The sequence below is a fragment of the Schistocerca nitens genome, chromosome 10, assembly GCF_023898315.1.
Source record: "Schistocerca nitens isolate TAMUIC-IGC-003100 chromosome 10, iqSchNite1.1, whole genome shotgun sequence".
Lineage (NCBI taxonomy): Eukaryota > Metazoa > Arthropoda > Insecta > Orthoptera > Acrididae > Schistocerca > Schistocerca nitens.
This window is the reverse complement of record NC_064623.1, coordinates 210169879-210746594: the sequence shown is the minus strand read 5'-3', so window position 1 is coordinate 210746594 and position 576716 is coordinate 210169879. Positions and strand designations below refer to the sequence as shown.

The following is a 576716-nucleotide window of genomic DNA, read 5'->3' as shown; positions in this document are numbered from 1 at the left end:
GGGCATGGGTGTGTGTGTTGTCCATAGCGTAAGTTAGTTTGAGTTAGATTAAGTAGTATGTAGGCTTAGGGACGATGACCTAAGTAGTTTGGTCCCATAAGACCTTACCACGAATGTTTTTAATAGTATCCTGACACCCCCAAAAACATACTTTTTCATGTTAGGGGCATTGTGCTGCCACCTACTGCCAGGTACTCCACATCAGCCACCTCAGTAGTCATTAGACACTGTGAGAGAACAAAACCGGAACTCACGGACTTCGATCGCGGTCAGGTGTATGGGAGTCACTTGTGTCATACGTCTGTATGCGAGATTTCCGCAATCCTAAACATCGATAGAGCCATTGTTTCCGATGTGATAGTGAAGTGGAAACGTGAAGGGACTTGTATAGCACAAAAGCGTAGAGGCTGACCTCGTCTGTTGACTGACAGAGACCGCCGACTGTTGAAGAGGGTCGTAATGTGTCATAGGCAGACATCTATCCAGACCGTCAAACAGGAATTCCAAACTGTATCAGGATCCACTGCAAGTACTATGACAGTTAGGTGGGAGTTCTAGCGGACTGATGGCCTCAGATGTTAAGTCCCATAGTGCTCAGAGCCATTTGAGCCATTTATTCGAAGAAGGAAATTTGATGATGATAAAGTGAAAGCTGCTGTAATGAGACATTTTGCCGATACAGTATAAGATTATTTTTTGAAAGTCATAGAGGTGTGAAAAGTATATTGACATAAAGAGTGGTTACGTTGAAAAGTAGTACCATTACATGTAGTCAGGCAAGAGAGTTGTGGGACCTACCCCGTATAAACAAACACCGTCGAAATAGTTTTTGATTAACTACTGCTCATTTGGTATAGAGTTCCATTCGTAATCCATCTCTGTTTATGCATAAAGAATACGTTATTCCGAAACATGAGATACTTTGTCTCTGTTGTGGCTATTCCGAGTATGTAGAGACGCGCAGGGCGTGGAACAATGAGTACAACGCAATATCATGTACGTCTCCGAAAAAATGTTTCGTGTTGAATGCAGGGTGAAAGATTGACAAGGGTGAGAAATTTCATTTAAATCTGGTTAACGTCACCCATAGCAAACTAACAAAACATGGTAACATACGTGTACGTAACTATGTGTTAGTGAGAATGAAGCCGTGTTCAAAATACAGTTTCGATTATCGAACGTTTTTCCTTCATAAGTGGCGGAACGACGGTAACTGGAAAAAACTGGAGGACCATTTCTCTAAATATACTGGATAAGGACGTAGTTGTTTTCAAATCGGTAGTCCACTTATTTATTGTCTGTCTTATTTCTGATTATGATATAATCATACGAATTTAAAATATATATATATATATATATATATATAATCGATGCAGACGACTGACAGCAAACATTTAATGGCCTTCGCTACAAGATTATTTTTTCCGCCACGAGTTATTTACTATTCTCTGATGTTTTGTTGCAACACAGTAGCTCCACAGGCAGACCAAGATAAACACCCCCTAACTTCGAGAAATTAATGTTTGCTTTTGATTGTATTTCTGCTTAACTAAGACATGAATGATCGTGAAATAAATGTAAAAAGAGCCAAATCTCACTGATCCAGTGAACAGCTTATTCAGTGAAGAAATACTTTCGTATACGGAATAACTGTAGCTTACTCCGCTGAAAGCAATATAACGTAAACACAGTGTTTCATGCATAAGAAGCATGTAGGTACTTATGCTGCTGCCTGTTCTTACTATGATTGCCATTTTTCTTGACACGTCTAATAATTAGCACTGTCGTACACGTCACTCGACTTTCTAATACGCGGATATTACGTAAATGTAATTAATTTTTCTTCAAAAGACGACTGTGCTGAAGATTATTGCTTTTTTTAGCAAAAACTGCAGCATTCGTTTCTTCTGTGTCGGGAAACTGTTTTATAGCTTTTGACGTTTTATTATCACGTCTGTGTGGTGTCCTCTTCAGGCAAAGTTGTTGTGTTGGCTTATTTGGTACGTTAAATAGGGCAGATATTGCATTCCATGTAAGTTTCCTGTGTTCTGCGTTCACTTATATGGCTGGAAGTGTAACGAATAAAACTTCACGTAGTTGGGTAGTTACACGAGATCCTTCTGCAAAACGTCAGGTCTCTCACTGTTTACCAGTCACTTTTTGTTCTTAAAGGAAAGCGACATTCTTCAGTAAATATCTACAAAAAAAAATTATTTAAAGTTCATATGGAAGTACTGGCGGGGATTGGGGATTTTCCGCTGCCTGGTGCAGTTTTCCTTAGTTGCCGCCACTTCGGTGACGAAATGATGATGAGGACAACACACACGCCCAGTCCCGAGCGGAGAAATTGTCCTGAGTAGTCTTTCAGTCTCTTGTAAGTTACTCATCGTAGTAGAAGATGAGCTTCTTCACGAAGAACTTCGAAATAACTTCTTCATGTACATGAATAAAATAACCTCTTCATTGAAAGAAAAATAAACAAATCTGCTCTAGGAAAATTTAATAATTTCATTATGGGAAGAAGAGACGTTATGTCAAATTAGTCTGGAAGACACTGAAAAGAAAACGCTTCTAAAAGAACCAGTGGCCACTCCCCTTAAAGAAACAACTGAAACATGTTGGGAAGAAACACAGCGCAAAGACTCTCTATGGGAGATGGTGGAAATTTTTCTTGAGAGAAAACAATAAGGCTTTCCTCGAAGAGTAAGAGAAAATCCCTTGTATAAACCCTCAATCTACTTGAGAGAGTTGTAAAAAATGGCAGATAAATTCTTTATGTTCTGTTGTGACTGCTTTTTTAATAGCTTTGCAGTCGTTTAGCAGTGCCAGTCTGGTTGTAATAAATTTTTATTGGTATTGATAAAGGTGCTGTGCAGGCAATATGGGCCATTGTTTTGCAAACCCAGGCCCACATTTTCTTTTGATTGACGCACACGGAACAGTGTTCCAGGATGTGTTATAGAGCACACTTAGTGAAAAATGGAGCCGGCGCTACTCCAACTCGGAACAGTTTCCCTCGTGTAACCACTTTGTCGACAACATCACACTTCCATGACTGATGTTTGCGGGGAGAACGCTGGGAGTATCACTGATGTTGGTGAGGAATTTTCTCTTTTCTAGTGACAATTGAAGTCCTACCTCGGCAGCCTGGAGTCTGAGCATACTGAGCTGCTTTACTGCTACTTCCACTGAGCTTGCTATAAGTGCCAGATCATCTGTGAAAGCTAAACAGTCTACTACCAGTCCCTTCCGTTTGTGTTCAGGTAAATACCGATCGCTATATCAATCCACACTTGCATCCAGTCTTGTATGTGTGGGAAGTGATTCAAAAACTCTCCTACATGACACTGCCATGGATAGGTGTAAGTTGTTCTCACCAATACATTTGACATATGGAAATGGGGGCTCTGAGCTAGGCATGTGTATTGGGGGTGACATATCTACTGGTCTATGGCGAAGTGAAAAAGTTTTATGATGGAATTTCTTCTCACATCAAGGATGCGATATGTGTCCGTAGGGAACATCACAAGACCACGAGAGTAGTGGATCAAAGCCAGCACCAGTGCATTTTGTTAGTGCCAGTTGCCTACATCAGGGGCAGATATGCACTCAGGGGCAAACCTATTGTTCTCCTTTGATTGAAAGGTCATTAACCTATTATTCTCCTTTGATTTCCAGGTCCTTAACCTACTGTTCTGCTAAAAGGACCCTTTCTTTTGATCGACAGGTCCTTAACTTATTGTTCCCCCGCCCCCCCCTCCCTCCCTCAGGAAACCTCCCCCCTCCCTGCTACCGGTACACTTTCAGGTCTGAGTTATTGTAAGATGGGCATTTCTTATTATAGATGTTCTTGGTTGATCGATATGCTAATTGTAACTTATTAATCCGAATTGTTAGTGCTGTTCCTTCTGATAGATCATGTTCCAACCATTCTCCTAGATGCTTGAATCTGTCAACTTTCTCAATTTGACCTTGTTCCAACTGTAGAACACTGGGAGTATCATTGATGTTGGTGAGGAATTTTGTCTTTTCTAGTGACAATTGAAGTCCTACCTTGGCAGCCTGGAGTTTGAGCATATAGAGCTGCTTTACTGCTACTTCCACTCAGCTTGCTATAAGTGCCACATTATCTGTGAAAGCTAAACAGTCTGCTACCAGTCCCTTCCGTTTGTGTTCAGGTAAATACCGCTCGGTATATTTTGTTCTTCCATTTCTTTTCGCCACTCTATGTTCCATAGGATCTCGGTCAACTTGCTAATAGCTTTGTCTCCAGCCTGATTCCACAGCTCTGCAACTACAGCGTCTTCTCCTGTAGCTTTGTTATTCTTCACGGACTGAATGATGTTTTTCACTTCTTCTTGTGTTGGAGGGCGAGAGTTTGGTTGTCTGGGACTATCTCGATAGATAAAGGAGATTTTAGGGGACTCACAGTTGAGGAGATTCTCAAAATATTTGACGAAATATGTGGCCAATGTGTGGCAGTTGTCTTTCTCGTAGGTTATGTTTCCATCTGGTCCTCTTAAGTGTAAGCTGGGTGGGGCATAGCTTCTAATGTTTTGCTTGAAAGTTTGGTAAAAGTTGCTAGAGTTATTCTCCTTGATATCTTCATGTAATGGAGTCAATTGGTCCTGAGTGTACTGATGTTTAACCTGCCTGGTGGTTTTGGCAGTTAGCCAGGGCTGTTCTATGAACTTCTCCATATTTGTTTCGGACTTCTGTGAGCTCCATCTTAGCCAAGCAGCTTGTCTCTTTGTGATCGCTTGGTCGCAGGTAATTGGTCCCTTCATTGGTCCCAGTTGTTGCATTCATGATCTAGTGTTTGCATTGTCTCCGTAAGCATATCGCAGGTTTTCGGTTTTTCCAAGTCAAACTTGGTGAGTTTGGGAGTTTGAGACTTTCTTGTATTCCTAGACAGAAATTGGAGAGGTAGTGGTGTGACTCCAAGTTAAGCTATCTTAACACTCTCACATTCTGGACTTCTCTACAGGACTTCCTTGAAATGGCCACATGAACTATTTGAAACTCTCCTAGAAGTTTATTGGGTGAAGTCCATGTCTTCTGCTTTCTTGGTACATGCTTAAGGGCTGTTATTTCATTACTAGGTTAAATGGTTTACAGAGTCTCACAAGCTATTCTCCATTTCTGTTAGTGCGCATGTGAGCTGGGTATTCCCCCACTATACGAGGTGCGGCTAGAAAAAAACCGGACTGATGCTGGAAAAAACATTTATTTACAATTATTTACAATTTCATGTTATCTCCTTCAATGTACTCTCCTCCTCGGTCTCTACACCGCTCCATACGAATTTTCCACTGTTCATAGCAATGCTGCAGATCATTTTCGGTAAGTCCATACATTACTTCCGTCGCTTTTTCTTTTACTGCTTCAACAGTCTCAAATCTTGTTCATGTTGAAACTTTCATGAAGAATCTGCCTAACACTTTCCTTGTCAACTCCTGTTAACTCAGACACTGCTCTGATTGTTAAACGGCGATCTTGTCGAACAAGTTTACCGATTTTTTCAATGTTTGCATCAGTTTTTGCTGACAATGGTCTGCCAGTGCGAGTGTCATCACTGGTGTCTTCGCGGCCATCTTTAAATCGTTTAAACCACTCAAACACTTGTGTTCGCGATAAACAATCATCGCCGTACGTTTCACTTGCAGATTTTCCTAGTTTGAAACAAAATTTGATGTTAACACGCTGTTCTTTCTGTACACTCAACATTTTCCGATGCACAGACAAAACGTCAACTACTTAAAACAGACGCCACGGGCAGACTGAGTGCAGGAGGCAGATGAAACTCGAGCAGTAGGCGGAGCGAGAGTCACGTGACAGGCCACGCGACTTTCAGCCTTATTGCATTCGTTTTATTGTTTCACCAGTACTAGTCCGGTTTTTTTCTAGCCACACCTCGTATACTTATACTTCCGCTCTTTCCCTAAGTGGTCGTTAAAATCATGCAATAATATGACTGTGTTCCTCTCTGGGAACTTGCCAATAGTGTCCTCTAGTTTATTTATTTTTTATTATTATTAAAAAGTTTATTTATTTACTTAAAGAGTTTTTCGGGAAATCGATCACCACCCCCGCCACCCCATCACCGCCCCTCTCGCCCCCTTCACTCTCTCCCTTCCCTCTGCTACCTGGAAATTAGCGGCTCTGCAGTGGAGAGGAAGGATCTCACGAAGGGAAATTCAAGGGTATATTGTTTTTTATAAAACAAAAGATATTTGTGGGGCTTGGATTTCACTCGCTCATCATTCTCTGCTGTTTCGAAAGATGCAGGTCTTGTGAGAAGTAATTATATCGATCTCATTTCTTTTTCTATTCCGATTGCGCGAGGAATACCGTCATGAAACACCCATCACACGTAATTACACACAGTTAAAAATCCATCGATCGTGAAGCACGCACTGCCCACCGTACCCCGTCCACTGGACCGGACAGGACGCTACCGCACATGCTCCTAGGAGTCGGGATGCACCGCAAAGTGTCGATGTGGCCATCAGCTGCTGAACCACACGCAGGTGTCAGTTCGGGTCCCGCAAGGATGAGATGGTGGCATCCCTTTGATACATGATAGCTGAGAAATACTTGTCGCAATATGTGCTCACCTAGACATCGTTGCTGGCGCAATGATGCAGAGCTGTGGGTCTAGCGCTTTAGAAATCTGTTCCAATGATCTACCTGCAAGATCATTTTCTAGTTATTCGGTAGTTTACAGCAAGCTCCACCTCATTAAGGTTTAAAGTTTCTAGATAAATAATTTCCAGTCTATATCTTCGAAATTATACTGCACAAGCGATACTGCTAAGCATGCATTATTGCTATGTACTAGATATCGAGAAGTATCGCGAAAATGGTATGATTTCTGGCAAGCCATGTGAAATTACATTTGATCTTGTAATCCCAGAGTCTGGAGACTGGTGTAGAAAACAAGCAAAGCAAGCAGGTCGGGACCATGAACAGTGACTCCTTTGTGCCAAGGGGAACCGACCCAGCCTTTGTACAACGGTCTTCACGGTATATGTACGAGTGTCTGATGGTTGATAGATGTATGAATGATGCGAAAGGGGCGATTTTGTATGGCGCAGGATATGCTCTTATGTTCAAGCTTTCGTCCTCATTGGCAGAGCAGTGTAATTGAGTAAGAGTCTTTCCATACTTGACGATCTGTAGGTCATTTTTGCAGGGCTTAACTGTCAGTGCACTATAGCGATCTGTAGAAAATAGTTTCGGGACTGAAAGTCTTGTCTGCAGAAAGAAAAAGGCAGACAGTGCTTCTATACTGACATCATCAGTAATTTGGCAGGTAAATTCAGTAAGTGCTGATCATAATGCTCCATTGACTCACAAGACATCCTGTGTGCCAGTACATAGGAGCCCCTGTACAGGGTGGTCCATTGATAGTGACCGGGCCAAATATCTCACGAAATAAGCATCAAACGAAAAAACTACAAAGAATGAAACTCGTCTAGCTTGAAGGGGGAAACCAGATGGCACTATGGTTGGCCCGCTAGATGGCACTGCCATAGGTCAAATGGATATCAACTGCGTTTTTTTTTAATAGGAACCCCCATTTTTATTACGTATTCGTGTAGTACGTAAAGAAATATGAACGTTTTAGTTGGACTACTTTCTTCGCTTTGTGACAGATGGCACTGTAATAGTCATTACGGGACAATGACAGATTTTTTGCATGCGTTCTATTTAGTGACGAAGCGTCATTCACCAACAGTGGTAACGTAAACTGGCATAATATGCGCTATTGGGCAACGGAAAATCCACGATGGCTGCGAGAAGTGTAACATTAGCGACCTTGGCGGGTTAATGTATGGTGCGTCATTATGGGAGGAAGGATAATTGGCCCCCATTTTATCTGTGGCAATCTAAATGGTGGAATGTATGCTGATTTCCTACGTAATGTTCTACCGATGTTCACTGCATGACAGAATGGCGATGTACTTCCATCATGATGGATGTCCGGCACATAGCTCGCGTGCGGTTGAAGCGGTATTGAATAGCATATTTCCTGACAGGTGGATTGGTCATCAAAGCACCATACCATGGCCCACTCATTCACCGGATCTGACGTCCCCGTATTTCTTTCTGTGTGGTAAGTTGAAGGATATTTGCTATAGTGATCCACTGACAACGCCTGACAACATGATCAGCGCACTGTCAATGCATGTGCGAACATTACAGAAGGTGAACTACTTGCTCTTGAGAGGAATGTTGTTACACGTATTGCCAAATGCATTGAGGTTGACGGACATCATTTTGAGCAATTATTGCGTTAATGTGGTATTTACAGGTAATCACGCTGTAACAGCATGTTCACAAAGGTACATGTATCACGTTGGAACAACCGAAATAAACTGTTCAAATGTACCTACGTTCTGTATTTTAATTTAAAAAACATACCTGTTACCAACTGTTCATCTAAAATTGTGAGCCATTTGTTTGGGACTATTACAGCGCCATCTATCACAAAGTGAAAAAAGTGGTCCAACTAAAACATTCATACTTCTATACGCATTACACGAATATGCAATAAGATGTGGGGGTTCCTATTTAAAAAACGCAATTGATATCCATTTGACCTATGGCAGTGCCATCTAGCGGGCCAACCATAGCGCCATCTGGTTTCCCCCTTCAAGCTAGACGAGTTTCGTTCTTTGTAGTTTTTTCGTTTGACGCCTATTTCGTGAGATATTTGGTCCGGTCACGATCACTGGACCACCCTGTATAGCAGTGAGAACATTTGTGTTTCAGAGATGTTTGTTGAAAGCAGGACTTAACGATTTCCAGGAAGGGTGCGACGTTAGGAGCATCAGGAGGAATATATTCAGCGTTATTCTAGCCTATATTCATAAACACGTTCTGTCAGGACAGGAACTTCCGTGCGGACAAGCTGACACATCATGAATGCTCCTAAAAAAGCGACCGTTAACTATTTCTGTGACACTTTACAATTTCCGAGAGGCTATTTACATAGCCATGTGACGTCAGTACAACATTGAGAACTTTTAGATGGTGAGTCACTACGCTAACATTTTGCAGTGATGCATCAGCCACGTTGGGCAGGTAAACACACTTGCACAGCTAGCCACAGCTTGCATTTCCCATTAGGATCACTAGGAACATTGCACCCTGAGCTATTCTGGTAAGCATTGGAACAGATTTCTAAAGCACTAGACCTGCAGCTTTGCATCATCGTGCCGGCATAAGTGCCTAGGTGAACACGCATTTTGACATGTATTTCTCAGGTGTCATGTATCACAGGGATGCAACCACATCATCCTTGCAGGACCCGAACTGACACCTGCGCTCGGTTTGGCTGCTGACAGCCACGTTGTCACTTTGTGGGGGCCACCGGTGCATCCCGACTCCCGGGAGCATGTGCGGTAGCGTCCTGTGCAGTCCAGTGGACAGGGCACGGTGGGCGCTGCATGCTTCGCGATCGAAAGATTTTTAACTATGTGTAATTACGTGTGACGTGTGTTTCATGACGGTATTCCTCGCGCAATCGGAATAAAAAAAGAAATGTGATCGATGTAATTACTTCTCACAAGACCTGCATCTTTCCAAACAGCAGAGAATGATGAGAAAGTGAAATCCAAGCCTGGCAAACTGATTTTTTTTATAAATAGAACAATGTACCCTTGAATTTCCCTTCGTGACATCCTTCCTCTCCACTGCAGAGCCGCCAGTTTCCAGGTAGAGGAGGGGAAGGGGAAGTGGGGACGGGGTGAGGGAGGTAAGGGTGGGGCGGCAGTGGTGGTGATCATTTTCCTGAAAAATTCTTTAAATAAATAAATAAACTATATTCCATACACTGCCATGAATCCCCTAAATTGTTTAAATAAAAATATTCCACACATTGTCTAATTTGTTTAAACAATATTCCATACACAGCCATCTATTTCCAGACATATTCTTTAACTGAATAAATAAACTATATTCCATACACTGCCATAAATAACTAAACAATATTCTATACAGAGTTTAAATTGTTTAAACAATATTCCATCCACTACAATCGATTTCCCTCCAAATGACAGACCAACTGAGTCTGAGGGTGGGAAGAGAGGTGGTTTACCAGAGGGGGAGAGGTTAATTAATTGATCAATTTAATTAAGTAGTCAATCGAATTGATAAGAGTGAGTGGGGCTATTACAATAACTCAGACCTGAAAGTCTACCTGTAGCAGCGAGGGGGGAGCTTTCCTGAGAGGTGGGGGGGGGGGAGGAGGCGAGGAACAATAAGGAAGGATCCTTTTAGCAGAACAATAGGTTAAGGGACTGTCAGTCAAAGGAGAACGATAGGTTAATGACCTGTCAAAGGAGAACAATAGATTTGCCTCTGAGTGCATACCTGTGCCTTATGTAGGGAACTGGCACTAGCAAAATGCGCTGGTGGCTGCTTTGTCCCACTACTCACAAGCTGCTAAGTGAGCGTTACAAGAGAATCGTAAATAATCTATCCTATGACTTACCAGTTGACAGCAATAGAAAAGCTGAATCGCAAGTAACTAGTTTTGTTTTAAGGAGATCAGTAACACAAAATTTGAATTTCTTATTTCAGTGTGGTCGAGGAAGTTTCCTTGGCATAAAGGTTAGAATCTATTACCAGTAAGAGAGTGTGAACAGCTGTGATTGTGGTTTTTTTTTTTTTGTTATGGTTTTAGGGCGCAAAACTGCTACGGTCATTAGCGCCCGGTCTGTGACTTAGGAAAAGGTCAAAAGCGAAACTGGAAACCAGCAGCAATGGGAACGAAACTCAAAAAATTGGAGAAACTAAAAACAGAAGGAAAGCTTAAAAAACCACTATAGTAGGGGGTTGGTTGTCCCCAAAAAGAGCTTCAAGTGACTGACGTCATCTCACTGGCACCAATAAACTCGAGAACGCGATCGGCTGAGCGCGTGTCATCTGCTAAAATGGAAGATATATCGTGCAACAGCTGTAGACGGGCGCGTAACGGAGTAAAATAGGGGCACTCAAGTAAAAGGTGTCTTACCGTCCACAGCTGAGAGCAGTGGGGACAGAGTGGGGGAGGATCGCCACTTAAAAGATGTCGATGGTTAAAAAGACAGTGCCCTATCCGGAGTCTAGTTAAAATTACCTCCTCCTGACGACGAGTTCGGGAGGAAGAGGTCCAAGCACAGGGAAGACCTTTCACGTCCCGCAATTTATTATTGGGGAGTGTCGACCAATGTGCGTGCCATAAACGAGCAACACGACGACATAAAGCACTCCGTAGATCGGCGAAGGGAATCGTGCGAATAGCAGGCCGAAGAAGAGGGACTGCAGCCTTGGCCGCTATATCGGCCGCCTCATTCCCACAGATACCAACGTGTCCTGGGATACAGAGGAACGCCACAGAGACGCCCACCAAGTGGAGCGAGTGGAGGCAGTCCTGAATCCAGTGGACCAGAGGGTGGACAGGGTAGAGAGCTTGGAGACCGAGGAGAGAGCTGAGAGAATCTGAGCAGATAACATACTGTATCCGCTGATGGCGACGGATGTATTGGACAGCCTGGAGAACAGCGTAAAGCTCCGCAGTATAAACCGAACACTGGTCGGGAAGCCGAAATCGATTTGGGGTGTCGACAACAATATAGGCACTCCCTACACCAAACGATGTTTTTGAGCCATCAGTGTAAATAAATGTGGCTTCCTTCATTTGTGCACATAGAGCAGCAAATGCCCGACGATAAACAAGTGAAGGGGTACCATCCTTGGGAAACTGACAAAGGTCACGGGGCAGGCAGGTCCGGGGACGGAGCCAAGGCGGTGCTGTACCCCAAGTTGCCAAGAAGGTTTTAGGAAAGCGGAAGGAAAGAGAATGGAGCAGTTGACGGAAGCGGACTCCCGGCCCAGTAAGAACTGCAGGTGTTTGAGATGTGTGTTACTTCCATCCAGATGAGCTACACTCCTGGAAATTGAAATAAGAACACCGTGAATTCATTGTCCCAGGAAGGGGAAACTTTATTGACACATTCCTGGGGTCAGATACATCACATGATCACACTGACAGAACCACAGGCACATAGACACAGGCAACAGAGCATGCACAATGTCGGCACTAGTACAGTGTATATCCACCTTTCGCAGCAATGCAGGCTGCTATTCTCCCATGGAGACGATCGTAGAGATGCTGGATGTAGTCCTGTGGAACGGCTTGCCATGCCATTTCCACCTGGCGCCTCAGTTGGACCAGCGTTCGTGCTGGACGTGCAGACCGCGTGAGACGACGCTTCATCCAGTCCCAAACATGCTCAATGTGGGACAGATCCGGAGATCTTGCTGGCCAGGGTAGTTGACTTACACCTTCTAGAGCACGTTGGGTGGCACGGGATACATGCGGACGTGCATTGTCCTGTTGGAACAGCAAGTTCCCTTGCCGGTCTAGGAATGGTAGAACGATGGGTTCGATGACGGTTTGGATGTACCGTGCACTATTCAGTGTCCCCTCGACGATCACCAGTGGTGTACGGCCAGTGTAGGAGATCGCTCCCCACACCATGATGCCGGGTGTTGGCCCTGTGTGCCTCGGTCGTATGCAGTCCTGATTGTGGCGCTCACCTGCACGGCGCCAAACACGCATACGACCATCATTGGCACCAAGGCAGAAGCGACTCTCATCGCTGAAGACGACACGTCTCCATTCGTCCCTCCATTCACGCCTGTCGCGACACCACTGGAGGCGGGCTGCACGATGTTGGGGCGTGAGCGGAAGACGGCCTAACGGTGTGCGGGACCGTAGCCCAGCTTCATGGAAACGGTTGCGAATGGTCCTCGCCGATACCCCAGGAGCAACAGTGTCCCTAATTTGCTGGGAAGTGGCGGTGCGGTCCCCTACGGCACTGCGTAGGATCCTACGGTCTTGGCGTGCATCCGTGCGTCGCTGCGGTCCGGTCCCAGGTCGACGGGCACGTGCACCTTCCGCCGACCACTGACGACAACATCGATGTACTTTGGAGACCTCACGCCCCACGTGTTGAGCAATTCGGCGGTACGTCCACCCGGCCTCCCGCATGCCCACTATACGCCCTCGCTCAAAGTCCGTCAACTGCACATACGGTTCACGTCCACGCTGTCGCGGCATGCTACCAATGTTAAAGACTGCGATGGAGCTCCGTATGCCACGGAAAACTGGCTGACACTGACGGCGGCGGTGCACAAATGCTGCGCAGCTAGCGCCATTCGACGGCCAACACCGCGGTTCCTGGTGTGTCCGCTGTGCCGTGCGTGTGATCATTGCTTGTACAGCCCTCTCGCAGTGTCCGGAGCAAGTATGGTGGGTCTGACACACCGGTGTCAATGTGTTCTTCTTTCCATTTCCAGGAGTGTACGATATGTGATGAAATTCTCGCATGTAGTCTGTGTAACATGTATGAGTCACACATATACTCGAAATGCTGACATTTCAAGAGTTCTCGCTCTTTCACGGCAGTCGTTATCCATCACGTTAACCCAAGGGGCAAAACCTATATAGTAAGTGAAATTGCTTTTCTATTTATTGATTGTGGGTCGGAACAGGTAAAAAAATTATTGTTGTTGTTAATGACGTAACAGCATTCCGTTACAGTCATTTCGAATATTTCTTGTCGCTTCCGTTCTTCCGATGTGAGAATCAGGAAATACACGGCACGAATCTGATGACGTCTATTTTGACGCAGACGACAGTTTTATGTTCATCTTATGGTACATTGTGTGACACGTTAATGATCTGCATTCGAAAACGCTATGGTGAACGAAATGACCACTTTGAAGTCGTGTCGGTGACGCCCACTTGGTGCAATAATACCGTACAGTATATTCCACAGCGTGAACTGACTCCGTCAGGTTGTTGTTTACGTTGGAACTTTACACCAGAATATATCTGACATACGCAGGTGTGCAGTCGAGTGAAATTAATGATCCGTGATCGTAATCATCCCTGTAGTTCCAGTTCTTTTAGTGTGTTGCATGCACTGGCATCCTCTTATAAAATCCAAATCTCGTCATTGGAGCTCATGTGTGCACTCGGCCATGTTTGAGCAAACCAGCCGAAATCATGGCAAAATCCTTTTCCCCAACATATCTCCCGTCCAATGGAATTTCGGTTAAAATAGCCTGAATAAATTTTGTAGATGGTAAAACTTACGACAAAGTTTTATTCCTTGCATGTTTCTAGATATCACGCCTTAAAAATGCGTATGAGTTTGCCAAAACACGTATTTTGCACTAATAGGTTTGATTTGTCTTGAGTACTTCGTTCCCAGGGCAATTTTGAGAAAAATTAACTGTCAAAAATGTAGCACAGCATAAAAGTTGTTATTAGCAGTACCGAGGTAATCCTGCGCCCTTCATAGATCTGCCAAAACTGTGCCCAAAGAAGGTTGGAGGAGGAGGGGAAAGGGGAGGGGGGAAGAGTTGGCAACAGGAAGGGGCATCGTGCTCCCTGTACCACTAACAAATTAACACAGTGGCCCCGTGAAGATACGGGATACAGGCTAGGAAAAATAAGAAGATGAGAAGATAATTTAATTCTGAACACCATCTTAGTTGATGTGTTACGGTTTCCAACCGGAAAGTCAAACCTATGAAACTGGTGGTTTCCCTATAAATTTGATTTTCACAACATCTACTTTTCTCAAAACTTTGTGTATGTTATTCGGGCCATTATGGTTGTCAATGCCTCAATTACGGTCAGAGTTTACGTGAGTAGTCGTGAAAGAACCATATACGATATTTACAGTTCACTACAATATTACGCATAGTAAACACGTAATGTTATGGAATAGTGGTACTTCTCAGTAATAGGTATTGAATCTAACGGGATTAACGTGGGAAGGTGGGGGTTTTGGGCGGGGGCAACTAACATCTAACACAACACCTGCAAAACAGAAAATATACAGAAAACGTAACAAGGACACAAGCAGGAAATAAGGAGAAAAAAATACTGAATTCCGTAGAGTAAGGACACTACACAGGTATAGAAAATACGCAAACAAATCTTGGAATCGATAACTAGAATGGAGCTATATAGGACAGTTCTACTTATCGATTGCAACATTCATTATTTTCAGCGTTGTTTTCCTAGTAGGTGTGTGCAGTTCTTTGCTACAGGATTTCTGTTTCTGGTGTCGCTTTCTGTACTACCGTGATAAATAAAATATCTAGGAACCAGTAACTATATTTGACCTACACAGGTCAATTCCAGTCGTCGATTCCATGGTTTGCTATTTATAGCGTTTTTGCAGTAGTACAGGAAGCAATATCATAGGTTGAATCCTAAAGGAATTAGCAAACCTCACGTAAAGAAAATGACGTAATAAAGGAACGTAGAATCGGCCATTAGAGCGGTAACACATACGAAAACTCTAAAAGAATGCACTGTAGATTGTGCTGTCTTGGTGTTGCTTTCTGTACTGCTGTTGTTACAGTAGGTGTGTATTGTGCATTCTTTGAGAATTGTCATCCATGCTATCACTCTAATTGTTGATTCCACATTCCGTTATTCTTCATTTTTACTGGCTTTTAATTATTTCGTTAAGAATTTGACTTGTTCGTATCGCTCACTAAGCTACTGGTAAAACGCTAAAAATAACAAATGTTGGAATCGACAACTAGACTCGTATAGAGACACAAAAAAAGTCGCAGCAGAAATAAACACACTCTATGAAAAATCGCGACTTGACTCGTATAGAGACACCAAAAAAAACGTAGCAGAAATAAACATAAACACTATGAAAAATAACGAAAAATAATGAACCGTGAAATGGAGAACTGAAATTAAGCTATGTAGCTAACCTCTTAGGTTGCTGCCTAACCATACGCTCGGCGATAGTACGACATTCTAAATAAAAGAAAAACAGCCAAATTTTTGTGAGAACCAAGATTATAAATATAGCTCCAAATCGTTTCACATGTAGCAATTTAAGCTTTGCTCTTAGGTTCTTACTTAAAGTCACCTTCGGAAATCGTGCCATATTCGGAAAAATGTAGGCATATATATTAAGGAGAACCAAGATTATAAATACGATTGCTACTTGATTCACTGACAGCAATTCGGGCTGTTCACTTAGGTTCCCGCCTAGCCACACCCTCGAAAATAGCGACATATTTGCAAAAAACAGTATATTTTACGTCAGTTACCAAGAGAACCACAGATAACATTTAATAACAACGCCAGTACATCATGCAGTACATTCTTCACATCGTGAACTCATGGCGTCACACAGGATGTGACAGGTAAAAGCTGACAGTTGGAATCACAAATAGCACTTAGTACCTGAAATTCATCTACAATCCGTTATAAATTCTTTTAAAAGTATATTATTTCTTACGATAGGACCCTAGAAAACGTCTGTTTCAAGACAGCTTGGCAATGTACCAAACTTGTCGAACGTTATTTAAACGAGAGAATACGACTAGCACTTGGCACGGGCAGCTCCATATGAGCATTTATTATTTGCAGTATTCCGATCTCACTCTAATTACAAGATATATATAAAATTAATTTGTCTCCAATACAAACTGCTTTAGACTAACCGCGATAAACAGTCTGGACGATTGGTTTGCAGAATTAAATCACCCTGAATATAATTGCTGTGTCGAAGGTCTCCATATTCATTAAACATATATGACGTGAGAATTTGTGCTATGCGTCCGCAGAAAGGTACAATTGATTCGAAGCCTCTAGTTTTGGCTGCTAAGGATTCGCAGAAGTAAGTTTATGGTTCATGACTTACCATACACCGCCATTGTTGCCCGTGCCCCTACTGCATTTCACGAATTTTGAAGGTTTTGCTGAATGCGGTCAGGAACACTCGTGTTGCTCGCCATTCGAATCGTCTCAGACTGTTGCTAAGATACGGCCCGGGCCGCTAAAGAGACCGCAGTATTGTTGAAAACTGCGTCACATCGCTATTTATGTTGTTTACTCTAAGAGGGTATGCGGACAGTTATCACCGTACAATTAAAGAAACTGCAAGCGATAATGACAGGGGCACGAATAGTTGTGGCGTCTGGGGCAATGCCGCCGAGAATGAGGTCTGCCTGGTGCCCGAACGAAGGAAAGAAAGAAAACATATAATGAAACATTAAAACAGGAGGGAAAGATGGATAAAAATGGTAAAATGAATCAGCCAAAACAAATTTTTCGCTACGTTAACGTAATCAAAATAATTTATTGAAACTTCTCGGCAGATTAAAAATTGTTGTCGGGATCGAAAACCGAAATCGCAGCCTTTGCATTTCACTGACAAGTGCACTACCACCAGAGCTACCCAAGCGCGACTTACAGCCGCTTCTCACAGCTGTACTTCCGCTAGTATCTCATCTAATACTCCCAAACTTCACAGAAGCTCTCCTGCGAAACATACAACACTCACACGCCTGGAAGCAAGAATATTGCGGAGACACGGCTTAGCCCCAGGCTATGGATAATCCGTGCCACCACAATATCCTTTATCCCAGGAGTGCTAATTTTGCCTAATGAGGCATTGAAGGGAGTGAAGCTGTGAGGACGTGCTTGGGATAGCTGACTAGCGCATTTGGCCCCGGCGACTGTGGCGAGAGAAGCGGGTTGTGCTTACGTCTCCGCTGCTGGTAGCCGTGTGGTGTTCAAAAATGGTTCAAATGGCTCTGAGCTCTATGGGACTTAACACCTGAGGTCATCAGTCTCCTAGAACTTAGAACTACTTAAACCTAACTAACCTAAGGACATCACACACATCCATGCCCGAGGCAGGATTCAAACCTGCGACCGTAGCGGTCGCGCGGTTCCAGACTGAAGCGCCTAGAACGGCTCGGCCACGCCAGCTGGCCGTGTGGTGTTGTCAGTGAGTTTAACGCCGTTGAACTTTCGTAACTTATTGCCACAGATCAGACAGCATTTTTGATGGCAGAACCTGTAAGGAAGGACGCTTTGAAGTTTATGTTTGACAATAACTATGCTCGACCTAAGCCGTTTGTGGTAGAGGACTTTATGGAAGAAGCAGTTAACTGAGGATATAACTGGAATCCTTCCTTCGACCAGTAGTAGACTGTCTATCTTAAGCTAAAGAATCCCGAAAAATGTGATCTAATTGTGGAATTATACACCATGTGATCAAAAGTATCCGGACACCTGGCTGAAAATGACTTACACGTTTTTGGCGCACTTCATCGGTAATGCTGAAATTTAGTATGGTGTTGGCCTACCCTTAGCCTTGATGACAGCTTCCACTCTCGCAGGTATACGTTCAGTCAGGTGCTGAAAGGTTTCTTGAGGAATGGCTGCCCATTCTTCACAGAGTGCTGCACTGAGGAGAGGTATAGATATCGGTCGGTGAGGCTTGGCACGAAGTCGGTGTTCCAAAACATCCCAAAGCTGTTCTATAGGATTCAGGTGAGGACTCTGTGCAGGCCAGTCCATTACAGGGATGTTATTGTCGTGTAACCACTCCGCCACAGGCCGTGCATTATGAACAGGTGCTCGATTGTGTTGAAAGATGCAATCGCCATCCGCGAATTGCTCTTCAATAGTGAGAAGCAAGAAGTTGCTTAGAACAACAATGTAGGCCTGTGCTGTGATAGTGCCACGCAAAACAAGAAGAGGTACTAGCCCTCTCCATGAAAAATACGACCATACCATAACACTACCCCCTCCGAATTTTACTAATTTCACTACAAACGTTGGCAGATGACGGTCACCGGGCATTCGCCATAACCACAGTCTGCCATCGGATCGCCACATTGTTTACTCTGATTTATCACTCCACACAATGTTTTTCCACTGTTCAATCGTCCAATGTTTACGCTCCTAGCACCAAGGGAGGCTGTCGTTTGGCATTTACTGGCGTGGTGTGTGTCTTATGAGCAGCCGCTCGACCATGAAATTCATGTTTTCTCACCTCCCGCCTAACTGTCATAGTGCTTGCAGTGGATCCTGATGCAGTTTGGAACTCCTGTGGATAGATGCCTGCCTATTACACATTACGACGCTCTTCAACTGTTGGCGGTCTCTGTCAGTCAACAGACGACGTCGGCCTGTACGCTTTTGTGCTGTGCGTGCCCCTTCACGTTTCCATATTACTATCACATTGGAAACAGTGACCTAGTGTGGAAATTTAGCGTACAGGCGTATGACATAAGTGACACCCAATCACCCGACCACGTTCGAAGTCCGTGAGTTCAGCGGAGCGACCCACTCTCGTCTCTCACGATGTCTAATGACTACCGAGGTCACTTACATGGAGTACCTGGCAGTAGGTGGCAGCACAATGAACCTAATATGAAAAACGTATGTTTTTGGTGGTGTCAGGATACTTTTGATCATATAGAGTTGCTGAAATTCATCCGTCGACCAGTAGTAGTCCGTCTATCTTAAGTTAAAGAATCTCGAAAAATGTGACCTACTTGTGGATTATACTGAACATTCTGTCGGCAATGTCAGTGATGTAACTGTTATGAAAACGAGACTTGGAATGTTCCCTCACCTATAATCGTCTGTGGATATAGGGCTATTGATATTTATGAGGGGCAGCCTACAGCATGCACTGGATGTGGTTCCACGCGGCATGTGCCCTTTCAGTGTCCGGAGCGCCGAGTGACACAACTACGGACGAGGGAGGCAGCTGTCCCACCCACTATGTCGCAACGTCCCAGCAGTTCCTGGAACCCTGGCTAAGACATCAGAGGAAGTTACTGATGACCCTGCGGGCCACGTCGAAGAGGAAGCACGAATGGAAAAGACCAAAGCAGAAAACGCAGACATGCGACCCCACGACAATGAACGAGGCAGTGGTGCAGATATTGCGCACAACAGCGCAAGCGACGACGACATGACCGCAGCTCCAAATACTCAACTGAAGTCCGCACCTGAGACTGTATCACAGTTGACAAACGACGAAACGACAGAAAGCTCCACCACAGAAAACAAAAAACGGAGGATTGCCCATCACGGAATTGAAAAAACTGCGGCCACCTGAGAGGAAAAGCGAAGCAAGCACTACAGAAACTACATGACACACCACCGGAAAGCCAATAAGATCATCAATAAATGGCGAAGAAATCGTGGGTGGCAGAACTGTCAGACCGTGAAATAGGAAAATTAGAAGAATACAAAAACACCATAGAAAATTTAAAAAAAAGTTTAGCAAATATGAACAACCAACCTACGGAGGCACGAAATGAGAAAAAAGGAACACGGAAAGCCAACCATCCACAGGCATCGGAAGACGATAAGGAAGAAGGTGTTCAAAACTAAGCAATGGTGGCGACTCTAGAAGACGACGCTCGAAGAATCGGAAAAAATTTCTGAAGAAAGGATTCATAATAAATCCCAAAGCAAAGAATGCCAGATGGCTCGCGTAGAACACAGGGACGTATCGAAAATCTTACTCCGTACAGCAAGGACTTGTCTGCAACATTACACGACAACACACCTAGGCAACACACGGCGGCGGACGCGATAGAGGGACGCTTGGTGGCATCGATGCAGACATGGAAGACAACTTCTATTAACGCACAGCTGTGAATCGAGGACTGACCGAAATGAGTACTGGCACTGATTTAGAATCATATAGAACAGCTTATAAGACATGAGTTTCTCCTGGCGTATACAATTTTCGTATAACTTCCGGGATTTCAGCCAGGTAGCACATTCAGTGACCGTCGACATTTCGGCGGGAGAACACCCCGCCATTTTCAAGGCAAACTGCAACGGACAGGCGACGTACATGCAAATTATGTTATATAATAACACAGAGATATTGACATGCACGTCCAGCTATTGGGACAGTGTTATTAAGGAGGCAGTTGAGATTAAATTAGCGAGCAGCCTCGGTAACAGGGATGGAGGTTTTTGTTTAAACTCTGTTTGGAATCCGGCTCTCTCCCTTGTCAAAAAACAGAGGGACAGAGTTAATGCTACCTCACCTGCGAGTTCGTAGTCTCACTATCGACAACTCTGACTTTGATCATCTTTGGTGGCACCAGTGTTCAGTGTGTATGTTATCTTTCCTGCATCAGACCGAGAACCGAGGTTTTAAATTTGCATGTACGTCGCCTGTCCGTTGCAGTTTGCCTTGAAAATGGCGGGGTGTTCTCCCGCCGAAATATCGGCGGTCGCTGAAAGTGTTACGTGGATGAATTCCCGGAAGTTATTTGAAATATAGAAAAGCTACCGTTAACATTAACAGAATCTCTAATCTGACTAAAATAGAGTGAATACGAGATTTTATATATACTTTCGGTAAGACAGTCATGTTGCACGAAGTGTGAGTAAACAGGGTGGGACATATCGCGATATACAATGCTATCCTCAATAGAGGACCTAAAAGCGGTACCCCCACGTTATTCAAGGATGGAACTATACCTAGACGTGTTAAAAAGTTAGGAAGTGGACGAGGAATTTCTGCCGAAACAGACACAGCTCGGTTCGCAAGCCACACTGGCTAAAACTATCTTCTTTCAGGAAAGCATAGTTCAATTAATCAATCCTGCGAAACAAAACTCCAACCTTGCTGGAGATTTCAACTGTGTTCTTTCCGCCGCCGACAAATCACCCGATCCCAACATAGGATTAGAATGGTTCAAATGGCTCTGAGCACTATGGGACTTAACATCTGAGGTCATCAGTCCCCTAGAACTCAGAACTACTTAAACCTAACTAACCTAAGGACATCACACACATCCATGCCCGAAGCAGGATTCGAACCTGCGACCGCAGCGGTCGCGCGGTTCCAGACTGTAGCGCCTAGAACCGCTCGGCCAACAGACCGGCTAGGATTAGATCTGGGAGACTTAGTGAAGGGATTGCACCTCGTTGACATCTTGCACAGCTAGCCAAGAGGGAACCCAGGGTTCACCTATATTACTAGCCACTCTATGAGCAGAATAGACCAAATCTACGCCTCTAGAACCCTGAAAGTGTATTCAACGCAGAAACTTGTCCTGTCAGTTTTTCTGCTCATTTGGCAGTTGTGTCCAATATTAACATGCCAAGGCAAAGGACATTTATGGGTAGGAGTGTGTGGAAATTCAATATCTCACACCTGATGGACACAGCTTGAGCAAGAGTTAAATTGAGGTTGGTAAATGTGCTTAAGGAACATACGGCGCTGCAGAACTAAGCTGGAATGGTGGGTAACACACACAAAACCTAATATACGAAATTTACTAAAAAGTTATGCTTTTGAAAAGAAATGATGGGAAACACACACAATGGAATTCTACTTCCGGTGTCTAAGAGAATTACATGGAGATGCTGCAAATATGCCACGTCACATCATGAAAATAAAACGGGTCAAAGCCAAATTTACGCTGTGAAACGTCAACAAATATAGGGAGTTAAAATAAGATCGAGAGACAAAAGCGACGTCGAGCACGAAATGGTGATTGATGACAACTTATCCATCAAAACTTTTGTCCAACGAGACTGTATTCTGCAGAAAACACTGACGACAACGACAATTTTGAGGGTTTTTTAAACTGCACTGAACCGACTATAACGGAAGCAGAAAATGCAGATCTGGACTCTCAGATTACTGAAGAGAACTGTACGAAGCGTTGAAAGGAACCCCGGGAAACAAACATGCTCAACCTGATGGATTACGGGTAGGGTTTTACTTAAAGTACTGGAATTTGATCGGCAGGATGTTGACTGCAGTGCTCAACGAAAAATGTACGTCTGCCGCCGGCCGTAGTGGCCGAGCGGTTCTAGGCGCTACAGTCTGGAACCGCGCGACCGCTACGGTCGCAGGTTCGAATCCTGCCTCGGGCATGGATGTGTGTGATGTCCTTAGGTTAGCTGGGTTTCATTAGTTCTAAGTTCTAGGGGCTGATGACCTCAGAAGTTAAGTCCCATAGTGCTCAGAGTCATTTTGTACGTCTGCCACACTTCCTCGTGAGTTTTTAGAAGAGCTCATAATGTTGATCCCTAAAGAGAACTGCGCTAATGATTTCCAAAACACTCGTCCTAAATCGCTTCTAAACGCTGACTACGAAACTAGCTGTTATCGTATTGCTTCATCGACTGAACACCATTGTTGGTCTCCTCATAGGTTAGTATCAGACGCGTACCGTCCCTAGGAGGACAATACAGCAAGCGCTATAGGAATACCGTGATCTAACGGCTGCCGCCTCGGCATCCAACTGCAGAGTGACCATCATGTTGTTAGACATAGATAAAGCGTTTGACAGGGTCCATCACAACTACCTTCTACGTGTCATGTCGAAAATAAGATTGAAGCCATTTTTTGTAAATCAGGAGATTATACATTCATGTAACTTCAAGAATTCTTGTAAATGGACAATTAACATAAAGAATTCCCATTCTAGCATCGATACGACAGGGCTGCCCCCTCTCGATGCTACCGTTCTCAACATCAATCGAGCAAGTTCTACGACCACTATCTGAGAAGCTTAATGGAAATGAAAATGGAGGCAACAAATATGTTTGTAGATGTTACAGTGATGACCTGGACGTGTACATGTCTGATCCAACCGATGTTATGAAGATACAAGACGTGATTCAAATATGTAGTTACTATTCTGGAGCTAAAGTCAATGTAAGGAAATCCAGCATTTTGCAGTTAGGTCGAGGGATATGATTCATTGAAACCGGACCAGTAGAAAAGCAGATAGCATCAAACTTCTAGGGATGTGGTTCAGCGAATGCCCTACCAATAGCCGGATCTGGTAGGCGCACGGTCTGCGGCGTCTTGTCACGGTCCGCGAGGCTCTCCCCGTCGGAAATTCGAGTCCTCCCTCCGGCATGGGCGTGTGTTGTCCTTAGTGTAAGTTAGATTAAGCAGTGCGTAAGCTTAGGGACCGATGACCTCAGCAGTTTGGTCCCATAAAACCTTACCACAAATTTCCAATTTCCTACCAAGACAACAGCCTTGAATTTGAAAATGAAGCTCAGTAACATCTGAGCGATATTAAGAAAGAATTCCACTCGTCTTCTAGTAATAACAGAAAAAAATCACGCTGATAAATCATGCTATGCTACCTAAGGTGTACTCCCTCGCAAGTATTTTCCCCTTGCCTCCAACAATACAGAAAAGCAATGAATCAGTTCCGGCGTAGTTCATATGGACATGGTGTGTCCTTATGGTTAATTACCAAACCATGAATCTACCTGAAACAAATGGTGGCTTAAGGCTAACCAACGTTAGAGATAAATGCAGAGCTCTGTTGATATTTAGGACAGCAAATGTCCTAGCAACAGGTGACGAAAATCCCACAGCAGACGTTGTGAATGTTGCGTCCCCTCCAGATAGCAGGTTTCCAGCTATGGTCGGCCATATTAGTTATAGGTTGTTGCATATTAAAACATATATTATAGATAATAGCTACGTCAGATAAAGGGTAAGGAACTGAACAAGCAAGGAAGTCTATAAAGTGCTGGCAGAAGATAAGTGTATAAGCAAATTAGCAAAGAACTTCCCCACAATCACTTGGAGTAAAGTTTGGCAAAACATTCATGTTACAACCTTACTGTCGCATGTATGAGCTACGTGATTCAAATGGTTCTAAGCACTATGGGACTTAACATCTGAAGTCATCAGTCCCATAGACTTAGAACTACTTAAACCATCACACACATCCAAGCCCGAGGCATAATTCGAACCTGCAAGCATAGCAGCAGTGTGGTTCCAGGCTGAAGTGCCTAGAACCGCTCGACCACAATGGCCGGCAGCTACATGGTATTGCGCTTTATACAACACCACAAGCACAAATGAGCGTCTATTCAGGATCGGCTTGTCCAATACTGGACTGTCAGAACACTGATACACTCCTCCACCGTTTTATTTGCAGTGCTGCTAACGAGATATGGAAATGGACATGACATAAACTTGCCATTATGATCTGTACGACTGACAATAATATATGTGCTGGCTTAAGCTGTCGCTAGCGCACCAAGTGGCAAACAGGTTGCGAGAAGATCGATAGTAGGCACAAGCAATGCACCTATGAAAAGAGAGGCCAAAAACAGACTCGCAGGCGACGCGCCGCCAACGGCCTCTCGGCCGCCAGTATTTACAGGGTGTTTCAAAAATGACCGGTATATTTGAAACGGCAATAAAAACTAAACGAGCAGCGATAGAAATACACCGTTTGTTGCAATATGCTTGGGACAACAGTACATTTTCAGGCGGACAAACTTTCGAAATTACAGTAGTTACAATTTTCAACAACAGATGGCGCTGCAAGTGATGTGAAAGATATAGAAGACAACGCAGTCTCTGGGTGCGCCATTCTGTACGTCGTCTTTCTGCTGTAAGCGTGTGCTGTTCACAACGTGCAAGTGTGCTGTGGACAACATGGTTTATTCCTTAGAACAGAGGATTTTTCTGGTGTTGGAATTCCACCGCCTAGAACACAGTGTTGTTGCAACAAGACAAAGTTTTCAACGGAGGTTTAATGTAACCAAAGGACCGAAAAGCGATACAATAAAGGATCTGTTTGAAAAATTTCAGCGGACTGGGAACATGACGGATGAACGTGCTGGAAAGGTAGGGCGACCGCGTACGGCAACCACAGAGGGCAATGCGCAGCTAGTGCAGCAGGTGATCCGACAGCGGCCTCGGGTTTCCATTCGCCGTGTTGCAGCTGCGGTCCAAATGATGCCAACGTCCACGTATCGTCTCATGCGCCAGAGTTTACACCTCTATCCATACAAAATTCAAACGCGGCAACCCCTCAGCGCCGCTACCATTGCTGCACGAGAGACATTCGCTAACGATATAGTGCACAGGATTGATGACGGCGATATGCATGTGGGCAGCATTTGGTTTACTGACGAAGCTTATTTTTACCTGGACGGCTTCGTCAATAAACAGAACTGGCGCATATGGGGAACCGAAAAGCCCCATGTTGCAGTCCCATCGTCCCTGCATCCTCAAAAAGTACTGGTCTGGGCCGCCATTTCTTCCAAAGGAATCATTGGCCCATTTTTCAGATCCGAAACGATTACTGCATCACGCTATCTGGACATTGTTCGTGAATTTGTGGCGGTACAAACTGCCTTAGACGACACTGCGAACACCTCGTGGTTTATGCAAGATGGTGCCCGGCCACATCGCACGGCCGACGTCTTTAATTTCCTGAACGAATATTTCGATGATCGTGTGATTGCTTTGGGCTATCCGAAACATAGAGGAGGCGGCGTGGATTGGCCTCCCTATTCGCCAGACATGAACCCCTGTGACTTCTTTCTGTGGGGACACTTGAAAGACCAGGTGTACCGCCAGAATCCAGAAACAATTGAACAGCTGAAGCAGTACATCTCATCTGCATGTGAAGTCATTCCGCCAGACACGTTGTCAAAGGTTTCGGGTAATTTCATTCAGAGACTACGCCATATTATTGCTACGCATGGTGGATATGTGGAAAATATCGTACTATAGAGTTTCCCAGACCGCAGCGCCATCTGTTGTTGACAATTGTAACTACTGTAATTTCGAAAGTTTGTCTGCCTGAAAATGTACTGTTGTCCCAAGCATATTGCAACAAACGGTGTATTTCTATCGCTGCTCGTTTAGTTTTTATCACCGTTGCAAATATACCGGTCATTTTTGAAACACCCTGTAGATAGCCGCTGTAGACCAGAGGGCCTGGTCTATCCTGGGCAGTCATCCAGTGAGTCAACGAGTCGAGTAATCAGTCGCAGCCCAAAGGGAATTGCACTCGCAGTTAGCTCAACCTCTAACTCAGAGTCAGTCAGTACCTAGCGACCAGGGTAGTGTGCGTAGCGGGACGTGTACTTCACCAGCAGTGAGGCTAACGTGGACTATTACACAAGAACTGGTACCACAACACCTGGACTGTCTTAAGTGACTTCTTGTTCTTATGAATAAAGAACCTTGTTAATACAAGCGTGCAGTTTGTGTTATAGAAGGAGACACCGGCCACCAAACAACATTGTCTCCTTGCTTCCCAGGGTACAAGCCTACAGTGACAATGAGTCGACACAAAAACTGGCGTCGAGTATAATTCAGTGCAGATTTACTTGCTTTTCTTGTGTTTTTACTTGTAGGACTGCTCGTATTCAAGTATTGCTAATCTCTTATTGTATTCTTACATGTATTCCAGGAGGGGAGCCGCAGAAGTAATCAAATCTCTCTTTTCAGAGGCTTTGATTGCTTTTTTGGTATAACATATTTGTGTAAGCCATGGCTACCCCACCCCCTCTACCACAGCCCCAGCGCCTCAGCCGCAGACGGCCAGTACGATGGATCTAACACAAGCTTTTCAGTTTCAGAACCAACAAATCGCTGCTTTGATGACGACAGCACAACAACTTGTGGCTGCACAAGCCACGTCGGCCACACAGCAGCAACCGACCGATTGACTAGCGCAACAAGTGCCGCTGCCCAGCATACCGGCGTTCCGGCAACTTAACGACACGGAAGAGGAATGGCTCGAATACCTGATACAGTTCCAAGCACATTATCAATTTCATAGTGTAGAAGGTGCTGTATAGCTACCTACGATACTTTCTTCTGATTGAGGGGTCCCCATTGGTCAGGTTAATACAAAAACTATTCTCAACTGTATCTCCCTCTAGCACAGGCTCATCCAAGAATTGCGCCCGGCAGTGTAGTTCAGCGCCCCGGCCGCGACCGTGTGTCGCCATAGGAGCGAGAGAGAGAGAGAGCTGCTGAGCGAGTGAGACTGCACAGCACTGCTCTGCGTTGGACTGTCCCGCGGTCAGATCCAAAGAAAACAAAATAACAGAGGAAGCGCACCTCTGTAAAAGAGGCCGATGAGCAGTAAAACAAGCAAACCATTTACTGGCAGAAGTAAAGCTGTGGGTACCGGGCGTGAGTCGTGCTTCGGTAGCTCAGATGGTAGAGCACTTGCCCGCGAAAGGCAAAGGTCCCGAGTTCGAGTCTCGGTCGGGCACACAGTTTTAATCTCCCAGGAAGTTTCATATCAGCGCACACTCCGCTGCAGAGTGAAAATCTCATTCTGAAACCATTTACCGTTTAGGTAACAACTAGTGATCGTGTGGCACAGTTACTACGCAAAGCTTTAGAAAACAATATGCAAAACAACAATCTAAGAACAGCTTTGTTGTTTTCTGACCCTCAGGATCATTCTATTAGTACTGCACATGTACACTCGTCATATGTACAATAGGCCTCTTGTGAAAAGTTTATCAGTGTCTTAAATGAACTAGAGTCATAAATATTCTATTTTAGAAATAATTTTACGTAAGGGATATAGTCTTATTCTTACTGTTAGCAGTTACAAGTAAATATTTTTTATTATACTTCGAGCTACATCTTTTTGTATCCCTTTTCAGAGTTTAGAAATCGGATCCTTAATTTGCTGTTTCCTACGAAATAATTTTAGCCGACCTAGTTTGAAAACTTATTAAAAAATAGGATTAAGTTTATAAAGCTCTTTAATTCTTACAGTCAACATTGTTAAAGAAGACAATTAACGTTTTACACTTTTTTCTTTATCGAGGAAACGATTTTGTCTATGTTTGGTACAATATTCCGTGAGACTGATGACGTCAAGTCAAATTTTTATCGCCAAGTAATGAACGGTTCTTAGTTTTAGCAAGTTTTAAAAGAGGGAAAAAGCGCTCACAGATATATGTGGAACCAAACATTGGGAGAACTTCGGCCGCGTGCTTCTGCAAAAGAGGATATTTCTCTGCTGGAAGACAATTGTAAAAGTCATCCAAAGTTTGACACATAAGAAAGCGGTCCTTCAGGCGAATATCGCACTGCAGGTCAATCAGCTCTAGTTCAAGCACTTGTGAGACGTCGTCAGCCCGAAGGGAAATTGGGCGAATAAATACACTCCTGGAAATGGAAAAAAGAACACATTGACACCGGTGTGTCAGACCCACCATACTTGCTCCGGACACTGCGAGAGGGCTGTACAAGCAATGATCACACGCACGGCACAGCGGACACACCAGGAACCGCGGTGTTGGCCGTCGAATGGCGCTAGCTGCGCAGCATTTGTGCACCGCCGCCGTCAGTGTCAGCCAGTTTGCCGTGGCATACGGAGCTCCATCGCAGTCTTTAACACTGGTAGCATGCCGCGACAGCGTGGACGTGAACCGTATGTGCAGTTGACGGACTTTGAGCGAGGGCGTATAGTGGGCATGCGGGAGGCCGGGTGGACGTACCGCCGAATTGCTCAACACGTGGGGCGTGAGGTCTCCACAGTACATCGATGTTGTCGCCAGTGGTCGGCGGAAGGTGCACGTGCCCGTCGACCTGGGACCGGACCGCAGCGACGCACGGATGCACGCCAAGACCGTAGGATCCTACGCAGTGCCGTAGGGGACCGCACCGCCACTTCCCAGCAAATTAGGGACACTGTTGCTCCTGGGGTATCGGCGAGGACCATTCGCAACCGTCTCCATGAAGCTGGGCTACGGTCCCGCACACCGTTAGGCCGTCTTCCGCTCACGCCCCAACATCGTGCAGCCCACCTCCAGTGGTGTCGCGACAGGCGTGAATGGAGGGACGAATGGAGACGTGTCGTCTTCAGCGATGAGAGTCGCTTCTGCCTTGGTGCCAATGATGGTCGTATGCGTGTTTGGCGCCGTGCAGGTGAGCGCCACAATCAGGACCGCATACGACCGAGGCACACAGGGCCAACACCCGCCATCATGGTGTGGGGAGCGATCTCCTACACTGGCCGTACACCACTGGTGATCGTCGAGGGGACACTGAATAGTGCACGGTACATCCAAACCGTCATCGAACCCATCGTTCTACCATTCCTAGACCGGCAAGGGAACTTGCTGTTCCAACAGGACAATGCACGTCCGCATGTATCCCGTGCCACCCAACGTGCTCTAGAAGGTGTAAGTCAACTACCCTGGCCAGCAAGATCTCCGGATCTGTCCCACATTGAGCATGTTTGGGACTGGATGAAGCGTCGTCTCACGCGGTCTGCACGTCCAGCACGAACGCTGGTCCAACTGAGGCGCCAGGTGGAAATGGCATGGCAAGCCGTTCCACAGGACTACATCCAGCATCTCTACGATCGTCTCCATGGGAGAATAGCAGCCTGCATTGCTGCGGAAGGTGGATATACACTGTACTAGTGCCGACATTGTGCATGTTCTGTTGCCTGTGTCTATGTGCCTGTGGTTCTGTCAGTGTGATCATGTGATGTATCTGACCCCAGGAATGTGTCAATAAAGTTTCCCCTTCCTGGGACAATGAATTCACGGTGTTCTTATTTCAATTTCCAGGAGTGTATATCTAAGGCCGGTTGATGCTCACCTATCTCAAAAAATCTGTTTTCAAACTGTTCTTGTAATTCGCAAATGATTTGAACATAATCTGAAAAATTCACATCTTCTTTAACGCTGTCTAGTGCACGAAAGTGTCCACAATTCTCGCGCATTTGTTTTTCCCACAAAATAAGTTTTTTGTCTGAAATGCTTGACTCGTCTGCACTAAACTTTTTTAAACACATCAGGTTCCGATGACTTACTAAACATTTGGCACGATTTTCGACAGCAGTATACAGGAAATTAATTTCCCTCTCAGGTTTAAATAGTGTGGATGCGCCGCTCCTTTTTCTTTTTGTCTGCTGGTGTGGACTATTCATCTCGATCCACTGTAGCCTTGCGTCTGTTGACTAACGGCTTTGTGTCGCTGTTGACGGCTGCTGGTGCAGCGGTTCGTCGTCTGCACGAAGCGCGCGTACGGCGGCATGGCGAGGCTCGGCGGGCGGCCCGCACAGCCAGCTAAGCGGCACGACTCGGCCACTGCGACAACATACGAATTCGCCCGGGGCGCTGGCCGCGGGCGCCCCAGGGGCACAGTTTGGACGAGCCTGCTCTAGCACTACAGAAGAAATTTCATTTAATACGAGCATTCTTATCTTAAAAGAAAGATATGAATCCTTAATATTGTATTGTATGTTAACCGGGGATCTAGAAACGACGGAGCCGCAGTGGTCCACAACAGGCCCCCACAACCGCACGAGTGGTCGACTGTGAAGAGCGGACAAATTGAATAGCAGGGCGGCGGCCATTAGAGTGGTAAACTGACGCGCGGAGTTCGAATGTTTATACATCGCTTTTGGTTATAAAATGCCTTCCCTTGAGTTAGGTCACAAACATAATGCCCCATTTAAATACGTTACTACAATATACTTTTTAATTTATGAACAAACAGCAACTAGTAACAGTTTATGAATTTATCTTACGTACTACATGGAATCTGCCGTAGATAAAAGTTATGTACTGGACCCCTAGCATTTTTCGTAGTTCATTTACGACAGATGTACGCAAAATGCATCAAAATACTCGAATATTTGCCCACTATATTAATAGATTTTATATTAATAGATGTTTTCTGACTCTACCTTGCTTTAGATTTTATGACGAGAAGTGCGTTATATATGGCATAGTGCTTTGGCAACTCACGACCAAATTATCAAGTTTCACCGTAACCTAGACCATGAAAACACTACCGATCAGCCAACTTTCTTCAAAATGATCAGAACATATAAAAAGTTATTCTGTCGGTCGGAAATCTTGCCTCCTGACAGCGTGTAACCATTTTTGTAACAGCTATGGTTTTGAGAAAGGAAACCTGCAAATAGATGCACAGACATTATGCTAATAGCGTGTTACAAAAACATTTATTAAGCAAGTACACTGACATACAAAACAACTTAAAATATCCACATACCTCTGAAATGTAATATTCGTTCCTTTCTCGAATTCATTTGTACAATTAATCGCTGCACAACTCTTCACCATTGTACTTCTTTTGATTGGAACGTACAGACAGTAGAATTACGAGTAACAAATACTGTATGTACGCCCCAACAAATATACAATGTTGTATCAGGGTCTTCATAAACAACAATGCTATACAACACATCAGACTACAACCACTATAATGGCGTCCAGCCGAAGGTTCAAATTATCCCGCGACTGCAGCGCCATAAGTGAGTCTAGTTATTTTTTACAAGGTCTTTGGGTCCACAACCCCACAACGACCACTGCAGTCCACGCCCCACACCGAACCACTCTTTCAGGGTTACTGTGCGGTTCGGCCCCCGGTGGACCCCCCCCCCCCTCCCCCCATTGAACGTCTCACATCAGACGAGTGTGTAACCCCTATGTTTGGGTGGTAGAGTAATGGTGGTGTATGCGTATGTGGAGAACTTGTTTGCACAGCGATTGCAGACATAGTGTAACTGAGATGGAATAAGGGGAACCAGCCTGCATTCGCCGAGACATGGGAATCCGCCTAAAAACCGTCCACAGACTGGCCAGCTCACCGGACCTCGACACAAGTCTGCCAGGCGGATTTGTGCCGGGGACCAGACACTCCTTCCCAGTCTGGAAAGCCGTGGGGTCTACCGACGCACGATAACCGGGCGTGCATCCTTAGCATTCTTTTATATACACATAAGGAATATGTTTAAATTTTCAGGAAGTCCGTTCATTTATGGGTGCATAACTCACTGTAAGTGTACTTAGAACATGTTTTATTTTTCGAGGAATGTAAGAATGCATTTCAGCTCTAAGGCAACAGAGATACCTGAAACCACCATTTCTGTTTGATTGTTGTAGTATCATCTGAGTTTATTTCTCTGTCGAAGACCACATATGAAAAAAAAAAAAGTTCTAGCAGAGATCTTCATCATTATCAGCGCCAACGAAGATGGAAATGTGCAACTCCTGGCGAGAGGCGCGCTCCATGTTAGGAGAAGTGGAATTAGTAAACAAAGAAAGAATAGTCCTTCACGCATGTCAATTAATTGTACTTCAAAACAAGTGCATTGAAGCCAGGTGTGTGTGTGTGTGTGTGTGTGTGTGTGTGTGTGTGTGTGTGTGTGTGTGTGTGTGTGTGCGTGCGTGTGTGTGTGTATAAAGTATGGTATAATGGTTGGCACTCTGAATCCAAAGGAAACAAAAGTCGGTAGAGCACATGCCTGCAAAAGGCAACGGTTCCGATTCGATTATCAGTCCGGCATACAGTTTTAACCTGCCAAGAAGTTCCATATCAGCGTACACTCCGATGCTGTATGAAAATTTCATCTTGGAAACATCCTACAAGCTATGGTTAAGCTATAACTCCGCAGTATTCTTTTTTCCACGATGCTAGTCATGCATGTTTCGCAGTAGAGCTTCTATGAACTTTGGAAAGTAGGAAATGAGGTATCTCCGCAAGCAAAGCTGTGAGAAGGGGTCGTGAGTTGGGTAGCTCAACTCCAAGAAAACAAGACTAGATCCCTCAACTGCTTCCAAAGAGTGCAGTTTATAAATATGTATGTTCTTAGTAGAAAGTGTTACCGAAATCCACTGACACTGCTCACAAGCTTCTTGTTGCTATATTTATACACTCCTGGAAATTGAAATAAGAACACCGTGAATTCATTGTCCCAGGAAGGGGAAACTTTATTGACACATTCCTGGGGTCAGATACATCACATGATCACACTGACAGAACCACAGGCACATAGACACAGGCAACAGAGCATGCACAATGTCGGCACTAGTACAGTGCATATCCACCTTTAGCAGCAATGCAGGCTGCTATTCTCCCATGGAGACGATCGTAGAGATGCTGGATGTAGTCCTGTGGAACGGCTTGCCATGCCATTTCCACCTGCCGCCTCAGTTGGACCAGCGTTCGTGCTGGACGTGCAGACCGCGTGAGACGACGCTTCATCCAGTCCCAAACATGCTCAATGGGGGACGGATCCGGAGATCTTGCTGGCCAGGGTAGTTGACTTACACCTTCTAGAGCACGTTGGGTGGCACGGGATACATGCGGACGTGCATTGTCCTGTTGGAACAGCAAGTTCCCTTGCCGGTCTAGGAATGGTAGAACGATGGGTTCGATGACGGTTTGGATGTACCGTGCACTATTCAGTGTCCCCTCGACGATCACCAGTGGTGTACGGCCAGTGTAGGAGATCGCTCCCCACACCATGATGCCGGGTGTTGGCCCTGTGTGCCTCGGTCGTATGCAGTCCTGATTGTGGCGCTCACCTGCACGGCGCCAAATACGCATACGACCATCATTGGCCCCAAGGCAGAAGCGACTCATCGCTGAAGACGACACGTCTCCATTCGTCCCTCCATTCACGCCTGTCGCGACACCACTGGAGGCGGGCTGCACGATGTTGGGGCGTGAGCGGAAGACGGCCTAACGGTGTGCGGGACCGTAGCCCAGCTTCATGGAGACGGTTGCGAATGGTCCTCGCCGATACCCCAGGAGCAACAGTGTCCCTAATTTGCTGGGAAGTGGCGGTGCGGTCCCCTACGGCACTGCGTAGGATCCTACGGTCTTGGCGTGCATCCGTGCGTCGCTGCGGTCCGGTCCCAGGTCGACGGGCACGTGCACCCTCCGCCGACCACTGGCGACAACATCGATGTACTGTGGAGACCTCACGCCCTACGTGTTGAGCAATTCGGCGGTACGTCCACCCGGCCTCCCGCATGCCCACTATACGCCCTCGCTCAAAGTCCGTCAACTGCACATACGGTTCACGTCCACGCTGTCGCGGCATGCTACCAGTGTTAAAGAGTGCGATGGAGCTCCGTATGCCACGGCAAACTGGCTGACACTGACGGCGGCGGTGCACAAATGCTGCGCAGCTAGCGCCATTCGACGGCCAACACCGCGGTTCCTGGTGTGTCCGCTGTGCCGTGCGTGTGATCATTGCTTGTACAGCCCTCTCGCAGTGTCCGGAGCAAGTATGGTGGGTCTGACACACCGGTGTCAATGTGTTCTTTTTTCCATTTCCAGGAGTATATATATATATATATATATATATATATATATATATATATATATATATATATATATATATTGGAGAAAAAATATCTTCAAAACACTACGATTTTTACCCTCCACGCTGCCCTCCAATGCTAAATCTGTGATCCCTTGATGCCTCAAAACATGTCCTACCAACCGATCCCTTCTTCTAGTCAAGTTGTGCCACAAACTTCTCTTCTCCCCAATCCTATTCAATACCTCCCCATTAGTTACGTGATCTACCCACCTTATCTTCAGCATTCTTCTGTAGCACCATATTTCGAAATCTTCTATTCTCTTCTTGTCCAAACTGGTTATCGTCCATGTTTCACTTCCATACATGGCTACACTCCATACAAATACTTTCAGAAACGACTTCCTGACACTTAAATCTATACTAGATGTTAACAAATTTCTCTTCTTCAGAAACGCTTTCCTTGCCATTGCCAGTCTACATTTTATATCCTCTCTACTTCGACCATCATCAGTTATTTTACTCCCTAAATAGCAAAACTCCTTTACTACTTTAAGTGTCTCACTTCCTAATCTTATCCCCTCAGCATCACCCGATTTAATTTGACTACATTCTATTATCCTCGTTTTGTTTATGTTGATGTTCATCTTATATCCTCCTTTCAAGACACTGTCCATTCCGTTCAACTGCTCTTCCAAGTCCTTTGCTGTCTCTGACAGAATTGCAATGTCATCGGCGAACCTCAAAGTTTTTACTTCTTCTCCATGAATTTTAATACCTACTCCGAATTTTTCTTTTGTTTCCTTTACTGCTTGCTCAATATACAGATTGAATAACATCGGGGATAGGCTACAACCCTGTCTCACTCCTTTCCCAACCACTGCTTCCCTTTCATGCCCCTCGACTCTTATAACTGCCATCTGGTTTTTGTACAAATTGTAAATAGCCTTTCGCTCCTTGTATTTTACCCCTGCCACCTTCAGAATTTGAAAGAGAGTATTCCAGTTAACGTTGTCAAAAGCTTTCTCTAAGTCTACAAATGCTAGAAACGTAGGTTTGCCTTTTCTTAATCTTTCTTCTAAGATAAGTCGTAAGGTTAGTATTGCCTCACGTGTTCCAACATTTCTACGGAATCCAAACTGATCTTCCCCGAGGTCCGCTTCTACCAGTTTTTCCATTCGTCTGTAAAGAAATCGCGTTAGTATTTTGCAGCTGTGACTTATTAAACTGATAGTTCGGTAATTTTCACATCTGTCAACACCTGCTTTCTTTGGGATTGGAATTATTATATTCTTCTTGAAGTCTGTGGGTATTTCGCCTGTCTCATACATCTTGCTCACCAGATGGTAGAGTTTTGTCATGACTGGCTCTCCCAAGGCCATCAGTAGTTCTAATGGAATGTTGTCTACTCCCGGGGCCTTGTTTCGACTCAGGTCTTTCAGTGCTCTGTCAAACTCTTCACGCAGTATCTTATCTCCCATTTCATCTTCATCTACATCCTCTTCCATTTCCATAATATTGTCCTCAAGTACATCGCCCTTGTATAAACCCTCTATATACTCCTTCCACCTTTCTGCCTTCCCTTCTTTGCTTAGAATGCGAAGTAAATTTCATTTCCAAATGGTGAGAAGCTACCACCACAGGAGAAGCAACTTTCCTTCCGTTTCTTTAAGTTTATTTGTTGTGAATAGCATTCATCCACAACATTCATTTGGATATTAAGAGAAGAAACCCATTACATGAACGTGATACCCTCCTCATATTCTGATGCGCCCAAGCTGGGAGAAAGGATCTTTCAGAGTGTGACGCTGAGAGTTCAGAGGAGATAAGCAGAGAAATCCAAACTCGGGAAACCAGAGTGTGGATACATACCTGCCACGAAATGGAAAACCGAGAAACTACCCTTCGAGAAGACCAACTTGAAGCAGTCACTGAGCTGGGATTTCTCGTGCAGTGAAGGCGAGCGTGGACGGCTGCGGCTACACTCCACGCGGATACAACATTCACCAGTCCGCCACAAAAAAAAAAAAAAAAAAAAAAACTGAGTGAACGGATCAACGAACAACCTGAACGGGAGTCATGAGACGTCCGCCCTGAACGTATACAACGAACAAACAGAACAAAATGAGATCAACAAAAGAAAAAAAAAAGTGGTCAGCACGATACAATGTCAATCCTAAGGGCCCGGGTTCGATTCCCGGCTGGGTCGGTCATTTTCTCCGCTCAGGGACTGGGTGTTGTGTTGTCCTAATTATAATAATTTCATCCCCATCGACGCGTAAGTCGCCGAAGTGGCGTCAATTCGAAAGACTTGCACCCGGCGAACGGTCTACCCGACGGGAGGCCCCAGCCACACTTATTTAACACCCACCTGGTCGACGGCTGTCCTTGGTAAGAAGAAGCCTGAAGCTGTACGTCTCCTGCAGCGATATTACAATGAAATAATGAAATGAATGCTGAATGTCATGTACGTCTTTAAAAGTGTAGTCAGTCTGCTGTTAGTGCTAGTATCCAGTATAGAGTGCTCTAATGGAAAGCAACTTTCAAACACCATGAGAAATATGTTGAGGAAAGTATTATATTTACTTGTTGCCGATGTTATCAGTTCTATAAACGTCCTGCCACTTTTGTTCTTTAATTAATTTAGAAAAAGTCTCTGTTGCCGCTTGATTAACTTTTCTAAATGCTTTGCGATTATATTTAACATTTGTGTATGCACAAATATTATCTGTGGTTGTGCTACCGTAGCCTGCACTCTGGTCAGAAAGAACATAATCAACGTCAGATGACATGAATTTAGCAGATCTTTCAACGTTGTTTTTATTGCACAGTGACGTAAAATTGATATTAAAGTCACCACATAAACTAATTTTTGGTACTTTCTATAAAGTGAGCTCGAACGGAAATTTCCTGAAATCCGAATTAGGGGACCTATAAATAATTAAAGTTTAACGTTAAGTTTCAATAAATTCAGCTACTCCTGCACAACAGTCGAAGACCTATACAGTGCAGTGCTTTGCTCCGTCAGTAGATTCAAATGGAATATCGTTTTTCATGTACATAGCCACTCCCCCACTCCGAAAAGAGCTCCTTGAAAAACAGACGGGTAACCTGTATCGTGGTAAAGGTAGCCTCTGAAATGTCACATAGCCGGCCATTGTGGCGGAGCGGTTCTAGGCGCTTCAGTCCGGAACCGCGCTGCTGCTACGGTCGCAGGTTCGAATCCTGCCTCGGGCATGGATGAGTGTGCTGTCCTTAGGTTAGTCAGGTTTAAGTAGTTCTGAGTTCTAGGGGACTGATGACTTCAGATGTCAAGTCCGATAGAGCTCAGAGCCAATTGTAGTGCCCTGATATACCAACAATGTCTGAATCAACATTTATAAGCAGCTCACTCACTATGTTTACATGAGCCTCTCAAATCCGGATTTCGTAGACCGATTTCACAATTCCGTTTCAGGCTGGTCATAAAAACACTTCAAAATTTAGTTTTCAGAGGAGAAAACAAGTGTGATGGGCAGAGTAAAGCTTGGGCAGCTTTGTTCGGTCCAGGTGCCTGCGCATTGCTTTCTGGCAGTGTGTGAAGACATCGTTATTTTGCGATAGATACACATTTTTATCTTGTTTTTTTCCGTCTGTTCATATATCTTTGATGTTGTAGAGCATTTTTTTTTCTTTTGTCGTGTAATATAGAGATAAAAGTTGTTTTCTAGATGTAATAAGTAACTGGAAATTATTTCTTTTTTGTAAGTAGATAAATATGTTTAGAGTTTATTGATTGTGGAAAGCTTTAATTTTTTTGTGTTTATCGTTTACTGTAATAAGTTTGGTAGAAAATAGTTGTGTGAAGATATATGTAATTTACTTTGATGTTGTATAAACTGTGGGCGAGAGTATTGAGAAAGAGAGAGAGAGTGCAATATCGATAGTCGATTCAACAAAGGGTGTGTGTGTGTGTGTGTGTGTGTGTGTGTGTAGAAAGGCGGACACATGTTTTACTGTGGGAGTTGTGACTTTTACGAACTGGTGAAGATTGAGTTTAGTGACAAGCGATGTACGTTTTGAATGACTGTTTTATACCAGGACGTAATATGATAATAGTGAGTGTAGAAACTGGGCGAAGTAAATACTGAGACTGTGCCGTGAGACGAAGTAACTATGACAATGCAACCGTGAATGGGCGGTATTGTAGCTCTGTGTCTGTGAATTGAACCGCACTTGTATTTTGACTGTATTTTCGTACACTGAAGTACTGTGAACTTACATATTTTCGTTTCGATGAACTGTCGAACGCCTATAATCAGTAACAGAACAGTCGTTCTGAACTTAATACTAACTGTCTATTGTGTGTGAGTACATTCCCGCCCAGGACGGTTTTTCGCGATCGTGGCAGTCATAATACGAATTGACTTTCTATAGAATTCGCCATCGGCAAGTTTTATAAACTGTGTGTGGCATAAGTAAACTTAAATTGTGTGTGCCAGAAACAATACTGTGCACATACGGACATCTGTAACAACAATTACATCGACCAACCTGTGGCCTGCAAAACGCCACTGTAATCAGATTTGCAGCTTAATGAATACCACCGCCCGCCCGATTATGAGGAAAAATCATCAGCTGCAATCACACGACCGTGGGAGCAGATCTCAGCGTTTCACCAGGACCAGCCAGCTGCCGTCGATATCGCGACCATCGTCACAACACACAAGATAAGATTTGAAAGCAGCGCTCTCCTCTCAAAGACTCAAAATTATTGCAAACAATTTTAATTTCCTTTTGGCTGACATACACGTAACATTTGTCTTCTTTAGAATAAAAGTGTTCCCCACGAAGTGGTGTGTTGTATGTAGACATTGTTGACTTTCATTAGTAGTAGCCATTTCCCTTTTAATTATTTCCATTTTAATTTTTTTTTTACATTTTAAATCTGCTGCCTCTGCATGTGTATTTTTTAATATCTTTTTCAGGGTATGTGTCTAAATTCGTGTGCCGTAGCATTTACCAGAAGTATTGTAATGCTTTGCTACTTGGACAAGGGCGCCCGCCATTAATTTCGTAAACGTCGACCAATGACAGTGTAGCTCGCTTGCTATTGGTGCTAACATTCTATAGTAGGTAATTCAAAGGTGGGTAGCTGTCAAACCACACGGGTTGTGATTACTTTGAATGAGAGTCGTGTAAAATTGTGGGTTCATCACACAACTTTGGTATTCTTTTGTTTATTGATGTTAGAAACAATTTTTTTGTCAGTGTCCTTAAATCTTATTTAATATGGTTATTCTATGCTAAACTGGGATAAATGAACGGTCAGATATTGTGTTGGGAAGTAAAATTTGGAGAAACGTTTATTTAGATACGGCTTGATTTGGACTGCATTAGTTAACACGGGACTTTTCGGGTATTTTGGCGATACTTAGTGACAGGGTAGAACCGCAGTCGTCACAAGTGATACACATAACATAACACTGCACACTATGGGGACCGGGCCTAGATTCACAAAAGTCGTATATAGCAGCGTGATGAGCTCCTTTGTTCGTGTAGTCTTGATTTTACGAGGGCTATTCCGAAAGTAAGGTCCGATCGGTCACGAAATGGAAACGACTATGAAAATCCGATAAAGCTTTGCACAGATGTGTTGGGTAGTGTCTCTAGTATAACCCCAGTTAGCATCACGTCGCTCTTCTCATTTCTGAGCTCGCAGTGAGTGCGTAAAGATGTCTAGAAAATAGTGTCTGCCGCCAAGTACGGGGGCCTGGTGAGAAATTTCCCCTGAAGCTATGCAGCTAACATTACATAACTGTCGTGCTGTTTCGTCTTCAAGACAATTCTCAGCCGCATTCTGCAGGGGCAATGAAGATGCTCCTGCATCGTTTTCAAATGTAAATGTGAGATTACCCACAATACAGCCCGTAATTGTCTCCCTCTGAGTTTCAGCTCAGGTCACATGAACCGCTGGTTATGAAGACAACATTTCGGCACAAGACAACGAGCCGTAGGCCAGCGTAGAGAATTGGCGGAGAGCACTGGCGGCTGCCTTCTATAGCGAGGGTATGGGAAAGTTGGTACAACGCTACGATACACGTCTAAGTCGGGTCGGCGACTATGGAGATAAGTAGCTGCAAGGTGTATCTAACTGTTGCAAATAAAACATTTTTGATTTTTACCGTGGTTTCCATTTCGCGACCTATCGGACCTTACTTTCGGAATAGCCCTCGTACAAGCAGTGCCATCCGGGCAAAACATTTCAAAAGAACTGTGATTTCTGCCGACGGTTCACCTTCTGATAATGCTGTGCAGGGCGAAGTCAGTAACAGACGGAGATTTCTGTGTTCCTTGGAAAGCGACTTAGCTGCATTGTGTTCAGGAATTCTTTTTCCTTTGGGAACTGTTAGGCCAAATTTTCTGCGCCGGTTAACATGTGAGCACACTCCTGTCTATAAAGTTTTAAGAGAGCTCCTCTCTGGTTAATCTTAACAAAACAGTAGAGAAGGGGAAATCAGGACGCCAATTTCCGCGAAATGTGAACGTGGACACTAGCGTATCGGCTGAGGTGGAAAACTTAGGTGAAGAGTTGGAATTGTGTAAGAGCTGAGCAATTGATACTGAAAAGATTGGTTTGCATTGTAAAACCTTTTGCTATGCGGGGGGATAGTTGTGTTCTTAAAAAAATTACATTGGTTGCATTTAGCAGAGCCTTTTCCATTGGCATGTTGCAATTGCGCAGACTTGTGGATTGGAAAGAGAAGTCTGTAGAGAATACGTTCTACGGCAAAAGACAAACGACGCGCCACAAAGGAATTATCTGAATGGGACGGAAATCGGTAGACACGATGTACAGTTGTGCTCAAAAGTATCCGAACGATCTGAATTGCATTTCGCCTGATTCGCATACAACCCTCATAACGCAGCTGTCTAGCAGGTCCTCTAATCGCTCCTCGGTACAGTCGTTTGACTATTGCAAATGGTTCCAACAAATCACCACTAGCAAACACTGCTCTGTATCGCAATAACTCAAGATGTAAAGTAATACCACGATATTACAAATATCAGGGAACACCTTATCACAGGTGAGACTGTCCTTAAGGCTTGTAAGTTCACATTTATTACAATAAATGACATGCCTGAAATGTTGCCACTCTCATTATTACGTCAGATAGGTAATGCACACAGTAAGTTCGTCGTATTCATGATTTCCTCTTAAAAGAAACACACCGTACTTATTATTTAACACAAAATGACATTAAAATTTAACGTTTTTCTTGAGCTGCTAGTTGAGAATACGTATGAAGTTCAAATGACAAGACGAACGGTCTCGTTATGCATATGGATTCAAACCCAGGTCATGCAGACTAGCAGAGATTTCGTGACTGACGGAAACTAACAGTCATTCCTGACTAGGCATACAGAGAGTGATATACCTCGATTTTAGGTAGTATCAGTTAGGAAATATCAACTTTAAATTACATAACGTAAACATTTTTAACGGACGCGAATTCCTACCCAGCATCTATTGTCCCTGTCAACGGACTACGAGACATGTTAAATATTGCTTCTTCAGAAGTAACTTACTTGAAATGCCGTGAGGTAAAGCTTTGTGTTGGACAGGGATTCGAACCCAGAACCTAATCGGATTGTTACCGAAGCACAATCAACTGTGACATATCGCATTTTCTCGGCAGTAGCAAGATGTTTTAACTACAAATGAAGAGACGAAACATTAGTTTTTTCCTTCCCAGAACTCCAACCCGGCACCTATCGCTGTTATATTCTAGAGAAAACTAACGTTAAATATGGGTTTGTTACACCAGCAGCGACATGTCAGCATGTTTGAACTAGAAATAACATGACGAAGAGTTCAGTGCTGACTGGTAATCGAACCCCACACATATCGTTGTTGACTACTCACAAAGAGACGTCAGCTACCGAATTTTTCTCCACTAGCAGCTCGGAATAACATCCTTGAACTTACAGTGATCTCGCAAATAGTTCTGTGTCTCACTGGGAGTCAAAAACGTCAGGTATCGTTAGTGTTGACAACGAATGAAAATACGTTAAAAATCAAAATTATTATCCACCAGCAGATAGGTGTTCTCACGCTAGATCTTGATAACACATAATGAAAACTTTAGTGCCGGGCCGGGATTGGAAATTCACGCCCAATATGTGGAGATGTTGAGGAATCTGCAGTTTTGAACAAACAACAAATTGTAGTCGAGCTGTATTGTCACGAAGGGATCAAATTCCGCGTTAAGGGCGGTCTGAGTTGCTTTCCCAGTTCAGAACCAATTTTATCGACATACTGAAGCTCAAATAAAAGATGGAATAAGTGTCCTGTGACCCTACATAGAGTTTGTTTCGTCACTAGAAATAAATAACTACTATAAGGAAGGTTACTAGTGATAGAGTTTCTACATGTCGCCACTCCTGACTTTATTGTAGTTCAACCTAATGTCTACTTGGTAGAGAAGGAATATCATTTTTAATGTAAATTTCAGACCACAGTGTCATTATACCTTCTTCACCTGGCGTAGCCAGAAGAGAATAGAATCTGTATCTCCCTATCAAAACCCATTGGCAGAAGTTGGAATCAAACGCTAGCAACACGTATATGAATCTATCAGCAATCCAACAGACCACCAAATCCTCTTCTCTGTGACTCATTTTTCTATTGTAACGTCGTTGCGCCACACTGGATGAGAATCCTGACACACAGGCTTCCTGTACTGGTTTGCAGCATGTTCAGTACATTCATTTACTTGGTTGACCGAATCGCCATGAACTAGCTGCCTCGGGTACCCAGTGCATACATTCGGCTCTATTTTGTAATCACCGAAATAAAATCACGTAACTGCCACCTACACAGAACTGCCAACAGAGTAGGATGCAGAAATTTAAATAGGAAGTGTTCCTTTCCACTTGAGCTATTCTATTACACGATCTGTTTGTTGAAAACGCCATGCAGTGCAAAAGAAAATCTGTAACTGTCTCTCGGAAGACTACATCCGGCCATATGCATTGTCTCACAACACTGTGGAATGCGGAAGTTCATGAGGTGCTGTAGCTACAGTTCAGCTGGTAGTGTAATGGTAAGTGTAATGCACTGTAGACGAAACGTCGCGAGTTCAAATACCTTTTTTAAAACGCAGTTGTGCTATCTGCTGAAGTTATCAATCTAATGGAACTTTGAACATAATTCACTTCACTTCTCAACCCAAAATAGTCGCATGTGGAAAAAGGGCCAGCTACTGCGACATTTTGTTCTTTTCAGGTTTAATAGACGGCCAGGCAGCAGATGCACCTCGAAACTTTTGTATTATGTATGGGGAGAGCACATCGTGCCAAAATACGTCAGAAAAGTATTTTCTACATTAGCTGTCGTGTGGTAGTGGCATATTATTTTTCTTCAAACCTTGTTTGACAGCATTAACTCAGAACAAGTTTTCAACGTGCATGTAGCCCTAATCAATAAACTGCATGTGCATTGTCAGACTGTTATAGATAACATCAGAGAATTCGCATATATCGTTGATGATTAATTTCTCTCTCATGTTTACTATTTTTCAAACAACACTAAAAGAAACCCTACGAAAATTGTGCACTGTATTATAAGAAATGAAATAAAACTACCCACGATAATGTTACAACGAAAATCTGTTTTAATAAAGCTGAGTATCCGTACACAAGCATGCCTCTATCGAGCCGAATTAGTAAAATACTACTCACTTAGATTTAGATTGTGTCTGTGTTTAATTGGTATGCTGTGTCATATTCAAGAGGTATGCAAGTGTAGCATTTCATAAATAAAGTTATGTATTCCTAGAAATCCAAAATCTGCTTCTCAGCAACGGAAAGAGGCATTACCTGTTGTGCATCATTGTAAGTTTTTCACCATTGGACTATGAACCGAAAGTATTTTCTTGCGTTTTCCTTATCGATGATTCATCTGACTGCTTGTAGCTCTTTCACAGAAGGGATAAAAACGTCAGATCTAGCGAGACTGAAGCCGCGAACCAGAACAGGCGCTTTTTACATGTGTGCATATTACCACACAGCTAGCGAAAAAGTGTGTATCCACGATTCCTATTACGAGCCAATAGGGACTAGAACTCGTGAATCGCTATTTAAAGGACAAGATTAGTTGCAATTTCCACGTGCAACGACTTTCCTGGGCTGAAAACGATAAATTTACAATCTTTTGTTACACCTCAAGCGATAACAACTCAGATTATTCAATGGAGCTGACAGGAAAAATCAAGTGAGCTTTGAGGCTTAATTCCATGCACACCAGGAAGTAACTCGTCGATCACAGAGTTGCCTTGTTGCCAAATCTCAGTTACAGAACCAGCAGGAAGAAGACGAACCGATGTGTTCCTACAGAGGGCTGGGAAGTGACCATAGCCGGCATCTCAAAGACGCGGCTGGCACGGCCTGGAATACGTAATGCGTCTGATTCACATTTCTGTAACTAGGTTTAGGGATTGGAGCGTAGCTACTAATAATACTCAGAAATGATTGTAAACTAAGCATCATAAATCAGTAACTCTCATGTCTCATGGTTGTTTTTATATTTCTTTCGTAAGTGTACTCAAAACTAAGAAACTCATTCATGGACGTTTTCGTGCCTGGCCGATAGTCGAGCACAACATTTGCTTGTTTTGAGGTCCATACATTAATTAATGGAGAAGTGAACGCTGTTCAAAAGTGATATTTAAAATATTCAATTGGATTGGTTCAAATGGCTCTGAGCACTATGGGACTCAACTGCTGAGGTCATTAGTCCCCTAGAACTTAGAACTAGTTAAACCTAACTAACCTAAGGACATCACAAACATCCATGCCCGAGGCAGGATTCGAACCTGCGACCGTAGCGGTCTTGCGGTTCCAGACTGCAGCGCCTTTAACCGCACGGCCACTTCGGCCGGCTTCAATTGGATTGAAGCCGACAAAATTGCCCGTATTTGAAGCTACCCAGAGAAAAAGTAAGTTGCTAGAGCCACTGTTACCAAATGTCTGCAGAGAGTTCCTAATTGCTAATGTGGAAATTTATCATAGATGACCTATAGTAATCAAGAGGTTCATTTCCTTTATACTTATCACACTGGCATGTGAGTCTTAAGTGAAGAACAATATTGAAACTCGTATCATTGACGCTCGATTTGAATTTCTTCAGAGCCGCTTGTATTGTGAAGCAGTTTGGCGGTCAGAAATCGAGATCTATGAATATTAACACAACTTGCTGTGTCGAGCTACCAAGGACTTGATGTGTAAAACTTTTCTTCCAATTTCTTTACAGATTTTCTTCTGGAAATTCGCAGCTCCATAAAATAAATCAGAAAAAAAGCTTGCACAAGCTGATCCCTGCCACGGTTAGAACTGACGACTCATTTAGCCGTTGCGACACGAGATACGGGCGGGGGCACGGGGCTACGGACACACTGCTGCCAGCACGTCACTCTCGTCATGGTATTAGTCGCTCAGCCTTATAATGAATCGTGAACGACTATAGAAGTTGTCACTTACGTGAAGAATAGTATTTCTTTAGCCAAAAAATTGAATCTTCTGTGTCAGTGTCTGGGGGTTATACAGCAAGAGGCATTCGGATGGAAAGGGAATATCAAGCGAATTTAGCGAGTCAGTTCAGTACCATACGTGGAAGTGATTGCACTGTCACAGTGTCACCAAATTTTTGTGACTATGTTGCTAATTCTCAGTTGTGCTAGGAACAGCTCTGTAGCGGAATGCGAGGAGAATCCCGTGCTCGTGTCATTGGAGGATATGGAGAAGAGGCGCGTTTTCTCCTACCAGTTGTGTCAAACATTCAGGTGCATAAACTTCCATCACGATTACAGTTTCCCACAAAATATATACGAATAAAACACTTACCCTGTTACTTTGTGACAAAAGATTATTTCAGTACAATAAAAAGTCTTTGGAAATCAACTTTTTCCACCTATCACGAAAAGTAAGATAACAAACACTTTGCACCTTGAAATCGGTTGCATCTACGTGCAGTCTTGTGATCATACTAGTAGCATTTCATGAATTGCACGAGAATGTAGAAAAATGCTGGTGGGAATGGAAGCTATAAGAAACACAGTTAACTAATTATTCTGTGCAACGTAATAATCAACACATTTGAAAATTCAGAAGAGTTGTTGTTGTTGTGGTCTTCAGTCCTGAGACTGGTTTGATGCAGCTCTCCATGCTACTCTATCCTGTGTAAGCTTCTTCATCTCCCAGTACCTACTGCAACCTACATCCTACTGAATCTGCTTAGTGTATTCATCTCTTGGTCTCCCTGTACGATTTTTACCCTCCACGCTGCCCTCCAATGCTAAATTTGTGATCCCTTGATGCCTCAAAACATGTCCTACCAACCGATCCCTTCTAGTCAAGTTGTGCCATAAACTTCTCTTCTCCCCAATCCTGTTCAATACCTCCTCATTAGTTACGTGATCTACCCACCTTATCTTCAGCATTCTTCTGTAGCACCACATTTAGAAAGCTTCTATTCTCTTCTTGTCCAAACTATTTATCGTCCATGTTTCACTTCCATACATGGCTACACTCGATACAAATGCTTTCAGAAACGACTTCCTGATACTTAAATCTATACTCGATGTTAACAAATTTCTCTTCTTCAGAAACGATATCCTTGCCATTGCCAGTCTACATTTTATATCCTCTGTACTTCGGCCATCATCAGTTATTTTACTCCCTAAATAGCAAAACTCCTTTACTACTTTAAGTATCTCATTTCCTAATCTAATTCCCTCAGCATCACCCGATTTAATTTGACTACATTCCATTATCCTCGTTTTGCTTTTGTTGATGTTCATCTTATATCCTCCTTTCAAGACACTGTCCATTCCGTTCAACTGCTCTTCCAAGTCCTTTGCTGTCTCTGACAGAATTACAATGTCATCAGCTAACCGCAAAGTTTTTACTTCTTCTCCATGAATTTTAATACCTACTCCAAATTTTTCTTTTGTTTTCTTTACTGCTTACTCTATGTACAGATTGAATAACATCGGGGAGTGGCTACAACCCTGTCTCACTCCTTTCCCAACCACTGCTTCCCTTTCATGCCCCTCGACTCTTATAACTGCCATCTGGTTTCTGTACAAATTGTAAATTGCCTTTCGCTCCCTGTATTTTACCTCTACCACCTTCAGAATTTTAAAGAGAGTATTCCAGTTAACATTGTCAAAAGCTTTCTCTAAGTCTACAAATGCTAGAAACGTAGGTTTGCCTTTTCTTAATCTTTCTTCTAAGATAAGTCGTAAGGTTAGTATTGCCTCACGTGTTCCAACATGTCTACGGAATCCAAACTGATCTTCCCCGAGGTCCGCTTTTACCAGTTTTTCCATTCGTCTGTAAAGAATTTGCGTTAGTATTTTGCAGCTGTGACTTATTAAACTGATAGTTCGGTAATTTTCACATCTGTCAACACCTGCTTTCTTTGGGATTGGAATTATTATATTCTTCTTGAAGTCTGAGGGTATTTCGCCTGTGTCATACATCTTGCTCACCAGATGGTAGAGTTTTGTCATGACTGGCTCTCCCAAGGCCATCAGTAGTTCTAATGGAATGTTGTCTACTCCCGGGGCCTTGTTTCGACTCAGGTCTTTCAGTGCTCTGTCAAACTCTTCATGCAGTATCTTATCTCGCATTTCGTCTTCATTTACATCCTCTTCCATTTCCATAATATTGTCCTCAAGAACATCGCCCCTGTATAGACCCTCTATATACTCCTTCCACCTTTCTGCTTTCCCTTCTTTGCTTGGAACTGGGTTTCCATCTGAGCTCTTGATATTCAGAAGAGAAGGAACTAAAAATTATGCCCATTAAGACAGTAACTTAAGTGCAGATGCGGGCACTGTGCAGATCTGCACTTTTTCATCTTCAGATCTATACAAATAATGTATACTAACCAGCGTATTCATTGATCTTTTTAGCTTTTTAATGATGAACTGCATCCACACCCATGAGTCTGATTGTCTCTTTGTATCCTTCCATCTACTATCTTTTTGTGTTATTGCTCGGTGTTCAAAAACCAAAATGCTATGCCTGCTTCCACGAGGTATTAGAACGAGGGTGCAACAAGGCAAACGAAGTATTATCAAGATACATTCAGACGCCAATTTCTCTGTCGTCATGGTGTTAAGTCGACAGAAATAGTTGGGTATTATTGCCTGCATCACCGGCATCCTATTGTTGTCTTCTCTTACTGAGATTTTCACGTTACCCTGAACACAAGACGCCGAGAGAAATGTGTATATTCTCCGTGACGAAACATCCGATATTCCTTTCATCCTTATCCATTCGTTACGTGCATCGGCAGCAATGAGTGATAGGAAAGGTGTTGTGAGGTGACGAATAACAATAACAAAGGTAGTAGTAACAAATCAGTAATCAAGGTTGTTTACTGCATTACAGACAAGTGTTTATGTTTTCTCTCTCTTTCTCTCTTTTTATTTTTCTTTCAGTTTTTTGAGAAAAGCATCAAGAAGCGCGGTAGGCATATAATCTATTTACAGTTATTTTCATCGGGTTATGTAATGCAAAAAAACGCCTTTTAAGTGTATTACTGCGTAATTCCAATTGTTGATAGTCTATTCGTGAGCTTGCGCACATTCAGTGAGGTGAAACCTATTGCAGAAGCAAGCAAAACACAAATATTTCTTGCACCATGTGCAACACACAAACGAAACCTCACTGCACTGACATATTTTCTGATATATTGCTCGGAAAACGTATCTGATTCATGTTGCTAAATACAGCACTATCAGATATCAATGTGGATGCATACCTAGTGTATAAAAGTATATCTTGAAATACACAGAAAGGCACAAAGTGGTAGTCGACTGAAACATAGCCATGAACAAGATTGTAGCTGGGGTCGACAGCATCGTCGTCTCCCACCTTGACAGCTCGAACGGTGACAGTGCTCGGCCGGTTACTTACGTTTACTGATATCAAAGATACACCATGAAAACACAAAAATGTTAATAACCTGAAGATCATTAACTTTGGAACCCATAGTAAAGTAAAGCAGTCATCAGTCAGAAGATTGGTTTGAACACCACAGTGCTTTAATAGGCACGGTCCTGTTGGAGGTGCTATGTCGTTGCTTTCCTCTGACCATTGAGTTGACGTGCCTAGACAGTTAATAGGGGAACCTACAGTTTAACGTGGCTTTCGGACCACAGTGCAACTCGGCATTTTTCACATCAACAAACACTGCCCAAATGGAAATAAGTGTAAAACGGGAGATAAAATTCGTGGGGCTGATCAAGGATCGAAGCCGAGACCTTCATACTCATAGTCTTGCTATTTATCCCTTTTCGGCCATGTAGCCACCTCTGTAGCTTCTGCTTGGCATTAAAATTAAGGATCTCTCGTTTGTGCCTACGTTGGCACTTGCGCGTCCGTGCACCAAAATAAAGAGAACTAAATTGAATGTAGTGCCTTCAAGTTGGCATAAACAGAAAAGGAGAAAAATTAAACAACATAAATGGTCTCTCTTTGATGCCTCAACCTTCATTGCCATTATGCGTCTTATGAGAATAAACGTACACTGGAAGCTCATGTTGTTTATTTAAATGATTACAAAATCAGGTAAAACGAACAGTGAGGTTGTCAGTAAAAGCACATTACTGTTGTCATTATGATGTTGCCTGTAATGATAAAGGGCCCGTTTGATCAGGCGTATTGTAGACAGAATTGGAAGAGAGAGCACTACTAAATTCTACCATCCGTATGTGTTGCATACACACAGAAATTACTGTTACAGTTTACTTATGGAGCCCAGTGGGTTAATTGCGTATTTTCTGGTGAGAAAGAGCACAGGCAAATAGTCTTCGCTACATTAGGTTACTTAAACTGATGTCACTCTGAGCTAGAATTTATGGTCAGCGATTAAGTGTAAGGCCAATGGGTCGGATGCGGGTTTTGCAACTGTGAAATACTTTCCCACATTACAGAAGCGAATATTAAATTTGAACTAATGTTGCGAAAAATTTGAACTTGGATAGCTTAGAATAAAAATCTTTCTGTTTATTGCAAAGGAAAACAATTTACTTTCTAAAACATTCTCTGTCATACACAACTTGAAACAGGTCACGTCGACCAAATCATATGGAAGAACTGACAATGACATATATCGGAAGGCAGTAAGATCCACTGATTTTTGGTTTGGCAGTATTCGACAGCCATTTCTAGGCGCAAGTAAATGAAGAAAGACAGCGCGTTTTTGTTATCAAGTGACGTCTTCATCAGTTACTTCAGTTTTAATGTAATCTACGTGTTATTGCTGTTGTTTGATATTAACATGAAAAGAATTCCGTAGACAGGGAAAGAAACTGTTCTTGGGCAACTACCTCTATAATGACCAAAAGGCATTACATGTTGTTCAAGCACATGTGTTCCAGCAGCGGTATGAAGAAAATGATAATAATAATGATGGTAATAATCGAATTATCCAGTAACTTCACACTTCAAAGTGGATTTTCTCAACCAAAAAAATTTGCTGAATTAGTGAAAATTTCAAAATGCTTCACATCGAGGCTATGATGCCTAGAAGAGTCTTTACATCCTGCTGACATGAGAATAGCATAATCTCCTTGTCAGAAGCTTGCTTCTACTTAATCATTTAATAGACTCGCATATTTTCCACCGTGACTAATGTTGTAAGCTAAGCATATGATCTGTTACAGCACACTCCTGGGGCTGGGAAATGTGGCCACAATGGTTTGGTGGAACGCACTATCACAGGTGAAATGTGTGGGTTCAGGCATTTACTTTTAAAAGGCACAAACAGATTTACTTTACCTCTGGTAACCTCAAGAAAAAGAAGTTATAATTCAGAATCCGCATTAAACATCACGTTCCTTCATTACCAATTGGCCAGAGCCGGTTTACGCTGGGAAATGACATAGGCGGAACTCATGGTAAACAGAAATGCTATCGCCAGTAAACTCACTTTTATTAAAAAAATTTATTTTATTTGATGAACCGACAGCCATTTAAAGGAACAGGGCTCTTATTTTACTTTTACTTGTCTCACTCCCTTCCCAACCACTGCTTCCCTTTCATGCTCCTCGACTCTTATAACTGCCATCTGGTTTCTGTACAACATGTAAATAGCGTTTCGCTCCCTGTATTTCACCCCTGCCACCTTTAGAATTTGAAAGAGAGTATTACAGTCAACATTGTCAAAAGCTTTTTCTAATTCTACAAATGCTAGAAACGTAGGTTTGCCTTTCCTTAATCTATTTTCTAAGATAAGTCGTAGGGTCAGTATTGCCTCACGTGTTCCAACATTTCTACGGAATCCAAACCGATCTTCCCCAAGGTTGGCTTCTACCAGTTTTTCCACTCGTCTATAAAGAATTCGTGTTGGTATTTTTCAGCCGTGGGTTATTAAACTTCGGTAATTTTCATATCTGTCAACACCTGCTTTCTTTGGGATTGGAATTATTACATTATTCTTGAAATCTGAGGGTATTTCGCCTGTCTCATAAATCTTGCTCACCAGATGGTAGAGCTGTTTAAGGGCTGGCTCTCCCAAGGCTATCAGTAGTTCTAATGGAATGTTGTCTCCTCCAGGGGCCTTGTTTCAACTCAGGTCTTCCAGTGCTCTGTCAAACTCTTCACGCAGTATCATATCTCCCATTCCATCTTCATCTACATCCTCTTCCATTTACATAATATTGTCCTCAGGAACATATCCCTTGTATAGACCCTGTATATACTCCTTCCACCTTTCTTCTTTCCCTCCTTTGCTTAGAATTGGGTTTTCATCTGAGCTCTTGTTATTCATGGAAGTGGTTCTCTTTTCTCCAAAGATCTCTCTAATTTTCCTGTAGGCAGTATCTATCTTACCACTAGTGAAATATGCCTCTACATTGTTACATTTGTCCTCTAGCTATCCCTGCTTAGCCATTTTGCACTTCCTGTCGATCTCATTTTTGAGATGTTTGTATTCCTTTTTGCCTGCTTCATTTAATGCATTTTTGTATTTTCTCCTTTCATCACTGAAATTCAATATCTCTTCTGTTACTCAAGGATTTATATTAGCCCTCATCTTTTTTACCTACTTGATCCTCTGCTGCCTTCACTATTTCATCTCACAAAGCTACCTATTCTTCTTCTACTGTATTTCTTTCCCCGATTCTTCTCAGTTGTTCCCTAATGCTCTCCCTGAAACTCTCTACAACCTCTGGTTCTGTCAGATTATCCAGGTCCCATCTCCTTAAATTCCCACCATTTTACAGTTTCTTCAGTTTTAATCTACAGTTCATAACCAACAGATTGTCGTCAGAGTCCACATCTGCTCCTGGAAATGTCTTACAATTTAAAACCTGGCTCCTAAATCTCTACCTTACCATTATATAATCGATCTGAGACCTTCCAGTATCTCCAGGCTTCTTCCAGGTATACAACCTTCTTTCATGATTCTTGAACCAAGTGTTAGCTATGATTAAGTTATGCTCTGTGCAAAATTCTACCAGGCGGCTTCCTCTTTCATTTCTTACCCCCATTCCATGTTTACCTACTACGTTTCCTTCTCTTCCTTTTCCTACTATCGAATTCCAGGCACCCATGACTATTAAATTTTTGTCTCCCTTCACTATCTGAATAATTTCTCTCATCTCATCAATCTCTTCGTCATCTTGTGGAGCTAGTTGGCATATAAATTTGCACTAATGTGGCAGGCATGGGTTTTGTGTCTATTTTGGCTACAATAATGCATTCACTATGCTGTTTGTAGTAGCTTAACCGTTTACCCCTACAACTTTGTATTTATAACCCTGTATAATCCTGTATTCACGTGACCAGAAGTCTTGTTCCATCTGCCACCGAACTTCACTAATTCCCACTATATCTAACTTTAACCTATCCATTTCCCTTTTTAAATTTTCTATCCTACCTGCCCTATTAAGGGATCTGACATTCCTTGCTCTGATCCGTAGAATGCCAGTTTTGTTTCTCCTGATAACGACGTCCTCCTGGGTAGTCCCCCGTCCAGAGAGCCGAGTGGGGGACTATTTTACCTCTGGAATATTTTACCCAAGAGGACACAATCATCATTTAATCACACAGTAAAGCTACATGTCCTCAGGAATAATTATGGCTGTAGCTTCCCTTTGCTTCCAGCCATTTGCAGTACTAGCATAGCAAGGACGTTTTGGTTAATGTTACAAGGCCAGATTAGTCAATCATCCAGACTGTTGCCCCTGCAACTACTGAAAAGCTGCTGCCCCTCTTTAGGAACCACACATTTGTCTGACCTCTCAACAGATACCCCTCCATTGTGGTTGCACCTACGGTACGGCTATCTGTTTCGCTGAGGTACACAAGCCTCCTCACCAATTGTCAGGTCCATCGTTCAAAGGGGGTGGGGGGTTGTGAGATTATTAGTCTTCAATATTAACATATAACCTTTTAAAGTTTTTAGCATTGTCCTTAGTTGTTCAAGTAATCTTTAATGTGAAATATTTTCTTAATGAGCTATTCAGTTGCTGTTCAAGAACAACTAGATGCCTGGAACTTTCATGAGTATACTAACAACTGATGAAGGAACGAAAATACTTGAAGCTGTGTCATGTAAGGTTATACACAACGAATTTGCTTTTCTGCAGCACGATAATTTACAGAATTAGTGGTGAACAAATGCAAACCACTGTGAAGTGCATGCAAGAGGAAACCTTATGCCGTAACACATGTTAGGGTTTTCTAAAATTCCGATTACACCTGGGGCATGAGAAAAATTACTATTTAAATATCTCTGAGCACTCTGTACTTAGTTTAATCTTGTCTTCACGGTTTCTGTGGGAGTGATACACAGAGAGCTAAACATTGTCTCTATAGATTTTTCACATAATACTGTTTCCGGAAACATCACAGCTCAGTTTCTCAGAGTATATGGCATCTATCTTCAAGAGTCTGCCAATTCAGATTTTTTAACGTTTTTGTGGCATGCTGCTTTGAGTCAAAAACCTGTGACAATTTATGCTGCCCTTATCTGTATACATTCAGGATCCCCTTTTAGCCTTTATTTTGTACTTGAGCAATATTCCGGGATGGGTCACGTGAGAGTTTTGTGAGAAATCTCATTTATACACATATTGCATCTTTCACCAATATTCTACCAGTGAACAGATGTCTGCCAAACGCTTTACCTATGACAGAACCCATGTGATCATTCAATTTCATACCCTTAGAAATTGTTACACCCTGGTGTTTGCATAAGATCACTGCTTCCATCTCTGACTCACTGATGTTGTAGTCATAGAATATCACTTTTTTGGTTTGTTTAGTGAAATGCACAATTTTACAGTTCCGAACACTGAAAACAAGTTGCCAATCTTAACACCACTTTGAGCTCTGATTTTCTAGCTCTACATATAAGGGCAACTTATAAAAAATCTACATATTATAAAAAAATATGTAGACAGAAAAATGATTTGAATAAACTTAAACTTCGTCAAGTACAGACTGAATCTGTGTGTGTATGTGAAACAAGGTTTCAACAATTGGTTTAATTGTCAACTCCCATGCAATAGCTGTCCACGTTTTGAAGCTCCAGTCAAACAAAATAAAAGATTTGGAACTAGTCACCAACTTTTTTGTAGTGCATGGTTTACCTGCTGTTAGTTATTTGTGGTTTGTTTTGTGTTAATTTTTTTTTAATTTTTTTCTCCCAGGAGATGGAAGCAGAACAACATCAAAGCTTTGTTTGTGGTGTGACTACCATCAAACAAGAGTCAGTAAGTAATGTTAATATGAGCAATTATGTTTTTGTTTTTTGTTTTTTAAGATTGTAGCAGTATCTCAAAAATAAAACCAGAGATAGGGAAACAAATAAGCCTTTTTATAGTGGGTTATTGTCCAGCACAATCACACAAAATTTCAAAGGGAAATTACTGGTTTCTGCAATCATTGACCAAGTTCGGATCTTTTGTTACCCAATTGTTTTCACAGCTGTGAGCCACCTTCAGTGGGTCTTGCTTTTCTGGAAATTTAGTACAAGTTTGGGAGGCTTTCTGTATTGTTATTTTTATGTCTAAAACCGTAATAAGTGCATCAATCTTTGAAGTGATATCACATTACTTATGACTCAGATTCAACTATTTGGCATGTTGTACATTTATGGACTGTCAGCTTGTAATATTTTTTGCCTTATGATGCTTTCTTATTTAGAGAATGTATTTACTTTATTTTTTGCAGCATCCCAGCAATCTTATTTTGTATGATTGCAACAACAAATCAGCAGACTGGTTCTACCTGTCAACACATTTCTTTTTTTTATTATTTCGCACCCCCAGAAATCTTTGACACGTAGAAGTGTCAGAGCTGCTGATGTTAGTCAGATGTTCTGGTTACATCTGGAACAAGACAGTACACAAAATTACACAAAATAAACAGTTTTTTTAAAGGTGTATAATAATTTAAGAAGTGCTAGTGATCATCAAAACAAGAAAACAGATCGTATAAAGGAGCTCATGGAATCACATACTTTCTTAGATCTCAATTCTTGTTTACAGGAGGGGCTCAGTGTTATTACTAACCACAACAGTGTGTCCCTTTGTTCTCCAGGATTAGGAATCACACTCCTTTGAAACTAAATCCATTATTTCTTCAGTTGCTGCCATAAGTGAAAGTATTGATGATTGAGGTGTGGGGTACCAGGAGAGTGGGGCCCTCCCAACCAAACCAGTGGTGGTCCTGAAATGTCAGTGCTAGATATTCTACAACACTGCTGCAAGAATGCGCTGGTGTGCCGTTGTACATCAACCTTATCTGTAGTCTTCACTGACACGACTCGTCCTTTATCAGCATTAATGAGAAATTCTGATAATGAGCACTGTTTAATCTCTGGGCCGTATTAATCTTTGCCCAAAAACACCTGCCTTTTTGTTGTTTGAGAAACAGTGCTTATCCTGTCTTAGTGCAGGTGGATGAGGTTTTCATCAGCCCACACAGGCTCATATTGGAAATTTATGACACAAATTGATGTAAGCTGTGCACCTTATCTGTAAGTCAAATGTTAGATACAAACAAAGGATCTGCACTACACACTTACTTGCGCCATTGATAGAACTGCAAGTTGCCAGTTGTGATCTTGTTGCCTTGATGTCTGGTTGTGCTGGTATGGATACAGAAATTGTGTATGAAGTACTGTCTATAAAAGGGTAGGAACCACACAGCCCACTAATTGTCACACATTTTATAGAATTTTTGTCTCTTAAGGATGGCATGTTCCATCCGTAACAGGTATATGGAGTGGACAAGGCTATCGACTGTTTACCCTTTGGGTTGCCAAAGAACCTGTGTGACTAGGACTGTGGAAATGTTTGGCAAACAGTTTATTAGGTGCTACTCTGAGGTGCAGATATTTTTCAACATGAAGTTCACATACTTGAAAGTTATTTACATTTGCTAAACTGCAACATAAAATCGTATTTGCCATATCATTTGTGGAGTAGTAGGTTTACATTGTTGGAGAGAAAAGAAAATGCACTGGACCATTTGTACTTAAAAACAGTATGAAAGTAATCTGTATAAGTAGCTAAGACACCACAATAAACACCAAGGGTTGTGAGTAATTTACTGTACAGTTACATAGACTAACAAAACAAGCTATGCTACAACACAACTCTAGCCACATAACTGACTACTGACCACATCAGAGTGATGTGTACTGTTGACACACTTCATGAAGCACCAAGTGGTGACTGTGCTCACATCAGCAACCAATAGTCTTTCAGCCCCTCATGCAGATTTCAGACAGTATGCCTCTCTTGGCACATATTAATTGGACTTGTTTTACTTGTTTTGATGACTAACATCACTTCTCAATCTATTTGGCACTTTGTTTGTAATGCTCTGTAAATATCAATACACAGGATACAAATGCCAAAAGGTACAGCAATCATACCAGAAAATATTAGTAATAAACTTGACAAGGTATCTCCAACTTCATTCTTTATTTATGTCCTTTGATTGAAATAAATGTTGTCACACATGACTATCAGTGGAGATGATGCAGTATTATCTTAAGAATTATGTAAAATAAGGAAACAAGGAAAAGGAATGTGGATGTAGATAGTGGCATCTCGATAAACAGGCCTGTCTATGGAGGATATAGGAAAGGGTACATCCATTAATTGTGTGAGGGTTTTTTAAGAAAATTTGGACCCACCTTCCTCCCTAGATGAGATGTGGTGAAACCCCTCCCTTTCCCTCACTTGAAGTTTACCCTATAATTTTTAAATAATTAAATTTATTTGATATGTTCATGTTTTTGCTTTATACCACTAAAAATACCTAATGCAATGCTCAGAATTATTTTTATAAGACTTAATGTCATGTATTATGATAACAGATATTCTCCGAATATTCTCCACCATTTGGCAGCTTTCAAGAAAGTTAAATCAATTAAAATTGTTGTTTTCCATTGTAAATTGTAAATTTTGCAGAAAAAATATAGTACATACATTTAGAAAGTGTATTAAATAGTATCTTTAACTCGTGATTAAAAACATTTTAAAATACTTATTTTAAACATTCCAGCTCTGAGGAGTATCCAGATGGACAGACAAGAGTCAGACAGATGAAAAGGCTCTGCAAATATAGTATTCATAGTTTTGATGAATAGGTAAAAAACTAGTATTGTATTGATATATTTTATACAATACATTAAATCTCATTGAACCTTTACTTACTCTGCGAATGAAAGACGACATTGTTTGTACATTCCTTTGAACTGTATGATTACTTAGCTTTTCTCTCACTTCATTTGTATGATCACTAGAGATGTCACGTTGGTGCACTTCATCTTAGCAGCCGCCCGTGAATGCTTAACGTCTTGCTGGCATGATAGCATTGAATTCAGAGGTTGATGGACACTTTAATATTGTTATACAGGAGAGTACCGGTAATTTTGTAAATTAAAATGTTATCCACTATAATAATGTATATTCTTTCCATTAACAAACTGATGTGAGGTTTCATTGCCCTCCCCTCCACCATTAAATGAGATTTGGTGAGGTTTTGAGTTCAGCTAGTTAATGGACATCCCAAAGCATGTATACTGTTAAGACAGGTACCTCAGTGTCCAGAATGTGATAAGGTGGAAAAATAGTCCTGTACATAAAACCTTTCTGATATTCACACATTAATTCCTGATCCAGGATGTAATGGAGCTTGCATTTGAAGTTGCATTTCTGGCTCAGATAGTTTTGAAAATGCAAGTTTTACTGAAGGTGAAGGCTCAAAATTTGAACTTGAAACTTCCAAAAGCAAAATTATCAAGTAGTGACATCGGTATTATCAGCTCTGTACTGTGGACAGTTGAGCGCCATTGTGAGCTTGGCCCTCCACAGAGGAATGCTGCGGTATACAAATTGCCATCATTAATTACATAAGTAATTTACAATAAAACCAATATTATCAGGTAAATGAGTAAATTAACAGTCTTAGACCATTTCAGAAATGATAATGAAGTTAATACCACCTTCAACTTGAGTTATGAGAAAACCAACTCCATTACATCCGTAGTGAGTGTAGTCCCCAGAAAATAATTGCCTAACTTGTGATTGGCCATGGTGATAATGAAAGGATGGAATTGTTAGTTTGAATATTTTCAATGTTACGAGACATATGTGGGTATTATTGGACTTTAAAAATAATGTAGTTGTACTGTAAAGTACTGTTACATATGGTTTCATATGTTTTAGTTGAAAGTAGTTCCCTCCATTAATGCTATAAAACTGTGGTCCTTCGTGGTGAAACTTGAGGTACTCTTATAAGGCACTGAGATGGAATTTCAGTACAAGTGCCACTCCAAAATGAAAGATTCTTCCAGGAATCAACTTGCAGTCTTCGGATGAGCTAATCCCCGTAATATTGTTTCACCTAGGAGTGCTAATTCAATAGAGGGTTAGAGGAGAACCTGTACACAGTCTTGGAAAACTGGAAGCAACTGCCAAGTTGAAGTTGGGTGTTGTGTTCAGACACGCAAAGTCTGGGATTGGCTCCAGATTGAGCACAAGTATTCTCATAGTCACAAAGGTCACCTCAGTATGGTTTGAGTAAATGGGAGGCAGACCACAGTGGTGCCCCGGTGTGAATGGTCTACTCTTCTTTTGTTGTACAGCCGTACAGTATCTCTGTAAGCCAACTCCCTGCAACCTGCGCACAACCTGATTCCAGACATTCAACCTGCAGCTGCACAGTGAGGTGCCTAATACAGCAGGTACTGAACACTTCTTATGCTTGTGTTGCAGGAGCTGTGTGTATATTATGTAACTGAAATGAGTTAAAAGAGCAGAAATGAGTGGAGAGATCGGTACGGATGGAATTGGTGTAGACAGAGTAACATGAATTATGCCAGTGAAAACTTTCAGGATATGCTGAACCTACAATGTGAAATATGTCGAAGGTATGTGAGTTTGTTTTGATGGGTAACAGTCTGTGGTGTGCGTACTGTAAGACCTTCGGTACACACTCCATCAGATTATTTGACTTGTCGCTCTAACAAAGTAGGCGAGTGTCAGCAATATGTCTCGTGGTCTTATCGTGGCGTGTTCATCTTCTGCCGTTAGGTCAGACGATAGAAATGCCACTTGCACGCTTAGAGTAGCAGATTGACGATGACAAACTTTAAACAGAACTTGATTAATTTTCACACACATTTATTAAAATAATAAAAATCATAGAAATTACTTAATTTGATTCTGGATGCTGTTTACAATTGACAATCTGAAGTTCCTTTGGTCTTGGTACATTAATCTTATTCTCACATATCTCGTATACTTGACAAAGTGTCTATTCATTTATCTTCATGGCTGTGTACAGGAATATGATAATCTTATTAGGCACAGACTGAAACTTGACTATAGACTAATGCAGACTGACTAATCGGAGGTCTCTACACTCGTTATAATACCTCGAGCGTTCAGGTATCACTGTGCGAGTGTGATCCGTGAAGAGAAAAGGTTCTATGTTAGCAGCGATCTCATTGGCTGCGAGACATATTAATACGTGGATCGACGGAAGCAGAATTTGGTCCATCTCTAAGACAGCGCCATCTCGTAGTGTGGCGACGGACGAGCACTGTGCCTGCGCTGTTGTGCTTAGTGGGGCGCACTCTAGTGGGAAAGTTGTGTACGCGCTGACTACACAGAACTACAGGGTGTTTCAAAAATGACTGGTATATTTGAAACGGCAATAAAAACTAAACGAGCAGCGATAGAAATACACCGTTTGTTGCAATATGCTTGGGACAACAGTACATTTTCAGGTGGACAAACTTTCGAAATTACAGTAGTTACAATTTTCAACAACAGATGGCGCTGCAAGTGATGTGAAAGATATAGAACACAGTGTTGTTGCAACAAGACAAAGTTTTCAACGGAGGTTTAATGTAACCAAAGGACCGAAAAACGATACAATAAAGGATCTGTTTGACAAATTTCAACGGACTGGGAACGTGACGGATGAACGTGCTGGAAAGGTAGGGCGACCGCGTACAGCAACCACAGAGGGCCACGCGCAGCTAGTGCAGCAGGTGATCCGACAGCGGCCTCGGGTTTCCGTTCGCCGTGTTGCATCTGCGGTCCAAATGACGCCAACGTCCACGTATCGTCTCATGCGCCAGAGTTTACACCTCTATCCATACAAAATTCAAACGCGGCAACCCCTCAGCGCCGCTACCATTGCTGCACGAGAGACATTCGCTAACGATATAGTGCACAGGATTGATGACGGCGATATGCATGTGGGCAGCATTTGGTTTACTGACGAAGCTTATTTTTACCTGGACGGCTTCGTCAATAAACAGAACTGGCGCATATGGGGAACCGAAAAGCCCCATGTTGCAGTCCCATCGTCCCTGCATCCTCAAAAAGTACTGGTCTGGGCCGCCATTTCTTCCAAAGGAATCATTGGCCCATTTTTCAGATCTGAAACGATTACTGCATCACGCTATCTGGACATTCTTCGTGAATTTGTGGCGGTACAAACTGCCTTAGACGACACTGCGAACACCTCGTGGTTTATGCAAGATGGTGCCCGGCCACATCGCACGGCCGACGTCTTTAATTTCCTGAATGAATATTTGGATGATCGTGTGATTGCTTTGGGCTATCCTAAACATACAGGAGGTGGCGTGGATTGGCCTCCCTATTCACCAGACATGAACCCCTGTGACTTCTTTCTGTGGGGACACTTGAAAGACCAGGTGTACCGCCAGAATCCAGAAACAATTGAACAGCTGAAGCAGTACATCTCATCTGCATGTTGTCAAAGGTTTCGGGTAATTTCATTCAGAGACTAGGCCATATTGTTGCTACGCATAGTGGATATGTGGAAAATATCGTACTATAGAGTTTCTCAGACCGCAGCGCCATCTGTTGTTGACAATTGTAACTACTGTAATTTCGAAAGTTTGTCTGCCTGAAAATGTACTGTTGTCCCAAGCATATTGCAACAAACGGTGTGTTTCTATCGCTGCTCGTTTAGTTTGTATTGCCGTTTCAAATATACCGGTCTTTTTTGAAACACCCTGTATGTACACAACAGTCTCTTCAGTTTATGTCACTGTATGGTATTGATAAGTTTAATTTGTCATTTTCGTACTAAAAAAATCCAGACAAAACCATTACAGATTTACTTTTATTGTATGGATTATGGAAATAGTAGCTATGTGGGTGATCGTATCACATGCAAAAAGCAGTTACAGCAAAATCATATTTCCTTTTTCTAATTACAGTATAGAATAAAAAAAAGATTCCAAAATAATAGTTTCACTTCACAGAATTAGCTTTCAGAACCTTAAATTATTGCCAAGATTAGCACAATGATGGACTAATGACCACAGATGTTAAGTCCCATAGTGCTCAGAGCCATTTGAGTCAAAGCACAATGACTACTTGTTAACTTATGTAAGAATTTATACTGTTACATATGGTTTTTACTCTGTGTTTTGGAATGAGATGTTGTTACATTATGGTTGTTGTTCTTTGGGTAGCAGGCATGATGGTAATAGTATGGCCAGCAGTATGTGAAGTGGTAACTTGAGTAGAGTGGAAACACATTCCGAGTGGTAGAGTGGAAACACATTCTGAATGGTATGTCTTCAAGAAAATATAAACAAACCCAAGAATGAGTAAAATTGCATATTGGATTTAACTCAGAAATCACCAATTCCACATTTGATGCATACAAAATAGCAAAATCCAGTGCTTTAAGTAAATAATGAAATGACTAAAATCAACAATAGATGAGAACATTGATCCGTAAAGATGAGTAAAGCAAAGGATATGCTTTCTGCTCTTGAATAATTTTAAATTTGTTGTAAATTTTTTGTTGAGTAAACTGTATGTACAGCTAAATTCAACATATATACAATCTCATTGATTTCATCTGTAATGACCCAGTTATTTAATATCGCAGCATTTAACTAACTTCTTGTACATCCTTTGTGTGAGGCTAAGCCACAGTGGTCCACCGACTCTGTTCCCCTAGAGTTGCTGTTGTGTTCTGTACCACACATGTCGTGGTTGCAGAACCTCAGGAAAAAGGATTGTGAAATTGTAGGAGGGAACATCAGTGACAAATGAAAGTTTGAATCAGGCTAGGACGGTTTGTCAGACAATCTGACTATTGTGGCAATTTTGTCTAGGTTCAAGTCCCAGTCTGTCACAGACTTTCAGTTGTCATGAAATATTCATTTATGTTGTTTAGACCCATTTTTTCTGTATTTTTGTAGCCTGTATTGCACCTGTACCTCTCATTTATTTTCATTCAGATTGAAACTGACCCATCCACATCTCCAAATCAAGAGATTGAAGACATATTCATAAAGGAAGAAACTCTGGTAAGTATCAAAATTCATCTGTCTTTACATTGTCTGCAAACCAATGTGCACAGCATGACGGAAGGTGACTTGTGTGGATATTAACTCCTCGTCTTGTTATTTCACTCGTAGGTGATCCGCAAGGAATGTTACCGGCCCCCACACGCATCTCAGTCTTGTACCTTATTTGTAAGCTTCTGGTGTGTCTTGTGTGATAGAGATACAGGAATTGGGTTTCAGTCTATCTGAACTGCTGGTTTCTGAACTGGATTGAGTGAGGTAGAACACTGGTTAAGACACTAGAGGACAGGAGTTGAGAGTCCTGTATGACCACCCATATTTAAATTTTTTGGAGTTTCCCTGATTTGGATAGGCCAAATGCAGGACAGTTCCTTTGAAAAGGTTGCATCTGATTTTCTTTCCCATCCTTTCCCTGTAAAGGTCTTGACACCTGCAAGATGTTGAGCCCTAATCTGTCTCGCTTCCTTCCCTCGATCTCCTTCAGTCTGGCATGCTGAGGTAAAAGGAACTGTAAATCAAATATCCAGAAGTATTATTGATTATTTGTCAGTAAATGGTATATTGCTTGACGTACTCTTTATGAATCACAGTTCATCCTGTACAGTGCGAGGCAAATAGGTCACTATCAATATAAGGACATCACAGGAGAAAGGAAAGATGTAAAACTGACTGTTCAGTGTTCCTGGGTAGCAAAGTGCATCAGAATTTTTATTGAATATGATATATCTTCTGAAACCCTTGGGTTCAGTGTTGTCCACTGTACATGACATTTGGTACTGGAAAGCATTGCAAAATTAGCTTACTTTACATGCTTCCATCCATTGATGTCAAATGGAGTAACATTCTGGGTCATTTCTGGATGTACACATAAAGTATCCATCATACAGAAAAGAACTGTGAAAGTACGTGCCCATCCTCAAACTTCATGTACACATATGTTTAAAAAATTATGCATAGTAACAACAGCGTCATGTATGTTTAGTATTTTATGACCTTTTGTTGTGAAGAGTTAGTCACATTATTTGAAAATAGCAGCACCCTTAAATAGGCACAAAAATGTCCTCCACTATCTCCAATATTACCTTAACTCTTGCACAGAAAGTTGCAAAGTGTGCTACAACAAAAATATTTGATCACCTTTATGAATTAAAGTTGCTGGTAAATAATGAAAGTTTTAAAAACCAATTGAAAGCCTTTCCATTTGAAAACTATGAATTTCTGAATGTGCTTGGGTTACATTTGTCAAATTTTGTTGTATATTAAGATAAAAAATCTGGATACATAAATGGTCATAATGTAGCAGTGTTTCAACACAGAAAATGTATCTTATTTGGAAACTATTGATGCTTTCCAGATCACAGTTGAGTTGTTGTGAATGTGATTCATAGATCACGCAGAAAGTAAAGTAAACTACAAAGGATGTTCTGAAAACACGTTCTGTTTGAAAAACAATGATGAAACTTGATTGCCAAAATCAAATACACCATGGCATCAAAAACTATTGGAAACTATTGATGCTTTCCAGATCACAGTTGAGTTGTTGTGAATGTGATTCATAGATCACGCAGAAAGTAAAGTAAACTACAAAGGATGTTCTGAAAACACGTTCTGTTTGAAAAAGAATGATGAAACTTGATTGCCAAAATCAAATACACCATGGCATCAAAAACTATACATCTTGCACTATTTTTCGACATAGTCACCGCCAATATTAAGACATTTGTCATAGCGTGCAATCAGTTTGAAGAAACCACTCTGGTAAAACTTGGTGCCTCGGGATGCAAGAAAATTTTGCACAGCCTGCTGCACTTCATCATTGGTTTAGAAGTGACATCCCGAGACTAGATGGGGTAGTCTGTAGGCATTCACACACTAGTTCCATATACCCATTCGCACCAGGTAACAGCACACGTTTCCATTGGTGACCACATTGTCAGTGCACATCTGTCTGCCATCGTGGTAGGTGCTCTAATAACCTTAGTTACGCCAGTTTACTGCTATTCTCTCTTTTCTGGTGCTCTGTGCATACTCATTCTTCTTCCACTGGCACCCCTTCTCTTTCTAAACTAGAAATGGATGTCAATTCGTATGGCACTTGTTTGTGTCACCTGGTGTACCACGTTCTCTTTCAAAAACAATGACAAAATTTGCTTTTGCAGTGTCCCTTGTATATCTATATACTAAGATGGCAAGGTATTTTGTAGGCGGTTCTTTAACAGTTCCACTCATAGATGAAGCTTGCAAGAATGATTACTTGCATGCCTTTCTCCATGCCCTGCTGTAAGTTTTTATTTCTGCAGTCTCTTCAGCAGATATATATGGTGTTCAAAAGGTATGTGAAGATTTTGTCCTGATAACTGAGTCTTATATTTTTGTAAATATGTTTCATGGGATTTTGTTATCTTATCAGTATACTTTACCCGTAATTTCCATTACCATCTTCCACAGAACAGACAGGTGTGTAACCATTTCTGCTATCCCTTTCTTTTGCACAAGTTTAATGGTCCCTGTTAGTCCAACCAGTTTTGGATTAAGCTGTACTCTAATATATGGCATAAGCAGTCTCCTTCACAGCCAAACTGAAACTCCCTGGTGGCCAATCGATGGATTAAATCTTGCCATTTGTTTTACCTAAGACTAAGATTATCTAGTAGTTCAACTTCTTATCTCTACAATTTGTTTACGCTCAGACACTGGTAGGACAGGTCTGACTTTTGATGTGACTCATTAACCCCGTAGTGCAACATTACTGCATTTGTTTGTTTGAAAACCAGCTGGACATTCCTACAATTCTTTATTGAATGACTGTTTGTCATAGATACATCATTTGCTAAAAGCTGAGCCTGCAACTAATACTATCTGCTAAGCAATTAATGTATAACATGAACAGTAATGATCCTATTACACATCCATGAGGATACCAGGTATGAAATTCAGTAACTGTAGATGCTTCTTTATCCATTCATGACATATTATGACTGTCACATTCATGACTAGGTCTCCAAAAAAACATACTGAGTCAAAAACTTCTGAAAAGTGTCGTAATACCAAATCCAAGTCATATCCATAACTCTCACAAGGAAAGTAACCCAGCTGACATGGCTTAACCAAAATAAAAATAGTTTTTAAGTTCTCTGCCACTCGTCAGTGTCATTTATCTGTGAAACTGTGCATTTGTGCACAATCAATGATCAAAGGTTAACAAATTTGAATACTGCAAAAGCAAAAGTCACAGAAGGTTCATAAGAATCATAAGTGATTTGGCAAAAAAATTGGCACCACATATATACTAAATGGGGCAAATATAAATTTCTCTCCATCAGCAAAGAGTGTAGATGGTATAAACACATGCAATATTTAATATTATATTTCTCAAAATAGAACTTCCATTTTGGGGTATTTCAATCATCTCCTTGAATCTTCACAGTCACATTTCAGTTACTAATAGGGGAAGATTGTATAGAAACCCAGCAGCATCTATTTTGGGGAATATGAGTCTTCAGGTAGTGCATGCTTTTTCAAGCAAACATTTAGCTTTTTCGATATGATATCTAATTTATGAAACGTATGCTTCTGTAGTCATTGATTCGTTAACCTTTGAACATTGGTAGTGTTAAAATATTAAGGTTTATGGATAAATAACCTTTATGGGTGATAGACCATACATATCTCCTTATTTTAAACTAATTTTTATTCAGTGTTACTCATCCAAGCTACTGTGGTTCCATTGTAGGAGTATCACGTATGAAGAGTACAGGATAGGTTTCACATTGCTCACTGTTTAGGGAACTCAGACTCATTGCTGTAGAGAAGGTCACTTTGTCTTGAATAGGCCATTTGTAGAAATTCTATGGATCAGTTCTGCTGCTTATTTATTTATTTATTCATTTATTACAATTGGTGTGAACTATGTTCAACAAATAATGGTTGGTAGTAATTCACTTGTGGATTTTATGTAGGACCCAACAGGGATTAATCAATAAGTTTTCACGACTGCAAATGTTTCATTTATAAAATTATCTCATCTATTATGTTGAGGTGGAATGTATTTTCTGGTCTTTGGAGAATGTTCGGGAGCTGTGGCCCTTTCAGTTTACGAACCACTGTGGCTCAGTGCTGACTCATTTGGTGTACATCTGCACTCTAGTGTAGTATCACATGTTTGTCATTATAATGCAGTGGACAGTGCAGTTGAAATAATAAAGAATGCGAGTAAGAGTGTGAGAGGAGAGTGGAAGGGCTGGTTGATTAAGTGGTTTATACTTAACAACCTTTATTAAAACAAATTAATTAGAACTAAACTTAATCATCTCCATGGGTTCAATTAAAACACACATTGAAGGTAGTTTAGGAGCTATGGCTGCTTAAGAAAACAGGAAAAATAGCAGTTGTCCTGAACTATCAAAATTATAACAAAAACCTTTAAGAATTTGGCACAACAATACTGAAATTAAAAACTTACATTAAAACTGCCGTTGGCACCAATATAAAACAGAGAAACAATTTAACATTCAAATTTGATCAGTCATTTTACAGATATGCAAATTGAGAGATTGCCTTCACCACCACATTCTACAGAAACTCTTCAGATATCCTCTCGAGTAGCTGGGAGTTAAATTAGGATGCCTGTTGACATGTCGACATAGGTCGGTCCCATCACATTCGGCAAGACTTCCAAAATCATCCAGGGTAAAGCTTTTGCTCTTTATCAGCAGTCCGGTTGCTTGTCCAGTGTCAGTGTCCCATCAGTTCAGCCACAGCAATCATTCTGTCTGCCAGTCAAGTGCTCTCATGGCCGGATGTCACTCCGTGTGGCCACTGCAAAATTAAAAACTTGTGCAGCTGGCAGCTACAGAATGGTTCTTGTGTCCATCACAGCACATACTTCCATCCCCAGAATGTCTACATGAGGAAGGAGCTTCCTAGTGAGGGAACTCGAGAAGACAATATTAGTGCCACCACTGCACGGGATACTACAGTTAAATTAAATTGCTAAAGGTCATTTTCTTTAGTGTTGTTACATCTCCAATTAAGGATAAATTGGAAGATAGCAGGAGTAGAGGTAGTGAAGATCTACCCACACCTTGCTTAAAAGTACAGTTTGTAATGTACATACATAATATACATAGGAGATGATGATTTGCTCACAGCTGCACCAGTTCATTGAACACTATTACTGAACATTGGTTATCAAAACAGTTGCTCCCCTTCTTTATACAGGCTTAAATTCATACATATCACTTATTATGTTTTCTTACATCATTAGTATTGGGTTTAACTTGGGATAAATATACCCAAAAAAATTCAATTACAATGTGGGTTTTTGATGTGAAGGGTGACTGGAGTTGCAAACAGGAAGAGTTGTACCATCACCTTCAATCTGGGCAACAACTTCATCATTATTTTATCTTTCGCTTTACTGACTGCCTGAAAGCTCTGCGCTCAGACTCTGTCACCCTGTTTGAGGTGAGTAGGACATCTCCCCTTGTTATAATTCTGGGCTTCTTGCTCTTCAAATTAACTCTTGTCCTCTTCCAGTAGTCTCAGATCAGCATTGTATCACTTTTCTCAGTTAACAGTGGGTTGATTTATCACACATTTTCTAGTGGCATGTTGGGCTTACATGTGAACATAAGCCTAGCGGGATCTGTTTCTGAGACTCCTGTACCATCATGTTGAAGGCAAAAGCTAACCGTTGAAGTGAATAGACCCAACAGGAAAGGTCTTCATATTAGTGTGCTATGTGGGCAGAACACAAATTGCGGTTGACTCATTCCTCAAATGATGGGTTAGGACAGTAAGGCATTGTAGCAGTATGTGCAGTCCCCCTTTCGAAACAGGAACCCTGAAACAGTCTCGACTTGAACGATGCAGCATTATCAGAGACTAAATATTGCAATTGCCCAAGGGTACCAAACAAGGACTTTAAGCAATTTATAGTGCCATGTGCAGTCATATCACAGCTCGGAAATAACCAGCAAAAGCTACCCACCCCGTAATTCCCTTGTCTGTGATCTGCCATATAAAATTTTCCTGAATTTTCAGTTGTTTTAAATATTCCTAAATGGCTACTGAGTAACAACTCTCAGTAATATTTACATAGTAAAGATACTACTCAAGGAGTGACAGATGAAGCTATTTTGTCCTGTTTACTTCCCCTGACTGGACAGCTCAAAACATTTACAGTTAAACAGTAGGGCTTAACCTTTTCTCCTCCCTTTATCATCTCTTTAATTTCTTGTAACCTAACATTGGAATCCTGATGTTCTGCACTGTCTATAAACAACCGCAGGAGATAGGTGAGGATAGCCACAAAGAAGTCTGCTTTGTGCTTACTGCCTCCTTGAAAGGTCCACTCACTGTATGATTCAATATCCCCTTTCCTGAACATAAAATTATGTTTGTCAGCAACAGCTTTATACCCTCCACCTATATGACACACTCTAAACTGGAGGCAGAGATCCAAATTGCTTCTCTTGCAATATATCCCATCCACCTCGGTAGTCCCCGTACTGAATAAGGGCACTGTTATCACTTTCAACAACGAATGGACGGTGCTCCCGGGATGTACGGATTTTCTGCAAAACAAACAATACAGCCAACCTTTCCAGTCTGTAAACTGAATATAAAATTTCTAATCTTGGAAAACTGAGAGAGGTGTACCCTATCGGTCTTCTCCTTGACTAGTGTTCTAATAAAAGAAGAGGTGCTACACCTGATATAGAAGCATCCAGGGGATAATCCACCCTGAGAAAACCCTGACCATTCCCCCTCCTCTTCTCTTGACCGTTTGTCCTGCTAACTGATTTATGACACCTCCTGGAGATAATCCACTCTTCTGAGAAATCCCCACCCTTCCCCCTCCCCCTCCTCCACTCCTCTGTGGACCCATTCAAATTTCCTTCCTTCCTTTCTCATTTAACTCAGTGGACTAGCGATCTGGGCAAAGTTAAGTGTGAATTTCTGGAAAAAATTAATCATGCCAATGAACCTTGCCATAGCCTTGGGACTCTTAGGTGTCAAACAGTTGTGCACAGTCTTAAAGCAGCTTTGGTCAACAATAATACCCTGGGGAGAAACTGTGTGTGCCAAAAATGACATCTGTGATTGTGCAAACTTTACCTTAGAAGGTTTGACTGTGAACCACTGTCTTATTACACACTGAGGGTCTACTCCTTAACCTCACTCCTATTAATGGGCTCTAACCAGTCAGAATTCTCACTTTTCTTTCGCTGGATGCCTGGACAGTCTCATTTGAAATGGTCAGGACTACAAAATGTGTACATGGCATCCTGTTATGTGTAAGGCAGCCCTTTTTGCCTCCTAAAGGCACCTCTGAATCCTGTATCCCTGTGTCAGCCTTTAGATTATAAATGAGATTAGATTAATTATTCATTCCATAGACCCATAAAAGAGGGAATCCTCCTGGGTGTGGAACATGTCAGATAAACACATTACAAAAATGGAATTAGAAAATCTTGAGTTTCATTAATTTTAATGATCCTCAGTCAATAAACAGTAAAATTATGTACATGAATTAAATTTAAACTTCTAATATTGACAGGTTTAATACTTACATCTGCTTTCATTAAATCCATAATTCTGAGTTTTTCTAGTTTCTTGGCTATTACAACCAAGTATTGTCAAAAATTAAAGTATAATAAATTTTCATTAAAATGGTCTACTGCACTTGTTGAGAAACTCATGGATGGAATAGAAGGAGTTGGCCACCAAAAATTCTTTTGAATTATGTTTAAATTGTGCCTTGTCTGAAACTAAACTCTTAATGGTTGCTGGTAACTAATTAAAAATATGCCTTGCTGAACACTGGTCTCCTTTCTGGGCAAGAGTAAGTGATTTTAAATCTTTATGTATATTGTTCTTATTCCTAGTATTGATACTGTGTACTAAGCAGTTAGTTGGAAAAAGAGATGTATTATTTACAAAAAACTTCATTAAGGAATAAATATACTGAGAAGCTGTGGTTAATATGTCCAATTCTTTGAATAGGTTTTGACGTGATGTTCTTGGATTTACACTACTCATTACTCTTACTATACGCTTCTGTACTCTAAAAATTTTTTCTCTGTTTGTGGAGTTACCCCAAGATACCATATGACATAATGGAGCGAAAATAAGCAAAATATGCCAGTTTTTTTTTTATATTTATATCTCCTATGTCTGACATCATTCACATTGCAAACACAGACTTGTTTAGGCACTTTAGCAGTTCATTAGTATGTTGCTCCCAACTGAATTTATTATCAAGTTGTAATCCCAAGAATTTTACACTCTCAACTTCTCCTATTTCCATGTCATCATATTTTATACACACACCAGAAGGAAATCTGTTGGAAGTTCTGAACTCCATATAGTGGGTCTTTTCAACGTTTAATGACAGTGAATTGGCTATGAACCACTTATTAATGTCAGTAAAAATTTGATTAGCTGCCCTTTATAAATTTATATTTGATTTACTATTTATTGCAATGTTTGTATCATCTGCAAATAAGGCAAACTTGGCATCTGGTAATGTAATAGATGACAGGTCATTAATATACACAAGAAACAGTAGTGGACCTAGTACGGGACCTTGGGGAACACCACATGTAATTTCTTCCCAGTCAGTTGATGTCTGATTTTCTACTGCTGAAGTGTTACGTAATGACACCTTTTGTTTTCTATTAGTAATATATGGCTGAAACCACTTTGCAGTACTACCAGTGATGCCATAATATTTTAATTTACTTAAAGAATGCTGTGATTCACACAGTCAAATGCCTTTGACAGGTCACTGAATATGCCAGTTGCCTCTAATTTTTCGTCCAATGAATTAAGGACATTTTCGCTGTAAGTGTAAATAGCTTTCTCAATATCAGAACCCTTAAGAAACCCAAATTGTGACTTTGACAGTATGTTATTTTCACTAAGGTGCTTAAGTAGATGCTTGAAAATAACCTTTTCAAAGATTTTTGAAAAAGTTGGCAAAAGTGAGATCGGTTGGTAATTTGATGTCATTTCTTCGTCCCCTTTCTTGTGGAGAGCTATAACTTCAGCATATTTAAGCCAGTCCGGGAATGTTCCTGTGACAAGTGATTGATTACACAAATAACTTAAGATATGACTAAGCTCACATGAACACTCTTTTATTAACCTTGTTTATATGTTATCATAACCACTAGAATGATTTGATTTCAAGGACTTTATGATGGATTCTATTTCTTTGGGTGAAGTAAGTGTCAATTCCATTTTACTGAGATTGCTTGTGTGCACTGGTCTCAGATATTCCACTGCATTATTTACTGAACCTGACAACCCCATGCTATCAACAACAGAGACAAAATACTTGTTTAAATGGTTTGCAACACAACATGCGTTTGTTACCAGGATTTCATTTATTTTTAGAGCTATTTGTTCCTCCTCATTTCTGGTCCTACCTGTCTCTGACTTAACTATATCCCATATTGTTTTTATTTTATTTCTGTATATATTTAATTTCTTCTCATAATGCAGGTGTTTAGATTTCTGGATGACCTTCTTCAGTATTTTGCTTTAATTCTTGTAATGAGCTGTAATGCTAGTATCGAAGGTGTCCCTACGTATCAGATGAAGTTTACTTTTTGTCTCTCATGATATCTTTCAGATTCATATCTGTGTGATGGATCGTGTACACACATGTCTGCCTTGTAAATCCATGAATGAGTTGGCCTTTCCACAAACAATAACCTACTCCTATCCTCTGGACTTATCCCTTCAACCTCTGCTTCACTCTGTGGTAAATATAATGCCTTTACTACGCGACTAATATCCCACATGTACCGTGCTAACATCTCCCTGTTTTCTTATACCCACCAGTAGTCCCTTTGCACTAATTCCTACAGCATCTACAGAGAAAGTATCAGTTTCATACACAAATGGCCCCAAAATTCACTAAGGCTACACTGTGCTATTCTAGCTGTATTATCAGAACACATTAACTGCCCTGCATGCTTTGGATATAGCAACTTATAAAAGTGTTGTCCTGTCAATCCACAGTTTTCACCTTGTTCTGTAACTCATCTAGCGACCACAATAGGTGCTGAATTTGGCCTAAAGTGTTGACTGACAATTTTCTACACTTGTAACAACCCAAGTGAAAAATTAGGTAAATTACCAAAAAAATTAAGGCACCATCAGTCTGCTGTATTGTCTCGATATATACTGCAGAATAAGGGATGTGGCTGGAGTTACATGTGATAATCACTGATGGTCCTTGTCAAAGATAAAACTTATTTATTAATTGTCATCTTGAAACTGCCTGGCAGATTAAAACTATGTGCCGGACCGAGTCTCGAATTCGGGATCTTTGCCTTTCGCGGGCAAGTGCTCTACCAACTGAGCTACCCCAGCACGTCTCACGCCCGTCCTCACAGCTTTACTTCTGCCAGTACCTCGTCTCCTACCTTCCAAAGTTTGCAGAAGCTCTCCTGCGAACCTTGGAGAACCAGCACTCCTGAAAGAAAGGATATTGCGGAGACAGTTGGTAGAGCACTTGCCCGCGAAAGGCAAAGGTCCCAAGTTCGAGTCTCGGTCCGGCACACAGTTTTAATCTGCCAGGCAGTTCCATATCAGTGCACACTCCATTGCAGAGTGAAAATCTCTTTCTGGAACATCCCCCAGGCTGTGGCTAAGCCATATCTCCGCAATATCCTTTCTTTCAGGAGTGCTAGTTCTGCAAGTTTCGCAGGAGAGCTTCTGCAAAGTTTGGAAGGTAGGAGATGAGGTACTGGCAGAAGTAAAGCTGTGAGGGTGGGTGTGAGTCATGCTTGGGTCACTCAGTTGGGTAGGGCACTTGTCCGCGAAAGGCAAAGGTCCCGAGTTCGAGTCTCGATCTGGCACACAGTTTTAATCTGCCAGGCAGTTTCATATCAGCGCACGCTCTGCTGCAGAGTGAAAATCTCATTCTGGGATTGTCATCTTGTCAAAGACAAAAACTGTTTGGCGATTGTGCAGAGTTACTGTCCAAATGTTGCCAAGTTTCATGGTCTCTGCTTTCCTATTACAATTTTGCCTATGTTTATGTATTTCAATGGCTTCTCTACATAGCTGTGGATAATAGTTCATTGTTGTAGATAAAATGTTTGTTTCAGAAAACTTCACTTTGTGACTTCCTGGCTGAAGAGCATGTCCTGCTAAAGCCAATTTGACTATTTTCTCTAATTGGCAAAGACTTTTGGGTTCCTTTACCCATGTATTCACACTTCTCTTGGTTGCTCCAATATAAATTTTACCACATGTACACAAAATTTTATACATGCCACATGCCAATAGAGGAGGGTGTTTACCCACAGATCAGAGTGCTTGACCTATTTTCTTTGTTGGTGTAAAAACCAGTCTGATGTCCTGTTTCTGTAAAATCTTTTCGATCTGATCTATTAATTTTTTAACAAAAGGCAGAGAAACTGTATTTTTCCATGCTTGTCCTTCGACCTTCCATTATTTAGTCATAGAATTCTGGTTACTTCTTTCCCTGAGTAGACTTTTTTCTTGAAAGCCTGCTGTAGATGTTTTAATTTAGTGTACAGGCATTCCAGTGTGCAGATCCTTTTGGCTGCATTGGCTGCTGCCAGTTTTCACATAAACCATGTGCCAAACAACATGTAACCCACCATGTGGTCCATGGTGGTGTCAGTCTCTTGAACATGTTGATATGATTGTCCACATTCATCTCATCAGATCTTAGTACACACTGCTTCTATGCTTCTCTTAAATTTTATCTTGCTTTCTCATTAGGTGCAGTGCATCAGTCCAAATGCCAGGATGATAGCAGATAGACGACTGTACATTGTGTTGGTACCTTTACTGCCTCCATATTTGGTATTAATATTAATAATTTATTCATCTAAGAATCATTTTACTCTGTTGATTTGCTGCTGTTCTGCTGCTCCCCTTTTTTTCATAATCAGATCTATGAAACTGTTACTAAAATAAATGGTGAGACATCATAATTGTTGTATTACTTGATCTCGGAGCACTGAACTTCTCCATGTCTGACATCTCCATCACGTGTCACACTGCAGTTAAGCAAACAGTTTCAGTTGGTCTGTATGTGGTTAGAGTGTATTTACCTATTTCTGTTTATTAATGTTGTCCCTAACTGTGAAAGAACTGTAAGTAACATACATAACAGATCAACATAAATACATAGCGATATTTCGTCAGTTGACTGCCTCATAACCAGAATAATTCTGTTGTGACTCGCCGATCTTTCAAAGTGCCACCAGGCAGTTATGCGTGTCCTCTACATGCGGCGCTGTCTGCCAGCGATGCAACAGGCACGCCACCTAAGCGGCCAGCGAGCCAGCGGCCGCTAGACTTGGACTCAGTGCTGATTTGACTGTTACAGTGTACACACGTCTTACTTTATTTACTTGATCTGTGACTTACATGTATTGTGTCATCCTAGAAATATATTTGTTCAACTTGACGTTATAACAATTGATGATGAGGTAGTGAATTTTTCTTTTTTTTCATCGTTGACCCACAGGTTTCCATGGCTACTTTAGAGCAACTATTGCAAGGTCTCATTGAACTGCAAATGCTTCTCACATCTGCGATTCGTGATTTTGTTGCGGTATCCAATGCGGGGCGTCTCTCATCGTTGTCTCTACCTCCTTTTCCTCCTCACGACGAGATGGCGGAAGAATGGTCTGATTACGAAAAACATCTTCGACAGCACTTCTTGGCATTTCATGTCGCGGATGACCAAACATGTAAGTCTCTGTTCCTTTCATGGATTTCACCTCAAATGTATCGGTTGTTGTCTCAATTGGCTCCTTTGAAAGATCCTGTGTCTTTGTCCTTCGCTGAAATGTGCTCTCTTCTGGCCGTCTGTTTTCAAAAGCATACGCATGTGGTAGCCTCTCGTGTTGCCTTTTATCGTTGTCAAAAATAACCGAATCAATCCTATCGCACTTGGGCTGCTGAGCTTCATGGCCTCAGTCGAAAGCGTCAATTTGTTACTGACATTCACAAAGAATCCTATGCCGACTGGATGGTATGGGATGCTATTATCTGGTCAGCACCCGACAAAGAAGTTAGGCAACGTGCCCTTCAGTTGGCAAATCCAACTCTAGATGAAGTCCTATCCATCGCTCAGTCTTTTGAAATTTCTCACGCCGCTGGAGCGCAAATAGAGGCAGCACAAATAGAGGCATGGGGTGACGTCGGGGAAGTACAACCTCTGTGCGCTGTTGACGAAGCATGCGGCATGTCCCCGCCGGCCAAAGTGGCCGCAGTACGCTCCCAAGCGCAGCTTTGGCCTAACGATAAACAAACCTCTAAGAAACTGCAGCAAAACCCACCACAACTTCCTTCATGTCTGCGGTGTTTTACAAAACATTCATGGGAGGATTGTCCACAACATTGGGCCGTGTGTTACACATGCAAAAAGAAGGGTCATGTGTCATCCGTTTGCAAATCTGACCGCATACCTGACGTTCATGAATGTGACACTGATTCTGCTTCTGTGTTGTCTGTCAATGGTACTTCTTCCCTTTCAGGGAAGTTATTCCTCGCTGTCCAAATCCTTGATCGGGATGTTGGCATGCAGGTGGATACTGGTTCTGCTGCCACTATCATCAATTCTCAGACGTATCTACAGTTGGGTTCTCCAATCCTATCACCTGTCACTAGGCAGTTACGGACGTACAATAAACAGAAGATTTGTCTCTTGGGACAATTTAATGCTGAGGAATCTTACAAATCCGTTGTTCGCACTGTTCCCATATTTGTGGTCGACCATAGTAATGTGGAGAATCTTTTTGGTTTCGATGCCTTTTGTGCTTTTGTGTTCTTCATAAATGACTCTGTCAATATTGTCTCTGATGCTACTCCTTATGCTCAATTGGATTCCTTGTCGACGACATTTTCATCCCTTTTTTCTCCTGGGTTAGGCTGTGCAAATGACTTTGAAGCTCATATCACGCTCAAACCCACTGTTCAGCCTAAGTTTTTTCAGGCTTGGCCCATTCCTGTGGCCCTTCGTGATCAGGTCAAACGGGAGCTGGATCGTCTCACTGCTTCAGGGGTCTTGCTTCCTGTCACTTCCAGTGAGTGGTCCTCTCCTGTCCTTGTCGTTGCTAAGCCCAATGGTGATATTCATCTCTGTGGCGATTTCAAAGCCACTGTAAATGCTCAATGCCTCATCGACATTTACCCTATGCCCCGACTTGCTGGAGGCCAGTATTTTTCTAAACTTGACCTGTCAGAAGCTTATCATCAACTTCCTCTCGACTCTGCTTCCCAGCAATTCCTGGTCCTTAACACTCCTTTCGGCCTCTATCAATACCAACGATTGCCATTCGGGGTTGTCAGCGCCCCTGCTCTCTTTCAGCGATTCTTGGAACAATTATTGCTCCCTGTCCCTGTATGTATCAATTACATGGACTACATTGTTGTCACTGGCTCCACCACTGAAGAACATCTTCAGAATCTCCGCACACTTTTTCATGTCTTACAGACTGCTGGTCAGGCATCTATCACGTACTTGGGGTTTCAACTCTCTTGGGGTGGTATTGGTCCGCTTCAGCAAGCTGTCGCTGCGATCGATGCTCTTCCTCGCCCTACATCTGTTAAGGAACTGCAGGCCTTCTTGGGGACAATAGCATACTATCACAGGTTTTTACTGTCTGCGGCTTCGGTGGCTCAGCCGTTAAATCGCCTGTTGCATAAAAACGTGCCCTTTCACTGGTCCACGTCATGCGATGCGGCTTTCCAGAAATTGAAGACTATGCTGAAACAGGCCCCGTGCCTGGCTACTTATCGACCTGGCTAACATCTTGTTCTTGCCACAGACGCCTCTCAATATGGTGTTGGTGCAGTCCTTGTGTACCGTTTTTCTGACGGTTCTGAACAACCCATTGCTTATGCCTCCAAAACGCTCATGGATGCCCAACAAAAATATTCTCAAATTGAAAAAGAAGCTTTGGCCATTATTTATGCCCTTCATTAGTTTGGTGTTTTTCTCTATGGATCCAAATTTCATCGTGTTATGGACCACAAACCACTTGTTTCCTTGTTTCATCCATCAACGTCGCTTCCCGACAAGGCTGCACACCGCCTCCAGCATTGGGCTCTTTACTTGTCTCATTTAAATTATGAGATTCATTTCTGGCCAACCGCTCAACATGCGAATGCTGATGCACTGTTTTGCCTTCCCATGGGTCCTGATCTGGCATTCGATAGGGACGAACTTTTGTGTTTCCACCTGGATGTTGCCGAGCAGCGGGTTGTGGATGGGTTCCCCATCACTGGGGACCGGCTGGTGGCTGCTACGGGTTCTGACCCTACCCTCTCCTGTGTTTTACACTGTGTTCAGAAGGGTTGGCCAGATCGTCTGTCCGCTAAGACTTTTGATCCATTGCAGAACTACTACGCTTTGCGTTACCGCCTCATGGCTATGGATGGTGTTATCCTCCTTTCCACTGACAATGCTTCGCCACGTGTTGTTGTACCTGCATCTTTGCATGCTTCGGTTTTGCGCCTCCTTCACCAAGGGCACTAGAGTGTCTCTTGCACAAAATCTCTGGCGTGCCGTCATGTGTACTGGCCCGGCATCGACTCTCAAATCGCACACATGGTCGCTGCCTGCGGCCCTTGTGTGTCACAGGCCGCCGCCCTGTAGTCATCTTCATCACCGTGGCCTTCGCCTGAGAAGCCCTAGGAGCGTATTCATGCTGACTTTGTGGGACCTTTTTTAGGTACTTATTGGCTTCTCATTATTGAAGCCAATTCTAACTTTCCTTTCATTGTCCGTTGCGCGTCACCTACCACCGTGGCAACCACCAATGCTCTAGCTCATATTTTCTCTTTGGAAGGCCTTCCCTCTACTCTTGTTACTGATAATGGTCAGGACCAAACAGCCAATTGAGGTTAAGTTTGGTGTCGAGTTAACAAATCTGTTTCGACATGTGCTGACTTCCACTTACTTTTTATTCAATGGTCAGTACTACGAACAGACTGATGGAGTTGCAATGGGAAGCCCGTTGTCACCTAATGTGGCCATTTTGTTTATGGAGGACTTTAAGGAACGTGCATTGGAGTCAGCGACTTTGAAGCCTGTGTGTTTTTTCAGATATGTGGACGATACTTTTGTTGTTTGGCCTCATGGTAGTGAGATTTTAAATCGGTTTTTGGAACACCTGAATTCAATCCACCCTAATATTCAGTTCACTATGGAGGTGGAAAAGAATGAATGCCTTCCCTTCTTTGATGTGTTGGTCAAAAGGAAGACTGATGGTACATTGGGACATTCTGTTTATAGGAAGCCTACTCATACTGACTTGTATCTGCGTGCTGATAGTTGTCACCGTCCTGCTCAGCACGAAGGAATACTTCATACCTTGGTTCACAGGGCCCACGTTATCTCAGACCCTGAAAGTTTGGCAGCTGAGCTATCACATCTTGAAGTCACCTTCCGTCAGAGTGGTTATCGTGAGAGGCAGATCAAACGTGCATTGCGCTATCAGCCTTCTGTGCAACGGGTGAGTGATGATAGCAACGAAGTGCCACCTAAGTCTACGGCCTTTTGCCTTACACAGGAATCATTTCCAACAGGATTGGTCATATTTTGTGGAAACATGATGTGAAATGTGTTTTTTGACCACCTTCCAAGATTAAGGCCCTGTTGGCGTCTGTAAAAGATGATCTCAGTTTGCGTAAGGCTGGGGTCTATCGTATTCCTTGCAGTTGTGGCATGTCATATATTGGTCAGACAATCAGGACTGTGGAAGACCGGTGTATTGAACATAAGCGTCACACACGCTTACAAGAGCCGAGCAAATCCGCTATTGCAGAACATTGCCTTGACACCGGTCATCCTACGGAATACAACAACACGGAGATTCTGGCTTGCACGTCCAGCTATTGGGATAGTGTTATTAAGGAAGCTGTTGAAATCAAACTATCAGGCAACCTTATTAACAGAGATGGTGGATTTTGTTTAAATGCTGCTTGGAATCCGGCTCTGTCTCTCATCAAAAAACAGAGGGACAGAATTAGTGCTACCTCACCTGTCGATTAGTCACTATCGATATTTCTGGTGTTGGTCATCTTTGTTTGTGTTGACACTTGTTCTGTGTGTGGCATCTTCCTCGTTTCTCCTCTGTGAACTGAGGTATTAAATTTCCTTGCACATTTCTTCCTCCTTACATTTGTGCCTTGAGAACGGCAGGGTGTGCTCCTGTCAAAATATCAGCGGTGGTCGACGTCGTCACCCGGCAGCAAACCCGTAAGTTGTTCGAATATTTTCTTTTTGCTTTAGTCACACTTTGTTGTCTTACAACAACATGGCAGAGACTAAGTAAGAGTATTTTTTGCTGGAACACTCAGACAGCTACAGCTTGATGTCCAGTTAAGGTAGAGTCGATTATATGGCTCTGGAAGAAACATTACACTAAAACTTAGTTTTTTCAGTGGGAATACCAAGTATACTAATTGCCGAGGGCACGAGATTATGTAGAGCCAACTCTGCATTTGTAATTTGGTGCAAATTATAGATAAAACATTTTGATGGTGGTCTTGACATGACTTGTACATGAATGCACACTTGGGAGTAACTCCTATTCAATTTCTAAACAAATGGGAGTTTCCTGACAGTCTCAGTAGTGCACAGGACCTCTGAAGCATCAAGAAAGAGATGAGTGTGTCACATTGAAACTAAGAGTTTACCTCGGTTTCAGTTGTAACTTGCCAGTTAATATGATTGCTCTAGGGTTCTTCCTGGTGCACCTAGATCACATGCTTGCTCGTTTATTGTGTGATGTGTGTTGACTTGAGATGGCAATATAACAGCAGCAGAGGGTGTTTTGCGTTCTTCATCTCAACAGATACAGTTTAGTGCAACTGTGACATAAGGTTCTCACGTTGTGCCTCTGACTTCCAAGATCTCCTGATTGCACAGTATAATATTTATTTTTGTGGGGGTTTTTGTAAGACTCCAACTATGTACCTTTGCTTCCAATGACTTTGGATGAACTGCGACACTGTGTAGCAACAGCATTGAATGCTGGAACTCCAGACTTGCTTGCAAAACTGTGGGACAAGTACGACTATTATCTTGATGTTTGTCATGCTTCTGCTGGAGGGCATATGGAATATTTGTGGTAATAATGAAAAGTTTCATAAATAAACTTAATTTTAAAAAGTATTTGGAGATTTTATGCACACACATGTAGAAGACAAAACCTTGCAAAATTATAAATTGGTCTGAAAACAAAACTTTTGTAACCTGATGCAAGTTAAAATTCACCGTAAGTTTCCACCTTCATTCATGTAGAAGATATGGTCTTGTGAAATCTGATGACTCTTTTGAAATGTTAACATATTTTTATTTTTCAGGAGTGATTTTGCTGCTATTATATGTCTGCACTTTATATCCTCTCATCTTCTTTTGTTATCAGTTATTATGCTGCTCAAATAGCAAAAGTTATCTACTACTTTTTGCTTTTTGGTCCTGTTTCACATATGTTGATGTTCATCTTATAAAATCTTTTCTAGATGTTATCTTCTCTGGTAATTTAATCTTCCAAACTCTTTGATATCTCATACAAAATTGCAACATCATCAGCGAACTTTCATGTTTTTAGTTCTGGTCACTTAATTTTAATTTATTGAATTTATCCCTTGTTTTATCCAAAAATTAAATTTCTCGTTGGCTTCCTTTACTACTTGCTTAGTGTAAGATGGAATAACTTGGAGTACGGCGTACATCCCAGTCTCACTACATATTCAGTTGCTGGCCTCCTTTCATGTCTGGTTTTTGTTCAAGTTGTAGATATAATGTGGCTTCCAGAATTTTATTCGTGATAAGTTCAGAATTCCAAAGAGTGTATTCGAGACAATATTGGCAAAAGCTTTTTCTTAACCTAAATGTGCCTTTCTTACCTCTACCTTCAAGGACAAGTCACAGAGCCAGCGTTGCCCGTCATATTCCTACATTTCTCCAGAACTCAAATTCATCCGCTCCAGTATAGTCTCCTACCAGTTGTTCCATTCTTGTGTGCATAAAATGTGTTACCATGAGTTACAGGTTTTATGATTCAGTAATTCTCACACATGTTAGCAACTGCCAAAGTCAGCATTTAACATAATGTGCTCATCAAATGTAACATAAGATGACCCAGTAATTTTTCTTAGCCCTGTCACAGGTATCACCCAACTTAACATACAACTGGTAGACAAAAATTATAAAACACCAAAAACACAACACACTACCATGCCAAATACGGTGTAGGAAAACAGTTGCATTCAAAACAGCTTCCATTTGTCTCAGTATGGATAAATCCAGGTTCTGTAAGGTTTTTACGGGAATCTTATACCATTTTTTGTGCAACTAGTTTTACTAATTTAGGCAGTGACAATGTGGATGGATAGTGATCATAAAGGCTCAATAATATTGAGATATGATGACCTTGGTGGCCAGGGGAGATGCAACAATTCATCTTTGTGTTCTCAAAACGAGTCCTGGACGATGTGAGCTCTGTGAACAAGGGCCCTGTTGTCTTGTAACACAGTGTCACCACTGGGGAACATTGTACCACGATATGGACCTGGTCAGCCAAAATGATCACATAATCCGTGGCAGGAACACAACATTGCAGAGTCAGCATGGGGCCCATGGAGTACTGTTTTATGGCTGCCCAAATCATCATCGAACCCCCTCCGTGTTTCAGACTTGGGGCATAAACTTGGCCAGAAATTGGAAACCTATGAAACAAGAGTCATCCAACTGGGTCAGAGAGGTTACTTCTTTCGAAGAGAGTAGCAATGTGTGTTGGACAATCTGACTATGTACTTGGTTTGAAAAGGGTGGAAGCTGGCCTGCCATATAGTGGAGGCAGAATTATTTAAAAAGGATTTTGTAGTTATATGTCTTGAGAAAAAATTTTGGGGAAATGAGATGATTCAAAATGCAGGAATGACAAAGCCAATTTTTAAGGTAATCCATTTTTTTAATTATTTGTGACTATAGTTTTTTATTGTTAGGATGCTGTATATGGTTAAAGTTTGCTGTAGAAATTTTATAGTGGATCACATGGACTTGTCTGATAGTTGAACAATCAATTGTACACAAGAGAGTTATTAAGAAATACTTTTGCTGCTTAAAGTGTGAGAATTTTATAAAACAGGTGTATTGCTGTTATGGTTTAATGAAGCATAGTTTTACTTTCAATCTTTGTTCTCATTTATAAGTTGTTCAAGTTTATTTCCTTATTTTTTATTCTTTACTTTCATGACTGTTTGCATACTTGCATTGCACTTCGTCAGTTCTGTACTGAGAAGCATTTTATGACAGATGGTGAGATACCATCTCACAATGCACATCACATGTATGGAAAATTAAATTTGATTTTTGACAGTCTCGATATATTCCTAATAGGAATGTGTTTCAGAGCAGATGAGTGTTCCGTGCACACAGGTATGCCAGTAAATTTAATTATCATCTAAGTTCGTGTCCACTGTAAGGTATAGTGAGTGTTAGAGTGATTTGTTAAAATAATGTATCAGTTCCCAGGCTTAATACCAGTAGAAGATTTCCGTAAAATGCTATCTTGTGAATTTTCAAGCAGTTTGACCAGAAAGTCAGAGGCATTAATTTTATGTTCATTTGCTCAGTAATTACAGTAACAGTTCTGATACACTTATTGTTTGCAAGACTAAGTATAAAGATTAGGAATGTTCAGGTCGAACATTTTAATCTGAATCATTTTGTTTTTGCAGTCAGATGGCACGTGCAAATTTCATTGGAAATGAATTGTTTCCTTGCAGATGAACTGTTTGATGCACCGGCAAGTCTGGATTTCCCATGGTGTAATGTGAACTCCCAACATTTCTGTTCAGAATTAAATTTTCTCGTAGTTATGTTGCCCAGCATCAAAATTTATACATTTTGATATCAAAATAAATTGTATAAATCTCTCAGATACCAACTAGACGCTTACAAAGACAAGTTCAGAATTATTACAAGAAGCTTTCAGTCTCATTACACCATTTTCCCCCCAGCTGGTTCTCATCTCGCAGTACTGTGAAGTGGTTTAGAATCTCTCTTTTCCTGTTGGTGTGAATGCTTAATTATTCCTCTCCCACACCACAAGTTTTCTGCTTCTATATAACAATGTAATATAACAATGTAATGCAGGAGCATGAAGCAGATGAGAAAGCTGGTTACAGCTGCAATAATGTATACAGAATGAGAGAGCCATTATGTGAAATTCATCAGAGGGACACTCATTTGCTGATGCACTGTTTACCCACTATATAGTATCACTGCTCTGGTTCATAGACTGTTAGTCACATGATTAGGCTGATGGTTGATGTCCTGTACAAGCAGAGGGGAAAAGTCTCCAATCTCGTCAATGCATATTGTTTTGCTGAATTTACTCTTAGTCTCCAAAAGTCTGTCATGACAGTTACAGAGTAGGTAGTTTATGGCCTTAGATAAGAACACTATTGAGAATTTGCAAATGAATATGTAGACATTTATGCAACTCAATTATTAATTCGAAGAAGAAAATCACTAACATTATTAATAATTATTCTTGCTATCAGTAAACAGTTATCACTGTCAGTTGTGACATCCCTGTTCTTAATGATATTGCGAGAATAAATTAAATAATATTCATTATTTCCAGCCTACGATTACCGTGTGCTAATGGAAAAAGTGAAGAGCTCGATCTGCATCTCCTCGTTGATGATACTCTATCCACTTTGGTATCATCCTCGGTACCTTCTCGGCTATCGACTGTACAGTCTTTTCTCCCTGTCTTGTGGCTCTACGTCAGTGGTTACTGCATGGAGATCTTTGTGACTTTTTGAGGATATTGTCACTTCCTCGTCATCACTTAATGGACCAGTTATTACAGTGGTCTCTTCAAAGAGCCAACTGGCAGTTATATACTTCTGCTGTGCTTTCACCACCCCTCCGTCAAATTGCCCTGAAGAGGTTGCAGGATATGTCTCCAGTGTGATCATCTGCACTGCAAGATCTGCTTTCCCCCTTTATTTGAGCCAACCCCATGCTGGTCGGTGCCATTGCATACTAAAAACATTCCAAGAACTATTCAGGCTCATCAAAGGAGCATACAGTATCTCGAGCTACATCCTTCACGGGCCACCCTCTATCTATATTACCCTTTAAGTGACAAGAGGTTTTTCCCAGCCTAACAATTCAATACATATCGGTGTGTACTCTGGTAATGCCAATGAATACACCTACACAGTTTTATACTTATTCTTAAGTGTAGCACGAGTTAGCGGTAGTAAATATTCGTACCAATAAATCAGGAAAAAAATTATACATTGTAATTCTAGTCGTTTACCAGTGGTATATATACTTACCAGTGTCATTGAAAGAGTTAAGCACAGTAAGAGGGAATGTTGGGATCATTATGTCCCCTTAGGAATATATGCCTCTTTATCCCACAAGTATCTCAAGCTGCATAGTCTACTGTCCAGGGTTTCCTCGTTAATGGTGGTATTTCTACCATACATTGATTCTTGCTGAACACCGCATGGCCCACATTGTGACAGCATCAGCATGGTCTTCTTACCTGCCTGCCACTCGAATGGCATAAAAGCAAGTTGAGGACATCCCCATGCCCTTTAACTCTCATCATGCCAAATTATGCAATGAACATTTCACTGACTGAAGCTGCTTCAGGCTGTTGACTCACCATACGCTGTGGCCCCAGACCCTGACTTGGTTCATAATCAGCTGATCCAACATCCAAATGTTACTCAAAGGACTCTACCTACTCAAGGTCTTTGACTGTATTTGGCTAGAAGATGCCTTCCCTTTGCAATGGCAAGATGTATCATCATTCCAATCCTCGAACCAGTCAAAAAACCGTCATCCATCTGTAGCTAGTGACCGATTAGCATCACCAACATGCTCTGCAAACTGCTTGAAAGGGTGGTAACCTAGTTATATGCTGTGTTCTCAAATTACAGGACCTTCTTTCCCCCTATCAGTGTGTTTTCTGGGAAGGACAATCCACAACCAACCATCTAGTTAGGTTGGAAAAAATAATCTGCCAGGATTTTTCAAAATGCCAACTCCTCTTTCCAGTGTGCCTACACTTACATAAGAAATATGACACCACTGTGCTTCATTACATTTTACTTATCCTCCACGACTAGGGCTTTGGAGGCTCCCTATTACTTTTTATTCATCAATTTTTATCATGTCAGTTGTTTCAGGACTGTACTGATAATTCACTGAGCTCTCCTTGGGTCCAGGAGAACAATGTTCTTTGGGTCTCTGCACTGAGCAGTACGCTCTTCCACATCACCAACACTAGGCTTGTGACCTCTGCCAGGCCACTGGTCACTTCTGCACTGTATGTTGTCATGTGCCCATTGCTTTTGGGGAGATGCCAAACCTACAAGTTACATATGTCCTCCCAGAGTATCACACACTTTTTGTAGATTTGATTTGTTTGCTGATATCTTCTGGATACTACAGTCGTCTATAAATGGTCTTGCTGTTCAGTCTCAGCTAATAATTTTCTTCACAATGCTCAGATCCTCTTCCCTGAACATTTAATGAATTGACTGGGATGAGAGCTCATTTCTCTCCTCAAATAACATGAAGCATTCATAACCAGAGTTCTACCATTTCAACGATATATTGTCAAATTAACCATTAATACAATGTACTCTACAATGAGGACGAGGCTGCTCCTTCTCTCTGGTCTGTATACAATGTTATTGTTGTGGTCTTAAGTCCGAAGACTGGTTTGATGCAGCTCTCGATGCTACTCTATTCTGTGCAAGCCTCTTCATCTTCGAGTAACTTCTGCAACCTATATGCTTCTGAATCGGCTTACTGTATTCATCTCTTGGTCTCCCACTACAGTTTGTGTCCCCCACACTTCCTGCCATTACCAAATTGATGTGTCAGAACGTGTCCTACCAACCGATCCACTCTTTTAGCCAAGTTGTACCACAGATTTCTCCTCTCCACAATTATATTTAGTACCACATCATTAGTTACGTGATACTCATTTAATCTTCAACGTTCTTCTGTAGGACCATTTTTCAAAAGCTTCTGTTCTCTTCTTGTCTAAATTGTGTATCATCCGTGTTTCACTTCCAAATGTGGCAACACTCCATACAAATACTTTCAGAAAAGACATCCTTACACTTAAATTTGAACTCGATGTTAGCAAATTGCTCTGTTTCAGAAAAGCTTTCATTGCCATTGCCAGTGTACATTTTATATCCTCTGTACTTCAGCCATCATCAGTCATATTGCTACCCAAATAGCAACACTCATCTGTTACTTTCAGTGTGTCATTTCCTAATCTAATTCCCTCAGCATCACCTGATTTAATTTGACTACATTCATTATCCTTGTTTTGCTTTTGTTGATGTTCATCGTATATCATCCTTGCAGGACACTGTCCATGCTGTTCAACTGCTCTTCCAAGACCTTTGCTGTCTCTTAACAGAAATACAGTGTCAATGGCAAACCTCAGAGTTTTTATTTCTTCTCCCTTGCTTTTAATTCCTGCTCCAAATTTTTCTTTTGTTTCCTTTACTGCTTGCTCAATGTAAGGATTAAATAACAGTGTAGATTGGCTACAACCCTGTCTCACTCCATTCTCAACCACTGCTTCCCTTTCATTCCTCTCTACTTTTATATCTACCACCTGGTTTCTGTACAAGTTGTAAATAGCCTTTTGCTCCCCGCATTTTATCCCTGCTACTTTCAGAATTTCAAAGAGAGTATTCCTGTCAACATTGTCAAAAGCTTTTTCTAATTCTACAAATGCTATAAATGTAGGTTTTGTTTCCTCAACCCATCTTCTATCAGAAGTCATAGAGTCAGTATTGCCCACATTTCTTCAGAATCCAAACTGACTTTCCCTAGGTTGGCTTCTACCAGTTTCTCCATTCTTGTGTAAAGAATTCGTGTTTGTATTTGACAGCCATGACTTATTAAATTCATAGTTCGTTAATTTTCACATCTGTCAGCACCTGCTTTCTTTGAAATTGGAATTATTATATTCTTCTTGAAGTCGGAGAGCATTTAGCCAGTCTCATACATCTTGCTCACCAGATGAAAGAGTTTTGTCATGGCTGGCTCTCCCAAGGCTGTTGGTAGTTCTAATAGAATGTTGTCTATTCCTGGGGCCTTGTTTCAACTTAGGTCTTTCAGTGCTCTGTCTAATTTTTCACACAGTATCTTATCTCCTATATCATCTTCATCTATGTCCTCTTCCATTTCTATAATACTGCTCTAAAGTACATCTCCCTTGTATAGACCTCTATATACTCCAGCCACCTTCCAGCTTTTCCTTCTTTGCTTAGGGCCAGTTTTCCATCTGAGCTCTTGGTATTCGTGCAAGTGGTTCTCTTTTCTCCAGAGGTCTCTCTAATTTCCCATAGTGACAGGGTATGTCAAATCATTAGGTTTTACACAACATTAATTGGTAATACAGGCTCTTTGGTTATTGTTTGGCGAGCCACCATAACACCTTCCATCAGCAGCTGCACAAAATAACTATCCACAACAGCAAGTGAAGACATCTATGCACCACTCATGCCCAATGGAGAGGCAACTGCTTATATTGTTGGCTCTAGGTAAACAGAAGCCTAGCAAAAATGTTTTGCTTCACTCTAGCTCGGTTAACGTAAAGTAACAGTTCTTCTGCATATTCACGTATAGTCTTCCATTTCTCAAAGGGCCTAAGAGTGTACCATGGCATTTCCTAATGAAATGTCATGGTATACAACAATCTCAAAGAATTTTGCTTGTAGTGTAGCTCGCAGTCTGTAAACTTGGCTGAATCCCTGGTAGCTGAACGGTCAGTGTGACGGAATGTCATACCTAATGATCTGCGTTAGATTCCCAGCTGGGTCTGAGATTTTCTCCACTCAGGGACTTGGTGTTGCGTTGTCTGTATTGTCATCATTTCATCCCCATCGACATGCAAGTTGCTGAAGTGGCATCAACTCGAAAGACTTGCACCAGGCGATCAGTCTACCCGATGGGAAGCCCTAACCACACAGAATTTCCATTTACCTTGGTTGAATGCTAGCTCCAACATGCCATCCAAATGGCTCCTGCTCAGATCCTTTCCAATGGGTTGTAATTCTGTCTGGTGAAATCACAAGTCATGCCTTTCTGTTGTCATGCAACAGTCCATTTAACTTAGAGCTATACTTGGGTGTCTACTGTTGGGGTGTTGTCACACAGTCCTAATTTTTAAAACCCTTCTTTGATGAAAAGTGGATATGCTGTCCAATATTCAACTAAAAGCTAGCTTCATGGGAAAGATTAATGAGCTCTGCATCTTTACCCATAACTCTTTGGGTGCAAATCACACCACTCTACTCTCTATTTATCGGGCTCTGGTCTCATTACGATTGGGCTACAGTTGCTGGACTTACGGCTCAGCTGCAACTTCAGTTTTGAGTTTGTGGGAGTCAGTTCATCATCATGAAGTGAGTGGCTATTGGTGCTTTCTGGACAAGTCTGTTAAAAAGTCTCTTTGCCACAATGGAAATTTTCCGTCTTCAATTGATTGCTAGCAGCCCTTGCTCACTTCTGCAATCACCATCCAAAAACTTCCCAGTTATGCAAATTCTTAAAGTCTTCTTGCATAGAAGGGGTGTTGACCCCAAGACATTGACTCTCGGGTGGCATTACCAGTGGAAATGTGGTTCAAAGCCATTTCTGCAATTCCTCTCCTTTCGCCCCCCTCCTTCCACTCTTCCTTGGTTAGTATCCAGACAATGAATTGGAACTGATCTATTTTCAGTTCCGTAAGTTTGTTGCCCCCATGACCCTTCAGTGCCTGTTCCTCTTGTTGCTTCAGGAGTAGTAGGGTCCTACCATCATTTACTCTGACAGCTGTGAAGCCATGGATACATCTCCAAGTGGTCAGGAACAACATTTGTTTGCTGGATCAGATAGTCTTTATTATGACAGAGCTGATGGTCATTGACAGAACCCTACATTCTATTAAACAGATCTCCCTTGAATGTCTTTTAACTTGTATTGTCTCAGTGAGCAATCTCGAGGCTATTGATCGATGTTACTCTTGTCACCCAGTGATATCTGCTGTTGCTGGCTTTCTCTTGGGCCTCAGTCATACTGCCTGCTAAGTTGTTTTTCTCTGGATCCCAGGTCATATGGGTATCCCAGAGACTGAACTGGCTTTCCATTTGACAAGATTCAATTATATTTGCTTTGATGATTGCAGGAACACAGTTGCATATGCAGATAAGACCTGTCCTCACTTGAAGTTGGAACATCTGGTGGATTGCTGCCTCTTTTAATAAACTCTGCACCATCAAGGAGACTACTGCAGCATGACGCTCATACTCCTATTCCTTGTCCTATGTTTTCACCACATTGATACTTTTATTTTATTTAACAAAGCACCACCACATTATGGTTGCAGAACCTTACAGACAGTAGCTCACATCCTCATGGTATGACTCCTCCTTCTCACTCTCTGTGCCAAGCATTGTCTTCCAGATCCTTTGCCACTAACATTGTGAGACAATTCATGGAAAGCTGATCCGTTTCTGTGTTTTCTACATGAAAGTGGTTTTTATTCTCTGATATAACATTTTAAACTACTGCTGGGGTGGGGACAGTGTGAATGGGATTGGGTCATCTCCCAATGCTTGCTGGGCCTGGGGACCCTCAACCCTGTGTCCTTTACCATCTACCTTTGTCATTCCTCTTTTACTCAATTTTAATCATATTTCAATGGGGTTAGCTCTTTTCACTGCTGCATCCCATGTAACTTTATAAGGGTAGCACTCTGACGAACACAGCGTGTTAAGGATTTCTTATTCTTGATGTTATTTTATGAGGAAAGACAGTTGAGCTGGTTTTTATGTTCCCTTCAGAATAGTTGTTATTATTCGTGTCTTTAACACTTTTGCTATAACATAGCTGGGGTAGGACAACTATGGGTGGGATGGGCCCCATTATATGCTTAGTGCCAGGAAACATTCACCTGGCCCCATCCACATACTGACCTGAATATTTCCCTCACCTTATTTTATCATTGTCCAACTGATGTTCTGTGCAGGTTTAGACGTTCACTTGTATTATTATGAATTTCCATGCTAGAATGCATTCCTTACTCCATAACTGTTATAGCCCTTAATTGATTGGTGGAGGTCGGGTGCAAGTGAGGTTTCTCTAACCACAGATGAATGCTGGAGCCATCCTCATCTACTCGTTGAGCTGCATATTGGCCTTACAAATTTACATGTCTTTAAATTACATCTTAGCTCAAGCCTCAATATTGTTTCAGTGACTCGATTTTACCATTCCTACATACTTTCATAATTCAGTCAAATTTCTGTCCGCTGTTACAACTCTAGATGACCTGTCTCTTTACTGTAGGGCTGATTTCCATGTAATTGGATCCACCATATAAGCAAACAACACAAAGAAATTCCATTCCAAAGAAGAGGTACACCACTTGGTGAACAATTGGTTGCTAGAATCTCAAATAATTTTTTTCCACAGGCTGTGAACAGAAACAACATTAGTAGGTTTAGAAAAAACTTATGGCAGTGTTGTCTGTGTACACTCAATGGAGTTATAATGTCATCTGGGATAAACTGCGGGGAGTAAAAGGTTGTCTACAACATATTTGACAACCGTACTGCAGCCCTGAATCAAAACACGTGAATGGGAAGCAGTAGTTGAGAAAGGCGTGAGACAGGGTTGTAGCATGTCTTCCAGGTTATTTGATATGACTTGGAGCAAGCAATAAAGGAAACCAGGGAGAAATACGGAAAAGAAATTAAATTTGTGGGTTTGGGATTTGTCACTGACATTGCAATTCTGTCAAAGACAGTGGAGAACTTTGAAGATCAGTAGTTAAATTAAATCAGTTGATATTGACGGAATGAAATTAGGAAATGAAATGCTAAAAGTTGTTGCATTGCAGAAAGATATGCTGGGTGAATGTATAATTTTTTAAAAGTTTTTTGCAGCCAGCACTGATCCAGGCCAAGACAGGCTTGAGCTCAGTATCACAACAGGAATGTCAGGAATATCAAACAGGCAGGAGAACCAGAACTGCAAATATTGTGACTCACAGCCGAGGTCATCGCCACACATCGGTCGAACAAGATGTCAGAATTGGCAGTTCGGCAGTATGACTTTGCTTTGGAGGTAACATAATGTCATTCTGACAGAACTTCAAGGTGCAGTAACTATATGTAAATCTTACACAGAAATGCCTTTCAACCTGCTGACATTGGAGAAGGTGCCAAGCTGAAGCGCTGCAAGCCACAGTTGAGACTTAGAAGCGTGGTTAAGAATGCTGACGAGCCCAGAAAACTGTGCCACATTCGGTCATCCTTGCCGACGGATAATGTCATTACCTCTGACAGCCACTTATACTTGGTCTCCCGAGCCTCTCTCTATTCCAGTTGCAGTGAGCCAGCACAGAGGCAGGACCAGTGACTCTCATGCTGACACCATTTGCAACTACTACCATCGAGACTGCAGCCGGCCCCGTCTGTCGAACTTAACTGTTATGAACTGCTCACCTCTTCTCTGCTGATGTGAAGACTTGTAGTCTTCTACCACCAGCTTGCTAGGGGGCAAACTGACAGTGTTTGGCACACTGTCAAACTGTCACTGCATTGGTGAGGCGTGATAGCTGCTGCTACCCCCACTCGCATTTGTAAGTGGACGCTGGCATCACTGCCTTCCCCCGGTGAATCGACACTACCACCACCGTCATACCGCACAGAGCTACTAGAAGCTTTCTAGAACGCTCATTAGCTATCCACGAGTGAGCCCTAGTAAACTGTGTCATCGAGCTGTAGGGCACCACTACCGGACAAAGGATGCCTGCTGCCAGTTAGAAAAGTGGCCTGCGTGACATCACTTCTGCTGTGCTAGCAGCCTTGACCTCACTGACCGCCTCAAGGCTGCTGATATGGATGCATCAGTGCATTCCAATCCTGCATGCCACCTCCACTGACCTCGCCGGTGTCGAGGAGATGATTATTCGATTGTAAATAACAACTGTCTAAACTGCTAATGCTCTCTCGTTAGCAGTCAGTGTGCGTGACAGGTGCTCACTACTGTGCTCCACACTTCATCGTCCAACATCTGTAAAGGTGACAACCCACCGACTCTTACAGAGTTATAGATGAGTTTTCCTACTTGGGCAGCAAAATGAATGACAGAAAAGAGGACATAAAATACAGATTTGCAGTAGCCAGAAAAGCGTTCTTGAAAAAGAAAAAACTGCTAATATCTAATATATATTAGTGTTATAAAGTCTTTTCTGAATGTATTAGTCAAGAGTGCAATATTATATGGAGGTGAAATGTGGAAAATAAACAGCATATTTAAGAAGAGAACAGAAGCTTATTAAATGAGATATTACAGAAGAATGTTTAAGATTGGGTGGATAGATAAAGTAAGTATTGTTGAGGTACTGCATAGATTCGGGGAGAGTAAAAGTTTGTGGTGTAGCTTGACTAGAAGAACATATTGGTTGTTAGGACGTGTCCAAAGGCATGAAGCAAAAGTTAATTTGTATGTGACAGCTATGAATTTTAGACAAATTCTGAGGTTTGACAGTAGTTAGTGAATTCAGATGGATGTAGGTTTCAATAGATATACTGATTTAGAGAGTCATGCAGAGGGTAGGCTAACATAGAGCTGCTGCTTCTTTATTATTTTATTTGTTTGTTTATTTCATACAATTTTATGTTTTTGCTATGATTGTTCTCTCATAATAACCACACTACCTGAAAGCAAAGAATTATTTTGCCACTTCTGTGAGTTGTAGCAATCCTATAGTTAATGCAGGTGGAGGTTGAGCCGTTACAACAGTGCACATGTAATATTAGTTTGTTTTACTATTTTCCGTGATTTCCGTAAATTGTTCCAGGCAAATGCTAGGATGGTTGGTTTGAAAGGGCACGGCCGACTTCCTTCCCCATCCTTCCCTAATCCAATGAGACCGATGACCTCACTGTTTGTTCCCCTCTCCCATATCGACCAACTAACTTAGATGCATTAGGTGTTGACTTGAATGACAATATATGTTTGTAGTTGGTGCAGAGTACAAAAAGAACTGTTTATATATGACTGCTATACACTGACTATAGTCTGATTTAAAGTAGTTGTCACTTGAAGTTTGCGCTGCGAAGTTGCGGCGTTGTCACGTCAAGCATTGGCTGGAGGTAGCCGTCTCAGCGCATCGCTACCCCTGGCGATAGAATATCGTTTAAAGCCTGTATCTTCTACAAAAAGTAAGTAAAAAATTTCAAACCCACATATGATGTATATCTCTACAATATCTCTCAAACTGTCAAATATCTATTCTTAATTTTAATTAGGACAAGAGTTACGTTAATTTGTTTGATACCATTTAAATTCTCGATTTTCGCAAACAGCTTCTACCTTATCACATCATTACTGAAAAACTATTGACATCACAGCAAAATATTTTTTTCCATTCATTACCAAAATAATGCACTCGGCAAGTTTTCGTAGAGCATTACGTTTCCCGTATATAAATTTCTGAAGACAGCGTTTTTAAGCAACCCTATCAGTACTGAACTCAAAACAAGTATGACGTTTAAAATCTCTATCTCCTATAAATATTGTGTAAATATTTTGAAATTTACATACAGTATCGGTCTCAGTAGTATCTATAAGCATATCAAATATCTTCTCTTAGTTTTAATTAGGGCCATTGTTACATTAACTATTGAAGTGTGAGAAATTTTTGCGTCCGGAAAAAGTTTTCTTCTTTAGATTGTAAATCTCAAAAACTATTACACACATTGAATAACATCTTGGTGTGTATACAAAACGAAATAGAATTAAAATTCAGTCTAACGTACTGTAAGGAGATGACAAGAGCTGGTCAAACAGTATTTCTTATTCTCACAACAAGAATAAGAATTAATCAAAATAAATTCACAAACACAATATTTGATGGCAGTAAGTACACTACACACTAATCAGACAATGTGAAAACACCGCTTAATTCAGAGTCAGAGTCAGTGGAACTATCTATGTCAATGCTCGTATTGACAGATATAATCAAGTCTTCGACACTTTGTTGTCAGATACCTTCATTGTCCCATGCGTCCTGTATCACTCCTTTCACGTGATGCACTACCTTCTGCCAGTCTTCCAATGTCACAATTTCAACTGCCTCCTTCAAAAGGCGTTCCACTTCGGTTAATGTGAATTTCTTATTTTCTGCAGCAATATGCCATTTAACCTGAGCCCAAATCAGCTCTATTGCGTTGAAATGGCAATGGTAAGGAGGCAATCTGAGCACTTTATGCCCGTATTTTTTTGCTACTTCATCCACAACGTAAGTCGGGTTCTTTGGCTTGTGTTGGGATACAAGTTCTAATAATTCTTCCCTTGTCAAATTACTGTCGAACTGTACCTTATGTTTCTGTAACCAGCTAACAATGTCATTTTTCTTCGTTGCCTTTGTGGGTAATTTATCTTGTATTACTGAGTGATAAGGACCAGTATCCATAACAATGATAGAAGTTTTTTGTTATGTTCTGGAGCACACAGTCTTCAAACCATTTCACAAAGGTATTGTGGTTCATCTCTTTGTGGTAGTCGGAGGTCTTATTTGAACTGAATAGCAGCAGACATTTTGGAATGAAACCTTTTGAATTTCCGGCATGTGCTACAATTATCCTTTTTCCTCTGCCGATCGGAGCTGCCATACTACCGCTGATGGTACCGTCTGTCCAGCCTGTTTTTAAACTGTGTCCTGCATTCACCCACGTTTTATCAAGCCAAACGATATCACCAAAATTTGTCCCCACTAATTCTCTGAGAAAGCGGCATCGCCAGGCTGCAATATCTTTGCATTCCATTAATAACTTTCTGCCAGAGATGGATTTATATCGGAATCCTAACATTTTCACGACTCGTAACAAAGACGATTTACTACCCTGAAACAGATCAGCCGCTGTAAGGGTAGCATGTAGTTTTTTGAGTGTCGGATACTCCTTCCTCGAATAAAATGCGTATATTTGATGACGAATGGCATCTTCCTGAAAAGAGTCAAGTTTTGTGACCCTCTTCTCTAGTCGCCTCTTTTTCCCAGGTGTCTCCAATTTAGATGATTCACTTGAGCCTTCTTTCGTGAATTTCTCCTTGCAGATTCTTACTACTGTTCATTCGCTAACTTGCAGAGCAGCTGCAGTTCGCTTATCCAAAGGAACGAGAGGCCCTCCTGCATCCCTCTCTCTGTCTCAAAATGCTCCCTTAAGGAACACACGTATTCACGCGCCTGACTGCGTATAACGACGCCATGCCCGCCACTTTTTGGAGGTTTCTGAGGAGTGTGCAGCCTCGGTCTCCCTCTCTTGCGACTGCTTCCATCAGACGTCGTAAACACGCGAAGCTATAAGTCACTCAAATCTCTCAACCGCACGTCTACAATGGCTCGCTGAGGACTGGCTGGCTGGCACAATGCCTTGCCTTAGTCAGCTCAGCAGAGCGAAGTGGCAATGCAGTGGCTGCCGACAGCGCCGGCTGCCATTGGTTTATTGGTGGCGGGAGCCCTGCAGCCCGTTGCCTGTCAAGTGACAACTACTTTAAATCAGACTATAATGATACTGGCACAGCTGTAAGAAAACTGTGTTATTGTGGGGACTTTCTATTTCTTTACTTATAATGCTGTATTGACTGATGCCATGATATGGTCAAAACTTGGAAATTGTAAAACAATGTCCAGTATCCATTCCAGTAAAACATTTGCGTAAGTGGGATGTTATTGAATGTGACATTGAAAATTGTTTTTCAAATTTCAAAGTTTTGACCTGACGAGAGCAGTAACCAAAATTAAATTAAAATAATGAAATATGATAAGCGATCTAAACGAGTTTATTCTCAAAACAGTTTTCCTTGACCATTAAACTGTGTCATCATTGCCAGTTCCTAAACGTTGATACTACATTCCAACTATTTATAAGACAGGCTACCCATTGTATGCTCAGTTTCCCTGTTGAGTGTCATGCTGAGTGATGGGGTGCACATTCATATTCTTTCTAGTGTGGGTATAGCACCATTTGACATTCCATTGACGTCCAGGCGATTTGCCATTGACGTCCAGGCGATTTGGTGATAATCCAACGTTAATGGCTTATCTTTAATGTGTTTGAACAGCTGTGTTATCTGACTGTATTGTACTTATGACACAGTATAAATTTTGTGTGTGATACTTGTGTGGTACCACATTCGTAGCTATGATCACTTCCACAAACACATTTATTAAAAGAAAACAAAATGAAGTGAGCTGATCATTTCTTTGTACTTTTGCTGGAAAGTTTGTTATTTCCTGTCCCTCTGCTTATGTATCATTTTCTAACTGTTTCAGGAATATCCACCTTCAGATGATTTTCCAGGGCCTAGCACTCAGGATAGTGGGAAAATGGAGGATGAGGAATGTGAGGAGGATATGGAGGATGCGATGAGTGAGGGCGATGGTGAGGTGAGTTATGTTCCGTGTGACCTGTCCACTGTTGGTGTGTTGGTGGCAGCCGTGTGATACTAGTAAGGTCAAATTGCTGCCTGTGGAATGTTGGATTTGCTTGTGAATGTTATGGACAAAAGTGATTTGATGGGGAGGAAAAGATTTTACAGCCAATGCTGTTTAGTTCTTATATTGATGTGTACAGAGTGTCTAGAAAGGACAACTTTTCTCACAGGAGGTAGTGCTGGGTATAACTATAAAAACAGTTCTGTTAACAGGTGTGCAAAAGCAGAAACTTGTGTAGGTATGGGCCATCTCACTCCTGCTGAGAAAGTCAGTACTTAGTGGTGTAGGAAATCCTCCAGTTGACGTACAGTGCTCATTCTGTATTGGTTGTGTTTGTTTCTATACGTAATGCTGTCAGACAATCCGTTCTATATTAGTCAGTTTGATGTTATGCTAGCATCAGAACAGTATTACTGAACCTGTGAAGTGTGAACAAGATAAAGAGTGACATGGAATCCTATTATTGCATGGCAGACATGATATTCTGCTGCAGTTTAACCAGTGGCATTAATTGACAAGCAATTGTTACATAGAGTGAACATCGTACTTGGTGCCCTATTCTGTTTAGAAAATGTTCAGCAGACTTCCAGAAATGGGTGCATTCACAATAAGAATGAGGGACTGTAGTAGACCTCATGCAGTTTGCATACCCTTTATGGAGCATTGCAATGGCTGATTTTTGTAGGATAAGTATGCAAAAATTGGCGCTACTGAACACATAAACCACACTTTCATGTGGTCAGTGCTGTGCAAGTGCAACTTGCGTTTTATTTAAGGTTGAGACAAGATTCATACTGAGATAATAGCACAATAACCACATGTAAATAGAAGAAAATTATCAAGCAATCGTGGAAGCAAGGGATCAAGTTCACTTTAGTGTCAATATGTAGTCAGGAATTGTAGGTGACAGACTCATAGCACCATAAACTTTACCAGACAAATTACAAATTAACAGGTGCTGTGTATCACCAATTTGTGTGTACCGAATACCCATACTATTGGAAAATGTTATTTATCCTGTAGATAAGAATAACTATTTCTCTTTTATGACTGAGTTTCGGTTATTTTTCCAACAAAACACATTTCACCTAGTTGTAGCAGGCACCTTCAGTGATTTACAAACATATAAAAGAGGTACTTATTTAACACAATTTATTGCCTTCTTTTGTCTCTACTATTATCTTCATCCATTTGCTGTTGTATTAGAACTTCCTGGCTTGAATCTGATTGATAAGTTTTAAAGCACGAACGCATAACGAGCTTACAGTTCATAATCGGCAGTTTGAAAACGGACGTTTCGAAAATACAACAAGAAAATAGTGAACTGAACACGCTAAAACTTGTGCGAGATAGTTCGTCCGTTACGGAAAAGTGGTCTAATGTAAAGTGCAAGAACAGTAAGTCCAAAGTGCAAATTCGGAAAACCTGCGAAAGTTACGCAAGCTTTGTGCACGAAAACACATTTCAAGTACTTTCGATCGCCGATAGTGAAAATGCAACTTTCAGTTCGCATGAACGATGGGAAAAGCAAAAAGGCACTTTGGGGAATAAGGTAAGAGAAGAAAATTTACTGAAGCAAACAACTGTGAAGGAGGTCAATATAAATGTGCCGACCAAAAATTGTGTCGAAGTGTGTAGTAAAACAATACATAACGATTCGCAAATTGTGAACTCCAATAACAGGAAACTGTTTGTGTTTTCTGACAGCCATGGTCGTGGACTTCCGAGTAAACTAAAAGAAACAACTAAAACATTTTCGTGTGGTATAGTGAAACCGGGAGCCCCACTTAGCGAAATTAAAAAAATGACCGAATCCGCAGAGGCAAAAAATCTGCATGATAAAGACTTCGTTGTACTTATGGGAGGCGCAAACGATGTCTACAAAAATGAGACAGCGAGTGCAACGCGCGATCTTAAACAGTGTCTGAGGAACCTCACTCACACTAACGTAATACTTGTCAATATTCCGCATCGCTATGATCTTGTAAGATGGTCATGTGTTAACAGAGAAATAGAAAGTGCCAACAGTCAGTTTGCAAAAATCTGCAGACATTTTAAAAACGTGGAATGCGTTGATATAAGCAGTATTGGACGTAGATTCCACACCCAACACGGACTTCACCTGAATGGCTTGGGGAAAGAATATCTGACAAGCCTGATAACCAGGGTAATAAAAAACCATCAAAATAAATTCAAAACCAAAACGATAATTGCATTGCCATCGCCTGACTCCACAACGAAGACGCCTCAAAAAAATTCATTAGAAACTTCATCAGCAGCAGCAAAACATGTAAAAAAAGATCAAATTTTAACAGAAATAACAGTGGACATCGATTTCAACAACAAAGGAACTACTGTTCCTCATCAGCCAAGTATTATTTTAGACGAAAATAACAAAAACGAGAAGACTCCAAGTTCACAAGGAAACACAGCAGCAGTGGTAGAACCAACATTTGAAGTGTCAGAAACAGCACCACCATCAACAACAACAAATAGAAGGCTGTTGGACAGAAGAAATGCTGAGCCTCCTTCTCATCTCAACGATTTTTTATGTGTGGGCCTGAAGAAAAAGAAGGGACAACAGTAGGTAGTGTCAGGTGTCTCCTCTCTCCTGTCTCAAGGCAGACTCCAATGGATTCTCAGTCAGGTAACAGCACTAATAGAATAAAAAAGCAAGAGGAAGGCATCTCTTTCTTTCATCAAAACATAAGGGGCCTCTTAAACAAAACAGACCAACTCCTTATTAACATTAGTGAAAAGGACAGTATAAATAATGCCCAGATTTTGTGCTTAACTGAGCACCATGTTACTGATAAATGTGCCTTGCCATCTATAGTAAGTTATACTTTAGTAACATACTATTGTAGGGAAAGTAAAGATAAAGGTGGAGTAGCAATTTATGTTAAGGATAGTGTAGCATACAAAGCTATAGATATTAAGGAATATTGTGTGGAACAACAATTTGAGGCATGTGCCACAGAAATAACAACTAAATTCTACCCAATAATAGTGTTGGCTGTCTACAGGGCTCCTTCAGGTGACATAAAAACTTTTCTGCATTCAATGGAACTACTACTGTCATGGTTACATTCAAAAGCGAAGGATATTGTAGTATTAGGTGATTTCAATATAAACTTTTTGACAGAAAATAAGAATAAAATAGACTTTGAGATTGTGATGACCTTACACAATCTGACATCAGTAATAAACTTCCCAACAAGAATTACATCCGAGTGCCAAACTATGATAGACAACATATTTTTAGATGTAAATAGACAGCAGAATTATATTGTCAGGCAGGTTATAAGTGGGTTTTCAGATCATGATGGACAAATTCTCACTATTTATGACGTTAATCTGTTCAAAAAAGAATTTCCTCGATGGAAATTCATAAGAGTAATTAATGAAGAGGCGAAAGAAACTTTCAACCACAGGTTGCAGCAAATGGATTGGTCTTTAGTATATAGCCATGATGATGTTGATACTAAATTTAACTGTTTTATAAATGAATTCTGTGCTCTTTTTGAAGAAATATTTCCCAAGAAATGGGTCAGAAACAGGGCCTCCAATTCTGTAAGCAAGCCTTGGATTACAAAAGGTATAAAACAGTCATGTAAAACCAAAAGGGAAACTTATGCTGCAATAAGATTCTGTAAAGATGTAGAAAAATGGGAACACTATAGAATATACTGTAAAATTTTGAAGAAACTAATACAGAAATCAAAAGCCCTTTATTATGAGAAGAAAATAGATAATTCTAATAATAAAATAAAAGCAATTTGGAACATTGTAAAAAAAGAGACAGGAAGAGATACAACAAGTAAAGAAGATATAAATAATATCAGATATGAAGGTATCCTAGTAGATAACCCCAAAACGGTGGCTGAGATTTTTAATAAACACTTCCTATCAGTAACTCAACAGATTGGTTGCAAGCCCGATGTTGACGAAGCTGTAACTCTTTGTCAAGCCGTATATTCAAACAAAATTTCAGAAATGCACCTTAATCCTGTTACTGTAGAAGAAATTCAAAAAATCATCATGTCTCTAAAAAGTACGAATTCTGCAGGGGTTGATAATATATCTAGTAATTTATTGAAATATTCTTGTGTGTGGATAAGGGACATTCTCTGTCATATTTTCAATGCTTCCCTTCAGAAAGGTGTTGTTCCCATTAGACTTAAGTATGCCATTGTGAAGCCCCTGTACAAAAAGGGTGATAAAGCTGAACTAACTAACTATCGACCTATCTCTTTGCTGACAGCTTTCTCCAAAATTCTAGAAAAGCTAATACATGTAAGAATTACTGTTCATCTCATGAAGAACGAAGTTCTCAGTAAGAGCCAGTTTGGCTTTCAAAAGGGCCGTTCAACAGAAGATGCAGTCTACGCACTTGCAAATGAAGTCCTAGAAACTCTTAATGAAAAAATGCTAGCACTTGGTGTCTTCTGTGATTTATCCAAAGCGTTTGACTGTGTTGATCACCAGATTCTCTTGCAAAAAGCAAAATTAGTAGGAATAAGTGGTGTTGCAGGCAATTGGCTACAATCGTACCTCCAAGACAGGAAACAAAAAGTTGTGTTGAATAGCTTGGGTGGAGTATGTGACACTTCCTCAGATTCTGAATGGAGTTCCATTACATGTGGAGTGCCCCAGGGCTCAATTCTTGGGCCACTATTATTCCTGATTTTTATAAATGATCTACCATCATGTACAAGCCTGCCGTGTAAATTTACATTATTTGCTGATGATACCACAATTTTTATGAGCAGTAGAACAGACAACAATCTTGAGGAACTCATTAATCACATACTCTCAGATATAGTTAATTGGTTCAAGGTGAATGGTCTCTCATTAAATTCCAGTAAGACCAGCTTTATTCAATTCTGTACAAAAACAGAAAAAGAGAGAGAGATAAGTGTGACATGTGGTAATCAACCAATAGTTAGAATGGAAACAACAAAATTTCTTGGAGTGCACATTGACAAGAAAATGAACTGGTCTTCACATATTATTGACCTCTGTAAGAGGCTTAGCTCTGCTACCTATGCTTTACGGGTTGTCACTACATGTGTTGAACCTAACACTGCAAAAGTGGCATATTATGGCTATTTTCATTGTCTCATTGAGTACGGAATTATTTTTTGGGGCAACCAGCCATTAGCAAGGAAAGTGTTCATTGCACAGAAGCGAGCTTTAAGAATTATATGTGGATTGCGCCCAAGAGACTCTTGTAGAAATAGTTTTCGTAATCTTAAAATATACACAACTACATGCCAATATATTTTTTCTCTCATGTGTTTTGTTTGTAAAAATATAGAGATATTTCAACCAAACAGTAATTATCACGAGCATAATACACGGAGGAAGAATGACATACACAGTGAACTCAGAAATTTGAGCTTGGCACAAAAGGGTGTCCACTACACTGGAGCAAAACTCTTCAATGCTCTTCCTCCCAAAATAAAGACAGAGATTCATAACAAGAGTGAGTTTAAGAAAGCACTAAAAACATTTTTGCTAGAAAAAGCTTTTTACAGTCTAGATGAATTTTTAACTAAATAAATTGTAATATTTTAATATTATATAATACAAGTTGACATAATGCCACTATGAATTTTATTTAACCTGAGCTCTGTAACTGTGTGTTCTCCGTATCTGTGTTCTGTAGTGTTTTAATGATTCTAAGAAAATATGTATTTTCTTTTTCTGTATTGCTGCCCAAAGAATTTACTGTATAAATTTTTATATAATTATGTACTCAAATTTCTGTATATGCTATTAGATTATCAGATTGTATTTGTAAAAAACTGACTCGTTCCACGTCCTTGTGTATCCAACACAGTTGGACCTATGGAACACGAAATAAATCAAATCAAATCAAATCAAATCAGCAATTGCATTTCACAACTGTGCTGTTGACTGCATTTAACCTTGCTGCTGCAGCTACAGATAGGCATGAAATACCTGTGGTTTAACAGCTCCTGCACACCACAGGCCTCAATATGGTATTGAGCACAACGTGAGCAGTAACATGAAATTTGACTTACACTGAATGAGCATATACGATGGATGGCAAGTCAACAAGCACCCACAGCAACAGGCTATTGCTCTGTTTAAAATTTCACAATTTCATGGAATATGGGAGAATATAGTATTAAATCTTCCCACTGACTTACACAGTCAGCAAACTCATTGCATTTGAATGAACTTGTGGTAAGGATTCTTATGTGGTATGTGTTCAGTGATGTTCCTTCTTTTCTCTTCCTGGTGTATGCAGAACAGTAAATTAATTGTAGTAATATAGATAATGGATTATGAGTTGTGCCATCTGGGATTATTTTATTTCACAATCTGATAATGCTTCTTTTATCTAATAAATAATTTCCTCCATTGTTGTATTCATGTCATTTAACTGTAATGTTAATACCAGATATTTTATAATGTGTGAAATTGAAGGATGTATACAATTCAGTTCTTGATAGCAAACAAATAGACTTACTTTGTTAGTTTTGTACAAGCAAAATATTATTTCCAAAGACTGGAAAAGCAGTGGAAGAGTCTATATCGAACTGTTGCTGGCAATATAGTATTCTTGAACACTAATAATGCCCAAGATTTGTGCCTAAAATTTGATTTTTTATTCCCTTGTGTTTGACATCTATTTGTTTCTCTTTCTGTTATTGAAAAATTGTCTGCTGAAATTTACACTCAACATACAAGTGACAGTTCAGATGCTTCCTGATGACAACATATATTTATGTTGTTTGATTAATATTTTTATTTTAGAATTTCTAATTATGATGAAATACATTTCATTTGAAGGTCATAGTTTTCAGCATTCACTGTTAGCTTTATTTCCAATCACTCACTATGACTGTACCAACAATGACAGGGTTATTTCAAAATGGAAGATTTTTGTGTAACTACGTGCCAAAAAAAATTAACCATTCTATCACATATATGAACCATGGACCTTGCTGTTGGTGGGGAGGCTTGGGTGCCTCAGTGATACAGATAGCTGTACTGTAGGTGCAACAACAACGGAGGGGTATCTGTTGAGAGGCCAGACAAACGTGTGGTTCCTGAAGCGGGTCAGCAGCCTTTTCAGTAATTGTGGGGTCATCAGTCTGGATGATTGACTGATTTGGCCTTGTAACACTAACCAAAACGGCCTTGCTGTGCTGGTACTGCAAATGGCTGAAAGCAAGGGGAAACTACAGCCGTAATTTTTCCCGAGGGCATGCGGCTTTACTGTATGGTTAAATGATGATGGCTTCCTCTTGGGTAAAATATTCCGGAGATAAAATAGTCCCCCATTCGGATCTCTGGGGAGGGACTACTCAGGAGGACGTTGTTATCAGGAGAAAGAAAACTGATATTCTACGGGTCGGAGTGTGGAATATCAGATCCCTTAATCAGGTAGGTAGGTTAGAACATTTAAAAAGGGAAATGGATGGGTCAAAGTTAGATATAGTGGGAATTAGTGAAGTTTGGTGGCAGGTGGAACAATACTTCTGGTCAGGTGAATAAAGGGTTATAAATACAAAATCAAATAGGGGTAATGCAGAAATAGGTTTAATAATGAATAAAAAATTAGGAATGCAGGTGAGCTACTACAAACATGAATGCATTATTGTGGCCAAGATAGATACAAAACCCACACCTACCACAGTAGTACAAGTTTATATGCCAACTAGCTCCACAAGATGATGAAGAGATTGATGAAATGTATGATGAGATAAGAGAAATTATTCAGATAGTGAAGGGAGACAAAAATTTAATAGTCATGGGAGCCTGGAATTCGATAGTAGGAAAAGGAAGAGAAGGAAACTTAGTAGGTGAATATGGAATGGGGGTAAGAAATGAAAGAGGAAGCCGCCTGGTAGAATTTTGCACAGAGCATAACTTAATCATAGCTAACACTTGGTTCAAGAATCATGAAAGAAAGTTGTATACATGGAAGAAGCCTGGAGATACTGGAAGGTCTCAGATCGATTATATAATGGTAACACAGAGATTTAGGAACCAGGTTTTAAATTGTAAGACATTTCCAGGGGCAGATGTGGACTCTGATGACAATCTATTGGTTATGAACTGTAGATTAAAACTGAAGAAACTGTAAAATGGTGGGAATTTAAGGAGATGGGACCTGGATAATCTGACAGAACCAGAGGTTGTAGAGAGTTTCAGGGAGAGCATTAGGGAACAATTGACAAGAATGGGGGAAAGAAATACAGTAGAAGGAGAATGGGTAGCTTTGTGAGATGAAATAGTGAAGGCAGCAGAGGATCAAGTAGGTAAAAAAGACAAGGGCTAACAGAAATCCTTGAGTAATGGAAGAGATACTCAATTTAATTGATGAAAGGAGAAAATACAAAAATGCAGTAAATGAAGCAGGCAAAAAGGAATACAAACGTCTCAAAAATGAGATTGACAGGAAGTGCAAAATGGCTAAGCAGGGATGGCTAGAGGATAAATGTAATGATGTATAGGCATATATCACTAGGGGTAAGATAGATACTGCCTACAAGGAAATTAGAGAGACTTTTGGAGAAAAGAGAACCAATTGCATGAATATCAAGAGCTCAGATGGAAACCCAGTTCTAAGCAAAGAAGAGAAAGCAGAAAAGTGGAAGGAGTATAGAGGCTCTATACAAGAGAGATGTTCTTGAGGACAATATTAAGGAAATGGAAGAGGATGTAGATGAAAATGGAATGGGAGATATGATACTGCGTGAAGAGTTTGACAGAGCACTGAAAGACCTAAGTCGAAACAAGGCCCCAGGAGTAGACAACATTCCATTAGAACTACTGAAAGCCTTGGGAGTCAGCCCTTACACAACTCTACCATCTGGTGAGCAAGATTTATGAGACAGGCAAAATACCCTCAGACTTCAAGAATAATATAATAATACCAAATCCCTAAGAAAGCAGGTGTTGACAGATATGAAAATTATCGAACTATCAGTTTAATAACCCACGGCTGCAAAATACTAACACGAATTCTTTACAGACGAATGGAAAAACTGGTAGAAGCCAACCTTGGGGAAGATCGGTTTGGATTCAGTAGAAATGTTGGAACACGTGAGGCAATACTGACCCTACGACTTATCTTAGAAAATAGATTAAGGAAAGGCAAACCTACATTTCTAGCATTTGTAGACTTAGAAAAAGCTTTTGACAATGTTGACTTGAATACTCTCTTTCAAATTCTGAAGGTGGCAGGGGTAAAATACAGGGAGTGAAATGCTATTTACAAGTTGTACAGAACCAGATGGCAGTTATAAGAGTCGAGGGGCATGAAAGGGAAGCAGTGGTTGGGAAGGGAGTGAGACTGGGTTGTAGCATCTCCCTGATGTTATTCAATCTGTATATTGAGCAAGCAGTAAAGGAAACAAAAGAAAAATTTGGAGTAGGAATTAAAATCCACAGAGAAGAAATAAAAACTTTGAGACAGCAAAGGACCTGGCAGAGCAGCCGAACGGAATGGACAGTGTCTTGATTGGAGGATATAAGATGAACGTCAACAAAAGCAAAATGAGGATAATGGAATGTAGTTGAATTAAATTGGGTGATGCAGAGAGAATTAGATTTAGAAATGAGACACTTAAAGTAGTAACTGAGTTTTGCTATGACGGTCAATGTAGAGAGGATATAAAATGTAGACTGGCAGTGGCAAGGAAAGCGTTTCTGAAGAAGAGGAATTTGTTAACATTGAGTATATATTTAAGTGTCAGGAAGTCATTTCTGAAAGTATTTGTATGTAGCCATGTATGGAAGTGAAACATGGACAATAAATAGTTTAGACAAGAAGAGAATAGAAGCTTTCGAAATGTGATGCTACAGAAGAATGCTGAACATTAGATGGGTAGATCACATAACTAATGAAGAGGTAGTGAATAGAATTGGGGAGAAGAGAAATTTGTGGCACAACTTGATTAGAAGAAGAGATCGGTTGGTAGGACATATTCTGAGGCATCAAGGGATCACCAATTTAGTATTGGAGGGCAGAGTGGAAGGTAAAAATCATAGAGGGAGACCAAGAGATGAATACACTAAACAGATTCAGAAGGATGTAGGTTGCAGTAGGTACTGGGAGATGAAGAAGCTTGTACAGGATAGAGTAACATGGAGAGCTGCATCAAACCAGTCTCTGGACTGATGACCACAACAGCAACATCACATATATAAATATTCATGGAGAGATTCACATAAAGCAGACATTCAGAGACAAAAGTGTTGCCCTAAAAAATGTATTATGTGAGTCTGAACTCAGTACAAGTAGAAATAATATTTTATTTGATTAATAGCAAGCATCCAGTATATGTTCCAGTGCCGCTCACAGGAAGAAAGTGTTTGTCTCTAAATTCTGCTATTCTAGTGCTTTTGGGGATATGGTATTCTTTGTTTTTCCATCTGCTGCATACACAAATAAATCAAAATGTTTACCAGTGTGTCAGCAGATCACATTCAGCTGTCCATATGAGAAACATGCATTTGCCAAATTTGGTCCACACACTTCTAGCAGTTGTCCCTGTGCTTTGTGGACAGTCATTACAAATGTCTTAATGGAAACTGCAAACTGTTGAAGACAAATGTCCCTAAGCCATCACATTGATTCTTTAATTGTTCTAATAGGTTAGCATTACTGCTGTCAAATTGAACCTTAAGATAAGTTTTTAATTCGTCACACAGAGCTTTTAAATCTGCCTGTAAATCTGCTTTTCATTCAGAATTTAACTCCTCACCATGAACCTTCATATCCACCTTTAAGGGGCTACGGAAAGGCTCAAAATCATGAAAAGTTCAATTTTTACTTTTTTGCATTTTCTGAATCTGAAGACTATTACCTTTTAATAGATATATAATTTATTCAATTCTGAAGACTACAACTATTTTTAAATTTTTTTTGAAATGTGTTCTACATGGGCGTGACCCACTGTGGCGCTGTTAAACTGCTGTCAAATGGTGTTATTATTAACGTCCGTGTTCATCAGGTACATTTTAGTGACGTGAGATAAAGTATGTGTTGTGGCTAACCTGTGATGGTTCAATATATATCGCTGGTGTGATTGTCGATTGTTTCATGTTTATTTACTCTGTCGTTATCTCGAAAATATTCGTAATTAATTCTGTTTCTTGAGTCTCTGTTTTGTTTAAGTATAATAATGAGTAAAAGTAAAGTTATTAGAAATCCTCTGAAGGCTTTTAAGAAAAGGAGAAATGTTGGAAAGCCAAAGGTATTTAGAAATATGGGAATGAAGATAGGTTCCAACATGGTACTGGCGATGCTTGATGTAGACAAGGAACGCCTTCGGGCTGCAGACAGGGCTGTAAAGAGTCTAGAAATACAAGCAAGAGTAAACAGGAGGAGGAACAAGAGGAAGCTGGAGGAGGAGTTTGCAGAGGATGAAGATAATCCATCCTATGGACCTGGAATGCACTAAAAAGTTAATCCAATCTTTGTCACTCGATTCCCAAAACTTTTAGTTTCTCATACTGATTACATGTTTTCTAAGGATCTTCCAAACATATTTGTTTCAAACTTTCAGTAAATGTTACACAATACCTTCTGCATAATTTAACACAGCCTTTTTCCAAAATAAAAAATTGCAAAAAAATGTTGTGAATTTTCATTACAATTGAAAAAAAATCATCTTTAATAACTGAACTAAAATTTTGTAAAATCCCTGTGTTAAGTTGTAGCCCATATTCCAATAAATAATCTGTAAAAAGTTCAACTTCCTACCTCAAATACTTTGTGAGGAAAGATGTAATTTATAAGCGTTATTTTAACATTGCAAGTATAGGGCGTTCCGGAGCCCCTTAAGTCTGCAGTTATTTACGCACTAAGGAAGCAAACAAATCCTTTAATTTCTCCTTTGTGCTTTTTGTTAAGTTACCACTGGTGTACAGTATTTAAGATGATACGTTTGTAAGTAATTTTCTCCCACCAGTAACTGTTTAAAGGGTGGGTGACATTGTTACAGACTTTTTTGAATAACAAAATCAATTTCATCTGTACAAAACACACTCCATCACAAAATGAAATTAAAAAATAATAACAACTTGGCTTCAATGCAGCTCATCAAACTAAGTTGCACAGCCCGTCATGTTGTGATATTAGCTGGAACCACATCACAGCAACTCAGTGAGGCTGGATGGTCATGGTTGTCTATATGTACAGCGATACTCCCCAGTCCACCTTATGGCAAATACCAGAGGCTACCCTGTACCAATACTAGTAACTTACTTTCCTATTCTGCTTGCAAATAGAGTGAGGGAAAAATGACTGTCTATATGCCTCTGTATGAGCCCTAGTTTCTTGTATCTTATTTACGTAGTTCTTATGCACAGTGTATGGTGGAGGCAACAGAATGGTTTGGCAATCAGCTTCAAACACTGGTTCTATACATTTTCTCACTAGTGCCCCTTGAAAAGAATGTCGCCTTCCCTCCAGGGATTTCTATTTGAATTCCCAAGGCATCTCCGTAATACTTGTGTGTTGTTTGAACCTACCAGTAACATATCTAGCAGCCCACCTCTGAATTTCCTTGATGTGTTCTTTTAATCCAGCCTGGTACGGATTCGAAACACTTGAGCAGTATTCAAAAGTAGCTCACACTAATGTCCTTTATGCAGTCTCCTTTACAGATGAACCACACTCTCCTAGAACTCTCCTAATAAACTGAAGTCAACCACTCACCTTTCCTGTCACAATATTCACATGCTCATTCTATTTCATATCACTTTGCAGTGTTACATCCAGATATTTAAATGATGTGACCGTGTCAAGCAGTACACTACTAATGCTATATCCAAACATTGTGGGTTTGGTTTTTCCTATTCATCTCTATTAACATACATTCTTCTACATTTAGGGCCAACCACTATTCACTACACCAACTAAAACTTTTGTCTAAGTCATCTTGTGTCCTCCTACCGTCACTCAACTTTGACACCTTACCGTACATCACAGTGCCGTCAGCAAACAACCACAAATTGCTTCCCGCCCTTTCTGCCAAATCATTTATGTATATAGAGAGTATTAGTGGTCCTGTCACATTTCCCTAAGGCACTCACGATGATACCCTTGCCTCCGATGAACATTCGCCGTCAAGGACAACATACTGGGTTCTATAACATAAGAAGTGTTTGAGCCACTCATGTATCTGTGAACCTATTCCATATGCTTGTGCTTGCAGTGGAGCACTGTGTCAGACGCTTTGTGGCAATCTAGAAATATGGAATCTGCCTGTTGCCCTTAATCTAAAGTTCACAGTATGTTGTGAGAAAATGGCGAGCTGAGTTTCACATGAATGATGCTTTCTAAAACCATGCTGATTTGTAGACATAAGCTTCTCAGTCTCAAGAAAATTTAGTAATCTGAACTGAGAATATGTTCAGCTGTTAAGTGGCTACTGCATAGTCGATGAATACTGTTGTTGCACTCAATAGTTGTTGATCACCACTCTTCCATCTCACGATGTGACTTTTGCCAGTTACTGTGACCGTTACTTACTGGCAAAATTATTCCTTTTTAATGTTTAATGTTCAGTGAACATGTTGTTAGCTATGCATTTCTCCTTGAATTTTGTTAGTTGTCAAGGACAACAGCAACAACTTTCCACTCGATCTCAGATTAAAATTTAAACAATGGAAAATCCAGGATAGAATGTAACAATATTATGAGAAGCTAACTTGCTGCTCACCATATAGCGCAGATGTTGAGTTGCAGATAGCCACAACAAAAAGACTCTCACAATTAAAGCTTTTGGCCATTGGCTTTTGTCAACACTGGATGCGCACACGCACATGCACGCGTGCACCCACCCACCCACCCACACACACACACAAACACAAACACACACACACACACACACACACACACAACTCAAGCATACGACTGCAGTCACACACTCTCATGCAAACACAACTCAAACACATGACTGCAGTCGTGTGTGTGTGTGTGTGTGTGTGTGTGTGTGTGTGTGTGTGTGTGTGTGTGTGTGTGTGTCTATTGTTGATGAAAACCAATGACCGAAAGCTTAAATTGTGAGGGTCTTTTCGTTGTGCTCATTTGTGACTCAGCATCTCCGCTATATGGTGAGTAGCTGCTTTCCTTATGATAATATTGTACGATTAAAATTTTATTTCTTCTTGATTAATTCCCATGTTTTAGTTAGTATTAACATTCTTTATCAGTTTGATCCAGTTACAGCATTAATTTTTATGGGGACTTTCACCAGGGTGTCAGAATCCAATGTTCCCATATGTATGTGAGAACGATTTTTGAGTTTGTTGACTCGCAGTTATCAATCTATGCACCTGAAATATGTTTATGTGAGACAATTATGCTGCTGGTCTTCAAACTTTGTCACCATTGCACTCTTAAGTGTGCTAGAAATTAAATGTTTCAGCTCTCAGAAATAGACATGAAGAATCCTTCGGCAATGATTTCTTACATTGTTTCACAAAATACAGACACTTCTTTTATCAACAACTTCACAATGTAGATAACAAGACTGTGTCTGTCGTTTTGGCAACTTGAAACTTTACAATAGAATTAATACATATTTCAAAATTGACCTTTTGTTTGCGTGTATAGATTTTTTTCCTATTGTCATCTGTGGCCAGTGTTCCAGTGCTTATGCACTAGTACGACATGGGGTGGTGATACATGGATTGCGCACAAATGACCCCATTGGCACTGCCACTTGCTTAGTTAATGATACATCAAGTGGGCACAGGTGCCCCTGCAGATACTGCTACTTGCATAGTTCATGCCATTGTTGTTCCAGCTTGAAGACATGCGTCACCCCTCCAGATTACTTGCCACGTACAAATACACATAAAATACTGTGCGCAGCAGTTGCACTCTCCTGTTTATTAGATAATTAGCTGCATACCTGGTAGTGCCCAGATATGCATTTATTCTAATTCTGTTAGTCCATCTCTTCCTTTCCCATCTCTCTGTCTGTCTCCTCCACCCCTTTCCTTCCATCTCTTTCTCCTCCTCTCTGTTCCCCTCTTTCACCCTCACACTCTTACCCATCTCCCCCTCCCCCTCTCTCAGCCCATTTTCTATCTCTTTTCTCTGTCCAATTCCTCTTCCCCAGCTCCATCTCATCCTCCACCCTCTCTGTATCCGTCTCCTCCCTCCCCCAAATCTGTATCCGCATCGTCCATGCCCTCTCCCTCTGTCAATCTCTTCCTCCCTTCATTCTCTGTCCATGTATCAACCCTATTCCTTCTCCCTCCCATCCTCCCCTGCATAGGAGGTGTGTACCAAGTTTGATTGAAATCAGTCCAGAGGTTTTGGGAGTAGATTTTTACTCATGACTTTCCCCACAAACCTACATCACATATATTGCACATATGTCTAACATACACTCCTGGAAATTGAAATAAGAACACCGTGAATTCATTGTCCCAGGAAGGGGAAACTTTATCGACACATTCCTGGGGTCAGATACAGCACATGATCACACTGACAGAACCACAGGCACATAGACACAGGCAACAGAGCACGCACAATGTCGGCACTAGTACAGTGTATATCCACCTTTCGCAGCAATGCAGGCTGCTATTCTCCCATGGAGACGATCGTAGAGATGCTGGATGTAGTCCTGTGGAACGGCTTGCCATGCCATTTCCACCTGGCACCTCAGTTGGACCAGCGTTCGTGCTGGACGTGCAGACCGCGTGAGACGACGCTTCATCCAGTCCCAAACATGCTCAATGGGGGACAGATCCGGAGATCTTGCTGGCCAGGGTAGTTGACTTACACCTTCTAGAGCACGTTGGGTGGCACGGGATACATGCGGACGTGCATTGTCCTGTTGGAACAGCACGTTCCCTTGCTGGTCTAGGAATGGTAGAACGATGGGCTCGATGACGGTTTGGATGTACCGTGCACTATTCAGTGTCCCCTCGACGATCACCAGTGGTGTACAGCCAGTGTAGGAGATCGCTCCCCACACCATGATGCCGGGTGTTGGCCTTGTGTGCCTCGGTCGTATGCAGTCCTGATTGTGGCGCTCACCTGCACGGCGCCAAACACGCATACGACCATCATTGGCACCAAGGCAGAAGCGACTCTCATCGCTGAAGACGACACGTCTCCATTCGTCCCTCCATTCACGCCTGTCGCGACACCACTGGAGGCGGGCTGCACGATGTTGGGGCGTGAGCGGAAGACGGCCTAACGGTGTGCGGGACCGTAGCCCAGCTTCATGGAGACGGTTGCGAATGGTCCTCGCCGATACCCCAGGAGCAACAGTGTCCCTAATTTGCTGGGAAGTGGCGGTGCGGTCCCCTACGGCACTGCGTAGGATCCTACGGTCTTGGCGTGCATCCGTGCGTCGCTGCGGTCCTGTCCCAGGTCGACGGGCACGTGCACCTTCCGCCGACCACTGGCGACAACATCGATGTACTGTGGAGACCTCATGCCCCACGTGTTGAGCAATTCGGCGGTACGTCCACCCGGCCTCCCGCATGCCCACTATATGCCCTCGCTCAAAGTCCATCAACTGCACATACGGTTCACGTCCACGCTGTCGCGGCATGCTACTAGTGTTAAAGACTGCGATGGAGCTCCATATGCCACGGCAAACTGGCTGACACTGACGGCGGCGGTGCACAAATGCTGCGCAGCTAGCGCCATTCGACGGCCAACACCATGGTTCCTGGTGTGTCCGCTGTGCCGTGCGTGTGATCATTGCTTGTACAGCCCTCTCGCAGTGTCCGGAGCAAGTATGGTGGGTCTGACACACCGGTGTCAATGTGTTCTTTTTTCCATTTCCAGGAGTGTATTTCACACATATCTGTACACATATTTTACCTGTATCTCTAGCAGACTTTGCTCTGCAGCTTCATTTCCATGCAGCCCAGTGTCATATTCCCTGAACTGTGTGTCATACGTTGACATAATTTTGTAGGTACTTTCAGTAATGTAATTCAATACTGTCTGTGAAATGTGCTGTGAATAGCATTAGTTGCAAAAAAGAAATAAATGCAGCAGTTTTTCACACATTTCAGTGTTTATGACCTAATATCACTTGAATTATCTGTCATAGAATGACATAATTTTGCGAGTACAATCAGTGGTATATGTTAATAATGTCTGCAAAGTGCGTCACCAATACATTTTGAAGTAAAGAAGTAATAAATTAAAATGTTGTGCCTCATGTGGCTGTTTTACTGAATGAAAAGTGAAAATGTACAAGGTGTACAACTTTGCTTCCACTGTTTGCCGATAGGTGGTGACAACGGTAAATAGCGGTCGAATGAAATAGATCGCAGACATCAGGCAGTTAGCTTGGACCTCAGTCAACATAACCTCATTCAAACATTAGTCGATTTGTGTCTGCATCATAAGTGGTTTCAACACTTCAAGAATAGTGGTTTTAACGTCGTAGACTGGCATAGTGGTGGAAGAGAGAATGTTTTCAAAGATGCAGAATTGGAGACATTGCGTCAAACTCAAGAAGAATTGGCATGATTAGTGGGAGTGACACAGCAAGCCATTTCAAAATGTCTCAAGGCTATGGGCATGATTCAGAAAGAAGAAACTTGGGTTCCACGTGAGCTGAAACCAAGAGATGTTGAATGGCGTTTGTGTGTTTGTGAACAGTTGCTTCAAAGGCAAAAATGGAAGGGATGTATGCATTGTATTGCGACTGGGGTCAAAAAAAGGGTTCATTGCAATAACCCTATATGCAAAAAAATCATGGGGATATCCTGGCCTTGCTTCCACGTCGACGGCCAAACCGAATATTCATGGCTCCAAGATCATGCTCTGCATTTGGTGGGACCAGCTTGGCATTGTGTACTATGAGGTGTTAAAACCAAGTGACACAATCACAGGTGCTCATTATCGAAAGCAATTAATGCATTTGAGCTGAGGATTAAAAGACAAATGCCCACAGTACAGTGAGAGACACCATAAAGTGATTTTGCAGCATGACAATGTTTGACCCCACGTTGCAAAAGAGGTCAAAACATACTTGGAAATGTTAAAATGGGAAGTCTTACCCCACCCTACCTCCTACATATGGACATTGCTCCCTCTGACTATCACCTGTTTAGATCAATAGCACATGGCCTGGCTGACCAACACTTCCGATCTCATGAAGAAGTCACAAATTGGATCAATTCATGGATCGCTTCAAAAGATGAACAATTCTTTCGACGCAGGATTTGTACACTGCCCGAAAGGTGGGAGAAAGTAATGGCCAGCGATGGAAAATATTTTGAATGATACATGTGTAACCAATCAGTTTTATTAAAGCCCGTCATGCTTGGGTAGCTCAGTTGGTAGAGTACTTGCCCGAGAAAGGCAAAGGTCCCGAGTTCAAGTCTCGGTCCGGCACACAGATTTAATCTGCCAGGAAGTTTCATATCATCGCACACTCCACTGCAGAGTGAAAATCTCTTTCAAGAAAAGTTATGCCTGTGCCTCTGAGTGCATCAAGGAAATTCAGTTCACTCCTTTGCTTGTAATTGCATTCATAATTCTGTCATATGCTAAGTGTTGGTTTCTAACCAATTTTGGAAGATTCGTTGAACAAACGTGCGCAGGTGCGAGGAGGTTGCGTGGTTGCCCATGTGTGTCTCTATCGCCAGGTCCTTGGCCAAGGCAGCAGAAGGCACTAGGAGGTGGCACAGTGGCCAATGTGAGCCACTATTGCCTGCACTCAGAGCCAAGATGGCAGCAAGCACAACGAGGACCAGCGTGGCTGATGTGAGCGTCTACTGTCAGGATCTGGGCCAGGGTTGCACCAAGCGTGACGAGCTCTAGTGGTATCACACGTGAGTTTCTATAGCCAGGACCTGGGCCAGGGTGGCAGCAGGCACAAAGAGGTTGCGTGGTTGCCGATGTGTGTGTCTATTGCCAGGTCCTTTTCCAGGGTGGGAGGAGGTGGTGCGGTGGATGATGGTAGTGTTTATTGCTAGGACCTAGGCCTGGATGGAAGCAAATGTGGGGAGGTGGCGTGGTGGCAGTAGTGAGCGTCAATTGCCAGGGGCCTGCGCCAGGGTGGCAGCAGGTGTGGGGAGGTGGAGCGGTGGCCAATGTGAGCATCTATTGCGAGGACCTGGGTTAGAGTTGCAGAAGGCGCAGGGAGGTGGCGAGATGGCTGATGTGAGTGTCTATTGCCAGGTCCTGGGCCAGTTAGCAGCAGGCGTGAGGAATTAAAAACCATCGTACAATATGCGTTAGATGAGTATGTGCCAAGCAAGATCGTAAGAGATGGAAAAGGGCCACTGTGGTACAACAACTGAGTTAGGAAACTGCTGCAGAAGCGAAGGGAACTTCACAGCAAACATAAACATAGCGAAAGCCTTGCAGACATACAAAAATTATGCGAAGCGAAATGTAGTGTGAGGAGGGCTATGCCAGAGGCATTCAGTGAATTCGAAAGTAAAGTTCTATGTACTGACTTGGCAGAAAATCCTAAGATATTTTGTTCTTATGTCAAAGCGGTAGGTGGATCAAAACAAAATGTCCAGACACTCTGTGACCAAAATGGTACTGAAACAGAGGATGACAGACTAAAGGCCCAAATACTAAATGTCTTTTTCCAAAGCTGTTTCACAGAGGAAGACTGCACTGTAGTTCCTTCTCTAGATTTTCGCACAGATGACAAAATGGTAGACATAGAAATAGACGACAGAGGGATAGAGAAACAATTAAATTCGCTCAAAAGAGGAAAGGCCGCTGGACCTGATGGGATAGCAGTTTGATTTTACACAGAGTACATGAAGGAACTTGCCCCCTTCTTGCAGCGGTGTACCGTAGGTCTCTAGAAGAGTGTAGTGTTCCAAAGGATTGGAAAAGGGCACAAGTCATCCCCGTTTTCAAGAAGGGACGTCGAACCGATGTGCAGAACTATAGACCTATATCTCTAACGTCGATCAGTTGTGGAATTTTGGAACACGTATTATGTTCGAGTACAATGACTTTTCTGGAGACTAGAAATCTACTCTGTAGGAATCAGCATGGGTTTTGAAAAAGACGATCGTGTGAAACCCAGCTCGCGCTATTCGTCCACGAGACTCAGAGGGCCATAGACACGGGTTCCCAGGTAGATGCCGTGTTTCCTAACTTCCGCAAGGCATCCGATACAGTTCCCCACATCATTTAATGAAAAAAGTAAGAGCATATGGACTATCAGACCAATTGTGTGATTGGATTGAAGAGTTCCTAGCTAACAGAATGCAGCATGTCATTCTCAATGGGAGAAGTCTTCTGAAGTAAGAGTGATTTCAGGTGTGCCACAGGGGAGTGTCGTAGGACCATTGCTATTCATAATATACATAAATGACCCTGTGGATGACATCGGAAGTTCTCTGAGGCTTTCTGCGGATGATGCCGTGGTATATCGAGAGGATGTAACAATGGAAAATTGTACTGAAATGCAAGAGGATCTGCAACGAATTGACACATGGTGCAGGGAACGGCAATTGAATCTCAATGTAGACAAGTGTAATGTGCTGCAAATACATAGAAAGAAAGATCCCTTATCATTTAGCTACAATATAGCAGGTCTGCAAATGGAAGCAGTTAATTCCATAAATTATCTGGGAGTACACATTAGGAGTGATTTAAAATGGAATGATCATATAAAGTTGATCGTCGGTAAATCAGATGCCAGACTGAGATTCATTGGAAGAATCCTAAGGAAATGCAATCCGAAAACAAAGGAAGTAGGTTACAGTATGCTTGTTCGCCCACTGCTTGAATACTGCTCAGTAGTGTGGGATCCATACCAGATAGGGTTGATAGAAGAGATAGAGAAGATCCAATGGAGAGCAGCGCGCTTTGTTACATGATCGTTTAGTAATCGCGAAAGCGTTATGGAGATGATAGATCAACTCCAGTGGAAGACTCTGTAGGAGAGATGCTCAGTCGCTTGGTACGGGCTTCTGTTGAAGTTTCGAGAACATACCTTCACCGAGGAGTCAAGCAGTGTATTGCTCAGTCCTACGTATATCTCGCAAAGAGACCATGAGGATAAAATCTGAGAGATTAGAGCCCACAGAGAGGTATACCGACAATCCTTCTTGCCACAAACAATATGAGACTGGAATAGAAGGGAGAACCGATAGAGGTACTCAAGGTACCCTCCGCCACACACCGTCAGGTGGCTTGCGGAGTATGGATGTAGATGTAGATGTGAGTATCTATTGCCAGGACCTGGGTTGGGGTGGCAGCCTTCACTTGCAGGTGGAGTAGTAGCCAATGTGAGCGTCTATTGCGAGGACCTCGGCAGGGTGGCAGCAGTTGTGTGGAAATGGCACGGGTTCTGATGTGAGCGTCTATTGCCAGGACTCGGGGCCATGTTGGCAGCAGGCACGACGAGGTGGAGTGGTGTCAGATTCACATCTGACACATTATTTGATTTTCAAACAGCTGAGCAAAATTTAACGTACTCAGTTATTACTCTCTTTACTTATTCTGATCAACACTAAACTGACACACAATATTTTTAGCGCAACGCATTCTGGCTTTCAAAAATCCCTACAAAAGAATGGCCCTTACTAACAATAACCCATACCTTTCATGAATCACTTACCTCACAAAAATCTTCGTTACTTGAACTACTGCAATACAGCGAGTGCCACTACTGCCAGCTAAATAAAGGATTCCAGCTACTGAAGGCACTAACTACTGATAGGCATAGTCAGCAAATGAAAGATTTTGATAGAGAACAATCAATGTATTTACCTTAATAACGTTCATAAGTCATAATAAATCAGTTCATGATATCCAGCATTACAAATTTACTCTCAGTGGCGGACACATGTCCAGATCGTCCGCTGTTAAAATTCTGCTATCTCTCTCCTCACATCCACCACTGCTGGTGGCTCAATTCCAACAATACAAACCAGCCACAGGCTGCACACAGCACAGTCAGTGATTTTCATACAGAGCGTTACGTGGCGTTACCAACATAAAAACCTAAATGGCCTTCTTACATATCCCCCTTGCTCCCCACAAAAAATTTTACAGATGGTTTTGAGCAGTGGCCAATAATGATTTGATAACATTTTTCATAATTACAATAACAAAGATATCAAATGCACACACTCATTAATGCAATGTTGGTCAAAAGCAAAAATTGTTATCATAAAGACAGTCCTGATCATTCATACAATAGTAATTACAGTTATTTTTTCACAAAGTCTGAGCAGTAAAAGAAAATGCACATGGAAGTAGTGGATTTCCATGCAGTATTGAAGAAGTAGAGTTGTCCTTCCAAAAGAAAGAAACTGCTGACTCTTGACATGCAGACAGGTAATGGGCCACAACAGAGCAAACCCACAACAGAGTCATTCGAATTTTTGAAGAATATTGGTAGGTAGGTCATCACAGAGTAGGCCCACTGTAGTCCTGGTAGAGAGTATTTTACTTGTGGGCCATCAAAGGTGCAGACCCACTGCAGTCCTTGTAGAGATGGCCAGCAGCCATCTGTTGCGACTGTGCAGGTGCACAATCACCATCGAAGGGTCTTGCGGACAATATAGCAAGTCCATAAACCACTACTTATGCACTCACAAAGTTTTTAGAATTGTTCTTAGAACCAGCAATGCTGTTAACCAGTCCCTTGCTGCGTTATTAACACACGTGCAAACACTAACAGTCCCAACTTCTCACATATTGTGCATATACTATGACCAACAGAAATGTGTGCCCTGAAATGAATGCTTACAAGTTACTTCATTTGATGAACTGGTGTCAATTACAATTTTATAACATGAGAATACAATTACAAAGGTACAGAAAAATCATTAAAAACATAATAAAACATATAACATTTGTATAATACAGGCTTTACAAAAGAATAGAAATAAACATACACATCACTGTTACAGGAATTATGACATAAGTAAATACATAAAATATCAGAATAGTTTTTGAAAATAATGTCTAACCATCTTTACAAAGTAAATAACTTAATATTTATTGCAAATTATATTAGAGGATAACAGTATTTCTCATCATTGTGAATGTAGCTTATTATTAGAAAAATTCTACAACATAAATCTTGTTAGCTATACACATAAATACAGGAAAAACACAAATACACAAGGGTACACAAACACATAGCGGAATAACACAAAAGGAAAGGACAAGGTTTGTTTTCAGTGTAACATTTGGTACTGCAGTCCAAACCACAACTTCATTCTATAGACCTTTCCTCTTATTTCAACATTTGTTCACACACAAAAAAATTCTATTAAAGCATGGTTTCTGTATTTATATGTTCACATATTTCTAACCCCATAATTTATTTTCCATTATCTTACCTCATCATTTATTTCCAAGAAAATCCTACCTAAGCCTGGCAATAGATATTCACATCAGCCATTGCTCCACCTCCTCACGCATTCTGCTGCCCTGGCCCAGGTCCTGACAATAGACACTCACATTGGCCACCACTACACCTCCTCACACCTGCTTCCAACCTAACCCTCATGCTGGCAATAGATCTGACAAGGGCCACCGCTCCACCTCCGCACAACTGCTGTCTCCCTGGCCAGGCTCTGGCAATAGCCACTTACATCTTCCACCGCGCCACCTCCCCACACCAGCTGTGACCCAGGCCCAAGTCCTGGCAATAAACACTCACATCGGCCACCACATCACCTCCTCCCACCTACTGCCACCCTGGCCAAGGACCTGGTGATAGACACACACATATGCAACCACGCAACCTCCTCGCACGTGCTGCCACCCTGGCCCAGATCCTGGCAGGAGACGCCCACTACAGCCACTGCACCACCTCTTCATGCCTGCTGCCACCCTGGCCCAGGACCTGGCGACAGACACTCACATCGCCAACCACACAACCTCCTCGCGCCTGCTGCTACCCTGGCCCAGGTCTATATCTACATCTACATCTACACACATACTCCGCAATACACCATACAGTGCATGGCAGAGGGTACCTCATACCACAACTAGCATCTTCTCTCCCTGTTCCACTCACAAACAGAACGAGGGAAAAGTTGATGAGTTGGCAGAAGAGCCAACATCGTGTTGCTAGAGGAGGCCGAAATGCACGCATTTAAGCTCACGCAGACTGGCGTAAGGTCTGGAACAATTAAAGGAGCTGAGTCTACTAAATAAAGTACGGAGTTGCTTGAATACTTAACTTTAATCCATAATTGGAGAACATCGCTCCTGTTGTTACATTAATAACAATCTCAATATAAACTGGTAATGGCGCCTTGCTAGGTCGTAGCAAATGACGTAGCTGAAGGCTATGCTAACTATTGTCTCGGCAAATGAGAGCGTATTTGTCAGTGAACCCTTCCTAGCAAAGTCGGCGGTACAACTGGGGCGAGTGCTAGGACGTCTCTCTAGACCTGCCGTGTGGTGGAGCTCGGTCTGCAATCACTGACAGTGGCGACACGCGGGTCCGACGTATACTAATGGACCGCGGCCGATTTAAAGGCTACCACCTAGCAAGTGTGGTGTCTGGCAGTGACACCACAAAAGTGACTGCCTATATGCCTCTGTACGAGCCCTAATCTCTCTTATCTTCTCTTTTTGGTCTTTCCGTGAAATATAAGTTGGCAACAGTAAAATTGTAATGCAGTCAGCCTCAAGTGCTGGTTCTCTATATTTCCTCAGTAGCGATTCACAAATAGAACGCCTCCTTTCCTCCAGAGACTCCCACCCGAGTTCCTGAAGCATATCTGTAACACTCGCATGTCCTACCTCAATCTGACCTGATAGGGATCCCAAATGCTTGAGCAGTACTCAGGAATAGGTCGTATAGACCCAGTTCTTGGCATTAAACTCTAACATCGGAGACCGCGCCACCTACTCCAGCCTGCTGCCACCCTGGCCAAGGACGTGATGATACACACACACACACACACACACACATCAGCAACCACGCAACCTCCTTGCACCTGCTGCTACCCCGGGCCAGGTCCTGGCTATAGAGACTCACATGAGCCACCGCTACACCTCCTTACGCCTACTGCTACCCTGGCCCAGGTCCTGGCAATAGATGCTCACATTGGCCACCACTCCACCTCCCCACACCTGCTTCCACCCTGGCCCAGGTCCTGGCAATATTCACTCACATCGGTCACCGATCCACTGTGTCGCCCCTGGTTCCACACTGGCACAGGCCCTGGCAATAGATACTCACATCAGCCTCCACTCTACCTCCTCGCTCCTGCTGCCACTCTGGCCCAGATCCTGGCAGTAGAAGTTTATCAGCACAGTAATTCATTAATTTTTCAAACGGTATGTTTCATGTTGTGTGGAGATGGCACGGCGGCCAATGTGAGCGGCTATTGCCAGGACTCGAGACCAGGATGGCAGCAGACACAACGAGATGGAGCGGTGGCTGATGTGAGCGTCTAGTGCCAGGATCTGGGCCAGGGCAGCAGTAGGCATGAGGAGGTGTAGCGGCTGCTGATGTGAATGTCAATTGCCAGGATCTGGGCCAGGGCGATAGCTAGAGCAAGGAGGTGGTACGAAGGCCGATGTGCGTTTCTATTGCCCTGACCTGGGCCAGGATGGCAGCCGGTGTATGGAGGTGGCATAATAGCTAATGTGAACGCCTATTCTGAGGACCTGGGCCAGGGTGGCAGCAGGTGTGTGGAGGTGGAGCGGTGGCCAATGTGAACGTCTATTGTCAGGACCTGGGCCAGGGCAGCAGAATGCGTGAGGAGGTGGAGCAATGGCTGATGTGAATGTCTATTGCCAGGCTTAGGTAGGATTTTCTTGGAAATAAATGATGAGGTAAGATAATGGAAAATAAATTATGGGGTTAGAAATATGTGAATATATAAATACAGAAAGCATGCTTTAATAGAATTTTTTTGTGTGTGAACAAATGTTGAAATAAGAGGAAAGGTCTATGGAATGAACTTGTGGTTTGGACTGCAGTACCAAATGTTACACTGAAAACAAACCTTGTCCTTTCCTTTTGTGTTATTCCGCTATGTGTTTGTGTACCCTTGTGTATTTGTTTTTCCTGTATTTATGTGTTTAGCTAACAAGATTTATGTTATAGAATTTTTCTAATAATAAGCTACATTCACAATGATGAGAAATACTGTTATTCTCTAATATAATTTGCATTAATAATAAGTTATTTACTTTGTAAAGATGGTTAGACATTATATTCAAAAACTATTCTGATATTTTATGTATTTACTTATGTCATAATTCCTGTAACACTGATGTGTATGTTTATTTCTATTCTTTTGTAAAGCCTGTATTACTACAAATGTTATCTGCATTATTATGTTTTTAATGATTTTTCTGTACCTTTGTAATTGTATTCTCATGTTATAAAATTGTAATTGACACCAGTTCATCAAATTAAGTAACTTGTAAGGATTCATTTCAGGGCACACATTTCTGTTGGTCATAGTATATGCACAATATGTGAGAAGTTGGGACTGTTAGTGTTTGCACGTGTGTTAATAATGCAGCAAGGGACTGGTTAACAGCATTGCTGGTTGTAAGGACAATTCTAAAAACTTTGTGAGTGCATAAGTAGTGGTTTATGGGCTTGCTATATTGTCCGCAAGACTCGTCGATGGTGATTGTGCACCTGCACAGCCGCAACAGATGGCTGCTGGCCATCTCTACAAGGACTGCAGTGGGTCTGCACCTTTGATGACCCACCAATACCATACTCTCCACCAGGACTACAGTGGGTCTGCTCTGTGATGACCTACCTACCAATATTCTTCAAAAATTCGAATGACTCTGTTATGGGTTTGCTCTGTTGTGACCAATTACCCGTCTGCATGTCAAGAGTCAGCACTTTCTTTCTGTTGGAAGGACAACACCACTTCTTCAAGACTGCATGGAAATCCACTACTTCTGTGTGCATTTTCTTTTGCTGCTCGGACTTTGAGAATAAAATAACTGTAATTACTATTGTATGAATGATCAGGACTGTCTTTATCAGCACAATTTGCATGCATTTTGTTTTACTGCCCAGACTTTGAGAAAAAACTAACTGTAATTGTTATTGTATGAATGATTTTTACTTTTGACCAACATTGCATCAATAAGTGTGTGCATTTGATATCTTTGTTATTACAATTATGAAATATGTTATCAAATCATTATTGCCCACTGACCAAAACAATTTGTAAAATTGCTAGGACCTGGACAGGGTGGCAGCAGTTGTGTGGAGGTGGCACAGTGGCCGATGTGAGCATCGATTGACAGCACCAGGTCCAGATTGGCAGTAGGCACGACAAGGTGGAGCAGTGGCCGATGTGAGTGTTTACTGACTGGACCTGGACCAGGTTGGCAGCTTCTGCGAGGAGGTTTCGTGGTTGCTGATGTGAGCGTCTTATCGCCTGGTGCTGGGCCAGGGTGGCAGCATGGGTGACAAAGTCTAGCGTGGCTGATGTAAGTGTCTATTGCCATGGCCTGGACCAGGGTGGCAGCCGTTTTGGGGGGTGGTGTGGTGGCAGATTTGAGCGTCAATTGCCAGGACCTGCACCAGGGTGGTAGCAGGTGTGGGGAGGTGGAGGAGTGGCCAATGCGAGCGTCTATTGCCAGGACCTGGCCCAGGTTAGAGGGAGTCGCAAGGAGGTGGAGCAATGGCTGATGTGAGCAAGACCTGGACCAGTGTGGCAGTAGGGGCGACACATTGGAGCGGTGGCCTATGGGAGTGTTTATTGCCAGGACCTGGGCCAGGGTGGCAGCAGGCACGAGGAAGTTGCGTTGTTGCCGATGTGTGTATTCTAGTATGATAAAAAAAATTATTAGGTTAAATATATTTCAATTCTTTCAATTTAAATCTGTATTTCATACTAGAATGCCGTGTTCCCAGTTTGGCACAGCTTTGCCACAGGAGACACGAAAGCGGTCGAAGACGTCCGTCTTCTGGTCGGCTCCTGATCGTTGTCAGGAGGCTAGTTTTTGATTACGCAAAGACTTATTATTTGGAAAAGAACAACCCGGATTTCTTCACGTAATCAGTATGAATTTTATAATTACCTAAGGGGCCTTTAACAATGAATAGTAAAAAAATTGCATTTGCAAATGAAATCAATAATAAATGGGGCAGCTATGAGTTGTATAGAAGACATGGGGCGGCCTTCTGTCTACGACCAGGATGCCGCAGTATTCTCTGCTGTAGTAAAGGCTGTTTGACATTTATAAAAATAATATGGCATGGAGGATAAAAAAGTATAAAGGAAAAGAACAGAATAAGAAGTCTGGTAAACACTAAATATATTCAAACAATTCTCACTAGCAAATTAGGGCTTATTTATAAACAATATAACTTACATAAGTACTTTTCTAACTGTATGGTGCGATCAGATTTCAGCCTGTCCTCTGCTGTCTCCTTGGTTCACGTTTAAGTCACAAATTACAGTCATTACTTTTCTCCTTCGTTAAAGACAATTCTTGCACTGTCCAACACCTTCATAACAATAACTTGCCGATTTACAGTTTCGAACATAAATTATTTGAATTTTATTAATTAATAATGTTGTCTGCACGCTGGCAAGACTGCTCACTTTTCTAGCTTAAAGTCGACCACCTTTACGTTTTCACATAACAAGCAGAAGTACATTAAAATCTGAAGATCTACAAAATTTTTTAATTAATTAATTAATTTATTTATTTTTTACTGTCATCTTTTATTTAGATCGAAGCGGAACGTCAGTTCAGCTTCTGTTAAAATGTTTCTTTGACTGCGCAATCGATGTATTAGCATCCGCGCTAGATGCGCATCTTTACAGTTACGTAAATTATATAAAACAAACAGTCATAAGCTATGGGATAATTTTCTAGGGAAATAATGTACTCAACTTACAAACAGTTTTTAAAGTGCAGAAGAGAGCAGTGAGAATTATAACTAAAAGCAGTAAGTGGGCTCACTGCAGAGAACTATTCAAAATACTTAGTATTCTAACTGTTCCCTGTTTATTTATGTTCCACACTATAGTATATATAAAGAAAAATATAGTGAATTATAGTACAAACAGCATTTTACACAGCTATAGCACAAGAACAAGCCACTGCCTTCATCTAGATAGGAGAAACAAGCATAAGACCCAAAAAAGTTTCTTGTATCAGGGTGTAAAATTGTATAACAAGCTGCCACAGGAAATCAAAGAAATTAACAGCATGTACTGTTTCAGAAAAACTCTTAAACTGTATTTTCAGGAACACTGTTTTTACACAGTAAGTGAATATCTAAATGTTTGAATGTAATTTAAGTGACATAATGACATTGTATTGTATATTCTGTAAATGTATAACAAGCTGCACAGGACATCAAAGAAATTAACAACATGTACTGTTACAGAAAACCCTTAAACTATATTTTCAGGAACACTGTTTCTAAACAATAAGTGAATATTTAATTGTTTGAATGTAATTTAAGTGATAAATGTCATTGTATTCGTATACTCTGTAAATGCATATAAAAGTGTCAATGTATCTGCAAAAATCACTGTATCCAAACTGACAACATCCATACATTGCAAAATGTCTACGGATGGCTAATCAAATAAATAAATAAATAAATAAATAAAATGTCTTTCAAAGAATAGATCTCATCTCATAAGTTGATCATTTAATATACAGATAGGTGAATGCCTTTCCAAGGGTACTCACAGCTTTCATACGACGGAAATCCCAATAATATTACATCACTTCCCGCGTGAGGAGTAATGATTCTGAAAGATCGTTGCGACTCACGCGCAGTCGTAATATTATTGGATTTACGTACTTAGTGAATGAAGTATTTAAGGATCTCTCCTTGTAGAGAGCAAAACAAACATAACGTAAGGCATATAGAATTATATACGTTTCACACTAAGTCGTCAAAGCTACTCACAGTTGCTTGATCATTAACAAACTTGGTTATGATGCCATCATAAGTGTTCAAGGATTTAACATAGGTTCCTTTTTTAGCGTGTTCTCTAGAATTACTCTCATTCATTCAATAGAAACATTGAAATACTAACATAGATACAAGTACAAATCAAATACACATACAGATACTTATATACATAAATATTCACAAGAAGAAAAAAATTCGATTACAGTATTGGTGCATTTCCACCAATTTTGAACAGAACATAAAAATTTATCAGTCTTTCTCGTAGCGACGTCACTCTTCACTTTGTAGTTGGGAGTATTTCCCATGAACTCGGGTCATTTTCACAGGGGAATTCTTTCATCACTTTTCACTGCACTAAAACTGGGGATCACCTTTTGACATTCTGGTGGAAAACACTGGGAATTTCACTATGTGAAGGGGGAAGTGATATTTCTTGACTCGACGATCCATCGGGTCATGTCAGGAATCAGGAAAGTTGATGACTGGTTCAATGGCGAATGAGTCAGTTTGGTGGCTGTCTTAATCTCATTCCAATTCATGTTTCAGCACATAAAAATACAGAAAAAAATCTGTATTAGGACTTGCTCATTAACTAGCATCTTAATCTAAGGGAATATAGAGTAAGAATTTAAGACAATAAAAATTACTACATAGACTATGTACATATACATTATATATTATTCATATTTTGTGTCTAGGTTTTATATTCTTTCGTTAGCAAATATTAGCAAAACACGTTTCGTCTTGTACAGGTCTTTCTTAAGCAATGTATTTAGCAATATTGCCGTACCAATTGTCATAGTTAAGGAAAAGTCATCATTAGTGTCCTTTTAATGTAAATATAGTAAAATCGTGCGGAGTTTATCAACGTTTTATTATTTTTATGTCCATTTTCATCTCAAATCTGGAGCACGCTCGTGCCCATTATGGAGAGGAATGCTTATTGTTGAGTACGGGCCGGCGAGCGGTCATTGAATGTTGCCACAGTGCTTCACAGTCACGTGGTAACGAACTGGCGGTTTAACAGCGTTGGCAGTCCGCGTCCTGCACGAGGCAGATAGTTCAGTGGCTACCAATCGTTTTATAACTTGTGCATTTTGTTGAATCATGGGTACTGGAGCAGCTCATCAAGTTGACATGGTCAACCTGGACGGTAAATTGACTGCACCAGCGACGAAGAACAGTCATTGATGAAAATGACTACTGTCATCTATTGCAGTGAGTACCACGGGAGTGTAAATGCGACCTCCCACTCCTTTATCCGCCATGATGAATCTCGAGCTGTGACATCACCTGGCAGCTACTGCAGTTTGTTTACAACGGTGTCGCTCAGTGTTTCTATCGAAGGCGTGCATGCGAGTTCGTGTTACACGTTAGTTTGTGTGTAATTCTTGTCCTGCCGAGTGTTCAGTTGGAAAGGAATTGTTCCGTGAGTCTTGTAGCTTCGTTCTTGGAATTATGTCTACAAATACGTCATATTGTGCAGTTGCTGAATGTAGTAATAGTGGACGTAAGACTGAAGGCGTAATTTATCATCGTTTTCCAAAAAATGTTGAACTACAGCATAAGTGGATTGCTCCTTGTAAACGAGAGGACAAAATTAATGTTAATAATGCAAGAGTTTGTTCTGAACATTTTTGTGAAAGAGATTACAAACGAGACTTGCAGAATGAATTGTTAGGTCTACCTACACGGAAACTGCTACAGGATAATGCTGTTCCGTCTCTAAAAATACCAAACTGGCACGGAAATGTATTCGAAGTTCCAGGTCTCAGCACCACGAATGTTACCAGCAGTGTTCTAACAGAGAGAGAACGTCACTGTGACACTAGAACAGTAGAAAAAGAGCTCTCTCAACGTTGAAAACTTCATCTCCCAAGAAAAGTAAGCTGGACAAATCCAGCAACACAGACGTTTTTACTGATCCGCTAATTTCACTTAAAGACCAGGAAATTCAAGCACTGAAGAAGGAATTGGTTAGTTTGAAGATTAAAAATGTTCGACTGGAACAAAGAATTAAGTCCATGAAAGAAGTTATAAAGCAAGCTACATCTATAAAACCTCATGTGTCTCACACTAAGAAGCACAAATGTGTATGCTCGGATGTGAGAAGTACACTTTCTCAGTGTTTCACACCAGGACTAATTCATTGTCTGTTAAAGAAGAGGAAGCAAGTAAAGTGGTGCTCAGAGGACATTGAAAATGCTCTCACATTGAGAGCTTTGTCTCCTAAAGCATATGCCTACCTGAGGAGGAAGAATTATCCTTTTCCCTGCAGGTCAACACTCCAGACATGGACGAAACAGTTCAAGTGCCGACCAGGTATTTTGAAACCAGTTTTGGAGTTAATTAAAAGTAGGTCAGAAATGTTCACATCATTGGAGGCGATTGGTGTCCTAAGCTTCGCCGAAATGAGCATTGACAGTCGTGTGACTTACGATTTGTCCGACGATGTAGTACTCGGACCACACAACAATGTCCAAGTCGTCATGGTTCGCAGCTTGTTTTCGAAATGGAAGCAGCCAGTGTATTATGACTTTGATGTTGCAATGTCTAGTGATTTGTTGCAGAATGTCATAAAAGAAGTTGAAACAGCAGGAATCTGTATCGTAGCTGTTACGTGTGACATGGGACCAAAAAATATGAATGTGTGGAAGCAACTTGGTGTGTCTACATCCAAGACATTCTTTTCAAACCCTGTTGATCACAGCAGAAAAGTTTGGGTTATTTTTGATGTTCCACATTTGCTTAAGTTATTAAGAAATCATTTTCTTGATGACGGAATCACTTTGCCTGATGGTACTGTGATTACAAAAATGGTTATAGAAGATCTTCTTCGACATCAGAAAGGCGATCTTTCGATCAATCACCACATATCGGAGGTTCATCTTAACGTTAGTGGACGTGATCGTCAGAATGTCCGAAGGGCTGCACAGATATTTTCACGTCGCACTGCCCAAGCTGTGAGATATGTTCTGCATAAAGATCGCGAAGGAAGCTTCATTGAGCTCGTGAATGATGTTTTCGATGTGCTGAATTCGAGATACCCTCAAGATGAGAAAGCTCCCCTTAGAAGTGGTTACGGGTTTCATATCAGAAGTCAGGAAAACTCTCTAAAAAGATTTCTTGAAATGTGCTCTAGTATGCGAGTAGGAAAAAGAAACAGTCTTCTCCCATTTCAGAAGGGATTCATTATATCAATAAATTCACTTTTTGGACTTTACAATGATATGAAAAATTCCGGAGCGACTTATATATTGACAGCCAGACTTAATCAAGATTGTCTGGAAAATTTCTTTTCCAGAATCCATGGCCTTGGTGTCTTCTACAACAATCCCACTCCTTTCGAGGTGAAAAACAGAATTCGTTTATTGATACTGACTGGAAGTGCAAGCGAAATACCTTTGTCTTCTGGTGCTTCGACTTCAGAGGACAGAAATGAGAATTCTGCTTCTGAAAACTACCCGACACCAGCTGATGAAACTGAGGAAAATTTTGCACGTTTTCTCTCGAGTGAATTATGTATAAGAGTAACTGATAAATCATTTGACGTCGCTACAGATGACGAAAACTTGCTCTTAGATTTCGAGCTCAGTGATTCAGTGTGTGCCAGTGAAGACGTGAATGACGATGCTCAAAAATATCTGGCAGGATATATACACTCCTGGAAATGGAAAAAAGAACACATTGACACCGGTGTGTCAGACCCACCATACTTGCTCCGGACACTGCGAGAGGGCTGTACAAGCAATGATCACACGCACGGCACAGCGGACACACCAGGAACCGCGGTGTTGGCCATCGAATGGCGCTAGCTGCGCAGCATTTGTGCACCGCCGCCGTCAGTGTCAGCCAGTTTGCCGTGGCATACGGAGCTCCATCGCAGTCTCTAACACTGGTAGCATGCCGTGACAGCGTGGACGTGAACCGTATGTGCAGTTGACGGACTTTGAGCGAGGGCGTATAGTGGACATGCAGGAGGCCGGGTGGACGTACCGCCGAATTGCTCAACACGTGGGGCGTGAGGTCTCCACAGTACATCGATGTTGTCGCCAGTGGTCGGCGGAAGGTGCACGTGCCACTCGACCTGGGACCGGACCGCAGCGACGCACGGATGCACGCCAAGACCGTAGGATCCTACGCAGTGCCGTAGGGGACCGCACCGCCACTTCCCAGCAAATTAGGGACACTGTTGCTCCTGGGGTATCGGCGAGGACCATTCGCAACCATCTCCATGAAGCTGGGCTACGGTCCCGCACACCGTTAGGCCATCATCCGCTCACGCCCCAACATCGTGCAGCCCGCCTCCAGTGGTGTCGCGACAGGCGTGAATGGAGGGACGAATGGAGACTTGTCATCTTCAGCGATGAGAGTCGCTTCTGCCTTGGTGCCAGCGATGGTCGTATGCGTGTTTGGCGCCGTGCAGGTGAGTGCCACAATCAGGACTGCATACGACCGAGGCACACAGGGCCAACACCCGGCACCATGGTGTGGGGAGCGATCTCCTACACTGGCCGTACACCACTGGTGATCGTCGAGGGGACACTGAATAGTGCACGGTACATCCAAACCGTCATCGAACCCATCGTTCTACCATTCCTAGACCGGCAAGGGAACTTGCTGTTCCAACAGGACAATGCACGTCCACATGTATCCCGTGCCACCCAACGTGCTCTAGAAGGTGTAAGTCAACTACCCTGGCCAGCAAGATCTCCGGATCTGTCCCCCATTGAGCATGTTTGGGACTGGATGAAGCGTCGTCTCACGCGGTCTGCACGTCCAGCACGAACGCTGGTCCAACTGAGGCGCCAGGTGGAAATGGCATGGCAAGCCGTTCCACAGGACTACATCCAGCATCTCTACGATCGTCTCCATGGGAGAATAGCAGCCTGCATTGCTGCGAAAGGTGGATATACACTGTACTAGTGCCGACATTGTTCATGCTCTGTTGCCTGTGTCTATGTGCCTGTGGTTCTGTCAGTGTGATCATGTGATGTATCTGACCCCAGGAATGTGTCAATAAAGTTTCCCCTTCCTGGGACAATGAATTCACGGTGTTCTTATTTCAATTTCCAGGAGTGTAGCATTCAAGTGCAAAAACGTTGACAGTTCTTTGGGAAATACAGCAGGGTATTGTGTTGTTGATACAGAATTAAGTCTGAAGCAAGACTGGATTACCATTATTTCAAAAGGGGGCCTCATTTCTCCCTCTTCTGATTGGTTTGCTAAAATACGTGAGTTAGAAATTATATTTGCTGCTTTTCATGGATCAAATATTTCTCATTGTAATAGAGTGACGGCAACCTTAGCAGATCATATAAGTGCGAAATTTCCCGAACTTAATAGCAAAATAGTTCAGTTATATGTCAGAACAAGAACTTTTATACGGATTAGACATTTAAACAAAAGAGCCAAAATTGATGCAATGAAACGGAATTCGGCAAGGAAGAATCGGCTCTGGTCAGCGTCGCCTTCAGCATCTTCGACATAGCTTCTGCATCAGCTTTGTAAGGTAAGTTCGAAGATTACTATCTTTTTATTTACAAAAAAGTGTAAAATCGGCAGTACCCAACTGTAAAACATTTACCGTAGCCAGATGCCTAAAACACGAGCATGAATGCGGATGCGAACATCGGTCACTAGTTTTGCGTGGCAATATATCATCATTGCTACTAATATTTAACGCATTTCTTTCGGAAACCTTGTATATAATATTAACATGAAGTGTGTTCAACCCTGTGAGTGCGAAACTTTATGTTATATGAGAAGAGAAGAGACGTGAAAACAGTTATTTTGCAATCTCTCATATTCTACAAACGGAGACTGCTGCCATCTGGCTGCCGGGTGACATAACAAGTTGCTGACCAATGAGAGCGCACTAAGCCAATCTGGCATACCTTTTTTATTCTATGTTCCTTGGTGAGTACAATAGCTTGTCAATCCTTTGACTGATAGTCACTGTATCGTCGTTGCAACGTGAGAATACTCGTAATGCTACTTCACACGTGGAACATCACTCGTGTCCATAAGTTTATTACAGTTTTGATTCACACAAGAGATAACTAGTTGTTCGTGTCCATACATGTGTCAAATTACTATTTTACACACGTGTCCATCATTTTGTCACTGAGTCACACGCATCAATCCATACATGTCCATTTAGGTGTCTTTATACTACAGAGTAGTACAGGTAATGCTAAAATTACTTATCATGACAGGATCATTTACAAAATATACATAGTTTTTTTTTATTATTATTATTGCCCAAGACCTAACGAGAAAACGTGTTTGCTATTCTGAATGGTGCTTCTGAAGCACATTAGATTTTATATGTAATTTAAATCTGATTCTTTTCCTTTTCTTATTGTCCTGTAACAGCCTTTTTTTTGTTTCTTTGTTCATTTATTCGGTTACATCAATAATCAGTAAAATATACCCACTTTGGCGTGCCAAACAGTTCACGTTCAAAACTTCATCTAACAGAAATCGGGAAAATTATTCCTATTTCCTAGGATGCTTTTGCTCACAGCAAATGAGATTTACATCATGTTTCGATAAGTAACTGCAGATACGCATTAACCAACGAGCCATGATCGTCAATACACACAATATACACACGTCAAGTCTTTTGAACCAATTTCCAAATTTCTTCACCTACCGGGTAGGGTAGAAAGGTAAGAATGCTAAAGAAGAAAACTACAATAGGATAGTCAAAGGAAATGAAAGATACGAAGATCGATAATAGGTGAAATAATCAGTTGAGCAAATTCATTCTTTGGCTCCACCGTTTTTAGTGTCATCCACGCGACATAACTTGACTTCAGTATTAAAATGTCGCACAAATCCGCTTCCAAAGCATCTTCAAATGTATCTCAAAATCACGGCATGCGGACATAGCAGAAGAATATAAGCAGATTATCTCAGTCCTCAACTAGGTATCTTAGTATCGAAGGTTTCTGTATAATACTCGTGACATAGGATTAGTCTCTCTCAATTTCTCCAATACAGGACATAATTATTATTATAAATGCATATTTCTTAACTGGTTGACTCATAGTAATAAATAAATTAAAGTTGCTCTCCAGTTGCGAGTACCGTTATTCATTTCTTTGTACACTAACTACAGGGTTATTACAAATGATTGAAGCGATTTCACAGCTCTACAATAACTTTATTGTTTGAGATATTTTCACAATGCTTTGCACACACATACAAAAACTCAAAAAGTTTTTTTAGGCATTCACAAATGTTCGATATGTGCCCCTTTAGTGATTCGGCAGACATCAAGCCGATAATCAAGTTCCCCCCACACTCGGCGCAGCATGTCCCCATCAATTAGTTCAAAAGCATCGTTGATGCGAGCTCGCAGTTCTGGCACGTTTCTTGGTAGAGGAGGTTTAAACACTGAATCTTTCACATAACCCCACAGAAAGAAATCGCATGGGGTTAAGTCGGGAGAGCGTCGAGGCCATGACACGAATTGCTGATCATGATCTCCACCATGACCGATCCATCGGTTTTCCAATCTCCTGTTTAAGAAATGCCAAACATCATGATGGAAGTGCGGTGGAGCACCATCCTGTTGAAAGATGAAGTCGGCGCTGTCGGTCTCCAGTTGTGGCATGAGCCAATTTTCCAGCATTTCCAGATACACGTGTCCTGTAACATTTTTTTTGCAGAAGAAAAAGGGGCCGTAAACTTTAAACCGTGAGATTGCACAAAACACGTTAACTTTTGGTGAATTGCGAATTTGCTGCACGAATGCGTGAGGATTCTCTACCGCCCAGACTCGCACATTGTGTCTGTTCACTTCACCATTAAGAAAAAATGTTGCTTCATCACTGAAAACAAGTTTCGCACTGAACGCATCCTCTTCCATGAGCTGTTGCAACCGCGCCGAAAATTCAAAGCGTTTGACTTTGTCATCGGGTGTGAAGGCTTGTAGCAATTGTAAATGGTAAGGCTTCTGCTTTAGCCTTTTCCATAAGATTTTTCAAACCGTCGGCTTTGGTACGTTTAGTTCCCTGCTTGCTTTATTCGTCGACTTCCGCGGGCTACGTGTGAAACTTGCCCACACGCGTTCAACCGTTTCTTCGCTCACTGCAGGCCGACCCATTAATTTCCCCTTACAGGGGCATCCAGAAGCTTTAAACTGCGCATACCATCGCCGAATGGAGTTAACAGTTGGTGGATCTTTGTTGAACTTCGTCCTGATGTGTCGTTGCACTGTTATGACTGACTGATGTGAGTGCATTTCAAGCACGACATATGCTTTCTCAGCTCCTGTCGCCATTTTGTCTCACTGCACTCTCGAGCGCTCTGGCGGCAGAAACCTGAAGTGCGGCTTCAGCCGAACAAAACTTTATGAGTTTTTCTACGTATCTGTAGTGTGTCGTGACAATATGTCAATGAATGGAGCTACAGTGAATTTATGAAATCGCTTCAATCATTTGTAATAGCCCTGTATATGTTGCTGCTTATACTCGGTGTAATCTACAGATTACAATGTATCAGTTTTGCATCGTACATAGTTCTAGCACTTAAAATATCAATCCTTTGAAAGCTTAACTTAGGTTAATACTTCACATATACGGACATTCTAGTCTGAATGAGGGATTTAAAGAAAACCTTTAGTACTTGGTAAAAAAAAGAAGATTTGCCGTAACTTAAAACTAAAGCAGCAGGTGGCACTTTGGCACATCCCTTACTCAATTCAATGACTGCAGTCTTCTATTGCTCAAGAAACTTAAAACTACCTTAAAACTAAAGCAAATCTTATTTTCCAAATACGTAGAGTATCTTCTTCAATCAGTTCATATCTTTCAAGGTCCATCATTACTTTGTGTCTACCTCACTCAAATGATTACGTGACCTGCAGAACACATGTACATGCTGTTGATTCACATACTTTCTAAACAGATCACACTCTTGTTTCAAGCTGCAGCTTAACATAATAAATGATATTTTTTTTAATGTTTTTCATGGTACTTCTTTAGGTCTACATGGTGGTAAAGTCCTTTTATTCGTCCACTAACTGGATCTGCCAACTCGTAGCAACAAATATGTGGCTTCCTGACTATAACAAATGGTCCTTCGTATAGGTGTTGTCACTTACGATTTTTACGTAAGGTGAGAGATGTTTTGAAGTGTGTCCTCAGAAGAACACGCTCTTTCAGGCGATACGACAGAACTTTATTGGCATGCTTGTCAAATGCCTTTTTTCTTAAATTGGCATGAGTTGTGAGAGAGATCAGGGCTTGTCTTAACTTATTATCTAGGTTGACTTCTGGAACTGGTATCTTGGGGATAGGATCAGTCCATTCATTGCTTTCCTTTTGGCTGGAGATTAGTTCTGAAGGTGTGAAATTAGTCGAAGTGTGTTTTTAGTTTTCCGCATGTTCATTAGATTGAATTTCGCTCACAGTTACTTTTGAAGTACCGGGCGGTACGCTCGGTACGAAGTTTGCTTCCGTATTCCACCTAAGTTGTGGGCTATTTGCCGGAATTTCAGTCGAGATGGTGTGTGTTGGCGCGTTTGCTCGTGCATAATAGATGCGAGAATTTTGAGGTTCATGATTTTGAACTTGATTGTTAGTAAAAGGTGGAGGACTATTCCTAAACTTTGGAGCATACTGTTGTTTGTATTGCTTGGAAGGATCTGGAGCATTTCTCCCTTGAGAACAGTGCTGGAATCTAGGCCGGTTATCATACTGCTGTTGACTGTTGGTGTTAATCCAACGTCCTTTTCCATTGAAATTATTATTATTTTGGCGATCGTTATTGTAGTGATAGCGATCATTGTAATTAACTGGTGAATTACCGTTTTGCTGTTGTGTTGTCTGGTATATGGGATGGTACCTGTTTTGATCCTGGAATTTATGTTTCTGCTTTCCGTTACGGCGATAGTAGTTGTTATTATCACACGGAATGTCGTGTCCTTTACTGTTGTTGGGTTGGTATGACATACCTGAGTCTGCGCCTACACCGTGCGGCTGTGTAGTGTACGGGCCTAGATTACAATTACTCCGCGCACTAGCACGCACGTCTTCTTGAATCATGTCAAGGTTGTCAAGTACTGACAGAAAAGCCTCCGTGTCGTCGTCACTGACATTTGCTAACTTCTCCCTGATTGATACCAGTAGCTTTGACTTAAGGATCATAATTACGTCCTTCGTGGAAATGGGCGTGTCCCAATATTGTATTTTTCGAAGGTATTTCTCAAAGTACCTACGGAGACCAGCACTTCTCGTGTTAAACGGTTCAGCATTATATACTTCCTTTCTAAAGCGTTGTTGTATACCTGAACTCCAGAATTTGTTCAGAAATTGCTTTTCGAAGTCAGCGTAATTATTACATCTGTCAATTACTTCTGTTCCCCAGACAGAACCCTCTCCTTGAATGTAACCTACTATAAAGCGCATACGTTGCTTGTCATCCCAGCTCTCAGGAAAAACACCATTAAATGACTTCAGAAAAACCATTGGGTGGATGTTGCGTTTCTCTGGCAGAAAAGGCTGGAATACGTGGTGCTTGAGAACGCTTTCTTCTTTCATGAGCTCGACAAGAGTTACTTGATCATTCTGGTTGTGTACTGACGGATTCTTACTGCTGTGACCATGTACAAGTGGAGAGAATTTTACACGAGACACGGGATTACTATTGGATTCATGTTCTGAAGAAAGCAAGTGTGAATACTCACTTCTATTGTCATTAGAAAAATCATTGACTTGTTGTTTCAACTGCTCGATTTCCTCAGTGAGGTGTCGTTTCCACTCGGGAAGATCTCGGTGAAAAACTCTACGAATCTCTCCTAATTCAGTGAGAATCGTATCTCCTGATGTACCTGGAGCAGCTCATGGAGATCTCGGTGAAAAACTCTACAAATCTCTCCTAATTAAGTGAGAATCGTATCTCCTGATGTACCTGGAGCAGCTAAAACTTCAACTGTGGCTGACTTAATGGCTTCCTTTAAGTCGTGTTGAACCTTGTTTTCTATGCACTGTTCCTTAGTCTCGACCCATTCTTCAAATTCTTTTCCTATCGTGGAATGTACTTTTGCTGCAGCATCATTCACCCTCTTTTCAATGTTAATTTCTGATAGCGCCTGTGTCAGGTCATTGACTTGGCCTTGCAGAGTGATGACATTGTCTGCAAGCTTGTTTACTTTAGCTCCGACCTAAGCGGACTTTTTTGAAACTTCCGTTGTAACTGCCTGGCAACTTTCGATTTGTACTTTGATGTCTTTGTGCACGTTACCTACTGTGCTCTCACATGCATCTACCTTCTGCAGAATACCTTCTATCCTTTCATTAACTTTAGTACTTACTTCCGAGATATATTCCACCGTGACTGTCCTTATTCTTGCCTCTAAGTTGGCATCAATATTATCTAACCTATTTTTCATTGTACCAATCATGGTATTTAGGTCAAACCATTTTTGCTCTGTCTCCTGTTCCTTTTCCCTTTCTTTTTGTTCCCTTTCTTGTCTATCTCGTTGTTTTTGTAATTTATAAGCTTCCCTTTCGCGTTTCTCCTGTTCTCTATCATATTGTTCTTGTAATTTATAAGCTTCCCTTTCCAGTTTCTCCTGTTCTCTTTCTTGAAAAAAAATTCTCATAATTTCAACCATCGAATTTTCTCCCGCTTGCTGTGACGATGATTGCTGTGATGATACGTCACGCACATCATCATCGTCTGCCATTCTCTCCATTCGTGAATCGGGTCTGCCTGTTCCCGTTCGCGAACGTAGTGGGTATGACTTGACAACAGTGTCATCAACATCATCCACACTGTTTGTCGGCTTGCCTCTGTCATCTGACATGTTTATTTTCAAGTTTGTGACGTAACTACTCAAAGAAATCTTTCGCAGCACGCCGATCGTCAACTCTCCGATGCGCACGCTGCGACGCTTCCTGATAGTCAAACGTCACACCGCGGTAGGTGACAATTGCAGAGCTATACCGGGTAGAAGACAAGATGGCACCTAACTTTGAAAATAAGTGACAAACACCTACTAGACACTGAATCCTGCTATTATGGCATCCATCTTGTGTTCTTAACCGTAGCAGCAATGAAGATGCTCATAATACTAACAAATAAACTTTGCATGAAGAGATGATCAGAAATGAATTCTAACTACGTAAATAAGCAACTCTGCAAGGAAATAACAGCGATAGGATAAAATGAAGCAGTAAGGAAAGAAATTCCGGAAATCAGTTTTTTTTTATACAAGACGTGAGATTTCATGGGTAATGAAAACCGTACCTACATCAGTCGTTTTGCGCACTGCTGTTATTTTTTGAAAAAAAATTTTTTTTAATACTTCCACGGTTTCGTTCAGTACTTCCTTTACGGCTTCCCGATGTCCACTGGATGATGTCATGAAACAATAACAGAACAGATTAAAATTTTTTTATCAGGTCTCTGTTTGGGCGCCACATCTAGTATGATAAAATAAATTATTAGGTTAAATATATTTCAATTCTTTCAATTTAAATCTGTATTTCATACTAGAATGCCGTGTTCCCAGTTTGGCACAGCTTTGCCACAGGAGACACGAAAGCGGTCGAAGACGTGCGTCTTCTGGTCGGCTCCTGATTGTTTTACCTAAGGGACTTTTAACAATGAATAGTAAAAAAATTGCATTTGCAAATGAAATCATTAATAAATGGGGCAGCTATGAGTTGTATAGAAGACAAGGAGCGGCCTTCTGTCTACGACCAGGATGCCGCAGTATTCTCTGCTGTGGTAAAGGCTGTTTGACATTTATAAAAATAATATGGCATGGAGGATAAAAAAGTATAAAGGAAAAGAACAGAATAAGAAGTCTGGTGAACACTAAATATATTCAAACAATTCTCACTAGCAAATTAGGGCTTATTTATAAACAATATAACTTACATAAGTACTTTTCTAACTGTATGGTGCGATCAGATTTCAGCCTGTCCTCTGCTGTCTCCTTGGTTCACGTTTAAGTCACAAATTACAGTCATTACTTTTCTCCTTCGTTAAAGACAATTCTTGCACTGTCCAACACCTTCATAACAATAACTTGCCGATTTACAGTTTCGAACATAAATTACTTGAATTTTACTAATTAATAATGTTGTCTGCACGCTGGCAAGACTGCTCACTTTTCTAGCTTAAAGTCGACCACTTTTACGTTTTCACATAACAAGCAGAAGTACATTAAAATCTGAAGATCTACAATTTTATTTATTTTTTACTGTCATCTTTTATTTAGATCGAAGCGGAACGTCAGTTCAGCTTCTGTTAAAATGTTTCTTTGACAGCGCAATTGATGTATTAGCGTCCGCGCTAGATGCGCATCTTTACAGTTACGTAAATTGTATAAAACAAATGTCTTTCAAAAAATAGATCTCATCTCATAAGTTGATCATTTAATATACAGATAGGTGAATGCCTTTCCAAGGGTACTCACAGCTTTCATACGACGGAAATGCCAATAATATTACGGTATCTATCATCAGGTCCTCGACCAGGGTGGCAGAAGGCGGGGAGGAAGTGGCACAGTGGCCAATGTGAGCGTCTATTGCCTGGACTCGGGGCCAGGGTAGCAGCAGGCGCGAGGAGGTGTAGCGGTCGCTGATGTGAATGTCTATTGCCAGGACCTGGGTCTGTGTGGAACCAGTTGTGGGGAGGCGGTGTGCTGGCATATGTGAGTGTCTATTGCCAGGACCCGGGCCGGGGTGTCTGCAGGAACGTGGAGGTGGCACGATGGTCGATGTGAGTTTCTGTTGCAATGACCTGGGTCAGGGTGGCACCCAGTGTGGGGATGTGGTGCAGTAGCTGATAGGAACCCCTACACCGAGGACCTGTGCCAGAATGGCAGCAGGCAAGATAAAGTGGAGTGGTGGCTGATGTGAGTGAATATTGCCAAGACTCGGGGCCAGGATGGCAGCAGGCACAACGAGATGGAGCGGTACCTGCTGTGAGCTTCTACTGCCAGGTACTGGGCTACTGTGGCAGCAGGCGTGAGGAGTTAGAGTAAAGCCCGATGTGAGCATCTATTGCCAGGACACGGGCCAGTGTGGCAGCACGGGGACACGGTGGAGTGGTGGCTGACGGAGTGTTAATTGCCGGGACCTGGGCCAGGTTGGCAGCAGGTGTGGGGAGGTGGCACGGTGACAGATATGAGTGTCTATTGCCCGGACCTGGGTCAGGGTGTCTGCAGGAACAAGGAGGTGGCGCGGTAGCCGATGTGAGCGCCTATTCCGAGGACCTGGGTCAGGGCGGCAGCAGGTAAGATGAGGTGGAGTTCTGGCTGATATGAGTGATACTGCCAAGACTCGGGGCCAGTGTAGCAACAGGCACAACAAGATGGAGTGGTGGCTGATGTGAGCGTCTACTGTCAGGATCTGGGCCCGGGTGGCAACAGTCACAAGGAAGTTGCGTGGTTGCCGATGTGAGCGTCTACCGCCAGGTCCCGGGCAAGGGTGGCAGCTGTAGCGAGGAGGCGGATCTGTGACCGATGTGACTGTCTCTTGCCAGGACCTGGGCCAAGATGGCATCAGGCGCTAGGAGGGGGCACTGTTGCCGATGTGAGCTGTTGCCACGACCTGGGGCAGGGTGGCAGCAGGTGCGACGAAGTTGCGTGGTTGCCGACGTGAGCATCTGTAGCGAGGTCCTGAACCAGGATGGCAGCAGGCGCTAGGAGGTGGAGCAGTTGCCAATGTCAGCATCTATTGCCAGGGTAGGAACAGGCACGAGGTGGTGGAGCAGTGGCTAATGTGAATCTCTATCACCAGGACCTGGGTCAGGGTGATAACAAGCTCGAAGAGATGACGCAGTGAGCGATGTGAGCATTCGTTGCGAGGACCTGGGCAGGATTGCAGCAGTCGTGCGGAGGTGGCACGGTGGCCGATGTGAGCGTCTATTTCCAGGACCGGGGCCAGTGTGGCAGCACGGGTGTTGTGGTGGAGCGTGGCCGACGTGAGTGTTTTTGCCGTGACCTGGGCCAGGGCCAGGGTGGCAGCGGATGTGGAGAGGTGGAGCTGTGGTTAATGGGAGCGTCTATTGCGAGGACCTGGGGAAGGGTGGCAGCAGGTGGGAGGAGTTGGCACAGATGCAGATGTGAGTGTCTATTGCCAGGACTCGTTGCCAGGATGGCAGCAGCAGAACGAGGTTGTGCGGTAACTGATGTGAGTGTCTACTGCCAGGATCTGGGACAGGGTGGCAGCATTCACGAGGATGTAGAGTGGAGGGCGATGTGAGCATCTATTCCCAGGACCTGGGGCAGTGTGGCCGCAGGGCCAACGTGGTGGAGCAGTGGCCGATGTAACTGTTTATTGCCAGGGTGGCAGCAGGTGTGAGGAGGTAATTGGTTGCCGATGTGAGCGTCTATCGCCAGGTTCTGTGCCCGGGTAGCAGCAGACGGGAGGAAGTGGTGCGGTGGCCAATGTGAGCATCTTTTGCCAGGACCTGGGTTAGGGTGGCAGACGGCACAAGCAGGTGGAGCAGTGGCCGATGTGAGCGTCTATTGTGAGGGCCTGGGCAGGGTGGTGGCACCTGTGTGGAGGTGGCATTGTGGCCGATGTGAGCGTCTATTGACAGTGTGGTGTCACCGCCAGACACCACACTTGCTAGGTGGTAGCCTTTAAATCAGCCGCGGTCCGGTAGTATACGTCGGACCCGCGTGTCACCACTATCAGTGATTGCAGACCGAGCGCCGCCACACGGCAGGTCTAGAGAGACGTCCTAGCACTCGCCCCAGTTGTACAGCCGACTTTGCTAGCGATGGTTCACTGACAAATTACGCTCTCATTTGCCGATACGATAGTTAGCATAGCCTTCAGCTACGTCATTTGCTACGACCTAGCAAGGTGCCATTATCATTTGCTATTTATCTTGTGATGCATGTTCCGTCAGACCGATGTTCACCAATTATGGATTAAAGTTAAGTATTCCAGAAGCTACGTACCTTTTTTGCTAGTCTCTATTCCTTTAACTGTTCCAGACCTCACGCCAGCCTGCATGAGCTTAAACACGTGCCTTTCGGCTTCCTCAGAGTGGCTTGGTTGTCTTGCCAAGTCACAACAGTGTGGCGCCGAGGATTGGCGATGAGCCAATTCGCGTTTGTAACTATACAGACTGATTTACTTGTGTAATGGCTTCGACACAATCTCCAGATGTACTGTCCGCATTTTATCGCTTACAGAACCACCAGCAGATGCAGGCCTTACTGGATGCCCTTGGACAGCTCGTCCATGGTCAACGTGGAATGCAAAACGATGCGGCGACCGCCGCTCCACCGCTACCGCATCCACAACACGCAGTTGCACCCCCTTTTCGTCCTTTTGATGCGGCACTGGAAAGCTGGACGGAGTCGTCACGCCAATTTGGATTCCATCTCGCCGCCTACAGAATTCAAGGTAACGAGAGGCAGCCTTTCTTATTATCGTGCGTCGGCGTGTCCACGTACCGTGTGATAGTCAAATTGTTTCCCCGACGCGACGTAGCAACTCTGTCCTACGAAGACATTTTGTCTGCATTAGATGCATATTTCAAAGAATCAGTCAATGTAGTTGCCAAATGGTATACGTTCTTTCATACAAAACGTACGGCCGGTCAGACTAATCGGGAGCGGGTTGCAACCCTGCAAGGCCTTACTAGGGATTGTGCTTTTGAGTGTGAATGTAGACTCCCTTATTCAGATACTATGGTACGTGATGCTATTGCACAGAACATTTTTGATGTTCATATAAGGGAACAGATTTTAAAACTAGTCAATCCCTCCCTTCAACAAGTGATGGACATATTGGATCAGCAGGACACACTTGACTTTGCTCAGGAATCATTTGCAACTTCGCCACCCGTGTGTCAGGTTAACCGGCCCGCCGGGCGAGCTGCACGGAACAGTAAACAGTCCTCGCGCCTGGCTGTGCCAAAGTCACCTAGCTCTCAGCCACGTGTCCCGCGCCTGCAAGCAAATGCAATGAAATCATGCCCACGGTGTGCTACTACACATTTACGTGAGAATTGCCCGTCACGCCAGGCTATTTGCTTTCTCTGTAATAAAAAAGGACATGTTCAAAGTGTTTGCCAGAAAAAGCTCTGATCGGGAGCTCGAAACCATTCCAGGCCCTTTGCTTTGCACCGGAATCGGAATCGAACCAAGAATACTCAGGCTCATGAACCTTCGCCCATGGAAATTCATGCAGTTAATTCCACTCCGCCCCGTGCCACTCTCTCTAACAGTGACTGTGTTCGTCCCACAAATAGTGTGTGTCGACATTGCTGGAAATCCCGTCAAGTCGCAGGTGATTCTGTACCAGTGTTACTTCACGGTGCACGAGACAGTCGCTCGTGTCGTCAGCAGGACAATAAACTTTTTGTAGACTTGGACATTAATGGCAACGTGATACCATTCCAGCTCGATACTGGAGCTGCAGTTTCCTTGATCAATCAAGACACGTACAAACAGCTGGGCACCCCTCCGTTGCGTGCCACAAATGTTAAGTTAAGTAGTTATTCAGGACAAGCTATCCCTGTGTTAGGACAGTGCAGCCTTCTTGCAACATACAAGGGACAAACAAAACTTGTCTCATTGTACGTCCGTCATTCTTCTTCTGCAGTGAACTTGTTTGGTTTAGATTTGTTTCAGTTGTTTAACTTGTCTATAGTAAATCAGGTCCTAGCAGTGAACCGGACTGTGCCTTCAGCCAGTGTTTCTCGTCTATGTGAAGAATTTGCAGACATTTTTTCACCGGGCCTTGGTTGCGCTAAGAACTATGAAGCTCATTTGGAACTGAAAGTAAACGCGCAACCGAAATTTTTCAGAGCGCGCAATGTTCCCCACGCATTGCGTAATGAGGTCACAAGAACATTACACAATTTGGAATCACAAGGTGTAATTGAACGTGTGCAGGCTTCTCTCTGGGCATCACCCTTAGTAATTTTGCCAAAACCTTCGGGAAAATTGAGACTTTGTGTGGACTTCAAGGCAACAGTGAATCCACAACTAGTAATTGCAACTTTTCCTTTACCCCGCCTGGAAGATCTTTTTGACAAACTGTGCCCGGGTAAATATTTTTCGAAGTTGGACATAACAGATGCGTACTTGCAAATACCGGTGGACAAAGAATCCCAGCGCGTTTTCATGGTTAACACGCATCTTGGTTTGTATCGATTCAAACGATTGCCATTCGGGTGTGCATCCGCCCCTGCATTGTTTCAACAATATTTACAAACTGTTTGTGCGTCAGTCCCTTCTGCAGCAAACTATCTGGACGATATTGTGATCTCCCGAAAGACGGAAGAAGAACATTTAGCCAATCTCAGAACATTATTTCAGGTCTTGCGACAAAATGTTCTTCGCTTGCGGAAGGACAAATGTGTGTTTTTTGCTCATGACTTACCATACCTGGGACATGTAATCAATGCACAAGGCATACATCCCAGTCCCGAGCACCTCCGTGCCATACAAGACTTGCCTTCGCCGCAGACTTTGAAGCAGCTACAGAGTGTGCTGGGAAAAATTAATTATTATCATCGCTATGTGCGCCACGCCTCTTCCATTTCAGCTCCGCTTCATCGCTTACGCCGTAAGGGTGTTCCATTCGTCTGGATGACGGAATGAGAACGTGCCTTTCGCCAGTTGAAATCGGCGTTGCTTTCCAATATTGCCTTACGCCATTCGATCCCCAGAAACCCCTTTTGTTGATGGTGGATGCATCAGATTTCGGGATCGGTGCTGTGCTTGTGCACAAAGATGGATCGCACGATCGCCATATTGCCTTTGCGTCCAAATTGCTCTCGTCTGCGCAAAGAAATTATTCACAGATCGAGAAAGAAGCATTGGCTCTCGTATTTGGTGTTACTAAGTTTCATGATTTCTTGTATGGTCGTCACTTTACCATCATCACAGACCACAAACCTCTGACATCGCTTTTTCATCCGAACAAGCCTGTACCTCCACGTACAGCGCAGAAATTAATTCGCTGGTCAATTTTCCTCTTGCAGTACCACTATGATATCTTGTATCGGTCCACTGCTAAGCACAGAAACGCCGATGCGTTGTCCCGTTTGCCTGTTGTTGAGGATAGAGCATTCGATTCTTCCGGACTTGCTTGCATGTTCATTGATGCGGAAACCGATGACGTGGTCGAATCGTTTCCGATTGATTTTCGTCGTGTAGCTACAGCCACAGCTACAGACCCTGTCCTTGCTACCGTTCTGCGTTTTGTTGCTACGCAATGGCCCTTGTCAAAGTAACGGATTGGGGATCCGTTGGTTCGCAGATTTTTTGCTCACAAGGAGAGACTTTTTGTACGATGTGGTGTTTTGCTGTTGCGTTCTGATAATGATCCGTCCAGGGTCGTGGTCCCACGTTCGTTACAGTCCTCTGTCTTACAGCTTCGCCACCAAGGACATTGGGGTATAGTGCGAACGAAACAACTTGCTCGTCAGCACTGTACTTGGTTCGGAATCGATGCTGCGATTACACAAATGTGCTCTTCTTGCATAGCGTGTGCCGAACAACAATCAGCACCACCGCGGAAATTCTTTGCGTGGCCAAAAGCCACTTCCCCTTCGCAATGCTTACACATCGATTTTGCTGGTCCATTCTGGAATGCTCGATGGTTGGTTGTGGTAGATTCATTCAGTAATTTTCCTTTTGTTGTCCGGATGGCTTCCACGACGTCATCTGCCACCATCCAAGGATTATCCGCTATCTTTTGCATTGAAGGTCTTCCACAGACTATTGTTTCCGACAATGGTCCAGTTTATGTCCGCAGAATTTCAGTCATTCTGCAAGACCAATAGTATTCAACATCTGACATCCGCACCGTTTTCGCCTCAGTCAAACGGTGCCGCTGAACGATTGGTCCGGACTTTCAAGTCACAGATGTTGAAGTTGAAAGAGTCGCATTCTCGGGAGGATGTGTTATTGCTCTTTTTGTCCTCGTATCGCTCTCAGCTCCGAGATGGTCACTCGCCGGCTGAGTTGCTCCACGGTCGTCCTCATCGAACCTTGATGTCTTTGCTGCATCCGCCGCATCAGGTTCCTGTGCAGCGGCAGACGCCTGCTTTTGTTCCAGGCGCCGTTATCTCCTATCGTAACTATCGAGGTTCATGGCGTTGGCTTGAAGGGCGCATTCTTCGCTGCCTCGGCCGCGCTATGTATCTGGTTTTGGGGGCCTCTGGTGAGGAGCGTCAGCATCTCAATCAGCTGCGCCTCTGTCGTTGCACGGGTTCTGCCGCTCCCCGTCTGCTTTCAGCGACGGTGCCATCCGGTCAGCGCCCTGGGGACCCATCTACTGGCTCGCCTCAGCCCCAGGTGTTACCAACGCTGCCTTCCATTTTGCCCCATGGTGACGCGCTGCCGCCGCCTGTTCTCCCGCCGGCGACGTCCGCAGTGGACACTTCGCTGCAGCCGCCGGGCGCCTCCCTGGGTCACGCGCCGCCGTTCGCTTCCCATGACCAGCTGTCCTCCGACATGGAACTCTTGCCCGCTGCAGACCATATGTCGTCTTCGGCCGTCGGGTGCCCCGACCCGATAGAGGTCGACCCTTCGGCCCCTCCTGTCTCTCTACGGGCGCATACACCGCATGTTAGCGTGCACCCTGGAGTAGGTTTTCAGGCGTTTCCTAGCTCCCCTCGGACCGAATGGCAGGGTGCGGGTGGCACAGCCTCGCCTGGCCTGTTGTTAGGCTCCCCACCTCATCGCATACGTCAGCATGGGGTCCTCCCCACGGCAGGCGGAAGCATTATAACACAACCGTACGCCGATTTGCGGGGGAGGAATGTGGTGTCACCGCCAGACACCACACTTGCTAGGTGGTGGGCTTTAAATCGGCCGTGGTCCGGTAGTATACATAGGACCCGCATGTCACCACTATCAGTGATTGCAGACCGAGCGCCGCCACACGGCAGGTCTAGAGAGACGTCCTAGCACTCGCCCCAGTCGTACAGCTGACTTTGCTAGCGATGGTTCACTGACAAATTACGCTCTCATTTGCCGAGACGATAGTCAGCATAGCCTTCAGCTACGTCATTTGCTATGACCTAGCAAGGTGCCATTATCATTTGCTATTTATCTTGTGATGCATGTACCGTCAGACCGATGTTCACCAAGTATGGATTAAAGTTAAGTATTCCAGAAGCTACGTACCTTTTTTGCTAGTCTCTATTCCTTTAACTGTTCCAGATCTCACGCCAGCCTGCGTGAGCTTAAACACGTGCCTTTCGGCTTCCTCAGAGTGGCTTGGTTGTCTTGCCAAGTCACAACAGACAGTATTTTGGGCCAGTGTGGCAGCTGGTACGAGGAGGTATTGTGTAGACTGATGTAAGCGTCGATTGTCAGGAACTGGGCCAGGGTGGAAGCAGGCATGAAGAGTTGGAGTGGAGGCTAATTTGAGCGTCTATTGCCAGGACGTGGGCCAGGGCGGAAGAAGGTGAGAGGAGGTGGAACGGAGGCTGATTAAGTGTCTACTGCCAAGACATGGGAAAAGGGGTTAGCATGTGTGAGGAGGTGGCGATATGTCCGATGTGTCCTGGGTCCAGGGAGACAGCAGTCATGATTAGTTGGAGCGGTGGCTGATGTCAGCATCTATTTCCTGGACCTGGGTGAGGGAGGCAGCGGGTATGGGTAGGTGGTGAGGTGGCAGATGCGACCATCTATTGCTAGGGCCTCATCCAGATTGGCAGCAGGAGTGGGGAGGTGGAGTGGTGGCCAATGTCAGCGTCTATTGCCAGGACCTGGGCGAGGGTAGCAGTAGGCGTGATGAGGTGTAGCTGTGGCTGATGAGATTGTCTATTGCCAGGACCTGTGCGAGGGCAATAGCAAGCTCCAAGAGGTGGTGCAGGGCCTATGTGAGCGTCTGCTGCGAATACCTGGACAGAGTGGCAGCAGTTATGTGGCGGTGGCAGGGTGGCCAATGTGAGCGTCAATTTCCAGGGCCTGGGTCAGGGTGGCAGCAGGTGTGGGGAGGTGGAGCACTGGCCAATGTCAGGGTCTAGTGACAGGACCTGGGCTAGGGTAGCAGAAGGCGGGAGAAGGTGGCACGGAACCAGAAGTGAGTATCTATTGCCAGGACTCATTGCCGGTATGGCAGCAGGCACAACGAGGTCGTGCAGTAGCTGATGTGAGCATCTACTGGCAGGATCTGGGCCAGGGTAGCAGCAGGCTCAAGGAGGTAGAGTGGAAGGCGATTTGTGCATCTATTGCCAGGACCTGGGGCAGTGTGGCCACAGGAGCGACGTAGTGGAGCGGTGACCGATGAGAGTGTTTATTGGCAGGACCTGGGCCAGAGTGGCGGCAGGTGTGGGGAGAAGGAGCGGTGGCCAATGTGAGCATCTATTGCCAGGACCTGGGCCAGGGTTGCAGCAGGCGCTAGGAGGTGGAGCAGTGGCCAATGTCAGCGTCTATTGCCAGGACCTGGTCCAGGGTAGGAACAGGTGCGATGCAGTGGAGTGGTGGCCGATACGAGTGTCTATTGCCAGGACCTGGGTCTGCACGGAAGCAGGTGTGGGGAGGTGGCGTGTGGCAGATGTGAGCATCCATTGTCAGGACCTGGGCCGGGGTGACAGCAGACGTGAGGAGATGGCGCGGTGGCCGATGTGAGTCACGACCTGGGCCAGGGTGGCAGCCGGTGGTGGGAGATGGCACGGTAGCCGATGTGAACGCCTATTCCGAGGACCTGTCCCAGGGAGGCATCAGGCAAGATGAGGTTGAATGGTGGCTGATGTGACTGCCTACTGCCAGGATCTGGGCCACGGTGGCAGCAGGCACGAGGAGTTAGTGCGGTGGCTGATGTGAGCATCTATTGCCGGGACCTGGGCCAGTGTGGCAGCAGGGGGACTCAGTGGAGCGGTGGCCGATGGAGTGTTTTTTCCCAGGACCTGGCCCAGGGTGGCAGCAGGTGTGGGGAGGTGGCTTTGTGGCAGATGTGAGGGGAGAGTGCCAGGGCATGGGCCAGGGTGGCAGCAGGTGTGGGGAGGATTAGCAGTGGCCAATGTCAGCATCTATTGCCAGGACCTGGGCCGGGGTAGCAGAAGGCGCGCGGAAGTGGAGTGGTTGCTGATATGAGTGCCTATTGCCAGGACCTCGGTCAGGGCGATCAGTCATTAGTGTCTCTTTAACACCTGTCCTTGGCAACAGAGCATTATAGTGAAAATTTATTTTTAGTTTAATAAAACAGTGGTTTAGCTTGTACTATGTAAGTTTATTTTCTCGTTGTTTAAATAAACTGAGATTAAACTGTGATTTTGATCTTACACATTTATCTTAGTAACATAAAGGCAGCTATACTACACACATGTACAAAGCGCGCCGCACTTCCACTCGTGTCATGACAAATGGCGCATCTGCAGGAGGGTTAATATTCTGACCAGCAAAGAAGTGAAAAAGATTACCTGTTGGAATAGCCGTCCTTCTTCTATGAAAAGGGGTCATCTTCGTGACAACATGTTTCGGAAGTGTTTGATCCTGTGGTCAATGCTCAGAAGGACATAACTGCACGCTATCACAATTACGACCCAAATTTTCACTTGGGATTGATTGCTGGGGTTGATATTGTGCAAGTGTGCTTTTTCCTCCTTAAAATATGAAGTTAAGTTGGTGGCTTTTCCTTGCCATATATAGAGTCCATTTGAAATGTACCAAAGTGGAAAGTATATACTTGCAATAATTCAACTACTTAATTTTTTTTCTTACCACTTTTCCTTTGTACAACTAATGCAAACAACATGAACAATTGAAACTGCTAAATTCTTATCCACACATTATTTCATGCAACTTCACTGTTTTCATTATTTCTCTTTCCCATCTCAGACGTTATGTCTGGTGAAAAATGGAAAGTGACGGGGACCTTGATCAAGCGTGACTTCCTTTTAACTGTACGGTATATGTTACATTGCATTTAGGAACTTTCGGGTAATTGAAGATGTATCAATAATTATAGATTTCTGTAGTTGTATATATAAGTTTGGATGTAGCTGTATTGCGTTGATGTACTGGTGGATATTGTGTGGTATGACTCCTGTAGTTGATAGTATAATTGGTATAATGTCAACTTTATCCTGATGCCACATGTCCTTGACTTCCTCAGCCAGTTGGATGTATTTTTCAATTTTTTCTCCTGTTTTCTTTTGCATATTTGTTGTATTGGGTATGGATATTTCGATTAGTTGTGTTAATTTCTTCTTTTTATTGGTGAGTATGATGTCAGGTTTGTTATGTGGTGTTGTTTTATCTGTTATAATGGTTCTGTTCCAGTATAATTTGTATTCATCATTCTCCAGTATATTTTGTGGTGCATACTTGTACGTGGGAACGTGTTGTTTTATAAGTGTATGTTGTAAGGCAAGCTGTTGATGTATTATTTTTGCTACATTGTCATGTCTTCTGGGGTATTCTGTATTTGCTAGTATTGTACATCCGCTTGTGATGTGATCTACTGTTTCTATTTGTTGTTTGCAAAGTCTGCATTTATCTGTTGTGGTATTGGGATATTTAATAATATGCTTGCTGTAATATCTGGTGTATATTGTTTGATCCTGTATTGAAATCATGAATCCTTCCGTCTCACTGTATATATTGCCTTTTCTTAGCCATGTGTTGGATGCGTCTTGATCGATGTGTGGCTGTGTTAGATGATACGGGTGCTTGCCATGTAGTGTTTTCTTTTTCCAATTTACTTTCTTCATATCTGTTGATGTTATTGGATCTAAAGGGTTGTAGAAGTGGTTATAAAATTGCAGTGGTGTAGCCGATGTATTTATATGAGTGATTTCTTTGTGTATTTTGCTAGTTTCTGCTCGTTCTAGAAAGAATTTTCTTAAATTGTCTACCTGTCCATAATGTAGTTTTTTTATGTCGATAAATCCCCTTCCTCCTTCCTTTCTGCTTAATGTGAATCTTTCTGTTGCTGAATGTATGTGATGTATTCTATATTTGTGACATTGTGATCATGTAAGTGTATTGAGTGCTTCTAGGTCTGTGTTACTCAATTTCACTACTCCAAATGAGTAGGTCAATATTGGTATAGCATAAGTATTTATAGCTTTTGTCTTGTTTCTTGCTGTCATTATTATTATTATTATTATTATTATTATTATTATTATTATTGTTGTTGTTATCCCCTTTGTACCTATATTACTTGCACTACATTAACAATGGTCTTTTTTGCACTCATCACATGAAGTGGTTCTAGCCTTCTTGTGTTTTTCTGCGAGAACCGTCTACCAGGTCGTGAATTTTCTGCCTAAATATTTTCCTGTTTTCTTTTTCAAACTGTGTTATTCCTGTTTCTTATACGGCACTGATCAATTTTATTCTTTCAGTTTTTGTTTATTGTAAATTTTATAGAAACCCACAACCTATCTTGTTAATCTGGTTGGTTACATTCTTTTAATTTGCCCATAGAATTTTATTCTGCATTTTTTTTCATGTTAGAATACATGCTGGTACACTTTTCAGTTTGGTTCTACATCTACATCTATACTCTGAAGACTACTGTGAAGTGCATGGCAGAGGGTACGTCCCACTGTACCAGTTATTAGAGTTTCTCGCCATTACATTCTTGTATGGTGTACGGGAAGAATGATTTTTTGAGAGCCTCTGTGTTTGCTGTAAGTAATCTAACCTTGTCCTCATGATCCCTATTTCAACAATAAGTAGTGGGTTGTAGTATATTCCTACTGTCATCATTTAAAGCCATTTCTCGAAACTTTGTAAGTAGGCTTTCACATGATAGTTTATAATTGCCTTCAGGAGTGTACCAGTTCAGTTTACTAAGCAGACCAATCTGTGACCATTTGTGCTGCCCTTCTCTGTATATGTTCAATATCCTCTGTTAGTCCTATTTGGTATGGATTCCCCATACCTGAACAATACTGCAGAATGGGTTGCATGAGTGATTTGTAAGCAATTTGCTTTGTACAGTGACAGCATTTTCATAGTATTCTACCAATAAACTGAAGTGTACCACCTCTTTAGTCAAGATTGAGCCAATGAGTTTGTTCCCTACAAAATGTTACATCAGGATTTGTAGGAATTGGCTGATTCCAGCTGTGACTCAGTGATATTATAGTCACAAGATACTATGTTTCTTCATTTTGAGAAGTGTACAGTTTTATATTTCTGAACATTTAAAAGCAAGCTGCCAATCTTTCCACCACTTTGAAATCTTATCAAGATCTGGCTGAATATTTATGCAGCTTCTTACAGACTGTAGTTCATTATAGATAACTGCATCATCTACAAAAAGTCTGAGCTTACCATTTTATCGTCTGCAAGGTCATTAATATAAAACATGAATAGCAAGGGTCCCAACACACTTCCCTGGAGCACACCCAAAGTTACGTCTACATCTGATAATGACTCTCCACCAAGATAATGTGCTGTGTCCTCCACACCAAAAATTCCTCAGTCAAACCCATAAATTTTGCTTCATACTCTGTATTATCAGACTTTTGACAATAAGTGTAGGTGTGATACTGAGTCAAATGCTTTTCAGAAATCTAAGAAATACAGCATCTGCCTGATTGCCTTGATCCAAAGCTTTCAGTATGTCAAGTGAGGAAAGTGTAAGTTGGGTTTCACACAGTCGATATTTTCAAAATCCATGCTGGCTGGCACTGAGAAGGTCATTCTGTTCAAGATACCTCATTATATTTGAGCTCAGAATGTAAGATTCTACAACAAATCGATGTCAAGTATATTGAATTGTAGTTTTGTGGATCACTTCTACTGCTCTTCTTGTAAACAGGTGTGAGCTGTGCTTTCTGCCAACTACTGGGCAAGGTTTTTTGGTTGAGGGCTCTACAGTAGATTATAGTTAGAAGAGAGGCTAACTCAGCAACAAATTCAGTATAGAATGTGATAGGGATTCCATCAGGCTCTGGAGTTTTGTTCAATCTTAACAATTTCAGCTTTTCCCAACAATGCTGATGCTAACACTCATTTCACTCCTTTTTTCAGTGGTATGGGAATTAAATTGGGGCATTTCTCCCATGTTTTCCTTTATAAAGTGACATTTCAAAACAGATGTAAGCATTTCAGCTTTTCTTAGCTGTCCTCAATTTGAGTTCCTGTCTCATTCACTAAGGACTGGACACTAACTTTGGTGCCACTTACATATGACCAATTTCTTTGGGTTTTGTGTCAGGTCATTTGACAATATTCTGATATGGTAGTCACTGAAGGCTTCATGCATTTCTCTCTTGACATCCAAATACATTTTATTCAGCATATCCCTATCTATAGCCCTATGCTTTCTTTACAGTGCCTGTATACCATGGAGGCTCCCTTACATTATGAACTGTTCTACTCGGTACATATCTATCCAGTGTATGGTCAACTATTCTTTTAAACTTGAGCCATAGTTTGCCTATGTGCCCCTCTCTTGTGTTGAAAGTTTCAAGTTCCCCATTGAGATACTGCTTGTTTATTTACTTTACTGAGCATATCTATCTTTCTAGTGGTTTTAGCATCCATTGTGCTTTGGCAATCGTTGTTACCACACCCTCATCTTGGTCACCGATATCAGTTTCCATGTGGGCATCCTTAAAGTGGTAAGGTCTATTGGCTCTTAGTCCACATGTTCCTTTTTCATTATGGTTTGAAATTAAAATTTTCCTGGCAGCTTTTCCTTCTCTCTTTTGGATTTCTTCAGTGTCTCTTTTTCTGTTTAAAATGAGTCTCTTAGAGTTATTAAGGTACTCCAATTTGATGACAGCATTGTTGTGTCTTAGTTTGGTATATTTGGAGATGCATTTTTTGTTGTATATTTCCCTTGTAAGCCAGAAAGCTGTTTTAATTTTGTGAGAATGAGTTGCATAACCAATCTTTTCCAGGCTAGTTCCCTGAAAGGTTTTGCCTAAATATCTGAAGTGGGAACCACTCTCAGTTACCCACACATTTAGTTTTTAAATTTTTTGGTTTACAGTTTTTACTGGACAAGTATGCAAAGTCTTACCCTTCGTGCTGTTTCTTTGAGAAATTCTATTTGTTTTTGTCATAGGTCATCTGCAAAAGCTAAACAGTCTATCCTAATATTAGTTCACCAATTTTTAGCTCTGATTTTGCCACTCTTGCATTAATTTTTCTGGGACACAGTTGAAAAGAAATGGAGAGAGACTATCAGCTTGTCTCACTCCTATTTTAATTTCAATAACTTCCAGGACTTCTCCCCTTATTTTACTTCATGCTAGGACCCCTATCTAGTGAGTCCCTAATAATTTCAATAGTTTTGGGATTCAGACCTTGTTCTTTCAGAATATGGAATGGAGAAATAAGGTCCACTGAGTCGTAAGTCTATTAAAATCTAGGGAGGCACAATCTACTTTCTTACTGAAAATTTTTGATGCTTGAGAATTAGTTTCAGAACTAAAATTTGTTCTTGGCATGATCTATTTTGTCTGAAATGTGCTTGATACTTGCTGATTTTAAATTCAAGTTGTTGTTGATCTGGATCCAACAGACACCAACACAGAAAACACAGAATGTTATTTTGAAAAAAAAAAAAAATCCCTCTGTAATTATTAACCCGTGAGGGGTTGCTGGTCCCCCATTGGGTGGCTTCCCAGGTGGCGGATAGGCGAATGCTCATCAGAAATGGTGGGTACCGGGGAAATAAAATACCCAGGGTGGGCCAAAACCAGTGAAGGGGAAATCAACAGCTCAGATGCTGGAAGAGGATGTTTTTATAGCATTCCAATGGTAGAAGAGCTGGAAGGCATCTCTACAGGGCAGGCAGAGCTCAGAGCCTGGGAAAGGCAATCTGCCTAGGAAATGGTATTCCAAATTATTACTCAGCAAGCTTGGAAGCTGTGAGGTGGTAGCTCCATCACCAAGCTTAACCTGTGCAGCACTCGTAATGCGGCCAGGGGATTCTATACCTACTGGCTCACATCAACGATTTGCCTCAGATAATGGATTCAAAGGAAACAGACATAGGCTATGGAACAGGAATTTGCAAGATAGAAACAAGAAACACTGCTTCACATTTGGGACATGGAGCGTTCGTAGTCTTAATAAACCATCTGCAGCAGCGACTTTGATATCTGAACTAAAACCTTACAAGACATATATTGTAGCTCTACAGGAAGTTAGGTGGCTTGGTGAAGGGATACACACGGAGGATAATTGTGTCATTTTTTATGGGGGAGATGAAAAACATCATGAATTTGGTACCAGTTTTGCTGTTAAGAACAGGATTGTTAATCGGGTTAAGGAATTCCATCCCATTAACAAAAGAATGTCTTACATAACAATCAAACACCAATGGTATGATATAACATTCATAAATGTCCATGCACCGACTAAAGATTCCACTGAGGATGAGAAAGATGAGTACTATGAAGAATTAGAGTATTCAAACAAGAAATATGGGAATTATCTTAGGGGACTTTAATGGAAAAATAGGTAAAGAGGAAATGTTCATCCCCACAATAGGAAAACATAGCAAGCACTTTCCCACAAACGAAAATGGATTAAAAATGATCAACTTTGCACTGTCAAAGAATATGAGAATTTGCTCAACAATGTTCCTCACAAAGATATACACAAAGGTACATGGTGCTCTCCAGATGGCAAAACAGTAAATCAGATTGACCATGTTATGACAGATCAATGTCTCACTTCATTTATAAGAGATGTCAGAACGTACAGAGGAGCTGAAATTGGCTCAGATCATTTCCTGGTGGTAGAAAAGATGAAAATCAAGATGATTTGGAATCAACAACAAAAGCCACACCAAAACCTAACTTAGACATCGAATGACTGAAGGAACTATCTGTTAAAGAAGCCTACGTGATTGAAATAAATAACCTACTTACAGCATTGCAAGAAGCTGAGGAGGTAAATAGTGTCAAGAAGGCTTGGGAAAGAATAAAGATGTGGCTAGAAGAGAAACAGCAAGAGTTCTGCGAACAGAGAAAAGGAAATATCTAACTGGGGTCCTAAAATATATAGAAGTGGAAAGCAGGAATGGAAACTCAAAGAAGTTGTTTCAGCATACAAAGAAAAGTAAGAGAGGTTATCAAAGTGAAAACCTATTCATAAAAGATAAAAATCAAAATATTCTAACACAGCTGGAAGGTATCCTAGAAAGATGGAAAGAGTATTTCTCAGAAATGTTAAATTGCACTGATCCACACATAACCTTCAATCACGCAATGTCTGAGAGTGACAGCATTAATAATGACAAATGTAGAATCACAGAACAGGAAGTGATCCACTCCATTCAAAAGCTCAAAAACAACAAAGCAGCAGGCGAGGACCAGATATCAGCAGAGATGTTAAAAGAGGGCAGAAGCAAACTACACAAAGAAATTTATAACCTTATCACAATGATCTGGAAAACTGAAACACTGCCTGAAGATTGGAAAACTGCAATAATTTGTCCCATACACAAGAAAGGAAACAGAATGGAATGTGGAAATTACTTGCCATGTTGGCAAGTGAGAAAAGGCTTCCATACACAAGAAAGGAAACAGAATGGAATGTGGAAATTACAGAGGAATCAGTTTTCTGAACATAACATACAAAATCCTGTCAATGACCATTCTGGAAAAACTTAAACCTTACGCAGAAAACATTTTTCAAGATTACCACCAGGCTGGATTTTGAACAAACCATTCCACAACTGATAATTTGTTTACTATATGACAGATCTTTGAGAAATACTGGGAATTTAACAAAAACATCCAATGTCTCTTCATTGATTTCCAGTGAGCCTATGACAGCATCCACAGAAGTAGCCTCTACAACACATTACAAGAATTTAGTATACCCAGTCATTAGGATGATACAACTGTGCATGGATGTCTCCCAGGCAGCAGTGAAGTTCAGAGCATCCATATCCCCCACCTTTCCAATTAAAACGGGCTTACGACAGGGAGACGCTCTTTCGTGTGTCCTCTTCAACCTTGCATTTGAGAAAGTGGTTTGGGAGAGTACTTTACATCTATCCAATGGTCTCCAATTCGAACACAGTGTAGTAAAACTCCTGGCTTGTGCGGATAAGTGTTGCTGAGTGAAACTGAAGAAGAACTGAAAGACATGTACAGATCTCTCAGGCACAGTGCCAGCAAAATCGGGCTTTTGATTAACCGAGAGAAAACCGAATATATGGAAATAGATCGAGTCATAAACCCAAATCCTTACTTTGAAATTGACCAACATTCTAAATTCAGAAAAGTTCTCCAGTTTAAATACCTTGAATCACGTTTCAACAGTAAAAATATCATAACATTGGATATAAATGAAAGAATAGCCTCAGGGTCAAGATGTCTGTACTCATTAAGCAACCCACTCAAAAGTAAAGCTTTGTCAATCACCACAAAGATGAAGATATACAACATTATTATCTGCCCCATAGTACTGTACGGTTCAGAAAGCTGGATGCTTACAAGGAATGAAACAGAAAAACTGAATGTTTTCGAAAGAATAGTAATGAGAAAAATCTGGGGACCTGTGTTGGAGAATGACGTATGAAGAATCCAAAAGAACAATGAAATTTATCAGTTAATGAAGCAACCCACTATCATCCAGAAATTAAAAAGTAGGAGACTGCAATGGGCTGGACATGTGGTCAGAATGGAAAACAACAGAATCACCACGAAAGCATTTGAAGGAACTCTCCAGGCAACAAGACCATTGGGTCGACCTCGTACAAGACGGAAAGATGACATAGAGAAGGACATTGCAGCATTAGGAATTTCCGCAGTGTGGAGAGAGGCTGCGAGAGAGAGAAGGTGGTGGAAGCAGACCATTGATGCAGCGCATGGTCTGCAGGGCCTATGATCACTGAGAAGAGAGAGTTATTAACATCCAGTCTGTCTCCTTTCTCATGTAGTGGATGTAACAATGCCATTTTCTGTTTGCCAAATATTTTGGAGGATCAATGTAATTTATTTTAAGGTTTCTGGGCCAGCTTATTTCAGGAGTTCTGCAACAATTCTTTCTTTACCAGATAACTTGTTATTTTTTTAACCTTTTGATTTCTCTAGCAATTTCCTCCTCATTGGTGCTTCTGAATCTACACACATCAAAAAAAGTTTTGCATCACCCCTGTTGCCAAAACTCCTGAAGATAGACATTGACTGTGGATACTGTATCACAGACACAGTCCCTTTGACTGTTCAGAGATGTCAGTAAACCCGCCCAAATATGTAAAAATGTAAAGATGTAAAGTGCATGAGCAGCACCTAATAGATAGAGGAGGTCTGACAGCCGATCAGTTCCAGTCATTCCACCAGGAAGGAGGTACACGGCTCATGTTGTCTGTAGTTCATCCATGCCTAGACAGTCAATACCACAGTTTGATTGCGTCCACATTGTTACTTTGTGCCAGGAAGCGCTCTCAAAAAGGGAAGTGTTTGGCATCTTGGAGTGAACCAAAGTGATGTTGTTTGGATGTGGAGAAGATACAGAGAGACAGGGACTGTCAATAACATGCCTCACCCAGGCCACCCGACGGCTACTACTGCAGTGGATGACCGCTATGGCTTGGAGGAACCCTGACAACAATGTCACCATGTTGAGTAATGCTTTTTGTGCATCCACAAGACGTCATGTTACAACACAAACTGTGCGCAATAGGCTGCATGATGCCCAGCTTCACTAGTGACGTCCATGGCGAGGACCCTCTTTGCTACCATGACACCATGCAGCGTGATACAGATGGGCCCAACAACATGCCGAATGGCATCACGTTCTCTTCACCAAGGAGTGTCGCATATGCCTGCAACCAGACAATCGTTGAAGATGTGTTTGGAGGCAACCCGGTCAGGCTGAATGCCTTAGACACACTGTCCAGTGAGTGCAGCAAGGTGGAGGTTCTCTGCTGTTTTGGGGTGGCATTATGTAGGGCCGATGCATGCCGCTGGTGGTCATGGAAGGCGCCGTAACAGCTGCACGATACATGAATGCCATTGTCCGACCGGTAGCGTGATCATTTCGGCAGCATTTTGGCAAGGCATTCATCTTCATGGATTACAATTCGTGCCCCCATCATGCTCATCTTGTGAATGACTTCCTTCAGGATAAAGACATTGCTAGACTAAAGTGGCCAGCATGTTCTCCAGACATGAACCCTATCGAACATGCCTGGGATAGATTGAAAAGGGCTGTTTATGGATTATGTGACCCACCAACCACTCTGAGGGATCTACACCGAATTGTTGTTGAGTAGTGGGACAATCTGGACCAACAGTGCCTTGAAGAACTTGTGGATAGTATGCAACAATGAATACAGGCATGCGTCAATGCAAGAAGACATGCTACTGGGTATTAGAGGTACCGGTGTGTACAGCAATCTGGACCACCACCACTGAAGGTTTCGCTGTATGGTGGTACAACATGCAATGTGTGGTTTTCATGAGCAATAAAAAGTGTGGAAATAATGTTTTGTTAATCTCTATTCTAATTTTCTGCACACGGTCCAGAACTCTCAGAAGCGAGGTGATGCGAAACTTTTTTTGATGTGTGTAGATTGGTTTTTAAGGGAATTTCTGGTGGTAGACTTTCCTTGGGCTCAGAGCAATTTAGATTTTTTAAAAATATTTGCAAACTTTTCAAAAGTTTTCTTAATTGTTAAGTGTGAATTGTCCATTCTCACTCTTTTACAGAAAGTCCTGATGCAGCTTTTCTGGAATTCTTCCTCCATTTCATGGAGTTGACTGTTCCTGTGGTGTCACTGCCAGACACCACACTTGCTAGGTGGTAGCTTAAATCGGCCGCGGTCCATTAGTACACGTCGGACCCGCGTGTCGCCACTGTGTGATCGCAGACCGAGCGCCACCACACGGCAGGTCTCGAGAGACGTACGAGAACTCGCCCCAGTTGTACGGCGACGTTGCTAGCGGCTATACTGACGAAGCCTTTGCTCTCATTTGCCGAGAGACAGTTAGAATAGCCTTCAGCTAAGTTAATGGCTACGACTTAGCAAGGCGCCATTAGCCTTAAATAGCTTGTATATAAAGAGTCACTTGTATCGCCACAATCTCCAGATGTCTCATCAAGAACGATGTATACAAGGATGTATTAAAAGTTAAGTATATTCCGAAGATATGTATTTTCTTTATCACATTCATTAAGTCTCCTGTTTCAGACCTCACTCCATCCTTCGTGAGTTAGCGCGTGCATCTTGGCCGCCTCTCTCAATTAGTGTGCGTAGTGTTGGCAAGTCTGCCGACACTACAGTTCCCATCTAATTTGTCTAATATATTTGATACTTCTTTTCTAGTTGTGAGGAACACATTATTTGCCTTTCCAATTTGTTACTACTACATATTTTGAATGTCTTATGTTTATATTTTACTGTTTCTGTACAATCTTCACCCCAACAAGGATGTTTTATGCACCTTTTTAAGGCATTTGGTTTCGGACACTTTTCATAAGCTTGTGTTTGAGTTGTTCCCAATTTTGTACTTGCAATTTATCAAGCTCATTTACTAATAGCAGGGTTTGGATTTTGCTAGTGTCAAATTTAGGAATTATTGACAATCTCTCACTGAATTTTTTAATGTTCATATTTAGTTTCCATTGGGTAACTTTATAATACAAATGCCCTTCCTGCCCCTTCTTTTTTTCAGACCTATCTGTATAAATCTGTTTTGAGGATGGCCACATTTCTAAATTGTCCGCTAAAATTTTCTCATTCAGTGTAATGATCAGCTTTCCTAAGAGGATTGTCACCTGTAGAGAGTTAAATGAGACATCAGGATGACAGTAGATTTGTTTAATTAACATCTTTATTCTGGCCCTCAGCCATAGCACATCAGGAAAGCTTGACGGAGGTGTCCAGTTGCCTCTCATACGACACAACAGACGTACGGCATTGCTGACAGCACAAAGAGTGAGGCAGAGCGTGGCATCACTCGAATGACACTGACAGTGACATCTCTAGCTGTGACTGTGATGGCAGTGTGGCGGTGCAGCTGACAGTACTGTGAACACGGCTGTGATCTCCCTCCAGCGAGCGGGCAGCTGCTCCGGCAGCGGCTCTCTTGTGACTCGGGGCAGGCTGCTCGTCCCGTGGTTGAAGAGTGGCCCCGTACTGCATTCCGGGGTGTTGCTCTGGCTGCCACAGGCTTGTGGTGTAGGCTGTGATACTGAGCTGATAATATTTTAGAACACAAATGCCTGAGTACTTATAAGCTCCAGACAATGTTTGTTAAGGGCTTAAAGGATGTACTCTAAACACTTCCATGTTGGCAAGTGAGAAAAGGCTTCCATACTTCTGCTAGCATACTACAGCATCAGCTGTTGCTATACTGCACCTAGCTGGCTCTGCTTTTGCAATGCCTGTTGGCCACGTTTTGCTTTGCAAAGCATAACAGTCTCGCCTACCTGTGGCTGGGTCTGTTGCAATTCACTTCTGCTCTAGCATAGTTTATGACCGATTAGCCCCCTTTCCATCAAGATCCAGTCCCTTAAGCTGACCAAACTAGATTATCCTTCACACCACCAATCCTAGTGATGGGCCCTTCTTACCCTGTTTCGCCTCTTAAGAATTATTCTAACAATTGGTTTCCTTAACCATATCACTTAATCCCCCCCCCCCCCCCCCCCCCTGTGAACCATGGACCTTGCCATTCGTGGGGAGGCTTGCGTGTCTCAACGATACAGATAGCCATACCGTAGGTGCAACTACAACGGAGGGGTATCTGCTGAGAGGCCAGACAAACGTGTGGTTCCTGAAGAGGGGCAGCAGCCTTTTCAGTAGATGCAGTGGCAACACTCTGGATGATTGACTGATCTGGCCTTGTAACACTAACCAAAACGGCCTTCTGTGCTGGTTCTGCGAATGGCTGAAAGTAAGGGGAAACTACAGCCGTAATTTTTCCCGAGGGCATGCAGCTTTACTATATGGTTTAATGATGATGGCCTCCTCTTGGGTAAGTGTTCCGGAGGTAAAATACCGTATTTACTCGAATCTAAGCCACACTCGAATCTAAGCCGCACCTGAAAAATGAGACTCGAAATCAAGGAAAAAAAATTTTCCCGAATCTAAGCCGCACCTGAAATTTGAGACTCGAAATTCAAGGGGAGAGAAAAGTTTTAGGTCGCACCTCCAAATCAAAACAAAGTTCGTCTAATTGTAATATGAGACACAATTTAGGTCAAATGAATGACGATACAACTGCAGTAGTTTGGTTCGAGTCATAAGGTTAGCAGTTACGGTTTACCAGGTAGCCATTGCTACGCGTCACGCGCTCCGTCCGTATTTATACGGATATCCTTCCTTTTTCACGTGCTTCATCTGGTTTGAATTGATTGCTTATTTTTCTTTGATCTGATAAGTGCCGTTCTCTTTGTTATAGGTGTTTACGTCACTCTAAGCTGAAAATGCATTACTGTACTGTGTCATGCATTGTTTGTCGCATTCTGATAGTGCGTGTTTACGGCCTGTCGCCGCTCGGGGCGTGGCTTGCTTTTGTGCGCGCTACCGCCGCTTACAAATAAAAAATAGAGAGGAATCATTTCATTAGCGAAACATTTGTTGTTACTTACACTACTGCTTTCTTTGATAATGATCAACAAGAACCAAATAATAGACTGCATATGATAGGTGATGATCTGAACGAAATTTTAGCGAAAATTTTTCTCCGTTTGAAAATCTTTGCAGGTGCCTCTTTAGTTCATTACATTCTGCACAGAAATTAGAGTCATCTTAGATTTAAAAATCTAGTCAGTTGCCGTGCTTCATTTCTGACTGTATCACTATCAGGCATAAGAATAATACGAATATAAACATGACATGATATGTATATTCTTCCGCGTTTGCTGTTGTCTCACTCTAGTTTCGTAGTTATTAGGCAGACAGGATTTAAATGAGATAGTAGCAAACACGAAACAATACATGGCAAAATGTTTATATTTGTATTAATCTTATGGCGAAGAGAATACTACATGTGATTCACAATTCATAAAAGCTCCTATTAGCAACCATCTCTTCTCACAGGTAGGAAAAAATTCAGAACGTAGAGTTGGCCATATTGACAAACATCCCAAACAGTCTTGCCAGTCGGATTTTCATAGTACATTGAAATGCTGCTACATTCGAAGATCAACAATACAGAATTTGTATTTACTTCGTTGAATAATGTACCAAAATGCAGTGGTCGAAACTCTGGGCGGAGGAAAAAGGCTCGTCTTCCACTTTTTTTTTTATTTATTTACTGACGCAGAGATTTTGGTGCCAGTATTTATCTTTGTGCCTACAAAGCATGCCTATGTGGCGCTACATATATTCGACGGCAGAAGTTAGTTGTGGCGGCACCCACCAACATTTTTCAGAACTCCCGCTTGCTTTGCACTCGATTCTAAGCCGCAGGCGGTTTTTTGGATTACAAAAATCGGAAAAAAAGTGCGGCTTAGATTCGAGTAAATACGGTAGTCCCCCATTCGGATCTCCGGGCGGGGACTACTCAGGAGGACGTTGTTATGAGGAGAAAGAAAACGCGTTCTATGGATCGAAGCGTGGAATGTCAGATCCCTTACTCGGGCAGGCAGATTAGAAAATTTAGAAAGAAAAATGGATAGGTTAAAGTTAGATATAGTGGGAATTAGTGAAGTTCGGTGGCAGGAGGAACAAGACTTCTGGTCAGGTGAATACAGGGTTATAAATACAAAATCAAATAGGGGTAATGCAGGAGTAGGTTTAATAATGAATATAAAAATAGGAGTCTGGGTAAGCTACTACAAACAACATAGTGAACGCATTATTGTGGCCAAGATAGACAAGAAGCCCATGCCTACTATAGTAGTACAAGTTTATATGCCAACTAGCTCCGCAGATGACAAAGAGATTGATGAAATGTATGATGAGATAAAAGAAATTATTCAGATAGTGAAGGGAGACAAAAATTTAATAGTCATGGGTGTGGAACTCGGTAGTAGGAAAAGGAAGAGAAGGAAACGTAGTAGGTGAACATGGAATTGGGTTAAGGAATGAAAGAGGAAGCCGCCTGGTAGAATTTTGTATACATGGAAGAAGCCTGGAGATACTGGATGGTCTCAGATGGATTATATAATGGTATGGCAGAGATTCAGGAACCAGATTTTAAATTGTAAGACATTTTCAGGAGCACATGTGGACTCTGACCACAATCTATAGGTTATGAACTGTAGATTAAAACTGAAGAAACTGCAAAAAGGTAGGAATTGGAGGAGATGGGGCCTGGATAAACTGAAAGAACCAGAGGTTGAACACAGCTTCACGAAGAGCATTAGGGAACAATTGACAAGAATGGGGGAAAGAAATACAGTAGAAGAAGAATGTGTAGCTTCGAGAGATGAAATAATGAAGGTAGCAGAGGATCAAGTAGGTAAAAAGATGAGGGCTAGCAGAAATCCTTGGGTAACAGAAGAGATATTGAATTTAATTGATGAAAGGTGAAAATATAAAAATGCCTTAAATGAAGCTGGCAAGAAAGGAATACAAACATCTCAAAAATGAGATCGACAGGATGTGCAAAATGGCTAAGCAGGGATGGCTAGAGGACAAATGTAAGGATGTAGAGGCGCATTTCACTAGGGGTAAGATAGATACTGCCTACAGGAAAATTAAAGAGACCTTTGGAGAAAAGAGAACCACTTGCATGAATATCAAGAGCTCAGATGGGAACCCAGTTCTAAGCAAAAAAGGCAAAGCAGAAATGTGGAAGGAGTATCTAGAGGGTCTCTACAAGGGCGATGTTCTTGAGGACAATATTACAGAAATGGAAGAGAATTTAGATGAAGATGGAATGGGAGATACAATACTGCTTGAAGAGTTTGACAGAGTACTGAAAGACCTAAGTCGAAACAAGGCCCCGGGAGTAGACAACATTCCATTAGAACTACTGACAGTCTTGGGAGAGTCAGTCCTGACAAAACTCTACCATCTGGTGAGCAAGATGTATGAAACAGGAGAAATACCCTCAGACTTCAAGAAAAATATAATAATTCCAATCCCAAAGAAAGCAGGTGTTGACAGATGTGAAAATTACTGAACTATCAGTTTAATAAGCCACTTCTGCAAAATACTAACACGAATTCTTTACAGACGAATGGAAAAACTGGTAGAAGCCAATCTCGGGGAAGATCCGTTTGGATTCCGTAGAAATGTTGGAACACGTGAGGCAATAGTGACCCTATGACTTATCTTAGAAAATAGATTAAGGAAAGGCAAACCTACATTTCTAGCATTTTTAGACTTAGAGAAAGCTTTTGACAACATTGACTGGAATACACTCTTTCAAATTCTGAAGGTGGCAGGGGTAAATTACCGGGAGCGAAAGGCTATTTACAATTTGTACAGAACCCAGATGGCAGCTATAAGAGTCGAGGGGCATGAAAGGGAGGCAGTGGTTGGGAAGCGAGTGAGACAGGGTTGTAGCCTCTCCCCGATGTTATTCAATCTGTATATTGAGCAAGCAGTAAAGGAAACAAAAGAAAAATTTGGAGTAGGAATTAAAATCCATGAAGAAGAAATAAAAACTTTGAGGTTCACCGATGACATTGTAATTTTGTCAGAGACAGCAAAGGACCTGGAAGAGCAGCTGAACGGAATGGACAGTGTCTTGAAAGGAGGATATAAGATGAACATCAACAAAAGCAAAATGAGGATAATGGAATATAGTCAAATTAAATTGGGTGACGCTGTGGGAATTAGATTAGGAAATGAGATGCTTAAAGTAGTATATGAGTTTTGCTAGTTGGGGAGCAAAATAACTGATGATGGTCGAAGTAGAGAGGATATAAAATGTAGACTAGCAATGGCAAGAAAAGCATTTCTGAAGAAGAGAAATTTGTTAACATCGAGTATAGATTTAAGTGTCAGGAAGTCATTTCTGAAAGTATTTGTATGGAGTGTAGCCATGTATGGAAGTGAAATGTGGATGATGAATAGTTTGGACAAGAATAGAATAGAATCTTTCGAAATGTGATGCTACAGAAGAGTGCTGAAGATTAGACGGGTAGATCACATAACTAATGAGGAGGTATTGAATAGATTTGGAGAGAAGAGAAATTTGTAGCACAACTTGACTAGAAGAAGGGATCGGTTGGTAGGGCATATTCTGAGGCATCAAGGGATCACCAATTTAGTATTGGAGGGCAGTGTGGAGGGTAAAAATCGTATAGGGGGACCAAGAGATGAATACACTAAACAGATTCAGAAGGTTGTAGGTTACAGTAGGTACTGGGAGATGAAGAAGCTTGCACAGGATAGAGTAGCATGGAGAGCTGCATCAAACCAGTCTCTGAACTGAAGACCACACACACACATCACTTAATCTTACACATTTCTACAAGGCCCCTTGCCCTGCTCCTTAACGCAAACACCATGGAACTTATTTCATTGCTAGGTGCCTTGCACAATAACTTCTAACTCTCTATTTCAAACTTACAGGCTGAAATGAATCAATTATCCTTAACACTACCCCATTGTGGATTCATCTTCCTTCTGCTGCTTTTATGCCTGGGGTATCCAGTCCACAGTAATGTGAATGATGACTGCGTCTGAACTCAGCTTGTGCTTTGTCTTCTACATGCCAAAACAAGGACTACGCTCAGCAGAACAAGTGCCACTGTGGTCGTTGGTATGACAGTGCTCAGTGTTGTCTCTTTCCAGTACTGGTTTTCCCGATATAAATTTATGTGCCACAACAAGGTTTCAAGGAGGACTTGTGTCTTTTGGTGGTTCAGAAGCGTGTTTACAGACTGCATTAGTTCTGATCATAGAGCTTGATTCAAGCTGGTTAGATTTGCAGCAGGTAGCACTTCTATGGGATCCCCTGGCCAGTACAAACAGGGCTGCTAAATATCCAGGGAGTTATCCCTGAAATCACGTTGGGCAAGTGGAAAGTATGCCCCATTATCTTGCATGCTGTTCTGTTTAATAACAACCCACTTAACTGACATAGACTTCCTCTGCTCAAAAATAACTAGCCACTACTACCACCTTGTCAAATTTAGTGTACAACCAATGTGCCTTGACCTGCTGAAAGTACAAGTCTGGCTTGATTACTTCTTCATTGCATTCTCTTACCTCCTTTTGTCCCATTAGCAATTTAATTGTCAGAAATCCTGCCCCTCTCTTGTCAACATATTTGGACAGAGTGTGACTTCCTCTCAGTAGCATTTTTGTATCTTTGTTTTCTTCATTTCTACAAATCTTCTCTTCTCATTTGCAATTGATAATAGCCATTGTGTTTTTACGCTTACAAATTTCTTCAATATCCCCCACTTAACAGGACACACATTAACTATGTAGCACTCGTAATGTGCTTGTTTGCCTGCTACTGGTAAAGAAACTAATATATTAACTTTTGCTGCATCAGTTCTCACTGATATTGAGGTTATCTTGAAATGAAAAGGTAAGGTAAGTTTTTGTGCTCCGGTTGTAAAACCAACCCCAGCTGTGGCAATAGTTCCTTCTGTATTTTCCTTAGATCCTCTAAATAGTGCTCTGGTAACAACAAGTTACCCCCAGCTGACCTCTTACAACCTGCTGCATAGCCTCCTGTACTTCTTTTACCTTCCCTTGTGTTTCCCAAACACTGTCTTCTATGGACTGCAACCATTTTGTCATTACTATTATCCTGTCTATGACCTCTACTTCAGTTTGTAGTTCCCTGATATTCTGCTTATCTACCTCTTCTGTAACTCTATATCTAAAAACAAAGATGATGTGACTTACCAAATGAAAGTCCTGGCAGGTCGACAGACACACAAACAAACACAAACATACACACAAAATTCAAGCTTTCACAACAAACTGTTGCCTCACCAGGAAAGAGGGAAGGAGAGGGAAAGACGAAAGGATGTGGGTTTTAAGGGAGAGGGTAAGGAGTCATTCCAATCCCGGGAGCGGAAAGACTTACCTTAGGGGGAAAAAAGGACGGGTATACACTCACACACACACACATATCCATCCACACATATTTCAATATGCTGAATGGTGATGACATTTTACTACTTCATATGGTGATAATTCTGTACTTGTACACTGTTTTGAACTGTGGGCAGAGATGATGTACTTCAAATAGACATTACAGGTGGTGTGATGTGAATCAATGTAGTACCCAAGCATCTTCCTGATTGTCCTGTGCAGTCCTTCAGTTCTTTCTTTGGCTTTTGGATGGAGAAGACACGTCTTAACTTCATCACATTCAATAACTTCTGTAACTCTGGCGTACCACATTACTTCTCCAGTCAGTTGTCATAGTAGTTGTGTTTTATTCAATATGCCCTTCTCTGAACCTGCAATCTGCATAGTGGGGCAGTCACTCACGGATTTGTTTTCTTTTGCCGAGTGCTTAACATCTTCTACAGTGTCATTCACTCTCCGAATGTCTTCCTCATCAACAGTTTCAAATTTTGCTTTTATAAGCCAAGCTCCAGTGTTGATCCAACCCCTCTTCCTTTGTTTATGTGGAATAACCCCCAGTAGCTGGTCTTCTCACCCCTTAATTTCTCGTACACTCCATGTACTTTCTCACATACCCCAGCACTTCCTTTGAGTATCCTGTGTCTCTCCGTTTCCTGGCAGAATTTGTTGACTGCTTCTTCCTATCTTCTCACCTCATTCAGTATCTCCCATTCATTGAATACCAAGTGTAATGATGGTGATCACTAGGTCTTCATGCTTGGTGAATAGTACTTCCCCTTTCAGGTGCTGGTTCTGTAACACTTTCACCACACTTTCCTGGTATGAACTGCATCATCTCACCTTCTCCGCATCTCACCTATGGGCAGGAATACCTATTACTTTTCTTTCCCTTAAATTCATTGCTGCTCCACAGCTGCTTATACTAATTACAGTAAATCTAATGTTAACCTTAAAAAAATATGAGTGACTATCTCATAGGCCTTAATCCATACAGGTTCCTCATCATCATTTCAGTCACAACCTCTTGTTCATTTCTGATGCCTTTTTCCTCACTCTCCCTTTCTGGTCCACATTTCCTAACCATGGAATAACTTCCGGACTCCCTTGCAAAGGTTTCAACTGCCCAACATGCACAATTGTTGATTTCTCTGGCAATTGAATTGTGAGACGTTACTGCCAACGTAGTCTTTGTGGCCCCCGATACTTTGCAAAAAACTTCTTTGTCTTACTCTTTAGCGTATATGAAATTTATAGCATCACACACTGACCAACCTTATACTGGGGCATTCTTGCCATATGGCCCACTGCTTCTTCCTATTCCTCCAGTGCTCGGGTATTTTCCCCCTGTATTCTATTCCAAATTTCCATAATCACTCTGCCAAATTCCTCAACAGATTCCACAGTCTTCCATTTCTTCATTTTCGATATGCTGAATGGTGATGACATTTTACTACTTCATATGGTGATAATTCTGTACTTGTACACTGTTTTGAACTGTGGGCAGAGATGATGTACTTCAAATAGACATTACAGGTGGTGTGATGTGAATCAATGTAGTACCCAAGCATCTTCCTGATTGTCCTGTGCAGTCCTTCAGTTCTTTCTTTGGCTTTTGGATGGAGAAGACACGTCTTAACTTCATCACATTCAATAACTTACACAATTCCTTGGGTAGATCTGACATGAAGTTCGTTCCTTGGTCTTTACTATTGTTATATGCACACCAAACTCCAGCACCCAATTATTCACAAGTGCTTGTACCACTGTTGCTGCCTGCTCCCAACTTTGTCTATGTATCTTGAAAAAATGATCTATGATTGTGAGTACGTACTTATTCCTTGCAGGTGTTTTATTGAATAGCCCTAACGTATCAATCCCCAGAAATTTGAATGGCACTAATGCTTCAGGCAACCTCTGCAATAGTCTCTTGTTTGACACAAATCCATTTTCTATGTGCACTGTATGCAATTCCACACATACTGGTTTACAACCATCTACCTATTCCTCCAACAATACCTTTCTGCTACTCTTCTGTTGGTACATCTGCAACCTCCATGACCTGCTAATATGTGCTCATGAGCTGCTTGTAGCACACTGTTCCTTAGCTTCACGGGTATCACTACCCACGGTCCCACTTTGGTATCTGTCAACAGCAACCCATCCTGAATACAAAACAGTGACTGCTTAAAATACTGCTTACATTCATCTTCTGCTCTTTGTCCAGTTTGACATTCCTTTTGCTCAGTACCCCCAATGTGTAATACTGCAACTTTTCTACTTAAAACATCCACATTTCCTTGCTTCTTCCCAGGGTTATGTGTGGCTTTGAAATAAAATTCACTTAACCTTACTGCTCATTGCATCAACCTACTAGAAGGATCCTTTAACCCCAACAACCGTGCTGCATGATCTGTTATTACTCTAAACTTTTTACTATACAGATAACATTTAAAATATGTGTTTCCATAAATAAGACTTAACATCTCTTTCTCCATTATGAAATAACTTTTCTGCAGAATTTAGTTGTCTTGATGCCTAAGCTACCAGGTGTCCCATGCCTTCTACCTCTTGTGACAACACATGCATAGCTTGATGCATCAAATGATAAAACAAATTCTCTATTAAAGTCCAGACACACCAATATTAGATTCAGTGTTAAAGCTTCTTTTAACTCCTCAAAAGCATGCTGGCAAACTTCTGACCCCACAAATTTTGTACCTTTTCCCAACAACTGTGTCAACAGTCTGGCAGTATTCACAAATCCTTTTATGAACTGGCAGTAATAGTTCATGGCTCCTAAGAATGATTGCAACTCCTTTACAGATTCTGGTACGAAACATTTATATACAGCTCTCATTAATCTTGGGTCTGTCTTAACTCCCATCTTTACTTATGATGTGACCTCGGTATGCTACCTCCTCCATCACAAAATTACATTTCTCTGTACACAATGTTAATTTTGCTGCTCTTAATCTTAGGAATACTTCCCTTAACTGCTGCATATGCTGTTCCATACTACTCCCATAGACAATTAGGTCATCAAGACACACTAATTATTTTCATGGTTTTAAATATCTGAGTCCAACAATATCTGAAACATTACAGACACATTTTTTACTCCAAATGGCATTCTTCTTAATCGGTAGTGATTCCAGGCTCCCAAAGATGCTGTTTTTATGTCGATCATATGGTGCAACATCCATCTGGTGACAACTAGTCTTCAAATTCATCGTTGAAAGATATTTGCATTTCCCTAAATGATACAAGCTTTCTGTGGTGTACGGCAAGCGTGTGTTACAGTTTTCGCATTTTGACGTCTGTTATCACTACAAAACCCATATTTGTGCTTTACTGGTTGAATTTTTTGGCACGACCACCATTCCTGCCCCCTATGCTCTATTACCTTCTTGTTATTCTATCTTTCAGCTGTTGATCAATAAATTCCTCCAAAATTTGCTGCAAGTACCTATGTATTCTCTATGTTTTGGAGTGGACTGGTGATTCATTTCCTGTTGGTATACAGTGCTGTGTAATATTCATAGCTGGTAATAACCCTTTGAGGAAAAATAAATTCTTAAATTCCAAAAGCAATTTTTCCATCCATTCCCTATTGCTTCCTTCTAGATGCTTCACTATTCCCTGTAATGCAGTTTGAATGGCCTCCAGTGAATGTCCATGGCTGACACCACTCATGCCCCATTCTTTGTCCTCCAGGGTATCAGGGTATCCATATCAACAATTAACAATCCCTTTGTTAATCCTATGTTTCCTGCACTAAAATTATCTGTAAAACAGGTACTTTCTTTTCACCCTTTATTTCTTGCATGTGTACAATACCTCTTAACCAAGAAACCCCCCCACCCCTTCCCCTGATCTAATATTTTATCTTCTTCCAACAGTTCCACCACACACAAAAATTCCTACCAGCAAGCTAGACTCAACAGTGACCCAAAGTGATTTCCCAGTACCCTCAGGTACATAATCTTGTGAATCAAGTCTTAGTGAGATTGTTCGTGGTTTAATTAGGTCATCTTTCACAACAGACTCTCCTTGAAACATCACTACACTGGCAATGGCTTCAACTAACTGAAACATTTTTCTGTCAAGTTCCACCTTAGCTGCTGGAGATTGATTATGGCACAATGTTGATATGAGGGTTGAAGCTTTAATAGTGACAACTATTTATCTACAGCTCATACAAAATAGATACGTGTTTCAAAGTTTTACTGACCTTCAAAGTAGTCACCAGCAGTGTGTGTAACCTGTTGCCAGCGATATGGAGGTCGTAGGACACTCTTAGCATTGCCAGTTGTGTTGACAGTTCGAGCGGCGTGGTCTATTGCCCGACGAATTTGTATCAGTTCTAAAGCAAATGCCGTGTTTCCTTCAGTTTAGAAATCGAGTTGAACTCACGAGGGCTTAAGTCTGGGAAGTGCAGTAGGTGATACAGCACTCAGCAGCCCTATCAGTCAAGCAAATCATTAACAGCTTGCACTGTACATGCTTGAGCATTGTCCTGCAAAATGATGGTCAGGTCCTGCAGAAAGTGTCATCGCTTCTGCCTCTATGCTGTTCATTTTTGGAACACAACCTATGACCTATGCACTGTGGTGGGTCCCATTGCATGTATTTCACCAGATCACTACTGGTGACTTAAACATGTGGCCTTGTGTCCAATAATATCCTGTAACCCTTTTTTCCCTACTACTTGCCCAGTCCTCTACTTCTAAAACTATTATTTCCTCTTACTTTATTCACATCACACTGAGGCTGGTGACACCACCTCCTTAAATACCCCATTCATCCACACCTGAAACATTTTATATTAACTGCAAACACTTTCTGTTTACCCTGCATTCCAGCCAACAAATCAATCTCCTCACACTCTATAGCTACCCACACTGGTGTGCACAAACCCATCGAACCCACTATCCATACATGTCTTGACATTTCCACATGTAACCCTCTTAAAAAGGCCTCGGGCACCCTCTGCTTACCTTCTTGCAAAATAATTTCATTGACTGCAGCATCCTGTCCTAATTCATAGGTATAGACACTAATTTTCCTTATCCTATACACAAATTGTCTCACAGTTTCTGTAATTCTCTTACTTATTATCCCTGATTGTTCCCTATAGTGTCTGGTACTGCTTTTTATGTATCTCTGAATTAACCCTTCTTTTAATTCTTCAAATGTTGTGCCTTCCTGAAGAGCTTCTGTATATCCTACACAAGTCTTAGCTTCCACTGTTAGTCTCAGTTTGTCAACACTCAATAATTCCTTATTAGACCAACTTTCCATCTCAGCCAAATTTTCAAGGTCTTTCACAAAGGCTTGCACATTCTGCTGCCAATGCCAGTGACATGCTAGGCAGCAGCTGCTGTGGCGACAGATGGTCAACTTGTGAAAGTGTGTCAAAAGCACCACACACTTATCATAACATTGCAGGCACCGCAGCCTCCAGACAGATAACTACACGAGTACAATTTTATATTAAAAGCATTTCACAGTTAAGAAACCAAGACTCAGGGTAAACCTCAATATTAATAAAAAGACGCCAAAGTGCTACAGAAATCCATGACAAATACAATTTTCAGTGATAATGAACTGCCATCAGCAAAGGATTCAATGCAGAATACATGTGTTGTCTATAAAAGGTGTCGCGTATTAAATACGGCAGCATACCCACTCGTCAACCGTAGTCATTTATATATGTCATTCGAGAACAATGGATTACAGATGCCACACGGTAAGGCGAGAACAATGCAATGTGGCAACTCCAGATCACATCGAAAGGTGAAATGCTGCACAGTATCTTATACAACAGAATATTATATCGACTTCCAGTCTTTAGAAGTTTCCAGACGGTGAATCATCTTTTGAAAAGTATTCTACCAACAAGAACACTTTCTATGTATGAAGAGCCAGTTGCCCCTCACGGCCTTGGTTACAGTGCTTTATTTGGAATTTTGTGCACACATTGATAGTAAACTTAAAGCAATAACTAGTACATATTTCCACGAAAAAGTGAGCGAAGCTTTACATATATACGCGGACGGTTCGAGAATCGTGTCAAAAGGTAACGTTGGGTGCGTGAAAGAATGGGTAACTTTGAACAGCATAAGTTTTCTTCATCAGCTGCTTCATGCAGAAATGAAGCACTAGCGATCGTGAAGGTGATTAAGTACTCTTTAACCCAAAATTACAAAAGGATTGTGATTATTTCTTATTATAAAAACTGTCATTAGGCCCATAGAGAGAAGAAACTGGGGTAAAACACCAATAAACTTGTTACTGGCATAGTTAACACAATAACAGAATGTTCATGATGAAACAAATATATATTTGTATACTTTAGATTAAAGCTCATGCACGCACTTTGTATAACAAAACTGCACATCTGTTGGCCAAGGGAGTTGCCATATGTGGAACCCTCTTAAAAGAGAGGTCCACGGTGATGAGATCACCTTTTTGGAATGATCTGTGTGGTGGTCTAGGTTAAGGTTCCAGGTATCACACCCTGTAGCCATTTACCCTCGTTGGCCCTCATTTGTGAGTAAGCTATGAAAAGAAAACAAAATGGAATTTTGCCTGATGCTCTACAGCTTTAAAAGACGAGATGTTCAACAGAATGGTTTCACAGTGTAATGGTCAATGTTCAAATACAAAAGGTTACGGGTTTGAATCTTATCAGGTGCCCTGAAATGTTTTCTTCTAAAATCTTTACAGGAAATTATTTTAGCCATTAGTTTGTTCAATTAATTGAGTTAAATGTATTTTTTATGTTTGTTCCTTTGTCATGTCACTTTAACCACCATATTAACTTTTTCAATTGCTCTCTTATTTTCTTATCATTTTTAATCCTTGTGCAAGTGGATTAATTCTTTTATTTATCTATCATAATATTTAAACATATGAATATAATAGAGGGAAACATTCCACGTGGGAAAAATATCTAAAAACAAAGATGATGTGACTTGTCAAACGAAAGCGCTGGCAGGTCGATAGACACACAAACACACGTTTTTAGATAATATTTAAACATTTTAAACTGCAATTGTATCAGTTACAAAACTAAAGCTGAAATCATCTATTTACATTGGCTGTGCACTGGTGTCAAAAATGTATTTTTGTTACAAGATGTACATTTTTTTGGATGTTAATTGTCATACAAACATTAAAACATAAATTCTTACTGCACTGTGAACAAAATAAAACAGATGAAGATTTAAAACAGAGAAGGGATTATGAATAAAACAAAACTCAGGCAAAATGAAGAATGCAAGTAATTACATGGACAAAAAAATAGAATGATAAAATGGAAGAAATTCAATCAAAGTCAATACAGTGATTACATCAATATGTCAAAGCAATAGAAATAAAAACATAATTTTTAAACCAATAATTTGAATAAAAATAACATTCAAACTCAGTTTCATAAAGATTAAAAAAAAAAAAAAAATTCAAAGCACCTGACGAGATTCGAACCCACGACATTTTCAAGTGGCGCCTATACATTAACCATGTTGCTGAGCAACTAGTCTGTTTGACGACCATTTGTTAAAGCTGCAGAGCAGCATGTGAAATTCCTAAATCTTTTTTCATCTTCTACTTGCAAACGAGGATTCACCAGAGTGAGTGGCTGGATGGTGTGATACCTGGAACCTTAACGTACATCACTGTACACACGATTTCAAAAAGTAGATCCCACCACTCAGGACCTCTCCTTGTTAGATATCAAGTTACCTTATACTGACTTATTACATTAAATTGAAATGGGTGTCAGATCACAGTGGGAAGAGGAATGGAAAACATTATCTATAACTAAAGGAAAATATTATAGTCGAATACAACCCCACATGCCTAACTTGCAGTTGCACAACATGTCTATACACTGCATATGTGTGTCTGCAATCATGAGAATGAGATTTAATCACAGCAGTTTTCTTTTGGATTTATTTCATTTGCAGTCAAGAAATGCTGTGGTTGCAACAGCTCAGACATGGGGGGATGGGGAGTGGACATTAATCATTGAATCTTCACATGCCCAAAGTATGACCAATACAGAGAACAACTCCTTTCGGGCCTTGATAATGTTAGGGTTCCACTCCCAAGAAGTATTAATAGCCTTCTAATAGGGAATGACAGAGCAACACGTAGATGTCCGTCATTTTATTTTAGTGGGCAATTTGAAACTCTGACCATTGACTCTTCATCAGGGTGGTTTTTTTCCTTTTTTTAAAAAAAAGGACCCAGGTTTAGAAATTACACAATAATGAAGAAACAATGTTTAGTTACTTTAATGAATCATGTTCATATCTAGGTTACAGAAACTCAAATTTCAACTGTTAGTGGCTGAATAGCATACTCACACTGAAGGCCAAAGAGATAATAAATAAATAAAGCAAACAATGGAAACACCAGGTAGGAATTCAACAATGTAAGAAAAGATAGATTGCTGCTTACTGTAAAGAAGACACGTCAAGTTGCAGACAATTACGATTAAAATACACTCTCATATAGCTTTTGGTCACAACCTTTGTCAGTAAAAAAAAACACACACCACACACACACACACACACACACACACACACACACACACACACACACACAGAGAGACGTGCGCACAAGCACACGCGACCCTGTATGTGCGTGAGTTGTGCTCCCTTGTGTGTGTGTGTGTGTGTGTGTGTGTGTGTGTCTTTCTTTACTGACAAATGCTGTGGCTGAAAGCAATATGTGAGTGTCTTTTATCGTGCCTGTCTGCAACTTCACGCGTCTTCTTTATGGTAAGTAGAAATGTCTTTTCCTACATTGATAAATAAATAAATAAAGGTATGTTTAATATGTAATAAGACAGACCGCTCTACTGTTCCATCTACCAGCTGGTGGAGATTAAGTAAACTAGCATCACTGATTGACAGCAGCTTCAGGAATAGACAGGACAGTATGTTACCTTACTAGGTAGCAGCAACATTAGATAAGGAATCCATTGCACACACTAAATACATATTGCCAGTATTGAGGGTTCTGGGTGGACAGTGAAAAATAAAAGAAATGAATACAGTCAAAGGTCTCTAACTGAAAAGAAATAAAAATATTATGAAAAGGACGGATTGTTACTCATCATATGGTGGAGATGTTGAGTCACAGAGGGAAGGGGAAGGGATAGTAGTGTATGGGTGAGGAGAGAGAGAAACACTGCCATGAGGCCGTGGGACAGGGAGTTGGAGAAAAAAGGAGCAATCAAGGAGAGTAGAAGCAAAAGATGGACGGGTGCATTGGCAGAGAGCAGCAAATAAACAAGATGGGATATGAGAATGGGGAGGAGATGATAGGACAGAGAGGGGAAACTTATGTGCAGGGTATGGGGACAATATATAACCATAAACTGATACCAGGATAATTACAGGAGTGAGAATATGTTGCAAAGATAACTCCCATCGATGCTGTTCAGAAAAGTTAGTGGTCGAGGGAAGGAACCAGATGGCTTGGGTAGTGCAGCAGCCACTGAAATCAGTATTTCACATCAAGCTGCATGTTGTGCCACAGGGTAGTCTAATTTGCACTTGGCCAAAGTTTGGTGGTGGCCATTCATCCTGGTGGACAGCTGGTTGGTTGCCATACCAATAAAAAAAGCTGTGCAGCGATTATAGCAGAGCTGGTAAATAACATGACTGCTTTCACAGGTGGCCCAGCCTCTGAAGGGGATGTTAAACCTGTGACAGGACTGGAATAGGAAGTGCTGGGTGAGTGGATTGGGCAGGTCTTGCATCTGTGTCTTCTACACGGATGTGATCCTTGTGGCAAGGGGTTGGGATTGGAAGTGGCATAGGAATTGACTAGGATGTTGTGGAGGTTGGGTGGGCAAAGGAACGCCACTTTAGCCGAGGTTGAAAGTATCTCGGGTACAATGTCCCTCATTTCAGGGCATGATTATAAGTAATCAAAGGATGTGGTTGAGTTGTTCCAGTCTGAGATGGTAGTGGGAGATGAAAGGGACACCTCCTCGTGGCTGGTGGGAGGATTGGGAGCTGTGAGGGGAAAAGGCATAGAAAAACTGTTTGTGGACTAGGTCTTGGGGACAGTGCTTGTCTGTGAAGACCTTGGTGAGGCGCTCTGCATACTGAGCAAGGGAGTTCTTGTTACAACAGATATGCCATCCCCGGGTGGACAGGCCGTATGGGAGGGATGTTTTAGCATGAAAGAGGTGACAGCTTTCGAAATACAGGTGGATTTAATATGGACAGAGGTGTGGAGCCATCAGAGAGGAGTAGGTCAACATCTAGGAAGATGGCACGCTGGGTTGAGGAGGACCAAGTGAAGCGGATGGGAGAGGTGGTGTTGAGGCCGTGAAGGAAAGAAGGTAGGGCGACTTGGCCGCGAGTCAAGATCATGAAGATATCATCAATGAACAAAACTAGACTAGGGATTTTTCATTTGAAAGGCCAGGAACATCTCTTCTGGATGGCCCATAAAAAGTTGGTATATGAGTGTGCCATGCGCATGCCGATGGCTTTGCTGTGGATTTGTTTACATACCTTCACTTCAAAGAGAAGTAGTTGTGGGTTAGTAAGGTGTATAAGGAATGAGGTAGTGGGTTTGGAGTCTGAAGGATGTTGGGAAAGGTAGTGTTCAATAGTGGTAAGACCATGGGCATGAGGGATGTTGGTGTGTAGGGGTTATGATTAGGGGAGAGTCAGTGAAGGAAGCGATTCGTGTCTTAACATCACCTCCCCATTCTCATCTCCCATTTAGTTTATTTGCTGCCCTCTGCCAACATACTCTCCCATCTTACCCTGCTCCTCTTGTTTCGTTCCTTTTCCCCACCTCCCTGACCCACAACCTCTTGCTGCTGCCCCTGTTGGCATTCTAGTCCCTGCTCACTCCACCAGACACTGTTCGTCTCTCTCCCCACCTTTACACTGCTATCCCTTCCCCTTCCCTGCCCCCTACAGATTGCTGCTTGCATCTCACATGACAGTTGTATTCTGGCCAGAGGTGCTGGAGTTGGTGGTCATGTGTGGATGAAGAGTGCTTCCTCGTGTGTATGAACGGTGTGGTTTTCTCTTTTGCTGATGAAGGCTGTGGCTGAAAGCTTTAGGTAAGTGTCATTTAATTGTGCCTGTCTGCAACTTAACACATCGTCTTCACAGTAAGTAGCAATCTGTCTTTTCCTACACTGGAGTTTCCATTGTTTGACTCTGCTGAATGGTTTTTCTTTGATCCTACAAGCCTGTGATGTTTTCCATTGTTACTCTTCTCTATAGCATTGCTTTTCTTAGTGTCTGTTCTCTGTCTTCTCTCCTGTGTTTATTCACCACCTTCCACATCGCATCTACCTCTGAGCCACAATGTATCAACAATTGTCCTTGCACAACATGGACTTTGTGACTGCAGGAACTGTTTATGCAGCATTTGATGCCACACACACACACCCCCCCTCATCGTCCCCCAGCCCCATGTTTCTGTATGTTTTTAATGTATTTGTATATATTTTTATAATGTTTCACATATTTGTGCAAAATTTTACATATCTGTGTTTATTTTTGCACGTTTGTGTTTCTGAATGTCTTTGTGTGTTTTTTACACATCTTTTCACTTATGCAGCTCCACTCATGACCATCAACACCTATTTTGCCCATTTATAAAAAAATGGTTCAAATGGCTCTGAGCACTATGGGACTCAACTGCTGAGGTCATAAGCCCCCTAGAACTTAGAACTACTTAAACCTAACTAACCTAAGGACAACACACACATCCATGCCCAAGGCAGGATTCGAACCTGCGACCGTGGCGGTCGCGCGGTTCCAGACCAGAACCGCTCGGCCACCAGCGGCCGGCGCCCATTTATACATCATTCCTGTTTCCTTTACACCATTCCTGCCACAATGGACCTCTGCTCCATCTTTCTGTACCAGTTGAGAAAAGCATCCCTTTCCCTGTCTAAAATCCAGTCCCACATCCTGTTTATCAAATGGTGCCTTTTGGAATCCCCCTTAACAGCCAAACTGTAAAGATTTCTTTCTCTGGACCCCCCCCCCCCCCTTTCACAATGGCCAACACATTTTCAGGTTCTGCCAATCCTGGCTCTCACAGATGGGGTACTGCAGAAACATCTCCATAGCACAGGTATCCCAGGACCACCTCTACTCCCTCCGCAAGATACTACTACTCTGCACTCCCTACTCCAAATATCATCTCTGAAACTGAATCCCTTGCTCTCCAGCAGCTGGAGGAGCATTCCAGACACCACCTCCACAAGCTATCCAACCTGCTGACATCCGACTGCCACCTCAGGGCACCACTTTCCAGCTGCTATCATACCCACAGTGTTCCTCCTCGTCACCCCTCACAGCAGCCAAACCTTGTCCAGCTGACCTTTCCAATTGGTCACATCTCTCAAAACTCCCTACCAACTCTCCACCCATTCCAAAGCCAAAACATTCCCATAACATTATTGTTAACCTTTCCACTAAAACCCTCAGCTGCACAGGCATTTCAGTCCTATCCCAGTCCTATCGAAAGGACTCACCTGTAGCACCACACCCAAATTTAACCATGCTGTACTTGTCAAAGACTTACTCTCCTTCTTCAGATCCCTGCAAAGGAAGCACTTCTTTGCCACCAATCCCTCTTACCAAAACCACCTTAATTCCAACATTGAACCCTGCCTCTCCCAGTTCACATCATCCTCCAACTGTGAGCCCCCCAACTCTTTCCCACCTAACCACCTGCTGGCCACCTTCCAGGAATTCTTTACCTCCTATTTAGTCTCACTCTCCTTCCCTAGGTCCCTTCCTCAGAACACCAACCTTTCCGTAGAAGAAGGAGTAGCCATGCACATCCTCAAAATAAATCTTGACCTAATTATCCTACCTATAGACAAAGGTTCCAACAGTGTTATGAATCACAGAGGCTAGCTGGCAGAAGGCCTCCGCCAGTTATCTGATTCCTCCACCTATAAATTCTGCCAGAGTGATCCTGTCCCAGAAGTCCAACACAATCTCAAATCCTTGCACAAAGCCTTAGCCCCATCCCTGAACCTCTCCTCTGAATCCATTTCCCTCCTGACCCTTTTGATACCCCAGGCAACCACTTTTACATGCATCCCACACTCCACAAACTCAACAATGCTGGACGCCTCATTGTGGCTGGTTATTGTGGCCCCACTGAAAAAATTTCGTCACTCATTCACAAACACCTCCAACCAATTGCCCGTAAATAGTCTCCCATGTCAAAGACACCAACCCTTTTCTTCAGTGACTCTCCGCCATCCCTACACCTTTACCACCTGGATCCATCATCATCATCATCATCATCATCATCATCATCATCACTGTTGATACTACCTCTCCATATACCAGCATACCTCATGCCAATGGTCTTACCACTATTTTCAAATGCCCTCAGACTCCAAACCCACTACCTCAATTCCTCGACACAGCCATGGGCACCTGTATGACATCCTCCAACATGAAACTTTTCATGGGCTACCTAGAGGAGACCTTCCTGGCCTCTCAAAACGTCAAACCCCTAGTCTTGTTCAGGTTCATGACCTGGACTCAGGGCCATGACACCCTAACTTCGTTCCTTCACAACCTAAATGCATCCTCTCCCATCCACTTCACGTGGTCCTCCTCAACCCAGCGTACCATCTTCCTAGACGTTGACATCCTCTGCTCTTTTGGCTCCATCCACACCTCTGTCGACATTAAACCTCAAAACATCCAACAGAACCTGCATTTCAACAACTGTCAGGGCTTTCACACCAAAAAATCACTCCCATACAACCTAGGCACCCAGGGATGGTGTATCTGCAGTGACAAGAATTTCCTTGCTTAGTATGCTGAGGGTCTCACCAAGGCATTCACAGACAAACACTATCTCCCAGACCAGGTCCGCAAACAGTTCAACTGTGCAATTTCCCCTCACCCCCCCCCCCCCCCAATCCTCCCCTCACCCCACGAACCAGCCACAAAGGATTGTTCCCTTCATCACCCAGTACCATCCAGACTGGAAGAATTAAACCACTCAAGATACTTCAATCCCCACCTAAAGTGGTGTTCCGTTGCCCAACCAACCTCCACCACATCCTAGTCAATCCCTGTCCCACATCCAATCCCAACCTCTTGCCACAAGGATCATACCCCTGTGAAAGACGTGCAAGACCCATCCCATCCACCCAGCCAGCACTTCCCATTCCAGTACTGACACAGGTTTATCCTACCCCATCAGGGGCCAGGCCACCTGCGAAAGCAGTCGTGTCATTTACCAGCTCTGATGCAGTCACTGCACAGCTTTTTATATTGGTATGATTACCAACAAGCTGTCCACCAGGATTAATAGCCAACAGCAAACTGTGGCCAAGAGCTAATTAGACTACCCAGTGGCACAACATGCAGCTTGATGTTATATTATTTCAATGGCTGCTTCACTACCCAAACCATATGGATCCTTGCCTCCACCAACAGTTTTAATGAACAGCATAGATTGGAGCTTTCCTTACAACACAGTCTCCGAGTCTCTGCTCCTGTAATTATCCCGGCCTCAATCTATGGTAACATACAGTCCGCACACACCCACATTTAACAGTTTACACCCCCTCTGTCCTAACATGTTATCCCCATTCTCGTCTCACATCCTGTTTAGTTGACACCTTCTGCCAATGCATCCATCAGTATTTCCACACTCCTCTCTTGTTTTGCTCCTTTTTTCTCCCACCTCATTGCCCCACAAGCTCCTTCTGCTGCACCTATGGGTATTCTAGTTCCTGCACAGTCTACCAGACAGACAGTCAGTCTCTCTCTCTCTCTCTCTCCACCTGTACATTGCTATCCCTTCCTCTTCCTCGCCCCCTCCAGATTGCTGCTTGCATCCCACGTGATAGCTGCATTCCGGCCTGAGATGCTGGAGTTGGCAGCCGTGTGTGCATGAGGTGTGCTTGCTTGTGTGTATGAATGGTGTGTGTTTCTCTTTTGCTGATGATGGCTGTGGCCAAAAGCTTTATGTAAGTGTCTTACTTGTGCCTGTCTGCAACTTAATGTGTCTTCATTTTATTATTTCACCCTGGATTTTCTGTTGTTTGAAAAGAAACAAAAGTCACATCTAAAACAAAAGGTCAATCTGAACACATCTACATTTCTAATGTTAAGTACAGCTAAGTGACACTATGGCACAATTCTCTAGAGAGCATTAGTTCAGTAAGGTATGAAGTAGAGCTTCGTGGTTGGAAAGCAGGAGAGGGGTATAAGCCGATTTAAGCTTTATGTTAAATTATGGTGAGTGGCCACAAAGCTCTATCAATCTGGTTGTTAGCCACAAAACATGGTCTAACTCTGGAGAACAGTGTAAACATGTTGGGAAGTGTGTCTAAAGCAATTTGTCACCATTGGCTCATGTACATGTTACATGTGGGTGTGGTTAGCAGGTCAGTAAAGTTTTACTGAACTGCAGGTAAAAAACAACATTTTGAAAAGGTAATAAATAGACAAAGGTCCACAAGAAACCTAAATACAATGATGTATCAGAACAGGACCAGAGCTATGGATGAATTATTGGAAGTGCCAAAGTATAAAACAAATGACATGCAGCATGTTATGTTATTGATTTTGACTTTTATTCCAGTTTAAAGCTTTCATTTTTTCAGTTATTTGTCTATATTCCATAAATAAATACATTCCCCTCAAAAACAACAAACAACAAATTTAAAACTGTTCACAGCGATTTTTTTTTTTATACATAAAAGGCGTTCTTCAGCTTCAAAAACAGACAGGTACAAAAATGTAATAAATAATTCAACATACAAGATTATCTTGCAATATGCCTCAAAATGGCCATTCAAAACATTTAATTAATGCTCATAATTGGCTCAACAAAATGTACCCGTAACATTCATCATAAACTGTACATTTAAGGCACCTCAACAATAATATTATTGTATTACAATGTAAACAGTGCAAAAATATATACTAACATTTCAGTACTAGTTACACATTTTACATACAACTAATTTTACAGTGTCTACTATGCTTTTCCAACTGATACTCTCGACTGTCTGAAACATGTCTCACTTTTGTTGAATTGTAAAGTTCTTTTCTTTTTTCCGTATGTCTATTTACAATCTGTGTAATGTCATATGATGACATGTTGTCCATTTTTTGTTTTCCAATGTAATACTGATATCAGAAGCCAATATCAGTTATGTTTTAAGCAATGCAACACACATTATATCAGAGAAAAGAGATTACTAATGGGTGGAAAACACGGCAGGAGGTTGTTGAGAATTTCCAACCTTGTTGCACAGTTATGTCACAGAAGCAGAATCCAAGGATCAGAATAGGCATCTATGTACAAGGGATTACTACCATCCAATGGCATATTACTAATGTCAGTAGTGTCAGTCTGTTCTTATCACGGTAGACAGAAAGGAGGGAGGGGAAGGGGGGAAAAAGAAAGAAAGAAAGACTGAAAAAATATACAGTAGTTTATAAAAATTAGGTAATTCCTTTGTAGGACTTCTCAGAACATCAGTCTTTCGAGATAAGACGGACAATTGTGGAGATGATGACTTTTCCTCGCTCGTGAGTCACTAGATCCAACTGTGGGTCCTTTATCTTATCCACCAGCAGCTTCACAAGTTCATCTCTCATTGCGCTCAGCAACTGGCCCACCTGGAAGGGAAACAAATACAACAATTACCATTTTCAACAAAATGTGACACTCTGTGAAAGCAAGTATGGACTTTACGTTCTGTGTGGCTTTCATTGACTGCAAAGATACTTTTGAGAGGAAAAGAGGAGGAGGAGGAGAAAAGAAAATATTGGACCTACTCATTATAAACACTTACAAGACATTACATGTGAAACCTATTGTTTTTGCTTTAGTACAGAACAATGGCAAGTGACAGTAAAGAATAGTGGAAAATTTGGGATGGAATGACAATATTGCGAAAAGGATAAATTGCTACTCAATATCTCCACCATATGGTAAGTACCAATCTATCCTTTTCATAATATTGACAGTTATGGAAAGTGCATTTAAATACACAGAGTATTGTATCCTTTTGTTTTTTCTGTGCATGTTTCGATAAGCACACAGAGGTGGCGAAAGTCGTGCATTAGCGATAAGTACAAATGCAGATGGCAATAGCATTCCATACACAAGGGCAGTGCATTGGCAGAGCTGTCATTTGTATTCAGGTGATTCATGTGAAAAGTTTTCTGATGTGATTATGGTCACACAGTGGTAATTAACAGACTTTGAGCGGAATGGTAGCTGGAGCAGGACACATGGGACATTCCATTTCAGAAATCATTAGAGAATTCAATATTTTATGATCCACAGCTGTTAAGTGTCAGCTATTACGTGACATTTTTTTTGAAAAATCTGGTAAGCTTTTGCATAGAGTTGTCAGTGATATCAGACAAGTAACACTGTATTAAATAACTCCAGAAATGTCCATTGTGGCAGTGCAACCAAATATGGCATTGGTGGGCTATGTCACCAGACGACAGACGCGAGTACCTTTTGCTAACAGCACGACATCACATACAGCACTTCTCCTGGGCTCATGACCATATCGATTGGACCCTAGATGACTGGAAAACTGTGGCCCAGTCCTACTTTCAATTGGTAAGAGCTGATGGCGCACATTCAAGTGTGGCGCACACCCCCACGTAGCCGTGGACCCGAGATGTCAACAAGGCAAAGTGCAAGCTGGTGGTGGCTCCATAATAGTGTGGGCTGTGTTTACATATGGACTGGGTCCTCTGGATGTCTGGCTACTTGGAGGCCATTTGCAGCAATTCACGGACACCATGTTCCCAAACAACGATGAAATTTTTATGGACGACAATGCATTATGTCACCTGGCCACACTTGTTCCTATTGGTTTGAAGAACATTCTGGACAATTAGAGTGAATGGTTTGGCCATCCAGATCATCTGACACGAATCCCATCAAACACACGTGGGACATAATTGAGAGGTCAGTCGGTGTACAAAATCCTGCACTGGAAACACTATAGTAGCAGCACGACTCGGTATTTCTGCAGAGGACTTGCCACGTCAAATTGCAGCACTACATAGGGCAAAAGGAAGTCCGGCATGATATTAGGAGATATCCCATCACTTTTGGCACATCAGTGTGGTTTCAAAAGCTTAAATGTGAGCATGTCACTTGTAAAAAAAATTTTACAGCAATCACAATGAGTTTTGCAACCTATGGCAACACGACCGATGCCTATCACTCTCGTCGAATGGAGTAACTTGTGGACAGACCTGAATAATGTAATCATTGTGGCTTTTGCTACTGGGCTGTTGAAGTGCAGATGCACAGGAAGTGGCACACACATGCTAATTGCCTTAGTCATGAGTACACATTGTTCCATTTCACTGTGTTTACATCCATCCATTGCACCTCCACATTCACACTTCATTGACAAATTATTTTCATCCAATAATTTCTGACTCTCGTGAATCTGATGGTCACAACTGTTCGTTACACGGACTTGCTTCTTCAGTATTTGGATTAGCTAAACCACGGTATTATCATTGTAAGTCTATGTATTTACATGTTAATAAGCTGAATTTCAATTATCCCTCCCCAGAAAATTTTTTAAAGTTGAAGTGCTGGAATTCAAATCAACAAATATGTATTTATGATGTTGCAGTAGTTGTGGTGATAAGAATTATAATACAATGTTCCTTTGGGCATGCACGTCCGAAGGAACATTGCATCGTTCTTCTTAACTACACAGGTATTGCAATGTCATATTCATCCACAAATAGCAGGCAGTGACTTTCAATTAAAATCTCCTCCCCTGTATGGGAATTACATAATGTGTGTACAAGTGTCAGACTGTGATGCAGGAACGAAGATATATGGAAGTTTGGGTCTGGCCACGTGTCGTGCACGGATAGCCAAAGCCATTAAGGCGACCTCTCGTGTAAAGCAAGGAATCGGAGTTCGAGTCCTGATTCGGCACAAAATTTCATTGCCATTATTCCCTCATATAGCTGATGGTTATTTGTAATCAGAACTGCAAATAAATTTCATGAAATACATATATTACAGCAGCCTGTTAAAGGGGATAAATGGCAGTATCATAGCACTAGCTTCCCAGATTTTCAAAAAAGTCACGTAATAGCTTTGAAAATATCAAGGATACAGTAGTATGCAGCGTCTTTTAGTTACATACTATTCATATGTACACTCAATTCTTAGCTATGGCATTCTGTTTTGGGAAACAAATGCACAAAATATGAACACAATTTTCAATCTCCAGAAAGTAGCCATAAGAATTATAACCAAAAATACTAGTCGAGCTTATTGTAAAGATCTGTTCAAAACACTGGGGATTTTAATTGCTCCGTGTGAATACATTTACCAGTCAATTGTACACATCAAAAATAACATTGGAAATTACTGCACAAACAGCTCTGTCCATGGCCATGGAACATGAGTTAGACTTAACTTACATTTATCAAGAAAAAATAAACATTAAACTCAAAACAGTGTTTTAGCACAATACTAACACCTCTTCCTCTTCCTGAGCTCAATGTTTCACTCATTATAGAGGGATGCTGACTCCGTTTTTCAGGATAGCAAATAGGAAGTTGCAGTACAGAAAATGGCCCAGAGATCACTAGTGTCTGTCTGTGTGTGTGTGTGTGTGTGTGTGTGTGTGTGTGTGTGTGTGTGCAGTGACTGGTAGTGAGATATGAGTGAACAGTGTGGCATTACAATATGTAATAAGTTATTTGTAAAAAAAGTATTGTATACCAGGAGTAAATCTAATGATCGACTCAAACTAGAAGTCTGTAAATGTATGTGTATAAGAATTAGCTTATTTTAAATTGGTCTAAACTTGTAAATATTTTGACATGTTCTATATCCTTGTAAAAAGAAATAAAGCTACTACTATTACTACTACTACTACTACTACTACCACCACCACCACCACCACTACTATGAACCTACTAATGCAGACACGCTACACTGTAAGCTTATAACTTTTCAGTCAACAGAAATCTGGCTTTCTTGTGGCCGGATACACAGAAGACATTACAACTGTGCACCAGACTCTCGATGGATCATAAGCTGTTGCGAGAAATGTTCCGACTGACTGTGCTATCTGTGATGCATCTCACAACCTGACAAACCTTCCATCTGCTGGAAGAGAGATGTCTGATCAGTATGTGAGGACAGCCAAATGTTTACCAGTCAGTAGCAGAAAGCAATATCATTAGAAGTGATAATATCATAACCTGGGTTGATATGCAGTGGGGTTGTCACATTGATTACAATACATTCATTTTTGAGTGTATGATTAAATGTGTACATAAAAAGGAAAGACTAAAGTTTGCTACCAGCTGACTTTAGTCAATAAGTTATGAAAGTCTCAGATACAGGTTTAATATGTTCTATAAATAAACAAAGCTTTAATAATAAATAAATAAATAAATAAACCTTTAAAGTTTAACAAACAGTTTTTGTTATATCCACATATCTGTGCACACTTCAGAGCTGCGGCAGAAATTGAGGTAGTCACCAGGAGGGACAGCTGTCTGCAGAAGAGTAACCCAAACTAATGTTAGGTCAATGAACTGTGACAGACTGTGGACAAACAACAGACCAGGGCAAGGACAAACAATCTACTTGACAATGAGGCACTAAGATAAGCCTTTATCCAATGATGACGACAAGGCCCAAAGAAGCACAAAAATAAATCCAAGACATGACCCAAGAAAATAACTGGGTGACAAGCTAGGTAGTTATCAAGCAGTTCTAGTTCAGTGAAGACAGATCTGATAGTATCAAGCATGAGCACTACACAGACCATTTGTGCGCTGGGCGGCCACCTTATACCAGGTACAGGGAACGCTATTGGCTGCCGTATGCAAGTGGCACAAGGTGGTTGTGCACTCACCGTGAGAGCACAGTGCCCTACAGCCACCCACTAACGGTCCTCTAATTCCACCTCCTCTGGCGGGCATTCAACCTCTGCAGCAACTAATCACAGATTTTTATTATTTCATTGTCGTTTTGTATAGGCCAACTAAACACCACAATGATCAATTACTGCGTTTGGAATGAGTTTTGATGTTCACATAGCTGTACCGTTCCTTTCTCTCCTTTGTCCAGAGAGCACGTCATCTTCCTCTGAGGTTTTTCATGGAACCTCACTTGCTTAAGCATTGTCTCGTCTTTTTAAATCTCTTTCTGTATCCCTAGTTGCTGCAGATTTTTAATCACTTCCATCAACCATGGTCAATGGGTCTTCCTCTTTTGCTAGCATGCGAAACACTGACTGGTCAACGCATTGGGATGCATCTTGTAGACATAAAAGACAAGCCACATCCAAGATTTTTTTCATGGTATTTGTGGAGTTCCTGAATTGGTTTTCTGTCATATTTGTTACCTTTCTTAACTGGTAACCATATATTCCTCATACCTTACTCTCTCAGAATTCAAGTTTGTCTGTAAAGCCATTCCTGACAAGTGACAGACACTCTGAAGCATACAGGGCTTGGTGGGCCAGTTACAGCTTCTTTACTTGAGTAGATAATGCTATTCTTTCAGAAAGACTGCATTCTAGCCATTCTCCCACTTATTCAATCTTGATAATTTACACGGACAAAATAAAATCCTTCTAAACCAAAATGAAGCAAGCACAAAAATATACAGAGTGAAACCGAAATTTCAGAAGTTGTTCAGCGAAATTTTCTGAGCTGTTGGCTGAATGAAGGATCCAGGTGGACCAAATTTTGAAGCAACCATTGAATTTGACCACGTTGGGCTCAGCTCCATTTTGCACCACTGGGAGGAGAGCTTTGTTTTTGGCCACAGTTCGGCGGTGCCCATTCATTCTGGTAGATGTCTGGTTGGTTGTCATATGACATAAAAATCTGTGCAGTGTTTGCAGCAGGGATAGTAGATGACATGGCTACTTTCACTTGTGGCCTAGTCTCTGATGGGATAGGATAAGCCTGGAGAAGATGATGCTGGATTGATGGAGTGGGAAGGTCTTGTACAGTCTTAAGACATAAAAACTGACCGCCGGTCGGCCGCTACAGAGACTAAGTCCGAGTCGTTCACTTAAGGTGGCCAATAAAACTGACTGCCCCTGACAACTCTAAGTCCGGCCATCTACACAATCTGGCAACATTGTAAGATGGCGGAAGTGTCAGGAGGAAGTGTTGTCTACTTCCTAGATGTTGTCGGATTGTGTGAACCCGTGGTCTATTGGTAATCATCGTGAATTCTAAACTAAATTTTTACCACATTTCGGCCCTTGTCTAAAGTTATGAGTCTGATTGAACATCGAAGATAATTCGCTTCACATTCTACCCACCAGCAATAACAAGTACTTCCAGAAACAATTCCGCAGGACAGCTCGTGACTGCGTCGCGATCACAACAGCTTACGCTCGAGTGTTCCCTCGCGCTGCAGCGGCTACCGGCCACCGGCCAGACGCCATAAACCACCTAAAGTCCGGCGCCGCCCAGGTGAACGCGGCGCAACGCTGTCAGTGTATGTATCAACTGTCATTTTCGAATTTTGAAGTTCTAGTTATCATCTTACAGTGAAGCATTGGATTTTGCATAGGGGAAAATCATGAACTACCGTTAAGCATTGTAAAATTGAGTCGCAAGTGGTAAAAGGTGCAACATCTGCAATGCAATATTTACTTTTGGTACAACAGAGAGGTGAATGCAGAGTTGGCAGCTAGAAAGATTTGAACTGTGTGTCGAGCGAATGCTTTTGGGAAAAATACGCCAGAAAAAGATATCCTTGTTTCAATAAAGATCGCTCTGGCATGAATGGTTTTCCGTATTAAGAAAGTCTCAACTACAGATATATGTGATAGATTACCATTTAGCCATCATGTGACAATTGCATTCAACAGGCAAAGTTCAGAAGTCTGGCAGAGGAGTACTGCATGCTCTAATTCGAAACAACAAAAATCAACGGAGTGACTATTACTGAACGTCATCAGGTCGCTCATTGAGCATTCCTATGCAGTACTGTTACTGGTGTCGAGTTATGATGCCTTTATCATTAACTTCCTAGGAAGAAATGAAAGGCTGAGCCCCACCAAAAGACGTAAACTCGAGCAAAGGGTAGTGTGAACATAATATTTTACATCTGATTGCTCCAAAAATGTGTTTTGGTCTACGAATTCTGCCCCAAGGGGTGTGTGCATCACAGCTGGAATTTGTTGCCAACAACTGAGAGACCTTTTGGTCGTAGTGTAAGAAAGTCGACCGACTAAACAACATCACCTGTGCTACTACTTGATAATGCACTCTGTTGATTTGAGAAACAAAACTATCCAGGAGATTGATAGGAAAGTCGTCACTCGGGCACTTGTATTGATAGGGAAGTCTTCTCTCAAGCACTTGTCCCTCTCATCATATACTCGTAAAGTTTTACCTTTCCCGCTCTTGGTCGATCAACTGTCAAGGCAATTCATTTCTAGACGAAAATACTCTTCAAACTACACTGGTTTAATGACATTGTTAGAACCAGTAGGTTTCTACAGGTGTAGAATTTGTAAACTACTTTAGCACTGTCAGGTTGTTTTCGATATCACGAAAGGAAATTCTGCTGCTGATTTATTTCTCTTTGATGATTACTGTTGTGTTCAGTAAACTGATGGAAAATGCAATTAAAATATTCACTGTACTAATACAAATTAAATTCTGCTTACTACGGAAACATCATGACGACAGTCTATCTTAATAAAGCATTAAGTATCTGTAAGACGATTGAGCCTATTTTAACACGAATTAGTATGATATTACCGACTTTTGACATCGAAAAGGTCTGTATTTACTTCACGTCCTGTATTATTCGCTAGTATTACGAAAAAGTGACAGTTCATAGATAAAATTATGTTTTCACAACTAAAAATATGACGGCAGAAAAAACAGTGGTATTATGAATTTTGCAGTACTGTAAGGTTTTCGCTCTGACACTAAGAGGTACTAAAAGTAGCAAGACGAAATTTGCTCGAGCGTTGTCTTTCGATTCCCTTATTGAGCTTGTATCTGCCTGCTTGTATCTCTGCTACAAGCGAACAAAGGCAGCATACACCTGACAGGCAAGCACATTACCTAGGAGCTAGTGAACAGGTGGGATGTCTTTGACTTACTTATTGGCCCAGTAGCCGCTATGACAGATAAATCGCAACATAAGAGACGAGAGTATTTGTATTTCCCGTGTGGAATGGCTTTCGTTGACTCAAAAGCATTAACTGATCCCCTTATGTCACATTTCACGAGAAAATCACATTATTCAATTGAAATGACACGATAATATCAAGTGAATTTAGCAGGCTAGTTCTGTGCCATCAAGGAAGTAACTCGTCAGTCACAGATTTTCCAAACATATTCTGCGCTGTTGCCAAGTTTCAGTTAAGCTGATGTGTTCTGTGAGGGACCTCGGAAATGACTATAGTTTCGTCTCAAAGTTGCGGGTGGCAAAGGCTGCAATATCCTACGAATGTAGTCGTGTGGACATGTTGGGAATGTGGGTCTCACAGGGAGTGTGCAAGGGGTAAGTCCCTGCAGGCACACTATCCTCTGTGCCTTTGGTGGCTCAGATGGATAGAGCATCTGCCATGTAAGCAGGAGATCCCGGGTTCGAGTCCCGGTCGGGGCACACATTTTCAACATGTCCCCAATGAAGTATATCAATGCCTGTTTGCAGCTAGAGTGTCCATTTGCAGCTAGAGTGTCCATTTAATTATCATTTCATTCTAAGGAAAGCTGCATGGTCATCAACAGTAACTGTTCTTTCGGGAACAGATACTACCTTCATATATAGTATAAATTTTGGTGTTACCTCACATTACTTTGTGAGAAAGTTCCCATTTTTTTTGGATTCAAATAGAGTGGACATTTCATCAATGGTAAATATTCTGATGACTAATGACATGATACCTGTTGCAATTCCTCCATGGCACCTGTGAGTAGAGTCTCATGTTGGTTACTATAAGAACACGCAGGCAGTGATGTCCACTCACTGCAGTCAGAGCAAAGGTGATTTCTTTCTGTTTATGGCGAAGCGTCTGCTCCAGTGTCCACGTTCAGCTAACATAAACAAATCGCGGCGGCATTGGGCACTGCTAATCACTGCACTTGTTGTGAGCCGTGACAACAAGAGCACACTGTCTCTCCTAATGATATTATGGAGTTACTACAGCTTACTTACTTACTTAATGTAATATGCAAGATGTGGGTTGGGTAAAAATTCAGTTTGTAACTTCCCATCGCATTAAAATACTTTACAGTCATATTTGATGCAATATTTATTGTCTGTCTAATGTTAGTAGTATTGATTCAGATTGTGTGTGAACACACACACACACACACACACACACACACACACACACACACACACACACACACACACACACACACACAGTCATTGATTCCAGTGATTTTGACGACTACTGTGTGTTGAAAAACACATGCACCAATCAAATCCTCAGTTGGCGTCGAGTGGATGAGATTTTTCAATTACCTTGGATTGAAAGAATTGTAAGGAGGAGACCGAAAGTAAATGGACTTTTATGCTAAAGAGCTGTGACAAAGCAAAGCTTGACCGATTATCAGATAATTGTCCACATGGGTTTTGAGGACGAGTATACTTTTAGTAACCAACCCAACCACCACCATTACGTGAGATTTCTCGAAGGCGCAGCGGCATTGATTTCATTATGTCATCGATAGTGTAGCGTGATGGTTTACTTCCCACCATACGTTTTCTATATTCGTCCAAAGTTCGCTTGCATTTGTAGGTCCACATGGCAATGACCTTGTTACCTCTGCCTATATATTCTCTTATCTGGTTGATGTTCGGTGATCGTGGAACAAACGGCAACAGCTTTATCCTCTCTTGGCCCTGAAACCAATCTTGCACTGCTGTGCTATTATGGATGGGGCTCTGCTCCTGTAAATAAACTGTTATCTCGTTACTTCATATATTTATATTTAAATAACGTATTTATAATAAGCACATTGTATTAGTACTTTCCATAGTGTGTAAGAATTCAGGCCCTGTCATAGATAAGTGATCTACATTCAGCAGTCCGATTAAGAAAGTGGTTTACCCAGTCTATCATATGATGAGAGCTGTAGTCGGATATCCATATTAAGACTGACTGGCTGAATCCCATTAGAATGATCTGGCATCGAAATAAAATTACAGATATCGGATAATTTGAATGTCTGTATTGCAACAATGCTTCGCACATAATTCCTTTGAGGGAGTAACATTTAGCAACTGTCTACGAAAAAGTGAGAAATATGTCTACTAGCAACAATGTAATGTAATTATAACCCATATTTATGTGATAGAAATATTGAATCGAACAATACACATATATTTTAGTGGTGGGAAGGTACACCATACAGCATTTGCTGATGATATAATAATGATGATAATAATAATAATAATAATAATCCCATGTGGCGGATAGGGGAAAGCCTCTCACATATAGGTGGTACAAGGGAAATCAAATACTTGGGGTGAACCAAATACTAACACAATCCTGAACGGCTGGCTACTCAATCCGTTGAACCCAAAATGCAGACACGTCTCAGTGAAAATCACTGCTACTCTGGCCACTGTGTTAGCTCAATGAGCTTGGCTGAAAATATTTGCTTCCAAAGGCTTGAACACCCTCTGGTACTGTCTGGTCCTGGTATCACCCAGGCCAAACCAATGAAATACAAGCAAACATGAACTGTGCAAGCAAAGTCAACTTTAGACCAGGTGGTACACAACCCACCCGCCAATAGGCGGCAGCTGGATTTCCAGATTCTGGGGAGTCCAGGCTAGCACAGCAGAGATTATGGAAGATCTCTGGTAAATTTCCCTACAAGCAGAAAACATGCATTTGAAAACTAAACATCGATACATAGATCCAAACACGAAAACTAAATAATCTCACATAAGAAATCGACCGACAAAAAATTCTCATCCTTGCTTCAAGAACCAGGACTAACTGACAATGAAACCTTGCATTACGGAAACTATCGCATCTTAAAAAACAAAACGCAACAAAAGGTAGCGAAATGCGCACCAATCTTCGGCACGGCATTTTTCGAACACAGATCTATCAGCAACTCTGTCAAAGAAATCACACCCATCAACAATCGACTTATGACTATGCTCATCCAGACCCCCAATAAAAAATATACACTCATCAATGCACATGCTCCCACCAACATCAAAAATAAGAAAAACACGGAAAATGTCAAAAAATTCTGGAACACGCTCGAAAGAACCATGAACAAAGTTCACCAAGATGACGTGAAAACTAATGGGAGACTTCAACTCTCTATTTAGGACAGAAAAAAAACCTATAGAAAAATCATTGATATAAATTCAACACACCGAAACACTTACACCAAGGGCACAGATCTGACTGACATTTGCCCAAAATTCAACCTCAAAATGATGTCTACCCACTTTATATATGTTTGGAAACTCTGTGACCGACGAGTTACTTCCTTGATGGCACAGAACTAGCCTGCTAAATTCACTTGATATTATCGTGTCATTTCAATTGAATAATGTGATTTTCTCGTGAAATGTGACATAAGGGGATCAGTTGATGCTTTTGAGTCAACGAAAGCCATTCCGCACGGGAAATACAAATACTCTTGTCTCTTATGTTGCGATTTATCTGTCATAGCGGCTACTGGGCCAATAAGTAAGTCAAAGACATCCCACCTGTTCACTAGCTCCTAGGTAATGTGCTTGCCTGTCAGGTGTATGCTACCTTTGTTCGCTTGTAGCAGAGATACAAGCAGGCAGATACAAGCTCAATAAGGGAATCGTAAGACAACCCTCGAGCAAATTTCGTCTTGCTACTTTTAGTACCTCTTAGTGTCAGAGCGAAAACCTTACGGTACTGCAAAATTCATAATACCACTTTTTTTTCTGCTGTCATATTTTTAGTTGTGAAAACATAATTTTATCTATGAACTGCCACATTTTCATAATACTTGCGAATAATACAGGACATGAAGTAAATACAGACCTTTTCGATGTCAAAAGTCGGTAATATCCTACTAATTCGTGTTAAAATAGACTCAATCATCTTACAGATACTTAATGCTTTATTAAAATACTTTATTAAAATAGACTGCCGTCATGATGTTTCCGTAGTAAGCAGAATTTAATTTGTATTAGTACAGTGAATATTTTAATTGCATTTTCCATCAGTTTACTGAACACAACAGTAATCATCAAAGAGAAATAAATCAGCAGCAGAAATTCCTTTCCTGATATCGAAAACAACCTGACAGTGCTAAAGTAGTTTACAAATTCTACACCTGTAGAAACCTACTGGTTCTAACAATGTCATTAAACCAGTGTAGTTTGAAGAGTATTTTCGTCTAGAAATGAATTGCCTTGACAGTTGATCGACCAAGAGCGGGAAAGGTAAAACTTTACGAGTATATGATGAGAGGGACAAGTGCTTGAGAGAGGACTTCCCTATCAATACAAGTGCCCGAGTGACAACTTTCCTATCAATCTCCTGGATAGTTTTGTTTCTCAAATCAACAGAGTGCATTATCAAGTAGTAGCACAGGTGATGTTGTTTAGTCGGTCGACTTTCTTACACTACGACCAAAAGGTCTCTCAGTTGTTGGCAACAAATTCCAGCTGTGATGCACACACCCCTTGGGGCAGAATTCGTAGACCAAAACACATTTTTGGAGCAATCAGATGTAAAATATTATATTCACACTACCCTTTGCTCGAGTTTACGTCTTTTGGTGGGGCTCAGCCTTTCATTTCTTCTTATGAAGTTAATGATAAAGGCATCATAACTCGTCACCAGTAAAAGTACTGCATAAGAATGCTCAATGAGCGACCTGATGACGTTCAATAAGTCACTCCGTTGATTTTTGTTGTTTCGAATTAGAGCATGCAGTACTCCTCCGCCAGACTTCTGAACTTTGCCTGTTGAATGCAAATGTCACATGATGGCTAAATGGTAACCCATCACACATATCAGTAGTCCAGACTTCCTTAATGCAGAAAATCATTCATGCCAGAGCGATATTTGTTGAAACAAGAGATATCTACTTCTGGTGAATTTTTCCCAAAAGCACTCGCTTGACACACAGTTCAAATCTTTCTAGCTGCCAACTCTGCATTTATCCCTCTGTTGTACCAAAAGTAAATATTGCATTGCAGATGTTGCACCTTTTACCAGTTACGACTCAATTTTACAATGCTTAACGGTAGTTCATGATTTTCCCCTATGCAAAATCCAATGCTTAACTGTAAGATGATAACTAGAACTTCAAAATTCGAAAATGACAGTTGATACATACACTGACAGCGTTGCGCTGAGTTCACCTGGGCGGCGCCGGATATTGGGTGGCGTTTGGCCGGTGGCTGCTGCAGCGCGAGTGAACGCTTGAGCGTAAGCTGTTCTGATCGCGACACAGCCATGAACTGTCCTGCGGAATTGTTTCTGGAAGTATTTGTTATTGCTGGTGGGTAGAATATGGAGCGAATTATCTTCGATGTTCAATCAGACTCATAACTTTAGACGAGGGCCGAAATACAGTAAAAAAAAAAAAAATACAGTTGGAAGCAAACAGTTACTACAATGTTATGTAGATCTCATTTAATCCAAAAGTATTTACATTCAAAAGGAACTTCCCTACAACATATATAAGTAAGTTTGTGCCAAAGTAGAACATTGTCTAGACAGTCAACAATGCTTTAAGTCTTATGCCTATGCCTGTGAACCACTCAGCTTCTCTCCCTCACTCCTTCCGTTAGTTTTATTCTGGCCAGGGACTTTCTAACAGCATACCAGAAAAAAAAAAAAAAATTCTGTACTTCACAACACAAGTATGCCTCATGCAACCAGAGCAGCAGAAACCAATATTACACGCAAAGCTAAATTGGAACAAACACAAAACATCTCCATCTTTAGGTAACACGAATAAATGAAAAGCTTTCGATGGCTGTACACTCACCTGGTGTCTGTCAACGAGAAACTTGATCCAGCCATCATCCAGAGACAAGATGAAGTTCCCCTGCTGCAGCTCGACATGCAATGCACACCCGGAGAACAGCACCAGTGGCATAACTGGCACCATTGTGCAATCACGGACATATACTCTACTCGTCCGTACCTTTTCCTGGTACACCAAGTATGGGCTAGGGTATCGGCTGACTGTGTAGTTCACAGAGGAAGGGTGCAAGAACACCTGAAAATAAACAGTGTATATTTAGTAAAGAGCGTCAAACGTAGATCCACACACACACACACACACACACACACACACACACACACACAAGCTTAACAACTAGTTTTTTAGCAACACAAAATACTTTAAAAATTGGGTTTTCCCATGCAAATAACTTAGGGTACTTGAGAGTGTAAGACCCTTCTGGCTGTAAATCATATAGAACTCTAAAACAACACATACAGCAATAGAATACAATGTCACTGGTAAGTGAGGGGAAGAAATTCACATATGTGAATGGTGGAAATAAGGGGAATACCAACAGGAGAGGTAACAGTAAATTAGATCAATCTTATTTCCAACAAATTCAGTTGGCAATATTTTTACCACTTCTCCATCAGCCCTTCATCTTTCTTTTAATACATATTACTCACTCTCATCACTCATTATAAACAATCATCTTCATCGTGTTTTATTTCCTGCTTTAATTTGTTATTATTGGGTTCATATTTTTTAACTTGGCTTTCAGTTTCAGTAATTTACTGCAACGGACAGATAATTGTGCTATATAGTCATCATATTAATGGATTTTTCCGTCATTGCGTAGTAGAACAGTATGCATTTTCCATTTATAAATATTTAAGTTACTTTTTAACAATGTGGCATTCTGGCCTGAGCTGCGACAGTTAGCAATAATGTGTGCATGTCGTGAGTTTGCCTGTGTGACTGAATGGTGTGTGTTTCTCTTTTTCCAGTTAATACTGTGCCAAAAGCTTATATTTTTAAGTGTCTTTTTTAATTGTGCCTGTCTGCAACTTCACGTTATTTTTACAGAAAGTATCAACCTATCTTTTCCTACATTTTGATATTCCTACCTGGAGTCTCCTTTGTTACTTTTTCTACTTCTCCACTTTTATTGCTTTACTGTGACCACTAATGCTATTCATGCTTCTATCGCTATGTCGCAGCAAAATTCTTAATTTCCAAAAAAACTTTTTTAGAACAGGGCTGAGTGCAGTGAGGAGTTTTGTGGCAGTACATTGATAAATTTATTTAATGTGTGTGAACACATTTAATTTGTGATAACTCCTGTGGCACCTAAACGAAAAAATAAATAATATCAGATGATTCTGCTGAACAATTCACAAAAATTAACATGTATTTATTTCGAAGGACCATGGTACATCATGGCTGTACTATGTTTTATAATACAATGCAGGCTTCTAGGGACGGTATTTACATCCTTGTGATATTTGTTGTATGGGCAAAAGTCCATGATCCAAAGCCTGCCTAACAATTTGTCTTCCAATGCTAGATACATCATCAGAGGATATGACAACTCAGAAAGTAATTACAATCTGAAATATGCTCACAAAAAGCTGACCTGTTTATAAGTATCCATGCAATGGGCAGTTTGTCACATCATCAGACCACTGCCTAAGATAACAGAATCGTGCCAACATGTATTATGGAGCTTGTAGTGGGTAAGAGTTGCCGCTGTTTGCTATATTTAGCTCTAAGGCCCACAACTTGTCTAATTCCAATCCACATTATCTTATATTAAATTTGTGTTTGTGCTTTTACTTTTCTACGACCTCCCTGTACAACCTAGAATAGTAATGACTCGATCTTGATAAAACCATAGAACTGGAGAACAGAATATGATGGTTTCCTGGCAACAGTGAACGATCTGCTGCTGCTGTTGCTGCTGCTGCTGCTGCTGGTGACTTTTTTCCTTAATGCAGGTGTTAATACTTCTTTTTGTAGTTTCTATGCACACTTAACTCCACGTACAAGCGCTGTTGCAACCCGTGGGTGTAGGAACTTTGGAGTGTTTCAGTATTTGCACACCTTTCTTCTTGGTTCACACTAAGGGTGGCCAATATAATTTTTGTCTGCTAAAAACTGTCAACATACCAACAGACACACCCAATTTCATAGGTTTTCACATAATTGTGACTTACTCAGTTTCATAATCAATAAAATGTCTTTCATGTAAATAAGTTGATCAAAATATTGAAGCAATTTTCCAACCTCATTATGGATACATGGAAACTCTACCAGCAGAAATCAACATACACTTTTTTCAAAAATTAACTTTATGTGGCAGTGGATCAGAGGAAGTAAACTAATGCCTGTAAAACAAAAATCATCAAATACACAGACCTTTGTTTAACATGTATATATGGGGGTTGTACCGCAGCAACTGCACAAACACTGGTGTGTGATTAATGATATACAAGTTTTCAATTACTTTCAGCATTTTCTGTAACTCATTTGACATCCGACATGCATCAGAAAGTCAGAGGCACATTACATACATTGCTATTGTTGGTATGCCAGAGTTAATTGATACAGTGTATATTAGACAATCAGCAACCTAAGACTACTTAATGGCATACTAACAGATGTTATAAAATATTTTATACAGTGCACTTAAAATAATGTATGAAATAGTACAGATATCACTAAATATTGAAAATATAAATTACAGTAATTGCTCGTGAGCCAGACTTAACAAACGCCTTATATCGTAAGTCATCAGTACCCAAAAGCTACAGATAGACACACAGAAGTCAACCTACTAACATTTAAACACAATTTTCATATTTTTTTATTTTCCTTTTGTTTTTTAAGTTATGTTATTACTGATGTACCAGCAGAATCCCACTATAGAAGACAATTTATGTACATAAAATACGTCTGTCAGCTTGCCTTGTATTTTGCTAAAATGAATAGCAGATAACAAAAAATGCAGAAGACTGAGTATAAATGACCTTAACTTATGGGTACACATTACTGGACACAGGAGAGTGCCCAAATGATCCTCTCAAAAACATGTATATCATGTTACCTTAAGAAAATTCATAGTAGCACATCACATTATTTAAGAGAAATACACAGATTCAAGTACAAAGTTAAGAAACCCAAAGTCAAAATTATTCCGTGATGTACATCGACAGGATCTTTTGGTACCATCATGCATCTAATACAGTGTCCCCAAAAATTAGTGTCATTTGGACTCACTATCTTTTGTGTTTTTGTTATCTATTATCACTACTTATCAATTTTAGTGAAATACAAGGCAAACAAAAAGACATGTTTTATGTGCATAAATTGTCTTCTATAAGAGGTATCTGCTGGTTCATCAGCAAATAAGTAATAATTAGTAAAATAAGTAAAATTAGTAAAATAAAATACAAAATGAAAATTATATTTCTATGGATTACTCGACGATAAAAAATGTCAAAAGAATTGGTTGGCTTTGTGTGTACATGTGCACGAACCCTTCAGACACTGAAGGCATTTGTTAAGTCTGGGGCTTGCCAGCTATTAATGTATTATTCATTTTTCAATATTTTGTGAAATTTCACAATAATTTCAAAATAATTGTGGTCTTCAGTCCTGAGACTGGTTTGATGCAGCTCTCCATGCTACTCTATCCTGTGCAAGCTTCTTCATGTCCCAGTACCTACTGCGACCTACATCCTTCTGAATCTGCTTGGCGTATTCATCTCTTGGTCTCCCTCTATGATTTTTACCCCCCACGCTGCCCTCCAATGCTACATTGGTGATCCCTTGATGCCTCAGAACATGTCCTACCAATCGATCCCTTCTTCTAGTCAAGTTGTGCCACAAGCTCCTCTTCTCCCCAATCCTATTCAATACCTCCTCATTAGTTATGTGATCTATCCATCTAATCTTCAGCCTTCTTCTGTAGCACCAAAATAAGAAAGCTTCTATTCTCTTCTTGTCCAAACTATTTATCGTACATGTTTCACTTCCATACAAATACTTTCATAAACGACTTCCTGACACTTAAATCTATACTCGATGTTAACAAATTTCTCTTCTTCAGAAACGCTATTGCCAGTCTACATTTTATATCCTCTCTACTTAGACCATCATCAGTTATTTGGCTCCCAAAATAGCAAAACTCCTTTACTACTTTAAGTGTATCATTTCCTAATATAATACCCTCAGCATCTCCCGACTTAGTTCGACTACATTCCATTATCCTCGTTTTCCTTTTGTTGATGTTCATCTTATATCCTCCTTTCAAGACGCTATCCATTCCGTTCAACTGCTCTTCCAAGTCCTTTGCTGTCTCTGACAGAATTACAATATCATCGGCGAACCTCAAGGTTTTTATTTCTTCTCCATGGATTTTAATACCTACTCCAAATTTTTCTTTTGTTTCCTTCACTGCTTGCTCAATATACAGATTGAATAACATCGGGGAGAGGCTACAACCCTGTCTCACTCGCTTCCCAACCACTGCCTCCCTTTCATGCCCCTCAACTCTTATAACTGCCATCTGGGTTCTGTACAAATTGTAAATAGCCTTTCGCTCTCTGTAATTTGCCCCTGCCACCTTCAGAATCTGAAAGAGAGTATTCCAGTCAACATTGTCAAAAGCTTTCTCTAAGTCTACAAATGCTAGAAACGTAGGTTTGCCTTTTCTTAATCTAGCTTCCAAGATAAGTTGTAGGGTCAATATTGCCTCACATGTTCCAATATTTCTACAGAATCCAAACTGATCTTCCCCGAGGTCGGCTTTTACTAGTTTTTCCATTTGTCTGTAAAGAATTCGCGTTAGTATTTTGCAGCCATGACTTATTAAACTGATAGTTCGCTGATTGCCTGATATACACTACATCATCTAACTCTGACACACCAGCAAAGTATGTAATGTGCCTCAGACATTTGCTATCGACAGTCTTAAGTGTTTGCATGTGTGCGTATGTTAATTGTCAAGCTATAGCACTTAGAGCAAAGTTCTCAATATTATGTTTAAAGCTGTCACCTTAAATGGATCGACTCCCAACGTAAAGATGGAATATAACGTCTACTTTTTACATTTAGTCAAAAATAATTTTACAATTATCACATGTAGTATGTAGTAGGAATATAATAGAGGGAAACATTCCACGCGGGAAAAATATATCTAAAAACAAAGATGATGTGACTTACCATACGAAAGCGGTGGCAGGTCGATAGATACACAAACAAACACATACATACACACAAAATTCAAGCTTTCGCAACCAATGGTTGCTTCGTCAGGAAAGAGGGAAGGAGAGGGAAAGATGAAAGGATGTGGGTTTTAAGGGGGAGGGTAAGGAGTCATTCCAATCCCGGGAGCGGAAAGACTTACCTTAGGGGGAAAAAAGGACAGGTATACTCTCGCGCACACACACACACATATCCATCCGCACATACACAGACACAAGCAGACATTTGTAAAGGCAAAGAGTTTGGGCAGAGATGTCAGTCGAGGCGGAAGTACAGAGGCAAAGATGTTGTTGAAAGACAGGTGAGGTATGAGCGGCGGCAACTTGAAATTAGTGGTGGTTGAGGGCTGGCGGATAACGAGAAGAGAGGAAATTAGAACAGCATGCCACCCTCCACCTCAAAAAACTATCCAATCTCCTGGTTTCCCACCTCCGGAAAGGCAACTCACTCACCCTTCACAACCTTTCCAGCAAACCTCAACCTCCTCTCATTGCACACAAACCCAGTCTCTCCCATCTACTCAATCTCCCACTTCCAGCTCCATTCCCTCCAAAACCTCAAAATTCCAATCAACACAATCTGGAACCACAACACCCTAATTCAGTAGTTAACCTTTCCTCCAAACCTCTCTCCCAATCCGAAACCTCTGTCCTATCCAAAGGTCTCACCTTCAGCCCCACTCCCAGATTCAACCAAACAGCCCTCGTCAAAGATTTACTGTCCTACACTTGTACTCTCTGCTGTAAATATCACTTTGCCATGAAGAAAAATGATCCTACTCCTACTCCTAATGATCCAACTCCCCAAGACACTATCCAAATTGAACCCTGCCTGGAACAGTTCCATCCTCCGTCACAGCGGGACCCAACTCCTCTTCCTCAAAATCACCCTCTCCAAACCTTCCAGGAATTTCTGACTTCCAGCCTTGCCTCTCAATCCTTCTTAAAAAACCTTAATCCTACTCCCAACATCACCACTGCTGAAGCCCAAGCTATCTGACCGATCCATCATCATTCTTCCGGCGGACAAGGGTTCCACGACCGTGGTACTTGATCATCGGGAGTATGTGGCTGACGGACTGCGTCAGCTTTCAGACAACACCACATACAAAGTTTGCCAACGTAATCCCATTCCTGATGTCCAGGCAGAGCTTCAAGGAATCCTCAGAACCTTAGGCCCCCTACAAAACCTTTCACCTGACTCCATCAACCTCCTGACCCCACCGACACCCCACACCCCTACCTTCTACCTTCTTCCTAAAATTCACAAACCCAATCATCCCGGCCGCCCCATTGTAGCTGGTTACCAAGCCCCCACAGAACGTATCTCTGCCTACGTAGATCAACACCTTCAACCCATTACATGCAGTCTCCCATCCTTCATCAAAGACACCAACCACTTTCTCGAACGCCTGGAATCCTTATCCAATCTATTACCCCCGGAAACCATCCTTGTAACCATTGATGCCACTTCCTTATACACAAATATTCCGCACATCCAGGGCCTTGCTGCGATGGAGCACTTCCTTTCACGCCGATCACCTGCCACCCTACCTAAAACCTCTTTCCTCATTACTTTAGCCAGCTTCATCCTGACCCACAACTTCTTCACTTTTGAAGGCCAGACATACCAACAATTAAAGGGAACAGCCATGGGTACCAGGATGGCCCCCTCGTACGCCAACCTATTCATGGGTCGCTTAGAGGAAGCCTTCTTGGTTACCCAGCCCTGCCAACCCAAAGTTTGGTACAGATTTATTGATGACATCTTCATGATCTGGACTCACAGTGAAGAAGAACTCCAGAATTTCCTCTCCAACCTCAACTCCTTTGGTTCCATCAGATTCACCTGGTCCTACTCCAAATCCCAAGCCACTTTCCTTGACGTTGACCTCCAACTGTCCAATGGCTAGCTTCACACGTCCGTCCACATCAAACCCACCAACAAGCAACAGTACCTCCATTACGACAGCTGCCACCAATTCCACATCAAACGGTCCCCTACAGCCTGGGTCTTCGTGGCAAACGAATCTGCTCCAGTCCGGAATCCCTGAACCATTACACCAACAACCTGAAAACAGCTTCCACATCCCACAACTACCCTCCCGACCTGGTACAGAAGCAAATAACCAGAGCCACTTCCTCATCCCGTCAAACCCAGAACCTCCCACAGAAGAACCACAAAAGTGCCCAATTGTGACAGGATACTTTCCGGGACTGGATCAGACTCTGAATGTGGCTCTCCAGCAGGGATACGACTTCCTCAAATCCTGCCCTGAAATGAGATCCATCCTTCATGAAATCCTCCCCACTCCACCAAGAGTGTCTTTCCGCCGTCCACAAAACCTTCGTAACCTCTTAGTTCATCGCTATGAAATCCCCAAACCACCTTCCTTACCCTCTGGCTCCTACCCTTGTAACCGCCCCTGGTGTAAAACCTGTCCACCTCCCACCACCATCTACTCCAGTCCTGTAGCCCGGAAGGTGTACACGATCACAGGTAGAGCCACGTGTGAAAGCACCCACGTGATTTACCAACTGACCTGCCTACACTGTGAAGCTTTCTATGTGGGAATGACCAGCAACAGACTTTCCATTCGCATGAATGGACACAGGCAGACAGTGTTTGTTGGTAATGAGGATCACCCTGTGGCCAAACATGCCTTGGTGCACGGCCAGCACATCTTGGCACAGTGTTACACCGTCCGGGTTATCTGGATACTTCCCACTAACACCAACATGTCAGAACTCCGGAGATGGGAACTTGCCCTTCAGTATATCCTCTCTTCTCGTTATCCGCCAAGTCTCAACCTCCGCTAATTTCAAGTTGCCGCTGCTCATACCTCACCTGTCTTTCAACAACATCTTTGCCTCTGTACTTCCGCCTCGACTGACATCTCTGCCAAAACTCTTTGCCTTTAGAAATGTCTACTTGTGTCTGTGTATGTGCGGATGGATATGTGTGTGTGTGTGTGCGCGAGTGTATACCTGTCCTTTTTCCCCCTAAGGTAAGTCTTTCCGCTACCGGGATTGGAATGACTCCTTACCCTCTCCCTTAAAACCCACATCCTTTCATCTTTCCCTCTCCTTCCCTCTTTCCTGACGAAGCAACCATTGGTTGTGAAAGCTTGAATTTTGTGTGTATGTATGTGTTTGTTTGTGTATCTATCGACCTGCCAGCGCTTTCGTATGGTAAGTCACATGGAGACTTATGCAGACAATGTTATCCACTTTCACACTGGTTCTACTGGTGCTTGAAAATGGCAAGACATCAGAAGTAGCTAATTGCACAATTTAAATAAAGATAATTTACATTACAGCCTATTACCGATCGTGTTTTCTTTTGTTAAGCATTTAGAGGCTGTGGATCCCCACAAAAACAAAATTTTACAATGAATTTTGTTCCACAGATTAAAGACATGGGGATACACAAATTATTAGCATTATGTAACTGGGCATGCACTCTGACTGAGAACACGGTATGGTGTGAAGGCATCATGTGCTGCAATCACAGCCTCGAGACACCGTGGCATAGAGTCAAAGAAGGCATGGATAAGCTGCTGGGGAATACACTGCCACAGTTTTTGTGGGCGCACTCACAAAACATCAACAGTGGTCGCAGGAGGATCAGAATGAACAAGCCGGAGACTGACCATATCCCAGAGGTGTTCTGTGGATGACATCTTGGGCAAATATGCAAACTGGCCAAGCAGTGGTACCCATCAGTGAAGACCTGGACATTCCTCACCACATGTGGCTGGGCAATGGCCTATTGAGGGGCATGTGGAGCTGCCTCCAAGACGGGCAGCATCTCTGGCACTCAAGCATCTGCCCCCCCCCCCCCCCCCCTGCCCACACACACAATATAGCAGCTCCTGTTCAGATTTCCTTCTATATAGACGAGACAAGATTGCATATTACAATCAATGACACTCCAAACCGTCATACTGATGAGAGTTTGTTCAGTGTGACAAACAAAAATGCCTTTGCGTTCACCACAGCAGTGTCTAACACAAATGTCGTTATCACTCTAGAACAAGCCAAAGTGGGATTTGTCCCAAAACACTACAATTTGCCAATGCATACACAACTGATGCCATTCACGTACCAATTGCAGTTGAGGCATTGCGACAGCAAACAGCGATGCAGACGTGTCCACAATGCTCCAATATTGAGATGCCACTGTGGGCGTAGCTGTTCTGATGTTACCACCATGTGGACACGATGGCACTGTGCGGTCCAGTACCCGCCTGCTACTGTGAATGATCATCATCTATTCATCGGTTCCACACATGCGTAGCGTTCATAGCAGTGTGTGTTGCACAAGCCACATGTCACAGTAAGACAGACCTGTTTCCCCAGAGACAAATCATCCTGACCCATTTGAGCTCACTCACATGATAATTCTGTACCCACTGACATCATAGGCATACTGACACTTGTTTGCAAAGATCCACTCAGTTTAACAGCTCTGCATCGAGTGAGCATTTGGTGTACTATTGATCTGCCCAGTCACACAAATCTTGATGGTTCTGGGCCAATGTTTGAGCTACCTTTCTGCAATCGTAATCACTTATTACGGTTCCAGTGTTCTACATGTACTTCCAATTTTCGACTGACTGATACTACCCCTTCTGGGAGTTCCAATTTTCAAAAATAGAAGTGTATTTAAACATTTTACCATGTATACTTTGTAAAAATGCTATTTTTTAGTTTTGCACCCCTGCAATCCATGTATGAGGCATGTCTGAAACTTAAGTATCATTCTTGAAAAGCTCATAAAATTATTTCTTTCCAAACCAAAATTTATTTTTACAAGGAAGAGCATATCTTAAAGTATTTTTCTACGTAGTTGCCACAATTGTTCTGACATTTTTTCATAGTGGGAAACCAATTTTTCTATGCCCTCTTCATAGAAAGATGTCGCCAGTGCTGAAAACAGTTTTTCTGCACTGTCATCACTGTCAAAGCACTTTACTCCACAATCACATTTCAAGTTCAAGAACAAGTGGTAGTCAGAAGATGCACGATTGGGGCTGTATGGCAGGTGATCGAACTGCTCCCATCCGAATTGCTGTATATAATTTTGAGTGACACCAGCAAAATGGGGATGTGTATTGTCGTGAAGAAACACAATGCCTTGACTGAGCAGTCCATGACCTACAGCACTGATCTTGCTTCTTCTGACAACCACTTGTTCTTGAACTTAAAGCCTGATTTTGGAGGAAGGTGCTTTCACAGCAATGACAATGCAAAAAATGGTGTTCAGCAGCAGCTGTCTTCAGTGGTAGCGCCTTCCTATGAAGCGGGCATAGAACAGTTGGTTTCCTGCAATGACAAATACCTGAAGAATGGTGGCAATTATGTAGAAAAATAGTTTAAGATACACTCTTTCTTGTAAAAATAAATTTTGGCTTGAAAACGTTTTACGAGTTTTTTTTTCCAAAACAGTACTTACTTTCTGGACATATCTCATTTTACTTATGGCTAAAGGGTCATGATAGGAAGTAGCTTAGACTGTACAAAGATTCATTTGTCGGACAGAAAAAAACTTACATATCCATCACTGCGTGTCTTGAACTTTAGTGCGTTCGCACTGTTTTCCATGGGAATGGCTCCCATGACACTCGGAATATATACCTTCTCTGGAGTGAGGACCTTCACAATATTAGGGTAGAGTGCTGCACATAAAATGGCTGCCAGTAACCGCCAGTTTTCACAGTTCACGTTTAACTGAAAACATGTTTTAAAAACCAAAATCAGGCAGGTGAAACGTAACTTATCACACCGAATACAAAATACTGAAGACAATAGGAACAATACTGCAGGCGTCAAAATTGGTTGACCGCGTGCACTCAATGGATAGTCATCTACATTTTGCCTAAAATCTCTTGCAGTCACATTCACTGCAAGTTTACGATACTCTGGTTGGAAAACTGGTTAAGCAAGGTAAAGTTATGTTAAGCCCACTTGTTCACACATTAAGGCTAGCAGTGCCATTCAGTTACCTGTAAACCAACTATTCACATCCAAGCCTTAGCTACTAATTTCATGTTTGAAAACGAAACATTTCTGTGATTGTTCCTGAAATTGAAAGATACATGATAAAATTTCTTAGTAACTACAAAGTTTATTTACATTTTATTGAGCAACACAATTCTTTCACAAGAATCTTTTCAGATGTAGTAGTACACTATTATTATTATTATTATTATTAACAGATCAATATCACCTAACTGCTATTGGAAACTGTTCCCAAACAATAAAATTCTGATATTTTGTACACAAATGACAATAAGCAAAAGAACAATCAAATTCATTGTCATTGTTTTATATATTCATCTCAAAGAATCTATCGAAAAAAATTCAATTCATGAAACTTTTTCAGTTTATGAGGCTTATTTTTTTGGGGTGGGTGGGTGTGGGGGTGTATGGAGTATCCTTAATATTTTGCAAGACAAATACCGACTAAGTATCCATTAAAAAGGGTGGTGTATTTGATGCAGTAGACAAGAAACTCAAATTCACTGAGATAGAAATTGAAGCTGCGTGTAGGATTGTTTGGGCAAGACTCATATCAGGGGTGGGTATAAAATAAAATCTGGATCCTTTATGACCCACCAGACTCATTTCCTGATGTAACTGAAAACTTCTAGAAAAAACCTCCGTTCATTTGTACATACATGTTCCCCAATCATACTGTAATCATCGGTGAAGACTTTTTATCACCCAAAAGTTAATTGGGAAAACTACAGTTTTGTTAGTGGTGGGTGTGATAAGACATCTTGTGAAACATAACTAAATGCCTTCTCTGGAAACTACCTAGAACAGATAGTTAGTAAGCCCACTCTTTGAGGACGTCCACAACAAAACTGGTATCAGTGACCATGACGTGGCTGTGGCAATAATGATTACCATAGTACAAAGGACAACTGAAACAAGCACAAAGATGTGTGTGTGTGTTTAGTAAAATGGATAAAAAATCAGTAATGTCATATCTCAATGAGGAACTTGAAACTTTCAGCACTGGGCACATGCATCTAGATGAACTATGGCTGAAATTTAAAATAATAGTTGACCATGCACTGGATGGATATGTACCCAGTTAGAACAGTTCATAATGGGAGGGAACCTACATGGTATACAGCCACTGAAAAGAAACTTCTGAAGAAGCAGAGATTACTGTGTAAAACAAAGCTTAAGGCTATAGATAGAGACATGCTGAATGAAAGGTGTTTGGCTGTTGAGAGAGAGAGATGCCTTCAATGACTACCATAGCAGGATGTTGTCAAATGATATTTCACAAAACCCAAAGACATTCTGGTCATATGTTAAGGCTGTCAGTGGCACCAAAGCTAGTGTCCAGTTTTACTGAAACTGTGGGTAGCAAAGCAAAAACTGAAATGCTTAGCTCTGCTTTCAGATGTTCATTTACAAAGGAAAACCAGGAGAATTGGCCCAATGTAATCCATGTACCACTGCAAAGGTGAAAGAAATAAGTATTAGTGTCAGTGGTGTTGAGAAACAGCTAAAATTATTAAAACTGAACAAAGCTCCACGACGTGATGGAATCTCTGTCAAATTTTACACTGAATTTGCAGCTGAGTTAGCCCCTCTTCCAACTATAGTCTATCATAGGTCCCTCAAACAAAAAACCATGTCCAGTTCCTGGAAAAAGCACAGGTCAAAGCTGTCTACAAGAAGAGTAATAGAAGTGATCCACAAAACTATTGTCCAATTTCCTTGACATTGATTTCCTGTAGAAACTTAGAACATATTCCGAGTTCAATCATAATGAGGTATCTAGAGAAGAATGACCCTCTCAATGCCAGTCAGCATGGATTCCAAAAACGTTTATTGTATGAAACCAAACTCACACTTTTCTCACATGCCATACTGAACAAGGTAGTCAGACAGATGCAGTATTTCTTGATTTCTGAAAAGCACAGTACCACAACTACGCGTATTGTCAAAAGCACAATCATATGGATTATCAACTGAAATTAGTGACTGGATTGAGGGCTTTTTGGTACGGAGGACACAGTATCTTATCTCAAGTTATTTCTACATCTGCAGATGCAGAAATAACTTCAGATGTGCCCCACGTAAGTGTGTTCATGTTTATATTAATGACCTAGCAGACAATATGAATAGTAACCTCAGGTTTTCTGCAGATGATGCATTTATCCATAATGAAGTCTACCTGAAAGAAGCTGCATAAATATTCAGCCAGATCTCGATAAGATTTCAAAGTGGTGCAAAGGCTGTCAACTTGCTTTAAATGTTTAGAAATATACAACATCCAGTATTGGTTAAAAACAGTCTTGGTTGCAATTTTATTTTTTTATTTTTTCAACTATGCATTATTTAGGCACCTTCAGGTTGATCTTAATTTGGTATTTCTTAGACCAATCCTTTAAACATAGTAGCCAAAGGGCATCGTCGAATACATCAGGCAAACATCGCCTTCGTTAAACTCGGTAAAAACTGTTCTAGATTGACGTGAGTGACTCCAAGCCCCGCAAGTAACAGAATAAGATGGGGCTCAAGTAGTAAGCACTAGTTGAGCCCCATCTTATCCTGTTACTCGCTCCTGTGAACAGGAATGCATTATGCAGGGCTTGGAATCACTCACGTTGATCTAGAACAGTTTTTACTGAGTTTAATGAAGGCGATGTTTGCCTGATGTATTCGACGATGCCCTTTGGCTACCCTGTTTCAAGGATCGGTCTAAGATATACTAAATTAAGATCAACCTCAAGATGCCTAAATAACACATAGTTGAAAAAATAAAAAAATAAAATTGCAACCAAGACTGTTTTTAACCAATACTGTTAAGCATTGGTTTGCTGTTTGGCACAGATGGCTTGGAAGAATTTCTATAGGATGCCCACTTCACAAAGGGGAAAAAAAAAGTTTTCTATGACTATAATATCCATGAGTCACAGATGAAATCAGCCAACTTATACAATAACTGGGTGTAACACTTTGCAGAGATATGAAATGGAATGACCACATATGCTCAGTCATGGGTAAAGCATGTGGTAGGATTCAGTTTATTGGTAAGGTACTGTGACAGTGCATTCAGTGTACAAAGGAGACTGCTTAAAAATCACACATGTGACTTATTCTAGGATATTGCTCAAGTGTGTGGGGCCCACACCAAATATGACTAACAAGGGACATTAAACGTATACAGAGGAGGGGAACATGAATGGTCACAGGTTTGTTTGATCCATGGGAGTGTGTCACAGAGATACTGAAGCAAGTGAACTGGAGGACTCTAACGCATATGTAAACTACCCCAAGAAAGCCTATTAACAAAGTTTCGAGAACCGGCTTTAAATGATGATTCTACGTATCGCTCACATAGGGATTGCTATTATAAGATTAGAATAATTACTGCACACACAGAGGCATTCGAACATTCATTCTCCCCATGCTCTGTATGAGAATGGAATGGGAAGACAGGCTAATAATTGATACAGTGGTATGTTCCTTCTACAATACACCCCAAGATCGTTTGCAGAGTATAAATGTAGAAAAAGGTTCAGTTCCGATCCTGTTGAATACCTGTGTAACACTGACTTTTCAATCATTTTCTTGAAAGAAAAACACCTGACTGCACTACATTTTTTCCTTTCCCTGACAGAGCCAAGGAGAGCTTGTGTGGTGGGGTGTAGCCTGTCCAAAATTACTTTAGAATTGACAATGAGGACTGAAGTGGCAAGGGGGAAAACCCATGCAGCAGCCCGGGCCACTTTCCACCTATACCATGCTGTCTGCAGCTGCAGCAAATCCCCAAAGTTGCCAAACCTTTATCCCAAATAACACTTCCTGCTTGCATTGGGTTTCAGTTGCAGCCAGCTTGCTGTCCTGTGTGATTTATGCGCCCTGTGACTTTCTGTGTGTTTGTTTTTTGGGTTTGGGAGCTGTTACCATTATTTGTTGTTACCATTATTCATTCACTGTTTGGTAATCAATGATGTCAGCAGGAAGTTCGTCGGAAGTTATAAGGTGGAAAAGTTTGCCATCATTCTCTTGGCTAGGGGATTCCCACATGAGGGCAGTGAAGAGAAATGGTTTGCGCATCATTGTTTTTTGGGTTTGGGAGCTGTTACCATTATTTGTTGTTACCATTATTCATTCATTCACTGTTTGGTAATCAATTATGCCAGCAGGAAGTTCGTCGGAATGGGAATGAAAAACTTAATGGTGGCCCACTGGTCTCCATTACCAAAGTGATTGACAGAACTGCTACAGCTTTGAATAAAACAAAAAAACTGTTGTGGAGATTGGGAAGGAAATGTCCAACAAGGAAAAAGAAGCTGAAGAAACATCAAAACTTAGCACCCCTGGAAAAAAATGTAGTACGGATAAGCAGATTACCAATATCGATTCGTTTGCAGAGGATGTGATTCGTCATCATGTTTACGATTATTATCGCAGGAAGGAACATCCGACACTCAGGAAGTTACTGGTCACGCTTAAAGAATCAGAACTTTGTCAAGGCATTCACACATCCTTGTCCACAGTTTTACACAACCTCGGCTTTCATTACGGACATTTCTGTTGACGGAGTGGGAGGATATAGCTGGATGGCGATGGCGATTTTTAAGGGACATCCGTAGCATAAATACTGATGAATTGGTGTGGCTTGACAGTTCTGGTCACATTGTTAGGCAGGGCTGGAAGACGACACAGATAAAGAAACAATGGCAATGCCTTCTGGCAAGAGTGGCAGACTACTACTTCTTCATGGAGACATCTCACAGGGTTTTCTCCCAAAAAGTCTCCTGATTTTAAATCAAAGAAAACAGGAGATTATCACGAAGAAATGAACCACGTTAAATTTACAAAGTGGTTCGAACATTCACTAATACCAAATCTTCAATTGTACTAGAGTTGTTGACAAGGCACCTAACATGGCAAACCAAAAGGAGGAAATGATTGTTCAGTATCAGCACGCAGCTTACAGAAAAAATATACACACATAAGCCACAGTTCACCCTGTACAAAATCTATGAACTGGCAAAAAACATGGGCACGCAGTCATTAGGCTACCACCTTACAACTGCCATTTCAACCCAATAGAAATAATATGGGCCCAAATTAAAGGTTACATTGGCAGGAATAAAAATAAATTTATCCTAAAAAAAAAGGAGCTGTCAGGAGCATCACCACTGAAGATTGGAAGAAAGCCATCAAACATATGCACAGCATCATCATGGAAAGGGTGTGGCGGAATGAAGCTCTTTGGAAAATTCAGTGGAGGTGATTATTTCATTAAATGACAACAGTGGCAGTGACAGTGACAGTGATGCCTCAAGAATCCATCATAGCTCCGAGTGTGGAGTTTTTCCGTTATCCCAACAGAGATAGAGCACAGGCAACTCCAGCTGCGTGTTTGGCGTGCACAGTTCACATCTGCAAGTGCCTACACAACAAAATTATATCATTGTAAGTTCTGAAATTTCAATAAGAAGACCTTAATAGCAACTAATTTCAAAGGAAGTTCACCGTGGGAATTCAGTATGCATCACACAAAATAAATATTACTGTTTATAATATAACTGCTGTAATACAGAGGCCCTGTTATTTGCATCACTTTTGTTCTTTCTAAATGACAGAGGTTGGCCTATTTAAGATACGTTTTCCCACTGTGATAACCAAGCTCAATTTTATTTTTGGTTGCATTAGAATTAAGTAAGTGGATCAGAAAAGTTAATAACAGTTTCCATTGCAAACCTACAGTGAATTGTTTCTCATTCTGAAACTGTTCCGGCACCCAATTAGTAGCCGACATGTGAGCAGACCATTGTGCGTCACATTCAACTCAAATTATCTGGCACTAGAGATCTCTGACAGAGTTATGGTTTTGAGCATATGACAATATGATGTATTCTTAAGATTTAATTTGCATAATATATTCACCCAAGTTCAATAATAAAAAAAAATCCCCGCACATCGAAAATCCAGTAACGTCGTGACAAAACGTCTTAATAATTTGTTGCCACAGATAAAGCTAAAACGAAAATGTAGTGTAGCTCTTTCAGAACACAATTTCCATGATTATAAAGTGAGTACATGTGTGTTAGATGTGGGATACGGTAACTGTTCAGGGCCTCCACATGCTCCTGTCGAAGTGTCAATCCTAAAGTAATTTTGGACAGACTATTGTAGTTATGGTAGTACTGGTTTTGTTCATAAACCACCTTCTGTTTTATGTTCACAGTTCCATCCACTGACGATTTATGTTTCCATGCACAGCCACCTCTTATTTAATTTGTGCCTTGAAAATGATGAAGCGTTCGCCTGCAAAAGATCAGTGGTGACCTGACTGCTTTCCCCTAAATTATTTGCAAGAGAGAGAGAGAGAGAGAGAGAGAGAGAGAGAGAGATATTCCCACCTGTGGTCCGGTTACAAGAATTATCTTGTCAATCTCGGAGACTCTCTTGACACCGCGCACGTCACCGGGAACGAAGCCAATGCTAGCCAGTAGCTCCAAGAACTGCTTCTTCATGTCCGCCAGAGTCAGCAGCGTCTTGTACGACAGGAAGTTCTCCTGTGCAAACACTTGGCCAGCTCTTCTGCTCGTATTGCAGTGCTTCAGCCATTCCTGTTAAAAAGGAACCTGCAGTTTAATCTCAAAATGTCAAGGCTAACCTGTAAGCATACAGTAATTCTGAAATAGTATTATCTTTGAACATTTCAAGTTTCATGCCCTAACTGTTGAGTGCAGCCAGGCACTGCCACTGCATTTTTAGCTCTGTCGCAGATTACACACCAGTAGTCTGGGTCAGAGCAAGTCCATGTGAGTATTGTCTGGACGGACAGCTGCAGGATACAAGCACTGTGGCATTATTATTAAGTGGAAGAACTCACTGAGTACTTCATATATATGAGGCTTATAAATACAACAATGGTCTGCCAGTAGTCTGCCATAGATACTATTATAACAACCTGTTTATAATGTTGTATAGTGTAACTGAATACTTTGGATGAAACAGTCTGAATACTGAATATATCCAAATTTTATGTAGTTAAGGGCACAGCAATCAGTCACAAATGATGTTTATTGCATATCTAGATTTTGGTCACTGTGTGGCCATCTGGGCAGTGGGGCAGTGTAAGTTAAAATATTTAAAGCACTTCAACATGCACTTACTCTGGTTGGGACTATGTGCATATACAAGTATTTTTAATATTTTAACTTACATTTACTGTAGTCAAGTTGGCCACACAGTGACCAAAATCTAGATATGCAATAAATATAGTTTGCAATTGATTGCTGCACCATTTTCTTTTTTTGAAATGAATACAATCACTGGTCATAATTGTTTCCTTATGGAATCAAACCTGATATCCAAATGTATTAGTAACTCATTGAATGATTATAGCATGCCCTCCACCTGTGCAGCATAGCAAAACTGTAAATGCTGCACAGAAGCAATTTGGCATGTTGCTGAACTTTGAATCAGTGCAAATGTAAGTGACTTCCACACAGCTATGATCACATGAATACCGCCCCCCCCCCCCCCCCCCACGGCCACCACCAAAAACTGTGTAGGCCCTCAAACTCTATTTGTAAAGTGTCCCACATTAGATTAAGGTAGGCAATCGATCTGCCAAGAAAATTTACTGTTATACCAGCAGGGATAGAAAAATACAAATATTTTATGTCTGTAAGGGATTAAAATGCTTACAAACTTACGAAACCTAATGGCCAGTTACCTTTTATACTGGTATAATAATAAAGTCTGTTTATTATTTAATATTTCACTGATTTTTGGGTTTAGTTAGCGAGGTTAACTTGGACAGAATGGAAGGACTTAATAATTACCACATAGCAGATTCCACAAGCCAGGAAAAATCACACACCACAATCCTACTGTGAATCAGATCCCCCCTCCCCACTCCTTTTTCTCTTTCCTGATGGAGAAGAGCAAGCAACAGTAGACAATTCTGCAAAAGGATAAGGGGGAGAGCAGGAGGGAATCTCGATTGCCTCAGAAAGTAACACATACAGCGTGCTTGTGCTAAATGGTGACAAACCACAAGGAACAATTCCCGTGAGGGTAGAGAGTAAAAGAGGGCATAAGGCTGCAAATGCATTACAAAGGAGGTAAACCCACTTGAAGGTGGAGATAAAACATCTCTGGCAGTGTAGGTTTGAATGGCTGAAAGTACATTTATGAAAACACCAGAAAAGTGGGAATATTCTGTCTCTGCTGGCATTTCACATCCACACTAGAGAGGGTGGATATGCTGTCTGTCATGGCAATGCACTTGCACATCGCTACCAAGGGGCATCTGCTTCACTGCTTTTGCCGACTCCTGCTGGTGTGGACGTGTGTTATGTAATGCAGCTCTGAGAGACTATGGCCCAGTATACTGACCAGAAAGATGCCAACACCGACCAGAAAGATGCCGACACAGTCTTTACAGTGAAAGACAAATGACAGTGGCAATAAACAGGCAGTAGCATGTCTATACTGGGAAAAGTCTCACCATCAACTGTACCATAAAGTGTGTGCTACAGTGTTTCACTATTTGTGTGACACAAGCTCCTTTGTGGGAGTGGGCAGTTATGAAAGGCTAGTGTGCCCAGAATGTATACATGCCTCAGAGGAATAGGTGTTGAAAGCTGCAGAATATGACTCCGATGTCCACACCAGGCATGTGGCTCGCCACTACAGGGTAAGCCAGATTACCACAGGGAACATTCTCCGCGACAATATGTATCACTTAAAATGGATACATACCTTATTACCAATGAGTTTGCTTCTACGGTGACAGTTTTGTCACTGGTTCATTGCACAGGTGGTTTGATACATGTCGTCTATCCTATGAGGTGTGTGAAAAAGTAATGAGACTGACAACAATGTGAGTGAACTGGCAATGCTGTATTGTTCTACTTGCACAGACTGGAGTGTTCATACCTTTCAGATGCTCAGTCCGAGTTTCAGCTCCGTACAGCCATCATGTGATTTTTTGATAATGCCATCAGTGAAGGTGTGGGGTGAATCAAATGTGCAAATCAAAACAATACAGATTTGTTTTTTTTGACTGTGGATGTGATTGCACAAACAATAACTTGTGAGTTTTCTTAAAGAAATTTCCATCATCTGACAGTTAATTGTTCACTTATTTTACACAATCACGATTTCAGCTTAATAGCCATTCTCAAGTGCATGTCGAAGTGTTAAAATATGTCATTTTTTTTTTCTTTTTCAACAACGATATGTCACGGATGACATAGCATATTTCAAAATGCACCTGAGAATGACTATAAAGCTGAAATCATGATTGCGTAAAATAAATGAACAATTAAAAGTCAAAAGGCAGAAATTTCTCTCAAAAAATTCAACATGACAGCAGTTTCCCCCAGAGGACAGATCAATAACAGTTCCAGTTCTGAAAAAACACTAAGTATTTTAGTTATCAAAAATAATCTTCATAATCACATAAAAAAGTGTGTTTGAAAATGTGTTTGTACTTTGTCAATGTCAATATTATGAACTCATTAGGATGCTGTGATGCTTCCATGGGACAAAATGCACATTTCTTGCTTTACCAATACTCCAACAAACTGTCAGCTACATGTTGTTGTGGTCTTCAGTCCTGAGACTGGTTTGATGCAGCTCTCCATGCTACTCTATCCTGTGCAAGCTTCTTCATCTCCCAGTACCTACTGCAACCTACATCCTTCTGAATCTGCTTAGTGTATTGATCTCTTGGTCTCCCTCTACGATTTTTACCCTCCACGCTGCCCTCCAATGCTAAATTTGTGATCCCTTGATGCCTCAAAACATGTCCTACCAACCAATCCCTTCTTCTAGTCAAGTTGTGCCACGAACTTCTCTTCTCCCCAATCCTATTCAATACCTCCTCATTAGTTATGTGATCTACCCATCTAATCTTCAGCATTCTTCTGTAGCACCACATTTCGAAAGCTTCTATTCTCTTCTTGTCCAAACTGGTTATCGTCCATGTTTCACTTCCATACATGGCTACACTCCATACAAATACTTTCAGAAACGACTTCCTGACACTTAAATCTATACTCGATGTTAACAAATTTCTCTTCTTCAGAAACGATTTCCTTGCCATTGCCAGTCTACATTTTATATCCTCTCTACTTCGACCATCATCAGTTATTTTACTCCCTAAATAGCAAAACTCCTTTACTACTTTAAGTGTCTCATTTCCTAATCTAATCCCCTCAGCATCACCCGATTTAATTTGACTACATTCCATTATCCTCGTTTTGCTTTTGTTGATGTTCATCTTATATCCTCCTTTCAAGACAATGTCCATTCCGTTCAACTGCTCTTCCAAGTCCTTTGCTGTCTCTGACAGAATTACAATGTCATCGGCGAACCTCAAAGTTTTTACTTCTTCTCCATGAATTTTAATACCTACTCCGAATTTTTCTTTTGTTTCCTTTACTGCTTGCTCAATATACAGATTGAATAACATTGGGGATAGGCTACAACCCTGTCTCACTCCTTTCCCAACCACTGCTTCCCTTTCATGCCCCTCGACTCTTATAACTGCCATCTGGTTTCTGTACAAATTGTAAATAGCCTTTCACTCCCTGTATTTTACCCCTGCCACCTTCAGAATTTGAAAGAGAGTATTCCAGTTAACGTTGTCAAAAGCTTTCTCTAAGTCTACAAATGCTAGAAACGTAGGTTTGCCTTTTCTTAATCTTTCTTCTAAGATAAGTCGTAAGGTTAGTATTGCCTCACGTGTTCCAACATTTCTACGGAATCCAAACTGATCTTCCCCGAGGTCCGCTTCTACCAGTTTTTCCATTCGTCTGTAAAGAATTCGCGTTAGTATTTTGCAGCTGTGACTTATTAAACTGATAGTTCGGTAATTTTCACATCTGTCAACAACTGCTTTCTTTGGTATTGGAATTATTATATTCTTTTTGAAGTCTGTGGGTATTTCGCCTGTCTCATACATCTTGCTCACCAGATGGTAGAGTTTTGTCATGACTGGCTCTCCCAAGGCCATCAGTAGTTCTAATGGAATGTTGTCTACTCCCGGGGCCTTGTTTCGAATCAGGTCTTTCAGTGCTCTGTCAAACTCTTCACGCAGTATCTTATCTCCCATTTCATCTTCATCTACATCCTCTTCCATTTCCATAATACTGTCCTCAAGTACATCGCCCTTGTATAAACCCTCAATATACTCCTTCCACCTTTCTGCCTTCCCTTCTTTGCTTAGAACTGGGTTGCCATCTGAGCTCTTGATACTCATACAAGTGGTTCTCTTCTCTCCAAAGGTCTCTTTAATTTTCCTGTAGGCAGTATCTATCTTACCCCTAGTGAGACAAGCCTCTACGTCCTTACATTTGTCCTCTAGCCATCCCTGCTTAGCCATTTTGCACTTTCTGTCGATCTCATTTTTGAGACGTTTGTATTCCCTTTTGCCTGCTTCATTTACTGCATTTTTATATTTTCTCCTTTCATCAATTAAATTCAATATTTCTTCTGTTACCCAAGGATTTCTACTAGCACTCGTCTTTTTACCTACTTGATCATCTGCTGCCTTCACTACTTCATCCCTCAGAGCTACCCATTCTTCTTCTACTGTATTTCTTTCCCCCATTCCTGTCAATTGTTCCCTTATGCTCTCCCTGAAACTCTCTACAACCGCTGGTTCTTTCAGTTTATCCACGTCCCATCGCCTTAAATTCCCACCTTTTTGCTGTTTCTTCAGTTTCAATCTGCAGTTCATAACCAATAGATTGTGGTCAGAATCCACATCTGCCCCTGGAAATGTCTTACAATTTAAAACCTGGTTCCTAAATCTCTGTCTTACCATTATATAATCTATCTGATACCTATTAGTATCTCCAGGATTCTTCCAGGTATACAACCTTCTTTTATGATTCTTGAACCAAGTGTTAGCTATGATTAGGTTATGCTCTGTGCAAAAATCTACAAGGCGGCTTCCTCTTTCATTTCTTCCCCCCAATCCATATTCACCTAGTATGTTTCCTTCTCTCCCTTTTCCTACTGACGAATTCCAGTCACCCATGAATATTAAATTTTTGTCTCCATTCACTACCTGAATAATTTCTTTTATCTCATCATACATTTCATCAATTTCATCATCATCTGCAGAGCTAGTTGGCATATAAACTTGTACTACTGTAGTAGGCATGGGCTTTGTGTCTATCTTGGCCACAATAATGCGTTCACTATGCTGTTTGTAGTAGCTAACTCGCACTCCTATTTTTTATTCATTATTAAACCTACTCCTGCATTACCCCTATTTGATTTTGTATTTATAACCCTGTAATCACCTGACCAAAAGTCTTGTTCCTCCTGCCACCGAACTTCACTAATTCCCACTATATCTAACTTTAACCTATCCATTTCCCTTTTTAAATTTTCTAACCTACCTGCCCGATTAAGGGATCTGACATTCCACGCTCCGATCCGTAGAATGCCAGTTTTCTTTCTCCTGATAACGACGTCCTCTTGAGTAGTCTCCGCCCGGAGATCCGAATGGGGGACTATTTTACCTCCGGAATATTTTACCCAAGAGGACGCCATCATCATTTAATCATACAGTAAAGCTGCATGTCCTCGGGAAAAATTACGGCTGTAGTTTCCCCTTGCTTTCAGCCGTTCGCAGTACCAGCACAGCAAGGCCGTTTTGGTTAATGTTACAAGGCCAGATCAGTCAATCATCCAGACTGTTGCCCCTGCAACTACTGAAAAGGCTGCTGCCCCTCTTCAGGAACAGGCCGTTTTGGTTAATGTTACAAGGCCAGATCAGTCAATCATCCAGACTGTTGCCCCTGCAACTACTGAAAAGGCTGCTGCCCCTCTTCAGGAACCACACATTTGTCTGGCCTCTCAACAGATACCCCTCCGTTGTGGTTGCACCTACGGTACGGCCATCTGTATCGCTGAGGCACGCAAGCCTCCCCACCAACGGCAAGGTCCATGGTTCATGGTTCATGGTTCAGCTACATACATCGAGTTAAAGCTGATGACACTAGAACTTCTGCAACAAAGGGCAGCTCTGAGAGTGATTCCAAGATGAAAACAGTAATGACACAAGGGAGAAATAAGTGATTAAATTATAGTTTAAAAAACCTGACCACAGCCCATGGACAGGCTAAAGTGATAAAGCCATAGGATAGAATCGAGACGTAGCTTTGTATCTCCTGATAACATGGGCAGGAGTGACTTTTCGATTTTCTTGGCAAGTGTTCCTCTTACCTACACTTTTGCTGTTTCTTCATCTAAGCGAAAGACAGAATTTTAATGATTTAGAGAGATAGAGATGCATACAACTGACCTATTCTGGTGCTCCTATTTTGACAACTGTTATTCAACCACACTAGTTTGGCACTTAGCCTGACATGTCTGTTAAAGGAAACATGTGGTGACATTACAATAAATAAAAAAAAAAAAAAAAATCCATTTTTTCAGTAGTTGTATACACCAAGAAAGTCTGAACAGCTTCACAAGCAAGTTGTCTGGTAATTTGAACAGCTGAAAACATTCTGATGGGTCAAGCACACAGGTAAACAGATGAGCCAACTGAAGTGCCCTCACTCCCAGATGCAAAAATATGTGGTCGATTATTAATATAAAGAGTGATAGGGTGTAAGCAATAACTGTTTGCAACATACCACAGCAATGTAAAGGAAGTCGAGATGAACAATTTGTCAGAAGACACTTGTCTTCTACATCAGGCCAGGAAATAAACTCAAACTGGGCATCAAAAGCGACCTAAGGTATACCGTATTTACTCGAATCTAAGCCGCACTTTTTTTCCGGTTTTTGTAATCCAAAAAACTGCCTGCGGCTTAGAATCGAGTGCAAAGCAAGCGGAAGTTCTGAAAAATGTTGATAGGTGCCGCCACAACTAACTTCTGCCGTCGTATATATGTAGCGCTACACAAGCATGCTTTGTGGGCACAAAGATAAATACTGGCGCCAAAACCTCTGCATCAGTAAATAAATTAAAAAAAAGGTAGAAGACGAGCTTTTTTTTTCTCCGCCCCGAGTTTCGACCACTGCATTTTCATACATTATCCAATGAAGTAAATACAAATTCCGTATTGTTCATCTTCGAATGTAGCAGAATTTCAATGTAATACGAAAATCCGACTGGCAAGACTGTTAGGGATGTTTGTCAATATGGCCAACTCTACGTTCCGAGTTTTTTCCTACCTGTGAGAAGAGATGCTTGCTAATAGGAACCTGATGAAATGTGAATCACATGCAGTATTCTTTTCACCATAAGAATAATACGAATATAAACATTTTGCCATGTATTCTTTCGTGTTTATTGCTATCTCATTTAAATACTGTCTGCCTAATAAACTACGAAACTAGAGTGAGACAACAGCAAACGCGGAAGAATATACGTATCGTGTCATGTTTATATTCGTATTATTCTTATGCCTAATAGTGATACAGTCAGAAATGAAGCACGGCAACTGACTAGATTTTAAATGTAAGATGACTAATTTCTGTGCAGAATTTGATGTACTAAAGAAGCGGCCGCAAAGATTTTCAAACGGAGGAAAATTTTCACAAAACTCTCGTTCAGAACATGTTCTATCATACGCATGTTCTATCATACGCATTTGGTTCTTGTTGATCATTATGAAAGAAAGCAGCAGTGTAAGTAACAGCAAATAGCAGTCTCTTGCCATTGTTTCGCTAATGAGACGATTCCTCTTTTTTTTTTTTAAGCGGCGGTAGTGCGCACAAAAGCAAGTCATGCCGCGAGCGGCGACAGGCCGTAAACACGCACTATCAAAATGCGACAAACAATGCATTACACAGTACAGTAATGCATTTTCAGCTTAGAGTGACGTAAACACCTATAACAAAGAAAACGGCACTTATCAGATCAAAGCAAAATAAGCAATCGATTCAAACCAGACGAAGCACGTGAAAAAGGAAGGGTACCCGTATAAATACGGACAGAGCGCCTGACGCATAGCAATGGCTACCTGGTAAAGCTTAACTGCTAAGCTTATTACTCGAACCAAACTACTGTAGCTGTATCGTCTTTCATTCGACCTAAATTGTGTCTCATATTACAATGGACCAACTTTGTTTCGATTTGGAGGTGCGGCCTAAAACGTTTCTCTCCCCTTGAATTTCGAGTCTCAAATTTCAGGTGCGGCTTAGATTCGGGAAATTTTTTTTTCCTTTATTTCGAGTCTCATTTTTCAGGTGCGGCTTAGATTCGAGTGCGGCTTAGATTCGAGTAAATACGGTAGCCAGGGTGTATATGCGGACAAGGAAAAAAAAACCTCCCAGATTTCTCCTGGATTTCCCGGTTAAAAATACACTTTCTCCTGTGTGAAAACATACTTTTTTCCTGTTAACTGACAGTATTATTTTCTCTAGAAAACTAAACACAAGGGAAAAAACACATTTTGGAAAGATCTTTGATGTGCAGCAACATGTACGCTGCATATTTTCATATTACGAAAGTATAAATTCGAATCCACCAAACACTGCATGTTACTTTCCGAAGCATTGAAATCGAGACTGCGTTACACTTTTGTAAGCCAGTCATAGCTCACGTCACGTGATCTCGTCAGCCGACGATAGCGGGTATTCAGAGCTTAGGACACGTGATGTAAGCCAATAGCAACATCACTGTTAAGGAGCGCGAACACACAAACACAAAAAGTGAATGGTTTCAATTAATATACATAGTGTTCCTACACGAAAAGCAAAGATTTCACATATAATATTGATCTATAAGAATAATACGCTGCAAGAGAAGCTAAGCTTTCACATATAATGTTATCTTTTATGGGCATCTTACAATTTAAGATGTGCCAGTAAAATTTTAATAATGACATAAATGTCTGATCTTCTGGGCTCAAAATTCATCTAAATGGCTCGTCATCAAAGAGTTTATTTTTAAATTAGAGTCAAACACTCTGTGATTCAAGAAATTCATCATACATTCTCGCACATAGTTCAACTTGCGTAAAAGGAAATTTACTTTGATGGCAGTGCTTTTCAAACCACCTGTTAGAAATACGTTCGTTTCTGCAGCTGCCACAGAGCGCCAGGTGACAGGCGTCACCACACTTGCGCAGCTATGATGTCATAGGGAGACCATATGTTCGTACATGTAAAACATTAAAAGATCTTACATTATGTCAAAAAAGAAAAAAGACATCACAGGATACTCCAAGAGCATCGAAATTTCGTGACTCATACTAAAATGTGCATATTTAAAGTGCACATTCATATGTCCAGATTCCCAGTGAAGAAGGCCACGACCTGATATTAAGCTTTATGTAGTTTTCGGGATGTAAATTTTCTTGGAGTACCAGCACTGTGTTATCTCATGTTTGGTTCTTTATTATGGCATAATGCCATATGTGCAAGAAGTTGAAAACGTGCACTTGAAATGCAGTGAACAGTGTGTGGAATTAAACACTTCCGTTTAGAATATATTGTCTGCCTCAGCGGAAAAGATTAATAAAATTAAATTTCTTTAGCAAACCGACAAGAATAACTTCATTGTTCTGCATGGCAATTAATGTTTGACTGTCAGAAAGGTGGAAATAAAATCAAATCTGAAACTAATAACACATTTTAGCCTTCTGTAATTATGTGAATGTATTTTAATTCACTTGGCAGCTCCTGGCCACAGAAATCTGTTTTGTTTTCATTTGACGTGAGAGAAGTGAACAAAGGGGAAACAGCAAAATCACTAAATGTAAACACGGGTCACGTGGAGACTACCCACATACCCACTATAACTCAGGCTGCTCTGCGCATCCGCCCCGGATCTACGATATTTCCGAAACGGGGCAATACTCTGCCACTCCCTCGAGCGTTTGGGATAGGATGTCAAAAATTAAAAAAATAATCAAATTTTCAAAAATATGTTCATTTTGTAGTGCACATCTTTCTGAAGAGTCTGATGCATAAAACATGTGTTTGAGGAAATGTAAGACATGTTATTTGGTCGTAAGTGTGCCAAAGTGCAGTGCCACATCTCTCCACACAGCATTCTCCTATCGCATGTCACTATATTTCAGTCTGTGGAATCAAAACGTGTATATTTTGTAATGGATACCATCAAACCATACTCAGAACAGTGAAAATTAAAATGTCCTTTAAAAAGAACCCTCTCTTCAGAAAATTTGAACTCTGAATTCCCTATCAGCTAACAGCTTGCTGCTTTGTGTGACATAAAATTAAATATACGATACATAATCCCAGTAAAGACATGAGACAAGCAAGACAATACACATTTCTTCAATCCTTAGCACCTAGAATTTTTCTCTCTCTAATCTTGCTGTTGACAGATGTGAAAATTACCGAACTATCAGTTTAATAAGTCACAGCTGCAAAATACTAACGCGAATTCTTTACAGACAAATGGAAAAATTGGTAGAAGACGACCTCGGGGAGGACCAGTTTGGATTCTGTAGAAATGTTGGAACACGTGAGGCAATACTGACCCTACGACTTATCTTGGAAGCTAGATTAAGAAAAGGCAAATCTACGTTTCTAGCATTTGTAGACTTAGAGAAAGCTTTTGACAATGTTGACTGGAATACTCTCTTTCAGATTCTGAAGGTGGCAGGGGTAAATTACAGAGAGCGAAAGGCTATTTACAATTTGTACAGAACCCAGATGGCAGTTATAAGAGTCGAGCGGCATGAAAGGGAAGCAGTGGTTGGGAAGCGAGTGAGACAGGGTTGTAGCCTATCCCCAATGTTATTCAATCTGTATATTGAGCAAGAAGTGAAGGAAACAAATGAAAAATTTGGAGTAGGTATTAAAATCCACGGAGAAGAAATAAAAACTTTGAGGTTCGCCGATGACATTGTAATTCTGTCAGAGACAGCAAAGGACTTGGAAGAGCAGTTGAACGGAATGGACAGTGTCTTGAAAGGAGGGTATAAGATGAACATCAACAAAAGCAAAACGAGGATAATACAATGTAGTCGAATTAAGTCGGGTGATGCTGAGGGAATTAGATTAGGAAATGAGACAATTAAAGTAGTAAAGGAGTTTTGCTACTTGGGGAGCAAAATAACTGATGATGGTCAAAGTAGAGAGGATATAAAATGTAGACTGGCAATGGCAAGGAAAGCGTTTCTGAAGAATCGAGTATAGATTTAAGTGTCAGGAAGTCGTTTCTCAAAGTATTTGTATGGAGCGTAGCCATGAATGGAAGTGAAATATGTACGATAAATAGTTTAGACAAGAAGAGAATAGAAGCTTTCAAAATGTGGTGCTACAGAAGAATGCTGAAGATTAGATGGGTAGATCACATAACTAATGAGGAGGTATTGAATAGAATTGGGAAGAAGAGGAGTTTGTGGCACAACTTGACTAGAAGAAGGGATCGGTTGGTAGGACATATTCTGAGGCATCAAGGGATCACCAATTTAGTACTGGAGGGCAGCGTGGAGGGTAAAAATCGTAGAGGGAGACCAAGAGATGAATACACTAAGCAGGTTCAGATGGATGTAGGCTGCAGAAGGTACTGGGAGATGAGGAAGCTTGCACAGGATAGAGTAGCATGCAGAGCTGCATCAAACCAGTCTCAGGACTGAAGACCACAACAACAACAACAATCTTGCTACAGTTTTACATGGCGTGCTTTCCTTCCTGCAAACGAATCTATTACCTCAAAGTTCATCAAACGTTTTGCTACATGAAAAATCGAAATGTCGTTGTCTAATACCAAAAAAGCTGTTAATACAAATAGGACCCAAGACTGGTGCGGTTTCCCGATCTGATTACATCTATTTTGTCACTGTCTGCTAGATAAAACAAAATAGGGCTTTCTAATACTGCAACAATTGTGACACACACCAAATAAATGAGACTGTTTTGGCACAAATGGTCTTTTTTGTAACAACAGAATATAATTCACAAAGTACCAATATCAAATGCCTATTAGGCCCACTACAAGCAAAAAGCTCCACATTAGGAAATAGTTTCACACTTTATTCATACGCTCCAGTTTCTCAAGCACGAGATCTAAAAGTAGTAGTACAAAATTTTAATACAAACTTGGAATCGTCATATTGTTCCATAATTTGTGTGATGTCCCCGTTTCTTCACCTTCCTCATTCTAACAAACAGTTTTGTTATCAGTAATTCTATAACTATTCCTGCCAACGTCAAAGCTTATTCGCAGGTTGACTTCATTAACTCTGCCAGAATCACCAGTTTACTTTTCCCACGATTATTCTCTGGTTAGGCATTGTTACTTGTTTGTACAACGCATTTTCCACGCTTCTTCCAGATCAGAACTTAAAACGTCTGCTAGCCGGGGACTGTAAAACTGTCGCTTACTAGTATAGCGATCTGGCCAAAAATTTTCTGTCAAAATTCATTTTCTTGGATACACAGAGAAGGTAATACATAATCTTTTTTACCTGTTATTCGTTTATTTCCACTCCTGTAGTCTGAATCTATGGATTTCGAAGTAATTATAACAACGCTCATCATTCACAAACTCTATCAACCACACAATCGGACAGCGGTTGGTATTAATCTGTTCAGCCTTATTCCGCTCAGCTCGTATAGCCAATTGTAGGGAAGTTTGTTTCTACATGCTATGAGGATTTCCCTGACAGAGACATCATGTACACTATGCACGCATTCACAAATCAATTTACGATTCATTCAGAAATCAACTTAGAATGTGTTCAAAAATGAAATGTTCAAAAACTGACAGGAATGCGTTTCAAAGTCATATGAATAATCGATAGACTAATGTGGGCTGGATACTAGTCGCTTTGTGAAACAAGGTTTATTCCCTCAATAGTATGAATTTGCCCCTCCCTCCCTGCTGCGCATGCATGAATCTGGCAGGTTGGGCGCTCCAGTAAAATTTTTCCCGGTAGCATCGATCTGCTTGCTGCGACTGCTTACACAACCAACAGCCACATTTCTGTATCTAGAAGTGGGAGAAGGTACTACTCAACTGCACAAGTGCATGATCCCGCTTGTAACTGCTAAAATGAATCTAATGTAAACAGTTGTGACGTCACTCTCATCAGAGGCAATTTGTTGTTACGAAGCATTTCATAGTCTTCCTAAAGCCTTTGACACATTTTGCTGTTGGCAGACACTTGTATGAGCACTGTGTTTTGTTGTTGTATTTGGTGCAGTTCCCTTGCAATTTAACTTTTATTTTAATTTTTTCTCTCGTTCATGTTTTATTGTTGCAGTATTATTCTGCAGTAGCGGAATACATTAATATCCTTTGTTAGAGTATCGGTTCTTACCAGTCAAAATTACAAAAATGTAACTGAAAACAAAAACAATAAAAAATTCCCCGGTTGTTCCCAGTTTTCTCCGGGATGAAAAAATTCCTGGGTTTTTCCTGGATCTCCCAGTTGTCCCGGGTTGTATACACCCAGATAGCGCATGCATGCTGCACAAGATTTTGAATGTCCTCATACCCTCTCACACTACCCACTTGTCACTCTTTAACCATTTGAAGCTCATTTATTTTTCTTGCTAAAATTGTCCTGCAAAACTGACATTTGTCCCCCCCCCCCCCCCCTCTACATTTTGTGACACTTGATAGTGTAAAACTAAAAATTACATCGTTTTGTTTCTCTAGCCTTCATACTATGAGACAACTGTGCTTGTAAAAGTTAAGTTTAGATTGAATTGTAAACATAATTAATTTTTTTATAATGTTACATGAATCTTTTCTTTTAGCACCCTCACAGGAAGTTTAAATGACTAATGAGAATGAAATAAAATATTTCAAAATCTGACTGACTAAGCCGATGGTGTAAGAAGGCTAGAGAACATTCAAAATTTCACATGGCGTGTATATAATGTAGATTAGGTGACTTCTATAGATCTATATGAGCTTGTTTCCCAGCCTGATACATGACTAGTTCCCTATATGAACTTGTTCATCTCAACTTCCCCCTACACCACTGTGGTACATTGTAAACTGTTATCGTTTGCACCCTGTATAGTTCTTTTCAGTGGAAACAAAAACAGTCATACTGAGCTTTCATATTTAAAAAAGTAAGTAAATAAGGCATTCCTGAGCATTGGCCTGTTTTCTTTTTTTTATAGGTCTGGCTGGAATTTGACAGAAATGAAAACAAGAAAAAACTGAATATTACAAATGCTCAACAGTTTCTTTGGCACTCACCTTGTATGCCCTAAGAGCAGTGAGCTGGTCACTATAAGCAGTAGCAAACTCCCGCTTCTTTGCATCAGCTGCTTCTTTCAGTGCAAATGGAGCCACAAAGGGAGATTTGTGACTGAGACACGCTGCCATTGTTAGCGCTGAATCTAGGCAGCAAAATATGGCTCCATACAACATAAGTTTTCCTATCCTGTGAATAGACATATTTCAATGCAAAGTTGATTCTATTTTGCTCAAAATAGTGAACATATAATTTAATTAGTGTTTCATAAACATGCACAGGGTGAGCCAGTTTTATTAGGGTTACTTTTATTTTTAATTTTTGGTGATAATCAGTCCTAAGGTAAATGTAAACACAGCCAACTCAACACATATTATGTTCTGATCTATAACGAATTTATTGCAACTCTCACTTTAGTGGCAGCAACAGCTACTGAATACAAAAATAGCATTCTGCAACAACAAATTAGTCTTCACAAGCAAGCAATAGTAACTTCTGACTGAAATTAATATATTGTTGACGCCGTACGGCACAGGCGCGCATCCAACGGTCTGCGGGCTGGATTTGGCTCACGATTGGTTTCAATTCGATCTACAAAAGAAAGACATGGGGCAGAGTCATGTTATTTACAAGCTAAGCTGCAACCACTGTCCTGCATTCTACGTGTGGATGGCAACCAACACGCTGTCTCTTCGCTCGAATGGCCACTAACAAACTGAGGCCAAGAAACAGCAGGACTACTCAACCGCTGAGCATGCTGCCCAACATGATGTCATTCATTTCAATAACAGTTTCACAGCCTGTGCCATCTGGACCTTTCTCACCAACACCAGCTTTTCTGAACTGAGCAGGTGGAAACTCTCTCATCAATACATCTATGTAAACCTCCTGGCCTCAACCTTCATAAATTATTGTCCTTTACCCCCATATCCCCTTCCCTGTTCCCATTCTAGCATTACACAGCCCTCTATTCCACCAACGCACTCTCAGCCCAACTGCACCTAGCTGCCCTACCCTGTCCCTACCTCGTCCCTGTACGCTCCCACAAGCAGCACCGACCATCCTCCACCCCCATCCCGCTGTCCCTCCCCCTCCCTTCCCCAGCCTCTTTCTTACCCTGACCACCCTAGTTGCTTCTTCCATCATGAGCACTGCTTGCAGTCTGAGTTCAGCAGCCAGAGACTCTGTGTGTGTGTGTGTGTGTGTGTGTGTGTGTGTGTGGGCCCGCATGAGCAAGCGTGTGCATGTTGTCTAATTCTGACAAAGGCTTGTTTGGCCGAAAGCTTTGGCTAACAGTCTTTTTGTTGCAGTATCTAAGCTGTATGGTGAGTGGCAACTACCCTTTTCATAATATTGGCATGAACTATTTGTTGACTTGGCAAATCAGAAGACAAGCTACACTACAGGGTTTGTAGAAAAAGTAATGAGTCTTATTTTTTTTTCTAAAACATCTTTATGTCACAGTGCCCTAGCTTGTGGCTGGTACGGTGGAGGGGGAAGTCACTTTCAAAACACACATGGTCTCATCAGTTGTCTATGAGCTTCTGTGGTGTTTGCATTGTCACTTTACTGTACTGCTGTCTATACAGTCAGACAAAGCTTAAAAATGCAACTTTCCATTGAAAAGTGTTACACCATCAAATTCTGTGTGGGACTCAGATAACTGGCTACGGAGATGTTGGTCACAATTCAGAAAGTGTTCAAACGTCGATCAAGAGATGCTGTTTTTAGATGGCATAAGTTCTTCAGAGATGGTTGAGAGGATGTGGAACACAAACCGAGCACAGGACACCCACGGAATATAGTGAGGCCAGGGCCTGCTGCATACTGGAAGCTGCATCACGACAATGCAGCAGGCCGTACCTGCTCCACAGCCTACCACTATCTGGTCCAGAACAGCATTACAACACTTCCCCTGTCTACCTATAGCCCCAAAGCTGCCCGTGGACTTTTTTCCTGTTCCCTGTGTGAAGACAGCGCTCAGACGGCAACACCACGAGAGCACTGCAGAGGTCAAAGCGGCTTTGACTCACTGCTCGGTGGATATTCCTGAAAAGGATTTTGGGGGCAACTTACAAGTGTTAACTCTAGAGGAACCTATTTTGAATAATTTTAACTGTTTGTAGTATTATCTTCAGTAACCTTTCCCCATTTTTGGACTCATTACTTTTCATACAACCCCTGTTTACTACTTCTGAGAGACAGGAAGTACTTGGTACTAAACTGTCACCCCATAAATGTTGATTGGCACAAGCACAGTAAATGCAGTACACGTTTATGATGAACTTGGGAAATAAAAGCACACGCTCAACTGACAAAAAACCATTTTGAACAGTTGTGTGTCAATATCGATTATCTTGATATTCCTGGACAAGTAAGTAAGAAACCCTGGAACTGTCTGGGAAGTCATGGGAAGCCAGGAAAGAATGAGATGCTATAAGTGGTATGAAGTGATTAACTATATATCAGGAGGAAATATGCCTTGTGGAAAAACTCAACACTAAGTGAAAAGAGTATTCAGTGGAAGATATAGAACACACAGCTTTTAACACACACACATTTAAATGGCTCTAAGCAGTATTGCTACATTTACTGTGACTAATTGGGCTGTAGGCATATGCAGTGTAGGCTCGCACACACGTGCTGCAGCGGCTAATCGTTTTTTGCTTTACTGATGTCTCCATTACCAACTTATACAGTATGCGCATTTACCTCACGTCGACTGGAAGTGCAGCGAGATGCTTCCCCAGAGGTGTGAGCTCGTTCTCTTCATCCAGCGCCCCTATATCGCGCAGCCTCTTTAATGCCGAATCTATACTCTCGACTGGAGGAGGTTCCAACGTACGTTCTGCAAATATAATTCCACATTAGTTCGAAGTGGCAGTAACACAATTTAATCTAAATGCCAACAGGAATACTTGCATATAAAAAAATTAACTGCACAGTGTAGCCCACAAAATAAAAAGTGAAAGAGTAAGGAGATCATAATAATGAATCAGAACTTTCCCTTCTGCTTCCTTCCTTAACAAGCTGAGTTAGATATAAAAAAAGTAGTAGAACCAACATACATCTGATGACAATTTATTTACTCATACATTCTACAAGCAACTAATGGTTCCAAAAGACGATATGCGTAAATCCTGGATGGAATATAAATAAAGAAAGGGGTAAAGATAATCATTCACCACAAAGTTGAGCCACTGAACAGTAAACAGGCATGCAAAGAAAACTGAAATTGTTGATGAGTTTCCAGACAATCACCTCCTTTGTGGCTCTTTAAAACACATAAAGTGATATAGAACAAGAATTTTAAAAGCTACAGAGAACAACAAAAATTCCCACATGCAGCAATCATGCTGGAGGTAGCCACAATCAAGCAACAAACACTACAACAATTCACTGTACTTCATCACCTTTCCTTATGGAAACCCAACACCAATTACTCTGACAGAGTTTTGTTATGAAATGACTCCTAACATTTATTTTCATCAATAACAGGTCAACTACCACTCGCATTTTTCAGACTTTCGCAGTACACTCAATGCATTTTTCAGGCTTTCGCATTACACTCAATTTCCCAGAGAATTCCCGATTTTCAGTGCTGAAGCTCAGATAAGGTGAGAAGTCGTATCTTGTATAGTATGTGAGAAACTAAGGAGCTGTGAGATGTAGGGAGGGATGGAGGGAAAGTTGGTCGAGGGCTGGAAGGGGGAGGCAGCAATCTAATGTGACACCGGTGAGTTCAGCCCGGTATAGACCGCATAATTTTTGCCATCTGTATCCTTCCCCCAAAAATCCTCTCTCTCTCTCTCTCTCTCTCTCTCTCTCTCTCTCTCAATTACTTGGATAGGGACTGTCCTTACAACACATCCATCAAGTATCATGGCTCATATCTCCCTAGCCCCCATTTCATAGCCTCGATGCTTGTCTGTTCACCTCATCGATCCACATTCACCATCTCTTTCCTCTATGTAGTCTCCCAGGCCATTCTTCAACTTAATCATGTACCACATATTTCACCAGTGCCACATACCATTTTCTTGCTGCTTGTTCCTCACTGCCATCAGCTAAGACTGTCTCCACCCTCCTCCTCCTGTCTTCTCCCACTGACAAAATCCTTAGTCCCACATTATTTCCACATATGCTGAGGTGCCATCAAATCAAAAGACTTGCTTTAGGCTGCTGAGCCACATGCAAGAGCCCGTTTTTTTTTTTTTTTTTCAACTGGTAAACAAACGATGTTAGCCTAAACACATTATCACCCCCAGTAAAAAAAAAAATCTGAACATGCTCTGAAGAGCTACCAATCCATAAAAGGAGAATTTTCTCGAGAAAACTGTAAAATTACAAGGAGGTTTAATGGCAGAATAACATTTAGTTTCAGGAGTTGGAATTCCAGTACTGCCAAATACACACATTTAAAAGTGAAAAAACTATTCCCAGCTTTCAGAACTCTCAGTTCCTTCCTTTGGGATGAAAGATTTGGAAAGGACCAATGTTGAGAGACACCCATCTGCCTGTTGTGTGATCAAGAAGAGACAAAGAGAGAGTAGGAGGGAAACAGTTGGTCAGTCAGTTGGCCAGATGGTCGGTATCTCTCAACACCTCCCATCTTTATCTCTGTCTCCTCTTGCCCTCACAAGATACAAACCTCACTCAAGTTGGCTTATGAGTGATTTAATTTTCTTTCCTAAACCTATCCCTCTATCTTCCATGCTCCAAAAACAAACTAGGAATATTTTTTTTCATTTTTAACAACAATATTAATTTGATAGATTGCAATTCACCACATAGAAGCGATGCTGAACAGCCGGCAGGCACATTTAAAAGTAGATTCAGCTGTTTGATACTTCAGATTCTCTCTCTCTCTCTCTCTCTCTCTCTCTCTCTCTCACACACACACACACACACACACACACACATACACATTGGTCTGGCTGAGCGCACAATGCTGGGATTTCAGTTTAGCAGGTGAACTGTGGTGCTGATAGTGTTTGGTCAGGTGAGCAGAGAGAGAATATGGTATGTAGCAAGAGGAGGGCTTGGGGATAGGTAGCTAGCAGCTTGGAGGGAGGTACCAGGTGAGTGAATTAAGAATGTGGGTGGTAGGGGTGGTAAGTGCACAGGCAAGACATGCAACACTGGGGTACCAGTGCCAGTGCATTGTGGTGCATGATGAAGATGATATGAATTGGGAGGGCATGAGAGGATGAAATGTAGTCCTGTAATCCCCATGTACGTAGTTCAGAAACGCTGGTGCTGGAGGGAAGGATACAAATGGCACATGTTGTGACATAGCCACTAAACTCTAGCACACAATCCATCAGGTGGTGAACTCTGTTCTCAGTCTCAGTTTGGCGGTGGCCATTCATTCTGATGGACAGCTGGTTGGTGCCCACATAAAATAGTGCGAAGTGATTGCAGCGCAGCCAGTATATGATGTGGCCGCTTTCACAGGTGTCCCTTCCTCTGATGTGGAAGAATAAGTTTGTGGCAGGGCTGGAGTAGGACATGCTGGGTGAATGAATCAGGCAGGTCTTGCACCTGGGTCCTCCACAGGGATATGGCACCCATGGCAAGGGATTCAGAGTTAGAGAGGCATAGGGATGGATCAACACGTCTTGTAGATTGGGTGAGTGACAGAATAACTCTTTAGAAGATTGGGAAGGATCTTGGGTATGATGTTCCTCATTTCCAGGCTTGATGTTGCATAAAATTTCAGCGAAGGATACGGATCTTTTGCTCAGTCCTTTCACAGGCTTATCCTGTCCTATCAGGCATCTTCCACGCACTTAAGTGTGAACTGCAAGATAGTGATGTAGAGGTAGATCACAGGCAGGGCCAACTGTGAAAACTGATATGCCATATACCAACACTGCTGCAATCACCATACAGCTTTTTGTCAATTATGACAACCAACCAATTATCCACCAGAATAAATGACAGCGCCCAGCTGAGGCTGAGAACAAAGTTGACCAACTGGTGACACAACATGTTCTTTGCTCCCATAATCCTCTTCACCTCCAGCTCTGCTAACTCACTGCCTCCACATCCTGAAACCGATAGTTTCCACCTTCGTGAATCCCGTCACTCCCTCCCAGTCCAAGCCTCCGTGTCATCTTTGTTGTGGGCCACATCTCTCCAGCTCTGTTGCCTGTATGTCAAATGCCTTGTCCACGCATCTACCAACTCTCCCTCCCACATCTCTATCCTGCACATCTGCTGCCTCCCTTCGAGCAGCTAGCTACCAGTCCTCTTGCTTCCCACTTCTTTCTCCCAAGAATCTGTGTGTAAAAATTAAGGTGCACAGGTGTGTGTGTGTGTGTGTGTGTGTAAGTACGTGCATGCACACACACTGGCTTGTTGAAAGATTTTTTCTGAAAAACGGAAAAATTTTCATTGTTTTTGTGTGTCTGTCAGCAACTTGACACTTCTGCTATTCAGTGAGTGGTCTCCTTTACTTCTAAATCATTTACGAAACACATTCAAAGGTAGACCCAGCTATTGGATACGGCCCTTCAAACATGGAAAAACCCTGAATGGAATAACAACAATATGAAAATGTAAATTGCTACTAACCATATAGAGGAGGCGACGAGTGACAGACAGGTATACTGAAAAAAAGACTGCTAAATATTATTGCCTACCAGACTAAGACTTTCATCAAATACAGGCACAAAAAATGCATGGCCTCTGTATCCAGAAAAAACAGTGGCCAAGTGTGTGTGTGTGTGTGTGTTTTGTTTTGTCTATATCTGATGAAAGAATTAGTTCAATAGGTAATAATGTGTATCAGTCTTTTTTTTTACTGTGTCTGTCTGGCACAACACTTGCCCTATGTGGTGAGTACCTGTCTATCCTTTTCATACTGATGCTTCAGATTTAGAAACACTCACACGCACACTCTCTCTCTCTCTCTCTCTCTCTCTCTCTCTCTCTCTCTCTCTCTCTCTCTGTGCTGAGGCTTGACTGAAGTGTGTAGTGAACTTGGCTGGGATGGGTATTGCGTGTACCGTATTTACTCGAATCTAAGCCGCACCTTTTTATATTTATAGAAGACGAGCTTTTTTCTCTGCCCCGAGTTACGACCACTGCATTTTCATACATTATGCAACGAAGTAAATAGAAATTCTGTATTGTTCATCTTCGAATGTAGCAGCCTTTCAAACATTCGTAGCAACAAAAATAAATTTCTTTACACAAAAATACCAACAAAGCACAAGGCCTTATGATTGTTGCACGAGTAGATACACTGAGGCTCATTAATATTTCACGTAGTGGCACCTACTGATTCGTGGAATTTTGTGAAGTGCTTGTTGGTGTTAGTGAATCATAATGAAGTGCTTTCATTATAGTGCCAAACTCAAGAGGTGATTTTTTTCTTTTTCGGAACAAAGTTCTAATCGTGCTGCAGGTCTGCGATACGGGATTGATGAGAGCAACATCAGGCGATGGCGACTGCAGAGAAACAAATTATTTGAATGTTCAAGTAGCAGGAAAGCATTTAGTGGGCCATAGTGTGGACATGCCGTCAAATTATATGGTTGACGCCAGAGGAAAGAAATACGTAAGTGTTCTTACATCAAGGGGGTGAAAAACAGCGGATCTCCGTCATGATAGCTTGCACAGCAGATTGACATAAATTAGCCCCATACATAGTTTTCAGGAGAAAGTCTTTACCGAAAATGGAAGTATTTCCAAAAACTGTAATTGTACGAGAAAACGAAACTGGGTGGTTTTCGGAGGAATGGTGTTGGAATGGATTAGACGTGTGCGGAATTGTTGTCCCGGTGCAATGCTTGGTTTATGCAGTCTGTTGGTAGTAGATGCATACGCAGGCCATACAACACCTGCAGTACAACGAAAATTAGAGGAAAGCAAAACGGATTTGGCAGTAATTCCAGGCGGAATGACGTCAGTTCTGCAACCACTTGACATCTGTTAGAATAAACCATTTAAGGACAAGCTTGAACGCATGTACACAGACTGGCTTTCGAAAAGCGACAGACAGCTGACACCAACAAGACGTGAAAAATGCGCAAGTTTGTCGCAAGTGTGCCAGTGGATTTATGATGCATGGAAGTGTGTCAAAAGCAGACTGTGGAACAAGCAATTAAAAAATGTTCAATATCCAATGCACTAGATGGCACAGAGGACGATCCTCTGTATGAAGAAATGAGCAACAAAGAATCGAGTGATAGTAATTCAGAATCACGACTGATATTTTAAACATTTCGTATAAGATGTATTACAAACCTAATAAAAATTTGTTTTAAATTTCAGCATTTAATTTCTAAGTTATTTTCATTCTTATTTTACAAGTGTTACTACTCTGCATTCAAAAGGATAGAAAAGCGTAGAGAGCTGCATCAAACCAGTCTACGGACTGAAGACAACACAACACACCCTGCATTTCAAGTCATCACTAAATATCTACTACAAAAATCCGACTGGCAAGGCTGTTTGGGACGTGTGTCAATATGTCCAACTCTATGTTCTGAATTATTTTTTTCCCTACCTGTGACAAGAAATGATTACTAATAGGAACTTTTATGAATCATGAATCACATGCAGTATTCTCTTCACCATACGAATAATACGAATGTAAACATTATTCCACGTATTCTTTCATGTTTGCTGCTATCTTATTTAAATCCTGTCTGCGTAATAAACTACGAAACTAGAGTTAGACAACACCAAACATGGAAGAATATACATATCGTGTCATGTTTATATTCATATTATTTTTATGCTGAATAGTGATACAGTCAGAAATGAAGCACGGCAACTGACTAGATTTTAAAATCTAAGATGACTCTAATTTCTGTGCAGAATGTAATGTACTAAAGAGGTGTCTGCAAAGATTTTGAAACAGAGAAAAATTTTCGAACTCTCGTTCAGAACATCATCTATCATACGCAGTCTATTATTTGGTTGTTGTTGATCATTATCAAAGAAAGCAGCAGTGTAAGTAACAACAAATAGCAGTCTCTTGCCATTGTTTCACTAATGAGACAATTCCTCTCTTCTTTTTTATTGTGAGCGGTGCTAGTGCGCACAAAAGCAAGCCATGCCGCAAGCGGCAACAGGTCGTAAACACACATTATCAGAATGCGACAAACAATGCATGACACAGTACAATAATGCATTTTTAGCTTAGAGTGAGGTAAACATCTATAAAAAAGAGAACAGTACTTATCAGATCAAAGCAAAACAAGGAATCGATTCAAACCAGACGAAGCACATGAAAAAGGAAGGGTACCCATATAAATACGGACGGAGCGCTTGACGCATAGCAATGGCTACCTGGTAAAGCTTAACTGTTAAGCTTACGACTCGAACCAAACTACTGTAGTTGTATCTTCATCCATTCGATCTAAATTGCGTCTCATGTTACAATGGATCAACTTTGTTTCAATTTGGAGGTGCGGTCTAAAACTTTTCTCTCCCCTTGAATTTTGCGTCTCAAATTTCAAGTGTGGCTTAGATTCGGGAAATTTCTTTTTCCTTGATTTCAAATCTAATTTTTCAGGTGCGGCTTAAATTCAAGTGCGGTTTAGATTCGAGTAAATACGGTATTTCTCTACACCCGAGTAAGGACTGTGTCCAATAGCTTATTTGCTTCTAAATGTGTGTGTCTGACACTTAATGTCTCGTCTATGTGGTGAGTTGCAATATATCAAATCCATCACAGATTTTTCACTTTTAAAAATGTCCATTAGCAATAGTACTGTAATGTCATCTCCTGGAGGGTACATACTGCCCAACGATTCTGTCTTCTCTTAATTTTACAACAACTAATCTGTCAGAGTTCTACAAATGTTATGTGCAGGAACACAGTGCTCCATGTTTCTCTGCTTCATTATTACTACCTGGTGAAGTTCAATATTCCTCTCTGACCGCGTTCCAAGTCTCTGTAACTGGACACAGTCGCTTCTGGGTCACCCGACGGTGCAATTTTGGAGAAAAGTTACGTGTCCTAACTATGAAGAGACGAGATTCTGTGAGACACGTACTAACCTAAGACTTTGTGCACGTCGGTGCCCGCAAACACGGGCATCGTGAGTATCCGCAGCAGCAACTGCTCGAGGGGAACGCGGTGGAGCTCGGGTACCGGCTGCGAGTCGAAGTGGTACTGAAAGCGGTGGTGCGTGTACAGGTAGCAGCACACCCCGGGCATCACTCGACCCGCGCGACCCTTGCGCTGCCTCGCATTAGCCCTCGACACCCACACCGTGTCCAGACTCCCCATATTCTTGTTGGAATCAAATCTGAGGGCAAAAAGCAAGACTCAAATTGAAGTTTTATTTAGGACAGTGTACCGACAGAAGGCAAGATATTGCTCTATCGGTGGGACGAGTGCGAGACTTACACTTACACTGACAGATTCACAAAAAAGTTTGGGACAGTATTCTCTGCAAGGTAATCAACCTATCAAATAAACCGCCCAACAATATATGAGAGAGTTAACTAAAAACAAGAAGTTTGAACAAGCATTTAAAACATTTAGCATAAGTAATACAGACAAAAGAAAACTTTTATATGTTACAGATATGGAACACTGCAACTGTGATGAATAAAAGTTTCATAAGTAACTGCAACCTATGCAACTGGTAACAATGATTTCTGAAAATCTTTATCAATGTTACCTGCTATGTTACTAAATGGCTAAATGGTTACATGAACCTCTACATAATGGTTTCCATGGGCAACAAAATTTTGATTTTCAATATCTCATATAATTACTGACAGAATTCAAAAATTTAAAATTCTATCACAATCTACTCGTTAACAGTAGACTAGATTCATCCAGTATTTGAGAATGAGAGCACTTAGTGACATCTAACAGACACAACTTCAGACCTTTTTCAAAATTATTTCTCACTGACATATCCTACAACATAATGAAACAAACAAGGTTTATTGCATACTACATTTTCACTGTTCTTGCAGTAAATATTCAGCATCATGCATGATTTTTTAATTTATTACTCCCTTACTACTAACTGTATTCGCAACATATTTTGCACCCACTCTCTGAATGGACCTGCACATTATACCATTGTACGACACATAGTTCAGGAGATATCACGTCATAAATACTGAGATGCGTGGAGACCTAGCTATTTTTAAAACAGAGTGCAAATTACCAATACTACACTCATCCAGAGTTTGATAAAGAGAACACTTATAAACTTCCAGCAAACTATAATTTCAGTTTCCTAAACTTTTTCTCTTTTAGAAACTAGTAAAATCAACAAAATTACGGTTTTGTGTCTGCAACCAAAGATTTTTCTTGCTTAACACCGAATATTTAACACACTAACTCATCTGTACAATTTTCAGACATTTTAAGCTGTTTAGTACATGGGAGTTTGAGACTTGAAGGCTTGGGAAAAGTGGTGGTAGGGGGTGATGGTTTACTGGTACCTACTGCTCAGTACAGAATTACTAAAATAACATGAAAAAGGGCTTGTTGAAATAGGTTTGGATTGGTGAAAGAGAGATGCAATTGGTAAAGAGTGTTGGTATTGGTAAAAAAGTTTTGCAGTTGGTTAACAATTAAAAAAATAAACCACCTCAGTCACTCATATCTTCAGAGCACCATGTGTGGTACTGGAAAACTGTATGCCTAAGGTCGGTGATGAAAAATGCTAATTTCCTTTCATCTCTCTGAACTCAATGTCTCCTTCATTGTGAAAGGATGCCAACTCAGTTTTTCAGACACAAAATGGGAATGCATGAAGGATGTAACAGGGAGGCAGGGGCGTCATCATGGTCCTGCTGTGAGCCTAAATATGTGTATGTAGAGTGAGCAATCTATACAGTAGCTCGAGACGGGACACGAATAAAAAGAGCAACACCGCTTCCAGAATTACATAAATATGTTAGTAATTATATGCATGCATGTTTGCTAAGTTTTAATCATCTTCTGGTGCTGCACAGAGCTGACATGTGTAATGTACCATAAAATGATTTGTGGTTTAACAGACAGTTAACAAAGTAAGAACACTAACATTTAGTCCATACAATTAACTTGTATGCCTCACACAATACACCAGGCTGATGAATAAAAAAAGGAAAACTAGAATTGAAATGAGAGCAGAAAAAAAGAATGACCTGAAGATAATCAAATGGAACTATTGAAGGGTGGGGTGAAAATTCCCATATGGTCACAGGCTGTGAGAAATAAAAGAAGATTACATAAAAAGACAACAATATTTCAAATTTAAACATCAGTTCTCATTTACCTGTACTAGTCTATCTACTGCCTTTACTTATTAGTATTGCTCAGTACGATACACTCACACATTATATGGTGCTCTGCACAATGCTTTTCACATCCATCATGTGAAACCCAACGTGCACCTTTCTCATATGACATATTGGAAGCTTTGGATCAAGGCAGCCAGATAGACACAGCATTTCTTGATTTCAGGAAAGCACTAGACTCAGTACCAAATCCACACTTATTATCAAAAGTATAATCATATGAGGCATCGAGCGTAATTTGTGATTTGATTGAGGATTTTTTGGTTGGGAGGAAGCAACAAGTTATTGGGGATGGATAGTCATAAAAACATTTAGAAGTAACCTTGTGTGTGCCCCCAGGGAAGTGTGTTGCCACCCTTGCTGTTCACGTTGTATTTTAATGATCTTGCCGACAATTTAATAGTAACCTCAGTCTTTTTGCAGATGATTCAGTTGTCTATAATAAAGTACTGTCAGAAAGAAGCTGCATGAATAATCAGTCAGATCAAAGTGGTGCAAAGATTGGCAACTTGCTTAAAATGTTCAGAAATGTAAAAAAGAAAAAAATGGTATCCTATGGCTACAATATCAACAAGTTGTAATTGAAATCAGTCAACTCGTACAAATACCTGGGTGTAACCAACTGCACAATACTGTAGGGATATTGCATGGAATGACCACACAGGCTCAATTATAGGTAAAACAGGTGGTAGACACTTGTTCCTTGGTAGAATACTGGGGAAATGCAATCAGCCTACAAAGAAAGTTGCCTGCAAATCACTAGTGCAATACATTCTAGAATGCTGCTCAGATGTGTGTGACCTATACCGAAAGGACTAAGAGGGGATACTGAATGTAAACACCCAGAGAAGGGCAATGTGAATAGGCACAGGCAGACTCCTGAAGATAGATGTAAACTATACCAAGAAAGCCTACTTTAGTTTCAAGAATTGCCTTTATATCATGATTCTAAGGATATACTACAATCCCCTAAAGATGGCTCCTGCAGAGATGGTGAGGACATGATTAGCTTAATTATTTCGTGCACTCATTCTTCCCGCACTCCATACATGAATGGAACATGAAATAACCCCAATAACTGGTACAGGAGTATAGATGTAGATGTAGATGCGTATTTGCTGATTATGAACACTGTATTTTTTCCCTGTGTATGCACTCTCTTCTTTCCATCTTTCACACTCTCCGTGGTTGAGGTTTCAGCTCTAAGAATTTAACTTTAATCCTACTGACAAAGGAACCTCTACTTCACTGCTTCTACATCTACTCAATGTTTTTTATTGTTTAAGGAGTAAAGAAGGATTCCATTCTATAGCTGTTTCTGTGCCTACCAATAACTTAACACCTCAACTAATCAGCGAGTTGTTACCTTTTCACCTTAAATTATTTATATTACACCTAGTACTTTCCATTACTCTATTTAACTTTTGTTGACATTAAGCATTATATACATACTACTTCAAAATAATGTAAAGGGTAGCTAATAGACATATGAAAACTAAATGTCACAACTCAGTATCTCAGACCCATATTATTCTTTTGGTGCAGTGTCAGAAGATTAGCTTGTTTCAGTTTAATTTTAGAATAATGAAAGGGAAATACCTAAGAGTTGTGTTAATGTTTTATGTACCTATCTGGCATCCAGGAATTCACCGTACAGGCAAGTGTGAGTCTGTCTTGCCGTAATGTTCCTTCTAGAATGTTGGATAATTTTCCAGAATGTTATATACAATCTTCTAAAAGTTTGAGAATGCTCCAGAATGTAAGCACTTTTTCATCTTTGCCACTGTGAAGCACATCTCTCTCTACTGAGTAAGTGCTCATAGCTCTTATGGTATACATGTGTAACGGATGTTTTTTTCTTATTCTGGTTCATGCTACCACCAATCCAAATATAGAATGCTTTTTTTTTTACACCTTGTATGTTGAGACTGAACTTTATTTTGAAAGTATGAGTTAAATTATAAAGAATCCGTTGCTAAGTATTATCTCCAGCATGCTGTACGGTACAGTACACACTATTTGGAACCCCCATCTAGTACTAGTTTGCCTGAACTTCAAGAATGGGAACATACTCTACACCATAGCTCCTCATCTCACTACCCTTCTGGACTTAACCCCTGTTAAGGACCACCCCCCCCCCCCCTTCCATTTTTCATTGAAGAATTTATTTGCTCTATTACTTTTTTTATCTACATCTTCACCACCCTCTCTTTTTTTTCTCCTAGTTCTTAATTTCGCTATTCATTTCACTTCTCTTTTCCAATTCCCTCATAATTCTTACTTGCACTATTCATTTTCAATACTCAATTTCCTTTGTCTTAACCCATCCCTTACTTCCTACTCTGCCCTATCATCTTACGACTGAAGCTGGCACAGAGCTTCCAATGTTCTGTCTTTGACCTCCCACTGCCTCCGACACCTCCCCTTCATCTTTGTCTCCCATCATCCTCACAACAGGTGCATCCTATTCTTCCCAACCTAACTCGCCTTCCTCTCCAATGAAAGAGAATACAGTACCAACAGTTAGCTTTTTTACTTTCAAATACAGTGAAACCTCTATATAACGTTTTTCAAGGGACCACAAATTCTGAACATTGTATAGAGGAAAACACTATAACGAGGAAGGCTTCCAAATAATAATTATCGGGCATTATTGAAGACCGGGATACCACTAATAAGCTTTGACAAATGGTGCATAGATTACATTTTAAATTTTCACAACACTGTAATATGATATTCATTGCAATGATTAGATTTTTGTGATTAAAACAGTAGGTGGATGGGTGAAAGGAAATGGATCAGTTTTTACTGTAAAAAGTTATTACAGATTCTTAAGATATGACATCATTGTCCAAAGCCGACAGGTGGTATCCTGTTCTTCAGTTGACCCAATTGTAGAATATGAGCCAAATTTTGTTTATGATATACTGAACATACTACATAAAAACACAGTAAATGGTACAGATTAAAAAAGAATTAGTTACAAAAAATTACTTTAATAATTAAATTATGAAATGGAACTTAAATTTGCACAAACTCTAGGAACCTATGCAACCTGAAAATCACATACCTATGATTTTTAAAATATTCAAGCACGCATGTTTGTTTTCTATTTCTACTAGACACTATGGCAATCTTTTCTTGCTCCAAATGAGCAAGTTGAACTACTGTTCTGTCCTCAAGTCTATGGGTCATCATATATCTCCTAAATGTTTCAAAGCCTTCAGCTGCCTTAGTATATGAGGGCACAGGGTCATCTTCCTTGTCACTTTCACTATACTATTATTCTCCAAGCTTTTCTCTGCAGTCAGCTCCTCAATACTTTGTACTCCTGTGGTTGCCACGTTGTCATCCACAGCCACAAAGTTCTCAAAAGTGACAGAATCACTGCCTATCAATTCCTAAAACTCTTGCAAATCACTTGCAACATCTTCCACAGGAGCTGCCATCTGATTCTGACAGAATCCCACTTTTTAAAACAGTTTTTAATAGTTTCAGCACTGACTCCCCTCCATGAGTACATAATCAAATTCATTGCCTGTAAAATACTTTCACGTTTCTCAGAAAGGATACATCTGGTGGATGTGCCGCACATCTGTCCACAAACAGCAGCACTTTTCTTGCAGCACTCCCCATTTTGGCATCAGATTCTCCGAGAAACTGAAATGGCGCCAAAAAGATTGTAAGCAGAATGTGCGTCACATATCACATGACCGGGTTCTGCCGCGGACAAATGAAACACTCTGAGTGCAGGCTTTCCGAGCCAGTGCCAACTGTGAATCCACAGAACAGAAAACGATGCATCTAGATCCAGTCACTTAAACATTATAAAGAGGTAAATAATTGGCCAGGGTTCCAAAAATATGAGTGCTACATGGAGGGAATTGTAATATAGAGGAAATGCAGTAAAGAGGAAAATTTAACATTGTTTATATGGGCTTTTAGTCGGGACCGAAAAAAACGGACGTAACATAGACGAAAACGTTATATGGAGGAATGTTATAAAGAGGTTTCACTGTATGTGTATCAGCAGCAGTGAAATTTCACATCATAAGGAAATTACTGGTCAGCTTTTTCCTTTACATCCCTACAATATTCCAAAATGACTTTTACTTTTGATACAATGAGTATACAGCACTTATCATTTGTGAATGTGTGGAGTTCAATATTGCAGTTGTCTGTAACCTTGCTAAAGTTGTCAGTGACATATATGTAAAGACATATAGCAATTGTGTCCAGCTAAAAAACCTGTTCATGGTTTCCCACCTTTACTCACATTCATCTGCTCATCTGCTGAATCACACTCATTCACAACATAAAATTGAAAACATGATATTTTCTAAAATCTGCTGAACAAATATATAAACAAACAGAGTTAAGAATATAAAAAAGTGCTAAAAAAATGTGGCTAGCAGCTGACCTGCAGAACCACTGGATGAGTCAATCACCATGAAAACACATTAAAAGTATTCTCCTTAAAAATGCAGGTAGCAGCTGTAATAATAAGACGACATGAAAGCGTACCTGTTTTCCTTCATTTTTCCAGTGTCTATTACAAATACACAGTCATCAATGGTGACAGACGTTTCTGCTATATTTGTAGACAAGACTATCTTCCGCATTCCATTCTTTGGTTTCCTGAAAGAGAAAAAGAAAAGTGTTAGCTAGTAAAAACAATTAAGTGAAAAACAAGAGCTATTATTTAGTAAGAAAGATAATACAACTGCAGTTGATTAGGTCAAGAAATAACACATTGCAGTATAGCATTCCGACATAATTTGAGGTCTGACAATTATTGGACTAAAAGTAAATGTTGGGGTGATTAATCTTTCTGACAGTACAAATGTTTATAAAGCATTGTGTTTCCTGAAGTTTACCTGGCAGATCGAATATTCCATCATTTTTTGGGTGTGCATTTGAGATGTTTCGAAATCAACCTCTCTACAATTCCCAAGGTGAGTCATTTGCAAGCTTTTAAATCACTTTATATGCTGTGGAGTAAATGTACATGTGTTAAGAGATATCACCATTGGCAACAAGAGCACCACTCACAGATTAAACTAGATCTGTCTATGAGTAATACAAAGCAAGCACAGGATTTACCAAGTGTGTTGTTGATAATTATGGGTGGCATGAAGATTTAGAATATTTATTTTGAAAGCGCAGACATGAAATGAAGGGTTTCCACAATTTGTTGAGCTGGAAACTGTCGCCTCAGTTGAGCAGGTTGTCTGCTAACTGGATTTCCACAGTTTCCTTGACCATCAAATCCCAGGTGAGACCAAGCTGTGGCCAATGTCTTATCTTTCCTGTAAGCCACAGAATGGCCAGTGGAAATACACTGTTCAGCCACAGCTGATTTATTACACTGTAAAAGGCAGGTATATCACTGGTGTTTGATGCAACATTCTTTGACAGTCTATTTACTGTTCAAAGGAAATATCCTAAGTCTTCATGGCACCCATAATTATCAACAACACACTTCGTAAGCACTGTGGATTCACAGATTCAGTGCTTGCTTTGTTTTACTCTTACGTGCATCAAGTTTCATCTATGACTAATGCTCTTGTTACCAACAGTGTTGTCTCTAAAGCATGTATGTTTACTACATAGAGTACACAGTGACTTCAAAACTTGCAAGCACCTCTCCTTGAGAATGGCTGAAAGGTTGTCAGCCAAAATATTGGAATCTGAATTAAAAATATCCTTGATGCATGACCAAGAAATGATGAAATATTTATACAGTGAAGCTTGTAGTACTCATCATTCACGATGATTTTTCACCAATAGCGCAATATAACAGTAACACATCATTTTCCCTATTTACGAGCATTATGTTATATTTATTTATAGTCAGGGTCAACTACCAATCCTTGTCCCAATCTTTGAGTCTATGTAGGTCTTCCTGCATTTTGTTCAGGCTTCTGATGTTGCAACCTTCCTGTAGGCAACAGCAATGTCTAACAAAAAGCCTCATGTACCTTCCAATGTTACTCACTAGATTACTCACAAATACTATAAAGAATAATGGCCCCTAAAACACACCCTTTCAGTGCTCCAGAAATTATCTTTACACATGTCAATTTCGTTGGTTGGTTAGTCAGCTGACTGGGGATTAAAGCATCACAATGATATTTTTTTTTCCTTCTTCCTTAGCCTGTATAACTTGCCTTGAATAGACAGTGACATTTATTGAACAGAAAACAATACTTCTATGATGACAATATAACTCAAAGTGTTTGGACTTTAATAGTGGTAACATTGATTTAATTTTCATCTCCACGAGTAAAAAGGAGAATCTCTTGTCATTTTTTGTCACTGTTTTGTTCTTCTCTTATTAGTTGTTCTTAGGTGTCCATGCCCGTATCTGTATGGACATATTGTCTATGTAAATCTTACTGTATAATAAGTAATGATCAATGAAATTCATTGTATTGTGGTTCTTCATTTTACTGCCAACATTATGTTTTAATAGCTCATCTCATGGATCAAGCGGTAAGTTTCTGTAAACAGACTTAGCCAGCCTGGTTAGCATCTGTTCAGCCACCACTGTGGCCATCTGACTTAATTTATATTTACTACACGGAACTTGCTTAGTCAGGGTGTATACGCGGACAAGGAAAAAATATTCCTGATTTTTCCCGGATTTCCCAGTTAAAAATAAACTTTTTCCCGGGTAAAAACACACTTTTTCCATCCTAAGTAACAGTATATTTTCCCTTGGAACTGCAAAAACTTATCAATCCTTTGAATGGTTATGGTCTTGGACACGGGTGTAGAATTTTCCGGCACTTTATAAAACGAAACTCAGGGAAAAAGACACGTTTTGGAAATATCTTTGATGTGCAACAACATGTACGCTGCGTATTTTCGTATTACGAAAGTATACATGTAAATTCCACCAAACACCGCATGTTACTTTCCGAATCACTGAAATCGAGATTGCGATGGGGTTTTGTAAGCCAGTCATAGCTCATGTCACGTGATCTCGCCAGCTGATGACAGCGAATATTTAGAGCATAGGGCACGTGATGTAGTCAGCCAATAGCAACATCATTGTTAAGTAGTGGTAACACACAAGTTAATGGTTTAAATTAATATACACCGTGTTGCTACAAGAAAAGCAAAGCTTTCACATATAATATTGGTCTCTAAGGTTAATAAGCTGCAAGAGAAGCTAATTTGCATATAATGTTGATTTTTTTGCGCGTGTTACACTTTAAGGTATATCACACAAATGTGCCAGTAAAATTTTTAATAATGACATAAATGTCTGATCTTCAGGGTTCAACATGCTTCTAAATGGCTCGTCATCAAAGAGTTGATTTTTAAATGAGACTCAAATGCTCTGTAATTTAAGAAATTCATGGTACATTCTCGTGCATAGTCCAACTTATGTTAAAGGATATTTACTTTGAAAGTAACGCTTTTCAAACCAGCATTCCCAATATTTTTCCGCGACCTGTTAGAAATAGGTTCGTTTCAGCAGTTGCCATAGAGCGCCAGGTAACAGGCGACAACGCGCTTGTGCAGCTACCATGACGTAGGAAGCCCGTATGTACGTACATGTAAAACATTAAAAGATCTTACATTCTTATGTAAAAGCAGCAAGACATCACAGAGTACTCCAAGAGCATCAGAATTTCGTGAACCATACTAAAATGTGCACATTTAAACGGTTTCCGGGGTGTAAATTTTCTTGGAGCACCAGTACTGTATTACATCACGTTTGGTTCTTTATTATGGCGTAATGCCATACATGCTAGAAGATGAAAACGTGCACTTGAAACACAGCGAACAGTTGAAATTAGCCAGTACTGTGGAATTAAAAATTTTGTTTCAAATACATTGACTGCCTCTGCGGAAAAGGTTAATAAAAGCCCAATTTCTTTAGCAAACAGACAAAAATAACTTCATTGTTCCACAAGGCGATTAATGCTTGACTGTCCGAAAGGTGGAAATAAAATAAAATCTGAAACTAATTAAATATTTAAACCTTTCGTAATTATGTGACTGTATTATAATTCACTTGATATCTCCCGGCCACAGATATCCATTTTATTTTCATTTGACGTGAGAGTAAAAGAAGGGGAAACAGCAAAATTACTAAACGTAAACATGGGTCACGTGGAGACTACCCACTATAACAGGCTGCTCTGCGCATCAGCCCCGGATCTACGATATTTGCCAACTGGGTCAATATTTAAAAAATCGAAATTTCAAAAATATGTGCATCTCGTAGGGCACATCATTCTGAAAAGTTTGAAACATAAAACATATGTGTTCGAGAAAATGTATGACTTGTTATTTGGTCTTAAGTGTGCCAAAGTGCAGTACCACACCTCTTCATACAGCATTCTTCTATCGCGCGTCACTGTATTTCGCTCTGTGGAATTGGAAGGTGTATATTCTGTAAGCGATGCCATCAAACTACATTCAGGTCAGTGGAAATTGAAATGTCCTGTGGTGCCTCTCCTGCTCCCACTTTGCTGGTTTGACAGCCTGCCTCTCTTTTTTATTATTATTTTTTTAAAAACTTGCCATTAATAGCAGATGGGATTATTTGTAATCGGGAGTACATGAAATCTTCAGAAAATTTGCACTCTTTATTGTCTGTTAGCTGATAACTTGCTGTTTTGTGTGACATAAAATTAAATACAGGCTACATAAAACCAACATAGGCGAGAGACAAGCAAGAAAGTACACACTTCTTCAATCCTTACCTCCTAGCATTTTTTTCTCTCTAATCTTGCTACAGCTTTACATGGCGTGCTTTCCTTTCTGCGCATGAATCTATTACCTCACCAAAGTTCGTCAAACATTTTGCTACATGAAAAATGGAAATATCGTTATCTGATACTGAAAAAGCTGTTAACACTAATAATACCCAAGACTGGCGTGGTTTCTCGATCTGATTACGTCTATTTTGTCACTGTATGCTAGATAAAACAAAATAGGCCTATGGGATGAGAAGTTCCGCCTTATGCAAGACACCTTTTTTTTTTTTGTGTTGTACACAACAACACGTAATGGCAGCGAAAACTCCACCTATGTTTTGAGTAATTGGAAAAACTGCATTGCCACGCGAACATAAGCAAAGAAGTAAGCCTATTTACTTCGCCAACAACACAGGAAAACATACCACAACTTCAAAACTATGACAAGTTGTATATTGTGTAGCAGAACAGCTACCAAAACAAGAGGACAATAACATAATGTAAGTTAAAAATAAAAATAGAACCCACTGACGATAGCACAAAAGTGCTGAAACATGTATGGGTGAAACAAAAGAAAAAAGGTGTCTTGCATAAGGCGGAACTTCTCATCCCATTTTCTTAGCAAGCACAGAGACGACAAGAAGAACTGCAGCACAAGATGATTATCAAAATAGGCCTTTCTAATATTGCAGCAATTTTGTAACACACCAAATAAGCAATACTGTATTGGCACAAATGGTCATTTTTATAACACGACAGAATATAATTCACGAAGTAACAATATCAAATGCCTATTAGGCCTACTACAAGCAAAAAGCTTTATGTTAGGAAATAGTTTCACATTTCATTCATACGCACCAGTTTCTCAAGCATGAGATCGAAAAGTAGTATTACAAAATTTTTATATAAATTTGGAATCGTCTTATTCTTCCATAATTGGTGTGATGTCCCCGTTTCTTCTGCTTCCTCGTTCTAACAAACCGTCTTGTCATCACCAATTCTGTAGCTATTCCTGCCACTGTGAAAATTTGTTCGCCGATTAACTTCACTAACCCTGCCAGAATCACTGGTTTAGTTACCCTGCGATTATTCTGCGGTGAAGTGTTGTTACATATTCGAACAAAATGTTTTCTGCGTTACTTCCAAAATAGAACTTAAGCGGCTGCTAGCCGGGGACTGTACAACTGGTCCTTACTAGTGTAACGATCTGGCCAAAAATTTTCGGTCACAATTTCATTTTCTTGGATACAACGAGAAGATAATACGCAATCTTTTTCACTTGTTATTCCTGTAGTCGTTTAGTTCCATTCTGGTAGACTGAATCTATGGATTTCGCTAGTAATTATAACAACGCTGATCATTCGAAAACCCAATCAAGTACATAATACGACAGCGATTGGCATTCATTCGTTCGGCTTTACTCCGCTCAGCTCATGTAGCCCCATCCCTTTTGTCTGCGGAAAGTTTATTTCTAGATGCGACGAGGATTCTCCTGACAGAGACATCACGTACACTATCCACAGATTATAAAACCAACTTATGATTCATTCAGAAATGAACTTAAAATGTATTCAAAAATGTTCAAAAACCAACAGGGATGTGTTTCAAAATCATATAAATGATCGATAGATCGACATGCGCTGGATGCTAGGTGCTTTGTGAAACAAGGCTTTTTCGCCTCGAGAATATGAATTTGGCACCCTCTTTTCCCGGCAGCATCTAGCCGCTTGCTGCCACTGCTTGCACAGCCAACAGCCACATTCCTATAACCAGAAGCGGGAGAATCTACTACTAAAATGAGACTCCACTGCGCTTGCGCATGAGCCCGCTCGTAACTGCTAACACGAATCAAATGTAAACAGTTGTGACTTCACGCTCATCGGAGAGAATTTGTTGTTATGAAGTACTGCATAGTCTTCGTAAAGCCTTTGACACATTTGCTGTTGGCAGACGCTTCCATGAGGACTATGTGTCGTCGTCATATATGGCGCATTTCCTTTACAATTTAAGTTATTTTCCTTTTTTTTCTCTTGTTTATGTTTTATTGTTGAAGTATTATTCTGCAGTAGCGGGATACAGTAATATCCTTTGTTAGAGTAACGGTTCTTACCAATCAAAATTACAAAAATTTAACTGAAAACTAAAACAATGAAAAATTCCCGGAATTCCAAAAGATTCCCGGAATACCAAAAAATTCCCGGAATTCCAAAATATTCCCGGGTTTTTCCCGGTGTTCTCCCGGCTGAAAAAATTCACAGGTTTTTCCCGAATCTCCCAGTTGTCCCGGGTCGTATACACCCTGTTAGTTTATCTCTATGAAGTCCGATTTGCTTGCGCAAATAGAAATTGGTACTGCTACAATTTTAAATTTAAATTGCATAGTGGTGATAAAATCAAGTCACTGAGGACGCTTTTGATGACAGTGCTGAGAAATAATTTACTGGGAAGTAAAAGTATGTGGATCAATTGTTAAGTAAGTCAGAGCAGACAAGGTGTCTCCCAGAGCTCATTTATGAGGAGAGAAACCCAACCCACATCTGACCCCACACCAACCCTGTTAACGGCAAAGACAGTGACAAAGTAAAAAATACCTTCTAGTCAGGAGAGTCGTAACAGTAAAAGTGAGAGACTAAAAACATAATGTATATCAGCTGGACTGTCAATGATAATACAAGGTGAAAGAAATAATTAAGGTAACAAGTGGGTGTGCCACGGGGCTCTGCATACAACAGGAGCTGTCCTTTCCAGTCATCCAACCCTTGATCCATTATGGTCAAAGTAATGAAGAGTGTAGCATTACACACTGTTCAACAGTGTGCTTGCTATCCCTAACAGAGAAAATTGGGTGAGGCTGAAAAAGGGCAAACTGCATCTAAAAGCAACTGAAACATACTACAAGTGGGCGATAGAGGCAACCGGTATAGAAGGTAGTGTTAAGGGGAACCAGGCCCCAAGCAGCCCCTCAACCCTGAATGCAGTTTCAAACATTACATCAAAGAATAAAAACTACTTTTATGGAGAAAATTAAAAACAGTTCAACTGTGCATAGTTAGCTCACCAACATCAGAACCAAACAAATCAGATCATGCTTAGCATGGAAAGCCAGGAGGAAGTGGCATTCCGTGGGTGTGAGCTACTGTCTGTAAGGTTACACAATCACAATGTGGGAGAATAGTTCATTACATAAATCAGTTTTATGCCATATGTTCAAACAAACTGGATATGTTTAATTGAGAAGAAGATAATGACAGTGAAATGTAAGTTGCTGCCACCAGCCTGATAGCTCTGGTGAATCAGAAACTGTAATCATTCAAAATGTGGTGCTTTCAAAGAGCGTGAGAAGTGAAGTGAATACATAAACTATGAAATGAAGATGTGCTACACTGAATATGAGATTAAAGTTAACGGAAGACACTTAGTAGAAGAAGGTACATGCTAAAAGGGGCATCAGTTATAGTATCCTGGAAAAGCAAACACTGTGCTGGGAATGGCAGTAAAGGGGCAGTAGGGCAGACCAAGATAACTATCAAACAGGTGCTGGGTTTGGTAGTTACTAAGGAATGAAGAGATTTTTTCCAGGTGTAAATGTAAATGTCGTGTGACTACGGCCTCCCGTCGGGTAAACCATTTGCCGCGTGCAAGTCTTTCGATTTGACGCCACTTCGGTGACTTGCGCGTCGATGGGGATGAAATGATGATGACTAGGACAACACAACACCCAGTCCCTGAGTGGAGAAAATCTCTGACCTAGCCAGGAATCGAACACAGGCCCTTAGGCTTGACATTCTGTCATGCTGACCACTCAGCTACCGCGGGCAGACATTTGTTCCAGATAGAACAGACTGACAACAGCATCAAACCAGTTGAAAGACTGATGATTTAAAAAAATAAGTGCATCTGGTTAGGCTGGTGCTGCATTTGTGCTATTCTTGAAGAGATAATTAAAGTGCGGCACTATTACGTGATTCTTTGGACTGAGATAGATTGCCACTCATCATAAAGATGACCCACTGAGTTGGAGACAGGCAGAACGGAAAGACTGTTACACATCATAGCTTTCAGCCAAAGTCTTCTCCAGTATACAATACTAACACACACATTTACACTAGCAAGCACATCTCCTACACACTGTGACCACTACCACCAGCAGCTGTGATTGGACTGTTACTGTCACACGAATAGCAATCCAGAGTGTGGCAGGGAAGGAGGAGGGATGGCTGGGGAGAGAGAAGAGTGCTGTATGGTGGGGCACGCAGAGACTGGGTCACGGCATGACGATACTGCCAGGAACAGCATCGGGAGGTGGGAGAAAAAAAGCAGGGAGCGGGGAAGGGGAGGGGACGGGACGGGACAGGTGGCACAGAATGAGGGTGAGGGACGTGAAAAAGGAGAAGGTAATAGGACACAGGGGGGTGGAAACTGTTTGGTGGAGGGTGTGGGTACAGTATGTTATCATAGGTTGAGGCCGGGATAATTATGGACACGCAGAAAGTGTTGTAATGTTAACTACCATCTGCACACTTCAGAAAAGCTGGTGGTGGAGGGAAGGATCCAAACGGCACAGGTCGTGAAGCAGCCACTGAAATCAAGTATTCCATGTTCAACTTGCACGTTGTGCCACAGGTTGGTCTATTTCGCTCTCGGCCAAAGTTTCGTGGCGGTCACTCGTCCTGGCATGCCCTGCCAGACAGCATTCTTCCCCCACCTGTAACTTGCTATCATCCCCCCTCCCCAGCACACTCAGGTTCCTATTCAGGTAACAGTCGCATTCCGTCACAGCCGGTGGTGGTAGCGGTCGTGTACATGAGGTGTGCTTGCTTGTGTGAATGTGTGTGTGTGTTCTCTCTGCTGAAAGCTCAAGTGCAACTTGGCACTCCATCACTGCACTCAAAAGCCTGCGGTCGATATATTCCGCGCTGTGATATTTCGAGACATGCGAGCCAACTATTACTCAAAAAGTGGACTGGTTTTGTATTGGAACAATATATGGATGTCTTGCTACCTGTCTCCTGACAGGTGCTGTCCTCTGTTTTTAGTTTATAAAATTAAACGACAGTGAACATTGGAGTTACCATTATGGTGACTGTGTTGTGAAATTCATGCACGTACTCATTAGGTTTTGATATTCCCTGTAATTCTGCGACAAATATGACAGATTTGTTGAGTGAATAAGAAATTTCAGAAACTCGAGACAAATAACTGAATGATTCTGGACTGGAGGAAGAAATATTTGAGAGGCAAAATCTGAAGGAACTGGTAAAGGACTCTTCCAAATGACACAATACTGGCTCAAGTAATTGCTATTACTGAAGCTATCAGCACAAGGCTTGAAAGAAGACACTTTCCTGATAAAATTGCTGCAACTGAGATGAAGCATCCAACATGTGTTTGCGAGATTTGTTTGGAAAAGATGAAACAATCTACTAGCAAGTCAAGCAGGAATGAAACTTGCTAATATTGCCCAGATTGCAACATACTTCTCAGTGTAACAAAATGTTTCGGGCTTCTCCATACAAGAGTCAGTTAAATGTGAAATTTATAACGAACTTCACACTTTTTGTTTATGAAAGGATATTTGTACTTAACAGTAAAATTTGTTATCTATCATAGAACTAAAATTAAAAGAAAAATAAATCTTGAGGCTTGGTATTTCCTAGTGTATACTGCCTTTTAAGATCTCTCGAACATGTGACAGTAATACTTGAATTAATGGCATAAATGACGGGTCTTCAGGGTACAAAATTTTTCTAAGACGCTGGACTTCAAAGTGTTGAAAGCAGGCTGTAGGATATATTCAGCTGTTTGATGAAGTCCTTCATCAGAAAAAGGAACACACACACACACAAATCCACACACACTCCTGGAAATGGAAAAAAGAACACATTGACACTGGTGTGTCAGACCCACCATACTTGCTCCGGACACTGCGAGAGGGCTGTACAAGCAATGATCACACGCACGGCACAGCGGACACACCAGGAACCGCGGTGTTGGCCGTCGAATGGCGCTAGCTGCGCAGCATTTGTGCACCGCCGCCGTCAGTGTCAGCCAGTTTGCCGTGGCATACGGAGCTCCATCGCAGTCTTTAACACTGGTAGCATGCCGCGACAGCGTGGACGTGAACCGTATGTGCAGTTGACGGACTTTGAGCGAGGGCGTATAGTGGGCATGCGGGAGGCCGGGTGGACGTACCGCCGAATTGCTCAACACGTGGGGCGTGAGGTCTCCACAGTACATCGATGTTGTCGCCAGTGGTCGGCGGAAGGTGCACGTGCCCGTCGACCTGGGACCGGACCGCAGCGACGCACAGATGCACGCCAAGACCGTAGGATCCTACGCAGTGCCGTAGGGGACCGCACCGCCACTTCCCAGCAAATTAGGGACACTGTTGCTCCTGGGGTATCGGCGAGGACCATTCGCAACCGTCTCCCTGAAGCTGGGCTACGGTCCCGCACACCGTTAGGCCGTCTTCCGCTCACGCCCCAACATCGTGCAGCCCGCCTCCAGTGGTGTCACGACAGGCGTGAATGGAGGGACGAATGGAGACGTGTCGTCTTCAGCGATGAGAGTCGCTTCTGCCTTGGTGCCAATGATGGTCGTATGCGTGTTTGGCGCCGTGCAGGTGAGCGCCACAATCAGGACTGCATACGACCGAGGCACACAGGGCCAACACCCGGCATCATGGTGTGGGGAGCGATCTCCTACACTGGCCGTACACCACTGGTGATCGTCGAGGGGACACTGAATAGTGCACGGTACATCCAAACCGTCATCGAACCCATCGTTCTACCATTCCTAGACCGGCAAGGGAACTTGCTGTTCCAACAGGACAATGCACGTCCGCATGTATCCCGTGCCACCCAACGTGCTCTAGAAGGTGTAAGTCAACTACCCTGGCCAGCAAGATCTCCGGATCTGTCCCCCATTGAGCATGTTTGGGACTGGATGAAGCGTCGTCTCACGCGGTCTGCACGTCCAGCACGAACGCTGGTCCAACTGAGGCGCCAGGTGGAAATGGCATGGCAAGCCATTCCACAGGACTACATCCAGTATCTCTACGATCGTCTCCATGGGAGAATAGCAGCCTGCATTGCTGCGAAAGGTGGATATACACTGTACTAGTGCCGACATTGTGCATGCTCTGTTGCCTGTGTCTATGTGCCTGTGGTTCTGTCAGTGTGATCATGTGATGTATCTGACCCCAGGAATGTGTCAATAAAGTTTCCCCTTCCTGGGACAATGAATTCACGGTGTTCTTATTTCAATATATATATATATATATATATATATATATATATATATATATATATATATATATATAACAGAGGGAAACATTCCACGTGGAAAAAAATATATCTAAAAAGAAAGATGATGAGACTTACCAAACAAAAGCGCTGGCAGGTCGATAGACACACAAACAAACACAAATATACACACAAAATTCAAGCTTTCGCAACAAACTGTTGCCTCATCAGGAAAGAGGGAAGGAGAGGGAAAGACGAAAGGATGTGGGTTTTAAGGGAGAGGGTAAGGAGTCATTCCAATCCCGGGAGCGGAAAGACTTACCTTAGGGGGAAAAAAGGACAGGTATACACTCGCACACACACACACATATCCATCCACACATACAGACACAAGCCTTGTCTGTATGTGTCTGTATGTGTGGATGGATATGTGTGTGTGTGCGAGTGTATACCTGTCCTTTTTTCCCCCTAAGGTAAGTCTTTCCGCTCCCGGGATTGGAATGACTCCTTACCCTCTCCCTTAAAACCCACATCCTTTCGTCTTTCCCTCTCCTTCCCTCTTTCCTGATGAGGCAACAGTTTGTTGCGAAAGCTTGAATTTTGTGTGTATATTTGTGTTTGTTTGTGTGTCTATCGACCTGCCAGCGCTTTTGTTTGGTAAGTCTCATCATCTTTCTTTTTATATATATATATATATATATATATATATATAACAGAGGGAAACATTCCACGTGGAAAAAATATATCTAAAAAGAAAGAAAGTGATGAGACTTACCAAACAAAAGCGCTGGCAGGTCGATAGACACACAAACAAACACAAACATACACACAAAATTCTAGCTTTCGCAACAAACGGTTGCTTCGTCAGGAAAGAGGGAAGGAGAGGGAAAGATGAAAGGAAGTGGGTTTTAAGGGAGAGGGTAAGGAGTCATTCCAATCCCGGGAGCGGAAAGACTTACCTTAGGGAGAAAAAAGGACCAAACTCTTTGCCTTTACAAATGTCTGCTTGCGTCTGTGTATATGCGGATGGATATGTGTGTGTGTGCGCGAGTGTATACCCATCCTTTTTTCCCCCTAAGGTAAGTCTTTCCGCTCCCGGGATTGGAATGACTCCTTACCCTTTCCCTTAAAACCCACTTCCTTTCATCTTTCCCTCTCCTTCCCTCTTTCCTGACGAAGCAACCGTTTGTTGCGAAAGCTAGAATTTTGTGTGTATGTTTGTGTGTCTATCGACCTGCCAGCACTTTTGTTTGGTAAGTCTCATCACTTTCTATATATATATATATATATATATATATATAAAGATGATGTGACTTACCAAACGAAAGCGCTGGCACGTCGATAGACACACAAACAAACACAAACATACACACAAAATTCAAGCTTTCGCAACAAACTGTTGCCTCATCAGGAAAGAGAGAGGGAGAGGGAAAGACGAAAGGATGTGGGTTTTAAGGGTAAGGAGTCATTCCAATCCCGGGAGCGGAAAGACTTACCTTAGGGGGAAAAAAGGACGGGTAAACACTCGCACACACACACACATATCCACACACACACATATCCATCCACACATATACAGACACCAGTATATGTGTGGATGGATATATGTGTGTGTGTGTGTGTGTGTGTGTGTGTGTGTGTGTGTGTGTGTGTGCGCGCGCGCGAGTGTTTACCCATCCTTTTTTTTCCCCCTAAGGTAAGTCTTTCCGCTCCCGGGATTGGAATGATTCCTTACCCTTAAAACCCACATCCTTTCATCTTTCCCTCTCCTTCCCTCTTTCCTGATGAGGCAACAGTTTGTTGCGAAAGCTTGAATTTTGTGTGTGTGTTTGTGTGTCTATCGACGTGCCAGCGCTTTCGTTTGGTAAGTCGCATCATCTTTGTTTTTAGATATATTTTTTCCACGTGGAATGTTTCCCTCTGTTATATATATATATATATATATATATATATATATATATATTCACCTGCTGAAAGACTGAAGACTTAGTCTGATGCTGAATAATACCCTACAGTCTACTCTTTAAGCACACTTTTGTGCCACTCAACACCTCTCCCATATTGTAACAATCTTGCTTAATTAATAATGTAAATATTATACCAAATTAGATTTTCCTTTGTTTGGAATGAATTTAGCAGAGGTACAACAAAACTGTGTGTGATTTTTTGGCGAAGTGACTGTAAATCCAAAGGCTTGGAGGTCCAGCCCCCAGTTCATCCTTAGATCTTTTTTCTGTCTCTTGTCATTAATTTCACTTCCGGCAATGAACTGTTAATGTGATGGTTTGGTTGGTGGGGCACTCAACGGAGGCGTTATCAGCACCTTTACAAATTCCCAATCTTTTCACTGTCTAGTCTGCCACTTCCTAAATGATGATGAAATGATGAGGACAGCATAAACACCCAGTCCCTGGGCGGAGAAAATCCCTGACCTGGGCGGCAATCGAACCTGGGATCCCTGATCCACGGGCAGCAATGCTAGCCAGTAGACCGCGAGCTGCAGACGAACTGTTAATGTGAAGAATATCGAGGTGCACCGTGTTTAACAGCAAACATTAAATAGTTGTGTGTAACTGGTCAGGTAAGTCATTTCAATGGTGAGAGGAAGGCAATGGCGTAACACCTACAAGAGAGAAGAACGCGAAATCCTGAAGATTGGCTAAAATTTACAGACGCGCGAAATTTGGCACGGACTTCAATGTGAGATGCCTTTCATAGGTTCCACAAAGAAACATTGTCTCGAAATTTGGTAGAAAATCCGAAGAAATTCTGGTTGTATGTAAAGTACACAAGCGGCAAGACGCAGTCAATACCTTCGCTGGGCAGTGCCAATGGTACTGTTACAGACGACTGTGCCGCTAAAGCGGATTTATTGAACGCAGCTTTCCAAAATTCCTTCACCAGGGAAGATGAATGGAATATTCCAGAATTTGAAACACAAACAGCTGCTAGCATGAGTCTTCAGGTCCAGATTTTATACCGGTTAGGTTCCTTTCAGATTACGCTCATACAATAGCTCCCTACTTAGCACTCATATACAACCGCTCGCTCACCGATAGATCTGTACCTACAGATTGGAAAATTGCGCAGGTCGCACCAGTGTTTAAGAAGGATAGTAGGAGTAATCCATCGAACTACAGACCTATATCATTGACGTTGGTTTGCAGTAGGGTTTTGGAGCATATACTGTATTCAAACATTATGAATCACCTCGAAGGGAACGATCTATTGATACGTAATCAGCATGGTTTCAGAAAACATCGTTCTTGTGCAACGCAGCTAGCTCTTTATTCGCACGAAGTAATGGCCGCTATCGACAGGGGATCTCAAGTTGATTCCGAATTTCTAGATTTCCGGAAAGCTTTTGACACCGTTCCTCACAAGCGACTTTTAATCAAGCTGCGGGCCTATGGGGTATCGTCTCAGTTGTGCGACTGGATTCGTGATTTCCTGTCATGAAGGTCGCAGTTCGTAGTAATAGATGGCAAATCATCGAGTTAAACTGAAGTGATATCAGGTGTTCCCCAGGGAAGCGTCCTGGGACCTCTGCTGTCCCTGATCTATATAATGACCTGGGTGACAATCTGAGCAGTTCTCTTAGGTTGTTCGCAGATGATGCTGTAATTTACTGTCTAGTAAGGTCATCCGAAGACCAGTATCAGTTGCAAAGCGATTTAGAAAAGATTGCTGTATGGTGTGGCAGGTGGCAGTTGACGCTAAATAACGAAAAGTGTGAGGTGATCCACATGAGTTCCAAAAGAAATCCGTTGGAATTCGATTACTCGATAAATAGTACAATTCTCAAGGCTGTCAATTCAACTAAGTATCTGGGTGTTAAAATTACGAACAACTTCAGTTGGAAAGACCACATAGATAATATTGTGGGGAAGGCGAGCCAAAGGTTGCGTTTCATTGGCAGGACACTTAGAAGATGCAACAAGTCCACTAAAGAGACAGCTTACACTACACTCGTTCGTCCTCTGTTGGAATATTGCTGCGCGGTGTGGGATCCTTACCAGGTGGGATTGACGGAGGACATCGAAAGGGTGCAAAAAAGGGCAGCTCGTTTTGTATTATCACATAGTAGGGGAGAGAGTGTGGCAGATATGATACGCGAATTGGGATGGAAGTCATTACAGCAAAGACGTTTTCAGAAGTTTCCTTTACACCAGCTAGTGTTTTTCTTTTATACTGCGACGTCAACTACCTGTGATTGCTATAGACTATTTTGTAATTAACTACTGAATCATAATTATCCAACAGTTTAAACCATCTACACATTTAGTTAAAATGCGTACAATAAGATTTAATGTCTAAGGGACACACTGTTGTTAATGGGTTCAAGGTGTCCTATAGCATACTGTTGCTTTAAAAACAGATACAGCTGATCTTTATATGTTCCATAACAGAGAGAAAAGAAACTGCAGCATCAGATTGTATTACGGTGTGCTGAGAAATTGCTTATGAATTTCTAACTAAATATAAAACATGAAGCTGAATGTAAAATACAAACCAGAATTTTAAATCATTACAGCATCGTCAATAGTGATGTTGCTTGAAGGACAGATACAAACCCACCAAGATTATGCTCTGTTCACAATAGGATTGAAAAAATTATATCAACTACCCTGCTCTGTGCACAATAGGATAGACAACATTATACTAATTATGTTATTATTAGCTGAAAACAGCCACAAATGGATTGGAAGAATTTTTATACTAATTATGTTGTACAATAAATGGTGGTAGCTGCTTTTCACAAATCAAACCTCAACTAATTTACTTGGCAGTCTGTAAGAAAGGAAAGCACATTTATCTGAGTAAGCCTAGTCGGGTATTTTATTGGATTTAATATGCACTTTCTGACAAACACAATGTCACAGTGATGTAATGCACTGGTGAAAAGTTTTCGAGACACCAGATAACTTACAGAATGGGTGCAGTTGGTTACCTGTTATGCGCTGCCCGTCCAACCTACTCCGCAGATAGATTTCCCGTGCCGTACTCTCACACAAAGCTAATCCTCCCACCATCCTGAAGACTCAGTTACAAAGGTATGCCTCCCTTTGCAACCCAGTACTGGAATAACTTAACCGTATGCCTGGAAATATGGGGACATTCTACCCAAGATTGAGTGTACCCCTCCTAAAGTGGTGTTCCACCACCCATTCAGCCTATACTATATTCTGGTCCATCCCTATGACACCCTCACTCAATCCCCTTTGCGCAGGTGCCATATCCGTGACCAAGGCCCAGGTGCAAGACCTGCCCAATCCACCAACTCAACAATCCGTAATCCAGTCCTTCCAGTGGTTTATCCTATTCTATCAGAAATAAGGGACAACTGTAAAAATGGCCATGTCATCTACCACCTCTTCTGTAAACACTGCACAGCTGTGGCCAAGAACAAAATTCTCCTCTCAGTGGTACAACATACAGTTGAACACAACATGCTCATGTTCACTGGCTACATTCAGATCCTTCCACCAGCCACCAGTTTTCCTGAACTGCGCAGACGGGAGTTATCCTCACTACTTATCCTCTGCTCCTGCAATCCTCATGGCCTCAACCTCCACTAACCAACTGTCCCCTGACCTTCTGACCTACCCAACAGCTTCCCCTTCCTCTGTCCTGTCACCCCTCCTAATCCTCATCCCCACATCACCTACATCACGTGCCACATCTCACCAGCTCCAGTATGCATGTATCACATGCCTAGCCAACTCACCTGCAGCCCCTCCCTCCCAATTTCCTTGTCGGAAAACCAGCTGCCTCCTCCAAACTGCTAGTTACCCATCTCAACCACTCTTCCATCCTCCTGCCTTTCTTTTCCTTGCTTGCACTAGCCCTAGCTTGACTATCTCCTTTACTCCTAAATTATTTTCATAAAGCAAGAAATTATATATAAGTCATCCATGGAATTCTGATAACTGGACTCCAAGAAAGGAGAAACACTCATCAGCAACCTAAGTAATCACAAGGGTATAGCATTTACAAGGAAACACCAAAGAAAAGAGAAATGAAGCAATGTCCACAATTTTGAACAGGATTTGTGACCAAATTCAAAATAATAGTATCCACAATAGAATTTATAGCACAATTGCCTAGGCTTTCAACACTAACTATAAAAGCTGAAAATAGAATACACTAGATAATGAATACAAACACCAGAACTAATGATAAAAATACTAGGAAAAACACAGAGAAGATGTCAAGTTGCCCGTCCGGTAAGTCTCGCCTGACCTGGGGTTCTGAACAACTTTTCTGGGCTCTCCCAATCTCCTAAAACTCATCAGTCCTTTCCTTCAGCCCTCTTCCTTCCCCTTCAACCCTTCTGCCACAAGGAGCCACTGGCTCCAAAAGCTTGCAAATTTCTTAACATTTACATGTGTGATCTCCTGCAGCCACTTTGTTAGTACTTTTTATTTACCCAATTATATTATATTTTCCAAAACTGATTATGTACTTTGGTACAGATAAGATGTGGAGATTTTGCATCAGGCAGCAACAAATATCAACAAAAGTGATACCAAATTGCAATTGGTGATTTAGATGCTCAGTTAGAAATGGAAAATAGATATATAGATGTTATAGGAAAATGACCAATAGAAAGATGTACAAACAAAAATGGCACAAAGCTGGCATAATTCTGCGGAAAGCATGCTGTGATCTCAAAGTCAAGACACTTCATGAGAAGACAAAATAAACTGAAAATCTGAAAACACCAAGACTGAAAAAAAAAAAAAAAAAAGAATGTCATCTGGATCATATCTGCATGGGCAAGAACAACAAGAAGGAAATTTAAAATGTGGTTTCTCTCAGAGGAAGTAAAACCTGTTCAAATCATTGCTGATTAATATAAAAATCTAATTCACACAACTGATAAAGAAAAATTTCGACCCCAAAAAGAAGAGAATCTAGGACTGTCATAAACTGATAAAAAACAATGGATATGAAGAACAAACTACAAATATAAAATTAACAGGTGAGCTACAGAAAGTAATTTCTCAGCTGACCAAGTGGCCCAATAAATCCAAGAAAAAATGCCAATGGTGGAATGATGAATGTGATAAAACAGTGGGGTTAAACACCAATACCAAGAAGATATCCTTTTCACAGAAACAAATAGAGAGAAAACAAACCCACAAGATTGCTCCAAAACATTTAGGAGAGAACTCCATATGTACAATTCTCCAACACTAACTCTGAAAGATAAAAATAAAATGACCTATAGCAACAGAGGATACAGAAAACTTAGTAGAAAAATTTAACAAACTACATAGCTGAGACAATCCCCATAACTACATTAAACACAGAAACCGCAATAAAAACACAACCAGGAAATATAAACCTGCCAACAATCCATCAAATATACAAAGCTTTAATAGAGCTTAAAAACTACAAAGCATGTAGAAAAGATCAAACATCTGTGCAACTCTGAAAACATTTAGCATAATCAGTAAAGATATTGTTACACCACAACACAGCAACAGGAACAAATCACTACCAGAACACTGGATTACATCTATAATACATTCATTACACAAAAGGAAGAAAAACAAATCTGAATTTTGCTCTTAGATACCACTTATAAATTCTTGTCAAGAATTCTGTACAGCTGCTGCAAAGGTAAACTTGAACAGGAACTAAGAGACTACAAAGGAGGACTGAGAAATTGGACAAATTGCTCAGAACAGATAATCAATTTAAAATTAGGAACGGATACCTACAAAAGAAAACAAAAATAACAAGTCATAACCTTTGTAGACTTCAAAAGTCTTATAATTGTCTCCATAGATCTTCAGTGCTGGAAATATTAAGGGATTTTGGGCTTCATTGCAAACTAATTAAAAAAAAAAAAAAAAAAAAAAAAAAAAAAAAAAAAAAAAAAAAAGATAAAATTAACCGCCACAAACACAAAATCCAATGTAAAATTCTGAAGAGAACTATCTGAGCCATTTACAATAGGGTGATGGGTTATCACCTCCACTCTTTGACTGAGCTCTGGAAGACTTTATGAGACCACAGTACAAGGAAAATCCCAAGGAAATATGAAATGAAACCAAAAAAGATCAAAACAATTTAAATTGTGTTGGATTTGCAGATGATTCTGCATTACTGGCTAACAACAAACAAAAAGCCAGAAATCAAATAAGAAGACTACAAAATATAGCACAAAAAATAGGACTCCAGATATCATTCAAAAAGGCAGAGATGATGGTAATGGACTGACAAGTAATAAACCACGTAACAGTAAACAACAGAAAAATAAAAACACTGAAAGAATTTGAATACCGAGGAGAATTAATAACATACAACTTGGATGAAAAACATACCCGGCAACAGTGAACTAACAACATGATAAAGGCGTACAATAAACAATGTCTTCAAGCACAACAAAATTAAAACACTAAGAGATGGTGGTTCAGCCAGAGGTAACACATGCAATTGAAATTATTTTTAAAGTAACTCAGTGAAACAGAACTGACAAAATCCTAAATGTGGAGAGAAGAATAACTAGATCAAGTATAATTAAAAGATATAAAAATGTGGATAAAGCAGGATAGTTCCAAACGAAGTAGTGTACAGAGACTATACATAAGAAGAGAATGTTTTTCTTTAACAGTATCATGAGGACACCAGCAACCGAATTAATAAGAAGAATTATATAGGCAATCTGATACCTGAAACAATAAATAGGATGGATCAAGGAAATTAGAGAGGACACAGAAGAACTGAAATGAGCCTGGATGATCTGCAAAACAAAACAGAAAATCTCTAAAAGCTGAAAAATAAAATAATAAAATAAAATTATTACCAAAAATAGACAAAAAATAAGATTTACACCAAAAACAGACATCCAACACACAATCAAAAGGGTATTTACACATGAAGAAAGACATAAAAAAATCAGAACAAATGAAAAGATATTGCACAATTAGGAAGGAGCAAACCAGCACTTATCAGAGAAGGCTGTAAAAGTAAATAATAATAATAATGTCATTGATCAACTTCATGAAGTGTGCCAGACAGCATGAACAAAAACCTTTTTTTTTTTCTTCTTTTCCTTATGGTGTGTAAGATGTTTCTATTTGCCCCCACTATTCTTGACACAGCCTCATTCTTCACCATCTTTCCAACTCATACAACATTTCATTTGTAACCACATTTCCAGTGTCCCTAGCCCTCTTATTTTTTCAGAATGTCCAGGAATCTGCACCATAAAAAACTCTGCACCACATATAGCATTTCTCTTGTCAATCTTTTCCTCGGTCGCCCACAATTTAATTTCCTTTTTTGTTAAACACAGAAAGGAATAAGGGATTCAGCTTTAAAAATCTTCCAACCACCTACCCAGTGACGTAAAGCATTTAACTGATACTAAAATAAACTTCAAACACCAACTGAAATAAAATTTACTTGACAACTACTACTAATTTAAAGAACAATTTGTGTGTGTGTATAGAGGGAGAAAGAGACATTGAATATACACTGGGTGTCCAAAATTAAAGCAACAAACAGCTATATCCTCACCCTGTGCCTAAGCGACAATATAGGGATTCACAGAATTACAGCTTTCGGCCCTTAAGGCCTTTCTCAGCAACACACACACACACACACACACACACACACACACACACACACACACAATCTGCAGTCTCAGACAACTGAAACCACACTGCGAGCAGTAGCATCAGTGCATGATGGGAGTGGCAACTGGATGGGGGTAAGGAGGAGGCTGGGGTGGGAAGGGGGAGGGCTAGTATGGTAGAGGTGGGGGACACTAAAGTGCTGCAGTTTAGACGGATGGCAGGAGAGAAGGTGGGTAGGGGTGGGGGTTAAGTAGTGGGAAGGAGAGAAATAAAAAGAAATTAAAAGACTTGGTGTGATGGTGAAATGACAGCTGTGTAGTGCTGAATGGGAACAGGGAGGGGGCTGGATGGTTGAGGACAGTGCCTAATGAAGGTTGAGGCCAGGAGGGTTACAAGAATGTAGGATGTATTGCAGGGAAAGTTCCCACCTGCACAATTCAGAAAAGCTGATGTTGGTGGGAAGGATCCATATGGTACAGGCTGTGAAGCTGTCACTGAAATGAGGGATATCATGTTTGGCAGCGTGTTCAGCAACAGGATGATCCACACTTGTTTTTTTAGCCACAGTTTGTCGGTGGCCATTCATCCGGACAGACAGCTTGTTGGTTGTGATGCCTACATAGAATGCAGTACAGTGGTTACAGCTTAGCTTGTAAATCACATGACTGGTTTCACTGGAAGCCCTGCCTTTGATGGGATAGGTGATGTTAGTGACCAAACTGGAGTACGTGGTGGTAGGAGGATGTACGGGACAGGTTTTGCATCTAGGTCTATTACAGGGGTATGAGCCATGAGGTAAGGGTTTGGGAGCTGGGGTTGTGTAAGGATGGATGAATATATTGTGTAAGTTCGGTGGATGGCGGAATACGATCTATAGGAGGGGTGGAAAGGATAGTGGGCAGGATATTTCTCATTTCAGGGCACAATGGGAGGTAACTGAAACCCTGGCAGAGAATGTAATTCAGTTGCTCCAGTTCCAGATGGTACTGAGTTACGAGGGGATGGTCCTCTGTGTCCAGACTGTGGGACTTCGGGAGGTGATGGGAGACTGGAAAAGTAAGGCATGGGAGATTTGTTTTTGTACAAGTTCTGGAGGATAATTACGGTCAGTGAAGGCTTCAGTGAGACCCTCGGCAGATTTTGAGAGGGACTGCTCGTCACTGCAAATGCCACGACCACGGGTGGCTAGGCTGAACGGAAAGGACTTCTCAGTATGGAATGGGTGGCAGCTGTCGAAGTGGAGGTATTGCTGGTGGTTAGTAAGTTTGATATGGACAGAGGTACTGATGTAGCCATCTTTGAGGTGGAGGTCAACATCTAGGAAGGTGGCTTGTTGGGTTGAGTAGGACCAGGTGAAGCAAATGGGGTAGAAGTTGTTGAGGTTCTGGAAGAATGTGGATAGGGTGGCCTCACCTTCAATCCAGATAGGAAAGATGTCATCAATGAATCTGAACCGGGTGGGTGCTTAAGATTGTGGGATTTTAGGAAGGATTCCTCTAGATGCCCCATGAATAGGTTGGCATAGTATGGTGCCATACAGGTGCCCATAGCCGTACCCCAGATTTGTTTGTAGGTAATGCCTTCAAAGGAGAAGTAATCGTGAGTGAGGATACAGTTGGTCATGGTGACTAGGAAGGAGTTTGTTGGTTTGCAATCTATAGGGCATCTGGAAAGATAGTGTTCAATAGCAGTAAGGCCATGGGCATTAGAAATGTAAGTGCACAGGGAGATGGCATCAATAGTGACAAGCAGGGCACCTTGTGGTAAAGGGACAAGAACCTTAGAGAGTCAGTGGAGGAAATGGTTGGTATCTTTTATATAGGAGGATAGGTTCTGGGTAATAGGTTGAAGGTGTTGGTATATGAGAGCAGAGATTCTCTCAGGGTGGGAGTGTGGGGAGGGGGAGGAGTAAGTAGAGAGAAGGACTCTGGGGAGAGGTTCTGGGATGGGCCTAAGGATTTGAGTAGCGACTGGAGATCCAGCTGGATTACTGGAATGGGGTCACTGTGGCAAGGTTTGTAGGTGGAAGTATCTGATAGCTGGCAGAGTCCTTCCGCCAGGTAATCCTTGCGGTTAACAACAACAGTGGTGGCGCCTTTGCTTGCAGGTAGGATTATAAGGTTGGGATCCGTTTTTAGATGGTGGACTGTGGTTTGTTCTATGGATGTAAGGTTAGTTTGCATGTTGAGGGATTTGAGGAAGGTTTGAGGTTAAGAAATTATGGGAAGTTAACAGGGGGTGATTTGGAGGCAGTGGGGGCAGATCACAGTTGGATAGAGGAGTGGACTGAGTTAGGCAAGGTTCAATATTGGTCTTTGGTTGAGTCTGATTGGTCGGGTTGGTGGCCAAAAAATGTTTCCACTGTAGGGACCAGGAGAAGGAGAGAAGGTCTTTAATAAGTCCTGCATGACTGAATTTGGGAGTGGGGCAAAAGGTGAGGACTTTGGAAAGGACTGATATTTCTTTGGGAATAAGGCTTCTGGAGGAAAGGTTCATGACTGTGTCACAGGTCTGTTTAGGTTCTGGGTTCTGTGTGTGGTGGGAGGGAGTTTTGGAGGGTGGGTAAGTGTAGCAGGTCTGCAACACAGGGTCTGTCAGCTATGAGGGGATGTGGGAGAGGTTTGGAGGTAGTTATAGAGGTGGTGGACACTGGTACTCCTAGGTGGGAATAGAAAGTGAGCAGGGTGGAGAGCTTTTTGAGGTGGTGTTGTGCATGTTGCTCAAGTTCCTGCAGGGCAAGAGTTTCAATGTGTGTTATGGGTTCCAAGAATCCTGTAACCACTGTGCTGCATTCTATGTAGGCATGACAGCCAACAAGCTGTCTGTCTGGATGAATGGCCACCAACAAACTGTGGCCAAAAAACAAGTGGACCATCCTGTTGCTGAACACGCTGCCAAACATGATATCCCTCATCTCCTTGACTGCTTCACAGACTGTGCCATATGGATCCTTCCCACCAAAACCGGCTTTTCTCAATTGCGCAGGTGGGAACTCTCCCTGCAATACATCCTACGTTCCCATAACCCTCCTGGCCTCAACCTTCATTAGGCACTGTCCTCACCCATCCAGCCCCCTCCCTGTTCCCATTCCAGCACTACACAGCTGTCATTTCACCACCACACCAAGTCTTTTAATTTCTTTTTATTTCTCTCCTTCCCACTACTTAACCCCCACCCCTACCCACCTTCTCTCCTGCCATCTGTCTAAACTGCAGCACTTTAGTGTCCCCCACCTCTACCATACTAGCCCTCCCCCTTCCCACCCCAGCCTCCTCCTTACCCCCATCCAGTTGCCACTCCCATCATGCACTGGTGCTTGTAGTGTGTTTTCAGTTGCCTGAGACTGCAGACGTGTGTGTGTGTGTGTGTGTGTGTGTGTGTCTGTGTGTGTGTGTGTGTGTGTGTGTGTGTGTGTGTGGGCGCGTACACGTGAGTGTGTACTGCTGACAAAGGCCTTAATGGCCGAAAGCTACAATTGTGTGAATCTTTTTGTTGTGCCTATCTTGACTCCGCATCTCTGCTATATGAGGAGCAGCAACTTTCCTTCCCTAACATTGTTACATTCCATCCTGGATTTTCCATTGTTTGATTTAAGTGACAATATAATCATACCAGCTTTCAACAGATGTCCGTACAATCATATTCTGCATGGAAGATGGCACTCCGGTCAACAGACAACCATGCCAGAGATGGCGTCATGGCAGCCATCACACTGGGTAGTATTTGTTGGACAGTCCCACATCTATAGTAGTTGTGTACAGCCAGAGACAAGACACCTGCAGGCTTTCTGCAGTAGAGAGCCCTAGGAAGAATGGAAGCAAGACAATCGAAAACTAATATGGCCCGATGGTTAAATGTAAATCATTCTGTTCTTTCTCGGATGTGATAACAGTTTGTAGAGACCAAAACTGTATCCCAAAGACCAGAGTAGGGCTGACAACATGTGACGTCAGAAAGAGAGGACCGTTTATCGGCTGTAAGAGAGCGATGGTATCGCCTTAATACTGCACAGCAACTGGCATCTGATCTCACAGCATTCACTGCATGTGTTGTATCGAGGCAAACGGGATAGAAAAGGCTTCAGTGGGGTGGCCCTTATTGTCCAAGACTAGCTGCAAGTGTACCTCTGATATGTCTTCTCAAAAGGGAACATCTAGAGTGGAGTTGTCAACATGGCACTTGAACAGTGAGCCAATGATCTTTTCGCAGCTGAATTCCGATGTGTTCTGAAGAGTGATTCTCAATGGATTTGCATCTGGAGGGAATGTGGAACATGATTTCGGGACCCAAACTTTGTGAAAAGAGACTGATATGGGATTATGCTGACCACTTGAACAGTTCTTCCTGAAACTGTATGGGTGAATCGATAAGTTTTAACTGCTGTCAGGTATTGTGGCAAGATCTTAGGACCCCACGTGTGGTTGTTTTGAGGTGCTATTGGCCCAGACATTATATTGACGGACAATAATGCTAGACCCCACATGGCACAGGTGGTTGATGTTTTCTTGGAAATGGAAAATATTGCACACAGGGCATGGCCTGCTCACTTTTACGATTTGAATCCCATAGAGCATTCTCGGATGTACTGCGGAGATGAGTTGCAAGACGTCAGCATCAACCAACCACTCCCCTAGGCTTGCAAGCAGCTCTGCAGGGAAAATGGGTGTTGTTACCTCAACATGCGATTGATGACATTCCCTGCATGTTCTGTTGCTGTCAGTCCTGTGTTGCTGTCAGAGGTGGTCGCACCACAAACTGAGCACATGAATCAATTGTCAGAATGTGTGTGCAAATACGTTAAGTTGGGGGGGGGGGGGGGGGGGGGGAAGAGAGAACATTTTTGTCTACTGTTATGCATGTTGCAGTTGATCATGTTCGTATTTTGTACATTATTTCTACTTTCACCTGTTTACACTGTTTTGTGTCAAAATAAAAACAACCTTGCAAAATTGTTGTTCCTTTAATTTTGGACACCAGCGTGGTTCAGTATAAATTATTGTATGCAAGATAAAAGACCCTTACATTAAGAAATCGTTTAAATGGTCAACACCCTGACACATTTTTCCACTGATACAATGTACAGTAATAATTGTAAAAGTAATTCATTCCATATCATAGTGAGAGGTTGCCATTATGCTCCGCTAACATGCAAATAACTAACTAAAACAAACATTATTCACAGAAATGATGTACCTTCTTATGCGAGTTTTCAGTTAAAAACATTTGCAGTGTCAACAGCCAAGAATACCTAGCACACTTACAAGTTATGACATAGATAGTACAATGTCTTCTACCTTATTTTGCACAGAAAATCCCCTCACAGTGCTTGTACCTGTAGTTGAGGTTCACCCCGTATATTACTAGTTCAAAACATACACTTTTTGTGAGCTCTTCCTGCTTTGGCACACAGTGAAGTGGTCATAAGATAACACCACCATAAGGAGAAACTCTTTTTTGGAAAATAAAGGTTACCCCGTTACCCACAGTGACACAGTAGCTGTATTTAATCACCTGAACACAAGTGCCTGCTCGTCACTTGAGAGGGATGAATGGAGAGGAACAAGCAGAAACTTGCCTGCCCTTGAGCCCAGAACAGGGTGTTCAGTCAGCTGATCATAGAGCGTCATTATCTCAGCCATACCAGGCAAGAAGACCTGCAAAACAAACAAAATTTAAACTCGGTACTACTATTAATTGCCATAAACAAATTACACACAGAGAAACATCCACCGTAGTTTTAAATTTTTAGCTTTTGAGCGAAGTCCTTCATAAATGACTTTGTCCAATAGCTAAATACCTAACACTACACTACCGAATGTGCCTGTCCGCTATTCAACACTTCCCCTACGCAGTGAGTAGCAACCTACCCTAAAAATAACTTTTTAAATGATCAATAACTGTTTTTGTATACCATACTTGATGTTCTATAGGTTTAAAGAAGACCACTCACCGAAAAGCAGAAGCATTGAGTTGTTGACAGGCACACACAAAAGAAAGACAACATGCTAACTTCTGTAGTTATCATTTGATGAGCTACAATAAAAAACAAACACACCCATGCTGCCACACGGTGCTGGATAGACTAACAGTGCCGCTGCTATTTTTCATCAAGTGGACTGGTTGTGGTGGGGATCATATCGGGTGGTGTGGACAGAGGGAGAGGGAGAGGGAGAGTGAGGTGGGAGGTAGGGTGGGTGGCTAGTGGCTCAGAGGGAGGCAGCCATTTTCAGGTTAGGGGTATGGAAAATGGCCTAGCAAGATTGTAGCAGTCCATGTGTAGTGGCACACGCTGAAGGCAACATGGGCCGTGAATTGGGAGGGGGTGACAGGGCAGAGGAAGGGAAATCTGTTCGGTGGAGGGTGCACGAACATTGGGTTACCTGAGATTCTACATGGGATTCTAAAAGGTTAGAGGGTTGCCTGAGATTCTATAATAACTTTCTTACAACATTACTACAAGTTTTGTATTTATGATATGACAACTCTTATTTCAAATACTTGGGAAGCATAAAAGAAGAAAGCAGGAGAAATGATAAGGAGATTACCAGAAGTGGAAGGCAGGCACATGGATTTCTGCAATGTGAGAAGCCTGTTCTGGAGCAAGGAGGTACTGCCACAAACCAAAAAAGTGTTATACCGAGTATATTACACTCCAGTACTCACGTATGCATCAGAAACGTGGTTAATGAAGAAAAGGCACAAGAGCAGGTTACGGGCTTGAAAGAGGAAACTTTCAAAGGAGCTACCAGAACAGACAGAGTAAGAAATGAGACCACCACAGAATAGTGAAAGAGAAGCCTGTGCAAGAGACTACAGAAAAGACAAGGTTAAAATGCAATGAGCATGTTAAAAGAATGGGTGTTGGCAAGAATTTCAAGAGAGGCTCATATGCAATTATGTAGGAGGCAAGAAACCTAGAGGAAGGCCAAGAGACAATACATCATCGGAGTGGAGGAATGTGCTATAAAGAGAGGAGAAGACTGGGACGGAGTAGAGGGAAAAATGTGGTGGAATTACAGAAAAAGATGGAGAGGTTTATCTTCCAAACAGACCCAGACAGGCGCTACAAACTGTACAAGAAGAACGATGATTTATATTCTGTACAATAAATTTTATATGTGTGATGCCCAGTCAATTATTAGTGGGTGTTCATTAACATTCGTTGTACAAGTTCTCTCGTCATTTATCCCCAAATCTTCCAGCTCTTTTATATTACATAATGATTTGTTGCTTCTGATTATGTTGTTTGTTTTGCTTCTGAAGGTCTTGGATACTGATGAGTGGAGACTGAGGGAATGCAACACACACACACACACACACACACACACACACACACGATGAAGCAACCTTGGGTTGCAAAAGCTTGAAATTTGTGTGTGTGTTTTTTATTGTGTCTATCAACATACCAATGCTTTCTTGTTTGGTAAGGGTGTGTGCAGACACCACACCAGAAGATGTTTGTATCTGGTTGCTGGTCTCTGCTAGACTCCACTGATCACACCTGAGACAATGGTCTGAGAGAGAGAGAGAGATAACAGCCAAAGGCTCCTTTGGGCCTCATGTTGTTTCTTGTTGGGTGTTAGGAAAAATATGAACTGATGTATTACTATTCACTTCCTTTCATATACAGGGTGTCCTGTTTATCTTGCTCACTCAGAATAACTTTTTTCCAATGCATTAAATGAAAAAGTGTTTCAACCAATGTTTCTGAACTTCATTAGGTAGTTCTTGTTGAGGATAAATGTTTTATGTATCCCCACAGATGTAGGAGATATGGGATAGAGGCTATATTTTTTAAATGGAACCATGTACTTTTTATCCAAGAATACACTTATACTCTCCAAGAGATTTTCAAAAATGTATTACACTGTACCATTTTTGTCAATAAAACGTAGATGTGCGAACTATAAAGAGTACACAGGTTTTGAAGGAAGAGCTGTTTACTGTCTTGATTCTGCACATTACGTTCCCAATGTAGTGTTGTAGTAGAGGTGTGGGTTTTGTGTATTACTTCTGACACATGTTAACACAGAGCTTTGTCATAAGTACTGTAATACAGTACTGTACAATAACAAGATCCAATTACTGTACAGTGAAGTACTGTAGCATTCTATGTTTGTGGGTAATTTGTAAAATGTTCACACACACCTTGAAGAGGTTAAATGATTTAGATAATGAAACGTACTGAACGGCTATTTAAATTAGAGAACTTATGTATTATTTATCATTGTTACTAGTTTCTTGGATAAAATGGTAGAATGTGATACGGTTTTGAACAGCTCTTGGAGAGGATGAGACCCTTCAATATAATTTATACAATTCCAATTTAAAAATTTAATCTCTATGCCATGTCTCCTACATCTATGGGTGTACATAAAATGTACACTCTCAGCAAGAACTGTCCAGTGATGTTAAAAAACACTGGTTGAAACAATTTTTCATTTAAAGCACCAGAAAAAAAAGTTATTTTGGGTGAGCAGGATACATGGGACACCCTGTATATATGGCAAGAGAAATAAGAATACAGTTAGTGACAGTACGACATTTTCAATTCAATGAAAGCTGCATTCAAATGATGGAAAAAAGCATCCCAATAAAAGGAATTTTTGTTTTTCCAATAATGTAATAATGTCTGTGTCTACTGTCAAAAATTTCTAAATTCTGTAATTCCCTCAAACTCTTACGGGAAGTCACATAAAATTACTTTGTTATGGCAATTCACTATGATCAAGCCTAATTTAAGAACTCTTACAAAAGATTCATTTACAACTTATGAATGAAATCATTTAATGGAGCAAATCTAAAGCAAGCTTTCAGATTCCTAAAACAAGAAAAATAAGAACAGCTATATGCTTGCAGAACATACTGGGACTACTTTCTTTCTCTGATGACACTGTAACATTCTTATCCAAGTGTCACTGGAAGACTGTTACAGAGGAATTTTAAAAGTAGGCCTGAAAATATATTGTAATAAGACTGACATGATATATAATCAAAAAGCAAATTGTAAATTAAATATGAAAGCTCATTGAACTAATCGACAATTTTTTGTATTTAGGGTATTTCAAGATAAATTACATCGTGGAGGTTACTTTGTACTGCTACTAGTCACTTCCTTTCCTGTTCCACTCGCAAATGAAGCAAGAGAAAAAGAGATTGTCTACACGTCTCTGTAAAAGCCCCAAATTCTCTTATTTTGTCTTGCCTTCACGATTCTTATACGAAATGTAAGTTGGCAGCAGTGCAATCGTTCTGCTGCAAATGCCAGTTCTCTATTTTCTTAATAGTGTTTCGCGAAAAGAATCTGATCTTCCTCTAGGGATTCCCATTTGGGTTTACAAGGCATCTCCTAAATACTCGTGTATTGATCAAACCTAGTTGGTAAGAAATCTAACATTTTGCCTCTGAATTGCTTCGATGTCTTCCTTTAATCTGGCCTGGTGAGGATTCCAAACACTCTAGCAGTACTGAAGAACGGGTCACACTAGTCTCCTACATGTGATCTCATTTATAAATGAGCTACATTTTCCTAGAATTCTCCCAATAAACCGAAGTCGACCATTCACCTTCTCTACTATCGACCTTATGCGCTCATCCTATTATTTATTATTTTCCAATGTTATGCCTAAATTTTCAATTGATCTGATTGTGTCAAGTACAGAATTGTTTTTCCTACTCACGTGCATTAACTTACATTTATCTACATTTAGAGCAAGTTGCCACAAGGAGAGGTCCCCAATGGCAGGATCAACATTTTTAAAGCAGCTATATGTTGGTGTGGGTCAGAGTCCCATGTGCCACATCCTGGAGCCATTTGGTCTATAGGGCCCTCGAATGCAGGAAATTGACGAAAAACAATTTCGTGTGATTTTCTAGTCTTAAAAATAATAGTGTTATCCAGATCAGTGTTGCAGAATAGTGGTTAGAGATCCATCATTGATGTCCTAAAGCTTGTGCAATGACTTATCATTATGTTTATTCAAGTAACTGGTTTAAATGTAATTCTTTTATTTCTAATCCTTTGCCACATTATTTTAATCACCACACTAACTTTATTTGCTCTCGTTTCTTCTTTCTATAGTTAGTTTTTCATTTGGTATCTTTCTACATGTGAATTTAATTATTCTTATCTGTCAATCATAAAATTTAAATATCTGAAAGCATTTATCCCTCAGTTAAAAAACGAAAGCTGAAATAATCTACCTCATTGCCTCAATGTTTCCAAAACACGTTTTTCGTTACAAGATATACTTTTTTTAGATTGTTATTATCATATAAACATTTAAAACAAATTCTTGTTGCGTTATGGTCAAAATAATTCATCTGAAGATTTAAACGAAAGAACAGATTATAAAGAAAACTAAATTCATGAAAGAACAGATTACAGAGAAAACTTAATTCAAGCAAAATCAGCAACAGAAATACTGAATTCAATAACGTGGACTGTAATATAAGATGATAAAATAGAAGAAATTAAATCAATGTTAATACATAAAAATCACATTGGCAAAGATTCAAATGAAAAAGATGAGAGCAAATGAAAAATTTAATATGAGGAGTAAAATGACAGTAGAAAGGATTAGAAATGAAAAAATTACATTTACACCAATTGATTAAATAAAAATAATGATCAAATTTATTTCAATGAAGGTTTAAAAATAAAAAGTTTTAAAACACCTGACTTGATTCAAACCCAGTCTTTTTCATGTCAGGTACATATCTTATGCCACTAAACTACACCACCACTCTGCAGTATATTAATATTTTTACAACTCTAGAGTATTAAGCAAAATCCAAAATTTTTATTTGTCGATTATGTGGGTACACTTTGATGAATGTCTGCAGTGTGTGACACCTAGGACCCTAATCTATACCACTGTATAATTGCTTTCAAAAAGTCAATCTGACCCAGCGGGACCTTTCCATTTAAGTCATCCTCCATCCATCAACAGTCACTAAGCAACACTCTCCCATACACTACATCATCAGCCACACCAGACTGGAGCTCATCCTATCCATCAGGTTGTTTATGTATATACAGAACAAAAACAGTCCTGTCACACTTCCCTGGGGTACTCCTGATGAGACATCCTTATCTCTGATGAGCACTTGGCATCCAGGACAACACGCTGGCTTCTTTTCCTTATGAACTCTTTGAACCAATCACATACTGGGAACCTAATCCGTACACTCAGACCTTTGTTAATAATCTGCAGTGGGGCACAGTGCCAAACGCTTCTCAGAAATTTAAGAATATGGGATCTGCCTTTTGCCCTACATCTACAGTTTGCAGGCCAATGTGTGAGAAAAGGACATGCTGATTTTTGCACAAGCAGTGCTTTCTAGGTCTGCACTGTCTCAAGGAAATTTATTACATTCAAACGTATGATATGGTCAAAAATTCTCCAGCACAGCAATGTTAAGTGTAGTAACGGCGATCGGAACACTCGCGGAGTTGTAGTGACGGAAATGCGGCAGGACCCGCGGAACAGCACGCGAACAACAACACAACGGGAGAGGACGGACACAACCAACGAAGGACCTTACGACACAACAACAACAACAACAGACAACAGAGTCAAGAAAATGAAACAAGACAACCACAACCACTCATAAAGAAAACACGAAAGACAATACACTGTCTAATGTGAAGTGATATGTCCTGAGACATACGCAAGGTTAGACTGGCAGGCTGAGCGACGATCGGGGACGCCGCTATTGGCTGCTGCAACCACGTGTTCCACTGTGGCGCCCTCACTCTAAATGCGGGCCAGGAGGCGCTCGCTGTCACAAGCTTACGGCGCGATGGTACAGAGACCTCTATGGGTCTTCGAAGTCCATGACATCTGGTGGGGATTCAAATTCCGCGGCACACGGTACCAGATCCCTCCCCCCTGAAACTTGCGCATAGGGGCGGAAACGCACCGGACGGTGCCGAGGCGAGCGGCAGTGGGAAGAGGAGCCGGGCTCATCAACCGCTATTGGTGGGGAGGAAGGGATGCCCGAGGTATCCATGACAGCCGATCCAGAGTCCAGGGCGGGGGAGGAAGCCGCCGATCCACCCGGAGGTGGAGAGGGCCGGCGGCAGGCCCTCGAGGAGACGGCAACCGGGGGAGGACTATGTCCGTACCTGAAGGAGGTAGGGACAGAGGCGGCGGCGCCAGTCCTGTGGCGGCACGCAGGTGGAGCCGATTATGATGGCGGCGCTCCAAGCCTTTCGACGTCTGCACCAATGTCACATGCCGCCCATGGGCCGCGACGACCGTGGCGGGTGTCCAACCCACCTTCGCGCCCTTACTCGTGGGCCCACACGGTCGTGCCAGGGGCGTACCGCTGCAAGGGCCGTGAGTGGGGGTGGGAGGAGGAGAATGGCATCAGCAGGGGCATGGGCATAGTCAATGGGCATAGTGTAATAGGTGCTCAAAAACAGGGTGAAGGCCGACGTGGTTGTAGATGTGTCGATCGCCTTAGTCAACTGTTGTTTAAAAGTGCGGACAAGCCTCTCCGCCGCGACATTGGACGAAGGGGGGAAAGGTGGGCTATGGATATGTTTGATACCGTTGGCCTGACAGAAGTCGTCGAAGGAGGACGTTGTGAATTGGGGACCATTATCGGAGACCAATATGTGTGGCAGACCCTCGATGGCGAGAACCTGGGCCAGGGCCGTGAGTGTAGCCTCCATGGTGGTGGATGCCATTCGGACAACATATGGGTATTTGGAGTAGGCATAAACAATGAGTAACCACATGGACCCCAAAAACGGGCCCGCAAAATCGATATGGATGCGATCCCAGGGCCGGTGAGGTACAGGCCAGGCTGCAAATGACAGAGTGGGACTCACCTGGTGACGCGCACAGACAGTGCACGCACGGACGAGTTGCTCAACATCGCCATTGATGTTGGGCCAATACACATTCCAGCGAGCCAAAACTTTCATACGGGACATACCCCAGTGCCCGCGGTGTAACAAAATGAGCACCCGACGCTACAAAGCTGGAGGGGTGACCACCCGATGGGCATCGGACTCCGTGGCCAACAGAAGGACATCATCAACCACGGAGAGCATGGGACACTTGGCGCCAAGGGCCGAAATCGGACTGCATCCAATGAGTGACGTAGGACGGCCACCCATGGACCACGTAGCTGAGAACCTGTTGCAAGACAGGGTCACGGCGGGTAGCCACAGCAATGTGAGCATGCATAAGAGGCAGACCGTCCAGTGCATCCCAGCAGGCGGAATCAATGTGAAAGCAGTGGACCTCCTGTTGGTCAAAGGCAGGATTGGGGCCCGCTGGGAGACGTGACAAAGTGTCCACGTTAGCATGGTGGGCGGTGGGCTTATACCAGATGGTGGAAACATAATTACGTAAAAACAATGTCCAGCGCTGGAGACGTTGAGCCGTCCGCTCTGGAAGGTGAGAGTGGGGTCCGAACAGCGTAACTAAGGGTATATGGTCCGTCAGGAGGGTGAACATTGCCCCAAAGAGATAGGTGTGAAATTTTTGGACAGCGAACACGATCACCAGAGCCTCCTTTTCAATCTGGGAGTAATTCCGTTGTGTTGGGGTCAACGTCTTAGAGCCATAAGTGATGGGCTGTTCTGAGCCATCGGCATCCCGGTGTGCAAGAACGGCCCAATGCCGTACGCCGACGCATCAGCCGCCACAACCAAGAGGCGGTCCAGAGAAAAGGGGTATAAGACAAGGGGCGGACTTCAGCATCGCCTTTAAACGGAGAAAAGCCTGGTCACAGGCAGGGGTCTAATCAAAAGGTACCCTTTGTGACGCAAGTGATTGAGGGGTTGAGCAACAGAGGCAGCGTGGGGCAAGTAATAAGTAACCTTGCCCCAAAACACCTGGAGTTCAGATAAGTCTTTGGGACGAGGAAGGGTCTCAATGGCTGCGACATTACGACCCGAAGGGCGAATGCCATCTTTGCTAAGCCAGTGGCCTAAGTATTCCACTTCTGGTTGAAAAATAACAACACTTGTTCAGCCGACAGCGTAAACCAGCAGACTGCACAGCGTGAAATAAGGTGCTGAGGTTTTGCAAATGTTCCTGGCGGGAATGCCCAGTGACCGAGATGTCATCCAGATAATTCACACAGGCAGGGATAGGCTGTGTAAGCTGCTCCAGGAATCACTGGAAAATGGCCGGCGCCGAAGAGACACCAAAGGGAAGGAGCTTGTACTTATACAATCTGAAAGGCGTGTTGATAACCACGATGTTCTGAGATTCGGCAACCGAGGGCAATTGGTGGTATGACTCAGCCAGGTCGATCTTGGAAAAATACTCTCCCCCGGCAAGCTCGGCAAGAAGGTCTTCCTGTCGGGGAATAGGGTATCAATGAGGGAGTGAGCATTGACTGTAGCGCCGAAGTCCCCACACCGCCAAAGGGACCCATTGGGTTTCCACATGACCACCAGTGGTGTCGCCCATGCACTGTAAGTGACAGGCTCCAGCATGCCAGCGGCTGGGAGCCGATCAAGTTCCTGATTGACCGCTGGCCGTAAGGCCACCAGAAGGGGGGCCGTAGGGTGATGTGCGCCTGAAAGCCGGAAGCACATCCGAGATCCGGTGAAAACAACGACGCAAAAGCAGAGCACAGATCGTCCAAGTCCTGAAAGGGAACAGCCGTGGAAACGACCTTAACTTCATCGGAAATTGAAAAGCCAAACAGTTGAAATGCATCCAGGCCAAATATATTTGAAGCAGACAGATGGTCGATGACAAAGAGGGTAAGGAGTCGGGGACCCCTTTGTACATCACCTGGACGAGGAACTGCCCACGACAGAGAATGGAATTGTCTCCGTAGGCGACCAAAAGGCGAGAGGAAGGCGACAACACAGGAGAGCCCAGCCGGGTATATGTCACCATATTAATCAGGGAGACGGTGGCCCCAGTGTCGAACTGAAAACTGACATCCTCAGTGAAAATCCGGAGCGTGAGGGAAAGCTTCCGCGCTGACGGGTCGTCCTGTGGGACGACCGATTTCAGAGCATGGACTGTATCTTGAGGCCCAGGAGGGGCAGGACTGGAGCGAGTCGAGCGACTACGACAAATCGATTGGATGTGGTCCTCCTTGTCACACAGCATGCATGTTTTCCAGCGGTGGGGACAATCAGCCCGCGAATGTACAGTAAAGCACTGTGGGCAAGATGGAAATGGGCCGCGCGACCGGCGACGAGGAGTGATCGAAAGCGCCAATGCCATAGAGACGTCGGACAACGACGAGTCCCGACGGCACTGGCCTCTGTCAGCCGGGCCACTTAAACGTCGCAAAAGCGGCACCCGCCGTGATGCCGCGATCGCCGCCACGTGCGGTCACACCGTGAGACACTCGTTACCTGCTTGAGCAATTTCAAAGGAGTGGGCAATGCGGAGAATGTCTTCTGAGGAGAGGTTGTCGAGTTTCAACGCCGCAGTACGGACCTCAGGATCGGGAGCCAGCTGAACCACCACATCCCAGATCAGGGAGTCTGCATACGAAGCCTTACACTGCTGATTGGTGCAAGTAAAATCGCATTGACGGCTGAGACCCTGCAAGTCTGTGACCCAGGAACGATACCACTGACCAGGCTGTTTATGGTACTGGTGGAACACCAGCCGAGAGGCGACAACATGGTAGCGTTGGGAATAATAGTTTGTCGGCAAAAGGCAGATCTCCTGGAAAGAGAGAGCCACAGGATCGGACAACGGTGCCAACTTGCAGAGAAGAAAGAACATGTCCACAGAGGCCCAAGACAAAAACAATGACCGCTGCAAGGAGTTGTCCATGACTTGAAAAGCCGTGAAATGTTGTTTCAGCCAATGTAAGTAGGTTTCCCAGTCCTTGTTAGCGTCATTAAAGGGTGGAAGTGAGAAAGCATCGGGCACCCGAGGACTCTGAAGCTGTTGTGATAATGTGTCCCAGGCATCGACTTTGTCTGTTAGCAACTGCAGCGACTTTTGTAAGATGCTGCTGCTGTTGCTCCAGCAGACAGACCAACATCGCCTCCATACCAACAATGACCACCGTTTACCTCGTCGCCAAAATGTTGTAACAGCGACTGGAACAGTTGCAGGGTTGTAGTGACGGAAACGTGGCGGGATCCGCGGAACAGCCCGCGAACAACAACACAATGGGAGAGGACGGACACGACCAACGAAGGACCTTATGACACAACAAGAATGGACAACAGAGTCAAGAAAACCAAACAATACAACCACGTCCACTCGTAAAGAAAGCACGAACGTCAATACACTGTCTAAAGCGAAGCGATATGTCCTGAGACGTACGCAAGGTTAGACCGGCAGGCTGAGCGACAGGCAGGTGCTTAAGTAATCGATCGGAGATGCCGCTACTGACTGCTGCAACCACGTGTTCCACTGTGGCACCCTCACTCTAAATGCAGGCCAGGAGGCGCGCGCTGCCACAGCTTACGGCACGATGGTACAGAGACCTCTATGGGTCTTCGACGTCCATGATGTCTGGCGGGGATTCAAATTCCGCGGCACGGGGTACCAGATTAAGGATATTGGTGTGTAATTTTGCAGGTCCATTCTTTTACTCTTTTATACGCAAGACACCTGCACTTGGGTCTTTGTGCTGGTCGAGAGATTTGCAGTAAATGCAAAAGACATAAAGGGCTGATGCTGAAGAGTACTCCCTCCAAAACCGAACTGGATTACATCTGGACCAGTTGACTTATTAATGACACAATGGAGGGAAAAGAAGTAAAGACAAGAGTTAAAAATGGCCTCGAGTGCTTTTGGTAGACTAAAGAGCTTTCAAAACTATGCTTCTAAGAAGTTTAGAATTTGTCTGTTTTACCAGTTTTGATTTAAAGCAACTATACTTTGATTTTTAGTGGGAAAAAAAATTACAAATTGAATACTGTTCGTCAAACAATGGGGAGAGGCACGTTGCTAGGTAGGAAAGGGCGGGGGGTTTATATGCAGATAAGAAAAACAATTCCTGGATTTTCCCAGATTTCCCTGATTAAAAATATTCCTGAGTGAAAACACACTTTTTTCAGTTGAAAACATGCAACACCAAGAGTGAAAGGGCTTTTTTTTTCCATGTTAACTGACAATATACCTTCCGTAAAAGCTGTTGAAATAATAAATGCTTTGACACGTAACGGTTTTATACACCAGTGTAACTTCTCAGCACTTTAGGAAATGAAAGTCAGCAAAAAGCAGTGTATTTTGGTGAGTCTTTGAAGCACAGTAACATGTAGACTACATGTTTTCCTGTTACAAAAGTACAAATACGAATTCCACCAAATACAGCACAGTAGCTTACGAAGCACTGAAATTGAGATTGTGCTACATTATATGCTTTTCAGTCAGCCAAGCAACATAACTGTTAAGTAGTGCAAACACTTAAATAGGAAAAGTTAACAGTTTAAATTGATATACATACAGTATAGCCACGAGAACTGCTAAGCTTTCACATATAATACTGGTCATAAATTTTTTTTTGCTGTTTTTTTCCAAGGGTGTTGTCAGGCTGGATCCTAAGAGCACAACTTGAAAACTGCAGTATCTGAATACTTCTGACAAGCACGATTATAAATTTCCCTGCTGTGCACTGTAGTTCTGTTGAGCACTCTGACTTCTCCACAGAAAAGCCAATTACATATGAAATTTCTCAAGAACTCACCTTGCCCTTCCTCCTCTCCCAATAATCATTCTTTTTGTCATCATTATTGCACAATTTGTAATCTAAGAAAGAAGTAAAATAAATATGAAGAACTAACCTTGAAACTTCGTCTTTTTTACCATATGTTACCCTTTAAGAAATATCAAACACAAATGTGCCAGTAAAGTTTTAAGTAATAGTGTCACGTAGAAGAAGGTGTAACTACATGAATGACGAACACTAACTTCAGTTAATGTAGGTTTAGTCAGGACTTGCACATACAAGAGCACGGAGCGAACTGCCTCCGGCCAGAACACATACAGTATATATACAGTTACAGAAAATCCCAGTACAATGATTCTTGATATTTGTGGATACTTCTACGATGTTCTCAAACCAAATATAGAAATTAAAATTTTATAGTTCAGGGGAGTTTTGAACTCCTAACCCTCCATGCAACAGTTTAGTGGCTCTAGTGTCATAACCGCTACACCACAGTGACAGTGCTACTCAACTTCTTCTGCAATAACAGCATAAATGGCTAGTCTTCTGGGCTCAAAATTTTTCTAAGCAGTCAGTCCTCAAAGAGTTAAGTCTCGAATGACAGTCAAACACTCAGCGAGTTAAGAAACTGATCGCATATTCTCAAAAGTAACATAATTCATCCTTCTCAAACAACCATTTGCAATATTTTCTTGTGACCTGTTACAAAAGCAAACAGTTGTGATATGCTCATCAAAAGCAGTTTGTTGTTACTGCACAGTTTTTCTCATAAAGCCTGTGACACATTTCGTTGTCAGCATACTCGTGTGTGTGCACTGTGTTTTGTTGCCGTAAATGGCACATTTTCTTTGCAATTGGAGTTTTATTTTAGTGTTATCCTCTCGTTTATATTTTATTGCGGCAGTATTATTCTGCAGTAGTGGGCTGAAGTACAATTCTTCATTAAAGTATCAGCTATTGTTAGACAAAATTACAAAAATTTAACTGACAACTAAAACAATGAAAAATTCCTGGTATTTGAGAAAATTTCCAGGTTCTTCCCAGACGAAAAAATTTCTGGTTTTTCCCACATTTCGCGGTTGTCCTAGGGCATATACAAGGGGTGGCGGGTCGAAAAGTTTATAGCCTAACAAATAAAGAATGACAGATATTTCATAACACAAATTCATTTTCAATATAATACCAACGTACACTAACACACTTGCAAGCATGCTCAGATAACTTCTGCAAACCATTCAAATAAAAGGCTTCAATTTTGAGTCCAACCAAGCATTCACAGAATCAATCACTGCTTCTTCACTGTCAAAGCGTCATCCTTTGAGGTCTTTTTTTTAGGTTTGGGAAAGAAATAAGTCTGATGGAGCTAAATCTGGAGAAAATAGCAGATGACATAATTCGAACCTGCAGTCACGCAGATTTTCCAGTGTTGCGAGAGCTTTGTGTGCTGGTGCATTATCTTGACGCAAAAGAACTCTGCACGCCAATTTTCCCTCACCTTTCTTTCTTTATCTCTTCTCTCGTATGCTGCAGGAGGGTGCAATAATGTGATGCATTGATAGTTACGCCCTTTTGCAAGTAATCCATCATAATTACCCCTCCAGCATCCATGAAGACTAATGCCATCACCTTACCGACTGATTACTGCACCCAGAACTCTTTTGGGTTAGGGGATGAAGGATGTTTCCACTGCTGTGACAATTGTTTTGTCTCAGGATCAAAGTGGCGAACCCACGTTTCAACCACTGTCACATACTTTGCAAGAAAGCCGTCTTCATCTACTTCAAATTGACAGATGATTTCTTCACAACACTGCTCATGCTCCCATCTCTGATCTGCATTCAAGTCTTTCGGGACCAGACGTGATGAAACTTTCGGCATACCCAGAATATCCACAAGAATATCATGATAATGTCCATGGGATATTCCAAATGTGGTTTCAATTTGCTGCAACATTGTTCGACGATCCTGCAAAGTCGTATTGTGAATTGGAGTCACTGTTTCATCAGTGGCAATGGTGACACGCCTTCTGCTCCTAGGCGCAGCTTCCACACTCATTCTTTCACATTTGAAATCAGGCACAAGTTTTTCACTGTTGCACAAGACGGAGCACTGTCCTTAAGTGTATTCCACATGTCCTCCGCAATTTCCTTGGGTGCCATCCCCTTCAAATGAAAATATTCAATCACAGCATGGTTCTTCATTCTCTCAATATTTGTCATTTTGCTTACATTACGGTATACAATGCATCCTAGCAGCAACACTAACAAAGCTGGAGCCACAAAATTTGACTTGCATACCCACAAAGAGTCACCATACCAATAGGTGGTGGTGGTATTGTTTGTTCGAGACATTACGGTAACTATCTCGGGCTAGAAACTTTTCGACCACCCTGTGTACACACTGCAGACTACAAAGGGATTAGTGAAACAACCTGAAAAAACTGGAGTAGAAAGCATAAATTTGCAGAGGACTCAAGCTCTGCCCACCCAAACGCAACACACTGACAGCTGTTCATTAATTAGTGGTGCAGGAGAATGAGCTGCCCATGAAAATATGTGACAAACGTACATAGTAAACGGGTTAATCATTTTGCTTCACAAAGGCTACACAGCCAAAATGCTGTAGTACACAAAATAAAAGTAAAATGTAAATGGTTAACAGTCAATGAGGGGAATTTCTTTCTTTCAGGAACAATACAATACCACTTACGGAATTTGTGTGTCAATTTTTCTGCTTATCTATTCGAACAGTTTCCTCTATAGCCTCACAAGGCTGAGGGAACTCCGTGCCAGACCTTGATGCTTACATTAAGGAATTAACTGAAGCAATCTGATATCTGAGTTGGCTTTACAATGGTCTCATCTAAATTGATGGCCAAATAATTTGAAACCTAATTCAGATTTAACCATAAGCTATTCTATTGTGGTGTTATATTTATGCCTTACATTTAAGCTAATACTGGATAACTGTTCTGCTGTATTTTCAGCTCTCATAAATATATTTTTATCATTTGAAACATTTACTTAAAGCAATTTTTTAAATATTTAAAACATCAAGTTCATAACTTTTCCTAATACTAGAGATTTTTGGAATCCATTAACAGGATTAAACATATATTTGCTCATGCTGGACATCTTGCTGCATCAAATAAGAGTCTACTGCAGCTTGTCTATTTTGGGAAGAAGTTTATTTATATCATAGGTGCTGAAAAAAATAGGGTAGAATTAGTTGTTAGACACCTTTGTTATAACCTCTCAGAAGTAATAATAAAACATAAAAATTCTTTGTACAGCTATGCTGGAAATATTAAAAATATGAAATTTCTACGGTATTACGGTGTCCAACAGTGAACTTTGTATACCTGCTTCTCCCTTTTTAAGAAAGGTTGCAGAATTATGTTCTAAAGCAGCTGTAGTACAAACTATAATGTACCAATACTGTCATTACTATAAATGCTATCATTAATGTTGTTAAATGCAAATGCTTTGCGTAATTCAGCTGCATAGTCCAGACGACTGAAAATAATTTTCTTTTCTTTTCATATTTTAGACTACCTGGGAAAATCAGTGTTTAAAAATAAGGCTACACTCACCAGGATTGATCCTTTCCGTGGGTATTTGTGATCACCTTCCGCAATCCACACCAACACTGCCTCAATAAGTTCATAGTTGATTTTTTCATAATCCAACAGATACAATGATTTGCATGTCGTCGTGCTGTAATCTGTGAATAAACAAAAGGAGTTTTGGATTAATATTCCTGTCACAAGAACTGGATTACAAAGAAATTGTTCAACACAAAATCTTAAGAGAAGATCAAGTTTTTTTTTTTTTTTTTTTTTTTTTTTCTTCATATAAACAGGAAATTAGCTAGTGTGGAATTCCAGTTCAAAACTGCACATTGAAAAAGGGGCTGAACACAACATCAAAGCATCTGGTACCATGTTTCAAGGAAAGATTTAAGTGTATAGTCATATCATTGCCAGATGCCCATATCGATACCATCATCCTTTGGTGCTCCCTCTCATAGCAAGGGTGTAATTGTTGTAATGGAAATTACGCTTACTAAGCAGCGAGTGTTGACACGTACCCATGATCAGACCTATTAATCGCCAGTGCATCACAAATAATATAATCACTTCCAAATGGTTGTCCTACACTAAAGGGTGACATACTGAGATGTCGGTTACATGTGTTCCATCTGGAATACTTTTCTGAACAGTTACTGACTTTCAAATGGGTATGTCTCTCTTCATGGAAATTATCGACTATCCACAGTAGGATGGTTTTTGGGAAATGTGAGCACATGCAAGATAAAGTGTACATTGAACAAAAATATTTCAAGAATAGAAGAAAATTCACTTCATTATTCTATCATGGAGACTACACTCATCTGTGTCATGATAGTTACGTGCCCTAAAGAACAGGAACTAGGTGTTATGCAAATAATTTGCACTGTGCATATCAATAGACTGTGAACAGTGCAATTCGAATTTTATGTACGTTGTTTCTGGTCTCAACAGACGCATAATTTCACCACATTTGTGTGAGTAATTACTAAGTATGGCCTTTCCCCGGCCCTGCAAACATTAGTATCTACAGAAACACATGCCCCTGGTGAAATGGAGGCATATGGCTGAGCAAGTCACAACATATCAGGTACTCTGACATTACAGGCACCTATAACCAGCATTCGTTATCATAGTTCAAGTCTGCACAAGAGCATGTACACATTTCTGCCAGGTCACTTACAAGATAGCATCACATTTTACTAAGTGAGCTCATAGCTCATTGCTCATTGTAAGCACATTATAACTGGTATATATTTATATCTTTTGCTTGTGGATTTTGCAGTCTATAAACTCCAACAACGCAATGCAGTTGGTGATGTATCTTCGAACTACCTGTCTCCAGTCATCCCAGTTCTGGTTCTGTGATTATGTTAACTTTTTGCTTCTATCTTAACAACTCTATTTCAAGTCGCCTTCACTAAACTGAAAATGGATCTACATCCAGGGTGTATATGCGGACACGGAAAAAAAATTTCCCAGGTTTTTGCCGGATGAAAACACATTTTTTCCGTGTTATTAAGTGACAGTATATTTTCCCTCGGAACTGTAAAACTATCAATCCTTTGCATGGTTATGTTTATATACACATGCGTAGAATTTCCCACCACTTCACAAAACGAAAATCAGGGAAGAAAACTCCTTTTGGAAAGATTTTTGATGTGCAGCAACATGTACGCAGCATATTTTCGTATTACGAAAGTATAAATTCGAATTCCACCAAACACCGCATGTTACTTTCCGAACCATTGTAATTGAGATTGCGATGCGCTTTTGTAAGCCAGTCATAGCTCATGTCACGTGATCCCGCCAGCCAATGACAGCGGGTATTCAGACCACAGGACACGTGATGTACTCAGCTAATAGCAACATCACCGTTAAGCAGCGCTGAATCACAAACAGGAAAAGTTAATGTTTTAACACACATAGTGTTGCTACAAGAAAAGCAAAGCTTTCACATATAATATTGGTCTCTAAGGTTAATAAGCTGCAAGAGAAGCTAAACTTTCACATATAATGTTGATATTTTTTGCGTGTGATACATTTTAAGATGTTGTTGTTGTTGTGGTCTTCAACATCTTAAAATGTAACACATTTTAAGATATACATCACAAATATGGCAGTAAAATTTTTAGCAGAGTCCAGTGACTTGTGCTCAAAGCTCTCCACAAATAAATTAGCTACCACAGAGGAGAGAGAGCTTCCCATAGCACTACATCAATTTGCTCATAATAACGACATGAATGTCTGATCTTCTGAGCTCCAAATACTTCTAAATGGCTCGTCATCAAACGCTCTGTGATTTAAGAAATTCATCGTACATTCTCGCACATAGTTCAACTCGGATAAAAGGAAATTTACTTTGAACGTAAAGCTTTCCAAACCACCATTCGCAATATTTCCCCACGACCTGTTAGAAATAGGTTCGTTTCAGTAGTCATCAGAGAGTGCCAGATAACAGGCGCCACCGCGCTTTGGCAGTTGCTATGACGCAGGAAGCCTAATGTTTGCACATGTAAAACTTTAAAAGATCTTACATTATGTCATAAAAGAAAACAGACATCAGAGGATACTCCAAGAATATTGGAATTTAGTGAACCATACTAAAATGGCACATTTAAAGTGCATACTTAAATAGCACATTCGTATGTCCAGATTCCCAATGAAGGACGCCTCGACCTGATATTAAGCTTTTCAGTGTGTGTGTGAGTGTGTGTGTGTGTGGGGGGGGGGGGGGGGGGGGGCTTTGTGAAACATTGAAACATGTATCTAGCTGCTTGCTGCGACTGCTTACATAGCCAACAGCCCCATTTCTGGCTACAGAAATGGGAGAAGGTACTACTCACATGCCACTCAATTGCGCATGAGCCCGCTCATAACTGCTGAAATGAATCTAATGAAACAGTTGTGACGTCACGCTCATTGGAGGCAATTTGTTGTTATGAAGCATTGCACAGTCTTCCTAAAGGTTCAAAAATGGTTCAGATGGCTCTGAGCACTATGGGACTTAACTTCTGAGGTCATCTGTCCCCTAGAACTTAGAGCTACTTAAACCTAACTAACCTAAGGACATCGTACACATCCATGCCCGATGCAGGATTTGAACCTGAAACCGTAGCGGTCGCGCAGTTCCAGACTTTAGCGCCTAGAACTGCTCGGCCACTCCGGCGGGCTCTCTTCCTAAAGCCTTTGATACATTTTGCTGTTGGCAAACACATGCATGAGCACTGTGTTTTGCAGATGTATGTGGCACATCTCCTTTGCAATTTATGTTTTTTTTTTTCCTCGTTCACGTTTTATCGTTGCAGTATTATTCTGCAGTAGCAAGTTCCAGTAATATCCTTTGTTAGAGTATCGATTCTTACCAGTCAAAATTACAAAAATTTAGCTGAAAACTAAAACAATGAAAAATTCCTGAAATTCTACAAAATTCCCGGGCTTTTCCCAGATCTCCCGGTTGTCCGGGATCGTATACACCCTGTACATCTGTACTCCACAAGCCCCCTTATACTTTGTACTTCTGTTACGACTATCATTTCCACTGCTTCCCTGTCCCATCTGTGAATAGCACACACCACTACCACTAAGTGTCCATCTCAGTTCCAGTTTCTCTGATTTATCGGCTGTAGTCATTTCACAAGGTATCTGTAGTAGGACACTACCCAACAACAAAAGTGAAGCACGAAAAAGGAGAGGAGGAAATTAGATGAAACTTCATGCGTTGACAGTGTATGTGATGCGGTTTCAACAATTACAAAATCGAATCAAATTTACAAATAACTGAGAAGTATATTTCACTATGATGTTGCACCCTCTCTGGCACGGATGCAGGCACTGATTCGATTGAGACAGGAGACACAGAGCTGCCGCATCCTCTCCTGAGGCAAACCATCCCACAACTGTTGTTACTGGTCTTTGATACTCTAGAAACTGGCACTGGAACAGAATTAATATCCAACCTGGTCCCACACATTCTGAAAATCTTGCTGCCAATGTGAGTGCCTCTGTGCCATGCAGACAGTTCACAGAGCCACATACAACTTGTGGACAGGTGTTGTCATGCTGAAAAATATCACCACTACACCATCAAGTGGGATGTAACACATTGGGATGACAGATGCCTGTGATTAATCAAGATGCCAGAGGTAACACTGCTGTGCCTCTACAGACCATTGGAAAAATGGCACCTCTCCTCAGGCTGCCATCATATTCACCAACAATGGTTGCCGCTGATGACGGTTATCTGTGGTAGTGCTGAACTGTGATTCATTCTGAACGCAATATGACACCAATCCCCAGCAGTCCGTGCTTCCTGGTCAGAGTATCATTCCAAGCACAGCCAGTTGTGTAGTAGTGTTAATGTCAACATGTGTGAGGGGCAGTAATTTCTTAGTTTAGCAGCTGCTACTCTCCAACTAATAGAATGTAGCACGGAGTCTTTTACTTGTTGTCGGATGACAGGTGCAGATGGGGAGGGGTTACAATGTGCCTGGTGCACAACACGGTGATCCCCCTCCCCGTCCCCTTGTGGTGATCTATCATCGCACCTGGAACCTTGAAGAAGAGTAGGCCTGCCCTCATGTGACTATGCTGTCCAACATAAAGTCACTGTCACACAAATGCCCCACAGATCTGGATATATTGCACAATTCAACCAACTGTCCAAATGGAGACATTAAACTCTGCCAGGTGCTGATAACACTGTCTCAAACAAGTACTTGGCATCTCCGTCTCCTTCACACTGATGACTCATCTGACACTGTTCATGTTCCGTAAGTATTCTACCATACCTGGTGACAACATTAAATATGATCAACAATAATGACTCTGGTCGCCATGCTAGCTGTCATGGGGAATTATAACTCTCATCATTTACTAGCCACCAATAGCGTGTATGTGTACAAAGTTATATTGACACCTGACAACGTCTTCTCAGTGCTTCCTTTTGACAGGCAGTAGATATAGTCAAACTGTTCGTCAAATGTTCACTCTGAAATTTCAACAGTAAAACTGTACAAACTGTTCATGATGCTCAACACTTGTCTTTTAGCTTTTGCCACCAGAATTTGTTGAGCATCTCTGTAATGCTCTCACACTTACTAAACAATGCCATAATGTAATGAACAGTGCCGCTCTTTGTTAGGCTCTCTCTCTCTCTCTCTCTCTCTCTCTCTCTCTCTCTCTCTCTCTCCACCCCCCCCCCACCCCTTTTTATTAACCTAACAGGGCCCATGTTCCAGACCAACGAGTAATATTCATTAACTGGTTAAATGAGTGTTTTGCAAGTAATTTCTTTTGTGGGTGAATTACATTTCATCAACATTTTTCTAATGAACTTTAGCCAGGTATTTACTATACCTATAATTATTTTTATATGGTCACTCCATTTTAGATCACTCTCGACAGTTAGTCCTTGGTATATTGTGGGTGCTACTGTCTCCAGACGTTTATCACGTATAGTACAATCCTTCATCCATCTATATGCAGTTTATAGGTGTTCAGGGTCAACTGCTGGTCCATACACCAGCTGTTGATCCTCTCCACATCTTCCTTCGTTTTGCTAAAGTCTTCCAGTGTTGCAACACTGCTACAAACACCATCATCTGCAAACATTTTTACAGATTCTTTGGCGTGATCTACAAGATCACTTACATATGGGTCACTGAGAGTCGTAAGGGCCCAAAGCACACATACAAAGGTTCAAGAAAAACATATATCTCTGACGATCAAATTTAAAGGCAAGCCACTAATCTCCTAGGTTTAACTTGTATTTAACAAAGTCCCAACATACTATATTACCTATTAAACAAATCATGCATCCAGTTTGTATTATGAAATTTTAATTAATATTCAGGATTGTTATTATTAATGTTTATCCACAAAATTTTGATATACAGGCTAGGGCAATAGTGTCTTTGACTGATGTATAGTTTGTAAATAATCACACACAGACACTCTTATGACCTAATCCAATACATCATTGGTTGGTTGGTTGGTTTGTGGGATTAAAGGGACCAGACTGCAACGGTCCCTTGTTCCAAAACTTAAAAACTACCACACAGAGTAAAAAACAGATAATAGAGACAACAGACAACACAGGACAAGAAAAACTCAGACAAAGAACAGACATAACAAATGAAAATCACACGGAGTGGGGCGGTGACTGGCCGACTATAGAATAAAAAAGGAAAAGCCAACCACTAAGAACACATTAAAAACTCAGTTTAAAACCGTAGGCCAAAACAATAAAATAAAACACACACTCATATTAAATGATAAAAGCCCCCTGTCCGAATAAAACGTAAAACTAAGTCAGCCATTGCGGAGTCGTCTGTTAAAAGGGCAGGGAGCGTATCAGGCAGCGCAAATGTCTGCCTGACCACAGCTAAAAGGGGGCAGGCCATCAAAATGTGGGCCACCGTCAAAGCCGCCCCACAGCGACATAGAGGAGGGTCCTCCCGGCGCAGTAAAGAACTGTGTGTCAGCCGGGAGTGGCCAATGTGGAGCCGGCAAAGAACTACTGAGTCCCTGCGAGTGGCTCGCAGGGATGACCGCCACACAGCCGTCGTCTCCTTCACAGCACGGAGTTTATTGCGCGTCGTCAGTTCGCGCCATTCATCGTCCCATAGCGCCAAAATTTTGCGGCGCAAGACTGCCCGCAAATCAGTCTCTGGGAGGCCAACATCAAGAGATGATGTACTCGTAGCCCCTTTCGCCAGACGGTCAACATTCTCATTCCCGGGGATCCTAACATGGCCTGGGGTCCAAACAAAGACCACAGAGCGGCCGCAACGGTCAAGAGTAGACAGGGACTCCTGGATAGCCATCACTAGACGGGAACGAGGGAAACACTGGTCGAGAGCTCGTAAACTGCTCAGGGAGTCGCTACAGATAACAAAGGACTCACCTGAGCAGGAGCGGATATACTCTAGGGTACGAAAGATGGCGACCGGCTCAGCAGTGTAAACGCTGCAGCCAGCCGGCAAGGATCGTTGTTCGTAATGGTCCCCTAGAGTTAGCGCATAACCGACACGACCACCAACCATCGAGCCGTCAGTGTAAACAATGCCAGAGCCCTGATACATTGGAAGGAGGGAAAGAAAGTGGCGGCAGAAGGCCTCTGGAGGGACTGAGTCCTTCGGGCCCTGTGCCAAGTCGAGCCGAAGGCAAGGGCAAGGAACACACCATGGGGGTGTACGCAAAGTGGCCCGAAAAGGAGGTGGAACAATGAAAACCCTAAGCCCGGAGAGAAGCTCTTTGACACGGACCGCGATCGTACAACCTGACCGGGGCAGACGTTCTGGCAGATGGACGACCGATCGCGGGAACAGGAGACCGATACGTCATGGTTCTCACTATCATCATTTTCATTAAGCACATTCTGCAATGTGACGTTAATGTTCACTTCAGTCATGAAATCTAGTAGTCTCAGTGTTTCAAATTTGATCTAGTAGTTTTGTTTAGTCCTTGTGCTTCAAGATCGATATTTGACTCACACTTACGTATTTGGGCACTGGATTTTGCAAGGTATCTACAAATTGAGGAGAAATAACAATATGTGGTTTCTCTAAATGTGACTAAGACAACTGTGGCCTCCCACAACTAATAAAGAATATGTTACTTAAAACAGCAGTTCTTGGCAACCTGTTGAAAACTGCCTCATTGTAAAATGCATATTGTTACCTTGAAACATCTTTTGGTTTCATAGTGAGATCAGTAATACTCTTGTAGGTCCTGAAATCTTGTCAATTTTACAGATTGGAATGCTGAAAACCATGGAATGTGAGGTTAGGTGGGGCAATCCTCCAAGAGCTTCCAGCTTTAATGGAGAAATGGGTGTCCATGAAAGCTTCCAGTTCGTGTGTGTGTGTGTGTGTGTGTGTGTGTGTGTGTGTGTGTAGGGGAGGGGGGGGGGGGTATTACCAAGAGACAGCGTCATTTCTCAGAAAAACACACACACACACACACACACACACACACACACACAGTGGGTGAAAGAAAAATGGAGGAAGGGAGGGAAAGTGAGAGGTGACAGGAAGGAAGGGTGACTGCTAGAAAGGGAGAGGCAGTACGGAGAAGTAGGAGAATAAGTTGAGGGTATGGAGGTGGGAGAGGGGTGAGGGGTGAGTTGTGGTTAGGGTATTTGGGCAGGGGGGGGGGGAGGGGGGCATTTGCAAGACACATTGGAGAAAGTAGTAGACAGAACAGAGTTAGTGTAGAATAACATATACATGGACTGTGCAGGAGTGGCATCAGTCTATTAATGTACACCAACCTTGTTCTCTCCACAGCAATCACCATTTCTCCACACTGTACAATATGGGGGAGAAATAATGACTATGGAGGTATACAGCTACACATTATCAGTGTGCACTGTTCAAATGAACACTTCATAACATTTTATTAGATATTTCACTTTTATGAATAAAGTCCTTTAGGCAAACATACCTGTTGACAATACAATTTTTGGCACACTTCTGATAACCTCATGAAGAGTGTTGCTTGTTACAGCCCCAATTTTGGTGTGAATGTTGTTTTTTTGAGTTTTTGATAGTTGTTGGTCTGCTAGCATACACCTCGGGTTTCAAAAATCTCCACAGAAAAGAGTCACAAGCAGATAAACTGGATGAACAACACGGTCAGAACAGGAAAAGGGGCACTCTGGAAACATTCTGCGTTAGTCTGTCGTGGACATTCTGGCTCTGTGGGTAGTTGTACCATCCTGTTCAAACCAAAATGTCTGTATATTGATATTTTTACGATGAATTTCCTGCATTATCAACTGTACCAACAAACAACTTATAAATCTGGTGTTATTATGGCAGTGCCACCTGAACAATTCTCAAAAATGTATGGGCCAATAACAGCCTGCGTAGACACGCCACGTCAAAGAGTAACTTTTGTGATAGAAAGTGGTCTTCTATGCATTTGTTGAGGACTGGTTGGCAGCCAGTACCCAAAGTTTCGTTTGTTCACATAGTCCGATAATGAAAATTGCCACCATCAGACATTATGAAATTGTCGAGAGAATCTAGTCGAAAGCTGATAGTCTCCAGCAGCTGTGTACAGAACTTATGTCGTGATTGCCGATCTCTCGGGTAATAACTGTTGTATCACTTGAAGCGATGGACATGAATATCCAGGTGCAACATCCATTGCACACTTCTGCCCAAGATGTTAAAGATTGTGAAAGTCAGTGAACCGATCAGGCTGAACTATGCTGAAAAGTAGCTGTTGCTATTGCATGCTGTTCGGGGTGCAAATTGTTCACGGTATAATGGGTGACTATTTCTTTATGGGTGAGGCTGTTGCTCTGAACTGCTGAACCCTTCTCATACTTGCCTTCTAACACACACACACACACACACACACACACACACACAAACACGCGCGTGCCATCAAATCTGAAAAAAGTAACAGTTGCAAACACGATATGTTTCTTTGACCAAGTACCCATACTAAGTGGTACCAGCAACAATCTACGAAGCCGTGTTCAACAATGGTGCACTATTTAAAACAGGTCATTTTTCCTGCCGCTCATGTACATGTGTGCACGAAGTAAACAATGTGTGTGGATCACAATTTCTCATGATGGCGTACATTATTGCAAACGTGAAACAAAACTTGAGATATGCACAATTTGCATTATTAGGACAGTTAAAGCTACAAATTAAGGACACACTAAATAATTCAAGAGGTAATAATGTACCATAACAGTATTTTTAAAAATATTTAGAACTGGTTGCAGGTATGTAAAAAGAATGTTAAAGTCTAATATCAAGAAGATACAGGGTGCTGCTGGTACAGTTATCAATGGTAGATATTCTAGTGTCCAAGGTGACTTGCAAGACAGGAAGTGCAAATTAAATCACCAAATTTAGATCACATACCAAAAAAGGGAAAATTCTTTTTAGTTCAATGGGAGAACAACAAACAACACAATAATTACCACTGTAGCGGTGATATAACTGTTGCACTGTCAGGTGGTCATCGCGGGTTGCTGGATTTGCTATGACTACAGCAGATGTTGCAATATCTGCTACTGCCAGTTGCAGACCCAGTTCTTTGATATCCATTGCAGCACGCTTTTTGCCAGTTTTGCGTGCGTACTGGGAATCTTCTTCTAGAGCATATTTTGTGACCTCTATCACATCCTCCAGGAAGAACTCCTCGACAGGGAACGTGCGACCTTTGTGACACAGAGAAAAGGAAACAACGGTACAACAATTTTTTCCTCCCATTAGATACATACCGAAACTTTTATATCTGTAGACAATGCTCAAGTCTGTGAATGTCTTGGTCTAAACTACTTACCTATTTGAGCCCCTTTTGTAGCAGTAATGGTACCGGTATGTAATGGTATGATGTATTGTAGCAGCACATTAGAAGTGTTTCAACTGAACTGATTCTGCATTATTTCTCTTCCCCATGTCCTTGACATTAATTCTACCAAGATTGGTACTCATACAGTAATTAATTTCCATGATACAATAAGCTTAATTGGGGAAGTTTAATTATAACCACCCAATAGTTCTACTACACCTGAATTTGTGGGATCATATATTGCTTTCTCTAGATAGAATCTTTTACAGAAGCCAAACTGGGCAGTTAGTATGAATTTCCCAAAACAATGGTTCAGTATTCTGCTACAAAGTTAGCTACCTTCTTGAAAATATTTGTGAACACAGGTAGTATTTATGTGGCACCACATTTCAAAACTTTCCTTGAATACCATCAGAGCCACAAGAGATACTGTTTTGCAGTGACCCATAGGTTTTTGTGATGTCTTAAACAGATGAGTTGGCAGAAGATATTTGATGGTGGAGAATGCAATGTCTGAGCAAGTAAACCCCATGGACCTCCTTTTGATGGTTCATTTTTTGTCCCTGTGTTTTCAGTTCATGCTGGGTGCTGCAAAGAGTAGATTTGTTTCATGCTTAATGATGTTCCAAATTGCCTTGTCTTTTTGCCTGTAATTTTTTTGCTTTATTGATAATACAGTGTAGAATTTTGCAATGTTTCTTGAAGCGCATCATTCTGTAAATTCTCTTTAGTGTTATTAAGTCAGAATATGATTCTGTACAGCTGTACTTTTTTGCCAAAATTGATCGATGATAATGCTTTATTGCTGGCATTTGGTCACCATGGACAGACAAATGAGTATTACTAGTAAGATGTAAAATCACCATATATAAAGACTCCACTTGTTTCAAAGTCTTACTAGTACATTTTCTACTTACCCGATGAAATTTAAACCATTTCATATTGGGAAACTGTACACTGTCACAAACACTATTTTGTATGTTTTGAGGTCTATTAAGGAAGCACAACACACAAAGAGCAGTATGGTTAATACTGTAGTTCGTCAAGAGCTTAGGAGCAGATGGTACCTATGTGTTGAGGGTATTCGGGAGTTTCAAAAGCAATTTGTTCATTTATTTATACTCGTATATACTATTTAGTGGTAAATGGAGTATTTTTCAAAAATCTTTGAACTTGGAGGCTGTTTGTTTTGTAGATACTATAAAGCCTGTCTCATTTTGCATAACTCTGTGCATGGCAGAGGCAGCTTTGAAGCACAAGATAAAGTACCAATAATGAGTTCAGGCAACTAGGCAGGAACATGGTACAATTTCAGCAATAATATGAGGGGCATAATTATGGAATATTTTTTAATGTAACTGGTTCTGTAAACTGGCAGCTTTATAAAAAAAAATTCTGGAAATATTGTTATTGCTCCTTTAATGAACACTTTTTGAATACAGTACAAGAAAACTTCTTTAAGTTACTTACTCACAACAATCATTTTTTTCTTTGTCATTTAAGTTTTGAAATTATCCACAAAGATCTCTGAATAAATGACTGATACATTTTTGTACGAGTCCTGTCCTTATAATTTTCTAGTGTTTTGCTCCACTGCATATTCTTTCACTAAAGAAATTAATCGGTCTATTCCCCCAATCAAGTGTAGGCTTAAAAAATAGGGGGGTGGGGGGCAAATAACCTTAGAACCAATTAAGTGGTGTACATGATGCTGTTGCCTTGGAAAGTGGCACAATATGCCGGAAAGGTGTGGAAAGCTGCCATATGGCTCTCATGTCACGGTATTGTAGACGGTGCCATAAAGTTGCTTGCTGGACACGTGTGAAATGGGCCTTATTTGTACACGATAAGAGTGCAGCGGGCAACAGAAATTTAAATTAAAATCACATACACTAAAATGCTGATGAACTAACCTGGTATTTCTACTGTAGGAACTTTGTCAAAATACTGAGAAAACAGCTCAGCATTCATGGTGGCACTCATCAAGATGACCCTCAGGTCAGGCCGTACAGGAAGCAGGTCTCGCAGAATCAGCAGCAGGAAATCACTGAAAAGAGAATGTTCGTATTATGGTAGACTGAAGGATGCACTTTGTAGAAACTCTGTACTAGCTGCACACTTTAACACGATCCTTTTCTGATTGGTAAAAATTGAATGACTTCGGGTTGCTGCGGAATGTTTACACTTATTGCCAACCTTAGCTACATAAAAATTTTTTGTGCAGTAGCAATACAAATCATCAGTCCCTTCATTTGTTAAATGGAAAACCAGGAGCGGTAGCCTAGGAAAGGAGGCGAAAGACAAACCCTGGAAAGCCTAAGTGTAACTAACTCAATAAAAAACAGAGATAAAAGCCCATAAAAAAAGACAGCACAGACAAGTTGTTAAAATAACAGCAATATAAGGTATTAAAACAAAGAAGTGAAAAATAATAAAGAGAGTAATAAGGTGGAACACGTAGCAGTCAGGCTAGCCCATCGAGTAAGGCTGCCAAGCGACCCCTGGGAGAGCTGGGAGAGGGGTGTGGGGGACGGTGGACCCTCACGGACGGATATAAATCACCTTCGCAGACGAAACTTAACACCAGGGCAGCCGCTTTCACGTTGTCTGCTAGCACCAAAGGTAGCGTGTCAGGTACATTAAGACGACGTCTCAAAGCAGTCAATTATCATATACTTGTTCCAATTTCTCATAACACTGAATTAACGCTGCTGACAGATCATATAGAGCACTATATACCATACTCAAAAGTAAGAACATAAGTAGGAAACTAAAGCTGCTACTGTACCAAACAATGATCAAACCAGTTCTTATGTATGGCAGCAAGGCATGGGTACTGACAGAGGCTTCGGAGAAGAAACTAAAGGAAAGTGCTGGGAAGATTTCTGGTCCTGTAAAAGAAGTTGAGATATGGAGAATTAGGACTAATGAAGAAATAAGGGATCTGTACAAAGAACCTGATTTGGTAACCTCAATCAAAATGGGAAGGCTACGATTGTTAGGACTTGTGCAGCGTTTGACAGAAGAAAGGCTCCCGAAGAAGATGATGATGGAACATCCTGGTGGTAGAAGAAGGCGTGTGAGATGGCTGGAAGATGTGGAAGCCAACCTGAGAGCGGTGGAAGTGAGGAAGTGGCGCAGGTGTGCTGAAGACTGAGACGATTGGGAATCTGTGATTGAGGAAGCCAAGGTCCTGAGAGGACTGTAGTGTCATGGAGTCAGTCAGCCAGTCAAAGCAGCCAGATTAGGGCAGTCTATGAGTAAGTGGGCTACCATCAGGTGAGCTCCACATCAGCATTGAGGGCAATTCTCATATTGGAGAATGTGGCCACGGGTCAGACAAGTGTGGCCAGTGCAGGGTTGACAGAGGAGGGTGGATTCCACGGGAGAAGCACGCAGTGAAGCCTGCGACATGGTTGTGGTCTCCTTAATAGTTCTCAGTCTGTTTGGGGAGATCAGGGCAGACCATTCTGTGTTCCAGACTTCCAGCAACCGATGGCGTATAACTGATCGAAGGCCCGATTCTGGGACCCCCATTTCCAGAATCGGCATTCTGGTGGCCAAGCAGTCAGCTCATCCCAACACGACCAGGGCTCCAAACAAAAATAAATGGCTGTCCAGCTTGATGGAGGTCAGAGACAAGATGCTGGATAGCCGTAACCAGTTGGTGAGGAGAGTAGCATAGGTCTAGCCCGAAGGCTGCTAAGGAAGTCACTACAGATTAGGATACTCTTGCCAGTGCAAGAACATACATGGCTAAGGGCTAGTTTAATGACCATCAATTCAGCAGTGACGACACGACAGCCATATGGCAGAGTGTGGAGTTCACTGTATCATGCACGTGTGTTCGCAAAGCCTGTTCGTCGCCCATCAACTGTTGATCCATCGGCGAATACCCCTTCTTAACCTGGATATGTCTCAAGAACAGCCAATAACAGGTGGCGAAAAATCGTGGGGTCAATGGAATCTTTTGGATCAAAGAACACTTCAAGACAAACCCAAGTTTGCGGCACAAGCCATAGGGGCAGACGTGAGGTCCCCTTACCAGTGGAGGAAGTTGCAGTTCTGAACAGAGACACTGTAGGTGTGTAGCAACTGCAAACCCAGTTCTGGGTCGCTGTTGTGGGAGGTGGAAGGGAAAAAGGAAGGTAGTTGGGATGTTTAGGGAAGCTATGAATGCATATAGTGTACTTCAGCAGCTGTTGCTGGCACCTGATGGGTAGCCTTGTCTAGTAGGCTCTTCATAGGCCTAGTTATGAAGGCTCCTTTCACAAGTTGGACCCTGCAATGATGAATGAGGTCCAGTACCTGCAATGCAGAGGGTGATGCTGAACCATATGTAAGACTGTCATAATCAAGACAGGACAGAATCAAGGTGTAATAGAGCTGCAGAGGAGTAGAGTGTTCAGTAACCAGCTAGAGTTACTGAGGCAGCAAAGTGTATTGAGGTGGCGCCAGCACTTCTGCTTAAGTTGGCAAAAGTGGAGAAGCTACGTCAGCTGGGAATCACAGGCCAGTCCCAAAAAGCAGGTCATCACAACTACAAGAAGTAAGCGATTGTCTAGGTAAAGCTCAGGTGTGGGTAGGCAGTACAGCAGCTACTGAAGTGCATGACACAAGTCTTGGTTGCTGAAAACCAAAATCCTTGGATGTGAGCACATGACTGCACCATTCATATGGTGTCCTGTAGATGCTCAGCAACACCCATAGTAGAGGAACAATAGTAAAACCAAAAATTATCGGCATATAAGAAGGGCAATACCGAAGATCCCACAGCTGACGTTAAACCACTGATGGCCACCAGAAAGAGAGGGATGCTCATTACAGAGCCCTGTGGGATCGTGTTCTCTTGGGTGTGGGGGGTATTGAGTGAAGCACCCATTTGGACCCGGAATATATGGGGTGACAAGGAGTTCTTGACAAAAATTGGGAGTGGACCCCAGAGACCCCACTTGTGTAACGTAGTAAGGATGTGGTGATGCCATGTCATGTCATAAGCTTTCCATAGGTTAAAAAAACAGATGAACCTAATTAGACATCCATTTGTGGAAATTGCAACACCAAGAAGGAAACACATTAAGTCAATTTATTTAATACCATAGGTTGGTACTGACAAGTAACAAATGATTACTTTTTCAAATCTGTAAATGTCCTTTGAGCGCTACAATTCAGTACGTCGTGTGGCCACCATGTGTTGCAATTAGAGATGCTATACGCCGTGGTATTGAATCAATAAGGTTCTGAATACATTCCTGAGGGACTTCCCTCCACGCAGTTTGTATCTGAGCCCACAAATCCGTGACACCAGTTACTGGAGGACAGTGACGCACCAGGTGTTGACCAACCATATCCCAGACATGTTTGATGGGCGACATGTCTAACAAATGTGCAGGCCAGGGAAGCAATGGTACCCGTCACTCTTCGAAGAAGGCCTGTAAAATCCTTGCAATATGTGGCCGGGCACTGTCCTGTTGAAATGTGGCCTGTGGAGATGCCTGAAGCAGGGGGGAGTACCTCAGGCTCCACAACCTGTTAGGTACCGGTTGCTGTTAAAAACTGCCTGCAATACGTACGAGGCGAGATCAGTTGTTGTAACCAATGACGCCTCAAACCGTCAAACCTGGTGTTTGTCCGCTATGCCGCTACACAATGCAGCCCTCCAGGTTGTGCTCGCCACGTACCGCCGGACTCGTATGCGGCCGTCACCGTAGGACACACTGAAGCGGTACTCGTCCGAAAAGATTACATGTTGCCACCCAGCACCCCAGTGACTGTGTTCATGTGCCCATGGCAGTCAGAGGAGCAAGTGGTTTCTGAATAATGGAAGCCGACGTAATGGTAAGTGTGCAAATAGTCCAACCTGCAGCAGACGGCGACGAATCGTCAATGCAGGCAACTTCACAGCTGTCGCAGTGCTCCAGCGACGAGCCGACACTGTGGATGACGCTGTACAGTCCGTAATGGCCATGCAGACAAGATGATGGTCATCCCCTGCTGTGGTCATGTTCCAAACTCCAGTTCCCACTCGACGCTGCGTATGACCTTCCTCTACTTACTGCTTTCACACATGCATCACTGTCGTAGCAGCATGACCTGGGCGAGCTGAAATGTCACGGTATGACAACCCTGTTTACCAGGGACTGATCATTCTGCCCCATTTGAACTCGCATACATGCCAATTTGGCTCCCTTTGACGTCAACGAGCTGGCCACTGTTCGCGAACAGCTGAATGTGCAAATGGCTGCGGTCAGCCGTCTTCAGGCTGCTGCCTCTGAGTATAGCGGCAGTGAGGACTCTGGTGTGTCACACGGTACACCCCAGGTGTTACATGCTTCCCCCACGGTCCCTGCTGTCGAGACATCTTTGTGCGTACTGGGTGCGGTTGGGCCACCCTCTCCCCAAGGGGAGTAGTGGGTTCAACGACGTTCACGTCGCACGAGGTGGAGGGTCAATGTGGAGGCTGGCCGCGTGTTGCCACCCGCTCTGCCTGTGAATGGACAGGTGGCCACTTCTTCAGCAAAGTCCGAGGACACACAGGGGGGGAGGGGTTTATTAGTGATTGGGAACTCCAATGTTAGGCAGGTGATGGAGCCCCTTAGGGAAATAGCGGAAAGTTCAGGGAAGAAGGCCAGTGTTCACTCTGTCTGCTAGCTGGAGGGTGTCATCCGAGATGTGGAGGACGCCCTCCTGGCAGCAACAGAGAGCACTGGGTGCACCCGACTGCAAACAGTTGCTCATGTCAGCACCAATGACTCCTGCAATCTGGGTTCAGGGGTCATCCTCAGTTCATACAGGCAGTTGACAGAGTTGGTGAAGGCAGAAAGCATCGCTCACAGGGTGGAATCTGAGCTAACTATTTGTTGTGTCGTTCCCAGAACCGATCGCCGTCCTCTGGTTTGGAGCCGAATGGAATGCTTAAACCAGAGGCTCAGATGATTCTGCGGAGATCTGGGGTGCAAATTTCTAGATCTCCACTATTGGGTGGAGAAATCTAGGGTTCCCCTGAATAGGTCAGGCATGCACTACATGCAGGAAGCGGCTACAAGGGTAGCGGAGTACGTGTGGAGTGCACATACGGGTTTTTTAGGTTAGAGAATTCCCTCCCTAGGCCCGACAAGACGCCTCCCGAGACACGACAAGGTAGCAGTAGGCAAAATGCAACAGGGAATGACAGTATTAATGTGGTAATAGTAAACTGCAGGAGCGTCTATAGAAAGGTCCCAGAATTGCTCTCATTAATAAATGGTCACAATGCCCACATACTACTAGTGACGGAAAGTTGGCTGAAACCAGAGGTAAACAGTAATGAAATTCTAAAGTCAGATTGGAAGGACAGAGACAGGCTGGACAGTGAAGGTGGAGGTGTGTTTATAGCAATAGAAAGTGCAATAGTATCGAAGGAAATTGACAGAGATCCGAAATGTGAAGGTCACGGTCAAACCAGGCTCAAATATGGTAATCGAATGTCTCTAAAGGCCCCCTGGCTCAGCAACTGTTGTGGAAGAACACCTGAAGGAAAATCTGGAAAATATTTCATGTAGATTTCCCCACCATGTTATAGTTTTGGATGGAGATTTTAATTTACCAGATATAGACTGGGAGACTCAAACGTTTATAATGGGTGGCAGGGACAAAGAATCCAGTGAAATTGTTTTAAGTGCATTATCTGAAAACTACCTTGAGCAGTTAAACAGAGAGCCAACTCATGACGATAACATATTAGACCTTTTGGTGACAAACAGCCCCGAACTACTTGAAATAGTTAACGCAGAACAGGGAATCAGCGATCATAAAGTGGTTACAGCATTGGTGATTTCAGCCGTAAATAGAAATATTAAAAAGGTAGGAAGATTTTTCTGTTTAGCAAAAGTGACAAAAAGCAGATTTCAGAATACTTGACAGCTCAACACAAAAGTTTTATCTCAAGTACAGATAGTGTTGAGGATCAGTGGACAAAGTTCAAAACCATCGTACAATATGCATGAGACGAGTATGAGCCAAGCAAGATCGTAAGAGATGGAAAAGAGCCACTGTGGTACAACAACCGAGTTAGAAAACTGCTACGGAAACAAAGGGAACTTCACAGCAAACATAAACATAGCCAAAGCCTTGCATACAAACAAAAATTACACGAAGTGAATGATCACGAAAATAAAAGAAGGTCAGAGCTCGAACAGAAAGGTTTAGGTGTTCGTTTTTCCCGCGCGCTGTTCGGGAGTGGAACGATAGAGAGATAGTATGATTGTGGTTCGACGAACCCTCTGCCAAGCACTTAAATGTGAATTGCAGAGTAGTCATGTAGATGCAGATGTAGAAGTGAAATGTAGTGTGAGGAGGGTTATGCGAGAGGCGTTCAACGAATTCGAAAGTAAAGTTCTATGTACTGACTTGGCAGAAAATCCTGAGAAATTTTGGTCTTATGTCAAAGCGGTAGGTGGATCAAAACAGAATGTCCAGACACTCTGTGACCAAAATGGTACTGAAACAGAGGATGACAGACTTTTTCCAAAGCTGTTTCACAGAGGAAGACTGCACTGTAGTTCCTTCTCTAGATTGTCACACAGATGACAAAATGACAGATATTGAAATAGATGACACAGGGATAGAAAAACAATTAAAATCTCTCAAAAGAGGAAAGGCCACTGGTCCTGATGGGATACCAGTTCGATTTTACACAGAGTACGCGAAGGAACTTGGCCCCCCCTTCTTGCAGCGGTGTACCTTAGGTCTCTAGAAGAGCGTAGCGTTCCAAAAGATTGGAAAAGGGCACAGTTCATCCCCATTTTCAAGAAGGGACGTTGAACAGATATGCAGAACTATAGACCTATATCTCTAATGTCAATCAGTTGTAGAACTTTTGTAACACTTATTATGTTTGAGTATAATGACTTCTCTGGAGACTAGAAATCTACTCTGTAGGAATCAGTACGGGTCTCGAAAAAGACGATCGTGTGAAACCCAGCTCGCACTATTCGTCCACGAGACTCAGAGGGCCTTAGACACTCGTTCCCAGGTAGATGCCGTGTTTCTTGACTTCTGCAAGGCATTTGATACAGTTCCTCACAGTCGTTTAATGGACAAAGTAAGAGCATATGGGCTATCAGACCAATTGTGAGATTGGATTGAAGAGTTCCTAGATAATTCTCAATGGAGAGGAGTCTTCCGAAGTAAGAGTGATTTCAGGTGTGCTGCAGGGGAGTGTCATAGCACCATTGTTATTCACAATATATATAAAAGACCTTGAGAATAACATCGGAAGTTCACTGAGGCTTTTTGCGGATGATGCTGTAGTATATCGCGAGGTTGTAACAACGGAAAATTGTACTGAAATGCAGGAGGATCTGCAACGAATTGATGCATGGTGCAGGGAATGGCAATTTAATCTCAGTGTAGACAAGTGTAATGTGCTGCGAATACACAGAAAGAAAGATCCTTTATCATTTAGCGACAATATACCAAATCAGCAACTGGAAGCAGTTAATTCCATAAATTATCTGGGAGTAGGCTTTAGGAGTGATTTAAAATGGATTGACCACATAAAATTAATTGCCGGTAAAGCAGATGCCAGACAGAGATTCATTGGAAGAATCCTAAGGAAATGCAGTCCGAAAACAAAGGAAGTAGGTTACAGTACACTTGTTCGCTCACTGCTTGAATACTGCTAGTGTGGGATCCGTACCAGATAGGGTTGATAGAAGAGATAGAGAGGATCCAACAGAGAGCAGCGCGCTTCGTTACAGGATCATTTAGAAATCGTGAAAGCGTTACAGAGTTGACAGATAAACTCCAGTGGAAGACTTTGCAAGAGAGATGCTCAGTAGCTCGGTACGGGCTTCTGTTGTAGTTTCGAGAACATACCTTCACCGAAGAGTCAAGCAGTATATTGCTCCCTCCTACGTGTATCTCGCAAAGAGACCGTGAGGATAAAATCAGAGATTAGAGCCCACACAGTGGCATACTGACAATCTTTCTTTCCACGAGCAATACGAGACTGGAATAGAAGGGAGAACCGATAGAGGTACTCAAGGTACCCTCCGCCATACACTGGCAGGTGCTTCACGGAGTATGGATGTAGCTGTAAGATGTAGATGTATACTGGCACTCACTGTATTGTTTCCACCTTGTGTGACAGCTCTGCACCAAATACACTAGTCGCAACACCGACCCTTTCAGACCGACACGAGAGGGCTCTCCTCGGACTACGTGTACCCCATCTCGCTACAAAACGTATCACATATTGCTTGCACACCTGTTGCCACTTCCACCAAGTGTGGCGCTGCTCAGGTAAGTCCTTCTCGGTGTTGCACTTTTCATGACTGGTAGTGCACCAGCAGTGGAGCAGCCTATGTAAAAACCACCCTGAGGTGCAGCCAGAAGGCCCTGAGACTCAAGGGGCTAACACAGCCACTCGGTCACCACGCGTTCAAGATCTAGGGGGTTCTTACCCAGTTTCAGTACTGGAATTATGGCGCTTTCTCGCCAATGAGATAGGAACTCACCTTCGTTCCAAATCTGATTAAAAAGGGCGAGGAAGTGACACTGACAATCCACTGAGAGACATTTCATCAGTTGGTTGTGAATGCTGTCTGGCTCTGGGGGCATATCTGGGCAATGAGCTAGGGCACTGGAGAGCTCTCATTCTCTGAATGGAGCACTGTATGGTTCCATGTGGCAGGTAGTAAAAGATAAGCACATTTGATTCACCCGCTGTTTGATGACGAAAGGTGGGTCGGTAGTTCTCAGATGCAGATGAGCGAGGACAATGCTCAGCCAAATGTTCGGCGACAGCGTCTGGATCAGTATACGTGGCACCATCTGCGAAATTACTTTGTACACCTGCAGGGGACTGAAAGCGATAGAGGCATCTGATCTTTGCCCATATCTTTGATGGAGAGGTATGTGATCCATTGGTGGAAACATACTATTCCCAGGATTCTTACCTGTGTCATCTTGTGAGGCAGCAGACATGGGCATGGAGCCATTTACAGGCAATAAGGGGCTCCAGCAAAATGGCTGCTGTGACCTCTGGGGTCCACCAGCACACCATCTTCCAACAGGTGGATCCCAAGGAAGAGGGGATGGCACAGTCGGCTGCCAAAAGAATGGCTGCCATTGTATGCTCAACAGCTGCATCGATACTGCCTTACGGTGACAAGTTAAGATGACACCAGAAGTAGACTCATCCGAGCCAGCATTACTGAGAACGCATCTGGCCAGGCATCCAGGGGAGCAATGCTGAGGGAGGGACAGGAATATCGGAAAGTGGTCACTACCACACGGGTCATCATGGACCCTCCAGTGGGCAGCTGGTAGGTGAGACCAGGGCTAAAAAATGAAGTTCAATAGGCAGCTGTGCCTGTAACATTTCTACGTCTTTACCACAGCCAGTGATCATTGTTGCACCCCACAAAGGGTTATGGACGGTGAAGCCACCCGAGACAAGGAAAGGTGGGGGAGAGTTGAAAAGAGTAATGCAGACAGCACATCCTGGGAAACAACATCATTGGGAGGGAGATAAACCTTACAGATGGTAAAATCCTGATGTGCCCTTATCTGAACAACCACTTCGACAGCCTCCACATGTGCCCTTATCTGAACACAGTAACAACCTCCAAACATTTATCAACAGGCACAAGGTCACTATATCCGAGTCCAGAACATACATACAAATTCCAACCGATACCCTCTCTTAGTCGGTACGATTCTTAAAATAACCCCAGTAGGCAAAAAGTGCAGGGGTCTGAGTTGCTGGAAATCATGTTTCCTGGATGCCAACACAGAATGCAGGGTAAGTGCATAAAAGTTGTCATAGATCAGTCAGGTGGTGGAAAAATCTGTTAAAATTCCACTGCACGATCAGACTGCCTCAATAGGGTGCGGTCATGAAGCGACTAGATGAGGGGGTTCAGGGGTGGGCAGGTTATGACCCAGGGGCACGTGCTGCCACCAGCTGAGATGTCAGGGGATCCACTGACAGAAATTCTGCAGCAATTGGCTGGGGAGATCTGGTGCCTCAAGGGCAACAGGGATCTCCACTTTGGTCACAGGAGGAGTACATGCAGAGTCTGGCAGTGAGGAGACACCAGAGTTTCCTTCATCTTAGAGGACTTAATTTTGTCATTCTTACCCTTCTCCTTAGAAGACAATCACTGGAAATGTTTCCCTTAAATGATTTCAGGGACAGAGGAGGAACAAGAAGTCCAACGACCAGCAGCCTTTGGTCACTTCAGCCACCGGCTGGCATTTGGCTGAGGATGAGCAGAAACTGTAGAAGGGAGAATCCCTAGCTATAGAAGCCAGAGGAAGATGATGTCCCTCTGACTAGGGGATAGGGACTGGTATCTCAGGCAGGTGGAGATCCAATGCTTCCGAAGTGGGTGCGGTGGAATCACCAGAAGGGCTCTCAACCAGTTGGAGGGCACGCGTTCGTGGGTGGTGCTGAAGGCCCACTGTAAGAGGTGCAACAGAGGAAAGTACCGTTGGCAGGTAAGGTGACAACATTGCAGCTGCAGCGTAAGATTGTGTCACTTGTATGAGTTAAGACGCTTATAATTTTTTTCTGGCCTCCTGATAGGTGAGCTCGTCCAGAGTCTTATATGGCTGTATTTTATTCTCACACTTAAAAATAGTGCAATCTGTTATGAGCAGGGAGACTGGAGCTCACCATAGTTTACACAGATTAGGAGGGGAGGGGGGGGGGGTAGGAAAGTTTGCATGCACAGGACATCCACAATGTCAGAAGACAGGGGTAGCAGTGCAACAGGAAGACATATGTCCAAACCTCATACACTTGAAGCATCTCTTAGGACAAGGAACACTGGTAGACCACTGACCTCCTCAGGCAATGTATACCCTTTGAAAGCCAAGACGAAGGCCGAGGTAGCAACTTTTTTTTCCCTCGGTCCCCTATGGACGCAAAAGTTGAAGTGCACAACCTGCCGTTCTAAGTTGGCCCGAAGCTCATCGTCAGATTGCAAAAGATCATGGAAAAAAATGATGCCCAGAACCATACCAAGTCTTGTGTATAGAGTAGCAGTCACGGGAATGTCACCCAACTTTTCGCAAGATAGCAGCATCAGTGAAGGGGCAGGAGATGACTTTTAATCAGGAGAGATCCGCTATTCATCTTAGAAAGGGCTGCAACTTCCCCATATTTGTCCACAGTGTGTTCGACAGACTGGTGTCTGTGTCAGTCCTGGTACAGACCAGGTATTGGAGGGAGCATTTTTCTCCTTATCATGTAGTCTTACGTTCCTCCCAAGGTGTGGCCAGTGAAGTGAATGCCTTAGCATTTCATTGCATCATTTGAGGCCTTTACATTCGAAGGGACTGCTGAGGTCACGTGACCACCAGTGGGAGAAAGTTTGGGTCACTTCATGTGCAAACTATCTGGCATGGTGCTACTCACTCTGAATGGGTCTTTCCCCACGAGGGACACCCAGCCTCAGCAATGGCTACCTGGCCAGTAATCCATTGCTGGAAGCCCTGTGCCTCTGTCACGACAGGCACAAACTACACTGCATACATGAGGAATGTGCAACACACCAACTGTCACGTGGTCAGGAGGCTGCCACCATGCAGATATTTGGTATCCCCATCCACAACAGGATGGCTACTGTGCTGGGTTTTGGGTGTACTACAACAGGAAGGAAGGGAGCCAGGGCACAGAGGCAGAGCATGCTACACAGTGGGCAACTTTCCCTGCACGACATGCACTTCTGTAAAATTTGGACAAGATGGCAGGTCAAACCAAATAATGTGGACAATATAATCGTTAATGGAAGGTGAAGATAGTGCCGGAAATCGTGAACCGAGTCTAAACAGGGTCTGCACCAAACACACCATCCAACAGAAAGTCTGAGTCAGTAAGAGAGAGCCGAAGTGTAGGTTTGCAGCACAGAAAGAGGAAGTAGTGCTGTATGGGCTGGGCTCTGTGGTGGCCAAGCACAAACACAACAAAGAGTGGTGAGCCCTCTGACAGGAGGGAAGAGGAAATAGTTGAAAATTAGTTGAGAGAGACGATATTGCGAGAAAAAAATTGATAGACCACTGAAAGATCAAAGCTGAAGTAAGGACCCTAGAGTAGACGACATTACTTCAGAATTATTGAGATCCTTGGAAGAACCAGCCATTATTAAGCCATTCCACCTGGTGTGCAAGATATAAAAGACAAGTGAAATACGCTCAGACTTCATGTAGAATGGAATAATTCCATTCACAAAGAAGACAGGTTTGATAGGGATAAATGTTACTGAGCTATCAGGTCATGAAATGATACATTACTACTCACTGAGTTGCGGACAGACGCAATGAAAATACCATCATAAATTGAGGTTTCCGCCAACGCCTTCTTCAGAAGTGAAAACACACACACACACAATCACACAAGCCAGCATATCTCACACCCACATGACTGCTACCTCTGGCCGCTCTAGGCAAAAAGCAATAATGTCGCATCGAACACAAGCAGCAATCCGGAGTGGGGCAGGAAAGAGGGAAGGATAGCAGGGTACAGATGGGAGGGCAGGAAAGAGGGAAGGATAGCAGGGTACAGATGGGAGGACAGGACTCAGTGCTGCCTGGCAGAGCGCACAGGGACTAAATGGCAGGATGCTGTAGGGGAGGGGGTAAATGGGGAGCGGTAAAGGAGAGGAACGGAGAATGAGGAAAGACCGTTGGGTGCATTGGCAAAGAGTGGAGCACAATGAGGGTTAGGGGATGTGAATTGGGAGAAGGTGACAGAACAGAGAGAGTGCAAACTGTTGGGTGCAGGATTTACTGACAGTATATTACCACAGGTTGAGGATGGGGTGATTTCGGTAACAGAGAGCGTGTTATAAGGATAACTCCCACCTGCACACTTCAGAAAAGCTGGTAGTTGAGGGAACGATCTGGATGGCACAGATTCTGAAGCAGCCATTTAAATCTAGCACAATTGCATTCTTGGCCACAGTTTGTTGGTGGCCATTCATCCTGGTGGACAGCTAGTTGGCAGTCGTGGCGATATAAAAGGTTGTGCAATGATTGCAGCAGAGATGGTATAGGACATGGCTGCTTTCACAATTGCCCCTGCCTCTGATGGGGAGAATAAGCCTGTGACAGGTTTGGAGTAGCAAATTCTGGATGGGTGGACTGGGCAGGTCTCACATGCGGGTCTTCCACAGGGACACGATCCCTATGGCAAGGTGTTGGGATAGGGATTGGCATAGGGGCAGACTACGAAGTTGCGGATGTTGGTTAGGCAATGGGACACCACTTTAGGAGTGTTGGAAAAGATCTTGGGTATGACATCCTTCATTTCAGGGTTGTCACTGGCTTATCCTACCCCATTAGAGGCCAGGCCACCAGCAAAAGCAGACATGTCATATACCAGCTCTGATGCAATCATTGCACAGCTTTTCTGAGCTGTGCAGATGGGAATTATCCTTACAATACATTCTCCACTCCCAAAATCATCCTGGCCTCAACCTACAGTGACATACTGTCCTCACACCCTCCACCCCCTCTGTTCTATCACCTACTTCCCGTTCACATTTCCTCACCCTCTTTGTGCTCCACACTCTGCTAATGCACCCACCAGTCTTTACCCTGTCTCCACACCTCTCCTTTACCAGTTCTTGTTTCCCCGTCCCTACATACAGCATTCCAACACTGTGCACTGCTGTCTCGTCTGGCTACCGTGTAGATCCTGCATCCTCCGTGAGGCAGTGCTGACTCCTCTCTCCCACCACGTGTATCCTGGTATTCCTCCCCCTGAAACACTCCGGATTGCTGCTTGCGTTCAATGTGACACCACCGCATTGTGGCCAGAGTCGTGAGTGATGACAATGGTGTGTGTGTGTGTGTGTGTGTGTGTGTGTGTGTGTGTGTGTGTGTGAGCGCACACCCTCTCCTGATGAAGGCTTTGGACAAAAGCTCAGTGTGTAACATTCTCTTCGTTGTGCCTGTCTGTAACTCAGTTTTAATCTTTACAATGAATAATTATCTATCCTTTCATAATATTGTTGATATTGCAACCTGGACTTTCCACTGTTTGAACTATCAGTTCAAGTCAGAGTTGCAAAACGTGAACACAAATTATTTACAGCAGATTGGAAAAACTGGTATAAGCGGACCTCAGAGAAGGTCGGTTTGGGTTCTGGAGATGCAACACAACACCAGCTAAGCGACTTCCCACGCCATTTGATGACAAATTACTAATATCAGTGTCATATAATCTGCGTAAGGAAAAAATATGACTGTTTTCCAACCAGACCTTAAGATACTTTACATCAATAAAACAACTTGTACATCTGATTAGTCACAATATGTTAAAAATAACAAAGTTATGAAAAGGACAACTGCTACTCATCATATAGTGGAGACACTGAGTCACACATAGGCACAACAAAAAGAGCATCACAGAATAAGCTTTTGGCCAACAAGACCTTTGTCAAAAACAGACAAGACCACACACGCACAAGCGCAAGTGTGCACACACACCACAGTCTCTGGCAGCTGAAGCCAGACTGACTTCAGTGTGACACTGTTGGTGTGTGTGTGTGTGTGTGTGTGTGTGTGTGTGTGTGTGTGTGTTTTGACGAAGACCTTGTTGGCTGAAAGCTTATTCTGTGATGCTCTTTTGTTGTGCCTATCTGCGACTTAGCATCTCTGAGTACCATTTATCCTTTTCTTAACGTTGTTACATTCCATCCTGGATTTTACATTGTTTTATGTTAAAAATAAAAATTTCACAGAAGCCTCATAAAAACAGGAGGTCGTCTTGTATTCAGAGTCATATTATAATTGGGTAAAAATGGTAATTTCAATACTTTCACTCAACTTGTGGGATGCCTTAAACAGTATTGCAACAATACAGAGAAATAGGCTAGGATGACTACTGCAAGAATATGGAGAATACTACAGTGAAACCCTGACTTTACACTTTTCAAGAGACTTTAAAAAAATGGCGTAAAATGTGGGGAATGTAAAACGTGGAATGTAACATTTTAAGTATGGTATATGTGCATAATAGGCACCAAACTCCTTGTCAGGGACTTGTTTATTATCTAATGAAGGTTTATTATCTAACAAATACTACAGGTGTAACTGGAAATGGTAACTGTCTGAGAAATAGAAATGTCTGACTTAACTTCATACATAACAATCGGTTTTTTGGAAAGCTTGCAACTGTCACTCGTTATTTAAATAATGAAACACTGCACCAATTACATATTTTTTCATGCTTAGCGTAACACATTCTGAGCATTTTTTCCCACTATCAATTGCAAATATTTATGTAAGTATTCTGTGTGGTATTTTCATATGTGCTTTCTGTATCTCTTGCACTGAACTGGTCTTTTTAAGGTTATCAGGTAATCTGCCTCCTCAATTACATAGAAAACCATACATGTGCACTTGGAAATGAGAATAAATTCTCGAAATACGTATTCCTATGCATGAAAAAAATATGTAATTGGTGCTCTGGCTAAACCAAAAACATTTTAGCATCACAAAGTCAGCAAAGTTGTCAACTAGTGCTGTAAGTGGCCAAACGATGAAACACACTAAATAACAATCACGGAGCTATGCAAGCACAGTCGAGACAGTCTGGAAATGGTTGTAGATGGTCATCATATCTTTATTCGAATGAACCTAGCTACTCCCATCAGCCACCACACCAAGTACAGCTTGGCAGCAACAGGAGATACAGCACAAATTGTTCAAACTGTTACCCATTAACCAGTTCATATGCACTGAGCGGAGTGCCCAGGTATCAAGAAATTTGACCGTGTAAAGTCTGTAAACACTACTAGAAGGCCAATGCCATGACGTCATTTTACGTCAGTTTTTTCTCCACCAACATTTATTCATAAAGCGTAAATTGTGGGAAAATTATGAATATGTCAATGCAAAATCAGGTGCAAATTAACATTGTGGATGTAGGAAATTTGAGGGGCGCAATTAAAAATGTCTTAAATGGTGGGAAAACACTAATTCCACGAATGTAAAGGCAGGGTTATACTGTACTTTTACTGAACTCAATGACTTTTTTCTTCTTGACACACAGGGCAAATTGTCTATCAGGTTTCCTTTGTACCAATGTAAAAAAGTTACATTACCTTTCTTCACTGCGCTCATGGACTTCATCGACAATTATGTGGGAGACACAGTCGAGGTTTGGATCACTCTCCAGTCTGCGTAATAGGATTCCAGTCGTACAGAAAAGGAGACGCGTACTCGAAGACGTCTTGCTCTCCAGCCGTATCTGTAACACACACATTAACGTCACAGTTAACACATGTGCTACTACGTTACTGAGAACTGCAAATGAAAATATAATCTATACATTCAGCTCTGCCAAAGCACAAAAGGATTGTTCACTGTGAGATTGATGCACAGTTTATTTATTTGTGATGCTACTGCTACTTCACAGCTTGCTGCTTACTTGCTGACCCAATCAGTGCGGACATGAGAGTGTTTCTGTGTACAAGAAACTTTTTTTTGTTTTAGCAATCATTTACATTAAAAATCATTAGTGAAAATTAAAAATGATGAGGAAAGCTAACACCCATCTTATCCCCCTATCTCTTTTCCTCATTGTTATCTTCCGTGTAGCTCATTTTACATTGTTTTTGTAACATGCTACTTTAAGAATAAATGCTGCAGTTACTGCAGCTATGACCAGCACAATTAAGTATTATCCATTTTTAATGTTACGTCACTGAGTTGTGTCAGGACACAAATGATTGACTCTGCCCTTGATGTACAGAATCACAGCTTGACAAATGATGTAATGTTTCACTCCTTTTCTTTCCCTATATGCCTGTGTTTATTTTTATTCTGTCATTACATAATATGGTCATTGGCACCAGCACGATATGTATCAGGTACCTGCAGTCTTCACAAGCTGATACTTGTCAGTTAATTACCAGTAAGTCTCCCAAATTTAAGAATTGAAGACCCATGTATAAACTGTCATATCTCCGTAAACGTGTGTCAGGCAATGAAATAATTATGCCAGTAAATTCAGTGATATATCTGGGTTAATGTCTGTAAAATGTGTTTAGAATAAAGTTAGTAGCACAGAAGTAATAAATCAAAACTTCACGTCTAATACTGAAGTTCAACTGCATGATCAGCGAGCGACAATGTAGCTAACGAAACACATTTTTTGCTTTCATTATTTTGTCATGGAGCATCAGTGAGAGAAAGTTTTTAAAAGCTTTGAAATTGTGAGTACACTTTATTGGAATCCTCTGAGTGATCTCATTCACAAATACGGAAATAATACAGTACCAATTTTGTGGGTTTGCCTCTTCACAGTTCGTGCCTGAAGTTTGTGCTCAATTTGGCCACAAGAGGCCACCCAGTCTGGTAATATGACAGCAGTTGTATGCACAGACTGCTGACTGTGCCTGGAGCTAATGAATATGTACGCTGGAGCTGAAGGCTCTGCTGGCCACTTACGTACCGCTACTTGTATTGTAATGAGTCTTCCACGTGAGTGTACTGTTCGAGCAACAAATTACAATGTTCTTAGGTTAGAAAATATAGTCTGGGTAATTTGTGCCCTGTGGATTACGCTATCTGAAGATATATACAGGGTGGTCCATTGATAGTGACCGGGCCAAATATCTCAGGAAATAAGCATCAAATGAAAAAACTACAAAGAATGTAACTCGTCTAGCTTGAAGTGGGAAACCAGATGGCACTATAGTTGGCCTGCTAGATGGCGCTCCCATAGGTCAAATGGATATCAACTGGATTTTTTTAAATAGGAACCCCCATTCTTATTACATATTCGAGTAGTACGTAAAGAAATATGAATGTTTTAGCTGGACCACTTTCTTCGCTCTGTGATAGATGGCGCTGTAATAGTCACAAACATATAAGTACGTGGTATCACGTAACATTCCGCCAGTGCGGACCTGTGTTAAAATGGACCGTTTACCAACTGTGGAAAAGGTCAATATTGTGTTGATGTATGTCTATTGTGATCAAAATGCACAACGGGGGTGTGCTATGTATGCTGCTCGGTATCCTGGACAACATCATTCAAGTGTCCGGACCGTTCGCCAGATAGTTAAGTTATTTAAGGAAACTGGAAGTGTTAAGCAACATGTGAAATGTCAACCACGACCTGCAACAAATAATGATGCCCAAGTAGGTGTTTTAGCTGCTGTTGCGGCTAATCTGCACATCAGTAGCAGACAAACTACGCGAGAATCGGGAATCTCAAAAACGTCAGTGTTGAGAATGCTACATCAACATTGATTGCACCCGTACCATATTTCTATGCACCAGGAATTGCATGGCGACGACTTTGAACGTCGTGTACAGTTCTGCCACTGGGCACAAGAGAAATTAAGAGACAATGACAGATTTTTTGCACGCATTCTATTTAACAACGAAGCGTCATTCACCGACAGTGGTAACGTAAACCGACATAATATGCACTATTGGGTAATGGAAAATCCACGATGGCTGTGACAAGTGGAGCATGAGCAACCTCGGCAGGTTAATGTATGGTGTGGCATTATGGGAGGAAGGATAATTGGCCCCCATTTTATCGATGGCAATCTAAATGGTGCAATGTATGCTGATTTCCTACGTGATGTTCTACCAATGTTACTACAACATGTTTCACTGCATGACAGAATGGCGATGTACTTCCAAAATGATAGATGTCCGGCACATAGCTCGCATGCGGTTGAAGCGATATTGAATAGCATATTTCATGACAGGTGGATTGGTCGTCGAAGCACGGTACCATGGCCTGCACGTTCACCGAATCTGACGTCCCCAGATTTCTTTCTGTGGGGAAAGTTGAAGGATATTTGCTATCATGATCCACTGACAATTCCTGAAAACATGCATCAGCACATTGTCAATGCATGTGCGAACATTATGGAAGGTGAACTACTCGCTGTTGAGAGGAATGTCGTTACACATATCGCCAAATGCATTGAGGTTGACGAACATGATTTTGAGCATTTATTGCATTAATGTGGTATTTACAGGTAATCACGCTGTAACAGCATGCATTCGTAGAAATGATAAGTTCACAAAGGTACATGTGTCACATTGGAACAACCGAAATAAAATGTTCAAATGTACCTATGTTCTGCATTTTAATTTAAAAATGCTACCTGTTACCAACTGTTTGTCTAAAATTGTGAGCCCTATGTTTGTGACTATTACAGCGCCATCTATCACAAAGTGAAAACAGTGGTCCAACTAAAACATTCATATTTTTTTACATACTACATGAATATGTAATAAAAATGGGGGTTCCTATTTAAAAAAATGCAGTTGGTATCCATTTGACCTATTGCAGCGCGATCTAGCGGGCAAACCATAGCGCCATCTGGTTTCCCCCTTCAAGCTAGACAAGTTTCGTTCTTTGTAGTTTCTTCGTTAGACGCTTATTTCGTGAGATATTTGGCCCGGATCGACCACCCTGTATACACAGTTTCTAACTTTAATACTTGACTTACATTGTGTTAAACCTTTAACATAAGATTAATGAGTAGATTAGGAAAGCATTTTAAATTTACCCAATAATTACATGAAATACTGAAAACGAAATTTTTGTTGTCCCTAAAAGTTGCTACATATGGAACCTGCACCTGGAAATGTACACTGTGCACCATTTTAACTATTTAGTAATGTAGATTTGCACATTCTGTGGATCATAACTGCAACCTCTCGCTATGATGTGGAACACGTCAGTTTTACAGTTACAGCATGAGCACCCATGCATCAGTTTGCAGAGCAATGCCTAGACCTGGGTGTAAGGAATATTTTTAATACTTTTGGAAGACGAATGACGACTTGTAAGCAGCCATAAATACTGACCTTTCCTTCACTTTGTTCAATTGGTGGTGGTAGTGGGGGGAGGGGGGGAGTTGGTGAAAAACCCTGACTACAATACGTTTTTTCCTTTCCTTGAGCTAGAGGGGGGCTGCAAACACCCCCCCCCCCCCCTGCTCCCGAGTACGGGTGACCTTGAATTACCGACACTTTCTATAATGCGAGAACAATGTGACCATTTACGTGATTGTCTTACGCTGCCCTTTTTTTCTTTTTTTTTCTTTTTTCATATACTTAACTATGCTCAGTCCCTCCTGCTCTCTTTCTCTCTTAAATCATGCACACACATACATGCATGTGTGTGCATGATTTAAGAGAGAAAGCGGGCAGGATGTACCAAATGTAGATAAGTAGCACCTTGTAACGAAGCAGGGTTGCCCACTGCTATCCTGTTTTGGTTTTACACTCCTTCAGTAACTTAGTTAAGCAATGAACTTTTATTTTTAATAATTTTTTTTCATTTTCACTACTCAGATTCTGACTACAGATTCTATGGCCTTCAGCCTCATAGTATAGAATACAGAAATAGTTTAAATAAAATTCCCCTAGTAAAATCTATTATTTCAGTACATTCTAATGTCTATTCTGAAAGTAATGAGTTAATTAGTTTTATTGGAAATGCTTCCTATTAAAAGTTATGAACAATGGTGTATATTGTGCAATACATATTAAGTAAAATTCGAGTGAGTTAATAGATCGAATTCAGCTATAAGACTGCATCCAAAAGAAAGCCTAAATTTTACGGATCCCAGCAAAGTGTTTAAATTAACCTAAAGTCTATTAGTTAAATAGATATTAAGACTTGAAATCTGTAGCCTGTATGACTTCCAGTGCCAATTGTGACCAAACTACTAAATAATTCAGAGATCTGTTTCGATACTTTTGCTACCTTTATTTTTCTACATAAAATGACTTCAGTCTCAACTTTGTAAGTGCATTAATTAAGAATTAAGTAAATTTGAATAAGTAAAAATTATTGTTCAAGAGGGCTGCCATGGTTATAAGTCGGGAATTCCCACTGCGGATGCATAAGTTAGTTTCGTGTATTTAAATTGACACAGCTCACTCATGTTATTTAAGTAATAAAACCCAATAGTTAACTTCAAAACCAATTAGAAAGGATCATTTTAACCCTGGGAAATTATAAACTATAATATATTAACAGAAATAGTCAAATATTCAAGCACTCGTCTATATAAGGTCCGAGCTGGTGCAGTTCTCAGTTCTCGGTCAGATTCTCATGGAGCAAAAGTGCGGCAAGTCGGTTAATTTTTCCGGTCGGTACCAAAAAAGTGTAATTGTGAACATTGTTAAAGACTGGAAGTTTTTGACCTACATAATGTGACGATTAAGTGTAAGATGCATGGTCACATGAATATTGTGTGTGTGTGAGTGATAACAAATAAATCGCACTGTAATTGTCATAAATGTTCAACAATGAATACGGTCTTGACTTTTGATTTTGGAAAACTTAATCTGGGATCCTGGCTTCTTAATGTCAGTGTGATTTGGGTGAGACGGACACAGCTACCGGGAAGACAATATTGAATAAGCAAAGCAAGGTAGGTCGGGAACACTGCGCACTACCTACTGGGTGAGGAAATGTTTCAACACATCCAGTTGTGACGTGAACTTTAAGTGGCACTAATACAAGGATACAGCCCGGCACATTACAACCCCCCCCTCCCCCAAAAACACACACACACACACACACACACACACACACACACACACACACAAAAGGATTTAACTTCCACAAGCTTTCAGAGCCAGTGGCTCCTTCATCTGGTGGAAGAGATGAAAGGGAAGGAAGAGGGGTGAAGGGAAAGGACTGGAGAGGTTTGGGGAAAGGGGTACAGTTTAGAAAAGTCATCCAGAACACCGGGTTAGGTGAGACTTACAGAACAGGATGAGTAGGAAATACTGACTGTTGGGGACTGCAACGAACAAAGTTTGAAAACTTGAGAGCTTAAAAGTGGAAGAGAGGGTAATATGCAAGACAGAGATTACTACTAAAACATAGTTCACAAGTTAATAAGAGCGAAAAGCTAAGTGCATTGTATGCAACAGAGGTGGGAGGGGGGGACAGCGAGATATAGACACGTCAGAAAGTGAAAGATGCAGAAAACTAAAATGGAGTCATGAAAGGAGTAATTACTGTGAATAAATGTAGAGACGGAAGGAATTAATGTAAATTAACGCCAGGTGGTGGCGAAAACCATGGACATGCTGTAGTGGTAGTTCGCACCTGTGGAGTTCTGAGAAACTGGTGTCTGGGGGAAGAATCCAGATGGAAAAAAAAGTCACCGAGGACATGACTGTCAGGCTGTATAGCATGCTCTGCAACAGGATACTGTGTGTTGCTGGTATACACTCTCTGCCAATGCCCATTCTTCCTGACTGATAATTGGGTGGTAGCCATGCCAATGCCAAAGGCTGAACAGTGCTTACATAACAGCTGGCATATGATGTGTCGTTTTGCAGGCGATCTCCCTTCGACAGTATATGTTTTGTCAGTTACGAGGCTGGAATAGATCATAGCAGGAGGATGCATAGGCCAAGTCTTGTACTGTGGACTGTCACAGGGTTAGGAGCCACAGGGTAGGGAGATGGGTGCAGAAGGAGCATAGGGCCCAACAAGCATATTGCGGAGATTGGGAGGGTGACGAAAATCTTTTCTAAATGTGGTGGACAAAATCTAAGATAGAATGGCTCTCATTTCAGGGCATGATTTTAGGAAGTCATGGCCTTGTCAAAGTAACTGATTGATGCATTCAGGATCAGGATAATACTGGGTGACAAGTTGTGTGCTCTGAGGTTTTTTTGGAGGGATCGGCAGTACCAGGATTGGATGTGATGGTCCGGAAAATCTGCTTCTGGTGTAGGCTGTTGGGATAATTACAACCAGTGAAGGCTGTAGTGAGAGTGGTGGTGTATTGCTGTAAAGAGTCTGCATCTGAACAAATACATTTACCCCGAATGCCAAGGCTGTATGAGAGGGAACGTTTGACATGGAAAGGATGGAAACTGTCAAAATGTAAGTACTGTTGTTTGTTAGTGGGTTTGATGTGGATGAAAGTCTGTAGCTAGCCTTTGGTGAGGATGAGATCAACATCAAGGAAAGTGGCATGGGGTTCAGAATAGGACCATGCGAAATTTAATTGGAACAAAGTATTGAGAGATTCCAGGAATTTTAACAGATCAACATCACCATGAGTCCATACAGCAAGCCATCTATGTATCTAAACCAAACTGGGGGCTGAAGACTTACGGATCTCAGGAAAGCCCCCTCCAAGGGATACATGAAAAGGCTGGCATAGGAAGGAGCCATCCTGGTTCCAATGGCTGTACCCCTGATCTGTTTGCATGTCTGCCCCTCAAAGGTGAAGTAGTTGTTGGTAAGAATAAAGTTGATTAAGGTGAGTGGAAAGTGTGTCATAGGCTTCAAATTAGTTGGGCATTGACTGAGGAAATGTTCAGAGACAGACCATGTACGTGAGGGATGTTGGTATGGAGGGAGATGACCAGGATGACTGGGTTTGTGAATCTTAGGTAGAAGGTAAAAGATGGGGATGAATGGTTTGGGTGGGGTAAGAAGTTCTGTGGATTGAGGTGTAAGTTCTTGTGAGGGGCCTGAGGTATTTAGGAGGGTTTGCAGGCCAGTTTGAATCACAGGGATGGATCTTAATGTCAGATGCTGTATGCATAGGTGTCAAACTACTGACATAGACCTTCACTAACATACTCCTGTCAATCACTAAGTACAGTGGTAGATCCTTTGTCTGCTGGGAGGGTAATGATGGAGTATAACGAGTAGGATGGCCATTGGGTTAAAATAAACAAATAACAACAACCAAAAAACAACCAACAAAGGAATAAAAAGAGTACTGATTGTGGTAATACAAGTTCTCTTGAGTTTAGGAAAAGTGGTGTGTGTGTGTGTGTGTGTGTGTGTGTGTGTGTGTGTGTGTGTGTGTGTGAGAGAGAGAGAGAGAGAGAGAGAGAGAGGGAGGGAGAGCTCAGCTGAGTCATTCCTGAGCAGAATGCTGAGCAGAAAACATGTCAGCTGGTAAACAACACAAGTAGTGTCGCACACAGACCTGCCTGGAGTTACACAGTAAAGAAATTCTTTATTGGATAACTACACGCTGGTTACCTTTACCTACATACTTTAACCAATCACCAACTCTGAACATTCAGGAGTGAATACTATCATTATATATGATTCCAACTAGTCATTGATCATTTATATCATATACCTGAGACTGTAAGAATAAACTTTTGCTGCCATCGCATAATATAACGTACCTGATACCCGACGACATTACCAATCTTTTCTACACGCTCATCAGCAACTCGCTCGGCAACACCAATGGCAGACAATCTCCTCGGCTGTGTGCAGATAATTTCGACAAGATGGCGACCACTTCCTTTGTGCCGAAGAGTCAACCACTCATCCAACAGAAACTGGGGAACCTGAAACCATAAATGTACTTTATCACAGATCAAAGCAAGAATAAACACCAGACGTTTATAATACCAAAGTTAAATTTGAATCAATGCTGCAATTTCGAATGTAGCTGTACTGTGATCAATTATAGTGAGAATAACATGAAAGCACCTCTGTTACAAAACAAAATGTTGTGATTGCATTGAACGCAGTGTATGTTCACATTTCTAAAAATTTACTTATTCATAAATGTATTTCAAACACTATTTTTCAACATACTCATCTTTGTTATAAATGCACTATGTGGACCGAGGAGTGACCTTTCTGATATCTTAGCCAAAAAAGTCTCCCACCACCTCTTTGGCCCATTGCTTGACAGAAATATGGACCTCTTTGCTGGCAGGAAACCTTTTTCCACCCGTAAACAAATTCAGAGATGTCCAAACTGAATTAATACAAGAGTTGTTTTATTGTGTTGGCGGTGTGGAGACATGCACTGTCATGGAACACGCGTACTCCCTTCGTTAACATTCCCCGTTTTTTGGTTCTGCATAAGCCTATGTAGTTTTGTTTGAGGTTTCAAAGTGCTAGGCAGCTTTGATTGTTCCCCCCTGGGGCAAAAATGTAGGTAATGACCTCCAGGCAGTGGCCAAATCCATACCCACAGGATAAAGCGTGATTCGTAGTTCTAAGTAGCTTGTTTCCAGTTGTTCACTGTCATTGCTCTTTACGCCATCTCAAGCATTGCTTAACACTGACTACAGAAATGTGTGGCTTATAAATGTTGCTCAACCATTGTATTCCATTGTTTTTAACTACCTATGCACAATTGTGTTAGGTAGACTGCTAGCACTTTGCAATGTGCGAGTGATTTTTTTTAACTGATTTCTTGTGATCTTTTACAGCCACACTCCACAGTGCCTAACGGACCCTGCCCATCAGTAATTGAGGTCATTCTGGTTTCAGTTTAGCTGTGGTTTTTCCTTTGCATTTCCACTTTACGGTCACATTGCCCATAGTTGACTTGGGCAGCTTGAGAGCAGTTTTAATGTCCCTGATGGATCCAGCCAACACCTAGTCCACATTCAGTCACTGAGCTCTCCTGACTGACCATTATGCTGTTTCTGCTTCCCTACTGTCAGCAATACATTCCCTGCCTCTCGTGACAACTGTTGGTCAACTCCACATTAAATAACTGAGAATCTGCACACTTTTATCAGAATATGCTTGTGCTATCCTCTCTTGAAATACTTCTTGTTACTTTGTGTTAAAGTTTTAAGGCCAAATTATTCTTTACTTCATGATTATGAAAAGGAAAGTTGCTGTTCACCATATAGCAAAGATGCTGAGTCGCATATAGGTACAACAAAGTGTGTCACAAATAACGAAACTTACTGGTAGATTGAACCATTAAGGCCTTCATCAACAATAGATGAAAGATATGCACACGCAACTCACACACACACGACTACAGCCTCAGGCAACTGAAGCCCATTGCCTGAGACTGCAGTCATGTGCGAGTTGTGTTTGCGCGTGCGTGCCCTCGTGTGTGTGTGTGTGTGTGTGTGTGTGTGTGTGTGTGTGTGTGTGTCATCGATTGTTGACGAAGGCCTTAATGGCCACAAGTTCCGTGGAGTGCCCCATATGCTCTCTCACGATGTCTAATGACTATTGAGGTCACTGATATTGGAGTACCTGGCAGTAGGTGGCAGCACAATGCAACTAATATGAAAAACGAATGTTGTTGGGGGTGTCCGGATACTTGTGATTACATAGTGTATTTGTGTCAAAGCACAGGTATTATATCCGCCAATATTTTGCTGTCCAACAAATTATTGCTCCACAATCTCAATCACTCACACGATACTACTTTCAAACAGGATTGTCCTATTACACTTAACACTGAAGCGCACTACATATCAGTTACAATGCAGTGGCCGATAGCTGTATCCTAATACCTGTCCAGGAGTATTATTGCCATCAACAGGTCCTCCTGTCAACCAGTATACAAGTACCATTGCAAACATTACAATCAATGATAGAGAGAGAGAGAGAGAGAGAGAGAGAGAGAGAGAGAGAGAGAGAGAGAGAAGGGGGTTTAAAAAAAAAATTCACCAGCCAATGATGTGGCATAAAGACAATACTGTTAATATTTGCACCTCAATATTTTGTGGGTCTCTGGCTATGCTATTAACATTAGCATCATGATATTTCACATCCTGTTATTAAGTAATCTTAAGAAAAAATAATGAAAAGAGGTCTGCCTATTTGGAGACTCATAGGAAAATGTAAGTAGGCTGATATGGGGGGCTAGCCAGAAAGTAACAAAGTAACAGACTTTTAGTCCATCGCGGCAGAGTGCAGGGCTACAGCTGCCATCTTGGTGCCATGATATTCCTACACTCAGTACGCAACCACTGGTGGTATCGTATGGTCTGTGTTTCTGCTACTTTGCTTTCTGTGACGTGTTAAAATGTGTGTCACAATAGAAAACACCACCACCTGTTAGGTGCATTCTGTGATTAGGTTTTTGTTGGCAAACAACTGCAAACCAATTGCAATTTATATCAATCTTTGGGATGTGTACAGAAACAGAATAATGAGTGAAAGCTGAGTGAGACAATGATGAATTGATTTAGAAATGGTCATATCAATGTTCACAACGAGGACCGCAGTGGTAGCCCTAGCCTTTTGATTGATACACTGTGATGAAAATCAATGACAAAATTCATAAAAATCATCATTTCACAATGACAGAACTTTCACAACATTTTCCCCAAATTTCACAGAGCTTGGTGCACGAAATTCTGTGGGTTCCCAAAATCATAACAGAAGACCACAAAAAATGGAAACTTGTTGCATCATTGACCTACCTTGAAGATTAGAAGAAAAATGGTAACAAAGTTATCAATCATATCATACCTGGGGATGAGATTCGGGTGAAGTACGGTAACTCAATTGTGAAACAAAAAGGCAGTTGACAGAATGGGGGCACACAAATTCTCCCGACAAATCAAGGAAGAGTTTGAAAACACTGTCAGCATGTAATAACATGGCTACTGTGTTCTGAAACCCTGTGAGATTGTCATAGATCTCCTTGAACACAGCACAACAATTAACTCAAAGTAATATTGTCAAAAACTGACAAAGTAAAGGCGGGTTACACAAAATAAGTGTTAGGAAAAACTTGGCGCGAAAGTGTTGTTTTTTCACAACAGAGCATGTCCACACACAGCCGATCGTACCCAAAAGCTCCTACAGGGTTTTGAAGGGGAGGTGTGAGCAACTACCACCTCTTCCCAGCGATGAAGACGTGGCTTGCTACACAACGCTTTTGATACTTATGCTGAACTGCATGCTGGTATAAACCAGTGATTGCAATTGCAGGTGGCAGATTTCTACAGAGACAGTATTGAAGAATTTGTGCCACGGATGGTAAGTGTCTCAATTTAATGGTAATTATGTAGAAAAGTAGCTTAAGAGTGCACTTTTAAAATGTCTAATTAAATTTAGTTTTTCCATGAAGTTAAATTTTTGTTTCAGAATGTCTGTTACTTTCTGGATAGTCCTCCTATTTCAAAAGCTCCTCTTCTGTGGTCTATGCATACTATAGGTACAAACCTGTGTGCTCTTCCCACATCCCGTTTCACCACTGATCACCACGACCTGGTGTTTGGCAACAGCAGCAAGTATTTCCTCCTTTTTGCTCCATGCCGGAAGCGATTTCCTTCCCTCTAGGAACTTAACGTACTGTGACTGTTTCTGCTTTTCTACAAATCGTCGAGAAATGCGCTCATCTTCCCTGGAAAGAAACACAGTAAAATTGTGATTAAGGACGTATGAAGACATTAGTACTCAGCATGCAACGTGTAATCATAAGCATTATTGGAGAGTAAGTGCCAACATAGTCAATCTTTATCAGCATTCAGTAGTAGTCACAAATGGAATCCCTTCTTATGTACAAAACAGCATGGATTCAAAAACATCAGTCATCTGAAACATAACTTGCACACTCCTCACAAGGCATCTTGAAAATAACAGAAACAGTATTTCTCGACTCCCAAAACACACGTGACTCTAAACCTCATGAACACATATTAAAAAAGCATGATCTTATGAGATATCAAATTAAATATATCACTACAGAGAGGCTTTCTTGATGGGGTGCATGCAGCATGTTATCCTGGAATGAAAGTCATTGACAAATGGCCCCCACAGAAGTGTCGGGATCCTCGATTTTCATGTTGGACATCAATGACTTGGAAGACAAAAGTAAAGGCAGCCTTTCTGAAGATAAGGTTATCTATAACCAAGCATTATTTGAGAACAGAAGCATGAATATTCAATCAGCTCTTGATAAAATTTCAAAGCAGAGCACAACTGCTAACTTATTTTAAGTGTTCAGAAATTAAAACTGTGCATTTCACAAAACATAAAAATGTTGTATCCTATGACTACAATAGAAATGAAAAACACCTGGAATAAGTCAACTCATACAAATACATGGGTGTTTGTGGGGACACGAAATAGAATGATCACATACGCTGCGTCATACAAAAAACAGGTAGCAGATTTTGGTTCATTAGCAGGCTATTGCGAAAATCCAGTCAGTGTACAAAGATTACTTATGAAACAGTCATGCTGGCAGTAGGGAAGGAGAATGGTCCACTTGACTTTACTGGGAGAATTTAGGGAAAGGAGACAGCATACAAAACACTAGTGGGAATCATTCTTGAGTACTGTACAAGTGTTTGGGATCTCTACTAAGTTGGATTAAAGTAAGACATCAAAGCAATCTGGAGCTATGCTGCTAGATTTATTACTGGTAGATCTGAACAGCACGCAAGTGTTCTGAAGACTCACCACATATTCAAATAAGAATTCCTGGAGGGAAAACAATGCTTTTTTCCTGAAGGACTATTGTGGAAATTTAGAGAATCGGCACTTGAAGCTGACTGCAGAACCATTCTACTGTTGCTAACATAGATTTTGCTTAAGGATCATGCAGATTGAACTGGCAGACTTTTGAAGATAGACGTAAACTAACCTGAGAAAGGTCATTAACAAAGTTTCACGAATCGGCTTTACATGATGACTCTACAAATATGCTACAACCCCTATGTATCACTCAAAAACGGATTGTGAGGATAAGATTAGAATTATTACAGCATGCACAGGGGCATTCAAACAACCATTCTTCATCCACTCCATTTGTGAATAGAACGGGAAGAAACACTAATAATTGGTACAATAGGACATACCCTGGCCACGCACTTCACAGTGGTTTGGAGAGTATAGATGAGGAAGTAGACAATAAGATGCATGAAATTAGGGCTCCTACGGTGGCTTTTAAACTGTTGTTTTGCCCTCATTCTATTTGTGAGTGGAACAGATTAGGAATTGACTAGTATTGTGTACGAAACACATCGTAACCTCTTCGCATCTGTGTCTGCCAGCTAACAAAAAGTAATGGATTCCCTGTAACATTCTGTCTCTGGTCAAGGACTAACAAGACTAGGGAATGACTATCCCATCCAAGGTTGCCATTGACACCACAGCACAAATGGCTGCATGTGCAGCGGTCCTGTGACTGGGAAACATGGACGGCTGATGAATGAATGCATTACATTGTGTGCACTGATGAATCTTGGCTCTGAACTACCCCAGATGACCACAGCCACCAACCTTGCCAGTGACCTGAGAAGAGGTCATATTCTTCCAACATTTTGGAGGGACATAGCAGTGTTACTCATGGTGTCACAGCACTGGCAAGCAGCAGGTATGACTTGAGGTAACAGGTGGTTGTGTTTGAGGGGACTTTGGCCACTAACACCATTTTTAACAACTTGTCTGTATATGGCACGTACCAACATGGACCACCTGCATGACACTGAGGAAGTAATGCAAACTACAGAAAATGAAATAATAGCGTATGGGAATCTGAAAATGGCAGTGTGTTACCAAAATATGTTGTGAGAGCTACCCTGCACGGCAAAAAAAATAAAGCCACCAACGAGAGGAAGAAATGAATGGAAACTTCACAGGTTGATAGAGTATATGATATTTCAGTGATCCAAAAATCACGTCAAATTTATGGAAAAATAGGCAGTATGAGCCCACTTCTCAGTATGACATTGCACCACCTGGTCTGACTGCATACACTGATTCAGCTGGGAATGATGTCATAAGGAAGATCCTCAGATCTGTCCCCAACAGAACACATTCAGGACCAGCTCGGATGTCCTAGGGACAGAAAAGCTAATGTCCAAGAATCAGCACAGCTTTAGAAAGCATTGCTCATGCAAAAAACAGCTTGCTCTTTCCTCACATGATATACTGCGAACTATGGATGAAGGGCAAGAGGCTGATTCCATTTTTCTAGATTTTCGAAAAGCATTCAACACGGTACCCAAATGCAGGCTTCACAAAGATAAGTGCGTACAGAATAGGCTCTCAGATGTGTGACTGGCTCACAGACTTCTCCAGTAATAGAACCCAGAATGTTGTTCTCGACGGCAGGTGTTTATCGGAGATAGGGATAAAAATCAGGAGTGCTCCATGGAAATGTGATAGGACCATTGCTATTTTCTATATAAAGGTTGTATACGTGGACAAAGAAGAAAAATTCCCGGATTTCCCGGTCAAAAATACATTTTCTCCTGGGTGGAAACATACTTTTTTCCTGTTAACTGACAGTACATTTTCTCTCTGAACTGTATAACTTATCCATCCTTTGAATGGTTATGGTTTTATACATGGGCGTAGAATTTCCCGGCACTTTAGAAAACGAAACACAGGGGGGAAAAAAGTTTTGGAAGGATCTTTGATGTGCAGTAACATGTACGCTGCATATTTTCGTATTACAAAAGTATAAATTCGAATTCCACCAAACACCGCATGTTACTTTCCGAAGCATTGAAATCGAGATTGCGATGCGCTTTTGTAAGCCAGTCATAGCTCATGTCACGTGATTTTCACCAGCCGATGATACCAGATATTCAGCACTTATGACACATGATGAAGTCAGCCAATAGCAACATCACTGTTAAGTAGCGCTAACACACAAACAGAAGAAGTTAATGGTTTAAATTAATATACATAGTGTTGCTACAAGAAAAGTAAAGCTTTCACTTATAATATTGGTCTTTAAGATTAATACGCTGGAAGAGAAGCTAAGCTTTCACATATAATGTTGGTCTTTTATGCGCGTATTACAATTTAAGATATATCACACAAATGTGCCATTAAAATTTTTAATAACTACATAAATGTCTGTATTGTGGGCTCGAAATTCATCTAAATGGCTCGTCATCAAAGAGTTTATTTTTAAATGAGATTCAAACGCTCTTTGATTTAAGAAATTCATCGTACATTCTCGTACGTAGTTCAACTTGCCTAAAAGGAAATTTTCTTTGATGGTAACGCTTTTCAAACCACCATTCGGGATATTTTCCCATGACCTGTTAGAAATTGGTTCTTTTCCGCAGTTGCCAGAGAGCGCCAGATGACAGGCATCACCGCGCTTGCGCAGCTACGATGTCGTAGGGAGCCCGTATGTTTGTACGTGTAAAACATTAAAAGAACTTACATTAGGGCATAAAAGAAACAAGACATTCAAACCTGCAGCTGCTTACATAGCCAACAGTCACATTTCTGCAGCCAGAAGCGGGAGAAGGTACTACTCAATGGCGCATGCGCATGATTCCCCTTGCAACTGCTAAAAAGAATCTAATGTAAAAAGTTGTGACGTTAACGCTCATCGGAGGCAATTTGTTGTTACGAATCATAGCATATTCTTCCTAAAGCCTTTGACAAATTTTGCTGTTGGCAGACGCTTGTATGAGCACTTTGTTTTGTTGCTGTATATGACGCATTTACTTTGCAGTTTAAGTTTTATTTTCGTTTCTTCACTCGTTCATGTTTTATTACTGAAGTATTATTCTGCAGTAGCGGGATACAGTAATATTCTTTGTTAGAGTATCGGTTCTTAAGAGTCAAAATTACAAAAATTTGACTGAAAACAATGAAAAATTCCCGGAATTCTAAAATATTCCCGGATTTTTCCCGGTTTTCTCCCGGATGAAAAAATTCCCGGGTTTTTCCCGGAACTCCCGGTTGTCCCGGGTCGTATACACCCTGTTGTTGTTGTTGTTGTTGTTGTGGTCTTCAGTCCTGAGACTGGTTTGATGCAGCTCTCCATGCTACTCTATCCTGTGCAAGCTTCTTCATCTCCCAGTACCTACTGCAACCTACATCCTTCTGAATCTGCTTAGTGTATTCATCTCTTGGTCTCCTCCATACACCCTGATATACATAAATGATCTGGCTGACAGACTGTGGTTGTTGGCTGACGATGCTGTGGTGTACAGGAAGGGGTTGAAGATGGGTGACTATAGGTTGATACAAGATGAACTAGACAAAATTTCTAATTGGTATGATGAATGGCAGGTGCATCTTAATGCAGAAAAATGTTTGTTAATGTGGATGAGTAGGAAAGATAAACCCGCGATGTCCAGATACAGCACTAGTAGTGTCGTGCTGGACACAGTCAACATCATTTAAATATCTGGGCCTAATGTGGCGAAGCGATATGAAACTGAACGAGCAGTGGTAGGGAAGATAAATGGTTGACTTCGGTTCATTGGGAGAATTTTAGGAAAGTGTAGTTTATCTGTAAAGGAGGATGCATATAGGATGCTAGTGCGACCTATTCTTGAGTACTGCTTAAGTATTTGTAACCTGAACAGGTCAGATTGAAAGAAGACATCAAAACAATTCAGAGTTGAGCTGCTACATTCGTTACTGGTAGGTCCAATCAGCATGCAAGTGTTATGTATATGCTACTGAAGTTCAAATGGGAATCCCTGGAGGGAAGAAGACATTTATTTCAAAGAACACTACTGAGAAAGTTAGAGAACTAGCATTTGATGCTGACTGCAGAATGCTCCTGCTGCTGCCAACATACTTTTGTGTAGTGACCACGAAGATAAGATCCGAGAAATTAGGGCTCATACGGCGGTATATAGACAATTGTTTTTTTTTTTTTTTGTTCGCTCTGAGAGTGGAACAGAAAAGGAAAGAACTAGCTGTTATGAAGGGTACCCTCCACCATGCACCATACACTGACTTGTGGAGTATGTATGTAGATGTAGACATCCCAGTGCCAATATCTGGAATATCACAGACAAGTTACAACAGTTGTGGGTCAGCATGCCTCAGCAAAACATATATCATCTTTATGACACCCTTCCCACTGAACCAATGGTTGCAGCCAGATCAGGTGGAGCAATCTCATGCTGAGAAGTTGATTCATACTGCCTATTTTTTCATAAAATTGACTTGATTTTGGAACCACTGAAATAATATAACGTACCCTCTCAACCTGTGAAGTTTCCTTTTGTTTGCTCCTCTTGTTGGGTGCTTTACTTTTCTTGCTATGCAGTGTAGTTTTCACAACATATTTTGGCAGCACACTGCCATTTTCAGATTCCCATATGCTATTATTTCATTTTCTGTAGTTCACATTACTTGCAGATAAGAAGTTTCTGTTGGTTGTACCAGTGAGATTGGTGGTAAAATCAGAAAAAAATAGCATAAATTAATTTACATCTTCCAACAGTTTGTACTATTTATACACTGTAAGAGAAAATTATAAAGGGGCGATCAAAAAGCTTCCTTTCAACGGCTGTACAATGCATAATCGGTATGCCAATCAGGCAAAACCACCATGAGCATTGACGAAATCATCCCAATAATGCACCAGATTGAAGACACCCATTTGGTAAAACACCATGTTCTGCTGCAAGAAGAAGTCTACAACTGCCTTCTGCCTATTCTCGTCCGACAGGAATTGTCGACCCTTCAAAGCCTTTAAGGGACCAAAGGTGTGGTATCACACAGGAAGAGATTAAGACAATAGGGAGGGGCTTGACTGTTTCCCACCTGAGTTGGCGTAATGGCATTCACAATATGGAGATGTGCATTATCACGAAGCAGCAGCACTCTTTGTCACAGTTTTCCTGGAAGTTTCACCTTAATTGTATGTCTTAATTTCTCAAGCACTGTGCAGTACCATTCCTCAGTGATAGAGACACCATGTTCCTTGAAATCAATGAATAATGGGACCTTGTAATCAAAGAACTGGGTAGGCATCAACTTTTCAGCAGATGGCGGGCTCTTCAACTTCTCGGAATGACGGGACGATGGTCGACACCACTGCACCGAAGACCCTTTCGACTCTGGTTCCCAGTAGTGTCACCAGCTTCAGTCGCCCGCAACAGTGCACACGAGGAACATGTTGCCTTCAACATCAAGTGCTTCAGGCAAACAGCCATCTGGTTTGCTTTTTGTTCCACATTCAGTGCTCGGGGTATCCACCGGCTGCAGGCCTTAAACAAGCCTAGCTCCTGCCTGCTAATATGCTGCACACAATTTCGAGATCTTTTGCTAGGGCGCAAACGATTACACACCGGTCCACCGTAATTGTACCGTCGACCGCTCACTTGATGTCCATAATGGATTAGGCCGGCTTCCCAGATCGACTGTCGTCTTGTGTCTGTGATCAAAACGGAACTTGGCACAAAATTCCACAATGTGGTTTTTTACTAACATGTTGCACCATAAAGATTCTTCATTTCACAATGGATGTCCGCCAGCATTTGCTTTAGGCAACCACAAACAGAATAACAGCACGGTGGTCCTGTTTGGAAGCATTTGGTAATGACGTCGCCAAGTTTCCACAGTTACTGCTCGCGTGTTGGAAAGACACGAATGCCATACTATTATTCCCTTGCCTACATATCAATGCTTATATACCCGTGGTGGAGGCGCACTGCATTGCATGTATGCTGCAGCAATGCCCTCAAATGGAAACCTTTTGATCGCTTCTTATGACATACACATGGTGTGAGTCTATTCAGTTTCCGGCTTCTGTAAATAAAACAACAAACAAAAACACTGCTTCACAACCATTTATAAATTTGCTTATTCTGGAGACCTCAGAAATGGTCAAAGGATATTACTTCCTCACTACAGGTGGGTCTCTCTTCCTTTAGTCTGAGTGAGTGGCCGTTCCCAAACGATGAACAAGTCTGTCCCTCATCCCCGATGAAGGAACAATTAGTTCCAAAAACTAGCTAGTGTGTGTCTCTTGCTTCTATGTGTGTATCTCTGATATTATACATTTTGTCTCCCCCAGGTAAGTACTAGTCAGCAACTCTTTCCCACAATTTATTAGTGATTTCCATTATACTGTGAAAAGGAAATCTATAAAATGACAGTCATTCACTCACTCACGTCCCATTAACTTTATCCACACACCAACTATCTCACAGGCCTTAATACAACAGAGAATGGTGAAGCTGCTATGCCTGGTATTTAAACAGAAATAAAACCACTGAAGAGCTAAAGGACATGCACAGGAAATGTGACCAACTGAACATTTAAAAAATCGTGGATGGGCCAGTCACCCTGTTAACACATTAAGACCACCCCGCTAAAACTTCTGGAGACTAGTTGGGCACACCACATATCTTAAAACTCTAACCACATTTTTTTCAATATCTATTACAAGTGAGGGCAGATCTTCTGGCAAATCTGCCTCCGTGCTATGGTCTAAAAATAAAACACAGTCTATTAAAATGTGGAGTGCAGTTATCCATACGCCAGAAGCACCATACATTGGAGGATCGTCTTGCCGGAGCGAAAAGCCGTGCATTGTAGGACTGTGGCCTATGTGAAGACGAGTAAGCAGGACCTCACTTGTCTTCGTGTCTGAAAGGAGGTACGCCACGGCCATGTAGTGGGCTTTACTACACGCAGCTTGTATCAGACACTTCCAGCCTCTCGTCTCGTGACACTGTACCTCAACAGCGAGATGAGTGCGTGCAGGGTGCTGGCACACTGAACTAACCCAGGATCAAGACATGCCTCCTTGGCTGCTACATATGCCCTTTCATTCCCTGCAATAAACATGTGCCCTGGCACCCAGCAGGACACTGCCTCCCCCAGCCATTGTAGCTTGATGAGGGCACCCTGGACATCATGGACTACTTTATCAGCTGAATACAAGCATTTTAGAGACTGAAGGGCACTCAGGGAGTGAGGAATTTAGCAGGCACGGCACATCTCACCTACTCCAGCACCCTCAAGATCGCAGATAGTTGGGCATCAAATACAGTGTACTCTGGAGGCAACTAAATCTTGAGGACATTATCTGGGAAAACAAAAGAGCAACATACAGAGTACCCCTGTTTAGACCTATCCATAAAGACAGCAGTAGAGGAGTGACGCTCAATTAAAATGTCTGCAAGAGTGAAATCTCTCTTGTACTGCACCAAATCTAAAATTATCCTGGACCCCTGTAGTAACCAGGGTGGCAGACTGTTAAAACTGTGGATTTGGCATTGTACTTGCTCCGTACCACGTGACTCCAGCACATGCCGCACATGGATCCCACACGGCCTTGTCGCTCATGGGCGATTGGCAAAATGGCACGCCTGACGCGGACAAGCCACAGTATGATATGGAAGTGAATTTGGAGCTGCGTGGAACTTACGTGCCTGATGCACCACGAGGAGTTGCCGTCAGATTGTAAGTGTCTCAGCACAGAGACTGGGTACAGGGCTAGTCCTTTAAGTACTGGTAGCCAGCCTAATTCCCTCATGCGGACAGTGTCAATGATCCTCAAATAAGAGTGCCTCACCAGTCCATAAACTGTGCCCACGTAGTCAAGCCACAAATACACAAAAGCCTTATAAATCTGAAAAGATGCACTCTGTTCACTCCCTAAAACCTGTGGCTAAGGCACTTAATGATATTCAGGGCTTGCACGGTTCTGGCTTTACTGTCTCACAACCACAACAATTTGGAGTCAATTGTGAAGACCAGAAACTTCACAGAGTTTCTAAAACACAGAACAGTGCCACTCATACACAAGTCACGTAAATTAAAAATATGATGAGAACAATTAAAATGCACACATACAAACTTATCTGCAGAAAACCAAAAACCTGTCTTTGCAGCGTACTCCTGTAACCTCTGCACTGTAAGCTGTAACTAAAGGTCGCTTTTGCAACACTGGAGGAGAAACAGAAAACAGTGAAATTGTCCACAAATACAGAATTATGTACAGGACTCCATACTGTACACACGATACTGTTTACGGCTATGGCAAAGAGGGTAACACTTAAAACACTGCCCTAAGAAACACCAGTTTTCTGCTCAAAACGATCCGACAGCAAGTCACCAATTTGGGACCTACAAAAGCGCGTAGGACTGTATGAAAATAGGGAGGTGGCCACGAAAGCTGTAGTGATGGAGCTGCTCAAGAATACTGTCTCTTCAAGTAGTGTTGTACACACATTACTGATGTCAATGAATAAAGCAGTAATTTATTACATGCTTAGCAAGTAATTTATGCTATTTTGAAAACAAGTATTCACTTTTCAAACAACTTACAAGAATTCAGCCAGATAGTATTAACAGTGACCGCCGATTTCAGCGGGAGCACACCCCGCCGTTTTTAAGGCAAACTGCAACGGACAGGCAATGTACATGCAAATTTAAAACTCGGCTCTCTGACTAATGCAGGAAAGATAACACACACTGAACACTAGTGCCACCAAAGATGACTAAAGTCAGAGATATTGATAGTGAGACTACGAACTAGCAGGTGAGGTAACATTGACTCTGTCCCTCTGGTTTTTGAGAAGGGAGAGGGCAGGATTCCAAACAGAGTTTAAACATAAACCTCCATCCCTGTTTACTAGGTTTCTCACTAATTTAATCTCAACTGCCTCCTTAATAACACTGTCCCAATATCTGGATGTGCATGCCAATATATCAGTGTTTTTGCATAACATAGGGTGACCAGTATCCAAGCAATGTTCAGTAATAGCAGATCTACTTGGCTGCTGTAACTGTGCTCAGTACATCGGTCTTCCACGGTCCTGATAGTGTGACCAATATACACCATGCCACAGCTACGAGGAATGCGATATACACTCACCTTACGTAAACCAAGATCATCCTTAATGGAACCCAAAAGCACTAATTTTTTATGGAGGTATTTCTGTAAAATATGACCGATCTTGTTGGAAATGCTTCCTACATAAGGAAAAAATGCAGCAGACTTAGGTGTCAACTCAGTATTATCATCAATCACCCAATGCACAGTTGGTCAATAGCGCAATGCACATTCAACCTGTCTTTCACTATAACCATTTTGACAAAACGTAGCTTCAAGATGGGACACCTCAGCTGGCAAAGCCTCAGCGTCAGAAACGGCACGTGCCCTGTGTACCGAGGTATGAAGTACCCCTTCACTCTGAGCCGGATGGTGACAACTATTAGCCTGTAAATACAAGTCAGTATGAGTATGTTTCCTGTAAACTGCATGTCACAATGATCCATCATCCTTCTTCCTAACCAAAATGTCAAGAAAGGGAAGGCAACCATCCTCTTCCACCTACACCGTAAAACGAATGTTCGGGTGTATCGAGTACATCACCTGTTCATTGCAGTTTCCCTTGAAAATGGCGGGGTGTGCTTCCGCCAAAATACTGGCGGTCGCTAACACTACCTGGCCGAAGTTGTTTGAAAATTGTATATGCCAGGAGAGACTCAGGTCTCACATTGTTTACATCTACAGGGAGGAAATGTATTGGTGTTTATGAAAGTTGGATAAACTTCGTAGCTGTTGAGTTAGACTGCAATGTTCTTTGTCATTTTTACTGAGGTGTCGAGATGAAAATAATGTCCCAACATTTGCCAAGGTTGTGCACCATACTAATTCTCCTGCCGCCAATCGCATCAAGCAATGTGCTGGCTTGGCTCTTGTTTGTGAAAGGATTTGTTTTACTTGTCGACATTTGGAATCTGTTTCCAAAGAACTGTTTCGTTTTCATTTAATGGTTGCTTCGAAATTGTCTGATTTCACTTGGGATTGGTTGGACAGTGACTCATGGACTCGAGCAGATTGGGAATACAATTCTGTTACTGCCCGGCATTTGGCAAAGTTTGAACATTTTCATCGTTCGGGGTCTGATGTTATATCTCGACATTCTGTGATAAATCTCACAGAGAAATCTTTTGTCGATGCAACCTTATCCGTGCTTGGGAAGGGTTTAAATTTTGGACCCCACACTGAAGAGTTTGCCGGTAGCTGATTTTACCAGTTCAACTGAACAGGCAGTTTGCAAATTACCTCCAGACGCTGCAGAGGATGTTAGGAAGGATGCATGCCGTGTGTTGACTTGGGCTCCTCCACCCACGAGTAATGTAACAGCAGCAAAAAGCTGCTTTACGCTCTTTCAAAGTTGATCTTGATATTGTTATTTTACCTGTGTACAAGGGTAATGCCACCATTGTTTTAAACAAACAGGATTATGTACAAAAGATGCAATGTTTATTATCTGACTCAGTGTATTGCAGAATCGATGCTGACCCCACAGAAAGTGTTGAGAGAAAGACCAACAGCCTCCTGAAGAAAAGTGGTTTGTTGCAGAACACTATCAAGAGTCTTCACACCTACAGTGCTGTTCCCCCTAGGTTATATGGCCTTCCGAAGGTATGGAAGGAAGGGGTTCCTTTCCGACCTATAGTGAGTAATATTGGCACACCAACATATCGTGTAGCCAAGCATCTTGCTTCTCTGAGTTCAAAAGTTTGTCAGTGTGAACATCGTATCAGGAACTCAGCTGATTTCTTACATCGTTTGGAATGACTGCAGTTGAATGACTCGGATATCTTACAAGGGAACCTCCCCATCACACCCCACTCAGATTTAGTTATAAGTTGGCACAGTGGATAGGCCTTGAAAAACTGAACACAGATCAATCGAGAAAACAGGAAGAAGTTGTGTGGAACTATGAAAAAAATAAGCAAAATATACAAACTGAGTAGTCCATGCGAAGATAGGTAACATCAAGGACAGTGGGAGTCAAGGAGCGCCGTGGTCCCGTGGTTAGCGAGAGCAGGTACGGAACGAGAGGTCCTAGGTTCAAGTCCTCCCTCGAGTGAAAAGTTTAATTTTTTATTTTTAGTTTATGTGACAAACTCTTATGTTTTCATCACTTTTTTGGGAGTGATTATCACATCCACAAGAAAACCTAAATCGGGCAAGGTAGAAGAATCTTTTTACCCATTCGCTAAGTGTACAAGTTAGGTGGGTCGACAACATATTCCTGTCATGTGACGCACATGCCGTCACCAGTGTCGTATAGAATATATCAGACGTGTTTTCCCGTGGAGGAATCGGTTGACCTATGACCTTGCGATCAAATGTTCTTTCAGCATGTGTTGACATCCACCTACTTTTTATTCAATGACCAGTATTAGGAACAGACAGATGGAGTTGCAATGGGTAGTCCGTTGTCTCCCGTGATCGCAAATTTGTTTATGGAAGACTTCGAGAAACATGCATTGGAATCGGCACCTTTGAAACCCACCTGTTTCTTCGGATATGTTGATGATACCTTTGTTGTTTGTGTGGTGTCACCGCCAGACACCACACTTGCTAGGTGGTAGCCTTTAAATCGGCTGCGGTCCATTAGTATACGTCAGACCCGCATGTCGCCACTGTCAGTAATTGCAGACCGAGCGCCACCACACGGCAGGTCTAGAGAGACGTCCTGGCACTCGCCCCAGTTGTACAGCAGACTTTGCTAGCGAAGCCACACTGACAAATACGCTCTCATTTGCCAAGACGATAGTTAGCATAGCCTTCAGCTAAGTCATTGGCTACGACCTAGCTTTGATAATTAATATTTTGAAGCATGTATCATCAAGAGCGATGTTCTACAAATGTGGATTAAAGTTAAGTATTACAGCAACTGCGTCCATTTTCTAAATTCTCATTTCCTTTTAACTGTTCCAGACCTCACGCCAATCTGCGTGAGCTTAATGCGTGCCTTTCGGCTTCCTCTCGTTGTGACTTGGCTGTCTTGCTAAGTCACAACATATTTGGCGACGAGGATGGGATGGTCGTATTGCTCTAATTTACTTGTGTCATGGCTTCGCCACAATCTCCAGATGTACTGTCCGAATTTTATCGCTTGCAGAATCAGCAGACGCAGGCGTTATTGGATGCCCTAGGACAGCTCGTCCAGGGTCAACGTGCAATGCAAAACGATGCGGCAGCCGCCGCTCCACCGCTACCGCAGCCACAACACGCAGTTGCACCACCTTTTCGTCAATTTGATGCGGCAATGGAAAGCTGGACGGAGTGGTCACGCCAATTTGGATTCCATCTAGCCGCCTACAGAATTCAAGGTAATGAGCGGCAGCCTCACTTATTGTCGTGTGTCGGCGTCCAGACGTACAGAGTGATAGTGAAATTGTTTCCCCGACGCGACGTAGCAACTCTGTCCTACGAAGAAATTTTGTCGGCGTTAGATGCCTATTTCAAGGAATCCGTCAATGTAGTTGCAAAAAGGTATACGTTCTTTCGTACAAAACGTACGGCCGATCAGACTAATCGGGAGTGGGTTGCAACCTTGCAAGGCCTTACTAGGGATTGTGCTTTTGAGTGTGAATGTGGACTCCCTTATTCAGATACAATGGTACGTGATGCAATTGCACAGAACGTCTCTCATGTTCGTATACGGGAGCAAATTTTGAAACTAGTCAGTCCCTCCCTTCAACAAGTGATAGACATATTGGATAGGCAAGACACACTTGACTTTGCTCAGGAATCATTTGCAACTTCGCCAGCCGTGTGTCACGTTAACCGGCCCGCCGGGCGAGCTGCACGGAACAGTAAACAGCCCTCGCGCCCGTCCGCGCAGCCGCGTGTGCCGCGCCAGCACGCAAATGCAGTGCTACAATGATGCCCGCGGTGTACTACTAGACATTCGCGTGAGAATTGCCCGTCACACCAAGCTATTTGCTTTTTCTGTAATAAAAAAGGACATGTTCAGAGTGTTTGCCAGAAAAAGCTCCGATCGGACACTAACAACCATTCCAGGCCCTTTGCTTCGTGCCGGAATCGAACCAAGAATACTCAGGCTCGTGAACCTTCGCCCATGGACATTCATGTAGTTCATTCCACTCCGCCCAGTGCCAATCTCTCTAACAGTGACTGTGTTCGTCCCACAAAAAGGGTGCGTTGACGTCGCCGGAAATCACGTCAATTAGCACGTGATTCTGTACCAGTGTCTGTTCACGTTGCACGAGACAGTCGCTCTTGTCGTCAGCAGGACAATAAACTTTTTGTGGACTTGGACATTCTTGGCCACGTAATACCATTCCAGCTCGATACCGGAGCTGCTGTTTCATTGATCAATAAAGACACGTACAAACAACTGGGCACACCTCCCTTGCGTGCCGCAAATGTTAAGCTAACTACATATTCCGGTCAGAATATCCCTGTGTTAGGACAGTGCAGCCTTCTTGCAACATACAAGGGACAAACAAAACTTGTGTCATTTTACGTTCTTCGTTCTTCTGCCGCAGTGAACTTGTTTGGTTTGGATTTATTTCAGTTGTTTAACTTGTCTATAGTAAATCGGGTCCTATCAGTGAACCAGACTGTGCCTTCAGCCAGTGTTTCTCGTCTGTGTCAAGAGTTTGCAGACATTTTTGCACCGGGCCTAGGTTGCGCTAAGAACTATGAAGCACATTTGGAACTGAAAGTAAACGCGCAACCGAAATTTTTCAGAGCGCGCAATGTTCCCCACGCATTGCGTGATGAGGTCGCAAGAACGTTGAATGATTTGGAATCACAAGGTGTAATTGAACGTGTGCAGGCTTCTCGCTGGGCATCACCCTTAGTAATTTTGCCAAAACCTTCCGGCAAATTGAGACTTTGTGTAGACTTCAAGGCAACGGTGAATCCACAACTAGTGATTGCAACTTTTCCTTTACCCCGCCTGGAGGATCTTTTTGACAAACTGTGCCCGGGTACATATTTTTCTAAGTTGGACCTAGCAGATGGGTACTTGCAAATACCAGTGGACGACGCATCCCAGCGCGTCTTGGTGGTTAACACGCATCTTGGTTTGTACTGATTCAAAAGACTGCCTTTCGGGTGTGCATCCGTCCCTGCATTGTTTCAGCAATATCTACAAACTGTTTGTGCCTCGGTCCCTACTGCAGCAAACTATCTGGACGATATTGTGATCTCCGGAAAGACGGAAGAAGAGCATGTAGCCAATCTCAGAACATTATTTCAGGTTTTGCGACAAAATGGTCTTCGCTTGCGGAAGGACAAATGTGTGTTTTTTGCTCGTGACTTACCCTATCTGGGACACATAATCAATGCCCAAGGCATACATCCCAGTCCCGAGCACCTCCGTGCCATACACGACTTGCCTTCGCCGCAGAATTTGAAGCAGCTACAGAGTGTGTTGGGAAACATTAACTATTACAACCGATATGTTCCCCATGCCTCTTCCATTTCAGCTCCGATTCATCGCTTACGTCGTAAAAGTGTTCCGTTCGTCTGGACGACGGAATGCGAACGCGCCTTTCGCCAGTTGAAATCGGCGTTGCTTTCCACTACTTTCCTTACGCCATTCGATCCCCGGAAACCTCTTTTGTTGATGGTAGATGCATCGGATTTCGGGATTGGTGCTGTGCTTGCGCACAAAGATGGTTCACACGATCGTCCTATTGCCTTTGCGTCCAAATTGCTCTCGTCTGCGCAAAGAAATTATTCGCAGATCGAGAAAGAAGCTTTGGCTCTCGTATTTGGTGTTACAAAGTTTCATGATTTCTTGTATGGTCGTCACTTTACCATCATCACAGACCACAAACCTTTGACATCGCTTTTTCATCCGAACAAGCCTGTACCTCCACGTACAGCAGAGAAATTCATTCTGCTGGTCAATTTTCCTCTCGCAGTACCGCTACAATATCTTCTATCGGTCCACTGCTAAGCACGGAAACGCTGATGCGTTGTCCCATTTGCCTGTTGCTGAGGATGGAGCATTCGATTCCTTCGAACTTGCTTGCATGTTCATTGATTCGGAAACAGATGACGTGGTCGAATCGTTTCCGATTGATTTTCGTCGTGTAGCTACAGCCACAGCTTCTGACCCTATCCTTGCTACCGTTTTGTGTTTTGTTGCTACGCAATGGCTCTTGTCAAAGTCACGGATCGAGGATCCGTTGATTCGCCGATTTTTTGCTCGCAAGCAGAGAGTTTTTGTACGACGTGGTGTTTTGCTGTTGCGTTCTGATAATGATCAGTCTCAGGTCGTGGTCCCACGTTCGTTACAGTCCTCTGTCTTACGGCTTCTCCACCAAGGACATTGGGGTATAGTCAGCACTGTACTTGGTTTGGCTACGATGCTGTGATTACGAAAATGTGCTCTTCTTGCATAGCGTGTGCCGAACAACAATCCGCACCGCCATGGAAATTCTTTGCATGGCCAAAAGCCACTTCCCCTTGGCAACGCTTACACATCGATTTTGCTGGTCCATTCTGGAATGCTCGATGGTTGGTTGTGGTCGATTCTTTCAGTAATTTTCCTTTTGTTGTCCGGATGGCTTCCACGACGTCATCTGCCACCATCCAAGCGTTATCTGCTATCTTTTGCATTGAAGGTCTTCCACAGACTATTGTTTCCGACAATGGCCCACAATTCATGTCCGCAGAATTTCAGTCATTCTGCAAGGCCAATGGTATTCACCATCTGACGTCCGCGCCGTTTTCGCCTCAGTCAAACGGTGCCGCTGAACGATTGGTCCGGACTTTCAAGTCACAGATGTTGAAGTTAAAAGAGTCGCATTCTCGGGAGAACACGTTATTGCTCTTCTTGTCCTCGTATCGCTCTCAGCCCCGAGATGGTCGCTCGCCGGCTGAGTTGTTGCACGGTCGTCCTCATCGAACCTTGATGTCTTTGCTACATCCGCCGCATCAGATTCCTGTGCAGCGGCAGCCACCTGCTTTTGCTCCAGGCGACGTTGTATACTATCGCAACTATCGAGGTTCATGGCGTTGGTTCGAAGGGCGCATTCTTCGCTGCCTCGGCCGCGCTATGTATCTGGTTTTGGGGGCCTCTGGTGAGGTGCGTCGGCATCTCAATCAGCTGCGCCTCTGTCGTCGCACGGGTTCTGCCGCTCCCCGTCTGCTTTCAGCGACGGTGCCGTCCGGTCAGTGCCCTGGGGACCCATCTACTGGCTCGCCTCATCCTCAGGTGTTACCGACGATGCCTTCCATTTTGCCCCATGGCGCCGCGCCGCCGCCGGTCCTCCCGCTGGCGCCGCCCACAGTGGACTCGTCGCTGCAGCCGCCGGGCGCCTCCCTGGGTCACGCGCCGCCGATCGCTTTCCGTGACCAGCTATCCTCCGACATGGACCTCTTGCCCGCTCCGGACCAGATGTCGTCTTCGCCCATCGGGTACCCCGACGCGATGGAGGTCGACCCTACGGCCCCTCCTGTCTCTTTATGGGCGCATACACCGCATGTTGGCGTGCACCCTGGACTAGGTTTTCAGGTGTTTCCTAGCTCCCCTTGGACCGAATGGCCGGGTGCGGGTGGCACAGCCTCGCCTGTTGTTAAGCTCCCCACCTCGTCGCATACGTCAACATGGGGTCCTCCCCACGGCGGGCGGAAGCCTTATAACACAACCGTTCGCCAATTTGCGGGGGAGGAATGTGGTGTCTCCGCCAGACACCACACTTGCTAGGTGGTAGCCTTTAAATCAGCCGCGGTCCATTAGTATACGTCGGACCCGCGTGTCGCCACTGTCAGTAATTGCAGACCGAGCGCCACCACACGGCAGGTCTAGAGAGACGTCCTGGCACTCGCCCCAGTTGTACAGCAGACTTTGCTAGCGAAGCCACACTAACAAATACGCTCTCATTTGCCGAGATGATAGTTAGCATAGCCTTCAGCTAAGTCATTGGCTACAACCTAGCAAGGCGCCATAGCTTTGATAATTAATATTTTGAAGCATGTATCATCAAGAGCGATGTTCTACAAATGTGGATTAAAGTTAAGTATTACAGCAACTGCGTCCATTTTCTAAGTTCTCACTTCCTTTTAATTGTTCCAGACCTCATGCCAATCTGCGTGAGCTTAATGCGTGCCTTTCGGCTTCCTCTCGTTGTGACTTGGCTGTCTTGCTAAGTCACAACAGTTTGGCCTCACAGTAGGTAGATTTTTAATGCCTTTCTAGAACACCTGAACTCGATCCGCCCAAACATTCATTTTAAGATGGAGGTGGGAGAGGATGATTACCTTCCCTTTCTTGACATTTTGGTTAGGAAGAAGGATGATGGATCATTGGGACATGCAGTTTACAGGAAACATACTCATACTGAGTTGTATTTACATGCTAATAGTTGTCACCATCCGGTTCAGTGTGAAGGGGTACTTCATACCTTGGTACACAGGGTACACGTCATTTCTGACACTGAGCCTTTGCCAGCTGAGCTGTCCCATCTTGAAGCTCCGTTTCGTCAACATGGTTATAGTGAAAGACAGATTGAATGTGCATTGCGCTATTGACCAACTGTGCATTGGGTGATTGATGATAATACTGAGTCGACACCTAAGTCTGCTGCATTTTTTCCTTATGTAGGAAGCATTTCCAACAAGATCGGTCATATTTTACAGAAATACCTCCATAAAAAATTAGTGCTTTTGGGTTCCATTAAGGATGATCTTGGTTTACGTAAGGTGAGTGTATATCGCATTCCTCGTAGCTGTGGCATGGTGTATATTGGTCACACTATCAGGACCGTGGAGGACTGATGTACTGAACACAATTACAGCAGCCAAGTAGATCTGCTATTGCTGAACATTGCTTGGATACTGGTCACCCTATGTTATACAAAAACACTGATATATTGGCATGCATGTCCAGCTATTGGGACAGTGTTATTAAGGAGGCAGTTGAGATTAAATTAGTGAGAAACCATGTAAACAGGCATGGAGGTTTTTGTTTGAACTCTGTTTGGAATCCTGCTCTCTCCCTTGTCAAAAAACAGAGGGACAGATTCAATGTTACCTCACCTGCTAGTTCGTAGTCTCACTATCAATATCTCTGACTTTGGTCATCTTTGGTGGCACTAGTGTTCAGTGTGTGTCATCTTTCCTGCATTAGCCCAAGAACCGAGGTTTTCAATTTGCATGTACATCACCTGTCCATTGCAGTTTGCCTTGAAAATGGCGGGGTGTGTTCCCACCGAATACTACCTGGCTGAATTCCAGTAAGTTGTTTGACAATTTAATATGCCAGGAGAAACTCAGGTCTTACGTAACTATTCACTTATTGTATCAATGATGAAAATTTCAAATTCTTCATAGAGAAGAAAGCCTACGACAGAATAACAACATGGTAGGGAAAGGTTGTTACCCATCACACAGAGGAGGCACTGAGTCGCAAGCAGACACAGCTAAGTCCACACACACACACACACACACACACACACACACACACACACACAGATTACTGTCAGCTCTGTGCCCTAGGGTACAATTGTGATGTTGTGATGATTGCATCTGAGGTGAGTGGATATCTAGCTGTAGGGATTAGTGGGGTTAGTGGAGCAGGGAGGGGGAGGGATAAAGGGTAGAAGGGTAGGGGTGATGGAAGATGCTAGTGCTGTCTGAGACATGGTGGGGACAGGATATGGCTGCTAGGTGTAGCATCAGGAGATTCTTCTTGGGGCAGGGAGAGGGGGGAGGGGGGATGGGGGGGGGAGTGTTGGTTGATTTGGGGGAGAGGACCACACAGTGAGGTCACCGGGCCCAACAGATTAGGGAAGGATGGGGAACGAAGTTGGCCGTGCCCTTCAAAGGAACCATGCTGGCATTTGCCTGAAGCAGTTTAGGGAAATCAAGGAAAATCTAAATCAGGGTGGCCAGACAGGGGTTTGAACCACTGTCGTCCTGAAGACAAGTCCAGTGTGCTAACCACTAAGCCACCTCGCTTGGTGGAGGGGGAGGGAAGGTGAGAGGAGTGTAGTAGAGAATGGGAATGGACTACATGGGTGAACTGGCATGATAGGAGTCATATATAATACTCGAGTGGGAGCAGAGAAATAAGCAGATAGAGGACAGTGACTAGTGAAGGTTGAGGCCAGAGTGGTTATGAGAACAAAGAGTATGTGGTAAGGAGCGTTCTCACAGGGCACAATTCATGAAACTGGTATTGATGAGAAGGATTCAGATGGCATAAGCTGTGAACCAATCAAAGTGAAGCACATCATGTTGGGCAGCATGCTTGGCAACTGGGTGGTCTGGCTACTGCTAACCCACAGTTTGGTGGGGGCTGTTCATGCAGACAGCTCATTAGTTGTCATGCTCATCTAGAATGCCACAAAAATGGTTCAAACGGCTCTGAGCACTATGGGACTTAACTGCTGTGGTCATCAGTCCCCTAGAACTTAGAAATACTTAAACCTAACTAACCTAAGGACATCACACACATCCATGCCAGAGGCAGGATTCGAACCTGCGACCGTTGCGGTCTCGCGGTTCCAGACTGTAGCGCCTAGAATGCCACACAGTGGTTGCAGCTAAGATGGTAGATCACATGGCTGCTTTCACAGGAGTCCCTGCCTTTGATTGGGTAGGAGATGTCTGTGACGAGACTGTGACTGCTGCACACATATTAACCATGAGGCAAGAGGTCAAGAGCAAGGATGGAGTAGGGATGGACAAGGATGCCACTGTGGGTGTAATGGTGAGGAAAGTTGGGAGGATATTTCTCATTTCAGGGCACAATGAGAGGTAGTGCACAGCCTGCCAGAGAATGTGATTCAGTAGCTCCAGTTCTAGGTAGTACGGGTGAGATGTGCTTGTTTGAAAGTGTGCGAGTTTCCTACTTCTGACAAAAGTTTTAGTCCGAAAGCTCAATACTTCAACCATTCTGTTTTATTGTGCCTGTTTGCGACTCAATGGCTCTTGAGTGATAAGTAGCAACCTATCCTTTCCATATTATTGTTCAAATTCTTTATACAAACTCATAAGATTACCCGTGTTCAGTTATGCCAGGGAATGGGTGATCAATGATCTTAAAGGGAAACTTGTTATTCCATCAATAGCAAAATATTTGTACTTGTTTCGAAACGGTGCAAATCAGTTCACATAACACCCGCCACAAGAAATGTTTATTCCTACTAATATCTGTATCCATGGCACAGTCTTTAAAACTTAATAATATTAAACCAATTCCCACCCACTCTATTATAAACATCTTTGTAATTGAGATGTCATTTGTTGTTTCATGTTACTTACTCCCACAAAAAATTAATTCTAATTTTCTCCCATATTGTAGCAACTATACAAATCATAGAACGATGTAAACTGACAAACAATGGAAAATTCAGGATGCAATGTCATGATATTACAAAAAGGAAACTTGCCATTCATCATATAGCAGAGATGCTGAGTCGCAGATAGGCGCAACAAAAAACATTTGTGACAGTCTTTTTGTTGTGCCTATCTGCAACTCAGCATCTCCGCTATACGGTGAGTGGCAACTTTCCTTTTCATAATATTGTTATAAACTGACACTTTTGAGACGGTACCCGAGTCTCACTAAGCCACCACTGCAAGTACCCAAATGAGACTTGGGTGCTTTTTAAAAAGTGTTAAATTATATTAAAGTTTGCTGAGCAGATGTGACATTTCAGCACTTAACTGGCACATCCAGCAGAAATATCATACATGAAAGGGGAGTTTATTACAAAAATTACTGCAAAAATAACATACGGGCATATAAAGATGGCAGCAGGTTGCCAAATGCATTATGCCAAACTAATATTGGGAAAAAAAGTGACCAAAGCAGAAAACCTACCAAGTCTTGTTAAAGCAGTCACCACTTGGCACACAATGTTTACATGTTTAAGAGCATTTGTAGACAATAAGGATAACTTTACACCAATAGAATCATTGCATCAGTGAAAGCAGCAAACGTACACAAAAATTGCATGTTCAGGCACCAAAACATGCAGATTCCCACTTAAGAACACAATATAATAAGCATTTTGCTGAAATTGCACACTACACACTTCAAAGTTAGTATTAGGGCACAATGAACCTCTTGAATGGTGTACGAGAATACTGCAGAACACTCAAAAAGTCAAGATAAGTGACAGAATTATTAATAATTACTCCACCTAAATACAGTTTTTCAGACACCAAACTTTAAAATGAAGGAATGCAAATTCTCTCACCTCAATCTGGCTGCAAGGTCTCTGTTCTGACGATCTGTTTTCTGATATCCATCCCCATTAATCAGACCATTTTCATTTACTGACATTCCTTGCTCACTGGGGTTCATCCCTGTATCACATGTTTCCTGTTTTGGAAACAAGGGCTGCAATGGGTCTAAGAAGAATTCGTAACTTCCTGCAAAAATCGCAAGTTTCCCAGGAAATTAAACATATTCATTTACAACAGAAAGGAACAATTTTAGGAGGATTTATATATACTATATTAATAGCTCATAACATCAAGAAACTTAGTGTTTAATCAGACTAATCCCTTCTTTTAGTCAAGTTCTGTCAAAAATTTCTTTTCCCCCCAATTTGATTCAGTACTTCCTCATAAGTCATGCAACCGACAGATCTAATCGTCAGCATTCTTGGATAGCACCACAATTCGAAAGCTTCCATTTTTTTCTCGTCTGAACTACTTATCACCCACATTTCACTTCCATATAAGGCTCCACCTCAGACAAATATCTATAAACACAAAAAAAGACGACCTGATACTTAAATTGATATTAAATGTTAACAAGTTCCTCTTTTCAGAGATGCTTTTCTTGTTATGGCTCTTCTGCTTATCCTTACTTTGATCATAATCAGTTATTTTACTGGCCACATAGAAGAACTCATCTACTAAGTGTAATGCCTCACTTAGTAATCTAATTCCTTCAGTACTGCCCGCTTTAATTTGACTACATTTCATCACCCTGTTTTACTTTTGTTGATGCTCACCTTAAATCTCTTTTCAAGACACTATCTATTCCACTCAACTGTTCTTCCATGTCATTTCCTGTCTCTGACAAAACTACAATGTCAGTGGCTAACCTATAAGATTTTATTTATTCATCCTGAACATTAATTTCCTTTCCAAATTTCTCCTTGGTTTCCTTTACTGCTTGCTCAATGTAGAGGTTGAATAACTACTGGAATATGCTACATTCCTGTCTCAATCCCTTCTCAACTACGGCTTCACTTGTATTCCCTTCAACTCTTTTACTTTTTATTTCAATTTTAGAAAAGATAGAGAGAACACAAAAAATCAAGCTCAGCTGAAATAAGACTGGGTAATAATGAAATAAACAGGATAGCATAAGCAGATGATGACCATCTCATAAGTGACAGATAAGGAGGAGTTGCAGCTTGCGATAAGTTCTTACACAAATATTGCATGGAAAGCAGTGTTACAAATTAACAAGAAAACAACACACACTGTCATGAATAAGTATACAGTGATGGTACCCACTGACAACTGATAAATTCATTTTTAAAAGAACACACATAGCATATTTAGCAAGCAGATGGGATGGAAACTGAGGCTGGGGCTTGGAGCACAGAGGCAAATACAGCGTATTTTTGCTGTGTTGTACAGCAGCTTTGAGAATCAAACTAAACTAGAGTGTAACTCTCTTGGTAGCTCCATATGGGTCTGCACCATTCACATTACAGAAAAAAATTAAAAAAATTCTAGTCTTGAAGAAAAAGATATTATGGAAAATATTTGGCCCCAGGAGGGACCACCAGCCACAGGGCTGAAGAGTACCAAAAATCCAGGAACTGGCAGAGCTATACACATAAGCTAATATTGGCTGAAAGATAAGAAAAGAAGACTGATATAGGCGAGACAACTAATTACAATGGAAAGGGAGATACCACCACAAATAGCATTCTCAGGAAGTGTGAGGGCATAAGAGGCCAAGGAAGCTACAGACAGATGGGAGGATGATATCAACAAACACTAGGCAGAGATGGGCCCAAGAAAAAGAGAATGCACCACAAATGTCAAACAGAAATGGCTAGTGGAGGAATATACAGAATACATTATCTCCCGTGCCAAATGAAGAAGAAGAAGAAGAAGAAGAAGAAGAGAAGAAGAAAAAGGAACATAAACAAAAGGACTGGCAAGTTTTTTCTACTTTTAACTCTCTCTGTCAGCAGTAATTGATATTTCAGCTTCTACAGGTACGTAATTGCTATTTTGTCTCCTTGTTATATTATGCCTCGATATTTTTCAGTCAGCCTTATTCCTGTTGCTGCAGTTTCACCGATTGACAGACAGTATCCTCTTTCATTATACTGAAAGCCATCCTCCCTTGACTTCACATTTCTGATGAAAAGCGTGATTAGTACAACACTTCCTTTTTCAAATTTTTAAGAAAGCACAGAATTTTAGTCTGATTTAAAAATAAATACCTCACGCAAAAGTGAGAACCCTACTATATTTCTTATGTAAATGACACACAAGGTTCAGGTCCTTGTGTCCACATCTAGTCCATTCCTTTTTCCTACACTATGTGATCAAAAGTATCCAGACATTCCCCAAAACATACGTTTTTCATATTAGGTACACTGTGCTGCCACCTACTGCCAGGTACTCCATATCAGCGACCTCAGTAGTCATTAGACATCGTGAGAGAGCGGAATGGGGCACTCCACAGAACTCGTCGACTTTGAACATGCTCAGGTGGTTGGGTGTAACTTGCGTCATACGTCTGTATGCGAGAATTCCACACTCGCAAACATCTCTAGGTCCACTATTTCCGATGTGATATTGAAGTGGAAATGTGCAAAGTGACACGTACAGCACAAAAGCGTACGGGGCGACCTCAACTGTTGACTGACAGAGACGGCCGACAGTTGAAGAGTGTCGTAATGTGTAATAGGCGGACATCTGTCCAGACCATCACACAGGAATTTAAAACTGCATCAGGACCCACTGCAAGTACTATGACAGTTAGGCGGGAGGTGAGAAAACTTGGATTTCACAGTTGAGCGGCTGCTCACAACCACGCATCATTCCGGTGAATGTCAAATGACACCTTGTTTGGTGTAAGCGGTGTAAACATTGGATGATGTGGAAAAACGATGTGTGGAGTGACGAAACACAATACACACTGTGGAAATCTGATGGCAGGGTGTGGATATGGCGAATGCCAGATGAATGTCACCTGCCAGTGTGTGTAGTGCCAACAGTAAAATTCGGAGACGGTGGTGTTATGGTGTGATCGTGTTTTACATGAAGGGGCTTGTACCCCTTGTTTTGTGTGGTACTATCACAGCACAGGTCTACATCGATGGTTCAAGCACCTTCTTGCTTCCCACTGTAGAAGAGCAATTCGGGGATGGTGACTGCATCTTTCAACAGGATTGAGCATCTGTTCATAGCCTGTGGTGGAGTGGTTACATGACAATAACATCCCTATAATGGGCTGGCCTGCACAGAGGCCTGACCTGAATCCTACAGAACATCTTTGGGATGTTTCGGAATGCCGTGCCACCCCTCACCGACCGACATCAATACCTCTCCTCAGTGCAGCAGTCCATGAAGAAATGAAGAATGGGCTGCCATTCCCCAAGAAACCTTCTAGCACCTGACTGAATGTATGACTGTGACAGTGGAGGCTGTTGTCAAGGCTAAGGGTGGCCAACACCATATTGAATTCGGGCATTTCCTATGGAGGGTGCCACGAACTTGTAAGTTATCTTCAGCCAGGTGTCCAGATACTTTTGATCACATAGTATATCAAAGCTCAGCAGGAAAGACAAAGTTTTTTCATTGAGCCTAAAAACTCTCACTGTTCAGCCTCAGTAGTTCACAAGGACTGTATCAATGGACTATGTTCAGAATTTAAGTTGCAGCCTAGCTGCAAATTTTGAATATGTCACAGAAATTATATTCTTATCACTTCACATAGCACAATATTTTTAAATACCAGCAGCCACATAAGAGGGGTGAACTTACCTTTCCCAGGTATGGAGGGGTAGTAATGACGAATTCTACCATAGGTGCCACTGCTACACAGTTTTGAATCAGGTGACCAACAGCTGTCTGTGTTAAGAGTGTCAGTTACAAGGTGTGTTAGAATAGAAGTTTTTTTTATTTTTTAAATTATCACAGGCTGTATCCTTTTTACACATCAAGGTTGTCCCCTTGAAAATAAACATGAACTTCAGAAAGTAAGTTACACATGTCGTCCCACACTAAGATCATTGAGCAATGAGAGTGGCACATTGTCAGAAGAGAGTACATGTTCCAGGTTTTCTGCAGACACAGAGCAGCTGATGCATCACAGTGTGCAATTGAAGTGGTGCGGCAACTGGAAACATATTCCAAAGTTGATGTATGCAGGACAGTGTGATTCTTGTGGGAGAAATGTCTAAACAGCACACAGAGGATCAAATGCAATGTCGTGTCCAGCCGTAGTGAAACAGTGCCAAAAATTTCAACAACACCACACAGAAGTGGGAAATGCTGTTCGAGATCTTTGCAATGTGTGTTGTTCATCTTGTCAGAAAGCTGTAAGAACGTCTACGGGGTGGGGACGGGGATGGGAGGAAGAAGAAATTTTCTAATGACTAGTACATGTACACAGCAGTACTCGGATGGCTCCATGACTAAGGAACAGACTTCTATAGCTGTGGAACCGAATGATTGATAGAATCCTCCAACTGTTGTTTTTACAAAGACTTGGTGACTATGTTGAAGAATTGTCATTTATCTGTCACTTTGAACTGTAGCGCAGCATTCAATAAAAGTTAGCTGGCCAGCAATAATAATGCTTGACTTACTTCTTTAAAGGCCCACTGCAGTTCCTGCTGGCAGTAATACAGAGATATGGAAGCATTGTTTCCAGTTCCATAGCAGTTCCAAAAAAGTTTCTACTGAAATACCTCTGTCAGCTCCTTAGTTACACTCTTATGGATATTATTCAAAATAGCAATGCCACATCATTTTAAGTTGTTTTTAAGCCAGAGAAATATTAAAAAACTACAGGGACTGAGATCCACAACAAATAGGTGAACCACAGGAAAGCTTTTTTTTTTTTTTTTTTTTTTTTTTTGCAAGAAATTCACTAATGGAGGTTGCCACATTAGAGGGTGCACTGTTGTGCATGCAATACCTGATCCCTCTTGAATATAGATGTAAACTACTATGAGAAAGCCTATTTACAAAGTTTCAAGAACCAGCTTTAAATGATGATTCTGGGAATATACTATTGCTCACGCAGGAACTGTGATAACAAGATCAGATTAACTGCAACACACACGAGGTATTTAAACACTCATTCTTCCTGAGCTTAGATTAGATTAGATTAGTTTACGTTCCATAGATCCGTGCTGAGGAGATCCTCGTGGATGTGGAGCATGTCTTTTTTTTTTTTTAGCTGAAATAACAATACTAATAGTATGAATATATACAATACATCATTTGTTTCTATTAAAAAATTCGTCAATGGAGTAGAAGGAGTTGGCCACTAGTAAGTCTTTCAGGCTCCTTTTAAACTGATCTTTATTTGTAACTAAATTTTTTATGTTTACTGGCAAATTATTGAAGATGAGTGTTCCTGAATAGTGGACCCCTTTTTGAACTAAAGTAAGTGCTTTTAAGTCCTTGTGCAGATCATTTTTGTTCCTGGTATTGTATGTATGAACTGAGCTGTTTGTTGGAAAAAGAGATATATTATTTAGGACAAATTTCATTAATGAGTAAATATACTGAGAGGCAGTAGTTAGTACACCCAGTTCTTTGAAGAGGTTTCTACAGGACGTCCGTGAATTTACTCCACAAATAATACGTATCACACGCTTTTTGACTCTGAAAACTTTTGTTTGACTTGAAGAGTTACCCCAAAATATTATACCATATGACATTATGGAATGAAAGTAGGCAAAGTATGCAAGCTTTTTCATTTTTATGTCGCCTCTGTCTGCTAACACTTGAATTGCAAATACAGATTTGTTAGGGCGTTTCTGCAGTTCTGTGGTGTGCTCTTCCCAACTGAATTTATTATCAAGTTGTAATCCCAGGAATTTAAGACTGTCAACCTCTTCTATCTGCTCTTCTTCGTATTTTATGCATATGCTGGGTGGAAACCTCTTACAGATTCTAAACTGCATATAGTGAGTCTTTTCGAAGTTTAATGTCAGTGAGTTGGCTTTAAACCATTTATTAATATCCATGAAAATATCATTAGCAGATCTTTCTAGAACTACACTTGACATACTATTTATTGCAATACTTGTGTCATCTGCAAACAAAACGAACTCTGCTTCTGGCAGTGTAACTGATGAGAGATCATTAATGTAAACAAGAAAAAGCAATGGCCCTAAGATGGATCCTTGTGGGACATCACATGTAGTTTCTTCCCATTCTGATGATGACTGATGACTTAATTCACTAGTCCCTTGCACTGCACCCTTTGTTTCCTGTTAGTGAGGTATGACTTGAACCATTTTGCAGCACTGCCTGTGACACCATAGAATTCTAATTTACTTAAAAGGATGTTGTGGTTCACACAATCAAATGCCTTTGACAAATCACAGAAAATACCTGCTGCTTGTAATTTGTTATTTAATGAATTAAGTACATTTTCACTGTAGGTGTAAATAGCCTTCTCGATATCAGAACCCTTCAGAAATCCAAACTGTGTTCTTGATAATATGTTATTTGTGGTCAGATGGTTGAGCAGCTGCCTGTAAATTACTTTTTCTAAAATTTTTGAGAATGCTGGCAAAAGTGAAATCGGTCTGTAGTTTGATGGTATCTCTTTATCCCCTTTCTTGAATAGAGGCTTAACATCTGCATATTTTAGCCAGTCAGGAAATGTCCCAGTTATAATTGACTGGTTACACAAGTAACTTAGAATTGTACTAAACTCACAAGAACATGCCTTAATTAACTTTGTTGATATTTCATCGTACCCACTAGAATGCTTTGTTTTTAAAGATTTTATTATGGACGTTATTTCTTTTGGTGTAGTGAGTGATATATTCATGTACTTGAAGCTATTTGTGAAGGCTAGTTTCAGATATTCAAGGGCATTATTTACTGATCCTGAAAGTCCCATTCTATCAGTAACGGATATAAAGTACTTGTTAAATAGATTTGCCACACTATGCCCATCAGTTACTAATGTGTCATCTACCCTTAGTGCTATTTGCTCCTGTTCCTTTCTGGTTCTACCAGTCTGCTCTTTCACTATATCCCATATTGTTTTTATTTTGTTCCCTGATATTGCTATCTTCTTCTCGTAGTGCATTTGTTTAGACGTCTGAATTACTTTTTTTTAATGTTTTACAGTATTCCTTGTATTTAGCTAAATCATCAGCATTGGAGCTATTCTTGGTCGACAGATACATTTTCCTTTTTGTCTTACAGGAAATCTTTATTCCTTGTGTAATCCATGGTTTTACTATAGACTTCTGTTTAATTTGAGTAACTTTTAGAGGAAAACAGTTTTCAAACATGGTACTGACATTGTTCATGAATGTGTTATATTTTTCATTCATGTCAAGAGCACTATAAACATCTTTCCAGTTCATATCTTTGAGCAGTTTTCTAAAACACTCAATTTTTGGTTGATTGACTACTCTCCTGTACTCAGATTTAGCAGTCTTGATAATCTGCTTAGAATTTACATCTAAAACAAGGAGCTGCATGTCATGATCTGATAGTCCAATTATAACAGGTTTTATGATATGATTTTGTTCCTTTGACTTGTCTACAAAAATGTTATCAATGGCTGTCCTTGAGGATTTAGTGATCCTAGTTGGAAAGTTTACAGTGTGAGTTAGATTGAAAGACAACATTACTAACTGCAGTGAATGTTTACTGGAAGATTGCATTAGAAAATCTGTATTAATGTCACCAGCAATCAAAATTTCTTTGTTTCTTCCTGTTAAATAACCCAAAAGAGCTTCTAGATGATCTAAGAATAGATTATAATTTCCTGCAGGTGCTCGGTAAATAGTTATTATTATATAGGATCTGTTATGGAACTCTAATTCTGTTGCACATGCTTCTAGATGCTGCTCTAAACAGAATTTATTAATGTCAATGTTCTTGAATTTATGGCAGTTTTTGATAAATGTGGCAACTCCTCCTCCATCCATATCTACTCTGCAGAAGTAGGAAGCTAGCTTAAATCCTGAAATGTCTAACACATCTATATCAGTGGTCACTTGATGTTCAGAGAGGCAGATTATGTCAATTTGGTTAGATGAATTCATTTCATCGATACAAATGAGTAGTTCATCAACTTTATTTCTAAGTCCCGGAATGTTCTGGTGTAATAAAGATAACTGATACTGCATACTAACGGGATTGTAACTGCTTTGGCGAAGATGAACTGGCAGTTTCTGATTACTTTCTGTTAAACACTGTTTAAATGGAGGCTGTATGATAAAATCTGACTCCTGTTCATCTGTTTTCTCAAACTGAGTGTGTCTGCCAGTCTCTCTTAAAACTCGTTTTCTTTCCCCCTTCCCTATCCTAAAAAATACGTGCCTCTGACACCTGTGACCACTGGTATTTTACCACTTGTGCCAGTGTCCCCCCTTAAGTTTTCTGCAATCAACCCAGACAGTTTTCCCTTCCCTATCCTATTGAGGTGAAGGCCATGCCTAGTGTAGTCCCACCTATCTATAGCATCCACAGGAATCAAACCAATATGGGACCCTATATCCGTCCTAAGCAGCCACTACAACTCCAAGTTCACCCTCCCTACGGAAGAGTTCAAATGAGGCCGATCACGGCGTCTCAACACAGACACAAATCCCACACTCGTATGCTTCGTTGCTGACGCTATCTTCACCAGGTCACTCTCTATGGAATATTCAGAGTCTCTGCCAATGCTATTTCCCGGACCACCCACTATAACCACGGCATCCTCCTATGTGAAATCCTTGCATAAAGCACCTACATCCTCTGTTACCTGACCCAGATCTGCACTAGGCTTGAAAAAGTTTGTGACCTGGTACTCTGAATACATGAATGAAATGGGAAGAAACCCTAATAACTGATACAATGGGACATACCCTCTGCCGTGCAATTTATGGTTGTTTGCAGAGTATAGATGCAGATGTAGATGTAGGGAGGGGAAATGTAATGGTTTGCGTATTTATACACTGATTTGCTATGAAAGTACAGGCACCAGAAGGTGGGACTGCAATGTCACCGCTGAGGATGTCGACATCCACAGCACATGCTGAGATATGAGCTAGACTCTGTACCCACGGCCTGGATACAGACAGCTCGCTTGTGGGATTCACAGCTTGCGGATGGGCTTTCCCAGTCCGCACGCGTACAGCCCACAGCACGCTTCTCTGGCAGGGGAGCTCCGAACATCGGCGTCCCCGGTGATGACACTACAGTTCCACCTCCTGGCTTTTGCAATTTCTTAGCAAAGCAACATATAAACTGACAAGCCGCTACGGTCTCTCTCCCAAGTTGCACCCGAGTAAGATTAGCAGGTGCCTCATACAAATATTGTGCAGGCCGTGTTAAGGATATCCTCCCAAAACCTTGGACCTATTTCAACCAAATTTGGCACGGAAACGGCAGACTCCACGAGTACGAGCGCTGCAGGGTTTATGACCTCCTAGTTCGAATAGGAGCAGAGAGATAGGCAAAATCTTGTCCGCCCCCTCCCCCTCCCACAGCTCATAGGCTGCCCTGCACATCAGAAACGTGTCTGAACACCATCACCTTCCTAAATCGACATGCTTGGCAGGGCAGCCTACACGCCTGGGGGCAAGAAACAGTTTTCCGAGGTCCAACATGCAGGCTGCCCTGAATGACAGACGTGTTGTGTTGGAATAGTACCAGCCAACTTTATTAACCTGCTTTGCACAGTAGCCAGTACATCAGAGGAAAATAAATGATTTTCAAGGCCCTGATACCTAGCCTGCCCTATGTGACAGGCATACTGTGGAAATAGTAGTGGCCTGCTTCACTGAGCTGCACTGCACGGGCTACACGTGCTTATGAGCATAACTGGGGACATGTTGAGATTAATACAGGAGGGGATGAACAGAGAGAGGAGAAAAGGAAATGGGCAGAGAAAGGGGAGGAGGGAGAGATGCATAACGCAGGTGGAAGGTCTACAGGCATACTGGGAAGCATGAGGAAAAGAAAGAGGCAGAGATCAAAAGAGAGAGGGAGAGGAGTATGAGGTCAGAGGGAGGGGGAGCAAGATATGGTCATGGAGAGGGGATAGTGGAAATGGACAGAGAGAGGGGAACAGGAGATGAAGACACAGAGAGAGTGGGGAGGAGGACATAGATAGACGGAGGAGGGACTATGAAGTGGGCAGACGTAGGAGAGGCGATGAGGTGGACGAACAGAGGGAGGAAGAAGTGGACAAAGATGCGTAGGAGGAGGTGTATCCAACACATACATGGGTGAAGACGTGGGGAAAAGGCTAGTATTTTCGTAAAGTTCAGACTGTTGAGCAAATAAAACTTGACCAGAAAATATTTATGGATGCTAAACTATGCACACACAAGAAAATGAACTGATTGGAAACTGGTCAGGATTATAAAACAGTTATTACACCATAAATAGAATTACATAAGTAAAAATTTGTTGTAAGATATTTTTTGGTTGTAGTGATCTGTTACAAACCTGCTAACATCTCTATCATATCACTGCTCTGATCGACCAGCACCTGGGCCAGACTGTAGATGTATGGAGCCTGGAACTGCGCAAGTTCCTTGGACAACTCACACAGTTTGCCGCTCAGCCGGAGAGAAGCAGTCAATGGAAAGCGTGTCGATGTCGTGCTGAGACACACGAGGGCGGGCTCCAGAGGGTACCGAGATCCTGAAAGAAACCTTCAGATAATGTGACACATTTCTCACCTACCATTTCTCAGTTAAGACCTCTCCAGAGCCTCCACATTACCCCCTACTAATTCTTTATGTGTAACTAAGCTCTAATATTAAACCTTCTGACAGATTAAAACTGTGTGCCAGACCCTGACACTAGCCTCAGAAGTCCCAGTCTGGTATACAGTTTTCATCAACCCAATAAGTTTTACAACAGCATACGTTCCATTGCAGAATGAAAGATTCCACCTGGAAACAAGCTGTACACTGTGACTGAGCTGAAAGTGCATATTACAACCTTGTAATGTCCGAGTTTCACCCTGTACTCTGCCATTATCTTTCATTTTAATTTCAACTGTATCTATTATATTAGCAACTTATAAGCAATTTGTGTAACTGACAATAGATACATGATTTCAAAGACAAGGGACTACATTGTAATGCTTTCTCAGAAAAATTGATGGTTTACAACTTTTTTGTGTTTGCAGTTGAGCTGTCATTTTTTGTATACGACATTTCGAGAAGTTCTCTAGTAGTGTTCCTCCACGTGTTACTCACTGTTTGGATTCCAATCAACCTGTACATGGGTCATGCTGCCCTAGCCACTGTTTTCAGGTGCCAGAAAAGAATACTATAGTCTCGCAGAAATTTAAGATGAACCTAAACACTACACCCAACTGAAAAAAAAAAAGAGGCACTTATCTACGAACTAGGAGAGAGCACTGATGTGTTTTCCATCGTGATTTATGCAAAACTTTTAAGAGCTGAAAATATAGTCTTCAGTGTATATTGATCCCTTCAATGAAATTAAAAGCTGTACCATGCTAAATGAAAGAATCTAGGGTTGGCACACACTATGAATATGCCATCTTGTATTAAACTTCCTGACAGAATAAAATTGTGTGACAGACATAGACTTGAACCCAGGATTTTTTACTTTTGTGAGCAGGTGCTCTACCAACTGGGCTACCCGAGCATGACTCACAAATGATACTCACAGCTTTACTTCTGCCAGTGGCAGCTGATCAGGTACTGGTGGAAGTAGAGCTGTGAGTAAAGGGTCATGGGTCACGAGTCATTCTTGGGCAGCTCAGCTCGGTAGTGCACTTGTCTGTGAAAGGCGAAAGTCTCTGGTTCGAGTTCCAGACCGGCATACATTTTTAATCTGCCAAGAGATTTCACATCAGTGCACACACCACCGCAGAGTGAAAATCATTCTGGCATGATGTATTTTAATAGCATTGTGGTGCAAGCAATGAATTTCTGAGACAGTATAATAAAAGATGAAATACAGAGCAGAGTGGTACATAATTAGAACCAATATAGATAATTAAATTAATAAGAACAGAGGCTTTAGTCCAGAATCTTGCAACCAGTTTGCTTATGGCACACAGAAAAATATTTCAGCGTTCTCTCCTCTCATAAATGCCTAAGACATTTTTGATGAAAGTTATTGTCTTTTGACATGTACCTTACTTATAGCATTACTTGTGGTTTAGCATACCATTTTGGTTCATTGTAACTTTCTGTGAGACTGATTTATTCTCTGATGGCACCAGGAAACAAATGCTAGGGCAGCATACAGCATGTCTAGTCCGCAGTTTGGTTGGAATTCAAACAGAAGGAAACTCCTAAGGGAGACACCTAAGGAAGTTCTCAAAATATTGTTTAAAGAAATTTACAACTCTGTTACAAGCCCAAAAAGTTGTGAATCATGAAGAAAATAGCTTATTCTTCATATTTCCCTTTCCTGATGACTTACAGACTCATTTTTTTGGAGAAACTCAACTTACAGGAATAGTATTAGATCTGACTGCCCCGCATATCTGGATATTGCACAATTTAACTGGCCAGCCAAATGGACACACAAAGTGAGGCCTGTTTTAGACTGTGTCACGCAGCCACTGTAGACTACTATGGTAGAGTGCACTAGCAACAAATCACGACTGGTAATAATGAGTTCAAAGGGAATGACTTATAGATTACTTTACATATCTTGATGTATACAATGAGAATAATAAATACTTTTTTCAAATTAGTGAGCTAGGATTACCACTAGTCTTCAAAGAAAAATTTAAAATTAATTTTATATCTTAGTTTAGAAGTAACATTAGCACAGTAATACAACAATACTTTATAGGGGCAATTCATTTTATTGTAATTTACTTAAATAAAGAGTACATATTTAACTTCTTTCGAAATCTAAAAAATCCCTCTCTGCAGAATCCATGCAATACAACTAACATAATGTAATGTAGCATCAAACGTAATTCGCACTTTCTTCTCAATACAATGACTTGCTTCACGTGTGGTTTGAAGTTATTCTTACACTTTGTGACAAAGAACTGAAGAAAGGTCTAATTTTGTGTGTTGGATCATGTTGTAGCTGACCTCGTCTTACGAATTTCGTGTTGTCGTTCAAGTGCAACATAAACAAAATGAAGTAGATCTGTCTCTACTCACTGCCTTGCTTGCCCATGAAGTATTTATAAATGCGTCTTTTGACCAATAGTCACTTATTTTTGGCAACTTCACTACACTCATGTGCAAAATAATAGAGAAAAACAAGTACATTTCATGTATCTTTACTGCTGACTGTTGTTGCCACACAGACTTCCTTTTCACAGACTACTACTTATTCACTTCACTTCATAAATTTTTAGTCCTGCATACCTGCTTGTTTCAACTTCATTACTTTTATCATCTCATTGTTGAAAACACTGAAGAGCATTCAAATTCACTACAATTTTCATGCATTTGCAAAGTTACACCACTAGTACTATTGAACACAGGTACATCATCAGGCTGGTTGTCAATTCTTAACCAGTTGCTCACATCAGAGACCACTTTTTGCGATTTATCAGGACAAGCAGCAGTACTTCAAATATCAAAATAATTTGAGTCAATATTTGCTTTTGTAGTAACATGCATATTATTCTGCAATGATATTTTTCAATAATATAAATCAACACCTGAACTGTTGGAAGTTTCAGAAAATATGTCTGAAGGTTCGCAATCAATATCCCCATCAGAGTTTCCCTCCTCTGATCTTGAAGAACCAACAAAAACACACGCAACACAAACATGCAAATTGCACTAGGCCCAAACTGGAAGTTACAAGACTGTGTGTGTGTGTGAAAAACAATCGTTTGTGGCCTATGCTCAAGCTGCACACTCATAATGACCTCTGTCAGAAAGTAAATGAACTACTTTTGCCACCAGTTCAACTCATGAAACATACAGCATTACAAATGCATGGGAAACAAAGCTATGTACGACATACGGGCTCCGTCCAAAGAGGTGTGCTTGCAGGAAGATATTGCGTAGGGGTTTGGTGTGGAAAATGTTAATGAACTGCATGGAAACATACTGAACATATGTACAAAATTCTCTTGAGCTCCTTGCCCTGTCAAGTCGTTAAACTGTTGTATGGTTGCTGCTGCCTACTCCAATGCCATGTAAGATAGTATTTTGGTTGCAAGACTGTTGCACCCACTGCAGCTTCCCAATGGCTGGGTCCCAACATGTGCTTAACAGTAGAAGACCACCTTTATTGAGAGGTTATCATAAATTTCTATTGCAATAGCTTTTTTTCATAACAGTATCGCAGGAACTGTATCTCAATTCAGTAACCGGGCTCAGTAAATGGGAAAGATTAGCTAGTTCCCAAATAGGCATAGAATCAACTTGGTCTTCAAGACTCCAGCAAATATTCCAAAAACTCATAAGGCCTCAGAAAGCCAGGAAGAATCAAAATACCATGTGGATATGGACAGTTTTATGAATCTGAAATATCAAAACTACCCTGAGAAAGCCTACTTACAAAGCATCAAAAACAAGGTGTAAACGATGACTATGAATATATTTCAACCAACTACATGTCACTCCTATAGGGATCATAGAGGCATTCAAACAGCCATTCTTCCCATGCTCTGTACATGAATGAAATGGGAAGAAGTCCTACTAATTAGTGCAAGTGGATGTACCCTCTACCATGCACTTCACAATGGTTTGCAGAGTGTGGAAATAGAAGTAGATTGTACACTGCAATCAACTCCCAACGCCTGTAGTCAGAACCAGCTTGACAGTGCCACATTTCTACTGCATGTTCCTGCTGTTATTCTCCAGCATGCGTGTTTCGAAAGGGGGGGGGGGGGGGGGCACATGTACGCGAACATGCACACACACACTAGCTCTGAAGAAGGTTTCATCTGAAAGCTAGCTAAGTCCTCAGTGTACTGTTCGTAGGGACACGACGAATTCACATTTGCAATAAATGTGAATACAGATGTGAATTCCGATTCAAAATCTACAAAGGCAAAATTACCTAATAAATGCTGACTCATAGGAAATTGTATCCAGACTATTTTATCAGAGACAGTTTGAAATAGATGTATTTTCTGCACACAAATATGGAGATTATAGCCAATTCGTCAAAGCCTTATTTGCAAAAATAATGTGTGTAAAAACATGTTTGCAAAATAAAATGTGCAGGAATGTGCAACAGCATATCTGTGTGACCCACTAGCATCTTAGGCACAAAGTAACAGATACATTTCTGTGCTAGCTAAATTTTAAAAGATGGTATAATGCAGACACTTGAATGTAGCAGTTTTAGGTGGTGGGTGTTCTGAACTGTCGTGGTATCGAACACCAGTAGAGGTCTTGCCTGAATGATCTCGTCTACGACAATTTCAACTTCTGCAAGCAATTCTGAAGTAGTTGTCAATGAATGTTATGTGTTGTGTGTTGCTCTTTGTTTTCTATTCTTATTTTGAATTTAGTGAAGAGACTAACTCTGGTCCAGCACGGAGTTTGATTACAGGGTGTATACGTAGACAAGGAAATACTCTTTCTCCCACGAGAAAATACACTTCTGCTATATTCAGTGACAGTATACTTTCCCACAGAACTGTAAAACTTATTAATCCTTTGAATAGTTAATGTTTTATACATCATCGGAGTAGAACTTCCCTGTCACTTTAGAAAATGAAATCCAGCAAAAAAGGTCTTGGAAAGATCTTTGATGATGTGCAACTACATGTAAACAGCATATTTTCATATTAAGATATGCTGCATATTTTCGTAATTATAAAAGTGTAAATTCGAATTCCACCAAACACGGCACCTAGTTTCCAAGGCACTGAAATCGAGATTGCCATGCCCTTTTGTAAGCCAATCACAGCCCATGTCACATGACCTCGCCAGCCAATGACAGCCAATATTCAGAGCATAGGACACGTGATGTAGTCAGCTAATAGCAACATCATTGTTCAGTAGCGTAAACACACAAATAAGAAAAGTTAATGGTTTAAATTAATATAAATAGTGTAGCCACAAGAAAAGCTAAGCTTTCACTTATAACATTGATGTCGAAGATCATAAGCTACAAGAGAAGCTAAACTTTCACATGTAATATTGGTCTTTTTTGCACGTGTTACGCTTTAAGCCAGTAAAATTTAAAATAATGACATAAATGGTCTTCTGGCCTCGAAATTCCTCCAAGTGACCGGTCCTCAAAATGTTATGCCATAAACGAGAGTTGAACACTCTGTGATTTATAAAATTCATTGCACATTCTCACACATAATGTTTCATCTTGCGTAAAAGGAAATTTAGTTTGAAAGTTACGATTTTCAAACCACCATTCGCAGTATTTTGCCTAGACCTGTTAGAAATAGGTTTGTTTCAGCAGTTGCCAGAAAACAGGCTTTACTGCGATTGTGCAGCTACGATAGCGTAGGAAACCTGTATGTTTGTACATATAAAGCATTAAGATACCGTAACTTACATCATAAAAGAAACAGGGCATCAGCACCGGAAGATCGCAAACCACACTAAAATGTATAATCTGGCTCGAAGTACACATTCATGTGTCCAGATTCACAATGAAGTATACCCCCAACCTGATATCACACTTTGCATTGTGGTTTTCAGGATGTATATTTTATCAGAGTACCAGTACTATACTATCTCATGTTTGGTTCTTTATTATGGCAAAACACCATATGTACCAAAAGATGAAAACGTGCATTTGAAATTCAGCAAACATTTGGAACTAGCATATACTGTAGAATGAAACACTTCATGTCAAATAAATTGACTGCCTCAGTGGAAAACAGTAATAAAAGCCAAATTTCTCTAGCAGGGGGGAAAAAAAAAAAATATCCCAGATTTGTCCCGTATCTCCCAGTTAAAAATATATTTTCTCCCGGGTGAAAACACACTTTTTCCGCGTTAAGTGACAGCATACTTTCAGTCGGAAATGTAAAACTTATCAATCCTTTGAACGGATATGGTTTTATAAAGCAGCTTAGAATTTCTCGGCACTTTAGAGAACAAAACTCAGGGGGAAAAACATGCTTTGGAAACATCTTTGATGTGCAGCAACATGTACGCTGCATATTTTCCTATTACTAAAGTATAAATTCGAATTCCACCAACAGGAAAAGTTAATGGTTTAAGTTAATATACATAGTGTTGTTAAAAGAAAAGCAATTATTTCGCATATAATATTTTTCTCGAAGATTAATACGCTACAAGAGAAGTTAAGCTTTCACATATAATGTTGATCTGTTTAGCGCATGTTACATTTTAAGATACATCACACAAATATGATCTTCTCGGTTCGAAATTCTTCTAAATGGCTCGTCATCAAAGAGTTGATTTTTAAATGAGAGCAAACGCTCTCTGATTTAAGAAATTCATCGTACATTCTTGCACACAGTTCATCTTGCGTAAAAGGAAATTTACTTTGAAAATAACGCTTTTCAAACCACAATGGCAATATTTTCGTGCGACCTGTTAGAAATAGATTCATTTCAGCAGATGCCAGAGAGTGCCAGATAAGAGGCGTCACCGCGCTTGCGCAGCTACAGTGACGTAGGAAGCTCGTATGTTCGTACGTGTAAAACATTGAAAGATCTTTCTTACATTATGTCAAAAAAACCAAGACATCAGAGGATACTCCAAGAGCGTCGGAATTTCTTGAACCATACTAAAGTGCATAGTTCGCCTTAAAGCGCACATTCGTATGTCCAGATTCCCAATGACAGGCCTTGATCTGATATTAAGCTTTTCAATGTGGTTTTTGGGACGTAAATTTTCTTGGAGTACCAGTACCGTATTATCTCATGTTTGGTTCTTTATTATGACTTAATTCCATACATGCTAGAAGATGAAAATGTGCACTTGAAATACAGCGAACAGCTGAAAGTAGCCAATAGTGTGGAATTAAACACTTCGTTTCAAATAAATTTACTGCCTCAGCAGGAAAGCTTAATGAAAGTCAAATTTCTTTAGCAGACCTACAAAAATAGCTTTGTTGTTCCACAAGACGATTAATGCTCGACTGTCAGAAAGGTGGAAATAAAATAAAATCTGGAACTAGTAACACATTTTAGCCTTCCGTAGTTATGTGAATGTATTTTAATTCACTTGATAGCTCCCAGCCACAGAAATCTGTATTCTTTTCATTTGATGTAAGAGCAGTAAACAAAGAGGAAACAGAAAAATCACTCAATGTAAACACGGGTCACGTGGAGACTACCCCCCCCCTCCCCTCCCCTCCCCTCCCCCGCTAAAACAGCTGCTCTGCGCATCAGCATGTCAAAAAAAAAAAAAAAAACTTTTCAAAAATCAGTTCATTTTGTAGCACACATCTTTCTGAAGAGTATAATACATAAAACATATATCTTCGAGGAAATGTAAGAAATGTTATTTGGTCGTAAGTGTGCTGAAGTGCAGTGCCACACCTCTTCAAACAACATTCTTATACCACACGTCACTGTATTTCACTCTGTGGAACTCAAACGAGTATATTTTGTAATGGATGACATCAAACTATTTCAGGACAGTGGAAATTAATGTCCTGTAGTGCCTCTTCTGCTCCCAGTCGGCCGGTTTGATAATATTGGATGGGATTATTTGTAACCGGGAGAACAAGAACTCTTCAGAAAATCTGGACTCTTTTTTTGCTATTAGCTAATAACTTGCTCTTCTGTGTGCTGTGTGACATAAAATTAAATAAAGGATACCTAAAACCAGTCAAGACAAGAGACAGGCAAGACAGTACACATTAATTCAATCCTTAGGTCCTAGTGATTTTTCTCTCTAATCTTGCTACAGATTTACATGGCGTGATCTCCTTTCTGCAAAAGGACTATTACCTCATCAAAGTTCGTCAAACGTTTTGCTACATGAAAAATTGAAATGTCGCCGTCTAATACTGAAAAAGCTGTTAATACAAAGAGTACCCAAGACTGATGTGGTTTCCCAATCTGATTACGTCTATTTTGTCACTGTGTGCTGGATAAAATAAAATAGGCCTTTCTAATATTGCAGCAATTGTAACACACACCAAATAAGCGCGACTGTTTTGGCAATAATAGTCATTTTTATAGTACGACAATATAATTCACGAAGTACCAACACGAAATACCTATTTGGCCTATTACAATCAAAAAGCTTTATGTTAGGAAACAGTTTCACATTTCATTCATATGCTCCAGCTTCTCATGCACGAGAGTGAAAAGTAGTAGTACGAACTTTTTGTATAAATTTGGAATCGTCATATTCTTCCATAATTTGTGTGATGTCCCTGTTTCTTCTCCTTCCTCGTTCTAACAAACAATCTTGTCATCACTAATTCTGTAACTATTCCTGTCAAAACTCATTCTCCGGTTAACTTTACTAACCTTGCTACAATCACCGGTTTAGTTATCCAGCGATTATTCTCCGGTTAGGTGTTATTATGTGTTCGTAAGATGCGCTTTCCGCGCTACTCCAAGAATGGAACTTGGGCGCCTGCTAGCCAGGGACTACAACTGGCCCTGTCTAATGTAGTGATCTGGCCAAAAATTTTCTGTCAGAATTTCACTTTCTTGGATACACCAAGAAAATAATACATAATCTTTCTTACCTGTTATTCCTGTTAATTGTTTATTTCCGATGTCTTCTTGGGATGTCAGTTCTGCAGATATAATACCTAGGCCCATTTTGGCGAAGATTGCGCTGCCATATTGCTCGTGTGGTCTTTCAATTACTAATTTCATTCCGTGGATCTTTGGTCTTCTATTTGTAAGGCCAATGTGGGTCTCTTGGAATAAGGAAGCAAGGAGGAAACTCAACATAAGCTGGAAAGGACAACATCTATCTCACAGCGACACACCAAAATATCTTGGGATTAAACTTGACCGTGCTCTCACCTACAAGAAACACTGTTTGGCCACAAAGATGAAAGTGAGTGCCAGGAACAACATCATCCGCAAGCTAACAAATAGCAGATGGGGAGCGCAACCTACAGTTCTCCGCACGTCAGCTTTAGCTTTATGTTTCTCCACTGTGGAGTACTCGGCACCCGTTTGGCAAAATTCCACCCACGCTGAACAAGTAAATATAGCATTGAATGAGACTGGACGCATCTTGACAGGATGCCTCCGCCCAACTACCACAAAGCAGCTGTACCACCTCACGGGCATAGCCCCGCCAGACATCAGAAGAAGGACTGCCGCAGAAATCGAGAAACATAAACAGGAGACAGATCCCAGGCATCCAATGTTCGGTTACAATCTTCAACCTCACCGACTTAAATCAAGGAAGAGTTTCCTACGAACAACTGAAGCAACTCTTTTATCGCCTAGAGCATGACGAGAAGAGCTGTGGTACAATGTGGACCCAGGAAGACCAGGGAATAGCCCCAGGGAAGAACCCACAGCTGGCTCTGAACTCCCATATACGACCTGGAAAGCCCTGAATAGACTACGAACAGGCGTATCAAGATGCAGAGCAAACTTGGAAAAATGGGGCTACATCAGTGCAGACGAGCCCTGCGAGTGTGGAGAACAGCAAGACCCACAACACCTACTGGCCTGCAGGAAACTAAACAACCCGTGTTCGACTCGAGACCTATTTGAAGCAAATGACAAGGCTATTCAAGCTGCAGTGTATTGGGCTTCACGTGGGATATGAAAATTGCTCTGTTTCGCATCCTTAGCGCTTATCATTATATGTTACATACTTTTCTATATTATTGTAGTTAATTTACCTTATAACCATGTATTATTGTATTATAACTGCTTCTCTTGCATTGTAATATAATTTTTTTTGTAAAATGGTGATGTCTTGGATACGATAAATAAATAAAATCGTTTATTTCGACTCTGGTAGTATGAATCTATGGCTTTCACTAGTAAATAACAAAGCTGAACATTTGCAAACCAAATCAACCACATAAACAAACAGCAGTTGGCATTCACCAGTTTGGCTTTATATTCTGCTCAGCTCGTATAACCCCGTCCCGTTTTGTCTGCAGGAAAGTTCATGTCTAGAAGCGACGAGGATTCCCCTGGCAGAGACATCACATACACTATGCATGCATTCAAAAATCAACTTACAATTCATTCGGAAATCAACTTAGAATGTGTTCAAAAATGTCCAAAAACCAGCTGGGGTGCATTTGAAAATCATATGAATAATCGATAGATCGAAAAAGAAGGTTTTTTTCCTCAAGAATATGAATTGGCTGCTACTGCTGCTAACACAGCCAACAGCCACATTTCTGCAGCCAGAAGTGGGAGAAGGTCTTACTCATACGTGACTCAACTGCACGTGTGCATGAGCCTGCCCATAACTGCTTAAATGAATCTAACGTAAACAGTTGTGACGTCACACTCATCGGAGGCAATTTGTTGTTATGAAGCATTGCGTAGTCTTTGTAAAGCCTTTGACAACATTTTGCTGTTGGCAGATGCTTGTACTTGCACTGTGTTATTTTATATGGCGCATTTCCTTTGTAATTTAAGTTTTATTTTCGTTTTTTCCTCTCGTTCGTGTTTTAATGTGTGAAGTATTATTCTGCAGTAGAGGGTACAGTAAGATCCTTTGTTAGAGTATCGGTTCTTACCTGCCAAAACCCCAAAAATTTAACTGAAAACTAAAACAACGAAAAATTCCCGGGTTTTTCCAAGTTTTCTTCTGGATGAAAAAATTCCCAGGTTTTTCCCAGATCTCCCGGGTCGTATACACCATGTCTACTAAACACACAAAAGTAACTTCATTCTTCTTCAAGGCAATTATTGCTTTGACTACCAAAAACGTGGAACTGAAATAAAATCAGAAAACTGAAGCCTTCCATAATTATGTGAATGTATTTTAATTCACTTGATAGCTCCCACACACAGAAATCAGTTTTGTTTTCATTTGACAGGGGAGCTGTACACAAATAGGAAGCTGCAAACTCACTTAACGTAAACATGTGTCACATGGAGACTACCCACCTCCCCAGTACAACTCAGAGTGCTCTGTGCATGCGCAATTCCGTCAGCTTGGGCACACCAGGAAAAAAAAAAAAAAAAAAAAAAAAAAAAAAAAAAAAAAAAAAAAAAAAAAAATTCCAGTTAGAATCTGGCTTCAAGTAGCCAGAGAAGCAGAAGAAGGTACTGCTCTTGTGTGACTGAACAGTGCATGCGCACAAGCCAACTGGCAACTGCTCAAACAAACCTAATGTAAGAAGTTGTGACGTCATACTCATTAGGAGCAGTTCACTGTTATGAAGTATTGCGTAGATTTCGTACGAAGGCCCTCGACGCATTTTGTTGTTGGCAGATGCTCGTGTGCATCGTGTTTTGCTGTTGTAAATGGCACATTACCTCTGCAACTAAAGTCTTATTTTGATATTATTCTCTCGTTTATGTTTTATTGCTGCAGTATTATTTTGCAGTAATGGGATACAGTAATATTCTTTGTTAGAGTGTCAGTTCTTGTTGTTGTTGTTGTTGTTGTTGTTCTTGTTGTGGTCTTCAGTCCTGAGACTGGTTTGATGCAGCTCTCCATGCTACTCTATCCTGTGCAAGCTTCTTCATCTCCCAGTACTTACTGCACCTTACATCCTTCTGAATCTGCTTAGTAAATTCGTCTCTTGGTCTGCCCCTACGATTTTTACCCTCCATGCTGCCCTCCAATGCTAAATTTGTGATCCCTTGATGCCTCAGAACATGCCCTACCAATCGGTCCCTTCTTCTTGTCAAGTTGTGCCACAAACTCCTGTTCTCCCCAATTCTATTCAATACCTCCTCATTAGTTATGTGATCTATCCATCTAATTTTCAGCATTCTTCTGTAGCACCACGTTTCAAAAGCTTCTATTCTCTTCTTGTCCAAACTATTTATCGTACAAGTTTCACTTCCATACATGGCTACACTCCATACAAATACTTTCAGAAACGACTTCCTGACACTTAAATCTATACTCGATGTTAACAAATTTCTCTTCCTCAGAAATGCTTTCCTTGCCATTGCCAGTCTACCTTTTATATCCTCTCTACTTCGACCATCATCAGTTATTTTGCTCCCCAAATAGCAAACCTCCTTTACTACCTTAAGTGTCTCATTTCCTAATCTAAATCCCTCAGCATCACCCGACTTAATTCATATACATTCCATTACCCTCGTTTTGCTTTTGTTGATGTTCATCTTATATCCTCCTTTCAAGACACTGTTCATTCCGTTCAACTGCTCCTCCAAGTCCTTTGCTGTGTCTGACATAATTACAATGTCATCGGCAAACCTCAAAGTTTTTATTTCTTCTCCGTGGATTTTAATTCCTACTCCGAATTTTTCTTTTGTTTCCTTCACTGCTTGCTCAATACACAGATTGAATAACATTGGGTAGAGGCTACAGCCCCGTCTCACTCCCTTCCCAACCACTGCCTCCCTTTCATGCCTCTCGACTCATAACTGCCATCTGGTTCCTGTAAGTCTACAAATGCTAGAAACATAGGTTTGCCTTTCCTTAATCTTTCTTCCAAGATAAGTCGTAAGGTCAGTATTGCCTCACGTGTTCCAACATTTCCAAGGAATCCAAACTGATCTTCCCCGAGGTCAGCTTCTACCAGTTTTTTCATTCGTCTGTAAAGACTTCACGTTAGTATTTTTGCGGCTGTGACTTATTAAACTGATAGTTCGGTAATTTTTACATCTGTCAACACCTGCTTTCTTTGGGATTGGAATTATTATATTCTTCTTGAAGTCTGAGGGTATTTCGCCAGTCTCATACATCTTGCTCACCAGATGGTAGAGTTTTGTCAGGACTGGCTCTCCCAAGGCCGTCAGTAGTTCCAATGGAATGTTATCTACTCCAGGGGCCTTGTTTCGACTCAGGTCTTTCAGTGCTCTGTCAAACTCTTCACACAGTATCATATCTCCCATTTCATCTTCATCTACATCCTCTTCCATTTCCATAATATTGTCCTCAAGTACATTGCCCTTGTATAGACCCTCTATATACTCCTTCCACCTTTCTGCTTTCCCTTCTTTGCTTAGAACTGTGTTTCCATCTGAGCTCTTGATATTCATGTAAGTGGTTCTCTTTTCTCCAAAGGTCTCTTTAATTTTCCTGTAGGCAGTATCTAGCTTACCCCTTGTGAGATAAGCCTCTACATCCTTACATTTGTCCTCTAGCCATCCCTGCTTAGCCATTTTGCACTTCCTGTCGAACTCATTTTTGAGACATTTGTATTCCTTTTTGCCTGCTTCATTTACTGCATTTTTGTATTTTCTCCTTTCATCAATTAAATTCAGTATCTCTTCTGTTACCCAAGGATTTGTTCTAGCCCTCGTCTTTTTACCTACTTGATCCTCTGCTGCCTTCACTATTTCATTCCTCAAAGCTATCCATTCTTCTTCTACTGTATTTCTTTACCCCATTCCTGTAAATTGTTCCCTTATGCTCACCCTGAAACTCTGTACAACCTCTGGCTTAGTCAGTTTATCCAGGTCCCATCTCCTTAAATTCCCACCTTTTTGCAGTTTCTTCAGTTTTAATCTACAGTTCATAACCAATAGATTGTGGTCAGAGTCCACATCTGCCCCAGGAAATGTCTTACAATTTAAAACCTGTTCCCTAAATCTCTGTCCTACAATTATATAATCTATCTGATACCTTCTTACCAGTCAAAATTACAAAAAATTTAACTGAAAATTAAAACCATAAAAAATTCCCGGATGTCCGAATAATTACCAGATTTTTCCCAGTTTTCTCCCGGATGAAAAAATTGCTGGGTTTTTCCCAGATTTCTCAGTTGTCCTAGGGTGTATACACCCTGGATTAAGATCCTCACAACACCCAAAACGATTGACAATCCCTATGACCACAGGCCAGTTCTGCTTTTGCAGAAACATAGAATGCAAGTGTAGGCTGGTAGCCCTATTGTTGTGTACATAGTTCCGCGTTGTCAGCGCGTACACAACTTTCCCACTAGAGCGCGTCCCGCTAAGCACAACAGCGCAGGCGCAGCGCTCGTCCGTCTCCGCACTACGAGATGGCGCTGTCTTAGAGACGGACCAAATTCTGCTTCCGCTGATCCGCGTATTAATATGTAACGCAGCCAATGAGATTGCTGCTAACTTAGAACCTTTTCTCCTCGCGGATCACACTCGCGCAGTGATACCTGAACGCTCGAGGTATTGTAACGTGTGTACAGACCTCCGTTTAGTCATTCTGCATTAGTCTGAATTTGTCTGTACCAGTCTATAGTCAAGTTTCAGTCTGCGCCTAATAAGATTATCATATTCCTGTACATAGCCGTGAAGAGAAAGGTATAGACACTTTGTCAAGTATCAGAGATATGTGAGAATAAGATTAACGTACCCAGACCAAAGGAACGTCAGAGTGTCAATTGTAAATAGCATCCAGAATCAAGTTAAGTAATTTTATGCTTGTTATTATTTTAATAAATGTGTGTGAAAATTAATCAAGTTCTGTTTAAAGCTGGTCACCGTCACTCTGCTACTCTAAGCGTGCAAGTGCCTTTTTTTTGGTCTGACCTAACGGCAGAAGATAAACACGCCACGATAAGACCACGAGACATATTGCTGACACTCGCCTACTTCGTTAGAGTGACAAGTCAAATAATCTGATGGTGTGTGTACCGAAGGTCTTACAGTACGCAAACCACACCTATAATGAAAAGGTGCGGCTTGTTACCTGCACCACTCTGCTGTCGTCATTCCCGTCTGTTTACATTCGCAGACAAATGCCTGTTTATAGTGTAGTGTCCACTCGCTGCACTATAGTGAGCAGGAAACAAAACATGTCAACATATTTCTACCACATCGAAATACTTTGCGTAACATGCAAATAAGAGTTATTTTCAGTTTTTCTTCTATGCTAAGTACCTCGTTTGTCCTCTCCGAAATGCTGTCAAGTACAGGTCATGTGGCTACTAATGTCCATGAAAGGTCGAAATCAATATTCTGCAGACTTTGTAACTATCAAATTGAGTAGGAAAAGAAAAATAATGTCAAGAAACACCTTAAATAAGGAAAGCACTGTGTTCACTGGTGGGACAATTCTGCTGCTTCCCAACACGTGCAATCATTTGTTGAACGCTTAAATACAGCCAAAAGAACTAAACAAGCAAAGACCATTTTGAAAAAAGCTTTGCCTTAACAAAAACCAACATTTCAGCCGAAAAGCTCACCAACAATTTTTTTTTTTTTTAAGTCAATTTGAGAACACTAAGGCTTTGTCTTCCAACACGTAGCATGATGACCTTCCATATTTGTACCTCAACCATTTTGAAAATTAATAAATAAATAAATCAGATATGAATTTTGCCAAAAACAGATGCTATATTTTCAAGTTCCTAGCTACTCGGTGAGTTTTTACATTAACTTCTAAAATTACTTATAACCCACCAAGGACTTTCGTAATTATTCCAGAAGAAATAAGAGGCTGCTGGAGATGGTGGTGTTTCAATGGAAATGGTTAAAACTAGACACTCCTAATTCACAAGAAAGATGGACCGAAAAAAGGGGCCCAAGAGCCTCTTCTCCTTAATGTTCGAGGCATTCATTAAACTTTTCACCAACAATATAGGAGTTAAAAGAAACTTCAGATTTAAACAGAAAGAAGGAAGAAGCTATTGCCTCTCTAAGCTTCTGCACACAGTCACAGGCTTACTTTGGTGTGACAGGTACTAACTTTTCTACCTTAACTTGTTACAGTAAGACCTTGGATACACTCATAATGTGGCCACATACTAGAACTAAATGTGGTATAACCTAGAAACGTGTAAGCCAGGCTATTCTGGTGTGATGCGTCATGCCCTGATCCTATCTCCCACTATTCACCTTCCTGAAAGCGCACCTCCAATTGGAAGAGGTGTTTCTCCTCTTCGTTCACAGGAGAAGGCTTCTCTGGCACAGCGACGTCGTGGGAAAATCTGCACTTATTTTGAAATCTGCAGAAGCCTTTTTGAAAATAGCTGTAACACAAATCAGAACAATTAATAAATAAAGGTATCCCCTAAATATGCATACTGTAATGTACTAAAGTTCTGAATGGTTTTCGGTAAATAAAAATATAATATTAGTTAATAAACTCCATGTAACTGACACAGTTTGAAAGATATCCTGAGTTGATAAAATGAAGTCTGACCAAAACTCTTGGAATTTTATGACTTACGAATATTTCTATAACCAAAATACTGTTTATTAGCATTAGGGAAAGTGTCTCTCTCTTAGTTACTTACTCTATCCAAATTTTTTGGGAGGGTATAATGAATGAGTGAGTCCTGCAGCTAGAAGGTAATTTAATCTTTAAGAATGCTACTGGACATGATGGGTAGTCAGGAAGAACATTTTTGAATCACTTTAGACTAGGGATGACATGGTGGTAATTTTATCTGAAACAAAGCTGTGAACATAGACTGCTTAGTGGTTTGTTGAAGCAGAAGTCAGAGTCAAAGATGGTGTGTGATTTTAATTTCTGAACAACAGCACAGAGTAAAATGGTCAGTTTATTAATCTACCCAACAAAATTAATTTTGTCATTAATCACTGATGTAACTGGTAATTACAAGATGTAACAGAAATATTCATTTTGAAGACTATAGAAATACAAATAGAAAAACAATGTCAAATAAATTAGATCGAACAAAGAGATTCCAAAACAGCTACGTTAATTTTCATAAATTTTCACTAACTTTATAGCTTTGCTTGCTTTTATCCTGTTTCTAAGAAGTTATATATTATCTCTACTCCACTAAAATATCACTTGGCACTGAATCCAGCACAGGAGACAAATACAGCCATACTATGATAATGAGTATTTGGCACTTCTTGTTTACTTTTGGCCAAGACAATGGATGTCCTGCACTAAATATTGACCACTTTTTCAGACTCAAGACTTAATGTCTCTCAAGGCTTGTAAAATTTCTTGTTCACTTTACTACTTTTTTATTATTATTAGGAAGTTTAAGCACATGATTGGACAAAACTCGATGTGATTAACTTTCACTTCATTCATATTTACAGTCTTCAATTTAATATTACACGTCAATAAGATACAAAGGATGTTATTGACAAACAGCATAACAAGTAAACGTATTATGTACATAATATCTTTTATATGTGTGTTCTCGTGTTGCTGTGTGGTGAGTAGATTTTTTATCTATCCAGTTACTATATGTTTTCAAAAACTGATTATTTTCATTGATATAACAATCAAATAAGTTGTTCTGAGCAGAACTTCAAATATTTATTGAAAGACTATATTACGATTACCAAACACTAACTGATTAACAACATAAAGACTGAATGCTAAACACTGACTGACTGACTGACTGACTGTAGAAGTTCACATATTAATATAATAGGCATAAAAAGTAAAACATACAAAGACACGATAATAGTTAAAAAGGAAACAATGTCAGCAAAAATATCAAGAAGTTCTTGACCAATTCACTTCAAATTTTTACATGGTGCTCTAAAATACATTTGACCAGGCATAGGATTTTTTTAAATATACATGGTATATAAACATATACAAGTAATATATAAATAAAAACCATTTTTAGCAAAAATCTTACTCTATTTATACTCCCTGGCTGGTCGTAGGCTATATATATTTTTTAATACTTATGGTTCTCTGAAGTCCCATACTGTTACATTCCATCCTGGATTTTCCATTTGTAATTTGAATATTTCATAAATTAACATCTTTTTTTTAGAAACTGTGTAATTTTTGGAACCATAAAAATTGGAGCTACAAAACTATAACACTGTAATTCTAAAAGGATCACATTTTAAGATTCGAACAAAAGTAATTTATATAAAATACTTTTTAAAATGTTAAGTTTGCAGAAAAAGTTGGATGTTCCTTGCAAAGTGAATAATCAGGGCTTCCCCAATTAAGGTATTTCCATGCTAAGACGATTAGCAGGATCAAGTTTTGAAGATCACACTGTTGTAGTGAGTTGTATATTTAGGATATTTCATTAAAGACAATGTTTCTAAAGGAACTATTACACTAATGTCATCTGCAGTCTGTGAACTATACTGTGAATAATGAAGTTCAGTAAAACCTAGTGTGGATAAGAAATTAGCAATTTTAAGTACTCATGATATATGCATTATTTATCACAGAAAACAGAAAGGAAAATAAAATAATTTAAGGGGTGAAATTATAATAAGTGGAGTTAGTCCAGTTTGCTGTGTCTCAAGCTGCATCTGATAAATTCAGATTGCTACATACATGGAGTAAATGAGCAGCACATGAAAGCATGCACTCGAAGGCTGATTTTATAGACTGATGAAACATCTACACATACAGACAGGGAGAGAAGAAAAAAAAAGTTCTTATTTTATGGCCAAATTCAGTGTTATTTTTTTTTACCAATTTCAGTGTTTTTCGCCAATCTTGGTGCTATTTCTTGCCTAATTCAGGGATTTTTGTTGTCAATTTCATTCTTTGTCAACATTGTGGTCATTAGGGATGGAGCACTAGCTCTTGTTAGGGAAGGATGGGGAAAGAAATCTGCCATGTCCTTTCAAAGAAAGCATTTGCCTCAAGCAATTTACAGACATCACAGAAATCCCAAATCTGCCTGGCAGGACAGGTATTTGAACAGCCTGGCCGGGCAGGTATTTGAACTAACGACCTCCCAAATGCAAGTCCACCATGTTAACCTCTGTGCCACCTCATTCAGTACAAGAATAGGTGACAGAATTTCAGAAGTTCTGATTTTAATGCAAGAGTGTGGTTCAGAAGAGCTTACAAGAGTAATGAATTAACTGCAAGAGGGATGAAGTGCAGTCATTTAATTTTTCAAGGTGAGCAAATGTGGTAGGAGTTGCACAAAGGAAATATAATTGTAAGTAAATGGTGCAGAGGTGACATGGGTTCAACAACATAATGTTTTCTTTGTTAACCATGCAACATTATGACATGAGGCAAACCATCTTGATTACATGGAACACCTGCAGTGGATGTTCTTCAATTACTTCGAACAATTCTTTTGAAATCATTTCTTATGATCCCAAACCAGTTTTCTCACATGACCCCAGCACGGCAGGTTTTGCAAGCTCTATTGTATTGACCACCTAATACAGTGGTTTTCAGAAGCCACATGAAGATTTGCATACGCAGAAGGTGCAAGGTTTGTTCTACATGCTCCAACAAAGGTTCAAAAGGACAGTCAAGTTGAGTCGAGTCATCAGGAATAGCAACTTGCGAAGTCCATACATTAATTTTTTATGCAAAATTATTGCTGGTGATGAGATTTGTTGATTTGTTACAGCTCTGAAACAAAAATTCTTATTTCTGTGTTGGTCAGTGAAAATTCACAAGACTGAAATGACATCAGGAAGAACTTTGGTGCTGTGACAACGTCCTGTTTGGCAATGCAGTAGGAAACCATATATCATCTGACCTCAAAAAATTTGTTTCCAAGAGGGAAGGGTCAGAGGCATAAAACCCGTTGTAAGTGACTGCTCCACTTGTCATGAAATATCAAATGGAAAAGTCATTAAGATTACTAACACTCTCCACCCTACAAATGCATATTCTGCAGTTGCTTCCCCTGCGAAGATAAGTGTCTGGTGTGTGTGTGTGTGTGTGTGTGTGTGTGTGTGTGTGTGTGTGTGAGAGAGAGAGAGAGAGAGAGAGAGAGAGAGAGAGATGAGGTATACACAGATATGACATCTTTACAATTAAAGGATTAAGATTTATTTCAATCACCTGCAAGGTTTCGCTGATGAATTCTTGCTCCTTCTGCTTCCACCTCCATGGGTTGTGTTGGAGTCCCCTCCACCTTCATCTTCATCAGAAGGTGGCTTTTTCTTGGCATAGAGCTGCATTTGTACAAAAATGTTGTTTAAGATACTGGAATAATTATAAATGATTCAAAGCTTACCTTCTATAGTCAACCAATAACATAAAAATAGTATTACAAAGCCTCCTCAACAAACACCAATAATTCACAGAGACTGGTTGGTATGCAGTACAATACACAACATTTTATTTATTTATGTACTAGCAGAGAGAGCAGCACTGAAGGCCTCTACAAATGCAAGCAACTGTCTGCTAACATGACAGTTACACAAAGCTTTGGTAGGCTTGCAATCAAACAGATGGGATTAGCAGCATTTCCACAATCAATGTGAAGGTGCAATGTAAAGGGGAATAGCACAGTGACTGTTGGCAGCAACTCTGATGAATCATTGTGAGATGGTCAAGGCAAGATCAGCGAAACCTGCCAGTGCAGCAGTAATCCCCGGTTATTGTTTTGTGTGGGCAAGGGGATTACTTCACAAATGGGTTTCAGTGTTGTGGTAGAGTACATGACTAGAAATGGTACATTGACATAACATTGACATAACATTAACATAACATAACATAACATAAAATAACATAACATAACATTAACATAAGGTTGCTACCTTTCATAAATAGCTAACAATTTTGTAGCAGTTTCATTTTTAGCCTGCAGTTCCACTAGGGCACAGGGGTTATGCCAGGGGAGGAGAATGGCATGGAGCCGCCAGTACCAGTCACAAGTTTGAGTCTCTGTCGTGGTACTTGTTTCGTGCACTGAGTCCGCCCTCTGACTTGGTGCCACGGCGCAGTAGGCCTTCCCGGTTCACTCCTGTCCTGGGGCAGCCCGAGCCCGTGGATGGCAGCAGCCTTCATGAGAAGTATAAGGGCACTATGTGATGATGTTCCGGAAGAGTACCGTATTTACTCGAATCTAAGCCGCACCTGAAAAATGAGACTCGAAATCAAGGGGAAAAAAAAAAATTTCCGAATCTAAGCCGCACCTGAAATTTGAGACTCGACATTCAAGGGGAGAGAAAAGTTTTAGGCCGCACCTCCAAATCAAAACAAAGTTGCTCCATTGTAATATGAGACACAATTTAGGTCGAATGAATGACGATACAGCTACAGTAGTTTGGTTCGAGTAATAAGCTTAGCAGTTAAGCTTTACCAGGTAGCCATTGCTATGTGTCAGGCGCTCCATCCGTATTTATACCAGTACCCTTCCTTTTTCACGTGCTTTGTTAGGTTTGAATTGATTGCTTATTTTTCTTTGATCTGATAAGTGCCATTCTCTTTGTTACAGGTGTTTACGTCACTATAAGCAGAAACTGCATTACTGTACTGTGTCATGCATTGTTTGTCGCATTCTGGTAATGAGTGTTTACGGCCTGTCGCCGCTCGCGGCATGGCTTGCTTTTGTGCGCGCTACCGCCGCTTTCAATAAAAAAAACGAGAGGAATTGTCTCATTAGTGAAACAATGGCAAGAGACTGCTATTTGTTGTTACTTACACTGCTGCTTTCTTTGATAATGATCAACAGAACCAAATAATAGACTGCGCATGATAGAAGATGTTCTGAATGAGAGTTTAGCTAAAATTTTTCTCCGTTTGAAAATCTTTGCAGATAACTCTTTTGTACATTACATTCTGCACAGAAATTATAGAGTCATCTTAGATTTAAAAATCTAGTCAATTGCCGTGCTTCATTTCTGACTGTATCACTATTAGACATAAGAATAATACGAATATAAACATGACATGATATGTATATTCTTCCACGTTTGCTGTTGTCTCACACTAGTTTCGTAGTTTATTAGGCAGACAGATTTAAATGAGATAGCAGCAAACACGAAAGAATACATGGCAAAATGTTTATATTCGTATTCTTCTTATGGTGAAGAGAATACTGCATGTGATTCACAATTCATAAAAATTCCTATTAGCAACCATCTCTTCTCACAGGTAGAAAAAAATTCAGAACGGAGAGTTGGCCATATTGACAAACATCCCAAACAGTCCTGCCAGTCAAATTTTCGTAGTACATTGAAATGCTGCTACATTCGAAGATGAACAGTATGGAATTTGTATTTACTTCGTTGGATAATGTATGAAAATGCAGTGGGCGAAACTCGGGGCGGAGAAAAAAGCTCGTCTTCCACCTTTTTTTTTAAATTTATTTACTGGCGCAGAGGTTTTGGCGCCAGTATTTATCTTTGTGCCTGCAAAGCGTGCCTGTGTAGTGCTACATATATTCGCGGCTGAATTTAGTCCTGGCGGTACCTACCAACATTTTTCAGAACTTCTGCTTACTTTGCACTCGATTCTAAGCCGCAGGTGGTTTTTTGGATTATAAAAACTGGAAAAAAAGTGCGGCTTAGATTCGAGTATATACGGTAAGTGGATTGTTCAGTTGGGTAGTCATAAGAAACTTGATATCATAAGATGAAATCTAGCGTGTCCAGTTTATGAGCTAACGTTTTCACTGCTACAAATGTACTCTCTGCATTCCGTGCTGAGCATCACTTTGTTATGGCTGTACCACTTCTGAAGTTACTGATTTTTATATCCAAAGAATGAGCAAGCAATGCGCCCATCCCCACCCCTGCACATCATGAATCATGTGGTCGTAACAATATTGACATTTTATAAACAGTTCACGATATCAACATGACAGCACACAAAGAGGTACATATGTTGTAATTTAAATAGTCAAAACTTTTTTATTGACAGAGAAATGGAAGGAACTGATGCACAGCAGTGAGATGTCAATGGAACAGATAGCGTGAACACATTGACAGCGCTTCAGGAAGATCCAGGAGCTGCATTTAAACATGTTCTCACTTGGGAGTGGTGGAGCATGACAAGATAACTCAACTACAGCAGTTAAAGGGTTTAATGTGGATTCTAGACTTTGTGGACTGGGCTGCTGGACATTCACATATCAGAACATTGGGCTGTAAATGTGACATACTGTTGCAGACGGGTCTTAGGAGAGACCTGAGGGACCAGGTCTTTCCCGTGGAGAGGGGGTTAGTGCTGCTACAATTTTAAGGGTAAATCTTTGAGAAGATGCAAGGGCGGGGAATATTCCAGTAGCCAGTGGTAGCTGGTAAGCATGGGTGTTGTCATTTCGGCCAAATCAACAGCATCAATGAATTGTTGTGAGACAGGCTAGGCTCACTCGGTGAAACCTGCCAGCACAGTGGTAATAAATAGTTCTTACAGTGTGAGCAAGGGATAACTCCACCAGTGTGCTTTAGTGGCACTGCCGAGTACGTGACTAGAAGCGGCACACCGACATAATATGTGCACTGCTATCTTGTATAAATAGCTGTCAATTTTGTAACACTTTCATTCTCAGCCCAGCAGTTTCACTAGGACACAGGGTTTACCCCAGTTGAGGAGAGAGCACACAGCCGCCAGCAGCAGTTATTAGTTCGAGTCTCCATTACAATACCTATTTCCTGCACTAAGTCCACCATTTGGACTTAATGTCACAGCACATTGGACCTTCCTGGCTCACTCCAGCTGCATCTGAACTTTTGCCCTGGGGGGAGCGGGTCGCAGCATGTGCAAGGCAGCAGTCTTTTGACATTGCATGGGCGTGTCTCCTCGGTGCGCGCATCGCCCGTTTGGATGCAGTCATTCACTGTGGAGTTGACTATCTCAGCAAGAATCTTGTTTCCCTTCACGTGCCGTTGAGGCTGGTGTTTGTGGCGCACCCAACAGGGCCGCTTGCCAGGCAATGAACTGGACACACACTATCGGACTATTGCATGAATATCATCCACAGAATCCCAAAGATAAGAAGGTCAGGCAAATGCAAGAACTACTGCATGACAGCTTTATAGCTCATGCATCCACAATACGAAACCTTAGTAAAAGCACCAAAAAGGCAGTTGTGCATTATGCCTGATAATGGAAGTGATACCTAAGAAAACTCAAGCCAGTTTACAGTATCGAAAACTGTAGCAAAGGAATTTGAAAATGTTAAGTGGTGCAGTATGTTTGAAACCCTAACACCATAGGGAAAGACATGTTATACAGTATGTACAATAAACAAAGGGGGAAAACAACAAGTGAAGATCAAGAGAGATTTGCTTGCATTAGAAGGGTGTACGGCCAGGATGCTGCCTTCCTCCTTCACAGTACATTTATTCCTCCATGAACATTGTTGTACATAATCTATTCCATTACAAAAGCAACAATGATGTATATGACTACAATACCAGGATAAAAAAAGAAATTCATTACTTCACATAAAGGTGTGTGTGTGTGTGTGTGTGTGTGTGTGTGTGTGTGTGTTTCCTTTTTTTCTATTTCTTTTCTTTCCAAAGAAGGCTTTGGCTGAAAGCTATGTGTAACAATTTTTTCGTTGTGACTGTCTGCAACTCCACGCATCATCTTTACAGTGATTAGCGATTTATTCTTTTCCTAATATTGTGATAATACAATGTGGACCTTCCACTATAAGATTTTATACACATACATCACTCGAGTTTGCAGCACCTGTAGACTAAAGGTCAAGCAAATTGTTTTGAGGAAACACAAAAAGTGCTTCAGTCTGAAAGGGTGCAGCTTGAACACACGAAGAATGTAGATCGAGGAACCTTTGATATAACAGTTGTAAAGTGTTGTAGCTGTGTTGGGACTTAACGGTCTACAGAAAGGATACGCTAAATACAGTTGGTGGTGGGATGTTTGTTGCTGTTAGAAGTAGTTTATCTTGTAGCAAAATTGAAGTAGATAGTTCCTTTGAGTCATTATGGATAGAGGTCATTCTTGGCAACCTGAATGGAATAATTATTGCATTCTTTTACTGACCTCCCAATTCAGATGATACAATTGCTAAAAGGTACAAAGAAAACTTTGTTCTAATTTCAAACATGTACATGACTCATACAATTAGAGTTGGTGGTGACTTCGATTTACCCTTGATACTGAGCAATTACCGTATTTACTCGAATCTAAGCCGCACTTTTTTTCCTGTTATTGTAATTCAAAAAACCGCCTGCGGCTTAGAATTGAGTGCAAAGTAAGCGGAAGTTCTAAAAATGTTGTAGGTGCCGCCACAACTAACATCTGCCGTCGAATATATGTAGCGCTAGACAGGAATGCTTTGCAGCCACAAAGAGAAATACTGTCGCCAAAACTTCTGCATCAGTAAATAAATTAAAAGAAAAGGTAGAACAATGTAAACATTATGCCATGTATTCTTTCGTGTTTGCTGCTATCTCATTTAAATCCTGTCTGCCTAATAAACTACAAAACTAGAGTGAGACAACAGCAAACGCAGAAGAATATACATATTCATGTCATGTTTATATTTGTATTATTCTTATGCTGAATAGTGATACAGTCCGAAATGAAGCACGGCAACTGACTACATTTTTAAATCTAACATGCCCCTCATTTCTGTGCTGAATGTAATGTACTAAAGAGGCATCTGCAAAGATTTTCAAACGTAGAAAAATTTTCGCTAAACTCTCGATCGAACATCTTCTATCATATGTAGTGTATTATTTGGTTCTTGTTGATCATTATCAAAGAAAGCAGCAATGTAAGTAACAACAAATAGCAGTCTCTTCCCACTGTTTCACTTATGAAACAATTCCTCTGTTTCTTTTTTTTTAATTTTTATTTTTTTATTTAAAAAAAAAAAAAAGCCGTGGTAGCACGCACAAAAGCAAGCAGCCATGCAGCGAGCGGCAACAGGTCGTAAACACTCATCATCAGAATGCGACGAACAATGCATGACACAGTACAATAATGCATTTTCAGCGTACAGTGACGTAAACACCTATAACAAAGAGAACGGCACTTAACAGATCAAAGCAAAATAAGCAATCGATTAAAACCAGACGAAGCATGTGAAAAAGGAAGGGTATCTGTATAAATACAGATGGAGCGCCTGACACATAGCAATGGCTACTTGGTAAAGTTTAACTGTTAAGCTTACAACTCGAACCGAACTACTGTAGCTGTATCATCATCCATTCGACCTCATTATGTCTCATGTTACAATGGACCAACTTTGTTTCGATTTGGAGGGGCCGTCTAAAACTTTTCTCTCCCCTTGAATTTTGAGTCTCAAATTTCAGGTGTGGCTTAGATTCGGGAAATTTTTTTTTTCCTTGATTTCGAATCTAATTTTTCAGGTGCGGCTTAGATTCAAGTGCGGCTTAGATTCGAGTAAATATGGTAGTTCATGAGCCCACTCTAATAGTAAACAGATGGCAAAAACACACTTGACTTCTTAGCAACAAATAGTCCGGAGCTAATAATGAGCATCAAAATGGATAAGTGGACATATGGCTTTCATAGGTAGACTACATCTACATCTACATTTATACTCCGCAAGCCACCCAACGGTGTGTGGCGGAGGACACTTTACGTGCCACTGTCATTACCTCCCTTTCCTGTTCCAGTCGCGTATGGTTCGCGGGAAGAACGACTGTCTGAAAGCCTCCATGCGCGCTCTAATCTCTCTAATTTTACATTTGTGATCTCCTCGGGAGGTATAAGTAGCTTCCAAATCCTACAAAAAGTAACGAAAAATAATATCTATTCAAAGCAGCAGATCAAAATCCACTTGATTGAGAGTCAGTCTCCACTCCCTCCAAATTAACAATGTAAGTGTAGACCAGATGTGGCTAGAATTAAAACAAATGGTATCGACAGCAACTGAGAGATTTTAAAATTGACAAATGATGGAGCTGATCCCCCATGGTTCACAAAACTGGTAAGAACACTATTGCAGAAACAACAAAAAAAGGATGCCATGTTTAAACAAATCCAATATCTCCAAGATCGACTGTCTTTTACAGAAGCTCTAAATTCAGCACGGACTTCAACGCAAGATGCTAATAACAGTTTCCACAATGAAACTTGGTCTCGAAACCTCGCAGAAAATCAAAAGATATTCTGATTGTATGTCAAGTATGCTAGCGGCAAGAGACAATAACGCCTTCTCTGTGGGATAGCACTGGAAATACTATCAATGACAGTGTTGTTAAAGCAGTGTTAGTAACCTAAGCTTCCAAAACTTCTGCACCATAGATGATGAAGTAAATATTCCAGAATTTGAATTAAGAACACTCCCAACATGAGTAACTACAAAGTAGATATCCTCAGAGTAGTGAATCAATTTAAATCACTTGACAAAAGCAAGTTTACCAATAAGGTTCCTTTCACAGAATGGTGATCCAGTAGGTGGATACTTAACAATCATATACAATCACTTGCTCAACAAAAGATCCATATCCAAAGACTGGAATGTTGCAAGGGTCACATCAATATTCAAGAAAGGTAATAGGAGTAATCCCCCGTGTGGAGTTGCTAGTTTTCAATTGCATGCCTCCCCAAGTGGCAGATAAGGGAATGTTCACCAGATATGGTGGACACTGAGGAAATAAAATATCCAGATGGACCAAAACTAGCAAACTGCTGCCTCTTGCAGCTGGGAGTTGGGTCACCAAAGTCTGCGGGACGAGGGAGGGTGGGGGTTTCCCGTCCTCAAGTAGAGGTTAGACGTAGGATTGACAGCCCATTCAGTAAAAAGCATCTGCTACAAAACTTCAACAAAGAAAAGCTGGATGAATAAAGAATGACAGACATGGCATGAACAAAACTTTGGACAAGGCAATCAAACAATAGATACAAGAAAAGTAAGAAAAGAAATAAAAACAATATAAAGCATACATTGGATTTATTCATCGGTACTTGGAATGTGGGATCTCTACACCACACAGGAGCTCTGAAAGTGATGCTAGACCAAATAATGAACCTGAAGCAGAGCATCACAGCATTACAAGAAATAAGATGGACCAGGAGTGGAATCCTAAAAAAGAAAGAAGCAAACCTATTTTATACCCGTATCAAAAGGAAACATGAGTTCGGGATAGGATTTGCGGTGTGGTCATCAAATAAATCACTTAGTAATTGGATTCAACCCCATAAACCCAAGACTATGATGATGAGGTCCCACACTCCTTGACAAAGCATAGGGGATTATGCGGGGGACCCACACCGCCGTACTAGGCAAGGTCCTAGCGGAGGTAGTTTGCTATTGCCTTCCTCCGACCATAATGGGGATGAATGATGATGAAGACAACAACAACAACAACAACAACAACACCCAGTCATCTCGAGGCAGGTGAAAATCTCTGACCCCACCGGGAATCGAACCTGGGACCCTGTGCTCAGGAAATGAGAACACTACCGCGAGACCACGAGCTGTGGACCAAGACTATAAACACTTAGGATAAAAGGGAAATTCTTCAATTACTTTTTAATTAATGCCCACGCACAGACTGATGAATCGGGGGATGAGGAGAAAGAAGCTTTCTATAAATCTCTGGAAATAGTAAACTTGCCATAAATACTGACAACAGGGCAAGGTTGACACTGTTTGCAACATATAGAAACATGGTGGTAGGCTCAACATTGTTCCCACACATGGAAATACATAAGGGAACATGGACAGCACCAGATAGAAATACAATAAATCAGATCGACCATGTACTAGTTCATGCAAGGCACAAGTCAGACTTACTGGATGTGAGGAATTTAAGAGGTCCAAATATAGACACTGATCACTTCCTAGTTTGGGCAGGGTGAGGGCAAGAATATACAATGCGCTGCAAGGAACCTAGCCTAAGACAAGGAGAACCTGGCCCAAGACACAGAAATATAAAATCACAGCTTTAGAATCAAAGGAAACAAGGGAACAATACCAGGAGAGAATAATTCAGGCCTTTGGAAATGTTGGGGAATGTAACAACACTGGAGATCAAAGGGAAAAGATAAAAAAGACAGTGCTGACAGCAGCAAGCGAGTTACTTGGGAACAGCATAAGGCAAACAAGAACCTTGTGGTTTGATACTGAATGTAAAACAGTAACAAATGAAAAAAATGAAACATACAGAAGGACATTACAACCACATTGTACCACGAGGATAACGGAAGAATATAACGAAAAATGGAGAATTGAAAAACAGGGCCCATCAAATGAAAAAGAGGGAGTGGATGAAGGCAAACACTGAAGAACTGAAACTTCTGAGAAGTGCAAATAAGGCAAGGAAGTTTTATAGGGAGGTGAATAAGGCTCTGAAACCTTTCTAGGGCAGAAGAAGTTTAATAAAAGAAGAGAATGGCGAAATTATAAGTGAAGATAAGGAGGTACATGAGAGGATGCATCGCTACTCTTTAATCCGAGACCAGTTGTATCAAGGAACCAAACAAAAACACAGGAGGAAGAGGACTCAAATAACTGGGTGAACCCACCTAACTTGGGAGAGGTGAGAACTGCAATTAGAAACTAAAGAGCAACAATGCAGCAGGAACAGATGGCATTCCAGCAGAACTTTTCAAGAAAGGAGGCTCTGAATTGGAAATGAACATCCTGAAACTTGTTAAACTAACCAAACTATGAGGTCATCGGTCCATTGTTCTAATAAAACAATGCCACAAGTGTAAGAATAAAATAGATGAGACATATAACACAAAACGGAAAGAAATGGAAGATCACAAGAACAAAGGAAAGGCAACGAACACTAAAAGGAACAAAAGAGGACCAGAGAGCAACAGAGAGATGCGAGAAACAATTAGAAGAGAGTAAAACAAGGAAGCAGATTACAGTGGCTGGTCGACTATGAAAATAAAACGGAAAAGCCAGCCACCCCACAACACATTAAAACCTTCACCCCAAAAACCCCAGGGTGGAGGACACAGAGGGACAAAGGACATGCGTTAAAACCCACCCTCACGGATGAAATGTAAAACCAAATCAGCGAATGAGGCATTGTCTGCTAAAAACAATGATAATGAGTCCAGCAACCGATGATGAAGTCGCAGGGCAGCCAAAGGAGGACATAGCAGAACAATATGGGCCACTTTCAACCAGACACCGCACCAACACTGATGTGGGTCCTTCATGGCAGAGGAGGTAGCCGAGGGTCGCCCAGGGAAGGCCAATGCGGAGCCGCCATAGAACCACGGAGTCCCTGCGAGAGGCCCTCATTGAGGACTTTCACACATTCATGGTCCCCTTAATGGCTCAGAGTTTGTTGTGCATACTGAGATTTTGCCATTCCGTCTCCCACAGCTGAAAAATCTTGTGGTGTAATAACAAACGCAGGTCAGTTGTGGGGATGCCCATCTCCAGATGTGGTTTCCGTGTAGCCTGTTCAGCCAGCCCGTCAGCAAGTTCATTTCCTGGCATTCTGATGTGACCAGGGGTCCAGACGAACTCCACTGAACGACTGGACCGTTCAAGAGCATAGATGGACTCCTGGATGGATGCTAACAAAGGACGACGAGGGAAGCACTGGTCGATAGTTTTCAGGCTGCTCAAGGAGTCAGTAAATAAAGGAAAAGACTCCCCGGGGCATGAACGGAGATACTGCAGTGCACAAGAAATGGCCACCAGCTCTGCAGTGAATACACTGCAGCCATCGGGTAAGGAATGCTGTTCGATATGGCCGCCGTGAATGTAGGCAAAGTCAACACGACCATCAGCGATCGAGCCGTCAGTGTAAACAACTTCAGAGCTCCGGAACACGTCAAGACTAGAGGAAGTGACAGTGGAGAGCCACAGGGTTAGTGGAGTCCTTAGGGCCGCGTGAAAGGTCCAGACGAAGCTGCGGCTGAGGCATACACCATGGAGGCGTACGTGAACAGACCACAAGTAGAGATGGTAAAGGCAAGGACTCCAGTTCAGAGAGAAGGGACCACACGCGAACTGCAATCGTTAACTCCGACCTGGGCTGCCGATGCGGGAGATGGACTGCCGCGGGTGGGAAAAGGAGATGGTAATTCGGATGCTCAGGGATACTACAAATGTGTGCTGCATAACTTGCCAGCAGTTGCGCATGTCTGATCTGCAATGGAGGGACCCCAGCCTCCACCAGTATGCTAGTCACCAGACTCGTTCTAAAAGCTCCTGTCGCTAGTCAAAACCTGCAGTGGTGTACAGGGTCGAGTAAATGCAACACCGAAGGCACTGCCGAACCATAAACCACACTCCTATAGTCAATTCGGGATTGGACAAGGGCCCTGTAGAGCCGCAGCAATGTAGAGCGATCTGCACCTCAATTGGTGTTGGTCAGGCAATGGAGGGCATTGAGGTGCTGCCAGCACTTCTGCTTTAAGCTGACGAAGATGAGGGAGCCAAGTCAATCAAGCGTCGAAAACCAGTCCTAGGAATCGATATGTCTCCACTACAGTGAGTGGATTGTCATTAAGGTAAAGTGCTGGTTCCGGATTAACGGTACGATGCATACAGAAGTGCATGACACACGACTTTGCGGCTGAAAACTGGAAGCCATGGGCTAGAGCCCATGATTGTGCCTTGTGGATGGCTCCCTGTAGGCGCCGCTCAGCAACACCAGTACTGGAGCAGCAGTATGAAATGCAGAAGTCGTCTGCATACAGAGAAAGTGAGACGGAGGGCCTGACAGCTGCTGCTAGACCGTTAATGGCCACTAAAAATAGAGAGACACTCAGTACAGAGCCATGTGGGACTCCATTCTCCTGGATATGGATGGAACTATGGGAGGCACCAACTTGGACATGGAAAGTACGGAGCAACAGGAAGTTTAGGATAAAAATTGGGAGCGGGTCCCAGAGACTCCACTCATACAATGTGGCAAGGATCAGGTCGTATCATATGCTTTACGTAAGTCTAAAGAGACGGCAACCAGGTGCTGCCGTCTGGAAAAGGCTGTTCAGATGGCAGACTCGATGGACACAAGATTATCAGTGGTAGAGCGATGCTGGCGGAAGCCGCCCTGCCATGGAGGCAGCAGGCCACATGACCCCAGGACCCAACCCAACTGCCGACATACCATACGTTCCAGCAGCTTATGAAGAACGTTGGTGAGGCTGATGGGCCGATAGCTTTCCACATCAAGCAGGTTTTTACCGGGTTTGAGCACCAGAATGATGAAACTCTCCCGCCATTGTGACGGAAAGACGTCATTGCACCGATCCAGTTGAAGATGACAAGGGGATGTCGCTTGTAGTCAGATGAGAGATGTTTAACCATCTGGTTGTGAGTGTGACCAGGGCAATGTGCAAGGGCACTGAGGAGCTCCCACTCTGTAAATGGGGCACATAGTGAATGAGAGGACGTTCCCTTCCAGCCACCGTTTGAGAGTGCGTTAAGCTTGGGGAGGGGGGGGCATTCGACACAGAGGCTCAGGCAAAGTGCTCGGCAATCGTGTTTGCATCGGTAGATAACACTCCATTTATGGCAACACCAGGGACACCTGTTGGGGCCTGGTACAGGAAAAGATCTTTGCCCAGACATGGGAAGGTGATGTATGGCACCCAATGGTCGAGACATATCTCTCCCAACACTCCTGCTTCCGTCATTTGATAAGTTGGCGAATGCGGGCATGGAGCTGTTTAAAGGCTATGAGGTGCTCCAGGGAAGGATGCCACTTATGCCGCTGTAGAGCTCGCCAGCACCTTAATTGCTTCAGTTACTTCTGGCGACCACCAAGGGTCTACCTTACGCCTCGGGCACCCTAAAAGAGTGAGGGATCGCGTTTTCTGCCGCAGAAAGAATTATTGTAGTCACCTGCTCTATCATCACATCGATGTTACCGTGTGGGGGAGATTCAACGGTGACAGCAGAGGTGAAAGTTTCCCAGTCCACCTTGTTCAAAGCCCATCTGGGCAGGCGTCCGTGGGCCTAATGCTGGGGAAGTGGTCACTACCACACATATCATCATGTGCTCTCCAGTGGATAAATGGGAGAAGTCCTGGGCTGCAAATTGATAAATCAATTGCCGAGTAACTACCATGAGCCACATCAAAATGTGAGATGGCCCCAGTGTTTAAGAAACAAGGTCGAACTGAGACAGTCAAGTTTCGACATCTCTGCTTCAGCCAGTAAGCATGGTGCCACCCCACAAGAGGTTATTGGCATTAAAATCTCCCGAAAGTAGGAAAGGTTTAGGGAGTTGATCAATCAGTGCAGCTAATACATTCACAGGTACTGCATCATGTGGAGGAAGATATACATTGCAGACAGTTATTTCCTGTGTCATCCTTATTCTGACAGCCACAGAGGGGTTTGAAGGGGCACAGGTTCACTTCAGACTGAGTTTAGGACATAAACACAAACTCCACCTGACACTCGATTATAGTCACTACAGTTCCTGTAATATCCCTTATAGCCGCGGATGGCAGGGGTCCGCATTGCCGGGAACCATGAACCATGTTTCCTGGAGGGCAATGCAGACAGCAGGTGTAAAACTTAACAGCTGCCATAGCTCAGCAACGCGGTGGAAAAAACCCCCACAATTCCACTGGAAGATGATATCGTGAGACTGGGAAGGCATGGGACATTCATTCAATGAAGCAGTTTACCCTTCAGCGTCACCTGCTGCCACTGATTGTTGCCTGAGCAGTCCACATCCATTGTGTCTGAGGGTCTGGCGAGATCTAGGTCCACAGCGGACGCCAAAATCTCCACCCCATCCTAAGACTCAGAGCTTGTAGGTAGCGGTGGTGTGGGTGCCAGAGGAATATCCTTTGTCTTAGGGGTTTGCTTTTTGGATTTCTCTCGCTGCTTCTTGGGTTTCCCTGGCTGTGAGGACTTTACTGGCTCAGTCTCCTGGACAGTGGATGAGCGTGAAGCCCTACGACCAGCTGCTTTTGGGCTCTTCAGCCACTGGTGCTGTCTTCTTTCCCACTAGCAGAAACCTGGAAAGGGAGTGACCCAAGGGAGCCCTTACTAGCAAGAGAAGCCGAAGAAGACTTATGCTTAGAAGTGGAGACGGACGTTGCTCTCGAAGTAGGTGGTGCAGGAGCAACAGAGAGGGAAATGCCCCCTACCATCAAGGGGGCAGGTGTAGTCTTCTGGCTCTGAGAGGTGAATTGGGTTGGCGTAGCTGATGGTGCCACAACTGTTGTAGCGGCTGCGTAAGATGATGTCATATGCACAGGATGAAGGCATTCAAATTTTCTCTTTGCGTCAGTGTATGTCAGTTGGTCCTTTCTTTCTGGAGAATCCTGCAGTCTGGCAAGCAAGGTGAATGGTGCTCTCCGCAGCTGGCACATGGAGTATTGGTATGTGATGGGCATCTGAAATCTCAACATGTGATGCTGGAAGTACAGGGGGAAGACATATGGCTGAACTTCCAGCACTTAAAGCACCGCATCGGAGGAGGGATATAGGGCTTTACATCACAGTGGTAGACCATCACCTTGACCTTCTCGGGCAATGTATCATCCTCAAAGGCCACGATGAAGGCACCGGTGGCAACCTGATTATCCCTCAGATTCCGGTGGACATGCTGGACGAAATGTACACCTCACCACTCTAAATTGGCGCGCAGCTCATCGTCGGACTGCAAAAGAAGATCCCTGTGTAATATGATACCCTGGACCAACCACCGGGCAGGATGGCCATTGCCGGGAATCGTGATGCCCCAGGGGGATGGGCATCTATCCCTTGGCATATGTGGTGAATTAATGGTGCAGGCATCAGCAGAGTGGTCCCTGTGTGGTCTGGGAGCTGCAACCAACAGGGAACATGGTGGCCCCACCACAACGGACTGGCTACCATGCTGGATATCAGGTGCTAAGAAGTCCTTGTTCATCGTCAACGCAGAAAGCGACACTGCAGAGTGCATGGTGGAAAATGCACCCATGAAGGTGTCCTCGCCCAAGAGATGAAGAATAGGTGGGGCTGCAATGCGACGCCGAGACAGTAGACTAAAGTTATCAATGCACAATGGACACAATGCACCATGTAAGGTGCCCCTCCCCAACTGACTCGCTCTTTGGGAAAATTTTGAAGAATGGAGGTCAAAACCTACAGGGCACCATCACATAAAGGCCAAAACATGTGAAACTCCTTTTAGTTGCCTTTTACGACAGGCAGTAATACCTCGGACCTATTCTAACCCCCAACCCGCAGGGGGTGAGGTGGGCTGGACAATGGAAGGGATGAATGATACAGAAACATCAAAAAGACATTACAAGGAAAGACAGGTGGACAGAGAGAATGTGGTCGACCAAAAACTAGATGGGAGGATAGTGTCATAGAAGACCTACAGAAGATACTCTACAGGAACTGGAAAATGGTTAAAAGTCACCAGGATAAATGGAAGGAGATAGTTGAAGAGGCTAAGACTTGTCATGAGTTGGAGAGTTGCAGAAGAAGAAGAAGAAGAAGAAGAAGAATAGGAGTAATCCACTAACACAGGCCATTATTAACACCGATATGCAGCAGGATGTTGAAACTTATATTGCACTGAAACATTACGAATTACCTCAAAGAGAATGGTCTACTGACACACAGTCAACACGGATTTGGAAATCATCATTCTTGTGAAACCCAACTAGTTCTTTGCTCGCACGAAGTGTTGAGTGCTATTGACAAGGGATTTCAAACTGATTCAAAATTTCTAGATTTCCAGGTTTTTGACACTGTACCTATCAGGCAGCTTGTAATTAAATTGTGTGCTTATGGAATAGTCTCAGTTTTGGGACTGGACTCTTGATTGCCTGTCAGAGGTCACAGTTCTAGTAACTGGCCACAACTGACAGAAGTGATTTATGGTGTTACAGGCCCTCTGCTGTTCCATACCTATACAAATGATTTAGGAGACAATGTGAGCAGCCACCTCAGGTTGTTTGCAGATCATGCTGTCATTTGTTATCTACTGAAGTCATAAGAAGATCAAAGCAAATTGCAAAATGATTTCGGGATGATACATGTATGGTGTGAAAATTGGAAATTGAACCTAAATAATGGAAAGTGAGAGGTCATCAATACAAGTGCTAAAAGGATTCCGCTAAACTTAGGTGGCACAATACAGCAGTGAAATCTAAAGGCCATAAATTCAACTAAATAGCTAGGAAGTACAATTACAAACAACTTAAATCAGAAAGAAGACATAGAAAATGTTGTGAGGAAGGCGAACCAAAGACTGCATTTTATTGGCAGAACACTTAGAAGATGCAACACATCTACAAAAGGACTGCCTACACTACACTTGTCTGTCCTCTTTTGGAGTACTGCTGGATGATGTGGAATCCTTACCAGATAGGTTTAATATTGTATATTGAGAAAGTTTAAACAGAAGCAACACATTTTGTATTATCGAGAAACAGGGGACAGAGTGTCAGACATAATACAGGATTTGGAGTGGACATTATAAAAACAAAGGCATTTCTCACTGTGGCAGGATCTTCTCACAAAATTTTAATTACCAAATTTCTCCTCAGAAAGCAAAAATATTTTGTTAATGCTGACCTACATAGAGAGAAATGATCATCATCATAAAACAAGGGAAATCAAAGCTTGCAAGGTAAGATATAAGTGTCCGCTATTTCCAGACGCTGTTCACGAGTGGAACAACAGCGAATTATTGTGAAGGTGATTCAATAAACTCTCTGCCATGCACTTCATTATGATTTGCAGAATACCCACATCTGAATGATGAACAGATTGGCAGCCCGTGTCTTTGAGAGGAATACTGAATTGCACGAAGTGTCTAGGGACCTATGCTTGATACTTGCATATCAAAATTGAAGCAATAGTAGAAAAAGCGAAAAGCTTTCACAGATAAGTACCCAACACCTCATACAACTTTTTGGATATGAGAAATGTCACTGCCTGTCTGGTTCTGTGACTGCTCTCACCCGTTCGAAAAGCCCACCAAATCAAAGCAGCAGTGGAAATGTTGCAGCTGTGTCAGGCCAACCAGATGCCAACTTTAGCCATCTGATCATCACAGTTAAATGCTACGACTCCAAAAGAAAATAATAAGACAAGCAACGGATTTACAACTGCATAAAATGATTAAGAGACAAATATCACTGTGTGAGGTAATACTGGGTGTTTTTTCATCACTGCTGTGATATGATTCTAACAGATGAACTCATAAGGGTCAAATTGTCACAGAAACAAACTGTCAAAGTCTCCAAAAACATTACACGAGACTGCCTAGAGGGGGTGTAGGGTGAATCTGCCCCAGGGGGTGTTTTTGCTCAAGTTGCACGACAATGGCCCACGTCATTCTGCATGGGACACTGTCACACAGGCTGCCACTTTCGATTAAAAAAATTTGCCCTCCTCCCCCAGTAATCTCCTTCAAAAGGGGGAATTTTCAGGAATGATGATGAGGTGAATTCTGAAGTGGAATAACTTTATGAGTACCCTCATACATACAATCTGGGTAACTGGCAGCTTAGAAAAAAAAAAATGCACGAGTAGTGAAAAGCACTGGCTGCTCACCCTATGTAAGTAGTCGAGTTGCAGTTCCAACACCCACACACGATTCACGACACGTTCCTTGAAACTCCCCTCGTATATTGATTCGAGCGAAGACTTTTCCTCGGCACGTTGCGTCACTATGTACTCCGCATCCTCTGGTGATAGTGGATCGCAATTTAATTCACTCTTTCCTGTCGCACTGGACGGCAAGGCAATGTCGGAGGAGAAGGTAATCGGCATCTGAAAATACTGCGACAGCAGCAGCTCCAGAGCCAAGCCTACATCCCCCTTGCTGATCTCCAGGGCTTCGACACAATGGTTCTTCTCAAAGCCATACCTGCAAACAGCAATGAAACACACTACCTGTTAATATGACCAGGGAAAAAAAAAAGAGAAGAAGAGGAAGAAGAAGAAGAAGAAGAAGAAGAAGAGATGAATTGCACAAGTTCTTGAAACAAAAAACATCACTGCTAGGTCCTGCCCCACACCCAACTCCATCCCTCCCCCGGGATTCCAATTTCACTTTTCCAGGCAGTCTTCCTCTGTTCTTCCCCCTGAATCCACTACTCAACATCGCATTGCACTGTGCACACATCCTCCACCTACATCCCTAAGGAACTCGCTGTTGCTGGTGCAATATTCTTATCCTGGGCAGCTGCTGCCCTTTCATCCCACTAACTTATTTTTTGCCTTTCTCCCCACATCAAACTCTATGTGACACAACCCTAATTGAAGTACAGAGCTAAAGTGAGGAGAGGAGGGAGAGAGATTGTCCAACAGTAAGCTAGCAAAGTTTTCAGCCTTATCTAACAAACAGTACGGGCTGAGGCCATAGCTCAGTGCCGTATTCAAGGTGCAAGTTGCAGCCAACTGTGTATCATTTCACCATGCAAACAGCTGCCTTAGTAGTCACCCAGCTCTCTAGCTCTCTGGCCAATAACCAGCCTTCAGGACCTTCCGACAGCACTGAAGTGTGCAGTAGTCCGCATTAACAGGGCCCAGTCTACTGCATAAACACTACTGGATCAGCCGACCGGGCTGTCAGCACGGGCTACAGATTGTCGTCTGGCACAGAGTCACCGACACGCTCTCAAAACAGCTGTATCAATGCAGTAAGGTTACAAGCCAAGGACCGCTGCGGGGTGGCCTTTGGCCGAGACCACCAGTGCTGTACCACCATCTCAACATGACCTTCTGCTGGAGATACACCCACAGCCACATGGTCCGAGGTACAAATGAAGGCCTTCCAGGTCTGAGCAATTGGGTTCTGCCAATGCCAGGTACTGTTCTGCAGTCATCGGGCTGTGGTCTGACCTGGGCAACACAACAGACTACCATTTACACTGAATGTGGTCTCACTCCACACGCAGCCGTGGGAGTTACGGCTCTACTACCTGACTCGGTGTTGTGAGGCAACTGTGAGCAAGGCTGCAGCAGAGCTGCACGGACAAGAAGCAATGAAGTCAGTGTCTGTGCCTGCCTGTCCCAGTTTCAGGTTCATCACCCATCACTTAACAACTGCCCCTCCCCCCTTTGGGCACATTTTTTCTAGGCCTGTTTATTAGAGAGAGACTTTTTGGTGTGAAAGGAATGACAGGTGTCGAAATACAGGTTCTGTTGGTGGTTAATGGGTTTAATGTGGAACGAGGTGTGGACGGAGCCACCAGTGAGGAGGTGGTCAACGTCTTGGAAGGTAGCATGCTGGGTTGAGGAGAACCGTGTGAAGTGGGTGGGAGAGAAGGTGTTGAAGTGTGAAGGATCAAAGATAGGGTGCCTTGGCCCTGAATCCTGGTCATGAAGATATCATCAATAGCAGGAGACATTATGGATGCTCACGGTTGTGCCACAGATTTGCTTATGCACCTTCTCTTCAAAGGAGTAGTTGTGGGTTACGATAAAGTCAATGAAGTGTATGAGAAATGAGGTAGTGAGTTTGGAGTTGAACGATATTGTGAAAAGTAGCGTTAAATGGCGGTAAGACAATGGGCACGAGAGATGCTAGTGTATAGGGAGGTGGCGTCAACAGTGATGAGTAAAGGGGTGGGGATGTGGGAGAGTTGGTGAAGGTAGTGGTTGATGTCTTTGATGTGGGTGGCTAGATTGCGGGCAATTGGTTGGAGGTATTAATCAATGAGGGCTGAAAATCTTTCAGTGAGGGCACAATAACCAGTCAGTGGGACGTCCAGAATTGTTGTGTTTGTGGATTTTGGAGAGCATGTAGAAGGTGGGTGTGCAGGGTTTCGTAGGGGTGAGGAGGGAAATGGATTCAGGAGAGACATTCTGGTAAGGGCCTAAGGCTTTAAGCAGGGATTGCAGCTTGTGTTGGACTTCTGGGATGGGATAACTCTGGCAAAGTTTATAGGTGGAGTAGTTAGATGATTCATGGAGGCCAAGTAGTCACTGCAATTCATAACAACAGTGGTTGAACCTCTGTCTGCAGGTAGGATAATCAGATCAGGATTTGTTTTGAGGTTGTGTATGGCTCTTCTTTCTTCTACTGAAAGGTTGGTGTTGTGAAGAAGGGACCTGGGGAAGGATGGTGTGGATAAGTTGGAGGTAAGAAATTCCTGGAAGGTGACCAGCAGGTGGTTAGGTGGGAAGGCGGGGGGGATCACGGTGGGATGGTGGTATGAACAGGAAGAGGCAGGGCTCACTGCTGTAATTGGGGTGGTTTTGGTTGGAGGGGCTGGTGGCAAAGAAGTGTTTCCATTGCAAGGATCAGGAGGAGAGTATGTCTTTAACATGTTCAGCATGGTTAAATTTGAGAGTAAGGCTAAAGGTGAGGCATTTGGATGGGACTGAAACTTCTGTGGAGCTGAGGGTCTTGGTGGCATGGTTAACAACAGTGTTACAAGAAACTTTCGACTCTGGATTTGGTGGAGAGTTGGTAGGGATTGGTTGGTTGGTTGTTTTGGGGGAAGAGATCAAACTACGAGGTCATTGGTCTCATCGGATTAGGGAAGGACGGGGAAGGAATTCGGCCGTGCCCTTTCAAAGGAACCATCCCGGCATTTGCCTACAGTGATGTAGGGAAATCACGGAAAACCTAAATCAGGATGGCCGGACGTGGGATTGAACTGTCATCGTCCTGAATGCGAGACCAGTGTGCTAACCACTGTAATTGGTAGGGAGTTTTGGGTAATGTAGCAAGTTGAAAAGGTCAACTACACAAGTTTAGATGCTGTAAGGGGTGGGTACAATAGGGGTTGGATAGTGGTGCCCCAAGGAGGAAATAGGATGTCAGCAGCTTAGATAACTTATGGAAGCAGTGTCTGGAATCCACCATTTGCTGGAGAGCAAGGGATTAAATGTCGGAGATGAAATGTAAGGAGTAGGGATTGCACAGTAGTAGTATGTTGTGGAGGGAGCAGAGGTGGTTCCACGATGCCTGTGCCATGGAGATGTGTTTTTGCAGTAACAGGTTTGTGGGGGGCCACGGATTGGAAGAATCTGAAAAGATGTAGGTCACTGTGAAAGGAGAGGGTGGGATACAGAGAAAGGAATCTTTACTGTTAGGCTGTTTGGGGGCATTCCTTGGTTTAGGAGGCATTTTAAAAATGAGATGTAGGACTGGGTTTTAGCCAGGGAAAGGGATGCTTTTCAGAACTGGTGCAGAAAGATAGAGTAGGGCTGCATTGTGGCAGGAATGGTGTAAAGAAAACAGGAATGAAACAGAAATGAACAAAATAAGAGTTGATGGTAGAGAGAGGAGCTGGGTAAGTGACAAGGCTTGTAAAAATGCATAGAAAGTATGTAAAGACATGCACAAATATGCACAGACACACAAAAATACGCACAGATATGTAAAAATATGCAAAAATACAGGGTGACACAGAAAAACAGGAACATTTACACAATCCAATAAAACTAGAAGTGATGAAGGAAAGAAATTGCATTCATAGTAATTGAAACCATACAACTTTGCCATTTAAGAAACACTGATGGCATTTATCATTTTTTAAACATTATGTCCTTTAGATGGCGTCCTCCTGTACAAATACATTCTGGAAATCTGCTGTTGAGATTCCTCATTGACCGCTGCAACATCTCAGCTGTGATACTGTGAATTGCATCCCGAGTTCTCTGTTTTAACTCATTCAGGGTTCTTGTTCGCGCCGTGTAGACTTTGCTCTTGACGTAGCCCCACAAGGAAAAAAAAGAAAAATCACAAACTGATAAATCTGGCGATCTAGAAGGCCAGGGAATGTTACTGAATTGTGACATCAAATGGTTGCCAAACAATTCTGGCACATATGCCATTGACTGCCGTGCAGTGTGTGATGTCGCTCCGTCCAGTTGAAACCAGGCTTCTTGAACGTTTGGAAAGTTGTTCACTGCAGGTGTAACGAAAGTTTGTAACATCTACACGAAATGATCAGCATTGTACGTTATTGTGTATCCCTGTTCATTTGCAAAAAAATATGATTCAATAAACCCGTGTGATGAAACACCGCACCATACTGTCATTTTACTAGCGTGTAAAGGGTGCTCACGAACGTCATAAGGATCTGAGTTTGACCAGAAACGGTAGTTCTGTTTATTCACAAAAACTGTGAGATGAAAATGTGCCTCATCTGACATCCATAACTTGTTTAGAAATTCATCATCATTATTTATTTTTGTTATTTGTTGACAGAAACCTAACTGTAATCGGTAATCTTATATTGTTGCACCATCTGTAGTTTGTACAGATGAAATTTTAAACCAAGATGAAGAATTCTGCGAACACTCACCTGGGACATACCAACCACTGCTGCTTGCTTAAAAATTGAATGCTATGGGCTCCATAATACAGACTTGCACACATCATCAAAGTTCACTGGAGAACGCACACTTCTTGGTTGTCCTGTTGGTTTCTTATTGAGGGCAGACCAGTCTCTTCAAAGTTATTAATCCAACATTTTATCACATTTTGACAGAACAGCATCATGACGTCCTAAATTATAAAAACGTCAAAACTCCCTCTGCACCACTATCAAACTATCATTGCTTTTATTAAACATTTTTATGGCTAACGCACACTATTGTGCATTCCACTGAGCTATGATAACTGAAATGACAGACTGTTCACACGCTAACTGTCACGAACCTGCGGTGCTACCACCTGCACATGGCTGCCACTACTCATTTGAAACATTCCCATTATTCTATGTCACCCTGTATGTAAAAATACACAAACGTAGATGAAACTACGTGAAACCACGTAAAAATACACACAATTACGTTAAAGTACAGAAATGTGGGAGACAAGGAATGTGAGGTATGGGAGAGTGTGGGTTGCGATAAGCAAAAGGAGAGGGATGGGAGTTGGATTAGGCTGAAGATCGAAAGTTCGGATGGCATGGACAGGTGCAGAAAACTAAACACTAAAGTGTGTCAGGCTGAGGGATGAAGTGGGATCAATAGGAACAAATATAACTATTTGGGGATCAAATGCTACATCAACAATCCACACAGTTACAAAATCTGTGTTGTGCATGAATCATTGATACAGTGTTGATACAGCACATTTCTGTTTCTATAATCATCCCGGCCTGAACCTGTGGTAACATACTGCCCGAGACCTTCCACCCAACAGTTTTCACCCCCTCTGTCCTATCTCCTCCCCACTTTTGTCATCTCCCTGTTTATTTGATGCCCTCAGTCAACACACCCACCCATCTTTGACCTTTTTGGCCACTTTTTTCCCCATCTCCACAATGCCAGACAGCTAGCCACAATTCTTCACACTGCATTGCAGCATAAAAATCATTTTCCTCACAGTCATGTATTTATGGAGCCAACAGCAATTTATATCAAAGACACTCACCCCTCGAGCCTTCCCAGAGCAAAAATGTTGGCGATAGTCTGTGCATCTTGCTTTTGCTTCGGTCTGGCAGAGTAGTCGACGCCACCTTGAACCCTGAGTTGGCCTCGATCCATCCAATACTGGCAACTCAGCCTTCCCCCTTTGTCCCGGTATGACGACTGGTCACGCAGCGTGAAGTTCTGAGGGAGGTAAGAAGTAATACATTGATAACAGAATGAGTCTCCCTCTTGGCAGTGGGGGGGGGGGGGGGGGGTACGCCACTTTCAAACTTCTTTGAAGATTAAAACTGTGTACCAGACCAAGACTTAAATTGAAAAATTCACTTCTATGGGACTGAATGTGGTAAGAGCACAGCCTGTAAATGTAAAGTTCTGGGTTTGAGTCCTACACCAGCACACAGTTTCAATCTGTCAGGAAGTTTCAGTACCACGCGTTTAAAGTGAATATTGTAGAACACAGGATATAAGAACCAACATTGTCAAGTGCACTTTTTGAAAACGAGGAGTGTTTCAAGTACGATGAAAGTCACTTTGAACATGTCTGAAACTATACATGGGCAGTCACATTGAAAATGCCGGGAGAACATTTTGTACTTTATGTATCTTCCTTACAATCTCTTGGACCTGCTGTTAAAGAAACATTGTCAGATGAAGTACATATACAAATATTACAACAAAATTAATTACTGTTAACGAAAGGTGTTCTACATATGTGTATAGTGCTGGCCAGTGGGGTAAGAAAGGTAAAGGCACTATTACAGTCAATGAGAGAAATAATTTATAAGAACATAAAACAAAACATCGAAGATATGCAACATCTTACTTCCATAAGTATACAATGCTTTTTATTCTGTCTTGGTCCATAAAATGTAAAATGCTTTAAATAAGCAGTTCTCACAGAGACAGTTTATTTTTTAAAAGCAGTGGTGCAAAACAGACATACCGGACCCCGCAGCTTCCTGAGTGCCTCCAATACTATACTCTCAGTCTCACTATCGAGATACAGTGTCTGCATTTCCACCTTAAGCTGTGTCGATTTGGGGGGAACTCCAACAGTAGAACTGCAAAAAACAGGTTCTATTAAAACAATGTCACATTGAAAGAAATTTCAGATTGCTAGAAACCCTCTGCCATTAGCACTGATGCATCTGCTTCCTTACAGCAAAATCCCTATACCTGAATTAGAAGAACAAAGCAAAAGGATTGCTAATTAGTTAAAAGGAATGAAGGAAGGAAGAAGATTGATTTAAAATCCCACCAAAGACATAATGGTTAGAGATCGAGCACACTCTCAGATGGGGAGAGTCCTTTGAAAGGAACCATCCAAACATTTGTCTCAAGTTGTTCAGGAAACTGTGGAAAACCTAAATCTGGATGGCAAAACAAAACCACAGCCTTCCCAAATGCCCAGACAGCAAAAATCCATTTTTAGTATGCCACCTCCAGGTCTACTTTCCTCAAAATTGTTTGATTTAATTTGACTACACTCTGCAAACCACTGTGAAGTGCATGGCAGAGGGTGTGTCACATTATACCGGTTATTAGGATTTCTTCCTGTTCATTCATTCCATTCACGTACAGAGTACGGGAAGAATGATTGATTGGCTGCCTCTGGGTGTGCAGTAATTATTCTAATCTTACCTTCACGACCCCTATACGAGTAATACCCCATAGGGGGCTGCAGTATATTCCTAGAATCATCATTTGTTAACAGACATTCTCACGACAGTTTACACCTATCTTCAAGAGTCTTTCAGTTCTGTTCCTTCCATATCTCTGTGGCACTTCCCCACAATTAAACAAACCTGTGACCATTTATGCACACCTCTGTATACAGGGTAGTCCATTGATCGTGACTAGGCCAAATATCTCACGAAATAAGCATCAAACGAAAAAACTACAAAGAACGAAACTTGTCTAGCTTGAAGGGGGAAAACCAGATGGCGCTGCCATAGGTCAAACAGATATCAACTGCGTTTTTTAAAAATAGGAACCCCCATTTTTTATTACATATTTGTGTAGTATGTAAAGAAATATGAATGTTTTAGTTGGACCACTTTTTTCGCTTTGTGATAGATGGTGCTGTAATAGTCACAAACATATGGCTCAAAATTTTAGAGGAACAGTTGCTAACAGGTAGGTTTTAAAAATTAAAATACACAACATACGTACGTTTGAACATTTTATTTTGGTTGATCCAATGTGATACATGTACCTTTTCGAACTTATCATTTCTGTGAATGCATGCTGTTACAGCGTGATTACCTATAAATAACACATTAATGCAATAAATGCTCAAAATGAGGCCCGTCAACCTCAATGCATTTGGCAATACGTGTAACGACATTCCTCTCAACAGCGAGTAGTTCACCTTCCGTAATGTTCGCACATGCATTGACAATGTGCTGACACATGTCACGCGTTGTCTGTGGATCACGATAGCAAATATCCTTCCACTTTCCCGACAGAAAGAAATCTGGGGATGTCAGATCCAGTGAACATGCGGGATATGATATCGTGCTTCGACGACCAATCCACCTGTCATGAAATATGCTATTCAATACCGCTTCAACCGCACGCGAGCTATATGCCGGACATCCATCATGTTGGAAGTACATCGCCATTCTGTCATGCAGTCAAACATCTTGTAGTAACATTGGTAGAACATTACGTAGGAAACAGCATACATTGCACCATTTAGCTTGCCATTGATAAAATGGGGGCCAATTATCCTTCCTCCCATAATGCCGCACCATACATTAACCTGCCAAAGTCGCTGATGTTCCACTTATCGCAGCCATCGTGGCTTTTCCGTTGCCCAATAGTGCATATTATGCCAGTTTACGTTACTGCTGTTGGTGAATGATGCTTTGTCACTAAATAAAATGCGCGCAAAAAAATCTGTCATCATACCGTAATTTCTCTTGTGCCCAGTGGCAGAACTGTACATGACATTTAAAGCCATCACCATGCAATTCCTGGTGCATAGAAATATGGTACGAGTGCAATTGATGTTGATGTAGCATTCTCAACACCTACGTTTTTGAGATTCCCGATTCTCGCACAATTTGTCTGCTACTGATGTGCGGATTAGCTGCAACAGCAGCTAAAACACCTACTTTGGCATCATCATTTGTTGCAGGTCATGGTTGACGTTTCACATGTGGCTGAACACTTCCTGTTTGAAACTTCCTGGCAGATTAAAACTGTGTGCCGGGCCGAGACTCGAACGCGGGTAAGTGCTCTACCAACTGAGCTACCCAAGAACGACTCACGCCTCGTCCTCACAGCTTCACTTCTGCCAGTACCTCTTCTCCTACCTTCCAAACTTTACAGAAGCTCTCCTGCGAACCTTGCAGAACTAGCACTCCTGAAAGAAAGGATATTGCGGAGACAGGGCTTAGGCACAGCCTAGGGGATGTTTCCAGAATGAGATTTTCACTCTGCAGTGAAGTGTGTGCAGCAGAGTGAAAATCTCATTCTGGAAACTTCCTGTTTCCTTAAATAATGTAACTATCCAGCGAACAGTCCGGACACTTGGATGATGTCATCCAGGATACCGAGCAGCATATGTAGCACACACCCACTGGGAATTTTGATCACAATAGCCATACATCAACACGATATAGACCTTTTCCGCAATTGGTAAATGGTCCATTTTAACACAGGTAATGTATCACGGAGCAAATACCATCCACACTGACGGAATGTTACATGATACCACGTACTTATACGTTTGTGACTATTACAGTGCCATCTATCACAAAGCGGAAAAAGCGGTCCAACTAAAACATTCATATTTCTTTACACACTACACAAATATGTATTAAAAAAGGGGGAGGGGGCATTCTGATTTTAAAAAACGCAGTTGATATCCGTTTGACCTACAGCAGCGCCATCTAGGGGGCCAACCATAGCACCATCTGGTTTCCCCCTTCAAGCTAAACGAGTTTTGTTCTTTGTAGTTTTTTCGTTTGATGCTTATTTCTTGAGATATTTGGCCCAGTCACTATCAATGGACCACCCTGTACATTCAATATCACCAGTTAGTTCTATCTGGTATGGGTTCCACACACTTTAGCAATATCCTAGAACCAGACACACAAGTGATTTGTATGCAATCTCCTATGTAAATTGATTGCACTTCCCCAATATTCGACCAATAAACCAAAGTCTACCACCTGCTTTACCCATGACTGATCCTACGTGGTCATTCCATTTCGTATCCCTAAAAAGTGTTACACCCACATATTTGTATGAATTGGTCGATGCCAACAGTGACTAATTGATATTATAGTCATAGGCTATAACGTTCCTTCATTTTTTGAGTGCACAGTTTTACATTTCTGAAAATTTAAAGCAAGTTTCCAATCTTCGGACAACTTTGAAATCTTATTAAGACCTGGCCGAATATTTATGCAGCTTCTTTAAAACAGTACTTCATTACAGGTAACTGCATCACCAGAAAAAAATCTGAGGTTACTATACGTATTGCTCGCAAGGTCATTAATATACAACATGAACATCGAGGGTCCCAACACACTTCCCTGGGACACATCTGAAGTTACTTCTACATCTGATGATGACTCTCCATTCAAGATAACATACTGCGTTCTCCCTACCAAAAAGTCCTCAATCCAGTCATAAATTTCACTTGATACCCCATATGACTGACAAGAAGTGTAGGTGAGGTAATGAGTCCAATAGTTTTTGGAAATCAGGAAACACTGCATCTACCTGACTGCCTTCATACACAGCTTTCAGTACATCATGTGAGAAAAGTGCAAGCTGGGTTTCACGTGATCGATGTTTTCGACATACTTCACCACATTTGAGCTCAAAATATGTTATAAGATTCTACAACAAATTGATGTAAAGGATATTGAGGGATCTCTAACTCACCTGCAAATTCAGTATCGAATCTTGAGAGGGATTCTACCAGGCCCTGGAGCTTAATTCAATTTTAATTACTTCAGCTGTTTCTCAACACCACTGCACTAATACTTATTTTATTCATCTTTTTAGTGGCAAGAGGATTAAACTGGGACAATTCTCCTGCGCTTTCCTTTGTAAAGAAACATTTGAAAATGGAGTTAAGCATTTCAGCGGTTGCTTTGCTAACCTCAATTCAGCTCCTGTCTCATTCGCTAGAAGCTGGATACTAACTCTGATGTCACTAAAAGCTTTTCCATATGACCAGAATTTCTTTGGCTTCTATGAAAGATCATTTGGCTACAGTAATCACAGAAGGCATCCACATTGCTCTCTTGACAGCCATACACTTTTCATTCCAGCATCTTTCTATCTACAGCCCTATCTCTGTTTTATAAATATTATGTAATAATCTCCGTTTCTTTACAAGTTTCTTTAAAGCGACTGTTCACCATGGAGGTTCCCTCCCATTATGAATAGTTCTACTGGGTACATACCTATCCAGTGCATGGTCAACTATTCTTTTAAACTTGAGATAGAAGTCCTCTATATGCTCCTGCCCTGTACCGAAAGCTTCAAGTTCCTCATTGAGATATGGCGCTACTGATTTTATAACTAATAAACATCTATATCTTTCTCCTTGTTTTAGTTGTCCTTTGTAGTTTGGTAATCATTGATGCCACAGCCGCATCATGGTCACTGATACCAGTTTTGATGTGGACATCCTCAAAGAGGTCAGGTATATTTGTTGCCATTAGATCCAATATATTTCCATCATGAGCTCCCAACTACATGTTTCAGATACTTTTCAGGAAAAGTATTCAGTTAAGTTTCACAGGGTGCCTTATCACCCCCACCACTAACAAAACTGCAATTTTCCCAATTAATTGTTGGATGATTTAAATCCACTGATGATTACAGTATGATTGGGAAACTTATGTAAAAATGAATTGGGGTTTTCTCTAACATTTTCCGTTACATCAGGAGATGAGTCTGATGGGCGATAGAAGGATCCAATTATCATTTTATGCCCATCTCTGATACTGAGTCTTGCCCAAACAATCTCAAATGCAGCTTCAATTTCTACCTCAATGAATTTCAGTTTTTTGTCTGCTGCAACAAATACACCACCTCTATTTCCCAGTTTCCTATACTTTTGATATACACTTAACTTTCCTCAAAAATCTTACTGTTATCAATTTCAGGTTTCAACCAACTTTCTGTGCCAAGTATTTTGAGAATTTCACTGCTTTTCATGAGAGTTTTTATTAGGTTTGTCTTATAACCTCTTTTAAAGGCACTATCCAATCAGTTCAAATGATCTTCCAAGTCCTTTTCCATGTCTTACAGAATTACAATGTCATCAACAATGAAAATTAGTTTATAATTTTTTTTAAGAAAGACATAGCTTATTAATTTTCAAAAGATCACTCATCATGTTCATATTCTGTTTACTAACTTTTAGTAACATTCTGCATACATCAGAACTGGGGTGTAGTGGGTGGTGGTGGTGGTGGTGGTGGTATCACTCATGGAAAAATTCCTGTAGTAGTTGGTGTTAGAGGTGCACCTTTTTTAGATTGAAGTCATCTGATAGGTATATGTGCTTAAAGGATGTCCCTCTACGGGCTCACCTTCAGAGTATGTCTTGTTTCCAAGTAGAGAAGGAATTAGCATATTTTATCAAAATATAAGAGGTATTAGAGATAAAGTTAGTGAACTGCTTACAGATGTTGAGTCTGAAATTATTGGTATGTCGGAGCACCACTTAAATAATTTGACAGTTCAGAGGCTTCCTTTACCAGGATACAGGTTAGCTGGCTGTTTTTCAAGGAGTTCTTGCGGGGTGGGGGAGTGGCCATGTACGTAAAAAACGGTATTCCACTTGAGTCCATAGATGTATCACGGCACTGCACTGAGCAGATACTAGAATGTTGTGCCGGGGCAGTTGAATTTAGTGAAACTAAACTTCTAATTGTTATTGTTTATAGGTCCCCGAACTCTGACTTCAAAGCATTTCTGCTCAAGCTAGAGAGGGCTCTTGATTCACTTTGTAGGAAGTACCAGAAATTAGTGATATGTGGTGACTTCAATATAAATTTTGTGTAAGATGCTATAAGAAAAAGGATGTTGGTAGATCTCCTAATACATATGATCTGATGCAGACTGTGTTTTTCCCAACTAGGGTGCAGGGAAACAGTAGCACAGCCATAGACAATAGTTTTATTCATTCTTAATTACTAGATGTCCACTCCTGGTAGCTGAGTAGTCAGCGGGACAGAATGTCCTATCTAATGGCTTGGGTTTGATTCCCGGCTGTGTTGGAGATTTTCTCCGCTCAGAGACTGGGTGTTGTGTTGTCCTTATCATTGTCATATCATCCCTATTGACACGCAAGTTGCCGAAATGGCATGAACTCTAAAGACTTGCACTAGGTGAATGGTCTGCGCACTAGGTGAATGGTCTACTCAGGAGGTCCTAGCCACACGGCATTTCCATTTCCACTACTAGATGTGCATTCTGTCAGTAAAAGCATGAATGGCCTCTCAGACCATGATTAGTACAAAAAGGGTTTTGTACTCAAACAAATATCACATGTAATTACAAACAATGTACGAAAGTTAAGCCAGCAGCAATAGAGAGTTTTTTTTAAACCTTGTGAAGGAACAAGACTGGCAGGGTGTTCATAGTGCCGATAACATAGATGATAAATATAAATTTCTCATGCTCTTTGAGAGTTACTTTCCATTAGAACGTTCTAAATGGACTACTAGCAGAAATAGGCAGCCTGGATGGCTGACTAGTGGGATAAGGATATTGTTGTGACTTGGCAAGACAGCCAAGTCACTATGAGAGGAAGCCGAAAGGCACGCGTTAAGCTCACGCAGATTGGCGTGAGGTCTGGAACAAGGTAAAGTAATTATCCTATAAAGAAAAGAACGTAGTTTTTGGAATACTTAACTTTAATCCACAATTGGAGAACATCTCTCTTGACTGTACATGCTTCACATGAGAAATATCAATTGAATACGGCGCCTTGCTAGGTCGTAGCAAATGACGTAGCTGAAGGCTATGCTAACTATCGTCTCGGCAAATGAGAGTGTAATTTGTCAGTGAACCACTGCTATGAACGTCGGCTGTACAACTGGGGCGAGTGCTAAGTGCTAGTAAGTCTCTCTAGACCTCCCATGTGGCGGCGCTCGGTCTGCGATCACTGACAGTGGCGACACGCGGGTCCGACGTATACTAATGGACCGCGGCCGATTTAAAGGCTACCACCTAGCAAGTGTGGTGTCTGGCGGTGACACCACAGATATCATGTAGAACAAAACAGGAATTATATAAAAATGTTAGAAGTATGAAACTTCCTGGCAGATTAAAACTGTGTGCCGGCCCGAGACTCAAACTCGGGACCTCTGCCTTTCGCGGGCAAGTGCTCTACCAACTAAGCTACCCAAGCACGACTCACGCCCCATCCTCACAGCTTTACTTCTGCCAGTACCTCGTCTCCTACCTTCCAAACTTTACAGAAGCTCTTCTGCAGACCTTGCAGAACTAGCACTCCTGAAAGAAAGGATATTGCGGAGACATGGCTTAGCCACAGCCTGGGGGATGTTTCCAGAATGAGATTTTCACTCTGCAGCAGAAGTAAAGCTGTGAGGACAGGGCGTGAGTTGTGCTTGGGTAGCTCAGTTGATAGAGCACTTGCCTGCGAAAGGCAAAGGCCCCGAGTTCGAGTCTTGGTCCGGCACACAGTTTTAATCTGCCAGGAAGTATCATATTGGCGCACACTCCACTGCAGAGTGAAAATCTCATTCTGGATGTTAGAAGTAGTCACAATCAAGCTTCAGTAGCCCATTACAAACAGTATTGTAAGGTGCTTAAAGTGTTATTAGGAAGGCAAAGAGTATGTGACATGCAAACAGAATAGCTAATTCACAGGATGAAATTAAAACCATGTGGTCAGTTGTGAAGGAAGTGTCTGGTCAGCAGCACAAGGTTGACAATATAAAATCAGTTTGCAGTTTACTGATCTCTCTGTGAGGTACTGGATGGGTTAAACAAAAGGTTTCGAATGCAAGGCATATTTTTTCCATTTAACTAAGGTGTTTGTGTTGATCACAAAATATTGCTCCAGAAGTTGGACCATTACGGAATACGGGGAGTATCTCACAATTGGTTCACCTCTTACTTTAGCAACAGACAGCAAAAGGTCATTATTCACAGTGTTGAGAATGGCTGTGATGTGAGGTCTGAGTGGAGTACGGTCAAGTGGAGTGGTGCCCCAGGGATCAGTGTTGGGGCCACTCCTGTTCCTTATTTATATAAATGATATGCGGTAACTCTAAAATATTTCTGTTTGCTGATGACACTAGGTTGGTAGCAAAGGATTTCATGTGCAACATAAGACTCAGTTTTTACAGTTTCTAACACACAAGTCAACAAAACCTGACCTTATAATGTCAGTGAGTGGGCATATGATTAGTAAAACTGAACAGTTCAAATTTCTAGGTGTTCAGACAGATCATAAATTGCCATGGAAAGCACACGTTCAAGATCTTGTTCAAAGACTTAATGCTGCCATTTTTACTATTTGAATGGTATCTGAAGTGAGTGATTGTTCCACACGAAAATTAGTCTACTTTGCTTATTTTCATTCGCTTATGTGGTATGGTATTATATTCTGGGGTAACTCTTCCCACTGATTGATTGATTTTAATAGGGAAGCTAGAACAGCTTAGGTCTGATACGCCACTGCCCGCACCGAAACTAGGTTTACTGTGCGGTATCGCTCCCTGTATAGCTAGTAAAGCCAACCAGTATCCTTAAATAGTGCAAGGAGTCCCTCTACCAGTTTTTTGTTAGACACAATTTCTTCAGGTCTAGTTGTCCTGAAGATTCTGTGTCGTTTACTCTCCAATGCCATGCATTTGAAGATTAAGTGTGATGCATTTCGTTCACCCTCATTAAAGATCCTACATTTAGGGTCCTCTTCCGTTATCCCATTGTGTGTAGATGTTTTTCGAAGTTCCCATGGCCGGTCATCAGTCCAGTCATGAGTTTGATCTCTTTCCTGTTCAATCCCAGGATTACAGAGCTTCTTTTAAAACATGGCTTGGGCTGTTTTTGTTTATCGACCTTTGTCCAGTACCCTACATGCTGTTTCCTAAGCCAGTTCCATAGTTCTAATTTGATCATAGCCTTGGTGATTGTCAGGACAGGTTCCGGTCCAATAAATGGAGTTGTTGCCCGCATCCTAGTCAATCTATCAGCTTGTTCATTGCCACAGATCCCTGAGTGGCCAGGGACCCACACTACATTTACCCTATTGCTTCCCACTAGCTCCACTGGAGCCCTGTGGCAATCTGAAACAATCTTAGATCTTGTTTCAGGAGCTGCCAATGATTTCAGGGCTGTCTGAATAGATGTAGATGCTACAGTCATTGTAGCACCTATGCATATTCTCCGCCACACACGCCCTGATTGCAGTAATTTCAGCTTGGAATACAGAGGCCAGTTTTCCTAAAGAAATGATGCTCTCCAGTCTTGGCTGAACCCCGTACACCCCTGCCCCAACGCCTTAGTCTGTTTTCGACCCATCAGTGAACCAAACAATGTCCCCCGTATGGTGTCTAACTGTTTTTTCCCACTGCTCCCTACTTGCAATTATTATGTTGTAAGTCGAAGCAGTTGGGAGCTGTTATACAGTCGGCAGATATTTCCCCAGCCATTCCTATATTTACCTCACTCACTATGTTAGTGTGTGATTTTGGATATCTGAATGAGACCCAGTTTTTGCCAGTTTTAAGTCTGTGTGCCCCCACTGCTGCCTCCATCTTGGCCCAAAGGTGAAGTGGACGCGTATCCAGCATGGCTTCCATTCCAGTGGTTGGCGTGCTGCTAATTCCGCCCGTTATGGCTAAGCAGGCCAATCTCTGCACCTTAGCAAGCTCCTTAGCAGCAACCTGTTTTTCTACCTCCTGTCACCACACTAAAGCCCTATAGGAAATCCTAGGTCTTACCACTGTGGTGTATATCCAGTGCATACCCCTTGGGCTTAGGCCCCAGCTTTTGCCACAAGCCCTCCTAGTACTCACTAGAATACTTTTCGCCTTGGAGCAGATTCCCTTAATGTGAGAGGTCCAAGTTAGCTTCTCATCCAAGGTTACCCCTAGATATTTCACTATCCCCTTCACAGGTAGATTTTCATCGAAGAGCTTTAGCACAATAGTCTTCTTAAGATTAACTCTCAGATCCTGTTTAATGCACCATTTCTGCACAAAACTCTTCCCATTCTAAAAGGATATTTTTGGCTCAGAAACGGGCAGTTCGGGCAATAAGTGGTGTACGTTAACGAATCTCTTGTCAACCCCTGTTCACGAGTCTGGGTATTTTGACATTGGCCTCTCTCTCTATATATATTCCTTACTGTCATTTCTTGTTTAACAATATTAGCTTATTCCCAGGAGTAAGCAGCTTTCACTCAGTTAATACTCAGCAGAAATCAAACCTGCATTTGGATTAGACTTCTGTAACTCTTGTGCAGAAAGGTGTGCAGTATACTGCTCCATCCATTTTCAATAAGCTACCACTTGAATTCAAAAATCTTAGCAGTAATCCATGCTCTTTTAAATCTAAACTGAAGAGTTTCCTCATGGGTCACTCCTTTTATTGTCACGGAGTTCCTTGAAAACTTAAGCTGATTCTTGTTGTAGTGTTGATTGTGTTTACTTAAACTTATGGAATGACTTTTTTCAGTTTCATTAAGATTTATTTTTATCTGTTATTACTTTTATGTTGTAATTTCATGTACTGGCACATTCTATGACCTCTGAGATTTGCTCCTCAATTTGGTCCCACAGAACTTGATGTGTAAATAAAATAAAAGATACATAGGAGACCATAGTCAAATACATAGAGGGAGACCAAGAGATGAATACACAAAGCAGATTCAGAAGGACGTAGGTTGCAGTAAGTACTGGGAGACGAAGAAGCTTGCACAGGATAGAGTAGCATGGAGAGCTGCATCAAACCAGTCTCAGGATGGAAGGCCACAACAACAGGAGACCATTATGTTCCACATTTCACCAAAAGGAAGTTTCCCATTATTCATATGGCCACTGAAGATGGCCAAGTGAATATTCCTGAATTTGAATCGTGAATAGTTGCCAATGTAACTCAGAAGTAAATCTCATCAGTGTGGCAAAGCAGCATAAATCACTTGATGAGGGCAAGATTGTATACCAATTCAGTTCCTTTCAGATTACACTGATGTAACAGCTCTATACTTAGCAATCCTATACAACCACTTGCTCGAAGGAAGATTTCTACTTAAAGACTGAAGTTGCACAGGTCACACCTATACCAAAGAGGTATCAGGAGTAATCTACTGACCTACATCAAAGAGGAAGCAAGAGTAATCCACTGATTTACATATCCACATTGCTGATGTTGATTTGCAGTAGGATTTTGAAACATATGCCGTGTACAAATATTGTGAATTGCCTCAAAGAAAATGATCTACTGATACACAGCATGGAATCAGAAAATATCATTGTTATGAAACATAACTAGTTCTCTATTCACACCAGGTAATGAATGCTATTAACAGGAGATTTCAAATTTAGTCCATATTTCTAGATTTTCTGAGAGCTGTTGACACCTTTTTCTCATGAAAGATTTTTAATCAAAGTGCCTACAGAGTATCATCTCAGGTGTGCGACAGGATTCACGATTTCCTGTCAGGAACATCACAGCTCATGGTAACCGAGTCATTGAGCAAAATAGAAGTTGTATCTGGAGTCACCCAAGGTAATGTTGTAGGTCCTCTGCTGCTCCTAAGCTATATAAATGATTTAAGTGACAATGTGAGCAGCCATCTTAGACTGTTTGCAGATGATGCTGTCCTTCCAATCTAGGGACCAATGACCTCGTTGCTTGGTCCCTTACGCCATATCAACTAAGCAATTTACACCATAGTAAATTCATCAGATCAAACCAATTTCATAATGACATAATGATGTAGACAAGATACCTGTATGGTACAAAAAATAGTAATTGACTGTAAATAATGAAGGGTCGACAGAAGCGTCCGATCCCACGCATCAGCTTTGACCCGTGACGTAAGGGTGTTGTCGTGTGTAACATCATGACGGTGCGGAGTTTGGTTTGTGAGTGTGGCGTGTTTGTAGATGTCGTCGTGTTGTGGTTGGTTGTGCTCTCTGGTGGTATGTTCAGGGTTTTCGTTTGTGTGGTGTAATGGGCTCAGTTTGCTTTTGCTCATTATCCAGAATTGTTCAAGTGTCGGCTGTGTTTCTAGTGGAATTCGTTTCAGCGAGTTAACGATTTTGTGTGAAGGTTAATTTCGTGTTGTTCACTGTACATCGTGTGGTAATTTTAGTAAAATTAATCGGTTGTTGTTTTTGTTCAGGAATGGATATGATGGATAAAATTACAGTGCGCAGGTCAAGGGAAATGTTTGATCTTAATGTGTGGCTGTGTATGTTGATATTGGTATCGGGAGATGTTTTTGAGCTATATAGGCCAAGGGAAGTGTTGCTCCTAATTTATGGGATTGGGAGCTGCTGTTGAGCTGTATAGGTCAAGGGAAGTGTCCGATTTCAGATGATATTGTGTTTAGTGGTATTTGGGGAGTTTTGTGATGTCGTTTTTTTTTTCGTCGTTTTGTGTGGGGTTGGGTGTCTAAATTTGTTTATATTTAGTTTGCCCCCACCCAAAAACAACCCATTTCCTGTGCTTGTCCCATTAGTGTCATTAGGCTTTTTGTGGAAAGTGTTTGTGTTTGTTTTTCAATGCATTTTCGTCCTCATAATGTGTACGTACCGACTTTATATGAGCCATATTGGAATCGTGGTTTGTGGTAGTTTCCGCCATATTTGTGACGTCATGGGTCAAAGCAGACGGGCGGAATCGGACGCTTCCGTATTTCCATATGAAAATCCAGATGAATACTACAAAGAATCGATTAAATTTTGGTTACACAATAAATCCTACAAATCTAAATGCTGTCAACTAAACATCTAGCAATTACTAACAAATTAAACTGGAACGATCACACAGATAATGTTGTGTAGTAGGGAAACCAAAAACTGGGTTTTATTGGCAGATGAAATAGGTCTACAAAATGGACTGCCTACATTACAGTTGTCCATTCTCTTCTGGAGTATTGCTGCATGATATCTGATCCTTAGCAGACTGGTCTGACGGGGAACATTTAAGATGTTCAAAGCAGGACAGCTTATTTTTTAAAATTGCAAAATAGTGGGGTGCCATGGATATGATATGCGAATTGAGTGGCAATCATTAAAACAGAGGTGATTTTTTTTGTTGTGACAAGATCTCTTTACAAAATTTCAAAACCAATATTTTCCTCTGAATGTGAAAATATTTTGTTGGTGCCAACCTAGATGTGGAGAGATGATCATTGTAATAAAATAAAGGAAATTAGAGCTCATACAGAAAGATTGAAGATCCATTTTTCCCGCATACTATTTGAGAGTATGTCTGAAGGTAGTTTTATGGACTCTCTGCCAGGCAGCAGTAGTTCTCTGTTTTTATCTTAAATCAGAAGGTGGCCTAATTTGGCCAAAAACAGTAATAACAGATGAACATGATCTAGATTGTCTTGTTTATCAAACATATCATACACACAACATGGAAGGCACGGCATTTCAGTGAATTTTACCAAGGAGAAGCAGGAAGGGATACATGCATGGACGCTCTAATCCCAACTTACATAAGATAATATTCCCAAGGCCATAGTGTGTTACTGAATTGGATAAAATTGTTACCAAAGTTAACAAACATGAAAAATTAATGTTTAAGCTGCCACACCATTCAAAATAATCATAAAAATTTTAGTTAGCTCTATCCTTGGGTAAGATGCAACAGCAACAACCTTAAACAAGTATCAAATTCATCAATGGCTAAGATTTTCAAAACTGTGGACTAGCACTTTTTTTAATGCACAACACATCTAAACAGTCTGGGTACGATCACAGCTTTATCCTAGGATTTTTTCCTCGTCATTTATCACTTCTTAAGCATCAAAAATGACAGCTCCAATAAGGTACATATCTACATCTGTGTATTCCACATTCAATGTCAGGGGCTAGGAAATGGTAGTTTATAACCCACTAGCCTAACTTTAAAAAAGGGAATTCCAAGTGAGACTTACTTTATAGCAATTACGAAATATCCAATTGAATTTTCAAGCTTGTTCCACATAACAGATGATGCTCATGATTCTAATGCACCCCAAAAACAAATTTTCACACTATGTGCAGAAACAAAAAGAAACCACCCCTCCGGTTTCACACAGTTCAGCAAAATTACAGCTACTTGTTGGTTATCTACAGATTTGTAACTGACTATTTGTTTCTCTTCCACAATTACTTCACGAATTCCTAGTATCAATGACGTTGTTATTCTGCATTACAAAAACACTTCTGCTTTCTGTTAGATATTTTGTTACCATGGGCAGCGTGAAACAGTTGTGCATTTCATTCTTTCCTAGGAAAAGTTTAGGCTAAAGTAATATTGTAATATAAGTGTTTCTCCAGCATGCTTCCTAAGTACTGATCGCAACAGGAACACAAAGGCAGTTCTACCAAATTATCTTTATAAAACCTGATGCGAAACCCAATATCTTCAGTTACTACAAAAGAGAGAGAGAGAGAGAGAGAGAGAGAGAGAGAGAGAGAGAGAGAGAGAGAGATGTTGCGGCTTTATTGTATTGCACAATACCGTACCATTATCTCCAAATGATGAACTTCATAACTACCCAATAAGAATCATTTATATTTCACTGGGTACATCCAGAACATAATTTCTTGGTTTATGATATAATAGGCGTTTTAATTACCATTTGTATAGTTACACTCAAATGTTATGTATAAAGCCTACCTGCTGGAAAATCGCTCTGGTTTTGTACTTGGACGATCATCATATTCGTCATACTGACTCGCTGGCGTGTCACCAGTAACATTTTTGTCTGTCATTTTAGTTGAAAATCTATTTGTTTTTAATACATTTATTAACGTAAGTATCTTCCATGCATTACGGCAACAGACGTGTTCCCAATACCCAACAATACCACTAGTGCACCACACTGATATCTTCTGTCCACTTCTGTCTTCTGTTTCAGAACAATATACTTTCGTATGTCGGGGTGCCAACCCAGCGGAAACACACGAACCAAGTAACAAGTGAATAGCTAGTGTTTATGCGATAAAAGTCATCGGGAGCATGTTGAAAACGGTATAGTGTTGGGCACAACAAGCGTTTAGGAAATGATGAAGCACTTTTCAAGCATGCGGTGTGATATGTAACAGCAAGAGAAAGATGCTTTGTGGACTGTTGTGGTAAAATAGAAATTGTTATATGTGATGAACAACAAAGTAGATGTGCCGTAAAATTTCAGTCTAATAGGGGTATTTATTAGTCAACATGTATTTTCAAGGAAAATTATCAGAAGTTGTCGGCCGGTGTAGGCATTTAGACAGAAATTATGCATTCATTATGCAGGCTGTAAGATCGAAATTGTCATGCAACACACATATTATGTGTAGTTACTCCACAAGCATGCAACAGCCTGTTCGTTTCGTAGTAATTTCGCCTAGAATTCCGCAGTCATCAAGATTAACTGTAAAATTTCGAAACATTTTCTCGAATTCTGTTCGGTATAAATCAGTATTGCAGTCAAGAAACAGCAAACTGGTACCAAGAACCAAACAGACACAGACAAGTTCCTTTGTAATGCCAAAAGCATCTGAATTGAAAAGATTGTTGTCTCTGGCAAAACCTGAACGGTGGACATTAGCCGGTAAGCGCAGATTTGTCTGAGAACTAGAATCTCAAGTACAGATTTTTATCTTTTCCCAGCACATTACAATAATATGTAATTAGGCGTATACAAACTCTTACTTATTTAAGTTCTGTGTTTTCTGTTACTTTAATTATGCACATACAATTTGACACAAAATTTAGTTATACTTCTACATTCTTTTATAGCAGTATGCCCTGTAAAAACACGAAAACTCTTCATGTTACATATAGTTGCATATGGTGTTGAAGATGAGACTTATGTCACCAGGTGCCATATGTCTCCTTGCCATCTCAAGCACAATAACAATGGCAGTACCTTTCTGCTTGGGGAAAGTTATTGATGTAATATACAGCAAAGATTCAGACCCACAACAATCAACAGAGAATCTCAAGAGGATGTCATTAATGTTGCTAGGGGTGTTTCTGATTGGTGGTCTCTGCAACTTTGGCCGTGTGTACCTAATGGCAGTATCAGGTATGTTATTTAGTATGATTGTGACTCTGTAAGTGAAATTATAGAAAATGCACAGCTTGGAAATATGTTTACGTAATATAATCGCATCTTGATAATGATAAAGCTTATCTTGTATTACTCTTACAGTGACAGAGCTCTTTATACCATGATTTTCTCATCTAAGTGTCATATATCCTAAATAGAATTTCCAGGTTGCACTTTATTTTTAGCTTTCTCACTTCCAAAAACATTTGGCATGAAATTAAAGGCTGTGAGGCTACGTAGTTAATTTTGCATGTTACATTGATCAGAACTGCAACTTGTGCCATGGCATGAAACAAGTCAGTACACATTGTAATAAATGTTCTCAGTGATATATGTCTCTCTCTCTCTCTCTCTCTCTCTCTCTCTCTCTCTCTCTCTCACACACACACACACACACACACACACACACACACACACACTCTGTTTGAAGTTCATCTACATCTACATGGATATTTTGCAAATCACATTTAAGTGCCTGGTGGACAGTTCATCGAACCACCTTAACAATAATTTTCTATTACTCCATTCTCGGGCAATGATGTGCGCAGAAAAAAAGAACTGCTATAGCTTTCTGTGTGAGCTCTGATTTCTCTCATTTTGTTATGATGATCATTCCTCCCTGTGTAGGTCAGAGTCAACAAAATATTTTTGCATTCAGAGGAGAAAGTTGGTAATTGAAACTTCATGAGAAGATCCTGCTGCAATGAGAAATGCTTTGTTTTAATGATGAACATGCCAAATCCTGTATCATGACCACCCCTATTTCTCAATATTACAAAACATGCTGTTACTTTCGAACTTTCTCAGTGTACTCTGTTAATGCTATCAGGTAAGGATCCCATACACCACAGTTGTTGTTGTGGTCTTCAGTCCTGAGACTGGTTTGATGCAGCTCTCCATGCTACTCTATCCTGTGCAAGCTTCTTCATCTCCCAGTACCTACTGCAACCTACATCCTTCTGAATCTGCTTAGTGTATTGATCTCTTGGTCTCCCTCTACGATTTTTACCCTCCACGCTGCCCTCCAATGCTAAATTTGTGATCCCTTGATGCCTCAAAACATGTCCTACGAACCGATCCCTTCTTCTAGTCAAGTTGTGCCACAAACTTCTCTTCTCCCCAATCCTATTCAATACCTCCTCATTAGTTACGTGATCTACCCACCTTATCTTCAGCATTCTTCTGTAGCACCACATTTCGAAAGCTTCTATTCTCTTCTTGTCCAAACTAGTTATCGTCCATGTCTCACTTCCATACATGGCTACACTCCATACAAATACTTTCAGAAACGACTTCCTGACACCTAAATCTATACTCGATGTTAACAAATTTCTCTTCTTGAGAAACGCTTTCCTTGCCATTGCCAGTCTACATTTTATATCCTCTCTACTTCGACCATCATCGGTTATTTTACTCCCTAAATAGCAAAACTCCTTTACTACTTTAAGTGTCTCATTTCCTAATCTAATTCCCTCAGCATCACCCGACTTAATTTGACTACATTCCATTATCCTCGTTTTGCTTTTGTTGATGTTCATCTTATATCCTCCTTTCAAGACACTGTCCATTCCGTTCAACTGCTCTTCCAAGTCCTTTGCTGTCTCTGACAGAATTACAATGTCATCGGCGAACCTCAAAGTTTTTACTTCTTCTCCATGAATTTTAATACCTACTCCGAATTTTTCTTTTGTTTCCTTTACTGCTTGCTCAATATACAGATTGAATAACATCGGGGAGAGGCTACAACCCTGTCTCACTCCTTTCCCAACCACTGCTTCCCTATCATGTCCCTCGACTCTTATAACTGCCATCTGGTTTCTGTACAAATTGTAAATAGCCTTTCGCTCCCTGTATTTTACCCCTGCCACCTTCAGAATTTGAAAGAGGGTATTCCAGTCAACATTGTCAAAAGCTTTCTCTAAGTCTACAAATGCTAGAAACGTAGGTTTGCCTTTTCTTAATCTTTCTTCCAAGATAAGTCGTAAGGTCAGTATTGCCTCACGTGTTCCAACATTTCTACGGAATCCAAACTGATCTTCCCCGAGGTCGGCTTCTACCAGTTTTTCCATTCGTCTGTAAAGAATTCGCGTTAGTATTTTGCAGCTGTGACTTATTAAACTGATAGTTCGGTAATTTTCACATCTGTCAACACCTGCTTTCTTTGGGATTGGAATTATTATATTCTTCTTGAAGTCTGAGGGTATTTCGCCTGTCTCATACATCGTGCTCACTAGATGGTAGAGTTTTGTCATGACTGGCTCTCCCGAGGCCATCAGTAGTTCTAGTGGAATGTTGTCTACTCCCGGGGCCTTGTTTCGACTCAGGTCTTTCAGTGCTCTGTCAAACTCTTCACGCAGTATCTTATCTCCCATTTCGTCTTCATCTACATCCTCTTCCATTTCCATAATATTGTCCTCAAGTACATCTCCCTTGTATAAACCCTCTATATACTCCTTCCACCTTTCTGCCTTCCCTTCTTTGCTTAGAACTGGGTTTCCATCTGAGCCCTTGATATTCATACAAGTGGTTCTCTTCTCTCCAAAGGTCTCTTTAATTTTCCTGTAGGTAGTATCTATCTTACCCCTAGTGAGACAAGCCTCTACATCCTTACATTTGTCCTCTAGCCATCCCTGCTTAGCCATTTTGCACTTCCTGTCGATTTCATTTTTGAGACGTTTGTATTCCTTTTTGCCTGCTTCATTTACTCCATTTTTATATTTTCTCCTTTCATCAATTAAATTCAATATTTCTTCTGTTACCCAAGGATTTCTATTAGCCCTCGTCTTTTTACCTACTTGATCGTCTGCTGCCTTCACCACTTCATCCCTCAGAGCTACCCATTCTTCTTCTACTGTATTTCTTTCCCCCATTCCTGTCAATTGTTCCCTTATGCTCTCCCTGAAACTCTCTGCAACCTCTGGTTCTTTCAGTTTATCCAGGTCCCATCTCCTTAAATTCCCACCTTTTTGCAGTTTCTTCAGTTTCAATCTGCAGTTCATAACCAATAGATTGTGGTCAGAATCCACATCTGCCCCAGGAAATGTCTTACAATTTAAAACCTGGTTCCTAAATCTCTGTCTTACCATTATATAATCTATCTGAAACCTGTCAGTATCTCCTGGCTTCTTCCATGTATACAGCCTCCTTTCATGATTCTTGAACCAAGTGTTAGCTATGATTAAGTTATGCTCTGTGCAAAATTCTACAAGGCGGCTTCCTCTTTCATTCCTTCCCCCCAATCCATATTCACCTACTATGTTTCCTTCTCTCCCTTTTCCTACTGACGAATTCCAGTCACCCATGACTATTAAATTTTCGTCTCCCTTCACTACCTGAATAATTTCTTTTATCTCGTCATACATTTCATCTATTTCTTCATCATCTGCAGAGCTAGTTGGCATATAAACTTGTACTACTGTAGTAGGCATGGGCTTTGTGTCTATCTTGGCCACAATAATGTGTTCACTATGCTGTTTGTAGTAGCTAACCCGCACTCCTATTTTTTTATTCATTATTAAACCTACTCCTGCATTACCCCTATTTGATTTTGTATTTATAACCCTGTAATCACCTGACCAAAAGTCTTGTTCCTCCTGCCACCGAACTTCACTAATTCCCACTATATCTAACTTTAACCTATCCATTTCCCTTTTCAAATTTTCTAACCTACCTGCCCGATTAAGTGATCTGACATTCCACGCTCCGATCCGTAGGACGCCAGTTTTCTTTCTCCTGATAACGACGTCCTCTTGAGTAGTCCCCGCCCGGAGATCCGAATGGGGGACTATTTTACCTCCGGAATATTTTACCCAAGAGGACGCCATCATCATTTAATCATACAGTAGAGCTGCATGTCCTCGGGAAAAATTACGGCTGTAGTTTCCCCTTGCTTTCAGCCGTACACCACAGTAGTACTCCAAAAGATGATAGGCAGGCATAGTGTAGGCAGCCTCTTTAGTAGATCTGTGTTCTGCCAATAAATCGCAGTCTTTGATTTGCTTTCCCCACAACATTTTCCACGTGTTCTTTCCAGTTACAGTTGTCCCTAATTGTAATTCCTAGATATCAAGTTGAATTTACAGCCTTTAGATTCGATTCATTTATCGTGTAAGCGAAGTTTAACGAGTTCCTTTTAGCACTCATGTGGATGACCTCACACATTTTGTTGTGTATGGCTAGTTGCCAAGTTTTGCACCATACAGATATCATTTCCAAATCATTTTGCAATTTTTGATCTTCTGATAAATGACAGGGAAATACGGAAGCGTCCGATCCCCCCCCGTCTGCTTTTACCCATGACGTCACAAATATGGCAGAAACAAAAACACACACACACACTTTCCACAAGAAGCCTAATGACACTAACGGGACAAGCGCGGGAAATGGGGTGTTTTGGGTGGGGGGCAAACTAAATATAAACAAATTTAGACACCTTGTGTAGCTACAACGTGTAAGTGAAGACAGCCATGCATGAATACCAACCCACCTCCCCAGTGGTCGTAACCCCTGCGACCTATAGAAGATAAAGATGCTTCAGTAGCTGATTAGTGTTTTTTGTCTTTAAAAAAAACAAAAAAAAAAAAAAACACCTCACAGGATAGAACAAACAGATCAGAAAGATAAATATAATAAACTAAAACAGAAATTGGAGGAAACAGATAATTAAAATAAGTAATAAGTGTTTTTAAATTAAAAAAAAAAAACTCACGAGATAGAACGAACAGATCAGAAAAGTAAATAAAATAAGATAAAACAGAACTGGAGACAGCCACACTCAAACCAAACTCCGCGCCGTCATGACGTCACACACGACAACACCCTTACGTCACGGGTCAAAGCCAACCCGTGGGATCGGACGCTTCTGTCGACCCAATGACAGTATGACCTGTAAACAATCTAAGAAGGCTGCTCAGAATGTCTCCAAAATCGTTTATATAGATAAGGAACAGCAGAGGATGGGCCAACAAAAGTGTCAGATTCCACCCATCTGCTTTGACCCATGACGTATGGGTGTTGTGTGTGACGTCATTGTGGTGCGGAGTTTCTGAGATGGTTATATTTGTAGGTGTAGTCTTGTTATGTTTGTTGGTGGTAAGTAAATCCTTTTTTATTTTTTTTTATTTTTGTCGAGTTGTAATGTTCTGTGTATTTATTGTGTATTGAATGTGTTTTAATCTATGTAGGGATTTGAATTTTTGAGGTATTGTGGTTTTGGTTTTGTTTTTCGTAGTTGTAGGTGTTGGTTTTTTCGTATCAATAGTTGTGGTTGACCTATAAAGATAAAGGAAAATGACTGATTCCAATTTTTGTAGTTTTATATGTAGGTATTGGTGTTTTGGTATCGTCAGCTGTAGTCAAGGGAAATGTCTGATTCCATTTTCCATAGTTTTTGCTGTAGGTGTTGGTGTTTTGGCATTATGAGCTGCGGTTGACCTATATATGTCAAGGGAAGTGCCCAATTCCTATAGATATGTTTTTTTGTGATAATTTTTTTGTTCATCATTTTGTGTTTTTTTTTTCTTTTACTGTTATATTTATATTGTCCCCTCCCACAAACTCCCAATTTCCCGCGGTTGTCCCCACAGGGGGCTTGCCACTCTTTGGCAGGTTCATGCTTGGCTGCCATGGGCCCCCAGCCTTTGCAGCATTTTTTCCCTTCTGTGCTGCATGTCTATCCTCTCACTGTTTTTCTCCCTCACTTGTCTAGGATGTTATTGGGAACATTCTGCATTGTCTGTCACTCACATAAGAACAGTCTCACCCTTGTACCCTTCTCACTGCACCGCGGTTCCTTGTGGTTTCACTTACTGAAGACGGTCAGTCCTTTGCTACGGTAAATCCGTTTATTATTCAATAAGGTGTTCATGCAATTGCATGCCTGTGAAATCCTGCTCTCGTTTATGCACTTGTACTTTTCTTTTGGAGACTACATCTGATTCTCAAGCACAACAACTGCCTGCTGCCTCGCTTCTCCACGGCTACCCTCTTGGTGTCGAGGCCCATAGAACTTTGAATTCTTCCTGTGGTGTAATTTACACCAGGCTGCTTGACGGCCTAACCGAGGCTGAAATCCAATCTTACCTCTCTGATTAGGGTGTCATTGCCGCCCATCACGTGATGAAAAAGGTTGATTTCTCCTTAGTGCCCACCTGCACTCTTTTCCTCGCGTTTGATAGAGTGGTGCTTCCATCCAAGCACAAAGCACGCCACAAAATTCACAGTCCGGCCGTACATTCCGAACCTGATGTGCTGCTACCAGTGTCACGATTTCAATCGCACTAGAACGTCTTGTTGACACCCAGCCAAATGTGTAACCTGTGGCAGGGATGCACACGAGGGTGATTGTCCGCCTCCTTCTCCCAACTTTACCAACTGCAATGATGGCTGGGCCGCCGCCTCTCGAGATTCACTCGTGTATCTTGATGAGTGGGCTGTCCAAGAGATCCGGGGAAAGGAAAAAGTGCCTTACCCAGTCGCTCACAAGTTACTTGCTAGTCGCAAACCTTGCGTTCTCCCACCTGCCACCTATAATTCTGTTCTTGTTATCCCTCGCTCCGTGAAGGACATGGCCACGCAGACATGTTACTTCCAATTCAGCTCTGAGGTTGTGAAATCGTCCAGTGTCAAGATAGCATCACCATCCCCACATCCTGCTGTGCAACAAGCCGTCAAACTCGTGCCTCGAGGGGTGAAGCCACCAGCTACACAACCGGTAGACAGGAAAGGACAGGAGGAGTACTCTTGTGAAGACTTCTTCCGTCCCTCCAGCCAAACAACACCCGAGTCTTCCTCTAATCGGAAAGGCTCAAAGAAGTCCACCAAAGGCAAACAGTCTTCACCTTCACCAACTCGAAGATCCTCTTTGACAGTGTCACCACGTGATACCTTAGTCCGGCCGGCCTCTGTGTCGCTGGTGCACACCACCAACTGTTTTCAGCGTTGGACTCCACAGACTGACCGCACAAACAAGCTGATGCTTCTGTGGGCCCCATGGTGCAGGATCCTCCTGCTTCTGTCCTCTGTAGTAGCGGCTCTTCATAGGCTGCTACTCAGCAGCCGCCGAGGTGACACCCCCTACATCTCTTCGTAACCCTTATGAGGCTCCTCCAATGGAACGTTCGTGGCCTTCGGTCCCCCAAAAAGGATATACGGCTGCTTTTAGCATCCCAGCTTCCCCTTGTACTCTGCCTTCAGGAAACGAAATTGCTCCCTCACGACCGCTTTGAGCTTTCACATTTCTTAACAATTTGTTTTGACCTTCCCCCCTGAGGTCGGCATCCCATCTCATGGGGGCGTCATGCTGTTCATATGGAATGACTTTCACAATCAAACCATCTCCCTGACTACCCATCTTCAAGCTGTTGCAGTTCACCTTTTCCTTCCCCACCTGACTTTTTCCGTCTGTACCATTTATGTCCCTGTGTCATTTTATGTCACCAGGGCAGACTTCCTTCAGCCTAATGGGCCGCTACCGCCCCCATTTTTGCTACTCAGTGACTTTAATGTACATCATTCCCTTTGAGGTTCTCCCAGGACCTGTCAGAGAGATGCCTTCTTGGCTGACCTTCTTAACTAACTTAACCTCTTCTGCCTTAACACTGGAGCACCCATTTTCCTTTCCGACTCCTCGCACACCTATTCCCATTTAGAGCTATCCTTCTGCACTGCTTCATCTTGAGTGGTCTGTCCTTTTGGACACCTACTCGAGCGACTATTTCCCGTGTGCTATCCGTTTGCTGACTCCTACCCCATCTGCGTGTACACCCAAATGGCAGCTTACTAAGGCTGACTGGTGACCTCTGAAGACCAAGATTCCCCCAGTTGTGATAACCAGATGGATATTTCACAAATGTCATCCTTATGGTTGCAGAATGTTCCATTCCTCACACTTCCTCTTTACCACATCGTTTCCCAGTTCCTTGGTGGACTGAGACATGCCATGATGCAATTCACACACGGAGACGTGCTCTTCATGTTTTTAACCATCATCATACGATGGCAAACTGCATTCATTATAAACAAGTGTGTGCAAAGTGTCATTGTGATCTTAGGGATAGCAAAAGAGCTGGCTGGATTTCATTCACTAGCTGTTTTAACAGTTCCACCCTTTCCTCTGTCATGTGAGCCAACTCTATTGTATCTCCAACACCTTGGGCCACCATTTTGCGGAACTTTTGAGCTCTTCCCACTATCACCCTGCCTTCCTCCATTGGAAATGAGCAGAGGAGGCTTGTGCAATACCCTTCTCTTCTCCGAATCATGAATGCTACAATGCCGCCTTTACTGTGAGGGTCTAGATCATACTCTCAGTTCATCCTGATCCTCTGCCCCAAGGGCAGGTGCCATTCCCATTCAGATGTTGTAGCACCTTTCTCTTGCGGGCAAGCATTTTCTGCTTAACACGTACAACCACATCTGGGGAGAGAGCACATTTCCCAGACACTGGCAGGAAGCCACCTTCATGCCCATACCTAAGCCCAGTAAGGACAAAATTTTTCCTTCTAACTACTGCTGGAACATATGATTCATGCCCGGCTGGTAGGGTGGCTCGAGTCTCGCAACTTACTGACGAATGCACACTGTGGATTTTGAGTGCGCCATTCTGCAGTTGACTATCTCTTTACTTTGTCCACCCATGTCACAAATGGGTTTCCTGTGCAATTCCCAGATTGTGGCCGTATTTTTCGATTTGAAGGCCTACGAAACCTGCTGGAGACCTGGTATCATCCGTACTCTTTACACATGGGGTTTCCATGGCCACCTGCCCTGTTTCCTTCAGGCAAAGACCAAGTTTTCAAGATGTGTGTGGGTTCTACCTTGTCGGACATCTTTATCCAGGAAAACGGTGTGCCTCAGGGTTCTGTCCTGAGTGTCGTCCTCTTTGCTATTGCCATTAACCCTGTAATGGACCATCTCCCGCCGGGCATCTCCAGCTCCCTTTTAGTTGACAATTTTGCCATCTATCGGAGTTCTTCATGAACCTGTCTCACTGAGTGGCGTCTTCAGTGATGTCTTTATCATCTTTACTCCTGGATCATTGACAGTGGCTTTCGCTTTTCCACTGACAAAACTCTCTCTCTGAATTTCTGGCGGTGCAAATGGTTTCTCCCACCATCTTTACATCTTGGGCCTGTTGCCCTTCCATTCATTGAAACTACGAAATTCATGGGGCTCACGATTGATAGGAAACTCTCTTGGTCCTCCCATGTGTCTTACCTGGCAGCCCACTGTATGCGGTTCCTTACATCTCCTCAATGGTACTCCCAGGGGTGCTATCGAACCAGCCTCCTCCGTTTGTACCGGGCCCTTGTCCATTCGAATCTCGACTATGGATCCTTTGTTTATGTGTCTGCACATCCATCCCTCTTACGCTGTTTCAACATTTTCCACCATTGTGGCATCTGTTTGGCCACAGGTGCCTTTTACACTAGCCCAGTTGAGAGTCTGTATGCTGAAGTTGCTGAACTACCACTGTCCTACTGCTGTGACTTTCTCCTGAGCAGGTATGAATGCTGTTTGTCTGCCATGCGTGGCCACCTGTCCTGTGCCTCCTTTGATGATTCCTTTGATTGCCAGTATGGGGTGCGTCCCTCTTCTCTGTTGCCTTCTGGAGTCCACTTTCGGCACTTGATATGACGGTTTAACTTCACACTACCTGCACCTTTCCTGGTCAGTATGAACCCTTCACCACCTTGGCTTCATGAAGCCCATGTTAACATTGGCCTTCATTCACTTCCTAAGGACACTACTCTAGCTTCGGTCTATCACCTTCAGTTTCACGACCTTTGCATGGAACTTCACGATAGTACCCTTGTATACACGGATGTATCTTGGACTGACTGTGGGGTCAGGTGTGCCTTTGTCATTGGCACCCGTGTCTTTTGATATTGGCTTCCGGCACACTGCTCAGTATTTACAGCCGAGCTCTTCGCCCTGTGTCAGGCCGTGGAGTAAATCCGGCAACACAGCCTTTTCAATTGTGTCCTCTGCTCAGGGTCACTCAGTGCCCTTCAAAGTGTATGTGTGCTGTACACTGCCCATCCCTTAGTGCAGTGGGTCCAGGAAAACTCTCACTTGCTCACTCTTGGTTGGGCCAGTGTGATGTTTCTTCGGGTTCCGGGTCATGGCAGTCTGCCAGGAAATGGGGTTGCTGCCAAGGCTGCAGTCCTCGTACCTCAGCCCGCAAGTTCCTATATTCCCTCCGATTATCTCTGTGTTGCCATCTGTCAGGAGGTAGTGTCCTTTTGGCATCACCAATGGTCCTCGCTTCAGGGGAATAAGCTCCGGCTTATTAAGCCTCTCCCAGTGGCTCGGGTAACCTCCTCGTGGCCCTCCCACTGGGAAGAGGTCATTTTAACTAGGCTGCGTATTTGGCACTGCCTTTTTAGCCATCGTCATTTGATAAGTGTCACAACCGCACCACTTTGTACATATTGCACCCAGGTTTTAACTGTCTGCCACTTCCTGATGGACTGCCCATTTTTCTTAACCATTTACATTCCCGCTTGGGCTTGCCATCTGAGTTATCAGCCATTTTAGCAAATGACACACGGGCTGTCGACCGTGCTTTAATTTTTCTCTGCCAAAGCAATATGGTGAAGGCCATTTAATTTTTAAAAAACATCATAGTCGCCATTGTCTGTATAAAATATTTATTATTATGATAATCAATATTTTATCAACGGCAACTATGATGTTTTTTAAGAAATATTATGTGACTGTGAATCCCAACCACGAGAAATTTAATTTTTAGATTTGGACTTCCACGTTTCTGTATGGTGTCTTTTTTAGCCCTTTTTCCACGTGCCTGTTTTTAGCTGTTTTCTAGTATGTAGTTTGGGACTGATGCATTGTCGTGTTTTATCACCTCTCTGTCTTCGTGTTCTACAGCGTTGACTTGGGCGCATATGACCCCAGTTGTTTTTTGTGTCCAAAAGCAAAACAAAACTAAGCCAAACAAAACCCCTAAATGCAGTTTGTTTTCCCCCTCAATGTGATGGCATCTACCAACAGGAAGGTACAAATTGTCATACAGCTCTTGGTGTACATGCTTGGTTTGAAGAGCACCAGGATGAGTTTACGGTACTTCCCTGGCCACCGGACTTCCCGGATTTAAACCCAGTCAAGAATCTGCGGGACCACTTAGATCAGACTGAACACAACGGATCCTCTATCGAGAAATGTAGCGCAGTTGGCCGTAGCACTGGTGCGTGGCTCCACATCCCTCCCTGTACCTTCCAGAATGTTACTGACTGTCTTCCTCCGTGTGTCACACCAACCCGCACTGTAAAAGGTGGTTATTCAGCCTTTTGACAGGTTGTCACATTAATGAGGCTGGACAGTGTATATAAGAACAGATAAAAATAGCAGAGGTTGTTAGCCTTGTTTAGACATAATGGATGTGAACTTAAAACCGTGACAGAATTCTATCCTTGTCCACCCCTATAAATTCCAGACTTCGCTTGTACATCTATGTAATACTCCATGAGCCACCATACGGTGCATGATGGAGAATATCTTGTACCACTACTAGTCATTGCCATTCCTGTTCCCCTCACAAATGGAGCAAGGGAAAGATGACTGTCTTTGTGGTCATTACACGAAATGTACGTTTGTGGAGATAGTCCACAAATGATGTTGATGGTGATAGCGATGATGATCCGAGGAATGTAGGGGACGATGCGGGAGACCCGCACCGCCGATGAGGCAAGGTCCTAGCGGATTTGGTTTGCCATTGCCTTCCTCCGACCATAATGGGGATGAATGAGGATAATGAAGATGACACAACAACACCCAGCCATCTCGAGTCAGGAAAAATCCCTGACCCCGCCGGGAATCGAACCCGGGACCCTGTGCGTGGGAAGTGAGAACGCTACTGCAAGACCACGAGCTGCGGACTGTCCACAAATACAGGCCCCACATGTTGACTGATCCTGCTGGTAGCAAACCTAGCAACGTACCTCTGAACTGCTTTGATATCTTCCTTTAATCAGGCCTGGTAGGGATCTCCAACACTCAAGCAGTACTCAAGAAATGGCTGTACAAGTATTCTGTATGCAGCCTCCTTTGTAGATGAGGAACATTTTTCTACAATTCTCCCAATAAACTGAAGTCAATCATTCACTTTCCCAACCACTCACCTTACTCGGTTGTTCTGTTTCATATCACATTGCAATGTTGCGACTAGATATTTAATAGATTTGACTGTGTCACGCAGCACACCACTGATACTGTCTTCAAACATTACAGGATTGTTTTTTCCATTCATCCGCATTAACTTACATTTTTCTACATTTAGAGCAAGCTGCCATTCATAACATCTACTAGAAACAGCTTGCTGCTCACCCTGCCCGTCAGATTGTTTATGTATGTAGAGAACAGGAACAGTCCTAACATATTTTCGTGGGGCACTCCTGACGATACCCTTGTCTCTTAGAAACATTCACTGTCCAGGACAGCGTACTGGGTTCTGTTTCTTAAGAAGTCTTCAAGCCACTCACAGTCCATATATCAAGCCTTCATTAACAATATGTAGTGTGGCACCGTGTAATGCTTTCCGGAAATCTAGGGATATTGACTCTGCCTGTTGTCCTTTGTCGATGGTTCACAGGATATCTTGTGAGAAAAGAACAAGTTGAGTTTCATGTCAGTAGTTCTTTCTAAATCTGTGCTGTTTTGTGGACAGATGCTTTTCTGTCTCAAGGAAATTTATTATATTTGAATTTAGACTGTGCCCCTCTACTGCTCTTCCCATTCCCAATTCAAACACCCCTGAATGCTGTAACAGATGTCACAATAGTGTGTCCCTCCTGCTAATAATTTTCTGTGCACTTTTTTCTTTGCATATTATTTTCTCATGTAAGTATAGTATTCTTTGATAGCACCTTACTTCAGATACTTAAACTATCTTTTTTTTCTGGATTTCCAATGCTTCACATTTTTCTACCATACAATGCTGTGCTGCAGGAATACATCCTCACAGGAACTCCCTCCTCAATTCTTCATCAAGATTTACCATCAATGGAACTCAAAGAAAATATTCTTTACAGGTTTAACAACTTTTGATCTGTTCCTTGCATTGGGTGCTGTTCATAATCTTAATTTTTGATTAGGAGAATGCTTTCTTTTCCTCTAATTCTTTGTCATTCCAAATTTTGATATCTTCCTTTGTAATCACCTTATTTGTGCTTCATTTAATTTGATTTGATTAATGCATTTAGACGAAAACAACAAGGATCGTAGCCCACTATTGCCTGCGCCAAAACTGAATTTACTCTGCAGTTTCACTCCTTATGATTCTAGTAAAGCCAAACGTACCCTTAGGAGATAGTAGGAAAACCTTTAGTAATTCCTTATTATACGCGATTTCTTCAGGGTCTTCCGACCCGAATAATGTGTGTGTTATGCCCTTCAGTGCTTTGCATTGGAAGACTAGATGTGGTGTGGTTTCATCCTCCTTACCAAACAATCAACACCTAGGGGCTTCTTGCTCTATACCCATCATGTGTGAAATATGGCTCCAGTATCATTAGCTTGCCATGTGTTTTATTCTACATGCTGCCATCTAATCCAGCTATGTGGTTTTGATTTTATCTTCACCTTAGTGGTAGTTATGACAGATTGTGGTCTAATAAATGGAGTCATCGTGCCTGCCCAGGCCAGCCTATCAGTTTGTCATTGCCACTGCTTCCTGAGTGACCAGGGGGGCATAGCAAGTTTACCACGTGATTTTCCCTTGTCTCCCAAGGATGCCAGGGCATTCTTTGATCTTGTTGAAGGAGCTGATAGTGTTCAGAGCTGCTTAGCTGTCTGAATATATGTAGAAGGTACAATCCGTATAACACCTACATAAATTCTCCTCCACACACACACACACACACACACACACACACACACACAGAGAGAGAGAGAGAGAGAGAGAGAGAGAGAGAGAGAGAGAGAGAGATAGTGGATATTTTCACCTGGAGTACTGTGACCAGCTTCCCTAGGACAGCTCTCTGTAGTATAGGCTGCACCCCATATACTTTGGCCCCACTGCCTTCATCTGTTTTCAAGTAGCCCAGAAAACCAGAGTACATCTCCTGATGGGTGTTGGTTCATTCCTCCACTGCTCCCTTCCTCCAGGTGTTACATTGAAAGTTTCTTCAGATCAGGTGGAAGTTATTGTATGGTCAGCTGGCATTTCTCCAAACATTCCTATACTTACCACACTCACTATACTGGTGTGAGATTATGGATATTGTAAAGGAATCCTGTTGTTTCCAGTTTTTAACCTGTATGCCCCTGCATTCATTGTAATTCAGAGGTACAGCGGATGCATGTCCTGCATGGTCTCCATCCCAGCACAATCTGCACCTTGGCAAGCTCCTTAGCAACCACCTTCTGTTCTACCCCCTGCGGGTCCGGGGGTTAGAATAGGCCCGAGGTATTCCTGCCTGTCGTAAGAGGCGACTAAAAGGAGTCCATCCCCCTCAAGGGGGTAGTTAGCGCCTGCGTCCGGAGACTGACAGTTCCACGACCTATATTTGTGGTCTTTTTGGTTTTTCACTTCTCGTTTCTTCCTTCCTTTGGTTGGTTCCTTTCTTTGTTCTTCTCCATCTCACTGTCTTCCTTACTCTTTCCCTTGCCTTCTTCTCCTTGCCTTCTCTGGTCTCCGCCTCGGCGTTTGAGACAGTCTGTCCTCTCTCTCTTCCTTTTCCTCTTCTTCCTTCCTCCCTGTGTGCGCCTGAAGGCCGACCCACGCGTTCGCACGCGTAGCCGGTGATGGGGTAACACGTAATTCCCCGCCCTGGGTAGACAAGTAAGGCACGCACGTACCCCCTGGTAAAGGCCAGGCCCGGGGAGGGGTGATTGCCTGAGCTGATACCTTCTGACCATGCCGATTGGTCCCTCCGTCTGTTTCTCGGGAGGTGTGACCTGAGGTGTAAACATTCACCTAAGGTGGGAGTGCCCTCTGAGAGGGTCCCCATAAGGAAGGAGCGCGCCATCGGAGACGCTGGCAATCGTGGGGGATTCCTCCGCAATGGATTTCTCTTCTTCTCTCTCGACTTCTGCCCACAAACGGAAACATGACCAGCCACCAGTGACAAAAGTACTACCGCCTGCCCCACAGTTCCTCGTCGTTTCTCGATCTGAGGACGGAAAGGATTTCTCCTCTGTCAACACTTTCCTTGTCAACTCCTGTTAACTCAGACACTGCTCTGATTGTTAAACGGCGATCTTGTCGAACAAGTTTACCGATTTTTTCAATGTTTGCATCAGTTTTTGCTGACAATGGTCTGCCAGTGCGAGTGTCATCACTGGTGTCTTCGCGGCCATCTTTAAATTGTTTAAACCACTCAAACACTTGTGTTCGCGATAAACAATCATCGCCGTACACTTGTTGTAACATTACAAACGTTTCACTTGCAGATTTTCCTAGTTTGAAACAAAATTTGATGTTAACACGCTGTTCTTTCTGTACACTCAACATTTTCCGACGCACAGACAAAACGTCAACTACTTAAAACAGACGCCACGGGCAGACTGAGTGCAGGAGGCAGATGAAACTCGAGCAGTAGGCGGAGCGAGAGTCACGTGACAGGCCACGCGACTTTCAGCCTTATTGCATTTGTTTTATTGTTTCACCAGTACTAGTCCGGTTTTTTTCTAGCCACACCTCTTATACTAGATCCCTCGACGGATTGACTGACGAGGAGATTCAGTCTTTCCTCGCTGAGCAGGGCGTGACAGCTGTCCATAGGGTCATGAAAAAGGTCAACAATGACCTTGTACCGACCCGGACACTTTTCTTGACCTTTGATAGTGTTCAGCTGCCATCGCGCATCAAAGCGGGCTACGAGGTTATTTCTGTTCGCCCCTATGTCCCGACACCTACGCGCTGCTACCAGTGTCGGCGTTTTAATTACACTCGCCAGTCTTGTTCCAATGTGGCTAAATGTGTCACTTGTGGCAGGGATGCCCATGAGGGTGACTGTCCACCTCCGTCTGCTCGTTGTGTGAACTGTCAGGGTGACCATGCAGCGTCCTCCCGCGACTGTCCCATCTATAAGGAAGAACGCTGTATCCAAGAAATTTGGGTCAAAGAGAAAGTGTCCACCTCGGCTGCTCGCAAGCTGTTTGCTAGTAGGAAGCCCACGCTGCTCCCAGCGGGGAAATACAGTACTGTCCTCGCCTCTCCTCGGACTACCAGGGAGGTGGCAACCCAGACATGCGATCTGACCTTCAGCACCACGGTCGTCCGTTCGGCCAGTGCTAAGATCGCGCGGTCAACGTCCCCTCTTCCTCCCATCACCCCACAGACACAAGCCCCTTCATCAGCTTCTGCTAAGACGAAGACCCAGAAGTCAGATGCACGGGCCTTCAAGAAGGAACCGTCCCGTGCAGACTTCCTACGTACCTCGACCTCCCAGTCATCGACCAGTACTTCCACCAAACGACCTTCCAAGAAGGCTCATAGGAAGCACAGTTCTCCTTCTCCGCCACGGCGCATTTCTTCTCCTGCGCCACCCAGCGGTTGCCGCCCCAGGCCGTCATCCATTTCGCCTGGATGCACCGCTGGTAGCCGAACATCTGGCCGTTCACCGGCGGAGGAAGCTCCCCCTCCCGGCCATCTCTACCAAGATGGCCGATGAACCTATAGAACCAATGGACGCTGACTGTCCGCCTACTGATAGCGGCGGCAGTGCTCGCTCGAAGCCAGGCCCTCAGCGGCCTTCGAGGTGACCCCTTCTTTCATCTTCCTTCTCTTCTTATGATGGCACTTATTCACTGGAATATTCGCAGCATTCGCTCCAACCGAGAGGACTTGAAGTTGCTGCTCCGCTTGCACCGTCCGCTCATCGTAGCCCTCCAGGAAACGAAGCTACGCCCATGCGATCAAATTGCCTTGGCGCACTACACCTCTGTGCGTTTTGACCTACCCCCTGTGGTAGGTATTCCGACTCGTGGAGGGGTTATGTTGCTGGTCCGGGATGATATTTACTACAATCCCATCACATTGCACACCGGCCTGCAGGCAGTTGCCATCCGAATTACTCTCCCCACTTTTACATTTTACATTTGTACCGTTTACACTCCATCGTCGTCTGCCGTTACCAGGGCAGACATGTTGCACCTTATTGCTCAGCTACCTGCACCATTTTTGTTAACTGGAGACTTCAATGCCCACCATCCCCTTTGGGGCTCTCCAGCATCCTGCCCGAGGGGCTCCCTGTTAGCAGACCTTTTCAACCAGCTCAATCTTGTCTGCCTCAATACTGGCGCCCCTACTTTTCTTTTGGACACATCTCACACCTATTCCCATTTAGACCTCTCTATATGTACTACCCAACTTGCACGCCGGTTTGAGTGGTATGCACTTTCTGATACATATTCGAGCGACCACTTCCTGTGTGTTATCCATCTCCTGCAGCATACCCCCTCTCCGTGCTCATCTAGTTGGACCATCTCCAAAGCAGACTGGGGGCTCTTCTCTTCCAGGGCAACCTTTCAGGATCAAACCTTCACAAGCTGCGATCGTCAGGTCGCACACCTCACGGAAGTCATTCTCACTGCTGCTGAATATTCCATCCCTCACCCTACTTCTTCTCCACGTCGCGTACCGGTCCCCTGGTGGACCGCAGCATGTAGAGACGCTTTACGTGCTCGTCGACGTGCTTTACACACCTTTAAATGCCACCCTACACTGGCGAATTGTATCACTTATAAACGATTACATGCACAGTGTCGTCGTATTATTAAAGAAAGCAAGAAAGCCAGCTGGGCTGCTTTCACAAGCACCTTCAACAGTTTTACTCCTTCTTCTGTTGTCTGGGGTAGCCTGCGCCGGCTATCTGGCACTAAGGTCCACTCACCAGTTTCTGGCTTGACGGTCGCGAATGACGTCGTTGTGGCCCCTGAGGATGTCTCCAATGCCTTCGGCCGCTTTTTCGCAGAGGTTTCGAGCTCCGCTCATTACCACCCTGCCTTCCTCCCCCGCAAACAGGCAGAGGAGGCTAGGCCACCTAACTTACGCTCCTCGAATCGTGAAAGTTATAATGCCCCATTCACCATGCGGGAACTCGAAAACGCACTTGCCCGGTCACGGTCCTCCGCTCCAGGGCCTGATTCTATTCATATTCAGATGCTGAAGAACCTTTCTCCTGCGGGTAAAGGTTTTCTTCTTCATACTTACAATCGCATCTGGATTGAGGGGCATGTTCCCGCATGCTGGCGCGAGTCTATTGTTGTCCCGATTCCTAAGCCGGGGAAGGACAAGCACTTGCCTTCCAGTTATCGACCCATCTCGCTTACCAGCTGTGTCTGTAAAGTGATGGAGCGAATGGTTAACTCTCGTCTGGTGTGGCTGCTCGAGTCTCGACGCCTACTTACCAATGTACAATGTGGATTTCGTAGGCGCCGCTCGGCTGTTGACCATCTGGTTACCTTGTCGACCTTCATTATGAATAACTTCTTGCGGAAGCGCCCGACCGCGGCTGTGTTCTTTGATTTGGAGGAGGCTTACGATACCTGTTGGAGGGCGGGCGTTCTCCGCACCATGCATACATGGGGCCTTCGCGGTCGCCTCCCTCTTTTTATTCGTTCCTTTCTCATGGATCGACAGTTCAGGGTACGTGTGGGTTCTGTCCTGTCAGACACCTTTCGCCTGGAGAATGGGGTGCCACAGGGCTCAGGTTTGAGCGTCGCTCTCTTCGCCATAGCGATCAATCCAATAATGGATTGCCTCCCAGCTGATGTATCAGGCTCCCTTTTCGTGGACGATTTTACCATCTATTGCAGCGCGCAGCGTACATGTTTCCTGGAGCGCTGTCTTCAGCGTTCTCTTGACCATCTTTACTCCTGGAGTGTCGCCAATGGCTTCCATTTTTCTGCCGAGAAGACGGTCTGTATTAACTTCTGGCGCTACAAAGAGTATCTCCCACCGTCCTTACGACTCGGTCCCGTTGCTCTCCCATTCGTGAAGGCAACAAAATTTTTAGGTCTTACATTTGACAGGAAACTTAGCTGGTCTCCACATGTGTCATATTTGGCTGCCTGTTGTACCCGTTCTCTAAATGTCCGTGTTCTCAGTGGTATGTCGTGGGGAGCGGATCGAACCGTCCTACTTCGTCTATATCGGTCGATCGTCCTCTCCAAGCTGGATTATGGGGGCTTTGTATACTCCTCTGCACGGCCATCCATCTTACGCCACCTCGACTCCATACAACATCGGGGTTTACGACTTGCGATCGGAGCGTTTTATACTAGTCCCGTCGAGAGTCGTCATGCTGACGCTGGTGAATTGCCACTCACCTACCGGCGCGATATACTGCTTTGTCGGTATGCCTGTCGGCTACTGTCAATGCCCGACCACCCGTCTTATCGTTCCTTTTTTGACGACTCTCTCGACTGTCAATACGGGTTGTATGTCTCTGCCCTGCTACCCCCTGGAGTTCGCTTTTGTCGCCTCCTTCAACACCTTAATTTTTCACTCCCTGCAACCTTTCGAGTGGGCGAGAGCCACACGCCACCTTGGCTTCAGGCTCAGGTTCGCGTTCACCTTGACCTCAGCTCGCTCCTAAAGGAGGTTACCCCCGGTTCGGTCTACCACTCCCGTTTTGTCGAACTTCGTTCGAAGTTCATTAATATGACCTTTATTTATACAGATGGCTCAAAGACCAATGACGGGGTCGGGTGTTCCTTTATTGTTGGGGCACAAAGTTTCAAATACCGGCTCCATGGCCATTGTTCGGTCTTCACAGCTGAGCTCTTTGCCCTCTACCAGGCTGTTCTTTACATCTGCCGCCACCGACATTCTGCTTATGTCATCTGCTCCGATTCCCTGAGCGCCATCCAGAGCCTCAGTGATCCGTATCCGGTTCACCCTTTCATGCACCAGATCCAACACTCTCTTCAGCAGCTGGTGGATGTCGGTTCTCCGGTTAGCTTTATGTGGGTTCCTGGCCATGTCGGTATCCCTGGGAACGAAGCTGCAGATGCCGCGGCCAAGGCTGCGGTCCTCCAGCCTCGGACAGCTTCTTGTTGTGTCCCTTCGTCAGATTGTAGCAGGGTAACTTGTCGGCTCATTTTATCGCTGTGGCATGCCAATTGGGCTGCACTTACGGACAACAAGCTTCGGGCCTTGAAGCCTCTTCCCGCGGCTTGTCCTCCTCCCGCCCTTCTCGGCGGGAGGAGGTCGTTTTGGCCCGGTTACGAATTGGACACTGCCGGTTCAGCCATCGCCATCTGCTGACGGCTGCGCCGGCGCCGTTCTGCCCATGTGGGCAATTGCTGACGGACCACCACATTTTAACGTCCTGTCCGGATTTTAACACACTGCGTCTTGATCTTGGCCTGCCATGTACTCTAGATGCCATTTTAGCGGATGACCCATGAGCAGCTGCTCGCGTTCTTCGTTTTATCAACTTGACAAACCTCTCTAAGGACATTTGATTATTCTGTTTTTTTTTAATCCTGTGCCTGTCAGTCTGTCTTTTATCGTGTTTTCCCTTTTAGTTGCTGTTTTAAACTTGTGCCTCGTGGTGCATTCCTAACGTAGTCTGGGCGCTAATGACAATTGAAGTTGTGCGCCCTAAAACCACAAAAAAAAAAAAAAAAAAACCCTTCTGTTCTATTTTATTCCACCACACTGTAGCCTAATAACTTACTATAAGTCATATGTATATATCCAGTACACACTCCTACATTTAGACCTCAGTTTTTACCGTGGGCCCTTCTAGTGCTCATAAGAGTACGTTTTGCCTTTGAACAAATATTATTTATATGAGGAGGCCATGTTAGTTTCGCATGCAGGGTTGTCCCTAGATAATTTACTTCCCCCTCTACTTGTAGAGTTTTCAGTATTTTTACTGGATTTGCTTCCTCATAAATGGTACTAAAACATTTTTCTTAGAAATGACACATACAGCCTCCTTTCTATACAAGTTTTTCACAGTCTAGTGCTCACTGTGCCCCATTGTTCTAACAAATTTGCTGAGTATTACCATAACTAAATCGTCTGCGTATCAGCAACAGATTTAGTCTCAAATATTTAACTCTTCAGTTACTTCATTCACCACCAAATCCCACAGTAGAGGGACAAAATCCCTACTTGTAGATACCGCCTGCTGCTGATGATCATCATTTTCTCATTCATCATGATGGCTCCTGCTTTTCTTTTATGTAGCATGGTCATAATCCACCTGCATTAGGTAGTCTGTCCTGTGCTCTTCCGCAGCTCTACCATGGATTCGAAGGCTGTATTGCTAAAAGCCCCCTCGGTATCCAGAATGATGCAGAGAGCTATTTCCTGAAAGTGCAGAGCTTTTTCCACCTTCCCAACTTTGTGAAGTGCAGTTTCACATGATTTGCCTGGTTCACTTGCATGTTGGTTTACATGTAGAAGAAGTTACCTTAGCCGTGGTATGATCAATTCTCCCTGGCTTTGGAATGAAAACAACCCCCCTGTCCTCTGAGCATTAGTAATGATTCCTGCTGGTACACTGACCCTAAACAGTGTACATAGGAATCTAATTAAATCCTGTCCTCCTTGTTGCAATAGAGTTGGAAAGATACGATCTGGGCCTTGTGCCATGAATGGTTAAACATTCCCACTGCCCACTGAATTTTTATTTTGAGATCAGCACATTCTTTGGCAGATTCCCATTTTTTCCCCTTGGATCACCTGTAAATCAATGCCTTTTAGGGACTGACTCCTGGTCTGTGTTATCTGTCAGAGTGCACTAAGAGAAGTGAGTCTTCAGGAGCACATCCAGCATTTCACTCTCTGTTCCTATGTACCCACCATCTGCCTTTCTTGGAGTGCATCCTGGATTAATTAGTATTCTAGTGAGGATTTTGTGAAGTTTAGCACAAGTATCTGTACTAGCCAGTTCCTCACAGTATACCTTCCAAGAAGACAACTTCGCTTGCTTGATCACAAGGTTGTATTAACAAGGACATCCTGATATTTTGTGCATTTTCCTTTCTTTCTTGCAAGGTTGAACAGACTTTTCTGCTTCTTTTGCACTTCTAGATTGTTGTTTCACCAAAATGCATTTCTGTTTTTTCGGTTCGTGATGATTTGTAAGTTTTGTAAATACGAGGTCATAATGGCGGATGTCACTGTGTGTGTTATTTCCTCATTGAGTCCCAGTCTGTTTTACTGGGGATTCCTATTGTTTATGGTCTTTTTAACACCTGTTTCAATCTCAGACTTAACATATGTGTGGTGAGATAGGGGTGGGGCCATTTCCATATGCCAATGTTTGACACAACTACACATTAAAGTGGTCCTGAAAGTTATATCAATTACTTTTTCCTGTCTTTTGCTCCTGAAGGTAGGTTCCCTATTAAAAATTTCCAGATAATTTTGTATTAGAAATCGGGGTAGGTGCTCACCTCTGCTGTTGGTGTCGCTGCTTCCCCACACTAGGCTGTGAACATTGGCATCACAACCAACTTCATTCAGCTGTGAGCGACTAACTGCCAGTCTCCACTCTTGCTCGGAAGGAAGAGTATTGTTCTCATAAGGAAGGTAAGCCGAGTTCATTACAATTTCCCTCATGCTTCCTTCCTCACATTGTTTCGTCCTGATGGTCAGTAAGTCTATGGAACAGAAGCTTGCCATCGGCATGAATTAAATTCCATTCTTAAAACAAACAAATACTCCGGAGTTCTTTATATTTTTAGAATAAATCAACTTACCTCCAGTTCCTCCGAGGCCTGAATAGCCTCTTTACATAGATAGGTTTACTGTATCTGGGCCACTTCTACTTCCTGTCTTCACAGATGACTGCTCAAGTTGGCAGTTGTCCATTTACTATGTTGCAGGTTTATGTGCAGTATTTGCAGCCTCCACTATGGTTGCATTCAATGTAATTGATTATCCAGATGGCAACCTTCAAAAACCCGAAGTACTGTTTTGGTTCTTCCACCACAAGCATTTGGCCATCCGATACATCCCATCGGTCGATTACCCTCATATTCCCTGTTGAGACCTGGCTCTGCACCTTTAGTTTTGTGATCAGAGTCTGGAGGATTATCCTTAAGAAGTTACGGTACCCAAATTGATAACTTTGCAGTCTTGAAGAGCTCATCAACTGTCTTCACCAGCAGCTTTGCCTCCTCCCATGGAAATATCTTGGACACCACATCTTTAAGCCACGTCACTCTTTGTATCCCCTCAAAAGATAAGAGCACCGTCCTGAACATTGGTCCTGAACTTGTGTTGTTGTTCCCCTCCCCCTTCGTCTCTTCCTCCACCCAGTCTTCTCAAGGAGAGCAGTCTGAACAAGCTACATCTGCTGCAACGTGATGTTGACTAGTGGACATCCATGTTGGATGACCGCCATCCTGAAAAGGATGACCGCCATCCTGAAGATGAGACTGCAATACTATAGGTCTGTTTGCACATTTCTTGCTTCAGCTTTTTCTGGACCGTTTATCCAGAGTAGTGGGAGTATCAGACTCCTTCTTTGTTGTCATGTTTTCAGTCTCAGGGATGGGAGGGGTCTCATTACCCTCTTGCTTCTGAGACAGGCTTTTTGAGGGGGTCTTAGGTTCAAGACTTTTTAGTTGCCCCCATTTTTGTTTAGGAAGCCATTCATTACAGCAGCACATTCTTTCTTTTCTTTGAGAATTTTCTTCCTCTGAGCCCCAGACAAGGATTTAATCTTGATGTGGTTCAACTTCTCACTAATAGTTTCCACTTCTTGGACTGGTCTTTCTCCCCATCCAATAGCAGAAACAGCTTCCATATGCTCCAGCTGTGAAGCTTGAGTGTTTTAGGTCTCATCAAGTCCCTCAGTTTTTGTTTTCTTTTCCAGTTCTCGATTTTTGTCCCAAAAGAATTGGCGATCTATTCAGTTGACACCACAAAACCCCACGTGGTCCAAGCCTAATGACTCGGGGAGGTCACCCGTTATCTCTGAGGCTCCATTAATGACACACCTGCCCGTGTGCCGTGTGCTACTCAGCATGAATCACATCGCACTTTGGGTTGGGTATCTGGGAAACTGGGGAAGGACTGTGGAAGTAGATATGGGAGGGATGGAGTGTTGTGAGGCGATCTTCGTTTGGTTCATCTGTTGAGACCTGTCTGACATGGAAGACCCTGCCAGTAGCTGTCCTACTACAGCCTCAGCTTCAGGCACAAACATTCAAACCTCTGTGCTTGCACAGTACATGGTCAAATGATAGCAGTAAATCATCCTCCCTTTTTCAATCATGTTTATCTAATAAGGGAAAAACTACAGTTCCACGTAATCATGAATGCTGACACATTCACTCTGTTTAGACAGAACTTAATGGTTGAACAATGGGAAGAAGTTTACCAAGAACACACAATAGAGAAAAATTTAATTTTTGCCATAAAATATTCTAATAACACTGTGTCTCTAGTTTTCCAGTAGAATTCATCAGGGACAGTTACAGTCGAAGGTATGAGAAATGTGGCAGATGCCTGGGATTAAAGTATCTCATACCAGGAAGAGTGAGATGTGTTTAAAGCAAAGGACTACCTTTAATCAAGACTTCAGGCTACCAAGCAGTCTTGGAAAAATTCATCACCTTGTCAAAAAGTAAAACATCCAGAATTCCAAGAAGAAAGCACAGAAAATTTGATGTATTATTAGACATGAAGCAAATAAGCATAGTAAGGCAAACAATGTTCAACTCCTCCATCACAATAGCTGCAAGACAGGTGATGTTAAATTCAAACCACTGGCCATTAAATTCGACACCAAATTTGATAGATAACTGGTAGAGAGGTCACAAAAATCAAAAGCAGTGGCTTTTCTGGCTGTGATGACACATCAGCCAATGGACTAGAATATTGTGCTGACTTCGTACAATCCAACCCCTCTCCCACCCCACCCCCCCCTTCCCAGCCTTGAACTGCCTTTCTAACCAGTGTGAACCTGTATTTTCTGAGACACTACAGTATATGGTAGTTGTAAAAACAGAGATAAGCAGTTGACCTCTAATTGTAACACCACCTCCTTCTTTCCCACATCCTCAAAATTTTTAGGGGAGAAATTTTTAATAGCAGCCAATTGCTTGTCTGTCAGCAGCATTTCAACAACCGCTCAGTCTGGGTTCTGTAATGGATGTTCTACAAAATGAGGAAAATATGATCTCACAAATTCAATTCTGGTACAACAAAACAAGAAAAACTATCCTTTTGCCATTTTCTGTGACCTTATCAAGGGCTTTGATGTTTGTATATATAAAAAAAGGGGGTTGGGAAGTTAAAGGCCTCCCTCCTTGCATGGATAGCATCATATCTCAACAATGAGAAACAGATGTTCATATCAACAAATGATTCTAAAGGATTTAAACTAAGTGGGGAAAAATTAAATATGAAGTCCCATTGCTCTTACTCCTGTTATTGAGCTTCTTAATTTACCAATTATATTAGAGGGCTCTTCTGAAACTGTGATGTTTTATAATGAAACACGTATACTGGTAAAGGACCCAAACAAATCAACACCAGAAACAGCCAGGAGCCATGCTTACCATTGGTTCATACCAAGTAGCTTAACCCGTGTGTATCCTCAGAGTCTTTCTCAGTGGCGTGCTTCAGTAAAATCTTCTCAGTTTACTTAACAAAAACACTCCAGCTTTCGATAGCTGTCTCCATCACCACCACCAGGAGTTAAAATCACTGACTGCTGGGGCTAGCATGGTGCTCTACTTATGCAGATGCAGTGGCAGCGACTGGAACCTTCCAAAGAAGGCTGGAGTGGCTCATGCACGGAAGGCAAATTGGGCATCTCCTGGCAGCTCTGTCTCACTGTGGGACCGAGTGACATCAGATAGCGTGAGAGTCCGGAGCCACATTTGAAACTGCTGCTCCAGCACCCCTACAAGTGTCAAGGATCCATCTTTGCTTTCGCTCGATGTCCAAAGCCCGCCCCTATGCCCTACTAAATGTGTACCCCTGGCCTATCTTAAAATTGTTGCTGTTTGTTCTAATTTCAGCCACCTCTTTCATAACAGAATCCCATTATGATGTACAATCAGTTCATCCACCTACAGATTTGGAAAACATCTTGGAGGGGACACTACAAACCTCACGTTGTTAACTCGCAGTCATTTGTTGAGAACCTTAGAAAAATAAAGTTAGGCCAAAATGATATAATGGTTAGTGTGGGTGTTGTGTCACTTTTTACAAGGTGTTAGTAAAAGACATGCTGGATATTTCGGCCCAACAGCTTCCACCTAAGATTGTCAAGCTGTTCTGTCATGCCTTAACGATCACATAGTTCCTGTACTGCAACCAATATTATGAGATGACAGATGGCGCAGCCATGGAATCCCTGCTGTCTCCAGGCATCATGAACTTTCACATGGATCACTTTTAGGAACAGAGCTCTGAACTCTGTAAGGTTGCATTCCTCTTGTTTCCTGTGACAGGTGTTACACTATCATATTTCTTTGTCAAAGTTGATATGTCAAATATTTATGTAAAAGAAATTTGATGGTGTAATAGGGAACCTTGTTACATCTCGCCTGTTTTAAAATAAATATGATCAAATCTAGGTCCTCATCATAGATTTGATCATAAAAGTTGTTCGTCTTCTGTTCACTGCAATGTGAAATGTAACTGCTTCGAGCACTGGCATCGCTGCAGCTATTTGATGTCTCTGTAGTGTGTTTGTAAACAAGGCTTCAAAGTTAGTTTGTTTCTTCGACACTTTTTCTTTTTTTTTAATAAACTTGCTTTGACTAGGGTGTGTGGTGAGCAAGGGATACAGTGCAAGCTATTGTGTGTTGATGGGCAGGTGGAATATGCTGCAGGCGACTTTGTGTTCACAATCACAGCTACAGTTATCCACCTCTACATCTGGAAATATCCAGGCAGCTTTTCAGCAAGCCAGAATAGAAGATGTGGCCACACTCTAAAATAAAAAATTCTTTCTTAGCTTTCCATTGTATTTTGTCAATTTTTGAACTCTAGATGGCACATGTTAAAAAGCTCTTCATCTGTTTCATACTTTTTATTTATTTTGTGGTTGTTGGAACACTAATTCCATTAATTAAATTATCCAAAATTAAAAATAGTTCTTATTGCCCATATAGTGGACTTAACATTCATGTATGTTCAGTGCTTCATAAATTGCTTCACATGTTTCTGGATTTATTTTGGTTAATGTGCAATGTGGTATTCGGGTGCTGTGTTGTAACTAGAGTAGCTCTCTCATGTATCAAGAAATCGTGGTGTCACAGTTTGCCTGTCTTTTACACGTATAGCATGTCTCAAGACAGTATTCTGTTTTGTAATATGAGAAGCCAGTTTACTGAGCAAATACTGAAATATACTGTCATCCATTTCTAAATAATTTTTATATTAAGACTTGACTTCCTCCAGTTTCATCTCTCAGAACAAATTTTGCTGAATGCTTTTATTATCTTGACGTAATGCATGTTGCTTCATGCAAGTATGTTTCCTTTTTTTCTACTGCTTTCTTCCAAATACACACACAATGCAATTGTGGTACTAGCAACTGCTGCGCATAATAACAAGTTGTCACCTGCCAACTTGAAATTTGACAAAAAATATGGCGACAGTGTAATACCCCTTTTTAGCACCACGTCAAAGATCTATGTTGAAGAAATTTGACGAATATTTGATCAGTTTATTTGTCAAAGAAATATGATAGTGTAAACCACCGTATGGTACGTTGATGACACATTCTTGATATGGCCTCATGGTGAAAACTCATGGCAGCAGATCATCGACTACATGAACAGTGTCTGTCCCAGAATTAAATTCACTGTCCGGTTGGAGAGGGATGGCAAGCTTCCATTCTTTAACGATTTAGCTGAGCAGAAAGTGGTCACCCAATATATAGGAAATCTACGCAGGCTGACCTGTAGTTGAATGTCAATAGTTTTCGTCGCACTGCACACAAGAAAGCAGTCCTGAGTAGTTCACAGGGCAGAGAGAACTTTTGATGATGACCATCTAGAGTCTGAATTTGTAGCATCTGAAGTGCATGTTCAGAGAAAATACTTACTTGCAAGGGAGAAATAGCAAAAGCTTTCAGGTGTCACCAGTGAAAGATGCCTCGTGAATCATCAGAAGAAGCCAAGCCAGTTGCTCTCCTTCCATACTGTGGAGCAATGACTAACAACATAGGACCTTTGTTGAAGAGGTGTGTACTAGACCAGTGTTTCGGCCCACCTCCAACATATGAGATATTTTACACTCTGTTAAAGACAACATTATTCTTAGAGTTACTGGTATGTATGGTGTCCTTTGTGAATGTTGTAGCTTTTACATAAGTCAAGCTGTTCACAACTGTTGCTGATCATTGTGCGAAGTATTTATTGTATATTAAACAAAGGGAACTTGAGAAGTCAGGAGTGGCTGAATGTTGCCTAAAAAATGAGCATAAAATACAATTTGAAAATATGAGAATTTTTCTCAAATATCATCATATTGGGATTCTGTTATAAAAGAAGTGGCAGAAACTAGAATAAACAGCAACCATTTTAACAGAGACCAGAGATGCACACTTCGTAGGGCATGGGGTGGGTTTTGGACATTGAGCAAAAGCCAAGACAGAAGCTTGAGGCTTGTAGGGAAATGGGAGTGGCAGTTTCAAAGACTTGTATTACCGAATTCTAAATACATAAAACTGGCTTACAGATGTTAGAAATAGAGATTTCTAGCATTCAGTAGATGAAGCTGCATGTGTGAAACTCCAAGGAATCCATATGGATAAGAAATGGGTTTGGCTCTGGCATGTGGATTAATTAATGGAAACACTCACTTCTGTCACATTTCACTTAGGAATCTCTCCCACTGTGTTGATCACAACATATTTTTACTCAACAGTGTCTTAGTGCATAATATCCTTGGACAATGTCTCACGAAAAGACTTTGAGAATGTTACACAAAGTTGATAACTGATTGTTCTGCAGGACCCACTGCTGGGACATAGTGCATCTTATACTCACGTGCCGTAATGTTTACTCCTTAATGGTATCTGTAGTTAATAATAAGTTGGAATTTAGTATGAATTGTGAAATCCACAACCACAATACTATTAAAAATTATTTCCATGTAGAATACGTATGCCTGTCTACAGTTCAAAAAGATATTTGTGGTGCAAAAGTCTGACAGGTTGCCAGCAGATATCGTGCAAGAAATTGGAAATCTCTAAATATTCAAAACTAAAATAAAATAAGTATCTTATCAGCCACTCATTTTATAATTTATTGGAATATTAGGACTCAGGGATGTAAATGCTGGTTAATCGTAACGTTCACATCCAATAAACTTTTTGTGCTCCCCTTCTCTGTATACATTCACTACTGCCATTAATTGTATTTTGTATGAGTCCCACACACTGCAACAGTATTGTAAGATGGGACACATAATTGATGTGTAAGCAATCAGTCACTGGGTGAGGGGCTGCAGTGGTTAGCACACACAACTCACATTTGGGAGGACAACGGCTCCAATCGCCACCCAGATTTAGGTTTCCTTGATTTCCTTAAATCGCTCCAAGCAAATTCTGGGATGGTTTCTTTGAAAGGGCACTGCCAGTTTCCTTTCCTGTCCTTCCCTAAACTGCACTTGTGCTCTCTCTAACAGCATTGTCATTGATGGAACATTAAATCCTCTCCTTTGTAGACTGACAGCATTTTCCCAGTATCCTGCCAATGAACCAGAATCTTTTATCTGCCTCACCTACAACATAGCCTTTGTAATCATTCCATTTCATATCCTTACAGATTGCTACATGCGCATTGTGTATGATGTATGTATATGAGCTAACTAATTCCACCTGTGATTCATTGATGATATAGTCACAGGATACTACATTTTTTCTTGTTATGAAGTAATGGACATTAGTGTGGACAATTTTTCATGTAGTACTTTGTTACGACTAACTGCATCATCTCCAAAACGTCTGAGGCTATGATTGATACTGTCTGTTAGGTCATTAGTATACAAGATCAACACTTCTTTGGGGCATGCCTGAAGTTACTTCTACTTGTGTAGATGAACCCCATCTGTGCTAACATACTGATTTGATCTATTTATTCACCCAAGGATCATCTCTCAGTGATATAGGATTGTTATCATAATACAGTGAAAATAAATAGCCCAAAATATACATACACACAGATTATATAAGTGTGCTTTTATGGGGATATGACAGGTAGTTGGCCATGGCCTTGCTGAGGGAACCACTCTGGCATTTTCATGAAGTAGTTTAGGAAAACCATGGCAAACCTAAATTTGGTGGTCAGACAGAGAGCAAACTCCATCCTCCGGAATATGAGGTCAGTGTCTCAATGACTGCACTGCCATATTGGGTAAGTTCCTATTTGTATAATGTTCTTTGATTTAGAAACAGTTTGTACCAGATAAATTATGTCATAAAAAAAGGAAGTAGTTTCGCACCGCATCACTAATGCACCCCCCCCCCTCCCCCCACACACACACACACACAAAGGGCAACCAATGGTGACTCCTGGACCACGAACAGACTCTTATGCTCCTTGCACTGCCTCCAATCTGTTTGGGAAACTGACTCCCATCTTGTAAACATGCAATTATGTCTCATGAACATCTTCATGTTTCCTCAGTTCACCTGAAAAACTGGACAGCATGCTCCCATGATGAGTGAGACATTCAGCTCAGGAGAATGACTAAGCATTACTATCATGTGCTGTATATCTTGGTACAAGATTTTATTGTGCAAGGCATTACATTGTGATGATGTATTGCAGAATGACAGGACGTTGTAATTGTTCCCTTTCAATACTAACCATTGCTTGAGTCCTCTAAGGCCCATGCGCTGTTTATGAAGAATATTTTAGTTGCCTTTCTAAAGAGATATATTTTAGTATTCTTTTTTGTCTCCTTGCACAATTTCATTCTCTGATAGAAAGTGCTGTTTTCAGTTTCCTCTCTTTTTTTTCCTTGACAAATGTAAGTTCTTCATATCTTGAATGCTACAGACTAGTCACAAATATTGTTTGGTTCTCCATATAAGTGCTTTGTTAATAACTGTTGGTGTGGTACCAAGTTAAATGCTTTTTCACAAGTTCAGAAATGATACACTTACCTAACTGCCTCAATCCGTGACCTGTAGGTGGTCTTATGGTAAAAGTGTGAGTTAGGTTTCACACAATTGATGTTTTCAGAGTCCTTCTCAGTTTGCGCAGAGGAGGTCATTCTGTTAGAGATTTATTGCCAGTAAAAAATCCTTTGAGGCTTTAGAAAGTGCTGGCACCATAAAATAATGTATATTTTTTGAAATTTCTGTTTCTCAGGGTACCGCATAACGCAAGCTCTGCGGCAACGGGTGTTTGGCTCGATAGTGAAACAGGAAGTTGCCTTCTTCGACCGTAACAAGACAGGGGAGCTGATCAACCGGCTCTCATCTGACACATCTGTTGTAAGCCAGGCAGTCACTTCCAATGTGTCAGACGGACTGCGCTCCACAGCTATGGCTACTGCAGGTGTTTCTATGATGGTATAAACTGCTTTAAATTATCTTTTGTATGTCTTTCTAGCATGTCTTTATTTATTTATTTATTTATGTATTTATTCGTTCAGTCATTCACTCACTTAAATGTCATGCTCTGTTAATCGCATCATGAATGAGAGCCTTAGAGGTGTCCCTCTAATCTTGAGCAGACGTGGACAGATTCAAGTGCTGTTATAATTTGGTCTGTCCTTATAAACCTGAAATCTATAAATTTATCATCCCTCTGTACAGTGTCTCTTCTTTTCATTGGCTTCATTTTCTACGCAGTTGGTCTTGTGCTGGAAACTGGACAGAACTGCTCTTACTTCTGAATACAAAACGAAATTATAGAATGAACTTCTATTTTTATCTGCGTATATGCATCCACCATTTACAGCCTGGAAAAACCTCATACAATCTATGTCTGCCTTACAACTTTTGACATTACATGCACTGTGTACATCCATTTTGACAGATCATAGCAAACTAACTAACTTCTTCTTTTCATCTCATGACGTAAGTGTTGAGTATCACAAATGTCCTTACTCCCTGATACCTGGTGTAACTTCAATGCGGGGTCAGCTGCAAGGAGAAATCACCACACCAGCAAGTGCTGCAATGTGTGGATCTGCTGCCCGCATTGTCCTGTCTGATAGAGACACTGCGCCAATTTACACTTGATAACGTGCACAGATAGAAATGAATTCCCACACCCAGTAGGTGTGTTCCATCAGACAAACTATTAGAAAATATTTTCTAGATTGACGATCCTCATTCGTCTCCACTAACAACATGGTGCATCCTATCACTTAGGTGAACTGATAGGGTACACCAAATGTCTCTCACCATAGACAAAAGATGTCTCAATTGTGGAATCTCACTAATTTAGTATGGGCTAAATTCTTTCTGGGGAATTATCAACTAAAAACAACAATTTCACCACATATTCTGTCTTTTAACTTTGAATAGAAGACAAATTGAAACTACTAATATATAGCATCTGTGTTAAGCGCTATTTCATTTATTTATGTGTAAAAAAACTCTCCATAATATATCAGACTTAGAATTCTTTCACTCACAATTATCTAATTGTCCTGATGTATCTTTCATGTCTGCAGGAAAAAGGGAAGTTCAGAGTGTAAGTAATAGTTGCATGCTCTAGACACAACTGCTTTTATATTGTTTCAGTTACTCTGTAGACATACCTGACTCACTGAAGTAGTGTAAGAGCCCATTCTTGGCACAAACCACCTCAGAAATTAATCTGTTTATGAATCAGTTTGTCTACCAGTCGTATATTTAAGTAAGAAGACCATTCTCCATTTAACTTTACTTATCAATATTTAATTGATGGGCAAATAACTCAGGTAATGGTAATTTATGGATTCTACATCTTACTTGATCTTTCCTTCAAGTAAAGTAGGTAAATATGGAATTCTTTATTTGCATTAAAATAACTTCCTCTAGAAAATATGTATCAATCCAACCAATTTGACCAATTATTAACTATAAGTACAGGGCTATTACAAATGATTGAAGCGATTTCATAAATTCACTGTAGCTCCATTCATTGACATATGGTCACGACACACTACAGATACGTAGAAAAACTCATAAAGTTTTGTTCGGCTGAAGCTGCACTTCAGGTTTCTGCCTCCAGAGCGCTCAAGAGCGCAGTGAGACAAAATGGCGACAGGAGTCGAGAAAGTGTATGTCGTGCTTGAAATGCACTCACATCAGTCAGTCATAACAGTGCAGCGACACTTCAGGACAAAGTTCAACAAAGATCCACCAACTGCTAACTCCATTCGGCGATGGTATGCGCAGTTTAAAGCTTCTGGATGCCTCTGTAAGGGAAAATCAACGGGTCGGCCGGCAGTGAGCGAAGAAACGGTTGAACGCGTGCGGGCAAGTTTCACGCGTAGCCCGCGGTAGTCGACGAATAAAGCAAGCAGGGAGCTAAACCTACCACAGCCGACAATTTGGAAAATCTTACGGAAAAGGCTAAAGCAGAAGCCTTACCGTTTACAATTGCTACAAGCCTTGACACCCAATGACAAAGTCAAACGCTTTGAATTTTCGGCGCGGTTGCAACAGCTCATGGAAGAGGATGCTTTCAGTGCGAAACTTGTTTTCAGTGATGAAGCAACATTTTTTCTTAATGGTGAAGTGAACAGACACAATGTGCGAATCTGGGCGGTAGAGAATCCTCACGCATTCGTGCAGCAAATTCGCAATTCACCAAAGGTAACGTGGTTTGTGCAATCTCACGGTTTAAGGTTTACTGCCCCTTTTTCTTCTGTGAAAAAAACGTTACAGGACACGTGTATCTGGACATGCTGGAAAATTGGCTCATGCCACAACTGGAGACCGACAGCGCCGACTTCATCTTTCAACAGGATGGTGCTCCACCACACTTCCATCATGATGTTCGGCATTTCTTAAACAGGAGATTGGAAAACCGATGGATCGGTCGTGGTGGAGATCATGATCAGCAATTCATGTCATGCCCTCCACGCTCTCCCGACTTAACCCGATGCGATTTCTTTCTGTGGGGTTATGTGAAAGATTCAGTGTTTAAACCTCTTCTACCAAGAAACGTGCCAGAACTGCGAGCTCACATCAACGATGCTTTCGAACTCATTGATGGGGACATGCTGCGCCGAGTGTGGGAGGAACTTGATTATCGACTTGATGTCTGCCGAATCACTAAAGGGGCACATATCGAACATTTGTGAATGCCTAAAAAAACTTTTTGAGTTTTTGTATGTGCGTGCAAAGCATTGTGAAAATATCTCAAATAATAAAGTTATTGTAGAGCTGTGAAATCGCTTCAATCATTTGTAATATCCTTGTATAAACTTTCCCCAAATAAACTTTTTATAAATCTGTTCATTATTATAGAATAGGTAGACTCATTTATCAGGCCCTCATTAGGCATCACCAAACGTGGATTACCGCACGTATTTCTATGCCATCTACTGTCTTCTTCATATTAATATAAAACCAACAGAGTCACAAACTTTTAACCCTAGCAACCTTTCATTGCTCTACATATCATGTTATCTGCCGATCACATCCTGCGTTATTAATAATTCGCAAAGCTCAGACATCTGCATCCATATCGTCTATTTACTACATGCTTCTGTCAGTGAACTGTAAAACTCAGATCCCCCTGTGTCGCAACTTTGGAGTAAGTCATAACATATTGATCTGTAGGCATCGACCATACACTGTCCCCCACAGAAGGCTTGCATCTGTACTATCATACATAATCTCACATTGATAGTGTCCCAATATATATTATTTCACTCCTCCTTTTGGTGACGTCACGATCTTTTTGGTATCCTAACCTTAACAGTTGCACCAGATTACATACGTGGGTACACATTCCTGCTCAGTGCTCTATCTTCACTACTTCCTCACTTCTTTCAAAGTGACTCACTCTTATTGTCTTCAGAATCTGTCCCTGTGTGCCGTTCCTCTGTGCCTAACTCTATGTGGCTAATAAATTTTTAGTCATTATATGTGCTGCACACTGGAGGGTTCTGTGCACTACCCATGTATGTTGAATGTTTTCTTGCTGCTTGATTCATACATAGGGGTTCCACCGGTTTCTTGGTCTTGGTAACAGATAATAATAAATTACGCAACTGTTAGTAAACGTACTCCTCTGTTGACTCTTTGTTTCTATTTTATTTAAGAGTTAATGATTCAGTTAAGATGCTGAAATGCTCTCCATTTGACACAATATTTACGCTTGTCATTTGTTGAGTATGCCGGTGAGAGCAAAAATTACTTTTTTTGCATGTGTTTATCCAATGTTAAGGTGCTCATTATTTCTGCAGATTGGCTTGTCATAAGGTAGTCAAAGAATGCATAAAATTCGACAAACCGGATAGAATAAAGAAAATGAAAATGTTACATATAAAACAAAGTGCCTTAGAAATGTAACAGTTAACTCTGGAGTTTGGTGGTCATCAATGTGTCTGGCCTACAAGGAGGTTCGACCCTCCTAAAATCTTCTCTAGGTATGTGGGGCTAAAATTTCATTATCGGCCCCTGCTCTTGCACATTGTTTTCCAACTGTCGATTAGAAAATGACCGATGTGCCGTAACATATTTGCCTCGATTATTCGTATGAGAGGATGTAAAAGTGTGAGACTGATTATTCCCCTGATTATGTCAGCATTATTAATTCAGCTGCTTAACATCACAAAATCCACTCTTGTTGTTTCGTTGAAATCTTGAAGGGTGATGGTTTCCGTCTTGATTTTCTGATGTACGGTTCTCACTCTGTGAGCAATCTACTCTTCCTTTGCTAAGTGCATCTAATCCTTCCACAAAGGTTAAAAACCATTTACTGTCACCCAGTCCCTATATCGTGTATCTTTTCTTATGTGGTAAGATACCCTTCTCACCAGCACCTCGATCAAATGACTCTCCTCGATGGATTTGTCTAAATATTTTTACCTGGTCAGATGTCCCACCATGTGTTTTTTGTAACCACCCTAACTATTGTTACAGTGCTTTGCATCCAATAATTCTAACGTTAACTACTCCTCAGTACTGGATGACCAGTGCTTTCTCCTAAATTGTGCTTGAAAGTCATCCCAGGAGGAAAATTCCTCTGATGGTCTGTTCCCCATTCAGCAGCATCCCCTTCTAATTAGTCTAGAGCAAAATCAGTTCTTTCAGTGTTGTTACAGCATTTTGGTAACAGTTTTGAAAATGCTTTTGAGAAGTGTATGGGATAAAAATCACCATCAGGCTGAGACTTGGGGAAACTGTGTGGACAGGTTGGTACCTCCCCCCTATATTTAATTCCTTGATCAACTCTGTTGAGAGCCACTGTTTCCATTAAATTTCAACATAGCTAACTCGTCCTTGGTTTTATTGAGTTCCTCCCAAAGCTTTCATAAATGGTCATTGGTTCTTTCTAGAACAACTGTGAATTGCAGTATATTGGTGGCTTATTCTTGAAATAGTTGTTTCTTTGCATTTTCATATATAAATAATTATAATGTTTTTTTTTATTTATTTATTTATTTCCACAGTTCTACATGTCACCCCAGCTGGCACTTGTTGGCCTTGCAATTGTACCCCCTCTGGCTGGTGTTGCCATTGTTTATGGGAGATTTGTGAGGCAGATCACCAAGGCAGTGCAGGTGAGTACATGTACCTCAAGAGTATTGACTCCAAGATGAACCTTCAGTTTGTGCTGCTATTGTAGATGAATTCTCTTGTAGGTGCTATTACACTAAAGCTATTAAGTCATAGCAGGCTATCAGATAGTTGCAGCTTGTTGCTTGTTCATCAAGTTCAACTCTTCAGTTGTGACAGGATGACATGTCGCACAAAGCAAGATAATTTGGACGTATCAGATACATAAAAGATTTATGCATATATAGTAAGTTTGCTTGTGGCAGTTATCAAAAAGAAAACATAGTCACTTGAAAAAAGACGCAACAGTTACTTCGATCTGTGTTGAAACTTCTCACACTGGGTTCAATGTGTGGTAGAAGTCTACTGCTAGGAAAAACAATGCATGTGTTATGAGCTATCTATCTCTGTCCTTGACTGATAATGTTGATGGTACAATAATTTCTTCAGGTGTAGGAAAACACATAAATGGGTGGGGGCAAGATGACAAATATCTGATAGATGTTCAAATGTTGCCTGGGACAACTCTTAGAGAAAAAGTGTTGTGTGCTGAACAATATGTGGGAGAGCTTTTACATCTACATCTACACTCTGCAGAGGGTGCATCACATTGTACCAGTTATTAGGGTTTCTTCCCGTGCCATTCATGTGTGGAGTGCAGAAAGAACAATTGTTTGTATGTTTCTGTGTATCCTGTAATTATTGTGATCTTATCCTCACAATCCCTTTGTGAGTTATACGTAGGTGAATGTAGTATATTCTTAGAGTCCTCCTTTAAAACTAGTCCTTGAAACTTTGTTAGTAGACATTCTCGAGATAGGAAATGTCTATTTTCAACAGCTTTGTCGTAGATCCCCAGAAGATGTGCTCTGAGCATCCTGCATCCCTTGTTCTGGATGGTTTGTGGCACTCATTGAAACATCGCAGAAATTCAACAAAGCCACCTGGATGGAAGCCTGAGAAGACATTGTCAGCACAATATGGTGTGAGAGTCCATATTCAGTGCCATGTTTTTCCATGTGTTGTGATATACTTGGTTCCTGCTGCTCAAGCTTGTCCCTCTCTTTGATGATGACTCTGGAGCTCATCCAGTGTGTTTTAAGAGTTCCTGCAGCAGTGCATTGATATTTAAAGTGGCACCAGGGCATACTCAGTTGCGTTCTTGTCAGCAGATACCACAAACTATTCCATTCAGTTATCCCTGCCTCCTGGAGGAAGGTATTCACAAGGTGGTGGTCACAGTATGCTCATAGCATTATCTTTTCGAAAGAGGGACAAACCACCAGAATGTTGGCTGTTGGGCTGGACAATATAGGTTGTAGCAACCTGTCCCGATACTGCACAGCCATCAGACTATTTTTGAGAGCAATGAGAGGCATCTATCGTCCATATGCAATACTGGGACAAAACATGTGCAACTGTACTCGGGCTCGTTCACTACCTATTTTACTCGTGGCTCATCTGCAACGAGGGTTGGCAGTGAATGGTTGCATTTGCACCCCTAATACTGAGTCATATATTGGCTAGCCTTTGAACAGCAGTCATCTGGTAGTGTGACTAGGGCCTCCCGTCGGGTAGACCTTTCGCCGGGTGCAAGTCTTTCGATTTGACGCCACTTCGGCAACTTGTGCATCGGTGGGGATGAAATGATGATGATTAGGACAACACAACACCCAATCCCTGAATGAAGAAAATCTCCGACCCAGCTGGGAATTGAACCCGGGCCCTTAGGATTGACATTCTGTCACGATGACCACTCAGCAACTGGGGTTGGACTGAACAGCAGTGAATTGAATACACAATTGTCTATAGCACAACCTTGCGCAAAATGAGGTACACTATACAAGTTCAGATTGAAACTTATTTATTTAAAAAAACATTTCTAACTCTGTGGCCATGCATATCAAAGTTCATAAATAAATCTGATCGGTGCAATTTGCACATGTGGTTTATTGTCCTGTACCTACACACTTTCATGTTGTTCCTTCACAGTTTATTCGCATACACTGGTGTCCATGCTTACACTTGCAGCAATTTGCCACTCCAAACTTACCACCACAATGGACAATGACCAAAGACCACATTTTCCCACTCGTATCCCCAGTCCTGAGTTGGGTCACGTGACACTACATTAATCAAAATAATTCCTAAACATGGCCACAATCTGTTTACAAATTTTATAAGATTTAAATACTTAAACCTAAATACAGTATATAATTTTACACACCTTTATCACCACATAATTTTATAATTTGTTGCAATTAAAAAACAAAACACTATGCAACGGAACTACGAATGCTTATCAAAACACAAAACAAGTATTTTTATGTCCATTTTGCATTACACTATTTTCACTCTGCATTTAATACATAATTTTATTCTTAAGCAAAGAAAATTATAATCAGAAATAATTTATGACATGCAATCAGATTTACATAATTAGGAATAGCTCCATGTTTTGGCACAGTTTCACCCTCTCCCTTCATTTAATGACATTTTTGCACGAAATATGAGACATACAAATACTTGTCTGGCACTACGAAGTTCGAAACTGAATGGTGCCTTCATAATAAAATAATGACTTACTTTGCAGTTGTTCTAAACATCTTTATAACTTAATTGTACTATGAAACATTTTGATTGAAGTATACCAGCCCAACGTATTATTTCTGCTGCTGTGCTTTAAATTTAAATTACGAACTTTCTTGGAAGAGCTCGTTTTCACATGACTTCTATTTCAATAATCCAAGGACTTATTACAAGCACACCCTACATTATTTTCTTAAGTGCAAAGTCATATACGGTAATTATATGCAATTATGTAACCAAGTAATTTAAACCATCTGAAACTGCTGAATGCTGCGTTCTCTTACACAGGGAAAGATTAGTCTATATAAACATATTGACTTGTCTTTGTGCTTTTCACATCTCATCCATTTTTTCATGGCTGATATTTCCATTGCCAGCAAAGCTGCTGTATGGCCATATTATTCCCCATTACCTTACACATGACATGATCCTTGCCACTGCTGAAACTGTTGTGTGTGTGTGTGTGTGTGTGTGTGTGTGTGTGTGTGTGTGTGTGTGTGTTAGAGAGAGAGAGAGAGAGAGAGAGAGAGAGAGAGAGAGATGTACATTGGTACAAGGACACATGCAGGAGCACTCTTCTGCAAAAATTGCCAGAAATTGGACTTAACATGCACTCTTCGGTGAAGAGAACCTTATGCTATTGATCTGGATTCCATTCTAGGCGTTCCTTTGCCCATCTTCTGTGTAGATTATGGTGCTGGAGTTTGTACTGTCATTTGTATTGAACATCTAGAGGCCACATTGAACCAGTGGAGATGGTTCTTCACTGTCTGGTTTGACACAGACCTCCCAGTTTCCACAAAAATACGATGCATAATTCTGTTGTACGTTCCTTGGAGTATCTGTGAGTCACAATATCAGCAAATAGTTGTTATCAGTCAGGTAGGTAGTTAGTTTGTTAGTTACATTTCCCATAGATCAATTGAGCAATTCTTTAATTGAAATGATGTGGAATAATTCAGTTGATTGGATATGTATACATGATGAGTGTTAACATTAACGAACATATTGTTTTTTTAGCCCACACATGTAACTACATTTAAAAACTAGTTTTTTACATTTTTAAATGTTCTTTTTAGAGTACCAGCTTTTAAATAAAAATTAATCTATGGAATAGAAGGTGTTGTCCAGAAGAAATGATTTTAGGTTCAATTTAAAACTTACTTTGCTACCTGTCGGACATTTTGTGGTATCAGATGAAGAATGCAAAATTTTTGTTGCTGCATATTGAACTTCTTTTTGAGCCACTGACAATGTTTCTACCTCTGTTGTTGTACCTATGTACATATAACTATTCTTCTCAAATTTTGATGGATTATTTGTGAGTAATTTCATTAGCAAATATATGTATTGTGATGTTGCAGTTAAATTGCACACCATGAAGATGTATCTACTAAACGACCAAGGAGAACTTCACTTATTGTTCTTACTGCTCATTTTTGTGGACTCAATACTTTATTTCTAAGTAATAAGTCTCCTCAGAAAATTACTCCATAATAAGTTATTGAGCAAAAATATGCAACCTTTCAGGAGGTTGACTCAATGGTTTCCTAGAATAATGAGTAAACAAAGAGCAAAAGGAACTGAACTTAATTGTTTGAGCAACTCAGTAATATACTTCTTCCAGTTCAAGTATTGAGCAATTGTACACAAAAAAAAAAAAAAAAAAAAAAATTTGGAGCAATCCACCCTGTTTACTGACTCCTGTTCATGCGCTACATCAATTCTTGGTGTTGCTGTTTGTTATACAGAACTGAATGTAGTGAGTTTCCTCAAAAATTTAGGATGAGTCCTTTTTCAGAGTTCAATCACTGGTGTTCTTGATTATGGCAACCACTAAAAGGCTGAACTACATTGTTTTGTGTCTAACAGTTACTGTTGAATTCTCAAATGGTGTCATTATGGCATAAATCAGCTAGGCAAGCAACTTTCCTGCACTGACTAGCCTTTCGTGTTGCTAGATTGAATAATGTACACAGGCCCTACCGCCCCAATGAGAATAAAACATAGCGTACACTACTGAACTGCACTGAGGATGCAGGTTCACATTACCTCCAGGTGGCTGTACACAGCTATAAAAAGATTTATCTTTAAGATTAAATAACAAGTAAACTGTTTTTGTTCTACTGATTTTTGTTTATTTTTAACTAGGTTTTGACTTAATGGGCCATCTTCAGGAAACAAGGTCCACAAGGGACACTAATTCTTAGGTGACCAAATATTATAAGCGAAGATACAATGTTTTTTAACATTGCAAATAACGAAACTTCCTGGCAGATTAAAATTGTGTGCCGGACCGAGACTCGAACTCGGGACCTTTGCCTTTCGCAGGCAAGTGCTCTACCAACTGAGCTACCCAAGCACGACTCACGCCCCGTCCTCACAGCTTTACTTCTGCCAGTACCTTGCCCCCTAACTTCCAAACTTTACAGAAGCTCTCCTGCGAACCATGCAGAACTAGCACTCCTGAAAGAAAGGATATTGTGGAGACATGGCTTAGCCACAGCCTGGGGGACGTGTCCAGAATGAGATTTTCACTCTGCAGCGGAGTGTGCGCTGATATGAAACTTCCTTTCACATTAAAACTGTGTGCCGGACCGAGACTCGAACTCGGGACCTTTGCCTTTCGCGGGCAAGTGCTCTACCAACTGAGCTACCCAAGCACGACACTCCGCTGCAGAGTGAAAATCTCATTCTGGATTGCAAATAACACTTAACACAATGGACAATATTAAACGTGTCATTATGATGGTCTGTGAGTATTTGGCTGGTTGATAGCATCACATGAAGCTCAAAATTGGGGATGCACTCAGCTGTAATTGGTCACTTAGAGCCAGCTGGGTATTTTGAGCTAAATGTTTCTCTCAGGTGCTTCTAATAGTTTTCTTCCTTTGTTGGCTATGTGCAGCACGTCTATATGGATTTGATATCTGTGTCCTTCCTTCAGCACATTTTTGGCAAAGGTGGAGTATGACTTACATAATTCCCAGCTGTGTTCGTGTTCAATCAGCCTAGTTGCTATAGCCCTGTCTGTTTGACCCATATACAGTTTTTTGCAGTCATTGCAAGTGATTTTGTAAACACCTCTGTTACTTACTAAATCTGTTTTGTCCTCTCTGTTAAATAAGATATGAGCTGTAGTTCCTCTTACATAAAATGAAGTTTTGCAGTTGCAGGTTGTGAAAGTTTTGGCAAATTTGTAGGATAGCTTTCCTAAATATGGGATAGTACGCCAGTTGGTTTTAGATAAGAGCGTTGCTGCAGAAGGAGCGTGCACATAGGGCAACATTTTTCTTCTTTGTTCCTTGTGTAGAATGTTGTCAATTAAGCCAGGGATATAGCTATTTGTGATTAAAAAATTCAAATTATGCAAGCCACAAGGCTGGTGCATATCTGTAGTGTTGATCCAAAACATTGTCATGACTGCCCACTGTGGCACTGAATGTTACGTGGTTGTGCTTGCAGGCACATGAGGCAATCAGGAAAGTGAGTAAGCAGAGAAGAGGTGACTGAATAGTCATTCTGCTAATGATATGGACTGCAAATGGGGAAAATCCACTGACATAAGTGACTTTTGACAAAGGGCAGATTGTTATGTCCCTGCTCCTGGGAGCAAGCATCTTAGAAACAGAAAAGCTGTTCATGTGCTGCTGTCATGAGCATTTGTGGATAGTGGTTGAAGGATGGTGAAACAACTTGCAGGCAACTAGGAGTTGGAAGTCCACACCTCGTCTGGCAGAATACTATGACAATAACCACATACAGCCTGTCCCATCCAAAACACGGGTCCATGTGTTTCACTTGAAAAACAGACAAGCTAGGAAAAAATTGGAAGTAAATTGGAGGGGAAAGCAATTACAGCACTGGGACATTCCTACGTACCTTGGAGTAAAGCTTGACCACACACTTCCTTTCAAAGACCATTGCAAGAACAACATGAAGTTCAAGGTCTGCAACTGAAATAATAATATAAGCAAGCTCACTAACAGCATGTGAAGGGCTCAACCAAAAGTTCTATGTACCTCTGCTCTAACTCTTTGTTTCTTTCTGTCAGAATATGCTGCACCGGTCTGGCAGAACTCCACACGCACACACCAAGCACGGTGAGACTGCACGGAATGAGACAGGCTGCATTATAATAGGTTGCCTATGACCAACTCCAGTTGACAAAATTAACCATTTTATAATCATAGCATCCCCAGATATTAGGCAGAGAACAGTGGCAGAGGCTGAGAAGAAAAAACAGGAAAATAATTGCAAACATCCCACATTTGGAAGTGAATCATTGTGTCCTATACTGAAGTCAAGAAAGAACTTTCTTCGGACAACTGAAGCCATTATATCTTCATCTTCCACTAACTGTGACAAAACAAGACAACTGGAAGTAATAGCCGAAACCTAAAGGAAGAGCCTGCTGCTAGTTTGCAGCTACCCTACCAGACATGGAAAACTGTGAACAGGCAATGAACTGCAGTGACATGGTGCAAACAAAACTTGAAGCAGTGGGGCTACGGCACTAGCGATGCAACCTGCAAATTTGGAGAAGTTAAACATGCTGAATACCTCTTGGTCTGGCCAAAGTTGCCTGAAGCTGGCACACTGGAGGAACTGGTTTCAGAAAATGTTCCAGCAATCAAGACTGCCAAATTCTAGGCCTCAAAATCAATTTGACATGTACAGAGTTGTGTGTCTTCATTTCATTTCAAATTTGTAAATAACTGCACTGTGCTGTACTGTTGTGGATATGAAAGTAAATAATAATAATAATTAATAATAATAATTATTATTATTATTATTATTATTTCTTTCTTTTCTCAGACGTTATGTCTGGTCAAAAAAAGTGACGCGGACCTTGATCAAGCGTGACTTCCTTTTAACTGTACGGTATATGTTATATTGCATTTAGGAACTTTCGGGTAATTGAACACGTATCAATAATTACGGATTTCTGTAGTTGTATATATAAGTTTGGATGTAGCTGTATTGCGTTGATGTACTGGTGGATATTGTGTGGTATGACTCCTGTAGTTTATAGTATAATTGGTATAATGTCAACTTTATCCTGATGCCACATGTCCTGGACTTCCTCAGCCAGTTGGCTGTATTTTTCAATTTTTTCTCCTGTTTTCTTTTGTATATTCGCTGTATTGGGTATGGATATTTCGATTAGTTGTGCTAATTTCTTCTTTTTATTGGTGAGTATGATGTCAGGTTTGTTATGTGGTGTTGTTTTATCTGTTATAATGGTTCTGTTCCAGTATAATTTGTATTCATCATTCTCCAGTACATTTTGTGGTGCATACTTGTATGTGAGAACATGTTGTTTTATAAGTTTATGTTGTAAGGCAAGCTGTTGATGTATTATTTTTGCTACATTGTCATGTCTTCTGGGGTATTCGGTATTTGCTAGTATTGTACATCCGCTTGTGATGTGATCTACTGTTTCTATTTGTTGTTTGCAAAGTCTGCATTTATCTGTTGTGGTATTGGGATCTTTAATAATATGCTTGCTGTAATATCTGGTGTTTATTGTTTGATCCTGTATTGCAATCATGAATCCTTCCATCTCACTGTATATATTGCCTTTTCTTAGCCATACGTTGGATGCGTCTTGATCGATGTGTGGCTGTGTTAGATGATATGGGTGCTTGCCATGTAGTGGTTTCTTTTTCCAATTTACTTTCTTTGTATCTGTTGATGTTATGTGATCTAAAGGGTTGTAGAAGTGGTTATGAAATTGCAATGGTGTAGCCAATGTATTTATATGAGTGATTGCTTTGTGTATTTTGCTAGTTTCTGCTTGTTCTAGAAAGAATTTTCTTAAATTGTCTACCTGTCCATAATGTAGGATTTTATGTCGATAAATCCCCTTCCTCCTTCCTTTCTGCTTAATGTGAATCTTTCTGTTGCTGAATGTATGTGATGTATTCTATATTTGTGGCATTGTGATCGTGTAAGTGTATTGAGTGCTTCTAGGTCTGTGTTACTCCATTTCACTACTCCAAATGAGTAGGTCAATATTGGTATAGCATAAGTATTTATAGCTTTTGTCTTGTTTCTTGCTGTCAATTCTGTTTTCAGTATTTTTGTTAGTCTTTGTCTATATTTTTCTTTTAGTTCTTCTTTAATATTTGTATTATCTATTCCTATTTTTTGTCTGTATCCTAGATATTTATATGCATCTGTTTTTTTCATCACTTCTATGCAGTCGCTGTGGTTATCCAATATGTAATCTTCTTGTTTAGTGTGTTTTCCCTTGACAATGCTATTTTTCTTACATTTGTCTGTTCCAAAAGCCATATTTATATCATTGCTGAATACTTCTGTTATCTTTAGTAATTGGTTGAGTTGTTGATTTGTTGCTGCCAGTAGTTTTAGATCATCCATGTATAGCGGATGTGTGATTTTGTTTGGGTATGTTCCAGTAATATTGTATCCATAATTTGTATTATTTAGCATGTTGGATAGTGGGTTCAGAGCAAGGCAGAACCAGAAAGGACTTAATGAGTCTCCTTGGTATATTCCACACTTAATCTGTATTGGCTGTGATGTGATATTATTTGAATTTGTTTGGATATTAAGTGTGGTTTTCCAATTTTTCATTACTATGTTTAGGAACTGTATCAATTCAGGATCTAATTTATATATTTCCAATATTTGTAGTAACTATGAGTGGGGTACACTATCAAAAGCTTTTTGGTAATCAATGTATGCGTAGTGTAGTGACCTTTGTTTAGTTTTAGCTTGATATGTCACCTCTGCATCTATTATCAGTTGCTCTTTACATCCTCGTGCTCCTTTGCAACAGCGTTTTAGTTCTTCATTTATAATTTTGTTCTGTGTTGTGTGTGTCATTAATTTCTGTGTAATGACTGAAGTTAATATTTTGTATATTGTTGGTAGGCATGTTATGGGCCGATATTTTGCTGGGTTTGCTGTGTCTGCTTGATCTTTAGGTTTCAGATAAGCTATTCCATGTGTAAGTGTATCAGGAACTGTGTATGGGTCTGCAATGTAACTGTTAAATAATTTAGTTAGATGTGAATGTGTTGAGGTGAACTTCTTTAGCCAGAAATTTGCTATTTTATCTTTTCCAGGGGCTTTCCAATTGTGAGTAGAATTAATTGCTTGGGTGACTTCATGTTGCAAAATTATCACTTCAGGCATTTGTGGTATCATCTTGTACGTGTCTGTTTCTGCTTGTATCCACCGTGCATGCCAGTTATGTTGTACCGGGTTTGACCATATGTTGCTCCAGAAGTGTTCCATGTCTGTTATGTTTGGTGGATTGTCTATTTTAATGTATGTGTTATCTATTGTCTGGTAAAATTTCTTTTGGTTTGTGTTGAATGTTTGGTTTTGTTTCCTTCTATTTTCACTTTTTTTTTGTATCTTCTAAGTCGTTTGGCCAATGCTTGTAATTTCTGCTTCTTTTCTTCTAATTGCGCTATCGCTTCCTGTTGTGAGATTTTACCTAACCTTTTTCGTTTTCTTTCTGACATTTCATTTCTTATAAATTGTGTTAGCTGTCAGATGTCTTTTCTCAGTTTTTCTATTCTGATCTGTAGCCTACACTAAATATACACACTAGGCAGAGATCAGAACCAACCAACACACAGAAGAAACCCACAAAACCAGCATGGCAACACAGGCTACAAATCAGAATAGAAAAACTGAGAAAAGATATCGGCCAGCTAACACAATTTATAAGAAATGAAATGTCAGAAAGAAAACGAAAAAGGTTAGGTAAAATCTCACAACAGGAAGCGATAGAGCAATTAGAAGAAAAGAAGCAGAAATTACAAGCATTGGCCAAACGACTTAGAAGATATATAAAAAAAGTGAAAATGGAAGGAAACAAAACCAAACATGCAACACAAACCAAAAGAAATTTTACCAGACAATAGATAACACATACATTAAAATAGACAATCCACCAAACATAACAGACATGGAACACTTCTGGAGCAACATATGGTCAAACCCGGTACAACATAACAGACATGCACGGTGGATACAAACAGAAACAGACACATGCAAGATAATAACACAAATGCCTGAAGTGATAATTTTGCAACATGAAGTCACCCGAGCAATTAATTTTACGCACAATTGGAAAGCCCCTGGAAAAGATAAAATAGCAAATTTCTGGCTAAAGAAGTTCACCTCAACACATTCACATCCAACTAAATTATTTAACATATTTAAAAACAAAGATGATGTGACTTACCAAACGAAGCGCTGGCAGGTCGATAGACACAGAAACTAACACAAACAAACACACAAAATTCAAGCTTTCGCAACAAACTGTTGCCTCATCAGGAAAGAGGGAAGGAGAGGGAAAGACGAAAGGATGTGGGTTTTAAGGGAGAGGGTAAGGAGTCATTCCAATCCCGGGAGCGGAAAGACTTACCTTAGGGGGGAAAAAAGGTCAGGTATACACTCGCGCGCGCACACACACACACACACACACACACATCCATCCACACACATCCATCCACACATATACAGACACAAGCAGACATTTGTAAAGGCAAAGAGTTTGGGCAGAGATGTCAGTCGAGGCGGAAGTGCAGAGGCAAAGATTTTGTTGAATGACAGGTGACGTATGAGTGGCGGCAACTTGAAATTAGCGGAGATTGAGGCCTGGTGGGTAACGGGAAGAGAGGTTATATTGAAGAGCAAGTTCCCATCTCCGGAGTTCGGATAGGTTGGTGTTAGTGGGAAGTATCCAGATAACCCGGACGGTGTAACACTGTGCCAAGATGTGCTGGCCGTGCACCAAGGCATGTTTAGCCACAGGGTGATCCTCATTACCAACAAACACTGTCTGCCTGTGTCCATTCATGCGAATGGACAGTTTGTTGCTGGTCATTCCCACATAGAATGCGTCACAGTGTAGGCAGGTCAGTTCGTAAATCACGTGGGTGCTTTCACGCGTGGCTCTGCCTTTGATTGTGTACACCTTCCGGGTTACAGGACTGGAGTAGGTGGTGGTGGGAGGGTGCATGGGACAGGTTTTACATCGGGGGCGGTTACAAGGGTAGGAGCCAGAGGGTAGGGAAGGTGGTTTGGGGATTTCATAGGGATGAACTAAGAGGTTACGAAGGTTAGGTGGACGGCGGAAAGACACTCTTGGTGGAGTGGGGAGGATTTCATGAAGGATGGATCTCATTTGAGGGCAGGATTTGAGGAAGTCGTATCCCTGCTGGAGAGCCACATTCAGAGTCTGGTCCAGTCCCGGAAAGTATCCTGTCACAAGTGGGGCACTTTTGTGGTTCTTCTGTGGGAGGTTCTGGGTTTGAGGGGATGAGGAAGTGGTTCTGGTTATTTGCTTCTGTACCAGGTCGGGAGGGTAGTTGCGGGATGCGAAAGCTGTTGTCCCACATCCACACTGGCTGTTCAGAGCATCCTCCTACAGGCCAACCGCAAATTAGAACAGCATGCCACCCTCCACCTTAAAAAACTATCCAATCTCCTGGTTTCCCACCTCTGGAAAGGCAACTCACTCACCCTTCACAACCTTTCCAGCAAACCTCAACCTCCTCTCATTGCACACAAACCCAGTCTCTCCCATCTACTCAATCTCCCACTTCCAGCTCCACTCCCTCCAAAACCTCAAAATTCCAATCAACACAATCTGGAACCACAACACCCTAATTCAGTAGTTAACCTTTCCTCCAAACCTCTCTCCCAATCCGAAACCTCTGTCCTATCCAAAGGCCTCGCCTTCAGCCCCACTCCCAGATTCAACCAAACAGCCCTCGTCAAAAATTTACTGTCCTACACTTGTACTCTCTGCTGGAAATATCACTTTGCCACGAAGAAAAATGATCCTAATCCTACTCCTAATGATCCAACTCCCCAAGACACTATCCAAATTGAACCCTGCCTGGAACAGTTCCATCCTCCATCACAGCGGGACCCACCTCCTCTTCCTCAAAATCACCCTCTCCAAACCTTCCAGGAATTTCTGACTTCCAGCCTTGCCTCTCAATCCTTCTTAAAAAACCTTAATCCTACTCCCAACATCACCACTGCTGAAGCCCAAGCTATCCCTGATCTGAAGGCTGACCGATCCATCGTCATTCTTCCGGCGGACAAGGGTTCCACGACCGTGGTACTTGATCGTCGGGAGTATGTGGCCGAGGGACTGCGTCAGCTTTCAGACAACACCACATACAAAGTTTGCCAAGGTAATCCCATTCCTGATGTCCAGGCGGAGCTTCAAGGAATCCTCAGAACCTTATGTCCCCTACAAAACCTTTCATCTGACTCCATCAACCTCCTGACCCCACTAACACCCCACACCCCTACCTTCTACCTTCTTCCTAAAATTCACAAACCCAATCATCCCGGCCGCCCCATTGTAGCTGGTTACCAAGCCCCCACAGAACGTATCTCTGCCTACGTAGATCAACACCTTCAACTCATTACATGCAGTCTCCCATCCTTCATCAAAGACACCAACCACTTTCTCGAACGCCTGGAATCCTTACCCAATCTATTACCCCCGGAAACCATCCTTGTAACCATTGATGCCACTTCCTTATACACAAATATTCCACACGTCCAGGGCCTCGCTGCGATGGAGCACTTCCTTTCACACCGATCACCTGCCACCCTGCCTAAAACCTCTTTCCTCATTACCTTAGCCAGCTTCATCCTGACCCACAACTTCTTCAGTTTTGAAGGCCAGACATACCAACAATTAAAGGGAACAGCCATGGGTACCAGGATGGCCCCCTCGTACGCCAACCTATTTATGGGTCGCTTAGAGGAAGCCTTCTTGGTTACCCAGGTCTGCCAACCCAAAGTTTGGTACAGATTTATTGATGACATCTTCATGATCTGGACTCACAGTGAAGAAGAACTCCAGAATTTCCTCTCCAACCTCAACTCCTTTGGTTCCATCAGATTCACGTGGTCCTACTCCAAATCCCACGCCACTTTCCTTGACGTTGACCTCCATCTGTCCAATGGCCAGCTTCACACGTCCGTCCACATCAAACCCACCAACAAGCAACAGTACCTCCATTATGACAGCTGCCACCCAATCCACATCAAACGGTCCCTTCCCTACAGCCTAGGTCTTCGTGGCAAACGAATCTGCTCCAGTCCGGAATCCCTGAACCATTACACCAAAAAGCTGACAACAGCTTTCGCATCCCGCAACTACCCTCCCGACCTGGTACAGAAGCAAATAACCAGAGCCACTTCCTCATCCCCTCAAACCCAGAACCTCCCACAGAAGAACCACAAAAGTGCCCCACTTGTGACAGGATACTTTCCGGGACTGGACCAGACTCTGAATGTGGCTCTCCAGCAGGGATACGACTTCCTCAAATCCTGCCCTCAAATGAGATCCATCTTTCATGAAATCCTCCCCACTCCACCAAGAGTGTCTTTCCGCCGTCCACCTAACCTTCGTAACCTCTTAGATCATCCCTATGAAATCCCCAAACCACCTTCCCTACCCTCTGGCTCCTACCCTTGTAACCGCCCCCGATGTAAAACCTGTCCCATGCACCCTCCCACCACCACCTACTCCAGTCCTGTAACCCGGAAGGTGTACACAATCAAAGGCAGAGCCACGCGTGAAAGCACCCACGTGATTTACGAACTGACCTGCCTACACTGTGACGCATTCTATGTGGGAATGACCAGCAACAAACTGTCCATTCGCATGAATGGACACAGGCAGACAGTGTTTGTTGGTAATGAGGATCACCCTGTGGCTAAACATGCCTTGGTGCACGGCCAGCACATCTTGGCACAGTGTTACACCGTCCGGGTTATCTGGATACTTCCCACTAACACCAACCTATCCGAACTCCGGAGATGGGAACTTGCTCTTCAATATATCCTCTCTTCCCGTTACCCACCAGGCCTCAATCTCCGCTAATTTCAAGTTGCCGCCACTCATACGTCACCTGTCATTCAACAACATCTTTGCCTCTGCACTTCCGCCTCGACTGACATCTCTGCCCAAACTCTTTGCCTTTACAAATGTCTGCTTGTGTCTGTATATGTGTGGATGGATGTGTGTGTGTGTGTGTGTGTGTGTGTGTGTGTGTGTGTGTGTGTGTGCGCGCGCGCGAGTGTATACCTGACCTTTTTTCCCCCCTAAGGTAAGTCTTTCCGCTCCCGGGATTGGAATGACTCCTTACCCTCTCCCTTAAAACCCACATCCTTTCGTCTTTCCCTCTCCTTCCCTCTTTCCTGATGAGGCAACAGTTTGTTGCGAAAGCTTGAATTATGTGTGTTTGTTTGTGTTAGTTTCTGTGTCTATCGACCTGCCAGCGCTTCGTTTGGTAAGTCACATCGTCTTTGTTTTTAGATATATTTTTCCCACGTGGAATGTTTCACTCTATTATAATCATTAAATTATTTAACAGTTACATTGCAGACCCATACACAGTTCCTGATACACTTACACATGGAATAGCTTATCTGAAACCTAAAGATCAAGCAGACACAGCAAACCCAGCAAAATATCGGCCCATAACATGCCTACCAACAATCAATATACAAAATATTAACTTCAGTCATTACACAGAAATTAATGACACACACAACACAGAACAAAATTATAAATGAAGAACTAAAACGCTGTTGCAAAGGAGCACGAGGATGTAAAGAGCAACTGATAATAGATGCAGAGGTGACATATCAAGCTAAAACTAAACAAAGGTCACTACACTACGCATACATTGATTACCAAAAAGCTTTTGATAGTGTACCCCACTCATAGTTACTACAAATATTGGAAATATATAAAGTAGATCCTGAATTGATACAGTTCCTAAACATAGTAATGAAAAATTGGAAAACCACACTTAATATCCAAACAAATTCAAATAATATCACATCACAGCCAATACAGATTAAGTGTGGAATATACCAAGGAGACACATTAAGTCCTTTCTGGTTCTGCCTTGCTCTGAACCCACTATCCAACATGCTAAATAATACAAATTATGGATACAATATTACTGGAACATATCCAAACAAAATCACACATCCGCTATACATGGATGATCTAAAACTACTGGCAGCAACAAATCAACAACTCAACCAATTACTAAAGATAACAGAAGTATTCAGCAATGATATAAATATGGCTTTTGGAACAGACAGATGTAACAAAAATAGCATAGTCAAGGGAAAACACACTAAACAAGAAGATTACATATTGGATAACCACAGCGACTGCATAGAAGTGATGAAAAAAACAGACGCATATAAATATCTAGGATACGGACAAAAATAGGAATAGATAATACAAATATTAAAGAAGAACTAAAAGAAAAATATAGACAAAGACTAACAAAAATACTGAAAACAGAATTGACAGCAAGAAACAAGACAAAAGCTATAAATACTTATGCTATACCAATATTGACCTACTCATTTGGAGTAGTGAAATGGAGTAACACAGACCTAGAAGCACTCAATACACTTACACGATCACAATGCCACAAATATAGAATACATCACATACATTCAGCAACAGAAAGATTCACATTAAGCAGAAAGGAAGGAGGAAGGGGATTTATCGACATAAAATCCTACATTATGGACAGGTAGACAATTTAAGAAAATTCTTTCTAGAACAAGCAGAAACTAGCAAAATACACAAAGCAATCACTCATATAAATACATTGGCTACACCATTGCAATTTCATAACCACTTCTACAACCCTTTAGATCACATAACATCAAAAGATACAAAGAAAGTAAATTGGAAAAAGAAACCACTACATGGCAAGCACCCGTATCATCTAACACAGCCACACATCGATCAAGACGCATCCAACACATGGCTAAGAAAAGGCAATATATACAGTGAGACGGAAGGATTCATGATTTCAATACAGGATCAAACAATATACACCAGATATTACAGCAAGCATATTATTAAAGATCCCAATACCACAACAGATAAATGCAGACTTTGCAAACAACAAATAGAAACAGTAGATCACATCACAAGCGGATGTACAATACTAGCAAATACAGAATACCCCAGAAGACATGACAAAGTAGCAAAAATAATACATCAACAGCTTGCCTTACAACATACACTTATAAAACAACATGTTCTCACATACAAGTATGCACCACAAAATGTACTGGAGAATGATGAATACAAATTATACTGGAACAGAACCATTATAACAGATAAAACAACACCACATAACAAACCTGACATCATACTCACCAATAAAAAGAAGAAATTAGCACAACTAATCGAAATATCCATACCCAATACAGCGAATATACAAAAGAAAACAGGAGAAAAAATTGAAAAATACAGCCAACTGGCTGAGGAAGTCCAGGACATGTGGCATCAGGATAAAGTTGACATTATACCAATTATACTATCAACTACAGGAGTCATACCATACAATATCCACCAGTACATCAACGCAATACTGCTACATCCAAACGTATATATACAACTACAGAAATCTGTAATTATTGATACATGTTCAATTACCCGAAAGTTCCTAAATGCAATGTAACATATACTGTACAGTTAAAAGGAAGTCATGGTTGATCAAGGTCCGCATCACTTTCCATTTTTAACCAGACATAATGTCTGAGAAAGGAAAGAAATAATAATAATAATAATAATAATAATAATAATAATAACACTATGTGGAAGTCATAGGTTTACCCACTTGGTAAGTCAGGATTGGTTACGATCTGTGGCAGGCCTGATGTCATAGTACAGTGCTTGTACAGCAGACATCTTTTGGAACACACTGTTTAGCATACATTGTTGAAGATGAGTTTCACAGCATACATCACCTGCTGCGTGCTGCCGTGTTGACCTACGATATGGTCAGTTGCTATTACAGTAGCCGTAGTATTTTCAAGAGTAGACCATATATTTATGGAAACATGTTGCCTGGTCAGATGCTACACATGGTCAATGGTTCTGTCCAGATATGCTGTCATGCAGGGCAATTGCTCAAAAGTTGTATTACGTGTCAGATGTAGCCCAGGGGGGGACAGTAATACGTTATGGAGGACATTCACCTGCATCTCCGTGGTACCTGCGGTAGTCTTCATATCCATCTCAACAGCTATGAACTGCATCAGCATCAGTGCGGACAACCTGCATCTCTTCTGCTGGTCTCTTCCCCGATGCTAATGACATCTTCCAGGGGGACAGTTGTTTATACCACAAGACCATAATTGGTCTACAGTGCTTTGAAGAATGTGCTGATGAATTCAGGTTGGTTTCTTGAATGCCAAATTCTCCTGATTTGAACCTGATACAAAACATCTGGGCCATTATTGCACCCTCAAATCATTAGCCTGTAATATAGAGGAGTTGTGTGATCTACATGTAGACATCTGGGGCCACATACCTCCAGAAAGCTGCCACAGACTTGTCAAATGCATGCCACAGAAAATGACTGCTGTGTTGTGATCCAAAGGTGGACCACCACAATATTAAACAGGTGATTGTAATGTTTTGGCTGGTCCTAAATAAAATCGTAAGTGGATCTATCCAGTAATTTGTTGACCAGTCTGATGTAGCACTAGAAGGTAGCAAAATGAAAGCTGAACGTTCAAATTTAGCATTTTCGAAATCATTCACACAGGTGAATCATACAAACATACTGTTGGTTGACCATCTCACAGATTCCCATATGTGGGACATAGTAATAAGCATCATTGGTGTAGAGAGACAACTGAAAGGGTTTAAAGCAAATAAGCTGCTAGGACCTGATTTAATCCCAGTTCGGTTGTACGAAGAGTACTCCAAAGCAGTGGTGACTTCCTTGCATTTATCATGAATCTCTCGCACAGCACTAAGTGCCAAGTGACTGGAAAAAAGCATACTTCTGTATATAAGAAGGGTAAAGGAACAGACCCACAAAATTATAGACCAATGTCCTTAACATTGGGTTGGTGCAGAGTTCTTTAGCATATTCTCAGTTCGAATATAATAAATTTCCTCAGGAGGGAAAAGCTTCTGTCCATGAATCACCATGGTTTTAGAAAACACAGCTCATGCAAAACTCAGCTCGACTTTCTCTCCCACAAGATCCCGTGAACCGCGGGTGGTCGACCGCAGGCGGATTCCATATTCCTAGATTTCCGGATAGTATGTGACACGGTGTCCCACAGCAGACAGTTTACAAAGGTATTATGTTAGAGACTAGTATCAGAGATATGTGAGTGGCTCGTAGAGTTCTTAAGTAACAGAACCCAGTACATTGCCCTCAGCGATGGGTGTTCATCAGAGACGAGGGTATTGTCAGGACTGCCCCAGCAAAGTGTGATAGGACCGCTATTATTTTCTATATACAAAAATGATTTAACAGACAGGGTAAGCAGTGGTTTGTATCTGTTTGCTGAAGATGATGTGGTATATGGGAAGGTGTCATCCTTGAGTAACTATAGCAGGATATAAGACGACGTAGACATAATTTCTAGTTGGTGTAATGCATGAAATCTAGCTCTAAATGTATAAAAATGTAAGTTGATGCCGATGAGTAGGAAAAACAAACCAATAATGTTAGAGTAGAGTATTAGTTGTGTATTGCGTAATGCAGTCAAGTCAATTAAATATCCATGCGTAATGTTCAAAACGATATGAAATGGAATGAGCATGTGAGGGTGTGTTATGGAAAGTGAATGGTTGACTTCAATCTGTTGGGAGAATTTTAGGAAATTGTGGTTCATCAGTAAATGAGACCACATATAGGACACTGTACAACCCATTGTTGAGTACTGTTTGAGTGTTTGGGATCTGCAGAGGTTGGATTAAAGGAAGACATTGAAGCAGTTCAGAGCTGGGCTGCTAGGTGTGTTAGAGGTAGGTTAGGTCACCGTGCAAGTATTATGGAGATGCTTCAGAAATTCAAATGGAAATCCCTGGAGGGTAAGCAATGTTCTTGAGAAAATTTAGAGAATTGGCATTTGAAGCTGACTGCAGAAAGATTATACTGCCGCCAACATACATTTCGCGTAAGGACCGTGATGATAAGTTAGAGAAATTAGGGCTCGTACAAGGACATTAGATAGTCGTTTTTCCGTCGCTCTGTTTGCTAACGAAATGAGTAGTAGTGGTACAGGGAACCCTTCACCATGCATCATACAGTGGTTTGTGGAGTATGTATGTAGACGTAGATCAATGTATTTTTAAGCAGTTTACATCCTTTGAGATAGAGGCTTTAATAATACAGTATTATGTTGCTTATTCTGCATTTCAGGACTCTCTGGCATCTGCAAACCAAGTGGCAGAGGAGCGCATCAGTGGCATCCGCACGGTGAAGGCATTCAGCCAGGAGGAGAGGGAGTGTGAGTCATACAGCGAGAAGCTGCACCGTGTCCTGCAGCTTGCGTACCGTGAATCCTTTGTAAGGGGGATCTTCTTTGGACTGGTGAGTCAGACTGTGTCGCATTTACGGGTGTTTTGTGCAGGACTTAACCAACTCTTCATTTATGTTCACTAAGACTCCAATTGAGGCGGGGGGTGGGGTTGGGGGGATATGAAACACACCCATAAAATTCAAATTCCATCAAAGGTAATCTCTGAAGCTGATAATTATTGCTGATGTTGGTACATACATGCTTGTATGTGGCAATAATAAAAGTTTCATTCTGTAAATGATAACTTCATGCTCCCGCAGTACCAGAATTTACTTTTTGACTTTTTGTATAGTTCGTCACTCTCTCTCTCTCTCTCTCTCTCTCTCTCTGTGTGTGTGTGTGTGTGTGTGTGTGTGTGTGTGTGTGTGTGTGTGTGTGTGTGTGGGCGCGCGCGCGCACCAGACGAAAAACTGCACCAAACTGTTTCTGGTATAGATATATCGAGTATCATAAAGACTACCTCCTTAAGCTACCGTATAAATAAAGTACTGTAAAAATAACATTTTTATTAGAAAAATCTTGTTGTGCCATACAAAAGCTCCGATATCTCGCATAGTATTAACTGTATATTTAACATTCCCTCTCTCTCTCTCTCTGGATGTGTGTGTGCATGTGCTGCTGACAAAACTGCAGCCCACAGACCTGTACAGTTGTTTTTACCAGATGGGAGCTGCACAGAGGACACTTCCACACTCTTCGCTCAAATGCACTTTGGTTTCTTTACTGCACAGGTTTTTGTCCCTCATCCTGTATTTTTGCTGGACATATCAATGGCCTAATTGATTTAATAAAGCATATGTCCAGCAGTGTCACTGGGTGTGGCATGGAGTGATGTGTGTGCCAGTGCCAGGTCATGTAGGTAAACAGTGGCAGATTTAGTGTGTCCCGTGGACCCTCTTGGCCCAAACTTGACCAAAAGATGTTGTTGTTGTTGTTGTTGTTGTTGTTGTTGTGGTCTTCAGTCCTGAGACTGGTTTGATGCAGCTCTCCATGCTACTCTATCCTGTGCAAGCTTCTTCATGTCCCAGTACCTACTGCAACCTACATCCTTCTGAATCTGCTTAGTGTATTCATGTCTTGGTCTCCCTCTACGATTTTTACCCTCCACGCTGCCCTCCAATACTAAATTGGTGATCCCTTGATGCCTCAGAACATGTCCTACCAACCTGATCCCGTCTTCTGGTCAAGTTGTGCCACAAACTTCTCTTCTCCCCAATCCTATTCAGTACTTCCTCATTAGTTATGTGATCAACCCATCTAATCTTCAGCATTCTTCTGTAGCACCACATTTCGAAAGCTTCTGTTCTCTTCTTGTCCAAACTATTTATCGTCCATGTTTCACTTCCATACATGGCTACACTCCATACAAATACTTTAAGAAACGACTTCCTGACAGTTAAATCTATACTCGATGTTAACAAAATTTTCTTCTTGAGAAATGCTTTCCTTGCCATTGCCAGTCTACATTTTATATCCTCTCTACTTCGACCATCATCAGTTATTTTGCTGCCCAAATAGCAAAACTCCTTTACTACTTTAAGTGTCTCATTTCCTAATCTAATTCCCTCAGCATCACCCGACTTAATTTGACTACATTCCATTATCCTCAATTTGCTTTTGTTGATGCTCATCTTATACCCTCCTTTCAAGACAGTGTCCATTCCGTTCAGCTGCTCTTCCAAGTCCTTTGCCGTCCCTAACAGAATCACAATGTCATCGGCGAACCGCAAAGTTTGTATTTCTTCTCCATGAATTTTAATACCTACTCCGAACTTTTCTTTTGTTTCCTTTACTGCTTGCTCAATATACAGATTGAATAATGTCAGGGATAGGCTACAACCCTGTCTCCCTCCCTTCCCAACCACTGCCTCCCTTTCATACCCCTCGACTCTTATAACTGCCATCTGTTTTCTGTACAAATTGTAAATAGCCTTTTGCTCCCTGTATTTTACCCCTGCCACCTTCAGAATTTGAAAGAGAGTATTCCAATCAACATTGTCAAAAGTTTTCTCGAAGTCTACAAATGCTAGAAACGTAGGTATGCCTTTCCTTAATCTTTCTTCTAAGATAAGTCGTAAGGTCAGTATTGCCTCACGGGTTCCAACATTTCTATGGAATCCAAACTGATGCCCGAGGTCGGCTTCTACCAGTTCTTCCATTCGTCTCTAAAAAACTCGCGTTGGTATTTTGCAGCTGTGACTTATTAAACAGATAGTTCGGTAATTTTCACATCTGTCAACACCTGCTTTCTTTGGGATTGGGGATTATTATATTCTTCTAGAAGTCTGAGGGTGTTTCGCCTGTCTCCTGCATTTTGCTCACCAGATGGTAGTTTTGTCAGGACTAGCTCTCCCAAGGCTGTCAGTATTTCTAATGGAATGTTGTCTACTCCGGGGGCCTTGTTTCGACTCAGGTCTTTCAGTGCTCTATCAAAGTCTTCACGCAGTATCATATCTCCCATTTCATCTTCATCTACATCCTCTTCCATTTCCATAATATTGTCCTCAAGTACATCGCCCTTGTATAGACCCTCTATATACTCCTTCCACCTTTCTGCTTTCCCTTCTTTGCTTAGAACTGGGTTTCCATCAAAGCTCTTGATATTCATGCAAGTGGTTCTCCTTTCTCCAAAGGTCTTTTTAATTTTCCTGTAGGCAGTGTGTATCTTACCCCTAGTGAGATAAGCCTCTACATCCTTACATTTCTCCTCTAGCAATCCCTGCCTAGCCATTTTGCACTTCCTGTCGATATCATTTGTGAGACGTTTGTATTCCTTTTTGCCTGCTTCATTTACTGCATTTTTATATTTTCTCCTTTCATCAATTAAATTCAATATTTCTTCTGTTACCCAAGGGTTTCTACTAGCCCTCGTCTTTTTACCTATTTGATCCTCTGCTGCCTTCACTATTTCATCCCTCGAAGCTACCCATTCTTCTTCTACTATATTTCTTTCCCCCCATTCCTGTCAATTGTTCCCTTATGCTCTCCCTGAAACTCTGTACAATCTCTGGTTCTTTCAGTTTATCCAGGTCCCATCTCCTTAAATTCCCACGTTTTTGCAGTTTCTTCAGTTTTAATCTACAGTTCATAACCAATAGATTGTGGTCAGAGTCCACATCTGCCCCTGGAAATGTCTTAAAATTTAAAACCTGGTTCCTAAATCTCCGTCTTACCATTATATAATCTATCTGATACCTTTTAGTATCTCCAGGGTTCTTCCATGTATACAACCTTCTTTCATGATTCTTGAACCAAGTGTTAGCTATGATTAAATTATGCTCTGCGCAAAATTCTACCAGGTGGCTTCCTCTTTCATTTCTCTCCCCCAATCCATATTCACCTACTATGTTTCCTTCTCTCCCTTTTCCTACACTCGAATTCCAGTCACCCATGACTATTAAATTTTCGTCTCGCTTCACTATCTGAATAATTTCTTTTATCTCCTCATACATTTCATCAATTTCTTCATCTGCAGAGCTAGTTGGCATATAAACTTGTACTACTGTAGTAGGTGTGGGCTTCGTGTCTATCTTGGCCACAATAATGCGTTCACTATGCTGTTGGTAGTAACTTACCTGTACTCCTCTTTTTTTATTCATTATTAAACCTACTCCTGCATTACCCCTATTTGATTTTGTATTTATAACCTTGTGTTCAACTGACCAAAAGTCTTGTTCCTCCTGCCACCGAACTTCACTAATTCCCACTATATCTAACTTTATCCTATCCATTTCCCTTTTTAAATTTTCTAACCTACCTGCCCGATTAAGGGATCTGACATTCCATGCTCCGATCCATAGAACGCAAGTTTTCTTTCTCCTGATAACGACGTCCTCCTGAGTAGTCCCCGCCCGGAGATCCAAATGGGGGACTATTTTCCTCCGGAATATTTTACCCAAGAGGATGCCATCATCATTTAACCATACAGTAAAGGTGCATGCCCTCGGGAAAAATTACGGCTGTAGTTTCCCCTTTCTTTCAGCCGTTCACAGTACCAGAACAGCAAGGCCATTTTGGTTAGTGTTAAAAGGCCAGATCAGTCAATCATCCAAACTGTTGCCCCTGCAACTACTGAAAAGGCTTCTGCCCCTCTTCAGGAACCACACATTCGTCTGGCCTCTCAACAGATACCCCTCCGTTGTGGTTGCACCTATGGTACAGCTATCTGTATCGTTGAGGCACACAAGGCTCCCCACCAATGGCAATGTCCATGGTGCATGGAGGGGGGGGGGGGATATTTACTGCTAAAAGCCTTTGTTTCTGTTTGGTCCAAGAAGATTTATTATATTCTGTGATTTATTTGTGTTTTTTCTGTGTTTATTTGTATATTTTCTGTTATTTATTTGTATGTAATAGGTGTTCAGTAAATCTTGTGTTGTTGGAGACGCTTTAACTGACAAAGAGCACCTCACCATTGATGAGAGTTGCTAAGAGGGCGGGCACACACACACACACACACACACACACACACACACACACACACACACACCAATATTTATTGTGCACCACTGAGTATTGCACGATAATATTATCTTTCCGAGATTGGTATTGACTGTTTGCACAATATACTGAAGACTGAGAGCTTGAAGAAGGATGACACTCGCTCAGTATAGTGTGGATCTATGGTACCGTGTGAGGATGGTATTGTGCAATATACAGCAGTTCATGCTGAAGGTGAGAGAGATTCAGTTTACTCCAAATAAATTTCTGCAAAGAACTGAAAAAAGTAAATGACGAAAGATTGGGAAGTGTACTAGAAGATATATATGAAAGTACAATGCAGTACTTTAAAAACTAAAATTCCTGATCAGTCAAGAAATGGCAGATACCTCGTCGCCCACAATAGACGAGAAAAATGAAGATGTGTCTTGACAGTAAGCACAAATGTTTATTTTACTTGTAGCAGTTCTCATAACTGACACACAATATTAGGTCAGCTGTTCAGTGAACACAAGTGTCACAACACAGACATGGAATCGTGTAAGCTGTTAATCTGTTATCAGTAAATAATTGTTTTATTTTATTTGTAGCAGTTGTTACAATAGAGAAATACATAGAAAACACCACATGTAATTGATAAATTACACAGTTCACTTGTACAGCTGCCAAACAGCACCTCACCAGTGATGAGAGTTGCTAAGGGGGCACTCACACACTCAATATTTATTGTGCACAATAATATTGGCTTTCTGAGATTGGTATTGACTGTTTGAACAACATACTGAAGACTGAGGATGAACTCTTCGTCCATTAAATGTTCACTGGAAGCAGTTCAGACTTGTTTTGCTCATTCTGCATAATTTCTGCTCGTGTTTTTCAAGACAAGCAACTCATTCGCAATACACTCGAGTTGCAGACTGTCGAATACAGACATGTTCGCATTGGAGGTAGGCTTCTGACTGACATTTCCCGGAAGTAAATATTACGCAATATTATTGTGCTGTTCTCGGCCTCCCACTTCTCGGCAATATATAGACGCAGTATTGTTACGTCGATAATACTGAGTGTGTGAGAACTACTTAGCCCACGACATGAAGCTCCTGCACATGTTATGTCAGCACCATTTTCTAGAAAGAAAAGGACCAAATTTGTCCTATCCTATCATCAGAAACACAGCAGTGCTATGTAAGAAAAATGGATGTTTGAGTTCCTACCAACACATCGGCTGTGTCTGTTGCGGTCTTCGGCCCAAAGACTGTTTTGGTGCAGCACTCCGTGCCAGTCAATCCTCTGTGAGCCTCTTCGTGTCTCTATAACCACTGTAACATACATACATTTGATTCTGCATATTGTAGTCAATGCTTGGTCTCCCTCTACGATTGTTACCCCTGCACACCATTACATTGCTATTCTTGATGCCTCGAGAGGTGAAGATGAGTCCTCTAATCTGATACGATCCTTTAGTCAGATTGTCCTCCCATCTCACTTAGTCTCCTCGGTTTCTGCACTCTCTCTTCATTAGTTACCAATCCACCCACCTAACCTTCAGTGTTCTTCTGCAGCACCACATTTCACAAGCTTTTATTCTCTTCTTCTCTGTACTGTTTATCATCCACGTTTCACTTCTGTACGACGATACGCTTCGCCCAAATACTTTCAGAAAAATGCTTCTCTCTCCCCTACAGAACAGCTTTTCTTGCTATTACAGGTGTGCATTTCATATCCTCTGTACTTGTTCCCAAAACAGCAAAATACACCTACTATTTTCACTTCAGGATCCAATTCCCTCAGCATCACCTGATTAAATTCAACTGCTTTCCCTTATGCTTGCTTTACTTTTTTGATGTTCATCATATAATCTCTTTATACGACACTGTGCATTCTATTCAATTTACTTTCCAAGTCCTTTGTTGCCACCTCTGGAAGAATTATAATGCCATTGGCATACCTCCAAGTTTTTATTTCTTCTCCTTGAACCCAAATTTCTATTCCAAATTTCTTTTTGGTTTCCTTGACTTTTTGCCAAATGTTCAGACTGAATAACATCCAGGATAGGCTACAACTCTGTCTCCCTCCCTTCTCAAATACTTCCTCCATTTCACGTCCCCCAACTCTTATAACTGCAGTTTGGGTTCCGTACAAGTTGTATATACCCTTTCACCCTCTATATCTTGCCCCTGTTGCCACCACATTTTCAAAGAGTCCGTTTCAGCAAACACCACCAAAATCTTTCTTTAAATTTATCATTGTTATAATTACAGTTTTTTCTTTTTTCAAGTTGTCTCACAAAATAAATTGCAGTGGTAAATTGCCTCATGTATTCCTACATTTCTAGGGAACCAGAAATGATCTTTCCAGAGCTCAGCTTCTACCAGTCTTTCCATTCTTCTTTAAATAATTGTTAGTATTTTGCAACCGAGTCTTTTTAAACTGATCGTTCAATAATATTCGAACTTGTCAGGACCTGCCTTCCTTGGAATTGTCAGATATGTCTTGCATACCAGGTGGAAAAAAATGTTGGCTCTCTCAAGAATCTCAATAATTATGAGGAAATGTTGTCTATTACAGGGACCTTGTTTCGACTCATGTCTTACAGACCTCATTCAAATTATTTACGCAGTATCCTGTCTCTCATCTTATTTTCATCTACTTATTTCCTTTCCGTACTATTGTCTTCAATTTTCTCTCTTTTGTATAACCCTTGTATGTATTCCTTCCACCTTTCAGCCTTCCCTTCTTTGTTTAGTACTGGCTTGGTGTGTGAGCTTTTGATATTCATGTAGCTGCTTCTCTTTCCTCTTTTCCTGTGTGACATCTATACTTCACACAGTCATACATACTTCTACAGCTTTGCATTTATCTTCTAGCCATTCCTGCTTTGACATTTGCACATTCGGTCAGTCTCACTTTTAACGAGTCTCACTTTTAACGAGTCTCACTTTTAACGATCTGTATTCCCTTTTGCCTGATTCACTTGCTATGTTTTTATATATTTTCTCCTTTCCTCAGTTCATTTCAGTACCTTGTCATCCTTTGTTCTCTCCACTATTTCATCTCCCAAAACTGCTATCCATTCATCTTTTATTGTATTCCTTTCTCCCATTTCAGCTGGTTGTTGTATAGTGCCCACTTTAAAATATCAACAACTGCTTTCAGTTTTGCATGTCTCATGTGCTTAACTTTCTACCTCGCTGTAATTTCTTCAGCTTTAACCTCAACTTCACAAACAATAAATTATGGCCAGAATGCACACCTGCTTCTGAAAGTACATTGCAGTTTAAAATCTGGTTTCAAAATCACTCTTTCCAGTATATATTGTCTCAGAAACTGTCCAGTCTCTTCAGATCCCTTCCATATATACAACCATCTTTTATGATTCTCAAACAAAGTGTTAGCAGGTAACAATGATTTAACTGTAGTCTCTGCAAAATTACCCCATTCCCTTCCCTCACCTCATATTCACCCACTATTGTTCCCTCTCATGAAACGCATGTTAGACCATCGGCTCTTTATATTGAAAACTATAAGCATGAATTGCTTTCGGTCTTCAGCCATCAACAACAGATATAAGGTTAAAAACAGTTCAAGTTAATATATCTTTGTTGATGTGGTCTAAGACCAAACTGGTGGATGCCAATTGTTTTCAATAAAAGAGCTGATGGTAATGCTATCAGATTCTAGTCCCCATCACAGTTAAACTGTTGTCCCACTCATAAACTGAATATTTCCTTTTATCTCCCATTAGAAACAGAATAATTTGTTTTATCTCATCATAGATTTTTCTCTCTCTCCATCGTCTGTGAGCTAGTTGGCATATACTCTTATATTACTGCAGTGGGGCTTTTCTTTTTATCTGCTGTAGTGTAAATAGCGTATTGTATCACTGGTGAAGTGACGTGTTGCACAAGCATTTACTGAACTGATGAATGATGATTGCCATTATAAAAAGTTTATTTCTGTAATGAATTAGTATAACCTACTGTTTGGATGTATGTTTTATTTATGTGCATACATTATTGAATGGATGGATGCAATGTATATGCAAACTAGGATGATGATAGATACACTACCTCATATGCAGTATCTACTGCAACTTTATAATTCATTGTCATTGTAAACAAGAGTACAATGTATGTTATGTTTGTGAGAAGCCTCATATTTATTTGGAGAATTGGCTGTTGGGTTTATATTGTTAACTTCCAGCAGTAACTGCAGCACTTTGACAAATGAAGTTTGTTCAGAAGAGGTAGGTGAATGTGCTGAAATAATAAGGTTCACAAGATTGAATAATAAGGAATCATAGTATATGTTCAGACTTTACCTCACCACCTGAGATCACAGTAAAGAGCCCGTGGAACAGCATACTGTCTTCACTATACTGTTCGTAGTAGTTTACCCACGTTCATATTTTCTTATTCCTTATTAGTCCTACTCCTACAGTACCCCTGTTTGATTTTCTGTTGAAAACCCTGTGCTCACCTGACTGTAAATCCTTTTTTTCCTGCCATAACATTTCATTGTTTTCTACTATATGTAAACTTATTTGTTTATCGTTTCAAATTCAGTAACCTATCTACATAATTAACCCTTTTGTGGTTGATAGGATACACACATTGGGAAGTCTATATATCATATCTGTCTAATTTTAGCATGTAGCAAGATGCTTTCAAAACTTGGTGAAAAATACTATGGATATACAGAAGGCTGTGAGCAATCAAATAGAACGGCATGTGTTGTAGCTGGCACATTGCATCTGTTTAATGAAAATCAGATAAATCACCATCTTCTCCATTCCAAGAATGTCTAAAGTAACTAATTGTGTTTTCTTATACCTCATAGACATAATTTTGAGACATTACTTTACACCTCAGTAATTCTGGTGGTTTGTACATAATTTCTATGTAGTGGTTCGTATATGCCACAGAAAACATCGTAGGATGTAGAAAACATTGGTGTATGGTATGTCAAAGCCATCTTCAAATGTTATGTTGAAAACTTGTGTGCAGTATTTCATGTTTTTCATTGTCAGGAGGATAAATATGTCTCGGTACCGATTTGCTGTATTTTTTTCCATAATTGGCATCCTGATAAATTCATACTAAAATTAAAAAAGCTTAACTTTGAAAATCCTAGGTGCATGTAAAACAAAGAACATAGTTTGATTCATGGGACACATGTGTCCCACTTCATCAATTTTCAAAATCAACCCACTTAAAACATTTTTGGCAGTGAACGTGTATTATCTATCACAAAGAAAGATGATGTTTTTTTTACCTTTTATTGTTCAAACCCATGCAAAATAAATTTTAACCATGAAAGGACTAAGGGATCTAACATTCCACATTCTACCAGTAGAACATCAGTTTTGTTTTGTCTGATGGCAATATTCTCCCAAGTATTTCTTGTCGAGGAATCTGAATGGGTGCTAGCATTTTAATTCCAAAATCTTTTACCCATGAAGATGCCATGTTGATGAAACTACACAGTAGATGTATATGTTGAAATGCTACTGTTGTCACTGAAGGTGTAAATTGAATTACAGTTTTAGTTATAAATTGCAGTCTTCTCAATAAAGTCATAAAGGTTGTAGAGCATGAAACAATACATTAATTTCATATGCTTAACTTGGTGAATTGGGGATGATGATGATGACAGTTAATCACTATCATACATCATCCTTGTTTGCTGGAGAAGTCCTACACTTACTTTTTGGGCTATTTTGTATTCTTATCTGAGTATGAGATTCATACATTACAAATAATTTTCTGACACCCATGTTTCATAATTTACTTCATTTATTAGTAATTTTCACTTTAAACATCTCGTAACAGTTACAGCTTCCATCCAAATCTTTGCAATTGTTCATTTGAACAAGTAACAAACAACTTTACAAAATTCTAACTGCTACTATCTGTTTATATTGTTTGTAATTTATAATGCAGAAAAAATTGTACAAATAAATGTATATTTGACAAAACAGAAAATAAAAATATATTTTAAATCAATTGCTTGCAAAATAGAAATCTTCCCTCTTCAAAATTTAATAAACTGGATATTTTTAACAGTTACAATTGACATATGCAAATTTCTTACTAGATAAATGGGTATTTTAGTTCCCTGTACTGGGTATTTTAGTTCCCTACAGTTTTAACAACTCCAAAGTTATCATATTAATAACTGTGTAACTGTATAACAAAAATTATGGTGTATCAATATGTTTAGTTAGCAGATGTATCACATACTGCTGTAGGAGACTCTCAGTCTGTTACATTACAATGTCCACAAGAAAATAACAGCTGTAAAAAAAATCAAGATACGATTCTGTAGGATTCTTTGACCTGAAAAAGCATTCGACTATGTAAAGTGGTGCAAGATGCTCGAAATTCGTGAGATAAATAGTGGTAAGCTATAAGGAAAGATGGATAATGTACAATAACCAAGGGGGAACAGTAATAATGGATGACCAGCATTAGAAAGAGTGTAAGACTGTGATATAGTCTTTGGCCCCTACTGCTCAATCTGTACTTCAAAGAAGCAGTGACGGGACTAAAAGAAAAGTTCAAAACTGGAATTAAAATTAAAGGTGAAAGGATACCAATGATAAGAATAGCTGATGACAGTGCTATCTTCGGGGAAAGTGAAGCACAATTACAGGATCTGCTGTATGGAATGAACAGTCTAATAAGTACGAAATATGGATTGACAGTAAATCGGAGAAAGACAAAAGTAATGAGCAGTAGCAGAAATGAGAACAGCGAAAAGCATAACATCAAGATTGGTGATCACAAAGTAGATGAAGTTAAGGAATTCTGTTACCTAGACAGCAATGTAACCAATGATGGACAGAGGAAGGAGAACATAAAAAGCAGACTAGCACTAGCAGAAATGGCATTTCTGGCCAATAGATGTCTACTAGTAACAAAGATAAATCTTAAAGTTCAGGAAGAAATTTCTGAGAATGTACGTTTTGAGCACAGCATTGTATGGAAGATACAGGTTGTAAGTGCTACTCAAAGATGAAGAGGTTGGCACAGGAGAGGAATTCATGGCAGATCTCATCAAATCAGTCAGAGGATTAGAAGACCAGATCAGTCAATCTTGCAGACTGTTGCCTCTGTACTACCTGAAAGGCTGCTGCCCCTCTTCGAGAACCATAATTTAGTCTGGCATGTCCTCAGATACCACTCTGATGTGGTTACACCTTTGACATGTCTGTCTCTATCACTGAGACATTGCCCCTCAATACTATCACGTTTCTTTGGTTTGCTCTTAATCCTTATTTCTGCTCAGTAAACTGTTTGTCCCATTCAACAGGCTCTGTAATCCTTCATAACTTCCAAAGAGGACAGCAGTGCCATCAATAAATCTTATCACTGATATCCTTTCAACCTGAATTTTAATCTCTCTTATGAAACTTTATTTAATTTATTTAAATGCTTCTTTGGTAGGTTGAAGAGTGTAGGACAAAGACAGCTTCCCCACTGTACGTGATTTTTAATGTGAGCACTTCTAACTCTGCCTTCCATTCTTATTGTTTGTTCCTACATATTGTACATTGTGTGTCTTTCTCCTTAGGATATATATTTTTTTCTGAAGGTTTCAAACATCTTCCACAACTTTACATTGTTGAACTTGCCATCGATGTCCACATAGATCTAGGTTGGCAAATCCTCTGCAAGTGTCATGTTTTTGTAAGTATCACTGATATTACTGGCCTGCAGCTTCTCAAATATCATTCTTATTGACCAGTGGTAGGTTGGCTCTGAGCACTATGGGACTCAACTGCTGAGGTCATTAGTCCCCTAGAACTTAGAACTACTTAAACCTAACTAACCTAAGGACATCACAAACATCCATGCCCGAGGCAGGATTCGAACCTGCGACCGTAGCGGTCTTGCGGTTCCAGGCTGCAGCGCCTTTAACCGCACGGCCACTTCGGCCGGCTACCAGTGGTAGGTCTGAGCGCTGTTAGGTCTCTGTGGACTGCCACACCTGTTTACTTAATATGGCCCTTCAATTTTGTAGGAACCTAGGAGACCAATTTGTGAGCTGCTGTAAAGTGCCACGATATGCCTCGCTTTATGTTACTGTAGGCTGGAATACTGCGAACATCCTATTTCTTCTGTATATATTTTTATTTAAATAACTTACCAAACGGGAAAGTGCTGGTAGATATACACAATAAAAAGACACACAAACACACACACAAAATTTGAAGCTTTCGCAACCAACGGTTGCTTCATCAGGAAAGAGGGAAGGACAGGAAAAGACAAAAGGATGTGGGTTTTAAGGGAGAGGGTAAGGAGTCATTCCAATCCCGGAAGCGGAAAGATTTACCTTAGGGAGAAAAAAGGACGGGTATACACTGTACTACCTGAAAGGCTGCTGCCCCTCTTCGAGAACCATAAGTTAGTCTGGCATGTCCTCAGATATCACTCTGATGTGGTTACACTTTTGACATGTCTGTCTCTATCACTGAGACATTGCCCCTCAATACTATCACGTTTCTTTGGTTTGCTCTTAATCCTTATTTCTGCTCAGTAAACTGTTTGTCCCATTCAACAGGCTCTGTAATCCTTCATAACTTCCAAAGAGGACAGCAGCGCCATCAATGTCTGCTTGTGTGTGTGTGTGTGGGGGGGGGGGGGGGGGGGGGCGCGAATGTATACCCGACCTTTTTTTCCCCTAAGGTAAGTCTTTCCGCTCCCGCGATTGGAATGACTCCTTACCCACATCCTTTCGTCTTTCCCTGTCCTTCCCTCTTTCCTGATGAAGCAACCGTTGGTTGCGAAAGCTTCAAATTTTGTGTGTGTGTTTGTGTGTCTTTTTATTGTGTCTATCTACCAGCGCTTTCCCGTTTGGTAAGTCATGGAATCTTTGTTTTTAATATATTTTTCGCATGTGGAATGTATCTTTCTATTTTATTTTTATTTAAATAGTTGGATGTAAGTACGAGGGTAAGTCCATTATTATCGCAATTTAGTTATATTTTTGTTTATTTTGGTAGTACTGTCATTTTATGTTGATGATGCATGCTTTGTTTATTTGTTGTTATATGTTCGCAATTTTCAAGCTGCTACATTAGTTTCATTATCGCTGCCATGCTGTTAATCATGGCTGCTCCGCTGTCTATTTGCACCAAAGAGCAGCAACGTTCAGAGATCCATTTTTTGTGGTCTGAAGGCGTATCACGAGCCGAAATTCATCGAAGACTTTCGGTACAGTATGGGAACATCGTTTTGCCACAACCGAGTGTCTACAAATGGATTGAAAGATTCCAAAATGGTAGCACTAGTGTTACACACAAGGAAGTAGCCGGACGACCATTTACCGCCGCAGTTGAAGAAACCATTGAGTGTTCACCTGAAATGATTCTCTTAGACAGACAATTACGTATTGACAAAGTGGCACATTGTCTGCAAATTAGTCATGGTTCTGCCTACGAAATCATCCACAACATACTTGGGTTTCATAAAGTTTGTGCAAGATGGGTCCCAAAACAACTCACTTAGTTGCATAAACAAACACACTTGGACATCTACAAAAAACATTTGGATCGCTGTGGTGACAAATGGGACAACTTCTTAGACAGGATCATTACTGGTGATGAAACATGGAAACATCCAAATTTGCTGTGCAAGAAAAAGTTCAAAACCCAACCGTTCACAGGAAAACTGATGCTTACAGTTTTTTGGGACGCACAAGGTGCAGTTGTTGTTGTTGTGGTCTTCAGTCCTGAGACTGGTTTGATGCAGCTCTCCATGCTACTCTATCCTGTGCAAGCTTCTTCATGTCCCAGTACCTACTGCAACCTACATCCTTCTGAATCTGCTTAGTGTATTCATGTCTTGGTCTCCCTCTACGATTTTTACCCTCCACGCTGCCCTCCAATACTAAATTGGTGATCCCTTGATGCCTCAGAACATGTCCTACCAACCTGATCCCGTCTTCTGGTCAAGTTGTGCCACAAACTTCTCTTCTCCCCAATCCTATTCAGTACTTCCTCATTAGTTATGTGATCAACCCATCTAATCTTCAGCATTCTTCTGTAGCACCACATTTCGAAAGCTTCTGTTCTCTTCTTGTCCAAACTATTTATCGTCCATGTTTCACTTCCATACATGGCTACACTCCATACAAATACTTTAAGAAACGACTTCCTGACAGTTAAATCTATACTCGATGTTAACAAAATTTTCTTCTTGAGAAATGCTTTCCTTGCCATTGCCAGTCTACATTTTATATCCTCTCTACTTCGACCATCATCAGTTATTTTGCTGCCCAAATAGCAAAACTCCTTTACTACTTTAAGTGTCTCATTTCCTAATCTAATTCCCTCAGCATCACCCGACTTAATTTGACTACATTCCATTATCCTCAATTTGCTTTTGTTGATGCTCATCTTATACCCTCCTTTCAAGACAGTGCTCTTCCAAGTCCTTTGCCGTCCCTAACAGAATCACAATGTCATCGGCGAACCGCAAAGTTTGTATTTCTTCTCCATGAATTTTAATACCTACTCCGAACTTTTCTTTTGTTTCCTTTACTGCTTGCTCAATATACAGATTGAATAATGTCAGGGATAGGCTACAACCCTGTCTCCCTCCCTTCCCAACCACTGCCTCCCTTTCATACCCCTCGACTCTTATAACTGCCATCTGTTTTCTGTACAAATTGTAAATAGCCTTTTGCTCCCTGTATTTTACCCCTGCCACCTTCAGAATTTGAAAGAGAGTATTCCAATCAACATTGTCAAAAGTTTTCTCGAAGTCTACAAATGCTAGAAACGTAGGTATGCCTTTCCTTAATCTTTCTTCTAAGATAAGTCGTAAGGTCAGTATTGCCTCACGGGTTCCAACATTTCTACGGAATCCAAACTGATGCCCGAGGTCGGCTTCTACCAGTTCTTCCATTCGTCTCTAAAAAACTCGCGTTGGTATTTTGCAGCTGTGACTTATTAAACAGATAGTTCGGTAATTTTCACATCTGTCAACACCTGCTTTCTTTGGGATTGGGGATTATTATATTCTTCTAGAAGTCTGAGGGTGTTTCGCCTGTCTCCTGCATTTTGCTCACCAGATGGTAGTTTTGTCAGGACTAGCTCTCCCAAGGCTGTCAGTATTTCTAATGGAATGTTGTCTACTCCGGGGGCCTTGTTTCGACTCAGGTCTTTCAGTGCTCTATCAAAGTCTTCACGCAGTATCATATCTCCCATTTCATCTTCATCTACATCCTCTTCCATTTCCATAATATTGTCCTCAAGTACATCGCCCTTGTATAGACCCTCTATATACTCCTTCCACCTTTCTGCTTTCCCTTCTTTGCTTAGAACTGGGTTTCCATCAAAGCTCTTGATATTCATGCAAGTGGTTCTCCTTTCTCCAAAGGTCTTTTTAATTTTCCTGTAGGCAGTGTGTATCTTACCCCTAGTGAGATAAGCCTCTACATCCTTACATTTCTCCTCTAGCAATCCCTGCCTAGCCATTTTGCACTTCCTGTCGATATCATTTGTGAGACGTTTGTATTCCTTTTTGCCTGCTTCATTTACTGCATTTTTATATTTTCTCCTTTCATCAATTAAATTCAATATTTCTTCTGTTACCCAAGGGTTTCTACTAGCCCTCGTCTTTTTACCTATTTGATCCTCTGCTGCCTTCACTATTTCATCCCTCGAAGCTACCCATTCTTCTTCTACTATATTTCTTTCCCCCATTCCTGTCAATTGTTCCCTTATGCTCTCCCTGAAACTCTGTACAATCTCTGGTTCTTTCAGTTTATCCAGGTCCCATCTCCTTAAATTCCCACGTTTTTGCAGTTTCTTCAGTTTTAATCTACAGTTCATAACCAATAGATTGTGGTCAGAGTCCACATCTGCCCCTGGAAATGTCTTAAAATTTAAAACCTGGTTCCTAAATCTCCGTCTTACCATTATATAATCTATCTGATACCTTTTAGTATCTCCAGGGTTCTTCCATGTATACAACCTTCTTTCATGATTCTTGAACCAAGTGTTAGCTATGATTAAATTATGCTCTGCGCAAAATTCTACCAGGTGGCTTCCTCTTTCATTTCTCTCCCCCAATCCATATTCACCTACTATGTTTCCTTCTCTCCCTTTTCCTACACTCGAATTCCAGTCACCCATGACTATTAAATTTTCGTCTCGCTTCACTATCTGAATAATTTCTTTTATCTCCTCATACATTTCATCAATTTCTTCATCTGCAGAGCTAGTTGGCATATAAACTTGTACTACTGTAGTAGGTGTGGGCTTCGTGTCTATCTTGGCCACAATAATGCGTTCACTATGCTGTTGGTAGTAACTTACCTGTACTCCTCTTTTTTTATTCATTATTAAACCTACTCCTGCATTACCCCTATTTGATTTTGTATTTATAACCTTGTGTTCAACTGACCAAAAGTCTTGTTCCTCCTGCCACCGAACTTCACTAATTCCCACTATATCTAACTTTATCCTATCCATTTCCCTTTTTAAATTTTCTAACCTACCTGCCCGATTAAGGGATCTGACATTCCATGCTCCGATCCATAGAACGCAAGTTTTCTTTCTCCTGATAACGACGTCCTCCTGAGTAGTCCCCGCCCGGAGATCCAAATGGGGGACTATTTTCCTCCGGAATATTTTACCCAAGAGGATGCCATCATCATTTAACCATACAGTAAAGGTGCATGCCCTCGGGAAAAATTACGGCTGTAGTTTCCCCTTTCTTTCAGCCGTTCACAGTACCAGAACAGCAAGGCCATTTTGGTTAGTGTTACAAGGCCAGATCAGTCAATCATCCAAACTGTTGCCCCTGCAACTACTGAAAAGGCTTCTGCCCCTCTTCAGGAACCACACATTCGTCTGGCCTCTCAACAGATACCCCTCCGTTGTGGTTGCACCTATGGTACAGCTATCTGTATCGTTGAGGCACACAAGGCTCCCCACCAATGGCAATGTCCATGGTGCATGGAGGGGGGGGGGGGGGGGATATTTACTGCTAAAAGCCTTTGTTTCTGTTTGGTCCAAGAAGATTTATTATATTCTGTGATTTATTTGTGTTTTTTCTGTGTTTATTTGTATATTTTCTGTTATTTATTTGTATGTAATAGGTGTTCAGTAAATCTTGTGTTGTTGGAGACGCTTTAACTGACAAAGAGCACCTCACCATTGATGAGAGTTGCTAAGAGGGCGGGCACACACACACACACACACACACACACACACACACACACACACACACACACCAATATTTATTGTGCACCACTGAGTATTGCACGATAATATTATCTTTCCGAGATTGGTATTGACTGTTTGCACAATATACTGAAGACTGAGAGCTTGAAGAAGGATGACACTCGCTCAGTATAGTGTGGATCTATGGTACCGTGTGAGGATGGTATTGTGCAATATACAGCAGTTCATGCTGAAGGTGAGAGAGATTCAGTTTACTCCAAATAAATTTCTGCAAAGAACTGAAAAAAGTAAATGACGAAAGATTGGGAAGTGTACTAGAAGATATATATGAAAGTACAATGCAGTACTTTAAAAACTAAAATTCCTGATCAGTCAAGAAATGGCAGATACCTCGTCGCCCACAATAGACGAGAAAAATGAAGATGTGTCTTGACAGTAAGCACAAATGTTTATTTTACTTGTAGCAGTTCTCATAACTGACACACAATATTAGGTCAGCTGTTCAGTGAACACAAGTGTCACAACACAGACATGGAATCGTGTAAGCTGTTAATCTGTTATCAGTAAATAATTGTTTTATTTTATTTGTAGCAGTTGTTACAATAGAGAAATACATAGAAAACACCACATGTAATTGATAAATTACACAGTTCACTTGTACAGCTGCCAAACAGCACCTCACCAGTGATGAGAGTTGCTAAGGGGGCACTCACACACTCAATATTTATTGTGCACAATAATATTGGCTTTCTGAGATTGGTATTGACTGTTTGAACAACATACTGAAGACTGAGGATGAACTCTTCGTCCATTAAATGTTCACTGGAAGCAGTTCAGACTTGTTTTGCTCATTCTGCATAATTTCTGCTCGTGTTTTTCAAGACAAGCAACTCATTCGCAATACACTCGAGTTGCAGACTGTCGAATACAGACATGTTCGCATTGGAGGTAGGCTTCTGACTGACATTTCCCGGAAGTAAATATTACGCAATATTATTGTGCTGTTCTCGGCCTCCCACTTCTCGGCAATATATAGACGCAGTATTGTTACGTCGATAATACTGAGTGTGTGAGAACTACTTAGCCCACGACATGAAGCTCCTGCACATGTTATGTCAGCACCATTTTCTAGAAAGAAAAGGACCAAATTTGTCCTATCCTATCATCAGAAACACAGCAGTGCTATGTAAGAAAAATGGATGTTTGAGTTCCTACCAACACATCGGCTGTGTCTGTTGCGGTCTTCGGCCCAAAGACTGTTTTGGTGCAGCACTCCGTGCCAGTCAATCCTCTGTGAGCCTCTTCGTGTCTCTATAACCACTGTAACATACATACATTTGATTCTGCATATTGTAGTCAATGCTTGGTCTCCCTCTACGATTGTTACCCCTGCACACCATTACATTGCTATTCTTGATGCCTCGAGAGGTGAAGATGAGTCCTCTAATCTGATACGATCCTTTAGTCAGATTGTCCTCCCATCTCACTTAGTCTCCTCGGTTTCTGCACTCTCTCTTCATTAGTTACCAATCCACCCACCTAACCTTCAGTGTTCTTCTGCAGCACCACATTTCACAAGCTTTTATTCTCTTCTTCTCTGTACTGTTTATCATCCACGTTTCACTTCTGTACGACGATACGCTTCGCCCAAATACTTTCAGAAAAATGCTTCTCTCTCCCCTACAGAACAGCTTTTCTTGCTATTACAGGTGTGCATTTCATATCCTCTGTACTTGTTCCCAAAACAGCAAAATACACCTACTATTTTCACTTCAGGATCCAATTCCCTCAGCATCACCTGATTAAATTCAACTGCTTTCCCTTATGCTTGCTTTACTTTTTTGATGTTCATCATATAATCTCTTTATACGACACTGTGCATTCTATTCAATTTACTTTCCAAGTCCTTTGTTGCCACCTCTGGAAGAATTATAATGCCATTGGCATACCTCCAAGTTTTTATTTCTTCTCCTTGAACCCAAATTTCTATTCCAAATTTCTTTTTGGTTTCCTTGACTTTTTGCCAAATGTTCAGACTGAATAACATCCAGGATAGGCTACAACTCTGTCTCCCCCCCCTTCTCGAATACTTCCTCCATTTCACGTCCCCCAACTCTTATAACTGCACTTTGGGTTCCATACAAGTTGTATATACCCTTTCACCCTCTGTATCTTGCCCCTGTTGCCACCACATTTTCAAAGAGTCCGTTTCAGCAAACACCACCAAAATCTTTCTTTAAATTTATCATTGTTATAATTACAGTTTTTTTCTTTTTTCAGGTTGTCTCACAAAATAAGTTGCAGTGGTAAATTGCCTCATGTATTCCTATATTTCTAGGGAACCAGAAATGATCTTTCCAGAGCTCAGCTTCTACCAGTCTTTCCATTCTTCTTTAAATAATTGTTAGTATTTTGCAACCGAGTCTTTTTAAACTGATCGTTCAATAATATTCGAACTTGTCAGGACCTGCCTTCCTTGGAATTGTCAGATATGTCTTGCATACCAGGTGGAAAAAAATGTTGGCTCTCTCAAGAATCTCAATAATTCTGAGGAAATGTTGTCTATTACAGGGACCTTGTTTCGACTCATGTCTTACAGACCTCATTCAAATTATTTACGCAGTATCCTGTCTCTCATCTTATTTTCATCTACTTATTTCCTTTCCGTACTATTGTCTTCAATTTTCTCTCTTTTGTATAACCCTTGTATGTATTCCTTCCACCTTTCAGCCTTCCCTTCTTTGTTTAGTACTGGCTTGGTGTGTGAGCTTTTGATATTCATGTAGCTGCTTCTCTTTCCTCTTTTCCTGTGTGACATCTATACTTCACACAGTCATACATACTTCTACAGCTTTGCATTTATCTTCTAGCCATTCCTGCTTTGACATTTGCACATTCGGTCAGTCTCACTTTTAACGAGTCTCACTTTTAACGAGTCTCACTTTTAACGAGTCTCACTTTTAACGATCTGTATTCCCTTTTGCCTGATTCACTTGCTATGTTTTTATATATTTTCTCCTTTCCTCAGTTCATTTCAGTACCTTGTCATCCTTTGTTCTCTCCACTATTTCATCTCCCAAAACTGCTATCCATTCATCTTTTATTGTATTCCTTTCTCCCATTTCAGCTGGTTGTTGTATAGTGCCCACTTTAAAATATCAACAACTGCTTTCAGTTTTGCATGTCTCATGTGCTTAACTTTCTACCTCGCTGTAATTTCTTCAGCTTTAACCTCAACTTCACAAACAATAAATTATGGCCAGAATGCACACCTGCTTCTGAAAGTACATTGCAGTTTAAAATCTGGTTTCAAAATCACTCTTTCCAGTATATATTGTCTCAGAAACTGTCCAGTCTCTTCAGATCCCTTCCATATATACAACCATCTTTTATGATTCTCAAACAAAGTGTTAGCAGGTAACAATGATTTAACTGTAGTCTCTGCAAAATTACCCCATTCCCTTCCCTCACCTCATATTCACCCACTATTGTTCCCTCTCATGAAACGCATGTTAGACCATCGGCTCTTTATATTGAAAACTATAAGCATGAATTGCTTTCGGTCTTCAGCCATCAACAACAGATATAAGGTTAAAAACAGTTCAAGTTAATATATCTTTGTTGATGTGGTCTAAGACCAAACTGGTGGATGCCAATTGTTTTCAATAAAAGAGCTGATGGTAATGCTATCAGATTCTAGTCCCCATCACAGTTAAACTGTTGTCCCACTCATAAACTGAATATTTCCTTTTATCTCCCATTAGAAACAGAATAATTTGTTTTATCTCATCATAGATTTTTCTCTCTCTCCATCGTCTGTGAGCTAGTTGGCATATACTCTTATATTACTGCAGTGGGGCTTTTCTTTTTATCTGCTGTAGTGTAAATAGCGTATTGTATCACTGGTGAAGTGACGTGTTGCACAAGCATTTACTGAACTGATGAATGATGATTGCCATTATAAAAAGTTTATTTCTGTAATGAATTAGTATAACCTACTGTTTGGATGTATGTTTTATTTATGTGCATACATTATTGAATGGATGGATGCAATGTATATGCAAACTAGGATGATGATAGATACACTACCTCATATGCAGTATCTACTGCAACTTTATAATTCATTGTCATTGTAAACAAGAGTACAATGTATGTTATGTTTGTGAGAAGCCTCATATTTATTTGGAGAATTGGCTGTTGGGTTTATATTGTTAACTTCCAGCAGTAACTGCAGCACTTTGACAAATGAAGTTTGTTCAGAAGAGGTAGGTGAATGTGCTGAAATAATAAGGTTCACAAGATTGAATAATAAGGAATCATAGTATATGTTCAGACTTTACCTCACCACCTGAGATCACAGTAAAGAGCCCGTGGAACAGCATACTGTCTTCACTATCCTGTTCGTAGTAGTTTACCCACGTTCATATTTTCTTATTCCTTATTAGTCTTACTCCTACAGTACCCCTGTTTGATTTTCTGTTGAAAACCCTGTGATCACCTGACTGTAAATCCTTTTTTTCCTGCCATAACATTTCATTGTTTTCTACTATATGTAAACTTATCTGTTTATCATTTCAAATTCAGTAACCTATCTACATAATTAACCCTTTTGTGGTTGATAGGATACACACAGATAAAGTGATACACAGGTTTGTGCATTGGGAAGTCTATATCTCATATCTGTCTAATTTTAGCATGTAGCAAGATGCTTTCAAAACTTGGTGAAAAATACTGTGGATATACAGAAGGCTGTGAGCAATCAAATAGAACGGCATGTGTTGTAGCTGGCACATTGCATCTGTTTAATGAAAATCAGATAAATCACCATCTTCTCCATCCCAAGAATGTCTAAAGTAACTAATTGTGTTTTCTTATACCTCATGGACATAATTTTGAGACATTACTTTACAATTCAGTAATTCTGGTGGTTTGTACATAATTTCTATGTAGTGGTACGTATATGCCACAGAAAACATTGTAGGATGTAGAAAACATTGGTGTATGGTATGTCAAAGCCATCTTCAAATGTTATGTTGAAAACTTGTGTGCAGTATTTCATGTTTTTCATTGTCAGGAGGATAAATATGTCTTGGTACTGATTTGCTATATTTTTTCCATAATTGGCATCCAGATAAATTCATTCTAAAATTAAAAAAGCTTAACTTTGAAAATCCTAGGTGCATGTAAAACAAAGAACATAGTTTATCTAAAAAGAAAGATGATGAGACTTACCAAACAAAAGCGCTGGCAGGTCGATAGACACACAAACAAACACAAATATACACACAAAATTCAAGCTTTCGCAACAAACTGTTGCCTCATCAGGAAAGAGGGGAAGGAGAGGGAAAGACGAAAGGATGTGGGTTTTAAGGGAGAGGATAAGGAGTCATTCCAATCCCGGGAGCGGAAAGACTTACCTTAGGGGGAAAAAAGGACAGGTATACACTCGCACACACACACATATCCATCCACACATACAGACACAAGCAGACATATTTAAAGACAAAGAGTTTGGGCAGAGATGTCAGTCGAGGTGGAAGAGTAGAGGCAAAGAAGTTGTTGAAAGACAGGTGAGGTATGAGTGGCGGCAACTTGAAATTAGCGGAGATTGAGGCCTGGCGGATAACGAGAAGAGAGGATATACTGAAGGGCAAGTTCCCATCTCCGGAGTTCGGATAATATATCCTCTCTTCTCGTTATCCGCCAGGCCTCAATCTCCGCTAATTTCAAGTTGCCGCCACTCATACCTCACCTGTCTTTCAACAACTTCTTTGCCTCTACTCTTCCACCTCGACTGACATCTCTGCCCAAACTCTTTGTCTTTAAATATGTCTGCTTGTGTCTGTATGTGTGGATGGATATGTGTGTGTGTGCGAGTGTATACCTGTCCTTTTTTCCCCCTAAGGTAAGTCTTTCCGCTCCCGGGATTGGAATGACTCCTTATCCTCTCCCTTAAAACCCACATCCTTTCGTCTTTCCCTCTCCTTCCCTTCTTTCCTGATGAGGCAACAGTTTGTTGCGAAAGCTTGAATTTTGTGTGTATATTTGTGTTTGTTTGTGTGTCTATCGACCTGCCAGCGCTTTTGTTTGGTAAGTCTCATCATCTTTCTTTTTAGATATATTTTTCCACGTGGAATGTTTCCCTCTGTTATATTCATAAAGAACATAGTTTGATTCATGGGACACATGTGTCCCACTTCATCAATTTTCAAAATCAACCCACTTAAAACATTTTTGGCAGTGAACGTGTATTATCTATCACAAAGAAAGATGTTGTTTTTTTACCTTTTATTTTTCAAACCCATGCAAAATAAATTTTAACCATGAAAGGGCTAAGGGATCTAACATTCCACATTCTACCAGTAGAACATCAGTTTTGTTTTGTCTGATGACAATATTCTCCCAAGTATTTCTTGTCGAGGAATCTGAATGGGTGCTAGCATTTTAATTCCAAAATCTTTTACCCATGAAGATGCAATGTTGATGAAACTACACAGTAGATGTATATGTTGAAACGCTACTGTTGTCACTGAAGGTGTAAATTGAATTACAGTTTTAGTTATAAATTGCAGTCTTCTCAATAAAGTCATAAAGGTTGTAGAGCATGAAACAATACATTAATTACATATGCTTAACTTGGTGAATTGGGGATGATGATGATGACAGTTAATCACGATCATACATCATCCTTGTTTGCTGGAGAAGTCCTACACTTACTTTTTGGGCTATTTTGTATTCTTATCTGAGTATGAGATTCATACATTACAAATAATTTTCTGACACCCATGTTTCATAATTTACTTCATTTATTAGTAATTTTCACTTAAAACATGTTGTAACAGTTACAGCTTCCATCCAAATCTTTGCAATTGTTCATTTGAACAAGTAACAAACAACTTTACAAAATTCTAACTGCTACTATCTGTTTATATTGTTTGTAATTTATAATGCAGAAAAAATTGTACAAATAAATGTATATGTGACAAAACAGAAAATAAAAATATATTTTAAATCAATTGCTTGCAAAATAGAAATCTTCCCTCTTCTAAATTTAATAAACTGGATATTTTTAACAGTTACAATTGACATATGCAAATTTCTTACTAGATAAATGGGTATTTTAGTTCCCTGTACTGCGTATTTTAGTTCCCTACAGTTTTAACAACTCCAAAGTTATCATATTAATAACTGTGTAACTGTATAACAAAAATTATGGTGTATCAATATGTTTAGTTAGCAGATGTATCACATACTGCTGTAGGAGACTCTCAGTCTGTTACATTACAATGTCCACAAGAAATATAACAGCTGTAGAAAAATCAAGATACGATTCTGTAGGATTCTTTGACCTGAAAAAGCATTCGACTATGTAAAGTGGTGCAAGATGTTCGAAATTCGTGAGATAAATAGTGGTAAGCTATAAGGAAAGATGGATAATGTACAATAACCAAGGGGGAACAGTAATAATGGATAACCAGGATTAGAAAGAGTGTAAGACTGTGATATAGTCTTTGGCCCCTACTGCTCAATCTATACTTCAAAGAAGCAGTGACGGGACTAAAAGAAAAGTTCAAAACTGGAATTAAAATTAAAGGTGAAAGGATACCAATGATAAGAATAGCTGATGACAGTGCTATCTTCGGGGAAAGTGAAGCACAATTACAGGATCTGCTGTATGGAATGAACAGTCTAATAAGTACGAAATATGGATTGACAGTAAATCGGAGCAAGACAAAAGTAATGAGCAGTAGCAGAAATGAGAACAGCGAAAAGCATAACATCAAGATTGGTGATCACAAAGTAGATGAAGTTAAGGAATTCTGTTACCTAGACAGCAATGTAACCAATGATGGACAGAGGAAGGAGAACATAAAAAGCAGACTAGCACTAGCAGAAATGGCATTTCTGGCCAATAGATGTCTACTAGTAACAAAGATAAATCTTAAAGTTCAGGAAGAAATTTCTGAGAATGTACGTTTTGAGCACAGCATTGTATGGAAGATACAGGTTGTAAATGCTACTCAAAGATGAAGAGGTTGGCACAGGAGAGGAATTCATGGCAGATCTCATCAAATCAGTCAGAGGATTAGAAGACCATATCAGTCAATCTTGCAGACTGTTGCCTCTGTACTACCTGAAAGGCTGCTGCCCCTCTTCGAGAACCATAAGTTAGTCTGGCATGTCCTCAGATATCACTCTGATGTGGTTACACCTTTGAAATGTCTGTCTCTATCACTGAGACATTGCCCCTCAATACTATCACGTTTTTTTGGTTTGCTCTTAATCCTTATTTCTGCTCAGTAAACTGTTTGTCCCATTCAACAGGCTCTGTAATCCTTCATAACTTCCAAAGAGGACAGCAGCACCATCAATGAATCTTATCATTGATATCCTTTCAACCTGAATTTTAATCTCTCTTATGAAACTTTATTTAATTTATTTAAATGCTTCTTTGGTAGGTTGAAGAGTGTAGGACAAAGGCAGCTTCCCCACTGTACGTGATTTTTAATGTGAGCACTTCTAACTCTGCCTTCCATTCTTATTGTTTGTTCCCACATCTTGTACATATTGTACATTGTGTGTCTTTCTCCTTAGGATATATATTTTTTTCTGAAGGTTTCAGACATCTTCCACAACTTTACATTGTTGAACTTGCCATCGATGTCCACATAGATCTAGGTTGGCAAATCCTCTGCAAGTGTCATGTTTTTGTAAGTATCACTGATATTACTGGCCTGCAGCTTCTCAAATATCATTCTTATTGAGCAGTGGTAGGTCTGAGCGCTGTTAGGTCTCTGTGGACTGCCACACCTGTTTACTTAATATGGCCCTTCAATTTTGTAGGAACCTAGGAGACCAATTTGTGAGCTGCTGTAAAGTGCCACGATATGCCTCGCTTTATGTTACTGTAGGCTGGCATACTGCGAACTGTTAGAACTTCTAGTTTAACAAGTATATTTAGGAACGACACTACAACACATATATGTCACAGAGTAAGTTAACATGTGTACACGTTAGCGTTCAGAGAAGCACTGAGTCTCAGTCTAGCGGCCGCTGCTCGGCTGGCCGCTTAGGTGGCGCCGCTGCTGCATGGCTGGCAGACAGACAGCGCCGCACGTAGAGGACGTGCGTAATTGCGCGGCGGCACTTTAAATGATCGGCGAGTCACAACACTTTTCCCCCCTTTGAAATTGTTGCACTGGTCTTGATGGATGTGTCCTGGAGATGGCTGACGTCCATAGGCGTTGTGTGACTTGACGTAAAGTCTCGAGGAGGAGGCTTCCCGTACGGACGGAAGTGTCCCCGATGATAACGGGTCGAGATGACAGGAGACGTAGGGGTCGAATCTGCTGGGGCCCCACGCACCAATCTGCCCGTTGCGGTAAGTCCAGTTGATATGACAGGAGACATGGGCGATGCGTCAGCGTCTGTTGGAGGAGGAGGCGAGCAGATGTACTCTGACACTGGTTGGTCCTCCGGTTCCCGCATGGGCACGTCGTCTGGTGGCATCCGTTCTGGTGCTGGCATCGCGATGATGGGTAGAGGGCGGCGTTGTGAGTATGGAGATGTGCCAAGATCCCGAGCATCAGGGAGAGTCAAGGGTGGTGTGGCGGCATTCGGAACAGGTGTTGTTGGCACCCGAGGCCGAAGCTGGTCCGAATGACGCACTGCAACACCTGTGTCCGTCTGGATTTCATACAGGCGTCTGCCGCGGTGTCTTAAGATGCGGCCCGGGCTCCATTTTGGCCGCCTGCCATATCCCCGTACCCAGACGAGGTCGTCGGCGGTGAACCGGCCAAGTGACGGCACCCGCGGCCGGGAGGTGGGAGGCCGCAGAAGATGAAGTAGAGTGCGGGGCTGTCGGCCATGTAAGAGCTCAGCCGGGCTGTGATCGCCCATGGGGGTGAAACGGTAAGACGCCAGGAACTGGAGAAGCGCCTCATCAGCAGCAGAAGAAGTCAGAAGTTTCCGCATTTGAGCCTTAAACGTGCGGACCAGTCGTTCAGCCTCACCGTTGGATTGTGGATGGAACGGCGGGGCCGTGACATGCGTAACACCGTGACGAGCACAAAAATCTGCAAAGTCAGAAGAGGCAAATTGCGGACCATTATCAGTAACAAGAGTAGAGGGGAGGCCTTCCAAAGAAAAAAATGCGGGCGAGAGCACTGGTGGTTGCCGCGGTGGTAGGTGACGTGCAACGGACAATGAAAGGAAAGTTAGAGTAGGCGTCAATTACGAGGAGCCAATAAGTACCTAAAAAGGGTCCCGCAAAATCAGCATGAATGCGCTCCCAGGGCTTCTCAGGCGAAGGCCACGGTGACAAAGATGACTTCGGGGCAGCGGCCTGTGACGCACAAGGGCCGCAGGCAGCGACCATGTGTACGATTTCAGAGTCGATGCCAGGCCAGTACACATGACGGCGCGCCAGAGATTTGGTGCGCGACACACCCCAGTGCCCCTGGTGAAGGAGGCGCAAGACCGAAGCACGCAAAGACGCGGGGACCACAACACGCGGCGAAACATTGTCAGTGGAGAGGAGGATAACACCATCCCTAGCCGTGAGGCGGTAGCGCAAAGGGTAGTAGTTCCGCAACGGATCAGAAGTCTTAGCGGACGGGCGATCAGGCCACCCCGTCTGAATACAGCGTAAAACCCGGGAGAGGGTAGGGTCAGAACCCGTAGCAGCCGCCAGCCTGTCCCCAGTGATGGAGAACCCGTCCACAACCCGCTGCTCGGCAACATCCAGGTGGAAACACAAAAGTTCGTCCCTATCGAATGCCTGATCAGGGCCCATGGGGAGGCGAGACAAAGCATCAGCATTCGCATGTTGAGCCGTTGGCTGGAAATGAATCTCATAGTTGAAACGGGACAAGTAAAGAGCCCAACGCTGGAGGCGGTGTGCAGCCTTGTCGGGAAGTGACGTTGATGGGTGAAACAAGGAAACAAGTGGTTTGTGATCCGTAACAAGATGAAATTTTGTGCCATAGAGAAAAACACTAAACTTATGAAGAGCATAAATGATGGCCAAAGCTTCTTTCTCAATCTGAGAATACTGTTGTTGGGCATCCGTGAGCGTTTTGGAGGCATAAGCAATGGGTTGTTCCGAACCGTCAGAAAAACGGTGCGCAAGGACTGCCCCAACCCCGTAGTGAGAGGCGTCTGTAGCAAGGACAAGATGTTGGCCAGGTCGATAAGTAGCTAGGCACGGGGCCTGTATCAGCATAGTCTGCAATTTCTGGAAAGCCGCGTCACATGACGCGGACCAGTGAAAAGGCACGTTTTTATGCAACAGGCGATGCAACGGCTGAGCCACCGACGCTGCAGACGGTAAAACTTTGTGATAGTATGCTATTTTCCCCAAGAAGGCCTGCAGTCTGTAAGACAGTAAAAAGTGTGTGGAGATTTTGAAGATGTTCGTCAGTGGTGGAGCCCGTGACAACAGTGTCGTCCATGTAATTGATACACCCAGGGACAGGGAGCAATAATTGTTCCAAGAATCGCTGAAAGAGAGCAGGGGCGCTAGCAACCCCGAATGGCAGGCGTTGGTATTGATAGAGGCCGAAAGGCGTGTTAAGGACCAGAAACTGCCGGGAAGCAGCGTCGAGAGGAAGTTGATGATAAGCTTCTGACAGGTCAATTTTAGAAAAATACTGCCCTCCAGCGAGTTTAGTGAACAGTTCTTCAGGACGGGGCATAGGGTAAGTGTCGATGAGGCATTGAGCATTTACCGTGGCTTTGAAATCGCCACAGAGACGAATAGCACCATTGGGCTTGGCAACTACAACGACAGGAGAGGACCACTCACTGGAAGTGACAGGAAGCAAGACCCCTGAAGTAGTGAGACGATCCAACTCCTGTTTGACCCGATCACGAAGGGCCACAGGAATGGGCCGAGCCCGAAAAAACTTAGGCCGAGCAGTGGGTTTGAGCGTGATATGAGCTTCAAAGTCGTGTGCACGGCCTAACCCAGGAGAAAAAATGGACGAAAAGGTCGTCGACAAAGAATCCAGTTTAGCATAAGGAATAGCTTCGGAGACAATATTGACAGAGTCATCTATGGAGAACCCAAAAACGCGGAAGGCATCGAAACCAAAAAGATTTTCTGCGTTGCCCTGGTCGACCACAAATATGGGAACAGTGCGAACGACGGATTTGTAAGATACCTCAGCATTAAACTGTCCCAAGAGAGAAATCTTCTGTTTATTGTACGTCCGTAATTGCCGAGTGACAGGGGACAGGAGTGGAGAACCCAGCTGAAGATACGTCTGAGAATTAATTATAGTGGCGGCAGAACCGGTATCCACTTGCATGCGAACATCTCGACCAAGGATTTGGACAGTGAGGAATAACTTCCCGGAAAGGGAAGAAGTGCAATTGACAGACAACACAGAATCAGAATCAGCGTCATGTTCATGGACGTCATTTATGCGGTCGGATTTACAAACGGAAGACACGTGACCTTTCTTTTTGCAATTGTGACACACAGCCCAACGTTGTGGACAATCCTCGCGTGAATGTTTCGTAAAACACTGCGGACATGAAGGAAGTTGCCGGGGATTTTGCTGCAGTTTCTTAGGGGTTTGTTTACGGCTTGGCCGAGGCTGCGCGTGGGAGCGCACTGCGGCCACGTCGGCCGACGGGGACGCGCCGCGCGCGTCGTCAACAGCGCACAGAGGTTGTATTTCCCCGACGTCACCCCACGCTTCTATTTTTGCCCCAGCGGCGCGAGAAATTTCAAAAGACTGCGCAATGGAGAGAACTTCAGCTAAAGTCGGATTCGCCAACTGAAGGGCACGTTGCCGAACTTCTTTGTCGGGCGCCGACCGGATAATAGCATCCCGTACCATGGAATCGGCATAGGATTCTTTGTGAACATCAGTAACAAAGTGACACTTTCGACTGAGGCCGTGAAGTTCAGCAGCCCAAGCGCGATAAGATTGATTGGATTGTTTGTGACAACGATAAAAGGCAACACGAGAGGCTACCACATGCGTTTGCTTTTGAAAATAGACCGACAGAAGGGAACACATTTCAGCAAAGGACAAAGACGCAGGATCCTTCAAAGGGGTCAATTGCGACAACAACCGATACATTTGAGGCGAAATCCAGGAAAGGAACAGAGACTTACATGCTTGTTCGTCCGAGACATAAAATGCCAAGAAGTGCTGTCGAAGACGTTTTTCATAATCCGACCAGTCTTCTGCCGTCTCGTCGTAAGGAGGAAAAGGAGGTACAGCCAACGACGAGAACCGGCCCGCATTTGACGCCGCGACGAAATCGCGAATCGCCGCCGTTAGAAGCGTTTGCTGTTCAAGGAGATTTTGCAAGAGTTGCTTGACAGTAGCCATGGAACCCTGTGAGTCAACAGTGAAAAGGAAAAATCCACTACCTCGTCGCCAATTGTTAGAACTTCTAGTTTAACAAGTATATTTAGGAACGACACTACAACACATATATGTCACAGAGTAAGTTAACATGTGTACACGTTAGCGTTCAGAGAAGCACTGAGTCTCAGTCTAGCGGCCGCTGCTCGGCTGGCCGCTTAGGTGGCACCGCTGCTGCATGGCTGGCAGACAGACAGCGCCGCACGTAGAGGACGTGCGTAATTGCGCGGCGGCACTTTAAATGATCGGCGAGTCACAACACGAACATCCTATTTCTTCTGTATATATTTTTATTTAAATAACTTACCAAACGGGAAAGTGCTGGTAGATATACACAATAAAAAGACACACAAACACACACACAAAATTTCAAGCTTTCGCAACCAACGGTTGCTTCATCAGGAAAGAGGGAAGGACAGGAAAAGACAAAAGGATGTGGGTTTTAAGGGAGAGGGTAAGGAGTCATTCCAATCCTGGAAGCGGAAAGACTTACCTTAGGGGGAAAATAGGACGGGTATACACTGTACTACCTGAAAGGCTGCTGCCCCTCTTCGAGACCCATAAGTTAGTCTGGCATGTCCTCAGATATCACTCTGATGTGGTTACACTTTTGACATGTCTGTCTCTATCACTGAGACATTGCCCCTCAATACTATCACGTTTCTTTGGTTTGCTCTTAATCCTTATTTCTGCTCAGTACACTGTTTGTCCCATTCAACAGGCTCTGTAATCCTTCATAACTTCCAAAGAGGACAGCAGCGCCATCAATGTCTGCTTGTGTCTGTATATGTGTGGATGGATGTGCGCGTGTGTGCGCGCGCGAATGTATACCCAACCTTTTTTCCCCCTAAGGTAAGTCTTTCCGCTCCCGGGATTGGAATGACTCCTTACCCTCTCCCTTAAAACCCACATCCTTTCATCTTTCCCCGTCCTTCCCTCTTTCCTGACGAAGCAACCGTTGGTAGCGAAAGCTTGAAATTTTGTGTGTGTGTTTGTGTGTCTTTTTATTGTGTCTATCTACCAGCGCTTTCCCGTTTGGTAAGTCATTGAATCTTTGTTTTTAATACATTTTTCCCATGTGGAATGTTTCTTTCTATTTTATTTTTATTTAAATAGTTGGATGTAAGTACGAGGGTAAGTCAATTATTATCGCAATTTAGTTATATTTTTGTTTATTTTGGTAGTACTGTCATTTTATGTTGATGATGCATGCTTTGTTTATTTGTTGTTATATGTTCGCAATTTTCAAGCTGCTACATTAGTTTCATTATCGCTGCCATGCTGTTAATCATGGCTGCTCCGCTGTCTATTTGCACCAAAGAGCAGCAACGTTCAGAGATCCATTTTTTGTGGTCTGAAGGCGTATCAGGGGCCGAAATTCATGGAAGACTTTCGGTACAGTATGGGAACATTGTTTTGCCACAACGGAGTGTCTACAAATGGATTGAAAAATTCCAAAATAGTAGCACTAGTGTTACACACAAGGAAGTAGCCGGACGACCGTTTACCGCCACAGTTGAAGAAACCATTGAGTGTTCACCTGAAATGATTCTCTTAGACAGACAATTACGTATTGACAAAGTGGCACATTGTCTGCAAATTAGTCGTGGTTCTGCCTACGAAATCATCCACAACATACTTGGGTTTCATAAAGTTTGTGCAAGATGGGTCCCAAAACAACTCACATAGTTGCATAAACAAACACACTTGGACATCTACAAAAAACATTTGGATCGCTGTGGTGACAAATGGGACAACTTCTTAGACAGGATCATTACTGGTGATGAAACATGGAAACATCCAAATTTGCTGTGCAAGAAAAAGTTCAAAACCCAACCGTTCACAGGAAAACTGATGCTTACAGTTTTTTGGGACGCACAAGGTGCAGTTGTTGTTGTTGTGGTCTTCAGTCCTGAGACTGGTTTGATGCAGCTCTCCATGCTACTCTATCCTGTGCAAGCTTCTTCATCTCCCAGTACCTACTGCAACCTACATCCTTCTAAATCTGCTTAGTGTATTCATCTCTTGGTCTCCCTCTATGATTTTTACCCTCCACGCTGCCCTCCAATACTAAATTGGTGATCCCTTGATGCCTCAGAACATGTCCTACCAACCGATCCCGTCTTCTGGTCAAGTTGTGCCACAAACTTCTCTTCTCCCCAATCCTATTCAGTACTTCCTCATTAGTTATGTGATCTACCCATCTAATCTTCAGCATTCTTCTGTAGCACCACATTTCGAAAGCTTCTATTCTCTTCTTGTCCAAACTACACTCCTGGAAATGGAAAAAAGAACACATTGACACCAGTGTGTCAGACCCACCATACTTGCTCCGGACACTGCGAGAGGGCTGTACAAGCAATGATCACACGCACGGCACAGCGGATACACCAGGAACCGTGGTGTTGGCCGTCGAATGGCGCTAGCTGCGCAGCATTTGTGCACCACCGCCGTCCGTGTCAGCCAGTTTGCCGTGGCATACGGAGCTCCATCACAGTCTTTAACACTGGTAGCATGCCGCGACAGCGTGGACGTGAACCGTATGTGCAGTTGACGGACTTTGAGCGAGGACGTATAGTGGGCATGCGGGAGGCCGGGTGGACGTACCGCCGAATTGCTCAACACGTGGGGCGTGAGGTCTCCACAGTACATCGATGTTGTCGCCAGTGGTCGGCGGAAGGTGCACGTGCCCATCGACCTGGGACCGGACCGCAGCGACGCACGGGTGCATGCCAAGACCGTAGGATCATACGCAGTGCCGTAGGGGACCGCACTGCCACTTCCCAGCAAATTAGGGACACTGTTGCTCCTGGGGTATCGGTGAGGACCATTCGCAACCGTCTCCATGAAGCTGGGCTACGGTCCCGCACACCGTTAGGCCGTCTTCCGCTCACGCCCCAACATCGTGCAGCCCGCCTCCAGTGGTGTCGCGACAGGCGTGAATGGAGGGACGAATGGAGACGTGTCGTCTTCAGCGATGAGAGTCGCTTCTGCCTTGGTGCCAATGATGGTCGTATGCGTGTTTGGCGCCGTGCAGGTGAGCGCCACAATCAGGACTGCATACGACCGAGGCACACAGGGCCAACACCCGGCATCATGGTGTGGGGAGCGATCTCCTACACTGGCCGTACACCACTGGTGATCGTCGAGGGGACACTGAATAGTGCACGGTACATCCAAACCGTCATCGAACCCATCGTTCTACCATTCCTAGACCGGCAAGGGAACTTGCTGTTCCAACAGGACAATGCACGTCTGCATGTATCCCGTGCCACCCAACGTACTCTAGAAGGTGTAAGTCAACTACCCTGGCCAGCAAGATCTCCGGATCTGTCCCCCATTGAGCATGTTTGGGACTGGATGAAGCGTCGTCTCACGCGGTCTGCATGTCCAGCACGAACGCTGGTCCAACTGAGGCGCCAGGTGGAAATGGCATGGCAAGCCGTTCCACAGGACTACATCCAGCATCTCTACGATCGTCTCCATGGGAGAATAGCAGCCTGCATTGCTGCGAAAGGTGGATATACACTGTACTAGTGCCGACATTGTGCATGCTCTGTTGCCTGTGTCTATGTGCCTGTGGTTCTGTCAGTGTGATCATGTGATGTATCTGACCCCAGGAATGTGTCAATAAAGTTTCCCCTTCCTGGGACAATGAATTCACGGTGTTCTTATTTCAATTTCCAGGAGTGTATTTATCATCCATGTTTCACTTCCATACATGGCTACACTCCATACAAATACTTTCAGAAATGACTTCCTGACACTTAAATCTATACTCGATGTTAACAAATTTCTCTTCTTCAGAAACGCTTTCCTTGCCATTGCCAGTCTACATTTTATATCCTCTCTACTTCGACCATCATCAGTTATTTTGCTCCCGAAATAGCAAAACTCCTTTACTACTTTAAGTGTCTCATTTCATAATCTAATTCCCTCAGCATCACCCGACTTAATTTGACTACATTCCATTATCCTCGTTTTGCTTTTGTTGATGTTCATCTTATATCCTCCTTTGAAGACACCGTCCATTCCATTCAACTGCTCTTCCAAGTCCTTTGCTGTCTCTGACAGAATTAAAATGTCATCGGCGAACCTCAAAGTTTTTATTTCTTCTCCATGGATTTTAATACCTACTCCGAATTTTTCTTTTGTTTCCTTTACTGCTTGCTCAATATACAGATTGAATAACATCGGGGAGAGGCTACAACCCTGTCTTACTCCCTTCCCAACCACTGCTTCCCTATCATGTCCCTTGACTCTTATAACTGCCATCTGGTTTCTGTACAAATTGTAAATAGCCTTTCGCTCCCTGTATTTTACCCCTGCTACCTTTAGAATTTGAAAGAGAGTATTCCAGTCAACATTGTCAAAAGCTTTCTCTAAGTCTACAAATGCTAGAAACGTAGGTTTGCCTTTCCTTAATCTTTCTTCTAAGATAAGTCGTAAGGTCAGTATTGCCTCACGTATTCCAGTGTTTCTACGGAATCCAAACTGATCTTCCCCGAGGTTGGCTTCTATTAGTTTTTCCATTCGTCTGTAAAGAATTCGTGTTAGTATTTTGCAGATGTGACTTATTAAACTGATGGTTCGGTAATTTTCACATCTGTCAACACCTGCTTTATTTGGGATTGGAATAATTATATTCTTCTTGAAGTCTGAGGGTATTTCGCCTGTTTCATACATCTTGCTCACCAGATGGTAGAGTTTTGTCAGGACTGGCTCTCCCAAGGCCGTCAGTAGTTCCAATGGAATGTTGTCCACTCCGGGGGCCTTGTTTCGACTCAGGTCTTTCAGTGCTCTGTCAAACTCTTCACGCAGTATCATATCTCCCATTTCATCTTCATCTACATCCTCTTCCATTTCCATAATATTGTCCTCAAGTACATCGCCCTTGTATAGACCCTCTATATACTCCTTCCACCTTTCTGCTTTCCCTTCCTTGCTTAGAACTGGGTTTCCATCTGAGCTCTTGATATTCATACAAGTCGTTCTCTTATCTCCAAAGGTCTCTTTAATTTTCCTGTAGGCAGTATCTATCTTACCCCTAGTGAGATAAGCCTCTACATCCTTACATTTGTCCTCTAGCCATCCCTGCTTAGCCATTTTGCACTTCCTGTCGATCTCATTTTTGAGACGTTTGTATTCCTTTTTGCCTGCTTCATTTACTGCATTTTTATATTTTCTCCTTTCATCAATTAAATTCAATATTTCTTCTGTTACCCAAGGATTTCTACTAGACCTCGTCTTTTTACCTACTTGATCCTCTGCTGCCTTCACTACTTCATCCCTCAAAGCTAACCATTCTTCTTCTACTGTATTTCTTTCCTCCATTCCTGTCAATTGTTCCCTTATGCTCCCCCTGAAACTCTGTACAACCTCTGGTTCTTTCAGTTTCTCCAGGTCCCATCTCCTTAAATTCCCACGTTTTTGCAGTTTCTTCAGTTTTAATATACAGGTCATAACCAATAGATTGTGGTCAGAGTCCACATCTGCCCCTGGAAATGTCTTACAATTTAAAACCTGGTTCCTAAATCTCTGTCTTACCATTATATAATCTATCTGATACCTTTTAGTATCTCCAGGCTTCTTCCATGTATACAACCTTCTTTCATGATTCTTAAACCAAGTGTTAGCTATGATTAAGTTATGCTCTGTGCAAAATTCTACCAGGCGGCTTCCTCTTTCATTTCTTAGCCCCAATCCATATTCACCTACTACGTTTCCTTCTCTCCCTTTTCCTACTACCGAATTCCAGTCACCGATGACTATTAAATTTTCGTCTCCCTTCACTATCTGAATAATTTCTTTTATTTCATCATACATTTCTTCAATTTCTTCATCATCTGCAGAGCTAGTTGGCATATAAACTTGTACTACTGTAGTAGGTGTGGGCTTCGTATCTATCTTGGCCACAATAATGCGTTCACTATGCTGTTTGTAGTAGCTTACCCGCATTCCTATTTTCCTATTCATTATTAAACCTACTCCTGCATTACCCCTATTTGATTTTGTGTTTATAACCCTGTAGTCACCTGACCAGAAGTCTTGTTCCTCCTGCCACCGAACTTCACTAATTCCCACTATATCTAACTTTAACCTATCCATTTCCCTTTTTAAATTTTCTAACCTACCTGCCCGATTAAGGGATCTGACATTCCACGCTCCGACCCGTAGAACGCCAGTTTTCTTTCTCCTGATAACGACATCCTCTTGAGTAGTCCCTGCCCGGAGATCCGAATGGGGGACTATTTTACCTCCGGAATATTTTACCCAAGAGGACGCCATCATCATTTAATCATACAGTAAAGCTGCATGCCCTCGGGAAAAATTACGGCCATAGTTTCCCCTTGCTTTCAGCCGTTCGCAATACCAGCACAGCAAGGCCGTTTTGGTTATTGTTACAAGGCCAGATCAGTCAATCATCCAGACTGTTGCCCTTGCAACTACTGAAAAGGCTGCTGCCCCTCTTCAGGAACCACACGTTTGTCTGGCCTCTCAACAGATACCCCTCCGTTGTGGTTGCACCTACGGTACGGCTATCTGTACTGCTGAGGCACGCAAGCCTCCCCACCAACAGCAAGGTCCATGGTTCATGGGGGGTGCAGTACTGGAACATTATTGAAAAAGGGGCACAACAATAAACAGTGTACATTACAGTGAGATGCTTACTGCCAGGCTAAGACCTGCAATTCGAAGCAAACGCCAAGGATTGCTGTCAAAAGGTGTTGTGCTTTTTGCTTGACAATGCCCGTCAGCATACTGTTGCCCACACTGCTGAAACGCTCCAGAAACTCAAATTTGAAATACTGGATCATCCTCCATATAGTCCTGATCTTGCACCTTCTAACCATCACCTGTTTGGTCCACTCAAACAGGCATTAAGGGGCCGTTGATTTGCCTTGGACGAAGCAGTGAAACCAACAGTGCATTCCTTGCTCACAGCTCAACTGAAAACCTTCTTTTATGAGGGCATCAGGAAGCTTGTACAACGATGGACCAAGTGTTTTGAAAAGCAAGGAGACTATGTCGAAAAATTATGTTCTTTTAAGTTTCCTATTTGATTACAATAAAATTTTATAACTACTTTGCAGATAATAATTGACTTACCTTCGTATGATCTCTCTTCGTATGGAGACCCTTGCTGGGAATCTATCAATCTGATGGAATTATATTTTCATGGCGACAGATGAGTTTCCACTTTATCTCCAATAAAGATAAAAACTGAAGCAATGAATTAAAATTTATGCCATGGCTGGGACTTGAACCCAGGTCTCCTGCTTATTAGGCAGATGTGCTATGCACTACACCCGGTAACATTGTGGCTGTCACTGCTGGCAGATTACCCTAGTCCAATGCTCTCCCTGGGGAAATGGGCTGAAGATGTGAATTGAAATTTGTGTTAACGATGGCATTGGACTATGGTTCCCCTCCATCCTCCTCCCCTTTCTGTCATGCCCATTACTGCCAGCATTTGTAATTAAAAATTACCTTTCTTTAATTTATAATTATTGTTGCACCTATCATGTAAGGCTCTAAAACTCTCTCTCTCTCTCTCTCTCTCTCTCTCTCTCTCTCTCTCTGTGTGTGTGTGTGTGTGTGTGTGTGTGTGTGTGTGTGTGTGTGTGTGTCATTGTCTCATTTATTGTTGACGAAGGCCTTACTGGCTGAAAGCTTTAAACATCTACGCTTTATGATATCAACTTTCCTTTTCATGATATTGTTACATTCCATCCTGGACTTTCCATTGTTTAATAATTAGCAAATAAGTTTCACATACCCATATTAGGTACGTGTACATCTATCCCAGATTGGAAATCCATGTGTAAAATGGAGAAAATGCAACCCTTTTGCAAATTTCATCTTTGTGGCACGATACATAACACACCAAAAAAATGTTAACCAAAACCACCACGGCTATATTTAAGGTAACTTTATCAAGTGCAATATATGGATTGTAAGATATCATAACAATTTCAAATAAAGATAATGACATTAATTATGAGGATGACATTCAAGTGTAAAAGACACCATATAGTGATTCAAAGAATTTTCCGAAAATAGGTACAGACCTCGATATATGTCACGTGATAGATGCCGAGTAGGTTGTTAATGAGTTTAGCGGTTTCTTTAAGTAGCCTTCCCTGGACAGTCTAGCATACACAGCACATTGTGTTTCCTGCACGTGCTGCCTGCTGTGCTTGTGCCAGGCAGCTGGTGGAGTGTTTGTGTGATTGTCACATTCCGCAATTTCCCTTTAACTTAATGACCAATGACAATACTGACAGAATTAGTTAAGAAGACTGTTGGCAAATTTTCAGTGTGAGTTGCATATCATTTATTATTTATGTGTTTCCATAGCTTTCAACCTAATGTCTACAGGTCAACTGATGATGATCATTAGAACGAAACCATTTGTGGCAAAAGAAACATTCCTCAAATACAGCTGTCGTGGTTTTTGTTAAAATTAATGTGCGTCAAGTGTGGAATGCAAAATGATCGAAATTGCATAAAAAAGTTTGTGTAACTATTGAAGTGAAAACACACATGATGAGGTCAGTGTCTTAAAATCAAACAGGATGCATGTTGATGTATTTAGCAGCACTTTTTCTTCTTTTACATATGAACTTCCCACTTGCTATAGTTGGGTTTGTATCGACTAGGTTTGTGTGAAATTCTCTCTAGGGAAGACATCAGATGTTGCTTTTCCCTCCACACTGATATGTGAAATATATGAGGTTTATCCAGAGAGTAATGTCACCAGTTCTGTTCTGACACTCCTTTTGGTAGGATTGCAGTCTGCCCACTTGGGCTAATTGATAAGGATTGTTATCTCCTCATTGCAGCCAACACCAGAGTTGGGACGTGTCCCTACATGAACTCGTGTTTGGTGGTCTGCTGAAACTTACACTGGATGCCCTTCAAAGTCAAAATGTGAAAACAGTGTGACCTGCGAGCGTGAACTTTCGAACATAGACCGTGGAATGAGTGTTAAACTGATAGTTCAGTCTCTGGAAACATTCAAAAGACTGAAAAAAAGACTCGGATGTATCAGACCACTCATTGAACGACCCTGGAAGGCACCTAGGCAGTGTGACCAGTCACACCACCTTCTCAGTGGAGGATTATCGATCAAAAATGGGTTGGCAACAATCCCCCAGACCCTCGACAGTCCCGACCTTACTCCCGCAGACTCTCTTTGTTTTCCTGGCTCGAGATAACCTGGAAAGGATACCATTGCACGATGATCGGCATTGTGGATACTGGATTTATGTGTGCCCTAAAGGACATTCCATTCCGAGCCTTCCACGATGCCCGCAACACTTGGAAATCACATTGGCAAAAATGTATTGAATGTAGGAGGGTCCTATTTTGAAGAATTTCGATCCATTGGACTGGTCTGATCAGTAAATTAGTTTTTATGGGCTTAGAAACATTATTTTGTGGGCAAACTGTGTTCATATTGTAAGCTCAACAGCTTTTATTGTGATGCAGCTAGATAATGCCTAAGGAGATGAACTAGTGAACTCCTAAATAAAATTCAAAATAAAACAACAGCCTATGCTTGAAAATGACTTCTGTTAACTATCTGCTTTGAAGTTAATGTTAAAATTCTGAACGTAGCTCATTTGTAGACATTGCAGGTGGTTTGTACGGTTTTCTTTTTTTCTTCTGCTGTGCAGACTGGACTTTCCGGCAACGTGATTATCCTCTCCGTGCTGTACTACGGAGGGGTGATGGTCGGCCAGAGTGCCCTCTCCGTCGGTGAGCTGTCGGCATTTCTGCTGTACGCTGCCTACACGGCCATCTCTCTTGGGGGCCTCACGAGCTTCTACTCGGAGCTCAGCCGTGGCCTCGGCGCCAGCACACGGCTCTGGGAGATTGTGGACAGGCAGCCTGCAATCCCAGTTAGAGGTGCACTTAGCTATATAATGTTACCAGTTACTAAGAAAAATGTGTGTGTGTGTGTGTGTGTGTGTGTGTGTGTGTGTGCAACTTTTTCAGATAAAGATGGAAGAGATGACCAGAACTTAGGTTTAATAATTATCTAATTAATAGCTATTTTTTAAAATAATTTTAGATGGGTTGAGTTTCAGTTTTTTATTCGATTATATCATGAACCGCATAACTATTAGAGTTTCATGATATGATTCAGCATGTTTCTATATGACTATGACATACAAATAAATGGTGTGTTATAGCTTTATTATTCTGTACACTGGCACTACACAGAAATCATAAAGAATTCTCCCCCCCCCCCCCCACCCACCCCCTCCGCCTACCCCCACTCCCACGCGTGCGCGCGCGCGCACACACACACACACACACACACACACACACACACACACACACACACACACTGAATGTACATTTAAGAAAGTTACTCAAAGTGACCTCTTCCTACTTCAAAGTATGCCCTGAGACTGCGTTCCATGTGTTGCTCTGCTCTCTTGAAAATTTTGGAGTAGGTCGTATTTGGTCAAATCCATTTTCGATATGCCCCCACAGAACACTGACGTTAGGTATGGGAGTTGAATATGTCAAATATTTTAAATGTCCCCGGGGGTAAAAACATATTGGATTGAGATCTGGTGATTAGGCAGGCCACACACTGGAGCACCCTCAACTTGTCCATCATTTTGGAAGCTGCTTATTCAGGTACTGACTGAGTGAGGTGGTACAGTGGTTTAGAAACTGGACTCTCATTTGGGAGGATGACAGTTCAAATCCCTGTCCAGACATCCAGGTGTAGGTTTTCCATGATTTCTTTAAATTGTTCCAGCAAAATGCTCGGACGATTCCTTTGAAAGGACGTTTCTGAGTTTGTGCTCCATCTCTAATGATCTCAATGTCGAAATGATGTTAAACCTAATATATCTTCCTTCCTTGCTTCCTTGAAAGACTGGCACTACTTGGTGCTTCAGATAAAGTGAGTAGAACACTATCACGCATAAACTACATCTATTTGATGTCGTCTAGAGGTACATTATTGAGTAAATGAAGCACCTCATTTATGAGAATCTGTAGATTTGATTGTCCAGTAAGGAGTCAACTAGATGATCACAAATGTTTCCACCCCACACATTGATGCTGTACAAAAGACAATCAGATAAACCAAAAACAGTTTCCAGGACCATCTGTAAAGATGAAAGTAAGTAAAAATGCACATATAATGAGGGGTGACTACAGGTAAATAGGCCTTCAAATAGTTCTCTTCATCGCCCAGAGGTCACAGCACTATTCACGTGATTTTTTTCCCCCTTAAGTTGGTACACGTGTTAGTAGACACCGTGTAACATTTTAAGTCATTCCAGGCAACAGTTGGCTGTAGGCAATTCTTTGAAACAGTTGTGGTGCATGTGGTGTTGAAAATGGGAAAAATCAACTATCGTGCAGTGATTAAATTCTTTGTAAAACAAGATTTAACACCAACCGAAATTAATTTGCAGATTGTAAATGCATATGACGGCTTCTCACCTTCAGTTTTCACCACGAAGAAATGGGCAGTCGAGTTTAAATGGGACCATGAAAGCCTCATAGATAATCCACACGAACAACACCCAAAATGTGCAAGCACACCAGAAATCAGTGACAAAGTGTATGATATAATTTTGGAAAATTTGTGTATAAAGGTGCTTCAAATTGATGATGCTCTAGGGATATCAAAGGAACATGTTGGTCGCATCTTGCATCAGGAATCGAATGTGAGAAAGCTAGTGCAAGATGCGTGCCACATGTGCTCACTGCATATCACAAATGTATTTGCACGACACTTTCCAAAAAGTGTTTGGTGCATTTTAAGAAAAACAGAAGTAACTTTTTGCTTCAATACGTGACAGTGAATGAAACACAGATTCTGCAGTACACATCTGTATCTGAGCAATACAGTGGAGAGAAGCTGATTCTTGAGTTCCAAAGAAGGCAAAGATGATGCCATTAGTGAGAAAGATTGTGGCATTGGTATTTTGGGATGAGAAAGGAAATTCATTGACTGACTATCTTGAAAAAGGTAAAACAATAACCAGAGATACTTCTCTCAGCTTCTAACAAAACTGGACACAAGCATTTGTGTAAACAGACCCGGCTTAATAAAGGAATAAAAATCATCTTCCACCAGGACAATCACCTAACCACAAAAGTGTGTTGGCAATGGGGAAATTGAGGAATTTGCACTATGAAGTGCTGGAACATCCACCTATTCTCCAGATTTGGCTCCCTTGAACTTCCATCTGTTCTCAAAACTGAAGTAGTTCCTCACTGGTCAACTCTTTTCATCAAATCAAGAAGCATTGTGGCTGTAGGTGGGTACTCTGAAGCACTTCCACAGGAACACTACTGGGGGGGGGGGGGGGGGGGGGATAATGTGATTGTAACAGTGCTGAGTGAAATGTATTGATATTGGAGGAGATTGCATTAGAAAATAAAAATTCTTTGAAAGCATGAATTGTCATTTTTGCTATCGTACTGAGAGCTTTTCAGACTGCCCTTGTAATTCCTTTCGTAGCTCACGGATGAAGGATTTTTGGAACCACATTCGTACTGAATTTTCGTAACGCTTTGCCGTGCGACACGTCCCTTCATTTATTTATCGACGGTCACTCCACTAATTTATCAACACCTTTTAAAAACGTGCATACATATACACACAATTACTTATGCTGCATTGTACCAGCTGAAAACACTGTGCCAAAACTGTAGCTCTGCAGCTTGCTTGGAAAGAAGGGTTAGGTGGATTGGAGGGGAGTAGTGACGGGGATGGGGAGGGGCTGAAGTACTTCTCACAGTTCTTACACAGTGTGACAGGTAGATGTAATTAAACTTCGTTTATTTGAACAAGGAAACTTTGAACACAAACAGACCGCTGTTTCTGATGCAGTACAACAAAAGAAAATAAACATTCCCCAGAAATTCTTAGTAATGTGAAAGAAAAGTTCATCACAAACAACTGTTCTTCAATCAAATGAAAATAGATTCTTGAGAACATAGATTACATTCTCTTGGCCAGTCAATAGTCTATCTTCAGAACAAAGCCTGTATTCAATGTTCTTTCTTCTGAGCAGCACGACTTGTCCACTGAGCTGAACACCGAGGCCAGAGTACGAGTCACGAGGACCCAGTCGTGCGAGTGGTGAAGACGATGTCCGATCAGAGGTGGTGTCCGAACGGTGATAGTACACCAGTCGCTGGCAGGCAGACGGAACTGGCTCTAGCCGGCTCCACCCGGGCAGGAATACTCACGCAGCATAAGGTTACAGTTTTCCTGTCGGCTACCGAAATTGCGGCAGATGCATCGAGAGGTGCCGGTCTTTAGTATCCGTGTCACTTATCTTCTGCACCCCCTGGCTGGTTACAGGGAGGCCCTATGGGGCTGAGCCAGATACTGCAGGAACCAGCCTGAATGCAGGGGTGGGCTGATGATAACCAGCTAAGTCTAGATTCATCATTGGGTGGCAATGTTGAATGCAAAGCAGAGAGAGAGACCGTGGGTGAGGTAAGGAGGTTGGGGAAGGGTGGTTGAAAACTGGGAGGGAGAAGCAGCTGGCACACAGGATAGGAGTGAGTGATTACTGGAATCAGACGTGGGGAGTGCACAATGATGTGAATGAATGGATTGGCTGGGACAGATAGAACAGAGGAAGGTGAGATTGTGGGCAAGGAGTGTGGGTGAAGTTAGAGTCCTGGGGTGGAGGTGGAGGATGATGTGGAGCAGAAAGCTAACAGTGATTCGGGTCACAAAGATTACAGGCTCAAAGGATGTGCTGTGAGGAAAACTCCCATCAGCACAGTCCACTGAAGCTGAGGTTGCTGGGAAGGATCTAGATGGCACAGTTTGAGGGGCGACTGTTAAAACTGAGCTACCGTGTTTGGCAGGGTGTTGTGTACTGGATGGTAGACTCTACTTTTGGGTAGCATTTGGTGGTGATTGATCCTTTTGGAGGAGAGCTAGTTTGTAGTCATGCCCTCTATGGTGTTACACAGCAATTCATAGCTCTGGAAAAGGATTTGTCTGTAAGGTAGCAAAATTCTCTGTCTTGTTTATGTACCATTCAGTAACTCAGCATCTCTATTCTTCGGTGGGTAGTTACTGTTACTTCTTAAATTATTTACATTCCAGCTGTACTTCCCCTCACCAATTTATTAAGACGGCTGCTAGTCACGACCAGTGGTAAAGATGTGTCATCTAGAAGGGTGTACATTGTATAGTCATGCTTCAGTCCTCACACCTTAAACTGGATTATTTAATGTTTTATCTGAATTTGGGAGTTAAGATATTTCCATTTTACTTTTTTAGCGTATACGTGGCACAGAATTGGATTCTGCTGCTTCTACAATTGCTGGTATACAAGGAACGTGATATCTAAAGTGGTGTATACACTTTTGTAAACCCTCGTCACCAGTTTTGTAATGACCTCATTGCTACTGCTGTGGAGGCCAAGTTGCCACAGGTGTTAAGGTAAGCCGAGTTTGTGTGTTCGTGAAATGGCTTCTGGTGCAGTACACTGCTAAGACATTTTCTCCCTACCACTATTACAAAGCTATGCCCCAGGGTCTGGTAACAAGGTTCTACAACATTGTAAAAAAAATTAGTAACAAAAAGTCACACAAATGAGTTAAAATGTTTACTTATCTTTGTGACTAGATGAATTTTGTAGTCTGCAACATTGCTTGTAATATAACACAAAATGACTGCCAATGGCTAAGTGCAAATAATTGTAGATAGACTTCACAGTACATAGCAAATGCAATTTACAACAACTGTCTGTTCATTTCTAAGAGTTCACTAAACGGCATTCCCTGTCTGAGTCAGCCCTCGATGTTGATCTCTAACTGGTGGGCAAGAGCTGCTCTTCTATTGTCTGAAAAGGCTTCTGTCCCTTGTCTTCTGGTCATTGGCGGATTGTACTCATCCGGCAATTGGCTGAGGCGAAGTCGATATCTTCATCCTCGGCGCCACCCGTGGCGTTGCTGTTACTCGTGCCAGTGATGAGTCTCTATAGTACTGCCACCAGCTTGCATCTTTGCGCCTGTGGTGCTTTTGTCCTGGCTGTGTCTTGTTCAGACAGCATACACAAACTTTCCTTGTAATGAAATAGCTTCTAGACCTGTCATTCCACAAGTATAAATGTTCTAAGCACTTTCAGTGACAATATACTGACACTTACTTGAAAAAATTATTTAAAACAATCAATCTTGTATTGTGGGTCTCTATTGCTTGCATATACTTGATAAAGGACACCTTAATGATACCACTTGCTCTTGAAAAGTATTTATTTGCCATACCATTATTCAGGCATATAGCCCATCATCAGCGGCATACTCTGTGCACATTTACATTAATTGATGTGTATCCCTAATATAAAATCTTTATGCTGGTTAAAAATGATGTTGATCTCTGCGGTTCACAGATTGTTGTGTTTATACTTGGCAGACAAGTCGGTTGGTGAAGATATGCACAGTATATGCAACTCGTGATAGGCTATATGACCAAATGCCAGTCTGGCAAGTAAATAATTTTGAAGTACAACTCGTGATGTACATCATGATATCCTTTACCAAAGTACTTATTTCAGCGGCTTTTCATAAAGTATATTTTTGCTTTCTACTTATTTTTGTGGTTGAACTGCTTTCTTTTCTTTGAAATTGCAGTTTACACATCAGTTTTTACTACCAAAAAAATTCTTTTGAGTAATTTTACTTTCACATATAAATTTTTAAACCTTTTCTAGAAATAACTGCAACCAGTCACCTTTTATGGTGGTTCAGTGTTTACTATACCACACCCATCTTAAAGTCACCAAGTAACACATTGTGAGATGGTTCACAGTTTTTGATGATTGATTACAACATTGTGGGAGTTGTTGATCAGAGTTAATATTATTTATCAATTTCATCCTGCTGCACAAATCACATTGGAAAACGTAGCTTGTGCTTTCCAGATTTGTCGCGGGCAACAACTCCCACATGCTCTGTATTCTGAAAGACTGGTTGCAGTTATTTCTAAAAATCTTTATTCATCAGTCCAAAACAAAGCATTTTAACTTGACACAGACAATTGTTAGCTGTCAATATACCGACAAAAACAGAGTCCATCTAATACACACATCATAAATTAAATGTAGAATCAAATGCATCAGTTGTTGTTAATTGCAAAAACAGGCACACTCGACGTGTGTCTATTACAGTGCCATGTACCATGAGCGGGAAACAATGGTTTGAGTAAACCGTATGTATTTTTTTGGTGTAGAACCCAAATAAGCTGTAAAAGTGTGTGTATCCATGCAGATGGGATGGTTAGAAGGTTGCCAGATTCAGCACAGACAGACATCTACAGATGTCTGCTTTACAAATATTAACTTTCCCGTAGAAAATTTATTTCATACAATGAGTCATCTTCAAGATATTTAGTTCTCTCAAATTAAAACAAACACACTGTGTGTATTGGTACCCCTAGGCTCCTGAAATGTCTTCGACAAGATATTCAGTTAAGAATTTTACACAATGTTCTTGCTGCACACTTCTGTAGAATAAACACTTTTTTCCTCCTAAGCTACAGCATCCCAGAAGATTATGCAATATGACAGAATTTGGTGAAAGAATGCAACATATGCTAGCAAACTTGTAAAATGTGGGAACTTTTAGAACTACAGGAATTTTTCATTGTTTTAGTTTTCAGTTAAATTTTTGTAATTTTGACTGGTAACAACTGACACTCTAACAAATAATTTTATTTTAGCCCACTACAGCACAATAATACTGCAGCAATAAAACATAAACAAGAGAATAACACCGAAATAAAGCTTCAGTTGCAGAGAAAATGCACCACGTACAACAACAAAACACAGTGTGCACACAACTGTCTGCTGACGACAAAATGTGTCACAGACAGTGCAATACTTCATAACAAAAAACTGCTTTGGCTGCATCTTTCTTGTGTGCCTCATTTTGAAGAGTGTGACATCATAACTGTTTACATTTCAAACAGGTGGTGGGGAAATATAGTGAATGGTGGTTTGAGAAGCGTTACTTTAAAAGCAAATTTCCTTTCAAGCAAGATGAATTATGTTACATATAAGAATGTGGGATGAATTTCTTAAATCACAGAGCATTAGACTGTCAATCAGATTTAACCCTGAGGACCAGGCACTTAGATAAATTTTGGGCCCAAAAGCTCAGCCATTTGTGCCATTACTTAAAATTTTACTGGCACATTAGTGTTTCATATCTTAAAGGATACCACAGGCTAAAAAAAGACCAAGTTTGAAGGTTAATTTGTCATATTTCTGTTATTTTTTCATATTGATAAATATTATATGTGAAAGCTTAGCTTCTTTTGTAGCTATATGTATTCAAATTAATTTAAACCATTAACTTTTCTCATTTGTGTGTTCGTGCTACTTACCAGTGATGTTGCTAATGGCTAACTATATCACATGCTCTATGGCTCTGGATATCTGCTGTCATTGGCTGGTGAGATTTCAAGACATGAGCTATAATTATCTAACAAAATCGTGTCACAATCGAAATTTCAGTGCTTCAGGAGGTATCATGTTGTATTTGGTGGAATTTGTGTTTATATGTTTGTAATATGCACCGTAAATGTTGCGTGCATTAAGGATATTTACAAAACATGTTGTTTCTTGCTGGGTTTCGTTTCCTAAAGTACTGGGAATTTCTGTTCCGGTATATAAGACTCACTATTCAAAGGTTTGATAAGTTTTACTAGCATCGAGGGAAAGTATATTGTCACTTAATGTGGAAAAAATGTACTTCCACCCAGGAAAAAGTGAATTTTCACCTGCGGAAAAGTGTATTTTTAACTGGGAAATATGGTTTTTGTATATATGCCCCCCCCCCCCCCCTTTCGTATATACACCCTGTTACAGTTAAAATGACAACCGTGGTCCAACCTACATATGTTTGCTTCTCAGTGTAACATACTCTTCACAGTAAATAAAACAAACCCACTGATGACAGTCCAACAAGAACCTAAACATGCTTGGATAAAAGTGGAAACAAATAATTGTGTCTGCTCAATGTGGCATCATAGGATGACTTTATTGTTAAGTGAACACTGATGTAAGTAGTGAGCTTCATGATTGTTTCACGACAAGAGTATCTCATTCCAGGTGGTCTGACTCCTGCGGCAGCCCCAGTCGGGAATATCGTGTTTGAGGATGTCCATTTCTGCTACCCTGTGCGTCGAGAGAGTCCCGGCGTGTTCCGGGGGCTCAGCCTGAAAGTGCCCGCCGGCCAGATCACGGCACTGGTCGGGGCGAGTGGCTCGGGCAAGAGCACAATCGCTTCACTGTTGCTACGGCTTTATGACCCCGATGGTGGATGCATTCTGCTAGACGGCGAGGACACCCGCCACCTCGATCCTCAGTGGCTGCGTTCTCATATAGGCACTGTCAGTCAGGTAATGAAAGTGTACTTGTGTAAATTCATATAGTGATACTTGCTTACATAATTCTTATGGACTTGAAAATGTAGCATTTATCTTAGGCGAAATTAATGCCAATTTTTTTCTCCATCTTTTGTAAATGATATGACATACTAATTTAAAAGGTTACTCTGATTTAAAGTGATTAAAATGTTATCTTTCTTTCCCATCCTATTCAATAATTAAAAATCTGCAGAACATTGATCTCGAATCTGTAATGTATAAGCCCTGATCGGCATATTGCAGAGTCCATTTGTCAGTGTTTGTAGGTGTGTGACCCATACTTGACAGTGCTGAAGATAAAATGAGTGGTTTTTTTGAGAGTAGAAATGGAACCGAAAATAATTATATTCGCCTTTTAGGGGAAGACACTCTGTGTGGTCGAAACACGCTGGCCAGTTTTTGTTTTGTAGTCGCTAGTGTGGGCACATTAATGTGGAAGTCAGTTCAGAGTATAAACTAATGACAACGTAGACCATCTGTGAGGACAGGAGTGGAACAGAGTAGAGGAACAAGCTCAACCTCCCTCTCTCAGGGCAACCAGTCGACACCTGTGTTTTAACTGTGATGTGGTCATAGGGATCATCGATCCATTCAGCTGTTGTGAGAGTTGAACTTGAACCTTATGATGTACCAGGATTGTCTCTTGACTCATTTCAAAACAAGAAAGGGAACAACAAGCAACCCGAAACTCAAAGCAAAGCAGAGTCACAAAATATTTGGTAACTGGTACTGCACAATTACTTGAATTCAAACAACCTCCACAGCTAAAGCTGCCACGTTAGAGTGTCCACAATACCAACTTTATCAAGCAGCCAAACATACATCTTAATTTGTTCTAAGCAACTAGGTTCCGCAGCTGTGTTGGCATATGCAGATTTGTATCTAATAGAGATCATTCAAATGGTGTGCACCACAGAACATAACTTACACCTTTTAGATGCTCTGACTACAATTGTGTACATTTGTATTTAGTGCGTATCAGCTGCAACAGAAATATTTTTCCTCGGCTGAAACATCATTTACCATACATACGAGGGGCGTTCGAAAAGTCGGTGCAAAAATAAAAACAACTAATGTGTTTGGGGTAAACTTTTTTTATTTTTTGACATAGTCTCCTTTTAAACTTATACACTTCGTCCAATGCTGTTCTGATTTGTTGATCCCTTCCAAATAATAGGAATTGTGCAGTTTGCAAAATAGCTATTAGTTGCTGCAATCTTCTCCTCATTTGAATAAAATCTTTGTCCCGCCAGTCATTTCTTCAAATTGGGGAACAAGTAGTAGTCCGAGGGAGCCAAGTCTGGAGAATAGGGAGGATGTGAAACGAGTTGGAATCCTATTCCCATTAATTTTGCGACCACGACTACTGAGGTGTGTGCTGGTGCATTGTCGTGATGGAAAAGCACTTTTCTGTGATCCAATCGCTGGCATTTTTCTTGCGGCTCGATCCAATAATGATGAATAATTTGCACCTGTAAAAGTTTTACCCTTTTCAAGATAGTCGATGACGATTATTCCTTGCAAATCCCAAAAGACAGTCGCCATAACCTTTCCGGCTGAAGGAATGGTCTTCGCCTTTTTTTGGTGCAAATTCTGCCTTGGTAACCCATTGTTTAGATTGTTCTTTCGTCTCTGGAGTATAGTAATGTATCCACGTTTCATCCACAGTGACAAAACGATGCTTAAAGTCATGAGCATTCTTCCTGAACAGCTGCAAACCATCCATGCAACACTTCACACGATTCTGTTTTTGGTCAAGCGTGAGCAATCGCAGAACCCATCTTGCCGACAGCTCTCTCATGTCCAAATGTTTATGCAAAATATTATGTACCCGTTCATTCGAGATGCCCACAGCACTAGCAATCTCGTGCACCTTAACTCTTCTGTCATCCATCACCATATCGTGGATTTTATCAATGATTTCTGGAGTCATAACCTCCACAGGGCATCCAGAACATTCGGCATCACTTGTGCCCATATGGCCACTCTGAAAATTTTGAAACCACTTATAAACTGATCTAATTTAAGATGCAGAGTCACCGTAATGTTTATCAAGCTTCTCTTTAGTCTCCTGAGGTGTTTTTCCTTTCATAAAGTAATGTTTAATCACCGCACGAAATTCTTTTTCCTCCATTTTTTGATAATCACTCGACTTCCTTGATTCACACGAATGCCAAACACAAAGAAATAGACCAATATGGCTGAAACTTGGTGTGCGTTCTTTCCAAAGATGCTACTAACTAAACATGACCTCGATACGTGCCGGTGGTGCCATCTCTCGGACTGTGCACGGACTGTTCAAACGCCCCTTGTATATATGACTAGTAAATCCTCTCATAATGCACAGTTGCTCCCCTCTATAGCAGGCGTCACTGTAAAAATATCAACAAGATAATGTAGCAATGTGCAGCAGCATGTTCCTGCCAGAATTAACTGAAGTTGTTGGTTAGTTATACTCCACTGCATAATTGAATATTATTAGTGTTATTTTGCATGGTAATTATTGAATTATAAATATATTTATTAATGTTAGTTCATAAAAAGAAGCCAAATGTTCAAAGCATGTATTGGAAACCGGTGCACATACTTGTATAAATCGTACATAAAAAATCATGTTGAGCATAAAGGAACATATTCCTGCCTCCAGAAAAATTTCATTTCTGAAAGGGTTAAAAGTGCACTGATAAGTCATTGAATTCATTCATAGGTATATTCTTCATTTTGAAAATACATTCTTATGCGCATTTTCTTTCAGACTTGGACATCACCAGTATGCAATACCAGTAATCGAAAATTGGTTACATTTTCGCATTTGTCTGCAGAAGAAAGATATTGCAAATTTTTTCTGATAAGATAGTTCACCTTTATGCAATTTGCTGTGAAATAGCATTTATTAGGTAATTTTGCATTTGTAGGTAGGTTTTGAATCCATGTTCACATTTATTGCAAATGTGAATTTTTAGGTCCCTAATTATTATGATCTGTGTCATTGACAAAGCCCATTTCATTGCAAAATGGTCGATGACTAATGAAGATTCTTCAGTCATTTTCACCAATTTAATTTAATATTAATGTCAGTGAAGAATACGCCTAAGTACTGACAGGGCAGTGTGGCTCTAGCACCGGAATTTCGATGCCTATTTCAGGAACCAGTCCTATTCTCGTGCAGTGTCAGGGAGAACATCCTGTACGGTGCAAATGACCCTGCTTCAGTGACGGAGGACCAGTTGAAGTGGGCTGCCCAGGAAGCCAATGCACTCACCTTCATCCAGAAGCAGCTGCCCGAAGGCTTCGACACACCAGTTGGGGAGCGTGGAGTGGCTCTCTCGGGCGGACAGAAGCAGCGTGTGGCTATTGCCCGTGCACTCATCAAGGTAGATTTTCTCTTCTGTGTTTCATGAAGCATATTTCAAGTTGTTACTTAGATGTTTCTTGTGAGTGAGTAGTCAGCTTTTTTACTAATTTTTGCTGCCTCCTATTCTTCCTGTCTGACAATACCTCATACACCAAACATCACCACTTACTTGGTTTGAAAATTCCAGTCTGTCTAATCCTCTTTCCAGGGCTAGTGTAATTGCTTGTCGATACCTTGATACCTTGGCAGATAAGCCGACTGGGAGGGGGGGGGGGGGGATTGGTTGCACAACAAGAGTCACACAATAATACCATGTAACACCACTTCTAGCCTTGAGGATGACCCTTAACTCCCAACCAACCAACCTTGTGAATGAACTCAATTTGACAAGGAAGGTATGCCATATTCAGATGAGCCCATTAATTGATGATTTAATCCCATACACTTACTACACTGAAGCGTCAAAGGAACTGGTACAGACATGCGTATTCAGAGATATATAAACAGGCAGAATCTGGCACTGCGGTTGACAACGCCTGTATAAGATAGCAAGTGTCTGGTGCAGTTGTTAGATCAGTGACTGTTGCTACAATGGCAGGTTATCAAGATTTACATGAGTTTGAACATAATGTTAAGCTCGGCACACGAGCGATGGGACACAGCACCTCCGAGGTAGTGATGAAGTGGGGATTTTGCTGTACGACCATTTCACGAGTGTACTGTGAATATCAGGAATCTGGTAAAACATTAAATCTTTGACATTGCTGCAGCTGGAAAAAGATCCTGCAAGAACAGGACCAATGACGACTGAAGAGAATCGTTCAACGTCACAGCAGTGCAACCCGTCCGCAGATTGCTGCAGATTTCAATGCAGGGCCATCAACAAGAGTCAGTGTGCAAACCAATCAACAAAACATCATCGATATGGGCTTTCGGAGCCGAAGGCCCTCTTGTATAGCCTTGATGACCACATGACATAAAGCTTTACACCTCGCCTGGGCCCGTCAATCCCGACATTGGACTGTTGATGACTGGAAACATGTTGCCTGGTCGAATGAGTCTCATTTCAAATTTATCGAGTGGATGGACGTGTATGGGTATGGAGACAATCTCTTGAATCCATGGACCCTGCATATCAGCAGGAAACTGTTAAAGCTGGTGGAGGCACTGTAATGGTGGGGGGGGCATGTGCAGTTGGAGTGATACGGGACCCCTGATATGTCTAGATACGACTGACAGGTGATGCATTTGTAAGCATTCTGTTTGATCACCTTCAGCCATCCATGTCCATTGTGCATTCCGGTGGACTTGGGCAATTCCAGCAAGACAGTGTGACACCACACACATGCAGAATTGCCACAAGTGGCTCTAGGAACATTATTCTGAGTTTAAACTCGTCTGCTGGCTACCAGACTCTCCAGACATAAACATTATTGAGCATATCTGGGATGCCTCGCAACGTGCTTTTCAGAAGATATCTCCACCTATCATACTTGTAAGGATTTGTAGACTACCCTGCAGGATTCATGAAGCAGGATTCAGACATTAGTCGAGTCCATGCTATGTCTTGTTGTGGCACTTCTGCGTGCTCACAGGGACCCTACACAACATTAGGCAGGTGTACCAGTTTCTTTGGATCTTCAGCGTACATTGTTGAGATGTCAATGGTTATGTTTTGCCTTTTGTTCCAAACAGTCTCAGATATTTTCCATGGGATTAAGATCCAATGATTTCACAGATCAGTCGAGGTGCATTAAGAGTGCTCAAGTGTTCATCGAACTGGGAAAGTATGTGTGCAGCCCTGTGAACCCGAAGACGGAAGTGCTTGTAGCTTACTCACCTCAAAGACTAGAAGAAAGGGCAACATTTGGTCTCTGAATAAGTGGGCCCATGTCAGGGTATAAACATTGCCCCCGAAAAATCAGAAAATCAGTTCTGGGTGGAAATATGCCATACCACATCATCGGATTCAACATCTCGTTTGGCTGTCTGTGTAGTTGACACCTAGCATCTTTTGAAAATAAGTCAACTTGTTGGACCACATTATATGCATCAAGTCAGCAACTGTTCAGTTTTCATCATGTGAGGCCTATTCAGGACATACTGTTTCTTTTGTAGCATTGACTCTGAAGCTGATCAGGATCACCCTGCATTCACTGATAGCAGTAATTCCTCTCAGATATGAAACTGTCCTAACACGATAGATCCTTACAGCCGTACTTTCACGTCTCCACATCAACCCATCTTATTGTGCTAATTCTAGACAAGTAACTGGCACACTTACATCTGTATCAGTGCTTCAAATACTATTGTGAAGTGCATGGCAGAGGATACTTCAACTTCTGTCAATTATTAGAGCTGTTTCCCATCCCATTCACATATAGAGCACAAGAAGAATGATTATGTGAACACCGGTGTGCACACTTTAGTTGTAATCCTTGTTTTCATGACCCCTGCGGGAGTTGTACTATATTACTAAAACCATCTCTTAAAATTGGTTTTAGAAGCTTTGTAACTAGGCTTTCATGGGATAGTTTTGTGTCTATCTTCAAGTGTCTGCCAGTTCAGTTCTTTCAACATCTCTGTGACACTCTCCTGCGGGTCAGACAAACCTGTGACTATTCGTGCTGCCCTTCTCTGTGTACATATCATCGGACTGCCATGACTTACGCCAGCATTGGACAGTCACATGAGCAACTGGTACCAGTTGTACACTTTTGGTGAATACACCCTGGTACAACTGGCAAGTCTGGGGAAAACCTGGGAATTTTTAGAATTGTGGAATTTTTTCATTATTTTAGTTTTCAGTTAAATTTTCATCTAATAAGAACTAATACTGTAACAAATAATTTTACTTCACCCTGCTACTGCAGAATAATACTGCAGCAGTAAACCATAAATAAGAGAATAATAGCAAAATAAAACTTAGTTGCAAAGAAAATGCACCATTTACAATACAAAACACAGTGCACACAGAAGTGTTTGCCAGCAGCAAAATGTGTCAAAGGCTTTAGGATGAAGACTATGCAACACTCTATAACAACAAGCTGCGTTCAATGAGTGTGACATGACAACTTTTCATTTTTCTAATACCTTGCAGGAAAATATTGTGAATGGTGATTTGAGAAGTCTTACTTCCAAAGTAAATTTCTTTTTTTGCAAGATGAATTATGTTAAGTTTGATAATGTGTGATAGATTTCTTAAATCACAGAGCATTAGACTCTCATTCGAAATTTAACAGTTTGAGGACCAGCCCCTTTAAAAAAATTTCATGCTCAGAAGACCAGCCATTTATGCCATTATTTAAAATTTTACTGACACATTTATGTTTGGTATATCTTAAAGAGTAACACATGCTAAAAAGGCCAAGCTTCAAGGTTGGGTTTTCATTTTTTATTTTAGTCCTTTCAAGGACTGCAAATTATGCAAACATGATAGCAAAAAGAATAATTATCCTTCAGCCAGCTAACACATGCAATGTTTGGCAAAGGGCACTGAAATTTATAGTCGTCCTTGTCAGAAATATTCAGCTACTGCAATTTAAGCTATACTCTTAGGATCTGCCAATTTTGACGAGCAGTATTATGTATGAAAGTTTATCTGTCTGTACATTAATTTAAACCATTAACTTTTCCGATTTGTGTGTTCATGCTACTTAAGTAGCTCTTACTATTGGCTGACTAATCATGCATCATATGCTGTGAATATCTGCTATTGTTGGCAGTTGAGATCATGTGACATGAGCTATGATTGGCTGACAAAAGCACATTGTGCAGCACATTCTTGATTTCATTGCTTTGGAGCTACCGTGATATATTTGATGACTTCCATGTTTATACATTTGTAATTTGAAAATATGCAGTGTACTTGCTGCCGTGCACCAAAGATCTTTTCAAAACTTGTTGTTTTTTGCTGGATTTCATTTCCTAAAATGCCAGGAAGATCTATGCCAATGTATAAAACCTTCACCATTCAAAGGACGTACAAGTTTTACAGCTCCAAGGAAAAAAATATTGTCATTTAATGTGGAAATGTACTTCCACCTGGGTTATGGTGTATCTTCACCTGTGGAAAATTGTATTTTTATCCAAAAAAGTGCATTTTTAATGGAGAAAGCAGGGAAACGTCTGGATTTTTTTTTCTTGTCCACGTATAGACCATGTATACATCTACAGCATTCTATACTTTGCAGAGCATCCAATGTTATCCACTCGGCTGTTCAAACTGTGAGCATTAACAGCCATCTAACATTTCCTTAAGTACACCCAAAGCAACTTTCACATCCAGTGATTTCTCCCCATTAAAATGGCATGCTAAGTTCTAGCTGTTAAAGTTTCCTCGATCCAGTATTCTATAAACTTCTGATTTGTTCACTAGGTAGCAAACTTCACCTGTGGAAAATTGTATTTTTATCCAAAAAAGTGCATTTTTAATGGAGAAAGCAGGGAAACGTCTGGATTTTTTTTTCTTGTCCACGTATAGACCATGTATACATCTACAGCATTCTATACTTTGCAGAGCATCCAATGTTATCCACTCGGCTGTTCAAACTGTGAGCATTAACAGCCATCTAACATTTCCTTAAGTACACCCAAAGCAACTTTCACATCCAGTGATTTCTCCCCATTAAAATGGCATGCTAAGTTCTAGCTGTTAAAGTTTCCTCGATCCAGTATTCTATAAACTTCTGATTTGTTCACTAGGTAGCAAACATTTCCTTATTGCTCTTTCACCTTTGTTATTCTGTCGGTTTCATAGATTTTTCATCTGCTTTTGTACTTCATTCCTATTCTCCACAGCATTTCAGACATTGTACTCCTCCTTACATTATTAAGTACTTCTCTAACTCAACAAATGCTAATTTTTCTTTACTCATCTTCCCACTCTCTATGTGGAAGGTCAGAATTACTTTTTTAGCACCTCTGTCCCTTTTTTAAACAAAACTGATGCTCATCTATTGCCTCCTCATTTAATCTTTGCTTCTATCTACTGTCCTAGTCCGCAGTTAGTGTAAAATGTGAGCTATTTATTAGTTTTCATGTTTTTCCACATACATCATTATTCAATAATATAATGACAATTCTTTTCCAGCAATCTGTTTATGAACCATCTGTAATTTATTTTTGGCACAATATCCAATACCTCCCACCGATTATAATGACAGAAGAAATGATGTCAATTGTTGTGGACTAACTTGAGTTCAAGCTATTAATAGATTGCCTTCTGTGTCAACATTCTCACCTTCTTCTTACAGGGTCTGGGAAAGTTGTTCTCTGCCGTGCTAGCTTAGGTAGCTCATGCCATTCATTGTTTCACGTTGCATTTTCTCAGTGCTCGTCCTCAGGAAGTGAAATGCCGATAATGCCAATATACATATAAAAAAAATAAATAAATAAAAATTAAAAAAAAAACCTACTTTCCAGAGGAAGGAAAGAGTTATAGATTTTGGGAGATTGGCAAAGGAGGACAAGTCATTTAAACCCAAGTTGTGAGGGGACCCACCTGTTGCGAAGACAAGAGGATATTAGTATACTTTACTTAATTGAAGTATTTGCTAATTTATTCATGGTGGGTTTTCTTCCCCTCTGTGTCTGCTTTCATTCTGTGTATAGTAGCCTGTTTAGTGTCAGTTGTTTTTATTTATTACATTCCCCTCTTACACTGAATTACCCTCAGTCCATGTAGTTCTCATTGTGCTGCAAACTAATCATGATGCTACCTCAAATAATAAAGTTAATCTTCCTGTCTTGTCTTTAATCCCTCCTTGCTCCTCCTATAAGAAGCTTATACAGTCGGTAGTAATTCCAACAATTTTTAACAGATTCTCAAAATATAAACTCATTCCATACATGACTAGAGTTTCATTCCTCTAAATGAGATGTGCTATTTGACAACTGCATGATTGACCCTGCTAAATTTTCCTTTTCTGTTTCAGAATCCTCGAATCTTGGTGCTAGATGAGGCAACAAGGTAAGTAAAGTTATCACTTGTGTTTGTCATAATTTCTGGATGTGATTTGTCCCAGTATTGATTAGTTGATAGATACAACTAGTTGCCACAATTACTTAGAATGTAACTCTTGGGAAACTGAAAAGCCATTATGAAATGTTTCAGGAACTAGCAGTGGAATGGGTTGAAAGTGAAGAAATAGAGACGTAAATAATATTGTGTTGAGTTTCCTATTTGAGGGCATAATTGTTAGTGAAACTGAATGAAAAACAAATATTTTAATAGTTTAGAGACAGCCTACATTGTGTTAGCAGATAGGCCTGAAATCAAGCAATTTTCATTACGCATGCCTCAAGTTATGATGTTCGAGACATGAGTCGTAAATCTACGTTGACACGTTCCACATCCAGGGTGAGTTCATTCAAATATGGATCCAGAGAACACACAGTCAACAAATAAAACCAAAGTATTTAATAGACGGGCAGTTTTCCTCACAACAGCTGTGCTCCACACATTTGTAGTCTTTTGGAGTTTTCCTAACTTTTTGCTTGCAGATATGGGCTTTCCTTCTTCCTTCACTCCATTTGCAAGTGGGACAAAAAAGATTGAAGGGACACAAAATGCAAGTGACTGGCAGAGTATTTACATAGATGTAGATAATAGAGAGCACCTCCCTAGCCAAATTGTTAGCATTGCTGCCTTTGGTGGAGTAGGACCTGCGTTCGATTCCCGATACCTCCTCAGATTTCTTCAGAGGTACGAAGTTCTGGAAATGTGGTTCACTCAATCTCGTGAGGCTAAATGAGGTGCTGCTTAAATAAAGAAGTGGCAGCAGCATCAGGATTCATAGCTGGAGAGATGACATGCCAGTCGTACAAGGTGTGATCAAAAAGTGATGGGACTTTAATTTCACAGGCTTTATAAACCCAATTTTCAGTTCTTTTATCTTGTTGATACACGTGTTCCTGATACATGCTTTAATTTTCAGCTGTTTTGAGTATAGTTTATTGTTGACAGTCTGAAAGGCTATATGTCTTTTCAAGTGCTCAGTGAATTTTTATTTCCGAAAAAGATGGATCAAAGGATTTGCATTAAATTTTCCTTTAAAAATTAAATAAAGCGCATCGCCGCATTTAAAATGTTGAATGTGGCTTTTGCCGAATCTATTTTGAGTAAGAAAAGAGTTTACAAGTGGTATAAATTTTTCAAAGAGGCTCGAGAAAACGTCGAAGATGATAACCACCCTTTATGCCCTAGCACATCAATTACTGACAGCAATGTGCAAGACGTAAAGAAAATGGTTCTGGAAAATTGCTTAGTTGTCATCAGAGGTTGCCGATGATGTCGACATATCCTTTGGCTGATGCCAAGCAATTTTTTGAACATTTGGGACATGAGATGTGTAGCAGCAAAGTTTGTTCTGAAATTGTTGGATTTTTACCAAAAACAACATCATGCAGATATTGCTCAGAATTTGCCAAATGAAGTTGACAATGATTCAGAACTTCTAATGAAAGTTATAACAGGTGGTGACGAAACATGGGTATAAGGGTATAATGTTGAAACTGAAGCTCAGCTGTCCCAATGGAAACTGCCTGAAGAGCCAAGACTGAAAAACATTCGACAAGTTTGATCAAGTGTAAAGGTTTTTATCAATGCTTTCTTTTATTACAATTGGATAGTGAATAATGAGTTCCTACCTTACAGTTGTACAGTCAAGAGAGGATACTATCTGAAAGTTACATGCCATTTGCAAAGAGCAATGTGGAGAAAAAAAAAAACTCGAACTGTGCCAAAACCACTCGTAGAAATTGCATCACACTAAAGCTTCCGCTCGCACCTCAATGCTTGTTTATGATTCTTTGGCAAAAAACAAAACTGTTATGTTGCCTCAGCCACCATATTCACCAAACGTGGCCTCTTGTGATTCCACCGTATTCACCAAACGTGGCCCCCTTGTGACTTACTTCTATTCCTGAGGCTGAGGAGAACGGTGAAAGGGTACCATTTTGCCACCATTTATGACATAAAAACAGAATCGCAGAAAGACCTGAACATCATAATGAAAAATGAGTTCCAGAAGTGCTTCCAAGATTGGAAAACGCACTGACACAAGTGTATTATGTCTGAGGTGGATTACTTTTATGTAGATAACAGGCGTTTCAGAATGGAAACAATAAACAGTAGTGACAAAAGGCAGCCATTCATCTGTAGGTGACTGATTCCTGGCACTTAATGTAAGTATGCACACAACAACATAGGCATCAAAATGCTGACACCTGTGGCTGTATCTACACTGCCAGTTCAGCCTATAGGAGTGTGGAGAGAGGAAAGTTGTGTGGCAGGTAGAGGGGTTGAAAGGTACAGGGTAAGGAGGATACGGGTCAGTGGTGAGAGATAGGTTGAAGAAGAGACGAGTGTCTCATAAGAGAAGCAGTGAAGTGAAGCTGAAAAGTGAGAGATGGGAACATGTAGGGGTAAGTAAGAGTTTTGGACAGAGGAGGAGAGGATAGGATATGTGAGGATAAAGTAGGGTACATATGCTCGATTGTTTCATTGACCGAACTGTCCAATCGAAAATGACAATCTTCGGCCTTTCAGTTCGATAACATATAGTTGATCAGATGCTGTAGAGATTTCTTAACTGATGTCTGTGTGCTTAATTCATACTTATTCTATGCTCTACCAAACAATTAACGTGGAAACACTCCCCTGTGCTTTGCTTTGTTAAGGTAAAGCTCTCATCGGACTTTATGTTGATTTGAACACCACATTGATTTCTACAAGTGATGCTCGGTAAGATGAACAGGATAAGACATGAATCTATATGAAACAAACTTCAGATCAGTCTCCTAAAACAAACTGTGGAGAAAAATAGACTGAAATGGTTTGACCTTGTGAATAGAATGGGATAATAATGACTACCAAGAAGAGCTCTGTGATTAGCAGAATGTGGCAGAAGATGAATTGAAACACCTTGAACAAGATGGAGAGCCCAGGTAAAGGATGATGATAATCAGAGAGGACTACAACGGGAGAAAATAGTGGGCTATAAACTGTGGAAGAAGATTGGGAGAGGCCTTGTGAATGAGTCGAATAAGCAGAAATGTTTCAGGAAGAAGAAGAAGGTGTCAGAAAAAATCTTCGGACTGACTAGTACTGAACCTCAGACTTTTAGACTTGTTTTCTGACACCCACGTAACCACAGAGCTGCACACAACACATTATTTAGGGCATAAAATAAAGAACCGGAGAAGGTATTGTGCACATTTCATTCTCAGTCACAGATTATTCCAGTCAAAAGAACTACCCAGAAAAGTTTTTCAAGTTTTATACAGTGAGTTTTAATGAGACACTATCAATAATTGGTCTAAGTGACACATCATGAAAACACTTTGCATCACCAGAAGAGATTATGAGCTACTTTCAAGTAAATTAAAGATATTTATTATTATTCTCAATTAATTAAACACACTGCAAATCATGTCAAATCAGATAAAACACTTCATCGAACAGGACTGAAATTAATCACATTGGTTGTTGTTTTACACAGTTTTAATAGAAGATACATCTCTTATCCTGCCAGTGTTAAATATGTCAACATCTCTGACTCATTAGCTCGGGAAGTGTTCAGCTTATCAGCTTCCTTCCACTGTCCTATTGTCAAAAACAGTTTCATGAAGATACTGAGTTGCAATGAAGCGTAAGTCCCTTTACAGGCTTTGAAAGGGCATGGCTGACTTCCTTCCCCATCCTTTCCTAATGCGATGAGACCAATGACCTCGCTGTTTGGTCTCTTCCCCCAAACAACCCAACCCAATCGTTTACAGGATGGTTCTTTTACCTGATTTGCCTGATTTTTAATACAGTTTTGGGTACAATTTGTAACTAATATTTGTGTATGTGGTATGAAGATAAAAAAAAAGTAATTAAGTACATATTAAAATTCTACCATTGAGGGTAGAAGAGGGGGAGGTCGTGTTAACAGAGATTAAGTCCATGACAATGGTGGTATACAGTGATATGTCTGTATTAACACGATTCACATTTCCGTCGCTTCACATAGTGTGGACCGGGAACTATCTGCTAGGCATGCCCAATGTGAACTGACTGGGCACGGCCCGTGCTGCCCGAGTTGTTGTTGTTGTTTGTTGTTGTTGTTGTTGTTGTTGTTGTTCCGCCGGCAGAGGGCGCGGCTGAATTCTCGTGTGCCCTCTGGTGGACGGGACTTTACTTGTGGCAACTACTGTCAGTGACGTGCCGTACCGATGTGCGCCTCCCGCGATCTTTCTGGCGGCTGCTGCAATGTCGGAGAGCGATTCTCCCTCCCAGTACTATTTCCTCTCACTTGTAGAGAAGGGAACCTGCTGTCCAACATATCTTCTCCTTCCACCACCATCATTTTACCACAAATGTATCATATTGGCCAGTTCTGTAGTTAATTGAATGAAGTACTTCTGAAAGTCACAAATACCTATACCATACGTCTATACTCAAGATGTGTGTGTTGCTGTTACAAAAGCTACACATAAGACACATAGTATATGACGAATGGAAAAAGAAGAGATTTGGTACAAGCTCAGTTATGACAAGAACTGGGGATCAGTCAGCCATGCCCTTTTTAACCAAGCAATCGCAGGATTTGCTTTGCTTGACTCAAAGGTACTGTGAAAAAGATAAATGTAGGTTGTCAGATGGGTACTTAACCCATCCAGCACTACACTACCTCACTTTGTGCTATGGAGGAAGACAGCAGCATTCTCATCTATTTCCTGTAGACTTGGGTTTATTAAGCTATGGGCAGATTCCAACATTGCTTTAATCCATGGTAATGTGAAGTAAAGTAAGGCTGTCCTGCACTGGTGCTGTGAGAACAGAGGTGCAAGTTTAGCTGTGCACAGTTCACTACATTTTTTTCATAAAGTATGAGCTGCACTAGCTGTAAGTTTTAGTATATGTGGAGTTAAAGATCAGGGAGAAGAAATAAAAACTTTGAGCTTTGCTAATGACATTGTAATTCTGCCAGAGATGTTGAAAGTTGTGGAAGAGCAGTTGAATGGATAGATATTGTCCTGAAAAGAGATTATAATATGAACATCAACAAAATTAAAACCAAGGTAATGAAATACAGTCAAATTAAATTAGGCAATGCTGAAGGAATTAGATTAGCAAATGAGACACTAAAAGTAGTAGGTGTTTTTTGTTATTTTTGTATTAAATAAGTGACAATAGCCTCAGTAGAAAGAATATAAATGCAGACTGACCATAACAAGATATACGTTTCTGAAAAAGAGGAATTTGTTAAAAACATAATTTAAATTATAAAAGAAAACATGTTCCGTAATAGGCTATAACATAAACATTCTTTACTTAAATCATACAGTTTGCTAATTTTGATCATAACTCATTTTCTAATTTTGACCATAACTCCTTTTCAGGCTACATGTGTGAAGTTACATATTACATACTGTAGTTATCGGATTCTTTTGATTTACATGTATGAAATCAGATGTCATATTCCATAATTACATTAGGAATTAATCCGCATTGAAAAGATTACAATCTCACATGCCACATATTGATAACTGTGAACAGTATGTTGCATGTGATGTTGTAGTGTTTCCAATGCAGATTCATTTCTAATGTACTTATGGAATATATTGCCTGGTTTCATATGTGCAAAATATTTATTAAGGTGGTGCAAATGGCTCTGAGCACTATGAGACTTAACATCTGAGGTCATCAGTCCCCTAGACTTAGAACTACTTAAACCTAATTAACCTAAGGACATCACACACATCCATGCCCGAGGCAGGATTCGAACCTGCGACCGTAGCGGTCGCGCGGTTCCAGACTGAAGCGCCTAGAACCGCTCGGCCACACTGGCCGGCATTTATTAAGAGAGTACTCTTATACACAAAAGAAATATGCACGATAAACAGTTTACAAAAGAAGAAAATATAACTCGTCGTGATGTGGAGAAAATATCACAACACAGGAATTTCAGGGCAATTGATCCACCCACCATCGCAAAGGCATGTGTCTGGTGATACACACAGCCTGGTAACCTCCCCTACCACCACGTCAATAGTGGCAAGACACCCAAAACTACACACCGACACTGCATTGCACGAACAGACTGTGCGTGCCATCACCACCAGACAGCAAAATAGCTCAGTGTGGGACATCACCAAAAGGTATGCTCTATGACCTACCTGCAGTAAATATTTCGGTGAGGAAGCCCAGCTGACCTGTGTATCGGATCAGCAGCAGCCTCGGGGTCTGAGATTTGATGCCACCGGGCTGTCCATAGAACCCCAGTGAACTTTGTGAGCCTTAGTTGAGCCACCACCAGCTGTGCTGAACGTGCTGCTCCTGCCTACACATCAGCTGATTGCCAACAGCATGCTGCAACTAGTTACAAACAAAGTCTGTCTGTCTTGTTGCAGCCACTTGCACCTTCACTAGACTCAAATACTCCACCCTGACAGATAAAAGCAATGCTCTCCCAACTACAGTTGACGGACAGTTGCAACTGACCATTTACCCTAATGAGGAGGCACTCAACTCAGATTGGGAAAAAAGAAATTTGTTGCATAAATTACCAAAAGGAGGAGTGGTTGATAGTACACCCTGATGCATTGAGGAATCATAGGTTTGGTAATGAAAGAAATGTGGGGTTTGGTGGTTAAAACTGTAGAGGGAGACCAAAGCTTGAATAGAGTGAGCAAGTTCAAATGGAACTGGTTGACAACAGTTGTGCTGAGATGAAGAGGCTTGCACAGGATCTACATCTACATGATTACTCTGCAATTCACATTTAAGTGTTTGGCAGAGGGTTCATCGAACCACAATCATACTATCTCTCTACCATTCCACTCCCGAACAGCGCGCGGGAAAAACGAACACCTAAACGTTTCTGTTCGAGCTCTGATTTCTCTTATTTTATTTTGATGATCATTTCTACGTATGTAGGTTGGGCTCAACAAAATATTTTCGCATTCGGAAGAGAAAGTTGATGACTGAAATTTCGTAAATAGATCTCGCCGCGACAAAAAACGTCTTTGCTTTAATGACTTCCATGCCAACTCGCGTATCATATCTGCCACACTCTCTCCCCTGTTGTTGTTGTTGTTGTTGTTGTTGTTGTGGTCTTCAGTCCTGAGACTGGTTTGATGCAGCTCTCCATGCTACTCTATCCTGTGCAAGCTTCTTCATCTCCCAGTACCTACTGCAACCTACATCCTTCTGAATTTGCTTAGTGTATTGATCTCTTGGTCTCCCTCTACGATTTTTACCCTCCACGCTGCCCTCCAATGCTAAATTTGTGATCCCTTGATGCCTCAAAACATGTCCTACCAACCGATCCCTTCTTCTAGTCAAGTTGTGCCACAAACTTCTCTTCTCCCCAATCCTATTCAATACCTCCTCATTAGTTACGTGATCTACCCACCTTATCTTCAGCATTCTTCTGTAGCACCACATTTCGAAAGCTTCTATTCTCTTCTTGTCCAAACTGGTTATCGTCCATGTTTCACTTCCATACATGGCTACACTCCATACAAATACTTTCAGAAACGACTTCCTGACACTTAAATCTATACTCGATGTTAACAAATTTCTCTTCTTCAGAAACGATTTCCTTGCCATTGCCAGTCTACATTTTATATCCTCTCTACTTCGACCATCATCAGTTATTTTACTCCCTAAATAGCAATACTCCTTTACTACTTTAAGTGTCTCATTTCCTAATCTAATCCCCTCACCATCACCCGATTTAATTTGACTACACTCCATTATCCTCGTTTTGCTTTTGTTGATGTTCATCTTATATCCTCCTTTCAACACACTGTCCATTCCGTTCAACTGCTCTTCCAAGTCCTTTGCTGTCTCTGACAGAATTACAATGTCATCGGCGAACCTCAAAGTTTTTATTTCTTCTCCATGAATTTTAATACCTACTCCGAATTTTTCTTTAGTTTCCTTTACTGCTTGCTCAATATACAGATTGAATAACATCGGGGAGAGGCTACAACCCTGTCTCACTCCTTTCCCAACCACTGCTTCCCTTTCATGCCCCTCGACTCTTATAACTGCCATCTGGTTTCTGTACAAATTGTAAATAGCCTTTCGCTCCCTGTATTTTACCCCTGCCACCTTCAGAATTTGAAAGAGAGTATTCCAGTTAACTCTCCCCTATTACGTGATAATACAAAACAAGCTGCCCTTTTTTGCACCCTTTCGATGTCCTCCGTCAATCCCACCTGGTAAGGATCCCACACTGCGCAGCAGTATTCTAACAGAGGACGAACGAGTGTTGTGTAAGCTGTCTCTTTAGTGGACTTGTTGCATCTTCTAAGTGTCCTGCCAATGAAACGCAACCTTTGGCTCACCTTCCCCACAATATTATCTATGTGGTCTTTCCAACTGAAGTTGTTCGTAATTTTAACACCCAGGTATTTAGTTGAATTGACAGCCTTGAGAACTGTACTATTTATCGAGTAATCGAATTCCAACGGATTTCTTTTGGAACTCATGTGGATCACCTCACACTTTTCGTTATTTAGCGTCAACTGCCACCTGCCACACCATACAGCAATCTTTTCTAAATCGCTTTGCAACTGATACTGGTCTTCGGATGACCTCACTAGACGGTAAATTACAGCATCATCTGCGAACGACCTAAGAGAACTGCTCAGATTGTCACCCAGGTCATTTATATAGATCAGGAACAGCAGAGGTCCCAGGACGTTTCCCTGGGGAACACTGATATCACTTCAGTTTTGCTCGATGATTTGCCGTCTATTACTACGAAGTGCGACCTTCCTGACAGGAAATCACAAATCCAGTCGCACAACTGAGACGATACCCTATAGGCCCGCAGCTTGATTAGAAGTCGCTTGTGGGGAACGGAGTCAAAAGCCTTCCGGAAATCCAGAAACACGGAATGAACCTGAGATCTCCTGTTGATAGCGGCAGTTACTTTGTGCGAATAAAGAGCTAGCTGCGTTGCACAAAAACGATATTTTCTGAAAACATGCTGATTACGTATCAATAGATCGTTCCCTTCGAGGTGATTCATAATGTTTGAATACAGTATATGCTCCAAAACCCTACTGCAAACCAACGTCAATGATATAGGTCTGTAGTTCGATGGATTACTCCTACTACCCTTCTTAAACACTGGTGCGACCAGTGCAATTTTCCAATCTGTAGGTACAGAACTGTCGGTGCGCGAGCGGTTGTATATGATTGCTAAGTAGAGAGCTATTGTATGAGCGTAATCTGAAAGGAACCTAATCGGTATACAATCTGGACCTGAAGATTTGCCCGTATCAAGCGATTTGAGTTGCTTCGCAATCCCTAAGGTATCTACTTCTAAGAAACTCATGCTAGCAGCTGTTCATGTTTCAAATTCTGGAATATTCCATTCGTCTTCCCTGGTGAAGGAATTTCGGAAAACTGTGTTCAATAACTCCGCTTTAGCGGCACAGTCGTCTGTAACAGTACCATCGGCACCGCGCAGCGAAGGTATTGACTGCGTCTTGCCGCTTGTGTACTTTACATACGACTAGAATCGCTTCGGATTTTCTACCAAATTTCGAGACAATGTCTGTTGTGGAACCTATTATCTCGCATTGAAGTCCGTGCCAAATTTCGCACGTCTGTAAATTTTTGCCAATTTTCGGGATTTCGCGTTCTTCTGAACTTCGCATGCTTTTTCTGTTGCCTCTGCAACAGCGTTCGGACCTGTTTTGTGTACCATGGGGGATCAGTTCCATCTCTTACCAATTTATGAGGTATGAATCTCTCAGTTGCTGTTGCTACTATGTCTTTGAATTTGAGCCACATCTCGTCTACATTTACATAGTCAGGTCGGAAGGAATGGAGATTGTCTCTTAGGAAGGCTTCTAGTGACACTTTATCCGCTTTTTTAAATAAAATTATTTTACGTTTGTTTCTGGTGGATTTGGAAGAAACAGTATTGAGCCTAGCTACAACGACCTTGTGATCACTAATCCCTGTATCAGTCATGATGCTCGCTATTAGCTCTTGATTGTTTGTGGCTAAGAGGTCAAGTGTGTTTTCGCAAACATTTACAATTCACGTGGGTTCGTGGACTAACTGCTCGAAATAATTTTCGGAGAAAGCATTTAGGACAATCTCGGAAGATGTTTTCTGACTACCACCGGTTTTGAACAAGTATTTTTGCCAACATATCGAGGGAAGGTTGAAGTCCCCACCAACTATAACCGTATGAGTGGGGTATTTATTTGTTACGAGACTCAAATTTTCTCTGAACTGTTCAGCAACTATATCAGAGTCTGGGGATCAGTAGAAGGAGCCAATTATTAACTCATTTCGGCTGTTAAGTATAACCTCCACCCATACCAATTCGCACGGAGTATCTACTTCGACTTCCCTACAAGATAAACCACTACTGACAGACACAAACACTCCACCACCAATTCTGCCTAATCTATCTTTCCTGAACACCGTCTGAGACTTCCTAAAAATTTCTGCAGAACTTATATCAGGCTTTATCCAGCTTTCTGTACCTATAACGATTTCAGCTTCTGTACTTTCTATTAGTGCTTGAAGCTCAGGGACTTTCCCAGCACAACTACGACAATTTACAACTACAATTCTGACTGTTCCTTGATCCAAGCACGTCCTGTATTTGCCATGCACCCTTTGAGATTGCAACCCACCCCGTACTTTCCCGAGGCCTTCTAACCTAAAAAACTGCCCAGTCCACGCCACACAGCCTCCGCTACCCGTGTAGCCGCCAGCTGAGTGTAGTGAACTCCTGACCTATTCAGCGGAACCCGAAACCCCACCACCGTATGGCGCAAGTCGAGGAATCTGCAGCCAATACGGTCGCAAAACAGACTATTATGAAGAGCTGCATCAGATGAAGACACCACCACCACAATTGTAACAGTTCAGTTGAATGAAACTCTATGTTTGTGTTGTTAATGATGGTGGGACAGACAAAGTGTCTTATATATGTCAATGTAGTCTTTCCCGTTGCATGCTCGCATTGAAAAGCTATTGTATTTCCAGCCAAGTGGCAGTATCGAAACACCATAGCATTTCAGCAAGTGCCATACTCTTAATATCATCGTGAAATATGAAGATATTACAGATACCCCCTCCCTATATTTATATGTGTGGTACTGGCAGGGGCTCCACAGTTTTGTGTGACCTGTTGGCATACTGACAGGAACGAGGGGGGATGAGATTTGGCCAGGCCAGAGGCTTGTGTTCAGATCACTGCTTGGGCACTCTTTGACCGTCCTCACATGCTACCCATTGCTGAGCACGATGTGGGATTCCACACCAAACTGTGTTGCTAGCTCTCCTCCCTGTTGATAATATTCACAAGGATCTTTACTTCTATCGATTCCTTTATGTATTGAGTGAGTGAACGGCTATTGGGAGAGCACAATGAAGACCTCAGTGCCATCGCCTGGGGAGTGGGGCAGCCACATCTTGCGAATTAATAGGAGGAAATCGACAATACCTTGACATATGTGCCGAAATTTCACGGTCTTCGAAATTGCCACCCGGCCGAAAACACGAGAGCTTTTAATTGTAAGTATTTTACAATAAGCGTATACAACTCACTTCCCAGGCGTCAGTGAAATGAGCCAATAAAATATTTTTGATGCTCTATTTACCACTTGTTTATGGATAGTACTTTGTCTTTTGTGATTTTTACCTTAAAAGCACTAGACTGTTGTCTACGGCAAATTTCTCTGCTCGACATTCCATCTTTCACTGCAGGAGACATCATCAGAGGTTATAATGACTCAGAAAGCAGTTACAAACTCGGACAAGCTCTGTAAGCCAGACTGTTCCTAGATATCCGCCGTGCTTGGTAGCCGCACGGTCAGAGGTGTCCTGTCACGGTTCGCGTGGCTTCCCGCGTCCTAGGTTTGAGTCCTCCCTTGGGCGTGGGTGTGTGTGTTGTCCTTAGTGTAAATTAGTTTAATTTAGATAAAGTAGTGTATAAGCTTAGGGACCAATGACCTCAGCAGTTTGGTCCCATAAGATCTTACCACAAATTTCCTTAGATATCCACATAATGGGCAGTTCGCAATGTCCTCAGACCACTGTCTGAGATCGTGGAATCGTGCCGATGTGTGCTGTGGAGTTTGTAGTAGCAAAGAATTGGCACCATTCGCTTTTTGGTTTTGTGCTTCTGCATATGTATGGTGTCTCTTTATATCCTGACAAAGTAATGATTGATTCTGGATATCACCGTAGCACTGGAGAAATGAATTTGATGATTTCCTGGTCCTCGTATATGATCTACCACTGCTGATTTATCTAGGTTGTCTGGATGAAAAATGCTCTTGTGTTCCTCAAGGTGGTTATTAATGCTTCTTTTTGTAGTTCCTGTGCACACTTGAATGCATGTCCTAGAAATCTTGTATACTCCTGCTGTGGCAAGCGGTGGGTGTAGATCCTTTGCAGTGTTCAAATATTTGTACATCTTTCTTGTTAGTATCAACACTATTTCTTCCAAGTACCCAGCTGAAGTGATCAGCAACTGTTGTTACAAACAGGAAGAAAGATTTCTTCTTAGTTGGTCGTTTTTTGTGACAAGCTCCAGAATTTTTGGAAGGCACACAAAAATCACCAGTGACACAAATACTGGCTATGAAAGTCTGCATTATATGATTATAAGTTGTATGGCAAAACCACTGACTAATATGTACTTTTGCACCAGTGCTCTAGATGCTGAAAGTGAACACCTGGTGCAGGAAGCATTGGAGCGAGTCATGAAGGGGCGCACAGTCCTCACCATAGCACACCGGCTGTCCACCATCAGGAATGCAGGTACAGTAAAACTCTGCATAATGTATTCATATGTATTTCTGTCGGCATTTTGTAGCATGTCTGTAGTTTTAACCACAGAAGTTATCAGTTTCTTTTGTTTAATGGTGTATGTCTTGTAGAAATGTGATACAAGGGGAGCCAAATGAAAATGAGGCAGATGGAAAAAGAGTAAGTAAACAGTTTGTTACTTCAAAAAGTACTCTCCATCACTGCTAATGCACTTGTCTCACTGAGAGACTTGACAATCACTGCTAGCACGGAAAAATGTTTGTGTTGCATATGAAACAATGATAGTGCTAGGCGTGCACCTCTTTGTCGGAAGGCAAATAACTGGCACAAATGTATTCATTCAGGCCTTCAAAACTATAAAAATCACATGGGGAGAGACCGTGACTGTTTGCACGTTGTGTAAGTACTTCCCAGGAAAACTTCCGCAGTGTAGCACAAAAAAACGAACATTACCATGCAGTAGAATACCATCCAACAGCATTCCTGGGCATTCAGACTTCATGGTGTGCTTCAATTTTTGCAATGTTCACATACCACTGTGTGTTAATTGTGACACTATGTTCCAGAAAGTCAATGAGCAGTGTGCATCATGACTTTCCTGTAGCTGGCATGCAGGGCTTTGGATTTTTTCAGTGGGGATGACGCCATTGCTACACTAGTGATCAAAAGTATCTGGACACCCTCAAAAACATATGTTTTTCATATGAGACAAGTAGACTACTTTCAGTAATGTACTTTACACCAGATTGCAATTAACACACTAAAATTGTACTTGGATGCTAATTGGACTTCTTTTTACAATAATCGCAGTTTGTGGTCTGACCTTGTTGTCCTAGTAAGCATTAGCCATTATTGAAATTTAACACTGACAGAATGAAATTAATTAAGAGTTCACAGTCACTCATTAGAAACAGTCACTGAATTATTTAGTAAACTCTTGGACTTGAAATTTAGATAAAACGCAGTACATTTTCTGCCTTATAACTGGTACTAAATTGTCTGTGGTACATTCCCCCATATTGGCGGATGTAGATCTTGTACATTTCGTAACTCTATGTAAAATTATTAAAATGGCTTCCAACATGCCTCTTATATAAGTTTCTATTGTTTGCTAGATTTTCATAACTTACTACTAAAGATTACATTCTGAGTAAATGTATTGTGCATGGAGATTCGTTTTAACAAGGACTTCAAAGATACAGCAGTGATTTCTGTTAAATTATTTTGGTTAGTTTATGCAAATGTTTGGTTCTATTTCAGTAACAATGTTATGACTACAGATCTTAATTACACCTGAATTAAATGAATGCAGGTGTTGCTAACATATTTTTGTCTCTGATTGTAGAGATATATTATTTATTTATATAGCTTTTTCATCTACTTTATCAAGAAGTTAATAATTGGGTATATGTTGACATGTGAACAATGATAATGAAATTGAAAATTACTGATATTTTGTAATTAACACAGTTTTCAGGCAAACTAACTACCTCATCATACTCCTGATCACCAAGGAATGTAGTAGTCAAGGAAGTTAAGATGGTTAACCTGTGGGTCAATATCTGAGATTTTTTGGTATTGTGCACTTGTTATACAGGGTGTTCCAAAAAGGTACAGCCAAACTTTCAGGAAACATTCCTCACACACAAATAAAGAAAAGATGTTATGTGGACATTTGTCCGGAAACACTTAATTTCCATGTTAGAGCTCATTTTAGTTTCGTCCACCTACGCTCAATGGAGCACATTATCATGATTTCATACGGGGTACTCTACCTGTGCTGCTAGAACAAGTACGACACAACATGTGGTTGATGCGCGATGGAGCTCCTGCACATTTCAGTCGAAGTGTTCGTACGCTTCTCAACAACAGATTCGGTGACCGATGGATTGGTAGAGGTGGACCAATTCCATGGCCTCCACGCTCTCCTAACCTCAACTCTCTTGACTTTCGTTTATGGGGGCATTTGAAAGCTCTTGTCTACGCAACCCCGGTACCAAATGTAGAGACTCTTCGTGCTCGTATTGTGGACGGCTGTGATAAAATACGCCATTCTCCAGGGCTGCATCAGCGCATCAGGGATTCCATGCGACGGAGGGTGGGTGCATGTATCCTCGCTAACAGAGGACATTTTGAACATTTCCTGTAACAAAGTGTTTGAAGTCACGCTGGTACATTCTGTTGCTGTGTGTTTCCATTCCATGATTAATGTGATTTGAAGAGAAGTAATAAAATGAGCTCTAACATGGAAAGTAAGCGTTACCGGACACATGTCCACATAACATATTTTCTTTCTTTGTGTGTGAGGAATGTTTCCTGAAAGTTTGGCCGTACCTTTTTGTAACACCCTGTATAAATAACAGTATCTTAAGATTTGCAAAATAATAATAACAATAATTATCATTATTATTATTATTATTATTATTTGGGACAAGAGGAGGCGGGGGGGGGGGGGGGGGGCAGGATGGAAGAACAACATAACAGATGGAAAGAATAAACCTGCTTTGTTACATGTGTAAGTGTTGTAAATGGTTTTAATTATTCTTGGCTACAATAACCTAGTTATTATCTTGTTGTTGTTGTCTTCAGTGAAAAGACTGGTTTGATGCTGCTCTCCATGCTACTGTATCCTGTGCAAGCCTCTTGATTTCCGAGTAACTACTCCAACCTACATCCCTCTGAATCTGCTTAGTTTATTCATCTTTTGGTCTCCCACTAAGATTTTTACACTCCACACTTCCCTCCAGCACTAATTTGGTGATCCCTTGATGCCTCAGATCTTCTGTAGCACCACATTTCAAAAGCTTCTATTCTCTTTTGTCCAAACTGTTTATTGTGCATGTTTCATATCCATATGTGGCTACACTCCAGACAAATACTTATAGAAACAACTTCCTGACACTTAAATCTATACTCGATGTTAACAAATTTCTCTTCTTCAGAAACGCTTTCCTTGCCATTACCAGTCTACATTTTATATCCTACTTCGACCATCATCAGTTATTTTGCTGCCCAAATAGGAAAACTCATCTACTACTTTAAGTGTCTCATTTCCTAATCTAATTCCCTCCGCATTGACCGATTTAGTTCAACTACATTCCATTATCCTCATTTTGCCTTAGTTGATGTTCATCTTGTAGCCTCCTTTCAAGACATTGTCCATTCCATTCAACTGTTCTTCTAAGTCCTCAAGGTTATTATTTCTTCTCCCTAGATTTTAATTCATACTCCAAATTTTTCTTTGGTTTCCTTTAGTGCTTGTTCATTGTACAGATTGAATAACACTAGGGATAGGCTACAACCCTGTCTTTCTCCCTTCTCAACTATTGCTTCTCTTTCATGCCCCTTGACTCTTATAATTGCCTTCTGGTTTCTGTACAAATTAAAAATAGTCTTTTGTCCCCTGTATTTTACCCTTCACCTTCAGAATTTGAAAGAGAGTATCATTAGCTTATTCACTTTTATATGGTTGTGGTAAGTTCTTTAATTATTGTGTAAATGAAATTAGTGAACAATTTTTGATTTTATCCACATCTTTGAGGACCAACAGTAGCAGAAAGAAATTGAATAATTTGTCTTGCTCCCAGAGTTCATACCAACTTTTCCTTCTCTCCTTTACCCTTAGTAACTATCCACCTATCTTCCTCCCTATAAACCTGATTTTCCTGATGAAGGAACATGTTTAATTTAGTTCACTTCTATTTTTTTCCCTGTTCCACGGATTATAGTTACCACCCCTCACTATATCATGAAACGTGTCAGTATTACAATGACAGTACACGTTGTTATTAGTACACTTTCTCAATGTAAAGTATGGCAACATGTTGACAGTTTACATTGAAAAATATCTATACTCAAATGTGGCTGGTAAGGGCAGGAGAGATGGTGAGGGAAAATTTCTTATCAGACTTTGCACACCAATTTCCTAGGTTGAAATTCAAAACCTCTCACCTAGCATCATGGCACAGTGGCTAAGAGAATGGATTTGCATTCAAAGGGAATTGGGGTTCAGATCTCTGTCGAGCCATCCAGTCATAAGTTCAGCAAGGATTTTGCTAAATCGAAGTCAGATGCCAGGTTGGTTCTTTTTAATTGGACACTGTCATTCTATAAGATCTGGCATGGTCATGTGTGTGGAGTATGCAGTCTTAAATTTTCATTATTAAATTCAGCTTGATCGTACATTAGTAAAATGATATGACCAGATGGATTGCTCAGGCAGTCATCTTTTGACGCCTAAAATAGACAGAAAATAATGTTCGTAGAAAGTTCAGCGCACTTTCAATCTGTACAGTTTAAAAGGAAAAGAAAAGAGACAGAGAACATACAACTGAAATATTGTTACAGTGAGTAATTTGTTACTTGTAATACATGTGCAAATCATTAAAACTGCTATGTGCTCCATGACGATGCTACTTAACATTGAGACAAATTTTTATCTTCTAGAGGGCTCAATGTTGCACACAGCTGCACAATTAAACAGTCATATTAAAACTAAATTAAACAAAATACACTAGAAAAAGGAGGTTGGCAGTTCAGCTGAGGGTCGTAAAAGAATGCCATAACAATAGTAAAATCTATGGAGAGTATGTGAGAAGATATAACGTGTAGCCTAATGAGCAGGCTACAGTTTGACAGTAGAAATGTGCACATCAATAAATTATGAGGAAATTTAACAAGTGAAGTGCAAAGTCCAAAAGGACTAAGAGGAAATGTTGCACTGCCAATAAGTTCATTGCAGCCAGTAGGTTTAGCTTTCTTCAGGCGCACTCTATCTCGTTGTCTTCAGTTGCTGATGGGCCATGTGGAAGCTATTTCCTCAGCTTCATATGAGGCAGTAAGCTTCGTGTAGAAACAATGAGCCTCTCTGCCTCACGTGAAGCCAAGGAGGCAGTGAGGCTACACTACCTTCAGCTGAACTGCCTTCTGTACATACCACTGTGCTTTCTACCCAACAGACATATTTCTCTCTATGGTAAGTAGCAACATCATAAAATGAATAGTAGTTTTTATGACTCTGTACAAGTTTGTACTACATGTGACGAGTTATTCACTGTTACAATATTACAATGGTGTGTTCTGTCACTTCATTTTCTTTTTGTTTAGTACACATTGCAAGTAGGTATACGAGGTGCTATCCAAAATTTTCGGGACTGGTGCTGCCATCCGTTGAAAACCTTAACTTTGGACTAATGGTCACCATCACCCTCGAAGTAGTTCCCATCCGCACGTACACACCAGTCCTAGCTCTTCTGCCACTGGTCAAACGTTTTGTGGAAGTCATGTTCTTTGAGGGTGTTTATCACCACCAGCGATGCTTCTTGAATCCTCTGTCGAACCGACAGCCTTTCAACGTGAGTTTCAGTTTTGAGAGTAGCGTGAAGTCACAATGTGCCAAATCTGACGAGTACGGTGGGTGGGGTACAACCACAATGTTGTTTTTTGCCAAAAAGGTCCTGGTGAGCAAGGACGTGCGACAGGGCACATTGTCGTGATGCAGCAGCCAGTTCCCTTGATGCCAGAGTTCGGGCCATTGTCGCCGCACGTTTTCACGGATCTGTAGCAAAATATCACAGTAGTACGCAGAATTCACTGTTTGGTTGGTGGGACAAATTCTTTGTGCACAATTCCCTTGGTATCAAAGAAAACGATGATCGTGCTCTTCTCTTTGTTCTTCACCTGTCTCACTTTTTTGGGTCTCGGAGAGCCCGGGCTCTTCCAGTGGGACGATTGTTGCTTTGTCTCTGGGTCATAACCGTAAATCCAGTTGAATCATTCCAAAGGTCTTCGTAGCACTTTTACCGAGATTCGCACAGAATTTGATACACACACGCTGTTCTGTTCGTGGATCCATCGTAAAATCGCCACACACCAAACACAGAGTATTACGGAAATCAATGTGGACATGCAACACGTCCTCCCAGCTGAATGCCACTCCACACACTGACTCATCGGATATGCAGCTCTCGCCACCTAGCGGTGCAAAGATCTACTATTCCTACTTTCCAGGTGGCAGCAGCAGTCCCAAAAATTTTCTATTCCACCTCGTAATTCCTTATCAACATTTTTTTAGCTGAGGAAGATACTTGAGAAATTCAAACCAGTCATATCACTTTATTACGTTGTGATCAAAACAAATACATTTTGTACTGAGAACACTCTCAGTTTCCATCCTCATCCAATGTGAGCTTGGTGCTTCATCTGTAGTGGATTTATTGTTAAATCTATCTGTAATATTTCCAATAGTCTGAGATCGTGACTATGACTGTGTTTGCTGTCATTCCACCCGTTGGGCTGAGATGCTAAGCTTGCTGATTGCCTTCACAATATTTAGAAAAGTGGGTTGTGTTCAGCACTAGGATTCATACTCTCTGTTCTTTTCATTCTGCACTCATCTTTAACAAACTATGACTCTACGCTGTGCAAGCACTGATTCCTGTCATCCATATGTGATACATTACACTAAGGAAATGAAATGATTCTTAACTCAACAGTGAATTGTGTCCCATGAACATATTAGACTTTTCCTGGTAATAATTGGTAGCTTGTAGCATAATGATCATCCATAAATGCCCTTTTATTTCAAAAGACATCCTCTGAAACTGTTGTCGTCGTGAAATGTGGTATAGTGAATAGTGATTTAGTCATATCATAACTTACAATTATAATTTTTTTGGGTTACAGTACAGTAAACACATCAAAAATCAGTAATTACATTCAGTTATATAAACTTGTAGCTAATTGAGGCAGAGCACTATTCTAAAGTTAATATTTCTTCTCAGAATAAAGTCATATTTACATAATAATGCTAATGATCAGTGGCACCCTGCTTAAATTATAACATCATCCTTCACCAAATCTCCTATCAACTACTAACACTCCTGTATGAGAGTACTGCATGGCTTCTTTGCCAGTAGACAGTTTCATGTTCAGAATGTTCATATCTTTTAGCCCATTGAAATTTTCATTCCCATGTGCTGAGGAGTATGGAAACATAATTTTAATCGATGAACAGGAAGCATCAAATTAACTTTATTCCTTGGGTGACAAAAATTTACTTTCTGAGAATTGCTCTGGTTTGTTGTATAAAAATATTATCATCTCTGAGATGTATAGGGAGGGGACTGTTAAAAAGTTTCAGGCTTGTAAATAATGAGCAGCGTGATTTATTTGAATGTGCAGCACACGTGTTCTTTGTTTATTTCTTTCTGGAACATCAGTATACATGATATATTAGTAGAGTTTCTGCAGGAAACATTGCCATACATATTAAAATACTGTACACAATTGAATGATTATACCAATTTGCAAACTATTTTGAGGAATTAATGCTTCATTACCTCTACAAATTGTCATACTTGCTTTGTTTTGAAATATCATTTCTCCTGAATGTACAGTACTGTCAGTGATTGCAATGTCTGAGAAATCATGTGGCATGTTGGTGTGCAGTGAAATAATTGTCATTGTACACATTGTTTGCAGATCAAATTGCTGTCCTGGATCAAGGGAAGATCATTGAACAGGGAAGCTATGAGGAACTGATGGCACTAGATGTAGGTGCATTTAGGAAGCTAGTACAACATCAGACATTTGCCAGCTGATCATGAGTGAAGTGTGACAAATATATCTATGTTATAATTTATTCATAGATGTTTTTTACTGTGCGCTATTACTTTTGGTAAAGATCTGTATCTGTTGTCCTCACTTAGGAGTGAAGTGTTGCCCAAAGCAACAGACCATTTGCCGGATGTTAAATTTACAGAAATATTCGTACATGAATAAGAAATCTATGATAATTTTACAGCTGCACAAATGATCAATTGGAAGTAATAATGTCGTACACAGGTATACACCGTACCTGTCACAATATAGAGGATATTTGTGACTATTTTTATAATAGTGAACTTTGTACAAATCTGCCTTTTATAAACATGACAGAGTAGTAAGTTATTTAAATTGTGACTGGCTTGTAAAGTTAAAAATAATATTTGACATTCAGGTTGTCACAGTTGAATATAAAAGGTTTGAAGCTCGTCTGATATGGGCTTTTAGAAGTGTACCTTTTGCTATGTCTGTGGTATTTTTGTATTTATGGTTTTAAATATGAGACCTCTTTATTTTTGTTATTGTTTTGAAAATAAATTTATGACTGTTGAAGCCAACAATTATTATTTTGTCTGAAAACCCCTTACCAATTGACGAAATAAATCTTGGGTCAACAGCCTGGTATGAGTGTGCATAGGACACAATATTTTGGCAATCAACCACTTTGCCCTCATCAGGTGCGCTGATGTACTGTGTCCTATGCACACTCATACCAGGCTGTTCACCCGAGATGTATTTCGTCATAAAATACGCCTGGAGAAATTGAAGAATCACCCCTCACCAATTATCAATATCTTGCAGTGTAGACTGTGTTTGTAATAATGTTTACACAGCAAACATTTTGTGGAGGAGCAAAGAAATACTGTATGTGTTTCAACGAAATCCAAGATTTTTAATTAAAAAAAATTAATGTACACAAACTTGAGTCATCAGATCTCTTAGGATTGATGTTTGTACTGTGCACATAATGCCAGTGTTCTTCAAAGGTAAAATTTCTGCCATTGCAGGTGTTACAGTTCATTTCACCAATTTAACAAAAACTAATTTTTACCCATCACAATGGTACAGAAGTTCAAGGTGTGGTGAAGGTTATCTAAGACATTAACAGAGTGATTGTGCATTATTTATCCAGTTTCCATTTTAGCATAGACTTTCAGTTTGAAAATCACTGGAAGCAAAGGACAGAATACAAATTACTATATTGGCACAATCGCACTTCACACTTAAGGTGCTGGTCTCGTAGGTAGGTGCCATTACCTGTCGGCTGGCTAAAATATATTTTTAAAGTTATAATTTGTGTGTGGAAATGTATAGTTTGAATTTCAAAACATTTTTGGGTTTATTAGACTTTCTACTTTAAAGACACATATTTTGGTATTTGTAGTGTTAAATTTTGAGTACACAGATGAAACTTCAATGTATCAGTAATCATCACAGAAAAAAGGGAAAAGGGATTCTAGTATTCAGATATGTAAGCAGACGTGAAATTTCTGTTTATATTTCTTTTACAGCCAATTTACGTCCAAAAAACCACGCAAAACACAAGATCAAAGCAAAATTTTGCATTTAAAGTGGAGTGAAGGTGATGCAAATTGAAACATGGAGAGATATGCAGTCCAGCATTACATTCACTGGACTCTTATGCTCACATTCATTTACTGATTTACCTAAAGCAGAATCTTTCATAACAACACAATCTGTGAATATAACACACTAAACATAAGCAGCAGTTCATGTTTAAAAAAATGTAGAATTAGTGCAGTTTTCAGATGATGTGTAATCTGAATTGTCATGAAATACTTCATTTTCATTGTATGTAAACTTATCAAGGACTTTGTAAATAATTCTCTCCAAACATTTCAACTCCTCACTGCATATTTTAACACAAAATCAATGGAAAAGTACACAAAATGCACAAAACAGAGAGAACTCAAACATAACCTAATGCCTAAGATGCAAGAGAGAATAATTAAGGTTTTAAAGAAGTTGAATTGTTGCAGTATACTGCTGCTGTCGTCTATGAAGCCTGCTGACCTCACAGATGATCTGGGGAGCCATAAAAGTACATTGAAAACTGCAGAAGATCATTGTAACTGGCTTGACCTAATATTACATCAGCCACACATACACATTTCCCAAAAGTGCTGTGATATTATGTGAGTCGCTTACTAAGTGTTAGAGATGATAAGATAATAACTGCAGATTGATATACTCAAATAGGTTGTCCCAAGTTTCATGAAATAATGTGTGAATTGGCAAACCTGTGTGGGATTCCAGTCTGCCTCTCTTAGTCCATCACTGTGGCATGATAAGTGTCAAATGATGATGACTGTAATTAACTCAATGTTAATTAACAAAAGTCTAAAAGACGTTGATGAGTACATTTTTACTTTTCTGAGGGCACAATACCATTCAAAGCACTGTGGCTAAAATGTCAAAGGCAATTTGGGATTATCTGCAGCCTGAGTATTTACCAACTGCAAGCCCAGATGTGTGGAAGAAAACTGCTACTCAGTACAGGGTACTGTATTCCCAGTTCTGTTAGCTCTTTTGGATGCAGATGGATTATTTTTAACAATTTACATTGAGATTTATGGCCACAACAGTGATGGGAGGGTGTTAAAAGTCCTTCCTGTTAAGCATTGTTTGGAGGCGTGCTCCCTCTTCCAGAACTTCACCTTTCCCGGAAGAAGACTGCAAATTACTATATTATTTCTCTGCAGATGAAGCTTTATTTCTCACATAGCACATCCTTGGAGACAATTAACTAATGAAAGGTGGATATTCAATTAGTTTATCTAGGGGAAGGAAGTCTGTAGAATGTTATTTTGGTATGTTAGCGTTGAAGATACACCGAGTGTTAGATACTTCAGTAAAATGTGACCTGAAAGAAAATCAATGTGGTGGTTTGCTATTTATGTGGATTCATGGTGGAGCATTGTTTTGGCAGAATAAAGTACAAATGTAGCTGCATACTGGCGGGATCTGTCATTACTTTCTGTAATGAGTTTAGCAGGATGGTCGAATGTGGGTAGTGATTCTCTGCAGATGATGGATTCAGGAGAAGACAGTTCGTAGATACAAGCACTTCATTATTACTGTTTGTTCACAATCACTGGACTCTGATTTTATTAGCACGGATGGCAAGTGACGTGAATATTTCACTTGGCATCTTCCAGTGTACAGACCTCCGGCTTGGTGTCAGTGGGTAATAGCAATGATATATGCGCGTGCCACAATTGCTGCATCAAAAGAAGGCTCACATTTTCTGGCCTCGTCATTCTGGTTCGACATAGCTGATTTGTGGTGAATACGTCGGACAGTGTTGCACCCATTGGTGCGGGGGACGGAAATCCCTCATCGGTACCTCGGTGGGGGCGAGGAAACTGAACCCGTACGTTGTGGTCCCGAGAAGATGGCAGATTGCCCAACGTCCAGATGCTCAGGCAGCAGACAGGCCCTTTGACAGGAGTGGTGGTACTGTCGTCAAAATGGTGTTAGACAAGAAAAATCCGGTCTCCAAATTTCTGTTGAGAACTGACTATAACGTAAGCACTAATTGAGTTAGAAGTATTTACACTTCGTGTCTCCTGCTTCCTTCAGTCAGTCCTTTACAATATTTACACATCTTTTTGATCTCACTAGTTTCATATATGGAATTTTCATTCAGAATTAATTTTGTCCTTTGTCAGACTGTTTCTCGTGGCTGTTGTTATTACTGGTCGGAACCATCTAAGTTGAAGATTTATAGGGATGGGATTTGGGCGACTTTCCACTTGAACTGGCAGTAAGCACTACTTATTACAACAAAAATTGTGCAGCCGTGTGATGATCTGTATGCTACTTTTCCATGTGGTCTAAAATGTGCTCCATTGATATGTGACCATTTTGCATGCAAATATTTGGCCTAGGAAGGCAAGCATGGTCAGATCTACACTGTTATTCACATAATTCAGATTACAGGTCTCTAAACATAGATCTGGTAGGTAAATTAATATGTGGGTGGTGTTTAGAGTGGGGATCCAGTGATGGTGGCAGGTAAAAATTAGTCTGGAAATATCACATCCGTTGCTGTTGTCCTTGCTCATAACAAGTAAAAATAATAAACCTAACTCTAAAATCAGCATTTACTCATACTTCTGTGTAGCATTTGCAGAAACGTGGAACCGGCTACTGTTGTCTGGTGGTCATCTATATTCATTTTCGGCAGGTCTTCTGGCTCATTTTGGATAAAATAATTTTTGGTACTGGGCTGCATCATTGTAACTACTAAAACTGCTAAATCGCTGATGCAGCAAGTCAGTTGAAACATTGTCAGTTTAGCTGTTTTAGTGGCTACAATCACAGAGCTCGATACCCAAAATTATTTCATCCAGAATTATAATGTTGTTGCAGAGAAAGATGGTTCACATATAAAAGCATTTATTATTATTTTTTTTACTGTTTGTTTACAATCGTTAGACTCCGAAGCTACAAGCAACGACGGCAAGTGAAGTGAATACACCATTCGTCACCTCCCAGTGAGCCGACCTCCGTCAGTAGGAAATAGCGCAGAGCGTGTGGCTCCCGTATCTCCCGGCCCAGTGTAGCTGCTCTGCAGTGAATATGTCAGACGGCGTCATTCCGTGGGTGCAGGGTGTGCGAGTCTGTAGTTTATACTTTGGCAGGATCGGGGATGTCGGGACCCCCACAATAGTCCCGAGAAAATGGCAGAGTGCTCAAGTGCCCGGATGCTCAGATGCCAGACAGAAGATCAGAATCTGGTGACGGTAGCGTCGGCAGCATCACGAATACAGCATTGGACAACACAGACAACACGTAACATTACTGCACACTTGTTTGGTGATGGTGCCTGGTCCGTGACAGGCTTAAATGCAGCTGCTCAGTGGTGAGTTCACGGAAGGGCGGTGTTTCTGTGTCAGTGCACAGTTGTTCTGGAACAGAGGCAATGACTGCAGCAGTTTTCACACAGAAGCTAGTCGAGCCAGTGTGACATCTTGAATGGTTCAAATGGCTCTGAGCACTATGGGACTCAACTGCTGTGGTCATAAGTCCCCTAGAACTTAGAACTACTTAAACCTAACTAACCTAAGGACATCACACACATCCATGCCCGAGGCAGGATTCGAACCTGCGACCGTAGCGGTCGTGCGGTTCCAGACTGTAGCGCCTTTAACCGCTCGGCCACTCCGGCCGGCTGACATCTTGAAGAGTGGCTCCAGGGCACTGACACCCAAAGCAGTGTCACAGAAGCAGCTGCTTCTGCCGAGGGATCCGATCGTGCAGGTCGGTGACCAGAAATGGTTAATGAGCACTTTTTGGTGTGCTGCTTGTGGCTTCAAGCTTTGCTGCAGTCCATCTCATCATAATTACATCCAGCAAATCTGTAAAAATGTATGTTCACATGTTTGATAGCAAACCACATTAAAAAACACTATTTAGTTACAACTCATCTTTCTCTTCCACAAAGAATTAAATGAATTTCTTTTACAGTACATATCTGTGATATTTTACTTAAAATCCTACCCCATTATTCATCTTGAACATTCCTGCTGTTGTAATCATATTTACATAGGTATATCTCCACAAGGCATACAACATGTATACTGAACTGAGGATCATCTCTCATTTTCCTGAGTACTAAGACAGTCACACAACAAAAGCTGAAACTTCCGTAAACTGTCACAGAATATAAATAGCATGTGGCAAAAGCGGAGCATGCCACCTTCGTCTGGTAGTGATAAGGCATACAATATGACTGTGTTACTTCACATCAGTTCTGTAGGAGCTGCTGTGTTAGATCGTGTGTGTTCCATCTGAAGTTGCAAACCTGGGGCTACGCTACACACGACATCACTCCAGAGTGTGCCTGCCTTACCGATGAGCTAAAACGTGAGCATTTACCGTGCAAACCTGATACGTCACATATGACAGCTTTCGTGTTGCAAAAGTGAAACAAATTACTTTAGACATTGGTTTGAGTCTCTGGCGGATGTGTCAGCAGAGGACATACTTTGGAGCATTCATTGTTTTGATGTGTAACTGATACAATTAATTCCACCCTCCTACCCACTCTGCCTCCCATTTTAAGCAGACTGCAGTTTATCAGAGTGTTACACGAGATGCATGCTTGGTGTTTTTTACTATTTTCTTCATGTAAATTTATTTATATCAAAACAGAGATGTTTTCCTTGCATGTCCAGGGCTGCTCAGCACTGAGTTACACGTCGCCTCCACAGTGCCTGGGGGTACTGACCTTGCCAACAGGCAGCGTGCCTGTCACAACAGAGAGCACTGTTGGCAGGGCACTATTTTGCTACGCCAGGTCACATGTCCTCGCAAATATCCGTCTGCGCTCAACTACTTAGGCCAATGTCAGACTGTGCAAAGTTAGTACTGCCCTACATCTCGAGTCAGCAGTATGAGCAGTTCCATCCGGCCACATCAGCATTTCAGTTGCAGCGTTACCAGTTGGCAGTACCGACAGCTTCGTCTCAGTACTCCACACTGGCAGACCCGATCCAGTAACATCTCAGGTCTTCACGCCGCCACCTACCACTACTCTGGGGTTCGTTGTGTAATTATATCACAGATGATATTACAGGAGAGATATTTCTGTTGTATGTGATTGTGTCAATATTCATCCAAGGACATTATAATTGAGTTTTGGATTTGTTAATAAAGTTGGTCTTCTAAAGTGTCTTTGATCAGCCCTCAGTACAAGGATACTTCAGTAACTGTTTACATACCCCTCTATGGTATGTACGTGTACTGAGTTATATTGACATCCAACCGTGTCCTCTGGGTGCTTCACTTTTACATTTTAAATATCTGAGCAAAATGTTGCGAAATGACCTAAAATGGAACGAGTACAGTCAGTTGTATTGAAGGTGAATGGCTAACTATAGTTTGCTAGGAGAGTTCTGGGAAAGTTTGTTGCACATCTACAAAGGAGACCACGTACAGAACTCATGTGCAACCCATTCCTGAGTACTGTTTACATACTATGAAACGTCCCCTTGGAAAAATTATACATGACTGTGCTTAAACTGACACACACTATTTTTAGCGCAACACAATCTGACTTTCAATAATCCCTACAAAAGAATGGCCCTGACTAACATTAACCTATACCTTTCACAAATCACTTACCTCACAAAAATCGTTACTCGAACTACTGCAATACAGCGAGCACCACTACTGCCAGCTAAATAAAAGATTCAAACTACGGAAGGCACTAACTACTGATAGGCATAGTTAGCAAATGAAAGATTTTAATAGAGAACAAACAATGTATTTACCTTAATAGTGTTGAAAAGTCATAATATACATAGCAGTTCATGACATCCAGTCTTACAAATTTCAAAACTCCGCCATTTCTCTCCCCACATCCACCACTGCTGGCAGCTCACCTCCAACTGCGCAACACTACGCGCTGTTAACATCCAGCTGCCCAACACTACAATGGCAGACAACAATGCAAACTAGCCACAGACTGCACACAGCACAGCCAGTGATTTTCATACAGAGCGCTACGTGGTGTTACAAATATAAAAACCTAAACAGCCTACTTACATACCCCCATGCTCCCCACATAAAATTTTACAAATTGGTTTGGGCACTGGCCAAAACATATTTGTTAAAAAAATTTTCACAATTACAATAACAAAGAAATCATATGCACACACTTATTGATACAATGTTGGTCAAAAGATAAAATTTTCTCACAGTCCATAAATACAGTCCTGATCGTTCAGCACAGTAAAATATCAGTGTTTTTCTCAAAAGTCTGAGCAGTAAAAGAAAATGCACACAGAAGTAGTGGATTTCCATGCAGTCTTGAAGAAGTAGTGTTGTCCTTCCAACGGAAAGACAGTGCTGACTCTCGACATGAGACAGGTAATGGGCCACAACAGAGCAAACCCACCGCAGAATCAGTCGAAGTTTTGAAGAATATTGGTAGGTAGGTCATCACAGAGCAGACCCACTATAGTCTTGGTAGAGAGTATGGTATTGGTGGGCCACCAAAGGTGCAGACCCACTGCAATCCTTGTAGAAATAATGGTATTGGTGGATCATCAAAGGTGTAGACCCACTGCAGTCCTTGTAGAGATCGCCAGCAGCCATCTGCTGCGACTGTGCAGGTACACAATCACCATAGAAGAGTCTTGCGGACAATATAGCAAGTCCATAACCACCACTTGTGCACTCACAAAGTTTTTGGAATTGTCCTTAGAACCAGCAATGCTGTTATCCAGTCCCTTGCTGAATTATTAACACACATGCAAACACTAACAGTCCCTACTTCTCACATATTGTCCATATACTATGACCAACAGAAACGTGTGCAGTGAAATGGAACTTACAAGTTAATAATATGATGAACTGGTGTCAATTACAATTTTATAACATAAGAACACAATTACAAAGGTACAAAATACATCATTAAAGAACATAACAATACAGATAACATTTGTAGTACAGGCTTTACAAAAGAATCTAAATAACATATACATCAGTGTTACAGGAATTATGACATGATCACATACATAAAAGATCAGAATATCTTTCGAAACATCAACTTCACACATGAGCATTAAAACAGAATGGAATAAATAATGTCTAAACATCTTTACAAAGAAAATAACATATTATCAGAAAAATTCTACAACATAACTCTTATTACCTAAACACATTAAGACAGGAAAAACACAAATTCATATAGTGTAATAACACAAAAATACAGGACAGGGTTTGTTTTCAGTGTGACATTTGACACTGCAGTCCACCCCAAAACTTCATTCCATATATCTTTCCTCTTATTTCAACATTTGTTTCCACCAAAAAAATTCTATACAAGCATGCTTTCTGTATTTATATGTTCACACATTTATTACCTCATTATTTATTTTCCATTATCTTACCTCATCATTTATTTCCAAGAAAATCCTACCTAAACCTGTTGTCCCTAAACCCTACTTTTTTGGTTCATATCCTCTTTCAAAATACTTTTTTGGCCAAACCATTTTCTTATAGCTTCTCAATGCATTTCTTCCAATTCAACTTGTTCTCTTATATTGCCTACCCCATCTTAAGCTAACTTAAATCTACTGAGCTCAGATGCTAAACTAAGGGACGAGGCAATGCAGCAGCACAAAACAATTAACACAAACAGCAATGACAAAAAAATTCAAATTGGCAAAGCAAGCAGCATTAAAATAAATTAGCAGAGCAATTGCAATATTACAACTAATATAAGGCAATGTGCAGCAAACAATAAAAATAAATCAGCAGTAAAACTGGCTTAACAGAGTAATACAAAGTCAAATTCAGTAACACTATGCCTGGCAAACAGCAGCAGCAAATGAAATAACTTATACCTAAACATGACAAAGCTCAAGCAGAAAAAATATTACACTAAAAATGGCCATGTCTAATACCTATGTCACATCTTAACACTAGAGTGATGCATCACAAATACTTACTCTGCAAGAAAGTTACCAAGTCATTAAAAAAATTATTTATGCAATTCCTATGAAGGGAAATGTCTATTTGTGCTCTCTTTTCTAAGAAAGTACATCATAAACGTATTCTTTACTGGGTCTGTAGACAGAAAATAGTGATATTAGTACATCTATTAAATTTTATAATAACCAATGCTGCAGTGCAGCTAGAAACTAGATATTAAAGAAAATGAGCAAATATGTACAAAGGAAGGCATGAAACATCATTCATTAGCCATATGGCATTTCATAAGGTAGTAAAAAAATCTCTCAACTAGAAAGACAGTAGTCATAACCAGGTGTATAGACATAAAATATTTCTCGTCATTTCATTAGACATTTCAGTAAATATCATAAATTAAGAGCTCCACAGTGTAATCATATGTTTTCAAGTTTGAGCGTGTCGTATTTGCGATGCTTTCTACAAAGAAATGTCAATAGCGAGGATAATGGCCTCTCTTTTTTTTCCACCTGTGCCTCTGAAAGGCACACACTAATGGCTTTTTTCCAGGCGATTGTCGCGCAGCTGGGTGCCCACGACGCATTATGTGAAGGTGGTCACTTAACTTTCTTACCGAAATATTTACGACAGCAGTAACAGTCTCAAATAAAAATTTCACAGGTCGAGAATTTGCGTTACAGATGTGTAGAAACAAAATCCTATCAATATAACAGAGTCCAAAAAATTTTCGGCGGCATTGTGATACATTCATGCATGTACACACATTTCATAACTCTTTAAAGTATGATTCTCAGCTTATTGATCATAAACGTACCTCAACAGCATAATACACATCGTCATCGCAATAATAACATCATAACAGATCAATCACATCTCAGAATAGTCGCAGCTTCTTTCAATAATTTCAAGAGCTTCAATAAAGTCATCTACCTCAAACGTACTTCAAAAATCATGATCCCTTACCAAATACATCATTCTAAGCTCTCATATTATCACAATGGTTCCGAAAACATATGAACAGTTCACAAAGTACAGACAAAATACAATTTCATAAGTGTGAAGTTATCCAACGGTGTAATTGCGTAAACATCTGTCACTGATGTAGTAAAATAAATGTTTGTCTCTCCCAGTTAAATGATCAGATAGCTGTGTAATTTATGTGTTAGAGAAATATGGTACCGATGTGTAAAGTTGTATAAGCAAATACCATATTAGCTAGGGCTCCTTGTGCTTGCCACACACATGGTACACAAAGTAGGCGTGTACCCCCCTGAGGATTAATGTAATTATACCCTCAGGTGTTACAGATTATTGCAATGGAATGAAATGTATCACGGAAAAACTTTGTATCATTGTACTTCAAATATCTTTAAAAATAAATGTTTTAAGTACAAAATTAATCACTCAAATACGTGTACTGTAGCGCTAAACTGTGCGTCTTGTTGTAAGATAATCTCTGTGGAAGTGCCGTAGTTATCGTCCTCCGAAAGCTAAGTTCTGCAGAAGTCAATGTACTTACCTGATGATAAACAAAAGTGAAATGCTTTGCGTATAGATATCTTAGTTATTACGCTTATTGCCGTGATGAAGAAAGTACTGAAAGTACTGTGCTGTAACGTATTGTTGTGCTACGGAACAGGCTGTCTCCTTGTAGCTATACCACAAAAGTTACTACTAAAACATGTTTTACTTTCCAGAAGAATTCAGAAAAACTGTGCAGATATAAAACAGATACACCGCAAAAGCAACATTGTAAATTGTCACTCATTAGTAGTGTCGTGATAAAATCGTGTAGCTGTCACATAAACTAACCACTGTGTCATCTGGTATCTCACAGAAAGTACTTTTAATCCAGAATGTATTTTCAAGTAAACCAAAATGTTGCATTAAAATATCATTAGCAGTACTGGTAAATGTTCTAAGTATGTGAGCCTTATAGTCGTTACGTAATCGTGCAACTAACAAGCAAGAATGTAAACACACAACACCGTGTCGTCTGTTCACTATAACAATGCATTCGTAATTTCTGTTTAAATAAGTTCTCTTGGTTCTTGACTGGATATTTAACTTCAAACATTGTTGCATGTTAACAGATTCTAAGTCTGACAAAGCATACTGGCAATGTAAAGTGAAACATTATGTAGCAAAAATTAAGTTAAAAAAACAGATTATCTCTCAATAACCGGTTTTACATGTGCAATGTGGTGCAATCTTTTACTCTTCGTAGTACTCAGAGTTTCAACTTGAACGCAATTATCATGCGGTATACGTCGGTAACGAATACTGGAATTTTTCTCAAGGTTAGCGTCTATGTTATTTTTCTCTGAGCCAGCCGGCGCAGGCGGCTGCCTGCGGTGCGAGTCATTGTCTGTCTCTTTGTTGGCGCGCGCCGTTATTGGGATTAGGGGACCGAACTTCTTCAAATTCACCTTGTCGAGAGTGCCCTGCTCTGTTTGAATCTCGCCAGTTCTGATGCAATTCAGGTCTGTCGTTACGATTACATCGTCTGTCGTCATGTCGGTAGATTCCATAGCTTCTTTCTTGTCGGTCACATGGTGGAGAATTTCTCCCTGAATCGTAACTGCGCGCTGAACTGTTGTGTCTGAAGTTATTCTGTCTCCCTTGATAATAATTGTTTTTGTTCCCATATTGTCTGTTTCTATGGTTGTCTCTGTGATAGTCACTACCGCGGAGAGGTGATCTTTCCCTGTAATTATTACTACTCTGCCAACGGTTGTCATACAGGTGGTGTCTGTTTTGGTCATGATTTACGTTGTAAGAATAGCCTTGTTGTGTACTACTTCTGTCATCGCGGAATTGTGACAGATGTGACCAGTAATTGTTGTGCTCCTGTTTTCGCGTTCCGCGAATGTCAGTGTCAATTTCCAGTTCTTGTAACAGTCCCTGAAAAGCTTCAATGTCGTCTTTGCAACGTCCTGCTAAAATAATATGTCGTAAATGTTCAGGCAATTTCATTAAGCAAATGCGGATGGGTTCTGAAGGGCTGTATGGGTTTGAAAGATATTGATTCTTATGCAACATGTCTTCAAAATATTTGACAAGACTGGAAAATTCAGATTGTTCAAAGTGTTTCATCATTATGATGCTATCTTTTACTCGGTCTTGTGTAGCTTGAGACCAATACGCTGAGAGGAAGGGATGATAAAATTCTCCTTCACTGTGGCAGTTGTGAATGACCAATCGCATTCTTACAGCTGGTTCATTCTCTAAATACCCACATATAAATTCTAATCTGTGCTCTAATGACCAATTTGGAGGAAAACAATGAGAGAATTGATGGAGCCATGCTTGTGGATGAATGTCGTTGCCAGAATTCTTAAATGTTTTAAATTTACGTGTAGTAATGAACAGCTTATAGTCAAAATCATCATGTCGGCGAGTCGCATATCGGTCATTGTTACGTCGTTTCAGCGGTTCCATTTCAAAATTCGGTGCACCTTGCCAATTTCTTTCATAATTTCCGAAATGCCCTGTGTTATTATTTTGTGGTTGTTCCGTATTTCTATGTCCCTCTTCCCGTACTGGGAGCGCGAGTGTCCTCTGAAATATGTAATTCTTGTATTACTTGTGCCAACTGATCTTGTACTTCCCGGATTTCTCTTTTGTACTGTGTATTGATTTGATTTTGATTTTGTTTGAATTTTCTAATTTGTTCATACTCTTCAGTGTCTGTGAAGGTTACAGGTCTTGTGTCATTCAGATCATCATCTACCTTTGTAGATAAGTTAGTGAACTGATCTGAAAGTTCGGCTACTTTATCCGATAGTGAAATTATTTCCTCTGTGTGTTTTGCTGAAGCAAGTTTCAGAGTGACCATTTGTGTTGAAATCGTATCTACTGTGTCCTTTAAGTTTTCCTGAGATTTTGCAAGTTGCGTAACCGAATCGGTAGATGCAACTGAGTCAATTTTATTAGCTTGCAAGGTCTCATGATTTTCATGAACAATAATTTGCAGTTCTTTTATGGCTGCTTTGTGATTCTGTAATGCATTTTCATGCCGCGAAAAAATAGGTTGAAAATGCTCACAAATTTGTGTTTTTACGTCATTACAGGCTTTTTGACATTTCGATTCAATGTTATGTAACTCAGTAGTTAAATCTTCACGTGTTTGTTCAAGTGTGATGTCTAACTTTTGCTGTGTTTGTCTCTGATTTTGTTCCATTGTGTCTAACTGTTGCTGTGTTTGTCTCTGATTTTGTTCCATTGTGTCTAACTGTTGCTGTGTTTGTCTTTGATTTTGTTCCATTGTGTCTAACTTTTGAAGCCTTTGCTGTGTTTGTCTCTGATTTTGATCCATTTGTTGCATTAATTGCAATAATAATGTATTAGTGTCTGGAATGTGTTTCTCTGTGCTTTTTGGCAGTGCATTTTCACCGGCAACATTCACGTTTGGACAAGCAGAAAATGTGTCTTGACTCATTTGGGAAAACGGTGAGGACCCAAAACCTGAGTCTACAGTATTTGCAATATTGTGTTCTGTCATTTCGGATTCCTGAGGCGAGCTGTTGCCGACCGATCGATCGATAACGCTTCCCTGTTCACTAATTGTTTCACTGCCTACACCATTATTTGCAGCCCGCTCCATTTCCCTATGCACAGTTACCAAATTACTACTTTGAACATTAGTAAATTCATTACTCTGCGGCGCTAACACACTGCTTTCGTCTTCACTGTCATTTCTCAGTTTACTTTGAAGCCTAGTATTACGTTTTTCACACGCCATTATTGTCACAATATTTCACACGACAACACAGAAAAGCACAATTTGAAGAGCAAAATAACATAACACATTAACATAGCATTGAAAATAATATCTAGTTAATTGCAAGCGCAGCTGCGAAATACTTGCTGCAAATCTACATGCATGCCACAACTGTGTACAACAATGATAAACTACAACTACAAAGGAAATTCTATCTATAATTACGCGCTAGCAATAAACAAAAGCTACACTAATTACACAAACTACAAGAAAAAAATCAGAAGATTCCAGTGAGGTATCCTCGGCTAAGGGTCGACATATGAAACGTCCCCTTTGAAAAATTATACATGACTGCGCTTAAACTGACACACAATATTTTTAGCGCAACGCAATCTGACTTTCAATAATCTCTAGAAAAGAATGGCCCTGACTAACATTAACCTATACCTTTCACAAATCACTTACCTCACAAAAATCTTCGTTACTCGAACTACTGCAATACAGCGAGCGCCACTACTGCCAGCTAAATAAAAGATTCGAACTACGGAAGGCACTAACTACTGATAGGCATAGTTAGCAAATGAAAGATTTTAATAGAGAACAAACAATGTATTTACCTTAATAGTGTTGAAAAGTCATAATATACATAGCAGTTCATGACATCCAGTCTTACAAATTTCAAAACTCCGCCATTTCTCTCCCCACATCCACCAGCTCACCTCCAACTGCGCAACGCTACGTGCTGTTAACATCCAGCTGCCCAACACTACAATGGCAGACAACAATGCAAACTAGCCACAGACTGCACACAGCACAGCCAGTGATTTTCATACAGAGCGCTACGTAGCGTTACAAATATAAAAACCTAAACAGCCTATTTACAGTACTTGGAACCTCCATCTGGTCAGATTATCCCCGAGATAGTACGTGCATTCTTCGTAAGTTAGTAGACACGCAGCGTACTTTGTATCCTATTCCAATATATCACATTTCCATTACTTCTGTGGATTTGTAGTGAAAGAATACCTCATTTATTAGTATTTTATTATTATTTGAAGTTGTTTAATTGTTAATCTTTGCTGCATATGGCATGCTTCTATTAGAATTATGTATATGGGTCCGTAATACATTAAAGGTTTCCAGAACTACACAGATGAATGCTAATTTGTCATTTCCTTTTCTCTGATGCCTAGTGGTCACGTCATCAAAATTTAAACACCCAAGCAGGGAGAGAAACCTTTTGAAACTCGTCACAACATGGATTATTTTTATTCTTGAACCATCTGTGTCCATATTACTACGATATTGGTATGGTTTTCTTTCCTGACACCTATGAGATAAAGTAATCTCAGAAATGCATTATCTTGGTGCTGGAGGCAGATGAGTTTTTCTTTCTCTTGAATACAACAGTTTCCTTTTATATACAATATAAAAGAGGCAAGCTTTTGAATGTTAACTGGAATACTCTCTTTCAAATTCTAAAGGTGGCAGGGGTAA

General features: G+C 41.6%; 2 protein-coding genes across 2 annotated transcripts; one reads left to right on the top strand and one right to left on the bottom strand.

The window, feature by feature from the left end:
• Positions 1-185568: 185568 nt before the first annotated feature.
• Positions 185569-423973, bottom strand: LOC126210661 (putative ATP-dependent RNA helicase DHX57). The gene is made up of 23 exons (XM_049939992.1): positions 423752-423973; positions 408837-408954; positions 407895-408073; positions 402107-402422; positions 384772-384884; positions 380883-381016; positions 364550-364747; positions 354115-354289; positions 331603-331783; positions 327840-328007; positions 319778-319923; positions 303590-303723; positions 301303-301542; positions 291378-291508; positions 275669-275811; positions 249128-249241; positions 242351-242601; positions 235043-235178; positions 232333-232519; positions 217568-217777; positions 210714-210890; positions 199930-200163; positions 185569-186579 (listed from the first exon to the last, which is right to left on the bottom strand). Exons 1-23 carry the CDS (start codon positions 423844-423846, stop codon positions 186436-186438), a joined length of 3924 nt encoding a protein of 1307 aa, XP_049795949.1. The 5' UTR covers positions 423847-423973; the 3' UTR covers positions 185569-186435.
• Positions 423974-424052: 79 nt separating this feature from the next.
• LOC126210662 (ATP-binding cassette sub-family B member 10, mitochondrial-like) lies at positions 424053-561583 on the top strand. The gene is made up of 11 exons (XM_049939993.1): positions 424053-424670; positions 424941-425147; positions 456450-456652; positions 461704-461814; positions 481636-481806; positions 522502-522733; positions 530947-531236; positions 534410-534637; positions 540555-540589; positions 553308-553417; positions 560909-561583. Exons 1-11 carry the CDS (start codon positions 424295-424297, stop codon positions 561025-561027), a joined length of 2082 nt encoding a protein of 693 aa, XP_049795950.1. The 5' UTR covers positions 424053-424294; the 3' UTR covers positions 561028-561583.
• The last annotated feature ends 15133 nt before the right edge of the window (positions 561584-576716 follow it).

Excerpts from the sequence above, each read along its gene's own strand:
- LOC126210661 (XM_049939992.1), bottom strand. The coding sequence starts at position 423,846 with ATGACAGACAAAAATGTTACTGGTGACACGCCAGCGAGTCAGTATGAC. Across the intron at positions 249,242-275,668 it reads GAGCAGGCACTTGTGTTCAG|GAAACCAAAGAATGGAATGC; the intron begins GTGATTAAATAC and ends TTTCTCTTTCAG. Across the intron at positions 200,164-210,713 it reads AGACACGCAGTGATGGATAT|GTGTTCTTGCACCCTTCCTC; the intron begins GTAAGTTTTTTT and ends GTTTATTTTCAG.
- LOC126210662 (XM_049939993.1), top strand. The coding sequence starts at position 424,295 with ATGTATTTTCAAGGAAAATTATCAGAAGTTGTCGGCCGGTGTAGGCAT. Across the intron at positions 461,815-481,635 it reads AGATCACCAAGGCAGTGCAG|GACTCTCTGGCATCTGCAAA; the intron begins GTGAGTACATGT and ends TCTGCATTTCAG. Across the intron at positions 531,237-534,409 it reads ATATAGGCACTGTCAGTCAG|GAACCAGTCCTATTCTCGTG; the intron begins GTAATGAAAGTG and ends TGCCTATTTCAG.